Source organism: Anomalospiza imberbis, chromosome 1 (genome assembly GCF_031753505.1).
Source record: "Anomalospiza imberbis isolate Cuckoo-Finch-1a 21T00152 chromosome 1, ASM3175350v1, whole genome shotgun sequence".
Taxonomy (NCBI): domain Eukaryota; kingdom Metazoa; phylum Chordata; class Aves; order Passeriformes; family Viduidae; genus Anomalospiza; species Anomalospiza imberbis.
Window position 1 is genome coordinate 56,117,492 of NC_089681.1, and position 576,716 is coordinate 56,694,207.

General features: G+C 36.2%; 3 protein-coding genes and 3 long non-coding RNA genes across 20 annotated transcripts; 3 read left to right on the forward strand and 3 right to left on the reverse strand.

The window, feature by feature from the left end:
* The first annotated feature begins 107,517 nt into the window (after nt 1–107,517).
* DOK6 (docking protein 6) lies at nt 107,518–356,674 on the forward strand. Of its 3 annotated transcripts, XM_068193335.1 has the most exons (8): nt 107,518–107,872; nt 200,692–200,799; nt 226,187–226,301; nt 254,639–254,758; nt 264,407–264,596; nt 289,682–289,820; nt 310,620–310,737; nt 350,381–356,674. In XM_068193335.1, exons 1-8 carry the CDS (start codon nt 107,807–107,809, stop codon nt 350,518–350,520), a joined length of 996 nt encoding a protein of 331 aa, XP_068049436.1. In that variant the 5' UTR covers nt 107,518–107,806; the 3' UTR covers nt 350,521–356,674. The 3 variants fall into 3 exon arrangements, with proteins under 3 accessions (XP_068049436.1, XP_068049416.1, XP_068049427.1); XM_068193315.1 differs by lacking the exon at nt 350,381–356,674 and having other exon boundaries at nt 310,620–310,937; XM_068193326.1 differs by lacking the exons at nt 107,518–107,872; nt 350,381–356,674 and adding an exon at nt 171,909–171,986 and having other exon boundaries at nt 310,620–310,937.
* On the reverse strand, nt 146,462–150,174 carry LOC137475727 (uncharacterized). 2 transcript variants are annotated; one of them, XR_011000044.1, is made up of 4 exons: nt 149,930–150,174; nt 149,551–149,725; nt 149,031–149,178; nt 146,462–146,566 (listed from the first exon to the last, which is right to left on the reverse strand). It is a non-coding gene; the product is annotated as an uncharacterized lncRNA (long non-coding RNA). The 2 variants fall into 2 exon arrangements; XR_011000043.1 differs by lacking the exon at nt 149,551–149,725 and having other exon boundaries at nt 149,930–150,169.
* Nucleotides 150,830–156,362, forward strand: LOC137475722 (uncharacterized). Its single transcript, XR_011000042.1, has 3 exons — nt 150,830–150,920; nt 151,233–151,339; nt 155,236–156,362. It is a non-coding gene; the product is annotated as an uncharacterized lncRNA (long non-coding RNA).
* A 48,477-nt stretch (nt 356,675–405,151) lies between the features above and the next one.
* RTTN (rotatin) lies at nt 405,152–485,835 on the reverse strand. Of its 7 annotated transcripts, none has more exons than XM_068193378.1 (49): nt 485,730–485,835; nt 484,936–485,123; nt 483,506–483,701; nt 481,737–481,826; nt 480,507–480,585; nt 479,261–479,375; nt 478,580–478,730; nt 477,502–477,667; nt 474,807–474,988; nt 471,739–471,854; nt 469,877–470,047; nt 468,355–468,567; nt 466,997–467,109; nt 465,771–465,897; nt 464,651–464,776; nt 462,473–462,589; nt 460,514–460,653; nt 460,115–460,286; nt 459,094–459,193; nt 458,001–458,089; nt 455,592–455,709; nt 455,222–455,318; nt 454,411–454,479; nt 453,895–454,083; nt 452,979–453,218; nt 450,809–450,953; nt 449,863–450,017; nt 448,415–448,634; nt 446,637–446,765; nt 444,855–444,962; nt 444,049–444,207; nt 442,609–442,680; nt 439,026–439,218; nt 436,175–436,257; nt 429,946–430,054; nt 429,042–429,240; nt 427,965–428,055; nt 427,202–427,355; nt 426,906–427,043; nt 425,834–426,045; nt 423,089–423,194; nt 419,688–419,782; nt 415,963–416,040; nt 414,408–414,534; nt 412,466–412,665; nt 410,379–410,646; nt 409,039–409,142; nt 408,617–408,686; nt 405,152–405,618 (listed from the first exon to the last, which is right to left on the reverse strand). In XM_068193378.1, exons 1-49 carry the CDS (start codon nt 485,758–485,760, stop codon nt 405,536–405,538), a joined length of 6,693 nt encoding a protein of 2,230 aa, XP_068049479.1. In that variant the 5' UTR covers nt 485,761–485,835; the 3' UTR covers nt 405,152–405,535. The 7 variants fall into 7 exon arrangements, 6 of the variants coding, with proteins under 6 accessions (XP_068049479.1, XP_068049488.1, XP_068049473.1 ...); XM_068193387.1 differs by having other exon boundaries at nt 449,863–450,014; nt 462,473–462,592; XM_068193372.1 differs by having other exon boundaries at nt 462,473–462,592.
* A 10,369-nt stretch (nt 485,836–496,204) lies between these two features.
* LOC137475756 (uncharacterized) lies at nt 496,205–504,072 on the reverse strand. Its single transcript, XR_011000067.1, has 3 exons — nt 501,198–504,072; nt 497,352–497,427; nt 496,205–496,486 (listed from the first exon to the last, which is right to left on the reverse strand). It is a non-coding gene; the product is annotated as an uncharacterized lncRNA (long non-coding RNA).
* Nucleotides 504,073–519,443: 15,371 nt separating this feature from the next.
* On the forward strand, nt 519,444–547,592 carry SOCS6 (suppressor of cytokine signaling 6). 6 transcript variants are annotated; one of them, XM_068193434.1, is made up of 3 exons: nt 519,444–519,972; nt 541,178–541,294; nt 542,274–547,592. In XM_068193434.1, the coding sequence occupies exon 3, from the start codon at nt 542,399–542,401 to the stop codon at nt 544,001–544,003; it is 1,605 nt and encodes a 534-aa protein (XP_068049535.1). In that variant the 5' UTR covers nt 519,444–519,972; nt 541,178–541,294; nt 542,274–542,398; the 3' UTR covers nt 544,004–547,592. The 6 variants fall into 6 exon arrangements, with proteins under 6 accessions (XP_068049535.1, XP_068049543.1, XP_068049567.1 ...); XM_068193460.1 differs by lacking the exon at nt 519,444–519,972 and adding an exon at nt 520,080–520,102; XM_068193452.1 differs by lacking the exon at nt 519,444–519,972 and adding an exon at nt 520,170–520,703.
* Nucleotides 547,593–576,716: the final 29,124 nt, after the last annotated feature.

Below are 576,716 nucleotides of genomic sequence, written 5' to 3' on the forward strand. Positions count from 1 at the left end.
TCATTAAAAAAAAAGAAGAAGAAAAAATATTTTATTTTAAATACCCAAAAATTATCACATATACAATTTAGATTAAAAAAATATTCTTTCCTTATGTGTTTCTTATACTCATCACATAACAAAATTCATGCATCTCAAATTTACCTTATTGTCTACATATCACATTTTTATTTAAATTTTACTTTATTAATTGTACATGAAAAAAAATTGTAAATGTCATGTAGGAAGTAACATAAACAAGATAAACTGGAAAAGCAGATTTTGAGAACTTTAGAAAATTCACAATTTATAAAAACATCAGCAACTTTCAGCCATCAAGGGAGACATAAATTATAATTTTGTTTGCCATGTGCAATTGATAATGAATATGTGTAAATTCTATTTCACAAGGATTGCTGAAATTGCTCAGCAATATGTTTGTTTCATTCCTTATATCCCTATAAACAGAAAACATATCTGAGGGCTCTGGTTGTATTTAAAGCTATGTGTGGTGTTGGTTTTTCTTTGCTCTGGTCCTGGGCATCTGGGGGTGCCCGGCTGGCATGCTGCTTTTCGGTGAGACCGGGGCCACCACATGGGTATGGGGCTCTAGGGCTGAGCCACTGCATGGGTCTTCTGCCTCCGTAGCCGCACACTGAGGTGAGATAAAGGGAGAGAGAAGGCACACTCCACCCACGTGGCTGAGAACTGTTTATTTCCCGTGTGCCTGCAGCAGTGGACAAAGCAGCTTTTCCCAGGCGTGCGTGGGCAAAATGGCGGCTGGGACATAGGGAGCAGGGGGTTAAATAGGGGGCGGGTAGACAGGGGCGGAAGCCCCCCTCGCCCAATGGGCACCAGCAACAGGGGAGTGACGCGGACCACGGCAACCTCTGGGAACATAACAGGGGTGTGTAGAGGGTTCTGGGACAAATGGGATTGCAGAGGTGGGGTGACTGAAACAGAACTTTCTGTGGGGAAGAAGCGAGTGGTTACAAGATTGACAGGTGAAAGCTCCTATAGCAGACAGCCTGGAGCGAACCATTTTAAGGGGAAAATAGGGGTACATAGAACCGACCTAACACTTATTAAAACTCCTAACTGAAACAACCCGGCATGCAACAGCTATGTCCTTTCTAAGAGGGGGTTGTTAGATCTCTTGCTTTCTTTTGTAACCTAAGACCATACAAAAAGTGAAAAGTATTAAAGATTATTTATTACACAGGAATCACATTTTTCCCAGGAATTCTCTGAGCTGAAGATGCTTGGAAGCTGAGAACAAAATATACTTATCACCCTCTCTGAGCTTTAGGCTGCTGCTGGAGATGGGATGCTAGAGCAGAAGTATCTGTGTTTTGACTACCTTTATACGTTCTTAACCCTCTTTCATGTTTGTAATGCTGAACTAATTTTAGCCACTACCCCTCAGTACACGCTAAGGATACAATGAAGGAATTCTGTTTTTGTTGCCAGAAGCTGATTCACAAGTTGATCAACAAGGTACAGAGTACTGTGAGACAATTTATTTTTAAATAGAGTTTAAACATGTAATACTTACAAGAATTGACTATAAAATAATTTCATAATTCTTTTTTTCATAATTCAAACTTCCTCCCTTTATTAGCTCACTGGTTCAGGGTTTTATACTAGACAAAAGATCTCTGGTATTATTCCATTAATAATTTCATTATTAATATGTGAAATGGCACACTGACTTTCTTTAAAACTCCATCTGCTTTTCTTATGCCAGCATCTTCACAACGGCACAGTGTATGAAATGGCTGCATTGAAAATGTTGATGTGAACAATAGAAATGGAAAGTGCATAATTATTGATTTTTAAGTGCTCTTCCAGCCAAATGCACTTCTATGGTTACACTGAAGCACTTGAAAGTATGGCAACACAACAGATTACTGATAAAAGCTCGTATCATTTAGATAAGCTTTAGAGATAAGATCTTTCTCTTTTTTTTACCTCTGACGAGCCATTAGAAATATAGCTATTTTAAGAATGACGTATGGTTTCAACACTGAAAAAATACTTATAAGCTCCAGAGTATCTTTTCAGCCCACAGTAATAACTGTTCCATAAAATTAAGTCAAACGATGTTAGGAATTATTGGGGAAATTGGGATTCTCTCTTTCCTGTCTCTATTCATAAAACTGTAGGAAAACCAAATAATGCTTAATTGGTGCTGTAGATAATTTCTGTGCTAACAGCTTAGTAGTGTAACATGGATATTGAGTGAAATCAAGCCAGAAGCTAGTTTCTGCTGCTCTTTCTAACTCTACCATAAACTCTTTCATATATGTTCACTGTATTATACTACCCAGCAGGTGGGATGCACCTGGCTGGTCTAAAAGTCATGGTGACAATAAAATATCACCACGTGACGCTAGTTTTAAAATTTATATTTCAGAATGTTAGTAGAGCATCTTTTCTTTCTCATGAGGAAATTTTAGTTTCCTTTGGGGTAGTTAATATTGACATTTATCCCACACATATCTTTCTGATCACTTATTGATCGTATTTTACTTTCAGGCACCTTCTGAATAGCACTTTTAAAGTTTTCTTTCTTACTTCTTATAGATCACACAAGATGCCTTAATTTTTCATGATTTGTCTCTATTCCCTGAGACAGAGAAAACTCAGCTACTTCCATTATCTAAATAAAATATTTATTTCATCTTTACATACACAGAGAACTTCAGAGGCCTCTCTGAAGAAGTAAACCCAGAAATTAATCACTCGAAAGTGAGTCAAAATAAGATGATGGATGATTACCATGGCTGCAGTTGAGAATGTTTGAGAATGCTAATTTATGACCTTTCCATAATAATATTAGAATATTTCCTGATGATAAATATACACCTATGATATATGCTATATACCAATGTTCCTACCCATTCCTCTTCACATTTTACATGTGGGAAAAGAAGATTCACAGATTTGTGCAGGACTGATTTGCTCAATGTCACCAAGCATAATTATGGGAAAGCCAAGAAAACTAACCTTAAATCTGGTTGCAAATAATTGAGCTGTTCATCTTTTGAGATGAGTGGTGCCTAAAAGAGTGGAAAAAATAGTTCTCCTATTTTCCTTTTAAAGATAATAAATAGCATTAATGTTTTATGTGGATCAGTTTTGCAAACTGATTGTAGACAGCGATAGAAAGACATGGAAATAATTTTCACAATGCTCAATTAAACCTTATTTCATACCATAAATGTGTGTATTATTTAATATTTTTACATGTGCAGAAAGAAAGGAAAGAATTATTTATCTGGTCTTTTGGTCCAAATAGCTCAGCTGGAAGAGATCTATAATGACCATCTACTCCAACTGCCTGACCACTTCAGAGCTGACCAAAAGCTAATGCGTGTTGTTTAGGTTATTGTCTAAATGCCTCTTAAACACTGACAGATTTGGGACACTGATCACCTCTCTAGGAAGTGTTTTCTAGTGTTTGACCACACTCTCAGTAAAGAAATGCTTCCTATGTCCAGTCTAAACCTCCCTTGGCACAACTTTGAGCCATTGCTACGCACGCTGTCACTGGACACTGGGGAGAAGGGTTCAGCAATTCCCTCTCCACTTTTCCTCCTCAGGAAGCTGCAGAGGGCAATGAGGCTGCCCCTCAACCTCTTTTTCTCCAAGTTGGACAAGCCTGAAATCTCTAGCTGCTCCTCCAAGGACATTCCCTCCAGCCCTTTCACCAGCTTTCTTGTCCTTCTCTGTATTCATTCAAGGACCTTTATATCCTTCTTAAATTGTAGGGTGCAGAATTGCACAGAGCACTCAAGGTGAGACCACACCAACACTGAACAGAGCAGGACAATCACTTAATTTGACTTGCTGATTGCACTGTTTCAGCCATCCTAGGATGGGATTTGCCCTCAGGACTTCCAGGGCACTCTGCTGACTCACACTGAGCCTGCTGCAGAGGAGCACCCCTAGGTTTCTTCCTCCAAGACTGCTCTCCAGCCACTCCTCTCCCAGTTTATCATAGTGCTCAAAATTACTCCACCCTTGGAGCAGAATATGGTATTTTTTCTTGTTAAATTTAATCCCATTAATCATTACCTAATGCTCCAATCTGTCTAAATCCCTCTGCAAAGAATCCTATGCCTCAGGAGAGCCAACAACAGCTCCCAGCTTGGTATCATTAGCAAACTTGCTAATGCTGTATTCAGCTCCTGCATCTACATAGTTAATAAATATATTGATATATTATTGATAAATATATTGAATGAAACAGGCCCTAAAATTGAACCCTGAGGAACACTACTGGTGGCCCCATTCAGTACAACCCTTTGAGCTCAGCTAGTTCATTACACAGCACACCCTAAAAACACTCATCCCGCAGCTGGACAATTTGTCCAGAAGGATGCTGTGAGGCACAGAATTCACAGCCTTAGTAAAACCCAGACAAACTACACCTACCACCTTCCCTTCACACACAGGCAGATGACTATCATAGAAATATATCAAATTAGTAATGCAGGACTTTACCTTTGTGAACCCATGTTGTCTGTGCCATGTTGATTTCCTCCCTGAATTAAGTGCTACTTTTCTGAGGGATGTCTCAATCTCCCTCTAGAGTACTTTGAAACACTCTTCAAGATACAGGCCAAAATAATGTGCACTTATTGCACTGTTGACTTGATCAACAGTAGAGAATAATTATGAAGGGCCTCTGACCAGTCCAGAGCTATGTCTCCAGTACAGTGGGAGCTATCAGTTTCATTAAGAACTTATGACTTTTTCCTACTGAAATCTCTACCCTTGTATTCCTCAATCCACCTTTCTCCATTACTTTCTCAACTGATAATTTTCTCAGAATAACCTGAGTCTATTTTCCCCATTTTAAACTGAAGGAAACCTTAAATGCTGTGTTTAAAATATGCCAGTAAGCATATTATTTCTCAGAAAACATGAAGATTCTTGGATGCCTTTTACCATTACAAATGTTTCATCATGTGACTTGAGGAAGAAGACAGGCAATTTTAGTCAACTGAAAGCAAAAAGGGTCTATTCATAATTTTGTAGAGTCTAAATCAAAGTGACCGAAAACCCAACACTAATTTCAAAGGATATTCTAAATATATTCAACAAATATAACTGTGTAAAACTGCAAATGTGATTCAATTGCTTCCTTTAATCATGAATAGAATATTTTTCAGGCAATGCCATTTCAGGGATCTATTGATCATAATTAGAAAAAGGCCATGAATGACTGCTTATGCTAAGATTGGATAAAATAATTCTTAAGGCTATTAACATTTGAAAGGAAACAAATGTAGATAAGAACAGGACAAATAAAACCCTGTTATTTACTGTTAAACTTTGGAATTTATCTTTGTAAGAGAGTTTAAAGTGAAATTTTAGCATACCATCAATCATTGAATACATCAGAAGATAAAAGTGGATTTACTAATCATCTTAACTGAACATAATGCTATTTCTCTTAACAAATTAATGCTTTTCTTCCAGTTAGATAATCAATAAAAATACAAATGGATTTAAAAGGTAACGTATAACCAAGCTTCTCGTTACACATGGCACGACTTTATTGGCATCCACAAATAGAATTTAAGAAGCACAGCTTTGACAGTTTTGAAATGGCAGCATATTTCTGGAGACTCTTAGTTGTTTCTTAATGTCCTTTGGGCATTGACTAGAGTTCAATGAAATCATGCACCTCTATCTTAGACAAAGAAAACAAAACAAAAAGACTCCTATATGGAGTAAGTAGTGACATGGTAATTTTCTAAGAAAACAATTGAGAATAAGGAAAAATATTAAGCTTTTAGGTGTTTGCACTTAGAAGAAACACTATTTTAATGTACATTCATGTATCTTTATCTTAGACATGTATTTTGAAAAATCCCCCTGTACAAGCAACAAAGAAATTAATTAATTTTTTTTTACATGAGAATATAAACATATAGTTAATCTCGTATTTTCTTCTTTCCTTACTGTGTACTAATTCTGCACCATTATTCCTATTATATATTGCCAGGTGTCTTGTTTGAAATTGTATTGAGAAATAAGAAGTTTAAATGCTTTTACTACATCTAATGGAAAAATAATTTGTTTTACAATTTAAATGCCCTATGAAAGCTTTCAGGTAATTACATAAAAATAATCATTGGTCGTATTCTCTTTTTGCACTGTTGTGGGTTAGCCATGCCTGGCTGCCAGCTGCCCACCGAGATGCTCCTCCATAGGACAGAGAGAGAAAAAAGATTAAAGATCTTTAGAATAAAGCTAAGAACATGATGATTTCTTACCAGTTAATTTCAGGGGCCAAATAGATTTGACTTGGGGGAGTTCAGCTTATAGATAATTAATAACAGCATATGATGAGAAATAAAAAACTAAACTGAAAGCACTTTCTCCTTCCTCTTCTTCCCAGGTTAAGCTTCAGTCCTTCACCCTTGACTTCTGTATGTCTTTCCCTCATGTGGCACAGGAGGATGGAGAATGGGTCGCACCATTCTCTGTTATCTCCTCCTAATAACAGGAAGAGCGGTTATCAGCCCATAACAGCTCCTCCCTGCCACTTCTTCCTTCTCACGCTGTTCCCCTGCTGCAACACACAGTCCCTTCCATTGGATACAGTCCTTCATGAGCTGTTCCAATGAGGTTCCTTTCCATGGGGCACAGTCCTTCAGCAAGACTGTTCCAGCATGAATTCTGAACTACAGCTCCTGCCAGAAAATCTGCCCCTGCATGGTTTCTCCACATGCTGCACCTTCCTCTTGACATATCCAGCATGGGGTCCTCCATGGATTTCACAGACATCTGTGCTCCACCACAGACCTCCATGGGCTGCAAGAGGACAGCCTGCCGCACCACACTGCTCTCCAAGGGGCTGCAGGGGAACTTCTGTTCTAGTGCCTGGAGCACCTTCTCCCTTCCTTCTTCCGTGACATTGATATCTCCAGAGCTGTTGGTTTCACTTCTTCTCATTCTTCTTTGTCACAGCTGCTGAGCATCATTTTTACCTATTCTTAAATATGATATCAGACAGGAGCTAGCAGCTGGTGGGCATAACTTTGGCCAATGGCAGGATCTCTTAGGAGCTGTCTGTAACTGGGTTTGTCTGATATGGGGTCGGCTTCTATTGTCTTCTCATGGAGGCCACCGCTATAACCCCCTTTCTGTTACCAAAACCTTGTCACAAAGCCCCAGTACAAGGGTTTTTATTCTAATAGTAAAACACTTCCCTCTGGAATAATTTTAACAGTGTAAAGAGCATAACTTAGAGTAAATATACCCCTTTGTCATATTTAAATAGATTTAATTGACCATTATTCTGTTGTTATCTCTTATAAACCAGTGTACCAGGACTACATGAACTATTCAATACAACCCTGGCTATGTAGCAGTATAGTGAACTGTTCCAAAGAGGTCAAATTTTATATTCTTCTCTGTGGTGATGAGCTGTTTCCAATATTGTCATTCATTATACTAATTAATGAAAAAGAAAGAGTGAAAGAATTACACAATTTCATTAAAAACCATAGGAAATTTTACCTAGTTTATTGTTAGCAAAGTAAAATTGTTTTCAAAAAAACATCCCATGCATTTCTGTTCTATTAATAAAAAAACTAGCCACTCATAAGAGTTCATGGAATCATAGACTAGTTTGGGTTGGACGGCATCTTAAAAGTCACCTGTTTCCAACCCCCTGACATTGCCTGCCATGCCTTGGACTAGACTAGGGTGCTCAGAGCCCCATCCAACCTGGCCTTGATCACTTCCAGAGATGGGGCATCCAAAATTTCTCTGGGCAACCTGTTCCAGTGCCTTGCCAACCTCACAGCAAGGAACTTCTTTTTAATATACAATCTAAGTCTTATCTCTTTCAATTTTAAGCCCATTGCCCCTGTTCTATCACTACACACCTCTGCAAATCATCCCTCTTCAGATTTTGTCTAAGCTTCCGTCATGTCTTGAGAGGCCACAATGAGGTCACACCAGAGCCTCCTCTTCTCCAGGCCAAAGAATCCCCAACTCTTGCCATCTTTGTGAGTCTTGAGTTACCATGTATAAGATGATGGACAAAGAAGGAACACCACAAGTTATGGGACAGATGGCATCTGTGACCGCCAATGACCACTGAATACCCCGCAAATATTCCTCTGTGCATACCTGGCACATGGACTGCAGATAAAATAAAGGGGTACTACTGCAAGATGTTAGCTCAAACCTAGGGGGAGGTTAACATAGCTAGGGGAGAATGTATCACTGAAAATGAACACAAAGAATGAGGAATTTATGAGCCACGATGAAAGTCAGCTCATCAACTGTGCTAAAGTCAGCTCAGACTGGCCAAAATGTAATTCTGGCAGGGGCAGATTGCAATCACCATCTCCCAGCCCAATGACCCAAGAAACCACTGACTCAAAAGAAGAGAAAGATTGAGCATGTGGAGTAATTAGCATTAGAGAACAGTGTAACCAATGAACATTAATTCCATTGTTTACTAAAATGTGTAACGGGTGAAAAGTTTTGAATGACATCAGGACCCTCACTGCCAAGAAGCCCAAGGTGAAGAAGGACCAAGAGCATGTCATTGAATCCATGGGCGGTGACTGTCTTCTGCTTGATCTCTCTCTTCACTTTCTTTTCTATTTCTTTCTATCTCTCTATGTCATATTTACTGTTGAATAAAATCCACATTATTGACTTTAGCATATGGTCTCCTTTGCACCTTAATTCAGGCAGAGGCATCTCAGTAGTCAGATCTTAACTGTGTTTTTAACAGACATGCTTTTTTTGCATATTTCAGGTTAAATTTAAAAAAAATGTGCAAACGTATGAGAAAATGAAGGAGTGTTTTTGGAATATAACCAGAACTTCAATGAGAATGAGGACTAGACATAAAACTTGGCAGATTCAAGCTAGCTCAGAGCTAAAAATCACCACGATTTTCAATGATAATGGAGTAAACATTCCATTTTTATTAATTCAACTAATTTAAATTCTTACAGTTTGTATCAATCTGCATTCCAGCCTACATGAGAGGGAAAACAGAAAATATTATCTACTTGTTTGATGACAGTCTTTTAATACATTCAGGGAAAGAGAGAACCTTGCAAGCTGGATCGGTATTGGAAGACTATTTAAAATTTGGTTTAAAATATCTTTCATTAAGAAATATGAACAGAAACTATAAATTTGACTGCTCTTTAATTATTTATATGTGAAAAAACTGCTCATGGAACTGAAAATATGTTCTTAAAGAGACTTCACTTTCATAGTACTTTTTAATAGAAGATCACCCTTGACTTTTCAAGGAAAAAAAATACAAAGATTCTCGGGTACAACACTGGCACAAAAGTAAGAATAAAGATATATTTTATTTATGAATTTTCTTTCCACTCTTTCATTTGTTCACCTTTTTTGTATATATGGAAGCACAAACTTCACATTTCAGTTCTGCCAACTCTGTCAGCAAGATGTAGTTTAATCCTTCAAAACTTAGCATTGTAGTTTGCTGTTGTGTCCACACAGGTGATAGAAAAGTGAGATTCAGTTTTCCATGTATTTTTTTCTTAGAAGCTTGAAAACTTTCTGTGTCTTTATTGTATTACTAGGTATTTCTTTACAAACTGATCTGAGTCATGTAGAAGCAATTTCTTTTGTGTTTAAAGTCAGCAATTCAGGATGGTAGAGAAAAAAATTCCTGGCTAAGTCAGTTACAATTTCTAAACATGAGCATTGGGTAAGGGTCACATAAAAAGGCTGACTAAAGACTACTATCACTACTTTGTGAAAAAAAGCTTTTATTGTTACTGGTATCCCCCTCTTGAAGATGATCCTAAAGGGAAAAATATTGCTTCATTTTGCTTTAGAACTAATGCACAATATAACTCAAAGTCCTCCTTAATTGCCATTTCTTCAGGCTTGACTTCCCATAATAAAACATTTCACCCATAGGAAAAGATATATTTGGCTGCTGAAGATTTAACAATTTTCCTTAGATGGTGCCCTGTGGGAGAGACGAGGCAAGGAAAGACTTATTTTTTACTCCTAACTAATTTTCACACAGTAAAACAAAGATGCTAGAGCTTAAAAAATAGTATCTTCTTGTGAAATATTTTTATTTTTGCAGCACAATTTTCTGAAGCACTGTTTATTTGGTGTATTTGCTTGATTTGGCCAAAAGTATATTGACCTTATATAGATTCTTCTCAAGGTTAGTTTCCAATTAAGGTCTTCATGCAGTAACCATCTCAGCTGTTAGTTTAAGCATATCAAACTAATACAGTGTTTAAATTTGGTGGGTGTATAATATATGTACAGCAAGATCATACATTAGGAAAGCTTTTGTGAACTTAAAAAATATCAAACTAGAAAAATTGGAGAGTTTTAATCTGAAAATATTCTGCCAATGGAGCTTTTTATTCAATATAGAAAAGGCATAATACAAAAGTTTTTTGACCAGGTGAAACTGATATGACAGTTTTTTGTTGAATGGGAATATCATATAGTGTAGTTCACTGTTTGTCTTGTTTTCTTAAGATAGAAATTCCATATTCTCTGTTCTAAACTTTTAGATTTAGGACTATTATTTTCTAAACTTATCACTGAAAATTATTCTTGTAATATATTTATATCGAATTTTAAGAGCAAGCATTGTTTCATGCAAGTAGAAAAGATCATAACAAAGTGATACAGAATGCAAACTTATGCACATCAAACCTACCTGACCAAAGGAATGACACTAAAATGGAAGAAAAGTACTAAAGACAGAAAAATCTGGTAACTCATGGGTCAAAAGACTGTAGCAGTTCAGGCCAGAGTAAGAGGGTTTTGTTGTAGTGAGGAAGAATGAAAGGCTTGCTAGAACTAAAAATATATTTGAAATGTACGTCATCTCCAGCAGCTAGCATGTCCCATGCAATCTCAGATTGAATGCTTTTAGCATAATATAAGGCACTGGAATCAAGAGGCTTGATGACCAGCATAAGGATAGATGAATGCATCTGAACCTAAATGTAATAAAATATACCTGTTATATTCACAAAACTCCTATCTGCCTCTGCTCTTACTCATACAGATTCCATCAATGAGAAATGTGGAAAAAAGCTTTTAGAAAGCATTGTGTGTGTGAGAGAGTGTTTGTGTGCATATAGAAGCACATAACTTAAAATACAAGTTTTTTTCTTTATCACATACTTATTTTTAGGCACAACATCAGTTAGCAAAACAGTATTAAACTATTATAGACTGAGTTACAAAGTTTTCCAGCACAGTTTTAAAAGATAATCAAATATACAGAAAGCTGTCAGAAGGTTTCAGAAGTAGTTTGCTGTAAGTAGAGGAAACAATAATGAGAGGCACTAGAGGATACATAATAAAGCTAGATAGAATTCTGGTTATTCAGGAAAATAGACTTTAAATTTGAACACTTGCAGTCAAGGGCCACTAAGATGAGTATAGACTACAATGTTTGTATATTTGACTAGAAGAATTGTCTCCTTTTATTTTATTGTAGAAAGCTGAGGAGGAGTCAGAAATACACTAGATATGAGCAAAAGCAACAATATAGGCCACGTAGCAATGACAGCGTCACAACATAAGACCATCAATTGACTATGAAAGATTTGCCTTCACAATTAAAACCACGTCTGCCCTTTCTTGTGCAGTCATGGTATGATGCAAGGTGAGTGATGCAATGATTTAATAAAATTTTTTAGAAATTTCAATCAAAATTTAAGTATTATGTATTACATGGTGTTAGCAGAGGGACAAAAATGTGGACTGCAAGACCTTCTGAAGTAATAATGTGTGATCTTAGTCTGATGTACTAGGAAAGAGAAAGTGATTGAATGCCTGCAGTAATCCATCAACCCAGCTGCACGCTGTAACACTATGTTCCTGCTGCACTAATGTAATGCAAGCATTGATCACACTGTTCCAAGATTCCTGTTCTCCAAGATGTTTAAGAAGTATTGTAGCTAAACTTGTAGAGATAATGATAATATTAAGTTATATCCATGTGAGGGGAAAGTGTGGTAATACGATCCTATTAACTAAAAGGTTCCTGCATCGACTCTCGCTGAAATTCTGCATCTTCTGGGATATTAGGAGTAAATTGTTTACCTGAGTTTGTAGAGTGAATGGAAAAGGTTTCCTAACATGTTTCAAATGTCCCTGAATCTCAGATGAGAATTAATCACCAGATGCAGCAAACAGCTGGCTCTGCCACTGCCAGCTCAGACTGCAGCTGAGCAAGTTGAGCAGTGCTGGCAATAGTGTGCTGTATGACCACTGCTCCCTGGCTGTGGAGGGAGCTCTGAAGAAATCCTTCCATTCCATGGGGACTGAAGAGGTTTGCTGCCTTTCACAACAGGAGGTTGTACTTCATGAGACTGAAGAGGCCTTTCTCAACTTAAAGAGGTCAATGGCTTTCTCTTTAAACTAAAAGGTTGTATAATAACCTAATATGTTATGGTACAGTGTTTCTATGCTTTGAAATAATCCACAGTTTCAGACTTAACTAAATCCAGAACACAGTCACTCTCTTGACAAATGCTGTTATAATACCTAAATACATAATATTCAAATATGTTTTAAAGTTACTATAAAAACTAGAAACCTGAATTCTGCCCCTCCAAAAACAGGGCTGATGACAGGAAAGACTTGCATTAATAATTTTTATTTCTGTGTCTTCATTCCAGAGCAGTGAAGTACCATCAACCTTACCTTAGACAACAGCAAATTACCATTTTACTTCTTAGACAACAGCAGGAGAATTGATCTCTATGTGGGAACAATCACTAAAACATTTGGTGCTCTCTGGGAGTTGTTCAACATATGCTCATCCATTGAAACGTTCTGCATGTTTCCTACTTATTCAGGGCTGGACCTCAGCCATCCACAAAGTCAATGACAGCCATAAGCACCAGGCCAGGAGCTATATTCTCTGTATGGCCTTTTCTCAGCACACCTTCTGTTCCATCCACTCCTCAGAAAATAACTAGTTTTCTAAACGTAAAAGTTTTGATTAAATGCAATTTCCCCTTTTTTGCCAAATCTGGTAATTGTTCATATCTTCACTTTAAATGAAGAAAGAAACAGTGTGGCCTCTGGCAGAGTGTACCTTTCTTAGTTGGCAAACAGGAATTTATCACAATGGAATAAATTATGTTATAGCATAACTTTTTAAAGCACCATTAATACAAATACATATCCTTCCTTTTTGACAGAAATGTCACTGCTCTATTCAAAATCTAAATTAATTTTCAGATTTTTATTGATTCAACCATTATCCTTTTCATCCAGGACTCTAAAATAATACATTAACTTTACATGTTAGAGAAGTGAAGCCTGATCATATAGCCTTTCCAATCTTCAACACGTTATAAAAATACCCAGAAAAAGTATTGTTTTTCCCAAATGATCTTTACATGATAGCATTATTGTAACTATGGTCCTATTTTACTTTCAATTTATGGGTCTGTAACATGTAGCTACTAACAGTTGTATTAAAAGCAGAAGGACATGGCATTGAGGCTGGAACTTCTTATGCTGGCCACAAAAGATCCATGAAACTATAGATGGTTTTATTTTCACTAATCAATTAGAAACTTGAAAGAAAGGCTTTATTAGCATTTGAGAAACCAAAAGATCTCTCCTATGTGAAGATGGAGATCATTCATTGGTCCCTGGGGCTAAGTGCATGGGATATCAAGACCTTTTCATTGGCTCTGAGATCAAAATAACATAGCCTAGCTCACATTCACATATCCATGTTCTCCTGTACCCCAGAAGAAATGAGCGGCATCACAACTGCCAGTGTGGCTTGGTCCTTCTCATATGCCATTCGTGCCAACCTCTGTTTGGGCCCAGTGCCACCCAACAGCAGCCAGAGCTGTAAAGGACTGAGAAAGCAGCCATAGCAGACTGCAGCCATGGTACAATCATAGACCATAATTGTGGGGCCATCTTAATTGTGGGGCCTGTTTTATTTTTTTGTACAGACAGACTTCTGAAGTCTGTGAGACAGTAACAGAAAGGTGTTTAACATTTGCAGAATATTAATAGGGTAAAAGCTAATGGAAAGATTATAACATGCTTTGAAACTAATTTTATTTTGTGTTCTTGTTTCCATGAGAACTATGAATTTTAAAATCCTAGACCATTTTTGATGCATTCTGAGCAGTGTGTTTTTATTAGCTATTGAGGCTCCATTTTAAGGAAGCCTCATCATTCCAGATACTTAAAATCATAGTAAGTCTCACAGAGGAACAAGTGGACTACAATCCCCATGTACCAGGGTGACGTGGGTTACTACTTCCTGAAACAAGATTCCTGCTTAACACCAGTCCTCCTTTGACTTCCAGCTGTAAGTTCCCCTTTCTGTCTATTTAGCAACTTAGGGTTTTTTATGTCTTTCTTATAGATTGACACAACAGGAGTAAATTCTCCTCCAGAAATATATAAACAGTAGTCTCAACTCATCAGTAAAAGCCTATTTTAATCTTTGAAACCAGAAGAAATTTGGAGAATAGAATGGGACTCAGAGAAGCAGGAAGTATAGATTAACACAAATAACATATAGTAGAGGTGCAATAGAGTGAGTGAGAATATGTCTCAAGCCCAAATCATTACCAGCAAATGAGCCACATAATAGATTTTTTACTCTGTACTATGTAGTTAAAGTTTTGAACTGACTTGAAGTTCATAAAGTTATTCCTTGTGGAAATAATAACTTATTAGCCAGATTTTACATTTATTAATGTGTTTACAGAAAGCGCAAATGATCACTGCAGAAACCTGCCCACTTGTTAATGTTTTCTTTCACAGCAAATAGAGTTGCCAAGTCTATGTCTTGTAAAACTTAACAACTTGGATCCAGCTGGTATATCAAAGCAAGTTATGGTCCATCAGGTTTTGGAACACAACCAAGAAAACACAAAAAATTGCAGTGTAAGGAAAACATTGCTTACTTTAAAAAAAAATATGGGTGGTTAATTTTTTTTCCCCAACAGAAATCCAGATGGAAACTTCAAGTGCCAGTCAAAACCAGAGTCCTAAAACACCCTGTATGATTTATTCAAAGTTCACCAAAAGAGAAGGGAAATATTTTTTGTTCTAGATATGTGAACAATGCAAAATCATTGTAGCAACTTCTTTTCTTTGGACTCAGTTAAGGTCTTATTGTGACATTACAACACCTGAAAATCTCTATACATAGGAAGACATAAGATTTTTCTAAAAATATTATTGTTTTCTGTCAGTATTTACAATGTATTTTAAAATCTTTTCATATTTTTACTCTTTTTTTTGTTGTAAGACCACTTTTTTGACATCAAAAGAATACAGTTTTAAATACTTTAATGATATTGCAGAGCTGATTATGTGTGATGAGCAAATTCTGAAAATCTTTTCAATCTTAGTCCCAGACAATAGTGATAATTAGACATTTCTGGTGTCTTGTACATGAAACATTGCAGGATTATGATCTCCTATCTAAGTCTGGTATCATCGAGATTCAGTTTGAGCTTCAGTCAAATTTTTTTGAAAGCTAGTGCTAAAGGTATCAAATTGACAGTAGAAATTCTAAGAGAACTTTAATTTCTCCTTTTATTCCTCAATGTATAACCTGAGGAAAAAAAAAACCTCAAATGGATTTTTTGTACTTTTGAGAATTATTCCTTATAAATTATGAAATCCTCTGATTTGTTATATTCTCTTTCTGCATTTATGGAATTCTTTACTCCTTTATTTTATTGAATTATCTATAAAATTACATTAAAAACCTGAATATTTGGCTTTAGTTTCTCTTAGTGTTAAAAAACTCCTTATGCCTCTGTCTTCATTATGAAAACAATACTTCTATTACATATAGGATAATTTAGGCTCCCAAATATCCCAGCAGGTGCCTTTAAAATGAGGTGTAAAACACGCTATGAAAATAGGGAGCTTTGTAAATGTACCGGTGTTATTTTTTAAAATATCTTCTTAGTGTTTCTTTTTCTTAATTAAGTCTATCATAAATCCAAAAACCTTCAGTTTATATTACCTAAAATTATTATGTTTATTTCAAATGTAAATGGATTTATTTATTTTGTATTACATGGTGAAGTTGCGTTTATTACACAAAACTGTCTGCTTTTTAAAGCCAGATGATTACTCACAAGAATGAAAAATTGTGCAGAGTACATATCCTTCAAAAGTTAAAATTATATGCATCATAAATATTTGGGCAGTTTTCATGTGTAGAAGTTACGTACTTTCCTGAGTACAGGACCTCTAAGTTTCTAAGCATGGCATGACACAGACCGTAACAATCCTGAACATGGTTTTCACAGAATTGTAGAAGCATAGGTTGGAAGGGACCTAAAAGATCCTCAGTAACAACTCCCCTGCCATAGGCAGAGAGACCTTCCTCTGGACTGTGTTTCTCAAAGCACCATTTAACCTGGCCTTGAACAGTCCCAGTGATATGGGGTATCCACACCTTCTCTGGGCAACCTTTTCCAGTGTCTCACCAGCTCACAGAACTGGAATGTCTTCCTAAAAGCAAATCTAAACCTGTCCTCTGCCATTTGAAGCCATTCCCATCATTTAAAGGCATTAGTGCTCTGCAGGTCTGGACAGCCTGTGGGCTGTTTATTGCAGTCACAGGATGAGGATGCAGATGTAACAGGCTGCATAGCAGCTTGCAGTTACATACTTCCTCAGGGGCTGTCAGTCAAAATGCAACATTTCTCTAAATATATCAGGTCAGGGGCAACTTGCACAGGATTTTTTGGACAATGAGATGGCATCACGTGCAGCCAGAGGCCTACACTACCCCTCAGATTTGTATTCAGTTTCCTTCCACTCAGGGTCAGGTCAACACCTCAGGGCTGGCTGAGCATCTCTCTGGCCAAGCCTCTGCTGGTAGCATGATGAAAACTACAATATAGAAGTGCCAGTAATCCTACACTGTTGTCTGTTTTATTTAATGATAAAACCATAAATCAGGGAGAACGACAGTATTATATCCTTTTCACCTTCTATTAGAGTTCAGTGTTCCCCTGATAGGAAATAATTCTCTCCAGAGAGAAAGAGCTGATCCTAGATTGATTTCTGAAATACTCTCAAGCTTCTAGGATTTAAGAGGAGATGGAAAATTGATTTTTATTTCATGTGCTACATGCATTTGTGGAACATGTCTTCAGCTGCAGTAATATAGTATTTCTCCATTACAGTAATCTGTATGAAGCCTGATTTGCATTAGGATTTTGTAATATAATTCTCTTTTAACTCCCAAGACCTTAGGAGACAATATCGATGTTCCTTCCTTACTTTTGGCATGAACATGTGAAATGTTTGAAACCTGTTTCTTGAGTCAGAACTTAATGCTTCCCTCTCTGCCCTGTAAATGAACTCTTTTCTAAATATCCCAATGAAGAGGGATAACATTTTCAAGGCAGGAAGCAGGAGACATTGCTCTGTTCTACTGTCTCTGTTACATGAATTAAATACTATTAAACTGCTGGCAAGGTTTAACTGTTAAAATGACAATTCCTGACAGAAACAATGAGGGTTTCTTTTACAAATTATTCAGATGAAGCCTGTATATTAGTGAAAAACCTTATAGAATGCATAAAGCAAGTATCTGTAATATTTGCCAGTTGATTCTACTCCCCCAGTAAGCCTCAGTTTATTGTTTCTTAAGTAGAAATTTTACTGATTGTGAAGACTGCTTCAGTCCCTTGAAACTGTTAAAATTATCAAATAGATTTCAATTATAAACCTGACCTTTCTTAAATATGTAATGCCAGATCTCTTCTATGAAAATTTTTTAATTAAGTCATAGTCTTGTTTATTTCTGTTATGACTACAAAGGAATATAAAATTAGTTTTGGTTAGGCCAAGTAAGCTGAATGATCTGAATTCCACAGCTCTAAAATTCATTGAACAGGAGGTTAGGAGAGAAAAATTCAGACCTTGCTCGATGTCAGAAGGGTATGAATTCACATACAGATTCCCATTTATGACAATTGACTTTGTGCAGCACGAAATAGATGTCTCAATACAAAAATTATGACGTATTGCTTTCATAAAGTCTCTTAAAATTGACAAAGACTCTGCAGGTAATTCTCCTAGCATTTTCAGCTTTTTATGGGCATAAACAAATGGGAATATTTTACATCCTCTACCTTTATTTCAGTGGCTTTAAAGATTCAGTAAATTTTTGTGTTTGATTTTAGTTTGGTTGTTTTTTTCCTAGCATTCAATAATTATCTCCTTGATTGAGAAGCACCATTTTTTTAGAAACTCTTATATTTTTGTTCCTTTCCATCAAAGAACAAAGAAGCGAAGATTGTACTATTTTGTATTGCCTCCTAAAAATACTACATAAAAATATGTTTCCCTTTTGATCTTAAGATGTCAACACAGAGATACCAAGCATCTATCTTTAGGAAAAATCTTAGTTATTACTTGATTTACTGAAAATTCTTTTGAGCTTTCCTAGGGATATGATGAGATGAGTAGTAACTGAAGAATGATGAAACACCATATGAATTGGTCCTTTCGAAATATTTCATAGAATCAGAGTGGTTTATGTTGGAAGGGACCTTAAAGATCGTATAGCTCTAACCTTCCTGCCTTGGGCAGATGCGGTGTTCCGTTGTTTCCTCCCAGCCCCCGGGCAGCTCTGGTGCCTGGAGTGGCACCACCTCTCTCCAGGACCCAGGTTCGCCGCTTTTCCCCTACGCGGCTCCGTTCCACGGTCCGGGCAGGGCCGGCTGCAGTTTCTACCGCCACCGAGTGAGGGACTCTGGCAAAGAAGCGAAGGAATGTCCAAATCACCCACGAGGGAGGCTGAAAGTCTTTTAATGGCGGCAGAGAGCTGCGGCGGAGAGGTTGCAACCAGCCTCCAGCGCCTGCGTGGGGGAATATGGCCTCGAATTTCAGTAGGCGTGAGATTTTATTTGGGGTGGGGCGAGGAGCGCAGAAGCCCTCCGGCCCAATGGGGACAGGCGCTGTGGCGATGACGAGGACCACGGTGACCAACAGGAATGCGACAGGGGCGGACGCCGGGCGCTGGGGTGAACTGAGTTGCGGGATCGGGAGGACAGTCACCGAAGTCTCTGGATGGGACGGGGAGCAGTTACAGGAGTGATGGGCTGAAGCTCCAACAGTGAGAGACTTGGAGTGGGCTGCTGCAGTGGGGGTAGAAACACGGGGGGTGCGCGGGGGTACACAGAGCTCGGCTAGCTAACACAGATTAGAACTCCTAATCTACACCCAAACCTGGGATGCCACAGGCAGGGCCACATTTCACTAGACTAGGTTGCTCAGAGCCCCAGCCAGCCTGGCTTTGAACACTTCAAGGATGGGACTTCCACAACTCCTCTGGGCAAACTGTTCCAGTGCTTCAACTCCCTCACAGTCAAGAATTTCTTCCCAATATCTAAACTAAACCTTCTGGTTTTCAGTTTGAAGCCATTTCCCTTGCCCTGCCTCTACATGCTCTTGTAAAAAGTCTCTCTCTGTCTTTCTAGTAGGTTCACTTCAGGTACTGGAAGGTCAAAATTAGGCCATCCCAAAGCCTTCTCCTTTCCATGTAAAACAAACACAATTCTCTCAGCTTTTCCTTGTACAAGGGGTACTCCAGCTTTCTAATCATCTTGGTGCTCCTTCTCAGAACTTACTCTGATAGGTTGATGAGTTTCCCATGCCAGGGACCCCAGAGCTGGATGCAGCTCTGCAGGTGGGGTCTCACCAGAGCAGAGCAGTGGGCCAGAATCCTCTCCCTCATCCTGCTGCCCACACTGCTTTGGGTGCAGCCCAGGACACATTTGACTTTTTGGGCAGCGAGTCTTATTAAACCCCAGGAGATTCCCATTATCCAACTCCTTGAGCATGTCTAGGTGCCCCTGCATGGCATCCCCTCCTTCAGGTGTGTCAACTGCACCACTCAGCTTGGTGTCACCTGCAAGCTTGGTGAAGCTGCATTTGATCCCGTTGTCTACGCCATAAATAAAGAGTTGAAAAAACAGTGGTCCCACATGGACTCCTGAGGGACACCACTTGTCACTGACATCCATCGTGACTGAGCCACTGACCACTAACCTCTGGATGAGACCACCAACCACTTTCTTTTACATCTAACAGTCCATGCATAAAATCTATTTCTCTCTAATTTAGAGAAGATGTTGTGAGAGCTGTGACAAAGTCTTTATAGAAGCCTAGATAAACAACATCTTTAATCCTTTTCTTGTTGACTCATGTAGTCACATCATTTCTCTTGTATCCAATAGAAACCTCTAGACCACAAGATTTCTTTTGTATGATCATCTCCAATAACCATTATTTAAGCAAATGTGGAAAGAACACTAGCATATTGATATTTCAAGGAAAGTAGTTTTGAAAGAAATTTCTGAAGCTGGTGAATTTTAAGTAACCTCTGACAATATCATTGGACAGATGTCCATACTAGAAATCTTGGCACTGACCCTTTGCATAACAAAGGTCACAGGGACCTGTGGCCCAGCCAGGGGACTGAACACTGAGAGACACAGCAGCAGCCAAGGACCTCCAGACTATTATGCACTTGGACTGCAAGATGATAAAAGCCTAGGGGCTCCTTTTTTCAGGGTCCCTCCTAGCAGGCACCCAGACTGAGCTGTTATTCTATTGTTGCACCATGATTAAATTATTTTAAGGATCAAGACATGTGAGATTCTGCTATGAGAAGCCTGGTGTTGAACTGGTAAGGAAACCTGGTCTGACTGTATGTGTGTGTGTAGTGAATCGAGTGGGGTTGGCTCAGTGGAGCTGGCCACTGCAAAGGGGCCTCAGTCTCAGTTTAGGTGGTGTGAGTGTGACTGCAAGAGTGGCTCCTGGACAGTCACACAGGAAAATTTCCTTAACAATCCTCTAGAAAGTTGCCAGTGGCCTGTTGGGTGTTTAATGCCAAAGAGTCTGAATTCTATGTTAAACATGTTAGCTATTTGGAATAGTAAAAATTTACATAATTTTTGCAGAAACAAAGGGAATACACAGTCAAACCAGTGAGTCTCTGCCAGAATATAGGCCTAAATTGTGCTTCAATTTCATCAAGCCATCAGTTTGTCTCCTAGATGTTGTAAGGTAGGACAATAGATTGTTATTGCTATTCCTTGCTTTAAAGAATGATCAGTAGCAGGCATGATGGATAGTGCTAGGCAGAGAAAGAGTGTTCCTGATTATATGAAAGATGCCAATTGCATTTTGCCCTGTGGGGCAAACTTTTATTTCAGAAAAGTGTTAATACAAAACAAGTCTTTCTCTCAAACAGCACTTATTTGAAGACTTCTGTACTCTGACTTGGAACTCTAAAAAATATGGCATAGAAACTTTGCAGTTACATCAGTGTCAGGAACATAATGTTTCTGTCTTCAAAACTGTTTACAACCATGTCAAAGAAGGCTGCTCTCACATGTCTTTAGCAATTATCCCAGCTCAGTCTCCTAAAAGAAATTTCCTTGGTTTTATTTCTGCTAGCTATTTCTCTGTTGTCGACTTTCTTTCCTCTAGTTCAACCTATGAACTGAGTACAGTTCCCTGATCTTCAACCTGCTTGTCTAAAAATTGCCTATAGTCTATCTATATGTTGCTGTTAACTGAGGTGTAGATCAGAATACTGTGCATCATTATTTATTAAATTACTATGGTTATTATTCCATCTTGCCATCAAAAAAGGAAATATGCCTGTGACAACTCTCTTCCAAATATTGTTGTATCACCATGATGTGTGAGAATAAAGGACAATAAAATTGCTTTTTCTTCTTTTGTGCCAGAATGAATCTAATATACTGTTAGTAAACGCTGTTTCCATCACAGGAAAGCTTTCAATGGTTCACTGCCCTAACATTATTCAACATGCATTGAATGTTGTTTTGAAGAGATGAAGTGACAAATATATGTGAAAAATGTTGTGGTTTTACCCAAAACACACCATCTTCTTATACTCTCCATGCTTTCCAAATCCAAAATTGGGTAGGAGAGAACAGGGTCAACATTGAACTTGACAACATTGAAAAAAAACACAAGTAAGAAAAGAAAGAAAAATTTGAAATATTAGTATTTTAGACCTGAACCCTGCTTTTGATAATTTAGAATTCATTTGTTTATAATATTCTTATTTACAGATACATCTTTATAAGCATACTCATATATCTCTTCAATACCAAATTAAAAACAAAGAAAAAAAAAAAACTAAAAAGCTTGCAAATCTGACATATCATATTGTTTAAAATTAACATTTAACAATTAAGTTGGCTTACTTCAGCATGCCAGAATCACATCTTTAAAAGTTTCTGCAGCTGACATAATTTCTGACTGTGTTGTTCAGATTAAATTGTCAGTGGAATTCAGATTAAAATATCATTGAATTTCAATGTTTGCAGGTGTATTTTTTATTATATAATCTTACCTCCAGTATAACTTAGAAAAATAGAAGTTATGAAAAGATATTACCACTTAATAATTTTTTTTCAAATATGTTAATGCTGTAATTGCATCATTGGCTATTTCAAAGCTCCAGAATGGGAAGTTAATCATTAAAGTGCCCTATTTTTATGGTCTCTATTTCATGTAGCTTGCCCTGGCCAGCAGCATAGACAAGACAGGCATATGATGAGGAATTAAACCTCTCATATTCAACATTTTTATCCTCTAATCTTTCTTGCAATCTACTGCCACCCTCACTTTCACATTATGTCCTTACACTTTTGCTTTCTGAAATTATTAGTGATTATTTCTCTCATTGTTATACATATGGCTATGTCTTTTCATTTCACAGAATGAGAAAAAATCAACCTTGAAGTCCAAATGTGCTTATCATTTCCATCTGCTAATACTTCACCTGAAAAAGAAGACTGTTTAAAGCCCTGACATCACCATGTGAATTTTAGACTTAAGCCTTTGGAGGAAGAGTCACTGGTAAGTGACTCCAGGTTCTGCTGCTGCTTTTTGAAGTTGTGGTAGCACAACACACCAACATTTCACAGTTGTGAGTGCTGCTTGTAGTAATGACTAGTTTGGGTCTGTCATTTTCTCTAGGAAAGTAACAAGCATCAGGAAAGCAAAGTGTCATGTTGACAGCAAAATATTTGACAGCCTTGACCTGCAGTAGACATGACATTGACAAACAGCAGCAACAGGATCCAGTCAATCGCATTTCATGGGTGCTATGATGCAAAGACAGACCTTTGGTTCTCCTGATTTCCATCCCTTTCCCTCTCCTCTTGGTGAGCTCAGGCAATGTTTCTTCTTTAGAAGAGGAAATCCTTTCACAATGAGAAGCTCATAAACTGAGACTGTACAGCCACAAAGAGTGAGAAGTCCCTGTAGAGTGCGGCATAGGACAACAATTCTAGCAAAGAAAAATTAATTGTGATATTTTATAGTTCCTGGCAGTGAAATCATGATTGCTATTTTGAAAAGTGGATAGAGGAAAGCAAAGCAAGTCTGATTTTAAATATAGGATGTTAATGATGCCAATGGCAGAAACCATAGTCTTTATCCACAGTTTTCTATAATTACTTCCTTTTGTGTTTGCTAATGTGTCCAAGGAGATTTTATGAGTTTGGCTATTTTTTCTGCTGCAGAAACAAGCAAATAGATTCAGGGAGAATCTCCCAGAGACTGAGATTCCTTGAAGTCCTGCAGTCTAGATGCCAGGAAACTTTATGCTGAATCATTGAGTCTAATTAATGATCAATATTTCTGATGTATTCTCAAACAGCAGACTATACTATGACAATTTTGTTTAAATGTGAGGAAAATCTCATACAGAAGTCAACACAATCATTCCTTTCCTAGAACCCATCATTATATCATGTATAACAGGACTGACATCATCTTAGTAATAGTTACCACATGATTTCTGAGATGACCAGGGTCTGCTTTGCAATTAGAATTGTAAAGTGAAGGTTCACTTTAATATACCATTTAATGTGCTTTAAAGCATAACGGGATAGGAGTAAAAAATATGAAAGGTCTCATTGCTGATACACTTTGGTCCATACCATAATATTTATAGCCAGAATTAATAAGTCTAAGTTCAAAACATAGCCAAAATTCCATGATTTCCAAATGTCATGAAAATATAGTTTTCCTCAGATAAAAACTTAAATGTAAGCATGAATAAAATAACTGCAATTTTTAACACATTCTTAATGTTATTAATCTTTGTTATATCACCTAAGACTTCCAGCTTATCTCTTGCATTTAAGGGTCTCAGAGCTCATTACTAGTTTAAGAACCCAGGCATCTTTATAAGGTGAACAAATGTTATCTGCATTTTGCAATAGAAATAGTGACAGAAAATTATCTCCCAGGAAAGTCACTGAAATCTGTTTCAGGCTCTATTTGTCCCTTCCTATTCTATATTTCTGCATATATTTGCATAATGATAGAACAGATCTATCTTAGTATTTTAGTATAGTATTCAAATTCCCATACTCTGACAGTAGCAGGCAGCTACTATTAGTCAGCCAAAGTACAGAGATTTACATTAATCAATGTATTGCTCTTTCTCAGTTTATTGCAATTATCTAAATCTCATAGCTCTGATGAAGAAAGAAAGACCTTTGAGAAAACTGAGATGAAGTGAACAGAAGTTTTGAAATCACCATGTTTTTTATTAACAATGGCTTTGTGGGCCATGTGTTCTTATCATAAAGATTACACAGTTGGGAAAACTCCTAACAGGTAAAGACTACAAAAATCTGGGTGAGGACACAATTTTATAAATATCTATAAGATAAAATGTATTGCATAAAACTATAACTCACCTTAGTCTGTTATGTAAAGCAAGCATTATCCCCCATATCTAGGTTGTTGATAATTATACCCTATGCAAATATTTTGATGCCTAAAGAGGTTGACTTGGGACAGAGGCTAGATAGAGTAAAAACCCATATCTAGGTTGTTGATAATTATACCCTATGCAAATATTTTGATGCCTAGAGAGGTTGACTTGGAACAGAGGCTAGATAGAGTAAAAACAATAAAGTAGGTAATTAGCAAAAGGCCTTCAAAAGATACACCTTGAGCAACACAAGAGCCCAGCCGTGGCTCTGCCCAAGATGGACCCAAGATGGATGCAAGATGGACGACCAGTCATGAGTTTTCACACTTTTATAAGTTTTGGTCCATTTACATATTGTGGTTAATTGCCCAATTACAGCTTCAGGTTATGAAGTCCTAGTCTGCTCAGATTGCTCTCCTCAATTCGCCATGTTTATTATTCTTGAGCCAAAAGCTGCAATGGCGTCCTTGGTCCTCAGGCTGGAAAAGGATTGTTTGTCTAACTACCCCGTGAAGAGAACTTGCTAACACTTTATATGAAGTTCAGAGTCACACACTAAGGCAGTACAAAATCTAAAAAATATGAAAGCTAAAATTTAAGGCATTAACTTGACATTTAAAATATAGAAATATAAAATATTCTCAGTAAAACACAGATACTTAAAAATATCCTAATAATTATGCCATTAGAAAAACTAGAAATATAGGGTCAAATTTCTCAGTATTATGGATTATCAATACTTTTTTGACTCTGAAAGAAAGATAGTTCAAAGAAAATTGTCCAAGACATGTAAGTGACTTAGAAGCTCAGCTGTAGAGAGCTCCATCCTACTTTGTGTGGGCACATTTTCAACCCTTTGGCTTATTTCTTCTGGGAAGACTTAAGAATAAAACATCTTTGATGATTCATCCTCCTCTTCAGGAGCACTCAGGGTGATATAATTGAGAGAAAATATTTCTCATAAAATAACAGGTACAATTTTTCTTCATAAGAAGACAAATCCTCTCCTTCACCTTGTCTTCAATATGCTACAGTCTAGTGGCTGGGACACTCCTGGGGAATTGACATACCCTTGCCAGTGGAAGATTACAGCCAATTTATATCACCATTTGATTTGGCCATTACCCTACCAGATTTTTTTGAGGTAGCTCTTACTTTAGACATAGAATCATATAAAATGGTTAGGATTGGAAGGAACCTTAAAGATCACTTAGTTCCAACCCTCCTGCCATGGGTAGGGATGCCATTCACCAGATCAGGTTGCTCATGTTCCTCATCCAACCTGGCCTTGAACACTGACAGGGATAGAACACCCACAGCTTCTCTGAGCAACTTATTGCAGTGCCTCACCATCCTTTGAGTACAGAACTTCTACCAAATATTTAATCTAAACCCATACTCTTTCACTTTTAAACCATTGCCCCTTGTCCCAACACCACTATCTGGCCATTAAGGAAGTCCCTCCTCAGCACTTTTCATAAGCCCCCTTAAGGTACTGAACTGCTTCAATGAGGTCTCCCCAAAGCCTTTTCTTTTCCAGACTGAACAACCCCATCTCTCTCAGCCTGTCTCCATAGCATAGGTGTTCCAGCCCTCTGATCATCTTCACAGCCTCCCTGGACCTTCTCTAACAGGACCATGTCTTTCTTGTGTGAAGTATCCCAGAGCTGGATGCAGCACTCCAGGTGGGGGTCTCCAGGGAAGAGCAGAGTGGAGTGGCAGAATCCCTTGACCTGCTGGCCACCCTACTTTTGATATAACCTAGGAAGTGTTTGGATTTCTGGGCCGTGAGTGCACACTGTTGACTCATGTCCATGTCTTCATCCACAAGAATCTCTAAGTGCTTCTCCACAGAACTGGTCCCAGTGAGTTCTCCCAGTCTGGGATTACCCCATTCCAGGTGCAGCACCTTGCACTCGGACTTGTTGAACTTCATGAGGTTCATGTGAGCTGACTTCTCAAGACAGTAAGAGTCTTACACACACAGACGCACAGACACACACACACTTCTCCAACTCCTTGGGCCTTATTTGCTCCCTGCTAAGCACAGAGTGTGCACATGCTGTCTGTCATTGATTGAGTCTATCATTCTCTTATACAGTTGTATTTTAAGGGCAGGAGGGTGTGTTCTGCTTATACACAAAGTTAGAGAGGAGGGCATGAGATGAGTGAGCATGAGGATGAAAACAGCATGGAGTAGAAAGTTAGAAGATTCCAGCATCCCAGCTGTCCTATGATTTTGAACATGGGAAGAGTGATGTAAGCCTATGTCCTAGTTTAGGGCAAATTTGGGAGAAAACCTCCAGAAGGAGCCCCCAGAAAGCAAACACCCCACAGCCCCTCCACCACCTGGTTTGGGAAGAATTTCCTCAGAAAGAAGTGGAAAAAACCTGTTTATTTAACAAGAAAAACACTGCCCAATTAAAAAAAAAAAAAAAAAAAAAAAAAAAAAAAAAAACACAAAAACCACCAACACCAGATGACAAAACTCTTTCACCACTCTGAAGAGATGACAAATGATGACAAATTCAGAAAGTCTCTCCTGGGAGTGGTTGCCCAGTTATCAGTCTCCAGTGCTGGGGATGGCTGCTGCAGGTCACAAAATGCAGGCTCTCAGTGTTTCTTGGTGTTTTCTAGGTCCCAGTCCGGAGCAAGTTTGAATGGTATTCAGGAAAGGGAGAAGAAAAAAAACAGTCCAGGGTAAAAATTGGACTGAGAGGAAAAAAAAAACCAGTCCAGGGTAAAAATTGGACTGTCTAGCTAAACTAACTAATAAGCAGAAGCAAAAGCAAGGGCAAAAGCAAAAAGAAGGAGCGAGAGCAAAGCAAAAGCAAGCAAGCCAGCAAGCATGCAAGCAAGCAAGCAAGCCTAGCCTCTCCTAGACACAGACCATGGTGGGACGTGAGCCCACCATGTCTGATAACAAGACAAAACAAACCTTCACTTTTCAGAGTCAGTCCTGAAGGCACAGAACATAATATCAAGCATAAACAGAACACACAATTGGGGATACAAACACCATAATGTCACCCTGGGACAGCCTATTATATAACTGTATGCTACAGCTCTTCTTATGACAACCACGAAGAACTGGGATTTTCAGACTTAAAAATCAGGACTGGTAAATGTATTGCAAAGTTCTTGCATTTGTGTGACTGCACAGTAACCATCACTCAGGAATTTTCTGGCTATGGTCTAGGTGTTAATATATGATAATTCAGGCTAAGCCAAAGAAAGGTGCATGGGAGAAAACAGGAAGATAATGATGATCTAATTGTTTTGATTTCCAAAGTATTAAAACCTGATATTCTTTTCTTGCTGGCATTGTCTTTAATGATTTAAACTCTTGTTGTGTGCCGTAGTTTTTCTTTAAATATTCTCCTTGCTGCACACATGCAAACACATAGAAAAGCACACATCTGCTGTAAAAAATCCTAATTCCTATTAGTCGGAAAGCATTAGAGCTGTCACTGCCTCTTGAATAAAAGATCTGTACAGCATAATTGTATACTTCAGATATAACCTAGAATATGTTTTTAGGGCAACTTTCTATTAGCTGTATTTAAGCTACACAAAGCCGCTAGAACTGGGATCCAGTCCTGTTCTCAGTGGTTTTAGTTTAATACACCATTCCCCAAACTTGGAGCTGTAAATATTTGTAATTGCCTGCAACTTTGCAGCAGCTGAAATAAGACACTCATTAAACTTTCCCTTCCTCTCCAGTTATCTTTTCTTTTTTTTTTTTTTTCAGGAATATTTTTGCTCTTTACTAATGCCAATAGTGATAAGTTTTTGCAAAACAATTGCTATATAAAATATATATAAATTTCCTAGTTTCTCCACAAGCTATCAGGAGTGATACAAAAGTTATTGCCTATATTCTTAGAAAATATAATTTTATTGTACTGATACATATTAATATGGAGCTATAGAGACCTATATTTGGAATGGCTCATGCATGTTTATTCTTTGTAAGTGGAACCCTAGAACTCAAATATAAACACATACAGAAAAGTGGTAAGATTTTGTTCTGAAGTTTAAGGCTCTGAAAATACAACAGCTCAATTATGAAAAGAATACACCTCATAAAGAAGCATATCCTCAATCTCAAATTTAGAGACTTAACAATCTCTGGAAAACAACTGAGATGGGCCTAAAGTAATACCACATATTATATCAAGAGGTGGAGTACTTAAATAATTTCCTGCTTTTTAAATCCAGAATGTTAGAATGTTGATTTATATTTTATATATATATATATATTCATATGTACAACATACATATGTATGTATGTATTTATGCATGAGTGTCTGTGTGCATGTATAAAAGATGCTTAAGAAAGAAAAAGAAAAGCACCAGTAAGATGCTACCTGCAGAAAGAAATCCTGATCTACGAAGATCTTAAACACAGGGAGGCCCTTCTTTCCAATTTCTATGGACATCTTTCAAAAATAAATTTTCAGACTTGAATTCCTAAATATTGTTCAGCTGACATGACAGATAGTTCAGCCTGTAGTAGAACCTCTTTCTTCACAACAGGCAAAGATAAAATATGAAGTTTATTGTGAGGTAAAACTTATAGCCCTGAAGATATTTGTAAGTCTTCCAAGTTTGGTAGCTACTGAGAGGGAGTTTTAAACCCCCAGTTTTAAAGTACCTGAAATCCATTTTCAGCTTTTCTGTGTCTTATTGCTCTATATCCTCAGCAGGATCTCAATTAAGATTTTCTTTAAAAGCTTTTCTAAATTAGATTCTTATTGCTAAGAAGAAAAGTAGTATCTCTGTTTACCCTACAAATGGGAAAATGTTTGACTGAATTTGTAGTCACAGTACTTTGGTAAAGAATGAAAGACAATTAAATCTAACTGGGGAATCTGATAAATAATTCACTGCCAGGGCTGAGATATGCACTGATGCTGTTTAGGTTTTGCCTTTTTTTCTTTTATATGTTCTCTGTATTTTTCACACATATATTTTTAGCTCTGTAGTCTATTGTACTAGTGACTAGTTTTCCCAGTACTTTTCCATGGCCTTTCCTTAAGCAGAAAGACAAAACAAATTCCAGAGCTCCAAGCTCCTTGTACTGGGAAGTACAAGGCCCCAGTGCTATCTTGGCTCTTCCTGGGAACCAAGGCTGAGAACAACTATTTGAGATACATTCTCACAGACAAAGTACAGCTAGTGCTGAAGGAGGGGCTCCAGAGAAGGGGCTTGACCTGGGGGGGAATTGCATCACGACTTGTCCTCCTAATTGATGCTTTTTATCATTTATTCTAATTTCCTAAAACCTATACAATATACTCACCCCTGGTGCGGGGGGATGGGCGCTTTTGTGGACATCTTTCCATAACTGCTCCTGAAGGCCTTCAAATAAAGACCCCTTTTTATATTACCTCATTATTAAAATTATCTCGAGTTTAATTTCCAGATTGGGAAAAAAAGCAACAGCACAAAAGTTTTTCTGGTAAGAAATTCAGAAAGATTTGTTGTCTTCTGAAGCTGAACAAGCCTAGATTAAAAGCGAGCACCTGAAAAGAATGATTGCTTCTAATGTCAGCCAGTTTCTCACAGTCAAGTTTTTGCCAAGAGCTTCTGTTAGCTTTTTCTTCATGGGATCCTGAAATATTCAGTGTATTTTCTTTATTCTCCATGTTGAGGTCTTTGAACAAAACCTTATGAGATCTTCAATATAAAATTTGGGTTGATTTTCAAACTCAAATAATACAGTGATCAGTGACAGAATTACTGATTGAGGCTGAGTCTGTGGTAGATGTAGGGATTTTTTGTCTGTCAGCTAATGCTGAAGTTTGTGTGCAACTATATCATTATTCCAAACAAAATACAAACCTCAGGGGGTAAAAATTCAACCTAAATAAAACAAAAACCCATAAAGCTAATAAAATCTTTTCCCACATGAAGGAAAAGAAAAATGTGCTGCCATTATATTAGACAGCAAAATCATAGGTTTTTACAAATATCTGTGAAAGAAATAACAGGCTAGCATTTAATGAAAATTTGCTTTGAGATTTAATGGAAAAGCCATGCTGTTGTTAATGAAGTTGCAATTATAGTGAACTATATTGTTTGCTAAATAGAAATTAAGATGTAAAGAGACAGATTGCTATGAAAGATGCAAAAGTAAATTTTGGGGATAATAATGCCTTCATCAGAGAAATAATCCTAAATGTTGCTAGGTCTCTGGAGGTTTTTCTTTGCTGCATGTTTTATAGATATATTAGCACAAAAAAAAAAAAAAAAAAAAAAGTGATAGTGATCTCTAGAAACTATGGGGTTTTTTTTCAGTTTTCTTGCCTAATGGCAAGTATTTGAAGTTTCATGACTCTACCCAAAGATTTGTGTTGCTTTGTTTTCACATGTCAAAGGGTTAGTCTGGAGTAAATAAGAAACATTCTGAAATATGTAGAAATTATGAAGATTATATGCATTTGATAGTTTGTCTTTTGGGACTTTTTAGACACACGAATCAGAATGAGATTACTGTTATTTGAAAAAAAAAAGTGTTTATCTATAAAATCTTAAATTATCATCATTTAAGACTGTCCAAGGACTTCATAACTTGATCTGGAATCACTTAAAGGTGAAGACCCACCCACTGTTTTCAAAGGCATAAAAGAGATGGAAAGCAGGCCTTGTTGTTTATTAAAGCAGAATGGGATTAGCAGCAGCAAAACTGTTAATACATTTTTACATAAGAATTTAAATATTGCATGTGAGCCCAACTGCTTATAAAATAGTATTATATTAATGCAAATGACAACACTAAGAAGCACAGAATGGTGATAGTAGTCTTCTTTCAGTCTTAGATATATTGACATTGTTTGTTAGGTAACTACATATACATCTTTTGACCTGCAGAACTGACAGTCTACTCAAAATTGCTTCAAGTTTGGTATGACATTTCTCGATAATTAACGAACACTAGTGCTATTATTGTCTCTGTTTAAGTAGACCTTTTTTTGCTATAGATAATATTGGGCTTGAAGTAATTTTGATAACTTTCCACGGAGACAGGTTTTATGATAAGCATGGCAAAGATATTTTCCCATCCTGCACCTGCTCACAGTGCTGCCCTCTGTCCTATTATCCAAATTAGTTAATTAACTGAGAGTTTGGGGTTCAAATCTGAATGCTGATCTCACTGTTGATTTTGATTTCTATGTCTTTATTTGTGTTTCAACTAGATGTTTTGATTTGCATTTTGATTTTAAATGTTTTTTTTTTTCTTGATGTCATTTCAAGGCCCCTGAATTTCAGGCAGGATGTATTTTATGTCTGATTTCTAAAGCTCTTTAAGTATTTCTTTGTGTTTTCAGATAAATTATCTTGCTTTGGCCTGTATTTTTGCTTGTTAACTATTACATACTGCAGTTGGCAATACTTCTTCCACAAGATTTTTGCGGGATTTGATGTGATCCATATTCAGTTGGGTTATGTTTCCCAACCCAGGGACCATTAGCCTAGTTATGTGGATGTTAGCAGACATTCTCATTAGCTTCCATAAAAGCAGCCAAAGCAGAAAACTTTTGCAAAATCAGCAAATTGCTGTTTATAGTCTCCAACAATGCTCTAGCTCCTTAAATCAGCAGAATCCAACTTGTTTCACAGGGAGTCCGGCCAGTATGTTTGCCATCAGAAAGGTTTTTTCAGAACTCAGCACCATTTAGACCAGCCTCTAGGATGCAACAAACTCGTAAGGCTTGTTAACAGTACCTGTGATAGGATCTTTGATATAATTTCTGATTAAAAGCTCCTCCTTGAATAGGACAAACTGCAATGAATTAGAAATTAATTAGAATTGATCACATACAAGGGTCTGCCAACGGTGAAGAACTCAAAAGAGGAGGGGGAATATTGTAATAAAATGAATTCAACTTTCATAAAAAAAAGAATAAAACAGTTAGATGTATTTATACCACTGAAGATAGGTTTCAGATGCTTTCACTTACTCTGAGAAACCTCTTCTTATATAATGAAACACGGTGATGTCATAATCAATCTGACAGATGGGGCAAAAAAAGAAAAGTTGAATTTTTCTTTCCATGACAATAAATATTAACACATTATGCACATCAATGCATACAAAAATCACATAATTTAGAAAACATTCTCTGCATGAAATATGCTTCAGCACACAGCATTCTAGTTAGAAAAGAAAAAAAAAGATGTAGGAAAAAACCCTCAATGTTCTTTTAATAGGATGTGATGATTTTCTAGTGTTTGTACTTAATATTCTTACTTTATTCATAGTTATTACTCTTATACATTATTGCCTTGTATATAAAAGATAGATCTTACCAACTCCTTTTATCAAGTATCCACTCCCTATACTACTTTTTCTATCCTTAACTGATTGCTGTGTTTAAATTTTACATAAACCTTTATCCTTCCAAACTACATTTTTTATAGAATATCAATCTTCTATAAGGAAAGAAAGAGCTTCCCTTTTGCTGAAGAGACCTAAAATGTGCACAGCACAAGAAAAGAGGAAAAAAAATCATGTATTTATTTGCCTTATCAATTTTGAACATAGGTTAGTTAAGTATTCACACATTATTTATCTTCCTTTCTTTTTCTCTACAGCGTGGAACCAAAAGAGAGTGTTTCAGAAAGGCAGTACTCACAGTTCAAAGAAATAGTGTTGAAGGTCACTATTGCAGCACTGGAGCATTTGCTTTCTCTTTGTGCATCAAACTGACAGTTTTGATGACAGATAAGAGCTATTGTTTCTTCCAACTTCTTTCTCAAAATAATGTTTTTTTTTTTCTTTTAAGCAATTGTCTTTCATGTTTTCTTAATTTAATTGTGCAAACTGTAGAATTGGACAGGAAAGAAGACGTGGCCTAAACTTGTAATTATTCACAAAAATCTTCAAAGACTTAGTGAGGAGAAATCATTTGATGGACATGATCAATGTAGCTGTCATTTGACAAACAAATGTCGTTATAACAGATGCCTCTACATATTCCTGGTTAGTTTGCGTCTGTTAAAGACAAAGTAAGAGTATAAGAGAAAAAGAATATTAAGTATTTTCTTTCTATAATTTATGAGATTGAAACTTAAAATTATTGCAATGATCTTCAACAAGCTATTTTAGAAATAGCTCATGTCTGTTTCAGAAAGCCAGAAATTCTGTCTCTGATCTGAAATAATGCAAAAGTCCTAATATTGAATTTGGAAGAAAATAAAATAAAACAGTAAAAAAAGTGGAAATAAAATATTAGAAACTAATTTTCAAACATAAAGGGCAATTTCTCACCTACTGCTATGAAAATAAGAAATATGATACATAAGAAAGAATTAGAACCCAAAACCTTTCTGAACATAATCATTGCAAATAAAAATTCCAAATTCCAAAGCTGCAGCATATGGAAACAGCAGGGGTTTTTACACTTAATAGTTTGATGCAAAAACCCAAAAGCTTTAATTCAGCCTATATTGATCTGATTCCAAGTTCACTGAGAGGTCTGAAAAGTGTTGAGGATGGCTGCACTTATGAGAGAGCAGAGGACTCAGACAAGCATAAGCCTTTCCAGAAGCAAGGATCTGGCATCAGAGTAGCTCTTGTAAAACAATAACTAAGCACACAAACCAAAACCAGGGACGTGCACACACATGCACATGTTCAAGCATATGAGTACACACAGTGGCAGCTACAGCTGTGACATACCAAATGGATTTTGGGGAATAATTCCCATGATTCTCATTTCTACTTTTAATGAGTCATTTAAGCATCTTTCCCCTCATTTCAGAAAAGGTAATCTCTGATTTTAGTAATGATATCTGGTTGAAACCAGGGGCACCTACTTCACACTATTGCTGCCACAGGCAATCTGGAAGACATTCACACAGGTGAATCTCCACTGGCACAATAAATGTTCACTAGACTATTTGCTGCCCTTAATATTTTGCTCTCCTAGGTGACTATCTGGTCTGCCAGTCAGGTAGGACCTGTTCTACGGATTGCTGATGCCTCATACATTTCTTCTTATCTTTTAATGTTTGACTGCACTACAGCTGACTGATCAGCTAAAATAGCATTGGTTATCTGGTTATCCAGCTCCAATGGTGGATCCCTTCCCAAATGTTTTGAGTAGCACAATATCCCTGGGTTTCTAATAACTAAGATTCATTTGATTGCCTAGCTTGCTACTGGATTTCATTTTTTGGCAATGGAACTCACTGTTTAGCCTTTTGACTTGATGTCTGACACTGCTGAACCTACATTAACCTTTCTACCATTTTTATCCCCTTGTATGTTCTTTAATTCACTAACTTCTTAGTGTCTCCTTCCTTTCCTTTCACCCTCTGGCAGGCTACCTCATTCTTGTCACTTTGACTGCCCTGCAATAGATGGTGTGTACTCTCATAGCTCTCAAGCTACTGATAACTACCGTATTTCTTTTTCTCATGTGGCAGGAAGCCAGACTTAAACATAAAACAAATAAATAATATAAAGTATTAGAAAACTGCAAGCTCTAACGTTTTTTCTTTCTTGTTTTCAGCTCCACCCTGATCCTTAGAGCAAGACTGTTACACTACTACTTAAGAAAAATGATGTAATCATTAAACCCTCAATGTCCACTTTAAAGTGTTAGCTTCTCCAAGTCCAGTGCCATTAAATTTGCAAAGGAATATAATTTCATTTCATTAATATTGACATTTTGTCTCAGTGGTCAGAGAACAGACTCTCCTGAAAGACATTTATTACCTTCTATCCTTTTAATCCTGATCATCTGTAATCTTATTCTAGCCTAGAAAACAACTGTGAGGATTTTTTTCTTCTGTCTGTAGATGTTAAATTTTAAAGTGAGAACTGAAATACTCATGACTGGAGAAAAATAGTATTGTATATAGTATTACCCTATGGCTCATGTTGTTTCTAATGAACCACATTTGATTTTTCTGATTTTTACATTTTAGGATTAAAAAATATTGTATTTCTATGCAAATTATAATCTAGATTTCTTGAGCAATGTTCAGTGTAAGTAAAATATAGTCTCTGGAATGAAGTGTTTTAGTACCTTTGTTAGCTGTTCTGTAAACCACCTGCCATCCTGGAATATCAGAACCTTTCATCCAACACAGAATGAATAATTTCACTGTAGAAAGGTTATTTTTGGTATAAACACAAAAGGGCACATCATGGTTTAACTGCAAGTATTATTTCTTCCTTAATTTCAAGTACCCAAAGTAATTGCTGTTCCTGAATATTTCTGAGGCCTTGTTTATATTATATACATACCATTATAATAACTAGAGCAAGAACAGGGAAAGGGGCAAAGATGCTACTGATGGTTCTTGAATATGGCTAGAAAGATAGCCTAGGGGAGATCAGAAAATTTAAAACTTTTTTGGTTTTTTTGGCAGTCACAGATTCATGAAAATCCTTAAGGTATAGGCTGACTAAACCAAGGTCAGCTGGATTTTTGGGATGAATGTGTTTTAACATCTTCCTCATACTGAGATCCCCAAGATGAAATGACATAATTAAGAAAAGGATACAATCTCTATTAGAATTTAAATTAAAACATGAAAATCCAAACTAAAGGAAGAAAGTGTAGAAAGTTTTGAAGAACTTTACTAGTACAAACTTGAACAAATATTTTAGAAAGCCCCTGCTGTCACTTATGAGCTTCTCCTAGCTGCTGTGTGCTCTCCTCAGCAATTTCTCTTTGTGCTGCAAACTTCCAACTCCATGCATTAGATCTTCCTGTCTCAAAATCTGCTGTCTGAAAGACTGAGTTTATTAATTTCCTTCCAGGAAAGGATAAAAGGATGAAGTTCCTCCTTTTTAGGGAGTTTCGCCAAAACAAGTTTCTCCCATTTTAAAGGAATGTAGAGTAAATGTTCTGTTGAGTCCTGTGTGCAGTTTTGGGTACCACAATATTAGAAAGACATTAAGCTATTATAGACCATCCAGAGGAGGCCCATGAGGGTGGTGAAGGCTCTGGAGGGGAAGCCACATGAGCAGCTGCTGAGGTCACTTGCACTGTTCAGTCTGGAGAAGAGGAGACTGAGGGGAGACCTCATTGCAAGTACAACTTCCTCAGGAGGGAAAGAGGAGGGGCAGACACTCATCTCTTCACTCTCATGATTGGTGACAGGACCTGAGGAAACGGCATGAAGGTGACTTGGAGGCCAATTAGGTTGTATATGAGGAAACAGTTTTCCACCCAGAGGGTGGCTGGGCACTGGAACAGGCTCCCCAGGGAAGTAGTCACATTGCCAACCTGACAAGAAGGTCAAGAAGCATTTGGACAATGCTCTCAGGCACACTGTGATTCTTGGGTGTCCTGTGCAGGGCCAGGAGTTGGACTCGATGATCCTGACTGGTCCCTTGCAACTCAGCATATTCTATGAAATACAGAGCTATTGTCCACCAGAGATTATAAAAGTACAATTCTGTACCTTGAAGCTCTTGAGAAGCTGTCTCAAAATCTGGTGTGCCATGACTTGTGCACTATAGAACTGCTGTTAATCTCCTTGTAATTGCCATGAGGAAGTTCCTTGTAACTACCAGTTGGGTAAGTCAAATTCATAGAGAAAAATATGCATGTATTTTTCCTAATCATCCATATTTTTGAATAAGATTTTTTTTTCTTTCTTACAGTAATTAAAGTAATTAATCTCAATAAATGTTGATGGGTTGTTTATTTTTAAAGCACTATATATGCATATACAGGTGCATATATATATATGCACATATATGTGCATATATATAAACATAAATATATGTGCACATATATATATAAAAACATATAAAAATAAATATATACAAATATAGTCCAGTCATCTGTCATTGCATCCCCAAGCACCAGTACCTTTTTGAACTCCCAGCCCCGTGCTGAACACATCCTGCAGTTCAACTCAGTGCTACTGTACAGTGTCAGAACACTCGGCTGCAAATCAAACAACATTTTCTTTTTTTTTTAAGTACTCAAATAAAGTTTTAAAAGGCTGAAGTTGACATTTTGGCCTTGAGGCTTATTTCACATTGTTGAGGTACAGAATTTTCTTCCTTATGCCCTGAAGAAAAATTTCTGAATAGGGACAACAAAAATAATGTTCCCATGTATACTGATCTCTATACAGAAACAGACTGGATTGATTCACAGTGTGCACCAATATTGCCTACAGCCGATGGTATGTTTTGAGTTCATTGAGAGGGACTTCAGGTACCATGCTCATTATGTGATTTAGCAGGTTTTTTCCACTGGTTTGGAACTTCCTTAATGTTTTTCATTTGAAACAATTGCAAGTAAAGCCCCTTATCCTCATGAATTACTGTCAGGTATATAAGGTTGGTAGTAGTTATATTCTTCTTCCTTCCTCTCTCTTCCCCTCCCCTCCACTCTCATCCTATTTGTTAGCACTCAAAAGTACTTTTTACTCCAAGACTGGAAATGTTAAGTTTAAGTTGGAACTGAAAGAAGGGAAACACTGAAGCAGAAATCAAGAAGGAGATCTATAGCCACTTACAACACTTTTTGCGCTGACATAAGGTCCCAAGGGCCTCAAATTTTTTCAGCAGAACTAGAAAGAATTCATTATTTTGTTCAGTCAGATGCTGAAACTAACTTTATCAAAAACAATAGACTCTAAAGGGCTGATGTTAATGCAAATAGACAAATTCCCTTGATCTGCTTCCTTATGTACTGTCTTGACAGACCTGCTGAGCTTTCACTTCTAGGACAAAGTTGAAGTTTACCTTTCCTATCCAGTGTTTTGTATGGATTACACAATGCCTTGAAGAAATCAGGGTTATAGGTTTTTTTCCCCCTTTGAATTACTCCTTTTTATACAGCATGTTTCTTTTTGTTGATATTTTCATTGTTGTGATGTGATAAAATAAAATGTTGGTCCAGAAAGATGTAATTCATGCATTTATATAAATACATTTATATTTCTTTTCATTTATAAAGCACTGATGAAAAAATGTTTGCAAAAAATTAACCAGAAGAACTGTGCTGTGCTGTGAAAACAAATCTTAGAGAGCCAATCAACACTGCATACCTCTTTAGTAGGTATCTGCAAATTGGTTTTCAGCCTGAATTCCAATAGGATTTTGGATAAATAGGCAAGAAATTTAGTTTTCTACAAGGTTATATTGCTTCATTTGGAATGTCTTCTGGATTTTTAGTATTAGAAGACAGCATCTAATAAAACAGGTTAGTGTTGCTGCCTTTTACTTCATTAATTTTTTTCCTGATAGACTTAAGATGGTCTTGTCTGAACTATGAAAATACAGAAGAGTGCAATTTAGGTTCCAGTTCTACTGTCTATGGACAGCATGAAGTACATGTCATGACAACACTAATGACAGTAATAGCAGTGGTTCCTACATCACTGTTCAAAATGCTTTAAAACACTACCATTGCTCACAAGAAAAAAAATGTTCTGACTCTTTGTTCAAAAATTGAACAAGAAATGTCCTGCAGATGACTAGCTGTATATTTTTGTCTTTAACAGGTGTCAGGCTCCTTCAAATATATCTTAAGCTGGTATACTGTAAATCTGTCTGTCTTCATTTCCCTTAAATCTGGCAGTACACATCTTCACATTAAGTAAATGAGGACATGCATTGGACTCTTCACAAACATTACATTTTTTCTCCTCTCCAGTATCTTATGAACAACAGAGTGATTAAAGTTACGAGTAGACAGGTTCTGAATAGACTACTAATGTATTGTTTTCACAATAAATATCCCAGAGCATGAAAGCACAAACCAATAAGCTCTCTTTTTTACTTTTCCCAAAAAAGCTTTCTTGTATTCCCTTTAGCCCACTTATTTGCATCTTTATACTGAAGTGAGCAGATTGCTCATTGCAATATCTGTCTACATTCTCTCTCATCATTTATATTCAATGTCTTTCTTCCCACTTGCTACCTAGAAATTTACATTCCAATTCACTTGCTCTTGTATCCCAAGCTTAGTCTGCAAAAGTCAGACTTTGCTAGCCTGGGATATACTGGTCTGCAGTTCAGTATCCAAATACTCCCAAAAAGCCTTGGCACTATTCCTTCCTGCTGATTTCCTTGTCTTATTTCTGTTAGTCTGACTTCAAGCACACAGAAGGATATTACCATTACGTTAGCATAAGGAGCACATAGATGTTGTGTTCCAGTATCAGTCTCATGGCACACAATAAGTGGATCCACATTTATCTAGGACTGAAGTCAATTTTGACTCCTAGTATACATGTGTAGTTATCTGTTCAAATGCATATTTTAAGCCTTTTTAAAAATATTTAATTTTTATTTTTTGATACTTAGAAAGCACTGTTTTCTAAACCACTTTTTTTTCCTATATAAATGCCATTAAATATATATTCATCAGTGAAAAAGATAAGAGTACATCTGCTGCTTAGAATTTATAATGAAACACCACATCAAATCACATAATAAAACACTGGAAATAAAATAATTGTAGCTTTTAAAAAGTTTTCAAAAAATATTTTCTTTGAAAAATGCTGTTTTGTTAAATGGTTCTTCAAAAGATATTGGTTTTTATTTTTCTGGATTTTTTTTTTTTTTTGTATCTGAATGAGACCAACAATATTGATCCATGCTTTCTTTGCACTCTTTGTTTCTGTTTTGTCCCCCTTGTAACTGAGAGCAAATGGCTGAAATCTGGATTCAAATTTCAAAGCTTAGCTCCATCTTAGAGGTAGACAGGCTTTATATTGGATGTCCCAGAGGCAATAATTTTCTCCAGGTTAAAGGCTTGTAGGTCTCTTTGACTTCAAAGAGACCTCCAAGCTCCAAAAAGATTGACCACTGTAAACAAGACACAATTGCTCTTTTCCAACCAGTAGCTCACAGGAAATTGGCAGTGTTGTGCTTTCCTATCCATATAATGGAAGTGTTTGCTCCATGCACCAGATTGTGATAAGGATAAATTAAATATTGCAGAGCTGAATAAAATAGAGGAGTCTAAATTTAGTTATTCTTTTCCAAGTTGTTGTTAGAAGGCTGTGCTTGAAAAACAATACTGGATTGTAAGCATTCCCTCAGGAAAGAGCTGGCAAACTACTATCAAAGCTGGAAACACAACACCCACTATTCCAAACACCTCTGTAAGTGTGACTCAGATGCAATCCCTCCTGATGCCAATGCCACTGCCTTCCCTGATCTTCCAACTGATCCCTACTGGGAAATATGAATGAGAATTTATCACAACTTCATAATAAACTGTGCAGGCTCAGAAATGCTTATTTTCTGGCACAGTGTTCACTAAAGGAATGTCACAGACAATAATGTGTATACTCCTAGTGCTAAACTCTGTGCTTGCAATGACTGACCTAGAAAGGAGGTCGCTAAATGAGCAGCAATCAGTAGAGCAATGGTCGGGTTGAAAATGGTAATAATTATTTTGTAGAATGAGTAGATGGATACCCAGTCCTAATTATTTCGTTGAATGAGGAGATAGATACCCATTCCTTAGATTTACAACCTTTCTAGGGTTATGTCTATACATCCAAGGTATTAAGGAAATTTCCATTTTTTCTTGTATTATAATCATTGTGTTAGTATTGCTCACATTCATACCAAGTGGCTCAGTGGAGCTAGTAATGTTTTACAGTTGTGTTCTTAGCAAAAAATCTACATCTATTTACACAGTTCAAGAAGAAATCTCATTTTCCATAAAAATTTTTGAAGCATCCAACTACCTTTTCTAAGCTTTCCCAAGCCCATCTCCCTCATCTGCTCCTCATAGGACTTATCCTCTAGACCCTCCACCAGTTTTGTTGCCCTTTTCTAGGCTTGCTCCAGAAATGCCATTCCTGAATTGGGTGGCCCAAAACTGAACACAGGATTTGAAGTGTGGCCTCACCAGTGCTGACATCAGGGAATTATCACTTCCCCATTCTGCTGGCCACAGTGTTGCTGATCCAGGCCAGGATGCCATTGGCTTTCTGGGCCACCTGGGCACATACTGGTTCATGCTCAACCAGCTGCCAACCAGCACTCCCATGTCCTTTTCTGCGCGGCCATTTCCACACTTAGCTACAGACCAGCTAATCTAGATACATTAATGATCTTGGTTTTAACCATAATGGCATCATATCTAAAACTTGCTAAAATTGAATACACTCTAAATTTTTTTTAAAAACCCCAAACTTATGTTTTTAAGCACTAGAGGTTAGAAGATATCTTCTTTATCTTCTTTCTTCTAGCTTCATAAAGTTGTGTTTGGGTTTTTTTTTTTTTTATGCAGGTAAGAATTAAGTAAGTAAATAAAACTGATGAAAATTGAATTTATTCTTTTCCTTGCTAGAATTAAAATTCTATTAAATTTGTTTTAGATCTGATTTACAATGGCAACACAAATTTGGCACAATGTTAATATTTGCAAGCTTGTTCAGAAGAGGTGAAAAATTCCTATTCTTCTAGTACCACACACTATAAATATATTTAATCTCAGCTGCTGCTCTTGCAGCAATAAATTACTAAAAAAATTATATTATTAATTCTGTTAAAGAGTAGTCACTTACCTTTTTAGTTATAAAGAAGGTCTTAGAGTTTTTCCTAGGTTTTCAACTCTAATTTTCCATATGTTCTTTTAGGGGAGTTTGGTTTAGAACTGATAATTGAATTTGTCTCAAGGTATTAGTCACTGACATTGCATCAGAGATGGGAAAATTAGCACTCTTTCTCAACACTATATTCATCCCATTGTTAACAGTCTTTCTGATCTAACTGCTGCTCATACCAGCTATGTGACAATATATTAAAATGCTTGAAGCTCAATTTGAACTGTTGCTAACACTGGGGTGGACTAACTATGACTAAAAAATAGTTATTAAAATCAGAAAAGCAGATAAACCCATAGCTTTAAAATCAATGGCATCTCACCATAAATCTAATCCTATTGTAAAAATTATTTCACATCCTTTCCAGTTCTTGATGGTATTATGTTTCTTTGAACATTTCCTCATATAAGGGTTTCTTTCTTCACAGATGCAACTGTAGTTAATTTATTGTTTAAGAAGCAGCTACACAGGAGGCAAGTACTTCAATTGCTGCCGTATGGACAGTGTAAACCTTTATTCAACAAGCAGTCAAGTAGTTGCAGGTGTTGCAGGTGTTGCAGAAATGGCAACATTGTATATAGTAAGTTGAAAGATAAATACAGTAGATGTTTATATTGTTTGTTCAGCAGATTGTTTACTCCTTATACCAAATCCTACACATAAATAAATGACTAACAGTCTCTGTCCCCACTCATTTGTTCACACCAAACATCCTCCAGAGTATAGAAATAAGGTTTGGATGACAGAGAATTATTTCCCTGGTCCTTTAACAGTGCACATCTTGCCCAGTCCTTCTGAGAAAGACTCTCATTTCCTTCTAAAGTCAAAAGATTAAGATTTTGTTTCTGCTTTTATCTTTCCAGGCTGAATAGTTTTAATGTAACAGTTAATTAAACAGTTGTAATAATGCCCATTTTACAGCTCAGCTTGTAGGAAAACAAAAATTACCAAAGAAAGAACATATGACCTCTGTACTTTCACACATCCTTGCTCCAAATAGAAAGAATATAGAATACATAGCTGCATACATATATGGAAAAGCAAATGATACCACAGATGTTTTGTTCAGTGTCTGATATTGCTGGGGAATTTAAGATGATTGCCAAGTTACCATAAATGCTGGAGAAACAAGAAGTGAAAATTAATTCAGCCTGATGGACTCAGTAGCCTAATGCACATTTTGTGCCTCAGTCTTTTCATGTCACCTCAGTTTATACTACTGCAATGACCACAACAGCATCTTAACCATTGCTGAATGTCTGTCTGTGCTGTTATGCCCTCACAAGAGATTTAAACTTCCATTTCTTTCTCACTAAAAGGAGTATCTTTAATTAAAGTAACATTCTTTACACTTAATTGGTTGCTATCTGAACATTTTCTGTCCTGCAAATGCCATCTCTCTTTATCTGTAATGGAAAATCAGAACTTTTCTATTAGCAAGTACTGGAATTCAATTTACTTTCAAACTTCTGATTCTTTTGTCTTAAACAAAACAAACAAACAAACAAACAATTATTGTTCTGGGTATGTTGGAGCATTTTTAATGACTGTACTTAATAAAATATGCCTCTTATCAACACATGCATATTAGTTCCTAATTGAAAATGTATACATTGTAATATTTACAATATGATAGTTATCATTCAAATAGTGCAGGCATTGGTTTTTTCTATAAGAATTTTTTTTTATTTGTATAATAATAAAATCTAAATGTTACATTTGAACAAAGGAGGGCCTGATGTTCTAATGTCATTTATCCATATCACAGTGTATTTGCATGAGTTATTAAATGTTACAGAAAGATCATGTAAGGTCCAAAAAAGGAAACTCATCAAGAAAATATTGTGCTATATTTTCATCAGACCAAGAATAATTTGACCTGGATTATACTTGATTTAAATATTTAGTTTAGCAGAAATGAACTATTTTCTGCTGAATATACAGTTTAGGATAACTACATAAACATCTGGCTATGAATAACACAGAATGGTACTTCAAAACATACTTCTTAGTATTCATAAAATTTTACTCCTACCATTCAGAGTCAACCTGTCATTATTATACTTGCTATTAACAGACTACTTCAGCTTGTTTATTTTGGAGGATAATGACTTTTAAGGATATGTATTCATCCTGTTGCATAAGAATCATTCTTGTAATTCCTAATAACATTCTTGGGAGCTACTCATACAAATCCTTACTGAATTAAGAATAAAGGCCAGCAAAAACGAAAATAACATTGAAGGCAATGAAAACAATTGTCACAGAAGATTAAAAGTCAGATTTTGGTGCTCAGTGGCCAATTACCTAATTTAACAGTGTCTCAATATGCACATATAAAATAGTTGTGATTTTCATTAGCATTTCATCTTGTATGCAAGACTATAGGATTGTTAAAAACATAATTAAAATAGATTTAGAATAATGCATGAAAGCTATCACCTAAAGGCCACTAGGAAAGTATATTTGTTATTTATACTTTAGACATTTTCTTTTTTCTCATCTCTGGAAAAACATTCCCTCATAAGTCTACATTTTTCTCTCCAAAATATGAAGAGAAATCAAGTGACATTTAGCTTCTGTAAATGTCATTATGACCTGTGATGTGAACAAGAAGGAATTGAAAGTTTATTGATTAAATCCTATAAATGTCTAGCAGATGTCCAATGCAAATAAGACAGGAGTGGAATTTCAGAGCTCTTCACAGTGACCTGACTTTTACTCCTGTCAAAAAGACACACATATGACCAGCCCAGAGTTATTAGCAGACACAGCTAATTTTAAGACACTTGTCTTAAAAATGACCTTCAATTTTATTAAACATTTGTACTCTTACAGGTATATTAGTAAGAAATCAGCCTCCATATATAATACCCACAACAATGCTACCCCTGAAGTCTTCAAGTTTAAGGTGTATGTTCTTTGCACATGTGTTTTGTCATCACCAATTGATAAATAAAAATGCTACATGATTCATTACCTCGAGGAAGAAAAAAAAAGAAAAAAATAGAACATACTGGGATTTATTATCCGGTCAAATAATCTGTGTACTCAGTGGAAAACAGCTGGACTTTGAAAAAAAAAACATTACTTCTCCTCTGCTGTGTATGCAATCTTTGTGTATGATATAAATTTGTGAAATTATGCCAATCACTAGAAAAATAACATTTGTGTGGAATAAAAATAATTTTGTGTGAGAAAGAGAGGAGCTGGAAATTTTCTTTAACATTTTCAGACAGGCATTTATCAATTTGTCCTATGAATTACCTGTAACAAGTAGTTTCGTTCCATCAGGGTCATTACATATCTTTTTCACTTAAGTGTTGTTAAATGCTAATTGGCCTTTGGAGAAAATTCATTATCATTTGTCAAGGACAGAAAAGAAATTTGTGTATTAACACTATCAAATCCAAGAAGAGAAAGCTAATAATGTTTTATCATAATTAAAACATTAATTCAGTGCTTTAGAAGTTAGTATGCTACCTTTTATATCAGTGATATTACAGACTATGTAGCATCTTCTTGTTTCCCATTTGCTAAGCAGTCTGAGATGAAGATTGACTATGAATGGTACAGGATGCCACAGGCTTTGTGTGATTATAAATTTAATTAATGTCAAAATAGTTAAAGTGTTGGATAATGACTCTGGAATATTAATGAATACCTCACTAGAAATATTAACAGTATACAAACTAGATTATCATTTTGGTTCACAACAGAGAACTGCAGTGAAAGCATAGAACCACATGCTCAGTTATCATACTTCTCTTAATCATAAAATCAATTGCATGGGGAAAAATGAAAGTGCTGTTTATGTGCAGCAGGTAACTCATCTGGGTTAAACATCATCTGAAATACAAAAGGGAAGCTATTGAGCTCAGTAGAAAAGAAGTTAAGAGAGAAGATAAATAAGAATGGCAGGTTTGAATGGCAAATTTGTAGATTTGGGTCTTACTAAAATTATCTTACACTGACAGCCATACCTAGGTGCACTATTTTCAATAGGCTTTGTTGCTGGTACTCCAAATATATACATAATCAGACTGTAACGCTGGTAACCTACATGATCCTTTCTCCATTTCTTTCTGGGGTTGAATGTAACTTAACAAATCATCTACTCAAACTGGTTAGCTTAAAGAAAGAACTTCATCCCTTAACTTGGCTGGAAACTAGTTTTCAGAATTACAAGGAATGAATGATCAAATTTGATGAGTAGGACAAAAATAAGAATGCTGCTGTCAGAACATGGTGTCATCTTCTAGATGGCAGTCCAGGACTCACTGAACTTTTAAACTAAGATGCTTTGGTAGAGCAAAAACAAAGCTGAAAATAAGAGGAGGAGATAATGATACTGAATCCTATATTTTCCAATATTGCTGTTAATTTTACGATATCTTTCTTGGCAAGGAGAAGAAGAAAAAGGCCACCCAGATGAAAACAACTTAAAAGAGTAGGGAAAGTATATACAGAGCAATAGGAAGAAATGCAACATAACAAGTGTAACATAATTGTGGAATATTAAGAACAGAGAATGGAAAAATTTTGTTTGAATGTGTGGAAATTAATTGGAATGTAATTGTATCGTATGGAAATGACATGATTATGTGATATAATGGCTTCATTGTAAGTGGTGGGAGAAAGCTTATTTAGTGAAGGCAGTTTAGATACCTGGCAAATACGTGACTGAAAAGTTCAAAGGTATCAAATGAAGAAGAAACCAAAGTTGTGAATCTGAATCCAGTTTGCACCAACTCAACCATGATGGCAGAGATCCTGCACCCCCTTGCTACTACCTTCAAAATAGGGGAGCCCAGGTAAATGATACTGGGCAGGTCCCCTGCCTCAGGCAGAGATCACAAGCCTATTTCCAGTAATGCGTCCTTCTGGCAATGAAGTGGGTGATGAAACTCGGCTATGCTCTCTCTCTGTTTTCCAAAATGAGACAAACCCACAGGTTATATATTAATGACTGCCAAAAGGACACAGGTAAGTAAGTGATATATTGAGACAGAGGAGCACTGTTGCCACCAGTTGTTGCCCAGTTTAGAGACCTTTGATAACACTGATTCCATTGCTTTACAGAGGTGTCAATGAAACTCTAAATTTTGCTACCTGAGGCAAATATTTTTTGCATCTTAATCATTCAGTTCTGCTTTCCTTTCTTGATGGAGTCTTGAAAACAAAATAAGTAAATATCCCATAAAAACAGGTATCAAATAGATAATGCAAGACTGAATGTGAGTGAATAGAAAAGTTAAATTAAATTTCTCCAAATTTATTTTCTGGAGAAGATTGTGTGATTCTCCCTGTCTATTCTGCTCTTGTAAGAGCCCACCTGGAGTACTGAGTACAGGTCTGGTGTCCCCAACATAAGAAGGACACAGAACTGTTGGAGCAACTTCAGAGGAGGGCCACAAAGTTGATAAAAGAACTGGAGCACCTTCCCTAAGAATGTGGTCTGAGAAAGTTAGGGCTGTTCATTCTGGAGAAGAGAAGGTTACATGGAGAGTTCATAGCAGCCTTCCAGTATCTGAAGGGGTTTACAGGTAAGCCAGAGAGGGACTGTTCATCAGGAATTGTAGTGCTAGGACAAAGAGTAATGGGTAAAAATTGAAAGTGGAGAAATTTAGATTAGATGTTAGGAAGAAATTCTTTTCTGTGAGGGTGGTGAAGCACTGGGAAAGCTTGCCCAGAAAAGTTGTGTATTCTCCATCCTTGTCAGTGTTCAATGCCAGGTTCAATGGGATATTGAGAAACTGGTATAACAGGAGATGTCCCTGTCCATGGATGTTCATTAAGGTCCCTTCCAACACAAAAAATTCTATCATTTTATGAAATTAGAGACTAGCAATGCAAATCTTACAAAGAAATGAAAATTATTTTGTCAATTAATTGATAAGAATTGAAAGGGAAAAGGAAAATTGAAAGAGTTTTAGAGACTGGTTTGATGCTAATGAAATAAATATCCAATAAAAAAGACAGAAATTAACAGGACTGAAAAAAGGTTGGAATTATTTTTTTTTTTAAGGACATAAAAAATATTTGGCTTGAGTTGTTTGGGAGGTTTTATTTAGCTTTTGTTTTATATTTCAGTTCTGAAATAAACTGAAAAGACCTAGAGATACAGAAGAATCACTTTATCAAAATACTGTGACTTGAAAACCAAAGAAGTGAAACTAAACATGTAAGTGTACACCAATGGAAATAAACCAAAGATAGAAGAATGTTCCTGGAGAAAACATTCGACACTTGATAAAATGTAGCTCTCTGGGCAGTTATGATTTTAATGGGAAATCACTTAGAAGAGGTGTTGCACAGACTAAAGATGACAGAGATCTATGAAAAATTAAAAGGTCCTACCTTTCAAATCTATAACATTACTAGAGTGAGACTATTAACTTTAGGAAAGAACATAAATCCAATAGTCCTAATCAAACTACAAGGAGATACGTGGATCCAATTTGAAAGTGGATGCTTCACAAAACAGCATTTTCACAGACTCTGTGAGTACCTTGCTCATGATGTCAAATTGTAAAATAATCTTGTTAAAAGGAAGGGATGGAAATGAATGTTGTTAACAAATTACATTCATATTCAATTGCTCTTCATCTAAGTCACCTTTAAGTAAGTGAGGTACTTAATGATGTTGGGAAAACACCAAACACAAATCATACTATCCATGCAAGTAAATTATGATTTCTGCATATGAAATAGATAATTCCTTGGAATGCACAATAATGAATAAGTATAATGTTTTCAGAACCTCTTTTCACATAGATATTTTCCATGTCATTCTGTTCCTTTTTGCTGGCTCCTGAACTTTAGTCCTAAAAGTACTCAATATGTCTGTATCTTTCCATTTGCTCCTTCCTCCCAAGAGGGTATTTTATTACCTTCATTCCAGCTCTGAGAAGAGTAATACTTTTTGAAATCTAACACCACCTCTTTATGGGTGTATAAGCAGCATAACATGCAGTGCTATGAAGCAATGGGTGTGGCATCCATCAATTTGAAATCTGAGGTTACAATTTAGAGCCCAGAGTGCACAACATTATCACCAGTATTGGAGCATTGCATCCATGGAAGTATTGAAGTTGCTTCTCTGACCCCAAGAAGTTGCTCAGAACATCAAATTGCTTATTTTCAAGGTTTAATTCTAACCTAACTCCTGTCTATGGCAATTATTTTCCTTATCACAACTCACAATTTCTGTGAAAACATTCTTCTGAAATAGGTTTCTGTGCTGCAAAATAAGTGAAACTGCTCAACTGTTTTGCATAATAAAAACATTCTTTGATGAAATCTTGCCACCATTTGTAAAAATATTCAAATCTGTAAATTCTTCAAATTAACTGAACAAATTTGAAATGGAATTATTCTAAATAATTATGAAGATGTGACATGCTTGTTTTATCTTATTAAGCAGCAAGTTTTACTTTTTAATGTAATTTATATTACTCATTGAAATGAAAGTCAACTGAAGTATAGTTTAAAAAGTCTGTCGACCATTTTCAAAAAAGCCAGTCTTCCATGAAGAATCAGATTTTTCTTCTGAGCAATAAAGGTTATTAATATACAACTTGGGTGTGCTTATTAGTCAAGGAGTCATGAAAGTTTTATATTCTCATTAGAAAGATAGTCCAGTCCAGAAATATCTGTACTTGCCTGCCCTTTCTCCTTCTCTAACAGCATTGAGATCTTATCCTAGTTAAGTAGCAGCTAGAACTCAGAGCAGACTATATGTTTCATCCTGGCCCACTGATACTTATTTATGAGTTCTTATTCAGTATTCTCTATTGCTATGAAAATATTAATTCCTCCAGCATAATTTCTGAAATTTTATTTACTTAACAGTTTGCCTCATCACTATACTTACATAAATACACGTGTATGTATACTAAAAAATTTTGATCTTGTTGATGTTTCCTTAGAAAACCTGTTATCTTCAAAATATATCAATATTTTACACTACAATGACACTGTCTTCTTCTGTCGAACACTTTTCGTTTTCCATATATATGATTGAACATGACAAAAATTCTTGAACAGTCATTTCATGTCTTAGTTCAGCATGCTTCTTCAGATGTGGTGAAAATACTTGCCACAATCTAAGTTTGCAAAACTATTAAAGGGAATCATTGACTTTTACTTGCAGTTCATTTGATTTCTTGTAAAAGAGTGCAAGTTTCAATGACATTTGTCTTTGTTATTTCAAAGAAAAATTATTCAAAATGTGACTGCTCTTTATTCTTTTTGGTTCTTAACTTGTGACTCCTTGTCCATACACATGTATTTCTCCTAAGAAGAGATGCTTAGACTTAAAGCTACCGACATGATGGACATGCAAGCAGTCATGGCTTTTCTTATCTATATCTCATGTCACAGCTCCACTGGACTCTCAGAATCAAATGCAGTCATTTGCATCCACAGTTCCATCCTCATTCAAATGGCTTACATATGCGTGTCTGAAGTGTATGTACCTTGTGATCCTAATTATGATTAGGTGATCAGGCATTACAGAGAGTGTGAAAAGAAATTATTTTTTCACTATAAGCATTGCTCCTCCTAAGAGCTGATGCCATTGTATCATTCACACCTGAATTGTCTTTCAAAGCAGCACATTCCAAACCTGAATTATTATTGATCATATTTTTCTCTTGCACTGAGAATATTCTGGCCCTGTATGACAATTAAGTATTGTCAGCAGTGTGTGGCATTGCTGTGTGATAATTGCTACACAATGGGATAACATGTCTTGTTTCCTGTCTTTCTTACTGACAGACTACATGCACCCAGTTGAAATAAAAACAGTTGAATGAATGGCAGCTTTCTTTCATTGAGAGCAATGAGAGAGTTATTTACCTACCTTGAGGGTCATGAGAGAGATTGCGAACATGCTACAAATATCTTCCCTTTCTCTGGAAATTTCTTCATCCTCTATCTGTGCAAGTATTGAGTCTCTTTAGATTTTCCTGCTGTCCTTTCAACATAGGGTAATAAGTATTCCCGTTTCTTAAAATTTTTCCTCGACATTATCATTTGGTCTGTCTTTGTCCTGTGGTCCAAATTCATTCAGTTCATTCAGTTCTACTCCAGTTCCTTGTGCTGAATCATTGATATGCAATTTTCATTCCCTTTTATGGAGAAATCAACTGCTGTCTTTAACCGGGATGCATGACACCTGAGTTAAGTCTCTGTCTTTCAATTAAAAATTTAATTTAAAATTTTTAATTTGTTTTTAATCACAGGATTTTTTTGCTATCCACAATATCAGGCAAAAAAAAAATCCTTGTATTGTTTCATTTTCTAAGGATGAAATATTTATCTTATAATTTTATTAGTCATGTCCATGTTTCAGATACAATTGCTGACAGTATTTTCACAGATGTGTCAATTCTTATGTGTCAGACATGGTACTGATTCATGAGACTTTATTCTGAGTTGCTTGATGCCTCAATCTAAAGTCTATGTTACACACACATATGTAACCCTCTTATATGTCTATGTACCAACTGACCTATATCCACTAATATATACAAATACAATTTTATCTGGAAGTCCAAAATTCTATTCTGTTTCTATAATTCTCTGATACCCTTTTCACTGTGTTTTTATTTACTGCAAGATTTGCTTATTAACCAAGATCTCTTGTTCTGAGTGTCTTTAAACTTCCATTGTATTTCACTAATTTATTGCTAGAAAAAAGTAAAGATGAGATGTTCATGAAAATTTATGATCTTTGTCAAGGCAGACATTTATCCAAATACTAAAAGTAGACCTAACTGCACACCCCCCAGTACTGTTTTCTGGAGCATTAACCAAATACATGCCTTCATAATTTTTATTCCTTCATCCAATCGTTTTCATTTAAATAACATCATTAGAGCAGGCTGGATTTGCAAGCAGTGGAGAGGTCTAAGGGATGGAAAGAAGGAAAATAGTATCTGAAGTGTGTCTGAAGAGTCTAGGGTATCTTAGTGGAATTTAGAGTTTCAGAAAGAAATAAGTGGGAGTCAGAAACTATGGCAAGATGAGTATATTTGAAGAGAGGGTGTTTCATAAAAAAATAAACATTCACGTTTCATAAAAATAAGCATAAAAATTCCTCCCTCTGCTCTGATCTCAGCAGAAGGATTTTACAGTCCTCTCCTCAAGCTTTCCTTCACTTAATACACTGTGGTAACCCATCTTCTCCTCCCCATATGTTTCTTCACCTTTATGCAAGTGTGTTTGTATTTTCTCACACAGACTGGCTTTTCCAATTATTCATTACTAACCATTGTGTTTGAAAAAGCTAGGCTTTAAGATGCAGTAAAGTATTATGCATAAGAGTATGGATTTCTGTAAAAACAGATTTTTAAATGGGATACAAGGGTTTTTGAGACGCAAGTGATGACCAAAACACACAAAATAAAATGTCAGATTACTAATTTCTCACTTGTCAGTTGGACATAGCCCTTTTACCCTTTGGAAATTGTAGCGTGAAGTCTGAATGCAAACCTAACCATGATTTTCTTTGCTGTACACTAAATCACAAGAAATGTGAAAGATAGAGTACTAGCTGGAAGATCATTTGTTGGGCAGATTATGTTAGGGTAAGTCAATTCCAACTGTGTTCTCTATTATTGCAACTAGTGTATAAATAGAGCTGTGTGACCTGAGAGCGTACATCTGATTTTGTTTCTGCAGAGTAACAGTACCGACAGAATGTCTATAAGAAAATGAAATTTATATCTCAGTTGGAAAAGACAAGAAGTAGATCCCATCTTGTTGCCCTTGCTACAGCTAATGTGATAAAAAAATCTGCTGTCTCCTCAGCCAGGAGGCACATTCTTTCAGTAAATTTGCTTGAGGGTGTTGAAAAGCACTACCAGAAGCACTGGTGAAAATGATGGTTAAGTTTCAATAGAAATAATTGTTAATTGGAAAAGAAAGCTGGGGAAAGAAAAAGAATTGTAAACATATATAAAACATTTAATAAAATGAAAACTCCAAACGTGTTCATAGGACACTGGCTTCAACTATGGGTATTAATTGCAGAAACTCTGAGTTTGTAAAAAGATCTGTGTTCTTTCTTCTCCACCATATAAACATGTACTTACCAATTCATTAGGTAGAAGTCCAAATACTGCCTGATAAGTGCAAACTATTTTGAATTAAAGACAAATTACTTCCATTGACATAAATGAAAAGTAGGTCAGATCATAGATAAAATTAAGACTAAAATCCCCAACAACTCTATTCACTGTAAATATCACAGCTATAATTTCAATTCCTAAAATATTTTTATATTTGCTATTTGACTATTGTTTTTTAGATTGCTTAATTTCCTAGAAAATTGTGTTTTCTACAGGAAATAAACCCTATGGCTACATTCTTTGGGATTAAAAGCATTTTTAAGTATAAAATATTCACGAGAATCCAAATATTTAGGTCATTTTTTCAAAACTGAAACTTTTGTATTAGGGTCAGACTTACAGTGGTGAATAGAAATATAAGTCCCTTCAGTGGAGTTCCCAGTTTAGAATAGTGAACTGGCCTATTCATTAAAGATCAGCTACGTAACTTAGGACAATTCAAATCCAGTTAGATGTTTCAAATCAGTCATGAATTAACTAAGGTGGTAAAACTAGCTATTTTTAGCAATTGGACACAGACTCATGAATTTAAAATCAAGTTTCAGTTTTACAAGACCCTAACCTCTTTATTACATTCTCTGTCCCTCCATCTGATATATTTATGAAAGACGGTATTTATAGAAGCATTTGAAAAAATTAAGGATCACCTTCTCAGTGTCTTTACTATAATCACGGTAAATTTTAAAGCATATAATAATGATAGAAAAAATAGTGCTTCAAACATAAATACCAGATTATATGCCACTGTTAAATGGGCAGAGATTCCCGGTGGTGAATGAAGCAGTGTTTCTGGGGTTAGATTACATTTGATCTGTATGTAGAAGCTGAACAAAATATTTTAAAATTAACATACTTTAAAGTGCAGGCTTGTTTATCTGGTTGGGGTTTTTCTTAATAATATGTATATGCAAGCTGAGGTAAGTAATTTTTTTGATGCACCTATCTGGAACCAAAGCCCTTAATGATTCAAGAGCATAGCAGATTTGATGCACTATTGATTTTCTACCTCAGCAATAGAAAAACAATTGCTTTATGCAAAGATAAGTTTTTCTGTGTTTCTGCCATCAGTCTTTTTAATGCTTATGTAATGTAGCATTTATGTAGAAAAAGAATTTCACACAAGGGTGAAAAGGAAAAAAACAAAACCTCTTTCATAGGAGCTTTAGGCAAGTCCTCATATTGGAAAATAACTTTTAAGAGGTATTTAATGCATTTTCCAGTATTAAGCATCTGCACTTCTCTGGAGCACCTAAATGCACTCTCACTTCCCTGCTCTCAGACCACATGCTAGTGTCGCTACCTGCAGTGGCGCTGAGTTTCCTTTTGTAGAAGCCTTGAATATGAGGGGTTTGCCTTAAGCTTTCCTGAATCAAACTGTGGTTTGTGTGAGAGGCATCAGTCAGACAGCAGTTTGGAAAATCATTCCCAATGCCCCTTAGGAAACATAACAAGCTGTGTAAAGGCAATTCCTGGATGCAATGCACCTGAGACCAAAATGAGTTTGTCTCTGTTCTAGGATTTCTTTGCCTGTGATGTGCAGACAGTTTGGAGCTCTTCAGAAGTGGAGAACAAATCACAGAAACTGTTACAGTGTAACCTTCCTGTGATATATTGCACTATAAGGGCTATTTTACAGCAGCATTCACAAGTCACTAAAAAGTCCAAGACAAAGCAGTAATTTAAGTGTTTATAGGTGCAGACAACAGAACATTTAAGGCAACAATCCCATCAGTTCATAAATCATTAAAGGTGAAACTGCCTCCAGTCCATTATAAAGTTCAAGAGTAATACCCTGTAGAAATGGTATATGACATCGATACAGAAACCCGAAGCACTTATGCATGCTGAAAATAATGACTACCTTTCTTTAAAAGGTCTGTTGCAAAACCCCCTAGAAGATATATCATTGCATTCCACTGTCAGGTCTAATGCTATTTCATTTATTACAGATTGCAAACAGGAATGTGCTCCTTTACAAGACTGACCAAAATTCAAACTGAACATTTTCTAAAATGAGTGTCTTATGGAAATACTAATAGGATTCAACTGACTCTTTGAGTCCTGGGTTGGTGTGAGAGAATGAAAGCCTGAAAGAGTTAATATAAACCTGAAACCCTTAATGTCTCAGACACTGGCAGAAGAGAATGTTACCATGCCAACAAGATAAGGTGCAGTTACCTTGCAGAGGCAGGATCGTGCATTTCTGGGACCAGCTTCCTTATCTTGGGTAACTATAGCTAAAACCAAATTTGACACAGCAGTGCATTTGAGTCTGTTTTTGGGAGAGGACATGAAATCATGATACACCCCCATGTCCCTTCTGAAAAGTTTGAGAATAAGAAGATGCTCCTGCATGAGGACAAGTCTGTAAATAGCACAGCTGAGAAAGGTTGTGGATGTACCCACCGTCTGGAGGAACTGGACCAGGGATGGCTTTGGAACCCTGGTTGGTGACCTGGATATTTATTCTACTTCTGTTTTCCTACCTTTTCTTTTCTTTTCTTTTCTTTTCTTTTCTTTTCTTTTCTTTTCTTTTCCTTTCTTTTTTCTTTTCTTTTCTTTTCTTTCTTTCTTTCTTCCTTTCTTTCTTTCTTTCTTTCTTTCTTTCTTTCTTTCTTTCTTTCTTTCTTTCTTTCTTCCTTTCTTTCTTTCTTTCTTTCTTTTTCTTTCTTTCTTTCTTTCTTTCTTTTTTTCTTTCTTTCTTTCTTTCTTTCTTTCTTTCTTTCTTTCTTTCTTTCTTTCTTTCTTTCTTTCTTTTTCTTTCTTTCTTTCTTTCTTTCTTTCTTTCTTTCTTTCTTTCTTTCTTTCTTTCTTTCTTTCTTTCTTTTTCATTCTTTCTTTCTTTTCTTTCTTTTCTTTATTTCTTTCCTTTCTTTCTTTTCCTTCCTTCCTTCCTTCCTTCCTTCCTTCCTTCCTTCCTTCCTTCCTTCCTTCCTTCCTTCCTTCCTTCCTTCCTTCCTTCCTTCCTTCCTTCCTTCCTTCCTTCCTTCCTTCCTTCCTTCCTTCCTTCCTTCTTCTTCCTCTTCTTAAAAGTTTAATTTATTTCTGCCAGGAGCAGTTCAGAAATCCCTGTTACCACGTGCTATTCAGGAGGTTTACTCCACAGGCTGTTCAGAAATGTTTAAATTGTTGCTGCCATAGGCTGTTTGATGCATCAAAAGGTTTCAACCATTGTGCCATAAATAAATTTTTTTAAAGGATTGTTTGGTGCTGTTTTGCCTTAATTTAGCTCAAGGATATCTGGAATGTCAGCTGCCTCTGATTAGGCAGTCCAGGACAGCCCTCGAGTAGACAAGGCGGTGTTTGGCCATAGGCTGGGCTTGAAGATCTCAAAGGTCTTTTACAGCCTATCTGAGACTGTGATTCTGTGATCACATTCTGATTCATTCCTTCAGCAGTGGTATTGTCTATCTGAAGAGTGTTCCCATCCTATAATGTAAAATGATAATATAATGGCTTTTTCTTCCTCTTTTTCTTCTTTTTAAATTTTCTCATATTACACTTCTGCTATTCATATTTTTCTTTGCCCAGCCACTACCTCTGCTCTCCAGTCTTGTTTGTCTCTTCTCCATACCTTCTATCTGACAATGCAAAACCATTTGGTAACCTCTTCTAATCAGGATTTCAACAATTTGGTCTATAATCCTTCTTCAGAAGTACTTTATCTACAGTACCAAGAAAAACCAAAATACCAGTCTGTGTGTTCCTATGAAAAAGTATACTTATGAAATTTTTTTCTCCTTTAGTCTTGGATTTCTTTCAAAGAGAATGAATATCGTTGACAGTCTTTCTATTTATTTCCATATGCTTGGGTTTCAACATACATGAGTCTGATGAATAAAATGTGTTTCATAGAAAAAAAAAAAAGATTAGGGAGAGGCAAATTGTGCAAAGCAGAATTATTCTATTGATTTCAGTGGAACTATACTGATTCATATATTTTGAAAATGGCCTGCCCCAGAAATAAATTTAATTAACTTAGATCAAAGATCAGTGTCCCACAGAAGAAATTTGCCACCTGTTGCACCCACCTTATGGGTCACATGGCTTTGAAGAAGAAGTGCTGATCAGTAGAGTAATATAAGAGCCAGTATACTGAGGAATCAAATAATTTGCTCTTTCCAACCAATTTTAGAATTTCATATTTACCATGCCCCTTGGACAGTTCACAGTAGATTCTGAACCACAGAATTAGATAATAGCAGCTGCTAAGTCTTTCCTCTGTTCCATATTCACCAGTTTTTCATTTTCTTTCCTTCCAGTTAATTCTGTTTTGCAGAATTGTGAATGTGTTCTAAAAGTGCCTCATTACAATATTTGGCTCAAAGGACTAAGGTAATAATAAATAAGAGCAGAAAAGGATTCAAGTGATGCTGTGACCTGGAGAGAACATTAAAGCTTTTAATTGTAGTCTGGTTTTACCTAGTCTCATTGGCTTCTTTGTAAACCTTATTTGAAGACTGATTTTCCTATGTATTTTATTCAAAGAATGATTCTCATATTCTGGATGATGTTTATGATACTGAGAGATTGTATTCACTGTAAAGAAAACATAGCTTTGGAAAGCACAGACACAGTCAAATAATAAAAGAAATGTGAAGTATGTTCATGCAAACTGTGCCAGAGATAGAGTGATTGATTGATTGATTGATTGATTGAAAGACAAAATGTTGCTGCTAAGTGTTCATTTTTCTCTAATGTAATTAAAAAAGTAAAGAGCATTTTGTTATTTTTAAACTGTCAAGCTTCCTTGAGATTCCAAGAGTAAACAATTCTCATTTCTCACCTAAAAGAAGTTGAGTAAGATTATGTCAAGAAGAGCAAAAACTGTGAATGAACCATAAAAATGGTCTGTCAAAGTCTGTAGTTCACAATTTAGGTGTTATAAGAGGTTACTGATAGGTTTCTTAGGATGAAAAAAACTGACTTCTTTTCTGCCTGTATTTTTGAGACATTTTTGAGTTTTGTAGAGTTCTCCAAGGTTTCAGCAATGTTTTGGCAAGACTGTGGTGGTTTATGTGTTTATGAGTGAAGTCATAGTAAAACAAAAGGATCAGCTGAAATGTCCTTGAGCCTCAATTACGAACAGAAAGTTGTCTACAGATCAACTATAATGAATCGGTATTTGGTGCATAGTAATTTGTTGGATCAAGCAATGGCATCCACTAATGTAAGAAAAAGCAAGATCTGCACCCCTTAGGCATGTGGTAATCAGGAATCACTCAGATGAGTGTGAGCAATAAAGAAATACAAATCCATTTATGCAGTATAAACTAACATAAACTTTCCAATTCCTGCATGCACACATTCTCCCATCCTCTGTTTTCTTTCATTTCATTACATTTTCAAGTAAGAAAAAGGAGCGAGAATTTGGTTCATGCATGCTCCCTTTCTCAATAGGGAGCAATAGCTATAAAGAAAACACTCAAGGGTTTTGAAGTTGCAACAATTTGATCAACTTTTGTGCTGAAGTTTAGGGTTTAAAAAATTAAGTTAGTTTTTTAATACCCTATCAAATCCAAAACAAATATAGAAAATACAGAACTCATTACAGAACACATTTATAACCTCGAGCATGAAAATAGATGTCTTGTATATTTGTGTAATTCTAATGGATTTACAGAAAGTGATTAGTCATCAGAATATCTGGTACCCTTTGTTACATCTTCACAAAACCAATCTAAGTTTGAATTTCCCTGCTGCTGAGTTTTTTGTGAGTCAGCCAGGTGTGTTTGATTGTGACTATACACTGCCTTGAAATGCATATGACAAATACATATTTGTCATATCAGAAAAGCCACACATTGATCTCTGGTAAAAATCTACCTCAAAACTTCTAATGCAAATTTGTGCAGTCTGAACAGCTTTGTTTATTTGGTGTTATGAAACCTGCATGCCTGCATTTTTTAGCAGCCATTAATTGCTGTCTCACACTGTTCTCTCTGCCTTCCACTTCATTAATCACAGGACAATGGTAGGCCAGGGGCTGTGTGACAGGAGCATCTAAACTATAAGGAGTAAATTTTCTGCTTCTGCTCAAAATTGTGCAGTAAGCTGCCCTTCCAACATTCTTTTTTTTATAAAAAATGCTGTTTGAAAACCTCTTGTGGAACCTCTTTTGAGCTTTCTCAAAGTCATAGTGAAAGGCACTATATTATATCTAATATAATCTCACCTTGGCTGTGGATAATCCATGCTGGGAAAGAAACACCCTGAATGACTGGGTCCTGGGTGGGGGGCTCAAGTATAAAATGCAGCAAAAGTAATGGGACCTGAATCTGGGGAAATGGGGATGAAGGAGGCTTCCTAAATATTTATTGAACAGACTATGTCTTTTTTGTATTTGAAGGAATAAAGAAACATTGCATTAATTGCCAGTAAATTAAATTAAGTAAATTTACCCATGCTAAGGTCATTTTGCCCAAAGCAATGCGTTAACATGACCAGTTTTCTCTGGTATTTTAATATATACTGTGGTCATAGATGTTTTGATTTAAATTATCCTGACTTAGTTCCTCTCTCAGTAATTGTCAATTTATTTTGCTGACTGTTGTGGTGTGGTTTCATTTATTATTGTTTTTAATAGTTGGTTCTGTACCCCCCACCCTCCCCTGAGGCATTGGTTCAGTCCCTGCTGTCAGTCCTCCCTCATTCCTACCCCTTGTTCCAGAGGATTCCCTGTCATTTATGTATCCCTCGATGCTTCATTGGTTTAGTTAGACTGTTCCCCTCCCCTGGAGCTCCCTATTGGTTTTAACATTGTAATCCCTACTTTATGTTCCTCCCTGCCACTCTGCTATTGGTTCCTAGTCCCACCTAGTCCTGTCCCTAAAAACCCACTGCCCGGGCTTGTGCCTGGTCTTTGCCTCTGCTGGATATTTGAGTTATGGACGCTTTGCATAATAAACAATCCTCGGATAAGCAAGCAAGGCCCATCTCACCTTTTCTACGATGATTGCTTGGCATCTGCTTAGGAGATTTGGGGTCCTGGGGAAGGCGTTGCACTGCGCGGCTTCGTATTACTTTTCTCGGCCCCGGTCAGCTCTCGAGCGCCCAGCTTGGGCGTCTCAGCTTTTCATCGGGGCCGGGGCTCGCCGCAGTTCCCGGGCGCTTTTGCTGACGCGCTCCGGGGTGGGCTGTTGGCCGCGCTTCGCCGTCGGCGCGAGGGAAGAAACAAAGAGGCAGGGAATTCGTCCAAATCTGTCCGCGTGGCAGCTGGATGCTTTATTGGCTGTGAGAGCTGCAGTGGAAAAGCTGCAGCCGCTCCCAGCTTCGCACAGACGCAAATGGCCTCGAGCATGCCGAAGAGTGGGATGAAATAGGGAAGGGACAGGCGGACGGGGAGCCCTCCCGCCCAATGGGTACAGACATCGTGGTGATGACGTGTACTACAGCGACCAATGGGAACACAGCAGGGGTGGACACGAGGCGTTGGGGTGAGTGGGACTGCGAGAACGGGGAGACAGGCACGGAAACCACAGGAGTAGGAGAAAACCCGGGGGATGCATTAGGGTACAGAGAACTGGAAAAATAACAAAGAAAAAACCCATAATTTGAACCCAAACCCAGTATGCAACAGCACCCCCGTTCAGTCGCTCACACCCAGCACACCGCTGCGTGCCGCTGCTGCTCCGCCACAGCAGCTGACCTTGTGGCTTTAACTAGAACCATAATCTATTGTATTTGAACTGAGGAACAAGGTTCTAAGGACAAATGATAACAGAATAATTCATTTTCTATCTCCGCTATTCCCTGCAGGAATATTTTACATAATGAAAACAACATTCTAAATTAAAATGGTTGCTTTTTGAAGATCAAGATTCTTAACCTATTCAGGAGATTTTCTAAATATATTCAATGTTTTTTTAATGCTATAAATTTATATTCATTTTCATTTAATGCTAGATTTCTAGTAGAAATTGAATTCCTGGAGTTAGAAAAGGGGAAAAAATGCTGAGTTCCTGCTTTCATTGGTCAAACTTCCGATTAAACATTCTGTGCAAAGTGTGTAAAGAAGCATTGGATTTTCAGCACTTAATTACTTTAGCCAGTTGCCATCTGTTCTTTGAATGCTGACCTTTCTTTCCAAGTTGCAGCTACATGGAGTGTCTGCAGTCAAGCCAATTAGATCATGGATGTTTCATGCTGACATTACAAGAGATTTAATGTCCACCTGCAGAACCCTGGTTGATAAATTTAATAGTGATGACACAGTGGCCTTCTGCAACCTTCATCCAGCAACAAAATAGTAGTTTATTACACTTGGCATTCTTCGTTTAAAATGTGGCACAATGAGCAGTGGCAAAATCATGTTTTGATTTGTTTCTTCAGCCCACGACATTAATCATATACTGTCAAAATCTTTTCATGCTAGTTTCTCACAAAGATGATGCAGGTTAACTCTAAAAAGCAACCCCATAAAATTACCCTTTTCTGGCCTAAGAGGAATAGTCACAGACTGAAATAGCTTTAAGCCACCTATTCTCCCATAAAATTCTCAGATGGTCAAGGTTGAACTTTGTAGGAAGTCTGCCACTCTGATATCGCTAGTCATCTGCAGATGAAAATGACAGATTGTCTAAAGACTTCTCACACTGGAAGCAGGAATACACACGAAATACTATACTATACGAATACTATAAGAAAGAACATATTTCTTATAGTAGGTATATTAACAGATGATTGTCCATCGGCATACAATAGTAATACAGTAATATTTCAATATTGTTTACTAGTACCAAAGACATTCAAGTCTATCTCAGCATTTAATGGGGACCAACCACTTCTGTTCAACTCAAAAATGTCATAATTTGTGAATGTAATATTATCATTGATGAGTACATTTCTATAGGACTTATTACATAAAAGCTTCTTTACATAGAAGCTTCTGGAAAAAACATATAGCTTCATTATCTGTTTGAAAACATAGGAAGAAAGAAAAACTCTTCCTTGAGGAACACTTTGAAGCTGATTATAAGTACAAAGATGAGCTGTGAAGCCTATCAACGCCAGTGAGAGTCAGTCCTTGTATTGATTTTAATGGTCTTTGAATCAGGTCCTAAGTGTGAGATTTTGAAAACCCATTAAGGCACCTATATTTTTAAACTGAACTTCTTGTTTTGAACCAGTAACTTTAAGACAGAAAATAAATGCTACATGAAGAAGCACAAATCCCTATAGTTGTATGAGAATACACTACTTCAGTTCTTCCTGTGCTTACAGTGCTGAGCCAGATGGCAGTATATGTAAAGCACTGTCTTGCAGAGTTTCAGAAGCAATTTTGTTGAGTTTCAAGGAGCCTAATCTCTTAATAGAACTGCAGATTATCTGTGTGCTCTTAATAGGAATCTTTTGTTCCTCTCTCCGCTTCCTTGATGCTGAAAAGTGCAATAAAGCCAACTGCATTTCCACTGAACAGAATTCACTTTATTTCGATGCTAGGTGGTGACGAAAATTCTAATGAGCCACTTTGCTCATTATGTTTATTTGGCAGCATCAAACAGAAAACTCATACATCACTGAAAAAGTCTGGCGGTTATGTCATCTTGCTGAATTTTTACTGCTAAATGAAATATTTTCAGAAGAGTGGATAAAGAACTAGGTGTTATTTCATCTTAAAAATTGAGTCAAAATACTGAATTTCTTCTGCAAAGATTCTGAGATGCTTCAACCACTTCACAATAGCATCTGAATAAAGAGAAAATTAAGCTGAGTTAAACAGCATAAAAATCTTTGTCAAAAGTAAACACATTACATTCAAAGTGTCACAGAGAAATTAACTGTATTTTTAAACTAATCTGTGATGCATATGCATAAATATTAAATTTTTCATTTGAAATAATTAGTCACAATAATGTGCTTCTTTCCAATGAAGACTAAAAATCACAGCAATAGAAAATGTGTCATTCCTTAATTCACTAGAGCATAACTGCCACCTCTGTGATCCTTCTTCATTACCATTTAACCATATCTGTGGCAAGACAATCTGGAGACCAGGCATGATGTCTTTTTGATGCTTTCAACCATTACTTTCTACGCACTTCTTTTTCAATTAAATTTGGGCTAAGAAAAAGAGTAGTATGCTCCATGTGTTGTGATTTTTTTTGTCCTTTGTGACAATTAAACTTAGTTTTGTATTTTTTCTATGAACATAGCTATCATATGTGTGTGCAAACACACTGTCATACATGCACAGTATCAGTCTTCTTTAGATCTTCTACCGTCCAGAATACAGCAGACAATATTCAAGCAAACAGAAGTACTATTTTTTTTTTTTGTGATGCCTACATATACTTATTTTATGTCCTTATTCTTACCTGCCTGGCATTTTAAGATTTCTTCCAAGAGCAGACTTGCTAACAGCATGGTTGCTATGGGCTGCCCATGTTGTCTACTCAAGCTCTTTATCTGCTGTTACCTGCCATTTTTGGGCTGCAGTCATCTCTTCCCTGATGAGAGGCTAAGACCAGCTCTAACCTTTTATTTTCTCTGAATTTCTCTAGCAAGGGGGTTTTTCTACCTACTACAAGGTTGTACTCACAGCTGTTGCAAAGCTGTAGACTTTGGGTGAATTTTCTCCCACAAATCTATTACCCCTTTCCCTTCTCTCCTTCCCCTCACTTCCCTCAGCGTTGTCTTTCTCCTCACTGCCACAAACTCTATAACTCACCACCACCCTATAAGTCTATAACAAAATCTATACCAGACCTATCTTGTCTTTATCTTGGCACCCCAATTGTACTTCATCCTACCTGCATTCTTAGGTGTTCACCTGTGCCTTCCTGGACTTATACTATCTAATATCATGCCCATTTAACTCCTAATCCTCTGTCCAAAGATATAGCTTGTATTAATGACTCCCTACATTTGTTTCTGTTCCTTCTTTGTGAGGTTGAGCAGCAAGGTCATTGTGCTTTATAAAGGGCTCTTCAAGCCTTGTTCTCAATTCTAGATCCTCAGCATCTCTGGATGAGGTCTACTTGAATGTCAAATGCAAAGAAAGTCTATCTAACTATCTAAAAACATCTCTGTCAATTCAGTCTATCAGCCTACAACCAGAGAGGGAAAATGTGTTGCATGGAAAGTTACCCCCGGCTGCTTGTTCCTTGTGCCACCATGTGTATTCTGCTCTGTCACTCATGCCATCACTCGTTAGTCCACTGTGGTACTGGCATTAGTGTGATGCAATCATCAGAGGTGACCAGGTCCCTTAACTTCTGATGTCTACTTTTTCCAGACTGTGCCAGCTTGTTTTTGTCTGTTCACTTACCATTTTTGGAAGGAATTATTCAAGTTTGATTAGAAGACTACAAAGAAGCATTAGACCTCCATGGATAAGGCCAGATTTGTGTCATGTTTATAAAATTTTATTACTGTGCTCTTGAATTCACAGTAATACTACAAAGTGAATTGTCTTTAAGCAATTATGGATCCATCAAAACGAATGTTCTTGCTATTCTTATCTTTTACAAGCAAGAAATAAGTACCAGAGAGCATGTAGAACAGACCATTTTTAGGAATAGATTATTACCTCATTTGAAAGCAGTTTTTGCTGTAGAGTATTAGAACATTCTTGCTCTTCATACAGATTAGGCAATCACGGAGTTAATTGCTTGGTGGCTAGATGAGCTTTCATTAGTTCTGAAGTCAGCTCATCAGTTACAGTAGTGATGACAGTGGAAATCACTGAAGGAAAAAAATACTACATCATCTTTTTAAAAAATTAAAACAAATCAAAGTACCAAAACCCAATCTGTATTCTACCAGCAGCTATGCAGCTCATGTCAATAAGAAATGATATACTGAGATACACTGGTAATAGTCACAATACCTAAGAATAACAGGAGATACTGAGAAAAAGCAAGAGGCCACTGTTCCAAGAAATAATGTCAAGAAATAATAAAAAACACTTTGCTGACATTATAAATTACGTATTTTGACAGAAAGTGGTTTGATAAAAGTAAAGGAGATAGAGTTCATGTTACTGCATTAAAGAGCTAACAGAATGTTATGGTCAGTGAAGACTAGGAGAATTATTGATTATGTGTACAACAACTGAACCGTTAGTAAAATTCCAAAGGTGTCTCTCAGTCTCGGTCCTAAAACCAGAAGTTGACATGGGCATATCTATCTTACTCCTGTAAGCCATCCATCATTGTTATAGCCAGCCAGAGAAGAATCTGAGTGATACCCACAGTCATTCCAGCTGAGCTGTGGATTTAAGGCTTGTATGCTTTATATGCACTACATAAATGTTATCAGTAACTCCTGGGATTTAAGCAAAAACTGAGCACTCTGCAGGAGCAAAGCTCTAAATAATCACCCGTATTTTATTTAGTAGGACCTGAAGCAGAAAGCTAATTCACATTTGCTCATTGATTTCCTTACAATGCACAAAAAGAAGCCAGTCAAAAATAACAGAAATATTCAATTTCACAGCTTTTTGGTTTAACCACCAAATTAGACAAGAATAGCAAAGCAAATTTCCTTATTTTTAATGTTTGTAATCCTTTCAAATATTTGAAGAAATTTATTTCACTTCCTTGAATTAAAGATTATTTTTATCCTTGTGAAAGCAGTTAATGTTGCCAATTATTTCTTTTCAGGCATGTCTGATACATTTTAATGGAAAAAATTTGTCCTGGTGACATTTTTAAGAAGCAGATTCATGCATTCTTAGTATAAAACTATTCTTTATTTAGATTAAAGAAGCTGGGAAGTTGTTAATATTGCAAGATATTTAAGACATTTACTACAATTTAAGGCATTAAAGCTAACTATTTAGGAGAAAAGATTAAGCAGATAAATTTTATTCTCTTAAAATTTGCAAATTATTCACCCAGCAATAAATTATATGAAGCATTTGTTGAAACAAGGGAAATTATTTCTAAAGATCAATTTTTAAAATTACTTAAAATGCTATTTTAATTTATTGAATTTGGAGTATTAAGTAAGCATCAGGGGATAGATATTTTTTTTCAACTCAAAACCTAGTATGCAATTAATCTGAAGATATCAAAATTAAAGTTTTCAAGTTTTTTGGGGTTTTTTTTGCAGTGTTCTCTCATCACTGAATTTGATTGTGATAAATAGACATTTTCTGAGAAAAGCGATCTGACAAATTTTTCATCACAAACTAAAAAGCTGGTGTTTAACCAAGTATGGGCAAGAAGTTTGCTGTTCATGATCATTGAGGACAATCACTTCCCAGCAATTAATAACTAGAGCAGCAATATTATTCCATTTGTCTCACAAAACTGGAATAAACTCTACTAATCTTTACCTTTACAAAGGCTTCTTTGTTCTTAGATGCAGATCAAAGTAGCTAACAGAATGAAAGTTGACTCCAGAGTGAAGAAATTTACTAAAATTTGTACAATGCTGAGAGAAAAAAGGATGGTTTTTTACAACAGAAATGGGACAAAATTCTATGCTTGCTTAATATAATATAAACTATCTTACAACTGGAAAGTGTTAGTCTCGTTTTTCTGGTAACTAGGGTATGAGCGAACAACCTATATCATCACAAACAACATACAGTGATAAGAAATTTAATTGCCCATAGTTAATTTACATGAGTCCAGCTTGAAATATCTGGAACAATCTGTAAACTGTCTGAAAATCTTCAAAAGCTTCAATGATGGAGCAGCATGAATTTCATATTAATACTATGTTTCTAAATTACAAATTAATTTACCTGTGAACCCAACTTTATCTGTGAATTAAAAATTCCAAAGCCCAGCCTGAATTATTCAGATCTTTTCCATATAATGATAATCATGGAATCATAGAATGGTATGAGCTGAAAGAAACCTTAAAGATCATCTAGTTCTAAGCCCCTGCCAATGACAGGGACACCTTCCACTAGATCATGTTGCTCAATATGTTTTAACATCTGTAAACCACAGAAGAATCTATTCTAGACTTCCTGAAAAAAGGTTGTAGTGAGATGGGGGCTAGTCTCTTCTGCCATGTCTCATGTGAAAGTATGAGAGGAAATGGCTCTAAGTTGCATAAGGAGAGGTTCAGATTAAATATCAGAAATTTTTTCACTGAAAGAGTGGTTAGGCTTTGGAATAAGTCGGTCAACGTGGTGGTAGATTCGCCCTCTCTGGAAGTGTTGAAGAGGTGTCCAGATGTTCAGATAAAGGCAATGAGGGTGAAGGGTCTGGAAAACAAGTCCTACGAGGAGTGGCTGAAGGAGCTGGAGTTGCTCAGCCTGGAGAAAAGAAGGCTCAGGGGTGATCTTTTCTCTCTCTACAACTGCCTGAAAGGAGTCTGTGGCCGGGTGGATATCAACCTCTTCTCCCAGGCAACCAGCAACAGGATGAAAGGACATAGACTTAAGCTGCTGATGTCCAATGTTCATGTTGGACATTAGGAGAAAATTTTTCACAGAAAGGGTGATTAGATATTGGAATGGGCTGCCCAGGAAGGTGGTGGAACCACCATCCCTGGGGGTGTTCAAGAAAAGACTTGATGTGGCACTCAGTGCCATAATCTAGTTGTCCTGGTGCTGTTCTGTCAAAGGTTGGACTTTATGATCTCAGAGATCTTTTCCAGCCTAATTGTTTCTGTCTGCAACCCCAAGCAAACAGCAGTCTGGGCCTAGTTACTATCACATATTTCAGAGATTAAATTTTATTATCAGAACTTCCTACATAAATTGATGCTCCAGAGACATTCAGGAAAAGCTTCACAGAATCTTGCCAAAACACAGAATTGTTAAGCTTGCTAAATTGTTTAATCATGGATCTGTAAAAAAAATTTAAGTTGAAAGAGATCTCTGAGACCATCTAGACCAGAATATGATCAATTTGGATGTTGGATCTAGTTAGAAAGTTAGATCAGGTTGCTCAGCCCCTCAACCAAGAGAAATTTGAGCCTGTCCAAGGAGATAATAAAACTGTCATATTTTCCTGACATTGTCCTCCAGCTTCCTCTCTAGTTCCAGCAAGTCCACTTGGTGAAGCTCCTTAGGTCTGAAGGATTTGGATGGTGCTTCAAAAGCATTTATTTCAAGAATGGACATATTTGTGAAAATTCTTTAGTGCCAGTTTCACATGTAGGCCCTTGTCCACAGGCTGATTGTGAATGTGGAATTTCCAAACCTTGTCAGTGCTAGGTTAACCAAAGTAAATGGCTCCTAGCCAGCTCTGAATGACAGCAGAGCTGTCTCATGTCTATCTGTAAAACTGACTTTATAGAATGGATATCCCTGGTATGGTGTATCTTATTTGCCTAAGGAGCCTGAAAGAACCATCTGGTCGGTTTTGATCCTCATAGTTATTGTGATGAGAAACTCATTCAGGCAATTCTTCTGCAGCTGCAAAAAAAAGTGGTGAGAGAAAAAAAAACAAAAAAACCCTAAAATGCTGCTAAATATGTTTCAGGATAATAGCATCAATAGCACATCTGATGAGTATTTAGAATAAGTGAATGCTGAATGCCTTATCAGTGATAACACAGACAAAGGTTATCGCCATGTGCCACACATCAAACATTGATCCCACTGCAATTAATCTAAGTGAAAAATTGTCTCCATCAGCAAATGCTTTTGCACAACATCAAAGCACGTTTCTTTTTTGTTCCTCTTCTTTTTAGTGGGAAGCTATGACCTGTCCAACTAAGTTAGAAATCTGTTTCTTTTAATTTACTATTTTCCCATGCTTTGTAATTAACCTCCCAACCTTGGATCCTGAATTAAATTTTCTTTCCTGAAGAAATTTTCACTGATGCTTTGATAAATGAAGGTTTTTTTTTCACCTTCCTGGATTATTCTTATAGGAATGTTAGTATTGTAATAGATGTATGATCCAAATTACCGTCAGCCAGTTTTGAACACGTCAAGAGACCTTCTATTGATTCTACTTTACACTATTAAAAAATCATTCAAAGCCCATTTTAATGAATGTTCACACTCACTGGAATTTTGATTCTATGTTGATGTTGCTATTAGAAGGTGCAAGTAACAAGGTGAGTTTCAAACAGACAAGAAACATTTGAAACATGATGGCAACTTAGATACCACACACTGATAGAGTCAGTGTATCTTTGCAAAGCCACTGAAGAAAGTAAACTCTTATAATGGGAGAGGCAAAATTCTGTCAGCAGTTTCTTGTACACAAATAGAAACAATGGGCCACCTTAGATATTTGTTGAAAATACCAAGTACAAAATGTGCAAAACAGAAACAGTAATTAGTGCACAACTGCATTGTGCTCAAAAGAGATCTGGGGCAAACTAAGCAACGATTATGGGCATAATAAATCAGTTCTAGAGGTCACTAGAGGCACTGAACAGTGTGAACACAAAGCATGAATTTCATACACACTTTTTATTTTACCCTGCCCAAATCACATAATGGAAATGATTAATTGGTTGAGATCAATGCCATAGGATTGACTACAGAAGGACTAAGGCAAAAAGTAGAGTAAGCCACTTTGCTGAACAGAGCACAACCAGACAGTCCAGTTTGTTTCCAGCTGACAGTGTTATTACCGTTATCTTATTTTTAAATTATGGCAAAAGAATTATTATTTTAAGTGAAAATCTGGCAGATTTTCAAAAGGACAACAAAAAATATGACTAGAGAACCAACAGTAGAATTATAAGGCAAATTAGAGGCATCATATATAAAAATATGGCATTTCTGTAGTTATTCTGATTAGTTTAATATTCAACTTGCAAAAAAGTTGCTCTCTTTAAAGAAAAAATTGAATTGATTTTTCAGTCTGTTCTGTCTGTTCAGTTAGATTCAGTCTGAATCTAACTGTTCAATACCTATATACACATTATCTTTTTAATACATTAAATCTTTTCATGCACTTTGCATGAAGATTGATTATATTGTAGCGTTGTGAACTAATATTCTATTTTTATAACATTCACCGGAATAAGGAATGTTTCATTTAATTTTACTTGACTTTACCCTAATTTGTAAGAAAACATGCAGAACCAGTGAGGAATGCAGAGTAATATATACTCTTAATTACAATTTATGAAGTTGAAAAACCATCATTCTAAGCTATAAAATTAGAGTTTGGCACATAAATGGGTACACAAGAAATTTTAGCAAGATGATGATGTTAGTGTTGGCTGACAAGGACCCATGTAAGTGGCTGAAATAGGTATCCTCCTGAAAAGCAACTCAGCTTGCTTTTGGAGATACATGTCAAAGCCTTTGGACAACCAGAGCACTCCACAGTGAGAGCAGTACATTTCTTGTGGGAGAATGTCTAACTGATTATTTTAAGAATTTTCATTTCCATAGAGAAGAAATGTTTCTTATGGTTTGCAATACTGTGTCTCTCTTGCATTCACAGCAGATACAGGAAGAGGATCAGGATAAATAGAGACCAAGGAAAAAGATGAACAAGGCAAATGGGAGGAGTGACTAAAATACAGGCAGATACCCTAGTCCTCTAGTCACCTGACAAGAAGAAAAATAACTGGTGCTTTCTCTGTGCTTGTATAGTTCTGTAAACTTAGAAAGCAATATCACTGTGCCACATTTGCCCCCTTTTCTAATTTTTCCCTAGTTTCAGAAGTCCTGCATAAGGAACAGAGATTATATATACTTGCCTGGTGACTTTATACCTTTCAGTAGTACTCTGCCTGCTACAGAAATATTACCAGATCATTCACTAAAAAAATTTCTAGCCTTGCTTGCTAGCATAGCCCATAAGAACTAGAGACAGTGTCTGCTGTGTAGTTAAACCACCTCTTTCCAAATTTATAAATCACAAGTAAAAGCCAGTTTTGAAAGATTTACAATAAGATTTACAAGGCAAACCTAAATAACAGAGCAATAGTTGTCTAGATTTATATCAGAACCTACAAATTGTAGAGCTACTAAAATCCTTCCAGTTTCTGACATCCAAGTTATATGATTTGCATGAAATTAAAGAATCCACCTCATTTTCATAATGGCCCACAGCTTTTCTCTTCCTCAAGCTTATATATCTTTAAAAGGCAAAATAGTTGTACACCTCTACTAAAGCAGTAAAACATTTATTAATTACCAGATGTGAGAGGAAAGTCTTCTGCCTTTAAAAGCAGCTGCATTGAATTAATAATAGCAACATACTGTAATTTTAATATTATACAGAAAACCTAAATAAATCACCTGATGCTGCTTTTGCAAATGCACATTTCCATGGAAATACAGAAACTGGATTTATTTGGAGCAATGTATGACATTAATTCACCTAGAAACAGAGCTAAGATGAAATATGTATTTTAAATATTGCATAAGAAAAAAGAAAAACATTTAAGGGTCTAGTATTCTCACAGAGGAGTTTCCTTTGTTAAAATAAAATATTCTCCAGTCATATCATCAATGAGATATGTCCATAGAGCAGAGTACTAGCATCCGTAAATTATTTTCCTGGGTTTAGACACACTGCAATGTTATGTAGGACTAACATGAAAGTCCAGTGCAGTATAATGTTGGCCAACAGTACACAAAAGGAGAGCAATATTTAAAGTGGATTGAATCCAAGCCCATAAGCACTAGTGGCTGGTGGCTCTTTCTGGTCTACAAAAATTAAAAATATTTAACATTTCCAATTATGAAAGAATTGACAAATATAGACTATGTCTGTAATATTCTTGGGTATTATGTAAAGTATAACATGACCACCAAACTTAGAATTCCTTCTCAGCACATTTTCTCTAAACCATTTTTTAACTGATTGGAAAAAGATTTTTGTCCTTTTTAGTGTGACGGTATCGTGCCATCCAGAGGCCAGCTGAGCTCATTACAGTGTTTGGTTCCTAGGATTATACAAAAGACAGCCATCTTCTGGTCATCATAAGGTTTGGTCCCTACTTCATAATTACAAAATATATTTTTTGCTATAAGAAGACCTGACTTTGGACTGAAAAAACGTTTCTGTCTTAAATGACTCTCAACATCTTCAGAGTTGTCTATATGCAGTGCTACTTAGTTGGTGGCAAACAGGAAGCTCGAGAGGAAGGATTAATGTAAAGAGCATGCTAGTAGAATAAAACTTAAGCATTAGATAACTAACAAATTGCCAGAATGCCCAGTTTTCTCACCGCCATTCTGTCCTGCAAATCACAGTCACTGAATCTCATAAAGTGGGAGCACAATGTCCTCTCAGTTTTCAGTGCCAATAGCAGAAAGTTTCTGTTTATATTTGAAAATCCTCAAGAGTTCGTTCTCAAGCAGAATTCTGCTCACTTACTGAATATTTAACAGTAAAACCAGAACAAAACAAATGCACAAAACCTCTAATGCCAGACTATTTATCTTTGGATCTAATATCATGACAAAATAAAGCATATAATATTTTCCAGCCTACAGTATATATTCATTATATTCATTATAATTAGACCAGAATATTTTCCTCTCCTAGAAAAAAAAAATCTTCTATGTACACAGAAGATCAATTACACTTTAAAAATTTTGTTTAGAACAACATTTTTCCATTTTTCCTCTGAAAAGGTATGTTAAAAAGATTTATGTTGCTTTACACTGTGACAAAATCATTGCTTGTTCATTATATAATTATTTTTATATGAAAAAATTTAAAATGCTTAAAGGCAAGGGCACATTAAAATAATAAATTCTCATTTCAAAGATTAGAGAAAGGAACTCAGGAATTTAAAATAATGAATAATTAAATGGGAAAAGGAAAATTAATTCAACATTTTACTTCTCAGAGTGACAATATTAGACTCGGTTCACTTTGTTGATAAACCCTAAGCAAAGATTAAAAAACCTGACCTCTGTGACGAATTAGTGATTTTCCCAAAATTGGAAAAGCTATCCCCAAAGATTTTTTTTAAGAGATGAGAGAAATTGACAGGAAAAAAAAATATGACCATGCACTAGTCAACTCCTACCCACAGATTTTCTGGGAATTATCAGGTTGGTTCTTTAACTATGGATTAGGAAGTAGGTAATGAGTAGCAATAAAAACATAGAATAACCTGGCAGGGAGAGACTCAGCCAGCAGCAGCACTCACTGCTGTAGGAGTTAAGGGAGTGGGTGAGTATGAGGAAGACTATTAAGGAGTGAGAAAAAGAAAGAGACTTCTGAAACCACACACTGCTTTCCCTGGGACAGGTCCCAGACACAGACAGGATGCATGATATGGAAGATTCCCTGTTGTCCCACTGTCTGACTGAGCACAGTGAGTGACTGAAGATAGTGGTGACAAGTTCCTTCCTATCACAGGGGCAACGGTGACAAGTTCCTTCCTGCCGCAGCATGTGTAGCTCTCCAGTGACTGCTCAGGTGCCCTCACTTTGTAGGTATGTGGCTCTGCAAGTGGAACCAAAGAATTGATGGTTCATTTAGCATGGAGGTGACACTGAGGTTAAGTTGCCCTATGCATTGTGTCAAAACAACTCCCATGAAGAAAATTAAATGGGTCACTGTCATAAGAAGCTTCCTTCTGAAGAGAACAGAAAGCCCAATATGCAGCCTGAACCCACTTAGGGAAGTCTGCCCCATATTAAAAGGCACTCTCAGTCAGTTTGCAGATGACACCAAGCTGGGTAGGAGTCTTCATTTGCTGGAGGGCAGAAAGAGTTTACAGAGGGATCTGGACAGGCTGGATCAATGAGCCAAGGCAAATCATATGAGGGTCAACAAGAAGTGCTGGGTTCTGCACGTGGGTCACAACAACCCCATGCAGCACTACAGGCTGGGGGCAGAATGTCTGGAAAATGGCCTGGCAGAGAAAGACCTGGGGGCGCTCATTGACAGTCAACTGAACGTGAGCCAGCAGTGTGTACAGATGGCCAAGAAGGCCATGGCATCCTGGCCTGTGTCAGAAACTGGGTGGGCAGCATGACTGGGGAAGTGATCAGCCTCTGTACTTGGCAGTGGTGAAGCCATGCCTTGAGTACAGCAGACACTTTTGAACTCCAGACTACAAGAGAGACATTGAGGTTCTGAATTTTGTCTAGGAAAAGGCAACAAAGGTTGTGAAAGGTTTGCTGCACAAATTTTATGAGAAGTGTCTAGGCATGTCTAGCATGGAGAAAAGGAGGGTTGGGGGAGACCTTATCACTCTCTACAATTACCTGAAACAAGGCTGCACCATCTCCCAGGTAACAAGAGACAGGACAAGACAGAATGGCCTCAAGTTGCACCAGGAGAGGTTTAGAATGGATATTAAGAAAAATATCAAAAAGAGAGGGTTGTCAAGCACTGAAACCAGCTGTCCAGTGAAGCTGTGGAGTCAGCATCCCTGGAGGTATTAAAAAGATGCGTAGACTTGGTGTGTAGGGACGTGATTTAGTGGTGGACTTGGAAATGTTGGGTTAGTGGTTGGAATCAATGATCTTGGAGGTCTTTTCCAACTTAATTCCATGATCATCACAGACTCCAGAAATGTGTACAGAGTATTGATGGCTTGCACAAATCATGTCAAAATCAGAGTTCATGGCCATTAAATTGCATAAGCCTTCCTGTTTTTTACTTCAGAAATTCAATGTAGAAAGGTAAGTTTGTTTCCTCAAGGGCTCATAAGAAACAGCATGTTTTGGAAACAAACTTTGGAGTCTTCCTCATATTTGCTGTTTGGACTCATTTGTTGGAAGTATAAGGGCAAAGTCTTAAGAGATGCCACTTCACTATCCCAGCTCTCTTCAGACACTCCTTTCTTCTTCTCCAGAAAGTTATAATGGAAAGGTAGCTTTGAGATTAATATGGTTGTTTCTGGTGAAATAATATAAAGATCAAGTGTTTACTGACATTTGCCAACATAACACATGGTTTCCTTATACCACAAGAAGCAAAGGCCTATATTATTTACTCCTCCTTGAGCAAGCAATTATAATCATAAGCAATTAAAGAATTTACAATTTGCAAGAATTTATGTTCTTTCCAATATTTGAAGTTCTCCACTCCCTCATATAATAAGTGTTAAGCAATGAGGTCAAAGGAGTTTAGATCTGTGACTTACATTAAAATTTTCAGATTAGAAATATTTTTAAATTTCAAGAGAGAAAATATTTTGTGTGGTTTGGATAGGTAGTTCTAATATTGACAGAAAAATCTGTGGAAACTTACATGATCTGTTATGCTCTAACAAATTCATGAGTAAAGAGAAGAAAAAAAATTGAAATTAATAGATTATCATTATTACAAATAATGTTCAGTCATTGCATTTTGTTCCTCTATGTTATTCTATGAACTGAAAGACTGTAAAATGAAAATACCACTAAATTAAGCATTAATTATAACTTCATTAAACTGGTCTTCTGTAACTAAGACAAAATCAGAATTCAAAATCTGTTATGTTAGATTTATAACTACAATGATGATTAATTTCAATCAATCATTTTGCATTGTAATTTAAGTACTAGGTAAATACTGGAGCTGTTTTTGTAAAAGTATGGAAAAACTTTACCACAGTCACCAAATAGCAAAATTCATATTATAAAATTTCATTGTCCTTTTCTCTTTGAATACAATCAGTGGCTTTATTATAGTTCATTAGTATCCTTACTGTCCTTTGCTGTATTCTCGTCAACTTGCCTGTATTGGAAAGAGAAAGTTAATACTTTAAAGAAAAAGTTCATTTTCTAAAGAGTCTTTATTCCCTCTAAGTGCCCATGGGGAAAACAAATCCAAAGAAATATTATTCCAAATTTTTTTTAATAAAAAAGTGGGATTTCCATTTGTAAATACTTTAGAAGGGCAGAGGTGTGGTTCTCTGTTTAGTAATATCTGGATTGTTGTGGTTATTACATTCAAACCATGCTTACTTCAGCACTCCTTCTGCTGTCTTGCTTCTGTAAAGGTTTATTCACCCACTTAATTGCATACAACCCAAATAATCATCAATGCAAGTAATCAATACAAAAGTAGGTTTTGATGGAATTATATATTACATGTAAGGTTATGGTTCTGGCCATTCACTAGAAAGTTAGAATATAAATGTTTCAATGAACAGTAGAATAAAAGCACTCTGGACTTCAAATGAGCATATCTATAAATTTACTATTTACAGTTTCGTCCAGATTTTGAATTCTCAGGCTGGTCAAATAGCCAAATTCAGAACCTTCTGTATCTGAACAAGAAGAAGGCATGGGAAAATTTGGGGCTGAGAAGAAAACATGAACAGGATCACTTTTTAAGCATGGACTACAGCTATCTCCAAAAATTGTTATGAATAATAGGGCAAACCATGTGGTATGCAACAGGCAGTATAAAAACTGAATTTGGATACATTCTGCATTAGTCTGCACTTTTTATACAGTGAAAATGATGTATCAGTGTTCATTTTTTTAATGGCCAGTTTTTGGGGTGGGGGGTGTTCTATATTCCTAGTTGTACTGTTGATTAAGCAATATTAAGAAAACTGGAAGTTGCTTTCTATATGAGATCTGAGCTGCTTCCAGTTATGCAGAGAATGTCAGTTTTCCTTAGAAGGGTAATCAGTCTATAATGTTGCATTGAAATGTTGATTTCACTTGCAATAATATGCAGTTAATTAACTTGAAGCAGTATGAAGTTAATGTTAAAAAGTCATTTGAACTGAGTGAAAAAGTAAACTCAATTGAAAATCAAAAGGTAGAATTATCTTTTTATCCTATGTTTTGACTTGCTCCAAAGTCTTAGAAAATAACATCTCAATGCTTTATTACCTTCTTTTAATACTTTTTTCCCCTCTTCAGTCTTTTACTTTCTTTAATTTTTGATAAGGTTAATTCTGTTTAAGACATTTTATTTGTTAATTTCAATATGTTAGAGTTGATCAAACTGAAATCTGTCAGTGAATCCCTGAATGTCACAGCACCCCAGCTTCTGTCTCATGTTTCTAGGCTCTTCTCTGAGCCAATATTTGCATTTGAAATGTATTTTCTGTGACACACTGGTCTTGCCTTTAGTTGATCTAAATGTTAATTTGTGGCATTTTCATCAGGTCGTCTCATCTCCTGAGGAAAAAGAAATATACAAAATGATATCTCTGAATTTATCTTAACATTGGTAGAAAAAGTTCAGTGTATTAAGTAAAGGCAACCATTTTTTAAAATCCTAGAAATTAAAGAAAATATTTATTTGGCTTTGTATGCTTATGTGAAAATGGACATCTCAATATTTTATGCTTATATTTTTGGAATATTTCTGTGGACAATGACAAAACTCAATACTATTTAGAACAAATGTTGAAAATGTTGAAGTATTTTAATTTATTTCAGAGCAGAAAAATCCAAATTTTTAATCAGATTAATTCATAAGAAATGGTCCAGATTTCCCTTTTATTAATAGAATAATATCTGTCTTCTAAGTATGAGCTGACAAGGCCAGCCCTAATTTATTCTAACAAACTATTTCTATGGGACAGAATTATTCCTTGTCTCATTAGCTTTCACTATTCAGTGAACTTGAACATATTTCAAGATTAATTTGAAGGATGCAATTTGTTTGGAGAAACTTGCAGCCCGGAAATTAGTTCTGTTTCTCCATGTTCCTTCTTCTCAAACTGGAACTTCATTAGAAATGGTGATTTGGTCTAACAAACTATTTTGATTACTCATAGCTCAATTTAAAAATCTTACAGTCCAAAGGGAAGTTCAGCCACATGTATCATCAGATTATGAACTCCGAAGGGTTTTTTTTCCACAGCATTTCTTAGTCTCTTGGTAGAAAATGGAAGGAGCATAAAGGACATATTTTTAGATTTTTTGCCTTTTGCTGTGATTCATACTTAGATGAAAGTTAATATTGACTCCAATTTTAAAGCAGGAAAAAAGCTAGTGCTAGAGCATAGTATCAAAAACATATGCATGGCAGAACCATACCATCATGGAGTGGTTGATGTTGGAAGAGACCTCTGGAGATCCTGTAGTTTGAACCTGCTGTTCAAGCAGGGTCACCCATACACAGAATCTCCTGCACTTCAGTATTGCCTCTGGTCCTGTGCTGGGCACCACTGAACAGAACCTGGCTCTGTGTTCTTTGCACCCTCCCTTCAGCTGTTTATTCACATTGGAAACAGCACTTCAGGTGTGGTTCACCACTCCTGAGTACAGGGGAAGGATCACTTACCTTGACCTGCTGGCCACATACTTAATGCATCCCAGAATACCATTAGCCTTTTTTTACCACAAGCATATATATTGCAGGCTGATGCTCCTGCTGAGCACCAAGAACTCCTGTATCCTTTTCTGGAAAGCTGCTTTCCAGACAATGCCCTGCATGTACTGATGCCTGGGGTCATTCTTCCCTGGCTGCAAGAGTTTTTACTTCCCCTTGTTGAACTGCACAAAGTTCCAGTCAGCCCAATTCTTTAGACTATTGATGACCTTCTGGATGGCAGCACAACTCTTGGGTGTATCAGGGGCTCCCACCAGTTTTATGTCATCAGCAAATTTTCAGAGACTACCCTCTGACACATCATCCAGGTCATTAATGAGGTAGCTGAACAGGACTGGACCCTATTGACCCCTGGAACACACTGCTGGTCTTCAACAAGACTTCATGCCACTGATTGCAATGGGCTCAGAACATCTGTTTAGCCATTTTCCAGCCCACTTCACTAGGCAGCTCCTCCAGCCCATGCTTCAGCAGCTTTTCTGTGACAATCTGATGGGTGGCATTGTCAAAAGCCTTCCTGAGGTAAAGGTAAATGCTGCTGCCTCATCTACCAAGCCAGTCATAGCACACAATGGGCCAGGAATATTGAATTTTATAGCCCCTAATAACTATGAGGAGAGAATAGTAGGTTCCTCATGTTTTTACATAATGAATGAATAATTATTTCATCAATAAGTTCACAACAGTGGCAGCAGTAGGGAGGAATAAAGATACCATAAATGCAAAACCATTATCATGATAAATAGGCAGCTTCTAAACATTACCAATTAAGCCCTTCAGAAAGATCACTTCAGAATAGCTCCAAAGTAATGAAAACTGAAAGACCATAAATAGTTAAAGGCAAAGCAGACCATGAGGTTTTATTTTCTGTAATCCAATTTAAATAAATAGACACAATGTTAATCTCCCTAAAACCTTATTAAATCCTCAAAAGCTCTTATATGGAGTAATAAACTCTAGCCCAAGACCTATACCGATAGGTCACCACTCTGTGTAATATACATATATATATTTTATATATACATATATATATATATTTATATATATCTCACAGCTAAGCATAAATCAGTGGTTTCTGAAGGCTGCTATAGAAGCTGAAATGCATTCATAATTGCATCTCTGAAACTAAGCTATATGCCATATTTGTTAGTGTACATAAACCAGTGGAATTGATAAATATATTGAATTGTTAGGTATGATTTTATGAAACATAATTAATGAGTTAATAGTGCAGTTAATATTACTGTAGAAGTCAAAGGCAATAAATCAATAGCTTTTATGCAAATGCAACATCTGAAATAATATCAGCATTTAAAAGTAAACCTGTGCTTTATACCTGGAATATTAATGCTAACATTCAGAATACAATGTAAATCTCTTTTTATTTGAAATGCATTCTCTAGTTCTTAAAATTTCATATTATTACACTTCCTCTAAAGCAGATAGTTCATAAAATTCAGGAGTCTCCAGGGCAATTAATTCTCTGGTGGGTTACTAGTTTTACCATACAAGCCTATTCTCTAAATACAGCAAGATAAACTAAAAAGAATAGATGAAATGTTAGTATCAATATGTCTCATGCTGAAATAGCAATAAATTCTCGTGTTATAGTGTGAGAAAACATGTAATGTCCTCATTTAAGCCCACATCTCCTTACATTCCTGAGGAGACATTGGATTACATGTTCTTTTGTGACCTGCTTTACTGAGTGATTTGTGCAGCTAATTTAAAATTAAAAAGTAATGCAAAGCCTCTGGCACCTATTTTTCCTTATTTATAGAAATGTAAGTTTGTGATTGCTTTCATCTAATTGCAGGGAGAGTGTTCATGTGGAAAGTATTGTGAAGCTTCTACTTCATTTATAAAAGATACAAGATTTCACAAAACTAAAACTGTCCAAATATTGATAAAATTTTCCCAATGAGAGAAACTTAAAAGAGTATCTGAAACCATCTTAGAGAATTTATGAAGATAACTGAGGAAGAATTTAAAATGAGATTTAAACTAGTCATATGCCTGAGGTGTGGCTTGTAGATAGATTGCAGAGCCACAGAGCTGGACTTAAAATTTATTTTTGCTCACCAAGAAAAGCTGCAAAGCATCTGAAAGATTCTTTGCAGTTCTTTGTACACATCAGATTGAAGAACCATCAATCACTTTCACTTTCATAGATACGGGAAAGACAGAAAGAAAAAAATTTAAATTAGTGGAAAGCTTTGGCTTTTGAAGAATGTCTTGCTTAAAGTGAGCTGAGTAAAGAATGCAGGAAAAAATTGTCAGGAGGGAGAAATGACTGTGGAAACTATCTGTCTGAATAAAAAGTGAAGGAGGCCAGAGAATTTAAGACAAGAGATGTCAAAACCATCTATTTTTCAGCTCAGATGAAGAAAATGAGACTAAATCAATGGAAAAGTTTGCTTTTAATGGAAAGCAAAACTCATCAGTTCTTCTTTAAACTCAATGTCATATTTCTACTGGATAAATTGAGAAATTAATAGAAACAAATATTTCTAGCAAGAGCTTTGAAGAGTGCAATAAATAATACTATGCCTATAAAGAAAAATCTTAGTTAAACAGATCTGGCACAAACATTCAATATGTGGCTGGGGTCCATAAAGCATCTTCTGTAACTCTGGTTCCTCCAACAGAAATGAACAGGTGTCTGAGGAAATAAATCTTTCTTGAACTGATAAAAGATTTGAAAAAAAACACAGAATCGCTGAATTGTTAATCTTGGGAGGGGCCTCTGGAGATCATCTAGTGCAATCCCCCAGGAAAGGCAGGGTCACCTTGAGCACTATATACAGGAATCTGTCCAGGTGGGTTTTGAATGTCTCAGAGGGGAGACTCCACAATCTCCCTGGGCAGCCCTAACAAGCTCAGCTCTGCCACCTTCAGTGTGAAGAAATTCTTCCTCATGCTGAGGTATAACTTCTTGTGCTTTAGTTTATGGCCATTTACTTCTTATCCTGTCACTGGGCACGCCTGAAAAGAGTCTGGCACCACCTCTGTGATATTTATATGCATAAATGCAAACCCCTCTCAGACTTGTCTTTTTCAGTCTAAACAGGCCTAGTCCCCACAGTTTCTCCTTATAGAAGAGATGCTCCAGACCCCTCATCATCTTTGTGACCCTCTCATTAGCTCCTTGTCTTTCTTGTACTGAGGAGCCCAGAACTGGACACAGCACTCCAGATGTGGCCTAAGGCTGAGCAGCGGGGGAGGATCACCTCTCTCAGCCAGCTGGCCATACTCTTCCAAATGCACCCGAGGATCCCATTGGCCCTCCTGGCCACAAGGGCACTGCTGGCTCATGGCCAGTTTGTCACCCGGCAGGACTCCCATGTCCTTGGCAGAGCTGCTCTCCAGCCCCCAACCTGCACTGGTACTCAGGGTTATTCCTCCCCAGGTACAAGACCCACTTGCACTTGGCCCTTGTTGAACCTCATTTGGTTTTTCTCCACTCACCACTCCAGCCTGTCAAGGTCCCACTTAATGGCAGCAGAGCCTCCAGCTGTATCAGCCACTCCCCCAGTTTTGTATCATCATCATCATCATCAAACTTGCTGAGGGTACATTCTATCCATGACCTTTGTCCAGATCATTGATAAACAAGCTGATTTAGACCAGACTCAGAACGGATCCCTGGACAATGCCAGTGACTGCAGGCCTCCAACTGGATTCTACTCTGATCATGACCTCTGAGCTCTGCCATGCAGCCAGTTCTTGATTCACTGTTCATTCAACCCACATCTTCTGAGCTGACCTATGAGGATGTTATGTACAGTGTCAAAAGCCTTGCTGAAGCCAAGGTAGGCAACATCCGCTGCTCTCCCCTCCTCAACCCATCTTGCCATGACATCACAGAAGGCTATTACATTGGTCAAGCATGATTTCTCTTTGGTGAAGGGGAAAAGTATATTTCTGATTTAACCAGATACCTATGTACTGCTTGTCAGCCAGATATTGATACTGAGATATTTAAATAGAAATTAATATTTTTGCTATTCATCTACAAAGCAGAAAAATAGAATGCAAAGAACTACATGAAAACTGTCTCCATCATGTGCCCTGCCACAAAACTGGGAGGAGCTGTGGACTCCCTTAAAGGCACAGAAGTCCTCCAGAGAAATCTCAACAAATTAGAAGGATGGGCAATCACCAACTGTATGAAGTTTAACAAGGGCAAGTGCTCAATTCTGCATTTGAGATGGGGAAACTCTGGATGTATACACAGACTGAAGAACGAGAGGCTGGAGAGCATCACTGTGGAAAGGGACCTGGAGGTCATGGTCAATGCAAGTTGAGCATGAGTCACCAGTGCCCTGGCAGCCAGGAGGGCCGAGCCTGTCCTGGGGTACATCAGGCACTGCATCACCACCTGGGCAAGGGAGGCAATTGTCCTGCTCTGCTCTGCACTGGGGCAGCCTCACCTCGAGTGCTGGGGGCAGTTTTGGGAGATGAAATATAAGAAAGACATTAAACTACTAGAGAGTGTCCAAAGGAGGGCTGTGAAGATGGTGAAGGGTCCTGAGGGGAAGCCGTATGAGGAGTGGCTGAGGTCACTTGGTCTGTTCAGCCTGGAGGAGACTGAGGACAGACTTCACTGCAGACTTCTGCAGCTTCTTTGTGAGGGGAACATGAGGGACAGGCACTGATCTCTTCTCTGTGGTGATCAGTGACAGGACCCAAGGGAATGGCCTGAAGTTTTGTCAGGGGAGGTTTAGGTTGGGTATTAGGAAAAGATTCTTCACCCTGAGGGTGGTTGGGTGCTAGAACAGGCTCTCTTGTTATCAGGGAAGTGATCACAGCACCAAGCCTAACAGAGTTCAAGAAGTGTTTGGACATTGCTGCCAGGCATGTGGTGTGACGCCTGGGGGTAGTCCTGTGCAGAGCTAGTTGGATTTGATGATCCTTGAGAATCCCTTCCAACTTAGTTTATTCTGTGTTTCTGTAGTTCTGTGATGAAAAAAACATTGGAACTTGTTACTAATTTCCGTTTCTTGGAAGTATCAGTGCCTTGATCTCAAATAAAATGAGAGGGGACCATAGGGCTCTCACATTCAGGGTGCTCTGGAGCCCCTGCATCATGGGAACACCAGGGCAGAAGCATCCTGTTGCCAACCACCAGGCAGGTCCCCAGAGATGGCAGCTGCTCTGAGCTTGTACACCATCCTGAGGGAGCATGGTGTGGCAGCACACCAAGGATAGGTGCATGTACAGACTCCAGTCATTAACCTCTACTGAGGGCATCACCCTGCCAGAATACCCTGGTCAGTCACTGATTGACATTAGCCTTTGATTCACCACGGACACAGTCAATAAAATATGCCAGATTTCCAAAGGTGTTTTTTTGTACCTGGCCTACTGGGAAAAGAAATTTCTGGGCACAGCCCAGAAAGACAACTGTATCCTAAGCTGCATCAAAAGTAATGTGATCAGCAGATTGAGGAGGTGATTCTGCCCCTCTACTCTGCTCTTATGAGTCCTCATCTGGAGTATTGCTCCAGCTCTGAGGTCCTCAGCCAAGAAAGACCTGGACATGTTGGAGTGATTCCAGAAAAGAAGTGCTAAGATGATCACAGGTCTGAATAAGACTTTGGGGAGATCTCATTGCAACATTTCAGTACCTTAGAGAGTAGACCTGAGTGCAACTTCTTGCAAGGGCATGCAAATGAAACCATTCTATGATTCTATGGTGTTACTACACCAGCTGCTGAAATCCCCTACCAATTAAGCAAACAAAAAGTGACTGAAAGACAAATGAAAGCCTAAACCAAAATAAGAGGATTAAAGTTTCAAGACAAACTGGAAGAAGTATCACATATGTGTAATGCAGTTTCTTAGCCTGTTAGAAAACTGCCAAAAGTACTGCTCAGTAGAGACGAGACCAAACAAATATCACTTATTAGTCTTATACAGCAGTATTTGGTACCTGCTTATCTGGAACAAAAAGTAACATATCACAGGCTGTTTTCAAGGGATGATTTTTCACATCATTTGGCAAGAAATAGGCAAACTCTTGTGTATATCTGTATGTCTTTTTCAGTGTGTGTGAGAGCATGTGCACCTATGAGTTTGTGTGTGTGTATTCACTTATACATATGTGTTTGATAGAGGATGGGTACAACAGCCATGTCAACTACAGCAGCTGCTTTGTAAAGATAAGCAACTGCTGCTTTCTCAGGACATGAAACACATCTACTGCACCAGAAGGTGCTAATATTCCTTTAGCCATGTCAGACGCTTCTCTCAATAGTTAATCTGTGGCTCTGCATCTACCACCAAAGATACAGTGTTGTCATAATATAAAGGGTGCAATTACCTGGGCATTAGAGTTTTGAAGTATTTAACCACTTTAAGTGGATAATTATCCATTAATCTGAAGATAACATTTGATTGCCTGCTGCTGAATTCTGCAGTAATTATATGTTTATCCATATTATAAAGTAAAATAAACCTTTTAAGATAATAGCTTGTTTCTTAATAAGTTTACAAATGCATCATCCACTGTAATTTCTCAAGCAAGTTTTTTGTTTTTTTCTTTGTAGAACAGGATCAGTTTAGTGCTAATGTCAGTTTTACCACATTGCAGTAGAAAACAATCAAGGAGAAGCCACATTCATTCATATTTTTATACATCAGGGATACTGAAAATGGTAGACTGTGTAATGGATCTTATGGGAAATCTGGTCCTTAATTTTCTGCTTGCTCATTTTGTCAACTAGTCTGTAAATTCCAAGGTCAGTGACAAGTTAATCTTCTATCACAACTATGTTATGTTTTAGTAAGAGACATAGCTCTGTGATGCAAGAATATATTTCCTGATTCTCTTTATGAAGCTTTAGGCAGTATTGAGACAGAACTTATAAAAATCTACAACTGCAGGAAATTTCAGTAGTATCAGATAAAGATATCTCATTACTCCCATTTGGCATTTAGACGTGCTTCAGTGAGGGAGAAAGGGTAGCTGGGCACAAAGTAGATATGACATTGAACAATTCAAAAGTACAATACAAAATACAGATTATGCAAAATCATTGCTCTTATTTAACACAGCTGCATGAACACACAATTAATGGCAAATGTAATGCTAAAAGTTTCCAGAATTTTATTATTTTGCTGCAGTCAGGACAAAGAAGAAACATAGGAGAGGAAAACAGATGAGACAAAAAAATGTTATTAATATTCCTGAAAAACTTTTATCTTTGAAATTAAGAAAAGCTTTAGGGGAAAAGTTCATTCCATCTGTTAAATTAAAATATGTACTTCCTTAAAATAGAAAAAAATCCTGAAATAAACTTCTTCCAAAAGCAGCAATATTGATGCCTACAGACTGAGTGTACATAAAGCAACAGAATGATTTTCTGTTAGCAATTACATTTCATTATTTTTATTAATGTACTGTATTGTATTTATGAAATTGAAAGCTGTCACCAAGATAAGATGGACTAAAAGAAAAATAAAGAGATCTAATAAAAATGCCAAGTGGTCTTGACTGATAGAAAGAAAAGACAGTCCTGAGCAGGGCCAAGCACAGTGCTTTATCACGAGCACAAAGCAGCTCCATAAAGATACCACGGGGATTACCAATAAAAATCTGGCTACAGGGATCACAAGCCTCTATGAACCAGTAATGTCATGCTGATGCAAAAAAGGACAAGTATATATATATATATCTTCCTTGGAAGCATAAAGAATAATATGGTCACAGAGAAAGGAAAATATTCTTTACGTCTGAGGAAGATGATGAAGACTTACCCACATCCTAACATCAGGATTCCAGTTCAAGGAAAGTGGTGCCTGAGAGAGAGTGACCAAAGGAAGTCATGGTTATATGTTACAGAGCTCTGCGCATGCTCTGTAAAGCAGGCTTTTCAATGAACTAGAGATATTTGGTCTGAAAAATAATCTAATGGAGATACAATAATCTTCTCATGCATAAAACATTGCTGAAAAGACTACTGCTCTCAGTAGTCAAAGGACAAGAAATAAGTTTAAATTCCAGCAAGGGAGGTTCCAGATGGATGTGAGGGACGGGAATAATGGAGTATGGAAAAAGAAGTTGTTCAGAGAAGCTATGGACCATAGAAAACTCAGTTATGGAGTCATAGAAAATGCATTAGAACTGCCTATTCTGGATTCCTAATGTGTTCATTCATATTTGACAGGTCTGTTCACATTTCTCTAATCCACCACTTTTGGCTGAAAAGTATAGGTCTTCCCTTCCCTTCCCTTCCCTTCCCTTCCCTTCCCTTCCCTTCCCTTCCCTTCCCTTCCCTTCCCTTCCCTTCCCCTTTCTTGATTTAGTTGTCAGATATAGCTGGCTATATATATAGAATGCTTCTCATGCTAATGTGATACATTTAGTTTTATTTCTAAATCAATAGCCTGAAATCAGAACAGGCTGAATTTGCAGTATTTTGCTCCCAAAATGTAACAGTTAATGACTGCATTACAGAAATTTTGTATTATACCAACTGAATTCTTTGTCACTTACTGTTTTATATAAGAAAAATAAAACATATAAAATGTTGAAGACAAAATGGGAAATAACTAAGTTTTTATTTTTAAACTAGTTTTTATCTGTACAGTATTAAAAATGTTTGTTCTCACAAACAAAAATTTTCCTTGTTATTGGATACAGGTAAGAATAACCCTGTGCCGTTTATGTGAGCATGACAAGCAATTTCTTTGAACTTCTGATGGCTGTTGAAAACTTGCCTTAAACAGAAAATGTGGTGTCAAAATTTGAAATGGCCATTGGCAATTCAGAAGAGAACACAACATGTGCTCCAGGTCCCTCAGCCAAGTCCCAAGGCCCTGAGGTTCCTCTTGATTGTTCGAAGCCTTCTTGATGCTGCCCACCTGGAAAAGCAGTAGCAGGTAATACTCAGTGGGACATAACAGGCTGCAAAATTTCTTGGTGCTGTCCCTTACCCCAGACCCCAGGAAGGCAACACACTTCCCCCCGGGCTGGACCTGGTTGGCCTATAGGTGTGGAGATTCTCAGTTCAGTCAGAGAGAAAATAGAGACAATTCTCCCAGGCCTAGCCTGAGAAAGTTAGGAGAAGGAATGAAAACAATTATTATCTCTCTTTCTGTTCATGTTGTTTATAGATATGTTCTACCACAGTGTGCCATTCATAGTGCACCAATGTTGTGAAAGGTTTTCACTTTGAGACCAATCATACTTCACCTTAGCAATCCTGGTTATAAAAGGAACACTACTTCCTGCTAATAAACATTATTCTTCTTTTGTCTTCTGAACCATGTGAGTCTTTTGTCCGTCCCTGCCTCAACAGTGACATATTGGGACCTCTGTTTGTCTCAGAAGGCAGTCAACAATGACTACTCCCTTCTTTTTGCCTTAACTGAGGATGTTGTGAGGCAGGGGGTAGGCTGTTCTGCTGTAGGTGACCCTTCCAAACCAAATGGACATTCAGCCACATTCTCATTTCCCTGGTCCTCAGATTCCAGGGCCTGGCACCTACTGCATAAACTCACTCATGAATGTCAGGTGGGTTGGAAAGGGATGCACCCGGTAACCTGAGCAGACACCAGTTTTCATTCCCCTCCATCACTTGGGGTCCCTTCTTTCTGCCTGGTAGTGAAAGGGTAGAGGACCCATTGCTTCTTGTGAAGCGGATGACAAATGAGTTTCTCTAAGGCATGGTTGAGTGTGGCTCCACCAGTCAGTCTTTCCCTCAGAGTCCCTAATCCTTTTTAGACTTTCTACTTCATCTCTCAGCTCTTCCACTAGGCTGGGCAGATTGTGGACCTGAGCTCACCTCCCACAGCTGTTGTCCCTACTGTCCTCAGAGAGTGGCACCAGGCTCTGGCACTTTCTAAAGCCTGAGATGTAATCTTTTCAGCTGCTTCAGAGCTGCCTCTGAGTCATGGCTCCGCTACTTTCCGTTTCGGAGCAGGGGAGCTGCTCCCTCTGCTCTAGTTTAAAGGTCTTGCCATGTGGGAAAGCTCACCTTTTTTCTTCAGCATGACTCTTTACTCAAGAGAGCTTCTGTCTGTGCAGTTCATAGAAGAGTCTTCTCTGAAATGGTCTCTTCTATTTCCCAGCAGGAAAAAAAGTGAGCCTTTGAGCAGGGAGACAGACTTTCCACACTGAATGAACTCATCAGCTCTGCAGCCATGGCCACAGAAGTTATCTGCTGAAATGCTCATTACAGCACCAGGCCCTTGGAGGACCAGCTTCACTGACAGGGACATGTGCTGATACACAGGTGGGTTATCAGTCCTGAGAAGTCTGGACCCACACCCACACCTGCAAAAGGTTGTCAAAATCTTTCCCTATGCTGTTTGCAAATAAATATGTGATTGAGAGTTTCAAGCATACTGCCTTAATTCTTGTACAAAGAGGCAGAGGAACCGAGGTGATAGACAAGTTCAATTTACTTAAATATAAATAATGCCCGTCACTCACATTGTAGGGCCTCAAAATTTGTTTTGTTTGTAGCCAAAAAAATATGACTAACCCAACCTAAATTACTTAGGGAGTACTGAAAAACAGTTTTCTTCCTGTTTAACACTTGAATAGTCTGCCTTTTTCTTCTGTAAGATTTATACCCATAAGGAGGAAAAAAAAAAAACAAAACCAAATCTTTTGGTGGAAGAGTTAATTTATAGCTCTGTATTTACTTCAAAGCATGCTTGAGATTGATGTCTAAAATATTTCACTGTAGTGAAATAAGCTTGATTATATTCAGTTTTCTTAATTTAGAAAAATAAAATGTATTTTCAAGCATCCTGCACTATTTGTTCACAGAACTATAAGAAACATGACAAAAATAAGGATTTCTAAATATTATATTTCCAGAACATTATACGGCTCCTTGTGTTGTTTCTCTAAAATCCCTATTCTTCCAACATTAAATGCCTGCCTGTTGACACATGAAATGCAATACTGCCATTGGGGATACTGATAGGTGAAGCTACCAACAACACAGTGGAGTAACTATTGTAGTTTCAACTGTGACAAAATTTCTGCTATCACCATTACTTTTTTGGCAAAGCATAGAAATCCCTTGCTTGCCAAAGTACTTTCAAGGTCAATGACAAAGCATTTACTGTGAATTCCAGAAGCTGTTTTTATTTTAACAAAATTTCACAGAAAAATAGCCTAGTTGCTAAGCTTAAAAAACCCACAGAGCCTCTCAGAAGGTGGAAAAGTACAGGACTAATAGTTTGGAGTGAAAAAAACAAACAAAATATATTAAGAAAAAATGAAAATTTATAGAAAAAGTATTTATGGCTTCACTTGTCATTTGCTCCCTCTACAATTCTCTCTATTCTGTTCAAAAGATATAATTTATATTTTTTTCAAAATTTAAATGACACAAAATAAAATATTTATTTTTAACAGTATGAGAATGAAAGGGAAGATTTACTTAGGCCTTATTATACTTTCAGGACCAAGTCTTGAACCTACAAATGCTCTGGAGGCATATGTTAACAACTTTGTAAAGCAGACATTGTTGTGTTTTAGCACTGCAGTTAGATATATAATGGAGTACATGTGCTCCTCAGAAAGTGATTAATAACAATTTTCTGATCTTTGAAACAGTATTAATTAGTGTCATTGTTTTTACATACAAAAAAAATTAAGATTTTCTGTAGCCTGTTATTTTAGAGACTAAAGTCTGTGAAGATGTACTCAGATATGCTTGAAAGGCAACTATACATTTAAATTCTTTAGAATTAAAAGAAAAGGCAATTTTTTTAAGCAGAATACACCTCACAGAATACTTAGGAGGCCAATGTAACTGCCTCTCCTAACACTTCTTTTAGTATATTCCTGCATCAGAAAATGGTGGAATTTTAAGGGCTTGACTTAATTTTGCATGACCATAACTAACCCTTCTCAGCCTCTTCACTGACATTATCTGTCTTTAGAGAGATCATTTTACTGAAGGACATGCATGCAATTGCAAGAGACAGCCTTTTCTTTAGTGGCGATCAGGGATCAGTGTAAAGTAACTGATCTCAGTTGTTTTCTGGAAATTTTTTTATAAGCTCTGAGGCTGTACTGGAAGGCACAGTACGAGGAGGCTACAATAGTTTAAGGGTGAGGGCTATGACCTATGTAGAGAAATATTTCTTATGTTTTTAATGTGTTTATGAAGCTATCTATGAAGAACAACATGATATGAATTCTGCTTATTCAGAGACTAGAGAAGAAGGTAAGCTGTATAGGTTTTCTGAATGTCCTGCAGGTTTGACTGAGAACAGTTTTCTTAATGAAAAAAAGGGGCCCTGTGTGAGATCTTTAAGATATCAATGGGGAATGAGGGCTCCCTAAGCATGAAGAGTACAGAAGTGGATGCAGACCAAAGGGACTGCACAGATTGAATGCTGCAGGAAGCTAGAAAGCAAACAGTACAAACTTCCTAGAGGACTCTAAGAGTAGTTAGTTATTCAGAGCTGTTGGTACAACACTAGATTATCATTGATGTTCAAAATAAAGTCAGCTGGGATATACAATTACAAAAATGCCTTGATTTGCAAGAAAGATCTCATATGATCAAACAGTATTGTATTTGAAACTGTATTTATATACTGTATTGTATAATGAGACTGGATCTTGTTGGTTCACACTGTGCTTTATGTTTTTCTTAATTAGGAATCATTTACCTCAGCTTCTAATAAAAGGCTGAGAATCTGAATAAAAGACCACACAATAATCTTGGAATGGAATAGATTTTGCAGGTGAGTATGATGTCAAAACAAAAAAAAATTAATTAATCCATTTTCCTGCATGGAGATTGTGAGTAACATTATACATGACTTCCCTACAGGGAATGAGTTACAAATGTTCTTAATGGAGTCTGGTGGCATGAATGGTGCTGTAGGAAGCACCCTTGAAGTATGTGGTGCTCCTTTGCTCTCAGTTGTGGAGGAGGAAGACAGTGTTCGAGGCTTGTCTGTACAAAAGATAGCACACTCTTGCTTTTTCACTTTTGAATACCTTCAGGATTACAGTGGTAGCTCAGTGTACTGTTCTCATTTTACACCACCTTTGTAAGCTGATAAAAGCTGAACATGCATTGAGTTTTAACAAAAAGATCAGGCGGGGATGTGAATGAGATGATTTCAGAGACTGCCATTGTGACTTTTCAACATCAGGATAATATATTTCTGAATTGTGTAAGAAAATGCTGCCTAAAACTTTCTTCTGAAAGAAGAAAACAACTACTTCCTCTAAAGGAAAATGTAATTTCATTTTTACAATAAAATATCCCCAAACTTCATCACCACAACACAACAAACCACGTTCAGGACCTGCAAAAATGTAGCAAATTACAGATGTTTCTTCTATAACTTATTGGGTTGTTTTTATCGCTTCTTCATGTAAAGGCAGAATTCATTATATGTTTTATTTTGGAATGCTGTGAAGGGTCAGTATGTAACATGTCTACCTTCAGTCTAGCCTTCCAACTGGGCAATTCCATCCCTTTGACCACAATTTCCTACTTCATTTCACTCAAAGCAGATTTCTCCCTCCTCCCTTTCTTTTTGCTTGTATTTGGCCTCTGAATTGAAAAAAACCCCATCAAGTATTTTATTTAAGTCTGTAGTTTACCCATTGATAATTTTCTTCAAGGTTCCTCTAGAAAGTGTCTTGTGGATAATCTTTCTGGCTAAAAGATTTAAATTACTTGTATAATGCACTTGGAATAGGCAATACATAAACACAGAATCATAGCTGTGATATACAGGGTGGTATCAAAGGCCCATTGGTCAAAACAGAACAAAAAAAATAGAGAAAAAGAATTAATAAAGAGAAGATATTCTCAGCTTTCTCCTCCAACCACTCACCACTCTCCACCTGCTCCTCTTTCACAGAAAAAAAAAATATTAGCATGTATTCTTTTTAAGCAATTACATTCTCCAACTGTGCTGGTCAGCCTGCCAGTCACATAGGTTCTCTCATAACCTGCCACTGCTCTTATCCTATAGGCACACACTAAATCCCTTTCTCCAGGACAGTTTGTCAGTAGCTAAATTACATGAAGAAATTTACAGAAGATGCTCCAATGAGAAAGAGAGAATTACATTAAATGCTTATCGACTTCTCTCAGAAATACACTTGGCTTTCAAAAGCAGCTTTAGTCAGTACTCCCCGTAAGCCTCCTTCTCCACGCAATTTCTTATTTTTCTTGCGTCTTTGTCATCAAATTATGGGCAAAGTCCTATTCCTCTTGTCACAGAGACTCTGGCATCATGAACTGTGCTTGAAACAAAACCAAATTGCCATTCAAAGAAATGCAGCACCCAAAATGTCCATCCAACAGTAGATAATGGTATACTTATTGCATGCTTTTGCTGAAGTCCTTGCAAAACTATTAATATTATTAAAATTTCTGCTTAGTTCTCATTCTGTGTTGGTTTGTTGAGAGTCTCTGGTTACCTCGGCACTCACTGCTTGTGTGAATTTCTGGTGAGTCTGAACGCAATAACAGCTGACAGAGATCACATCTCCACTGCAGCAGTTCCATGTGTCTTGTCTGCTGTAGATGGACTTTGCACTAGCTGACAGACAACTTTTTTTTTTTGACAAATTTGGAATGTGGGCTCTCTGAGGGTGTGGTGGGATGTACTGATTTTCACTTCTCCTAACATTATATTCTGAATGCTTTCCAGACAACATGCCTCTATTGCAGTTTGCATGTCTCTTCTTCCATCTAGTTGCTCTAAGATTTTACTGTTCTTGTTCTCTTCAGGTCTACCACAATGTATCCCTAAGTGGCACTGTCAGGGAGCTTTCCAGGTCTACTTTCACAATTTCAGATTTAAATCATTGCAAGATCCCTCTCACCTCCAAATGTTAAAAGTGATGTTAAAAGGGTGCTGCAATCTCAAAGAGACCAATACAATTGTATTATCTGCATGCAATCATTTAAATTAAAAAGTGATCATTAATTTTTATTAAGAAAATAAACACTCTTGTTTTTGTATTATAAATGCTTATTCTTGCAGTTCTTGGCAGGCTGCTATGAACATAAGCTATGCCAGACAAAAATAAGAATGAATCCTTATCCAAGTTGCTCAATTAACTTAACGAATCAATTTAATGTTATTTCACTTATTATTCTCTTTTTTCTCACCCCAACCTCCAAAAAAATTAAATACCAGTTCTTGTTTTATCCAACAAAATGGTAGGGTTGTGCTTTTGGGTCTGGAAAGACTGAATTTAACATTGTTTTTGTTGGTTAGGGTCTACTCAGTTTGCATATCAAATTCTCATTTTCTCAGTCTTCCTTAGTATGAAGAGCACATCAGGGTCCACTGGGGCTAAACCTGAAAGACTGGAAAATCTTTGGAACAAAATGGTTTTTTTTGTTCATTGGTTGGTTTGCTTTTTTTTTCCCAGCTTGCTATTGATGCAGCTGATTGAAAGTAAAAAATATCAAAAATTAGTTGTTTTGAAAATTTTGTTATTTTGGCTAGGCATGGTCATAACCCTTTTGTTACAATTTTTGTGTTGTGAAAAGTGCAGTAGTTATTGTTAAGACACTTTTTCCACAAAAGTGTTATTTCTATATTTAAAATAAATCATCAGAAAATATGCTTATTTTTATCAAAACTTCTAATAACACTTTCTTGCATTACTCTCTGTAGGAAATATTGAACTATCATACTAAATGGATATTGCATCTAAATACAAGCTTTAAAATCAGATACTCATAATGAACAGAGAGCAGAGCTGTCTGCCAAATTTGCATTTTAAAAGTTCTTAAAATTTGTTATAAATTTTTTATAAATTCTTAAAAGGTCATTTGCTCTGTTCTGACCATTCACATTGAGAAATAAAAAGTTTCAGCCCTTGAACATGAAAGTCCATGCTCATTTTCTGATTTATTTTACTACTGTGTAGCTAATATTAATCTACACTGCTGTGCAACTTTCACTTTGTTCAAGGTTAGGATAGTATTAAAGTCAAAACATGCAACATGGAAGAGACACAAAAGAAGTCAAATTAAGAAATCTGTTTTCACTTTCCTTCATGTTATTTCAGGGAGTCTTCTATGTTTAAACTGGCCAATGACATATTTAAATTAGGATTTGAGGTAATTTCTTTCACACTAGTAAGTTCAGTACATGCTAAAAAAACTTCCAAAGTAATGTTCAATTGAATTATGCAGTAGGGTAATTAATGTTCATGCTTTGATCTTCTTGAAATTAGGAAGAGATTAAAGTAAATGCAATCTAGAATGGATGCAGTAGAGAATGAACAGAAGCTCTTAAAAACTCAACTTTTTTCCCCAAATCCCTAGGTCTCAGAAGAAATTTTTCTATTTCTTATGCATGATTTAATATCCTGTGGACTTCCTTTGCCTATGGATTTTTGGAAAAAATAATAGTGGGCTTTTGTTCTCTCATCACACTGGGGGAAAAACTGGAAACAGAGGTTTCTGGAATGCTTTTTCATTGAAAATATGACTGGAAAAAATCTTAGCAGTAAAAATATAAAGAAAAGCGGGGGAGATGCAAAAAAAAAAATTAAATCATAATTAAATTATTTTGCACCAGTATCTGATGCACTGGTTCTGAGTTCTTTTTCAAAGCCTTGTTAAAAATGTGAACATAAGCCAATGCTTGTATTCATTTGCTCTGTATCAGCCCCGTGTTATTCAGGTTACAGGGTAAGATGTTTGAAAGTTAACGCAAGATATTGCATTGCACAGAGTCATTGCACATAGTCCAAAGACAATCAGAAATTCCCTATGAAAATCCGTAGTATGCCAAGTAACTGAAGGCTGTACGCCCAAGCACTTCAGAAAAGAGGTGGCTTGAGGACTGTGCAATCAATCTGAATTCTGTCATCTCCAAATCCATCTCTCAATTCTTTTCCTTCTCCTGCTTTTGCAGTAATGGGGTACTTCCAGGCAGCCTGGTGTGGCTGCTTTATACATTGCTTAGCAGTACTATAAACCTGGCCTGGGAATGTGCCAGGGTGAATTTAGCATGCAGCCAAGATTTTTTTCCTGAAAAACACAAGTTAAGAGAAGACACATTTCATTTATTTGTACCTGCAGTCAAATGTAAATGCAATTCCACAAAAAGAGAAAATTCAGTCTTGTCAGTTTCACAGATTTTTCTTCCCTTCATTCTCCCTAGTCTGCAGCAAATAGCAGAAATGTGGACATTTTGAAAAACTTCAAATTGGAAAGCATCAGACATTTTGAATATATAAGCTCTAACAAGCTACTATTATAATATTCAGGAAAAGATTTTCTGAACTCAGGTCTTGACACAAGAAAAAATGTGTCATTCACTGTAAAAAATCAACTAACAAGTAAAAAAAACATTGAAAAGCTGATTAAAGAAGTCCTGTTTGGTCCCTCTTTCTCAAAGCATCTCTAAAAAATAGGTTTATTTCTTATATAAACATGCAAGGCAAAAAAATCCCATAACCTAAAGGGAAATTTTATGAGGTAAAAACGCTCAGTAGCTTCCTACATAGGACATAAATGAGGGATTGCACTTTTTTCAGCATGTAAGTGGAATTATCTTTTTGTAAGTTATACATTAGACCCACTCAAAACCCAAATGCATTCATACACACCAGTGATAGCAGAATAGGCCTCCAGCTGCACAGCTTTATTAGAAAGAGATATGGTAGAGCACTACAGGGCTTTGTAACTGCTGTGGAACAGAGAGAGGTTTTCATCTGCTGCTGTATGGCTGAGCTGTAGTAAGATGTGTTCCTTAGGAAGGTATTAATACATATAAATATATACATACATATAAATCTATACTTAAGTACCTAGGTTGTTTAAAACGCATCAGGAAAATGATGAAAAATCATTATATAACTGTTAAATAGAAGGAAAAAAAATTGAAGAAACCATAAAATAAATGCAATAAAAAGAAGAAAGCCAGTTTGCACTATTTCAAACTTTTCACAAGAGTAGAGAAAAACTAGTAAAAGAACTAGTTCATATGTTGGACCTGCCCATTCAGTCCTTTGCAAAACTCAAACTGTTTATGCCTTATAAGAAAACAGGGAAGTGTGAAGTGATTCCTTCCCCTGACACCACACTGTGAAAACATCCTAACAAAAGTTTAATTCATTTTGTTGCTCTGAGGACCCCCATTTAGGTTTTCTGAATACCTGGCTAGTAATATGTCAAAGATCTTAAGCAGTTTTTGGGGGCATTCAGAGGAGAACCTCTGTTACCTTTTTTTAGCGTTTGATCCAATGTCACAATAGCCATTGAACACTTGTTAGACATTGCCTGATTTAGAAAGACTAGAACGAAAAATGCCAGCAATTAAAAATTATGGTCACTCTGTCTCCAAAGATCAAACATATCTCCAGGAAGATTTCAAAATGGTGAGTTTTATTTCTTAACTTCATGCAGAGCCATATATCTTTTTAATGATACATAAGTAGGTTTTATATTTTTATGATTTTCAACTGTCATTCCTATGTCATGGGATTACATGTACTTTCTCCATGAAAACCTAATGTCATTGGTTTTGTAGGGGAATGCTGAAGAACAGACTGTGTATTTCTCAGTTCTGCAGTGACCCAGCTCTACATGGAGGCAAGTTTCCTTGGACTGTCAATGACTTCTTCATCTCTGGCTGCCTCTATTGGGCTCAGTCAAGAGGCTATCTTCCACTTTTCTTCATTAAAAAAAAAAAAAAGAAAAGCAGTACTTCTAATAGTGAGCAGTAAATGAAATTAATTCACTGAGTTTCATTTAAACAGGGTAGGAGTGAAAAAGAGACTTTGTTTTCTGCTGCTGTGCTCTCTCTGAAGTCCCCTGGCTTCGCCTGCCTGGCAGAGGCACGGTCAGCAGTGAGGGACACTTCCCTGTTTCTCGTGGCACGGGGAGCGGCTAAGACAGAGCGCTTCGCTGTCTGCCTTGTATGGAGGAGAGGCGGCATCCGAGAAGGTAATGAGGGAGTCGACTCACGGCCGAGGAAAAAGTCTCAGGTTTTATGCAAGCTCCGGGGAGCTCTGAATTCCATGTTCCGGCGGCTGAAAGTGATCACGAGGCTTTCACAATCACCTTAAATACCAGGGTGGAGACAAGGGGGAAGGATGCCCACCACCCAATGGGGGAATTCGGGGGAGAGGAAGGCAGGAGGACAGACAGACACACAAACGAATGGGAGAAGGTTAAGGGAGGGACCCCTGGCCTTCGTCCACTTACTCAATGCCCAAGGTGGAAGATTTGGGGAGGGTAGGATTAGGAGCTGAGTGATGGACAAGGCACCAGAAAAGGGTGGTATTGGAGGAGGGGTGAGAAAGCTCAAGGTGGAACCATTGGGAGAAAATGGGGGGTGAAGGGGCAAACCATTATAGAACTGTTACAAAGATATAAAAACACAATACAACAGTTTTCCATTTCTCTTCATCAGTTGGGATGGTATGATGACAATAAGAGCATGGTGTTGGGGTGAAGAAAGTGTGTCAAACCTGCCTTTATCAATTACCTACTGTGGACCTGAGTTGGAAGTTTTCATATTACAGAGGAGGGAAGATTTAGTTTCAGATGTCTACAATGTTTTATTATTAGAACGTTATTTTCTGTAAGCATACTTATATATAGAAACTATTCTGAGTACCAGACTCTCTCGCAATAAATAGTAGTGAATTTGTTGGTTAAGTTTAAAATTAAAAAAAATCCCAAAACAGTATTTTGGCAAAGGTAGAATGTTATTGGTTGTGAGATATGTTTTTTAATTGGAAGTGAACTGCAAGACTTAGCTGTAATAATAGTAAAGCCATTACAATCAAAGCTGACCTATAGTTAATATTTTTGTGCGTGTGTGTAGCAAGTAAAATTGATGTATTAAATACTCTTACAAAATTAACATTAAATAAGATGTAAAGGATACACTGAATGAGTTTGAAGGTCTTTCTTCAAAAGTTTCACCAAAATTATATTTCTGGGGGTTATATGACCCTCTTTTCTGGTCTCTGTTAAAGCACAGAAGGTAAACAAGCAACTTTTCTGATTCTAAGGAGAGAGACTGCTGAATTTTTCACTTGATTTCTGCTTAGGTGGCTTTCTGCTTTGATTTTCCTTAATAATCTTAGTGTCACCAGTCAGGAATGGAATCAGCAAAGCTATGAGGAATTAGGATCTTTTCAATGAATTGTCATCTAGTTGTTAAGGTTATTATGTCACCCACATTTAGGGTTTTCTACTGCCCACTAGGCTCTGAAAACATCACCTACAATCTCATACCCGCTACTAATATCTATTTATTGAATCTGGGAAAAGATCAAGAGTGATGTAATTCAAAAGCCTCGTTTTAAGTTCCTCTTCTTTTTAAACTTGGCAGATGCTTTACCACCACCATGCTTGTTGTCCTTTCAAACCGCCATGACCTTTATAGAAGATGAAAGAAATATGCTCTTTGCAGAAAACTTCTTCAGTATGTTTAAAATTAACAAGCTGGGGACTATAAAAGAGTATCAAACTTTAATGAATATTTTCTAGCTAAAAATGCCTTCCAGAAAAGGAGTAATTCCAAAAAGTGCTGGTCTTAGAATACGAATTTCAAATCTGTAGGAGGAAGAAAAAAAATCTCAGTTTTCAATAAAGATAATAGCTACTGGAAATTGTGTAACAGTTGCAATTATCTCAACTTTGAAATTAATAATACTGCTGGTTCCTGATTAAAATAGTCTGTCATATATAAAAGGTAAAACTTGGATCATCTGTAGTAAAAAAAAGAAAGAAAAATACAGGCAGCAAAGAGCAAACATTAAAATCACCTTCTAAAAAAAGATGACAGGAAAGTAATAGAATGCACAAATTGACAGTCACAAATGTTCAACCCAGAAACTTCTATCAAATTATTACAGTCATCTGAAAATACATTTGGTGCTTCAAACTGGTGGGTTTGTGGAGAGTACTTCTTTAAAATTACTGTCTTTGGAACAAATGAATGAGTTAGGTGTCCAGGTCTGTATAACTAAATTGACGCTACAAAAAAAAAAAAAAAAAAAAAAAAAACCCAAAAAAATTGCGGTCAAATAAGTCAGATGCTGATGGATTCCTGGATGATATTTAAACATTCATAAAATGCTTAACTCCATTTTACAGACATACACAAGAGCGTTATTGCACTGTTAGGGCAGGAGAGCAGATAACAGTTCTATTATAAGTTACACTTTGGACCCTACATTTATTTGTGCATGAACACATCCTAACATTCACATTTAGAGGCAAATGAATGCATGCTAGAAAAGATTTTCTCATTCAGCCTAAAATGTCACAATTTTATTTTTTAAATGTGATAAGAGAGCAATTTTTCAGAGAAAAATTATCTCATCTGAAAAGCCTTTTTTGAACTATTTGACCTAGAAAAAAATTCATAAAATCCATTTATTCAAAATAATGTCCATCCATTTTCTATTTTCTCAAGCTGCAGCTTAAACTGCTCTATACAGGGAAAAAATACATTAACTACAATAAAATAGTAATAAGTATTAACCTTAAAGGATAAAGGATTGGTAATTAGCCATGTACACAACGTCACAGTACTTCTAAAGAGTTACAGAAAGTCTGTGATGTTAATATCGAACCATTCTGCAAAGGTATTCAGGTAAGATTAAGTGGTGAAATCATACTCATATGTGATTGAAGATAAGTAGGGAAATATTTATGTTTTACACTGTGCATTCCCTGAAGGGGTGCCTACCGCCTACTCTACCTGATATTGCAGGCAATGGAGGGTGAGGAATGACAATTTGGTAACACATTAAAAACAGCTCCACTTCCAGTGGAAAAGCACATGGCTGTGAAGACTGAAATAGATTTTCCCTCCTGCCACTCCCCACCTACCCACGCAAAGGACCCAAGCTGGAATTCCTGGAGTTGTGCAGAGCCGAACAAACCAGTGTCAGCCCAGGGAAAATGCAGACTGCAATCATGATTTCTGCAGACTTCAAAAGAGTGATGCTTGGTTTCTCTCTGTATTTGAAGGCACAGCCATGTTCAGGATTATGTAAATGCTGTATAATCCCCAGATCTTGGGCCATTCCTTTAAAAGTTAGACCTCTCTATGATCTCATACTTCTGTGGGTCCCAGTCTTGTCCTGCAAAAGTTAAGGGTACTGACAGCAACCACAGAATGTCTTTGCAAATCTGACATCTATTTCCTAGAGTCAGTCCACATACACCCATATAACAGTGGAGTATGCACAGGTTTGGGATACAGTTACCCAGGATGTTCTCAGACAAACAAAGCTTTGTACACTCACCTGAAGGAGGTGTCTCATCCTGCTCTCAAAAGCTTCAGTACACTTTGTGGTAATGTAAACAATGTGAAGTGTGATGCTGAGGCAGAGACTTACCTCCTCCACTGCCACTAGTACTGCAATATTCTGAAACATGTGATATCCACCAAGACCACTCTTTGAACTAGTGAAGGCTGTGGATACCTGGAAAAGTTATGCACCCAGACACCTTTCTCTGTTGCAGGGTCTGCTTGCAGTGTTAGGGGCTGGTGCGCTGTCAGTGCAGCTGGATTTTAAATAAGCCATTTTGTGAACAAAACCAGTGAACTCTGAACTGCTAGAAATCTGAGATTTTTCTCCTCTACTAGACAACCTGGCCTCAGTAACTACATATTACCCACTGTCTCCTGCAACAATTGGACATAGGAAACTCACACTGTGTACAGTCCAGAAGTGTGATCAACAGGACTGACAGGAAGACAACAGCAATGCTGAATATGTGATAGTTGAACATTTATTTGCCTTCCCTTACTGACAGAACATGTCACAGTCTGTGTTCTTCACCTGACATCAGTTTTCACAGAATTTCTAAGCTACTACCCACCTTTCAATTTTTCTTACTCCCACCAGACTGGTCAGCCTGCAAGGCTGTGTCAAGCTGGACAAGGATCCTGTGCATGTTCTCAAGGGTGGTCCCTACTTAGACATATTTCCCGATACCTTCCTGCACATCCAAACCTTTCCTACACAACTCTGGTTAATTTCTTTCTCTCAGATTTCTCTCAGAAGCTGGGTATTAAAACATTTGAAGTTCTGTGTCTTAACAAAATACTCACCATAGCTGTCATAATGAAATACATTACTTTGCATATGACCACCAAAGTCAGCCTTCCCAACAGACAAAATTGAAGGCTATAAGAACAGTTTCCTTAAAACATGGAGTTGCAATAATACAGCAAAAATACAGGAGAAGAATAAGGCAACAAAATTTGTGATGAATGCTATGTTTAACAATAGTTTGTTCCTCAGAATTTTGGCCAGATTCCACCCCTCTTTTTGTTAGGTCAAGCTGAAGTCTCCTTTGAATTTGAGTCAGATCTATCTTCCTGCTATTTTCTCAGGCTCTTGCTGTCTTCTCTCACAGAGATGGGTAAGAAGGGGAAAGGATGGGTCAACTCTAAGACAAAAGTATGCTAAGATATACTGTCCTAGCTTTCACTTCTGTTTTGGAAGACTTTGTGAAATTTGGCACTAAGACACGTCCTTGTGTCACTCCCTTTTCTCCTTGTTCTTAAGGTTCTTCCATTAAGATTTCTATCCTACTTCTTCATTTCCGCATTCTTTGGTGTAGGCTGCTTTATTTCCCTTGTGCATATTGCTGTGCACACATTCATAAAAGACTGTTCTTTCTATTAAAAGGAATATAAAGTAAATAGACCTCTTTTCTACATTCATTCTCAATATCACATGGTTTAGCTTGCAATGAAATTTATCTTTTTGAAGACTCTATCACAAGACTAGGTTGAAATGCTACCTGAGAGGATAGAATTGGTAGAAAACCAGATAGGAAAATCAAATATAATAACTTCCCTGTAAGACAGGAGGGATGGTAGGAAGAGAACATGTTTAGAATGCATTTGGTAGCTTTTGATCTATTGCAGTTCTTTTCATTAACAGACTGTAACTCTGACCATTTATAAACTAGAAACCCATAGAAAACACAAAGAAAAGTAGTAAGTAGGTGGAATATTTTAATGCAGGACATCCCACGGCAGACACGCTAGAGAACTTGGATGAATTAGAATTCAAATTTGTCTTAAATATTAAGTGCACTTAGCTAAGTTTTAACCTTCAAGTCTTTTAAGATAATTATAATGGAAAATAATAATTTCTACACAATATGGGATTTCATTCTCTAAAAGTGTTCATGGAGCTCTTTCTGAAGATTATTGGAGTATTTTAGGTAAAATGGCAAACATATTATTTTAAATAGAAAGCTTATGTGCTATTCACCATGTTTCATGTTTAGAAATTGGCAGAAGCCAGTCAGAAAATTAATGTTTTTATAGCTATATTTGTTTGCAAGGGGATTAGGTCTAATGGGTTTCCTAAGATTTAGCTGCCTTAATTTGAAACATTATTTGCCCACAAGCAGAAGCACAGTACCTTTCTCTTGGTTATTACACTTCATGGTCAAATATATCAGCTTAAGCCCTTTATGATAAAGTCAGTATACAAATTCTTCTGATATAACTGCTGCACGGTGCTGCTCTCCAAAACCAGACTAAGGCAGATATCTGGGGAAAGTAAACTCTCTAGCTGATGTAGTTACCTCCAAGTGAGCACATCTGCCAAGAAAAAGATTGTTTGCCTACACAGTCACAGGGGCCCCCAATCATACCCACAGTATTTCTTGGTTTGGGGCAAAGTGACAAAAGCATAAATTATGATTTGTGTCCAAAGTCAGAGTCTTGGAGGAGCAGAGATTTTGACTCTTGCTGGCCCTCTGGTAGAAAAGCAGAGGTGAAAATATTCCCTTTTCTGATCTCCAATACCAGTCTAATCAGCTATAATATGTCACTCTATAAACTAGGAGATGACACTTTTTAAAATTTACCTTTCTGGCACAGGTCGGGAGCAACAGGGTTAGATATAAACATGTCTACCCTATAGTTGGGGGATAAAAAATAGGTACTATTGGACTGGATAGAAAGCCAGTAATAAATATGCATGTGGTTTCATGCAGGAAATAATGGCTTTGCTTTTTACAATGCCCATGGAAAACAACGGTTTTTTAATATTGTCTATCTACATGATTTATATTTCATGCTAGTTCACAAAGGACTCTGGTTAGTATGTGATTTATGGTTGGAGCAAAATAATTGTCTGAAACCTAGATGAAGGTAGGCTTTCAACACATTAATAATACATTAGCTAATGTTTCTTTCTTGGCATTGCCTATGCAAATTTCTATTATCATAATAAAAATGACTGTTTATTTTAGATTGGAAACAGCTTTAGGTGAGAACATGGTTTTTTATCAGGTGTCTTGAATAAATACTAACTGCCATTCTTTGATAAACTTTTAACCAGTTTTTCTTTTAGTCTCAGCTGGTATTTGGTCAGGCAAGTAGAGGGAGAAACAGCTAGAAATTGAGAGGAACACTCTGTGCTCCTCTTTGGCAAGTGTGGTAAAAGTCCACCCTGGCTAGAAATGTCAAACACTGAAAACCCTCACTGAAAAATGATTCATGAATGTGAATCATTCACAAACAGTGGATGTATAATTTCAGATTTAAAATATATACTGCCTAAATTTGTTCATTTTGTCAAGTAAGCACAGGTGAAGATAATTTTATTCAAATTAATTGCTTTCTGTCAGAGGCAAACAGCAATACATATTGTCTGTCCAAAATAGTATTAGATTTGATTGCACTTAGGTAGATCAGAAATTAACTTCTCTGCTTGAAATAATTTGTGACTTGATTACCTGCTGAATCATTTCCCTTTCTAAATGATGATTTCACACCAGCAGCCATATAAAAAACATCATATTTTTGCAAATATATAAGGAATTTATTCATTGCAATGTATTCTTCAGAAGGAATCATACTCTGTCTTCCCTGACACTGCCCACTGAGTTTGTACCTGTTGAGTTTCTGAGACCGTTTGACTTCCTGAAATTTCTGAAGAGATGGAGCATTTGGCGTGACTGCTTTGAGGAATCTTCCTTTGTAAGTTGTGACTTTCTCAGCAAATAGAATGCATGCATGTAATGGGAACACAAGAGTGTTTTTGTGGGGAAGTAACAACACAGTTTGTCTGTATTCCTGTGATTCAGAGTGGCCTTGCTATGCATTTGTGCCCCAAGCTGCCCATGGGACTCATATGCAGATGAATATTTGATTATTCTGTCTGGTGCTATACAAAGCAGCTGAAAATAAATACCAGACTGATCATCTTATAAGCTCAGGCTGGCTAATTTACACTCTGGAGACTGTAGAATGAAAATGCCTTGTATTTTACACATATTTTCCTTATCATTTTTTGTTTTTTGTTGTATTTTGTTGCAATAAAATAAGTAATAACAATGCCACTAATACATGGATTTTAAAGAATAATACAGAAGCAATAATAAATAATTGGAGAAAAATTGGTTGAAAATTACTATTAGCTACAATATTATTATAAATCAAAACAATTTTGCATTTTTGTTATGTGATAAAAAAATATACTTAAGAATAAATGGATTATTAACTTTGGAAATATAGCACCGTCTTCAATTTCATTGGCAAGAAATTTTCCACTGTAGAGTTCTGACAAGACATGCATGTTACAGAAGTGACACAAATTCAGCTGTATCCTTTCTGCAGAAATTGGAAAACTAAAGAGTGCCCAGGAATGTTGTGTGTTGTGAAACTGCTGCTCTTTCTGAATGATAAACAGAAGAGATTAAAAAAAAAAAAAAAAGCATTAATTCTATCTCTGTTTGAGAACACATATAATTTTTCTCAGATCCTACAAGTCCATTTTTGTGTAGCTGAAAGGTGGTGAAGAGGGAGCAGGGACTGCATGTGAAACCAGTTCTACAAACTTACAAATCATTCAGGGTTAATCTGTAAGGAAAATGTCTTTTTGTCAGTTAATTGAATAGGATTATGTACTTTTCTGGTTGGCAATTGAAAGGAAATATTTCTCTCCTTTTTGATCCTTCAAGAGCTTTCTGTACTTTAAACAATCACTAGTCTCATCTTGAACAAAGCTTTTGTTTAATATGTGGTAAGGTGTCTTGAAAGAATTCTCTCATAGGCATATCCCAGTTTTCTCCCTAAAAATCACTGAATATTCTGACTTGACATATCTTTAAAAAAGAAATTAAGGAGGAAGTAATATTCTGCCCAAAAGTAGGAGTTGAAACTCATCCTTTTGACATTTCACTAGAAATACCAAGGAAGCTTCAATTATACATAGGCTAAGTATTTTTCTCTATTCCTTCAGATGACCATATCTTTTATTAAAAAGTGAGTAATTATATAGAAGTTTTTGTCTGGATAAAAATAATGCAGAATCTCAATTCCTAGGCATTGTTCCAAAATTTATATAATTGGGAACTGAGTTACTAGAAAATAAATGGATAGGTAAACTTCCATGTGCTTCATTAATTGCTATTCAATTAAGGAAAAAAGATTGGGAACAAATAATAAGGGTTATTCTCAGAAAAGGGAATTCTCTTGGCATAGCCTTGTAATTTTCACACTCATTAGACTTGAATGCAAAGCTAAAAGCAGTCAATGAAGATGTAAGATCATGATGTTAAGATTCTGTTTTGTTGTGGGTTTTTTTTTTTTTTTTTTTTTTTAATGGGATACCCTACCCAGCTGATAGCAGAGTAGCAAAAATAACTTTGTACCAAGTAGTACCCTTTGGGTACTGGAAGATTACTACAAGGTCACCCTGAAGCCTTCTCTTCTCCAGGCTGAACAACCCCAACTGTCTCAGCCTTTCCTCACAGGAGAGATTTTCCATCCCTCTGATCGTGTTCATGGCCCTCCTCTGGTCTGTCTCTAGCAGGTCCTTGTCTTTTCCATGCTAAGGGCTCCAGAGCTGGATGCAGTACTCCAGGTAGTTTTATAAAGTTACAAAGTTTTTCCTTATAATTCCATCATCCAAGCACTGTAATAATTTTTCTAGATTGTATCTTTCCTATTTGCTTCAAGGCTAATCTCTAATGTTGTCTGTTGATTTTGAAAATCAGAAATAAATCTAACAAACTTTCAACTACAGAATTACATTCCATCACCCCAGCCTTCAGCACACTACATACTGCAAATTCCTGTTTCAGGAAACTTCAGGACAATGGTGCAGTAGAATGTCAATATTTAGCAAAAGAGCACATGAAGCTTTTGTTAAGATTAGCATACCAATCAAACTTTTTCCACTGAAGGCATTTATTGAGTACAATTTTATGTAACAATAGTCATGCACTATTTTGTCAATCCCATATATATGTAGTTTTTCTTTCTCAAGCAGCTTGGGTCCATTCTTGTCCATCTCTACTCTACTGTAACTAAATCAAACACAATTTCTTCGGGTTTTTATCCTTTCCTAATGTCTCCTAAACATTACACTTTCTTCAGAAGTCATTCTTCTGCTAGGCCCACCTCAGTGAGCAGTAATTAAACACATGGTCATCACTCCGGAGAGCACAGAAAGCCTGTGTATGACGACTAATTTTTCAACTTCAGATGGACTTGTGCGTTTTTGGCTTTTTTTTCTCTCTTCACTTCTGTAGCTTAGATATTGTTTCATTAAGTTTGTTGTGCTGACACAAGAGTTCCGCGTTTGCTGATGGGCGTCTACTCGGCTTCCCGAATGCACGAGGCTGAAAGATGCCCTCCCGGGCCACATTTCCGAAGGGATTAGCCACCGGAGCTGGGGATGCCGCGACAGCAGCCTGGAGAAAAGTGGGCAAAACCGGGACGGCCGAGGAGAGCACCCGCCCTGTGCCCCATGTCACGCCCGAGCTCTGCCGGACCGAGGCACCCCGCGCCCCCTCCCCGGGGCCCCGGCGGCGGGCGGAGGGCAGCGCCGGCGCTGGGGGCGGGCTCCGCGGCCGCGGCGCCGGGGGCGGTGTCCCCGCTCCGCCCCGCCCCGCCCGCCGCACCGCCCGCTCCCGGCCGTAGGCGCGGGCAGCCGCGAAGCCGCCGCCGGGCGGAGCGGTGCGGAGAGGAGCGGGGCAGGGCAGCGAGGGGCCGGCGGAGAGAGGAGCGGGGCGGAGCGGCCGCCACCCGCACGGCGGGGCGGTGCGGAGCGGAGCGGAGCGGCCGCGGGAGGAGCGGGGCGCGGGCGGAGCGGAGCGCGGCGGCTGCCGCTGCCTGGATGCCAGAAGCGCCTCTGGAGCCAGCGGCCGGCGGCACCTGGGAGGGCCCGGGAGAGGAGGAGGAGGCGACGGCGGCGGCGGAGGGCGACTCCGGGCGCGGAGGGAAGGAAGCAGGCAGCGCTTGCCATGGCCTCCAACTTTAACGATATAGTCAAGCAGGGCTACGTAAAAATCCGCAGCAGGAAGCTGGGGGTGAGTTCTTTCTCCCTTCGGCGGCCCTGCCCGGGGTGGGAGCGAGGCGCTGGGTATCGCCTCGTCGGCCTGGGGGGCGGTGGTGACCCGGGCCGGGGCCGCCAGCGCGGGGCGCGGCGACCTGCTGCTGCTGCTGCTGCTGCTGCCGCCGCCGCTGCTGCTGCTGGGGCTGCCTCTGGTGCTGCTACCGCTGGTGCTGCGGTGCTTCTGCTGGTGCTGCTGCCGGGGCTTGGACTTCGCTCCCGGCTCCGGAGGGGTCGGTGGGGGTGCGCTGCCATTGCGCCTCGGAGAGAGCCTGCGGCTCTCTCTGATCCCCTCTCCGGGAAGGCGCCGCTCCTCCCTTCTTTCTCAGCGATCGCCCGCCAGGGTCACTGTCCGCGAAAAGCTGCGCCCCGTGCCCCTGTCCTCCTCGAGTAGCCCAGCCCAGGGCTGACACTCCCCTTTGGCCATCCCTGCGCTCCTCTGTCCCTCTCCTTGCTGCCTCCGGCAAGGGCTTGGGTGGGGAGGGGGAAGCGCAAGCAGGAGCTGTAAACTTTGCGTACAGATTCTCCCTCTCTCTATCCCTCCCATTTCGGAGAGGGATGTTTTCAATCAGGGCAGGGTCAGGAAACACTCTGCTGATACCGGAGTAACAGAGAAAAGCAAGCGTGGGGGTGTGATGGTGCTCTGCCCTAGGGCACGGGGAATTGGGGAATGAGAGCCTGCAGCGGACCGGGGATGTGCAGGGAGGCAGCGTGGTAACAGCTTCATGAACCTAAAGGCAGATACAGAGGGTGACAGAGATTCAAACTAGGGGCTGTCTCTTAGGTGAGGGTGGCTGTTCTCAGTGCCCACCGGGATGCTCAGCGACATCGCGTGTGCTATCAGATTGGCCGTGGGCACTTTCCCTGAAGGGGTGCAGAAAATCTTGAAAAGGCAGTGAAGTTGGAGCAGAGTGTGTGCCGAGGTCAGGATTTTCTAAACTTCAGTCGGTCCCGGGAATCATCGGTTTGGGCTGTCTCCTACGTTTTGTGAGAGAACAGGAATGCTTGCTTGCATAGCTACTGATGTTGCCAGTAATACTGAAAGGTCCAAGTCTCTGTTGGCGTGACGCTGGGAGGAGGTCTGAGGTTCTTTGTGTTCACTCTTTCAGTTTTCCTTCAGGTGTGCAGAAAAGCGCAGGGTCTCTACCAGCTCTTCCTTCCAGGGAGGTGGTCTCTGCTTCCCCTGAAATCTAACAGCAGGGACCATGTGAAATCTGCCCTCCTCCAAGTCGTGCTCTGTGAGCTTATCACAGTGCTAATATTTATCTCCTTCTCCCCCTCTCTCCCTCCTCCCCCCCTCTCCCCCCCCAGCTGCTGTGCATTGCTTGCAGACACAGTGTGCAGGATGGTGGGGCACTAATCATGAATTGACCTTTGGAGCACTTTGATGACTTGGCAGGGCTGTTAATTCCAAAAGAGCACAGGAAAGTTTGGTCCAAACCCTTAATAGCCTCAACTACAAATGTTTGAGAGATGGTGTGAGAAATTCAAAGAGAATGGATGCTCCTGTTAATGATTTTGCAACCCCAAAGTCACTCTGTGCATCAGTCAAGCATTAATCTTATCTGAAGAAGCAATTTCTAAGCCTCAGTTTGTTTCTGGCAGTCCTCTGCTTAACCTTTGCTCATCAGTTTTTCCCCTGCTCAGCAGTGTTATTGGATGGGCCCAACACAAAGCAGAGAGATGATGGTATCCTATCACCTTGATGTTAGTAGTTGGAAGCAGAGTTAATCTATTTGCTTTGCAAATCTGGCTTTGAAGCCATCTCAAGTGTCCTTTAAGTGTGAAATTATGTATATGCATATCTCTATGTATGCAAATACGTTTATATATCTATGTCTATGTCGTATGTGCAACAAATGTAGAGCTCATATCACAGTAATCTTGGATGATACTTGCTGACCTGTGTAAAAAAAATTGTGAAGAGTGATATTTCATTGCAGAATATTTTATGTAGCTTGAATATTTTGTTTTGAAGATGTTATCCGATTTTTTAAGGGGGACACATAAAACTTTTTTTTTGCATGGATGTTTTCCATGGTCATAATGATTATTGTACCTCTACACTAAGCAGAAGGGAAATAGTTCATATGGTGTCTGTGGAGGATTTTCTCCTGCTGAAGTGTGTGAGGGTGACAATTCAGACTATACAGCCTCAGGCAGGTGGTAGTATAAGCTTAAATATGACATATGGAAATGCACATCTGAATAAATCTATTAAATGCAATTTAAAAGGGATTATATTTTATAGAAAATAGCATCAAAATTCAAACTAATGTGATGGTTGAAAGGTATGAGTATGTGTGTATATATCCATGGCTAATTGTATTCTTGTGACTGAATATCTAAATTAATGCAATTTTTATTCACTCAGTGAAATATTAAAAGTTTGTCTTTTTTTCCCTTCATGTCTGTCTCCAAGTCCAAACCTTAATGACTTACACGGGAGCCATCATAATGTAGGTGAATACATCAGTTTTCAGGGATATACATGTCTGCTAGCAAATGAATATTTTTAACCTCCAAAAATGCAAAACTACTGAAAAGCGGAAAGAGAGCTATGGGTTCTGGAAACTAAGGCTAAGATAATTTTTAAATATGGCAATAGAATTTTATCTCTTGTTATGTTATGTTTCATTCTTACACATTGCAAGTTACTGGTGTAGTTTTTTTTGGTCATAATAGTCTACATTCTTTGAATATTTCAAAGTCTCCTGAAAAGCAGATTGATTAAAACTTGGAGAGCTGAGGTGTCTAATACCAATTTTAGTGCTAGACTTGGGCAATAAAACTAATTCTAACCTTTAGGCTGGTAGCCAATTCGTTATGGAAATTCTTCCAATTCAGCTTTTATTCTGTTTTGTTTTGTGACTGAGGGAACCCTGGCTAGGAATCAAATGAAAGATACTTCAATAGTATATTTTCATTTTATCGAAAAAACCTCACAACAACAAGCTTTCATCTGGGGAGAACTTTCTGGTAGAATTTACTTTTTTAAGAATTTAATTTACAGAAACCCAGGTAGTAAATCTTCATCTAATTGTGAAATGGAAATCTTCATGGGTTTTTTTTTTTTACAAGGTATAATGTTTACTTCTGATGTTTTACACCTATGCCTTGCGTTAAGTACTTGTTACCCTGTCTGACTACTCCCCACATACCTTCAAATTCTATTCATTGTATTCATGAAGTCAGGACTCAAGCTGTTTTCCCATCAGTAATTGGTTCTGTTCAGAAAAGTGATTTTAAGACAAAAATGATGCCTAAATCATGGAAATACATGGCAAGAAGAACTGCAAGAATTTATCCTTACTTTTTTGTTTAGTGATACTTGATCATTAACTTTTATTTTGCCTTCTTTTCAATGTAATTCTTAAGTGCTTGTTTACAGAAATCTATTAATAAATAATTTGCATGGTATATTCTTCTGACAGTCCAGTATTTTCAAGTATACCTCATTGTTCTGATACCTTTACTATGCTAAAGTTGTTGTAAGGTTGGAGTCAGCTGAGGAGGTTTACCAGCCTCTCTGTTGTTGTATTCTGACTCTGGGAATATCATGGTTTCTGCCATGGAGATATCAGGCCACAAAGAGACATCCAGCCAGTCTGACCGCTTAGTCTGTCTCATTACTTTTGTTAGGCATGAACTGTACATGAAACTTTTCCCTGGTGCCTTGAAATGTCAAATATATGTTCAAGGCTGTGCAGTAGGCAAGCTCATGTGTATACGTCATGTCTTCATCAAGGTTTCATGGTGTCTTTGAAGATTAGATACTGCAGTCATTAAGGATGACTTTAATTAGAAGATCTTTTATAAAATCTGTTTCCCTGCAGCCTAAACATGCCTTTCTTTTCAGTGCCCTGGCATTCCCACATTGTTTGATATTTTGCTTTTCTCTAATACTACATAAAGGAAATACTCATTCTAGCAGCCATTACATTTGATCTGTGTGACCCCTCTTTGAAATAAATTTGATTGTAATGTGGTGTGCTGTTCAGATCAGAATAGGTCATTTGTGTAGTGTGAAACAGGACTGTGCTGCCTTTGTTCTTTTGGAATCTTTCATACTTGTGTCACATTAAAATTCATATGACACAATTTTGTACTGCACTGGCTGTGCTTAGAGGCTGAAACTTTCTTGTAGCAGATTGGAATCCCTTTGTTGCCTCCTAATAAACTAAGCTGTGAGGATTTCATGCCTTGCTGAAGTGCTGTTTCTTGGAAAAAAACCCAGTTTGATGTCACATTAGGAAGTCTAATTAAAAATGAGCATTGTGTCACTTTGATAGTCTTGTTTTGACCCATATCAACCTTCAAAGTCATAATCTCATTGTTTGTTTGTTTTTGTCTTTTTTTGGTCATGCCTCGGCCATAGAATGAAAGAATCCTATATCTTGGAAATTTTCACTCTGTTTGTTAGTAATTACTAATTTTTCTGTGTTTCCACATACTAAGTGGAATTATTTTCTGGGTGCTTCAGTTTATACTGTAATACACCTATCTGAAGAGAAAATTGTACCTGCCATTCACTCTTGATTGAGTAATAAATAGTAGGTTGCTCTTAGTCACCAAATTAGAAGTTTTACCATATAACGTCCCCCTATTTTTAACCATGCTTTTAGATCATTACAGGTACCATTTCTGTAAATGAACACAGCATTTCTCCTTCTGCAGTTAACCCCGTCTTCAATCAGTCAGGGCTAACAATGTCATGAATGCGAACCACTGATTGCAATGTGGTTCCACTTGAAATAATGCAGTATGTGTCTTACAAAATCCTCACATTCAATTGATATTGTGTGTATATTTTGGGTGAAGAAGGAAAGGAGACCTGCAAAATTTCTTGAGTTTGAGATTACATTGATTGATCGCACTGGCTCTGCAAGAGGGTCATGATGAATATAGAGGGCAAAGTAAAGGTTCTTCTATTTCTTAGTTGTCACAGCTTATACAAAGAAACAAATACATGAAAAAGTGCAAACAAGTAGTACACCTGGAATAGATAACCTTTCCATAGATTGTTTTATATTATTATCTTTGGGAAAAGTGCTCAGCCTGATTGTAAGCACCAAGAGCTTTTTATATAACTGCATCCTGACCAGTGATATAAACTGTGAGTTACTTCTCGGAGTATGAAAATAATTCAAATGAAACTATAAAACCTTAATTCCTATTTATATAAATTAATTTTAATTTTTATAAAGCTCCAGATTAACAGGATTTAGATTACAGATTCCTTCCTCATGAAGGAGTTTTTCATGATAGTTCAAGGCAACCTGAGATATGGAATTAAAAGGATATCACTGTAATCCATTAAAGAAGCTACTCACATTCACTACTTAATACTGAAAGTATAATTTAAAATACCAATAATTCCTCCTTTCATTCTTCTTGCTAAAGTTACTTGAATGGATTTGAAAAATTAAAAGGAAAATACATGGATTTCCAATTTAGTCATTATGGAAAGAACAATAATCTTGAGCTTCTGACCAGTTTTTATTGATTAGGCCTATTGTACATGAAATTGAAAGAAATACCTTGCAGCCACGGTAAACAAGGACAAAAAGTCCCACAACTTTTTATGCTAATATTTGTGTTAAAGCAACTTGTGGGTCAGGTTTGTGGCAAGAACTTTGAAGTTGCTATGCTTCCCAGTTATTCTCTTGGTGTGCTTTTCTACCTCTTTATTCCCAAGAGGTGTGATAGCCAAATTAGTCTAGTAATTTTGTGATGGATGGCACTTACTTAGAGTCAAATAGTTCTCTTTTGTAGATAGCATATCACATCCATGTTATCAATGGATTATAGATGCTTCTATTTTTACTCTTGTGTGTAGTACCATTGGCCTCAGTGAGATTACACCTTAGCTGTATGATGATTACAAAAAGAAGTATTTGTACAGACGCTCTCTCTTTCACTTGCATATTGTGAGATGGTAAAATTTTATTGGGAATTTATTGTATCCCCTGTAAGGCCTTCTGTTTTTTCATTTAGGAGTCTGTAATTTTTGTCTTATAGTGGACATCATAATCTGATGAAAAGACCTTGACGTCAGTTTAAGGAACCTATTAACTTTGTTGGCTTTGGTTCAGTGTCCATGTGGGAACATTAGCCACGTGCATAGAACATGAATTTCCTTGTTGTAAAATGCCTTTCAAATCCTACTCAAAGGAATTGTCCTTTCTGAAATTGGTAATTATGGAAAGAACATGCTCTATGAGTCCTTGAAATATACAAGGAATTATTCATGTAATTCCAGTAGTGAGTTTTCTTCCTAGTTTTTTAGAAATAATCTCTCTTCGAATCATTCATTCAGATTTTTGCAAGCAGTGCAAAATGCTTTATAACTGTTGCCTGGCAACAACATATTCAGGCAACAGCGTATGTGAGTCAGTTGTTATATGTTTATATATGTGGCTGTGTATAGAGCATATATTTTAGATATATACTAATGAGACATTTTTTAAAAAGTGTGCTATGAAATGCTCTTTTTAAAAATAATAAAATTCAAATAAATGTCTTGGGGTCTACATTACCCTAGAAAGTTTGTCTTTTGTTTTAGGTTTTGTGAAAGATCAGCTAGCTGAATAGCTTTTCAGAAATGTCATGATGTAGTTAATATACTTCCTTTCAGTCTGAGCAAGCAGTTTAAAATATTCTCTTTGTTGAAGGCAATCAATATTTTATATGTATGGATGCTAAATTATATCCCTCACTGTTCTTTAAATTAATAATGTGCTATTGAACCCAAAAGTGGGTCTTTTACTGTGTACTGTAGCCTTTCATGTATGTTATATTTGAAATAATAATTGCAAATATTGCACTACAATTTTTGTTTTTATCTTTGCAACTTGCAGTGCAATTCAAGATTCAAAATCATTGTGGTGTATTATTGTAGTGAATTATAGTTTGATTGAAATTTTTTTTTTTCTGGAAAAAATACAGACTTCAGCTCTAAATACTATGAAATTTCTTTAAGGAAATAAATAAAGAAAAGGTAACTTTTTGCTACTGTGGAGAAAGTTTCTATGTGGTAGGACAAGATTGCAAACTTAGTGAAAAGATTTTAGTGAGAGTAGACTGTGTTCCGTAACTATCTTGACCCTTGGGCACATAAACGCTTACTTTCGATTCATGTTTTTTTTTAGTATTCAGAGAACATGTTCACACATCATGTCTAAGGAAAAAAAATTGTGTGATTGATAGATGCAGCTCATAAACCACTATATCTGAAAACTTTGTAGAAGTCAAGAGAGTTCCAGTGAGATTTGCAGCTGGCATCAGAATTGAATCTACTGTCTCCAGAAGTACTCTTACTGACTAGGGTATGCTTGGAAAGAGTTTTGAAGATGAATGTTAATTTTGAAGATCACTTACAAGTTAAAGAAAAAAAAAAAAGCCCTTTTGTAAGTTAGTTATGAAATACACTTCTTTTCAAAAGTGATCTCCTCTGCAAAATAAGTCTTCCAGATTCTGACGCTTTTTGACAATTGCAACGTGTGAAACATGGCATCGCTGTCATACTGAGAGGTTACAAGCCTGTGCAAATGAAGCCTCACAGGAGTTACTGTTCACTTAAGATGCACATAAATTAGGAAGATAATTAAGGGAAGTGTGTAAATCTTTTAAAAGATTGATCTTCTTTCTCTCTGTTGTTCAGTTGCCAAAATGTCCCTCATCATCTCTGGCTTATCTGGGCTGAACTTTGGAAAGGTTGTATTCATTAACATATCAGTGAGGAATTAGAAGCACATAGCATTGACTAGACCTGGAGAAAAAAGTTACGCTGTGTCTGCTGGAGGAATGGCTCTTTGGCATATTTCCCCTACCTGTTCATTGCAAAAAGAATTAATAGCAAAGTTTAATATTGAAGGCCTGTCACCGCTGTAGAACCAAATTACTACCATCTTTGAGAAAGAAGCCCTTGATACTTCTGTTACTTTTTGTTTGTCCCTGGATTTTTTTCTTTATTTGAGACAGTCTTGCTCCGAGGTACCCTGCCCTCAGAGTGAACTGTATATTCTCATTCCTCATGCAAACACTTTTTCTCCTGCAAAGAGATAAGAGAGAGTGCATGGAGTCTTACAAAACAAGAATACAAAAGAGTTTTCTGAATGAGTGGTCATAATTATTGGTTTTGTACAGTGCCTAAAAAGAAGAGGAAGCTTCATTTTAACTGAAGTTGACATGTTCAAAAATTATTAATCGCTAGATTACTGTGATGATAATGAGGTGTATGATATGTATAATATAGATAAAATAGTATGACAATAAATCCCCTAACAGCAAAGGGTGGAGGTTAATTTTCATAGCCAGAGCAAGGTTAATAAAATAAAAGATATTTTACTGAGTTTTATTTTCTATAGTTCTCAAACTACAGAATGAATTCTAGAGCTTTTTGCACTGTGGATGAAATAACCTCTCTTGAAAAGACAAAAATCTTTGTACTGATGTGTTGGACTCAGTATTAGAAAAGTTAAATTTTAGTCTTTGGCAGAGACATAATTTGTAATCTTGAGCACATTGATTTGTTCCAGCCTTATTCTCAATTATACTAAGCTCACTGTGTACTATATAAATTAAAGCTAAAGCTGTGTTAAGGCCCCTTATACCAGCATAGTGAATGCTTTTAGTGTAAATGGGAAACAGGCTTTCTGACCTTAACTTTTCTGTTTGTAAAATTAGTATAATCTCTTCTCACCCGTGATTGCTTTATTTTGTTTGTCTCAACTATAAACTCATGTTAAATTCTCTTTTAAAATGAATATGTTGTCTAATGCTTACATTAGTGGTGAAAATATTTTTAGGTGCTACAACTCTATAGAAAACACTGGAATAATTCATATTTCGTTCTTGATTTTTGAATTTCATAACTGTGGAATGGCTGGGGTTGAAAGGGACCTCTGGAGGTCACCTGATCCTGCCTCTCTCTCAAGCAGGGTCACTGTCTATTTTAATGTTTTATGAAGACTTTTGGTTGAAAAGAAACTTTTGGTTGTGTTTCATTTAATTCTTCTATGGATTTTTTTTTTACAGTCAGGATTTGTTCTGTAGATTTTTGTATATAAAGAAGGAAAATATTGTGCATTTTCTACCCAGATCTCACTGATAAAAATGATTATCAGCTCATCAGTTTTCAGTTTTCTTCTTAGAAACAGGTGTCAGGAATAGGAATGCTAGAAGTCTGAATCTGGTAACTTTGATAGCCCCTATGTTTCTGTTGCCCTGAGACAAAATTATAGAACAAAATCTAAAGTGTTGGAGAACTTCACTTTTAAAAGTGGATATAGAAATGTTTATAGTAGAACTGTTCACATCTTACTTGGCAGAACAATCCTGAAAGGGGAATACAGTGCCTGAGAAAATTTCATAACTACTTGGGTTTCTCATCTGCAGTTGTGGGTGTAAATTTCTGACCTCAGCCATTCAGAAAAGCTGTATTTATTAAATATATGGCACATAAAGTAACAACCTTGTTTTAAATCAGGGGGATGGATTAAAGATGTTGCTGCAACATCTTTTTCCTTTCTTAGTGCAGTGTATTACTGGTCAGATTTTAAGAGATCAGTTGTCTCATCTACAAATTTTATAAAATGCATATTCTTCCATCAAAAAGTTGTAAATCCCTTACTCTGTAGGCTTATGTGAAGCATTCTGCTAAGAATTGCAAATATTTAGCCTTAAGTTGTATGTTTTACCCATAGTATCTTGGAGCCTAGCATGGGGAATGTGTAATTGCATGGTCCTGCAGAGGAAGGTCTGTGGGGCATTGTGCAGGTTGTAGGGTGAATCAGTTGAGTCTCCTCACAGAGCCTAGAGATAACAAAATGCATTGTTTCTTGAGGAATTCTACCTACACAATATGTGCAAAAAAAGAGCACTACAGAAGCATTTATTCTATGGAAATATATATGGTTACAATAAGAAAAAAAAGAGAAAAATCAAATTATATGGTTTGCCCATAATAGTAATACCAGTCTGAACGCTTCTAGAAGATTTGTAGCAAATCAATATTGTCAGGCTACTGGTTTTCTTATAGCAAAAAAAGTGTTTTTTTCTGCAAAAAGGAATAATTTTGAGATCACTGAATGATTGGTATCTTCTTCAGTGTGTCATAGCTTAAGGAAAAGTTTGAAGATGTACTGGGTAGCCTTTGCTAAGAAGAGTATTTGCTGAACATTCTTCATTACCAACACACATAGGTGGTGATGTCTTTAATGAAGACGAGTTCCCTCATCATGTTAAATTTTTCCAATTATTGAATAATCTGGATGTCTGGTTTTTTTTTTTTTTTTTTTTTTTTTTTTTTTTTTTTTTTTTGATAATGAACATTCTAATGTAGAACCGTCCAAAAGAAAAATAACAGAAGGGAAGCTACTTTTGGCTTTAAGTGCGAACATATAGATGAATTAGATCATCTGTTCATCTGTTTCAGGTTTAGGTAATAGTTACCTTGATTAGATCTCACTGCTCAGTGTAGGCACATCTTTAATTTCTTCTGATGAGTTGTAAGATCAAACGTTTTTACTGGGAAAGCTGTGCAACAGACAAAAAGTTTCTCAGCACCAAATCTGCATTTGTACATAAATTTTGGCTGGTGAGAATTAGTGAAAATTAGTTTTGCAAAAAGAAGAGTGAAAAATTCTGAGATCTGTCTTCCCCAATGGAGCAGACTCTCTGACAGCGTGTTATTATACACACTAACGATGTGTGATGTAGTAAATCGATAAATATAAAAAAAGTAGCAGAAGGAATAAGCAAAGGGAAGGAAGCAGTCTGCTGTAGTATGATGTTGTTGCAGAAAAACAAGAATGGAATTATTTTATAGTCCCAGAGGTCTTAATAAAGAAGAACACTGAAAATTTTTAAAGGTAAAGTAGATACATTAATGCAAAGGCTCTATTTCTAGAATATAAGCTATTACACATTACAGGAGTTGTCCAAGACCCAGGGGCCAAATGGAATATTGCAGAGTCACGGCCATTTCAGAAGGTTCAGGTTATTTTGAAGAATTAGGTCTGAATGCCTGTAGTGTATCATTAGAGATGACTCTTTTCAGACACTTCCTAATCATTTGGGATGAAGATAATGCTTACAAATCATGAAATGGAGGTGTAACTAATGGTAACAGCTTAGCAGCTGGCAGAGAACATTAGCTAAACTATCGGAATTAGGAATCTGAGGTACATTGAAAATGGAAGCGTCACAGTGAGATGTAAGGAGGAATCTGTGGAGCAGCCGTGGAATAGATTTATATGAGATTTATGGTCAGTGAGAGGAAAATTTTTACTGGTGGACCTCATAGTGTATTTATTTGAAAATAAACATTGCTGTAGCAGCTTTTATACAATAATATACCTATAGTGTTTAGATGTATTGCTTTGGGATTTTTTGAACTGAAGGAGAAACTAGAAAAGTCAATGCTACTTGTAAATATTTTTGACATGATTTTGACATGATTATAACATAATCCAGTGTATATCCCAAGAGAACCCAGAGGTTAAATACCTTTCAAAATGGTTTTGGAAGTGTATTTTCCAGAATTCTGGATGTCAGAAAATAATTTTTGCCTGGATTTTTTTTTTCTCTCTTCTCTGAAATGGTGCAGAAGTGCTTTCTGCTGTGTTTCTGTGTAACATTATTTTATGGCTTACAGTAATTTTGCTTAAAAAAAATAATATTCAAGGTGAATCTGTCCTATGCTGCAATCTTAACAAAATGGAATTTAAAACTAGTGAGGTGGTGCCTCTTGTTCTATTCTTCAGAATCTTTTTTTAATTCCATCCCTGACTTACCTGAAACATTTCCTAGACCTGCATAACTAGTTTTCTTTTGATAGCAAAACTAACAGTTTTTCTTTCTGTAATTTGGAAAGTAGTAGAAAGAATATATAACGATTCTCATTTAAACAAACAATACTTACTTGATTAACTTGTACTGATTTAAAGGGAAAGAACTAATGGGCCAAATATCTGCTTATGGGTAGAAAAGCATATGGAGGAATACAGTCTCCTTCTGTACACGCCAGGCTTTTAAGTTTATGAAAATGTAAAAAGTTGTAAATTATATTGATTTTGTTGACCTGAGCTGACCTGCAGTGGTGGCACAGCAGCACTGTTGCTGATGCTCAGGGCTGAACAGAATGCACAATAGATGAAATGAGTTAAACAGGAGATCTGAAATGGGGAATGCTGCTAGCCACCCTTTGAAGTCAGCTTTAGAGAGCTATAAAACAAAGCAGAACTGACTGCATAGCCGTTAAGATGATCGTGACTGAAATAGTGAGCATGGAAGCTCAAATAGCAATACATAATTACTAAGAGATTCTTGATTTTTGTCACTAGTGTTTGTTCATTAAGTTCGGCTTGCAGTGACTTTATAAATGAATACAGAGGAAAGACCTCTGGTAAAGAGGGCCAAACCTTCCCTAGATTGTGCAAGGGTCTCTGAAAGTGTGTGTGTTTGCAGGTATCACACACCAGCCTCAGAGCTCACCCTAGCAATGCTTGGACCAAGTTTCATTCAGTCAGTCCTTTGTTACAGAAATTTCATAAAATTCTATCAGTCCCAGCAAATACTATTAAAACCAAAGCTGGGGAGAGCAGTTCCTTATCTTCAAAATTCTTTTTCTAGGTAGGCAGGTAGTTTTAGGACTGCATCCCATGTAAATGGGATTTGTTCAGATTTCATGCCTCAGCTTTTCTTCAGAATCAGGAGGGTTAAAAAAATTCAATTTTTGAACCCAAAAATTGAAATGCTTGTGTAATATTTTGTCCTCAGGAGCAGATGCCTTAGGCATAGGCCTTTAATCCCTGTGCCCTAGTTACAGCAATTAAGGTTCATGAAATATAAATTTTGTTACATATGCATCTTGGTTTCTTCTTTTTTCTTCAGTTTCAAAATCATCTGAAATATTAATGATCATATTAAATGGACTCCTTTGTGTGAATTGCTGTTAATATTGCATTCTAGTTATCCTTAACAGATGCAGTGAATGACATGCACATTCTCTTGCTGAAGGAAATCTTGACTTTAATAACAGAGTTTCTTGAAGATCTGCTTTTTTATCTGCATTTAAATAAAAAGTTGCTGAAGGTATGCAGCACTTTGGAAAACCACAGCTTATAATTGTTCATGATTTCTAGTGCTGCAGTGCAAATTAATCATTGTGGAACTGTGCTGGTGAGAACAGAAATGCAAACAGCATCGTGGTCCCTGCCTGGAAGAGCTTCTGCTCCAACATCTGAGATGTTAAACCTATCCTTCAAAGTCTCATGGCTTTTTTTTTTTTTCACTGAAAGATTTCTCTCAACCTAAATCTATCATCCATTTCTGCCATCCTGTCTATGCAAATGGATTTCTGAAGCTTGATTATAACAGTTCTTTCTCCCCCCACACTGATGAAGAAACGGTCGCTCATTTGAATGAAGTCCCCATCAGTGCAGGTTTTTTTTGGACCAGTGATAAGTAATGAGGGTACAGAGGTGGAAAAAAACCCTTTCATTTCAGTGGTTCAATAAAAGAAGTGCTGCCTGCATAGCAACAAGTGTAGCCAAGCTAGATTATATTTCACTTATGGCCATAGTAGTCCCTTCAGTATAGATATGCAAGCTCTCAAATGAAGAATTCACAGCCTTCTGGGGGGTTTGTTTTTGTTTTTGAAGGCAGAGGCGTATGTCACTGTAAAACAACTATATGTACTTTAATGTGGCCAGAAAAGAGGCACTTAGCTGTTCCACTGCAAAAAGAATGAGTTAATAAACCCGGCACACAATCTGTCTCTGCTGTAGCTCTTGGCACACAACAGCCCTAATTGGTGGAAGCTATTGAGGCCTTAATTGCTGATTTTGCAGTACTGCCATGTTTACTGATAAGGTTTAATGCAAGCTAAAATTTGTTAACTAGAGAGAAACAGTCACACTTGCGTGAAGAGTGTGAGGACAAACACAGGCTTTTCTGAAGCCCCAAATGACTGTGAGATATTTCAGTACGTGGCATCATTAGATTTCTCCTTTGAGACTATTGAAAGGCCTTTCTTTGAGCAGAAGAGCAAGAAAAAGTTTGTCATTCAGCTAGTGCTTAAATAGGACTATAGTTGAAATTATGGTGTTCATCTCCCTGATTTACATGATGTTGCTCTGTTCTGAATAGATGGAGGACCATTGTATTTAAACATTAAGACCTTTAGTTCTTGAACTGAGATAGCCTCACATTTTATTTTTAACGTTATTATTACAATATAATACAATGGCCTTTTGAGCTACTAACCTGCTGTTTAATTTCTGAACTATTAAGTTAAAAATCATTGTTACTTGTATTTGAGTTTATGTAGTAGTAATAAAAATACTAAGTAATGATGTTGTATGGCTGTTTATGTCCAAAAAGCTAGAAGGGAAAATAAATGGAAATGTGTTTTGTGCTTAATATAACACTCTGGAAGTGCCATTATTTTGTGTCTTAGCATGTTTTTTTGTATACTGTATACATAGCTTAGAGCAGAGGAAAGTGTAAGTTGCTAGCTGAGTGAAAACCAGATGCTGCTGTGAGCTCCTAATGAGATTTTTCCTTCATGTTTGAAAAATGTGACAGTATTCAAAGAGATTTTTTGCTTGCATATGATTAAGATCTATTTAGTATTGTTACTGGACATACTGTATCTAGAGTATATTCTCCAAGCATCTCACACAGTTCATAAAATGTGCATCTGCATATGTATAAAAGAGCAGATATTTGAAGTACCTTAACACAGCGCTTTAATCCAATATTTATTAATGTTCAGGAGATGAGAAACGTCATGTTCATCAAGTGTACTGAGAAAACTAATAGTAATTAGCATTATATTATTTTTTTCCTGCAGCTTAAATGGAAATTATGTCAAACATACATTAATTATGACTGTAAATTTTCTCTACTCCTTAGACCAATTTTCTTTCAAACCGTATTCGGTTAAGTAAGTTATAACTCCATGTGGATCTATGGCAATATAAAATATTAAGACTTGTATTACATAGTGATTTAGATGAATAACAAGACAGCTTTACAGCTGTTTAGATACATAACAAGACAGGTTGGTTTTGAGTTTCCTCAGGGCTCTGCACTTCTGTAGTAGTCCTTGTTGGTTCAGTAGTTTTAACCTTAAAAGGCTGATAGACAAAAGAAACCTATCATCAGTGAGGCCATGGTTAAAACTTATCTATGCAGATGTGAGAGGTGCCCCCAAGTCCAAGTCAACAAGGGCTGTATCTTTCTGCTTTTAAAAACCTTGGGGGTTTGCAAGTCTGGCTCACAAGAATGACCTTCTTGCCAGGCTGTTTGGCAGGCTTGTGTGGCTGTCCATGGAATGGGTAGCACTTTGTTCTTTAAGCAATCTGATTCAGAATCCACTAATGTCTACTGATGTTCTGTTACCCACAGATGCAGCAAAATGTATCTAAATCCTGTTAATTTTACTAAAATTTGAACACCAATGTATTTCCAAGAAGAGTTATGGAAAATGCAAAATAATTTGCAGTACCACAGATCCATTGTCTCTTTAACTCCAAAGCTGTGTGGTTCCTTGTGGAGTTAAAAAACAAAAAAACAAAACAAAACAAAACAAAAAAACCAGAACAACCAACCAAACAAACAAACCCCCAAAAAACAAAGGGAAAGATAAAAAGATGTCACTTTCTTTCCTGTTGCCAAGAAACAGTTACCAAAACGTATCTCTCTACTCCCTTAACATAGGAAAGGGTCTTCTGTCAAATACCAGTGTCAGCAAGTCATGAGCTTTCCTCTGCCTTTTCCTTTCACTTCACTGAAGTGTGAAACAAACAATATAAGATAGTAAGTTTTTAATAAGATTAAGTGGGAAATAAACTAATACATTCTTGAACTAGGTAACATTTTAGAAATAATAACTCTTGCACTTAATCTGGATGTGAGTGTTGGCAATATTATGTTACAATTCTATCTTTAATTTTCTAACAGTAGTTTTGAAATTGCATTTCCTGCATGAACTTTATGAAGTAAAACTCTCTTGTGGTAACTCCTGTATAGTACTTTACTGTTAATGGTCATGTAAATTTTTGTTTTATCTCCTGTTCCAATTATTTTCTTGGATACCTTCTTCTCCTTATAAATTGTGATGCAGAATTAAAATTTGGAGGACAAAGTTTTAGAAGAACAAAATATGACTTGTTTTTATCTTTCTATAATATATATTAGCACAAATATGATGGTATTTTTTCTGCTTGCTGCTATGCTGACAGAGATGGTAATTCCAATATTCTGTGTAAATAGTAAATCAAAGTTATGAAAATAAAGTTTGTAGTTTAATGCACATTAAAATTGTGTGTTAATGCACATTATTATTTGCTTTATATTCTACAATAATAATTCCACAGTTTGGTCTGTTATTAGGCTTTAGCTGTCCAGAACTTTTATTTGCTTTACCAGAAGTAAACAAATTTCAAATACAAAATTGCCTTTGTCAGTAATTGACACTTATATATTTGCCTGATCTGAAATCAGTGGTGAAATAGCTTGTTAGAATTCCTTTCCTCTCTGTAATCAGTAGAGGGCTCTGCCAAGCTAGTCAGGTTCTGCTCATGGTGGTTGCATTTGATTGAGGGCATTTGAGTGATTTGAGTAAGTAAAGATGTGTGCAGGTGAAGGAGGTTCTTGATAGCTGCTTTCTTTTTTTCTATTTATTTTTTTTCCCATGTAAATTAAGAAGAAACCTCATGGATAATACATACAATGTAGATATTTCAGGTGCTAATTGCACTTAAATATTGCATTCCTGTGATTGACAAAGTAATATCCTGGGTCATCTCATACTCATTTACTTTGTATGAACATGTTTCAGCAAAATACCTTGGACTAAAGAGAATTTCCTACTTTTAAAAGCAGTTTGCTTTTAAACTATTTTAAAAATAGTTTAATTTGAATATAATAATGATAATATTAATACTAATAGATTTAGTAAGAATAAAGCAATTGATAGTTTCATGTCTCTATTCCAGTTGGATTCCTCAATTCCTTTAAAAAACTTTCATGTGAGTTCTTGTCCAGTATATTCTTATATTTGCTGTTGTCATTTGTATAAGGCAAAGAGAATGAATAATAACTTATATTCTTTTCTGTCATGTTTGGTTTTAGGGCAGACATCTGATCTGATTTAAGCAAATAGAAGTTCTACTACTCCAAGGGAATTTCTCCAAACTTTCTGTAGACAAAGACATGCAGTCTAGCAAAAAAAAAAAAAAAATTTAAAAAGAGAAAGGAAAAAAGGCTGAAATGAAGAAACAGTTTGTTTCCATAGTTGCATTTTCCCCTTACAACTCTTTGATGCAATATAAATGTAGCAAGCATGGCTATTAACTTGATTCACTCTCTTTCACAATACAATGCTGCTGCTCTGGAGAGAGATTTCAGACTGTGCTGGACAAGCAGAAAATAGACATGGTGAAATAAAAGTAAGCTGCTGGAATGAGCAAATGAAGGAAACTTTAGAAAGAGTCAATATAATGTATGAAAAACATTTTCTAAGTGAGGAATAAAGGAATACAAACTATGTAGCTAAAAATTGCAGCTTATAATTTCTAGCATTGTTACACTTGTTATAATGGGGCTGTTAGCCCACAATACTTGGTAGTCTTGTGTAGGAGGGATTTTGTTGCAGGAGAAAAGGTCCTACCTGATTCCTTACCTGTTTTAACTGCACATTAATATAATGGCATGTATTAAGATTATAATATATAAGCTTTACATATGTTACAATACAGTCTTTAAATTTTAAATATTTGGCTAGATCTGCCTTTTGAATTTACTTTCTTGCAACTGCAGTGGTTACTAACGTATTATTGATGTAACTGGAAAAAAAAATCCTGTAAAATTTCAGGCACTTGACTGGTCACATTTCAAAACATAGCTAAACACATGGTGTCAGATATCGTTTTCAAAGAAGATAAAGCAAGCCTGAGATCATCCAGTGCAGTGATGCAAATCATATATGGTCAGGATAAACATAAAATGGAAAGATTGGGGAAGGTATGTTTGTAGGTTCATGTTTTAGTTCCAGGCTTCAATTGGCCCTTTACTACCTACATTAAGGCAATTCAACAGTCATCTGCGATGAATAATAGAAAATAAACAGCTACAATTTGTGTTTTACTCTCTCAAACCTTCTGAACCTTTTCCTTTTACACATCTGCTGCCAGTGCTGTTGAGTCAGCAGCTTATTTCAATTCCAGTAATCAAAACTCTGAAAAATTTCTTCCCTGCTTTTGTTTGCCCCACAAAAGCAGCTTCTTTCAACATAATCTCCTTTCATTTTATAGAATCATTAAGGTTGGAAAAGACCTACAAGATCATCAAGTCCAACCTTTTACGAATCACCACAATGTGAAATAACCCATAGCAAGAATTGCCATGTCCAGTTGGTTCTTTAACACTCCCAGGAATGGTGACTCTACTACTTCTCTGCATAGTCTATTCCAGTGTTTGACAATGCCTTCTGTGAAAAAATTCTTCCTAATGTCCCACCTGAACCTTTCCTGCCACAGCTTGAAGCCATTTCCTCTTGCCTACTTTCCATTTCCCTACTTACCTCTGTTCTTCATCTTTTCCCTCGCGGAACTCTACCAGTGTGTCTGCAAAGTTTTAATTTCTGTCCAAGGTTACAGGACTTTAGACTTATCAAGGTTTACTGGCAGCTGAAAAAATTGCATTTGGCAGTATGACCATTTTCTTTGGAGCCCAATGAATGCCAGCACACTGCTCAAGCTTTGCTCTTAGCTAATATCTTCTCTACTGGAGGCCTTGAAAACTGCAGACAATTAAGATAATGTTTCTCTTGGTTTCATCTCTGCAAACAGCCATCATACTACCTCTTTGTCAGCATTGTAAATTCCCTTTTTCATATTCGAAGTAGTAGTTGAGGTGATACACAAATCAAAACCAGTATTGCTGGATGGACACTTTTTATTCAGTAAGGCAGTGTAGCTGTGTACCCAGAATCAGGGGACTGTGCAGGCATGCCTGGAGGGGTTTCTAGATAGGTGCTGAGGAAGAGCTTCAGGGGGCTGTTCACTTAATCAGGTCTGCAAATGATGCCATAGCCTTTGTCTGTACCACAAACTGCTTTCTTGGGTAGCATGAGCTGTACAACATCTTGTTGATGTTTGTGTGTGCCTGTGGCCTTGTCCTTCTATCAAGCCCGTCAGCATCATGAGCGTAGCAGCTCTTGCGGTCTCAGTGGGGACAATTGGTCTCTAGAGCTTATCATTCCTTGGGAAACTCTCACATGCTGCTTTCTCAGCAGTATTAGAGTTCAAAAGTGTTTCCTATCTTTGGACAGTTTTTGCTAACTAGTTTCTCCAATCAAACATTTAAGAGCCTTTTGATGGCACAGGAAGTCCTATGGTTTGATTTGCTGCTATGTGATTCTTGTCTCATCAGTGATGAGAGTAATCTTTTTCAAGCTCTGTGTTGATATTTTACACTGCCTTTTCTGCCTGTCGTCTTGGTAATAATCATCAGTATTGGATTAAATCTGAATAAGAAGCTTCCAGCAAGTGGAACTGATGCAATACTAAGTGCTGAGTGAGAAGACAACCCATACAGAGTGAAAGAATGCCAAGCTTTTTATTTGTAAAGTGCAGAAACATATGATAAGAGTAACAGTCTTATTTATGGAATTGAGAATCGGTGTTCTCTCATGTAGTTAATGTGGCTGCTCAGCAAAATTCACTCTTTTTTTTTTGATTGTGTGTTTATGCAATGATGCTACACTGATGGAAAAGCAAGCAGGAGGTTGATTGAACACAACATTAAAAGCCCAGCTTGTTTTGAGAAGGTATGTAAGTACAGACATCCTCAAAACATTCACTATTTTTCACACCAGTTCAAACACTGGGTAAGTCAGTTGATCTTTGTAGTCCTCCCTCTTAAGCTGCTAGACAGATTTCATGATACCTTAATTTAGGGTGAATTAGCTGAATGTTTCTCTTTGCTGGTAATGTTGTTGGAGAGGTTATTGCACAACCCAACATGCATTTACACTAGTGAATATAAAAGTCATTTTATCCTTTCACCTTATAGTCTGTGGCCTTTCATACCTGAATGAAATGCTGATTTATTAAATGAATACTTCTTTCAATTATTTTATGTAATTTCTAACAAAAGCATAAATAATTGTAGTAATTAAAGGACAATATTTACAACTCCTTGTTGCAGTTGAAATAAACAAAAATAATAATTTTTTGTTGCAAAAATAAACAGGGAAATTACCTGTGTGAATAATAGTTTCATTAGAAAGAGTTGTTACCTGACATTTTTGTCTAAACTCTGAAGTTACTTCCTATAATAGCTATGCATCTAGATTGTGAAAGAGATGACAAAGGAGCAGGAATCAAGTAAAGGAATATATTTAATTTCACCAATATTACTTTAGACAAATAGTTGAATGCAATTTAATTTATTTGAAAAATTCTCTAAGATATGTCTCTGCAACTCTGCTTAGAAGGCCATGCATAAGCCACATAGTAAAGAACTTACCTATCTAAAATCTTTCTGAATTGACAGTCAGTGAATAGCAAGGTGTCATACTTGTTTGAAGTTATTATGATATGTACTGTGACAGAAGCTTCTTCCTCCATGCATGTTTCTGTAGTGTTTCGTAGGACTTCTATTGAGAGATCACCTCTGGAATGACAGGAATGACAGTATTGGTAGCTTAGAGTCAGATCCCAATATAAAAGGAAAATCTTGATTTCAGTCTGTGGGATTTTAAGCTATTTTTATCTTACAAAAGATAGGATTTTCCTTTCTTGTGTTATGCAGTCTTTAATCTTTCCATCCAAAATGGGAACATGTGTGGTTATCTTCTCATGGAAACTTGATTCTAAGAACTTACAAAATAACACTGCGAGAAATTGAATTATGTGGGTTTAAGACTGACAATTATGTGAATATGTGCTGTACACTTGTTGGTCTGGATTCAATATTTTTCTGCATTTACTTGAGTAGTGTTGAGACCTCAGGCATTTCCTGGCCTTTAGATAAAGCAGCTTCACAGTTTCATGTCTGAAAGGCCTTTGAGCAATTTCTATGCAGTATTGGCCTGCAACTCTCTTGTGTTGTCAATGCTTTAAATTCTTAGAAGACGAGTGCTCCTGAAATGTGTCTCCTATATGCAATTGTTTTGTGGGTATTTTCCTTGAAGCTTATGAAATGATGCAGTACAATCTTATGTCAGAGTCTGGTTTTATACACTATTTCTCATTCTCTATACTATTTCACTATCCTTTTCTTTTACATACATCAATCTAACACACTGAAATTAAAGGAGAGCTGAGCTGACTTCAGCACGTATCCAGGCACATAGGTAGCAAAGCACTGAGAGGACAAAGGTATCTTTCATTTTACATATGATGTAATATGAGGAAGACTCTCAGTGTAGAATTAATGCCAGGCCACTGTTAGTGGTCCTGCAGAAACCATACAGGAAGGGATTGAGGTTGTTCTTTCTGTACAATGGATTTGGTGACCATGAGGCTGCATGAAGAATTTTGCACAGGGTAACTAAAAGTCTTCCTGGTTGGAGAGAGCTTGGCCATCCCTTCTTTTCAAACCCTGATGGTCATTTAAAGGTCTTACAGCAGTGGCATTCAATGACTGCTTGCACAAACTGTTTTGCTGGAAAATGTTTTACATACTGGTTGTATGTGTTGTGTGTAGTACAGTGTGGCTCAGTGACAAGTCATGCAGTAAATAACCTCTTTGTGTGTCTATATGTTAGAAGCTTTGCCTTAGCACTGAGCAGGTCATCCTGCAAGGAGAATGGCAGTCAGATGGGAAAAGGCCCGTTTTTGGGAAGCATTTTTGTCTGTGTGTTTGTCGTTACACCATCACTTTCATAAAGCTGTTATGTGCATCATTTCACATTCCTACATACCTGAGGCTTCAGGGACTGATGCCCATTGTCCTCATGGCATCAGGCTGTGAATTGGGCAGGGAGCTCTGTGCAGAGGGTGCCAGTGGATGCTGGATGTGATGATGTTTTTATCTGCCAGACATAATTCCTAAGCATGTGCATGTCATGTTTCAGATAGCTGGCAATCCTCTGCACTGCTTTCAACAAGAGTGGCTGAGCCTAGAAATATGAAGCCATTGAGACTTCATGTTCTTTTGGGTTAAATCTCACTTTTTCTTTAGGTTTCTCAAGGGGATCTAACCCTAAGATCTATAGGATGTGTTTGCTCAGAATCTTTTAAAACCTGTTTTTATGTGAAAAGCACAGCTGTATGAAACAAGTCTTCAAGTGTTGCAACTCTTCCTTCCTTCACACCCATAATGAAATGCCCTGCCATTTCCTGAGATCTTTTAGAGCAGAGAAACCAATTTGTATAATATAAATTGGTTTCATTTTGTGATGTCTTGTTACTATTCAATAACAAGATTAAAGTAATTTAGCACCTATTTTTAGCTTGGTTAGCATTCATAGGGCTGTTTTAATCAACCTGACTTCAGAAAGATTCCATTATGTTAAGCTTATCCCTGGCTGCAGATGAAATAATTCTGGATTAATGTCATCAAGGTGTGCTTTGAAGGTGGGAGAGTAGGCCTTACAGTGATAGCAACTGTATTAATAGCTGAAGGTATAATTTTTCTTGCAAAAATTGGAGAAAATTTTCTTTGCTTATGCATTCACATGAGACTGAATCTTTTTTTAGTATGGGTAAGGTGCCCTGAGAAGAGTAAAGATGCTGATAGAAGAATAGGAATCAAACTATTGTCTTCACTCTAGAGATTCAATTTAATATACTACTATTTCATATGAAATTAGTTGCCTCAATACTAATAGAAGAGGGTTATTTTAAGGGTGACTTTTATGAGAGTGGTGTAGACAATCTCTAGTAAATCTGACTTACTTTCTCACTCTTTTTTTTTTGTTTTATCCTGACTTCTCAGTGATGTTTAACTGATTTCATACCTTCTTTACCAGAACTCTGTATCATTTTATCTCTGTTTTCCTCTATAATTACTCCAGAAGTTATCATGAGGCCCACGTGGTCCATTTTATGCCTTGCTTACAGTGTTTAAGATCACCAGAGTTCACCTTTCCATTTTATTTTTCATCGGTAAAATGGAGATGATGTCAGCTAAAAAGACATTTCATGCCTTTTGACTTTAACAAAATTAGGACCTATACTTACACTATGAACCTTCTATCAAAAATCTTGAGTGCCTGGCTCACTTAAACCCTCTGCAGATCCTTACAAAGGAGTGTAGATTTTCATGTCTAAACTTAAGCACAATGAATAAATACACTATAATAGGGCAAACTCAATCTCTTTTAATGAACAGGTACATATGCTAATCAGTTATATAATATGTTGGATTTTTTTTTTTAATTGTGAAATTAAATTCTTTCATTCATTACTTCCAGAGAGTCTGGTCCACTAGTCACATTTGGGAATGGACATCTTCTACAAGTCTATAGTACTTTTGTAGCTACAAATTGTTTTCCATAACTTTTTGTACTGACAAAAAAATGCAATTAAAATTTATCTTCCTGGGGAGAAAAATCTTCTTTGGGGGTTATGCCACTTATGTCATGGTTTCACATTTCAGCCCTGTTTAATGATTTAATAGTCATTATTAGGACAATACAATTTCAGGTGTGCTAAATACTAAGTATTTATACATTTTCACATTATAAATGTGTTTTTTCCTTCAGAAAAAAACAATCTAGGTTCTTTACAAAACTTAGGTCTTAAGTTATGCTTTTCTGTAGTATGCAGAAATCCAGCTATGCATACAGTCATAAAAGTGTAGAGTTATAGCATTATGACTCTAATTATTTAATTTCAGTGATCTAATTATTTTATGGTGTAATATATATTAGCCTAAAGCAGAATTCCAATTTTGAACTCCTGGAGTTTAGTAATTGCTCATCATTTTCAATTGTATTTGTTCTGGACAATAGATTTGTTACTCAACAAAACAAACTTTTCCACGTCATTTGCTTCATTGTTGGAGGGCAACTGAGGAATAGTAGCAGAAAAATGTTTGCAGAACGCAAGGAGATCATGAAAAGACAATAAATGATAGTAACAAAATATTTAATAAAAGTGTTGATGAAAGGTTTCAAGTGCAAGTCTATGATAGGCTACAAAATTTACAGTTGAAATATTATGCATATGATTTTTCTCTGTAGTGCTTAGGAGCTAGAGTGAATAAGCTGCAAGACACTGAATCTTTATTGAAAGGGAAAATGCTGTTTACCTTAGGACAGAGAATGTCATCATTATTTTGTTTAAAAAGTTGCCAAAAAAAAAAATCTGACATTGTGCTTGGAAACAGTCTGTGCTTCAGTTTCTGCTGAGTTCTATACAGACAGATTATAAAATTACTTTTGTGGTGATGTTTTTGTTGTTCCATATAATTTTTAAGGTAGCATAAATATAGCAAGTCTCTGGTGTACACAAAAACAATATTTCTAGGCTATAATAAGATTAAAAGTAAATTATTTTTACAGAAATATCTAATGTTGGTTTGATTAACGGCAAAACTTGCAAGAGCAAGTAAAAATTAAAGCTAGGAATAAAAGCATCTGTCAAATATCTAGGCACAAACTTCAGACAACTCCATCATTTTAAACAGCACACAAACATAATTACCTTATTTACAGTCTTTGCATTAGTGGAAGGAGCTTCAGTCAGTCTTTTTTTGTTCTGCTTTTAACTAGGGACCCATCTTATACTGTGTCTTTAAAAACTTTGCAATTAATTACAGAATAAAAAAAAAATAACTAACAAACTAACAAATATTTCCAGCAAGCCTAACACCTATTCAACTCTAGTAACAACTGGATTCTGTGATAATGTAATGGTGTTCTACCTCAAAATAATATTTCCACTTAAAGTACTGTGTTCAGAAAACCAAGACCCTTGATTTGAATGTGACAATTAAACACAGTCCTACAATTCTCATTGTTCTGAATTAGAATGAAAATAAAATTATTAGTTTTAAAGTGTGTGTTTCACTTTCATGTTTATCAGATGGATGTCTATAAAAGTAGAAAGCTGAATGAATCAGTTTTGAGAGGAAAATATGTTGGAATTGGAGAATATAAACAATGCAGACAAACATTTGAATAATTCTACAGGATTTGATTCATTAAGTTCACTTGCATGTGCCAGAGAAACATGTTATTCAACAAATATTCTTTTTACTCAGACTGCTTTTTAGATTACTGCCTGAAATTCATAAAATAAGGAAGAGCATTTATGAAATATTAAGATATCATCGTGACAGTTGAAATGCAGTGCTACAGGGCTCACTGCATAAAAATTATATCATTCTGCTGGCTTTGAAATGTTTTATGATACTTCTTGAGGGCCTCACAACATTAATTTTAAATCAAAAAATTATTCAAAAAATAAGTGGAATAGCGTGTCTTTGCAAATGACAAAATGAACTGTTAGAAAAGGGATGGAGCCATACAAATCCAAATCCATTTCAATTCCCTGCTGTAGTCAATAATGCTTATCAATATACTACTATCAGAGTGTAAGATTGTTCTTTATTTTAAACCAGAATTTCCTTTACAGAAGAAATTATGACTATCATTGCAGCTCAATATTAATAAGTATTTCCCATTCTTAATGATCAATGAGAAGTACTTATACAGCAGTCTTTCAAGATCAAATACTGTCATGTTTCCCAATTCCTTTTCTCTCTGCCGTTTTTTTCTTCAAAAGTATCTCTCCTGAACAAGTTGCTGGGGAAAAGATGTGGCATAGTAACAGTGGGTGTCTGAGAGTGCCTTTAAGAAGCACAAAATTGATGGGCTTGTTAAGAATCAGGGGATGACTGTAAGAAAAACTAAATTTTTTTTTCTGAAGCACAGCTTGCCCTTTCATTATGATACATAGGTATAAGGGTAATGTCTTCTTTCAGTTGATTGAGGACTTGAATGATACTTCCTGTGTGGTGGACTGATCTTAATGTGACCGTCATGTTCTTGAGAAAGATAGTGCCAGCATTGCTTCTCTTTTAGCACCACCGTGTCAAGGATAAATTGTAACATTCCTTATCCTTCCTTTGCACTGGTAAGTACAGTGATCATTCATTTCTGATCTTCACTTAACTCAGGTCTGTAAAGCTGGGCAGAGAAAAAGTAAGCTGTCATCATTAGGAAAACAGCAGGTTCACAAGTGAAAACAATTCTTTCTGATTTGGAGGCAAGGTAGAATTCTTGTCCCTTAGGTGAGGTTAAAGAGATTGCTTGCCCCTTGGGTGAAGGTTGCACACTCAATTTCATACTCAAAAAGATTGATCCTAATTCCCCAGAAATCAATGATTTTTAAATTTTTCCCTGCCTTAATGGACATTTTCATGTGTCATAACTTAACATCTTGAAAAATTTGATTGATTTTTTAAGCACTTACAGTAAGTCTATAATCCTTCCTTCCTCATTTACCCTAATACATCAGGCAGATTTGAGATGGGGGGATATATCTTACTTTCAATCGTAAAATAACTTCTTATTTTGCTTTATAGAAGCCTTATTCTGATATCTGTGTGGAGTAGATCCTACAGCTGCTTACTTCCTGAGCAGCTGGTAGCTGTGCAGCCACTTGTGTGGGACTCTGCACAATGTCACAGGGTGGCCCTGAGTCCCACTCTGCTGGCGCTGTTTGTCGGGGCAGCAGCCGTCACTTATTTGGCTGAGCCACGCAGCAAATGGCACTGGGGACACATGTAAACTGTTCACACAGAAAGGATGCAGGATTTGGAGTTGGGATGCAGGATTTGGAGTTTGGATGCTGTGTCATCGTACACGGCATTTTTTTGCTGCTGACATTTTGTATGACGTTTGGATGTGTAATTGTGAGGGACGCTTAAGGGAGAATTTAGAGTCTCTACTTCTCAAAAACGTTTTTATAAAATTAGTGCCTGCTTTATTACTTGTTACTTATGCCAAAGATATTTTTTAAAGTGTTTATTCAGTGTATTAGCTTAAATTATGGAAAGCCTTTCCTCCTCACAGCCTTGTTCAGTCTTGTTTTTTATTCAAACACTCTGTGAATTGACATGCCTATGTTTCAATATATTTGTGGAACATTTTATGCTAGGTATTATGTGATTAATCCTCAAAGATTATGAAGTCCTCAAATCTGTGTATAATTCAACAAATCCAGATTAAAAAGCTTTTAGGTATTGAAAGTCATGGATCTCTTGGGGACCTGAAAATTTATTTCATTATTTTGCCAAGGAAACCAAGCCACTAAAAATCATGTGCTATAAGTTCTCTGAAACCAGAGGTTTGAGTGACACTATTGCCTGTTTTTCATTTGCTTGATGATTTATTTCTTTCCAGCTGGCTCCTTAGAAACTGATTTTGAAGAGCTCTTTCCACATCAAACATACTCATTCATATGAGAAGAATACCACCAGTTTGCACAGATACCTAAACTTTGTGAAAAACAGAATAATTTATCTTTCATTGATTGCAGCCCTTCCCTTCTCATAGTTTTTAAAGAACATCTGTTAGATTTAAAAATGTAGTTAACAACTTTGGCCAGTTATTTGGAGCTTAGCAGCTGAAAAATGAATTGTAAAAATTATGTTTGGCCTAATCCAGAGATTTTTTGTTTTGACATATGAATTCTGAATTATGATAATTCTGATTAGGAAGGCCTCCAAAAGGTAGGAAGTTTCTAAAATTCAACTGATACTTATTAATCTAATATGGTATATGAGTAATGTGGAAGTTAGATTCTTGTTACCCAAATACTAACTGATCCAAATTTTTTTTTAAATAATTGTATGTGTTCAGTTCTGTCTGAGTTTTCAAATTGATTATTTCTCTCAATTAATCCCTGTCTGTTTTAGAGAAGGATTTTGATTTTGGTGTTTTGTTTTGTCTTGACTTTTTCTTTTTGAAAGGAATATCTTCAAAATGGCTTACGGTAAGAATTGTGTTTAATACCAGTAGGCCTGGACCATGATTTAGTAATGTCTTGGAATGACAAGCTGCTGTCTTTTACAGGCCACTTACAAATCTTCCAAAGGAAGGAAAAGGACAGTTTGATCATTAATCAGTAGTTTATCTTAGGTGGTAGATCATATGTGTATATAATCACTGTAAATACGTGGAATTATAGTAACTATTAAAGTATAGTAAATATTAAAGTATTTTTTTCTTTTAAGGCAGACACATTTTTGTTGGCTGTTTGTTGCCATAAGAGTTTCTTGCAAAACGTGAAATTGTAAGTTCTAATTATTGTCCCTGGAGACATAGAATGATATATGTTTGCCCAGGTTTCAGCTGAAAAGATCTGAATATTCAGTCAGATCTGAATATTCAGTCAAATCAGCTCAATTCTTCTCACTGAGCTACTTGCATTTAGTTGAGGTGGGAAAATCACCTGTCAGGAACTTGAGTATATTTGGAAATCTGCAATCAAGAACTAGAGATAGATACCTCTAAAGTACAATATCCCAGATCCCATAGAGATATGGGTCACAGTTCTGAGATGTTTTTCTGCAGGTATTGCATAGGAAATCCCAGGCAGAAGTCAAGGATGCAGAAGATAATACTAGGTGATCATGAAATCCTAGATGAAATATTAATAAGACTATGAGACAGAAAGTAAACATAGGGAAAGAAAAAGTGTTATTCAAAGCTTTTGGTTTTTAGATATTAGTGCTTCTCTAACACACATAGGAAAGTGATACTTGGCTGAGTCCTTCCTTACTTCTCTTCTGCATGTTTCTTGTTACAGTAATAATTAAAGGTTGTTCATTCCCCACGTTATCAGGAATTCTAATGGTTGTACCAAGGAGAAAATTTGCCAAGAACAATACCCTTTGAATCACTTAAAGATAATTAGCTTTTTCTCCCCTATTCTCTTCTTGAGACTTTTTTTTTTACTCTGTAGGCATTTAGAGGAATAAAAGATTTTTGGCATTAAAGGACTAATGAACTTTTTAGGATAAATTCAATGGTGGGCTAAGATAGTATTTCTTATGAAATGTTGTGCTATTTAAGTATATAGTACAGTATATGTCCTTCTGTCTGAAGGATTTCAAACTAAAAATAAATTTTATCAGAATAATAATAATAGTACAAAGTTCATAATTTTTCCACTCAGGTATGATGCCTGACCCTAAGCACATCACTTATTCATCACCAAAGTATTTCAGTAGCAGGAAGCAACAGAAATGGCAGAAATATTAATTACTCACTTAGAAGACAGAAAACATACTGGAAACTTTTCAAACCATTGTGAACATTTTCTTAGACCACATATACTGACTATATTTTTCATATTATCACTTCATATATTCTTTCATCTTGTCCCAGTTGATTTGTTCGTACATTTCTCCAAGACTCCAGTAGATTTATTACATGGAATTGAAATATGCTTATAAAAAGGCTAAAATTCTCCTGAGATTTTAGGTTTATATGAGCTCTATTTTTGTGTGGTAATTGTATAAAGAATTTAGAGGCTGACTCAGTCCAGGGTTGCTGCTTTGCTTACACAACATGTTCTCTGCTGAAGCACTCATGAGGATGACAGTACAGGCATGTGAGCGGGTTTAAGTCAGTGGGTTAAGTACTAACAGAGGGATGCTCTCATTACAAATATTAACTGGTTCCAGGAAGGAGTGTAGTAATTTATATCATAGAAACAAGGCAGCAAATAAAAACACTCATTTTTCTTACACAATTAAACTGAATTCAATTAAATTGAATTCATAATGAAGGTCATTGTTGATTGCTGAGTGAAAGGTCATTCCAATTCACAATGCAAAGTCAGGATAAGAAGAAACCTAATTCAGGAAGATTTAGTATCTCTTCTTCCTCTAGTATTTCTCTTGGAAAGGAGCTATGAAAGCTTCTTAGCCTGTATTAGATAGCAACGGAACTATGGGTACAATCAAGATGGTGTCAATTTTCTGATGTCTATAGTGTCTTCTGCTTTTTCTCATTTTACTACTACTCTTCATGATTTCTGTACTCTCAAGACAACAGCATAATATGAAAAGGTTAAAAACTTAAGCAAAACCAATGTTAAAGGCCATTCCTGGAAGTTTATTCATCCTTCTTTACCTATTCTGAAGTGTGATCTGACCCATGGGCAGCCTGGAGAACACTCTCTCTGAGTCCAGCAGAACATGCAGCTGATTTGCATTCAGAGATATTCTAAATCCTTGGGCTTAAAAGAGAACCTTTCATGAGACTACCTACCATGCCACACTGTTTTCCTGAGTTTGACTTCTGCCTGCTTGAAAAGGATGTGGTTGTACTTTTTGCAAGTTCTAGCACCATCTCTACTTATTGTATAAGTGCACTAAATAAGTGAATGAAGAGAGAAAAAAACTCAGTAATTGGCTCTGTCATTCTGGACCACATGCGTCAGCCGTAGTCCTGAGGATGAAGTTCAGTGCTGTGGGGTTTTGAGGTGCAGCTTGTCTCAGAAAACTGCAGCTTCTCTCGCTGTGTGTCTGGATAGCATCCTTGTGAATTTTCTTTGTCTGAGGCCATTCCCATCCCCAGGTACTTTCATGTGTATTCTTTCTTTGGCTGCTTAGCTGGTTTTGCATTGCTGTTTATGGTTTGTCTTTGTTCATGGGTTGCTAGAAATGTATAGGAATTTTGAACAAGAATGCTGTTTTGGCTGTTTATGTGACTATTAATAGCAAGTCTGCTGACTTCAAACGTACAAATATAGAGATAGTCACTAAAATTTCACCATATAAAGTTTTCTAGATCGTTAATTTTATTTCTTTAAGGAAAGTGGGATGCCTTTTCTAAGTACTTTAAATACATCTAGCCTTTTCTTTTAAGGGCCTGGATTCTCACAAGGGAACCACTCAGTGCTGTGATTGGATTAATGCAAATTGGATGGGAAGATTGGGCTGGGCTAGGAGCAATTGAATTTGGAAAGTTTATGAGTGCTGCTAGTTCAGGGTGAATAATAAAATAAAGACAGCAGTTTTGCAATTTTGAAAAGCTCTGTGCTATGTAATAAACTATAATTTAATTCTGAGAGACTTTTTTATTAGATTTTTTTCCCAAGTAAAATCACAATTCCTATTGTTCCTTATCATATGTCTCATTACTGCTGCAAGTATTATCGTCTTTATATGATTAGAGTGACTCATACTTAGCCGTCTTCGTTGTTTTGTACACAATTGCAAGTAAATAATGGAAGCAATTTGATGCTTCTGAGTAGACCAATAGGTACTTTGTTTTTTTTTTTCTAAACAGGGATGTATATTTTAGCAAATGAGTGATGATAAGCCTTACATTGAGATCATCAACAGATGCATACCTCTGGTAAAATATCTCAGCATCGGTCAGAGTAATAAGCCTGTGCCAAGCAGTGGTTCCGAGGTTCACAATAAACGTGTATGAAGTTTGTCATCATTTACCCTCATTACCCTTTGTAAATACTTCTGGAAAATATGTTATTATCATTTGTATATTTGTACATAAAACTGTCATAAGAAATGTACCTAGCAAATTAAATAATCATGCTTTGAGGGAAGTTAGTTCTGTGAGAGAAAGAACACCTTTCATGCTCTGCTGAGTACGTCAAAAACCAGACAAAGCCAAAGAGAATTGGAACAGTGATGTTAAAGTCCACTACATTGTGAAATTGAAGGGGCTTCGTTGGTTGGGCAGAAAAAAGCACTCGGTTCCAGTTCCTGAAGAAGCAATGGTTTAAGAAATCTAAAACCAGGGCAGTGATGACATAAGAAATGTATCATTGTTGAAACTATATGATGAATTGAACCTTCATTCTTACTCTTGCCCAGAGTTGTGTGTAGCTATAAATTCAGCAGGGTGGTAGTGTCTGAAGTTATCTTAGTGTTATCACCTGGTTATTTTTTACTTCAAAAATTTAAATTAATGCTTACCTGGAGTAAGAGATCCTGCATTTTGGCTTCTGGATTTTACTTGTGGAGCAGAGCACAAGTTTAAGTTCTGCTTAAAAAGTATAGTAAAACTTTCACAAAATGGATCAAAGGATATTGGATATTACTTTTTGCCTGCCTTAGGGCATCTCGAGAAATTTGGTTTAGATACTGCATGCCCACATTAATTATTGTGTGATAGTACTAGAACATTTTTTATTTATTACCTTTTCTACCATTTGAATTTTCAATTTTAAACTGATGATTAAAACTTTACTAGAGCTACTGACTCATATTTTTATATTTCCCTCCCAATTCGCCTTCCCCTTTTCCCCTTTGGATTCATATAGTAATTAACATAGTAGATGTCATTCAAACTAAGAGGAAAATCAGTTAAAAGTATTATACTGGGAAATGTTCTAGACTAAGTTATAAACAGTATAATTAAAATATTGAAAAATAACTGAGAAACTGAGGTGTAAAATAAAGGGCAAATCCTACCTATATTTTTTGTGAAAATAATAATTTTAATTTTTGGGGTATGCAAATAATTTCAAGGGATTTATTAGTCTAAATATCTTGAGAAACCAAGTATTACATTTGTTCTGTAGAAGTCAGTGTCACCTCCTTCTTGATCATAAAATGGTCCAAATGACTGCATCTGCCAGACAGGTTTCCACTTTTAGATTTATTCACTAGGTCCTGAAATAAGCCCACCAATTCAGCATCAGTAATTTCTTGAAGTGCAGAGCTCTGTTAAAAAGCTAATGCTCCTTCACCTTGTATTGTTAATTTTTTTTAACCGTTATTAGACATGTAGTCAACCAACAACATGTAAAAATACACAAGCATGTATACATATCATACTTGGTCTGAAAAATTTAGATGATATTTGTATATTTACAATCTGAACTAATTTCCAAGGTGGAGGTAGAACAAGGCAATTTTTTTTATGCTCTATGAAGCATCAGACTCAGACACTGTTGTTGTTTGTCACAGTTTTTCTCCATGTCTGCAAACATATGCTTTAAAATTCAAAACACAAACTACTGTGAAATTTGAGTGGAAGTAAAAGGAGACAGTAACAGGGGAAGATGATAATTGCAGTGAGAGAAGCAAGAGTTTAAGAATCTATATATATGGGTTCAAGGTGCTCTTCTTCGGGATGCAAATAATAATGCATGAAAATTACATTACTCTCTAACTATTATTTTAATTTATTGTGTTATGTTAATTTGACTTCGTTTCTTATGAAGAGCCTTCCAGGGACATTTTTTCAGAATATATTATCATAAATTTTAGGTTTTAGTTTTGCTTAATATTAAAATAAATATTAATTATTTTTATTAACCTAGGAAATAAATGCTAATAGCAATAATAGGCTCTAATAATGGAAATAATACCTGTCAGAAACTTAGGGATCATCCTTTAACATTTGTGTAATGTCAGTTAAATGAATGTGAAAACCATGGATTGGTAAGAATGCAGTGGTATTTCTCCAAGTGGAAGTAATGTTTGAAAGCTTGTCCAAGAATGGTTACAGATGTTTTAAGTGGCATTTAATTATTTTAGCAGGTTTTATGGATGTTTCTGTTAGGTTTTATTAGCATTTCCACTTATGAAGTGTGGCTTTTATTCAAACCAGCGATGTCATGATTTCATGATGTCCCTGTTCATGTGACTGCCACATGTTCCTGTGGAAATTATTAGAAAGTCATAAATATAAGGCCTACTTCTGTATGAGGCTTTGCTCTCAATGCTTCTCCTTATTTATAAATTTATTTAACTATGCAGCTACTACAAATAGTCAGTATTATCCAGGATACAATTATGGCAGTATCAGTGCCAAAAGTGTAAGTAATTGCCAGATGTTTTAAGGAAAGATTGGAATTATCAATAGGAATTTGGTATCCCTTTTCTACATGAATCCTGATGCTAAAAACAGTTGGATTAATATATTTATTCCAAATGACTTTGATTTGTAGCAGTTATATTACTTTTACTTGTAAGTGCTTTTTGTCTGTTTCTAAGCTTTCTTTCCCCAAAACATTTATTAAATTAATATTCTGATGTACAGTAGGGTAATACAATTTTCATTTTACAGATGAAGAAACTATAACTAAAAAGGTCAAATTTCATTTCAGTGACAGATGGAGGTATACAGCACTCTTCTGCATTAGCCACAGAGAAAAAATAAATCTGTCTTCAATCTGTCTATTTGCAACTATTACCATAACCAAACATAAATGCACAGAAATGGAACTTTTCACTCTAAGACCACATATTTCCATCATATGAAGGAGGGGAGGAGGTAATGAAAGCTTTAGGAGGTAGCCAAAGCAGAGAAATAGCATCATTCAGGTGGATCAGTCGCTAGACATTGGACAAAAATGTGTACATATGTGTATATGTGAATAGACATAAGTGTATTTGTTTATGAATTTACATATACTTAATGTATTTTTAAGCTAATTTTCAAAGAGCTCTAGAAAATATTTCAGGAGATTTGCAGTCTGATTTTCTCTTGAGGGGTATTAGAAAGTATCATACCTTACAGAAATGTCTGTTTCCTCAGAGTTTGAAAGGAAAATGCTGCTCAGTACTCCAAACCAGAAACTAATAGGAAGAAAAAAAAAATCTATAGTGGAAGAAGCAGCTGGCATTTTCTGCAGAATTGAAATTCTAGAAGTTTATTTATAGAAAAAAATTTTTCCTTTCAAACTTGTAAGTAGGCTTCTGAGACCCTCTCTCTTCTTGAAAATCCTACACATTCTTCAATCCAAGCTCCTGGGAGTTTTATCTAAAGAGCATCTTTGTCAGATTGAAGAGCTGGTATCTAGGTTTCCCAGGATTTCTAGGTTGTTCCTGAGGTTTTGAGATGTGTATTTCCTCACCAGGCTAGTTCTAGACTGAAAGGACTGAAAAACCTGTTAACTTTGGCTTCAGGATGGTTTTAGATGCAGGTAGGATGTTTTTAGGTGACTTGGAACAGTTTTCTCAAAAAAAAAATTACAATTTTTTATGCAAACTGAAATTTTCCATTGTAAGTTGTGGCACTTGTACAATACACATTTTCTACCCAAGTCATTGACAAAAGAGTATGTTCCAGAGGAGAACCTCAGCCAATTTATTAATGGGTTATTAATGATTACTGAAGACACTGGAGATGTAAGCAAAGAAAAGTAGCTTTTGTAATTGAATATAGCAGGGTATTTTATATGGTGAGTAATTTGATTACCTAGAAATGCAGTTAGATACATATTTATCCAAATTTAATTTTTAGCAAGACCCTGAGATAACTACCATTGTGTGTAATTTTTTCTCTCTGTCCAGAGTGAATGGCACCACAGTAGAACGTCTGCATAACTTCATCCTCATGAACACACATACTGCTGTAGTGAAACACCCTGCTTTGGTTGCACTTAACATTTCGTTGTTCACCTGCATAGATGATCTTCTGTCCCTGTCCTATTTTCATTTATGTTGCCAGGGAAGCAAGTTGTGGGGAGAGACTGTTCAACAACACGTGCACAACACATTATATGTATCTCCTCTCCTGTACCTGGTCTCTAGACTCTTTACCTATGCTTTAGATGACCCCTAGAACCTCCATCTCCCCACTTGCAGCTCTTCAACATATGAGCCTCTGACATTCATGGTCCCACCTGAGTTGCTGGCACTCAGACCTCACCCTGTGCTTGCAGACTAGTCCAGCTCGAAGTTCACTGGATCCCACATGTGCATGCTCAGAGCTGAGAGTGTACCCACAAGTATGATAGGCTTTAATCAGGAGATAGAGTGGGCCATGGTGTAGCACAAGGTTCAGGCATGCTGAGCAACCTCTTTACATGCAACCAACCTCTGTCCTTTTCTATTTTCCCACTTTTTTTCCCTCCCAGATCCATCTTGATCCCTCTTTTTACTTATCTTTTGTCCTGTCCCTAAACATCTCTTTTAAAGTGTTACAGAGTATCAAATATTTTCTCTGCCTTATTCCCAAATTCTTTCGTAAAAAGTCCTGCACCCAGATGACCCTATTTAATGAACATGGCTTCCTGGTGAGAGTTTCCTTGTTTACCTGCTTCAGTGGATGTCTTCATCAGGGACCACCATCTCATTGTTTTCCTTCAGTGGCCTTTGGAGTGGCCAGTGCTGTGCTTCATTTTCCTTTCTTATGTTACTGAGGGTCCTACACATATTACTACTCCTCTGTGTTTATGATGGTCAGCTGTTTTTCAGAAAACCTAGCATTTGCCATAAGAAAAGGTCACTGTTAATGACCTTATTCAGGAGGTGACATTAAAAGTTACCTCACATTCCTAAAGCAGAGGTTGTGTAGGACTAAAGGTCCTCATGCAAATCTGTGATTTGCACTACCCCTTTCCACAGCTGCTTTGTGTAAATTCTCCTGCTCTCTTATGTCCTGTAGAACTTTAGTCCTAAGGTTTCAGAAACAAAAATTGCTTCCATTATTACCTTGGGAAAGCCGGATTTATGAGACATGCTCAGGTCACTTTTATTAGATTGAAGCAGAAGTTGCCAATTTCTTTTTGTAGCATAGCCACTGCACTATATATATATCCTACCCTAAAGCAGTACTTCAGGAAATTACTGTAGTTCAGATCTAGGTGGAAACTGACCTCACCTGAAAGTTGCCTAACACACAGAGGGAGTGGATTTAAAGAAAAGTTCATCTCTTTTGTCTTTCTGCAAGATATGCTCTGCAAGATATTTCTGCAAATATGATCAGGTAGCTTCTTGTGTGATAATAACTTGTTTTAGATTTCTTCTGTACAGAAAATATAAGATTGTAACCTTCCCTCTAATTTTCTATATAAATAGGTATTTTAGTTAGGACAGTTATTTTTTCTGGGATCAAATGTGTAAAAATAGAAAATGACAGATAGTCATTTGATTCCAGCATCCAAGGAGTTTATTTCTTTATGGAAATAAGGATAAAAAGGCATCATCTAAGTTATGGTTTTAAATAAACTTAATGACAATTATTACTGTCATCTGTGAAAGAATATAGGTAATCATAGGAAAACTGATATTTTCAACAACTACAGCTTTAAAAACATTAATATATGTATTTAATTTTTGTGTGTCTTAGCTGGAGTTTCATTTGGAGAGTAGTGAACTCCTGGAGCAGTTGCTTTTTCCCAGAAGTTATTTTATTCATAAAAGAAATGGTATTGTTTGGTGAACTTACTTGATGCAACTTTATTGGAATAAAAGCAGTCATCTGTAGTACTCTATTGGTTAAGATGAACTACATTTCACAAGTCATTTCACAAGCTCCTTTTGGAAAACTATATTGAAATCTACAATTACTCCCCTGCCTTCCCTTGAAAGTGACTTTTGTATTTTATTAATTTAAAAAAAAACATACAGGAAAGTAACAGTAGAGGGATTATTACTGTTAGATGAACAATTGTTAATGACAGAGATATAAGGGGGACATGGGCCTCAGACAGGCAATTTATTGAGAGCTTTGTTTTTGTTAAATATTGATGTTTGCTGATTTTCTAGAGTTGGAACTATATCATGCCTCACTGTTTCATTTTTGATGTTTCTTCCTTTTGGAGATTAGGAATACATTTTTCATTCTCTTTTGAATTTCTCTTAGCCAATTTCTATTGATAGTCTTAATGTGTTTTTCATTTTATGTTTTCTCGTACTACACTTTTCTTCAGAAGCATTTTGTTCATCGGGGGAAAATGTAACCTGGTGTACTAGGTTCAGTCCTGCAGAGCTTGAATGTCTTGCCTGTTTCCAAATGATGCAGGCTTTCCACATACATGGTAATGAAACCTCTGTGTCTTATGATACTGAAATTTTGTCTGTGTTCTCTGAATTCATGTACAAGAGTAATTATAGTGTCAGATGAGATGCCAGAGTAGAAAAAACCCCACACAACAAACAAACACAAAAGGACAGCTGATAATCATCTGGTTACTGCAAACTTCAATTTTGTGACATTTACTGAACAGCTAATGCCATTCACTGATGTGTTTTTTAAAGATGTGGTGTTTATCTTGTCCATATAATGTGTTACTGAGAGAAAGAAGGGCTGATATGCTCTAATGATATCGTTGAATGAAGGAGAGGTGACAGAGTTCTTAAGAAATTGTTTTGCAGTCAAGTTTCTAATATCTTTGGATATGAAAAGCACAGTGCTGTTGGTTGCATGGAAATTTGTACTGTACAATTGTTATGTGATTTTCAGCTCTGTTCTGCAAACAGAGTATGGTAAGAGCTACGTAATATAGTAGAGCATGTCACTGTTGGCTCTGTGGAGTAGCAAAAGGTTCTCTTAAGCGAGTTCTGATGTTTTACATTAAGTTCATAAATACTATTTGAATTGAAAGCTACATGTACATAGCCTTGTGTAATGAGTTGGCCCTAACTAGCAACCAGGTACCCACATAGCCACTCACTCACTCTCCCCACTCAGCAGGCTGGGAGAAAGAATAAGAAAAATGAAACTGAAAAATACATTTCTTGGATAAAGACAAATTAACAGATGAACAAAAGAAGGAGGAAACCTATTCAAAGAAATCACCTCCTACAAGCAGACTTATTTTCCAGCTGTTGACCAAGCACCAGCCACATTTTGAGGCCATCTCTCAAACCCTTCTTCCTCTCTCTCAGTTCTTATTACTGAATATTATGTTATGTAGTATGGCTAATTCGGGTCAGCTGTTCTAGGCTGTTTGCCCTCCCAGCTTCTTGCCATCCCATGCTGGAGACAAAATAGTCAGAAGAGAAAACCTTGATTCTGTGCAAGCACTGTTCCAAGAATGGCCAAAACATTGCTGTGTTACTAATATGTTGGGCGACAAATCCAGAACACAGCATCATGCAGGCTCCAGTGAGGAAAATTAACTTCATCCCAGACAGACAAAGCACACCTTGTTAGAAGAACTAATAAATGGAATATCATGGTCCATTCTTAGAATCACACCTGAAATGAAGAGAATTTACAGCAGTAGGTAGTAACTAACATGTTTGGATGGTGTGAAGAGAGATGTACTTTACATAGAAGTGATGGTGGTTAGAGGTCTATGAAAAAGTTACAACCCTGCTTTATTTCTGCAGATATCTTTGCTCATTCTGCACTGTTTTCCATTATTTCTGTTTGAAGTATTTGATATTATTTGTTCATGGCAGCTTACAATGAATGGTTTCATTTGTTTCTCAGTACAGTCAGGCATTAGATCTTGCTGACCTTCAGCAATGCAGTGTTAGTCAGCACAGTCATGTTTTTAAGTCTGGATTGAGTAAGGCCAAAAGTAACTGGCTTTATATGTTCTTTTTTTTTTTTTTAATTCATGCTTAATCTCTTTGAAAATGCATAATTCACTGTATTAGAACTGTTCATTCTTTAGTTTACAAAGGCAGATAAAAATGCAAAGATAAAGGAAAGGAAAAATAAAGTACATAGTGAATATGAGATAATTGTGTTGTGCAACAGAGAGGGAAGAAATTAATATTATTGTAAAGATTTGAGCTCTGTATTTTATTTTATTCCAATTTCCATTGTTATAATAATTTTGCTTTTTTGCCCAGCACATTACTGGAGCAGAATTTAGGCAATAATTATTTTGTACATAAGCATACTTGAGATTTGAAGTCCATTACATTCTTGATATAACGAGTTTTATAAGTCATTAAAAATGGAAGTTATTATAAATCACGTCCCAAAAAATTCAAGAATACAAAAAAATTTCAACATTTACCACCATAAAAAAGAGAACTGCCAATAAATATTCATGTCCAAGAACATGAAGTAACTGAGGACATACATTGAGTATTTTCAGTATGACTGGTAAATTGGAAGGAGATTAAGGTAAACTAAATCCTGAGGAACTGGCAAGGCATACTGCAGGTCTGTGTGGATCTTCCTGTATGTTTGCAAAAATTAGCTTTACCAAAGTGTTTACTTGGTGGTATCTTCAGTTACAGATACTTTGTTAATCCTTAAAATGTAGCCTGAAAAATTCCCATCTTCCTTTTGGATTTTTCTTTTACTTTCCTCTTGGATATTTTCTCTAAATGCAGCCTTTTTATTTATTTTTTTTCATGAAAAGTCTTACATAAATATACATTTTTAAGAAGATATTCAAATGTCCATCTGTTCCCTCAAACTAATTCTATAAAAAGCTGACAGTTTTTTAATGTTTTTAAACAAATTTCAGATTCAATTCAGAATTTATATTTAAAACTGATTTAATGGGAAGGTTAGAGAAGTCCACTTGATATTTCATAATATTATACATACTATTCTTTAAAAAGTTTTTCTTCAAATAAAAGCCTATGTTTATCTGTTTGTTAATGAGAGAAATGTATTTTCAGATATCTTTGTCTTCTAGGGAGGATTCAGCTCTGTGAAAAATAACTGGGTTTACCAGTGGACAAAAGACCAGGGAGTTACCAAACTGTAATGTAAAACCTGAGTAAAAATATATTGACTTCTTTGTGAGACATCTACTGGACTTAAACCCAATTTCTGACTCGTATGTGTAGTTAAATATTTATAATAATATATACAGAGTGAGTCTCAATCAGAACGTAAATTCTACCTTCACAGTGAGGCTTAGCTTTATTTCAGTTATTAGATTTTTATCTGTCTATATATATGCATATATATCAAATTATACTGTTGCTGTATTAGAAATGTACATTGTGTTGGACTTGATGCATTCTTAGCATGAAATAACACATGCTATCAAGTTCAGTACTAGTAAAGCTGAAAAAAATGTAATTGTTTGAGTAGCACAGTAAAGAAAGTGTTGTTTTCGAAGTAACCAATTTTGTCCAAAACTACTATCTGTTTTTAAAAATGTCTTGGACATATGGACTAAATAGTTGATAGCAAAGAAAGAATCTTTGTGTATGAATGTGTAGGAGTTTAGGAGAAGGAAGGAGAAGTAGGTGTTAAACATGACAGTAAGGTGGGAACAAGTGACAATGGGGGAATGAGAAATTTAATGCAGAAACATATCTTGTGCAAGTAATCCTTGACACTTATGTAATTTTGTGTATGACTGTATCTACAAGCTATATCTGATTCAATACCTCTGTGCTTTTACTCTGCTGTGTGAGGCAGCTTATTCCTATTTATTTTTAAGGCAAGTTTTATACATAAATTTTTATGCACATTCTCTCAAAGAAAGTAATCTTGATAACTGTCTTATGTGTCTTACCAATATGCTAGTAGCCATTGGAATAAGTTGCTTTTCATACAGGACACATAAGACTCTTCAGTTGTGGCTTGGAGGTCCTTGAGTATTTATAATGAAAATTTGATGTCATATCTTTACTTGTATCCTTACCTGACAGAATTCATAGATACTGAAAAGGTGACAGATTTTGTATTTGTGTGGAAAAAAGTTATATTTATCAAGTACCTGACACTTTGTCTTTTCAGGTTACATTCCAATCAAATGTTTATACAGTAATTGAAAAGAATAGTTTGTTATATATTGAAATAAAATCAATTTATTTATAATGTGTATAGAATGTGGAATATAAGAAAGAAATTATTTACTCTGCTTAGGTTTGGGGAAAAGTTTTCTAACCTTTAACAGCTAATTAATTTAGTTGCTGAGTGATTAAAAGAGCAGTGGATTATATTAAGAAGTTAACAACTCTCAGTAATGACCTGTTCCCCATTGGTATGCCTCTAACTTTATTACCTCTTGTGATAATTAAATAAAAACAGACCTGTGTAAACTCCCAGGAAACACAACAAATGCTAAATTATTATCTATAATCTTTGTGTCATGCTGATTTTTGTTGCATATTTTATGGTTTTGTTTTCCCTCTGATTGATCACAGCAGGTTTTCTTCATTACAAGTGTGTGTTCTAGCATGTGGTATGCATTTGCATATGGAGGAACTAAAGATGAAAGGTTAGAAAGACTGTGTCAGAAGCTCATTGTCATAAAATAAACTTGACAAGGGATTAAGTTTAGTTTTATCAATAACATAAGATTTTTAAAAATAGCTGTTGTGGCTTATTGACAGTTTACATTGTTTAGATCAATGGTTTTCTCTCCATTGTGTTAACAAAAAAGGGCAACTAAAAGGATCAAGCTCCAACTTGTGTATAGATAAGAAAGGATATTTTCAGTGTTTCATAGGAAATGCTGATTGTCTTAATCTGAAAACATGTCTCTTCTTTAAAACTCTCATTTCTTCAGGCCAATCTTTAAAATGTGACATTTTCAGTTGCACTGGCACATTCCTTTGTAGATAACCATGTACAGGAACAGCACAGTGAGGGGCTCCACCGCCTGTCTCATAAAGAGTAACCTCATAAAGTGAGCTCACAAACCTGGAAGGGCTGGGAGAACCTGTTACCAAGAGCAGCAAAGTATCCTGTGTAGGTTTCTAGGTCCTTTGATTTAGGGCATGTGCATCCTTCCATAGTTCATTCATTATCTGACAACCATGCAAAAAAAATTTAGACTTTTTAATGTATTTTAATTTTTTTTCAGTTGTTTTAGGTTCCATAAAAAGCATGAGTAAAGAATTACAATGTTTAGAAGATAAAAGTGTGACAAGTTCATTTTTGTATCCCAGAGTTAATTCCAGACTTGTATCATACTTGTTCTAATGAACCCTCTTCTTTCAGCAATTTATATACCTAAATAGAGTATCCATTATGTGTGAGAAATAAAACTTCTGACCTTGGTCCTTTGTCCCACTGCTTTATATATTCCCTTGGTGTCCAGGACCTAATTTATTTATGAACTTGTAGATGAGAAAAAAGACTTTGTGTCCTGTAAGCAGCCAGTGTAGTGAAGTGGTATATTTCCAGTTTCTTGTATTTTTGAGAATGATCCTTGTGTTATATATTCCTGAGGGTTGGTGGCTTCATGCCCAGGTGTGTTGCATTTCTGGAACTAGGAGGCAGGAAAGTATGCATTATATGCTCTCAGTCTTTAATCTGCTAGAATGAAAGTCAGTCTCAGCCAGCTATAGATAATAGAACACCTTCTTTACATAAACTATCAACTATCATAATTTAATGTCCTAAATTCAGAAGCAGTCCTACATTGTAGCCTGTGTCAAATAGTTTATAAACATAAGTTTTTAAACAAAGGAGATAACATTATAGATAAAATTCTCAACATATTTTCCTTTGCCAAAAACAACCATACGAACTTTATCCCAAGCTATTATCAGCCAAATATTATTCATGCAGCCAAAATATTTAACTGTAGTGGAGATTGTTTTGGGTCATATTGTTTATGCAAAGAGGTTCTGCAATCAGGATATACATAACTTGAATAGATAAAGCAATACTTTCTTGCCTGATATGCAAGAGAGAGGTGGGACCTATTGAGTTCTTAGTTTAAGCACTGGCATGCTCACCGCTCCTGTCTTTGTTGACCAGTCAGGCAGCATTTTGGAGAGGAATAGTTGGTACCTGCAAATCCCTGGAAAGGGTCTTAATGGCTCCTATGTGTATTTCCTATAGTGTCAGCACTGATGTGGATAACACAAGGTATGAAAACCTCCTATACTGGCATTTACTTCCTTAAGCCCTTGACCTACTAATAATTAATAACCCTACTTCAGTCTATAATTGCAGCTAAATTTAGTCAGCTGTTTTGTGCCTTGAATCCTTGGTACACAACTGGGGGTGTGGAGTGAGGGTTGGCTAGTGTGAGGGAGGACTGTAGCTGAGTCTGGAGAAATAAAAGGCGACAAGTTATAGATTGTGGTTAGTTATCCTTTGTATTTGTGTGTATTTTTTATACATCATGCAGATGTAAGTTTTCAGACCTTACGGCTCACTTCACATGTTCCTCTGTATGTGAAGTAGAATAAGGGTGGTTGGTTGCTTTAGGGTTCTGAAGTTTAAGAAATTTTAGCCTAGGTGATGATCCCTAGCATAAAATTTCTGGCTTTTTGCTCAGAGCATTTATATACATTTGGTAAATTGCTCTGCCACTGTCACCAGTTGGAGTAAAAGTGTCACAGAGCAGTACAGGACAATTAAAATTAATGGATTCCCACCAACCAATGACAGTAAAGGACCACTAAAAGTCATCCAGTTCTGCAGATTGCCCTGAACCTGCATTATGCTCATCTAAAACTGTGAGCAGGCCTGAAGAACAGGACTTGGTAGATGAGAAGCTGGATATGGGCCGTCAATGTGCGCTCACAGCCCAGAAAGCCGACTGCATCCTGGGCTGCATCAACAGGAGCGTGACCAGCAGGGCAAGGGAGGTGATTCTGCCCCTCTGCTCTGCTCTTGTGTGACCCCCCTGGAGTGCTGCATCCAGCTCTGGGGCCTCAAACACAAGAAGGACATTGACCAGCTGGAGCAGGTCCAGAGGAGAGCCAGAAAGCCAGGGATTTACAGGACCGCTCCTGTCCTGTAAAAAACCAATCTGACAGAGTTGGAGTTGTTCAGTCCAGAGAAGAGAAGATTCAGGAAGACCTCATAGCAGCCTTATTGTACCTAAAAGGAGATTGCAGTAGGGATTCATGCAGCATAACATCTTTGGTTTAAGTCACGTGTCTCTGTGTGTATTAGTCCTTCAAAAGGCCTAGCAAAGAAAGAGTGCCTGTGGTTCCTAGGACTCAGCTGGCCAAAGTGTGTAATAGAAAAATAATTACTGTTGAGAAAATGGTTTAATGTTTAGGGTGAAGTTCATCTATTTTTGTTTTATGGAATCTGACCCTAGATATTTAGGGAAGAATTTGAAAGTCTGTGAAGAATTGCAGTGTACCTCCAGCAATAAATATTAAATAGCAGTATCTCAATAGTAAATCTGAAAATATATATTTTTATATGTCTAAGAAAAATATAGCAGATTTTAGAGGCAATGAAAAGATAACATAAAATAGTATAGTGGCATTTAGGGATACAGTTTCCTCTGTTGTAAGCATATTAAAATAAACTGGTATCTGCTATTCATCGTTTCTGACTTCAACAGAAAGGGCAAAACTATCATGTTTCTACAATTCTAATGCCTTTTCATTGTTTTAAAGTTTTATTTCTCAATTATTATTTACATTTTAAGTTTTCTAGTTTATTAGTCATGCAAAAATACCTTTCAGTAATAGCCTGGTCTTTTCTGCTTTTACAGTCATTACACTATAGCACTGATTGATTTACGTTACCAATGGCAATGAAGTGGTGTTGTAGCAAACTAGGCTTGAGTTCAATTAGAAAGTGTAATTTTAGATAAATCCATGTCCCAAACTCAAATGAAAAGATAAAAGTACTCTCATGTGGATGGATAAGATATTTTGCTACACAGAAGAATTGCATCATTAAGAGCTACTTAAGTAGTCTTTAAGAAGTGTATTAGGTTATTGTTTTACCTCAGGTACTGCTACAGGAGCACAAGTAAACAATATGTGTCATTCAGCTTGAGTTTAATGCAAGTCTCTGCTCCATCATAAAAGGAAAATATAGTATCAATTTCTGGAAGTTCTGCAGTTTATGGTCTATGGAAGGTCAAATGAAATAAGATCCTTTTCAAATTCTAAGCATTTACAAAAGTAGTTTCAAGGACAATACCTAAGACATTGAACAGAGTTTCTGCTTTTGCATGGTTATGTTTGTACAGTAAGATAATATTTTTTACTTCAAAAGGATGAGTTCCTTTCAAACCTAACTTTTTATTTTTTTCTTTTTTTCCTTTTTTGTTAGAATTTCAGTCCCTATAAATAGAAGCTCTTGGCATTTTGCATCATTCTCTAACCTTGCTCTTTATATAGAACTCTCATTGCTATCAGTTCTGTATATTGAATTAGACTAGGGTGGATACCTTTTAATTTGTAAAAGATGGGAATATTAACCTCTGTGCTCATAGAAAGTCTGTTAAATCTCCTTTAATTACAAAATGCTTTAAATGACATTTTAGGATTAAATGTTACAATGTCTAGGCCGTAACAAATTGAGATGCTGTGAATTTATGAAGGAGAGTACAATGAGTTCTGAACATCTTTCTTTAAAATTCACTTTCCAAAAGTTGTGTGAAATTCTGTTTTTTTCTGCAATGGATATTTGGAGTCATGGTAACATCTGGTGTCCATCTAAGAGTATTTCAAATTACAAAAATGTTATAATAATCACCTTCTACAGACTCACAAGGACGTATTTGCATTGACTTCCCTCAGAAGCTTTCCCACGGTATTACCCTGGAGAGGGAAAAAAATGTCCATGCAGTTTTGTCTGTGACAGAAAGGGTCAATGAAGTTTTTGTTAATCCAAAGTCTCTGCTACTGATCTCTGTTCTAGACTGATTTAAAGATGAGTTGAACTATGAAGTCTTCCTAGGCATTGATGTTCCTTAAGATTTGTCTTAAGAGGAAGGTGACAGTGAAGGAAAAAAGGACATGGAAATATTTAATATTTTGAACTGTAATTTTGTTCCTTTTTTGTTTACTTCTCTTTAAATAACTTTTTCATATTCTAAGTAAAACTGTCTGTGATACTATTGGATTGCTGCAAACACGATCCTTGAATATCTGAAAGTTCAAGAGGAAATTTTTGACTTGGGAAATGAAGGGTGAGAGTGGAATGGGAAAAACCCCATGAAATTCCAATAAAATGAGTTAATTGTTGAGAAATAAAGGGGATTAATTGTTGAGAAATAAAGGGGATCGTTATTTCTGCATGTACTAAATCTCAGAAGATACTAAGGCAATACACTTTATGCCCAAGCTTTGATATATTCAAGTAGAAAATATAATAATTTCATTCCCCTAACGTAAGTAAGCTAAGTCCTTATGATGCCTCAGTGGACAAATACCATGTTTATAAATACAGAGATACTCTACAGGGTGGTTTTTATTACTTCTAGAACTTCATATAACAAAGGTATTGAATTGCTTTTCTGTTGATTGAGTGGATACTGGATGTGCCACATGGACTTACAAGCAGTAAAGGGAATACGTGAGTCAAAATAATTTATACACAGACCACAGAAACTGGCATTTCCATTATGATTGAGTCTCCAAGTTCTGCAAAAGGCAAAGTGACTTGAACACAACCCTTCTCCAGTATGGAAAAAGTTACCCACCTTTAAAACAAAGCATAACCTCCATTTTACTATTTTGCTATTGATTTTCCTGTTTTATATTTGGCAAGTGGAAAGATATAGCTAGCATCTCTGAAAGCATTGTCTTGAAAGGAGTGCATGTGGTTTTAAATCAGACATTTTTCTCTAGTAAAAAAAGGAGCTTCTGTGGATATGTTGGAGGGATAATGCACAGTACTCCTTCTGAACAGTTATTTAATGCCACAAGCCTTGATTTTAAAGCTTTGAGTAGCTACAAAACGCTGAAGACCTCTTCTGCCTTAGAAACCAGTTCTTTAGGAACAGCTTAGTTTTTAGAAACTGTTCTTTAGCTACAAACCAAAATGTGTTTTCCCTACAGGAGTAATTCAGAATTTTAAAGGAAGAAAGTAAAAAATACTGCAAACCAGATACCCAATAAATGAGGGCCTATATTTGATATATCTGTGTTTCCTTTTGAAAGGCTGGTGGTTTTTTAAACTAGAAAACTTTTAAAAATTTCTGTATTAGTTCTTTGTTTGAATAGTTTTTTTAAACATTGCCTTGAGAGCTTAGCATCTTCTAAAATTCCTTTATTCAGATATTTCTGTGGAGCAAACAGATTTATTCCTTGTTACAAGAAAACCAAAGTAATGGAATTTTGCATCAATATACTAACTGGGATTAGCGTTACAAGGAGAAAGTCTAACAAGTATATTGTTTAGTAGAGAGATGTCTTTATTAATTGCACTGGCTGCTCAGTTTTTCTTTGATATATGTTTCAAAAAGAGTTTCTCAATTAGAAGTGTGGTGGTAAAATATCTTGTAAAAGGAATGCCTTAGGTAGGTGGATTTTTTTCTGTTATTCCTGTGACCAGACATTACGCAAAAAAGAACAAACAAGGAAATTAATAGAGGTCCTTATTAAAATAATTTAACCTTATACTCAAAGCGATTTAAAAATTTGTGGCAGATAATTAGTGTCTAATTCCTTGTGTGTACAGTTTAAAAGATCAGGAACTTTGGCTACTCCATTATTTCCTTTGCATTAGGGTTAAACACATATGGAGTCAGAATAAAATTTGGGGTTTATTTTGGTGGAAGAGGAAAGATGTGCTATATCTTTCCATTCAGGGAGACAGGATGTCAAGATATCATTTAATTTAGAAAAGTAGGAAATATTGATCTCTAGTACATAACACTTGAATTCCTAAACTTTCATGATTCATTATTTTATCCAGGCTTTGCTTCAGGCTTAAGCTATATTTGCTCCATTTTGTCAAGAGAATACAGACTGACACCTGACTACCTACTGTATGATGTGTGAATATATGTTTATAGGAAACAGTTGAGCCTGTCTTGAGCACGGGGCCATATGAAACATTGGCCAAACAAAGCAAAACAATCCTGCATTTTGGGGTCCATCTGTTAAAAATGTATTACAAAGCAGTTTTCTCCACTGCTGAAGGAAAGTAAAAGCCCAGTATGTGGTTTATATATTTTTACTTACTTCAATTTATTATAATTTGTTGAATGCTTGCTTTTGCCTTGGGAAAGAAACATAAATGTTTTAGTTTAATCAAAGACTTATCAAGAAATTCAAAAGAGATTGTATGTGATTGGAATTAAATGTGTTGTTATATAAATATTAATTCAATTTTATTTTTAACTTAGCTAGGCCTGTAGTAAGAATTTTCTTTGAAGAGAAATAAACCTTTCAAACCCCTACAAATACAAATGTGCAGATAAGTGATTATGGAATTATGAACAGCAAAGCAGTTGTTATGTTGGCTCTGACTGCATGAAGCAACACCATTTACCCAACTTTTTTAGCAGAATCAAAAACTGGGGCCATATATGAGATTTTTTTCTCAAGCAAAGCCTTCCTTGCAGTCACTGATGAAATACTTTGAAAGGGTCCAAGTCACTGGAAAGATGACATTGAAAAATAAATAAAGTGTGGGGATCAATAAATTATTAGTTATTAAATACTTAATCAATTTTTCACCTGCAAAGAAATATCAGAACATTTTATTCTATGGACACGATTTTTTATCCATATTTAGTTTACTTTATTAGCACTCCATAGATTTTCTGATATTTCTCATTACAAAATTTGGTTTTAAATATTTGTGGCTTATAGTATTTTTTCATATATTTTTGTAATATTGGTCAGTCTAGAATTTAGCCCTTATTTTGAATGACTTTTTTCAACATTTTCAGTTCAGCCTTTTGGAAAAGATTGTTGAAGGAAAAACTTGTTCAGCTCCATTAAAACAAAGAAACTGTCATAGATTACTGAGTTGTAATCCAAGGCTGTGTCCAAGGCTAATAATATGAGAAACTCTTTTGGCTTCATATTTTTAGGTGTACATTCGCTACTGGAAGCATTTCTGACAGAAGTTCAGAGAGGTCATAGGTAGACAATCTGAAGTTTGTAGAAGACCTTGAAACAAGGAGCTGGAGTGATGAAACAGGGGGATGAAGAGGAATGTGAGCAAGAGGGATTCTGGGAAGAAGAAGGATAACAAACAGAAAGAAATTGCAGAAAAAAAGGAAGAGACTGGGATGCTTTCCCAATTGAGAGATTAGCACTGGTGTGTAGTGAGCCTTGCTTTGCACTTTGAAGGCTTTAGGAATAGGTTAGATAGACAAGAAGAATGGTAGTGAGACAAAAATCAGGGAGGCTGAAAGTTCAGAGTAGAACACGAAGCAGTGTAAACCTTTTTCATAATATGTGTGCACAAGGATAGAAGTTTAAGATTGCGCATGCAATTTTATTTCTATATAATTACCTAATTTTTTGTTTGTTCAGTTTTTGAAAGTGGAGGAGTATGCCTAAAAGAAATATAGGAGTTTAAAGTAACAGGAAAAAGAAAATGGTTTTCCTCTGCATGGTCTCATACAGATGCACACTTTGTTGATCAGATAAAATATTAATTTCTGTCATGGGGTGCTGCTATTCTAGAAATAATTTCATTAGTGAAAATAGTTGATTGGCATTTACTCATGATAGAATCACTATTCTGCCAGAATTTAGAAAGAAAGTGTAGATTTAAGGAGCAGTAATTTATCTTCTGTATTTTCAAGGCAATATTTCTCTCAGATTTTATATCTGAAAAGACCGTGTGGTATTTATTTGGATGGTTTTGTTTCTCTGTTTATTTCCTTTCTTGAGGTTGGAAAATTTTTAGTAGCACAAACATTCTGTGTAGCCTTTTTTATTGAGATAACTATTGCTATGAATACAGGTATTAAAAGAAGCAGGAATCTAAATACATATGGAAGACCTAATATTGCAATACTCATAATTGACATACATCAATTTGTTAGTTAATTTTATCTTAGTAAATGACAGTCCTGTGGAGATGGTATTTTAGGAGAAAAGAAAGAAATTAAAGAACTGTTCAGAAATGTATGACAGGCTTCAGGAAAATTGTGGGAGAAAAAGTATAATATTATTTGAATATTTTTAAAAGATTAACAAGATTTTCTATATGTGCTTATTTTCTAAAGTTTACATAGTTTTAACAATATAAGTGAATTCTAATCTCCACAAAACTGTTGATCTTAACTGGCATTTGTGAAAAAATAATCATAATGCTTATTCCTTCCACCATTCAGTCTGTAGAGGTGGGGAATCCTTGACATAGTTTGAGCTGAGTATCCTTTCATTGCTGTGTGAATATTCTTTCCAATGCTAGATATTAAATAAAATAACTCAGTTTTATCTGGACCATTTGAGTTCTGTTGCATAAGCAATTCTATTTTTATTATGACTCATGTTATAGTTATCTTTGAAAATTGAATCATGTTTGAATGATACCTCACAGCCCAGAACTTTCTCTGAATAATAGCTGAAAAATACGCATAATAGTGATACTCATCTGAACATATGTTTTTCTTTTTCATTGTAATATGCTACACTTTGATTATGCAAGGCTGAGGTTGTGAGACAAAAATTGTTTCATTGGCTCTGCTTTTGTCTTTTTGAAGCTAAGGTGGTCTTGCTATCAGACTTTAGGTTGATTTGGTGTACTGTTTTCACTAGCTTCTCTGTCAGGATTAATAAGGTATGAGTAATATAAAATGTGTTTCAAAATGAAATTGGAATTGCCAGAAATGCAACAAGAGAACTGCTGATATGGAAGGAATGCTCAGTTAATTCATTTTATTATATAAATAAGTTATACTTGCTGAGAGAAATCCAGCTCTGTTTGCTGCTGTCGTTGCATGATACTGCAGATCATTAGCATATTTTCAGAAGAAGCATTCTCTCCCTTCACCATTATAAATATTTATGAATTATATTCTGATTTATTTTAGCATATATTTTATGAAACATATTTGGGTATAACTTAGTGTATTGCATCCAAGTTACAACCAAAGTTGGGGTACCAGACACAAACAAGCAGATATATGCAGATATATATAATAATAATTAGCTAAACTTACTGTACCTGTGTATCAGTTCAGGATATTAGAATGATCAGTTCTCTGTAACTGATTCAGAAGGTTCCTTGGTAAATAGGTTGTTTTTTTTAACTTTATGCAATCTAAAGACATTTCTGTTTATGTTGGCAATCATGATCAGCTGTACCAGTTTGTTACCCAGTTCTGTACAGGCTTTAATTATACCTTAAATAACCTTTCTTTGTACTTCTCAGTAACTAATCTTTTATAATTTGCATTGATGCCATTAGACATTATTCAAAGTTTCTCCTGTCTTGTGTTACTATTTTTTATCTTTTAATACACTTTCTGTCTTTTTCTTCAGAAGCCTGTGAGATGCTGCCTCCTGATAGCATTACATTGATTATTACTGTGCCATTAAGATAATTCCTTATTATTCTACAGTTGATCTAGGGTCATTCAGTCTACAAATATAATAGGGTCATTAAGAGATTTCTCATACATGGAGACAAAGTACATTCATAACTGCTTGTTACTAATATCTATTTGTTACCACACTGTGTCTAGTCCTTTATCAAAATTGTGTGGTTTCAGTGATCGTGACACTGTTCTTGTGTTGGTGGGTGCTGCTATTGTACAAGAAGTAGCTGATATCTTGTTTAGACTTTCATAATGCTTTTAGTGCTGTCTCATAAGTGAGGAAAAACTTACAGAATCCTACAATCATAAAGTACCAAGTCCACCTCTAAAGCAAATCTCCGAGCACCACATCTAGTTGTGGTTTTAAATACCTTCAGGGATGATGACTCAGCTGCTTCCCTGGGCAGCTGGTTCCAGTGCTTCACAACCCTTTCAGTGAAGAGATTTTTCCTAATATACAATTTAAACCGTGCCTGATGTATCTTGGGACCATCTCCTCTTCTCCTCTTGCTTATTACTTGGGAACAGAGACTGATCCTCATCTTGCTTTCAGGTAGTTGTAGAGTGGTAAGGTCTCCCCTGATCCTCCTTTTCTCCAGGCTAAATAACCCAAATTTCCCCTGTTGTTCTGCATAGGACTTGTGCTCCATACCCTCCCCCAGCCCCATTGCCCTCCTCTGGATACACTCCAGCACCTCAATGTCTTTCTTGTAGGAAGGGGCCCAAAACTGAACACAGTATTCTCTGCAAATGAAGGCAAAATAGTTCAGGGAACTAAATTATTAAAACAGTGTTTCAGGGAATATGTAACGAATTAAAAGTCCTTGGAATTTTTATAGATCCAAACTCCCAAAGAAGTTCGCTGGTGACCTAAATGAAGTAGAAAACCTGCATATTAGACTTGCAATGCAGTGTGCTACTGCAAATACCTTGTAATGTATGATTAGAATTTGATAAAAAAAATTTAAAACTGAAGAGGTATTTTAAACAAATATGAAGAACTGTAATAGGATCATGTATACAAAAAAATTAAATGTGCAAACTTACTTTGAAAGAATTTAAGAAAGCAAATGTGATTTGATGGCCCTTAACAAAGGTTTATAATGTAGCCTTTTTAAATTACTGTGAAATCTCTGATATAGTGTGAATGCACATTCTGGCATGAACCTGAATGGGAACTTCCTCACTGACCTCGGTTGCTAAACCATGGTGGTAACTGAAAAACTTTACTGCAGTACATTTTGCTGTCAACTTATAGCATCTGAGTGACTGTGAGAGAAAACCACATATTTTATCAAGAAATAGTTTTTTGCATATTTTATACTATAAAGATTTGATAAAATTTTAAAATTGCAGTAACACAGACCTGAGAGCAGCACTTTGGAGTGGGACACCACAAAAATCCTTTAGGTCATTTGGAAAGTGTGTATTGAGGAATGGTGCATATTTAACAAAATACATATTTAACAAAACCTTATTTAAATAGATTTGTGTGAAAGCTAAATTCTATTTATCTAGAACTGGAATGGTTTGTGATCTTGTGAAATTGCCTATATTCAGGGAGACAGCAGAGTTCTTCAAACAGATAGCTTTTTTGAAGAGAGTGGTGACCCTTCATGTAACTAAGTGTTCAGCTGTTTGCCCCTAGGGCTAGGAATGTGGACACTCAGCAAAAATATGTAGCAATATACAAGAGCTGGAAAACCACTTGAAAACAAAGAAGGAGGGGATTTGCCACTAAATGGATCTATCTCACTCTACGTTTCAGTGTTGAAATTTGTACCTCAGAAGACACTCAACCATTGGGCTGAAGTAGGGTGGTACTGAAGTATAAGATGAATATTGTCTCTAGCCAACTTGGAAATGTCCCAGAACACATTCAGTCTGGCCTACTGTTTTGGCTTGTAGAGTGTTTTATTTGCATAGTTTTGGTGCACAGTACAAAGACAACAACAGTCCAACTTTTCTGTATCATAGAAAACTGTGTACATAGATTACTTTTCAGTAAAGAGTCCAAATTCGGACTGTATTTTTAACATTTCTAAACAATATAATTCTTTCTTTTTAGCATAAAAATTACTGAATTGTGGAAAAGAATTTAAGACAGAGAGACTGATAGAGTGTGTGCCAGCACATCTGGAAGACAGTTATTCTCTAATTACCCAAGAGACAGAAGAGAAAACTGGCAGCTTTGCTGCTATTATAAATCCCATCACTTCTAAAGCAGTTAATGGCTGCCCAGCTAATCAGTCTTTGTTATCTTGTAACATTCAGAGACAAAATAAAGGCCATAAAATAAAAATAAAATAAAAAAAACCTCACTGGTCTGTTATATTAAAATGTGTGGTTTTGTCTTTCCAATGCAATCCCAACATATCTGTCTTCCAGTGTTTAAAAATGTGCAAGAATTTAGTTGTTTGGATGAAAATTGGTTCTGTAGATGGAATGGCTGTTGTAGGTACTAACTTACCATCTTTCATCTCATCTTTTGATCTGTTTTCCTGAACTATGCTTAAAATGGCTATATCAGTTTTACCACCAGCTGCAGAGCAGACCTGCCTATAACAAACTTGCTACTTTTATTCTAAATTTGACTCTAAAAGAAAAGAGAACATCACATATGAAAACCCAGAGTATTTGTCTCCCTTTTCTTTGAAGGCAAGAGCCACCAATTACTTGCCTGTCCGTAGAATTAATGCAAAAAAGTCAAATTCTGTTGGTGTACAGTACTCTCACTGCAGAAGATAAGCTGAAAAATAAATTTGCTTAATGACATAAATAACAATCCAATTTGCAAAGGGTCCTGAGTATCATAGGGGACATTTTAACATTGCCAGAATGTTGCCAAAGTTCACTAACAGAGTAAGGAGAGAACTTCATGTCCCACGAGAAACTTATTCTACTTATATCACTTTCTCAGTCATAGAGTGCTTAGGAAATAAAAAAATGTATGGTACTTACAGCACATTCCTCTCCTACTGACAGATGGAGTGAAAAATGTTAGATGAAGATGATCAGTGGGATTCCCTTCAGAAGTTGATATAATTGAATTATGTCTCACTGGATCTGAGACACATTACATTATCCCATACTTCGTAAAAAGGCCACTAGTTCTCTTAGGTGTCCACTGAATAGCTTTCTTCAGGGGTCCCTATGTCCGGAGCAGTAGTGAGTCACGGTAATGTTTCATATCTACCTGAACTTTTTTATGTATTAAAAGGGTCTGATGTAAGTAGATGTAATCACATATCCAGAGTTTAAGGAGAAGCACCTGGTTATCTGTTGATAAACTTCGGTGCCATACCATTAGCTGCATCCTTGTCTTTCTTGGAGTTTAGGAATTTGGACACCCAGCTCCAAACACATGCATTTCAAGTTGTAAGGCAATATGGTGATGTCTTATTATCTATAGAATTTCCTGCTCTGAATTTCAGATTGTCTGAGTTCATGGGTGAGTGCAGCCTTGTGCTGAAGAATTTCCAACCGTTTGCTATAGTTCTTATATTGGGATTTTGAGTTTTTTCTTCAAATATATTTTAGCTGACATATAGGAGTTGCCTGATTTAAGATGACAGCTATACCTGTCTTGGACTAAGAATCCTCATCCTACAGCAAGATGCTTCTCAGTAACAGACTTTCTCTGCTCAGATACAGCAATGTATCTTTCTTTTGAGTGGCCTTGCTGCTCTGTTCTGGTGTTTTTATGGGAAGGTGGGACTGTCAAAGCATGGGGGAGCAAAGCAGCATGGCTTGGGACCATAACATATCTGCAAGTGCAGCTGAGGTTTTTTCTCCCCTGTTCACTCCTCACAGGAGTGGGATGTGAGTAATAGCCTCATGCAGCTCTGAGTCATAGCAGGAAACTTCATAAAAACAGAAAACTGCCAGGGTGTTTTCTACTGTGCACCTTGTCATCCCACCTTGTCAGTGACTTGTAGGAAAGCTGATCTGTGAATGGATGCTTTTTGCTTGTGCCCTAAAATGGTAGGAAACAGCTCTAGAAGACTCTTCCAAAATAGATGACTGGTTTTCAGTTGATCATAAGAATAAAATCAGTTGATATTACCCATCCCTACTTAAAAATAGCTAGACAAAATAGTTCAATTGTATTTCTCTCTGCTTTGCTGTCATGGGATAATTTTTTGTTGAATTGTTTCAGGGAACCACATGGGGAGATTTGTCAAACCATCATTTAGTGAGTGTGGCCAGACTGGCTTTGAATGTTCTGTTTTCCATTTTGCAGCATTTTTGAAGTCTCCAAATCAGATTTTTTTAACAAGTATTATTTATGGCCAACACATGACAAGAAGGAAGGCTTATGTTGAGTTTGTAATAGAAAGAAACTTCAGGAGAAAGCAAAGGATCTAACATTCCTTTTTTGCCTCGTGCATAGAACAGGGACTAGCTAGGTAATTACTTGAAGTTTTAATTCATGCTAAACACTCTCAGTGCCAAAAAAGAATTAGAGACTTGTCTTTGGGTTGCATTAATTGACTTAGTTCAAGAATGATTTTCCCAGGTTTGTTTGTGTAAAAAATTCAGAAGTCCGCTCTCACATCCTGGTTTACTAATCTGGGATATTAGAGCCATTGAATTCTTAATAGTATACTTGAAATGACTTCAGGAAGGAGAAACAGAAAGAGTTGTAATTATTTTTAATTCTCTTTAATCCACACAGTGTTCCTGTAAGGGTTTTGCATGGCAGACAGTCCACAGGAAAAAATACTGCAGAAGAATGGATAATTTTTACATATAATCTGGAATACCCTTGAGAATTTCAGTTTCTTTCTCTCGTATTTCTACTGCTCTGATTGTTAAAATCATGTCATAGCACTATTCCTGTTTTCCTCAATTTTATACTAGTCAGAAAATCAGAGGCCAGACTGCTCACAGTGGAAGAGGTATCTATTAACTTTAAAAAGTTCCTGCTTGTGCATCTGAATCATGTCCTTTCTTCATTTTCTACAGATTTCTAAAAGAACTATTTCTTTACAGTGTCTTGCTTTTGAGCTTTTTGTTTTGTGGTTTAGTGTTATGCAAATACACTCAACTATTTTCACACATTTCCTCAGAAATATAAATTAATATTTCATTCTAGCAGTAGTAAGTATTTTCTTTTAGATAGTCATTCCCCATACATATTTTTGAATTCTAAAACAGCAGAATAAACATATTTTTTAGTAAGACCCCTGTATTCTCTGCCACTATAAAATAGCCTTCAATATTATGCAAAAGGAAGGGAGATAACTGGGAGGGAACTGATACAGTTGGTTATTAAACAGCTGTGCAGGATTCTGTGGCTGTGGTCTGATGATAGAAATGGGTCAGTGCCTTGTTTCTTTTGGTCAGAAAGCCTCCCGGATTCCCTGTGTTTTCCTCCTCAGAAAGCAGTAGAACAGCCATTTAGTAGTGTCACCTGACAGACAGCTAAGGTAACTAATCCTGTTTTAGCAATACATAAATAATAAATAAGTACAGTAGCCCTCCACTTTCTCTTGCCAGCCAAAAAGATTTATTACAAGGCTTTAAATCTGGTTCCACAAACAGATATTCTTGTGTTCTGGCACCAGTTGTGCATTGAGGTAGAGGTCACAAATAAATGGTTGGAGCCAGGGGCACCTAAAACTAGTTTTGTTGCCAAGGGCATCTTAACCTGAAAACACAGCCTTAGAATAATATTAGGAACAGAAATATTTATACTCCCTGCAGGGAGCTGGATCTGTTTTCTCTTGTGTTTGGCTAAAGTAAATTTAAAAATAGAAAAATGTATGAAACCATCAATGATTGTCTCCATTTGAAACTAATGAGAGAGAAAAGAAAACACAATTTCATCACAGATTTTGCAGATTTGAACCTTGAATCCCAAAGCTTTTTTATTCCCTCAGTCTTAATTTTTATTAGGGCATTTCATTTGAAGATGTAAGATTTTAACATCTGAACTATTGCTAACTATTTGCTTTCTTAAGATTTTTGTGCTTTACACCCATTCCAAGGTGGCAATACTAGAACTGTGGAGCAAGAGCAAGTGAAAATAAAATTAAAAATAAAATTTATTTTCTATAAGAAGGATAAGAAGGTTAGAGCATCCAATTTTCGTGACACTAATTATTACTTATTTTTGGCACCTGTTGTGAGAGTAGAATAGAACCTTTTATCAGGTATAATCTCTAGGAATCACAGTGTTATAAAATCTGACCAGATTATCAAAAATAACCCCAAAAAAAAAAAAAAACCCACAAAAAAACCCAAAAAAAAACCACCAAAAAACCAAACCTAAAACCCCCCCGAAACAATACTGATGTGATTTTTTCAGATAGTTTGCTTATAGAAGATTTACTTCTTGCCAGCATAGATGCTTTAAGGATTCAACATATTTTCCTCAGAGACACCATTTTAATCCACAGATGTTTATACTCAGACTACATACAAGGAGCATTATTGACCAGCCAAAGGAATCAAATCATGACTTTTTTCTTGATATATTCCACGAGGAAAGGAAAGAACTTCCAACAAAATGCTAGATCATGCTTTGTAGAAATGCTTCGCTGTCTAGCTGTCTTTCACCTCATGGAGGCTTCAAAAGGGACAGAGAGTGAATCACACTCAGTACTTGAAATAAAGCTGAAGTTTCTCATCCACATTTTGAGACTGAATCCTCATTTAGAATTTATCCTTTCTGGCTGTATTTCTGGATTCATGAGCCCTTATGAGCCAACATAAAACCTGTTGTTTCCAGCACGACACTAATGAAGGCTAACTTATCTCTTTTGTTTATATGATCCAACAGTTGCGCGTAGGAAAATGGTGCTGGAAAATTTCAGTGTGGATCTTAGAGTACGAGATTAATAGAAGAAGCTTCAGTGGTTTCTTTTTACTCAGATTTTCTGTTTAAAATTTTGTAGAAGAGCACAGGTTTAAGACTCAAAATCCTTAAGGAGTCAATGAAGATATTTAAAATTAATAAAATTTATTTAATGTATTAGAAATTGTTGGAACCCAGAATGTCCCTTGGACACTCTTGGATGTTCCGGGCTCAGGTCAGAAGCATTTGAGACCCTGGAATGCAGCCACAGACCCCTGTGGCTTTGAACCTGATCCATGGAACAATTTACCAACTTTGCAAGAAGAACAAGAAATCACAAAAGTTTAGATATTATAGTAGAAGTAGTCACAAAGTGAAAGGAAGAGTTTTTGAGTGCTGTACAGGGCGGTTTTAGGCCTTGTACAGAGGGGTCTGAGTTTTGTACATGGGGGTCAGAAGTCCTAAGATGGAGGGACTTGGGTGTGCCCTGTCCTCTTTCCTTCTTCTTCCTAACCTCCATGTTCTTGGTGATGTTGGCACTCACAGATTGGTTTAGAGTAGAAAGTCACGATTCAATATAGGCAATGGGCATTGGGGAAAAATTATAAACATCTAATATGTAATATATGATATAAAAGAGGGCACCAGCCCCCTGGGTGTCGGAGTGTGCCCTTGCCTGACTGCTGAACGGACGGCAGCAGTTCAGGAAGAAAATCTTTTAGATAACATACAATAAACTACCTTGAGACCGGACAACTGAAGACTACTGAGTCTTTCTTTGGAGACACGCTTGGAAGAGAGACTTTTCCACCTTTCCGGCTCACCCCAACCAGGGGTGAGTTCCTACAACTGGGCTCCCTGGAGGGCAGTGGCAAGAAGCCAATTAGCCAGACAACCTCCACCTTTCCGGGCCACCCCAACCAGGGGGTGAGGCCTGACAACACCACAACGTGCCTACAGAAATGGCTACATAAAGACCAGAAATGGCAAAATAAATGGATATTGGGAAGGGGGATGGTGAGGGACTGTTCTGAAATGTGCTTTCTGTAATGGCCATACTGTCTCTCCAGCTCAAGTGTCCAGTGAAATTAGCAGAAGACTGCTATATTAAAACAGTAAAGCAGTAAAACATTGGAGCAAATTCAGAGTGATACTTCTTTCCTTATGTTGTAATATTCAGCGTTTTCTGACCTAAGGAATTAATTAGTAGAGTCATAAGTGCTACTCCCTTGTAAGCATTTCCCTTCTGAGTTTGTCTACATTTACATGTGGTACTTCTTGCTAGAGCAGTAAGTTCCACAAAACTATTTTTAAGGCTATGAAGGATATCCTTTATTATTTTTATTTACTGCAAAATTTCCTCTCATGCTGCAAATGTTTTGTGTCATGACACAGTGAGCACTTATTCCCTGAACATCTTTACCATGGCAGTCATGATTATATGTGCTTGCACAATCTCCTCAGATATGCCTTTTCCAGACTGAGGCATTTCCACTGTTTTAGTCAATCCCATTACAGAATCTGTTATATATTTTTGGTATCTATTATTTCCCTTCTCCATACATTTCTACTGCACCATGTCTTTTCTGAGAAGCAGTAACTCTGCTTCCAAAAGCTACATTGACATTTCACAATTTTACAATACTTATTCCTTTCCTATTCAGTCTGTTTTTTCTTTTGTTTTTGACTAATTTGAGTAGTATTGTAGCCAGGCTTACTGCTCTATATTTCCACAGTCCACATCCAGTCTCTTGGAAAAACATTTTTTTTTGTCAGAATTCCTACTTATTGCACTAGTAATAGGGCCAGTTTAAAGGCTAATTCATTCACTTTACTTAATCTTTGGAATTTGCATTTGAGTTGTTCAGCTCTTGTATATCTGCTGTTGTGTTGTAGTAATCTTTTTTTATTCATTTTATTGATTATTTTCCAAATGCTTTCACTGAGGCAGCCACTTATTTGATGCCAGGGAAACCCAACCAAAACCAAAACAGTGGTTAGGAATGTCACTCAAGCTCCTTGGTAGATTGATGCAAAGAATTAATTTAATGGCTTGTTTTATTTTTCTCTTACAGCCTTATCTTCTTTGAGCATTTCTTTTACATGCTGATAATCTCATGGCCATGCAGGCCCCCACTGGCACCAGATAGTCTTATTTTTCAAGGTTTTTATGTCTCAAAATGTTCTTTGGTCTGATTTTACATTTGACATGCTAAAATTTATGCTCATCTCTGTTTTCTTTAGTTGCATACATCTTTCACTTTTTAAAGAATGCATTGTAAAAATTATTTCTGCCAGTTTCTGGCTGTTAAAAAAAACAGCTTTCTTTTGGTCCTTCATGTGTCATATATATTCAAACTTATGTTTTATGATAGTGTTTATGAAAATTTAAATCATGCTTTAGAAGACTGTAAACATCTCCATCTAATTTCAGTTTACTTACATACATAGCTGATATAGTTGATGTGAATGCTGCTACGTTAATGTTTTAATTTATTAACCTCAATTATCTTGTTTCTCAATTAAAACACCATAGTATCACCTCCTATGTAGTTTGTTTTTTTATTTCTGTACTAGAATGTATTCAACTAATTATTTTTAACACATTTTCCAAGTTGCCTAACATTTCAGTGTCCTCATTTGTAATGACTTAATTAATTTGAATTATTTTTTAATGCTGTCACCTCAGAGGTGTCATGTTAAAAGTCTTTATTTCCTCAAAAAAAAAGTCATCATTTTTTACCGAGAAGAGAGATTGCCTGTGATAGGTAATTGTGCTTCTTTTCCTCTTTCCACTGACATATTGAGAGATCATTGCTCAAATACCTCCTTTTCATATAATTTGTGACACTGTTTGCTCACAGAAGGAGTTCCAGTTCCTTAAAACCCAAACAGATTCACTATCCTTTTCCATCTCTCTTTTTTGCTTTTTACTGGAGACCTAGATCCCACATCTATGTTTCTGCTTTTGTTTCTATTACCATTAATGCACGCTTAAAAGAAAAACAAATTCCTGTTCATAGGAAATGCAGATTGAATACCTGGAGATTTCCTAACCTGGACACACCAAGATCAAAGGGAGAAACCTAGTACCTGATTTTATTCTGGCTTTTGTATATCATCCAATATATTACCTCAATATCATTAAGCTAAAACTACAGCAAAAAGGAGTTTGAGGAAGATGAGAGACTAATTTGGAGCGAGGTATAACTCCACAGACATGAATTCCTCTCTTCAGACAGGGAGTAAGGAATCTTTGAGAAATAAAGTTATATAAACACTACTGAAATAATTCAGCACTAAATATGCATGCACATACATGCTTAGTTTCTGAACTATTTCAAAGATTGCCAAAAGAAGCTCTGAGACATTTTTGGCATTTAATTTTTCTCCTTTGTATCCTGTGAAAATTAGTAAGATTTGCTGGTCAAGCCAAGCCCAGGCAAACCAAGTCATCTTCCCCATTGTTGCTTTATTTCCTGTGTGTCATAAATAGCCAAAACTCACAACATTTGGTTAACAAACAATTTGTTGTATGGACAGTAACAGGTTACCTGTACAGTATCTGGGCTTGTTTGCTAAAAATAGTCCTAATTGCAGGGAATTTTGTTATATGAATATATATTCATTTATCTTACTGGATAATTTCAGCAAACTCATCAAAAGGTAACATTTTGCCTTCATTAGTTGAGAGAAACTATACATAGCATCTCTTATAGTTTAGAACAGTTGTGATTTTTTTTTTTTTTTTTTTGCTCCCCAAGAAAGATTTTTGTCATTTCTAATCACTTTGTTATTGTGAGTTTTTATTTGTTTTAGATGATCACTATTTTGTTTATACACTCAGTGGTAACATTCTCAACCTAGAAGAAACAAATAGCAAAATGTCAGCTTCCTTGCATGAACATTCCCTCATAATATATGTGTTGTATATAAAATCTCCTTTTTCAAAAGTCTTGAAATTTTAAATTTGCATGAATCAACACAATATTTTGCTTTCCAGATGATGGAAAACACATTATAAAAGATTGAAAGTGTAATTTTTGCTGGGTTTTTTTTTTTCAGTGTGGATATTTTCTAGGATTAATTGTTGGCAATTTGTATTTTAAGAAGATGCACAGTGTTTTGTTTTTTGTTTTTTTTTGTAATTTTCTCCTGAACTTTATAGTAATCACATTTCTAGTCACAACTTTTAGGTATCAGCAGTATCATTGTTCAAATAATCTGCATCAGTTATAATATTATACAGTCTGCACTTTGGATGTGAAGTTCAGAAAATATCCATGAAAATTAGGATTCCATTGAAAGAAAAAAAGCTTTTTACCTTAATGTTTTCCAATCTGTATTATCACCTTCATGTCCCTGGAAAGAGGTTTAAACCATCTGTAGGATTCTCTTTCAGGTTATTTTATATATAACCAGTGTATGAATACCAACTTTCTTCATACTGTTTTCTCATGGGCTGTCAGCTCACAAATGTTTTATTCCATGTCTTATTAACTGATATTTTTCAGGTTGGTATTGCTAATGGAAATTTGTGACTGGTCACTCATGCTTCTCCTTAACTTTAGCTGTTAGTAATGAAAACTTTCTCAATTAATTCATAAACTGCAGTTTTGCTGATGCTGCTCATTTCGTGCTATGAATTTCTGCCAACACTAAGCTTGTGAAGCCCTAAGCTAATTGACTTTCCAATTTCACAATTGAAGCAATATTGTGCCAAATTTCTTGGAACATTATTTTGTAGAAGTTCATGCACGAAATTGACCCACATGAGTTGTTTGCCATCTGTTAATAAAACCAGAACAAACAAACCACAAACCAGAAGTAAAAGAAATTTACAATATCCTTCATGCAGAAGTTGACAAGTTGGCGTGCAAGAACACCATAGAGAAGCTTACATTCAGAATCACACTTTTAATGACACTGTAGGCTAAGAAATGAAGAAAAACTTGTAGTAAAGGTTGTAGAATAAAACGTGCTAGGATATTCTTCCTGCTACACACCTTTTCTTGTCTCCTCACCAAATCAAGTATGTCCTGTGGTTTTGTTTCATGGAAGACATTGTACACATCCACAAAGGTTACAGTGGGTGCAGCAGAGCTTTACAAACAATATTTCCAGCTGGAATAAAAATAGAGGATGCAGAGATATATTTTAACTGTCAGAAGCATAATTTCCTGTTTTGGTGGTTTTTTTAAATTTAAGTGGTATAGTCAGCTGGAAAAGAGTTTGCCACACAGGCAGGCTTACAATCTTAGGATGCATAATAACATCTACAGTACAGTGACAATCAATAGCAAAAATGAGAATCAGATCATTTGCTTTGTTCTGCTGTAAAAAATAGCCTGTCAATGCATTTTTACTTTGTCCTTTTTCCTTTGACATTTCCAACAATCACTTATCACTCCTTTTCGTTTTCTGATTTACAAGGAGACTTTCACATGTGCCTTGCATCAGATTGTAGCAAGTTGGCATATTTAAATTTGCAAATTAAGGTAAAAACTACTGTAGCATGTTTTTGAAGGCTAGTGGGAATTTTTCTAAACAATGGAAAAGTATAATTTCATCTCTGGCTTCTGCAGTGAAATGACAAATTTTAGAGTAAGTTTCATTGGCTTTCCCTTGAGAGGCTTGGATTGCTCAGACTGGGTTCCAAAATATGCTGACTGAGAAGTGGCCATAAGGGCTCAGAAAGAAAAATTGTAGCATAAGAATAGTCCTTGTCAATTGAAGGGTTATTCAGAAACATAGCTTAACAATTTTTAGTTGGAAAAAGCATTTTTAATCCTTCCAAAACAAAAATCAGCCTTTTCTCTTAAAAACGTCTATAGCTATGTTTTCTGTTACAGTATCCTGAAGAAAACTTTTCTTTGAAGATCCAGTCATGGATCTCCTGTATTATAGGTGTCCCAATATCTACACAATCAAATATAAGAATAGGAAAAAACAGTTCCTATATTTTGCACGTCTTTAATTATAAGCAAGAAAAAGCTGTACTTCTGTCCATAGAGTTGTTAACTTTTTTTTTCCTGTTGGAAAATGGAATGGGCCTTGAGGGTTTGTCTTGCCCATGTCCAGTGACTCTGTAGGATCAGGTGTTCCAAGGAGTTCCCTCATGTTTCTCTAACTTGTTTAGAATCAGCCTTTTAGTCACTGCATTTTAGTACTTTATGATCAGTTTATTTCTTTTAGGACTGGGAGGCTTACAGGACTTTTTAGGTCATAGGTGTGGATGTATGCATTCAAAATTTTCAGTTGGAAACTAAGCAATTACTTGGATCTGCTTTTAATAGGTTTTTTTTTTAATTATATGTTTTTGTTTAGTTATGTTGATGTTGCTGATGGCATTTTCATTTATTTTTTACAGTGTGATGTTACCTTATATTTGCTATGCCTTCCAGCTGGCTTTTAAAAGATACATGAATAGATTTGTAAGATGAGGTAGTATCAGAAATTATATTTTATTTTTTGATGTCAGAAGAATTTATAAACAAAGCCATTTACCTACAGGAAAGTGGTAAAGGGTTGTGACTGACTTTCAATTGAGAATGCACAGTATGCACATTCCTCAGCAACTTTCAAAAGGGAGGCTAGTCAGTGGAGAAATATACTTCTGCATGTGTGCATTCTCTCCTTTCCATGTCATTGCCTTCAGTCTTGTCAAATTCTGCAAAAGGTAATGTTTAGCACAAGAAGGCATTTGAAGAAAAAAATAAATTACTGCAGAAAATGGGATGTTGCTTCTTTTGAATTGTCATGGACACAAAACTCAGGCACCGTTTTGTCAGAAGTTGTGCTACAAATCTTGACTAAATACAAAGCCTAAAGTTTTAATTTTGTTTTAATGTCTCTTTCAAGATTTTGCCAAGAGCAGAGAAGCAACTGCTTGAGACTGACCCAGTTTATAAACAGAAGGTGGACCCAATCTATAAACTGAAGGTGTGTTACGGGTCATAAGAGTAACAAGTGCATCTACCTCAGTTGTTTTTCTCCATCAGTGCCCATAAGCTGATATGCAGTGAGCACTAAAAGCAAAACAAATTTATGTGTTTTTCACAACCAGTGTCCAAACTTCCAGTGGTTTCTGAACCACGGGCTTTCTATGCTTTCTCTGCTTGGTGGTTCTTAACAGATCCCTCCTCCAGCACCTGTCCAGCCTTTCCTTGAATCCACTGCTATATTTGCATCTGCAATACTCTTTGCCAAAAATATAATCATGGCTTCCTACCCACTACCAAACAAACCATCTCCTGTGACTTGTTTGAATCTGTATCTTGCTCTCTTAATTTTGTACCTTCAGTTCCTCTATTAGGAGAGCTAGTTAATAATTTACCCCCAGCTCTCTCACACCACATTGCTTTTTGTGACAGCACAGAAGACATCTGTGCTTCATTCACCTTCTCTGCTGGCCTTTCCACCCTTTCTGCAGACTGAAGAGGCCTTTTTGCTCCTCTGACATGAGATGTTTCATACTTTTTCCTCTCTGACCCTTCCTATTCTCCCTCTTTGAGAGGAATGAAAGGTAGGGTGAGCTCAAGTGTGGGTAAATCATGGTCATAGTGGCACAAAAATGCTCTCCATTTTTCTTTGTTGCTTTTGTGACCAAACTTAGCACTAGATTTACTCTTCTGACAGCTGCTGAGGACCGAGCAGTTGTTTTTAGAGAACTCTCTAACTGTGCTGAGGCTTGAAGCCCCTCTTTTCCTAAAATAGATGGTTCTGACTTCCAGACTTGTGTTAACTGATGTGTTTCTGTGCTGAAATTTCCCCATTTCCTTAATAACCAGTATCAAAAAATTTTTGGAAACCCAAAAATGTACTAAAAATTACTTAAATATGGACAATCATACTTAGGTATTGCCCTTGTATTTTAGTGTGTATGTTATCTTCTCTCTGTGTCATAATGTGAAGTAACTGTATATGTTCTTTAGTCATGCACCTCGTTTCTTCTGAAATGCTGCTTCATTACAGGGACATTAAAATGCATTAATGACATGAGCTATATACCTATATCAAAGCTCAAACTTCTTATCTCATTAGAACTGGAAAAAATTGGCAGAAAACTTTACAATTCAGATAAATCTTTCTATTCTTTTTAAAGAGAATGGGTTGCTGCTTTCATCCTCTAAGATCAATGAATTAAATATGGGTTCAGTATAAATTTTGTGCCCTCCTAATCAAATGATATTCATCTGTTGCATAAGAAATTAATGCAAATTCAGTGTCTCAGGTAAAGATAGTAACTATGAATCTGTGGTTTAGATAAAATATTCTTATTTTCTCTAAACGACAGTACAGTGAATTAGCTGAAAAAGTTATGTTTTTAGATTGGTCTATTGTGAACTCTTTTCTTCAGAGAAAAAAAGTAAGATTTTTTTCCCCACAAGCAGAAATTGTTTTGATAAGATATTTAAATACAGGAATGTACATATTCAGCCAGCTAATAATCGTTAAATGAAATATCTATGTAATTCCAATAAAAAATTCCTTGCACTCCCAAATTTGCTATTGCAATTCAAAATTCAAATCCAGGTGCTGATGCCTACACATGAGAATATATTTTATGTATAAATAAAATAATTGCAACAGACTTCTCAAAAGACAGGGATTTTGTCCCTATTTCTATTGTTCAGTGAAGCAATAAGCAGCAGCAGTCCTGCTCTCAAGAAAGATAAAACGAGTAAAATCCTGTGTACCTTTAAAATAATTGGCTTTGTGTTTGTGCATGCACAGCAGCCAAGGACTTAATGAAAACTTTTAAATCCTTCATTCATACAGCCTCATAGAGTGTAAACAACCAGGTAGAAGACTTTGATAGACTGCCTCATTATAGTGGTGCCTGTGCCATTTAATCACAAAGCAAAGGCAAGCCAGTGGCCTCTTACAATGTAGAATGCAATTTTTCTATTTGAAAACTATTTTGCACAAGCCAAACTCAATTGCTTTAAAAATAAAAGCTGAGGCACCTATTCCAACCTACTTATATTGACCTATATATATTTTCCTTACAACTCAGGATGGATATGCCTGGATGATACTCAGAGCTGTCAAAGTATTAGCATACAACACTAAGTTTATTTATAAAAAAATTAGCTTTGCCTATGGAATTTCTTCATAATTTCTTTCTTTTTTATTTTATCATAATGAGCATAAACAAAGCCTGCATCTTTGGTGCAGCTGTTGGGATTTCTTTGTAAATTTTCTAAAACTCTGTATTTTTTCAAAATTCAGGTAAAAATATGTTAAAATCAGATACAATTTAAAATTCTATATTAAAAGTATTTGGGTTTTGATACAAACTGTTTTGTCATCTGCATTTTAAAAATGAAGTCTTTTTGAAGATATTAGTCAAATCCATTGTGTAATGCTGTCTTATCACAGACTTCAGTTTTTTTTTTCAATCTTCATTCAGAAGAACCTTGTTTATAGCAATATTTGAATATCTGCTAACTACTAAATAATTTGTGTCTTCATAATCCTGAATGTGCTCTATCTTAATTATAACACTTCATCTTACCAGTATAATTAAACTGTAAGAAAATATGTAATTAAACATTCCCTGATGGAATACAATTTATAATTGTCCTGGTTTAGCACCAGCAGGCAGCTAAGCCACACACAACCACGCACATACTTTACCCGGTGGGACAAGGGAGAGAATCAGAAGGGTAAAAGTGCAGAAACCCATGGATTGAGATAAATATACTTTAATAGGCAAAGCAAGAGCAGTGAGGGCAAGCAAGCCAAAGCAAGGAATGAATTCACAGCACCCCATGGGCAGGCAGGTGTTCGGCCATGCCCCAAAACCAAGGCCCCATGACACATAATGGTTACTGGGGAAGACAGAGACACTCCAAACATCTCCCTGTTCCTCTTTCTTCCACCAGCTCTATATGCTGAGCATGACACCGTATGGTCTGGAATGTCAGTTGGGGTCACCTGTCCCAGCTGTGTTCTCTCCCAGCTCCTTGTGCAGCCCAGCTGCCTCACTGGTGGGACAGAGTGAGGAGCAGAAGAGGCCATGACTCTGTGTAAGTGATGCTCAACAGTAATGAGAATATCAATGGTTTGTATCACAAATCCAAAACACAGCCCCATACCAGCAACTGTGAAGAAAATTAGCTTTGTCCTAGTCAAAACCAGCACAGCTATATAATACTTAGCAGCTAGAACCTCTCATTAAGTTACACACTATTTTATTAGTACTGTGAGTGTCTTCTTTGTATTTTGTTATCTTTCGGTTTTTGGAAGTTTTTTAAGGATATAAATACTGGACTACAAAGTTTACATAGCCTGTTAAGCATAAATAACTTTATACAAATGTATACGGTTCTTCAGATCAAGAGTGGAATTCTCTCCTATGAGAACTGTAATGGAAGTCTGTGCAAGAACTTAACATTCCAAACAGCATGTCAAAGTGAGACCAAAGAGTCTTGAACTGTCAGCTTTCTGCATAGAGCTGGATTCTGCCCTACAATTACAGCAGGTTGAAGCATGAATTACTTCTGCCGTGACATTTTTTTGCATTTTAGATGAAAGTTTGAATCAGCAGATATTTGCACAGCTCTAGCTGCTTTTTGCAATCAATCTCACTGAAGCTAAATGGAGCCTGCTTATGTCTGTCAAGAGGTTCTGTATGCAAATATATGTGTATGAGAAGAATGAGGTAGCTAGATAGACTGAGTGATAATATTGACGGGGACCTTCTCTACAGCTTACTGAGTTTCATTGTCTGAGGTGAAATAGGAAATACAGATACTTTTTCAGGTATTGAAACTGTTCAACATTATTAACTTGATATATATAACTAACCATATGTCAAAAGGAAGCATAAAATTACACGGCAGAAGCTCTTTATACAGTTACAGCAGGAGAAAGAGTGTCTGTGAACACAAAGTGCTGTCAGTGAGATAAACCTTCTGCTGTAGAGGTGGCGTGTAAAATATGCAGAAGCTACCCCAGGTCAGAGTAAATCAAATTGCTAGAGTAATCAGGTTGCCATCTCTACTTTTCATTTTGACTAATTAGATGCCTAACTAAAAGATAGAACAATTTACATAGTCATTTTTCCTTGATGTTGTCTTTGTTTTGCTGATTCTTTAAAAAAGATACCCAGTGAACTATAAATTCTATGTTTTCTTTCACAAGGCTTGTCTGTTGTGAATAGATACTCAATATTTTTGTTTCATCTGGACCTAAGTTTCATGGGACAGAGTAAGTAATCTCAAATGCAAGAAGTCAACAGCTCCTTTGTTGTGTTTTACTTTCTACATATATGCATAATTTTTTTTATTATGTGCATTTTTTCTGATTCTAAATTGTATTTTAAAAATATGTAGGAAACATAGTGCCAGTTTCTGGACTGGACTTTCACAGAACTTGGCACAGTCATTCTTTGTCCTGTCCTGAAAATCTGCATTTTTCAGTTTTCAGTGAAGAGATTTGTGGCTTGTGTCATGACAAACCAGAGTCCTAATAGTTGTCATTTATCATCCAAAGAGGGACATGGATGTGAAAAACAAGACAATTCCTATTAATGCTTCAGAAAAATGAAGCTTGGCTTTTCCTTCTTTTTCTTTAAGAAACCATACTCATAAGCTCCGTAGACTAAAACTCTTGGACGGTCAACCTTTCTTAGAAGATTTCAGGGTTTATAACCCCTTCTTTGAGGATTTTCTCTGCCTACAAACAATAAGATCTTGATTGTGTTCTTCTGGAATAAATGGAAGGTTTCCCATTGATTTAAATGCAGATCATGCAAAAATAAAAATTACATCCTTATGCAGGAGACCAAAGGAAAACTACTGAATAGTTTGAATGTTTAAAACCTGTATGAAAACCCAAGAAGAGGTTCAAATTTAGTACTAGGAAAAAATATATATTTCAAATCTGGCTGGTTTTGTTTGCTTATTTACCTTATAAAAGACCACTGAAATTAAATGTTTAAATGGAGACATTTATGGAACTGACAGATACAACAATTAGAGCTCAGCTGGAAAGTTTCTTCTAATATTAGTTTTAAAGAAATACAGTTCTTATAGGAATTATGTTTGTTTAAGGAATTAAAGAATCGCTGTAAATTGATGTTTCTAATTTAAAATTTGATTTTTTTTCAATGTTGTTTTGTAAGGCATGGGAAGAAATACTTAATTTATTTTTTTCCTGTCCTGTATTTCCTTTTCAAAATTCATCTCTCATAATACGAAGTTCAGTTTCACAAATGTTTCACGTGTTTCTGGAGGAGTCACGCAATGGACAGTGTAAGATTTTGACCTGTGGAGAAAATGGTAGCAGCCTGAACTGCAACTAAAATGGGGCAGAAGCAGCTCATCACCAGTGGGAATTAATTCTAAATCTCTGTGTTTGGAAAGTGAGAGATTTCCAGTTGTTTACTTCAAAACTATTTTTATATGACTTCAAAAAACTCTGGTTTTATCTATTTTGAAACTAAAACACATTGCTGTCTTGCTCTTTGCATAAGTTAGTGCTTATTTCAGAGAAAAAAGGTTTATCTGCAATAACTGAGATGACCAAAGGCAGCAGGCCTGTTCACCCAAAGGTTAATAGTAAGAAATCTGGTTAATTTAATTTGTAACTCTCCTTGATATTGTCTTCCTTCTTATAGTGGTTACCTGCACAGCTGCTCTAGGCGTTATAGAAACTGCAATAATTTTTTGTGCACACCAAAATGGTTCTCTCATATTCTGAGTACAGCCATGCTAATTATAGTAACTATATTTTAACTGTTAAAATTCCCCTTTAAGATAAGAAAACATAAGCTTTCAGAGTTTAAAAAAATGGTATTGCCTTTTTGCTTCCTAGGGGTTTCTAGATCTAGTGAAATTAGCGATTTAAAGATTTATGCAGGCACGTAATCATCTATATTCAGTGATTTGGCAGAAGCACAATGAAAAGTAGAGATAATTCCACCATCCTGATTCTTCTCAAAGCATGGCTTGGGTAGACCTCATATACCAAATTACATAAGCATTTTTGTAGTATTTTTTTAATCTTCTGCACCTTTGCTGACATTGCTTAAAGGTGTACTAATTACTGTCAGTTGCTGTAACACTGGACACCTGTGAGCTTGGAATTAGGCAAAGACAACCAATTTATTTTATGTAGGACACTGAACAGGGAGCAGATGGTAATAAGCTTCAGTCAACATAAAGCTGGAGAGGATTCACACCACCAAGCTAGATGTGGAAAACTCAAAATCCTTTGGCTAATCCCATGAGCCAGCCATTCTCCCTAATTGTGTCTTTCCATAAGAAGATGTACTTTACATGTTCCAGCCTCAGCTGAATGAACAAACATGATTTAACGTACTGACTGTAGGATTTTACTAATCTATTTATTAGTTCTCCTTTCAAGGGAAGTTATAGTGATGTGTTTTCACTTAAAGCAATTAGAATGTATTTTTAACAGGGGAAATTACTTAAATTATAATTACAGAGCATTATGCTGCACTTTTAATGATTTTGCTCTTTAGAAAAATGAACAGTGAGAATCATTTTGCATAAAGTTATTACTTTGCTCTAACAACCTAATACTAACTTCCTTCTCAGGCTTTTGGGTGACCACAACTGTTGGATCGGGGATATCTTAGACTGAAATAAAAAAGAAGAAAATTAATGAATTTACAATTGCATCTGTAGCAGCTGAAATATTTGAGCTTTTGTATAATTTTGAGGCACAACCAAAGATAAGTTTTGGAGGTTTTACTGCTGTGTTTTTTTACATTTATAGTTCCCAGTGTTGAATGTTTTAAAATAGAAAATTAAATCTAGTTCTATAGCATCAACAAATCTGAGACAGTGAAAGCAAGCATGCCTTGTCCTATATGTTCAACAGACAACAAAGATAAAACAAAAGGAAAAATCTAATTCTACCCCTTTGCCAGGAAACAATTATGTGACACAAGGGCTTAGCACAGAGTTGGTTTAGTCTTATGAGAAAAGTGTGCAATCACAAAATAGATATGGAGCATGGCAGGTAGGTCTTCAGCCTTCTGCATCCAGTGGTTTGCATGCATTGTGTGATGGGGGAGGTGGCAGCTGCTGTGGAGTCTGGACCGGTACCAGAAGACATCCCTTTTCTTCTCAGCTGCAGTGTAGACTCTTCTCTGAGAAGGCTATTTGGCTGAGCAGATTTGCAATGTTTTTTCTCAAAGTACATTAAGGAAGCTATATACATTTTCTTAACCCTGAGTCTTTCAGCTGGCATAGAAATTACTGAAATAATTGATAGTCAATAAAAGAGAAGCCTCATGTTAGTGAGGTTATCATAATCAGTCCTCTATACAGAGACCTAACTGAAAAGTGAACTATTGTTCTTCTATTTAATTCTCTGAAATTACCTCACATCAACAAACCTTGCTAGATCCCCTCCTATAGGAGGTAGTTTTCTAAAAGCATGCAAATAAAAAGCAGAAATGACACTGTGTTGTAAAAGTGAGACAGAATATGAAAAGGTTAGAGATTATGGATTTCCAGTCAAATGGTTGGAAACATTAGTCCTTTGACAGTATTGCTGTAATCTCTTAGGTAAATACTTACACTTCTTAGAAATTTCACTGCACAGTGTACATTATTAAAGGGTGCTTTGGGCAGTCTGAAAGGAGGGAGGTTCTAAGGTCTAGGTATTTCAATGAAGAAAGTGGAGACAAGCTGCTCATTGCTTTCCTAGACACGAAATACATTGGAAATAAGTAGAGATGAGCTGGTAAAGTTTGGACCTTGAAAGTATGCCTGAAATATGGGCCTGAGTGCAGTGATAACAAAAGTAACGAAACTGAACGAGTTCTTAGTGCACTGAAATTGGAAGAAATAGGAGGCTGAGATGGTGGGGAGAAGTAGGGCTCGGCAGATAAGGGGAATAGGAAGGGTGCAATAAACAAGTAGATTCATAACACAGCTCAGATCTCTTGCAGACATGTTTCTGATAAGTTAAAAATAAAGTTTAGCTTCACATATGGTTTTTGTTGAGGTTCCATCACTATCAGATAAAACATGGGTTATAAAAAATGACCAACCTACCTGCATCTCAAAGTACTTTCAGTCATCATACCAGTTCTCTTTTTCTTCACACAGGTAGATATTTCTCTAAGATATCAGACACTGTGAATCAAAGAACTAATCAGGAGTTTGTGTGATACATAATACTGGAAAATGATCCATGTTGTTCTTTAACCCTCTTTTGACTGACAGAAATATCTTAATTTGGTTATAGACCCATCTTCTAATGTAGGTCTTTCCTTTAGTCACATCAGTTTATTAAATCCTCTAGATGTGGGATGGCCGTTTAAGATGAACTGGCTTGGTGCCACTAGAAACATTTGGCTCTTGTAGAAGTCTATCAAGAGTTGACATTTTTGTTGTGAATCCCTGAAAGGGTTACAGGATAAAACTGATGCTGACTCTGGGGGTATGTGGGCGAGCTGGAGTTTTAAAGATGTGAGTGAAGAACAAGGAAAGCATGGAGGTTTGATTCAGAGCAGTTCTGTCAAAGATAAGAAGACTCTGGAAGACAGAGCATGTGTTCAATGTGTTATTAATTTTTCCTCCTTTTGCTTTTTGCTTTCCTATCACAAAGCTGCTATTGTGTAGGCAGCTTGTCAATGTACAATATATTTGAAATTCTCTGATAGGAGCAGAATGACTAATTGGCTTGGCTGTATTGAAGGCGTAACAGTTTGTAGTCAAATTATTTCTTTTGTCAGCTTTAAAGTCTGTTGTGAGAAATATACTCTATGGGGCACTCTTGGAAAAAAACATTCTAAAATCTCATCAGAGTTCTGTATCTTGCTAAAAATAACTCTTTTCATAAAAAAAAGCTTTTCATAAAGCTTTTTTTCTTGTTTTCTCTCCATGAATTACAATCATTATTAATGTGGTAGCTTTTTTTTCCAGAGCTTTTTTGTTTGTTAACCAATAATGAAACTTATGGTGTTGTGAATATCAATTTACTATTAGTATTGTTTAGTAAGTAATGAATGGTGGCAGTAGGCAAAAAATTTGCAATCAACTTCATGTCTAAAAAGTAGTGTACATTGTATTCCTCCATCCTCTAAGGGCTTTATATTGAGTACTGCTGTGGTAAGGCATTTGAAGAGCTCATCCTTTATTTAGATAATTTGTGTTTTCATACAAGTGGTATAAGGAGTGGGAATGGACATTAAAATTAAGTGTCTATTTTGAAGTATACACCCATTCACTGTTTGAGATTTACAGGAAATAACTAAGGAACTTATGATATTATGATTGATTAAAAAAAACAAACCAAAGCAATACAAACCACAGCAAAAATGCCCAGTGATTTGTTGGTTGGTTTGTTTGTATTTATATTAGTATTCTAGCTAAAGATTGTTTGATCCACTTTAAGAGGATGCTTGAAACTAGCTCCATATTTGAATGCTTGCCAAACATTTCCTCAGCCTTGCTTTCCTCTCAGCTTTCAGTAAGAGTAGAAGCCATGACAGTGCTTGGGAAATTGGTGTGTTGCTATGGAAATAGATGTGATACCACCAGTTTATGCTTCATTGCCAGATCTCTAGGATACTGTTTCTATACAGGGGAAAAAAAAATACACCAAATATTAACTATGGGTTAATTGAGGTGGTTTTAATACACCATGACATTCAGATTATTTTTTTTTTCTATAGCTGATCCCTAAAGTGCTGGCCTAAATTTTGAGAACTTCAGGTTCTGTGCCTGATTCAAACTGGTCAGACACAAACCTATTTCAACCCAGGAATTAGGGTGCCCAACATAGTTGTCAAATTACAGCAGTCCTTACATAAATACTCTGTTGTTCTACTGTCCTGGTTTCACCTGGGATAAAGTTAAGTTTCTTCCTAGTAGCTGGTACAGTGCTGGGTTTTAGATTTAGAATGAGAACAATGTTAATAACACATGGATGTTTTGGGTTTTGCTGAGCAGTATTTACATGACATTAAGGCCTTTGCTCCTCCAGCAAGGAGGGTGGGGGTCCACATGAATTTGGGAGGAGCACAACCAGGACAGATGACCCTAACTGACCAGAGGGATATTCCATATTTTATGGCTTCATGCTGGGTACATAAGCCAGGGATGAAGCTGGCTGGGGATCGCTGCTTTAGAACTGGCTGGGCATCGGCCGATGGCTGGTGGATAAGCAATTGCATTGTGTGTCACTTGTTTAGTGTATTCTAACTAATTTCTCAAACTGTTGTTCCTGTTATTTTCTCTTCCGTTTCTATCCTATTTAATTGTTGTTATCTAAACCCACAAATTTTACTTTTTTTTCCCCCATTTTTCTCCCCCTACCCGCTGGCAGGGGACAGAGAGTGAGCGAGAAGCTGTGGGGTGTTTAGCTACGTGCTGGGTTAAACTGTGACACCTACATTTTCAGTTCCCATGAAACAGGATGATTGTTCTCTAGTAGGCTGTAAGCAAATTCAAGAAATTAACACGGTAATTGATGAAGGAACTGCCAGCAATCCTGTTGAAGTTTCTGATTGGGTATCTGTGTGTACATGCAGGGGAAAAGGTTCTGTCAGACATTTATTTTGCTTGGTTTGGAAGGATTAAGTAAAGAAATTGACGGTGGGGTGGGGGGAAATCCAGAAGAGGAGAGAAATTGTCATTTCTGAGACTTTCCCACTCCACTTGTTTTACTGCAAAACAGGAAATATCTGTCCTGTGGGTCTGAACAGGATCATTCATGTATGAGATGAGTGAATTTAGAGGTTGTCCTTTCTTGGACCTCTGTTTCTCTTCCATGTTTTAGTCATTTCTGCTTGAATAGGTGCAAAGTTTCAGGTGCAGAGGTGAAATTCTTGCTCATAAATGAGACAACTGAAGTGCCAGCTTTCAACTCACAGTTGCCATTTTCACTGGTAAAATTTCCTTGTTTTCAGATTTTGACTATCCAGGAGTCTTCTCTGGAGACTAAATGCTAATTATTTCATTCTATCCGAAAAATGGTTCTTCAGTGACATGAAATAGAAATTTATTTCTCCTTTCCTTACAATTCTCAGAAATCAAAATATTTTTTCACTTTGTATTTAGTAGTGAATAGTTGCTTCCCTGGGTTGTGGTGAATACCACAGCAAGAAAAAAAGAAGTAGAGTAACATGAAAAGAAGGATAGTAAATTTAAATTTATTTATATATTTACCACTATCGTATTTTCTTCAAGGAATCTACTATTGGGATTTAAAAATTGATTTTTTTAAACTTTTTTATCTCTTCTAGTGTATTTGAGTACATGCCAGTTGTTTGAAGCAACTTGTTCTGCCTGTCTTCAGCAGTACTTGTAGTTGTTTAGATAAGAATTGAAAGACATAAAGTCTAGTTAGAAAGATAAGAATTGAAAGACATAAAGTCCAGGTGTCATCACAAAGAAGTTTTTGCCCTGTTCATAAAGCCAGCATTAATTGCAGATGATGTGCAGAAAATCTGATTTTTGGAATGCTTATTAGTAAATTCCATTTTCTATTTAAGCAGTAATTTACATCTGTGTAATTACACCAGTCTCAGACACTTAGGACTCCTGGATTGGTAATGAAAATGTCTAAAATATAACAGAAGAAGATTTTAAGATCAATGAAATTTCAACAATGTCCCTTTTAGTTTGCAAGGTGTAAAATATGTTTTTGAAATTTTCAGAAAGCGGTTGATTTGAGCCTGTGGTCCCTCCAGCCTAGGTTGTGATATGATTTCATGATGGATGCTGCCATCAAAACCACTGCTACAGCAGTGGCAAGACTTAAAACCTGATGTGGAGAAGAGGAGCCAGGTACCATTACAGAAAAAAACCCACCTTAATTTAAAATACCATATGTTGGCCATATACTATTTCTTCTCTAAAATTTAACAAAATTGTCATACTTAATCTCTGAAGGATACTGGCTATCCTGGACTGGTAGTAAAAGGTACAAATTCTGGACTTCCCCAAAAACGTCATGGTACAAATGTCTTGATGATGTGATCAGAACTACAAAAACTTGTGAACAATGAGTACATTGTGAGTGGAAGGTAAAAACACACATTTTTATAACAGGGTGATCCCAGATACAGGGTTATTTCTGTTCCTTCATGATTTCAGAAGAAACCACCATTCCAGTGTTTGCAGTCTAATTTCTATCCAGCTTTTGTTCAGAGCCTGACATCTGCATGCATGTTTTGATCTGTGCTATGTTTCGACCGAAGAGATGAGGGCCAAGGATTATGTAACTCGGAGGCATAAAGCCTGAAGGATTAAAAGAAAATGCATATTCTTACTCTAGATAAAGCAATACTAAACTTTTCTCTAGAAATTGCTGAACGTTAATTCTGAGACATTGTAATCATATTTTACCTCTATATAGTGGGCCAAAACCATTGTTAAAAGACCCTTGCTTTCACTAAAGTTAACAATACATAAGCTTTTCAGGAAATCCTTTATTTGGAAGGGAGAAAGTTGAGTTTCAGCTTGGGAGGAGAAAGAGCTCCCTTCCTAAATTACTTTTTCAAAAATGCTATGAAAAGTTTATTTGCTTTTATATAGCAACATAAAAATTGGGGAGGGAAAATGGGAATGGAAGAATAAGGAAGTGGAAAGAGAAAATTAAGGGAAAAGCACACTGTATTAATGCTTTCTAGAGTTTCAAAAGTAGTCCTTGATAGACAGTTGCCTTTGCTTGAGAACCCAGCTTTCAGGGTGGATAAGTGGAAAAACCTCTTGTAGGCTCTGTGGACCACTTTTGCTTCAGCTCATTGAATTCCAGTTTTAAAGATAACAGAGGGCAGAACTGAGAAGAATAAAAAGGCTGTGTGTTTAGAAAAAGAAATCTCCAGGTTTTTTTCTCTCAGAAATTCCTCACAGAGAAAATGATAACTCTAAGAGAAAATTTGAGCATTTAAGGTTGAATTAAGTCACTAATTCACTTATTCATAGGATCATGGAGGTCATCTAGTCCAACACCCCAGAGTGGGACTGTTAACTACTGGTATGTGATTTTAAAATAATCTCTGCCATCACATCAAGTTTTGCTGTTCACAGTTTGCAGGAATTCTCTGCAGCAGTAATGAAAAGGATACTAAAATAGATTTCTTAATGTAAGCACTCTCTTAAAACACATGTGCCATCTCATATGACAGTTCTAAGAAATTCTAATCACCTGTAGCAAAATCAGGGAGTACTGCTCTAGAAATTAAGAACCTCGTCCAGCAATTCTTGCAACTGCTTATATTTTTAATAACAAATACTTTATTTAAATTCTCCGTGCTAATTAATTTTCCTCTTGAAGTACCTATAAATGAATTAAATTAGCTGAATTTTGACATATTCTGTACTTTCATTTTCAGGATATACATTTTCCCCAGTAAACTTATGTATAAAGGTGTGTATAAAGGTACACACACACACACTGAGACATTTAATCACGGCTATATTTTTAGAACAAACACCCACTTATATAATTGACTTGAATCTCTAGAGGAGTGGTGTAGTGTTGTTAAAAGGATCAGTGACAAGTAGAATGACACAACATGCACGACCTTTAAGGAATTAAATAGGTGTTGTATTGTGTTACTGAATTAGCTTATGGTCACCGAGGGATTTTTATTTTTATTTTTATAGTTTGCCTTGCTTTTCTTGAAAAAAAACATCAAAGACTTATACTTCAATAAATTAAACTTTTCTGTTTATAGGCATGGGGGAAAGAAAGAGAACTTATAACTTCTCTTTTAAAGTAATCCCATTGTAAATAAGCAGTAAGACTCTCAAAACAAAGCTGAGAACATAGTCCAAAGTTTATGCTGGACAAAGAAACCATTATCTTAACCAATTAAAAATATTCTAGTTAGTCCTAGGCAAAATTATTTAGTTAGTCCTGGATAGAATTATGTGGCTTCAATTTTAATTTGAATTGATTTAAAGACTTCTAGAACTAAAGATTAAAATAAAAAATGTGTGGCCTTCTCACAATTTCTGGATGCTGAGGACCACAGAAAGACAAGCTGAATATAAGTGGACTACTTGGTGCAAATTCTGTCAGGAAAATTCTAATACTTCTAAAATATTAATAATACTGTGCCTATAGAGAGAATTTGTCCCAAAAATCAGCTCTAGTTTTGATCTGTATAGGTATATCTTGTAAAAACATTTTTTCCTATTTTTATACTATACTTTGATTGTGAGTTTTTTGTTAGCAGTGATCAAAAAATAAAAATTTGATAAGAAACCACAAAAATATTTATGTAGACTTGTTTCTGACCACCCAACTTAACGACAGTATTTTGAAGCCAAGCTTGGCTCAGTTTAGTGAAAAAGACCATTGTTCTCTTTTCTTCTGGTTTCTGCCTGTGGTCAGTGGGACTATTACTCCCTTTCGAGCAAGGCCTTCATCTGCAAAAGATGTCTGTAAAAGTTTCATATAAATAAGACATGAAAACCACATAGTGAACTCTGCTATTACTTTCCACAAAGACCAAGTTTTGAAATAATGAAAACCTCCATAAGACCTCCTGTCTTCCAATGCTTGTACCATTGAAAATTACATTTTAGTTTCTGCAGCCTTCAGAAACAAGGATAGGATCATTAAAAAGGTCTACAATGTATTTTAAAGTGCATTACACTAAAGCAAGTATTGTAGGATGATGTTTGCTAACAATTGAGAATAGAAAACTTCAGCAGTGTATGTAGAAAGAATCAGAAAGACTCCTATATGGCATTGCACATTGTATCTGGTGGAACATATCCTGTGAGACAATTACTAATGCTAATCATATTCTTCAGTTGCTGTGCTGCTAATAAAAAAAGAATGGAGACAGCTCATAGAAGAAAGGAATTCCTGTTGTATGCAACAATAGAAATAGCAGCAGAAATGTAACCATAGGGGTAGAATTCTGTGAACAAGTTAAAAATAATCACTGTAAACAGGGCCGATCTTCCATTACAAGCCTTCTCCATTTATGTAATATTTTATTAATTTATGAAGTCTTAGAGCTTAAATCTGTCATAAACCATGACTGAACTCATTTGAAGTGATTATTGAAAGATATTTAAAAGTCCAGCAGGGCAGACTTAAGGAGACCATAGGGAAAACAGTAGGAAGCAGGGACTTGTTAATTTGAAAGGTAGATGAGCCAAAGGAAGAATTGCATATTGTGTGCTGAGAAGAGTAGAGCTAGATCCTTCTAAAGAAAAATAGAACAAAAGCCTCTGCCATCAAAAAGTAAGATGGTGCAGCATCCTGCAAGATGGTGTGTATATGTTAAAAATACAAAAGCCAGTAGTGGGATGTACTATAACAAATGATTTTGAGTAAATGGCATACATCTTTTCATGCAGATGTTAACCGCAAGAATTAGAATTTCCTCTGAGACAAGGCTCATAAATTAAATCACAGTTAACAACAAAAACTGTCTCCAAAGCATGGTGGCTATGTATTAGCCACTGAGCACCTATGAAAAAGAACCATGGATGTGAAATGTCCAGTATTTTCTCTCCCTGTGACTCTTCAAAAGGAAATTATTTCGATCCTAGCGAGCCAATACCAAAAGGACAAGAAGAAAAACTGTCACACTTCAAATATCTCCTTAGATATAAAATGTGTGATGAGTATGGAAGGAGTAGCAGGCACCTATGGCATGGATTTTTGCAGCTGGAGGAGGCAGGGCTCAGTGACTTGCACATTTTCTCTCATACATCTATGCCCAACTCTTACCTAAGTCTCTTTCAGTTCTTATGCAAGGATCATTTAAGTGCACATTTTAAAGCAAAAAGGGATGTGTAGCAATTGCTGCTGTGCAGTGCTGGACTTAGACCTGTCTGTATCAAGGCAAGAGTTTTAATGACCACATACGAAGAGTTGCTTGGATTAATTTCTGAGATACTGGAAATATAACTGTGATTTTAGAAAGCTAGTTATGATATACATCTATTGGGGAATGGCCCTAGTATGTGTTGATTAACATGCAGAGACTGAATTAATCTGCTGCTGTCAGCATGTGTCACCTGATATATAGATAATGTAAATATATACTAATATAAAACACCTTTCAAACTCTGAATTGTTCAGTGAGGATGACTGAGATTTCTAATGCTTTTATTCAATTTTACACTGAAAACTTCCTTGTGTCTCTTCCCTACCCCACCTCCAAATCAGAAACTTTATTTCTAAGGTTTTAAAAATCATTTGGGAGTTCTCACCATGACTTTGTTCTAAATAAAATTAGTCAAGAAGGTGCACTTTCTGTGGACACTTGATGTGTAAGAGAACAACTGTGGTGACCTATTCAAAAGCAACCACAGACATAAGTTCTTAAATATGCTAAGGGTTGGTCATAATACTTTGCTTCTTTAGCTGTTCTAATACTAAAAAATATAATATAGTTGTTAGTCCATTCTCTCACAGTATCACAATTTCAGAGAATTCTGTATCATACAGAATTTGGCAAATTTTTTGTAGTTCATGATTCATATCATGTTCTTACTCAGAGTGGTTATTAATAAAGGTAATTATTCTATTAAACCTACTGGGTATTTTCCATAAAATCTGCATATTTTATATTGCAACCATAGTTTTCTGCTGACTTTTTACATGGAAAGATTGCTTAACAAAAAGCTGACTTGCTGTGGTTTGTGAGTTTACTCACTACTGTCACTGTATGATAAAGCTGTATCTGTAACAAGCTACCTATGTTTTCAGTCTTAAACTCTTACTAAGACTTCTCAACTAAGATGGAAATTATTGCTGCAAAACCCCAGGTGTTACTTCTGGTAGAATTAACACTAGTGAGCACACAGCATTTCCACCCTGCTTCTCTTCTATATTAGGCTGCACATTACAGCTTCATATCTTATATCTGAGACCATCTCATCAGTGTCAGGAAGTGAGAAGGGAGCAACACAGCTTTCTGCTCTTGTCCTACATGCACTTTTAAGACTGCAAGTGAGAAAAGAGACTTGTGTTAGGTAATCTTGAACCAACATGCTAGGTGTTTGTACTCTGTTAAATTTGACCAGAAATGCTGCAACTTTTTTTTTTTCTCTCCTTCCACCAACTCATTCCCTCAGGTAGTTTCCAGAGCACAGAAAATCAATGTGCTTTCTATTTCTAAGCGGCTGATGAAACTATAAAAATAAATAGCATCAGTTGGGTAGACTAATAATTTTCTTCTGCCCATGGGAAATAGCTGGAGAAGGACAATCTTAGCTCCTGCAAGTTCTGGAATGCTGGTGATAATCAGTGAAAAAGGGGGAGGGGTGGGAAAGTTGTTTTGAGACGGTTTTTTCCTCTTAGATAAAAATATTAGCTTAGTGGGATGACCATAACTCCTTTAACAAAGAAATTCATGTTTGGTCTATGAGACCTTGAGTGTTACCAGTCTGGGTCTGAGCCAAAGCACACTAAAGCAGGGCTTCTGTAGATTCACCTGAATACATTTTGGGTGAATCTCTCAAACAATTCAGGGCAGATTTTTTGGAGACCTATCACAGGTACTGAGCAGGGAATTCAGAGTGTTCTTTTGGACTTAGGAAGTTTGGGTTTAGAAACCATCTGCTTTTCCTCTGCTTTATTTCCCTGGGGTCATAAGAACGTGGTTCCTAATCCCCTGTAGTAGCTATTTCCCCACAGGACAAACTGTCTAAGAATGTAACATACCAGCAACATTTGTGTTCTGAGGAAAGCTGTTTCATGCTCTTTTTCTTTGAATAAAAGCTGTCTTTATCTGTTAAAAATTTGCTGTTGCAACAAAAGCTGAACAGAACTAGTGTTGGTATTTACAAGAGCTAAGGGCTATAGCTTTTTCTTCCAAATCCTCTTAGTTGTGTGTAAAAGCATTTGTTTTCTCATTCTTTTCTTGCTTTGGATTATGTCTTTATTCATTACAGTATTGATGCATTGTAATAGCAGACTGGTAACATCTTTAAGCAGAGATTTTCTGGAAATACACAGCACAAAAGTGGCAGAAAGCAAATCACTTATAGAAATCAAGCAAAGTTTTGTATCTTTCTGTCTGCATTTGTCCGAAAGTTACAACTCCCAGAGCAAGTGCTGCTTAGGTTATTTTGGGAGTTTGGTTTGATTTCTGTTTGCTTGTTTTGTTTTGTTTTTTTACTTCAAGGTAATTCTGTGCATAAATATTGCAGGAAATTTCAGTTAATTACTCCATTTTAGTATCCATTTAATTTCTATGACAGAGGATTCTTGCTAACTCTGAGCTATTAAGTATTTCCACTTACCACAAGATGTGAATTCATCTTCCTCCCCTTCAGTTAATTTAAACCTAAGAAGTGATGAAGGTCTTTGGGGCATGACAGCATCTCTTACAACTGTGATTCTTTGTCAGGAGGACATTTAACCTATAGGTTACAGTAATGCAGGTGATCAAATGCCAGATAAACAGCACTGAAATTAAACATCCTCCTGAACATTACTATTTGTATGGACCTGTTCAAACCCTGCTGCAGCCTTCATTTTGCAGAACACCTTATTTTCTAGCAGAGATTAAATTCTCCATAAAATCTAGCAGTCATGTCATAGTACTTAAAGGGGATTCAAAGCTGAATATCTAACTACATTAAAAAAAATATGAATTTGGTTTGTAAGACACCAACAGGATTGAGTCATGCAAGCTGGTATTTCAGAGGTTTATTGAATATGCCATAGATAAATGCCATTTTTAAAATATATTCCTGTTCTGTGGTACAGTGCATCAAAGTATGTTTGAAGAGCTTTTCTTCTACACTGGCATTTGTATATTCTTTAGTCTCCCTGTATAAACATGATGCACACACTTCATGCATGCCTGCGTGCCAGGGGGAGTGACCAGGCATTTAACAGAGTCACTTACAGATTACAGTGAGCTTTCACCCATTTACATCAGTGAGGCTGGGTTTGCAGGCTTTCTAAATATATGCTGAAATGACAAAATGTATCAAAGAATAAAAGGCTCCTACTTCCCTCTTCTTCTCTGAGGATCAATTGCTGTTGGAAATTATACTCCTACATAAATATACAGTGGCACTTACAGTCAGCTCTCTTTGTTTTTTCTTTACAAAAAATGCTTTAGACTTAGTGCTGTGCTCAGCTATGTTAAATCCCGTGCAAACCAAACTTTTCACTTATTTTATCAGTCAAAACAACAGCTTCCTGAGCACTTTCATGCCTTTGCTGAGTTTCTCTGCGATATTGTAGAGAAAAGATAAATGATCCGAGGGCTGGAGCACCCTCCTATGAAGACAGGCTGAGAGTTCAGGTTATTCAACCAGAAGGAGAGAAGGCTCTGGGGAGACCTTAGAGAATCTTCCAGTACCTAAATAGGAAAAATAGGGCCTTAAAGAGAGACAGAGAAGGACTTCTTACAAGGACATGTAATGATAGGACAAAGAGGAGTGGCTTTAAACTGAAAGAGAGTAGTTTTACATTAAATATTAGGAATAAATTCATTATTGTGAGGATGGTGAGGCACAGAGACAGAAAAGTTGTGGGTGCCCCGTCCCTGGAAGTGTTCAGTGCCAGGTTGGACAAAGCGCCACATTGGTGCTTTGAGAAAGCTCATCTAGTTGGGGGGGGGGGTCTCTGCCCACCCTGGGGTGTATGTGAGGAGTGGGTTGGAACTAGATGATCTTTAAGGTCCCTTCCAACCCAAACTGCTCTACAATTCCCTGATATGTTAGAAAATCTAGCTGATGTAAACCTGAGGAATAATTTTGGATTCTGAAGATAAATTTGAGCTTGTAACCCTCTAAACTGGAGCTGTAAAAATTATTTGAGTTTTTTCCCCTTGGTAGTATAGAACAGATGTCTGTGATTATTGTTTTATTCTGAAGCTCTGCTTCATTTTAAGGTACTCAGTTGCACGTGTTTGGTTTTTTAACACTTTCACAAATACCTTCCTTCCTAACTTAAAGTACTAAGGATCTGAGGGTGATCGATACCATCTTTCAGTGTGTGTTATTTCAGCTTGTGTGTAACAGTCTGAATTTTGTTTTCTAGAGACATTAAGAAAGGATTCTCTCTCAATAACTTCTTTGTTTCTCAGCATTAGATTCCCTTGGTGGTACAATAAGTACCATTAATTTTTTCAAGAAGTGATGACTGTCTACAAAATATGCGTAAAAGATACCATGTTTCAGCTTAATAAGCTCATCAGTAGAAGAAAGATAGTGATATTTCCATTATTTGTATATGTATTTATAGTAGTAAAAATAAAGGAGTCCTAGCTTTCTTCTCTAAATATTGCTTTCCATTGCAGTATATCAAACCATCCTTTGTGGTTTTTCAAATTCAAGTAGGCTATGTTTACTTGTAACTAATTAGGTAAAACTTTTTTTTTAAAGTGGGATTTCCACTAAAAAACCCCTTCAGATACGTTAAGCAAAGTAATTACTCCAGTTCAGTTTGAGAACTTACTGAAATTTAATACCAAAATATTGCAAAACCATAACTGTCTCTGCTGGTATTTTTTTTCTGATTACATTGAGAGAAGTACGTGTAGGAGGAGATATCAACATACATGGGTACATAATTATTCTTAAGCAAGTGCTGCACTTTCAGCTTAAACTCAGTGAAATGCTTGAGATTTCTTGAGCATAATAATTTCTTTAAAAAATATTGCAAGCTCTTGGATTTTACTGCTGGATGTGTGCTACAGCTGTTGAAACCAAATTTTTTTTTTCTGGTTTTGAGGGCATTTTTTTCTCATTAACTCTGAGGCCAGACATGAAGTGAGCAGTGTTAGTTTTTCTCCAAAAAGATCACTGCAGTTAGTCTTGCCAAAACTGAGTCAGAGATGCAGAAAGCCAAAAGAAATGGCTACTAGAACTGATTTTTTTAAATAACCGTAAGATCAATTCAGATGTAAGTTATAAATTCTGCTGACCTGCAGACTGCTGTGGAGTCAGAGTGTGTTATTTGTGTAAGCTGTCCTTCTGCCCTTGAATTTCCCTGATGGTACTTCAGAAGAAAGCAAGAGTGGTGAGGTTTTAAGCCATGGGTTCTTAAGGACTGATGGAGTCGTATAACACTTTTCACAGGAATACACGGTGCAGATCTGTACAGATATGTATCTTCCACTCTCTTTTAAACACATAAAAATAAAAAGTCTTCAGATTCCACAACAGAATTGTTTGCATGATGCACAGATTAGTTTAGCTAGTAGAGGAATAGTTGGAAAATTGCTATGGTGTACTTTGATTTCACATAAATCCCTAATAATAAAATAAATTCTTTTATGGATTGCATGTATAGCCTGTGACTATAACACCATAAATTATAGTATATTATAAGCATCTATATGAATCTATAATGGCATGTTATGGCAGCAAAAAGATGACGTGTGTATACTATAACTGGGTGAATTGTCCCTAATCATCTCTCTCTAACCATCCTAATTGTCAGACTGCAATCAAGCCCACAAGGATTGATCTAATCTTAGATGAAACAGTTTGTAGCAGATGTTTCTTTATTTCTTCAATTCCTAACTTTAAATGCCAGCAGATTTGCAATGTGCAAAATATTAGTAATAACAAAATGCTATCAGAAATTTTAGGATTTGAACTATGATACTAAAATTATCTAAGACTACTTGTATTGTTGCAGAAGGTCATGCTCCAAGCTCTGTAAACTAGAAGTTTAACCTTGCTCCCTAATTTGGGCGATGAAATGAAGCTGAAGGGTACATGCAAGGTCATCACATATGAGGAATGTTTCCCTGCTGGATAGCATTCACAGCATACCTTCAGACAATATTTCTCATTAAAGACACTACTAGTCATTTTTTGGTATATATTTGTGGGATTTCTTTAATCATGACTTTACTGCTTAAATAGCTTTGCTTTTATTGTGGTTGCTTTGTGGTAGATAGTTTGGTAACATTTGAAGAAAATACATTGAAATAGGCAAGAACAGGTGGAGACTTAGACTCAATTTAAAAATAAATTGAAACTACCCAGGCTTATTGTATATTGTGGTAAAGTCTCAGCCCCACATCCCAGAGCTGCTGACAGGAGCAGGTCAGTGATTGCTTCTGAGCAAGGCTACAGATTCATTTCGCCTCTCCTGTTTGGGTGCTGGATATCAGATGGTTGTGGAGTATCTCTGCTCTGCTGCTGGGAGAAAGGTGAGTTCCCAGCAGTGTAGTAAAAGAGCAGGAGCTGGCCTCAATTCTCTGCCACTCTGCACCCTCTGTGCTAATTTGGGAGCTCAGTGCTCTGCAGCAGTATTACGCCTCTCTTGCTTCTTCATATGAATCCAAATTTGCCACCCAAAATGCACCCAATTAGTGCAGTGGGAACTGTATTTCATTTCTATTGTCAAAAAGGTAGACAGCAAAATCAGAGCTGTTCAAATGATGGTAGCTCAGGTAAGTGGATTGCAACCATGAGGTGTTTTGGTTTGTAGTTCAGGCTTTTTTTTTTTCTATTGAATTGACTCAGCAGTAGCTTAGATCCTGTAACTTGCTCTTTAGGCTGAGGTATGGAACCCCATTTTCCTCCTGGGCCTTTTTATACATAATAACTGTGTTTCAATTTCTCCTAAGTTTTACTTGAATGTGTGACAAGTGTAGTTTCACTGAAGCAGTAAGGTGTCACCTCTTGTCTCTTCTTCCTTAGCCAAGTTATGCACAGAATCAAAAAATAGTGGGTGTCAAAACAATGGTTAAATATGACTTTACTTTTATTTTTCTCATTATGAATGTAGTTGTGACTACATTTTTAATCTCACAACGATCTGCATTCCTCTTGCATCCCCCATAGAAATATCAATTTTTAATGGAGATAATTAGTGAGGTAAACTTGAACACATTCATATTTTAGTGCTTTTAATGCATATACTTCAGATATTGTCTTGTCAAACAGGAGAGCAATGTACTTGGCAAGTCAGGGATAAGAAATCAACTGGCCTTTCCTGCAGATAATGAGATGTAAATGCAGAACTGAATATTATTATGTTGTTGTCTTCCTGGAAGAAAATTTGATAGGTTATGCTAGCAAAAAGCTCCATGAATGATGCTTCAGTGCCTGTCCTGGTCAGTGATGGTTTCTGTTAGTAATTAGGAGCTGACTCATTGCTGTTTCTCTCAAGAGACAAATGTTTCTACAGCTAGTGGCAGAAAATTAGATGGTTTTCCAATATACCCAAGAAAGCTGCCATTTGTACTGTTCTTTGTATAGGTGCAGGGAGTTTTCAGAACATCTAAAGTTATTTGTGAAAAAAGCTTTTAGCTTTATTAAAAAAAAAGGGGGGGATTTTTTTGTTGTTTCTGTTTTCTGTTGGGTTGTTTGAGTGTGAAATTTCTGGAGTAATGTGTAGAAAGTTGTCAATAAAAGTCCCTTCTCTAAATATTAGTGATGACTGGGAAAGCTGTATTTGCTACAGCTGTGGATAAAAAGAAATGTGACTCTCAAAAGCAATTATTGTAAATGGCTAGGAAAAGGCCTTAGAAATCTCTGGAAAACAGAAAATCATACATAAGATTTCCGCTATAAACCAATTATTTTAAATTATTTTAGAAAAGAGGAAAATATTTCCTTCTTTCTGAAAAAAAGTCTAGCCAGTGGATTTCCTGCAACATGTATTTTAATGGATTTGTTATGAACAGCCATGGCAACAATAACACAGAATTGTATGACATGATCATGAAAAGTAATGGCTCACTCAGAGGCCAAATTTTTACATATATTAGTCAAGAATATTAAAAAATATGATCATGATGGAAATGTGAGATCGGCAGTGTACTATATTAAGCAGAGGAAAAATATCGAAATAAGATTATGTAGAGATTTCATAATTAATTGATCTGTTGCAGTTTTTCAAGTAAAATATAAAGGAAAATATCGCTGAAGATTAATAGAAATATATCAGCATTAGAAGTCAAATTTCTAACTGGAAAGATTTCAGAAATCATTTGAGGGGGTGTGATAAGGTAAATTGCTCCAGGTTCTGGAATCCTCTCAGTAACAAGATGAGGCTGCTTAGGGTCCATCTTGAGGAAAGAGGCTCCTCTGCCCCACAAGCTCGTACATTGTAATCAAAATCGTTCCCATGGGCTATCACAAGGGGCAACCTAATCAGTTCTCACCAGACCACAAGTGTGCTGAGTTATTGCCATGGTGTACTGATACATAATTGCACAACATCCTGGGTAATAGAATCTGGAAGAATATTTTTTATTGTGCTTTGCCCATCTGGTAAAACTGAGATAGGAAGGATGTTGTTTAAACAGGTTCAGCTATGCCTAAGGCTCTGCAGGTAATTTCAATAGAATCCTTCTCAATATTGTAATGAACAAGTTTTTTCTAATTGATACAGTAATAAAAGAAAACCTAAACCCAGCATGTATTTAATGCCATCTTCCTCAATTGCTTCAGTAAAAAATGCAATGGCATGGGGCAGACTTTGTGTTGTTTGCCCTTGATACAAAATTTTAAAATTATATTTGTTGAACAGTGAGTGCTCATCTGAGGATGTAACCCTGATTAAATGATCAAATATTTGGCTTTTCTTCAACTAAGTGCATGTGGAAAACAGTCTCACAGGAAATACTAAGTGTTATGGAGACAACACAGTGAGTGGTTCTAATTCCCTCAGTTCTGGAAGGGCTGATGCTGATTCCTCTCACAATGGCTTCCCCAATTATCTGAGGACTTTAGAAGTCTTTCAGAAGTTTTGATTACAGCCAATGGCATCCTAAAGTAGGCCAGGGATAAAAGAGTATCTCACAGTTCGTGAATAATTGAGTAGGCTTCTGTATAACAATGAGGTGCCTTATGAAAGGCAAATGTTTGTTTGCTGTGTGCTCACATCTGCACCTATTTATTCATATTTATAGGTAAATTCATATGCTAATGCTTTTCCAAGCACTAAGATACAAAGTGTCTGTTGGCATAATAAGGTAAAATGCTGCTGAAATGCAATGGAACTGTACATGTTTATACCAGCTTTAAAATTACGTTGCAAAAAATAAAATCCAAATGCAAGGATGTATCTTGGCATGAGTACATAGACTATCAGGAGTCCTCTTTGGGCCGTTTCATTCTTCAGCTCTCTCCTCCTCTTAAAGGTCTGGAAAAAACAGATGCCAATAAATTGAAGCAGTTACGATCTAAAGGACAAACTTATGTTTCTCTCCTCTTGCTATTCAGTGTTCTCTAAAAGCCAAGGCTGTTCATTCCTGCAGTCTGTATGCTGAAGCCTTTGAATTCATCTCAATTCTGAAATGTGTGAGAAGGCCTGATGAGAAGCATCCTTAAAGATAACTAGCATTGAGCCCTGGTATTTGATGGTAGTTCCCAGTAATAAGGAGGTCAAACTCTTCCTCTAGAATTTCATCAGCTTATCTGCAAAACCTCAAAGTCACTTTCACCCTGTCTCAAATTGATATCCAGTGAGAAAAAGACTGAAGCCATCATTCGTCTGAACCTGCTCATTTGTCATTAAAGGAAGTGCTTTGGAGTATGCATTAGATGACCTTTGATCTAGAAAATGTTCTCATCCTCACAGGGAGAGGTCTGACTCCATCTCTGTGATGTCTAGTTTGCCTTTTATAGGAATATTTCTAACGTACTGGATCTAATTGATACTTCTCATTGCAGCAAAATATGACTGCCATATATACATTTATAAAAATATATTTTAAAAACCACAAACAAACAAAGAAAAAACCCCAAAAACCCTCCACCAACCATTGAAAAGCTTCTGTTAGTCAACACAAATTATCGGTTTCATTGTCACCAGCTGTCAAAAATTCAGGTCATCTGTAAAATGCAGATTCCATGGCTATGCTAAAACCCACATGAAAATGATGACTTGGGTTGGTCTGGCTTTTCTACAGAGAATTTTTTGAGGACTATGAGACATTAAAGGCATATAATGAAAATAAGGAAATTGAGAAAACATTTGAAATTAAGATAGTGGGTTTTACTTTGATAAAGAACTTCCTAGGAAAAGACTCTCCTCAAAGGACAAGAAATGGACTGAAACTACACATAGACTAAAAAAAACACCCAAGATCCCAGAAGAGACAGAAGTATTATTAAAAGTGACACTTTTATTAAATAAATAAATATGTCCCTTTCAGACAGTTGTTGCTGCTGTTTTTTAGTAAGGTCAAAATAGTGTGAATATTCTATATCTTTGTGTGTGGAGCTTTTCACATCACAAAATTGTGTTGAGCTAATATGTTTAATCAAGAAATAACTGTGGGAGCAGTCCTGTAGTTTTGGTAAAGTCAAGTTGCAACACTGCCAAGATGTTATTTGAAGAAAGTACTATCTAATAAAGATGGTTTATGATGTCCCAAAGTGTAATGTCATTTTTTTTTTCAGGAAATATGATATTGTCTTTGCTTTCCCTCAGGATAGGTGAAGTAATTTCTGAGATAGAAAGCACAGTTGTACAGTTGCCACTTTACAACCTTAGTAAAAAAAGCCTAAAAGTTCTACACTTTGTAAGACGTATACTTGCAGAGGATTTAATGATGTACTATGTTTTCTTCTAAAAGTCTTCATAATTAAACATATTGATACTGTAGCCCAATGGTAGACTTCTAAAAGAAAACACTTTGATAACATTCATCTTAGATAGTGGCAACAGGATAATGTCAGTAATATTATGTCATAATGTGGTTACTTAAGCTTAATTATTTTAAGCACTACATTAAGCTACTACACTACATTTTCCTCTTGTATTCAGTTTAGACAGCAGACTAAGGGGAAAACTCTGCCTGCTCTAGTTTCTTTGGGTTTTTTAATTATTTATTTTTTTGGTAATGGGAGGTATGGTTGATCCAAATTTAGTAGTACTGTATTTCTTGTGCTGTGTCATTAAGTTTTGTAGAATTTGTACTGAATTAAAGCTCTTCACGTATGGCCAGTGGACTCATTGAGTAGTATTGGGTTTGGGTCTTTTTTCAATGTATCCTTGAATTAATAACATAAAATTCCACATGGTATTGCTTATAGAGCTGTCCAAGTACTGGTAAGAAGAATGAAGTTAACTGCTGTCATAGATTATAAAATGAGATTGATATCTAATCTCTTACTTGCATAACACAGTCTAGAGGATTATCGTTAATCAGCTTCTCTTTGAACTGCAAATTTTACTCTTAAAGTGAAACACTGTCATTTCAAAATTTCTTCCTAAGTCAATTCTGTAACTGAATACATTTGTAATACTATACACCTTTAAAGAAAAAATAATAGCATTCATTGATTTTGTTCACAGATTTTTAGGCGTTGTTGGTTGGTTTTCAAGAAGGCTTCCAGTAAAGGACCCAGGAGGCTAGAAAAGTTTCCAGATGAGAAGGCAGCATATTTCAGGAACTTCCACAAGGTAAGTCATGCCTTTCTCTGAAGAAGTGAACTGAAGCATTGCCTGTTTAATACTCTTCCTTGGGAGGAGTGTGTTCTTGCTCTGTCTGGTTTGCAAACAATACAATGAAAGCCTTGCTGAAAACCTAATCTTGGCAATAAAGCAGAGATAAATATCTATAAGTCGCAGTGATGCAGGTGAGATATCACACTGGGTTTTTTTTCCAGATGAGCACAAAACCCTCAATGTATTTGAAACAATAGAATGATGTTTTTTTAGTTAAACACTCGTAGTTTGAAAATGTGTAAAATTGGCTGCCTATTCAAATGTTTAATCAATAGTGGCAAGCTAAGTATTACACAAATTCTGAAACTGCTAAATGCCTCATTTGTAATGGTGACACTCTTCAAATGTGTAAAGTTCTTCCCAGAACTCAAGATTTACAAGCTCTGTCAACAAAAAGATTTTTAGCAGTAAAAAGTCAGGATTCACTGAATGAGATACTCACTGCTTTCTCTATCACTCACACTTCTGTGATGGGAAACAAGATATTTGAGCATGAGTTCTTCTTTCTGTCTCATACATTACTGTTTATCAGACCCCCAAAGTCTGTCAGTAGACTTCATGTTGCCTAATCCTAAAACAGGGTGGGAGTCTGTGCTTGTACTATTGTCTTCTATCAAGTCACTGTTAGCTTTATGACATATCAATGTTAGATATTCCATAAAACCTGTCAAGTTGAAACACAATGACTTAACCAAGGGCCATGCAGCAAGCAGTGAAAAAGTGTGAATGTAATCCTAGATCTCTTGAAGGCAGGTGTGATGTTTTCACCATAAAACTACAAATTGGCCTTTAAGTTCCAGTAGCCAGACTGCTCTAGCATGGCTTCCCCTGTGGGGACACAAGTCCTGACAATTAACCATCTCCAGCGTGAGCTCTTCTCTCCATGTGCCCACAGGCCAGCATCCTGCTCCAACATGAGCTTCTGATGAAGCCACAGCTCTTTTGCAAGGCTTTGGGGAAGTTTTTTGTGTTATTTTCTTTTCATTCTCTTTTGAGCCTGTTATGCCTATAGCATATTTAATGTGTTAAAGGATTCAGAAAGACTTTATATGTTGCCTGTCAACTGTCATCATTGTAGAAAAATAATATGAAATGCAGGAATTGTTTGAGAAGCTAAGAAAATATTGTTGATACTGATGCAGCTGCATGCTTTAGTACTGATGGAAGTCACCATTTGCAAATGGAAAGGAGGGGTGTTACTCTATCTCATTTTTCCCCTCTTTTTGCCCTCTGTGAGGGTAGGAAGAAAAGAGAAAGAAATGGATACTATTTCCTATTTAAAAGGATAATGTGTTTCTGGCTGTAGAGAAAGAGGAATTGTATCTCTTCACTTGGATTATATCCATTTTTCAAATAAAGCCATGAAATCATTTCTGAAGGTATATTATCACAAAATAGAAACCGAGACTCTTATTTTCTGGCTTGATTTTTTTTCCCGAGGATATTTTATTATTTCACAGTGAATATTCTCCTCAATTACCTCCATTCTGATAAATAAAATAGTGGTGAAGTAGATGTGCATGAGTTGTGAATAGTCAAGTGTGACAATTGAGGAAACAGTGCAGGTTGTTGCAGGATCAAATATAGTTATTTGATTGTTGGTGTTGGATGAAAATACCCTGATTTTCTTTCTTTCTTTTCTAGAGCTCTTTATTCGTTGATTATATTTTGAAGTTGTTCAAAATGCATATTTATCTCTAGTCAGTGCAAACTATTAGCCCTGTCTTGAAATTCTCCATTTCCTTTCTCACTCACAAAATATAAAGAGGGCATATGGTATGAAAAGTTGAAGATTAACTCTGAGAATCAATGAAAAAAAAAATTAAATATTGAAGAACTGATATTTGGTACTTATAAAGAAAGATTAAAATAGAAGTTGCAAGCCAGACTCCTTATGAAAGGAGAACATGCATAAAGGGACAAAATGCTCTGTTTACTTGCTATTGTTTATATAAGACTATATATATCAACCCTGAGACCCTTTTCCCTATACAAATTTATTTGTAAGTATTAGAAGAGGTTGGTGTAGAGGGGTACTCAGAATGCACTGTGTTTCTCTAGCAACTTATCGTGGCTTTTACCCACCACAGCCTCAGGCAGCAGGAACGCCCGGCTAGAGCTGCCCTTGCAGAGACCGTGGCTGCCACGTGGACGGACGCTCCAGGGCTATGGCGTTTGCCTCCCTGCTAGTGCTGAGCGCTCCGGCGTGGGTACGCAGCTTTGGTAGCTTCACGCTGAGAGGAAACAAAGGGACGAGAGAGGCACACTTTGCCAGCGAGGCAGAGAACTTTTATTTCCCGCGTGGTCACAGCGGTGGTCAGAGCGGTTGTTCCCAGCGCGGTGCAAGGCAAAATGGCCCTGAACACAGACTTGCATTAGATTAAATACGGGGTGGGCGGACAAGGGTGGAAAACCCCCTCGCCCCATAGGGACAGACAACAGGGGAGTGACAGAGAACATAACAACCTATGGGAACATTATAGAGGTGGGTACAGTGTTCTGGGACAAATGGGAATGCAAAGGTGGGGTGACTGACACAGAACTTTCTGTGAGGAAGCAGGGAGTAGTTACAAGATTGGTTACAAGATTGGCATGTAAGAGCTCGGGTGGTACACAGCTTGGGGCAAACCATTGTGAGAGGAAAATAGGGGTACAGAGAACCAACCTAACAAACATTTATTAAAATCCCTAACTAAACCAACCCAAACTACAACATCTTATGTCCTTCAGACTTTCACATCAGTCTAGGTTACCTTGGGAGAAAGCCTAGGAGTAGCACAGAGTTAGATTGTATTGAGCAAATTTTTAGCTTTCTTATGCAGTGATATAGAAGAAAATTTTACATCTCAAGTGGAAATATACCAAAAATTAATATCTTTGATTTGTCTGTGTTCAAATCAATATTCAGGACAAACCCTGATGTAAATAACTCTGATGTAAGTAACTGATGTAAGTACCCTGATGTAAGTAACTCATCAGAGCATGTCACTTTTCTCTACAGAAAACCCCAATGTGAAAGTGTTAATTTCTACTTTCTTTCTTTCTTGCACATTTGCTTTATGCTCTGGGATCTTTGGCAAGGTTTTTGATCCTGATGGGTCAGAATTTATTCTGGTTAGTTGCTCTTCAAGATCTACTTTGCTCTTTCTAATTCTGCTTTAACAATTAATTAGCCAACTGTGTAATGCTTTTTCTAGTTCATTTGGGTACAGTCCAGGTTTGATCTCCCATTTCTAGTAATCTTCATGTTGATTTGCTGCAATGCTCCTGAAAGCCACTTCTAATGGATTACAGGCACTGGTACTGCCTGGTCAGTATGTCTGCAAAGCATGAAAAATTCACTTTTTATATAGCATATATGAATTTATATAGTTATTTTTGTTAATCTTCTATTACAGAAGTAAGAAATCTTTTTTTTTATTTTTGTTTTCTTTTAAGTTGGTAAAGTTATGGTGGCTGTTTTTGGTCTTTTCTGGCAATGCAGGGGTGGCTACCAAGAACATACCCACCCTTGGCATGGATGAAGAGCTATTGCTATTTTGTCCCCTCTTTGGAGGGAGCAATGGGAGTCAATACAGCTGTTCTGCACAACCTCCACAATGAATATTCAAGGGAAAACAGAACAGCAAAGCTATAAACTTACCTGAGCAAGACTGCAATGGTCTAAATTTACAGTAATGAGAAGTTTTAATTTGATACCAGAAACTGCAAGGAGCAGATGAGGTCACGTTTTGGCTAATGAATGTAATATGCACTGTTGCTGTTAGGAGGCACTTGTCTAGGACTGAGGGCATTACTGTTATTTATAGTAAGACAATTACTAGGAAAAAAACCAACACCAAAGCATTGCACAACAGCAATTTACAGAATTATAGAATAGCAAATAAACCCATACATAGCCTGGATACTGGGATGGAGGGGGGAGGGGAATAAATTTTCTAAAGAGGACAGCTTTTTTTACTCATTAATGACTATTTTTTAGCATATGTAAACCAGAAAATCTCTATGTGTAATTGTTTTAGCTTTGTGTTACCAGTTCTGGGTTTTTTCCTTTGTTTAGCCCCTTCTATAAATCATATTGCCCAGTACACAAGTTCATTACGTAAGTATAGGAGATATACAGTCATCTTGGTAAATTACTTTAAAGAGGAATTTCATTTGAGCCTGATTTCTAGCTCTGGTGTGGGTATGCGAGGAGGGGGACAGTAGACATATCTTTCTGTTATAAACTTGATCATAGGTACTTCAGATCCAGCTACACAGAGACCAGAGTTACTTAACAGCCCAAATGCCACTTAAGGATGATATAGCTGAATTACTAAAGGTAGTCCTTAAATACCAAAATGGGTATCAACAAATAAGGATTCTTCCATTCCTTGTAAAATATCCAGTTCCATTCATGCATGCTTCTTCTTCACTTATAAGCTAAATGACCTTCACATGAAGTGAAGGTGTTGGGGGTTGGGTCTGTCCCTGACAAGATATAGCTGTCTTGGAGCAAGACAAGCTTGAATCTGTCAGTGCTAGTGTGATTACCCTTCAAATAAATAAATAGCTGACATCTGGCATAGAGATCAAGACTTACTGATTTAATCCCCCCAGTATGAGAGATTGTTCTGTTAAGATTGTGTAAACAACAGCTATCTCCAAGGTTTTCAGTTTTAAGTTAGCAAGATTAAAGTAGCATAAGATTTTTAGTTTTATGCTGTTTTTCCTGTCATTATGTTCAATTATGATGTGCTTTATATAAATCTGCAAATGCAAAAGGAAATAAATTGCAAAACATTTTAGCAACAATTTCTGATAGTCAAAAATGTGTATGGGACAGATGGTGTTAAGCACATTATATAATATGTGTCCACAAAAATAGATAATAATCAAGAAAAAGAACAGCAGTAGCCTTCTAACTGTAGTTTACTGGATTAAATTTGTGACCAGGACCTCACAATGGTAGATACCTTACAATTTTATTTCATAGCTTGATTGTCCTGAAGAAACTTGTGGAATGCAATCCCAGTGATTTACAGCAAGTTCTTGTACCAGCTGCAGCAGCATCTCTAACACTTCTTGGCATTAAGGACTCCTGAGCGCATGTGCGCACAAGCGCAAACCCGGACAGTCTTGTTTGGTAGGAGGAAGGAGGGAACTTGTCCCTTCTTTGTATGCAGGAACAATAAGATATTTATTCTTCTACAGCACAGTTCCTAGTCTCTAATTGAGATGACCTTAAAACATTAGGTGCTTATTCAGGATAAGTGAATTCCTGATAACTTTGAAAAACACTGAGTTTTGCCACAGTCGTATATGTGCTAGCTCCCACAATTCTCAAATGTAATTACAGCCCTGACATGAAAAATAAAAATACTTATATATGATAGCACTATGATAATCATAACCATAAGAACTTCTCTTTCATTATTTCCACTTAGTTGCCTTTGAGTTGTTCTGGTTTGTTGTTTTCCTTCATGTTCTCTAGCCATTGCCAAGTTGCCTACATAAAGATTCTTATTGCTAAAGAAATGTGAACTAGCCTACTTTTATTCTAGTTTAGCCCAAGAGTTCTGCTTTACTGTGGAGTATTTCAGATTCCTATGTTGCTCATGTTCACTACAGAGCAGAAGTTGTGCTAATTTCCTTATATACTTCTATAATCTGGCATGTTGCTATTATTTCTCATGATATTGCATGGTGTCTCAGCTGTAAAGGTGTTCTTAAAAAGAAAGGTGGACAGGCATCAAAATGTAAGTGTTCAGCCTAATTCTTGTGCTTTTTATGATAAGATATATTAAGACACTTGATTTGCTTCTAAATTTAAATATTATTTGAATTCCCCTTCTTCAGTTTTTTTTTCTTGGCATAATTGTTATGCTGTCTTTTTTCACAATCTCAAATTAAAACCTGCCTGGTTTTGCTCTGTTGACCATTCTGCTTCTACTATTTGTTAGTTGATCTGTAGTTCCTCAATAAGTCTTTATTTTCTCATCTGATTAAATTCACTCAAAAATTCGTATTTGATGAAAGCTAAACAGGAATACCTTATGAAGATCTGGTCACATTCACAGATGTTGTTTGCTTTGAAAACCATCCCAGATTTAGAACACTTTTTCCTTTCCCTCTTCTCCCCTTATTAAATATGGTAATTTTTTGTTTTCCAGAACTTCTTTCAAAAAATTCAAAATAATGATCTCAGTGTAGTATTTTCTAATGAACCCAACGTGTGTGTGTGACTATGTTAGTTTTGAATAATATATTTTAAGTTTTTATCTGCAAATAAATTAGGACTTTAACAATTAGTTTTTGTAATTCTTTGCTCTCTGAGGTTGAAAGAGGTGCCCAAATGTACTTTGTGTGGTGTTTACATCCCTATTTTGCCAAGTCTTCCACAACAGAGGTAACTAAATATTCCTGAAAACTATAACCTTATTTTTCCTCATTTTGACATGTAATTATCTTCAAATATTTGTTTACATCACTTTCAAGTTATATCTTGTAGCAAAATCATGTGGCTGGTTTGGGAAGGTTATGAAGGACATTTCTTCCATAGGCTGCTATTACGCAGCCAATGAAATGAAAATGAACCCTATTTAAGTGAATAACTGTTAGCAAAATAGCTACAGTTCTGTCACCAAACAAAAAGATTTGCAGTAATTATCAGATGCCTCTTAAAATATAGAAGTATTTGAACATGGTTGTTCAAAGCAAGCACTCTGTGTACCAGAAAGGAAATTGCAGGAATAATTGGAGCTGTGCTGGTAATAAAGCCATTAATAGAGTCTGAGCACATCAAAGGGCAGCATACAAACAAATAAAACAAAATCTTTTTTGACAAAGCTTGTTTCAAGGCAATAACATCTTCTTTCCTTAACCATGTAATGAAGAAATCTGCAAGTTTAGCACGCTGACAGGACCTTGAAATCCTACAAATATGGACCTAAAATGCATAAGTGATCATATGAGTCCCTGTATCCATTCATCCATCTAAACCTTTAAGTCACAATGTTTTAATTTGAAGTGTAAATTCACAGGTTAAATAAGTGTCAATGTGTGGTGTTGCATTCCTCAAATGTGGCATCACTGGCTGAATCTAAATATCAAGGAAGGAAATAACATTAGGAAAATTAAAGATAATCTTTACTTGTAACACAAAGCAACACCAAGGCCTATTAGTGGTGGTTTTTATATGAAGATCCACGTACAGTTTAGTACAGAATATTCGTAGTAATAGTTGAGTGTGTATGTACAGTTTTGCAGCAAAAGGAACACTGCTCTTACAAATCAGCTGTTTAAGTAGAAGAATATATTCCCATTATATTAAGTATTAAAAGAAGCTGGAAGACTAAACCTTTTTCATAGAAAAAGTAATACTGGGTAGGGGAGTAATGTTTAAATGTTTCAGCAGGAGGAGAAAATATATAATGAAAAAAAAATATATACAATGTAAAACTAAATGTAAAATGTCTTTGGACCACGGAGCAATTCGGGACCTCTGGAGCCCATCTAGTTCAATCCCTTGCTCAAAGCAGCGTCAGTCAGATCACATTGCTCATGGCCATGTCCAGTTGTGTTTTGAATATCTCCAAGACTGGAAGCTGGATATATGACCTCTAGAAGGATAAACCAGGAGTCCTGCAGCTGCTGCCTGATAACTAAAGCAGTAGAAGAAGCTGGGAACTAATTGTCTGGAGAGCAGCTCTGCTGCAAAGGCCCCAAGGATCCCATTGGGCAGTGAGCTGAGCTGAGCCAGCTGTGTCGCAGCAATGAAGGCAAACTGTGTCCTGGAAAGCCTCAGGAGGAGGATGGGCAGCAGCATGAGGACTCAGCCTGCAAGGCTTCTCTTTATTGAGCCAGATCTGTAATATTGTCTCTGATTCTGGTCCCCTCATTGCTCTGTTCAAGACAGGAAAAAAACTCCAGAGAGTGTCAGTGAGGAAGCTGGAGGTTGGAGGACCTGAGGCAAGACTCCAGGAGCTAGATATACACTAGAGAGGAAAGAAGGCGTGTGGGCAACTAATCACCGCCTTCCAATTTTGATAGTGTGGCTGAGGTGTTCTCAAGGATCCTCAGGGGAAGGAAAAGAGGCAATGGACAGAGGTTGTTTCAGGGGAAATCAGCTTGATATAAGGAATTAAAAAAAAAATAGCCAACTGATGCTTACAACTAAAGGTGAGAGCAGGCTAAGCAGAGAGGTCAGTATTTCCTCAGTGGAAATCTTGAAGATCTAGCTTGGCAAGGCCTTTTGTAACCTAATTGAAGAGACTGCTTTCAAGGTGGACCAGATGATCTCCAGGGTTTCCATCCAACACAGAGTTTTCTGTGAACTATGAAGTTTATGTTGCTAAAGTTGCTACTATAGCTCTTGGTATATCTCTGTGCTGCATGCGTTGTGTCAAACTGGTTTTGCCCTCTCCTGAGTATATTTCAGTGGTGGAAAAAATATACTTAATCTTCCTAGTGTCTCTTAAAACAGTCTCAGGAGAACTTTTCTTTGACTGCTCTAGTGTTATTGCTTTATAGTAGAGGATATGATGGTCTGTGTGTCAGTTATGTATATTCTGGTTTTGCCATGGAAACCTAGCCGTGTTTTGGCAAAGTTCAAAGTCTTGTGAACTTGTATTTTGTTCATATTTTTTGGAAGCACTTCTGACTTTGACAGCTAAAATGTTTCATGTCATCTGTGAAACTTTGAATATGATGGAAATTCAGATTATTTTCTCTCTTTAGTAATGGAATATGTTTCCCCCAGTTCATTCAGGGCTAAAGACCGCTATTCATTGTAAGAACTGCTTACCATTTTTATAGACTAGTACAGGGACAAGTGTTTGAGGTGAGATCATGGAACCATTCTCTGTATGTATCTCCTCTGGCACTTGGTCACATGGAAAGGAGAATGGTTGAATTAAAACTTAAGAGAAGAAATAGACCAAATGTTAGAGCGTGGGAGAAAAAGAAAAGAATAAATGTTCTGGCACTCTATGAAGCACCTTATCCTTTGGAAAGCTGTGAGAGACTCCAAGGTCAATGGAAAGCTGGCTGCTCAAATAATTGCTATGAGAAATGCTGAAGCGAAGAATGGGATGGGGAGATTTTGAAGAAAATATGTGTTACTAAAAGCAATAAACCTATTTTAATTGACTGTACAAAGCCAGGGAGACTGGTGCAGAGATAACAATCTCAAAAATGAGAGGGAGGTGAGCAAGCAAGCAAAGAGCATGGACATGGTCTGTCACTTCAGTTCGACTATACCTAGTAAAAAAATTCTATGCAGCAGGGCAGGTGCACATTAACAGAAAGCAAGGAGAGATTGTTCAGGTTTTTACACCCAAGTAAATTGCTCTCCAATAACGCTACCTCATTTGTTCCAGCAGCTGGGAGATATTCACTTCTCAGACATGGCCCAGGAGAGGCCAGTTCCAAAATAAGAAGAGCATGTGTTTGGAAGAGAGGGTTTCAGTAGCAGAGACCCTGATGAAGCTGAGGGATAGGAACTTAAGAGGGGAGAGACTGGAATTGAGGTATCTGAAGCAGGTCCTTATTGGTCCTTGGGGGAGAAATCAAGAAAAAGAAATGAGCTAGAATATAAAACAGCTGGGCTTGCTGTGGAGATTTGCACTAACTAAACTCCCCTTTTTAATGCAAGTGAAAAGTGAAATCTGGATGTCTCAAATTCAAATCAAAAGTTTAAAAGATATTTTTTTTTACTTTATTTTGCTTTCACCATGCAATTCTTTGTTTCTTCCCTGCCAATATAATCCACACATCTCAGAAGCAAGGAAGGTATAAAACAAAATTATTATTTGTGAAACTACCTGTGTGAAATATGCTTGTGTGATGACCAGTACAGAAAAACCTTGAGAAGTCAGGTCATACCATTAAGTCAGAAAAGCATTATGAATTTATGACAGTCAAACAAATTTATAAAGCCTCTACTTAGCAGAATGGTATTCACCATTTATTCTGACTGTGGTGAAAAATAGTTATGGAAAATCAAATGCAATCATATATTTATGACAATGTATATCATAATAAGTGTAGAATACGTACCAATAAACATAAAGATATTTATTTGTCATAAGATACAGGGTAGGAAGGCCGTAAATCAGACCGAGTGGGGCCCACTGCCATATACAACAGGAAAATGGTAAACTAGACCTGTGGAACTAACAGTCAAATATTGAGGTCTTCCTTTCCCAGCCTTCAGCCCTTGACTCTGCATTTGTGTTTTTTCCAATATTTTATGCATCTGTTTTCACTATTCAAGTGTAGAAAGTAGGTATACTACATAAATAATAAAAGTTCATGATGAAAGTTAAAGACCTAATTATCTAGACTGCAGTTTACAACACTAGTAAAAAATACGTTATGTGAGGATTTTTTTTTTCCTAATGACAACATTTTCCCTTGAAGCTACTCTGAATTATGTGTCTGTGTTGCTGGGGAATGTTTACCATATTGCTGTGGAAATGGGAAGAGGCGTGGACCCTTCTGCAGTCACTATAAAAGGAAGCAGACAGGTACAAACAGAAGGTTATGGTGTATGAGTGAGGGCCAACAGATTTTTCTCAGTAATTTGTTTTCTCTTAATAAAGGGAGATGAAATATAATAAGTCTTATGAGTACTAAATTTCATTTAAGGTTATGGTTTACTTGGAGTAAGGGAAGCTTTGCAATGTAAATAAAGAGCAATTTATTATGAAAATTAGCACAAAACTATCTAATTTTTACTTCTTCATAGAGGGAAATTTGAAATTCAAATCACTGGCTGATGAAGGTTATTAAAAATGCATTAGAGTTGAAAATGTAGCTGTATGTAATTGTCATAATAGATACTCAAAATTAATTTATCCCAAATGACAATTAAGCTAAAAGAATTTTCAAATTATCAGCTAACAAACTTCAGTTAATATTAGAAACAAATAAAATGAAAACATTTCAAAAAGTTTGTAAAAAATCAAAACTATTTTAAAATAATCCTAAAAAAATGATTAAATTTCTATTTAGAATTATTCCTTTTCTTCTCATGCAAATTACTTCACTCTTGCAATTTTCTTTTACCTCAGTTTCTCTCTATCACACTTTTCTCTCTTTCACATTTTTCTCTCAGAGAAGTCTGGGCCACTTTGAGTGTATGTGTACACACACGTGCACAGACATGGGCTGAATTTAGATTAAATTAAACTCACTCATTTTCCTTCTATACCTGGTATTTTTTCATCTAGTTTGTGTATTTTTCTGATGAAGGATCTCATAGGTAGACTGGTGCTATTAATACTTCCTCGAGAATATCTGAAATGGCTCTAATATATATGTTTATATTTAAGAACAGCACCTAATATATATGTTTATATTTAAGAACAGCACCAAAATGCCAATTTTGGCATTGTTGGCTTGGGATGGGAGTTATTTTTATAGACACCAAGGCATATTTACAAATTTTAAAAATCAGCAGAGGGGAAAGTTTTTCTAAATAATAATACTTTTGTGATGGTATGTAAGTACTAATGTTTTTAGAAACAGACAGGCCAGGAAATGTCAGCTAGTGGATATGTCTGTGGTTGTGCTTGTAGATGTACACACATGGGCTTGCACCACTTGCTGCTATCCATGGCCAGGAGTGGGTCTGAGCCCCCAGCTGAGTCCTGTGCTTGTATTTCTCTTCTTGATATTTCTCCCCTTTGGCATAAGGTGAGAAAGGCAAGAATAAGGAATGCAAAGAAAAAGATGGGTCTTTTCCCTGCTAATGTAATTTGTTTTTTTCTGAATATACCACTTGATAGTTCAGCAGAAACTCAGCATTTTAGAGGTCCTTAAAATCTGCATCATGAGTTTATTCTCAGCTGTGATATTTTTCCCCTGCGAGTGTTATGTTAGAGGTAAGCCAGCCTTTGTCACCTGCTTCTGACCCCAGCCTCCCCCATGGTTTCAAGATCTGGCTAAAGGAAGCTAAAGCTGAAATTAAAGGCTTTCACATATTGAAACAGATAGGAAGAGGAATTACACCTGGGGCTCAGCCACTGCTGTCAGTACAGCACAAATACAGGCATAATAATTTCTGTGCGTTGGAAACCTGCGGTTACTTGGATCCTCTAACACTCCTGACCCAGTTTGTCAATGCAGTGAAAGATTTCATGGTTAGGATTTTAACTTGCAGTTCAGCAGGAAGAATTATATATACACATAACTTACTGCATTCAAGTGATTACTGTGTGTAAGTGATTTGTTTTCAAATTTAGTCTATGTTAATAAACATTTTTAATTGAGCTGATCTAACAAGATAATTTTGGAAACTAATGCAAGTCAGCTGACTTAAGTAAACCGAGAGGAAAATTTAAAGGAAGTTTTGAAAAAGTATGTTTCTCCTTGTCTTTCCACTCAAAGACCAGTAACATATTCTTTTTAATTAACCAATACCTTTGGGTCAAAAATAGAACAGATCTGGACTATCATGTACTTTGAGATTGTTAAAAGTGAAAACTCTGAAAACTGGAAACGGTTTCTAACTGTCCAGTGTATTTTAGTCACCTACAAGGATATTAACACTCATCTAATGATCTAGTGTTCATAGTGAAATATTGCATGAATATGATTTGCATGCCTACTAACTCTAGCAGGAAGTTTGATACTTGAAAGCATTTTTTTTAAATTGCAGCTGAAATGTGAAAGGATAATTGTGAAACCTATTTTATTTCAGTTGTGAATCATCTTCCCCCTCTGCCATCTCTCTCTAGCATGATGTTATTTTTCAAGTGTGCACCTGGGTTGCAAATTAGAAAATTTGTGTTGTTTTAGTATTAAGGCATTAGTTTATATTTTCTTAAGACTCACTTTTACAGAAGGCTGTATTTTTTCCCTTTTTTTTTTAATGCATGCACAGTAGCCTGGTATTCAGATTGCTTTTCAAAAAGAAAGGTTAGATTGGAAAACATAATTCAAAAGATCTTTAGGATAGCAAGGAAATGAGATTGAGGAGAACTGGGATTTTTGTTCTGCCAATGTCTGGCTGTACAATTACCCCATGAAGTGTGAATGCATTTTTTACAGTATGTATTTAAAAATCCTGATTAAAATGTTTGTTAAGGGAGCAAGAGCATGTGCACATGAACTGATCAGATTTTAACTCTCACTTTCAAAGACCAGGCTACTAGAACCAGAGTAATCCCAGTGGTCTGGTTAGTTTTATGGGTTAGGCAGCAGCTCAATCCTGACAGTATTACAGCAGCACGGCTTGAGAGAAAGAAACTTGGCTTGGAAAAATCCCTACATCTTTGCCTAGTAAAGGCAAAGGCAGCTGATATGACTTTATTACGCTTACTCTGCACTGGTAGGTTTGATTTACTACTACTGTCAACCAATTTAGCATTTAAAGTAGCATAAAAATACTAGTCAAGGAAGATTGTTTTCCATCCTTTATAATTTTTATAGAGTTCATTGAGACAAAATTAAGAGTTTGAAACTGCTTATGTGGTAAGTGATCAGTTGTAGTACATTAAACTGGATACCCAGGTTGTAGCCCATATGAAAGTTGGACGTTCTAATACTTAGAGATAGTTAAGACTTAAAGAATGGAGAGAAGTTTTATTTATACCCTTTAAAATTTTGAGCCTGCTTTGCCCTTCTCCTAATCCTAATCTCAACCCCATGAACTTTATTTTAACTGGATTTTTCCCCTCCTCTGCTCCAGTTATAGCAGAGGAAGAGGAGTAGATGATTTTCATGAGTGCACTGGAGTTTGGCCAGCGGTCAACCCACTACAGCTGTAAATAGTAATAATTTTTATTTCTCTTCAACTTTTTTTAATTTTGAGAAATTAAAATCATTATTTTATTTTGTATTCAGTCTAAATTTGCATCATATCATCTAGCTTTTCTAAAAATGCTGGAAAATTCAAACATGCATTTTTTTAAATCTCAATTTTATCTGGAGGATAAGAAGGAATTATTCATTATCCTTCTACTATCAGATCTACACATACTTCTTCCCATCAAAGTTTTCTTTTTTCCCTGACATTACTGCCTTATACTTAGCCTGATTTATTTTAAATATATTCATTAATTCTGCCCAGTTTTGGGGATTTTTTTATTTTTATGATGTACTTTTTCAGTTAACAGACAAGATTCTTACTGTTGTTATAAGCGTGGTTTCCTTTTTGTACTTAGAGGAATGAACGTTTACTTGGTGGAAGTTTCTTAAACACTTACTCCTCTGAAAGAGCAGCTGGAGACCTGCCCTAGCGGCATAATGTGGAGGTTGGTATGCCACTTTTCGGCAATAGTCCTGAAGAGTGTTGTTACCATAACAACTCATTTTCCAAGGGTAAATCCATATGAAGAGATGGGGAAAACTCTTCTGTTCTCTTTCAGAATTGTTTTTGCTCTTTTATGATCCATTCTTTCACTTCTCTGATCTTGGGATTTCTCTTCTCCCTTATTATGTTTCTCTTGTAATCTTATGCTTTAAGATTTGCTATTCTTTCATGAAATAGGTGGTTTTTTTTCCTTTTTTTCTGCCCCTTAGTACGTTTTAACCTTAAGTCCTGTTCTCCAGTCTCTTGCATCTCCTTGTCTTATTGTCATGGTTTGACACTGGCGCAATGCCAGCGCCTCCATGAAAATCTACTTTTTTAAATAATTGCTGTCAGATGTGATCAGGAGCACAGCAGAGCAGGCCCAAACTTAGTAACAAAGAAAAGAACTTTATTAAACTACTACTACTCTAAAAACTACAAACACTAAATCTTGGATGAAGACTTTCCAAAACACCCCTCCTCCTCCCACCTAATTTCTAAACAAACTCAACAGTGAGACACCACCCAGGATCCTGATCAAGTTGCTACCCTTCAGATATTCAAATACTCAATCTTTCAAGGGAGACAGGAGTCTCTCCTGTGCCACAGACTCCCCAGGAAACACAATTGCCACCCTTGTGTTTCCATGTCACACATGGCAACCGCCCGGAGAAAATCTGCCATGGTGACACTCTCCTTTCCATGTCACAGTGCTCTCACCACCGTGCATGGACAGACTGCTCACAGGTCTCCTTTAAGGATGCTTTGCCATGGACCAAAAGAGACAACAGTTCAGTTTCTCATCTTGGGACTACAGTCCCCCCCATTTTCTCCTGGGGCTGAGGGTCCAAGAACAGAGGTCTTCTTCTCCTCTTCTTCTTCCTTGAAGATAGAGGGCTTTTCCACACCTTCTCCAACTCTCCTCTGTTCTCTCTACTCTGCTGGTAATCACTGAAACAAGTCTCTTGGCACACCAACGCACCAGCCTAAGTGCATCTTCTGTTAGGAGAATTTGATTCAGTCTATGGCTAACAAGAGAAGTCCAGCCACAAGCCACTCCATCATCTCCTTCTAACTCGAGAATTTCTTCTTCCATCATCTCGGATCCCAGACTGTCTCTCTTCTACTTCAAATCAAGGAGGAGTAATATTTTACAAAGCCTTCATTTCTCAGGAAAGGGTTAAAAGCTCAGACTCCCTGGACGGCTGATATCTCTGCCCAGCAGCCGATTCCCAAGGCCAAGGCTGGGTGCCTTCCCCCCTGCTCCTTCTCCTCCGCGCCGGCAAAGTTATAGGTGCCGTCCGGACTCTCTATCTCTTCCCTCTGCGGGGGGGAATGAAAAAGACATCTCCGCTTCTCTCCACCCTTCCGTCCACAGGAGCTGGCTCAGTTCCAGTCCTTCTACCCCTCGGCTCACCTCGACCACGCCTCATGGCTTCCCCTCCCCCACCCAGCCCCATGGCTGGGCAGGGGAGGTCTGCACAGCACCTTGACCGGAACCAAATAGACCGAGCTCTTGGGAGTTCTTGCTTTTAACCCCCTGTGTTCTCAGAGGCGTATCCCTATCTTCAGTGGTCACTTCAGGTGCCAATATCCAAACTTGACCACTGATTGGTTTGACTCAACTTCCTGAAAAAATCACTTCCATGTCAAACCACGACAGTGCAATATATGCTGATGTCATGGAAATATGTTTCCTCTTAAATACTCGGAATGGCCTACTCCCATAAGGGTTTGCCCAAACCCGCAAAGGTCCAAATATCCTTGCAGGTCTGTTAGCATCCCTTTCTTCAACTTAGAAGTTATTTCTTATTAAGAGTTTCCTTGTCCAACTCCTGCTCACAGGAGAGCCACCTCTGAGGTCCAAAGTCTGAGTAAACATGGTTGCACAGGTCAATGTCCAGTTGAGTCTCCAAGGATGGAGATTGCATAACCTCACTGGGCTGCCTGTCCTGCTGTTGGACTGTCTTCATGGTGGGAACATCACTTCTCATATGCAGCCTGAACATTTCTTATCTCAGTTTATGCCCATTGTCCATCTTCCTCCCACCAGCCACAGCTGTGAAGAGCCTGGCTCCGTCTGCTCGATAATCTCCCTGCTGGCACTGGGGGGACTGCAGTTAGGTGCCCCCAAATCCATCCCCGCTGCAGGATGGAGCAGCTGCTTCCTTTAACCTCTACCCCCGCACAGGGCAATAGTCCCAGTTCTGGCTGTCCTGGGGACCCTCTGCTGAACTCACTTTGTCATTGGAGTCACTTTTTCATTGGAGTCCCAAAACTGGGCAGAGTATTATAGAGGTGATCTAATGAATACTGAGTAAAAAAAAAAATCACTTCCCTTGATTTATGGCCTGTGCTTCTTTTAATGCAGCCATTTCCCCAGTCTCAAAGGTCTTTATGCTTTTCAGGCAGCACACTGCCTTTTCTTAAGAACCCAAATGACATCCAGCTCTATCCAAAGCTGTAACAAAACTTCTACTCCATGGCAATTAGATTTAGCAATGTCAGAGGAGCCACTGCTAGCTGCAGATAGTATCACTGAAAGCTGAGCTGGAGGCAGGTGTTTAGATGCTTTGAGATCCTGTCTGTGGTCCTCTGATCTACTGGGTCCTCTGATGTATTGAGCCAACATCTTTTATTCTCCTTTTGCAGACTGGAAGCAGCATATTGGTGCCTCCTTTGCCCTTTTCTTGCTGTGATAGTTGACATGGCCCTTGCTTTATATATCACTCTCTTATTGTTGCCATGCTGTTTCTGGTTTGGGGTGGTTCTTTACTGTCTGGGTGTCCCTCACTGGAGTCCCTGCTCCTTGCCCCTGTGTTGGCTTTTGCTCTGTCACATTACTGCTTGCGTGGTATTACACAAAAGATGGTCATATGTGGACCATTATTAAGAAATAAGAGGATAAATTATTGCATTTTATAGCTTTCTCTTCTGCTTCTATTTTTTCTAGATAGAATTTAAATGACAGGAAGGTAGTGTGCAATGCAAAACAGAAACCCATTTATGTAAATTCAGACCTTTTCTTCTGCCCAGGCAATTTCCAGGACTCTGCACAGTGGAAATAACATTCAGTAGATAGAATTGCAGAATCATTTCCCTCCCAGTTTCATATGGGAGGCACATGTTTGGAAGAATTCAAATAAGATATAACCCAGAATGGGGCACTTAAGGTTTTATTCGTGATTTTTTGTGGTTTTCATCTCTTTTGGACCTCCTTTCTTATTTACTATGGAATTGCAATTTTTGTAGAGATGTAAATATAATAGGTGATTTGGAAGTAATATTTCTGTAATTGTGGAAGAGTTATCTCATCTGTTTAAAGGTACAATTTGAGCACCAGATTGCACAATGTGTTATATATGTACGGTCTTTACATGTCCATGTAATACAAAAGGAAATCCTACATCTTCATCTGCATGACTAGAACAGATTTTTTTGTACAAGAAGCAAACAAAAAATGTCCAGTGTATGCCAATAGTGGTGTTGTAGATTAAAGAGAACGTGTATTGAATTGTTCCTAAAAGCTTTCCTCTTTGAAAGAAATAAATATAGTTCCAAAGAAAGTAATCAGAAAAGAGGAAAAATACATTTACTGTTAAGAAGCAATGCATCTCAGTTAATATGAGCCTTTGTTTAAATTAAGTGTCTTTTGGAATTTCACATCTAAGAATATAACTAAGATACTGAAATGATAACAAAACACCCAAACATTTTAAAGGATGGGTGTTTTAAGATGCATTGACAGTAACAGTTTCATAATATCAAATATTTTGCTAGTAGAATGAAATTGTGATCTTCTAATTATTTCCTATTATTTACTTGGGTAATAAATGCTCTTTCAAAAAGAAGACTGTAGGTTGATAGACAGGCAAGGGCTAAAGTTTCATTAGAGAGACCAGAAGTTACTAGAAATCTGTTATCTGATCTTTTCTGGCTAGACAGATATAACTGACCACTTCAAAGCCTGGATGTGCTGGTCAGAGATTTCATTTTCCATATAGCAATCCTGAATAATTTTCTTGATCATCAGCCTATACTTGTGTATCCTGCTATGGCTACCTGCCACTGAAGGCTTTCTTACATTAGTAGTTTTCCTACACTTGAATTATTTACTAGCTATCTGCAGCATGGCTTTACTGAAATTAAGTTACAGATGGTGTAGCTAGAGAAAAATGGAGTTAAACTTCTGAAATCTATCAGGATGATTTTCAGATGATTTCCTAGTCTCTTGGCCCAGACATGCACTAAAACTAAAACAGACCAGTCATTTAGTATTTCTTCTAACTCAGTCCCCTAGCATCTGACAATGCTTGTGCATTCTGGTAGGGAGTAGGGAATTGAAAGAATTTGGTATTAGCATTAAATTTAGGATCTTCATGCAGAAAGATGACTTCAAGTTTATGTGAACCTCTCAGGTTAAATATTACTATCATAAGACTTCAAGGAAATTAAGTTTATTTTTCAAAGTGTGGGTATAAGCTAAATACTTCCTCTGATCCTCTTGTCTTTTTGACCGTATAGTATAAGATTTTTATAACTGCTGGTTCCTTCAGAGGATTCCTTCTCAGTTTCTTCTCATGTTTTTAAGGTTGATGCACTGCTCTATGGGGTTTTTTTTTGGGTTTTTTCTTGATGGTTGATCCACCCAGATGTGGCTAGACAGTATTTACAAGGTGTTGATAGTTATGGTCTTAATTATTCCTATGTAATATTTACTAAAGGAAGCAAGTGGAAGCTCTGAATGTGGTGTTCTTTCAGATGAGATGTTACACCAACACAAAACAAGTTAATGTTTTAGGCTTATCTCCAGACCAAGATAAAGAAAAACAATGAGGATGAGAGGAAGTGCATTGCATTACCTGAAGCAATATTTAGATGATTCATGACTGATCAAGATATATGAGCAATAGTGTCAGAAAACTTTTAGAATCTTTCACCTTCTTGTTCAGTGCTTCATGTATCTGTAAAAACATATTAGATTTTGGTGAACAATCCAGACATCCAAAAAAATTTGTTTCCAGATCAAGTGCATTTCTTTTCATCTGTGCTTACAAGGAATCTTTGAGGTGAAACACATTCCTGGCTGTGAGAGGAACCAACAGTAACCAATACTGATGTGTAGCCTTGAGACCCTGATGCAAGTCTAGACTAGTATAATTTTGCAGGAGTGAAATTATGTCTTTACCAACCCTAGAAGTTATCCTACCTAGCAGCCCTTCAAGGCTATGTCCTTTTATCAAATATTAATGAGAAGTAGAGGACGTGGCTGTCTCTAATACAGCTATGTCAAGCCACATCCCCCCCTCCACCAAGAAAGAAAAAAACCTGTATAATAGGTGAAAAAAGAAAATCTAAAAGAAAAAAAGAAACCTTAGCAAATTTTGGTTACATGTAAGCTTAGTAACTCTTCTACATTTTTTCATCAATCAGTGTTAAAGTGTCTTTCTAGAGAAAAAGCAAAAGTGGTTTTAAAGACTGATAAAAAAAAGAAGAAATAAAAAAAACAAAAACAAAAACAAAACCAAAAAAAAAACCTCAAAAGAAACTAGGAAATGTATGTGTGGGCTGCTGAGTGATGGACATATGAAGCAGGAATTATTGATAAGGAGTAGGAGAACTGAGAAATGGTCCAGGTGCTAAGAGTCCCTAGCACATACCACACTGAGCAACATATGGAGAACAGCACTAAATGTCTAGTAGAGAAAAGAAAGTCTAAGTTAACATGCTAATGGTAGTGGAAATTTTTAAACTACATAATCATAGCTTAATAAAAAAAGGATTTATTTCACCTACTGGAAGAAATCAAAGGATAAAAAATTAGAAAAAATCTATTTGCAAGTTTGCTCACTAAGGAGGCAATATTATGTATTTTATTCATTGTGTTAGTTTGGGTTGTTTTCAGTGTTAACAAGAGAAGTGTAATCCCCCAATGGGGAAAATGTTGGGGTTTTTTTGGTTTTTTTTTTGTGGCTTTTTTTTTTTTTTTTTTTTTGGAACATCTCAGTAAGACTCTTACATATGTAATGGCACAGAAAATTTTCCCTTTTTTACATTTCTCTTATTGATGCAAAATTATCAATGGTCTGAGTAGTTTCAGAATGATATTTTGTTGCTGTGAAGAACAAAGATATTTTCAATGTATTAGACTGAGTTTTGTCAACAAGTCAATTGTAATACCACAGGGAGAAAATTTTGGTATAATGTTCCTTGCTTAAAAAAGCAGATTTAACCTAATGATTTGCCTAATAGATTTACCTAATTTAGATTAACCTAATTTACTCATAAAAAGGGGACTTTTTCATACTTTTTAGAAATTTTATTAGCCTTTTAAAACCTTCTTAAAATCTGCAAAGTGATGTTTTAAATAATTTCAAAGTAGTATGATTTTTATAAGTTTTCTTTTTGCCTTTTCAGTAGCTTTGATACTTTTCCCCTTTTAAAATTGCTTATTTATTTTTGTGTTTTTTTAAAAAATACTAGATAATATTTAACCCAAAGTTTTAAAAATCCCTGAGATAAAGCAATCTGGTTGCCAGGCAAAGTTCATCTTTTCCTTCATACAAGATAATATACTCTCAGGTGTTTCTTTTAATTGCACACATTCAGCAAGTAGAGAAATGACTCATGCTTAATTGGCATTAAATCCAGAATTCAGAATTTCATTAACTTAATTATCTATCAATGGGAGGATAGACTTTCACAGTTTTGCCTCTATCTTTCTGCTCTGATTGTGGAGGGAAGCATACAGTACAATTTCAAAAGATGAACATTGAAGAAAATATTAATCTCTATTTGATATTGAAAATTATATAAGCAATAGAAATACTAAGGGGCTTATTTGATAATATGGCCTTCCTAGTTGTTAGTGTAAATTTGTGTTTCTGCAATGTTCTCATTTCTTTTTTCTGTTAGCTTGCCCAGTAAAATTATACCTCCTAAAATCTTTATAAATTTCCTATGTCCTCAAAATAATGTAGCTAAAATTATTTCCTTCAGCTCTTGTAAAGCAAAGTATTCCAGTGAGAAAGAGATGATTTTTGAAAAAAAAGCTTAACTGGCAGAAATGCTTTGGCCACGCATGTCAGACCACTAAGGATTTGACAAAGATATAAGTGTCTCACAATATCTCATAGTAGTTTCAAATAGGTCCATTTTTTGGAAAGGCATGAAGGATGTGATTTATGTGTGAGACTACAAATGGCTTAAAAAGTTTGTCATAAAGAAAGAAGGTAAAAGTCAGGGAGTTTGGAAGAGGCAATTCATGTAACTTTGTCACATTGGAGTTACAAGAAGTTCTGTGCTGTCTAGGGAGCTCCTATGATTTCAGAGACAAAGGAAAATCAAAATGTATTTAAAACAAATACCCTTTTTTCCTGCATGGAGTCTGTTTTTCTTCACTTGCCTTATATGTTGTTCAACTCAATCTTTCATATGGGCACCATAAAACAGCACATAAGAATTTGGCAGTGTTTTCATTGTCTCTTTCAGACATTAAATTCCCACCAGCAAATAAAAAGAATTCTGTTGTATGTACATTTTTTGCTGACAATATTCTTAAGTGTGTGATGGATGTTGCATATGTGACTATATTAAACAAGGCAGGATTAATGTACTGGTCAATAAGATGACTCTTAAAAACCACCTTTACAGATAACTGTGTGTGTACTCAGGTATGTCTATATTTATGTTTCAAACATAAATTACTATTAAAATTTTGTAGCTTTAGTGCCAAGAATGTAAGATTTTTTTTCTCTATTATCGTTATTATCTTATAAGCATTGTAGGATCTTTCAGTAATCTGTAACACTCAAGTATTAAGAAAAAAATAGATCTCTACTATATAGCAGAGACTAGAAGAAGGCTTAATATGCCTTGTTGTCACTATTCAAAGCAATTCTATTTCCTTTTCTGCTATACCAGAGAGAGAATTTTCCCCTTTTAAGTACAGCAAGATTTAAGGCACTTTTATCTGCATGGTGTGCAGTTTCACACATGCACACACATGTGAAAATGTCAGTTTCTGTATTAATTGCTTGTGTAAGAATCACTGGAGCTTTTTCCTCCCATCAGTGTTTTCCCTTTCCCATTGCACCACCAGCTATTTTTAAAATTTTCTTTAATAATAACCTGAACTTTTTTGTGTCCCAAATCATCTTAAATATTTTGCTCTTATATCTTCATATTTAGCAAGACTAGTAGATCTGTACCCTCTCTCTGACTTTGTTGCCTTCTGTGTCTTTAAAATTCAGTAATAACGTATAGATTTGGTATTGTTCTCTCAGGTTTTGAGTTCTAGAGTCTGCTCTCTCCTCTGCCTACTAATGCTTTCTTACCTCTCTTTTGGGGGATTACCTTGAGATTAGGGCTTTGAGTGAGTCATAAGAGCCCTCTCACACATTAATTCATTTACCATGCATGGATCAAGGAAAATCAACAGATATTTCAGTAACTTCTTTAATGGGACAGGGATATTTGTGGTATTCAGCCCTTCTCTTTCCCCCAAGCCAAAAAGTAGTGAAATGTATGGATTCTCCCAAAGCCTGGAAAATGCATGACAAAAGTTAAAATTATAAGGGATTAGGAACCAAATGGTGAGGCAAATGCACCTGTGTCCAAAAAAAGGCCAAAAGGTCAACCTGCAGAATACAGAGAATTCTGGCAGTCAACCAAAAGTCAACCTGGAGAATTTCTGGCAGTCTTACTTCAGCCTATAGGAAGAACTGTGGAGTAAATATAATATTTGGGAAAGGCAGCATGGATTTACCAAGGGTAAATCATGCCTGACCAGTATGATCACCATCAATGATATGTTATGAGAAGAGCTTTAGCAAGGCTTTTCACATTTTCTCCCGTGACATTCTCAAATTGAAGTTGGGACATTATTCTTTATGCAGGTGGATATCTAGATGATGTAAAGATGGTCAGCTAGTCAAAGCCAGAAAATTGTGGTTAATGGGTTGGTTATTATGTGGTTATGTTGGTTATTAATGCGGTTACCTGTTTGGAGGGCTGTAGCAAGTGTGGAACTGCTGTGGTCTGTACTGGGACCTCTCTTGATATTGCTATCAGGGACCTGGAGGAAATAAGGGAGCTGCACCAATGTACAGAGAGCAAATTGGGAAGGATCAGTTGATATGCTTTAGGTAGTCAAGTCACCTTTTCAGCGGCCTGAACAGGCTGGATGAATGGGCTGACATGGACTTTGTTAAACTGATTAAGGACAAAAACCAAGTGCCAGCCTGGGGGTAGAAGAGCCCCTGCAATAGCGCAGGTTTGGCATTGGCAAGCTGGGAGCAGGCCTGCAGGGAGGGCCCTGGATCTTGATGCCTCAGCCAGCAAAGTTCCATGGGCTGTATGGACAGAACCACAGCCAGTCAGTACAGAGAATGATTATTCTCCTCAGTTTAACACACATTAGACCATATTTATAGTACCACATCCATTTTTTGCCCACCTGTTACAACAAAGATATTGACAAACTGGAGTGAGTTTTGCACTAGATTCTAGACTCTAGAGCAGTCTTCAGTTCTGGTCCCAAGTTCGTCAGTACATAACACATTCTTCTTCATGCTTTGTCTGTTTCTTTTGTTGACTTGATGCATCTCACTGCTTGTCTGCTATCAATATTTTATTGAAATGTCTTTGCCCCAGCGTGTTCCATTTTTTTACTGCACCATATAAAATCTCTTCTGCTTTAAAAACATTAATTTCAGCATGTGAAAAGGAATGCTGGAACTGTACACCAGGAGCATAGCAATTACAAAGCAAAACAAACAAAAAAACCCCACCTACATTCACTCCATTTTTTCTGTAGTCATAGATGTCCAGACTCATATGGTTGACATTTTTCTGTAAATTAATTCTGCCTGAGGCAAATGTCTTGTCTGAAAAAAACTAACTCTAAACAGATAAATTTTGCCCAGAGTTCCAGGAAACTGAGAAAAAGATTTCAGAATATGAAGTGTTAATTAGTTTAATATAGGTGGGCCACCAGGTCTGGTTGGAATAACATATTTTTCTTCCATATTTGTTAATTGTAGTTAAATACATGCATCAAAAGAAGATGGAAATAGATTGCATTTTTATGTTGTAAATTTGCTGCAAGAGTATTTTATTCTTGATAAGCTTTTCAAATATTTAGGAAATAAAATGAAAGTTTGAGTTCTTTTGAGGATGACAGATACATTTTAAAGACACATGAGGATCTATCCTTACAATGTAGTGATACTATTTGACATATTAGTTAAGTTACCTTCCTTAACTAATGAAACACTGTCCTTCCAACATTAGGTTTTATATTTGATGCAGATTCTGAAACTGATCCAAGCTGTATGAGTATAGAAATTGAAAAATAGATTATACAAAATCCCAAGGCTGAGTTGATGTCATTGTAAACTATTTCCATGTAGGACTTACTAAAGAAAGAGAGTTTTGTGGAAAATTATTGGAGAAATAGAGTTATTAGAGTTAAGTTTTGCAATTTAAGACTCTACCTATTTATGTGTTTTTTTTAACCAACTACCAAGCTTATACATAACCCTAGGGGTCTAGGAATGGTACTCCCCAGTTTAGTTCTCCCACTGAGACTCAAAACCACACTGCTGCTCACTCACTCCCCCCTTCCCCTCCCCTTCCCACTCCTTTGGAATGGAGTTGAGAATTGGAGGCACAAAAGCTGAAAATCATGGGTTGAGATAAGAATGATTTACTAGAAACAGCAATGAGACAGAGAAATGAACAGTAACAGCAGCACAAAGAAACAATGTACATGGAAAAAGCCTGCAACAGGAAAAGCCAGTATCAGGCTCTTCCCCATAGTGCTTTCTCCCTGATGGAAGAAGAGCTCCTTACTCCTGCCCCTGGCAATGAGTGAGGTGGAGTGGAATAATATCTGGGCCTTGCCCCACACCTCTCCTGCTTTCTGTGAAAAATTAACCTTGTCCTGGCTGAAACTAGGACAGGGAAAAAACACTTTATAGTAAAAATTGAGAAGCTAAGGTTAATATTTTTATTTGTACTATTTTTACACTGTTCTAAAATACTTTTCTTCATTTTAAGGTAACTGAGCTGCACAATATCAAAAACATAACCAGATTGCCTCGAGAGACAAAGAAGCATGCAGTGGCAATTATCTTTCACGATGAGACATCAAAGACATTTGCTTGTGAGTCAGGTAAGCAATTGCTGCTTCATCTCTAGCTTGAAGAAATCAAGTTACACATCAAAGTCTGACTCGGATGAATTAACTCAAAATGCCAGATAGAAATTCTTAGCTTAAAGAAATTTGTGGTAAACAAAAAACTTTGGTGTTTGGGGTTCAGGTCTTTTGGGGTTTGGTAGGGTTTTTAAATATATTATGAGAGGTGTTAGGGGTGTTACAGAGCTCCTTTTTCCATTATTTTTCTTTGCATGCCGATGGTCTGATGACTGGAGGTTTCCAGCTAAACTTGTAAATCCTAGTAAAAAATAACCTGTAAGATGTTATTAAGTCAAGATGTGAAACATTCTTTTTTTAACAAGATTTGCTATAGGCACTTACTAAACTAATAATTATCATGCCATTGCAAATAAGTGGCAAATACCAGCTAAAACCTCAGGATATTTTAAAGCAGGGTGTCAAGAAGTCTGTGGTTTGAATGACTCCATAGCATAATGACTAGATTAGCATAGAACACAACTTGGGCATTAGAGTACACAATGGCAGGCAGTTACTTGTGAGACACTGAGCACTACACAATTAAAGTGCACTATTTTCTTCTTTGAAAGTACAACTGTACACATATGTGTCCTAGAGTATATTTTAACAGAAAAAAAGTTTTTTTAAATAGTGGGAAATTCTTTAATGATAAAGTTTGTGCTTTTTTAGTGCAATATTTGAAACTTTGCATTTTAAAAGTTTATATAGATAATACTATATATATATGTTGGTTTTGGTTTTTTTTAAATATATATGTAACATTATGTATATATGGTGAAGGGCCTAGAAGAAAAACCATATGAGGAGTGACTGAAGTTACTTGGTCTGAAGAAGAGGAAACTGAGGGGAGACTTCATTTGAGTCTACAACTGCCTTTTGAGGGGAAGAGGAGAGGAAGACACTGATCTCTTCTCTGTGGTGATCAGGGACAGGACCCCAGGAAATGGCCTGAAGTTTTGTCAGGGGATGTTTAGGTTGGAATTAGGAAAAGGTTCTTCACCCTGAGGGTAGTTTAGCCCTGGAAAAGGCTCTGCAGGGAAGTGATAACAGCGCCAGCCTGACAGAGTTCAAGAAGCATTGGGAAAATACTTTTGGACACATGATGTGACTTTTGGCACTGTCCTGTGCAGGACCAGGAGTTGAACTCTATGATCCTTGTGGATCCATTTCAACTCTGGATATTCTATGATTCTATATAATATCATCATGTAAACATTGCATCATGTACAGTCTAAATAATAAATTAAATACAGTGAAACAAAATCTGAGAAATGTGGAGGAAGTTAAAAGTGTACAAGGTCATGAATTATGTAGCTTTTAGGTCAAATATTGCAAAAGGTCATGTGTACATTCTGTCATGAAAGATAGATTGACAGGCTTTTTTTATTAATTTAAGTTTAAAGACACACATAGAAAATCTGTGTCTGTCTACAATTGGTTTAAAAGATCATTAGATAAGTACTCTACATTTTAAATTCTAATGTGTAGAATTTATAGTGAATCTATATTATGATTAATAATTGAATAAAAACATTTTAATTATATTCCAACAGCACTGAAGTCAGTCCTGTATAAACTTTTTCATTTGCCTATGCATGCATTCCTCTTCTTTCCTAATGAAATCTTGTTACTTCCCTAGAGTTATTGTGGTTCAGGTATATTTGAAGAGTCACAGTAAGTCATAACTTCAGAATTCTTTCACCAAAGAAGGGACAAACCTAAGGAAGTTCAGCAAATTCATCTGGCCCACTCATCCCTTTCTTCTTAACCTTGAACCTCGTTGTAAATACAAGGCACATGTAGTACCGTAAGGTGCTAGCAGGGTGTCAGTATGAGATGCTCTCCCTTTATGCTCTATACAATGGTGTGTTTTCAGTGGACAGAACCCTGGGTGAAGTGGCAAACAAGTGGAGAGCTTGTGGACAGAGAATAAAGTTCAGACCAAGATAGGTGATGTAGTAGGTGTCTGCTCTAGACCTTCTCATCAACAAGAGAAGGCAGATGAAGCAATCTCGGGGCAGGTGGAAAAAGCCTTCTAGTCCCAGGCAATGGTATTCTTGGGTGACTTTAACCTCCGCAGTAACTACTGAAAGGTCAATAAAGCTGAACACAAGCAATCCAGATTTCTGAAACAGATTGAAGACAATTTCTTGATACAGATGATCAATAGTGTGATGAGGGGAGATGTTTGTTCAGGGACATGCTTGGCAGGATCCTGTGGATCCTTGAAGGGCAAAGGATCCCAGGAGAGCTATCCAATCTGCAAGGACAGCATCCTCTGAGCAAAAGAACTGTTCTCCCCATTCTCAGAAGACAAGCTTTACAGAAGATGAGTATGACTTGCTCAAACACACAAAAAAAACCCTACAATGAAGCAGAGACTGACTACTTGGGAGGAGTACAGAGGCATTGTCTATTTATATAGGCATGGAGTTCAGCAAGCTCCAGCTCAGGGAAGTGCAAGATGGAAAAGGTTTCTTAAAGTATGTCAGGAGTAAAATAAAGGCTAAGTAAGTGTGGCCCTATTGCTTGCTGGAATGGTCAACATAATGATAAGGGTCATGAGAGAGGCTAAGGTGCCTTTTATACTGTGGTTTTCACTTGCAAGGCTTGTCCTCAGGCCTTCCAGGTCCCTGAGCCCTTGAATGTGATGAAGTATTCCTGGCAAAGGAAGGCATAGTGAGGCATCACTTAAATCACTTGGATTTCCTACAAAAGTTAGTGGAGCTTGATTGTCAAGAATGACAAGAAGGAGGATCCAGATAACTGTACTCCAGTCAGCCTCACCTCAGTCCCTGAGAACACTGTTGGAGCAAATCACATGTAAACATATGAAGGACAGCAAGGTGAATGGGAGTAGAAAAAACCACTTGCCATATGCAAATCATATTTGCCACAATGAGGTGCCTGGCAAAAGAAAGGCAGTGGTTCTTACATACCTTGATTGTAATGGCCTTTGACACCCTCTGTAGCTTCCTCCATAGCCCCCAAAATTGGTGGGGCACGGGATGGATAAAGACACTATAAAATGGATAGAAAATAGGCTGGATTAAAAAACCAAGGCTGTGAAGCCAAGCTTGCAGCCAGGAGGTAGTGGATCCCTCAGTTCAGTGCTGGGACCAATACCATTCTATGTCTTCATTGACAATCTGCATGATGAGGTGAAGGGTACTCTCAGCTGGTTTGCAGGTGACACCAGGCGGAGGTGACCCAAATTGAGAAGGCAGGGCTGCTGTCAGACGGACCTGGACAGGCTGGAGAAATGGCTTACATAAACCTTATGAAGGCTTACATAAATCTTATGAAACTCAGCAAGAACAAAAGCTCTTTGCCCTGGTTTGTGGTAATCCCAGCCACAAGGCAGGCTTGATGTTGGGGAGCAGCTCTGCAAAAAAGATTCTGGGGTCGTGATGCGCAAAATGCCCTGGACAGCAGTAGTAAGGGTCTTCACAGCAGGTACTGGAAAATGATCCTTCCCTTTTACTCAGCACTTGTAGGACCACATCCGGACTGCCATGTTCAGTTTTGTGCATTCAGCACCATATTGACATACAGGAGTGAACCCAGGGAAGGGCACCAAGAGTCAGGAGCACATGACATATGAAGAGAAGATCGTATTGCTTATGTGATCTGAGAAAAAGCATCAGATACCTTGCTGTTTCTGAATTACTACAAATCTTGGCTGTGAGCACAGTGGAGTTTCAATCACTTTGTCTTTCTCATGCCTTCAGTCTGTCTAAGCAGCATAGACTGCATCACATATATCAGATGAGAAAGATACCCTGCTTTGTTTCACTAAAATCTGACTCTCTTTAACTCCAAATCTTTTGTTTTCTGAACTAGGAAGATATGGTCCAAAAAAAAATTAATTTCCCAAGCCATTTCCACAGAGAATTCTGTCTTCTCACAAGGAGCTGTTACCATTTTTACTGCTTTGAAGTGCGCCAAGTACTTGGATTTCCTGTATGAAACTTAACAAAATTTAAAGAATATTTGAAGAACTTGCTTCTTATTTGAAATGAGTTCTTTTTCTTCTCTTGTTTAGTGGCACTGGTTTATATGGAAAAATGCATAGACTTCAACAGCCTCACAGTGTATAGTGATGAACACAAAATAGTGTTTATTTTGGCAAATCTTCTTGCCACTTCTTTGGTTAACACAATAACTTGACTAATCCCTCTTCTTTCCGGTGGCTTCAGTGTCAAAAAAACACTCAAATGGTTTTCACTCAAGGCAAAAATCTTCTAGAATCATAACTGCTTGACCTTGAATTTTTTAGGACCCTAGACTTTCATAATGTGGACATTTTTCTACCATGAAGCCTCTGAATATCCAGAAGCAGATAACTTGTTTCTTATCATCTTGATTTCCAGAGGCAGATGGAAGGAGAGTAACATTAAATCCATTGCAAATGGTCTGCTGAGCATAGAGTCAACAATTTTTTGTAGAAAACGAGAAAGGAGTACTCAAACCTGAGCTGATTTTAGGGACTGAACAATGTGAGGTAGGGGTTTTATCAGTGTTGTACCAGAAAATGATTTTAAATAATGGTATCATTTTTGTTTTGATAGTCTGAGCTGATGCCTTCTCCTCTGCTCCATCTTAAAGTGCCAAAAAAGCAGCACATTTTTCTGGCACACAGCTTTCTTAATTGTGGAATTAAGTACAGTAAAATACTATTCTGTTTTAAAATAAGTCTCTAAAGATGCAGAACAACTTTGGTTCTCTCCAGAAAGCCTGAGAGCTGTGATACCAGCCCATTGGGTGTGCTGGCTCTTTTCCTAAGCTCTTGCATCTTTTAGTCCGTCATCTTGCTTATTGTCTTCAAGGCAGCTACTGGCAAATCTGAGCACTGGGTGGGCTGTAACCCCTATATTTCCATTAGAATTACAGCAAATTAGTAATCTGAGATGCATCTAATTGTTGGTAATCTTCATTTGCTAATGAAAACATTCTATAGAAAAACAAATCAGAATCCTCTATATGCTTTTGTTATCACCTGCCCATCACTACCACCAGTGCTCCCAACATCTACAACAGCTGTAGAAATGTGTTCCGTTCTGAAGCCCTATTGAAATATTTTGAAGAGCAAATCAATTTCATATATTACACTTCCCTGAATAAAAGCATGGGATAACAAGTCTTTAAAGAATTATCCCTCTTCAGGAAGAAAGGGAAGCTTCTTGCTGTCACTATATCTGTTTCTAACATCTTCTCTAAGGGGCAGAAACTTGTGACTTTGGTGATTAGCAAGCAACATTTTAAAATTCTCTGTTACCATGAGAATTGTTTCAGTGGAAGTAAACTAATGAGAAGTCAGGGCTGATTAACTAACATGAAAAGTAGTCTATAACTCAGTGAACCTACAACAGTCTTTAAAGCATGAGAATTCTTCTTCAAATTGTGGGAAATTGCTGCTGCTCTAACAAGGAACACACTATGATCTCAATTTGAGCCTTCCTTAAAATTGTGTGAAAGTTATTGCCATTAAGGGAACTATTGTGTGGGGTTATTTTTTTTTTTTTTAATTAAGAATTACGAAAATCTGGGGGGTCATGCCTTCATTCTGAAGTATACAATCAAGTGGAGAATGCCTTTCAGCTCATCATTCCAGCTGCTGGGTTTGATGTGCTGACTTTCCCTGATTCCTTTGCTAAAGAAGTTGTTGGCATGGGTCTAGTTTGGTTGGGGACTTTCTGTTATTGTTGTTGAGATTTTTCCTTCAGGTTAGTGCGCTGTCACTTTTTGTGTAGTTACAGCCATGCCTGGATGCATGTATCTGTTGAGATGCTCTTCTTCCTGCAAGCCTGATATCTGTAATATGACTGTAAGACAAGTATATGAACTAAGACAGGTGTTCTGAAATGCCCTTTAAACTCTCACAGAACTTGTAGATGTGATGCAGTGAGCAATGGTGGCTGTGCAGAACCACAGAAAATGAAACTGGAGGGCATGAGTACTGATTTAATCTAGAATTTTATGGTGCTGTTTTGGAAGTTGCTAGCATAATGAGGATTGTGCCTGAGTAATAGCTAGGTTTTAAGGAAGGCTGTTTCTGATTTGCACTAGTCAGGGACAGACCATATGGGGGCTTGATTTATCCTTTAGTGATGACAGCAAAATACTAAGTGATACCAATCTCTGGGCATTTTATGCTTAGTGGCCCCTCCAGCATAGGTTTGTGTAAAATCTATTTTGATGTCTAAATGACAGAACGTGATGAAAACAGATGAACTTTTAAACCTAGTTCTTAAAAAATAAAAACAAAAAAAATTAAAATTAGGGGAGTTAAAAATATTATGGAGATAGAGATAAGAGAGACAAATAGAGATGAGAGGTGATTCTGCTTATTTGAGAATTATTTTCCCCTTGTGACAAAAGGGGCAAAATCACATTTGTGACATAAGAGACAAAATTAAGAGAAATCTTAAAACTGCCACTGTTAAGCAAAGCAGACACCCCCTAGGATACTGACCTTTTTCTGCATTCTCTTCAGTACAATGCCCCACTCTGTATAGAAGTAGATGAATTGAAGGGGTTTCTTTCTTCCCAGGCATGCATGAACTGCAGCTCTAGAGTCATTACAACCAAGAAACATCCTCATTATTTTTAAGAGGTTTTACTTTGGCTTTTCCTTAAAACTTTCACTGTTCAAGTCCTGGGGAAAATAGAATTGGGTTACTGCAAAGTCTATCAGTTACTCTATTTGAAACTTCTCATTTAGGGGTTTATGCATTCATGAAGGTTGTTTTGTCTTGCTTCTCTGATGGTTACCTTGATAAAACTGTTTTATACACCTGCAACATAAACAGGCTTTTTCTTCTGTATTTTTGTATTTCAGCTTCTTTTGAGTGCAATCAAATTGTGATAATCAAGTTTTGTCATAAATCTACAAAAAAAGTTTTACTTTGTTGAAATTGAAAGTGTGTTGGTGTCAAGTGGCAACGTGGGTTTCTTCTAGGTTTGTACATATTCTTCTTTTTAAATCTCTTTTTGCCATTTATTGGTGTTGCTTTCTTTTCTTAAAAATAATACAGTGGCGGTATCATTTGAAAAGTCCCAAGTTCATTTCACTTTTGTACTGAAAAATCTTTTGGACTACTGGCAAATTACTACTGATCATGAGTTGGGCTTTTTCTCCTTGATAGTTTTCACAAGTGCAACCTCTATGTGCTGGAAGAGCTTGACAGATATCAGTGGAGTATTAGATGCAATTCATATTACTGTATCCTTTGACAGTTAAGAAGCCTGGAGGTTTTGCATTAAAATTACTGTGAAACTTTGAGATGAAGCATCGATGCTCATACTTTCTGTTATGACTAACAAATAGCAACAATAAGCTTTAAAAATGGAGCTTAAAAATAAAATTAATATTGATATTTTTAAATAACCAGATTGAAGTTCCCGTTTTTGCTGTCATTTTTTGAAGCTCCAGGCTCATGGAGGCGGTGAAAGTGAAGTACACCTTCCTAAATACTGTTTGGGCAGTGGAAAGAAGAATACAAAGTTCACATTCTGGACGCAGGAAAATAAACCCAAGTAGTTGAAACTATTCTGAAAAATGGTATATTTCACTTTTAAGGTTTCAGGGATTGTCATATAAAAATTTATGACCCCAGCTTTTCCATTTTCTGATTTTGTTTGCTAATATAGAGAAAGGAACCTGCACTCTCCAGAAAGCATACGTCTCATTGGAGATGAGATGCATGCTCTCACTTCCATATGTAACACATTGTCTGAGATCTGAAAAAGAGTGAAAAGACAGGTATTTCATGAAGTTAAATGTGTTGCTCTGGATTCTTACATTCCCCCTTTTTTATCACAATTTTTGAAACACTATCCACTTTCAAGGCAAAGTTCAGTCTGAGTCATGGTAATGTTAAAATTTACTTAGAATACATATTCTTTTGTTCTGGACAAATAGTTTCAGTTTGTTTTGTTTTTGTTTTTTTTTTTTTCATTTTGCTTTTAAATAAGCATCTGTGTTCTGTAACGTATATAAAGTAGAAGTATTTGGATTCTGCCTCTCATTGCTCTTGGTTGCCAGTTGATCCTCATTTCTCTTGGTTATCTGTCTGAACTACAGTATTACAATTTTCTGACACATACTAATAATATATATAACTAACAAATGGAATGAATGCGGAAAATTATGCTCCATCTTCAGGACATAGCTGTTGATGGAACAGGTTCTACACTGTTGCTTTCCATCCTTTTCAGTCACTTCTAGGTTATTAAATGACTGCAGACGTAGTTCTAAAATTATTTAGCATTTAAACGATATTTTGGGAAGACAAACTCATATTTTCATTTTTTTTAGTAGAATGCTAAGTTTGAAAACAGTAGACACTCAAAATGGTCACCATATTTTCAGCACTTCTTCCATGCAGGGCCTTGAGGTAGGAATCCTGCTGCATTCTCAGTTTGTGGGGAAAATGTGGAACAGGAAGGAAATAAGGTTCACTTCCAGAAGGAGCATGCATAGGTGCTATGACAAAATAAGTAGAAAAGCTGAACATTTCTAAATGCAGGAATTGGAAAAGGTAAACTTGGTCTAAGGCTGCAATATGGGGAGCCCTAAACTTTAGACTTTGAAAGTCAAAACTTTTGGAGACTGAAATTTGTTTGGGTTCCCTAAATTTTGATTATGTAGTTGTGTACATTTCAGAGGTGATAAGGATTCAGTTACTGTTCATATACTGTAAACTTGTGTGGAGACTCTTTAATAATGACCAACCTAGAGGATCTACATATGTGCTCTCCATGATATTTGGAAAATCATGGCAATTGAGTCAAGTCCCAGGTGACTGGGGGAGAAAAGAAACATTGTATCCATCATTCCAAAGGTAGAAAATAGGACCCTGGTAGCTACTGACCGCCCAAGCCATTCTATGATCCTAAGTAGAGAAGTATTATTCTTTTGTCCTGGACAAATATATTGAAGTGTAGACACTATAAGTACTTTCCTTATCACAGTTTTACTTGAAGGTATTGAAATTTATATGAAATATAAACTGTTTCCATAGGAACGAAAGACAAAGAAGATAGCTAAGATAATGATGAATTATCTATTTTAGAGTGCATGTAGAACTTCTTCAGAGTAAAAGATTAGAAAAAAAAAATCTTCCTGCCTGCAGAAACTCAGCAAGTTCAGAAGACAAAGAGAAGAGATCAAGAAGATTTTAGTTTCATCTGGTAGATGCTGCAAGGTCAGCACCATCTTGAATAGTGAATTTAGAGTGACTAGGAGAAATGCATGAATCTCAAAGCCTCTGCCCGAGAAGTTCAACATACACTTGCCTTTCCAAGTAAGCATGGAGTAGAGGTGGGTTAGTGATGCTGAAGCCTAGGATTTCAGGAATGTGAAGTTGTGGAATTGTTTGTTGGACTAGAAAGTGTCGTAGTTGCTCGCTTGGTGGTTTGGATTTTTGTACTGGGAGGGGGAGTTGTAAGCTGTTAAAAATCAATGAACATTTTAGTATCTGCAAGCTCTATGTTTTGTACTAGAAGAACGTTTGTGTCTGTGAGATGACAGAAGTCCATAAAAATGCAGAACATGGTCTAACATTTGAGTAAAAAAAAAAAAAAATAAAGAGAGGCTTTCCTTAGCCTCTGGCTGTTTACCTTATACTGAAATCTGAAATTGCTAGTATGTTGTGCATCTGTGTACAACAGGATTTCTTTCTGATCTCATTTTGAGATTCGTAGTGGTTTTGATAAAATTACTGTGCCATAAATAGCTTCTGGTCCTATGAAACAAAGATATGGAGACCTTTTTGTATAATAAATGCCATAAATTAAGTTAGAATAATTTTTATTCATGTTTTAAGTATGAAAGTCCAAATGTAATTCCTCTCTTGTAAACACATTTTATTAGAAGGTAAAGCAATAAGACACAACTTATTTTAACATGCCTTTGTGCTATTTACACCTGGTTTTTAAAAATATTGGCCTGCTCTACACTGCCAAAAGGCATTCACATGCAATAATTAAAGGATTACAGAAAACAGTCAGGGAATCTTGATGAGTTTAGTGCATAAAATTTCTTCATATTCCGAGTTGTAATTGGTAGTTTGCAGATGAAGGACTGAGATAACTTCATTAACTGGATGACAAATTAATTTGTCAAAGTATAGAAAAAATCTCAAGCAGAGGACTTTTCTCTATATTAAACATTGACTATAGATATATATGTGGATATAGAATCTAATTTTATTAAAATATCCATGTGAGGGTTTTTAATATGGAGTCATGCCATGAAACAATGCATTGTGCTTGAATAGGATGAAGTTTACAAGCAAACTTTATGTCTTCATTTTAAAATTACTTTTTAAACATCCATGTTACTAAACACTCTGTTGTTTGTAGAGCAGACTACAATAAGTACACAAAGCAAGGTAATTTCTTACTTTCTTTCCACAACGTAAAAGGCTGTGGGATTTTCTAAAAGAATTTTTGCCATCATCATTGTACTTAAGGTTGCTATTTCCACATGGTATTCAGGTTTTTAGGTATCTTACCCTGACTTTATTAGGCTGATCATAGAAGTGAATTATTAACAAACAGCACATTTGAACTTCCAGGGATGGTGATTCTACCATTTCCCTGGGCAGCCTATTGCACTGCCTGACCACCCCTTCAGAGAAGAAATTTTTCCTAATATCTAATCTAAACATACCCTAGGGCAACTTGAGGCAATTTCCTGGTGGATTGTCTTGCCTCTTTAGGGTTTTTTTTAACAAAATTAAAAGAAACAAAAGTATATCAGGAGTTTTATATCAGGTTGAAAAGAGAATGGCATAGTATATATAGTTAAAACTAGAGCAAAAGCCTGTCTTTTCCATCTTGGTTAGTGTGTCCCATGCATTATGCATGTGGTGTTCTTTAATTGAGTAATTTTTTATAAGGGCCTCTGCTGTGGTAGGTACTTGGGAAAAAAAAGTGAATGAGACTTAGTATTTTAAGTAGGGTTTTTTGTAAAGCCAGGACAAATGGATTTGATTTCTTTCCTAGACTGATACTTTATAGCATCCAGCACTACAAAATATAATAGTGTATATTTGTATGCTTTCAAATTTACAACTTCCTATGTTCTAAATACTGCAATTTAAAAATAGATTTTTTTAATGTTCTTGTAGAAGGGGAATTCAAACAAGACATTTTCCATCAAAATTCAGGCAAGACTACAAAGCTGGATCAGAGTTGTTATTCTTCAGTCTTTAGACTTCTGACCCCCATCAACATGATACAACTGCACCTGATGCTGAAGTTGTGGATTCTTAAGCAGCCAGCCAGGCAGACAGGCAGATGGGCAGTTTTCTGACAGTGCATTTAGGTCTTGATGCATCTGGATTTACTCAGAAAAGTCTCAACCAGTTCTATGAATAATACATTTTAGAGCAAATCATCACTTGTCTTGAGACTTATTCCTTAAAACTGTGCAGAAATGTTAGCACCTTGTTAAGGTGTGTCATCTGGAAAGGGTTGTAGTTTTCATTGCCTGATAATGAGAAAAGTCAATAAAGAATTATTTTTTGGTTATGTCTTCATGCCTAGATATAACCAGTCTTGGCTACAAGCCAGCTCTAGTCTGCAAATAGTGCAGCTTTTTGTTAGGAAAGCATTTCATCTTTGCAGATTCCCCCATGCTTCTCATCTGGTTTGCAGTAGAATCAAAATAAAAACATCATCACCTGCTCTTACTGGGAAACATGATGACAGACCTGCAAGAAGGCAAGGCATTTCATTGGCAATATCCAGTCTGTATTGTTAGGTAAAAGAAGTCTACACTGCCTCTGTTTCCAATATTCATATCTAGAACACACAGAATATGTGGTTATGTTGTAGTGATTTGACCTTGGCTGGGTGTGCCCACTAAGCTGCTCTCTCATTTCCACTACTCAGCAGGACAGGAGAAGACACAATAAAAAGTTAATGAGTCAAGGTAAGTACAGGAAGTTGTTTGTGAGGTACTGAAACAGGCAAAACAGACTTGGGCTAACTAGCAACAGAGTAGGATAGTGAGAAGCAAATAAAAAATTAAAAAAAAAAAAATCTGAAAATACTTTTCCACCACCTCTTCCTTCACAGGCTCAACTTAACTCCCAGCTGCTCCCTGAGCAGCACAAGTGGATGGGGAATGAAGATTGCAGTCAATTCATATTATTTTGTTTCTGCAGGGGTCTACTCTGGCACCTGCGGCACATCCTCCCACTCCTTCTTTCACATTGGTGTCTGCAGGGCTGTTTCTCTCATGTTTTCTTTCCCATCATACATTGCCATTCCTTAAATGTGTTTTCACATAGGCACTACCAACACTGGTGATGGGCTCAGCTTTGGCTGGAAGCAAGTCTGCCTTGGAGCTGGCTGGAATTGTCTCTGTTCAATATTAGGGCAGCTTCTTACAGAAACCATTTCTCCAACACACCTCACTACCAAAACCTTGCCATGTAAACCCAATACATATATAAAAAATATTTGTGTATCAAGGAATTGTTAACAACTTTAAGATAATCCTTCCTTCCTTCCTTCCTTCCTTCCTTCCTTCCTTCCTTCCTTCCTTCCTTCCTTCCTTCCTTCCTTCCTTCCTTCCTTCCTTCCTTCCTTCCTTCCTTCCTTCCTTCCTTCCTTCCTTCCTTCCTTCCTCCCTTCCTCCCTTCCTCCCTTCCTCCCTTCCTCCCTTCCTCCCTTCCTCCCTTCCTCCCTCCCTCTCTCCCTCTCTCCCTCTCTCCCTCTCTCCCTCTCTCCCTCCCTTTCCCTCTTTCCTTCTCCTGCCTTTCATCATTCTTTCTTGTGTTTATTATTGAGACTAGCAGTACTAAGGCTCCCAGGTTTTTAGCATATCTGTTTACTTTGGTTATCATTCACTCAATCTCCTAACCCTTTGAGTCTTCTCTTCTGGAAAGTACTGGTGTGGGACATTACTGACTTGGTACTAATATGCTAGTGAAGATGTACATAGGTGGTGAAATTCTAGACTGTTTCCTTTTTTCCACTTTTTTTTCCACTTTAAAAATTTCTCTAAAGCTAATAGAAGATATGATTACTTAAGTCATAGCTATTGTGTTTGGGCATATTTCTACTTCCTTTCCCTTCAGGATTAGTGTAAAACCCCATTTGATGTCCACAAGTTTGCTAACACTGGAGTGGAATCCAGGTATCAGCTGAGATAAAAAAGGTTTCTGATCATCTACATGGAATATAGGTCAGATCTCCTGGGATTTGTGAATATGTATCAACTCATAAAATTAGATGATTTCTGAAGCTCCTGACCTCTCCTGAGAACAGCATACATTTAGTGACAGCACAAAAATCATGGCATTAATTTATAGATTGAGTTTGAAGTATTGACAAATGATGTATGGTTGGCTGAGCCTGGGGAGAGTACAGTGAAGAACATGATAATTTACTGCTCCAAACCTAAAACACACAATCTATTTTTCATTCTCTGTCACTATTCAGCTTGCATTACATTTGGCTACTTTTGGTGTGTAAGGTATATAGGACTGTTGGCAGGTTAACCATTTCAGGTCTTTTGAAACACTTTTGTCACTGAATGAAAGCAACCTGAGAAGAGTAGTGTGTGTAAAAGAGCACAGAAATCTTTGTGTCCTACTAATGTACACTTGACCATGTATTCAGCATTGCATATTCTATTTCATGTAGAGTCTAGGCATAGAAACCATGGAAAAATTTGTGTACAGTCAAAAAAATCAAACTAGACCATAACAAAACAAACTAAAGGTAAGCATTCAGTGTTCACTCTCCATTCATCTTCATAATATTTTGAGAGTTTGCCACAACCTCTAGTGGTATCAGCATTAGCACAGCCCCATGGGCTGTTGAGCAATCAGAATGGCCACAGCAGCCAGAGTGATCAGTAAAGCTTCTACACTGGCATTTCACTGCCGTCTAGTTGTTGAGAAATAAAGCAATTTTAAGACTGACCCATGTGTTGGACTGCTGCAGCTATGTAGTGATAGGCAAAGACGAGGCTTTATGTGACTCTTGTAAGATTTCTCTAGAGCTGTCCCAGTTTTTATACCTGCAGAGCAAAGCTGCTTAATGCATTGTCACAGCCCATTCAGTTTTTTAATCTCTCCGCCAACATTTAAGGGGAAAACATATTAAACTATTACTTACTTTTAAGAACATAAGTAAATAAATTTTAGGTAGAAATAACTCCGAATTTCAATAATTCACGCTGTTCACTTTTCCTGTATTTAAAAGACTGCCACAGATATGGTGGATATGCAAATGAATCACTAGTACCCCAATTGCAGATATTCCAGTTACTAACTAGTGTATTCTCAGACAGCTGAGATTGCTCTGTTTACAGTAATTGATGATCCTGGGTGTCAGTTCTAAGCAAGGCAGCAATAAATTTCTCAGACAGGACTTGTCCTTTTCCCTGGTAAATAAATAAAAATTAGTTTCTGTATTAATTTTACTGTATGAGTCAATTTGGGATGTTCAGCCTTCGATTCTTGGAATTCTTATTTTAAATAAGGCCAAGAAGGAAATTGTGCTTTAGACGTCTAAAGACATTTAATTAAAAAAATCTCAATTTATCAGTCATAATCATTGCTTAATGTAGTTTTAAAGTAGCTTTAAAAAGTGCCTCAAAATATGTTGCTTTTTTCAGATCAATATGGCATTTAATGCAATTCAGTCTTCTCTATATGAAGATTACAATGAAAGAGGAAAATATGAGTGGGTTTTCTGTAATTGCAGTTCAAGTACCTTCATACAATGTTTTCACAATCCATACAGATAAATTATCCTGTTTGCTATAAAAAAAGCTTTCTTTTTTCTCCAATAACTTTCCTAAAGCATGTCTACTTTTAAAATTTTGTTCTAAACAATTTCAACTGCTTCTTAATCTTCCTTGCAAAATTTGAGGTTAAAAGTGAAATTATTCAATGGAAAGCAACCATAGAGAAGCTGTTGTTGCCTTTTAGCTTTTAGTCATTTAGTTAGCTCTGTTTCTCATTTTGTTTTCAAACTTATAAAATAATGTATTAATGTGAAAATAAGGCAAGTAAGGTGTTAATGATGACAAATATATTCATTTCCCCCTCCTGCTGAAGCAGCTACAATCAGTACAAAAAATTATATAATAATAGAAGAAATCTATATTCTGATTTGAGAACTTTTTTTTTGTATTTTGCTTTAGATTCAGTTTTTATCAATTTGTAAGTGTTTCAGAAGACAAAATAAACATCATATTGGGTTTGAGTTTTGCGGGTGTTTGGTGGAACAAACTTGCAGTGCTTTTTGATGGGTTTTGACCACCATCTATTGTGACAGTTTCTACTACAAATCAAGCAGGTTTAGGGTTGCTTTGTATTAGATGGAGTTTTTTTTTCTTAATTCAAATTGACCGATCACTCACTTCATGCCATGGTGAAGTCAGAATCAACAATTCTGTTCACAAAAGTAATGCAAATAATTCCAAATGTGTCCAAGCATATTAATAACACATTCATATAGTGTTCTGGCATATGTTAGGGAGTTTAGATTCATATTTAATAAAATTTATATGACATGTACTAGTCTTCTTATGTCTTATGAAGATTAGAGCTTCACTTTGAAGTGAAATCTCCATATGAAATGGCATTATGAGGAATCTTGGTCTGCTTCTTAAGGATAGAACATTAGATCCACTAACTTTCAGGACAGCTGTACATTTTGAAAATGTGTGAGATTTCTTATTTTTTCAAGAAAAAAAGGATCTTTATGTGGACTTAATTTTACAATTAATTTTTTTAAAACCCACCAACATAAAATTACTGGTAGCTCTTGTGAGACTATAATTTTATTGGGTAGCATTAAGGAGTATTTATCCTTCATTTTCATGATCATGTAAGACAAAGTTGAAAAGCTAATCTAAAGTTCCTTGTTTGTTTTTAAACCCAAGCCTTTCCTTAAAAATGTGTATAGTTTTAAAGTTAAAATACATACATATTATTGTTATTTTCCTAATAATGAAATAATATTAACTGGTCGATTATAAAGAATCATTTGTTCGTAAACTAGACATATTTTTAAATATTCTTGTATTTAGGACAAAATCATAACCCTATTGGCTAGCAGAAAAATTAAGCAAGTTTAGCATTAGTGAAGTGGAAAAGGGAATTAAGACCATTTAATCACCTTCTAAATAAGAACAATGGCTCACTAAAATAAATTATCTCTGTTCCATAAATGGGAAGTACTTTATAAGGTATCCCCCAAAGGTAGCCCTTTGGAGTGCTGTTGGAAAAAGGGCACTTTTTCCAACTCAATTTCAGAATGATACTTACTCAGTGACAGTGTGAATTTGGCTGTCTCTTTACAAAGCTCTTCACTGGCCAAAACTCTCAGTAGTTTAGCATTTGGTTTCAGTTTCAAGGGGGAAAAGAATGAATCCTGTATCTGAAGTTTATATTCCATGAATAAAACATGAAGTCAATATTACATCTGTTACTGATAATTTTGACTGGACATAGAAATTGAAGTAATAAAATCAGAGAATTTGCTGTGGGTTTATCAAATAAATATGTCTAATAAATGTAAAATTAAAGCTAATTTGAATATGCTAATACACAAGCCTCCAGATAATTAATATCTGTCTAGGAAAGACAGATATTTGTTAAGTATGTTCCTATAAAAATGAATCCATTAAGAATGGCAAAACATCTTACTGTGTAGCTTCTGCTTTATATTTTAAACATTAAAAATATTACCATGGTAAGTTTGTTTATATGTTTAAGGAGGTTAATCTAAACCTTGCTATAGCTTACAATCACCTAGTTGAAAAAATAAGGAGGGAATTAAACAGACAGCCTGACATTTATCTCTGCTTTTCTCTCTAGTGATGGAAATGAATTAATGCAGCAAACTCAAAAAGCCAATGCAATTCCAAAAATGTTTATGCTCAGTGACAGTGTGAATCTTTTCCAAGTTTAGTACATGTCCATGACATCTGGGTGATGTAAGGAGCAGTGCTCCCAGCATATGTCACCGAATACAGCAGCACTGTCCTGCTAATAAATGCTGTCCTTGCTGCTGTATCATCATGCTCATCAGCAATAAAGCAGAAATCAGCAATATTCAGATATGTACGTAACCTCTACCTTATGTTTGTCTTACAATATTTCCAGTGAGTGCTGGGTATAAATAGCTTTCTTCCCATATGGCACTTCATATTGACAATCATACTTTTTTTTCTGGGAAGAGTTTATTATTTCTGGGAAGTGCTTATTATTTGTCTGTACAAATATAATTTAGATGAAGATATAGTTTACTATGGTTAAGAACCAGCTGGAAAGAAACTCTAAAAATCATATGTGTCAATAACTAGTAGTTCAAATGCAATGTCCTGCTATGCATTTCTTGATATCTGGATATATCCATGGGTTCATATCCTATCAATATGTGTAATTTTAATTAAAATGTAGATGTGATTATAATAAGAACTAATATTCTAAGACAGCAATCTAAGTGAAAAGGCTTAACTTTCCAATATCTAAAGGCTTATTTATAAAGTCTATGATCATGGTAGGAGAAATGTGAGGAGGAAGAAGCTGGAAGGAGAGCTGTATGTTTCTACATGTTAATATGTTGATCTATTTTATAGGCAGATTGTAACTGCATGCCTGCTAAGTTAAGAAAATAGTGGTAGCCCATGAATTATGAGATTTCAAGTAATTTTATTTTTTAAGGTTGTCACAGCTATAATTATAATCTCCTTTGTGAATCAAATAACTAACAGCATGTGAAAAATTGTATGTATGCTGATGAAGGGGATTTTGAATTCTAATGGGTATTATGAATGCTTTCTTTAATGGAGGTCATGATGAAAAACTACAGATTTATAACTCTAGGTAGCATATTTGTAAAAATCTTTATTCAGATTTGGGAGTTTGTACTTATAAACATTATACTTGTATTGATATAAACTTTGGGCTTCATGAGGGATCAAATCAAGGGAGCAAATGAAGTGGTCAATTTTTTCTGATATAAAAAGGTTTCTTTCTTTCTAGCTCAGTAAAGCATTACTTCTGCAAAATGTCACTGTCATTTTTATAACAAGATTTTTTCAATCATGCTTCAATCTATTATATTGCAATACTAGTTTTGGGCATGGAAACTGATTCCTTAATTATATATGCTATCATGATTCTATGCAAAGGCATATGTTAGGGTTTATTGTGAAAATGTAAAGAATAATTGTCTCCCTACCCTTATCTAATTAAAATAAAAAGGACAGAATTATGTGTATAGTTGCTCTTTATTACTTGCTTGTTATTATAATCTCATTGTAACACTGTGATACAGGAAAAAAAAACCCTAAAGTCATACTTATTGGTTTTGACTAAATTAATAAACCCCTGCCCACACTCACCACAAAATCAAGAGGGGCTTGTTTTCATTTTTTTAAGGCAGTGGAATTTAGGAGGAGGCCAGTCCAAGCAGAAGGAAGAGCAACATTTATGTCAGCCATTTTCTCATTTAAAATCATTAATGCAGAAAATAGGAAAGGCATATGGCAGCATAAGAACTGTTATTTTGTCATTTTGTCCATTAGTTGAGTGTGCTGATGGTGTTGAATAATTCCTTTTTAAATGACAGTGATCAATTTTCTTATCCCTGCTGTTAAAACTCATTTCTCTGTAGAATTTTTTTTTCTAGATTGCTTTCTCCACTAAAAGGTATCAGCCATGGATTTGAATTTAGCTTAAGTCATGAGAAATTGGGATCTTTTGCCTGGAGTCTCAGTAAGGAGCACAGAAGACCAGTCTTTGCCAGTATATGGCTTCATCTCCTCCGTAAAGGAAAGGATAATCCTTCCCCTCCCCTCTAGTTGTGTGTGTGCCTAAAATTCACTTCACGAGTAAGATGTTAGTGGGCAATTGATCACCAGTGTGCATTAATTGCAGCTACGTCTTCTGTAGATACTGTTTCTCACTGTAATCAGCCCCTCTGTTTTACAGACCTAAATCCTAATCTTTTGCTTCAGTTCTTCCTTTATATGGGTCAAAATATTAAATTTAAACATTCTTTATACTTTCATGGTGAGCTGTTTACCCTTAAATAAAACTGAAAGATTTTAAATTATACAATCTTTCATCAGTGAGTCTCCAGTTAACATGCCTTAAACCATTTCAACAGAGCTCATCAAGTTTCCAATGATTTAATCTTGGTATGTTCTGTAAGATTACATTCATCACAACTTATTTTCTTGGAGGAAAATGACACATAATTGAAGATGGATCTATTTACTATTTTCCTGGTTCAGCAAAAGACATGGTTTTACTGTTCTGAATCTTAGAAATCCACTGAATTAAAAAATAAAAAGAAAAAAATTCCTATTAACTTAATGAATGTATGGATTATGAGTTTCAGCTTCAAGCGACTGTATCTTCTCAGTTAGTCATATGTGTCTCTTACTTATTGATCATTATGTAGAGATCTCAATGGTGTATAGTAAAAACCCAGTAATATAAAATTTCATATTTTATATACATTTTTTTAGAAGACTGTTAGTTACAGGAGGTAATTTACAGGCTTATTGGAAAGTCTCTGTTTTCATAAACATTCAAAGAATGTCTATTTTCATTAAATATTTTTAAATATAAATAATGTTTACATGTATCAAATGTAAAACTCCTGGGAGTTTTATACTGGGAATAAAAGATACAAGTTTAAAATGAGAGTAAGAAATTGATAATGAAAAATTAATCCCCTTTGGGTTTAAATTCTGTAGATGTGAAATTTGAGAAAGACTTTTCTAATTATATTTCCATTGGTACTAACTCTAGACTATGAAGTTTCAAGATTTATTTCTTTGTGGTAGCACCACATTAAAAATCCCCAAGAATAAAGTGGAAGACACAGAATCATTTTGAGCTAATACTTTGTTCTGCCTCAGAGTAAAGTTTTATGCAACTGAGAATCGAGTAGAGCACATACTGCATTATGATCTTACAGATTATTTCAGTCAGTAATTGCTTTGAATGAGTTTCCTTACACTTCCAATTCCATAAAAACCTTCTTGACTCACATAGTAGCAAGGACTCACATCTTCAAAACAATAGTTTTAGATTTTGGGGGGAAATTTTGCATTTATTGGACAATGGAAACACAGAAAGAAAAAAATGTATCCTTTCAGGAGGTTTGTTACTATGAAAGTCATGTGTAGTTCCATGCAGGAAAAATTTCCTAGCCTCTTTACATTAGAAGAGGGCAGCAATAACACTGCCCTCTGTGCTCAGCCAAAATTGCACAACTTTTAATAAATCTTAAGTATTCATAGCTTGAAGTCTTGCTTAAACTAGGCATATTTAGCCAAAGAAAAGACGGGATATTGCAAAAACATCCAAGTGTGTTAGTTACTGTCTGCTCTGACTGATTTAATGCAGAAGATATTCAGATGGCTGGAGTGAAAGTCATATGTTCAAAGGCATAAGGGCAATGAAGCATGTAGTGGAAATAGTATGCAGGTTTTCTTCTGTGTATTGAAAATAGTCCTTTTCACCTTGATTTTGTAAAGGAAACTAATACTCTTAAAATTATTTATCTAATCTAACAATATTTCTGATCTTCAAGTGACAAGATTTGCCAATACTTCAAAGATAAAAGTGAATATTTAACATATTGAAAAAGAAAAGTGAAATGAACCCTAGGATTTGTACCAGTTTATTTGGGTATTGGATTCTCCTACTAGACCATAACCTAAACACTTGAAAATGGAAAGGAGGCATAGTTTTACATTTGCACAGAAGGTATTAAATTTCCCATTCATTTAAAAACCAGCAGTATAACTTTCCCAAGAGGAATAAAAATGTTGTGGGAGTAGACTAAATCTGAAATAATACCAATTTTTAAGATAGAAAAATGCTATTGCTGACTGCCAGTCATGGGCAGTCATGAGCAAAAGTTGATGTGATGGCATCCTCTTTGTGTTATGTTCCGGGTGACAGACCTTTTTTGGACACTTGACTGATGGTGTTTATGCCATTTCCACTACTGACATGCTGCCTGAGGTTATTTTACTTTCATGCTATTGCAATTTAACATTAATAACAGTTGAAACAGGTATGAATTGACAGTCCTGGGGAACTGCATAATTCCCATGTCAGATTCTTGTTTCTGGCCCATTAGTTTCAGACAAAATGTAAATGTTTCTTCTATGTTTAGGCAGGTTTTCATAATTCTTTCTTTGCACTTTAAAGAAAGTTTGAATTGAGAGTGAGATTTTGCTGAACATATTTTTGGGTAATGATGTCAGCTCACTGTTGATCTATTGGACATACTAAGACTTGATAAACATTAGGGATATAATGAGAGCCACTAGTCCCCAGCATGAAGTAGAATACATTATTTTTAAGAATACTTATAAATCAACCCTCAAGGACTAATTTATGCACTAAATCGCATCTTCTTCCTGGAACGGCATAGTTCATTTCTGTAGGACCAATCACAGACTAAGGTGACATACACTTCTTTTTAATAGCAGAAATTGCCATTTTCATAAAGAAAAGAAAGGAAGATAAATGTCCTAAAGTTATATTAGCAGTACTGTGGAGCAAAGGAGAGTCCTTCCTTGTAGGCTATTCATTTTCCCATACAGTCTCCGCTTTTCAAACAAGTTGTCTGAGTTCTGTTTCTGTATGAAAACTACATTCTCAAGCAGCATTGCTTCTTTGCTTCTTGCTGCTTTAATGGACAAGAGTTTAATAGACAGTAACATCAATATGACAAATCCTTTAAAATACTTTTCTTGCCTTCAAAATGATTGACTTAACACTGCACATGTTTATATTATAGACAGAACAATAGACAGACTAGTAGCTGAGTGCTGGTTATATGAAACTTCTTATCAGACCTGCAGAAAAAAATAGGGCATTTTAATGAAAATATCAGGTTTGATATATCTCAATAAATACAGACATATACAGCTGGCTATTTGCAAACACAGGTACATAGTTAGATTAATTATCAGAAACCTATTCTTGATAAATCTTGCATCTCCAGATAAGTGTGGCAGAAATAAGAGTTTTAAAATCTAATAAATGTCCTTTGGTAATTATTGCAATTAACCGTACTGCCCTTATGCTAACTCAAGTTTAAAATAGCAAATAATTAGGAAATGAAAGTTTATTTTTGTATTATTTTTGGTATAATACTTACACCATATCTTTCCTCACTTTAAAAAAAGTTCATTAGCAAAATATACCAATGGATAAAGTATAAAGTTACAGAGTATGTGTTCATATTCTGTAATTTTCATTTATCTTGATTGCTGCATTACTCAGTATTTGTTTAAGGAACAAAAACAACAATGCTCAAATGAAAGGTGTGTATATCTTTAAACTGATGGTATAGTCAAAAATATGCATGATTTTTAATAGCTGTTTTTCATTCAACAGTAAGGGTGTTATTGTATTAAAACGTGGAAATGACAAGTTTTTGAGGAACTTGATTCACCAACAGTATTTCCAAAGAATATTTTAAGGCTTCCTTTAACATGTTTTGCCACTGCTAGAATATGTAGCATTTTCAGTAAGTGAATATGATTTAACAGTATGTGTGGTTTTCTTTCATGACTTTCCTTTGTCTTTCGGTTCAATGATTTACACTTAAGTAATAGCAAAACACTTTATTCCAGGTGAAATATTCAAAAGTCACCATTCTAGAAAAATACAAGAAAGTTTCCTTAGAAGCAGTAATTTTTGAAACGCAAGGAAAAATTCTATATATGAGTCCCACATGTCATAAAATACCTTCAAATATAGTTGGTCAATGAAAAAATAATTTTAATAAACCAGTTGCTCTTGGAGTTGCAGCCCATTATCTCTCTTCCTTTCTACTTGAAATCAAGTTTTAGTCTAGATACAGAGTGATTTTCTGTTCTTTCACACTAAATAGAATGTATGACCCCTTCATTGCTTCCCAGCTATCACTTAATGAAAATTTGCCAAATTCATGCATAGACAGTGTTAATCAGTAATACATTATTATACAAAATTTGTTCTATCCCTCTGTTCCTCTGGGCAAACATATGAAATAGCCACATTGCTTTAGATTTGTATCTGTGTTTGAGTGTGTGTGATATGCTCTAGTAAAAGTACCCAAAGTAACAGAGACATGGTTAGATAATATAAATATTTATAAAATCAAATTATTTTCAAATCATCAAAGGATGATATATATCCTGATAAAGGATAGATGTTTTCAAGGTATTATTGATTTTGATAAGAAACTGCATGCCTGTAGGCAATAGTATTATTTGCTAGTGAAAAAAAAAATTATTAAGTTGCTTCATATATTTTATGTGGTACAGTATAATAGCACATCAATCCTATGGGAATTCTATAATATTTTTTCTTATTAACTTCTAATTAAGCCTGAGTGGTTTTTAGAAGAGATAAACTGGCACATTTTTCAGTATCATCTTTCATTCTTGGTAGAGAATATCAGGTCTAATTCCTACTAATCTAGCCAGGAAAGATTCTCCAGCTTCATTCAGGGTAACAATATTTAGTTGGATTTGTGCCACTTATAGACATCATTTAATAGGAAGAAGAGCTAAACAATTTGTACAGCAAATACATAAAAATGTTTCAGAAATGAGGAAACACATTTCAGATTTATACAGTTTGACATCAGGTAGAACACAAAGACATACGTGAGATTTTTTGATTTGCATAAGGACAATGTTTGTTATCCCCCTCTAATATTGCACACATGCTATTTCCAACCTAAATTCTTAACCACATCACTTTATGTGGGCTGCATGAGAAGGAGAAGAGGCCTGTCTCTAGGAGGTGCAGATAAGTTGAGCTCTTTTATTTACAAATTCAATAAACTGCTGCTTATAGTGATGGAGTGGATCTCCTGAAATGGAGGGCACTGTACTGAGCAGGAGGGGTCAGCACTTCAGGGCTTTATCTCAGCCTAGAGGCATCCACCTGTGCTGGCAACTTGTGGTGGTGGGAGATGGAATGCTGCTGTAGGATTGTGCCATGTGAATACAGAACAAAAACGTGAAAGAACGTGAAGTTATCTGGTTACATCCACACACAAAATACTTCCTAAGCTTGGAGTCTGAAAACAATCCCTCCTCTAGCCTTACAGATCTAGAGGACCTAGAGGCCAGATAGAAAGAGATCTAGAGCGTTTCTGTGGACAGTGAATTTGAAATGTGTCCATATATATGTTTCATTGACCCTCACCACTTCTCAGTAGACAATGTTGTATATAATGATTTTTTTAAAGTGTAAGTAGCAGAAGAACACTTTTACTATGACAAATTCTTATCTCTAACACAATTTGCTGATAATATTTCATCATTTCTATTATATCAACAAACCAACATCATCCTGTGGTATCACCTATGTCCAAGACAGTGGCTAGACTAGGTACAGCACCACTGTAATCACCTGAGAACTGAGCAGAAATGACATATAGCCTCAGGAATGACCTAAAACTCAGATCAACTGGAGGAAAACATTGCCAATAGCAAGTTGAGTAACAAGCTTACAAATTTGTTCCCAGTAATGTTTCTTATACAGTAAACAATGCCTATTTAAGGTCTCCCATCTCTTTGCGTTTTATCTCACCTCATGAGATTTGTATTGTAGCATTTTATAATTAAATAACAGTAAAGATAAAAATGCAGGTATTTTGATTTTATTTATAGCTGTGAAAGCATGCTTTACAATTTATCATTCCATCCAGGAATTCAGTTATCTTAAAAGGAAAATAAATTTTTCAATGACAAGTACCAGTTATGACTAAAAACTCTGCATTTGCCACCAATAAATCTAATCTACATGCATTAAAGAGGACAATTTTGCTGATGCTTTTTTATTACTTGGTTCCACTGTAATATTTCATCTGTTTCAGTATATGCATATAAACAAAATAAAGAAGTAACTGAGATATCTCTGTTTTCTGACATGGTACCTGGCATTCTTAAAGATTGCTGCCATGACACATTTATGTACTGTAAATTATAATAAATAATTTTTGTATCATAAATAATATTTCATTTTGTTACCCAGATACACAAGACATTCTGTAGACATTTTACAAAAGAACAAAAGAATGGCAAATTGCTTTATTTATGCGCATGGTGAAAGGAGAATCAAGGATTTAGTTTTGAAAAGTAACTCACCTGGTTCTAAAAAAAAAGCTTTCACATGTCTATCACAGAAAAGTTTGAAGGCAATTCCCTACAAGTAAGCAATAGCTATCAGAATGCATTAGGCAGGACTAACACATGCACTACCTTCATACCCTTGACCTTCCAGACACATTTGTAGATAACGTTGATTCTTCTGACAGCAAACACAAATCCTCACAGTTCTGTGGGAAGATATTTCAGTTCTGCATTGAAACTATATTTCCTGTAGCATCAAGTCAATAATTTTTGTAAGATAGAAATTTTGAGTTATACAGCAGTACAATGCATGCTATAGCCCACACTTTGCAAAATATAGCCATGATCTTGTAATGCTCATAGTAAGATAAATTTCTTCTGTATGGCAGTTGGAGAATGGTCTAATCTGGGCCTAATCATCAGTGTCTGGCAGCAATAAAGCAGCAGCTTAAAATAAACTGCCAGTTGAACAGTCTGAAAGGGGGTCTCTGCATCCAAACTTTCAAGACCTAGATGTTCCTGTAAAAGAGAGAAGCAAGTAGATTGTGGGGACAGCACAAGGTCACGTAGAAGAAACAGCTTCCTAGAGCATTTCATTTGTTTGTTTGTTTCCAAAAACATCTACTGGAAATTTGGTGTGAGAATACATATAAGTTGAATTTGTAGCTTTTATATGAGTTGTCTTTTGAATATATATTGATGTTAAACTGCATTTATGGGATTACCAGTGTGTTTCACTTTCTTCTCAGATATTTGTAATATTAGAAAGATTAGGTTAGTGTTTGTTTACCATCATCTCATTCTACATTTTCATTACAAGCCCTTTCAGTCTGGGTGCAAGCACAATGAAAAAAAAGTAATAAAATGCAGATTTTGTAAAATACATAAAATGTTATATCCTGGCCACACTCCAGGAAAAATTGCAGGTTTTATATAGAGCTGTGCATTCTGTCAGCATATATATTGTTCTGTGACACAGTTTAAGCAGAAAAGGATGAAAAAAAAAAAAAACATGGGAGCACTTGCTGAGATTTGCACTGTCACCTTTGTGCTACCAGCTTTGCCCATTGATTGCCCTGTCTTTATCTATAACTGAAAGCAGATGTTGGGTAACTCAATGGCCCTTCAACTCTCTTACCTGTGTGCTGGTGCCCTGCTCCCTCACCCCATCCACATGCTGCCAGAATAGGGCAGAGTGGCTTGGGGTCCAGTTCTATCACCTATCTCCCTGGCATGAAACCTTCTCCATGGGAAAGTGAGATTTATAAGGCATGGCTTCAGTTCAAAAGACCACACAAGTATCCAAGGAAATGGCAAATGATGAAAGAGAGGAAGGGGAAATGTACGGGAATTTTCTTCATGTATGAGTAGAATAATTTTGGAAGTAGGTGTTTGAACAAACTCATCTTTTAAAAGCTGTAAAAATTTACTGCTGTCCAGAGATAAGCCTATTTTCTCCTTACTTCCATCAGAGAGGCTGCATCCATAGCAGTGTTGAAAAAACAGTGTGCTATTACCTCATTATTTTCTTTTCATCTACAAAGCTAAATGTCATCTGTATGTTACTGACGTAATGTTCTGTCTCTTACCACTAGAAGGTGAGGGTGTTATGAGAAGATAAACTTTGAGAATCTGTATCCTGAGACAGACTTCAAAAAAGCAGGAAGGGTTAAGAGACACCACTTTCCTCACAACACTCTAAAGAAGCACCCCCAAAATCTTGTGACAACCACCATATTTGGTTCTCAAAAATTCCAAAATAGGCTTTGTTATTTCAGCTGTTTGGCTGGGAACTTAGTCAGCTGATAGGCAGAATAACTCAGGAACTATATGCATCTCTTCCTGGATTATTCAAGATGCTGAAGAAAAGAAGGTATCCAAAGGTTCTTGGAGACCTGGAACTGCGTGTCTGTTTCCCTTTCTTGTCCAGCAAATGTTTGTACGATATCTATGTCTAATCAGGCAAGAATTTGAGCACTGTAGCAATTAAGCTTAGAGGAGTTTTTCTCAGATAAAAAATTTTGCTAATTCCAATTATTCATCATCACTAAATGCGTTGGGGCTTGCATGCAGTATTTTTCTCTCTCCCAATTTCAGCAGTACATTTGAGAGAATGTCACAAAATTATTTTCCCAATGTCCCCAAAAAAAGGACTGAAAAAACTGGCAGTTTAATGCAAACATTCCTAGATTACTGGGGAACCCCTCACTGTTAAATATGATCAGATAGAGACTGACTGTGACCATGGATGCCCAGTGAGCACATGGTGCTGAGCCTGCTCTCCAGGAACTTTCCCTTAGGTGAAGTCTTTCCTGCAAATAAAAGACAATCAGGGTAGCTGCATGGATTTTCTTGATTGTAGTTTCACACTGTGTTAGCTCCAACTTGAGATGATGCGTGTTTGATGAATGCCAGGGATTTAATGATGTTAAATTTGGGAAGTGAATAGGATGAAGCTGAAGTTAAAGGGAGGATGTTGTGCTGTGTGTGGGAATTACACCTTGTGGAATCCGCATTTTGCTGAACTGGAAGATACAGAGCTCTCATATTTAGTCAATGGGAAAGTCAACTGAGAAAAGGCTGGGAAGTTTTGAATCTTCTTATAAATGTTTCAACTAATGCCCAAGTTGCCCTGAGACCAAAAGGTGAACAAAAGTGAAGAAATTAATTATTCAGAATACCTTGACAGGCATAATCTTTCACAGCAGCAGAGAGGGAAGTTTGGCATTTGAAGAGTGTTTTATAACTGTTTCTCCTTTGCTCTTAGAAAAATGCTCTAACACCTTTAGAAAAATAAATTACCTTAAGAGTTCAGACTTGCCTAAAAAGCAATAAAGAATATTTCAGTTATTATATATTAAGTTTTTCTAAAATGCATTTTTTCTTTCAAGAGGGCCCGCTAGAAATATACTGCCTTGAAAATTCACTATTTATCTTCTTTGTTAGCTCCACCTCCTTTCCTGAAATTTGAGGATGGAAGATGCAGTAACCCTTTCTTAAATTTCATAAATTGAGGCAAAGAAATTGTTGTGGGACTTTATGGTAATAACTCATGTTTCAGCACAAACAAATTGTGATAAATCTTGTCAATAAGAAAGTATTGATTTAACTTCACACCTTATTTTTAATATCAACATGAATGGATTTCTTTCTGTTTCCTCAGAACTAGAGGCAGAGGAGTGGTGCAAGCATCTTTGCATGGAATGTCTAGGGGCCAGGCTCAATGATATAAGTCTTGGGGAACCAGATTTGCTTGCTGCTGGAGTCCAGAGAGAACAAAACGGTAAGTAACTTTTTATTTACTCCTAGATCAGTTCTTAGGTGATATCCCATTTCATCTTTGCTTGTGCCTGTTGTTGTGAGGACTAGTAGCTGGAAGCACATCATTAGTAACTAAACATTCAGATACGCTTTTGAAGCTCAAGCCTATTTTTTTTACTAATAAGATGATTAAATTCCACGCCAAATAATACATATAGAGTGACTTTGTGTCTTCATTGTGTTCGGATTTCCCTGCCATGGGAAATGATGGCCATGACCCTTCTGTTTCTGGAAATGATGGCTTCTGTGCAGAGGAATAAAGCAGCAGCTGTTGTTTTGCAGCCTTTTAAGGACAGCGATGAGCATACCAACAGCAATTTGGACTACAAAACACATATTTGCTTTAAACTCCTACCTGTCATGAATATTGAAGTCAGGATCATCTAAATGCTGTCAAATATGGGTGAAAAGGGCAGTGACAGATGTTAGTCAGCACTAAGCCTGAGTTGTAAGTCTTCATCTAAAGGCTATTTGGATTAGAGACATGTACAGGAAGAATGCTAGTGGATGGAATAGGCAATAACAAAAGAAAATCTGTGATTACCCTGTCATTTAATTCCTATTAATGAACACGAGGGCAACACAAAATGTGCTCATTTAGCCCTTCCTAAATTACAGCTCTCAATGATTATTACTGTCTTGATGCTTTTATAAGATCCAATAGCTTTCAACAAAGTAATAACACACACTGCCTCAATGGTCATAAAATATCAAGCCAACTATCATTATAAACAAAATTACGTAATTAAATTATAGAATGTATGGCACTATATTTATTATATTATTTCTCTGAACTTAATAGCACACCGCAGGAAATATACAGAAATCTTTAAGGAATTCTGTTCAAAAGCAGACATGTTGAAATGGGATTTAAAAGAAGTTCAAATGTTCATGAAGTTGTTTACCTGCTATGAGACACAGAATTCAATTTGTAGTCTCAAACTACTTAACAAAGGGAGATCTACTAATGTTTTAGGAAAGTGATAATGATCAGACAGCACTCAAAGCACCCCATCTGCTATATGTTCATAGGCTATAGGTATAAAACTCATCTGCATGCTACTGGAGAGAGGACTGTGTGAACAGGTGGAGACCTTTCACAAATGTGAAAGGAAATAAACCTCATCACAAAGCCTGGGATGTGAACAGAAAAGTAGTTTGAAATTCGTCAAGCTCTTTCTGCAGGGAATTCATGTACTCTCCAGCTTTTGGACATAGATGGCAAATATTACATTTTATTACGTTCCTGAAAGATCTTAGACACACATGACCTCTAGGAGGCATATATTAGTTCTGTTGCATGAACTCATCTTGATTCAATTGCCTTAGTCTAGAAATTAATTGCAGTGTTACCAACCAGCATATATGAACATAATTAGCATCTTTATTGTTCTAAGTAAATAAATGAAAGGAAACAAAGAAGCAAAGCATGTATTTGTTGTACAAATCACATGAATAATAATGCATGGAGGGTATCATTAGCTGTATTCTTTTAAAACAAGTGACTGAATACATATAATCTAATATTTGACGAGCATGCTCTGCTAAATCATTAGTTACAGTATCTCAAACAAGTAATTCTGATACCTATCCTCATCCTTCCCTCATCCCCTTGATGCACAACTTTGCATTTTAATAAGCATGTTTGAAATTCCAAGTTGTCTTGTTCAGAGGCAAAACAAATTCTGTTGTGGATGTCTTTTAATCAACTTGGAAGGAGGAAAAAGTGCAGAGATTCTTACTATGGGTATGAAATCTGACATTTTGTTCATTTATCTGTGCTGTAAGAACCTGTAGTTGCACTCAAATTCCTGTAGCAGAGTTCTTCAGTTGAGTGGAACCATGCCTTCAGTTTACACTGGGTATTCTGCAAACCTGACAGTGTCATTCCCCACATGACAGTGCTATTGAGAAGATGACTAGTTCCAGGGTGGAATCATTTGTTGATTTGGGTGGAATCATTTCAGATTTGTAGTTTATTTTCTTGCACATTTTCCGCATACGCAGCTTTTACACACGTGCTATCAAAAACAGTAGTTCAAAAGATACCTCAAAAACTTTTGAAAGTCTACTGAGCTTTTGCTTATAAATATTGTTGTTGAGCTTTTTTTGACCTGAAACTGAAAGGTCAAAGTTAATGTTACAATTGAACAATTGAAAATTCATGAACAGTGGCTATGTGTATGCAGCATCTAAAACCTTGCTGTTTGTGAAAATGGCAGCTGTGTCACTCTCTGGATTTTTTTTTGTGTGTTAAATAAAAACTGAATACCAGTGTAGTACCTTTGAATGTCATTTCTTCAAAACATATTTCAAGTGTGTCTACTTCATAGAATTCCTCTCAAGTTAATCAATTTATTACTGCTTACTTGAAACAGAGATGTAAGAATACAGTTTGTAAAACATGTAACAGAGTCTCACAGCCTCAGCATCTAGTTTTATGCAAGTTCTGTTGCCTGACCCATACAAAGGCTTTCTTTCAGGTCACTGAACAAAAGATGTCTCTTACTGTTTGAGCAAGACCACAGATTGTAATATTGTAGTGTTAATGGGTTTTCAGTTTTGGATTTTTTTTTTGTACTTTAAAGGCTAAAAGACATTGAATAATGGTGTCATAGTGTTCAGATCTCTATGATATAACAGGGGTTAATACATTAATCCTAAAACACCAGGTGTATTAAGCATTAATTGCATCCCATTCCACTGAGGTTTTTTCAAATAGTTACTTTTTACTAAAGATTTTCTGAAATGTATAAAATTTGGTAAAGATACCTCTTTGGACTAGAAAAACTAACCTAATAAGGTGGGTTTTTTTCATAAACTGCTTTACCTTTTCCAAGAGATAATATTTTTAAAATGCAGAATTCTTCATGTGTTCAACTACTTGCCCATTCTTGTTCTTAAAGGACATTTTAATGATGCAAGGGTATTCACCAAAAGCATCAAATAAATTAATTGGCTCTCTCTCAAAAAAAAACCCCAACTTTCTGATATACAGATTTGTAGTTTTTTCCTATATGTTACTGCCAAAGCCACTACCCTCAATTTGCAACATTTGAAATATTTTTTGTAATTGTTATTGTATAGGCCCTGGGGCCACTAAAATTGCTACATGATACTTGTATTTTTATACACGAAAAATTATATTTCAGAAAATACTTGGTAAAGAAAATATGCGTGTTTTCTATTACCTTTTTAATACCTCTTTATTATTTCTGAGCCTGTTTATACTGCCAGTGTCGCTCTTGTGTTTCTTCTGAGATGAGCTTTAGATTTGAGAAGGGAAAACACCTGATTCTCTGTAGCAGGAATGCAACAACATGGTTTGCAAAAAAAAAAAAAAATTTCTCCAAAGGCTGGCAAAACTGCTGTTTGGTGTGCAAAGGCCATACAATCACAAGGCAATTCTGCCGCATGACAATAGAAATCTAAGGTACCTGAAAGGGGCATTCTTTTATAGCACTGGGTTGGTCAGGAAGTGCCAGTGAGATTTGTTTCAGCATAGTTGCACTGTTGTTTGAGACTCCAGCACCGAACAATTCTGCAGTGGTGGCAGCAAAATGAGGCAAAATGTAGAGCTGCTCTGCTTATAGCAGAGAGCTCTGCTGCTGTGTCTTGTAGGAAGGATAGAGAAGACATCTAAGCTACTCTTGTGCAAAGCACATCAGTAACAGGAAGCTTCTCACTGGATTTCAGCTCCATTATTTCTTACCACAAGTCTCACTGTATAAACTCTGCTTCAGAAAATGACTATTAGGTGGTTTTCTTTTGAAATTTAAGGCTCACAACTAATGGCTGCTTAGCTTGGAATAATGCACAAATTCCAATTAAATTGAGATGTGAAATGAAGCTTCTGTTGCTCTCCAACCATTTTATCTTCTCTTTCCTGAAAATCTAAGTGATTTGTTGGTGTACCTCAGTCCTATAGCAGCAACCTTGTTTCTGTTTAAATTTCTTTTCACACTGTATATGGTCTCTAGCATTTATGAATTTCTCTTTAGATTATTTGCTAAAGAATTAAAATACAGTATGAAAGCAAATACAGTAGAGGCCTCACTTCAGAATCCTATTCAGGTAATTTATTTAGTATAATGGCAGTGAAGCTTTATATGCAATGATAAGACAAATAATAATACACAGTTATAGCTCCATGAAAGAAAATCTGGACTAAGTTGGATCTGATTACACTGTTGACCAGTCTTCTAAGCAATATGCTGTGGTTTTTTCATGCACATTTCTTGTCCTTACGTTTCTCAAGCTGCTGCTAGATGAATAAGTTGTAAATGTAGAGTGTTGACTTCATTTGGAAGAACTGGAAGCTTCCTTTCCAGCACTCAATGCATTTTGAAGCATTTGCAATACACCCCAAAACATAATGACAAAAACAAATTTGGGGATTTTGGGGTTCTTTTTTATTTTTTTATCTTCCCAGGTGATGTCATATCTAGAATTTCTCCATTCTCACAATGGACAGTGTGTCCAATGTCTTACTGTTTTCATTCTTTATATAAGGAAGCAACTTGAAAGATGTCATCCAAATGGACATTATATAGTAACATACTATATTTACTGGGGAAAAGAAATCAGAATATTCCAGATAATATTGGTTAAAAAAGCATAATGTGTAGACTATTAATAAATTCACTTTTTAGGAGCAGGTGCATCTGTTTGGTGAAGATTCTATTTCAGTTTTAAATACTAAATAATAGCACTAAAGTAGTTGAATACTTGTGCAAAATAATTTTCTATTAAACTTTTCTTGTACAAAACCATTTTCCATTAAACTTTACTTGTAAACCTGATGTAAAACTTGAAGAAAATGGGCAAATGTTAAAATGCAAATTTTTAAACTGAAGAAAAGGCCAGATCCATCATTTGCTGTTATATCTTATTTACTTCTAACTCAGTCCTGTGATATCAATATGAGGCTTTTTATTTATGTGTTTTGAGGCTTTATTTTTTTTTTTAATTTACTCCTTGATAAATCTAATTTTTATTTTCAAAGTCTGGAAAAGTTTGAAAGATAATTAAATTTTTGCTTTTCCTCCCTGCCTAATATTTAAATTAGTATTTCATAAAATTATGTCCTTTGTAAGGTTTTGTTCTTTCATTGGTTTTACCTTCCTTTTTATTTAAGAACCCTACACAGAAGTAGAAATCTTGCTTCCTGGATTTTAATTGCAAGAAACTCATTAATTCTTGTTAGTTAAAATGTAGCTTTTCATAGTGAACAACATCCTTGAATCCTCAGAAGAGGATTATAAGGCATTTCTTTGTGCTACATATTCAGATTACAAACTGCAGCCAAAGCATAGAGACTTGGTAATTACATTCACAGAGCTGACTTGTTTTAGGGCATTTTCTAGTCTGTAGAATATCTGTAATTTAATAAATAAAAGCATTTTGCATGTATTTTTGTTCATCTTCTGTTATCCTTAATCCATTTTTATACAATAGGTTTGTTTGTTGGCCTTTTTTAAATAAATGAAACACAGACAGCTTTATTAAAAAAAGTAAGGTGTTTGCAGTTTTAATGTTAATCTAGTGAGACTTCAGATTCTTCTCTACCTTACTACTTAACACTGAAACAATTTGAAGTCTTTACCTACCTTTATATTTTTATTGAGATGCTTACATTTTTAATGAATGCAAAGCAGAATATTTATAAGCAAAGGGAAAAAAAAATTCTTCTGAAATCCTGGTTCCTCACTGCATGCAGCAGAAGGGAAACATTCTAATAGCCCTAAGATATGACTAAACACAAAATGCTGCACCTTCAAGACTTTGAGCTCTCTTTCCACCTGAAAATTAGCCACAGTTGGTCAGCAGCAGAAGTCTCACAGCTGGAGGAGTTTCTTTCACATATAAATTGAATATTTGCTTTCAAAGCCTTACTTATTTATATAGGTGCCACCAACCTGACTGTCTCCTTCTATCAGTAATTTTTTACCCATCATTAAAGCTGAAATTAAACCAAGCATCTGGATTGCAAGATTGCAATGTCATCTGGTCGGTTTTCCAGCTGGGATGATTTAACCAAAAGAATCCAGTGATAACATGGTAAAATCAGGATCAGTGGGCTCCAGTCATTTTGCTCCCCCAGTACAGCTGGAAAGCTGAGAGCATATTGGAGTTGCTGCCAAGTCTCTGTCTCAGTCAATATGCTCATTTTCATAAAGACTTTTATGCTCCTATGCCCTGCAAAGCATTATTAAATGTCGCATTCTTGCCAAAACCCAAATGCTAAACACCTTTACATGCACTAAGTGTATGATGAAGCATTGCTCTGCTTATTCAAGGAGATGGGAAAGAGCAGTCACATTGAGTGAAATAATAAGTGTAGCAATATATCAGCATTTTTTTTCTCATCCTGGCTCCCTTACTCCCTGAAATTTGCTCTCACTTGTTTATAGAAGGGAGGAGAATAGGAATCCTGAATGCTGAGGAATTGTGCCTGCTCAGTCCCAATCTTACCTTGTCCAACATCGTGTCTACTTGTTTGGTTTCTTCCATCTCCCTACTTTCTGGGTCCCTTATTAACTTCTATTTGCTTAGTTCTACTAGCCAATGGACTGTTATTATCTCATCTTACTTATATGCAGATGGTATCTGAACCAAAGAGAAGCAAAATAACCTATTCAATGTCATTCAGAGGATTTGGTGTCAGAATCCAGCTGGGATTCCCAAATCTGGCCTATGATGAATGTTTGTTTTTTGCCTGGATAAGTGTAAGGGAAAAACATGCCACTAAAGATGGAATGACAGAATTACCATTAACTAGATACATGCTCAAATATTTTCTGAAATGGAAAAATTCGACCCTGCATGTAAACTAATAAAATAATTTAATAGTACCTACACCTTTCCATGTCCTCAGCTGCCCATTATTGAAAAGTACAGCTTTTTTTTTCCAAAGCAAATCTATCCATACTCAATCTTCTCCAGCACATATGTTTGTACACTTTTTTTCCCTGCCAATTTGATTCAGTTCCAAGGGTGCTACGTTTTGCCCTGTAGCTGATGTTCACTTTAATCAGACATACTTCCTTTAATCCCTGACATCTCACCTTAGACACTGACCTTCCATGCAAAGTCAGCAAATGTCTCCTGACAGTTTGAGGATACCATATGTCCTGAATGCCCTTCATGCAATAATATTCTCAAACACATCAGAGAAGTTGAGCATTTCATGACTAACCTGGTAACATCTAAAGCAAGTTGCAGTATTTTGTGCCTTCCACACAGCAGTTTAATGTTAACTTCAAAAAATAATTGTACCTTTTCATTTTCTCTGCTGTCTGAGGCATTCTGCTGGTGAAGATGGGGAAAGAGAAAGATTTTCATTCTCATATAGTAACCCCATCCCCCACAGATACACTGTGTTATTTCGTGTCATGCAAGAGAGAAAGAGCTGACAGGCCAGTTACTGCATCTTTCTTCCAAATAGAGGAGGGAAGAGGCAATAACTGACAGCACAGCAGTGCAAAGCTGGAGTCTAATACGTGATAAAAGTACACCTGCAGAGCTTTGAGGAATTTCTGCATGATGACATATGGATACTGAAAGGGTGTATATACATACATATACGTATATATACATATATATATAATTGCAGTGCAAAGTGAAAGTTGTCTTGTTCACCACCATTCCCTTCCCAATGTGGTCTTTGACCCATTACTCCCAAGAGTGAGTCCTCCATTTAGTTTAGTAGGCATTACATTACACTCCTGCCCCTTGCACTCCTCTGAGCATTTGGGGAAATGCTTCTCAGGGATCTCAGCAGCTTCTGCTAATCTACTTGTGCTTTGTGTCACAAGACTTCCACAAAATGTCTGGAGTTCCACACATGGGATCCTAGTCATAAAATTAAACTTTTGGGGCTAAAACCCATTAGTGTGACTAATGAGAACTTGGACCTGGGAGAAGAGGTTGTGACTAAATGAATAAATTGGGGAGCCATTAATAGGACAAAATTAAATTGACTGAAACAGAACATTGGGAATGACAAGTTTACTTATAGCTGTGCAGCAATTTGTATTGCTCAGCCAGCAGTCCCTTGCTTTCTCTAATTCCTCAAACTTTTGCCTCTTTATTCACACACAGGCAAACTCACACACACTTATTTTATATTAACTCACTTGCAATATTTTAACTATTTTGCTATTTTGTCAAAAACATATATATATATATCAGATGTTTAAAAATTAGAGACATAATGTCTATGGTACTGAATTTCAAACAGAATGGGAAGCTAATTTTGAGTATTGCAGTAAATTTCTCTCACTTAAATTTAAATTCCTTCCTAATTTTTGTGAGGATGCTGTGAGAAAATTCAGCTCCAATGGTGGATTAAAAGTATTCTACACCAAACCCTTTTTACTTTTTAATGTAACTGGAGGCATTTTTCCTATCAGTTATACCTCTAAAGAACATTTTCTTAATATTGTTATTCAATAAGTATTGCTCATGTTCATATTTGAATTGTTCTTACCTTTTTTTGTCAATAACTTCAGGCAGTAGAGTTCACATTTTGTATTTCTACCCATTTCAAAGATGAAAAAAAACTGTGAGTGCAAAGTTGTGAATGTACTGCAGTCTCCCATATGAGGCTATTAAGCCCTAATATTGCAGTGTATATAGCGTTAAAATACAGGCTAGCACTTCCAACTATACAACTGTACAATATACAGAAATTTAACAGGTTTTCATTTTTTGTAGAAGCAACTCATAGAAACATTAGTTATTCTTCAAAGAAAATTGCATTTTTATTTAAATTACTCTTCCTAATAATGTTTACTTACTTCCATATGAGTTAATGGTGTTTTACATCTCCCTTGTTTTTTCCTTTTTTTTCCCCTTTTTTTATGATTTTTTTACATTGCTTATTAAATCCCATGCAATTCAGGCAGTTCAGAAAATTATTAATGCCCTTGACCTCCTACTACAATAAGTGCACTTTGCAAGCAAAGTGCAGCTGATAGTGATTGATGTCATGACCATAATAATATATCATGTTGAATCAGATGTTTCAAGAAAGCAACAGATGATTAAAATTGTTATTAATTTTGCAAATACGAATTACTTTGGCAAAAAAACAGAAACTGAATGCAAGGGATGGAATTATTTAAAAGCTTCAATAAGTAAACTTGGATTTGCAATTTCAAGGATGACTTTTCTAGGAGGCAATGGCTGCACATACATATTTTGTCAGGATTCCTTTAGTTCTGTTCTTTGAGAGAGGAGTCTCTGTCAGAGTTCTCGTCATTGTGAATTTTGGTTTGTAAAGAGCCATGGACCATAATGTGAGGGTAGAAAAGGACTTAAATAAAGGTGCTGGGAACATATGTCCAAGAGGACTATGCAGATCATCTGTGAAAGATGTTTCAGACGGCTGCATCATTTATAAGGGAAATGAAATTATGATGATTCTCCTCTTACTCCTCTCTTATGCACTAGCAGGACTGCTTCAGTGTCAATAGATCCTCACCTCTGTTAAAGCCAGAAATTTGGATTTGATTTCTGGATCGTCAGAACTAAAGACTTGATTTATTTTTTTTTTCCCAGTGTAAAATCTTGCTTTAACCTGTAATGTCTTTGTGGTTTTTTCCAGAACGATTCAATGTATACCTTATGCCTACACCAAATTTAGATATCTATGGGGAATGTACAATGCAGATCACACATGAAAACATCTATCTCTGGGACATCCACAATGCCAAGGTCAAGCTGGTCATGTGGCCTCTGAGCTCTTTGAGGAGATATGGACGTGACTCAACATGGTTTACATTCGAGTCTGGAAGGTAAGATCTAAGGCAATGCAAAAAAAAGGAATAAATAAGTGGTGGAATTTTTTGAATAAGCAGTCTGATAAGTTAGATATGCCTCTCTTTATAAAGCAAGACAGAATACATGGCCACTCCATAGACTTCCCTTTGCTGAATATTACTTTTCAATATATTCAGGCTAGTATTTGAAATAAACGTTAATATGTCTCATATTAAAAATGAGCTTAAGCGCCCTCTGACTTTTATTTAACTGTGATTGAAATGTCATTCTTAAGGTTTATGAGTCTCACTGTGCTTAAACACTAGTATGGTATGATTTGACTACTTTTGATGGAGAAGAAATTAATTCTGGATTGTGGAAAATGCTCATCACACAAGTATGAATGGAATAACTTCCATTACAGTGGATATTACTCTTTTTGGATGTTCCTGATGACTGATTGCCACCCTAGAGCATAATTGCAAGCAGGAGTAGAGAGAACATTGTGAACTCATAAAAAGGCTAGCTCTTTTTCCTGCTTGCAGTTTTAATCCTCATTGCCATTTCCAACTTCAGATCAGTTTTAAATTTCCACAGAGCTCTGTTTTGTCTGTCTTTAATGCATTTCATATCTTGCCATTAGGTTCACTGCCTTTTCTGCATTTCTGCACAAAAATAATTTTGCATTTAACTCTCCCTCTGGTGGTGATTCAACTTGTATTTTATGGTTCTAGATTTTATTTTTTTATTGTTTGTTTGGGGTTTTTTTATGGCTCATCATATTCCTTTATGAGGAGCCTGAATTTTCTGAAACAATCTGTGAAATTACAGATATGTCTACACTCTTGGGTTAGACACACCGTCTTGTTAAAAAAAACTTTATATGCCTTTTGATGTTTACTGATTCAATACTATTAACAAATATTCACAAAAGTACAGTTTATGATCAGAAACAAAATCATGGATCACAGGGACGCTACTGTCTAAGGGGATAATGGCCAAAATTCCTCTGCCATTTCTATAGCTGGGAGTTACCATTTTACCAGTAATTTGCATATCCGGACTACTGTCACTAGACCATTTTGGTTCTCTACTAATTTTCTGTGATGAGTTCACATGAAGACATCACCAGAGTTTTTTATTTAATGTTTTTTTAAATAGCAAAAGCTGACCCATGTTTCAACTTGATTTCAATGATTAAGCTGAGGGGCTTATTCAAATATACAATTTTAGCATGAATTAGCATTTCAAGCCTCCTACAGTATTTTAATTCCATTTCAAGCCTCCTACAGTATTATAATTCCATGCTAGTATCTGAATATCATGTGCTCCTACAGTCCATGAACCATATGACCTGATGAAAAGTGGATTGTTTTCCTGTGCTTTATTATTATGAGATAGCTCTGCCTTTATGTGTCATGCTTTATTGTCTTTGATCTGATTCCTCCCTTTTTGCTTGCTTGGGAGTACTTTATCTATCTAATTTGAAAATGCACAGAGGTTAAAAAAATAGGGCTAGAGAAAAGTTGTTATCTTCAATAGCATCTGAAGGCTGTATAGGACAATAATAGCACTAATTTTAAAATCTGTTGTTGATTTGCTTGGGGTTTTATTTTTATTTTTTAATCAACAAATCATGTTTCTCATCTTTCTGAGCATGATTTTGTCTGTCCCCTAATCTGCTAGTACCTTAATATAATGAATTCCTGATGCATGTTGTTTTATCAGAAGTGAAGCACTCATCCATGTTTTATGAGAATGTTATGCAGTTAAAGTGTTGTTCCTTTAATTTTCCCCTAAGGCTTAAATATTAAATGTAGGCAATTGCTTTAAAGAAAATATTTTTGAATAGGTTATTATGCTTTAGTATGTTTTAGCAGATATCCAGTAGATATGCATGAGGTTTGCATGAACATTACAAGCTCAGTTTTATATATTTTACATCCCGAGTTTTGGTATTACTTTGAGAAAATAAATCCCTTCAATAACATAAAAGGACATATTCACAAGGAGATACTATGTTAAAGAAATTGATCAAAATTAAGCTTTTTGATAAATTTGTCTTTTAATAAATACATGGCTTTTCGTTTAAATGGAATATGAACTTGGATGTACAAAACTGGACTGCTCACTTGTCTAATGAAATGCAATGACTACACAATTTGAAGAATGTCCAAAATATGGGAGGAATGAACTCAGATTCTTTTAATCTGCCAGATTTTTCTGTTTAGTTTTGCACTGAATTGGAGTAAATATGTGTCTTTGTACTATCTATGAAGTTAGACTTGTCCTTATTTTTTTTATTATTTATTGAACCAATGAAAGTAAGTATTCCTTGCTCAGACATATCCTTAATCTGTCTTTTTGCCTATCCCAACCCTGCTGAGATATGGGGAAAGAACTGTTTTGTGTGGCTTTGTTCAATGCTGGATGGAGAGATTCTCATTACCTAAAGTATATGATTAGGGCTAATCCCATGAAATATCTTCACCTATCAGAAAACAGTCATTCACAGCTCCATTAGGCACTACAATAGCTTTGTGTAGATTAATCCTGTTTATCTGAAACAGTAAATGGATCAGAACACATGAGGTAAGAGCATAGCATTTATGTTTTTAACATCTAGGCTTTCCAGCTGACGAGTCTTGGACTGGACCCAGGAATTGTGTTGGTTTTGGAAGGGTTAATTTTCTTCACAGCAGCTGGTATGGGGCTGAGTCTAGGATTTGTGCTTCACACAGATTGATAACCCAGGGATGTTTCAGTTAATGTTGAACAAACTTACACAGAGTTAAGGATTTTTCTGCTCCTCACTCCACCCCAGCAAACAGGCTGGGGGCACACAAGGAGTTGGGAGGGGACACAGCTGGGACAGCTGACCATAAGTGACCAAAGGGACATTCCTGTACTGTATGGCATCGTGTTGAGCATATAAGGCAGGGAGAAGGAGAAAGAATAGGGGGGACATTTGGAATGATGGCATTTGTCTTCCCAAGTCATTCTTATGTGTGGTTGAGAGAAGTTTTCCTGGGAATGGTTGAACACCTGTCTGCCCATGGGAAGTGGTAAATTCATTTCTTGTGACATTTTACATGTGCACAAGGCTTTTACTTTACGTGTTCCACTGTCTTTCCTCACTTTTAACCTTTCAATTCTCTCCCCCATCCCAGGGGGAAGTGAGAAAATGGTTGCGTGATACTTTGTTGACAGCTGGGATTAAATCACAACAGGAGTTTTAATGCTTATTCGTCAATGATTCCCAGCATTTCCTTAGCTTATGGATGTAGATAATGTGTTCAGACACCTCATTCTCATTATTTTTGATATTGGATACGTTGGAGGCACTGTGGAGCTGACCTGCATGGGTGTACTTACTTCTCTTCAAACTTTTGGGAGTGCTGCTCCATGTACATTGACTAAATTAGTCTTTGACTGTCTCTGATTTTAAGCCTCTAAAATGGGAAGTGTGTCCTTAGACAGCTGCCCACCCTAACTGTCCAGATTAAGTTGCTCTTAATTTGCAGAGGATTGCATTAAGTACATGCAATTTAAGAAACATGTCAGAAAAGCAGTAAAACAGCTACAGGTGAAACATTTCATAGTCCTGATCAAGTGTGAAGACATCCTTTTCAGTCTCTTGTCCAAGTTACAGGATTCATTTTGCTGATGTTGTAAACCAATCACCATTAAAAAAAAAAAAAAAAAAAAAAAAAAAAAAAAAAAAAAAAAACTTAGCATAGTAAAGGCTATAAACAATGTTTAAATTCCACTCTCTGGTAACTACAAGAGGCAGTTGTCCAAGCTTTCCTTTTAGCAAAACAAGCTGTCTGAGGCATCTTTTCAGGACCATAAGAGGAGACTCCTAAGAATTCAGAATTGAGACGCAAAGAAAGTTAAGCACATACAGACTCCTTGTTCATTTTGAAATGTTTTTTCTTTCACTTTACTGTAATTTTGTCTTTGACGTTATTTTCTATGTATCGAAGCTGGTCAAGTGTATTAACTGGCCAGAAGTATAAAAAAAAGAAAAAGCTGAAGTCAAGTTAAAACATGATGATAAAAGGAGGGGATGGGCTATGGAAGCTCTAGCCAAAATTTGTCAAATTTAGTGTTTCCAGCAGAGCAGAGAGTTTGAGGCAGAAGGTTTTTCTTGGATTTTTGAGAGCAGAACGAGCCACAAATCTATTACATACTCCTTTTTTTGAAACACATTTTCTTTTACTTTGTAGACAAGATGTTGAAATTTAAACAGTTTCAAGTATTTCCAACTAATTCATGCTGTGCATTCAAAGAGACTCACTGAACCACCCTAAACTATTCCTTCTTTATTTGCCTTTGATTTTGGTTTTTTTTTCATCAGAGAAAATTTAATGAAATATGGTCTTCTCTATTTCTTCTAAGATCTGGAATCTGTTTCTTTGGTTAAGAAAAATATTAAGCTCAAGCATTACACAGTGGTGACATGAGAATTTCTCAGATTTTTTTTTTTTTTTCCAAGACTGATACATTCATTTTCTCTGTGGTAGATACACAGATGCTAGGGTTATCTGAAGCAGAAAGTTCACTGTTTGCTTCAGGCACTACATCTGACTGAAATGTTTCCTTTGTCTGTCAGTCCTCTGTGGTGAATTTTGGTGTTAATATGAAATGTATTAGTCAATTAACCCTTAAAGCTCAGTCACAGGAAACATGCTCTTTTTTGCTTTTGTGGGAGGAGGCCCCTTATGCATGTGCCTTGTGAGACAGCTGTCATGGGACTTCATACACTGTTGTACATGTCTATACCTCCCTGAAGAGTAGCCTGCAATTCCTGATTGCTGGTGGATTATCTAAATAGTGGATTAAGTTTTTTTATCATGGGTTTACAATAGAATTATAAATCATATATTTTAAATCATTCTAAATATCATTAAAATCATATGCCTGTGATAAAATGTTTGAGTCACTTTGGGTTGAGCAGCAGTATGAGCACTCGTGCAGCTTCAGTAAATAATTTATCATTTCACATAAATGTGAGCTCAGAGCTCTCAGTATTTTATACTTTAAATAGTTACGTTTGCTAGGATCTTTTCCTTCTTTTACACTTATGTGATATTTTCAAAAAGCCAAATTACCCATGATATAAATTTTCTGTGGTTTTATGTTTCCTCGTGGTCCCTTCACTTCTTGTCATATCCTTTCCACAAGCAGCATATATCTCCAAAATCTGAAAATAAAAAACTTTCTTGAAAAAGAAAGATTAATCTCTTTTATGTATCCTACCCTGGCTTTTTTCTCACTAATGACACAGCTGTAATTTTAGGGAAAGTGGCATTTCTTAGCACTGAAAAGGTTTCATTAGTTCCTGTTACTTAGCAGTGCCAAGGTTATACTGTAATATGTTGTAATTGTAGTTCCATTCCTACTTTTTTTCCATTCCAGCTCTCAGTTTGCCTCTTGCCAAATTCCTGACCTGGAATAAGTTCTATGTTAGTCATTTGATTCACTTAAACCCCACTTAAAAAGGAGTTGAGTGTTTAAAAAGGAGTTGAGTGTTTAACTCATCTACAGGACTCTTACTCTGGTTTTGATCATGGTACCTAATCTAAGAACTGCTTTACTACTAGAAGCTAATACAGCTCATTGTAAGTGATTTATAAAGTGCTCATTGTATTTTCTCTCTGCCAAGGCTCCTCTCAGACTGCTCTAGCATTGATAAGTCAGAGAAAGTTCCACCAAAACTCACATAGCAATGAAATTCTTCATTATATAACTGACTATGGGAAGCAGAGAGAAGAAAGGGTTGCATTGTACCTTCTAAAGCATTCTGCTTTTTTTAAACCCTTTTTTGCAAATTTGCTCATGATATACAAACCTACAAAAGATTTTCTTCAACTAACGAAGAATGCCTGAGCCATTTCACTTCACTGTGAAAGCTAATTTTTTGTGAGAAAAACAATGATATCTTAAAAAGAACTATATTGAGAGAATTCCCTTTTTTAGTTTTAACAGAAATATATTGAAAAGTCAGTGACTCTTAGGACAGAGCACCAAGCTTCATAGATGATGTTATGTAGCCTAATAATGAATACATTTATAAATACTAAATTGATAGCAATGAGCACATCACCAGCTCATTAATTCAGCATTGCCCAAGCAATTTTTTTATGAATTTGTACTGAATGAAAGACATGCAGTTAGAAAAACAGTCACCCAAAGTTTGTCCAGTGAACACAGCAGATATGCAGCTCAGAAGGAAAGCCATTATCTCTGAGGTGTGGAAGTTGGTTTTATTGACAGATCACAGAAGGATCAGCGTGAGTTGTCAACTGATCACCAGCTGTCCAATATCATTTGTTTATTTGAAATGCTGCAAAGCTTTTTAGATTTTTTACATCTTGCCAATGTAGGAATTGGTAAGAATGGTGTTGTGTCTGACTCATGTATTAGCAGACAGCATGTTACGTTCCTCCTATGATCCTGGCATAACGTGAATGGTACCTTTCAGCTGAAGTGCCTAATTTGCTTTCTCCCTTCATAACACAGTCACCTCATAGTCAAATTAGGGCTTGTTTGAAAATATTTTGAGACCAGCCACCATTTAGTTTTCAGGAGATTCTACATCCATGTGTGAGCCTAAAAGATTTATTTACTTGCCGTATTCTAATTGTCTCTTTTTCATACCTATGCTCTCTTGTAGGCATGCATTGTTGGATTAATATTCCTGAAGCTGAATATGGCTAACAAGGTTATTGCTGTGTAATGTATGAGTGCAGAAGAAGCAGACAAAATAATTCATACACTCTTAATCACATTAGGATTCACTTATTGTTTCAACGCTGCATTTTAACCTTTGAATTACACAGTCAGCAACAGCAATAATTAATCTCATATGGCAGGTCTGGATAACTTGAAACATCCCAGCAGCAGGTCCTTTTATCTCCAAAAGGCATAATAACCTTTAACTTCCTACCAGAAAATACAGGAGGGCTAAAATAACTCAGATTTGAAACCCAAAACAATTTAGTAAAAAAAAAATTATGTCGAAACTCAAAAGCTTTAAAATACAAAATACTAATAGATTTTGCAGTGTTCTTCATTTAATATATAGATACCATTTACAATAAAAGTGTCTATTTTAGCACTGAAATACTGTTGCATTTCTCCCCCAGCAAGGCTATTTGCATGAGCTAATTAAAAATGCTGAAAGTTGACACCTAATTATCTATATAGACACTGGAAGAGTGTTAAAACTTCACAAAGGGCAATCCGGAAGGCCACGTTTTGCATGGAGAGCCATGTAGCCAGCAAGAATGCTAAGCACAAATAAATCCTTCTTTTATCCAAAGCTTATGAATGTAGGATCATCATTTGAGGAGGAGGTTTGAAATATCCATTATGCTAGGGCTGTTTACTGTACAAACGCAGAAGGAAGTAATCAAAACGCAAAAACTGGAATTTGCACAACAAAAGAGCCTTGTTCATGAATATGTAGGAACCTGTGTAAACCCGTGCTTGCACATGCACACACATGGAGCATTGCAGAAGCATAAAGGGGCACGGTTTTATATGTTTGTGGGCTTCATTGGTTGTCAGGAGCTCTGGTTCCTCTGCTGGCATGTAGGTTTATTCTAAAGGTCATTTTAGTGTTGAACAGTTGTCTCTTGTATGTCTGAAGAAAAAGCAATTGCAATGCAAATTTTATTCTTCTCTGGGGCTTGAGTCTTCATTACAATGAAATCATGTTGAGTATAGCTTGACTGTTGTTCACTACTCTTGGATTGAGAAAGCTGCTTTAGCAGGCTGGTTTTGGAAGATTTTGCCTAATATCTGCCTAATTCCCCCTGTTCTTTCAGGCAGTGTTGATTCATTGTTCTCAGAAATAATAAACTCACTTATAAGTATCAGCTGAGGCCACTTTGTCAGTTCAGCCTTGAGGAAACTGAGGGGAGACCTCCTTGCAGTCTTCAACATCCTCACAATGGGAAGACAAGGGACATGTGCTGATCTCTTCAATCTCATGACCAGTGACAGGACTCAAAAGAACAGGGTGAAACTGAGGCAGGGGAGGATTAGGTTAGATATCAGGAAAAGGATTTTCACCTTGAGGGTGCTGGAACAGGCTCCCCAGGGAAGTGGTCACAGCACCAAGCCTGACAGAGTTCAAGAAGAGTTTGGACAATGCTCTCTCAGGCACACGGTGTGTCCTGTGCAGGGCCAGGAGATGATCCTGATGGATCCCTCCCAACTCAGCATATTCTATTATTCTATAAAATACCTATTGGCATCTTTTTGTTTTGCTTTATTAAGATGCATTTCTGGAAAATGTGGGTACCCAGGAACAACTTTGCTTCCCAAAGAGGTCAGTAGAATGTTTTTGGCCATTACTGTATGGATAGCAGTTCCAGAAATACTTCTGAGTTCAGGACATAGTAATTGTGTGAGAGCAGAAATTATAGCTTAGAAATTTCCATGGTGATTCTTTTTTTCAGGAGCTGTATGCTAACTTTTCATTAGTAAATTAAATGTCCTTAACAACAAGAGCTTTATATGTATGTAAGTTACATTTCCCAACATAATTATGGTATATGTGATCTCATGGCACCCAATGTATGCGTAACTGTGGAGGTTACTAATTTTTCTTTTTTAATTGGTGCAGATTTTTTTACTTTTGCTAATTTTTGCTTTCAAAACCAATCAATAATCATGAAAATAATATTTCAATCTATTGATTAATTAATTATTAATTTCATTCATTATGTCATTGATCAGAAAAAATCTGCTTTTCTGTAAAGAGCAATTGATAATCAAAACCAAGACAATAATATTGAAAACAAACAAAAATTGAGTCAATATTAGTCTGCAAACCAGACAATTTTCTTGAATTGGTGAATAACTAGGATGTTTTTGTTTAAACCTTTAAAACATGGTAAATAACTCTGATAATATATATATTCTTCACCACTTCCCAACAGCTGCATCATTAGTGAAATCCAAGTTACTTTTTGTGAACTTTTACTACTAAGACAAATACACACAGAGAAATATTTTAATAACATATATAAAATAATATAAATGTTTTCTTCCCAAAATATGTGTATAACTAAATATGAAGACATGAAAGACCTATCCGATTGACCGTTGATGATTAGTTATTTTAATTTTTTAAAGTAGTGCCTGAATACAAATCCATGTGCTAAATTTCAAGGGTTTTTTTCCCACAGTACTTTGCTAAGGAGAAAACAAGGCTAATAATTGAAAACCAAGTCACAGCCCTCCTAGCATTACCATACTTTATACCCCCCTCAAGTCTTTTATTGCAACTAAATGTCCTCTCACTCTAATTTAAATTAACTAAAGAACTGTTAAAATATTGTCACACAGGGGAGATGGAGAGCACTTTACAGGCAGTGCCTACTCAGTAGCATTCTGGAAAAATCAGGCTATTTGGTCCCACCAGCTCCTTTAATCTTCCACTTATTTATAATGTACCAAAGGAAGGTTTGCCCCTTAGCCCCTGTAGAGGAAATGCTATTAGCTACTCTGTCCCTCTTAATGGTACTTCTTTGCTATCACAGTAAGTTATTACTATTATTGCACTATTAATAATGCTGTACTCTGTGGTGTGTGATTTATTTCTGCTGTGAGTGGTCATTTGTCACATATTTTCTAAAAAGCTTCCATCTTATTAGAAAGAGGGGAGGGAGAAGTAGCATCTAATGGAATCTCTCAATCTCGGCTGCTCCAAACATCATTTGATCTTTCTGACTTTTTGGAAGAAAACTCAGTCAGTGCTATAATTCACTGAAATCTTTCATCTGCTTGATTATCCTGTCAGTGGCAAAAAAGTCAAATATAACATTGTATTCACATGGCTTGCTTGAACCAGTATATCTAAGCAGATTTTCACATTTTTTTACTATTATTTTTAATAATTCTCTGTCCAACTTGAAAAATATCCCCTCTTTAAAATGATACTTTAAATGGTTCCTGATACACTTTCTGAAAACATTTTGAGATGAACGACAGGAGGGATTTTATTTACCTGAAATGGCTGAAATTTCATCAGGTTGATTATAAAGGTAAATATAAATTATCATTACTTATTGCATTTATTAGTATGCAATACTTAAAAACTCAAAAACATTTGAAACTCTCTTACCATAAGTATAATTTATGGTCAGGAATGGGATTAAGGGCAGAAAACTATCTAGTCTTGGGGATGATTCAGTGGAAAACCCTGAAGTTCTTTCGGAAGAGGGTGCCAACCCTTTATTTAAAGATAGGAAGGCTGGATCACATGTATCTCTGCTCATCTAAGATTCTGCCACTGCCACCAGAGAACAAGGAGCAACAGCAGTGATGCAAACCAGCCTCTGAAGAGGACTTGGGCAGGAGTGTGCTGAAGCTGGTTTGTAACACAAAACAGCAAGTGGACCAGCTTGCTGGGACTAAGAGAAATTGAAAAGATTGGTGAAAATAGGAGGGAAAGTTTGTGGGGCTGGGACTAAGCACGTGGAATAGGAAATAGGGATGTGGTAATTAAATACAAATGGGCTGGTAAGACAGAATTAGATAGGGAGAGTATTCCTAAAAAATCCAGAAGGTAGCTGGGTTTGGAAATATGTATCATTTAAGGAGCAGTATCTAATCAGAAAGTGGGGAAGATATGAGCGAAAGTAGCAAGAAGACGTTGTCCAGGATAAGTGTTTGTCATTAGCAGATGTTGACAAAACAACCTCAAATACTTCATTTCACAGGTACTTAGGCTTTTTTACCGGGTGCCTCTTTAGGGCCCATGAGACCAGTTTCTCAAAGAGGAAAGGAAAAAAAGAAAAAAATGTATGATTAGCTCTCAGCTTTAGAAGCACAGATGAAATGGAGAACAGCCAAGAAAAAGTGTTCTGTGCACATGGAAGTAGTGTCAAAAGCTGGTTAAGGGACCATCAGTGGAATAAAAGCAGAAATAGCAATATACAGAAATGAAAATGTATATTGGCATTCATCTGGAGACTAAGATTCTGTCTGTGATATAAAGAATACCTGTAATATAAATGTTCCAGACTGACAAAATGGGGAAATGCTGTAAAAGACTTTTCCAGTGTTACCAAGCATATTCAAAGTGGTTTTAATGGCATATGTGAAATAGCCACAAACATGCCCTTGCTATTATGTGTAAGTGTCCGGGAAAGGCAAGGTCATCTTTGCTGCATAAGAACCATGAATATACATTATCATTCTGCACATAAGGGATTTATACCCCTTCTCTTTTGCCCCCAGTACTGCTTTCTGTTTGGGTAGCAGTATATAAATTTTTGGTGAAGAAGTAGATATTGTATCCATAGTTCATGAGGTTTTTAAACCTGGTATACAGAATCATGGACAGAAGGGATTGGTATATTCCAGTGTTCTGAGAAGTTCCATGTTATAAATTTCTTATAAAAGTATTACTAAATCAGTGTAGAGCAGTAGAAGCCTAAACTGTGGAATATTGAACTAGACAAGTAAACTCCAGTGTAAAAGAAGCTTGTTAGTTTTTTTTTTTTTTTTTTTCACAACAAAGGATGATTGCTTTTTTCATTTTGCTTTCAAACAATGCCCCAGGTTCCCTGGGCAGAGAGCAGGCATGCTGTGCTTAAAAATTTCATGCATTAGACAAGATGGATTTCATACTTTTAGATTATATTTTCCCAAATTATTTTTTCAGTCTTTGTTTTTCCCCTTTTCTGGCAGACTTGTTCAGGTGCATTTCTTGTCAATTAATAGTATGGTCTGCCAAGAACTGGTCTGAGGGAATATTAAATGGCGCCATGTGAACACAATGACCACAGTTCTCACCATTGTTGTTTAAACATACTCAGTTTAAGCAAAATCCGCACTTAAGATAGCATAAAATGTGTCTTTAGCCAATACTGCATTCGTTGTTTCACACAGGACTCATAGTAGACACTCAACAAAAAGAATCTAATCTGCATAACTGATCGATATTAATCATGTGGAAATGCACATTTTTCAAAACATCAGGAAAAGGCCATTGCATCCCATGAAGTTTTAGACAGGAGATATTATATATGGTACTATAGAAAAATATATAGGGAGCCCAAGTATGTAACTATAAATAATTCTGCTTTTTTTTCATCCTTTCCTGTCCTTTTCCAGTATGATCTAAGCTATGTAATTATTTGTGATGATTTTCATTTGCAAGACTTCTTCCATTTCTTTTTTTCTACACTTCTTTTATCCACTTATACCTTTTCCTTCCCACTTACCTGTGTAATTGTAAGAAGTCCTTGTTTTATATAACTAATTTGAGGATATGAAATATTTTGAGGATTCTCAAGATATTATCATGCTGCCACTTACCTGAACACAAACTAAAACTGATTTTAGCAATCAGGCTAATGAGAAAACCTTATAGAAATTTTTTCCACTGCTGGAAAGGACTAGCACAAGAATGTCTTATACATAATCAAACTTGGAGTCAGAGATACCAAGTGAATGCAGTGGGAGTTGTTTGATCCATAACAGAATTGCTGCTGTTTGCAACTGAGAGAACAGGGAAAATCTGTCTACTTCACTTCTGCCTGGCTTGTGTCAAAGAGGAAAAGTTAAAGCAAGTGGGAGTGAAGTCGTGTTTCCTCACTAAATTAAATACCACACATAGCAAGTCAGTGCAAGTTCAGTGAATTTTTAATGCTTGTGGTGGGGGTTGCACATTTTTTGTTATTACTTTTTGATGTTATTGCACACTCAGTTTACCACTGAAGGCATTATTTGACCACTAGTATCAGCATACATTTCTAGCTAAAGTTCAGGCCAGAATCATGGCCTTCAGCCAAGATCTTCAATTCTAATTCAGTGGTTGACACCTATAACTTTCGTTTTTTTTTAAACAAATCCCTGCCTTGTCTCATACCTGGTGCTATTGCCTACCCCTGGGGGTCGCTGCTGTTGTAGTTAACAACCTACCACTTCTGAGATTAGTGTTGATGAGTCCTTGGATGTCATTAGCATATGTTAATTACTCATTAGTGTATGTACATAGCATGGTGAGTGTGTGCCCATGGTATTTGCATATGACTTTCTGAAAATTCCTCTATGGCCACAATGGTCAAAGCAGTATCTCTCATATCTTGAAGGTGGGCTGACATCTAGAGAAGACAGCAGTGCTTAAATCCCCACCACAATAAAATCACAATGTGCTGAAAGCGTCAGAGAAATGACTGACCATAAATGCTTTAATGGCCAAAATCACTCTTGATGGTGCATTTAAATAGGGAAGTGGTGGGAGGAACACTTGAAATGCTTATTTTGAAGTACTCAAAAAACTCAACATAGAATGCTCAGGGTGCTCCTTTCATCATTTCTTCACACATTTTGTGTCCCACTTTTGAAATGAGAGAATGCAGCATTCATTCTTCATAAACTGGGAAAATTGATGTTTTGGATGCATCTTAAAATTATGCCTGTGACTACTTCACCTTTTTTTCCTGTTTCTATGGATCTAACCATGGCTCTTTATTAGTTCCTTCATAATTTTTACTTCTATTTTTCTGCTATTATTCATCAATCAAAAACATTAGTTAGTTATGCATTAGTTCATTCCTATTCAGCCCTCCAGAAATTTTTCTTTCTCTCCTTATGTGGATATACTTTGATCAGGAAATACCTACTTAGCGTGCCTACTAGCTGTCAAAATAAAATGGCACAAACACAGCATCCACCTGCATCATGGAAGGCACAGTTTGTTTCCAATGCCATTCAATCCACAGATGAAAGGTCAGTGAGACATTATAGAACAAATGCACTTGTAGATGATTTCAAATGTTAAATTCTTGGTATCCTACTTATAGGTATGTGCAGATGCAAAACTGGGAATCCCAGGATCACACAATAGGTAAAGTTGGAGGTGACCACCTTTTTTTAACTTTAAGTTGAGCATCATCAGGTATTCCAAATATTATGTGCAGGGTCACAGCTTCTAAATATCTTAAGTTTCTCAAAGATGAAATAAAATTAACAGATACACCTATGCAAATTTGATCCTTGGCAGTTACTGTTCTAACATCTGTTAACTGGCAAATGTCTTCTTAAAACAACAGTTCCTTCCTGAAAGAGAATTGAGTTAACTTCAGAATTATATCTCATTGCATTTGGAATTAATGCAGACTCCAGGGAGTATCATGTGACAGAATTTCCATCCCCAACACTCTAGGTGAGGAATAGTCCTGAAGATAACAATACTGGAGGGCTCCAAAAATAAAAAATAAAAAGGGAGAAAATAAAGATCTTGGGTCACTAAGTTTTATTGCTTTTCTTATAGCAAGTAGTGATGTGCTGCCACAGGGCTCCTGTACTATTTCACTATCATTTATTTTAACCAGTAATGGCCTTATTTGGGTTTTATATTTAACATTTTATATTTGTTAAAGTCAACAGTGTTCATGTAGATTAAATGCTGTTTCCCCTGTGTACTGCTAAAGACACAGAAAGAAACTGAATACTGTTGTTATGGGATATTTGTCTTTGTTGGGGAATAATAGCTCTTAACAGGATTGCAGAAGTCCTGTAGAAATATCTGTATTTGCATATGACCCCAGATTCCAGCACTAGTAACTTGTATCTTTCTCGTTCAAAAGTGAGATGAAAAATAATAGCCAAACCATGATGACTGAAAAAGTTTAGTCAGACAAATTTAGCTTATGGCAATCTTTGCAAACTTTACATTGGTGTGTTGTACAGCCAGAAATAACTGCTCCTTCTGTACTAAAATTATAATAGTAATATATGAGCTCTTGGTTTATCTTTCACAAAGATGGTAAGAATAGATGCTTGTCCAGTAGTTAAATAATATTAATTAATAGTGTTAAATAGTATTTCATCATTATCAACAAAACCTGAGGTCTTCAAATTAACAGAGCTAATTATCTAACAGCATTTTCATGTCTGTTCTATTACATAAACTGTCAAAAATGCAAATGTGTTGTGTATTTTGGAACATATCTGCAATTGGCTTTATTATACTCTCTTTGTTTTTAATAAATGTGACTTTTTCTTTAAAGAAAATATTGCAGTATCAAAAGTCTCCATAAAGTGGGTTGTTTTGTATATACATATGCATTAACTACCTGCACTGATTTCTTAAAAAATATGAACTGAATACTAACACAAGAAGGTAATTTGCATGTGCAACATAGAATATTTCTTACTTAGTGGTGATGGAAGCACAAACAGCATAGTTCAGTCGCCCCCATCAAAACATCTAGATCATGTTTTATGAAGTCCATAACACAGGAAGAGACAAAAAGTGTAGTTATGGTAAAGTATTTGGTAAAGATTCTACTTCTGAGACTCCAGAGTATTGCTTCTAGTAGTTAGGAACAATGTCTTAGGTATTGGGTGTATTGGGTTTGTATGACAAGGCTTTGGTAGCGAGGGGACTACAGAGGTGCTGCCAGAAGCTTCCCCCATGTCTGACAGAGCCAGTGCCAGGCAGTTCCAAGACAGACCTGCTGCTGGCCAAAGCCAAGCCCATCAGTGTCAGTGGTAGCCCTCTGGGATAATGAATTTATGAAGCAGGGAAAGAAACCCTGAAGAACAGCAAGTGCAGCCAGAGAGAGGAGTCAGAATATGTGAGATACAGCCCTGCAGACACCAAGGGCAGTGGAGAAGGAGGGGCAGGGGTACTCCAGGCACTGAAGCTGGGATTCACCTCTAGTAGTGCAGACTATGGTGAAGCAGCTGTGCTTCTGCAGTCTATGAAAGTCCATGGTGGAGCAGAGATCCACCTGCAGCCCATGGAGGATCCCAAAGTGGAGCAGGTAGATGCCAAAGGAGGCTGTGACCCTGTGGGAAGCCTGGACTGGAGTAGGCTCTTGACAGGGACCTGTAGGCTTATAGAGAGAGAAGCCCATGGTGGAACAGGTTGGCTGGACCCCATTGACCTTTGACCCCATTGGGGACCCACATTGGAGCAGTCTGCTCCTGAAGGACAACACTCTGGAAGGTATCTATGCCAGAGCAGTTTGTGAAAGACTGCAGCCTGTGGGACAGACTTATGTAGCATAAGGTTGTGGAGGGCTGTCTCCTATGGAAGTCATCCCAGGCTGGAGCAGTGAAAGAGTTTGAGGAGTCCTCCCACTGAGGAGGAAGGGAGCAGCAGAAACAATGACTGGACAGCAGCCCCCTTTTCCCATCCCCCTGCGCCATTGGAGGGAAGAAGGTAGAGAATCAGGAATAAAATTAAGCCTAGGAAAGAAGAAGGAGTGGGGGGATGATATTCTTAGGATTTGGATATACTTCTCATTAGCCTGTTCTGATTTGATTGGCAATAAATTAAAATACTGTCCCCAAGTTGAGTCTGCTTTGCCTGTGACAGTAACTGGTGACTGATCTCTCCCTGTCCTTATCTCAACTCAGACACCTTTCCTCATATTTTCTCTCCCCTGTCCAACTGAGGAGTGATAGAGCAGCTTTGGTGAACACCTGGCTTCACACCATAGCTTAGTTTCTAGGATCTAGGAAATAGAAAACAGAGCCTCTGCTCAGCATGTTTGCTATTACATATGGACATGTTTCATAATTGCACGTCAATCTCTACATTCCACATTTTATGCATGACTTCGAGTCCAGTTTGCTACTTTTTATACTGTAACCAGCATTGAGAATTATTTACTATCTTTAACTCTTCAGCACTAGTTAATTTTATTCTGATATATCAAAGTAATTACTATAAACAAGAACATCTTAAGAGTATGGCTGGCTTGTCAGCAACCAAATAAAAGTGGTCTGAAATAAGCCCCAGATAGAATCCTCCTTTTCATCAAAACTGAACCTCAGGGAAAAAACCTAAAGTATATCTTTTTCCACTGTGTCCTATGATAGACAGGGGCAAACCCTGTGGAAATGAAATAGAGGATTATAGTGCTACTGGACAATCATGTCCAGACAAAGTCACAGCCCACTTTCTGCACTTCCATTAAGCAAAAAGTGGAAATATCTGGCATGCAGAAATGGGTTGGTATCCCTTGTGTGCCCCAGTGGTCTAAATGTGCTGTCACGTGGGGCATCACAGAGACAGTGGCTGTAGAGGCAGCACAGTCAATGAAAGAAAAATTATCCCAAGAGGCATAATTACCACCAGTACTGTAGAGAAATGTGTCCTTTGTGTCCTTAAAACAAAGAAAAAAATTTTCAAGAGAAAATTTTTATTTCTGGTTTATTATATGACTTAAATGGTTTCTGGTTTAGGCAGAAAAATAATCTTATAATGGAAAAATACTATTCACTCACAAAATGAGTTCCCCTATAAATTTCCTTACAACAGGGAAAATTCTTAGGGTATCACATCTCTGCTCAGAAAGACTAGCAGTGTATTCATCAGACTAGCACATAAGATTTTTGTTGCCATGACTGCATATAAGGTCCTTAAAAGATATGCAACTTGGAATGCATTAAGATCCTCTAGGTAATATTAGAGAAGGACTGCTGGATTCCTCTGAGTGGTGGAGTTCCACCTACCTGGCAGCAAATCATCATCAATCATTTCCACTCCATCTGTGAATGTTTTCCATCTCAGAATTGCAAAATGTTTCTATAAATGGCCTTAGTAGGAAAGCTGCACTGATAGCATGGAGATCCCTTAGTGCATTTAGTTGAAAACACTGTGGATGACTCAAGAAGCACAAGATCTGACCTTGAACAAATCTTCAGGGCTAAGCTCCATGATCAAGTTACTGAGCCATATCAGAGGTGTGATAATATTCAAACTTCCCTGTATTAACTCAGGCCAAATTCAAGGATATTGCACTATCTATATCTCATAAGCATATTCAAGAGCAGTGTAAAGTTTCCCACCTCAGCTTAAGTGCAAAAACACGACAATAAGTGTAATGGAGGAATGTCTATGGCTGGCAATTAGTAGATAGCATGCGTAATTGCTTTTTCTTGTTGTGCATTCTTGCTGGTAAATAACCATGATTAAGGGGGGCAGGCAGACGCCTCATATATCAGAACATTTTCATGGTTTGCTTCTCAGATCATAAAATTATCAGGTTATCCTTTTGACACTCTAGATAAAACTCTAAAATGCTGACAGCGAGGCATGGCAGTTTAACTCTTCATTCCCATAGGGAATGTGTAACAGACCACACTCAGATTCTCTGTTTACTCCTTCTGCATGTTGCACTTTGCACCATTTCTGTGCTTCACCTTGGTGATCTTCATTTAGCAAACACAGATTTTTCACAAGACTTTTTCCCTGCTTTCACCGACCTTGTCCCAGCTTTGGGTCTTTCTGACCATGTCTGCTGCCAAAGTTGCATACCTAAATCATTTACATTTTGAGTACATTTCTATTAATTGTCTTCTCTCTGCTTCACCTACAGAAGTTTCCTAGGTCCCATACATATTCTGTTTATGAAGTTACATTTTTTCCTCATGAATTCCCCCTTCAAAGTATCCCTTTTTATTGCCTGTTTGATAGTAAGTTAGAAATTTTTGATTTCCTTTTTTCTGCTTTTGTTTTTCTATCCTTTAGAAGTTGACTTACAGTTTCATAAAAACATGCATAGTTTACTTTTCAGTTGTCTGCATAAGTATTCGTAGGCATAAAGGGATTTTTTAATCTAAATATGCTCTTGCCACAAAGAGTTTATTTGCTTTCCTTACTTTTTTTTGTTTTGTTTTCTCAGAAAAGACCAATTTTGGCAGAAAGCAAGCTAGCATGTGTTGAAGGCTGGAATGAGCAAAGAATTTGGACCCTCAGGGAAGCTTTGCATTCATATTATACTGAGGTCTGCTGCTTAGCTGGCCTGTCTTTAGTGTATGCTATGTGTATCGTCCTTGCACACAAAGAAGAAACAGGATTTCTGTCAAAATGGCTTAGCTCAAGTAAAGATAACAACAAACAAGGAAAGAACAAAAGTTAGATATCCACGAGAGAGATAGTGTTTGTGTGTCTTCACTGATAATCTAATTAAATTGGAGGCAAAATTGCTAGTTTCCACCACTTTTTAAAAAATCAAAGCTGTAGCAACACAAGAAATAAGTGTCTCAGTTCAGAGTTAGATAGTGCATACCAATTAGGTTTTTTTTCATAACTGACAGCCAGAGCTTCAAGGCTTTAAAGAAAGGCTGACTTTTACTTATTACTTGTCTCAGAAGTAACAGGCCTGGTCCCATATGTGCCATCTGACTAGCTTTATTGGCATACAGGAAATGAGCATTACCTAAATAAGCACTTGTGGGGTGGATCAAGGCAGAGCTCAGAGGTCATGATCAGAGGAGTAGAACCCAGCTGGAGGCCTGCAGTCACCAGCATTCCCCAGGGATCAATTCTGGGTCTGGCCTAATTCAGCTTGTTTATCAATAATCTGGATGAATAGATAGAATGTACCCTCAGCAAGTTTGATAATGATGATGATGATGATGATGATGATGATGATGATGATGATGATGATGATACAAAACTGGGGGAGTGGCTGATACAGCTGGAGACTCTGCTTCTGTTAAGTGGGACCTTGGTAGTCTGGAGTGCTGGGTGGAGAGAAACCAAATGAGGTTCAACAAGGGCCAAGTGCAGGGTCCTGCACCTGGGGAGGAATAACCCTGAGTACCAGTGCAGGTTGGGGGCTGGAGAGCAGCTCTGCAGAGAAGGACCTGGGAGTCCTGCTGGGTGACAAGCTGGCCATGAACCAGCAGTGCCCTTGTGGTAAGGAGGGCCAATGGGACCCTGGGGTGCATTGGGAAGAGTGTGGCCAGTAGGCTGAAGCCTCCCACCCTGCTCAGCCCTAGCCAGGCCATATCTGGAGTGCTGTGTCCAGTTCTGGGCTCCTCAGTACAAGAAAGACAAGGAGCTACTGGAGAGGGTCCAGTAGAGGCCACAGAGATGACTTGGGGTGTGGAGAATTTATCTTACAAGGAGAGACTGTGGGTGCTGGGCCTCTTTAGTCTGGAGAAGACAAGAATGAGAGGTATTCCCAAATACATATAAACATCTCTAAGGTGGTTGCCAAGAGGATGGTGCCAGACTCTTTTCAGTGGTGCCCAGTGATAGAACAAGGAGCAAATCGCCATAAACTTAGTTTATGGCACAAGAAGTTTCACCACAGCATGAAGAAGAACTTCTTTAGATTGAGGATGGCAGAGAACTGGAACAGGCTGTCCAGGGAGGTCATGGAGTCTCCCTCTCTGGAGACATTTAAAACTCACCAGGACAAGTACCTGTGTTAGCTGTTCTAGGTGACCCTGCCTAGGAAGGGTGAATTGGTCTAGATGATTTCCACAGGTCCCTTCCAACTCAAACAATTCTGTGATTCTGTGATTTTATGAACTTGATTTTTGGGCCTTGAAGTGTTTGAGTAAACAACTCCACTCTTTTAATGAAACAATTTTCAAACTCTAGCTGTGGGGTATGCAACAGCAATTACATCCAGTTTGGTGCTGGTTACTGGACATTACGTACCCATGATCTGTTCTCATTTAAGAATTTAAAGTCTAGTTCTATTTCAAGAACTAGAAATGCTAAAGTAAAATAGTTACTTATTACCTATTAGTTATTAATATTTCTATTTATTAGTAACAATTTGTTATTAATAGTAAACTTTTTTTTTTCAGTTTCTATTTGAGGATGATTACCTCTTTTTAGTTATTTGTATGTAATTTGATACACTTTTGACTATATAAATCAGCCATTATTTCTTTAATCCAAAATTATTTGTTGATAAAAAAGAAATTCATTAAAAATTCATTCAAATTCATTCAAATTCATTAAAAATTAAATGTAGATATATGAAGAGCTAAAGTTTTTTCTACTTACAATTGTAAGTTATCTTTTATCTTAAAACACAAGAATAATTTTTCTTGGCATTTCAGTTTTCATTCAACCTTCATTTTTTATGAAAATACATTTTACCCCTAATGGAAATAGTGAAGCTGATATGTCAAATTCTTGTCTTCTCATGCGGTTGCTGAATATTGCACTGTTAAACTTTTAAAATATTTCACCCATGACATGACAGCATGAACTTCTATCTAGGAAAAAGTACTTTTTGTAAATGGTTATCAAGTCAATGCAGTTTCCTTTTTGAAGGGAATTCTACATGGTTATTCTATTAAGTTTTGATTCTTATCTAAAAAGCAAAAATTACATAGTGAGCAAAGGCAGTGGGAAACCATGGTATGAATCTGGGAAATGTTGAAAAATGTCTGGCAATAGTGGTGGGAAAATCTCTATGACTTGAACAGAAATTCTACCTTCAATGAAAGCAAGGACTTTCTCTGTTGATCTCTGAATCCAGTTTGCCCTAGGCCAAAAGCAGAGCTCCCACATTCCTCTCTGTTCTTTCTCCTGGTTCATGAGCCAGATCTGCTAATAGTGATAGTTGTGAAAAGCTGTTGCAGTATTTAAAGAATTTTTAAAATTGCATCTATTTGCAGAACTGTTTATCTACTGGTGTCACTGTCTGTCCAGTTATATCATTCTGTAATAATGTATGAAAAAAATTCACTTTCCTATTTGAGTAAAAGCACTTCATACATTTTAATGCATTGAATCCTTAAATATCTTAAAGCATAGGTTAATGACATCTCTGTTTCAAAGTTGAAAAACACAGAAATAGATCGGCATTTTTCAAGCACCTGCAGAGACTGCAAGTATCTCATAAAAAAAATTAAGTATACAAAATCAGTGACATTTTTCTGACAGTGAAGGTCATACTGAGTTTGGAGGACTGCATTGCTTAACTGTGACAGTACCAGGAAAAAAGAGGCTCAGACCTTTGTCCTGCCTTTTCTCAAAAGTGATTTTAGGGCATGTAAAAGTTATGAAAATGTTATTAAATTGGCAACTGATCAACAATGTATGCTTTGAACACAGAGAAATTAACAAGACATTAGCAAGACTAAACCTCCTAAATTGGAGTTTTATAGGGACAGTTATCTGTCATCTAGAAGGTCCATAGAGATAATAGCTTTTTGTCCTACTGACTTTGTTTGGACTATATATAGAACAAGACAAGTCTTGTTTCAGCTCATGGGCTTGTCTGTTCCTGTTGGCTGGATATGTAAAGGTTTTGCTTTTATGGTAAAACCCTTAAGCTTCAGAGACCATCCTTTCCCTGTCCCTATCTTCGCCATTCTTAGGAGTACTTCTATTTTAGCCTATGTTTCCTTGTTCTAGAAAGACTGAACCTAACCCTAATGAGGCTAATCATCTTGGTTTATAACTAGAATAGAATAGAATAGAATAGAAAAATAGATGGGACTAGACTAGACTAGAAGGTCCAAACCCAGATTTTCACTTTACTTCAGAGAAAAGGAATAATGCTCTGAGGAGATGAACCGGAAAACCTTACAATGGCAAAGGGATTAATCTCCTTGGGAGACAGATTATTCATAAGTTTAAATGGAAGAAATAAATTTTATGCTAACAATTTTTGCTGCTTTCACTTGGTTCAGATGTGCCAAGTAACAACTACTTAATTCTTTGAGGCATTAAGTCCTATTAAACTTCAAGTCAAGCTAGGGGAATTGAGCACAGTAAAAAATGATGCCCACAATTCTCCTTTGCCTCCAATTCTGAGCAGCTGTGTGCATGCCATCCATCATTAGCCAGGGAAGCCCTCATGGGGAGGATGGTGGCAATGGCTTTCCAGCCCTGGCGTGACATGTCCACCACAGCTGAGGCTGAGAGGCAGTGCAGTGTCCTGTGCAGTGGATGAGGGGCCAGGGCAGTGCCACAACCTGCACCAGTGCCTCCAGCCAGGGACAGACCCAGCTCTGGTAGGCAGTGGGCGTGGTTGGGGTTTGCCTGGTGAAAACAGGCAGCTAAGTCCATCAATGTTAATCATGCCCCATTGCCTGTTTTTTCCCCACTTCCTTGTTTTTATCTCTGTAGGATTTTTCATCCCCTGAAACCAACAAAAATATCGCATTTTCCTTCAGTCTCTGAAACCCCATCCTTTTTTCCAGACTTTCCATTTCACGCTGTTTGAATTTTATTAAGATCTCTTTACACAAAAGCAGAGTACTGGCTATATGATGCCCTGAGGGATCTGAAAGGCTGTTGCCATAATGTCACAAAACTCTAGGGACATTTTATTTCCACCAGGAGCTCTTTGGAGGACTCTGTCTAAGGATATCTTAAATATCTTAAATATTTACAACAGGGATCTTGATCTCCATTGGAATTTGATACAAAAAGCTCCCTTTAAATCTCTTAATTAGCACATCACATTTACACTGATTAAATAATACCTATCTATAAAATGGATTTTTTTTAATTTATATTTTTCAATGAAGAAAACTGGTATTATTCCAGAATTATGGATATTATTGTTAATCATATATTCTTAAGACTATGAATTTCTTTTCAATACCCCAGCTGATCATTACAAAGTATTCTCACCAGGTATTTTCCAGAAGCACCTCTCTTTACTGTTTCTGCCTCCGATACTTTCTGTTTTTCCCAAACACAAATGTGCATAAATTCTTTGTGCAAGGCTCACAGTAGCATATTTTCTCCAGTGAACAGGAAAAGATTTTGTAAGTGTTAATAAGGTTTTATTTTCATTGGTCAACCTTGAAATCAGAAGCAACTGCTGAACTCTCAATAGTCCCTTATATAGCACAACAGCCCTATTCAGATAAGTTTTTAAATTAAATTATTTAGGAAGCCATATCCTAATTTGACAGAACAAAAGTCTCATGAAAAAAGGTATTGTCATTTCAAAAAGTTGCAGTATAATTGTGTGTGTGCATGTAATATAGTATGACATATACTTAAATTATTATTTCATTAAAATAATATAGATCTGTATGTTGATCTGATGGGATTTTTTTTTGGTAAAATTTAATGCATGAATAATCATACAGAATATGGGATGATTCTAAAGATAATATTTAAAGGTAATATTTAAAAACCCATTTGAATGTTGAGCTATTTGGGACACATTTTTCTATTTTTTTTTTTCTTTTTTTATTATTCTGTAAGTTTTGGGCTTTCTGGGACTGTGCTGAAGGTGCTGGGATATTAACAAAATTTGGTTTCCTTAAAAATAATGTAAACATCCAAAACAATAAAGTAATCTGATGTTTTAAGGCAAATCAAAATCTCCCTATTGTTAATGCATGTTACGCTTCAGTGGCTCAAGTCAACATTTTTCTGTCATAGATAACTGAAAACCTTTACAGGAGGTATCAGACCAAATAAAAAGGATTTTTTAAATCCCATTTCTGAAGCTACAAGTAGTCTATAAAAAATATGTAAATCAGATATTCATAATATAATGGAACTGCTAATATAAATACATTGAATTGCACCACTGGTTAACAACATGTACATTCTCCAAGTAATGGTCACACAGCAATCCAACATTATTTCCTACTCCTATTTCCTGTATTATCCAGACCTTTTGGTCATTGCATTTACTATGTACCACTCTTCTTTCTCCGAATAGTGCCACACTAATATCACAGATAAGGAAAACAGCAGCTGCTCTCTCTCAAAAGAAAAAAGTAAATTTTATTTCTGAAGGGGTTTTTTTTTCATTATTTAATCTTCTTTTAGAACTGTTCTTATTCTCTGACTGAATGGCTTTTGTGATTACCAGAATAGCATTGGATGCTGCCTCACATAAATATACTGACAGAGGTAGTAATAATTTAACACTTTTAATGCTGTCTTTCAATACATCATCTTTGTAGTGATTAACCATAATGGCATTTTTAGTTGGTCAGTGTTCTCTTAAAACGTCAGCTTTTCAAAGTCACAATGTACTACATATTTCTGGCACCAATTAGTTAAAATAATTAAATTTAGCTCCCACATACTGGTGCAGACATTTGGAAAAAATGACAGAAATAACTATTACCTCAAGCTTTTATTCCATGCTAAAGCTTCTTTTTCACTATCCAGATGATGATTAAAACTGAATTGAAAAAATATGTTAATGAAGTTCTGCCCATCTCTTGGAATATGTCTCTCTCTGATGGTAAAAATAACTGCAGATGTTTAGTGTTTGGAATTTCAGAGTTTTACTACATCTCTAAAGTTGACACTTGCTACTGTAAGGTATGCACTTTTTATAATAGATAAAAATTACACAGTACTCTTTTTTTTTTTTTTTTTCTTTCCCTGCAGGATGTGTGACACAGGAGAAGGGCTGTTCACCTTTCAAACACGAGAAGGAGAAATGATATATCAGAAGGTCCATTCTGCAACACTGGCAATAGCTGAGCAACATGAAAGATTAATGATGGAAATGGAGCAGAAGGCAAGGGTAAGGTCCTTTTACCAAAAGTATTTAAACTTATAAAAATTGGTAATAAACCAAAGTCGGTGGATTCAACTGTAACAATAGTATCAGCTGTGTGGCTAAGACAAAAGAGAGTTTCAGATTTATGTACTTTCTTGGTCAGGGATCCTTGATGTGTTCTGTACAACGATCTTTTGTAGGTGATTTTTTGGAATAGAGGATACCATTAGACAAGAGATCCATGGTCACCCTCTCTGAAATTGTGGCTCTGTTACTCAAATATTAAACCTTTAGCTGTTGTGTTGACTACTGATGAATGAGTTTTAATTGCTCCCCGTGGCCTCACAGGTGGAAAAAAACCCAGTATAAACACTTCTAGGTGACAGCAGACATGTTTTTCTTAACCCCTGAAAGGAATTATTTCCCCTACATTATAGCTAGCAATTCAATTGAGTTCAAATGGAGCGATTTCATTATTTTGTGTTCAGAATTTCCAGTTTGCACAAGTTGTGTAAAGTGACTACTGTGGAAATATTTGAAGTGCTTTTAAGACAGCAAGAAAAAAGCTTTCCCTTTATGCTTAGAAGTAGAGATCGTCTTTAATGATTGTTCTGGAAAGCTGACTTTCAGGCCAGGGAACCTAGTCTGCATGCTTTTCTTCTGAGATGACCATGATTGCGTATCTTCTTCTGTAGACAAAGATTTCAGGTTAATTGTCGCATTTCCTTCTTTTCCGCATGCATACTGTAAGTGCCTCTAGTCAGGCAAACATGACTTATATGGATTGATCCCCCACATTCCACCAATGTCAAAATACTTTTCTCACTCTGCTCAGACAAAGGCTCTTGCAAGGACCAACCTAAGACCTCCAGTGTTCAACTTAATTACTCCTCAGAGAAGTCAGAGAACCAATCAGAGAACATTAAGGGATGGAAGTGGATCTTAAAAATCATCTAGTCCCAACTTCCCCCACCGTGGGCAGAGACACAATTTTCCTTATTCCCTGAAAAATAAACTAGATAAAGACTTAGATTTCCATGTCAAAAGTCTGCTGTGTTGAATTTTCCTCTCAGACTTTGCATGTCTGTTATGAGAACCTGAATTGGGAAGCCATAAAAAAGGCCTGGTTTTGGTGCTTTATGAAAAAAGAAGATGGATTTTTCCAAAGTTGGAGCCTGTGCATAATAGATGATAGGTGAGGTGCACAAACTTTGGACAGGAAATGCAGGAAGAGGAGAGTTTACAATCAAGATTAATAATGAACAACTGATGGAAAGTCCTACACGAGGTAGAATAAATGGAAGGCTATGTAAAGAAGTGGATCTGCTGGCAAAAAAACACTGCATTCTGCTGGGCAGAAAATGACTGAACCATGGGAAAAAAGGAAAAACGCATCATTATTTTATAATGTTTGCTTTTAAAGTGTCTACACCAGTAATAGAAATTATAACATTTTCATGCTGCCATAATAAATGCTTAGACCAGGATCATACAAGATTTTCCTTTTACAGAACCATAACTTTCAGCTTTTCCACCCATCAATTAGCAGCTTTCCTGCTTTACAAAGCCATTTCCATTCTGCCATCAGATGACTTCATTGAAACCATATTTATGAAGGCTGTGGCCATATGGTACGTAATATCAAACTCCGAGCGAGAGCAGGCTGAGAAACAGAAATGACTCATCAGCCACGCTGTGTGTGATGTACTTGTCTCCTGGACAAGGCTGCGCTGGGATCTGCACAGGGAGAGCAGGAGAGGCTCACATAGGCTGCTGTGGGCTGTGTAAAACTGGCTGAAAAACCTGTTGATTTTGTACTTCAGCTGATATAAACTAATGTTAGCTTGGATTAGGAAACTCTGCTGCTTTCTGACTGGTAGGGTGCTGAGCATTTTAGGACATTTGGGTTTTATTCATATTAGACATTTGAGTTTTATTCATATTAGAAACAAACCCTAAAATATCAAATAGACTAAGTACATGTTACATTCCATTTATCAAGTGTTATTGTATCTAATTCCAATCATTTCACTAAACACCTATGTGTATTTTTCCATATGATCTGAAATTGAAATACAAGCAAAAGAATATTTTAAATCAGTGATTTAGTGGGTCTTCCCAGAGCTTGACATTTGATCTTTTTATCTGTAGATCTGTACTTGGATTTTGCTCTTTCCTGACCCTTTCTGTAATGAGCAGAAAGTTTAACAGTGTTGAATTAAATCTTAGATATATATATACATACATACATATATATATATATATATATATATATATGAGATAATTTTTTTAAAGTATAGAAAGGTGAATGCTATATCCATTATTGTGCAATTCAGAAAAAGAAAATATATGCAACAGTAATGATTACTTCTTCCTTCCAATCATTAGAAATAATTTTTCAGAAAGGACTCATGTGAATATTTATGTTCCGTCCTAAATGTTAATAGGTTTTAAGTAATGAACACACTGAAGTTTCATTTAATTTTTGCCAGATTATAATATCTAATATTAAAAAGTAGTATAATCTAGTTAAAAAATTAATACTGATTATAAAAGAAATTTAAGTGAATTTTTTTACCAGAGCAACCTTGATAAAGTACATAGATTATTATTACCTTTCAAAGTAAATACACAAAGTACATCACCATGAAAATACAAAAGCAGAAACAGAAAATCCAAAGTATAAAATACACAAAACAAAACCCCAGAAACAAATTATGGCAGAAGAATAAAGGTATTGCCTTTAGGCAATTGCAGGTATTTAGGTATGGCCTGTGCCTGAGCCACAGGACATATTTATTCTGTTTATGGAAGTTCCTCCATCCAAAAATTCTGTTTCAGAATGCTAAACAATAAATTCATTTTTATGCTAAAAAATCTTTTGCTCAGGCCAAGCAACATTGTGGATAACTGTTAATAAGAGGGAGACATGAGAAGGAAACTAATTCTTCCCATTACCTTTGAAAGTGCATGGGCTGGAAGCAAAAATGTTCTGTGGCAGCTCGTACAATACCAAATCTGCCTCTTTGCCACCTCTAGCAGGAGAAGCCAAGTCAGTTTAAGCAGGCAGTCATGTGCACACTTTCATCTTCTGCCCATTTTCCTTTTGAATTATAACACCGGAAGAAAGACCTGAAATATGAGATCAGTAGTCACTGGCATGGGTGTGGATTTGAGCTGGTTTTACTGAGATCAAAGCAGACTGGATTTTATTCAAAAAATTCAGCAAAGTGGACATTAATCTAATTTAGCTCAGGTGGTTTTCTTGATTGAATTTGAAAAGTTGCATTGGCAGAGTGATAGTGTTTTATGCTTGCTTTGTTTGGGACAATAAAAAATTTGGGCCAATGCTGGTACTTAAATTGAAATTATTTTCAGGGAAATTGTTACCTGTGTATTCACTTTTTTCAGTCTTTGCTTTTTCAATGGATCACTGTAATACAGATGATAATTCTGTTTCACAGTTGTTTTGTGGGAGAGAGGGCAATATTGCAGTGGTTTTTAGTGGTTTTAGTTTCAAGATTACAAATTAAAAAGAACAGTGACAGACTTTCTGTTTACATGCTTTTTTGTGCTATTTTGCTACCCAGATGAGAGTGTCAGCAACTTTCATTTTATCCCCTGAACAAACCTTTGTTTTTTTCCTCTGTCCCTCCCCCTCTCTTTGCCCTCTGACTCCTTGTTTGTTTGTTTGGGTGATTTTTTTTTTCCTCTGTAGCATTTAGAAGTTTGTTTGGATTGTTGGTCTTCAAATTACTGTGCAAAAAAAAAAAAGTGTTAGCAGCAGGAATTACCTGTATCTTCCCACTGATTATAGTCTGATGTTGAACATGGAAGATGCATGTCTGGATGTCTAACAGCCTGCTCCATCAACCCTTCCCAGTCCCCAGATTGGACTGCAAGCACCTTCCATTTCCTTTCTCTTAACCTTGGTGATTATCTGACTGAGCCAATTCAGTTTGCTAGTTTGACAAAAAAAAGAACCCCAAAGAAAAACACCTACCTAAAAGGAGCAAGCTTCTTCAGGTTTACTTAACTGAATTGGCTTACAGAGGCAGCAGAAAACCATTGTATCTTCTCAGTTGTCCTATCCTGTGGAGAGAAAAAAAGAATAATTCATCCACCCTAAATGCTTCATCTAAAAGAAGACTGAGTATCCTCTTTGCCATCAGGAGATGATGTTGGGTTTGGTGATCTTTTTTTAAAGAATCAGTATTCAGATGGTTTTTACACATGAGCATATGAACAGTTATTCTCAGCAGCACTTGTCTATCTAACCTCTACACCCGGATGACATGGCATAGGAATTTTAATCTCTGATTTTCTTTTCTAATGCCAGTTTTGATCTTCTGCCATTTAACTTCCACTGAAAACACTTCTAATGTAGCTTCTGCCCTCACTGTTGTTGAAGGGTAGAAAATGGGAGGTTAAGAGCTGTAGATTTCCTATGTTAGGAATATACATATGAGGGAGGAATTTTGAAGAAATATTTATGCCTTTGTAGCTCTACCAATTACTTCTTTCAAGAGCTGCCAGTAAAAACTTATTATGTACTCTCAAAAGAATAAAAATTTACAATATGTAAAACAATAAGCCTAAATAATATAGCACTGAAATCGATGTTAGGCAGCAGAACTTAATCAAAGATCAGTAAGACTGAAGTATAAATGCAGGAATAAATGATAATGGCCCAAGTTTCATAACTTATTATCTTTGGAAGTTTCCTATAACATTTATTTTACTTTAGACAGCAGAGCTAAAAGCCATTTTAGATTGTGATCTTTTTAACGTTTCCCAGAAGATAAACACCCTTACGAAACACTGCATCTGTATATTTCTATTCTCATTATTTACAAGTCTTGTCTTTAAAATTCAACTTAATATAAGTGAAAGAGTCATCATGATAGATTTATGTTATTAAAAAAAAAAAAGATAATATGAAAGAGTTTATGTATTATTTCTTTAAAAGACATTATTAGCAGGGAAATAATAAATGTACCAAAGAAGACAAATATCACGCAATGAAACTGGGCTTAAGAAGATGTTGAAGAGGAAGGTAGATAAGAAATAAGACTGAGAGTAATTTTATTTTTCTTATAAGGAACAGGACGAGGAAGTTATTTCACAAGACTGGTCTGATAAATATAAATTACAGCATTGTCAGACACAGTAGTAATAAAAATGTAAATAGAGTTGAAAGTATTAATGTAAATTGTCTTAGAAACAGGAAAAAAACCAACTGGGAGGCTGGAGGAAATAACAACAAGAGTTAATTAGTGAACTTTTAATTTTTCTTTGCTCTGTGAGTCTGTACTATATCTTTACTTGTTTCAAACCCGGTCACAAGCCAAATGCATACTCATCAAACATTAGAGGATCAAATATCAACAAACACATCAAATATTCTAAATTTTAACATGATGGTTTTAATTTGAAGTATTCTACATTTGCCACTGCATCTTCAGAGCTTTGACTTGTTTAAGGTTTTTATTGATGTCTTTTTGCAATGGTGTGCCTATCACCTACTATTTCAAGTTGTGAAGTAGGGGAATTTACTAGATACTAGTGGATGCTGCTGACCTAATGAATATATGAAATATTTAGGTAAATACATTTTATATATATTTTGGGCTTAATTTCACCACTGTAATTTACTTAGTATAACAAAACTCTTTTGTGTTGTAATTCTGCCTGTGTTTAAGTTGATTCAATTCCTGAAGGAGAAACAGGAGAAGAAAATTCTACAGTTCATCCAAAGACACTTCCATGTCATGACACATTGGTCTCCTAGTATGTTTTCTTCTTTTTCCAAATTACGTGTAAGCTCAAGTACTGAGATTCTGAATACATTTGATGATTCATGAACTCATGTACTTTATACAAGTTAAAGCATAGCCTCAGGTCAGTTATCCATGCATACTTAGCTGAATATTGTTCTGTAATTCCCTGAAACTACGTATGGTGTTGCTGTATAATATGTGTCTAGAAATTTTATAACCCTGTAAAAACCTGGCTGCTTTATTGTAATACAGAGCTCGTGAGCTTACTTGGTTTTCATGGGTGCTGTGAAGCTTATTTCTGTGATGATAGGATAGGATAGGATAGGATAGGATAGGAATTCTAGAATTTCTATTGGAAAGCATCTACAATGGACACATAGTCCAACTGCCTGATCACTTCAGGGCTGACCAAAAGTTAAAGCACAATTTTAAGGGCATTATCCAAATGCCTGTTAAAGATTGACCATCTTGAGGTATTGACTCCTTCTCTAGGAAGCCCGTTCCAATGTTTGACCATCCTCCCAGAAAATAAATGCTCCCTAGTGTCCACTCTAAGCCTCCTCTGACACAGTGGAAACTCCATTGTTCCACTGGAGTAGGACAGTGGTACACTCCAGTGGTTATTCTGTCTGAGACTATCTATAAATTTTGCCAAAATTACCAACACTAAGAATTCTGAATTTGTTTTGGGTTTTTCTCTCTTAAGCTGGAATCTGTGTACTTTTTGGTTTTAGTTTTGTAAACCAAACTCCCACAAGTAGCAGTAATTTTCCATAGGATTAGTGGTTCATTGAGCATATAACGACATTGAGTACATAATCTTTACTCTGATTTCTATGAGAATTTTTTTTAGAAATTTTCAGAGTCTTTGTTAACCTTCAGGCTCAGAAAATTGTGTGCACTCGGAGAAAGTAATCCCTAAACTTACATTGCAAATCTATTTTCAACATTCACCACTTCATAAGAAAGCAGGAAATGTGTGGATATTCAGACTGGGTGACAGTTAACAATTCTTTCAATTAGACCTCTTTTATTTCCTGATTTTAAAGAAAATATTGTCTTGAATGTAGACTTTTTTTATTGGCATTTTTTCGGGGACTACTAGTCACATCCAAATACTGCAGCAGCATTCAGAAACTATGCAGAAGGTGTCATTCACTTTCTAAAAGAAATCCTACCAAGAAATTCAAACTTCCACAGCCACTAGTCTCCCATTTATCCTTTCCTTACCGAGTCAAGACCTTTTTTACCCCTCTTCCTCTGTGAACTGCAGGGTTTCATTGTGCTCCTACATGGCACCTTGCACTCAGCAAGAGGTGTAAAGATGAGATGTAAAGTCCAGATTCTCCAAGGTGGTTTGCATTCCTGGATCTTTGCTGTGTATTTGAATGAAACCATTGAATAGGGGAAGTCTTTACTATGGCAACGAAGGGTTTGTGCAGCTGCTCCTACAAAGTGATGGGGGTGGGACAGAGCTGTTCCTCATGTCAAAAACACTGCAGACAACATAAAGGTTTGTGGGGTGTGTAGGTAAGTGGCGTGGGTAGGTGAGAGCAGAGCTGGGAAATCCTTACATAAGAGTGTGTCAAATATTTTGGTAGCTGGTGATGTAATTTAAATGCCTTTTTGCCATTTGGAAACTAAACTTGCCCTGGAGTTCTGAATGTTTTCAAAATGATAGTAGTCATGAGGATTTTCATTCAGAGTATGATGGGGAAAATTAAATTCTTCCTTTGTCTAACACAATTTTGAAATTTCTCTTATGCATAGCCATAGGGCTGGATGATCTTGAATGCAAAAAAGTACACTAAATCTCTCCTTTGGACTAAATCCCAAGTACCTTAGGACATGGATGGGCATTGTTACCAAGAAATTACTCTGATTCTTTTATTCTTAAAAATTTCTGGAATATTTTGTATACTCTTGCCATGTTCTTTTAACTATTTGTTCATCATGCTACCTAAGATCCAGATTGAAATCTGCCTTCCTGGTAATACAAACTATGAGCTCAGCCAAAATTTATATGAAAAGCTTCACAAAGGTGTCTCACAAGTGAGATGATGCAATTTTTTACCTGCATAGAGCCTGCTCCATCCTATGAATCCATCCTGAAGCTGCATACATGAAACCTATGAACACTGTTTTCCCTGTTCTGTTCACCTCAGTTACATGTTTGCATGCAGCTGGGCTGCGCTGTGAACATTCTATTTAAGTCACCATGGTTTGGTTATCTTGTTTGAATGCAACAGGGCAAAGATGATTTCATGGTAATTTATCCAAAGATACAAACCCTCCTGAGAATCTAGCATGTAAGCACTTTAAAAATCCCAGTAGCCACCTATCTACATTTCTGGGCTCTTTTTAAAGAGCTATTTCTTAAAAGTCAGAGATAATTTATTTCAACTTTCCAAGTTGCATTTGAATATAAGCGGATTTGAAGGTTGGTGACATGAGAAAATTTGTAATTTTTTTTCACTTTTCTTGTGCCTTGCAAAATACTGCATGATTTCAGAGATAACAAAGTAATTGGAAAGGTACTGTCAGGCTAAATTTCGTATTTGTTTCAGAAATACAGGAAATGAAGAGCCAAAGAACTTTTCTCTAAACAAAATTGATGATTTGTTTAGTAGTTTTGCGTGCTAAAAGCTGTGGGTGATATGAGCTATAAATTAGGAATAGCTGCTGTAATTATGTGGTGGTTGTTGCATGTCTGAAGCCCAACCCTCCCCTTAACTAACCTCAGAGAAGCATTTAATATGGAAGGGAAGTTTTCTTTTGTATTGTGTGCCTTCAAACAAGCTTGCTTGTGTAACTGTGTTGGTAGGTTCACGTCATTGAACTCTTTCAACACAGAAGCAGGTTAAGTTGACTTAAGTATTACTAAAAAAATAATCCTCAAACTACCTCACCAGGGGGCTTAATTTAGTATTAATCTCATATCTGCTATTTTCAGAAAACTGTTTCTTATAAAATGAAGCAACTATAGGACTTCTATTATTATTAACAAAAATAATAGCTGATGAAGTTATCCAGCGCTCTCAGGAGACAGGTATTATTATAATATTAATAGTAATGAGTAAAAGGAGGCACAGAAAGATTAAGGCCAAACTCAGCTGTATATGAATTGCCCAAGGTCATAGAATAATCAGCTGTATGCTAAGCACAGCACAAAAACAAAACAATAACAAAACAAATCCTGAATCATAGTCAGTTGCTTATTCACAGAAGAATGATCTTCTGAAAAAGGTATTTTTCACATGATTTTCATCAGTCTTTTGAATTATATCATCATTTTGTGTCTCTTGTCAAGCAAGGCCTTCCTCTGTTGCAGTAACTATGTTTAGGAGTTCTTTATAACTCTCAAGGGAATAGTTAAGGTTTTGTCTCTGATTAATAAAAAACTTCTTTATTGATGATTTACAAAGGGGCATCATGCTTTTCAGAGAATAAAAAGTCATAATCTGAGAAGGGATCAAAAATTCTCATAATAGCTCTAAAGTTACATTGTTATTCCCTCCTGTGCTTTTTGTGCTTTGCCTCATCAGGTACTTGTTGCTAGGACAAAAATTAGGTGAAGTTTACCCTATGTCTTCATTCTGTGTTTTTTCTCCGCTTCTGTTCCTTTTTATAAAGATGACAAGGATTTTAACGTGAAAATTATTTATGATCTCTTTGATTATGTTTAGAATGAAGACAAGAGATACTTAGTATATAAAAAAGCCATTTCTGATATGCAGAAACTTTACTGCAAGCACATGCAGTCTTTCAATATGTATTTTAAGAGCCTATCCAGATAGAGATTGGTTATGTTCTTTTTTTCTCTCATCTGTGGGTTGTTGTTCTTATGATATTGATGTCTTATATGATGCCAGCCTTGATAAGAGTTTTTATTTATCAGCTATGCAGGAATCTAGCTGGGGAGAATTGTTAGGCAGTAGTAGGGACTGTGGACCCTGTACTGCTGGTTTGACATAATTTCACTGACAACAGTAGCTGTTTTAAACAAAGATATGCAGCTACTACAGTCAGCAAAATGTCTGTTTAGCTTGATGGCAGAGCACATCTCATTAGCTGTCAAGTTTTCAAATCCATTGAATATAGGATTAAAAATAGGCATTGCAAGGATCAAAAATACTGGCATTGGAAGGGTGGTCAGCTTACCAGTTGCCTGTTCAAAGCAGGTATAGCATCAAAACTAGATAAAGTTAGCCAGGGTCTTATCCAGTCAAGTTTTGAACACCCCCAATGATGCAGATTATGGGTGCTCATTCCAGCACTTGGCTGTTCACACTGTGAAGGATTTTTTCCTTAAGTTTGTCTCAAATTTCCCTTGACACAGCCTGTGAGCTGTTGACTCTTGTCCTTTCACTGTGCATCTCTGGTAACAGTCTTCTTTGCAACATATTTTTCATAAGAGAGAGATAAAAAAATGGGTTTAGATTTATTTTAGCCTTTGCTTTCTCATGGTGAATAAACATTAGACGTTTAATCCTGCATCACTGATCATATTCTGCTTCTTAGAGGTTCTTTGCCAGGCTCTCTCCAGTTTGATGTTCCTCTTGTGCCTGGGCCCAGACCTGAAGACTTTGTGAACATAGCTAAACTTCCCAATATAGTTTCTCAATTGCCAAATAGGGGGGAAATGTGACTTCTCCGGTTGTATTGGCCATGCTTTTGGTGATGTGGTCCAGTGTGTCATTAGCCTCCATCAGTGCATAGATACACTTGTCATTCATATTATCACCAGGAAAGCTAGTTCCTTTTGGCAAAGTTTTTATCTAGCAAGTCAGTCCCCAGACTGTACTTGTGTGCAGTTGCCCTGGCCCAGTTGCAGCATTGACATCTCTCATTGCTGAGCTTCATGACAGTCCTGTCAGCCTTTCCCTCTGCTTTGCTGAAATCCCTCTGAATAAAAGCCCTCCTGTCTGTGTGTTTGTCTATTCCCCCTGGTTTGAAGTCATCCCCAAATTTGCTAAGAGTCGATTCTGTCCCACTGCCCACGTTGGTGATGAAGATGTTAAATGTAATGAAGTACTGTTCCATCTCAACTGCAGGAATAGATTTTTCAAAAATATTTCAGTTCTGCAGCATTCAGCAGCAAGGAATTAATGAAGATTTTCCATGCTATGGCAGAAGCATCTATTTCTCTATTTCTTATGACTGTCTCTGGGTAAAAGCTGCTAGTCTCATAGCATATTCAGTCTGTCAGAATCCATTTCCATAAAGACAGCTGCCAGGCAAGATTCATATGGTTTCATATGACTGGCTGTTGAATGCACATCTCTACAGTCTTTGTGATTCAAAATCCGTTGATAAATCAACAAAGGTTCTTCTCTTCATTATTCTTAATCATTCCTTGTGGAATATAGTGGTAAAAGTTGCAATTGCTACTACCTGAGACATTTTGTAGAATCCTTTGTAAAATGATGGTATTTCTGTGATGTGTTCCCACATATTGTTGGGTGTTCAGTTTTCCATACATTTTGTTTTACAAGGAAAAAAAGCAACTGAGTTACAGATTTCCATGGCAACGGCTATAATTCTATTTCCTTTCTTTTGTGAAGCTGAAACAGGCAAAGGATTGTTTCATTAAATAGCAAATATGGATTCGAAAAGGCTTGAATTATATGGCATGTGGTCACATATGTACAACTTCTACTGTGTCAAGTAACTTTTACCAGCAGAAAAAAAAACACCTGGCTTTTGTCTGAAAATGAAATTAGGTGAAGAAAGGTTGCTAATTGTAGGATTTATTGGGCTGATGCAAGTATATGGAAAGATAAAGCAATCTATGAACAATTCTGTGTCTCCCATCTTTCCAAACTGAATTCCTTATTTGAAGCTACTACTACTATATTAGTAAATACACATCAGTAAGGAAGTAAAAATTTCACTGGCTTCTTTTATAAACAAAAATTTGAATTGCAATTCAGAGAATCATGTCTCTCACTACAAGTTGTTTCTGGGCCACAAAACCCCAAATACTTCCAAATATACATGATATATTTTTATTTAGAAGTGTATGCATTGCTTTTTAATGATCACATATTTCAATTTTAAAAGAAAAATGTGAAGAAATCTCTGGTGTATCTATCTATATTCGTGATCATGGTGTGATCCCTGTGTGCGAGGACACACAGTGGAAAAGAATAGTCCTTTATTTTTATTATACCAGCTTCTCAGTTGATTTTAGATCTGTAAAAAAACTCTTTAAAGGCCATGTAGCTCCTGAAGTAAATATGTAATTATTAATTAATAATAAATTAAATTAAATTAATGTGTTTACTTGTGTGTTCATATGTACAGTCATATACCTCCCTCCCCCCCCCCAAAAAAAATAAAGTATATTTCAAAGCTAAAACTTGGTAATTTACATTCATGTGCACTGCATATTTATAACTAGCCCCAGTACGTGTGATTCAAGATGCATTTCAAACGTCTAAAAGTGGCTAGTTAGAAGGAGGGAACTGTGGTTTTGGGAAGATATTGAAGAGTCATCTGAGAAGACTGTACTACATAGTAGTAATTTTAATGTATTCTACGTTTGCTATTTCTTGTTTTTAATTGAAATGTCTTTGTATGACATATAAAACTAACTTCTGAAAATGTCAGAAAGTAGAGGTCAGCCAGACTATGTGTGTTACTGAATACTGGAGTCACGCACTGATAAGCTTAATGAGAAATATTCATGAAAAGTTATTGATGATTACTGTTTCAGAAAGTATTCAGGAAATGGTCTTCCTGTCATTTTATTAAAGTTCATTGGTCAGTAATTTCTGTATCCTGAAATGAAGAAGCTTAAAGAAATGTGATTTCCACAAATATGTGTAATTGGAAACTACTGATTTGTTTTAGACAATAGAAGAAAAACTTGAGAGATCTCAGGAGGTCCAAGTAATTTGCTCTATCAGAAATAATGGAAGTCAAATAACTGTGCAGGGAACAGTGGATATAGATTGCAGCATTTTTTACAAATCCAGTTTTCAGCCCTGAATTTATTCAAGCGGGGTTCTCCCAACTGGGGACAGTCTGTGCTCATCCATATTTCACCTTTCTTGCCACATGCTAGAGAGAGGTTTTCAAGTCTGTTCTCCACCGAGAGACATTTTTCATACCATGCCTTCTACCACACCAGTTCTAAAGCAAACTTCTATGAGGTCAGAAAGGCTGTCCTTATAGTACTCTCAAGTAAAACACTGAGACTTCAAGTGTTCCAAATATCTGTTTAAGATATGTCATATCTCTTGGCAAGTAATTCCATGAAAAAAAAAATCTCATACTTTGAAGACTTTGCCAGAGCATTTCAGGTTGAGGTCAGACTCTAGTAGCTTTGTAGGAATACTCAGCAGAGCAAGGAGAGTGAAAGACAGAGGAATGAGGACAGAGGAAGGACTTGTATGTCAGCACTGATAGCAAGCCTCACTATTTTTAGCACTGGCTTTACAAACGTCATGAAAGAGCCACATCTGGAACTCCATAGCTCTCAGGCTGAATTACCCAGAAAACACGTGCTCCAAATGAAGAAGACAAGTCTTTGTTGATGGTCTCTTTCTTTGATCTCACTAACTGATGCATTTCAGTTTGTTCTTTTCCACCTCAACTGACTTATCCTTACACTCTTCAGAAGACAGATCTGGGACTTTCTCTATTCAGTAAAACTTTCTCTATAATTTTGGAAATGACAATCACAGACTGGTTGAGGATGGAAGGGACTTCTTGTCCAACCCCCCTAGCTCAAGTAGTGCCATTGAAGCTGGCTGTCCAGGACCATGTCCCAATGTCTTTTGAACAGCTGCAATGTGAGAGACTTCACAACCTTCCTGGGAAATCTGTGCCAGTGCTTATTCAACCTCACAGCAAACCTGTTTACTGATGTTCTGCGGAATCTCCTGTGTTTCAGTTTCTGCACATTGTCTCTGGTCCTGTCACTGGGCACCACTGTAAAAAGCCTTCTTTGCACACTTTGTAAAGAGGGTTTCTTTGCACTCTCCCATCAAGTATTTACGAACATTGATGAGATTAAACTTTCCCTTCTCCAGGCTGAACAACCCCAGGTCTCTCAGCCTGTCTTCATAGCAGAGGTGCTCCTTCCCACTGATTGTCTTCATGGCCTCCTCTGGACCTGCTTTAACAGGTCCGTGTCTTTTTTGTGCTGGGGCTCTTAGAGCTGGAAGCAATGCTCCATGTGAGATCTCATGAGGGAGAACAGAGGGAGAATCACTTCCTTCGACCTGCTCACTCAAGTGTAGCTGGCATTCTGGGCTGCAAGCATACATAGCTGGCTCCAATTTCATGGCAACAGAAAAGACAATCAATATCTGCAAATAACTTCTGAGCAATACTGGATTTTCTATCATGCATATATATATATATATATATATATATATATATATATACACACATATATATATATACACACGTAAATATATTTCTTTTAAAAATTAGCTCAGTTGTGTTTGTTTCCACTAAGGCCTGCAGTATAGCCAGGCTGGAAATAGTCTCAGCTCTTTCCATGTTGGCATTATCGCCCATGTTATTAGTGAATGGTTTTATGTAATGAAAAATGGATAAAGTATTTCTTATGTATAGCAAAATGGCTCAAACCTTTGAAAAACGTAAAAACCTGAGCTTCTACCCTCGCACTCATTATTATAGTTTCCAGGAAACTTCTTTCACAAAAGGAACAAACCCACAATTTTATGACGGAATATGGGTGAAAACACGCACCTTACTGACATTCAACAAATATAATCCCAACGTGCTGTAAAATGTATCTAAATTTCTTCCAACATTAATCCCTTCTGCCTTAAAACTTAGATCTATTATGAGCTTCTTTTAGAGGAAAGAAAAAAATAATAAAAAAAAAACCACAACACACTTCCACCAGAAAAAAACATAGTGTGGCAAGAAATAATATAAAAAACAATCAGCCCCTTTGAATCTCCCTTCAGAATACTTTTCTTCCACCATTATTTTATTAATAATTCATAATGTTATTCCACCACCAAAGAATAATCATCATCCCCCCTGGCACCATAAAGCAGTTTTTACTATTTAGATTTTTAAAGTTTTTGTCCATAATTGATTAAGTAACTCTCCAAAAGGTAAAAGCAAGGTTGGAATCGCTACTGAAAACCTTAATGCTAGAAATATATTATAAAGGCTGAAATTACTTTTACAGGTATCTTTTCTACAAGGTTTTTCAGAAGACTTGTGAGGTCATATATTGGTGGGGGGTTTGCAAACATTATGTATTCCTTCAGGAACAGCAAGCGAGATAAAACTGTAAAAATAAATATAAAGCAGTGCATAGCAAATAAAAAGTGTGCTGATACCTATAAATTATTATATTAATAATAGACATATTTAAGTAGTTAACACAGTCCAAGTAATATATATATATAAATGAACATAATGTGTTCTAAGCAACTTAAGTGATTGTGAAAAAAGGGCAACAGAAAATTTATAATCAAAGAGTATTAGTAACACATCACCAAGGAAAAGAATTTTCTCACTGGTATTTCATGGGACTGTATCCTACATCCAGTTTTATTAAGTATTTTCAAAGAAGGATCAAGGCTCAGTCTAGTTATTATACTTCCAGATCTTACATTTAAACAATGTGGAAGTGGATCAATGAAGAGACAGAATTCAAAATGACAAATTAGAAAATTGTTTGTAGCAGGTGAATTGATTTAAAAAGAAACATGGGCAAACCTGTGCTGATGAAGGAACAGTCTGCTTTACAGAACTGGATGAGAATTGGTTTTTGTAAAATAGATCTATGTGTCATAGCATAAAAGTTGAATCCAGGACAACAGTTGCTGCTTTTGCAAAAAAGACAAACATTATACCCTTTTTTTGGTCATTATAAGAAAATGAGAAAACTCATTTAAAAAAACCTGAAATCATTTCTCCTGCTTGTTCTCTAATTCACGTGATATCCGAGCTGATGCTACGTACTAGATTGTGTGATTCTTAAGCTCTAGTAATTTTTTACTGTGGATACCAGTGAAATGAGTCTGTGTCAGCTAATTGACACTTGTGAGGTGAAATATATATTTTTAAGCCCTCTTTCTCTTTAAGGCATAACACACAAAGTAACCTTCTTTAGATTTAGAAAGAAAAAAAAATCTAAGTGTTATTTGAATCATATTTCTAGACTACAACTCTCTTTAGTCTTCTGTGACCTAGTTGTCTTGCTATTTGTTTAAAGACACTAATGAGAATTTGAAATGAGACAGAGGGTTTTATCCATAATAAACTAACCTATTTTCAGAGCATATCTGTAAAAAGAAAACTGTTCTTATTGTAGACTAAAAAAAAAAAAAAAAAAAAACTGAATTAACTATAAATTGCTCAGTTTGTCTCCCCAAGCCAAATGTATTTTCTGTCACCTTCAGTGTTTTGACTTTTTAATGAAAAAAAAAAAAAAAAACCAGAATATTATGCTAAAAAGATCAAAGCTCAGAGCCCTAATGCAGTTAACAGGCTCCATTTTTGGAATTGTATTCATTATTGGTATCAGAGTAACAAATCTATTGAAGTCAATGGAGATGGCCTGTGGGAATTAAAAGAAAATTTACTCTTCAAGACTCTCATAAAAGAACAATAATGAAAAATATGGGAAACTTCTTGCAGTGACACATTAATAGACTTCTTTTTCTTTTTAATTCCTTTTTTAATCAAATAGACCTGTAAGAATAATAAAGTTGTCACTGGAAAAGCAAAAACTTCATAGAGCTCAATATTTTGTATATTATGGCTTTGGATATTACATCTGGATACAGGAAAGAAATGTAATGTTCACTGTATGAAAGGTATTTTATCAGACAGATTCTGGGGGAAATGGATGAAGCCTAACTACTACATGTTTCCTGTCAGATAACAAAAATGCTTCAGTGATATTTGGGTTTTTTATATTCCTATCACAAAATTCCCTGAGTTAATATGGTTTTGATGTATGCATTTCTACTTTTCACCTAAGTTCTAGTTGTGTTCACACTTTCTTCCTCATAAACTGGGAAAAAAGTCTAGGTTATGTTTTTTATTTCCTGAAGTCTCATCAAATTTGAGTAATACTGGTAGCCAAGTCAAATTTGGTATATTGGTTTTATTTTCCTCTATTAAGACCAGAACATAGAAGCAACACAGCAAAACAACCCTCAGTGAAATCAGAGAATGCTTTGGGTTGAAAGGGACCTTTAATGGCCAGGTAGTCCAACCCCCCTGCAATGAGAAGGAACATCTTCAACTAGACCAGGTTGCTCAGAGCCCAGTCCAACCTGACCTTGAATGTATCCAGAGATGAGGCATCCAAAATCTCTTTGAGCAACCAATGCCAATGTTTCACCACCCCCATCATAAAAAATTCCTTCCTCATGTCCTGTTTAAATTTACCCTATTTTAATTGAAAACTCTTACTCCTTGTCCTGTTAAAACAGGCCCTGCTAAAAAGTCTGCCCCATCTTTCTTACAGGCCCCCATAAAGTACTGAAAAGCCACAAAAAGGTGTCCCTGAAACTTTCTCCCTGAACATGTCCAGTCTGACCCCCTATTCTCTCAGTTTGTCTTCACAGGAGAGGTGTTCCAGCCCTCTGATCAGTTTTGAGTCCCACCTCTGGATGTGCTCCAGCAAATTCCTGGACATAGTACTCCAGGTGGGATGTCACCAAAGTGAAGTAGAGGAGCAGAATCATCTCAAATTCATTCCCAGAGAGAAACATTTACTTCTTCTAGGTGTCTTTGCTACCTCTGTCATGATGGACCCTTTCTGTACACTTGATGCTAATGCATCTGAGCCTGTTTTGCCAGCTCCTGAGAAAAATGTGTCAGTGTTGGAAACAACAGCTGAATATTGGCCTGTTATGTAAGAAGAAATCCAGACTCAGAGATGTTTTAATTTTCTGCATGGTAAACAGGCTTAATGAGATAGGAGAAATAATTTTTAAATACATTTTTAACTGTTGCATTTCTGTTAAACTAAGGACCATAATAAATCTGGGCAGGATAGTCTACCTGCTTTGAGAAAAGAAGAAAATTTAAAGGTTATTTACTTGATTTTCCACAGTGAAAAGTTCTCTGTTTGCATTAGCTGCTTCAAAAAAAGTGCAGAGGAGAAGCCAGTTGGTTTTTAATGAGGCATAGTAAAAAGACAAAAGGGAAGGGTATGGAGGACGAAGTGTCTGAACTTATAAATGTGTTCTCTTTCATTGGTCTGGAACACCAGAGGTCTTGAACCTGAGTGTCTAATTTTTTAACAGTTAGACAGTTTTGTAAATCTTCCCTGATTTACAAGTTGTTTTTTTGTTTTGTTTTTCTATTTTAACTTTGTTAGCTACCAGAATTTAATTTATACCTGGGGAAAAGGGATTCTGAAACAGTAGATCTCTGTACTTTAAATATTAGTTTAACTTGTAATTATTAATATAGAAAAGAGCTATCTATTAATATATGAAAATTTGTTTATATGGATATTTTTATGTGTTTTCTTAACCTTGGTTTCAAGTTTTTTTAATCTGAAACACCCACAGTGTAACATGTAAAATGTTCTCCAGAGAAAATGGGTTTCTGTCAATATATTATTCAATTTTCTTTGAACACAGGAATATTTTTACTAACAGCAGTTTGTAGAAGTAAGCATTCTGTCATTGTCAATTGCATTTGATCAACAATGTGAGTTTTATATGGATAAAAAAGAATAAAAGAAAAATTATAGCTGATGCTAGTCTACTATTCAGTAAAAATAACTTCATGGATAAATTAATGTTATCATCCTTTATATGATATACAAGGTAATAAGGTCTTCAAATCCAAAGGTTTGTGTTTCTATTTTAAAGTCTCAAATTCAAAACAAAATTGATAGTTTATTTTAAAGTTTTTTTTTTTTTCTGAGGAAGATATTGTAATAAACTAGACATTGCATTTTTTTCTCTATGGAGTCTCCAGAGACATATGGTTCATCTGGTCCTATTGCAGTTAGCATATGGTGGTAATTCTTATCCAAAAGGTGATACCAGAAATTCCTTAGATAGAGAATCTGAAGAAACAAAGTATTGTGAATGCTTGCAGTGCAGTCTTCTGCACTAGAGCAATTCTTACCTTATTTTATAATGAGAACAAATTTTTTTTTTTATTCTCCTAGATCTCTAATGTGTGCAAATAAAGTTCTTCTGCATCACTATTGGTCAGATCAGGTAGGAGCTAATCACCTCAGATCAGGAGTGATAAAACATTTAACCATGTATTCCATTCAGACCGTGGATTTAGCTTTGAGATAATAAACTGCAATCAAAGTGGTTCTACTTTCTGGAATTATTTATTTCAGAATGCATACTAAGAAAAGATTTTGCCTTCTATTTACCTTTAGAGTCAATAAATTATGAATAAATCATTGGTAAGTTAAAGTTAGATGATTTTATGTAATTTTCTTCTTTGGCAAAATTACCCTTGTTACACATGCTATATGAACCTGGTAAAATAATATAGAGGGTTTCTTACTGTCCTGATCTCTACAATAAAGGAAATTCTGCATATCAATAAATTTTTAACTCCCAAGTCTCCCTAAAATTGGAATTCTTGTGATAATGCTTTCAAACTTCTTTTTTAATGAACTGAATGCTTCTGCAAGCTCTTTAATTCATATCAAATAGCTTCTAGTGATGATCTGCACCACTGACAAGTGAAATGTAATACTTGGCTGTAAATGAGCAAAAAAGACATTAGCTGTAGACTGGGAGTTATTTTGATGGCAATTCTCAAGAAAACAACAACAGAAGTAATTACAGCAGGTTGATCTGAAGCAAAGTATATTCTATGCATTAGTTTGTGTTAATACTCAAAATTTAAATATTTTAGATATTTGGGTGGATACTGTCTCTAAATGTATTTATTCTGGGGAGAGGAAGACATTTAAATTATAGATTTAAATATGAGTTTGTACAGTTAAAAAGGGCTTTTTTAAATTTGGCACTATGATTCTCAATGAGGAATCTCTAAGAACTAATGACTAAACCTGCAGTAAATGATCCAAATCTTTAATACCTTCTGCTCTATAGCTGGACTCTCTGCAAATGAGTTTCTAGGCACACCCTCTCAGAGTACCATCCTGTTACCTCCCCTGAAACTAAGAGGTCTTTCATTCTAAATATTCAGACATAATTGATCCTTCAGTATTGATCTTTTCAGACATCCTCTGAGAAAATTATGCTTGTAATGTTATGGTGATTTGTTAGATCCCAAAAATTATTGATCACATTTTATATTCTGTAAAGCCAGAGATACAAAATATTTGCAGGTGCATTCTCTTTTCTTCTAGACACAGAAAGCATAACAGGAATATCCAAACAGGTTGCCAGAATGCACAATCCATCTTTCTTTTTTCTCTGTAGTGTTGTCTTGTCTTTCACTCACATCAATAGTTTGTTGGGAGACAGAGGTCTCTTTAATAAATTTGACATTCCTCCTGTCAGGTTTCTGTGCTGTAGCTCTTGGTCACGGGGACATTTACCATGCAATTCACAATTTCAGTCACATAAAGTCCCCCAGAACAAGAAAATCTGTTCTTGAAGGTAGAGCCTGCTACTGGTGATGAGATGCCTCCCCATTGCTAATTCTCTGCTGGTTGTCTCAGATTCTCTCTTAGCATCTTTCTGGGTATTCAATCCAATATGCAGGCTAAATGACCAAAAGGAAATGTGATTGCAGAGGGGTTTTAGAATTCAGGCATATGTTAATCCATCATTATCATAAAGCAGTATATAACAAAACCCTGACAGCAAGAAGAATAGCTGTAGATAAATAGGCACATATTCTGATGTCCTAATATTAACCTCTGCTAATGAACCTATAGACATAGATACACTTTTGCATTTTTTCATGAGCTGTGCTGATGCTTGTAATACAGTTTAAATGGTAGTGTAAAATCTGTGGTAATTCAGAAAATGGTATGTTCATGACAACATAGATTCAATTTACAGTTTTGACATTATTTATCAAGTATGCTTATGTGTGACCTTCCATTTATGTTTGCTTTGGTTTTTAGCTCCAGACCAGTCTGTCTGAACCAATGACTTTATCCAAGTCGATCTCACTTCCTCGTAGTGCATATTGGCATCACATCACCCGGCAGAACAGCGTTGGAGAAATCTACAGTTTACAAGGCAAGTTGCTTATAATGCCATATCCATTAGCTTCTTTCCATTTCACCAGAATTCATGCAAATTGCTTTTTATTTGCACTGGTTATTTTCTCTCCATTTCATTTTATCAATTGTCAGGATCCTCAGCAGGATTTCCAAATTTACATAAAACAGGTTTCTTTTAGTCATTTTGTAAACAAATGGTGAAAACTATTTCTAGAATCACCACATAAAGCTGGATAGATAATGTGGCTCGATGTAGCCTCTCAGTAGCTAATGAATGTCAGGTTGTTTTAGTATTTTCTACCAATAAGATGGGGTAAGTATTTGGGCAACCTCAGGGTGCCTAATTAAATCTACATAAAGTGGCTATATGAGTTGCAAGATTAAAACAGAGTAATTCTAGGAAGAAGAGCTATTCTTGGTAAATTTGCTTGGCAAATCATATATGTGAACTGTTGACTCAACTAACTTACAGACCTTCAACAAATCATCTTCTGTCTATGGTTTTCTTTCATATGTTTAGATTTGCTTAAGCCTTTAAATGCTATAATTACCATAACTTGATGATGATGATTCACTGCTCTTAAGCTGAAATTGATTTGTATCTTTTAGGAAAATGAAATTATTGTTACATTTAAAATGTAGACCTTTTAAAAATAGCCTTTTGTAAACATAGCGCTTTGTATTATTTCTAAAAGCCTTAAGGATTTTGTTTTAGTTCTCTCTTAATAATCTGTTTGCATAAACAATTTACATTTAGATAGGAGGTTAGAAACTGCTTACAAACAAGAGTACCCAATGCAAGGAGACAGTACATATTTTCATTAAAATGCATGGAATCCAGTATATAGATGAAGGACATTAAATGCTTTGTTTTGTGAATTATCACATAAATTAAAATCAGCAGGTGAAATGTGCATTCAGTGGGTGAGTCATTAAAGGGTACAAGCGTTTGTTTCCCAACATTCTCCATAGAGCAAAGTTAATTTTTAATCATGGTTATAGTCTTACATTTAAATAACAGTAATGGAAAAAAGAAAATAATCTTCCAGAAGCTGTTTGTGAGAAAAGTTATACTTGTACATCACCCTACAAATACTCATCATATCACTGATATTTTTTCATGGACACAATAAGAATTGAAAAAAGAATTTTATTTGTAGAGATGTTAGTTTTTCTTCTTCTTGTGTTCTTGATGTGTCTTTTCTTCATCAGCAAGATAGTTAATGTATTATATTCACTTCCAGCAATCTTTTCTTCCTTATAAATGGCCTTCAAAATAAAGGAAAGTAAAACATTAAGTATAAAGTCATAATTAAAATACCTATGCCACCTAGCTGTGCAGGATTCAAAATACTGGAAGTGTATTATTAAAAATGTAAGAATTTTTCTTTCTGGAAATATGCAGATTTTATTTCCACTGAAAGGTGAGGATAATAAATATTTCAGAACTTAAGGTTTTCATTTTTCCTACATGTACTATGATGACTGAAGCCTGAGAAAATATAGCTGATTTCAGGAGAGACTGATTCAGTCTTACCAGTGGGCAAGGGCGTGCATCCAGAAGACTCTGGTTGAAAACTTTTCCATGCAAGACTACCATTCACTATCTGTAATGAAAATCTCTTTGAACCTTCTGCTGCAATTACTAATTAAAAACAATTAATTTGTACAGAAAGTGAAGTGGGTGCAAAGCACACCTTTTCCTCCTAATACCTTGTCATACTGACAGCCTTTGCACTGCAGGGTTGTCAAAGCATCAGCCCACAGATGCTCCATAGATGTGGGTGGAAGGTGGGTAGCAAGGAAGCAGATTGTAAGCATCACTGCAGCCCTCACCTCAGCAGAGCAGCCAGCTGAGAGGAGCTGCTGCAGAGGGAAGAATCACCTTCTGCTGCCATAATCTCCTCTGAGCTTCAAAAGGTGCATTGCGCTTTCGGAGAGGAGACGTTTTCTTCAGAGAACGGGACATTGAATTTAGCTCTGCACTTCATGGGCATTTACAACAAAGCTTTGAACATTCAGTAAACAAATTTGAAAATTCCCCACATATTTCCAAATATCTCACAAACTCCAATGTGAAATAAACAGAGTGGTGTCTACCTGTATTCAGGTGACTGTCAATATCAGTAGTAGTAGCTGAGCTCACTGCTAAGTACAAGTGTTTCCACAGTGGCAATTATTTCAAACTTGCAGTCTGAAGTGACTAGAATTTAATTAATAACAGCTGGTCATGTATAAGGAGAAATTAATATGTGTTCATACTACCTTAGATAAATTGGCTCTTTGGGAGTTATTTAGCAGTCAAATTTAACTTAATTAGTAGTGTGTGTTGATCTGATAATGAATATGCTATCGAGTAAGAAGGTAGTGGGTTTTGTGATTTTTGTTTTTTTAAAAACTACATTTCAGATGAAAAAAGGCCCTTCAGTAAATGAGTGTTGGGTCTATTATGCTCCATTAGCCCATGAAAATACTTACATGTAAAGACCTGTAGAGATTAATGCATGGAATAATAGAGCTAAAGTAACACAAATTGCACAAAATATCCTAAAATGAGATGGGTTTGTTTCTTTCGATAATCCAAATATTGCCCTTAATTACAGTTTGGAAATTGAACAGTGTCCTTAAATATTTTTTATCAAAGAATAATTTAAATAACAGAGGAAAAAGAGCTCTACACCATTTTTGTGCATATATAAGTATGACATACATGAATTGTATGTTTTCATAAATAATTGATGGCTCTAAAAAAAATTTGAGCCCAACAGAAGATAAACATTCACTGATATGTTATGCTATCATAAAACAAGATCTAAAAATTGATAAAGATGAGAAGCCAAGAGTAAGCTTATTAACCGAAATCATGATTAAGAAGGAAACAATATAACAGCCATATAAGCATGTAAAAAAATACCCTGCATGTTTCACTAATTCAGTGTTTAATGTTTATACCTACCATAAAATTTAGCACTGTTACACAGGATATTAAAAATTGACCGACAAACATGAGTTTTTATGCAACAAAAGATATTAAGGAGAATTCATATTTTTGTGGGGTTTTTTTTTTTCGTTTTGTTTTTTTTTTTTTTAATTTAGGGCTTTAAATTTGCTTAAAATGAAAAAAAAAATTGCAGACTGAATTTTAAGCTATCTGAAGACCTCTAGTTCTTGCCCTTTAGAGTTTGGATGATACAAATGTTAAACATAGTCAGTTTATGTATTATTATATGAATAAGGCCAAATAGAATTTTGGTATTGAAACATTAATTAGCTTTTTGTATTGCAGTTATTGAAATCCCTGGGGAAATTATGTTCAGAAAATCTAATTACAGCCTGGCCTTTCTCCAACAAATTCAAAATTAAGAAACGCTTTCAGTCACTCCTGTTGTGTTTGATCTGGTTTGTCCTCATTTTTTGGACTTGGGTTTTGCTATCCATACTCAAAGTAATGAACACTTACCCACAAAGGCAATTTTACTCATTCTATGAGAGTACTTATATGAAGGAGCATATATTTGTATAAGAATTATGCCAGTAACATCTTATGTGTTTCTTCTAAAAAGAAGAACACGAAAGGGTTTTTTTTCCCACAGTATTGCTTATCACAAATTGCTTGTAATGAATTTTATTTGCTCCATCACAAATTATTAGCACAGTTTGTTGTAAACCCATATCAAAGTAATTAAGTTACATGGAAAAATACTAAGAAGCCTGCTAAGAGTCATATTTTTAAACTTAGTGAAGAATTTTGAGAAATAAAACTATCATCTTTGATGAAATAGGACTTCAACTTGTAAGCACATGCCAAAACCATAAGCAGACAGAAATAAAAAATAGCCCCAGTGAAGTCTGAAGGAATTTTGCTGGTGACATACAATTACCTTTTGTATGTCACGATAAAGATGCAAGAAACATAAGGCTGGTTTTGCAAACCTTAATGGACGGAAGCCATGGCTTCTCTGTGGTCTTGGTAAGCAAGCCTGCAATGCACATTGTCTTTTGGTCTTGTTAGGTGACAACTCACCCTTTTTTTCTTTTTTTTTTTTTTTTTTTTTAATATATTTTAAGCAGGATAACATGTAGTGTTAATCTGGTCAGCTAAAAGGTGTTGTGCATAAAAGGGAGACAAAGTCACATACGAAAAACCTATCTACACAGTTTTCCAGACTTTTCAAAGTAGAAACTCTGATATGTCACTAAAAAAATCAGAGAATATTCAAGTTGCTAAATATTTAGAGGGGTTTGAATCATCCTGTTCAACCTTCCTTAAGCTAATCCTGCAGGAAATTCTGATGTAGGCTTCTGTAGCTTTCTGCAAATTAAAGTATGTAAAATGAATGGGAGAGCATTCGTCATTTTGGCATTTCCACTGTTTGTTCATATGCCCAGCAATAGAGTATGGAATCCATTTCCCCATCTAATCTTGGTGCCTGAACAATGTGAATAACACAAAATGTTAGAATATATCTGTTATATAAACCTGATCGCTCAGTAATTTTTCAGTAAGTGTCTACCAGTGGCTAAAGCTGAAATGCTTTATACCCTTCCACATTCCCATTTCCTTTGCTGAATCGCATCAAGACCTTCACATTAGTAAATGAAGCCTATAAAATTTGAGATATGAATAAAGGACACCTGGAATAAGATATTTACTGAGTAGAAACTGCATAAGAGCTACATTATTTGAAATTACTGTATTACATGTCTTCTCAAGTCTTATGCAGTGGATTTGATCCTTTCCTTCTGAGCTTTGAATTTCTGCGCTAAGTAGTGCATTACCAGACGGATTTTAAAATGGCATATTGGAAGTGGGATGTGTCTTACCCAGAAACCAATAAAGAACTTCATTTGCTCAACAGTGATTGCTGCCTCTAACCAAGAGCATTACTGACAATCTCTGAAGAGTATCTTGACATATTCCCATTCATTCTGATAAATCATTGCTGAGTTAAGAGGTTGTTTCAATTATGGGCCATGAAAAATAGAGGAAGGTGGGAAGCCAAATACAATTAATAAAGCATATTTCGCTGTCAAATTCAGACCTCCTGGTTTCATTTAAGCCCAGTACTTTGGTGCCCTTTCTCTCAGGAGATGGTCTTTCAGTGAGATCACTTGTCAATGGGGTTATTCTGTGTCAGACCAGACAGCACGGAAGTCACGGTACCCTCGACTTAAAACTGAAAGCCCAAATGGTATAAGGAGAGCAATTAAATATTGGCTGATTGCCTCCCCTCCCCTCCAAAAGCCAACAAATGTAAGTTCTTCAGTGCAAACTACACAGATTCTTAGCTATAAATCTCTTCTTATGTCTTGGCTTAATGACTTCATAAGTATGTGATGACAATAGCTTCTCACTCACTATTAGCGTGAGAAGCAAATGAAGCTATGCCCCCAGCTTAACGTAAGTGACACCAGGAATCTTTACTCTGACTTTGCCTGAGACTCATTACAGTTATGCTACAGTCATTTGATCTCTCTGCTATATTGTAAGATTCAAGGATTGCAGTGTGTCATGAGAGCTGCAGTGCAATGAAAGAATGTGTGCACTGGGAGAATTGGCATAACCAGCTCCATGGATGTTTTCAGCTGGTACTGGGCTGTCGGAAGAAGAAAGGTTTACACCATTAGATCAAAGAGAAAATTTAAATACTTGTTAAAGATCAATTTTCTGAAAATTGCTTTTTTCTATTACATTGTTTCACCAATAAATCTGGACTGCTTTAGCTATGACTATCTGATTTTGTGTTAAGTATGTTATCATGGTTAGAATCCAAGAGATTGTCAGTTTATTTTTGTAATTTCAAACAAGTTGAAATACTTTTGTGCTGACAAATCACTCAAATTATTATTCAGAATCATGGATGATTAAACCCCCTTTAAGACAACTTGGAGTGAGGGTAAGCCTGCACACTTGTGGAAAAAATACCTTGGAAAAAGGATGTGTTTTCTTTAGTATTTCTTTGCAGGAACAGTTCATGCTTATTTTTATTTCATTTTTACAAAAAGCAAAAGAATTATTGAAATTGACACTTCAAATAGAAAATGTTCATAAAATGTTTTATAAAGCAGAAACAATGTAAACTTGAAAATAGGCTGTGTGACAGGAAGAATGGGGGAATGTTAATAATACCAGCTTTGCCAGCTGCATCAAGGAAAGAATCCAGGCCCAAGGATGTCAAGTGCAATTGATTGTGTCCTACTTTCATTGGAAAAAAGATCCTCCCTTCATGTTCTAAACTTTATGACATAAAATAGGATGCTACAAATATATAATTAAGGGCTGGTTTAAATTGACATAACACTGATCTAACCAAACTCTTGTTTGGTTGTTATGAAGTTTAAATATATATATTTTTATGGAAGGGGCATCATATGATCTCAAATACATTAACCTTAAGTTTCTGTAAAATTTTCTTTCACATGTATCTCATCTTGCTTACGAACAAAAAAATTGTGGTGACATTTGTGGCACATGGCATATGGTCTGTTGCTAGTAAAGACCTATTTATTTTCTTGGTAAGGCAAATTTAAGTAAGAATGCCCTACTCAGTATGTTCAGTTTAATCAAGCCATAAGAATATGTTCCTTATAACTCTACAGTGCATTTCAGCTGTGAAGAACTGATTAAAAATCATATTATTATTCAGTCGAGACAAGAAAAAATGTTCAAAAATCTTAGAATGTCTTTCATTTTCTATTTGTTATAAAAAGCCTTTTCATCTTGGTGAATTTTTATATCCTGCCAACTTTTTATTTGATCAAAATGATACATTGTAAGAAACTAAGATAAATTTCACAGAAGTAAGAAGTATGAATAACAAAGGAAAATGTCCTGCCAATGCAGAGTTAGCAAGATTCCACCTAAGTAAAAGTTTATCTTTTCAAAAACTGAAGTCTGCAGCTCCTTGCAGTTCTCTGTTTAAATACTAGAAGCAAGCTGGCTGGTTAGCTGTTGGATACTTGTTTATCCTTCAAAATTCTTTGAAGTTTCCTTTTGGGGAATGATTTTAATGAAAGGTTCATTTCCCTGAGTTTAAGAACAAATGAAATATTATGTTATAAAGCTACATGGAAGAAAAAAAAATACCACACCAGATTTGGAGAGAGATAAGAGGTAGAGGACTTGGTAGAAACCAGAGTTGCATACTCTGGAATTTACATGATAAACATCAAAACAGAGTGAAGATAAAATTATAAGATTCCTACTACTCTTTAATGACTCGATTATTTATGTTATTCTTGGTAGGTCAAGGTTACATGCATGGGGACAGTGCTATGGTTGTTTTCTCTGAGCTGATTGTAGTGAGTTTGACATAGCATGACTAGTGTGGTTGTGTTCCCAGCAGTGTCCTGTCTCCTCCCGTGTGCTCAGCCCAGCACAAGAAAATGAAGGGAACCAGCAGCCTGTGGTGATGAGGCACAGCTTGCTGCCCTGCGCCTGAGAGACTGTTCTACCCTGGCTGTGTTGATTAAGAGGCTAAGGATGCATTGTCTATCTGGCACTTGTCTTCCTTGTGCTTTCATTCTCAGTCAGGATAGAAAGCAATGTCTTGTCCTACTCATCTCTGTCCCTGGGGATAGGTAATAAGTTTCTTTTTTTCCTCTCCAAACTCTGTTGAGCCTAATTCAGCCACTGAAGCATTTTCCAAAGCTGCTTGATATGAGCTGAATTGGTGCCACTTGCTTGTAGTCACTACTATCATGCACTCAGGGTAAAGCATCTACTTTATCACTTGAATATTTAGCTGATAATTGTGCAAAGCTGTGTTTTCAACCTGAAAAAGACACATGGCTAGTTACTTACAGTTATACCACGTTTTATCATTCCTGAATTAAACGTAATTACAATAGGAGTTTTATCGGCTTTTTGGTTCCAGCTTCCAAGAAAAATTCTCTTCTCCTGGCTTGCAACACTGCTCATTGTTTTTGCATTTCACTAATTAAGCATTTAAACAAACGGCCTTATTCTTTTATCTACTGAAATTCTGTAAAGTTGTCATTACTGGATATGGACCTTTTCCATGGAAGTTAATGAAAACTGCATGAAGCAAGTTTTCATTTTTACCTCATTTTGCCACTTTTCTCCACATCTGTATAAATAGATAACAAAACTTTTTCTTCCTAAATACTTATACATACATGCCAGAGTAGCACCTATGTCTCCATACACTTGCCTGCCTTTTTGCTAAATAGGAATTAGTTTTGGTTTTTTTATTAAGTTTTATGTTTTCTGTATGCTGTGTTATGGTTTCTAATGGGAGATTGTCAGATTTCCTAGTTTCTTGATCGTGGACTGATGGCATCAAGCCAGGAATGCAGGTATCCAAATGTGCTTTCTATTTCTTCTATTAATGTGTGGACATCCCAGGTTTTGGTAATATTCACAAGTAATGATGTTGCCGAAAATTTGTTTCAGAGTCAGTTTACATGTGCTGAACCTTTTAATTTTAAAAATCCTATTCTCATGGTAATTGTTATAAAATGCAGCATCAATATAAATGATTGGTTGTTGAAAGATTGTGGCCACTTACTTTTAACTGTTATTGTTAGGCTGTTCCAGGACATCTCAGCAGGTTTGCAGGGCTTCTGTTTGTGAGGTGAAAGTTCTATCATCACGAAACATTTGATGTCACAGGAATTTTATGATGGAAAAGATAACCTGTTCTGGGTTAGGAAACGGAAATGTGTTTCATTCAGTCTTGTCAATTGTCTCATTACTCCCCATTCATCAGAGCTGGTATTTAATTCTGAGACATAGCTCAGCAGTTTTTCATCCCTTTCATGCCTCTTATAAAAACACTTGCCTCTGATCAAATGTGTGTTTTGGTTTAAATGTCAATCTGTTTCTGGAGAGTCTTGTTTTCCTCCTGTCACCATCTATCAACTAACACAACCCAATTTTAACAACTAAATTGGAGGAATGACTGGGAACAGGGTCATGGGCAGCAAATGCCAGACATTATCTTTACCAGTGTGTGATTCTTCACTCCTAATAAATACTGGTTTTCATGAGCTTGTCATTTTGACTCTCCAGGATACCAATGAGAAGATCTCTTCTCAATGCCTATGGCTGCAAAATTCCTGTAACTTCCAGGCCATATATCTTTTCTTCATCTAGTATAAGAATGAGGAAAAGGAATTTTTCTTGAGCTTTTTTATCATTTTGTACCTGATTTCCTAGCCAGCATTTCAAAGCAGAGAACTCCATCTTATGCTCATGAACCAGACTAGCACCAAGGTTTCTTATGACTGAAGAAATGTAGAGAAGAGCTCAAAATCCCTCTTAACATATTCTTATTACCTTAGCTGTACTTCAAATCTGGGACAGAACTGTAGGAATCAGTCATATATTTTTCAATTGTGTTTATCATGCAGTAAAACACCAAAGAGGGGCACAATTTAAGCTTCTGTCTTCGTGGTGTGACTTACTTTTTGCTTATGTTGCAGTAAATAGGAATCTTGCCAGGGACATGAATGACATGCTAGTGCATAGGTACTATCAAATGGGAAAATGTACAGAGAAATTGAATAGCATCATTGCTATGTCATTGCTATGAATATAAGATGCTTACCCTTTTTTTTATTTAAATATTCAAAACCATGCAAGATGTAAAAGAAAACCTTCCTAACTAGACAAGAAAGAGAAGTTAATTTGTTGTTAAGGCATTGGTCCTCAGCTATTGCAAGTCATCCTTGCTCATGAAAAAAACAGCCAAATTCTGCAGACCTTACAGGATGAAAACCTTTCTCTATATCTCATGTCCACAAGTACTATAGCTAAACAGAATCCCCACTTCTGAGCATTTTTTCCGTAGCCCACGTAATTACATAGAGCCTTTTTGATAGAAGTTAATATTTATCCTAATAGTTATGGATCTTGGTGCATTTTATGTGATACAATATCTGCACATTTGCTTAGGCCTTAAAAATTGTCTTAATGAAAGATATTTCTTTGTCTTATTTTTTACACCAGTGAGGTTAGACAAAAAAAAAGTGACAATATCATTTCAGCTGTAGGAATGGTTAAATGATTTAATAAAGCCTTCTCAGTACCATCACACTGCATGAAATTGTCCCAACATATAGCACTGCAGTATAGATTAATAACTAGAGAATGGGTTTATACCTTTAGACTGCCAGTAAAGCAATATTTAGCCTCAATGGTAGGGGAGTCATGATGCCCTTATCTCCCTGAAAACAGTCCCTAGTCAGTAGGAGCTCTAATGCCGAACTCTGTGAGTTGCTGCTTGAAGCTATTTTTCATCCTGAAGTGATAGATAGAATCAGCTTTGAACCCTGTTTTTGCTGACCTCAGAGGAGTAAATTACCTTACACTTTGAGGCAGCATGACTCACTGTCTGACTGTTTACACGGCACTTGCAGTTTTCACCTTCCTGGGAAGGAATCATTGAAATCTCACAATTATTGTGACAGCTCTCATCTGACAACCAAGCACTGGTCTTCAACCAATGTACCTACTCTTTGAAATTTGTTGTTTCTTTAAGTGACACTAAAGCCATCAACCTAGAGTTATTTTTCCAGAGATTTTTTCTGGGATAAAATTATGCAGAATTAGTTCATTGCATTTTGTCTGAAATGGAGATACTTCTATGCATTTTGCTGGCACAGACTTACTTAGAGGACTTTCCTCTTTTCCAGATAGTGGCAGTTGGGGGTGGGGGGTTATTGGGAGTTTTACTAACAGAAACTGAACACAAAGCTCATGGATATAAGTGTACCAGTCATTATAGATATCACCAAACATCTTATACAATACGGTCATACAAACATTTTAACAGGATTTTTTAAACCTTGAAAACCTTTAAAAATATTACATGGATCAAAATTAAATATATAATCATAGATAAGATTTGAGTTTCATATATTATTACACATTATGTTTGGATAAATTATTGTAACAAAGATATTATTTCAAAGTGAAATCTCTTCCAAACTTATACCTGAAATACCTCTAAATGTGATAAACCCTGCATGTGTTCATTATATATCTTGTAAATCATATATTCAGATCCAAATGTCAGCAAACATAAATAACTCACATCCAGGACTTTTTCCTCACAAAAGTGTGTATTAGATCAAAAAATATTATTCCGTCAAAATTGGACTTAAACAGAAAGCCATGCTACCTATAAAATTGTCACTTTTTTAAATTTTTTGTAAAGCATATGACCATGTACAGCGTCTCGTAAATCTCCTTACACTATCAAATGTGTGTGACACATTTTTCTTTTTTGAGTTGCCCAATGAATTATTTCTGTTAAAATTATTTCTCTTAAATTTTTTTCTCAATTCTTCCCTGTGTAACATTGTTTTTATTTCTTGTACATCATACAAGATTATTATTCCCTATTTTTCAGGTGCCTCTGATATACAAATAGTTGGTGACAATTAGGTCCAGTATTCCTGATCATGTATCAGAACAAAATGAGTGCCAGATCCCAATCTGTTCTAGGTCAGCATAACGTTGCCAAAGAGACCTCCAAGTGTTTTTGCTGAAGAGATATATATTTTATGCCTACCCTATGATAAGATATCAAAAGTGATTATTTCACCACAATTATTATTCTGTACTTTTAAGATCTGATACCATAAATTCAGTGGTTCATATTTACCATTTTAATGTGCTAAATGTGGTTTTCATTTGAAGGTAATTGTTATCATTCTAAAGTTTCCTTTGCTTAGCAGATATTTCATTTTTTATCCCAAGCTGTGACTTCATTTTTTTTATGTTGGCATTAGGGCTATGTGCAAAACAATATCACTAGTGTTTGCTGTGCACTAAATCTAGTTTCTTTGGAAAGTGTAATAGACACATTTGCTGCCACACAATAACTGGAAGCTTCTTTCCTGAGGACAGGCACTTTGGGCACAAAAAGATAAAGGAACTGGATAGTCACAATGGAAGAATTATGGTTGCACACTATTGCATTATTGTACCAAAATGTAGATGCCTTGTACAAGTTTTCCAATAGGTGATAACCAATTCAGGCCTTTCATATTCACTATGACCATCAGTACACTGAAAAGTGAAATGAAGGGCAAGAAGAAAGTCTGCCTAGCAGTCCACATTCAGTGGTGTTAATGAGTGTTGTTAAGTTGAAAGCCTTCATATCTTCAAGTTCTAATTCAATGAAAAATTTTTGTGTCTGGGATTTTTTGCTTGCTCAATTGTAAAAGGAGAAAAAAATCCCTGCATGGATTTTGATGCATAACATAGAAATATAATATATTATAAGTAGTAGCAGTCCTGATTAAAGTGTTGCCTTGTTTCCTTATGATCATCTTGATACATGGAATAGGACAATTGTGATTTGACAAAACAGTAAGTCCAGTCTGAAAGTGCCACTGCTTAAAAATAAATGCCATGGCTCTGTGATTCAGAATGCTGAGCTGGGACATGCTTATTAAAATAGTTCACATTTATTCAAAATGTTTTGATAAGTAGCTTTGTGAAGGCAAACATTATGCCAAGGTAGGTATCCTTTGGACATTATAGCAAATCAGGCATTGTCTGGTCTCCAGTACCTGGCATAATGCCAAGCTCAAGGCTAGCATGAACACCACACTGTGTTCTTACCTGCGCACTGTAAACAAGCTCATATTCTGAGTCCTGATCTAGATTCAGTCTGTGTGACCAACTGATGCATCTGTGCCTCCATGGCACCATGACCCAAATCTCCATTTTGAATTTTTCTCCTTGCTGTGGCAACTGTGGGGCTTGGGTCAGTGTTCAACAACAAGACCTCCAGCAGGGATGCAAGAGCCAACACACAAGTTTTGGAATAAAAATGTAGTTGGGTCCTGGCTCTGAACCAATGTAACTTTTAAATTGGCCTAAATCAGTCAGTCTTCCTTGCAGATGCAGATTACTGCTTCCTCTATATTGCAGGGGGTATGTTTCCCTGGGGCTCTGGAAGGTTTAAGCCCTTAAATAGAAGTCAGCACTGATACTGATATGATTATAGCAGTTCATGCAAGCTGAAGGTGTGACTCCTGGGAAAGCAGATAAGTGCCCAGAATTCACATCAGCTATGAGAATAGTGTTGGTACAGGAAAACTTTAAATATTGCTACACAGCTCTCAGTTCTTCTCGAGACCATGTGTCTCAGCAAAGGCTTTGTAAAACAATGTGAGTAGTTCCAGATACCCATATCTAGGGGATGGTTTTTACAGACCATATCTAGGAAAATTTGAACATTTAACAATTTTTGTGGGATTTTTTTTTCTAATAAGGGGTTTTTCTGATAACCTTTCTCGGTTCTCAAAACTTATGTTGTGAAGCAGGATCACTGAACTAGCACAGACATAAAACAGTTTCTTGTCTTATGGGAGAGAGTGGTATATATGGTCCCATGGAAATTCTTTGGAATAGCTATTTATCTCTGAAATTAGTTTTTTTCCTTGCTGAGAAACAGGATGATTTGGAAAAATATTATACATAACCACCGCTATATTTTTTTGTACATGACTGAGACAAAGGGTGTTATTCATTAAACATTACTAATGTCTTATTATGAAATAAAACAAATAATTATTATTTAATTTTTTATCATAATTCCTCAGAAAATGGTTAATATTGATGGTTTTGCTGTTTCATTTTTACTACTAACACTTTCACTAATGTGAAATCTTAGTTTCATCATTTTACTTGAAAATCTGTTTCCTTTCAAGAAGCCATAAATAGACAAAAAGTAACAAATACCTTAGGGTGGGCGGGTTGGAGAGAAAGGATGTTATCTGAGATTCTTATCAGGAAAGTTCACTTTTCAAAAAGTGAATAATCAGTATTGTAGTTCGTCTCTCCCACTAAAGACGTGTGCCAGGATTTAAGCTTGTTTTAAATAACTGCTGTATTTTCATGGCTGGAGAATTTCACTTTGGTCTTGAGCTTGAGCATTTTAGGAGAAAGAGGAAATTATTTAACTCTTCCTTCTTCTGATTATCAATCACTTAAAAACAGTACATTGTACCTACATCTTGCCTTATAGATACTAGCAATGAGCAACTTTACTTTTTGATCACACTGTGGCAGGGCTATATAGTCTCTTATTTATCTGACCTAGAGGAGAAAGTGTGTTTAATATCATAGACTCTTCCAATCCTATGGAAATAATTCTGGCTTCTGGCAAGAACAATGGTGAGGCATTTTATCTGTCAAATCTATCTGTATGTGCAATGCTTCTAGAAATATGGTATTTGTGTACTGAAATATGGGAAATTTAATTTAACAACTCCACAAACCAAAATTGATGAAAACAGAAAACATATTGTAGAGTATATGTGTAGATTTTAGGAAAAGGAAGAATATCAGAAATGATGATTTTATATCCATTATCTAAATATTAGTTTTTTAATGTGTGTCTATAATATAGACAGTGCCCCAAGAAGAAATTGGCTTTTTTAAGACACTATTAAATTGATCCATTTTGGTAGAGGCTTTTGAGTAGTAAAAACTATTATGGGATCTATTCCAGTAAATTAGAATTTTAAATTTCCTAATTGTTTGGGAGACCTTAATTTTTTGCCTTGATATTATGAGATAGGTATGAGTTATGATATATTACTTTTCTAAAATGTTTTATTTTAGAGAAAAAACAAATCTAGGCAAAGATTTTTTTATTATTATCATTTGATTGCATGACTCAAATTTCATTTATTAATTTTAAACATAAAATTAATTTAATAAATTATAAGAAGGTTTACTCAAAACTGCTTTTTAACTTGGAAACGTTGTGTATATATATCTGCTCATAACCTTATTTTCTCACAGTGCATGCATAAACTAACTCAATTCTGCATCTATTTTTCACTAAACATGTTATATTGCATCATTTTGTTGTTTGTTGAAATAAGAGAGTACATATATAAGTGGCCTCGTATAATTTTGCTTTGATTTCTTTCACATTTTTTTATCTTGCATTTCTTCTAGAAACAGAAATCAAAACCAATTTTGGCCCTCTGTACAGATGGATATACTTAATCTTTTGTTAGTATATTTTCTGGTGATAACCGCTTTGTTATTTTCTGGATTGCATTTAACGTGCCAAGGAGATTAAGCACTATTATCAGACAAGAGCAACTAACTGTGTCTGTGAACAAATTACCTTATCTGTAATCATTCTTAAAGGATTAAATCACATGCATAGATTTTAGTGAACATCTGGATCATTAATCAGCTTTGGTTTAAATACTTCCATTATTTTGCTTTCCACTTGAAATTTCTGAGCAAAAAGGAGAAAAAGTCATACTGACCTCCAACATATGTCCTCACTACCAATTTAGACACATGGTCCACCAATCTAATCTGTAATTTCCTGATAGTAAAAATACAATGCATTATGGAATTATAATTCTATTCATTGTGTTAGCAAAGGCCATCACTGTGTATAGGAAAAGTCAGGCAAAGACACTGGCATAAACATAAAAAAGACAACCCTTAGAACTGTCACAGCACATTCAACCCTTTTGAAGAGGAAATAGGAAAGCACTCAGATAAAAGGGTGAAGGAAGGTGAGAATAGTCATGCTCATTTATGTGCAAATTTTATCTTAACATTTAGCCTTTTCTTCATGTTAAGCATACTTTTTTTGTTGTTCACATTAAATAGCCAGGCAAGAAACAGCTAATTATTTTACTTTATTAGCATTTCTGTCATTCTAAATATGAGATTACAGTGAGATGTTCCAATATATTCCCAAATGTCATAAAGTCATCAACATTTCAGTGGTTTCAGACAAAAATATGAGGGTGCATATGATGAGAACATCAGTTTTTATCACTAAGTCTGATTATACTGCTGAATTGGCTAAAACAAGTGGCACATAGGTTTTACCTGAAGAGACATTCTCCACTGACCATGAGACCAGTAGATATGAGTTATTTCTAGAAAAAGGAACATTTTATCTGAAATTACCTGAACACCTCCAGGAGGCATTCTAATTTCACTGTCCCATGCACAGTATGTAGCTATGGACTACAATTAAAGGACTTTAAGAGCTATATTTATTGTCATTATTGCCACTTGATTGCAAAGAAGTATCTGTCATTGCAAGAAAATGTTTCTTGCCCTCAGGAGACGAGAACTTCTGCGAATGGAAAAAGGTCAAATCTGAATATGCATACTTTTGGTGGAAATGCTGTAATTTTTGATGGAATAAGAAGGAATAACCTCTATCAGAGCTGCAGAAGTGCAATAAGAGGAGCATTTGAAAATGCAGGATCAGTATAACTTCTTAGTCTATAGTTTATCATATTACTTTTGCTAGCAGTGGGGTAGACTATTCATTCTCATATTTAAGAGGGTTATATTTTTCTCAGAGATTTTATTTCCCTTCTCACCAGCTCAGCTGGTCTTAGTCCTCTACTAGAACTTTTCATTAAAGATCACTTTATTAAATAAGCGTTAGCTATTTCATTTGCTCCCAGATGCTCATGAGTAAGGCAGGGTCCTAAGTAGTGTCAAATATCACAGCCACCAGAACAATGTATGAAACAGTTTCTGAAGCCTAACTTGGTAAAATTAATTGGCTTGTAGACCAAATGCCATTCTGTGGTCAGAAACCACAACAGTTGCAAGACTACTTAGGTGCATCCCTAGACACAGTGAAAGAAAAAGGTAAGAGACATAAATACTCTTCCAGACATATCTTAGTGCCACTAGGCACTAGGTCTTTAAAAGAAAAGAGGATTGGATAAGCTAGTAGGAAAATAGCAGATCTTTGTTTGTGTAAGTGTACACAAATGCATTTACAAACCACAAATTAGGTCTATTACACAGCAGTAGAAACAGTGCAGTGCAGAAACTTCTGCAACTTCTACTTTGATTCCATATTAATCATTATTAATCAGACTAATTTATGAACTTGATTGGATTTGTCTATCTAGGATACTGAAAAATAAACTGTGCTGATGAGTGCATACAAATAATTTTTCTGTCTGCCCCATCCCAACAACAAAAGGAAATTTGAAAGGAATGCTTTAGCACAAGGATACTGTAAAGAGGAGTTAGGTTGTTCTTGCTAACATATTGTGACAGAGGACCAGAGTTTTTAGTGTAACTGGTCAAAGAAAATTCCATCCAAACCATTCAGCTAATTGAAACAAGAGTATCTGTTGAGATGGGCTGTCTCATATCTGCACATAGTTTTAGGGTTTGAAATAACTTTCCAGTGTGCATCTTTGTACTTTGCTTCTTCTCATTGACATGGTGGTGGTCTAAAGTGCAGCACAAATTCCTTTTTCCTGAAGAAATTATTTACTGTGCATTTTTACATGAAAATAAACATTTCTTAGAGCAGCTTATCGTAGTTCTGCATGTAGTCCTGACAGTTGGAGAGCTGTTATTTCCTTGGCAAAATTAAACCTACAGTGCTGGGTTCCTTTTCCATCATTTTAGCATAACAGCAGGGTGGAGACATTAATTTGCTATTGAAACCTTCAGAAGTTTAAAAATTTCTTTCGTCTGCAGTTTGTAAGTCTAAATCCAAATATATGTTTTGGTTTAAATTCAGAAAAACAGAGCATAAAAGTGATAGTTTTAATTTCTTACTATTAGATTTCTTTTAGTTGTTATGAAGTTCCCACATGAGTTGCCAAATGGTTCTTTTTATTCCCACATTGTTAGCAGACAGTGTCACTGTTGTAGTATTTTGTTTGTATGTGTAGCCATACGGTGCTCCTGCTTCAGAGTTATTCTAAGGCAAAATATGTAGGGGGGAAACATCTATGCTACCATTCATTACTTTCCATTTGCACAACTCATTCTAATTGTTCTTCTTGCTTGTTTAATGGTAGAGTAAAAAATAAATATTGTTATGCAGTCAGTCTGTACTTTTATGTAATATCTGACATCATATGGTCAAATTACTGCTCATTATTAATACTAGAAAATGGGGTAACTAATATATAAATATTAATTTATATATTAATACCATATTAATATTAATACTAGAAAAGTGGGTCAAAATGTCCTTCTTATTAAATACACTTTCAGACTTTTAAACACCTTTCTGGGACTATGCATGGTGGATGGTGGACAAATCTACATATGCCTGGATGAGAGAGTGTGTCCTAGAAACATAAACACATTTTAAATTGGAATACTCTGTCATGTGACAAAAAAAGGAACACTTTCTAGATTTTTTTTTTAATGGATCCAACTAAACATGGTGCAGCTTCAGACCCAGGCAATTAAGATTTGCTGTTCAGCACAACACAATGAGAGTATCTGAAAGTATCCTTGACATAAGCAAAAGTTGGAGCACAGCATCAGCTATCTTTAAAAACAATCTTACAGCAAGACACCGTACTCCCATGCAATTTCAGTTTGTGTGAGTTAGGTTTGGTAAATGCAATGCCACCAAAAGTTGTGATTTGGAATGGGGGAACACAGAAAAAAAGGACGCCCAAGCCCTTTGTCTTTTTGTCGAGGCAGTGACCAGCATTTTGGGAATTACCACATAAGTAAATGGCAAATATTCTTTCTGCATGGTCACAAATCTTTGAGCGTGCTCACTATTTAACCTGTTAGGAAAATGGCAGCTTGAACTGTAGCACTGTCAGTGCACTGTCTCTTCCCTGAACCAGCAGAGCTGGCTGGGAAAAAGTAAAAAGTTCCCTGTGTTGTTACTTTTCTGTGTTGAGGGAATCTTCATTAAACTGGATCCCTGGGCAGCTGCCAGCTGCACCAAGGTACTTCAATGGCATAGATTTAGCACACAGATGTATAATTTTTTTTCAGATTGTACTTTTTCCCCTGGTGAAATTTCCAGAATTATTTGAAATATACCATTCTCCCAAGCCTATTCCTGATGGAAGGGTAGTATTGAGTCCAGCTGATGCTGTTGCTATAAACACAAACTTCTGCACCTACACTAGTATTCTGAGCATGTAGTAGCTGAGTGAATAAAAGGTGTTCCTTTGCATTCAGTGGGTTGTGTGAAATACAGGTGACTGCTTGCCTCAATTTCTGAAGTGAAAATTCCCACAAGATATATCAATGTGAGATATATCTGCAATAGTTGTTCTATATGCTGGAAGTCTGGGCAAATAAATGAACATTTTGAAAAGAGTTTGAAGACACAGTTCAATTTCTTTTAAAAAGTCTTCCTGCATTTAAAGAGAAATGCACTTCAATAGCAGATTTATTCTGTGTTCTTTACTAACATATCTTGGAGCTTTTCCCAGCTCATAGGGAAAATACTGACAAAAAACATTTCTATATAATAACACAACTATTTAATAATATGTATACCTCTCTTGGGAAGATCTTATCTAATTCCTTGAATATGACTTGTATGATATATCTAGAAAAGAATTTGAAGTCCAGAGACTGCCAAGACCTTCCTATATGACTGATCAGTCAAAGCAAATCACCTTGTCAATAACTGATCCATTAAACTCTGTATAGGTTGTCTGTACATTTACTTGGTATCAAAACAGAAACAAGCTGGGGTTTGGCCTTTTTTGTTTGTTTGTTTTAGAATGGCTTTAAATATCTCTGCTGAATCTCAAAACACTGTTTACACTTTTCCTGCAAGCTAAGCTTCTAAAGTATGTTTTCAAGTATTTCTAAAGTGAAAACATTCTTCACTTCTGAATGTGGTCAAGTACATTTAACAATGACCAAAAATGTCAGTACATCTTCCCCTTTTGAGCTGTGATTTGTTAAATTTCAGTCATATTACACAGAAATCTTTTGCAAGACTGAGGAAATTAACCAGAACAAATGATCCAGATATAACAGAAGATTTTTTATTTCTAGCTGTTTCAGATGGAAGGATGAGTCTTCACTCTTTGATAAGCAAAGGATATTTTTTATTGCGTTTAACCTTTCCAGCTTGCTTTGTTTTCCCCAGCAGTTTAATTTCCTTGACTCTGTAAGCCACAACACTAAATATGTGGGATAGACAGAGGTGAAATCCTGTGCATGTCTAAGTGTATCATCAAATTTAAACTTTCATTATAATACATACAGAAATTTAAAAATTTCTTTTCCTACATTACATATTTCCAAAACCATAAATTGGCTGTGATCACAGGATTCCCAGCGAGGAGCATTGGGCAGGAGAGAGGAGAAAGCCTTCTTGGCAACTTGTTTTGGGACACAAATATAACAGGTCACTTTCCTCTTTTTACTTCTTTCTGTCAGTATGGTTGTATCCATCCAGGACTTATCTTGCAGCTGCTTCATGTAGCTGTCTGTGCTTTAGCCCTTAGAAATTGTGTATCAGCCCCTGAGTGGATTAATGCAAAAAGAAGCCTTTGATTAATTCTCTGTCACCTTCCACTCTTTTCCAGGACTCAAACAGAGCTAATAGGTTCCACAAAACAACTTTCAAAACCTACGGCTGAAAGGAGAAAACGTGGCTTTAAAATGCACTTACATCTTTTCTGTACGTAAAGAAGATAACCATAAGATATAAAGAGTAGCAATAATCAACTGAGCAGGTGCTGAGCTGTAGTGCTGAGCTGTAGTGGAAGGAGTACTATGGCAGTTTCACATCCAACAAATCTTCTTGTGACTGAATGCCAACCCTAATGTATAGGTTGAAATATTTTTGTGTGGTCAATTTTTTAATTTTGTTTTCAGAGCTTTTGCAGTCTCTTACATATGCATTTGAAATGTATATTTTCAGAAGGAACGAAGTAACTTTTATGGATTGTGCATTAATATGTGGTTAGAGATGAGATTTCCGGAGTAGATTTCATGAGCTTATGAGCTCATTTCTTCTCATTGCTTATATGGATTGTGAGATTTTTTTTCCCCCTGGTCTTTGTCTATAGGAACCACTTACAAGAACCACTCATTCTTTCTTCTTCCTTACTTTTTCTTCTGAACAAAATATCAGGTATAATTATTCTTTCTGAAACAGCCTAGAATGTTTGAAACTGCAGGACTGCTATTCCTACAAAACTCCAGTAACCTCTTCAGTGTTGCAAAAGATTTTCACCTAATATAGTTCTGCAGCTGAACGAATCACAGCTCAAAGCCAGGTGGCATATGTCCTGTGACTATGCATTCTCATAAATACAGTATGGCAGAAGCCTAAATGGAAACACATCTTTTTGAAACCATCTGTTCTTACAGATATCTGCAACAATAAAGAAAATAAAGGCTTTAAATGCTGTTATGCTGTTTTAAACCTTAGAGGCATTTCCTATTGGTCTTTCTTTTTATTCTGAGATGCTCTCAACTTGTTTCACTTGGAAATAGCTTAGCTGCCATGTTTGTTGCTGCTCTGTTTATGAGCTTTGGAGAATCTGACTATAGCTGGCTTATAGATATATAAATATTTATGAAACAGAACATTTACCATGGTGGAAAGTGCTGGGTTGCCCTCTGGTGAATGTAGCTTGTCTTTTGTACATTTTATAGTAGCTTACAGAGTAAAGCCTTTCCCTTTATTTCTTCTTTTTTTATTTGAGGGAGGCTGCATATGATCTGTTGAAAAACAATACTGCAGCAGCTCCCACAAAGTTGGTACTCTTTAACAGCTACTTATTTATTTAATTTCATCACATCGCCCTTATGATGTCTTGACTGTAAAAATGCTAAGTTGGAACAATAGTTCTAAGTTTCTTACTTGGATTGAATCTGTTGTCTTGTTGAAGATATAGTCTTTTTCTTCTGTTGCAGCCAGTGAATGCTAAAAAAAAAAAGGAATACTATGTCAGTTTCACATCCAACAAATCTTCTTGTGACTTAAATCTAATGTGTAAGGTTAAAATAACTTTTTGTGTTTCATATTTTAACTCTGTTTTCAGAATTTCTGTAGTCCTTTACATTTGTATTAAAATATAAAGATTCTCCTAAAGTGAAAGAGAGATGAAAATTCTCAGAAATTCAAGATATAAACCAATATATGAAACTGAAATTCAGTGATATAAGTTGTCCCATTCCCCAAGGACCAACAAAGAGCAAAAATGACAAAGGGAAAAACAGCAAACCGAGCTACAATTTCTAATCTAGAAGGTCAGTATTAATCCACTGTTTTATCTGAAGTAGTTAAACCTACAGGCCACGTATTTGGCAAAAAATTCTGCTTAGGCATCAAAATGGGCAGGAAGGAAAGGCACCACAGGCATCATCCCTAATTATCCAACTGGCAGGTTTTTTCTGCGTATAACTACCTAACAGCATGAACTTGCAGGAAACACATTTGGTTTCTTTTTCTATCGTGTCTCGTTGTCAGCAGGGTGATAGAGAAGAGGAAGGTTGCTCTTGACCAGCCTGGAAAAGGTGTCAGCCTCTGAACCAGGAAACATAATTGCCCTTTTTACTCAGGGCCAGAGGCATGGGCTGGAAGAGAGAACTTTCTGCCCGAGTGTCTTCTCCTGGCGAAGGGAGAAATGAAATGTCGCGCCAATTATCTGGGCAGTGGACAGTGTAAGGAAAACTGGCTGCAGCTCTGTGAAGCTGCAGCCAGAGCCCCAATTACTGAATGAGGCCAGGGAGGCTTTTTATGCTGTTGGCCGCGTACTCAGCTGTCACGCTGCACACAACAGACCCCAGCACACACGGGGTCCCGAGGTGTGGCTGCAGCACCGTGAGGCTCTGAGCCTTCACTAGGAGAGGACCAAGGCACTGGGGCCTCAATCAGCCTTTGCTTTCAAAGGACAAAGTCATTTTGGTGGCATTCAGGACCAGCCCCCTGAAGGAGGTGAAATCGCATGTCTGCAGCTGATATCTGGACAGTGATGGAGCTTGGAGTGATGCCTGGGTGCACAAAAAGCTGTGCTTTGCTTCAGTGTCATTTTGGGGGTGGGAGGAAAAAAAAGTAATTCAGCGCATCAAGAATGTTTAAACAAGAGAGGGATTTTGACTAATTATTTCTCAGCAAAACTCGGTCTGGCAAAGAGTACAACTGAATGTGAAATATAATATTGTTTTATCAGGAAATTAAATCTCTTGGGGAAAAAATTTCCAGTTTTTAGGTCGGACCAGGTCGTTCTCATCCAGATGCTTTATAACCAAATTATATACTTTTCTGGTGCATGGAAATAGCTTGCATTGTGATACAGTCAATTAATATTCACAGTTTTCAGCAGGTGTGCTAACTTCTCATATGACAGTGGGACGTTCTGCTAAGTGCTGTGACATGACAGCAGCTGTGATAAATGGAGCTGAGATATTAAAATCTTTTAAGCAGCAATGGTATTCCAGCTGATAAAGCACCAGTTAAAAAAAATGGATTTATTTAGAGCTTCTAAGACAGGTAAACAGCCAAAGGAGTCCAGAAAGACACATTACAGGTGACAAAATGGTTAGCAGAATGTCACTGCTTACTATACTTCTATATATTTCTCTTCATTTCCCTCAATAATATTTAGTATATGCTCTATAAAGCATCTTTTTTTATCAAGTCCCCTTTTAAATGTATGAGCTCTTGAGGAACACATAGTAGAGAAAGAGGGTTTTTTACCTGAGACAGTCTAGGTGTATGAAATAAATCTAGCAAAGAAATAAATCCTACCTTCTCTTGTAAAAATTAATGAAATAGTAAACTCCAAAAACATTCAAGATCTACTACAATATTTTTAAGATTTGTTAGATCTTGCATTTTCTGCAAATCACTCTCTAATGCTTAATGAAAAACATTCATGCATGATATTGCTGATGACCTTACAAAACATGATATGGAAATATGAAAATATAGGTTGTATGAAGCCTTAGAAAAGTTATATCTGATCTTCTTATCAAAAAGGTTTTCCACCATCTATTGCTTGACAATATTTAAATTGTTAAATTAAAATAATATTTTAATTTATTATTAAAACTAATATTTCTCAAAATTTTAAAAAGTCAACTATATATCTTTTTTACCATTTATCAAATTAAAATTATATGTAAAAAGATTCTCATCTGCAAATAGTATTTGGGGAGGTGGGTGGTTAGGTTTTTTGGTATTTGCTATTTAGTTTTTTCTATAAAAGAAATCAACCTTCCTGACTTAATATATAATATTAAATGTTGTATATAGTGACAAAAAATGAATTAAATAGCAGTCTTTAGAGAGACATAGGAAACAAAATTTGAATAAATACTTTATGTCAGCCATCATGATTTGAAAAAAATTATCACAAAGTCTACCTCTCTTTGGAAATGCACATTTAATATAATTTAATTTACAGACAAAACCTACTGTAATAACTCTGCTTTCTAGTTGTTTCTAGTTAGGCAGGAGTTAGAGCCATTACAAGATGATGCTAATGGGAGGAAAATTTTAAAAGAGGCTCTGTTTGAAGAGGTGCTCCCTTTTGTCACTAGAAAAGAACTGTACTCCATCCATGTACTTTTAGCTTTGAGCATCAAGGAGTAAAGCAGGTAGCACAGTGACTGCTGTTACTGCAGAATAATGAAAAGAGTGCTTTAACCTCTGCATGGCATTCCAGGCAGAAAGATTAGAAAGCTGGAATCCTCCCAACCTTATTCCTACTACATCATAGGTGGATTGAGCAAGGGACAGATCATCTTAGTGATTTGATATTGATCATAATATGAAATTATCCTCACTGGTTTCATAGCTTCTAGTTGGTAAGTTGAAGATATGTGCACATTAGGCTCTTGTTAGGCAAAAATAGGGCATCAAAAGAACTGGAAAGGATTTTGTATGAAATCACAGAAGTGACTACAGTAGATGTAAAGTCTTTGATCAAAAGGTGATACTCAGTAAATCAAAAACTGAATTCTATTTTGAGGAAAGAAGGAAAAGCTTTCTGTCAGATGATACCACTATTCTTAAACTTAGCAAAGAATGCTATTTGCCTGCTTTACTCAGTTCAAAGTTAAAATACTCACATAATGCTTCCTTTTCCCCCAACACACTTCTTGCAAAAGTGCTATTGCATAAAACAGCATGTCATGTAGAGGTTTTCCTTCTTTTCTTTTCTTTTCTTTTCTTTTCTTTTCTTTTCTTTTCTTTTCTTTTCTTTTCTTTTCTTTTCTTTTCTTTTCTTTTCTTTTCTTTTCTTTTCTTTTCTTTTCTTCTTTCTTTTCTTTTCTTTTCTTTTCTTTTCTTTTCTTTTCTTTTCTTTTCCTTTTCTTTTCTTTTCTTTTCCTTTTCTTTTCCTTTTCTTTTCCTTTTCTTTTCCTTTTCTTTTCTTTTCTTTTCTTTTCTTTTCTTTTCTTTTCTTTTCTTTTCTTTTCTTTTCTTTTCTTTTCCTTTTCTTTTCTCTTTTCTTTTCTCTTTTCTTTTCTTTTCTTTTCTTTTTTTCTTTTCTTTTCTTTTCTTTTCTTTTCTTTTCTTTTCTTTTCTTTTCTTTTCTTTTCTTTTCTTTTCTTTTCTTTTCTTTTCTTTTCTTTTTTATTTTCTTTTTTCTCTTCTCTTCTCTTCTTTTCCTTTTCCCTTCCCTTCCCTTCCCTTCCCTTCCCTTCCCTTCCCTTCCCTTCCCTTCCCAGAACTTCCCAGTACTTCCTGGAACTTCCCTTTTCTTTTTCTTTGCTTTTGGGGGGCAGGAAATTCAAGATATTTTGATATATCTCTTCTACTTTTTCAAGACAATTTTTAAAATGAAGACAAATAATAGCTGGTAGGTAGAAACAGCAACACTGGATTTTGTGTTCCTTGCTGCTAATGTTTCCTTACTTTTGCTCTGAAAGTAACAATTTAGTAGGGACAGGATGGGTTTATAATGGATCATGATGGTCCAGCTGCCTGAGTCATTGCTATTTAGTCATTCTACCAAAGACGTAAAAATTGGATTTCCCCTTGCTCATTGCTTCTATGGAATTCCTTAGGTATTGTCTGAGAAACATATTTATAGGCACAAAGCATATTGTTCACAGCCAGCCCTCAGCAGCAGGTCTGAACACCTTCTAAAATTTAGATAGCTCCCAAGTCACATTTTAAATTCAGCTCCAGATAATCCTCTAAGGTAAATGGACAGACAGATTTCACATCCCAGAACATTTCCTTTTTTAGTATATGGTGCTTCTCAAAAGTCAAAAAATGCTTGTTTCATTTTTCAAAGGGAATTTATGAAGCCAGGTATTGTTTACTGGCTGGCAGACATTTTGAGATGGTACCTCAATTTCTGAGCTGCTTTAGAGGCTTCTGTAGCCATTGCTGTGTTTCATTAAATATTCATTGCAAAGAGACATAAGTGGAATTAACTAACTGGATCCCATTCTCCTACTTATGAAGGAAAACATAAAATCTTGAAAGAATGCAAAGATCATGTGAGAGACAAAGCTCTCCAAGAATCACGGAATGCTCCCTCTTCTGTGCCTTAGTACTGATCATGTCTGCAGCTGCAACACTATATAAAGAAAATTATTTTAACTGCCAGTTCTAGCAATGACATGTAGATATAGTGATTTTGTGATGCAGAATCAGTGTCCTGACTTATCAGGATAGTGCAGTAATCACTGGTGTGAGCTATAACATAAAACATTTTAGTTCTTTTCCTGGTTGTGGAATAAATACCCATCTATATTTTGTTAATAGCAAACCTGTTCTATAAGAGTTATCTCACCACTCATCCTGAGGACTCAGCTAAGGAATACACATTACTGCTTTGTTCTGTTTAAAAAGTGATGAGTAAAAGTCCTCACAATTTCTAATTTTTACATATTATTGCTCCAGGGAGAGTAGGCTATAAAGACATAAATTGCAAAAACTGGTAAAAGTCATTTGCTTATGAAATTGTTTGGGGTGGGAAGGGCTTGGGTTTTTTATTTGTTAGGTTTTTCATTTTTTTAATTTGTTTTATTAGTTGTTTCCCTTTAAATGGTACTCTTAATATAGAGAATAAATATGTTTAATTTTAGTTTGGTTTTACTCTTTCAACCTGAAGCTAGTACCTCATGCAACACAGTTTTCCAAACTGCCATTTTGCCTTAGTGTAAAAGTATGATATCAGGTTTCACCAGATATGGTACCCACAGAGTTGTCGTTTCTGCTGAATTCATACTTTAACTTCCTTTTAAATCACAGCTGATTTTCAGCTCTATAAATTCCATTTTTTTAATCCAGCCAGAAAACTACTTGTATTCTATTATTTACTTCCCTCCTTTTAGAGCTGTATTAGTAAACCTAAAAATTTACATGCAAGGTAATAATTTTTGCAGTGTTCATGGAGAAGTAGTACCATAACTCAGGAATACTGTCTCATACTCTATGCTTCCACATTATATGCTGCTCTGCTATAATAGGCAATGAAAGGAAAAATAATAGCACAAAAGGCAGCAAGCTGTGGTGGCAGAAGCTGGTTTGAATCTCTTTTGTATCTGAGATGCAATTTCTGGATTTCACATGCCATTGTGTGACCACCAATAGCTGCAAATGACTGGAGCACTGGATGGTCTAGCTATATGCAAGAAATTCCAGAGATTTCATTAAGAAACTGTGAAGTGGATCCTCTACATTACTTTTCTTTCCTTTCTACTGCTGATGGCTCCATGCTATCCATCTTGCTGTTAGCTAAACTGCTACCAACCACCAATATCTGTAGCATTCAACCCTTCTGGGAGATTAATTAATCTTTGTTCACCTCAGCATCTCTTACCTATGTGCTACAACTGCAGACATTCATAATGAATTTAAAATCTGTGTTACAGTTCTTTCCAGTTAAAGCCAGTGGCAAAATGGCCATCAGTAAAGTGCCTTTCTTTAATGTCACACTCTTTTCTCTAAAGTCTGTAGGAAGTGTAATTACTTTGTACGTGCCATGTTCTGATATGATTGCTGCTTATTGTCTTGTGCTGTGGGCACGCTTTTTTGTCATTTCCTGGCTGCTTTAGTAACACTTTCAACTAACAGGCAGTGAGAGAGGACAGGATGAATGTCATTTAGGAGGTGATAGTTCTCTACCCCTTCCTGCTTCAGCAGATCAGTCAATTGGGTTTGTCAGGACTCTCTTCCCAGCAGCTGGAATTAAGGAAATCTTTTGAAGGGACTGCTGCTGAGCCGCTCAAACAGCTTCTGTGATTTGAGAGGCCACGAAAGGAATGCTAACAAAAAAACATCCTCAGCTAAGGAATGGAAAAAAACAAAACACAGGACAGAATATTTACAATTTTAATAATGATCTTCCAGGGAAGGCACATGGGCGGTACTTTCAGTGATTTTTACTATTACCTTTGGTTTTCATATTCTTTTTATTTTATTATTTTGGGGGGAAATGGGTGTGGAAGGAAGTGCTTTGGTTTAAGCTGTTTCTTCTGTTGTCTGAAAAAGGAAAAGGGACTCCTCCTATCTCCAGAAATAAGAAGATCAAATTTCTTGACACCCCCTACCAGATTTACCTCCACTCATTTCCTCTATTGTTACACAAGTGTGATAAAAATGGCACAGTTTGTTCACACTGAATCACTGTGAATTCCCTTTCAGGGAAAAAAAAAGCAAAAGAACATCAGTTGCATCCCTCAGTGAATTAGAGCCATTGTTTTTGATTTCCTGGTGGGTAATTGAAGGCTTTTACAGCTAGAAGAAATTATTTATAGAGTCATGAAAAATGGATTAACTTTCCTGAGTGCTTCATTGATGTTTTAGACATCTACTTTATTCCAATTAAACTTCTATAATCTAAAAATCAATAAACTTCTTTATTTTAGAGAATAAATTATAGAGGAAAATAATTTGTTTCATCTCTGTGAACTGCCTTATTGCCACATATTTTATATATGCAGTCTCTACAAGGAACAAAAGAACTCAGAGTGCTGTTACACTCAGTACAGACAGAAACTTTTCCTTTATTCCATCCATTTCATAAACTGTTCAACCACTTGCAATGGCTACTACCAAACATCTCAAAATACACCTCAAATACATGTCATAAAATCAATTTCTGTATTTTTTGTGTACTGTGCCTACTGCCTCAAGTCTTATAATTCCAAACTGCACTTAAAAAAAAAAAATCATTTCTCCTTTAGAATTGCTGGAGAGGTTTGTCTTCCTGCCTTCAAATATTTCAGGAAACTTTTTAACATTTCCAGAGAGCTAATTATCAGCTAATATATTATTTCACTTTTACATGGCATCTACTATTAATGTCTAATTGCAGCTTGAAATAACATTAAGGTCTTCTAAAGAATATTTCTAAGCACAATTTCATAGAAAGTTATTTCATAGAGAGCCCAAATCTGAATAACAAATGGTTTAATAAATGCTTTTACTATATGGGTAAAAAAGTCTATTTTGGAAGGTAGTAGTTCTGAAAGCTGTGTTTCATCCCTGCATATATTAGTGTGAGATCTTATCTGAATTTTTCTCATTGGTGGCAGAAAAAAATTGGAAAATCTTTAGTAAGTTTAAATGGCTCATTTTATCAAACTGGGAAAGGTGTTTTTTATCTCGCACAAACCACCCTCCTCCTTCTCTTCCCAGCAAAATACACACAAGCAAGGCTACTTCCCTGTGTTACAACATAAATAGAAAGTTCCTTGAAGGAAAGGCGTTTTACCAGAGTCTAACACTTTTTCCTGTTCTTGGATGATATTGTCTACGGTTTGAATGGCACTTTGTCCTCACGGAACTTCTTTCAATGAAGTGCAGTAATGGGATGACGGATGACTCCAAGGTTTATAACAGAGGTAGAGGAAAATGATCAAAAACAGATGATGAATTTTGTTGCTTTTGCGCAGTGAGCAGCTCTAGCATGGCTCAAACAGGACTGAATCTGCAGGGCAACCATTTGCTGAGGTAATCTCAGGCACAGCTGATGCTAGAATGATGGTCCTGTTACACCTCAGAACCAATTCCAACAGCCAGGCAGTCCTGCCTCTTTGAACAACACAGAAGCAGAGCATATCTGACTCCACAGTGGAAACCAAACATGCATAAAACATGTTTTGCAAATTGATTTGCCTTTTTTGTGTCTTTGTTTTTGGTAAGGGTTAGTTTTGCTTATATTAATCTCCCTATTTCCCTGGCTCTTCAGGTGTGCAAAGAAACGGGCTGGGAGCGCAAAAGGAAGGGCTCAGATGTACCACCTGCATGTCTTAGAATTTATGTTTTATATGTGTTTAGTTCTCATGTTCTACTCACATAATAAAATTGTCTTTTAAATGTAGTTTTTATTTATAGTAGAATAGATATCCATTTGGGCTAGAATAAATCCTTTATCCTCATTTTTCCCTATGTTAAGCAATGTAAGCTATACTGCCTGCCAACTTTTTCTCTATTTTTAATTTTTTTTCCAATCAAGGCTGTATTTTACTTACATAAAATGTGGTGAAAAACATATTCCCTCCATCCTGTCAGACGAAATTTGCTCTTTGACTTTGTTCTCAGACCTCATGTGCTGAGTTTCATTTTATGGCAATTTTTTTATAGTCCAGTGATAAATCTTTATGAATGGAGTGTTTATAATGAAAATACTACCAGGCCAGGAAATACTGGCCAATATAAAGATCAGCAGAATTTTAACAGCCACAAGATTAAACAGTACTGATCAATCAATAGTACCTGTAATAGCACCCCTTTTTCAAAGGCTGTGTACTATCTCCACACTACACACTTTTTATAGATGTAAGTAAATTTTTCCTTCATTTCACTTTAGATATTCTAATATTAAATTAGAACTTCACTGTTTCACTCCATCTCTGTAGTATGAGTTGAATTTCATCAGGCCTGTATAGAGTTTTCTGGACTAGTGTATCCAAGGGGAAATGTCGACATGATTTGAAATGCAATAAATATTTAACAGTGACATATTCCATATCATCAAAGTGAAATGCAATGTATAAATTTGCATTTTTGCATTGAATTTTTCAGTAAGATGCTTTCTGTTACATCAGTGATAGATTTAGGCATTGATTTTTAAACAAGCTCTCTGATAAAATCTCTCTCTTGAAGGGGCATTTAGTTTGGCTGTAATAAAAGCACAACATAAAAATTTTGAGGAAGGGAAAGGTGAACACTGAGCAAACAAATTGTTAAACCAGGATGATGACACTACATACCAGCTTTAAATTACTCTGGTACATGTACTTCGCAAGGATGTAAAAGAAAATTATACTCCAAATCAATTTCTGCCCAGAGATCTACCATCAGTTGGCTGTCATAATGACTTCATGCTCCACCCAGGAGTCAAAAGCAGACAGCCAAGTGTGGAGCTCTACCTACTTAGACACAGCAGAAAATTATGTAAGAAAAAGTAACTCAATCCACACAATTCTATCTATCTTTCACATTTGTTTCTTTTTTCACTAGCTTCATACTCTTCCTGCTTTTCAATTATCCCAGGAGCAATTTTTCTGAGTATTTTCTTTTGTTGGTTTGTTATGTCTGCATGATACAAAATAAACACTAAAATAATTTTCTTGTTAGAGTTTTCCCTAGCTGTTGTCTCTTTCCCCCACTTTAGCCTTTCCCATATGTACTTAGGATCAGAGCATTCTTTTCTTGTTATTTCTTGCATTTTGCTATTGGATCTCATTCAAATGTTCCTTGAAGTGAAGGAAATTGTCACTTCCAGAAATTTCTCCTCTACGGGTTTTGTTTTTTTTTTCCTTAGTATTACCAACATGGAATGTCTGTTTTGTGAAGTTTCTGTTTGAAAAGTGCATTGAGTTTTGAGCTTGAATAGGAAAGTGAAACTATATGCATTATGTATAAAAAGCCTTAGTCTTTGTTTACTTTTGTGGTGAATTAAATGAATTTACTTGGCACAGGCACAAGTTCAGAAACAGCTAGTATTCTCATTATAAACCTTGATTTTACAACTTATGTGGAGATGTTTTATATTAGGTTTTATATTAGTTTCTGGTTGAGTGAGCCTGTGGTTTAAAGAATAAATTAGGCCACCTTGGACAAAGTACTCAGCCCTTTCAGGTAGCTTTGTTAAGGCACTTATTCAAGATTTTATTTGCTGTTAATTAACTTGCTGGCATTTTGATACGTTTTAGTACTAAACTGCCCACATTTCCTCTCAAAAGCTTTTCTTCAAGGTCGTGATGCCTGTACCTTTCAGTACAAAACAAAATCCTTGACCATAGTCACTTCTCCATACATACAAATTTTGGATCATCTTAGTAATGGTTCAGAGAAACCTGAAACTCTCCTAACTTAGTACAAGTCGGGAAGAGCAGCTCAATACTTTCTTTAACTGATTTTTTTAAAAAATAGAGGATTTTTTTTTTCTCACAAGAAAAATTGCTAAAAATAAATTATTTCATTGCATTACAGAATAGTTTGGGTTGCAAGATGAGGCTGCTCAATGCCAGGCTATCAGGGTTCTCTGAAAAATACTTTTAAATCAATAAAGTAAAAATTCAAACTATCACCGCAGAAAATTTCACTTCTATAGAATCCATGAAACCAAACTCAGAAATCCTTATTTTTGAGAGTCTTCAACTGGAAAAGGATGTTTGTTTTGTAGCAAATTTGGACCTCAGCCTAATTTTGTGTCAAGTGGGAACATGATTGAACCCTCTTCAACTGTGTTGGCATCGTTAAAGAGCTGGACTCAGGACAGAGGGTGAGAGGAGGCTGGTTTAGTACTCCAACATTAGCACAAGTGCAAAAAGCTGCAAAGACAAAATCAATTAATCTCTGCAAGGACTGCTGTGGTCTTTATATGGAAAACAATGTAAGAAAGCTAACTACAAGCTTATTATGCTTACCTGCACATTGGCTCAGAGCACAAAACTAGAAAAATCACTTCTCCAATTACTTTTACTTAATCTCCTTGAAGTTTGGGTACACAGGCCTACAGTTACAGATAATAAATAGAAGAGCACCAGTCAAAGAGATATAATATGTAAAATAGATCCACTTTTCCAAATAAGTGTCAGATTTTGGCAGCAGAAACATGAGCAAAAATGCAAAAGACTATTGGGTAATGTGAGATGTGTAAATAATTTTCTTTTCCCTGCCCTGGGTGGAGATGTTAGGTAGTGGGATTTATATATGTCTCCTCCCTTTATAAACACACCTAAATGCATTATTAGGAAAAAAATCCTAATGGAAACCAATTAAAAGTAGAGAGTGAGTTAAACCTACAAACCCTTGAGAAAGATGTGTTTGATGTTCTAATATTTCTACCACAGGAGCTACATCAACTTGTGATAGTCTAAGTAGGTGATTCACAGGTTAAGTGCAGCAGGACAGTAAGTATTTAAAAACACTTCTCAGAAAAACACAGCAGCAATTAAGCTGACCTGGCCTTCAGTCAATACATTGGCTTTAATTACATGTTTCAAGATGCTGCTTTCAAATACCTGCTATTTTAGATAGGGGTACAGATGAAATTATACTTGTTTTTCCTATGCATAATATTTACAAGCATTTCACATTGTAGGTATTGGAACAATTTTTCTGTGTTTCAAAATATTGACTTGTAGACATGCTCTTCATGAAACTCCAGCATTATTATGCCAAAATTGGAATGTTGAAAATCAGCATATTGTAAATTTACTGGTCCTAAACTGCAATCCTGCAGACTCTTCTGCATATGTAAAGCTCCTTCTTTTATAGAGGCAGTCTTGATGACGATGACAAAGACTTTTAAGTTAAATAATAGTCTTCCAATTCTGGAAAGTCATATGGCTCTGTAACAAATATGTACTCAGGTACTTAATAAACTTGATGCTGAACAGGAAAAACATTACTATTTCTATTTCAAATTCTGAGGAAAATGATTTTTTTTTAATTTAGAATGGAAAATAAATATTTTAAAAGGATGGGCTGGGAGTTTGTCATTCACTCTCTTCATAGATTTCATATGTATTTTATTCTCAATTTAAATTAGTTTTTTTTCCAAAAGTATTTATATTAAACAGACTAAACCATTTTCTTAAAAATCTGTCTCAAAAATTAGGTTTCTTGATATTCTTTCTCCCTTCAGAAAGATGTATGTATCTGATGGAATTAAATCAGAAATTATTTTAGAATATATGAAAGTTGGAGCCCAGCTGTGTTCCCTGGAGTTTTTCTTCCTACTGCAGTTGAATTCAAAGGAAAATTTGTATTTCTTTATTTGGAACTGAAACAGGCCCACAGTTTCACTTTCAATAAGTATATGGAAATCAATATGCTGTAATGTAGTTATGCTGTTTTTCAGTTTCCATCTGCTGCCTTCCATTGCATCTTTTTGTGAGTGACAGCATAATAATTGCTGTACCAATTAATGTCCTTCCAATCCAACTGCATCATTACTGCAAAATAAATGTTTTGCTTTGTAGCAGTTTGTCCTGCTAGGAAACTTTGCTTTAGTTATTCCAATCATCTAACAGCAGAAAAGGAAAAGCTGCTTTGTCATCAGTAGCTCAATAGAAGACACTGTATATTCAATACAGAGAGTTGGCAGAATTTTAACCAGTATCAATTTATAAATAGGATAGCAGCAATCATTTATTTTCTGCCTTAAATGAAAGTATCCTTTTTGATGCAATAATAGCCACTTAACTGATTTGAGACCGAAGTAGGGTTTTTTTGGAGAAATGTTTTTTCTTTATCCAGAATAAAATATGAAGTCTCTTTCTTTGCAACAAAAGCTCTTAGAGGATAAAAGCTTCCATCTGAAATAACCAGTCATAAAAATTTAGTTCTTTTCAGTAAGAGTTTAATTTTCCCTAGTGGGATTTCAGTGCATAGCTACAGTGCCTTTTCCATTCAGTCCTGTGTCCCAACAAAAATACTGCAAAGAATATCAGATGTTGAAGCACTTTGAGACAAGCTTTCCCATTCAAACGATATCCTCAGTACAATCTCTGGGCCTCCTCTGGTATAAAAAGGAGCTTTCACTGCTGTTGGGAAAGTCCTTGGAGAATGCAAATCTAGATTAAGGACTGGTACTAGTTTTGGGGACTTTTCTGGCTCAAGAGTTGCATTTAGTCCAGTAAGAATTGTGTGAGGAAACAACACAGAGCTAACTCCTTACTAACGTTTCATTCTTGAAACATCTGTTAGCTAATTGGGTTTTTTCCACCTTCTTGCACTATCCTGTTGTGCAATGATAAAATCTCATCATCTCTGTTTCTCTGCTTCCCAGACTGTGCTGTTTATTGTGAACAACAGAATTTTCCAATTAATATTTCTAAAAAGAAATAACTGCTTTACAATGGAACAACTGATTCACTTTATTTATTCTTAGCTTGCACTGATTGATTCATAGAAATTTCTTTTAGCATGCATATTTTTCTATAGCATTTATAGAAACATCTATAGCAATTGCAGAACTCTTGCAATCATTAAGTCTCAGAGACTCCCAAATACAAAACACAATACTAGTAAAGATATCCAGTTGGCTTGAATTTAATTACTTCAGTTTTGTGCTCATAATCTTGGAAATGGAAATATAAAATTTTATTTTCAAAAATAAATTTATTCTTCTAACCTAGAGAAATAGAAGTGCATTAGAAGTACATCCTTTTGTTTGCAAAGTCATCTGTTCAGAGGTTAAGAAATCCCAGATGAAAGCTTGCTGTGCAGCTGCAAATGTCTTTATTTTTACCTAATGGCTATCTCTATAAGGTAATTAAAGGCCTGCAACAGAAGCTGAAACACAGGATCCTCTGGTTCTATTAATTTTTAATCACTGTACTGCAGAAACATAAACTTATATTAGATCTTGTATGGGAATAGCTTAGTCACAGGGTTTCAAAAGTGCTCCTGCATCAGAGCTGTGATCAGCCTGGTGGTGATGGCGTTCACCTGCATTTGGTGGCACATTGCTCACAGGTCATCATTTGCCAAACAAACCATCTGGCAAGGAAACCAGACTGAGAAAAAACCTGCCATCTCTTCCTCTTGGCTTCTTGCTCCTGCTCCTCAGCTTTGCCAGTACAGGGATTTGTAGGGTTCTTGCAAGCCAGATGACCAAAGTGCTTCCGTCTACAAAGCAGCTTTGCAGTCTCAATGGCTCAGCTGAGGGACAGTGAACAGCAGTGTCAGTACTGAGCAGAAAGGGAATGTTTTCAGCTGATTTTCCACAGAAAGTGTAATGTTGAACCTTACCCACAGGCAGAGGGGAATTTGAACACAGGACTTGTACATCAGAGATGAGTGTTTTAACCAATGAACATCAGATGAGAATCTCTTGAATTCTTGTATTGGAAAATAAAAGATTGACCTTTATTTCATATAGAAAAGAAAAAGGGTTGGCGCCTGCCTTCTGGTTAAGAATTTCAATTCTGAATCTAAAACAGAAACATCTCCCAGTAAGTAGCAGTAAGGAAGCTTTTAAAGCTTATCCCTGGATCTCTTCTTTTTTTTTTTTTTTTCCCTTTTCATTTAGCTTAGTACTGCAAGTTTTCTCTCAGAAGTTGTGATCGATCTACTTATATGTACATCAGTCACTGCTGTTACTAGGAAACCATTGGGGTTTTCCTCTAAAGAATTGTTATAAATAAGCACCATGCCATGAAATAAGATCCTGATGTATACTGCCTCTGCTTCCAACATAATTAAGATCAGGAAAAATCTAATTTAATGTAATTTACTGGGTTACATTAAATTTTCTTGATGGATCATTCATACCTAATTGCTTCGGACCGCAGCTTCATTGCATTCTATAATCCTGAGAGTAAATTTGAATAAATGATGAAGCAGGCTGAATAATACTTATGTTTCCAAGGTCCTGTCCTGGAACAGATAAAAAAGCAACTTTTCCTCTGTAAGCAATGGGGGGAAAAAAACCTCACCCAGCTCCATTGGTGTCTTCAGGTGATGAAATCTGTGTGAATCAAATTCATCTTATGCTGACTCCAGAGTAATTACAGGGAAGAGTTAGTTTTGTATTCTTAAAAGCAGCTGTGGTACCAAAGATCTGCAAAATCCACAAACAGTATTATTCTTCTTCTTCTCTTTTAACCTTTTAAGGCCCAAATATAACTGAAGCAGGAAACTTAGAAAGCTGTAAAGCTTTAATCATTTACTGCAAAAAACTTTTCCTGTATCTTTAGTTTCAAAATCCTTACTGCTGACATAAAGTGTAACTTTGGAGACACTGCAATACCTAGGGCTCCACAAGGCTGATCAGCTGTATGAATCTTAAATAATATTTAGGAATGAAAATAAAAGGCTCTATTATAACATAGAATTTCCATATGTGATAGGCTAAATTTTAACAAAAAGCTGAAAAGTACTCTAAATTTTGGAAATTGGCTACTAAGCAGTCTTAGGTCAACTTGGAACCTTTAGACTATTTTATTATTTTGCCACCATCATTTTCTTATTTGTTTATTGAAGTATATTAACATCATTAATTGGAAAAAAAAAAGTTGAAAGTAAATATATTGCCTAGATCCATTCTTTCCAAACTTGTAACTTTTTTATTATGAATATATTTCTCATTTCATTCAAACCAATGTTCTCCATTCTTTTTGTTATTATTTTCATAGATCGATGTCATACTGTTCAGCTTGAGCCTCAACCAGACATCTTAGACCTCTTGGCTCTGTTAAGTGAGCCTTAATCTTTTCGATCTATCTCTTTTCTCTTTTACTACATATCCTAGCAGTTAGAAGAGAAGAACTTTCATCCTTAACCCCTTTGCTTACAGAATGGCAAAAAACTAACCCTGTTGTGACATTTAGCATCTACAAATTTTCCTTTAAAGAACAACAAGGGATATGTTGGCTTTTGGGACATATATACAGGAAATGAAAGACCTGAATTTAATTTCCTTTTTAACCCTAATAGGTTCCAATTCATCTTCCACATTCTAAGACACTGCCTGAATTCCTTAGCTAGAAATTAGTGGCTAGAAATTAGTGTATTAGGGGCACTCTTCATCACTGTATTAAAGCTACACTATTCTACAAAAGTGGATTTAAAATTAATTATACAATGAAACAAATAGACCTGAGTTTAAGGAACTCTGTGGTTAGTAAGTCTATTTACTCCTGCTCATTGTCACAGGAATTGTTTTATACTCTTTAGATAAAATACATGAAAGAAAGTTATACCTTAACATATTTTATTTATCTTTATTAGTAAGAAAGAGACAAATTTTACATAGGAAATCAGTACCTTATGGCATTTAAAGACATATGATTCTAGCTTCTGGATGAAAGGAAAGCAAGATCTTACTTCCTGAGAAGGAAATGTGGCAGATTTGTAACACAAAATTAAAATCTAGAATCATTCATCTTTTCATGTTTAGGTTTGCATTAGATTAAGCAAAAAAAGTGACAGTAATTGTGATGTAATCCCAAATAAAAGTAAAAAATAAATAAAGACCTTATTTAATATCATGGTTAAAAGTTGGTCAAAGCAATAAAACTTTTAAGACTTCACATTTTCAGCTACTGTGTAGCTCAGAGCTCACAGTCACCATAAACTTTAATTCAGTTTGATGCAAAAGCTTCTTGAAGCAGAAAACATTTAAACCTTTCATCTCAGTCAAGTTTTGGTAGCCAGTGTCAATTTAACCCAATGAATGAAGAGTAAAAATACACATAAAAAATTCATCCTGCTTGCTTGTGCCGTGAAACTGATTTTATGATCATTAACATGCCACTGGAAATTCAGATTCTGGTTTTATTGTCTTCAGTGTCACTAAGATGTACCTTTTATTATATTTTTCATTTAGTTGGGTTTTTTTCTGTCTTGGTCCCAGCATTGCTCTGATAGTCTCATGTTCAGGGGGAGCCATGGGGTTTTTTTCATGAGGAAGTCAGTAACATGTTATGATCAAACTTTTCCAAATGCAAGTGAGGAAAAGTTTTCCCAAGTCCAGTAAACATCATTCTTGGTTCCAGCACTACTGACCCAGCTGCTAACTGTTTTGCAACAATGTCAGCATGAGCTGAATTCTTTAGTATTTGAGTCTATACCATTGCAGCTGTTCTTTAATATCTCTGTGGTTGACATAAAAATATGATTTTGCATTCCTACAGATAATAAGTGTATTAAGATATTTTTAAAAGCATTATTTAAAACCATTTTAAATCCAAGCTTCAATATAAATTTCAAAAAAAAAAAAAAAAAAAGATACATCGCATGAAGATATGCATTTTGGAAGTTTATTTTTGTTACTAATTAAATCTCAATTTCAAAAGGCAATACGAGGTAGGAGAACTATCAGAATATAAAATTGGGTCATCAGTGTTACCTGAGTTTCATCACTGGCTTTTCACATGTGGTTTCCCATCTTGCTGATTAAAGCAATGGTTATATCACAAGCCCATCTGAAAAAGCATCCTGCATATCCTCCTCCCAACCAGTATTCTGCCACATGCAACATATCCCACCTCCAGTTCATTTTGGAATTACAGTGGTGCTGTGCTTACCTGACAGACTGGCATCATGTTCAAAGGACAGCAGGTAAATGAAGTGGCATTTGTGGGACTAATCCCTTTGAAACCCCTGGCATTACTTTCATGGGCAGTGCTTCAGGTAAAAAAGATGTGCACTGTTTATTTGTCAGTCCTAACTGATGTAAGTAAGACTTATTAAGTAGAAAACACACAATTACAACACTCTCAATTTTTGAAAAGTAATTCTGACCCTAAATTATGTCTGAGTTGGGTCTGGGACCTTTGGCCTTGGCTGGGAAACTGTCCCACTTGTGCCCTCAACCACCGGGAATACCCTCTTCTGCAGCCCCAGAAGGGCCCAAAGAAGCAGATCTGCTCTCCAGGCACCCTGGCACCGTGGGACAGTAGCAAGTTAATCCACTGGAGTCTGTGCCCATGAAGAAAGGCTTCAAAGCTCACTTGCAACCTTTGTGTTCATGTCTCCTTGCTCCAGGTCACAACCTCGGCTCAGCGAAGGTGTCCCGGGCACAGACATTTCCCAGCTACCCATCGGAGCAGGGCGAGGAGCACCAGCAGCCACTGTCGCTGGCCAGCAGCTACGCCTTCAGCTACGGCTCGGGGCTGGTGCAATGACAGCCGGGGGCTGCCGGCCCACATGGACAGATGAGCCTGGAGCCTCCCACCAGGACCAGGGAGCCGCTGGCCCCCTCTGCACCCACCATTTGCCGTGAAAACTGATGCCTACCAGCTCTAGCCGGGGCGCCGCCAATGCGAAAACCTGGAGAGGTGGCTTCCTCGAAGCAGAGGCTAAGTCTTTATTTATTTATTTTTCTGTTCCTTTTCTTGATATGTTCAGAAAGGAGGGGGTTGGGGGGTTGGGGGGAGGGAGGAAGGGGGACACGTCTGTATTGTAAGAAAGTGGTGGAAACAAATGAAACTGTGTTGGTTGGTGTGAAGGTTTCTGCATGACCGGAGAAGATCCTTTCTGGGACTCCATTGCAATGGCACATTTGACGCTGGGGCCTTCCTTCCCGCCCCCACCAGCAGGACAGCCTGTCTTCACCCACAACATCTGTAGGTCCTTGCCACAGCCTACAATTCCCACTGGAGGCACTGAAATGTCACTTACTCAAGATGTGGCATCAGTGCTGCGGGGGTCACCTCCGGATCCAAGTGGGCTCACTCACTACCCTAGAGGGTGGTTGGGTGATTTTTGGGCCAGACACCAACAAATACTGGAGTAGCAGGCTGATATGTTTTGTTGGGAATAGGGTTTGGTGCATCAAGGTAAGGTTATTGTGTGGTCCAGCTCTAATATTAAATTCCTGGGGCAAAAATTCATCCCTTACATGTGTAATTTTCACCATGCCCCTAAGAGCTGTGAACATCCCTATCAGCAGCATAATCTTGTCCTCAGAACTGCTGCAAAGTCTTCTTGTTCACAAATTATTTAGGTAACCATGCCTGAAATCCTAACTTTAAAAAGCGGGAAAACTGTTCTTCAAACAAAAAAAGTGGCCCACTTGTCCAGCTGGCAACCGCCCGTGCCACGGCTGGGGCAGACATGGTAGAGCTGAGCTCTGGTCTTGTCTTTCTGGTCAGCGTGACTTTGATTTTCTGTGTTTCCTTCTCAGATTTCTGTTCTAGATGCACATTGTATCTTGTATGATCATATGTCAAGCATCTGTTTTGCTCTCAAAAGGAGGATGAGTACCTCTCAATGGAAATTTTCTGTCTTTGGAAGACGTCTTTAAAAAAGGAACTGTAGTAGATGTTTGTAATCAGTAATGAGGGAATAAGTTGGAAGGCATACCTGTAGGCGGGGAATGAATTTTATCTGTCCTGAACATTTAGATTTTTGTAACTGTTAGCAAATATTTATGTACTCCTTGTGATGCCCTGAAATGTTTGAAATTGTGAGGAGAAAAATTTGCCCTCTTGTATGATTTGAGGAGCCTTGTGTTCTGTTCCCAGAGTGAAACTATTGCCATGATTACAAGAGGGATTCAGTTCATTGGTTGTTTCTCAGGACGGGTTGAGGAAATGTACCAAGGAGGAGACACACAGACTCTTTTCCAATGAAACAAACGGTTTTATGTACTATAATTTAACTGAAAAAGTGCTGTTGGGTTGTTTTACATATGCACATTATATATATGTATTAAAAGGTATGGAAGAAGCTTCGGCTTTTGATTAAACATTTACTGATACAGTATGGTCAGCTTTTCTCCAACCATTTTCCTGGCTAAGAGACCTTGCACACTTACAGTTTTCAGTGAACGGCTGCTGAATAAAAAAGCTTTGTGATCCACTTGAATGAAACAGTTCTACCCCACCACAATCACCTTTATTTATTTTTCCCGTTTTCCCTTGTCTCATTCACTACCTCTTTTCCTTCTCACAGTGCTGCCATACTCAGGAATAGAATGGATCCCTACAGAGAATATTTTGATGAGCTAAAATGAAAAACTGCTCTCCCACGCTGTCAAGGCACTGTATCTATCGTGCTCTCAGAGCTGTACCCATCAAGGAAGCTTCATTCACACTTTCATTTAAGAAAAAGATTCAGTTGACATTTTGCTTAGGGAAAATTTCCAATTTGCAAACTTTAAATGCAAAATTTGATACAAAACTATAATGGTGTCATTCTGTTACTCAGTGTAGCTTTGCCAAATATTTGCCTTTTGGGGAAATGGTCAGTTACGTTTATTCCTTTGCAACTGGGATTCTTTAACTTGCCCTAAAATTATATATTTTCTTTGAAACTCCTTAGATTAAGTTTTCAATATGTTTTACAGGTTTCAATGCTGTGTCCAACTTCTTTCCTCTGTGACTTAAATACTAGTCATTTAATAATTACATATTCTACACAGCCCAAAAGTGGGGAAAAGGCAAAACAGGAGAATATGCTTTATAGTTTCAGTGTCCATATACTTTAAGAACCTGTCTAAATCCTCAACCTAGTACTTCAACTGCATTTCTACAAAAAGTATAAGATCTATATAATGTTCTCTTTTTTGTTTCCTGGGGAACAGTTGCTGTCTGTGGCTTTGTCTTCCTATGCAGTAGCTGAGTATTGTCAAGTTAATGAAAATGTAGATGCTATTTTCAAAGAAAACACACCAAAAAGGGGAGGGAAGGGGGCATTATAGCAGTTTTGGCTGTCTATATGGCTGTATATAGCAGTTTTACTAAATATTTTTTCTTTCATTGCATGATGCAACCATCTTCTCAACTCATACGTTTATAAAATACCTGTGAGGTCTCATACAATACACAGAAAATTGAACAAAGCTGCAGAACATAAACAATCTAAAGCAAATCTGACCTGTTGGGAACCTATTTCTTGCAGAGACCAAACACAAGCACACTAGAATCTGAAAATGAGGATTCAGCTTTACAATGTACTGTAACACAGTCTAAGACAGCTGGTAACCTGAAGCACAAAAGTATTCAGAAGCCAGTGGATGCTGCCATTAGTGCAACTCCAGAACAGCAGAGGATATCACTGTAACATTGGTGTATTCACACAGCTTCCACAATGTTCCTCAAAAAAGCTCCATGAGAAGCAGGCAGACACTGTGACAACAGTTTGCCAGAAAATTCTGTTTTCATGGAATTGCTTTAATTCCTGGCATATGCCTGTTGATAACCTAAGTGATGGCCACTGAGACTACTTTGTACAGCTCCTAGTGCTTCCACCAGAAGGAAAACTCTCTTTTGGAACACATGGTAGAGCTGCCTGCCTAGAGACTACAGCGGCCTTTAAATAGACCCAGGGACCCCATGGGACCCTGTTCCAGTCTCGGCTTTCGTCCTGTCCAAGGCACACAGACTACTCCTGACCCAAGAGTTGCTCTCTGTTTTCAGCTAATGAGCTGTGAAGGGATGGAGGGCAACAAAATGTCTTCAGTGGTAACCAGGTGCAGCTGGTACAAATGGAACTTAGCATTAGTACATGATAAAATAGAAGAAATAAAATAAAGCTTTTGCTTTTATTTCTGTTTTTGAGGATGTGATATGAATATATAATTATAACCGTGATTTACATTTTTTAAATCACCCTTTGATAACAATATATTCACCTCTATGAACCAATAACACATGGCATTACTAAATATAATTACTAATATATCTTTACTGTGAATATTATAGATTGATGCATGCTGGTACTTTTGATCTTGAACTCAGTGCAGAAAAGGTGAAATTGAAAGAGACTGCTAATAAATCATCAAATGGTGCTAAGGAACTTGAATAGTCCCATTTTTAAACAGCTACATGTCATTATTTATAGTTTAAATTGTCTGTGAATATACTCCTTTGAAACAATTTCATCTGCCCATGTAAAGGAAAAAGAATGGAGAATCTCTTGTAGCAGGAAGTCTGCTGTTTTACTGAGTAAATATTCAGACATTACTTTTTGTGGCAGACACGTGGTCACATGTATCAAGTTCTGTCCTTGGGAGGTTTTGCTGCATTTGTTTTCTTCTTTTTTGGTTCCACAAAAGCTACAAGTAAGACTTGAAAATGTATTAACAAACCCAAGGAATTTGTTGAGACATTGACAATAGCTGCTGTCTTTTGTTTTGTCAGAAGTCTACCATGATATTTCAGGAAAAATAATTCATTCCACAACACATGTATAGAAATCCTGTTGGGATGCAGAAAACTATAATCAAGTTTTGTTCCAAGTTAAAAAGACTTTGCTGGAAGAGGGGTTGAAATTGAGTGTCTAAGGGCAAAAGTGTTTTAAAGTGCTCTCTATAGCAATAATTTAAGTACAAAATACAGCCTTCGGGCACCCATTTATTTAGAAGTTGCTAAGTGCAGGCAATCTGTGATGACCCTTACCCGCTTACGGCAAAGAGAAAAAAAGGTCAATCGTTAATCATATCTATGTACTGCATTTTTCAGAAAAGGAATTAATTTCATGCTTGTTCAGCTTTCCAATCTAAAAGGCAATACTATGAGGAATAGGGTTTTTTTGAGATATTTGATCTCTAGGAACTGATAAAGAGCATCAGCCTATAGCGTATAAACCTCTGCTCAGACTTAGCTCACCAGCTACATGTGCTAGTTTTCATCTGGTAACCTAGAAACTGCAGGGTAGTTTTCCATTAGAAAATATAACTCTCTGGAATGGCTGTGCATTTTAGCATGAAATATAGAATTATTTACAAAATACTAAAAAGGAAGGAGTAATGAGTTCCAATTAATCTCTGCTTTAGTGTTTAATATCAGTGTATTTTGGCTTTTTTTTTATACCTGCTGCAAAGAAATAAGTGTGGCTTTTATCCACATATGGAATGGAGTGAACAGTGGAAAAAGTGTGAAACGCTGCTCTTTGATTACAAGAATAGATCCAACAGCACGGAAAATTTCATTTTTCCATACATCATTCAAATACTTGTGACTCTTTCCAAACACACTCATTACACAACAGGGCGTGTTAAAATTTTACATTTTTAACCACGGAGAACTGGTCAAAATGCCTGCCTGTGTTTTGTAAGTAGAAGATAATGACTGTGCAACACCACTGTAGTGGCATAACTTTAAAATCAAAGGGCTGGGCAAATTAATTCTGCAGTTATAAGGTCTTGCACTACATGAAGTGTGCTGTGTTTGTACTTGATAGTATAAATAAATGCTCTTCACTTTTTATTTTAGATAAAATGTGAGGCATATTGGAAACAAGGATAAGCTTATGGTGGAATGAAAGAAACCACAAAGAATATTGACTCCTTTGTTGTAACAAGAAGTTTGTCTCCCTGTCCAGGTCCTTAAAAGACAGTAAAAGGTGATGGGTGAAGGTCTTGTATATTCAGCAATTATTTAAATTGCATTGTGCTTAGAAACCTAAATATTAGAATCTCCTGGTGAACTGGTGTTATTGAAGAAAATGGAAGTTTCACTTTGCAAAGATTTTTACAAGCTTATGCAGCTCGACAGATTTTTACAGACACAATTAAAACACATATGAAAACAACTAAGGTTTAAGTATGATTAAATATAATTAAAGCATTTGACAATGTCCATATTGTTATGAATATTGCTAGTTGTAATGGAGACAATATTTCCTTTTAAACTGAATGCAAGCTCAAAAAGTAATAGGCTCTCTAATATGAAGAGGTCAGTATTTTTAAAAATCACATTTAAAGTCTCAAAGAATTAATTTCATTGGGGTTTTTTGTTGCTTTGATACAGAGATCTTCATGAGGTTCAACAGATTTACTATGTTCTCTTACAATCCTGAGATTTTCAAGTACATTAATAAATTTTACAGTAGATTTTTTCCTGTGAGAATATTTGACATGAACGAAGTTAACTTTTAATCAGCTGACACATAATTTTCAGTCTTTTTTAAAAATTGTATGATAGCAAGTCAGAGTGGGCATGGAAATAGCATAAAATTAATTGGCTGGTATGGCAATTCCATACCAATAAACAAAATAAGGGTTTCAGTTAAACATTTATTCTCATCACTTTTCCTATACTTAGAATAAATTACATAAAATAAATTTTTCTTTGTGGATGTTAATTGTCATATTTCCTGAGTTTCCATAGATGACGGGCTGTGACAGGAGATACCCAGAACCACTTTTTTGAAATTGTTTTGATTTGAGATGATTGCAAGGAAAAACAGAAAATACATGAAAAAAAGAAGTGCTATGACTTCTTACCAAAGAATGATACATGCTAACCTTTTATTTTTTTGAAAATCATCATTATAGAAAGGTAGATAAATTTATGAAAGGAAGTGAAAAATGTGGTAAGAAATCGACAAAAATAGAGCCAGATTCTGTAATCTTTAAAAAGATTAGGAGAAAAAGGCAAACACTTAAGCACACAGCAGTGGGCCATGTTGAGCACAAAACACTTTCCCATAGTATTCAACTTCTTTTTCTCCTTCATCAGGAACTGGAAACAACGTTGTGTGCTCAGACTGATTCACAGCTCTACATTACTCTGTACAAAGCATGATGGGCTTGTTTTCCCTAACCTGGCTGGAAGAACTGAGTACCAATCTGCCTAACATGCATTTTTCAGTATAGAAAAAAACAGTGTTTTGCACAATGCACCACCAAATTTATCACACAACTTTGTGGCACTCACTGCAGCCAGGTATTGTCAAAATATGATTTAGAATATTTCACAGCTCGTTGAATTCTGGGTGATATCTTCCTTTTTTATCCATAAAATACATACAGAGGTGCTCAACCTTTTTTTCTTCTAATTTCAAAATATTATGACAGAGTTCAGTAGGAAGGTTCCTCCCATTCTACCGTTTTTGGGTAAATTATAGACATTTCAAAGAAAATAATAAAAGTCTGCTTAAGACAGTTTTATTTCAGAGGGGGAAAAAGAGATTAATTTTAATACATGCAAATATTTCTAACATACATTCCTCTTTTCAAATACACATATAGACATCAGCACAAACAGAAAAAAGTATTGAGGAAAGAAAGAAAGATACTGTGCTTTTCTTTATATCTTAATATGATCACTTCAATAATTTTTTTTTTTATTTACTGGTCAATGCTTCAAATTAATTGTTTAGTGCAACAATCTAATTGAATAAACTGTTAAGACAGGTGTTAAATACCCTTTAGAACCACTGAGATGCTTTTTTTCTAACACTACAAAGTTGTCTTTATAAGTAAGCATAAGGTTAGAAGAAATATGTCAGCCATGGCTCGTAATTCATAGTAATGATTTTATCTAACTATACAGGCTAACAATGTGGATAGTGTGGAAATAATCTTTTGAAACTTGTGTTAGATAGCTTTGTACATTTCCTTTAGTATTTCTAGTTCAAACATTATATCCTAAGTTATATGTAGGGGTATATAATTGTAAGACTATAGCACAGATAGTAAGGTAAATTTAAAATTTAATGAATCAAGCTTAATCAGGGCCAAGAAACTAGTCAGAGCAGTGGCACCAGTCAGTCCTGTGGCATGGTGGCAGCCTGCCCCAGTAGTACCTGAGCACACACAGCTGAGGCTATCTCAGTGTTCCTGAGGCTCCCCTGCTTTAAAGGACATGCTGGCAAACTCATCACTCAGTTATCCCGTGGTTCCCATGGCTCGTCCTCATAATTCTCAATGCACTGGACTATTAGAAAAGAGCAACAACAACAAAAAAGGTATGATCAAAAGCAGAGACAAGGACCCTCTTGGTGGATGAGTGTCTTACCAAGTCCTGCACGCTCTCCTTCATCCTAAAAATATGAGTTGTTTCTGTGCAGGAGCCCAGCTTCAGAGGGCAGGGGAAAGAGCGTGCTTACCTGTCTGATGCAGGCTGGGAGAGAACTGGGAAAGGTCTCCCATTTCCTGAGTGATTTGGGAGGTGTGATGCTGGATGAACCAGCATTTCATGTGGCAGTGAAAAGCCTGGTCCAATTTAGTGTTTGGAAGCTGTGGGTCTGTAGCAGCCGGGTGGAACCTTTTGCCTGAGATATCAAAGGAGCAGTGGTCACCCTGAGCCCACACATACCCTGACACCACACCCCAGCAAGGCACAGCTGTGGAGGTATGTCTTGTGCTCTAGCCCAACACGGTTCTCCAGGAATGTGTGTGTTTTGGAAATGTCTTTTACACCTCGAACAATACAGTCTGAGAACTTGGTGGGCAGCTTCTACTCCTGGGGTCTGCAGGCTAAAAGAACATTTTAGCACCTATCTTGTAGACAGACAGGCTGGTTTTGGAAATAACCCTTAGTGTCAGACTTACAAAGCTGTTCAGAGGTTTAATTCCTATTGAGCATCTCAGCTTTGAAGGAAATTGCACTCGGGAGTATTCACTGAGGCAGAATTTCAGCTACTGTAAATAAATACCATTGATTTGGGCTTTCACAGAGTTCCATAACAGAGTATATTTAAAGAAGCATGATGCACATAAGATTTAAAAGTAAATTTGAAAAATCAGAGTCCTAGTGCCCTGACATCTTTATGATTACAAAAATAATAATCATCCTCCTTAAAAAAAAACACACAAAAAAGCACACACACACACAAACAAACAAACAAAACCAAAAAAAAAAACCACCCCTAGAAATGAAACTGGTAGTGAGATCAATCCTCTGAACAATCATCTGAATATTAAATCTTTCCTTTTTCTGAAGTAAGTTTCTTGTCTCAGGAGTAAACTAGCAAATGCTGGTAACAGCTATACTTCAACTGTTCTGCCCTCTGTGTTTCCTTGGGCCTCTCCTCCTGTTCCCTAGTCCTGCAATAAGACCTGGAGAGGAGGCAGGTGGTTAAGTTGCACAGTATAGTAAGAACAAGCTATTTCTGAGCGTTCTTCAAAACATTTAGGTGCCTAACAGAGAAGGTGGCTGGGAATTCAGGTCATGTGGGGCTCATAAAGAGGGTTAATTGCTTAACTACCCTGCCAAAGCTAGGGGTGTGGAAGAGTCCAGCTTCTTGTGTTCCTTGGTGGGTCCAGCCCTTAGAACAGCCTGTTTTCTCCCTGAAACATTGTTTTACCCCAAGACACACAGCCAAGGGAGAGCAGAAGACTAGCAGAAGGAGCAATTTCATGAACATGTTACAGTCAGAGAAGTTCTTTAAGGTAAAGGAATATGTCTGACATGAATAAAGAAAATAACAGGTTCTAACTTTCACCACCTTTCACTTCTTTTGTAGACTGTGAGTTTCTTTTTTGTCCTGTTGATCCAAACTCTGGTGACTGACTTTCCTACATTCAGAAGTCTTTTTCAAAGAGATGTGAGTTTACACTCTTTAAAGACTTAGTTGTACTATTGATCATTGAATATTCCTTTGAACATTGAATTGAAACATTTCACTTTTTGACCCAATGAAAAAGATTATTTTTATTATTACGGAAAAGGTTTTACTTTTCTTTAATTTCATATATTCATTTTCAAATTGCATAGATGGTAGTTTACCTAAAATACCCTTCAAGGTATTCAACACTCAGTTTTTTAATGACAATATATTTTATTACATTTATTCCCATTCAGCAAAGTTTCTGAGACCTTAAAAAAATCCACAAAACTATTTTACAGTTTAGATGGTTTGCTGAGCTAGTTGCTATCCATGGTTGTGTCATTTTGCTTCACTGATTCTTTTTTCCTCCCTCTTAACTATTTGAGCAAGTGGTACAGCATGAAATAGCATAGTAACTGTTCAACATAAAATTTCCAAATTACAATTGATGGATTTTATTCAAAAGAAATTTTAAAAATTCCAAAAGGAAAGGACAAATCTGTGGGAAATGTTGAAACTAAGCAGCAATAAATAGTGGTTTGTTTACACTGGAAAGTCTATTTACATAATCCAAACAGCAAATATTGGGTCCCAACCTGCCAGACTCATAAAATATTTAAAGAGTTCTAATATTGCATTTCAAATTGTGCTTTTGGAAGTTTCTCTTGTGTGTAGCTTACTAGTTTTTAAACCAATAAGAATATTGACAAGTTTTGGTTTGTTTTCTTTTTGGTTTTGTCACTTGTTCAGCTGCTGTTCACTGATGTTACTATGGTACAAAAATAAAGCTGTTGTTTTGGGATTTTTTTTTTTTTTTTTTGAAAAAAATAACATATTGTTCTTACTATGCTATGTGTGATGTGATTTTCCCTGTGGATTATCCTGGTAGAACTAGTATGTTTACGGAATTTGAATTAAAACAGATTACATACCTGCAAAGGAGTGCACTATAGATTTTGTTTTGTCTTCAAATATCAAAAATAAGCAATTGTTTCAAAAAGACAAGCTGAAAGTACCAAAAGATAAAAGAAATAAGGACAGTACCACAAATAATCAAAACAATCTGGTATTCCAGATATTTAACCTCAACTTCTCCCCTTTTTTTACCTTCAGTAAAGCAGGGATATATTCTGACGGTCTCTAAAAGCAGTAAAACAATACCATCTTCTCAGCTTATGGATGTTTGTGTATGAGGACTCCAATTGAGACCTTCTGCGTAATCAAATCCATTACATTGTTATTTTGGCATTTTACTATCAGGGGGATCATAAGAAAGGACCCAATGCTACAAGGTTTCATTTGTAAGGCTGTGCACAGCTTAGAATTATCTGCTATGACATTTGATAACTCAGGAAATAAACCAACTTGTTAGTAGTACAGTTCTGTGTATCCTCATCAAGTTCACGTTCAAGCATTTGTATATCTGAAAACCTTCAGTAAGTGAAATTTAAAAAAAACAAACATCCATTGCAACATGTCCTTGTTCAGGAGTACAGAAAATCAAAACAAGATGTTTTTAATGATATATGACATTGTAAACAATTTAAGTCTTCAGCATAAGTTGAAAGGACACTTTAGTTTAGGATTTAGATTTTTAGCTGAAGTGTAAGATAGCTACATGATGCTATTATTGCTCAAATAGTGAAGAGAAGCCTTGTGTCCATGTTATTCTCAGAAGAAACTAGGTTCCTATTTTCCTGTGCACGTGAAGAAAGCTTTCAACTGGGGAAGGCTGTGCAAAATGTGCTTTTCACTGTCAGGCTGTGTTGCTCTTCCTAGCCAGCCAAGCAGAACAGGTACCTGATTTGTAGGCAGGTTCATGATGCCTCCACCACTAACCCCTTTCAAAAAAAAACCCAAACAAAAACCCCAAACACCATATCCAGCAACATTTTTACATATGCTTCAAGAGAAAAGTGGAATCAGGCATAGGTGAGCCAGGTACACAGTTTGCAGTATGTGAACATAGATGATTATCAGCTGCCATGGTAACACCTTCATTTACTGGGATTCTGTCCTCAGTAATTCAGCAGATTTGTAAAAGGCCAAAAGATGCATAGATCCTAATTCTCAGGTCTGCCTTCTAGTTCTGTTTGTTTAATGATTTCTTTTTTTTGTCTGTTTGTTCAATTTCTCTGTGATTTCTTCTGTAGGTTTCAGCAGAATATATACGTATGCACACATACAACTACATATGTATGTGTATTGTTTTGTAAATGTCCTCAGTCATGCTTTCTTCTGCTTTGCACCATTTACTCATATACCTTCCATGTTCTCATTTATTTTTTGCTCAATTAAACCTTATAATAAATTATTAAATATAACCTGACAGTGACCGAGTCTTCCTGTTTTGTTTTCTTCTGGGCAAGGGTGGGAGTGAAGGGGGTGAAGGAGTGGGGGAGGAGAGAGCGGCTACACTTCAGTTGCATCCCCAAAAAGAAAATACTGAAATTACTGTGGTGCATGGCAAGAAGCCTGTAAAACCACAAAGCTGTCAGATACCAAGCTGCTGTTCATACTTTTAAATCTAGGTTCAAGGAGCCCTGATGCATTTGCTTTTGTCAGCTGAATAGCACTGTTTGCCCGGCAGCAAAATAGCACCTCCTGTGTAGAAAATCATGGGTATTTATTATTCCATAGAGCTCTCAATTTGAGATGCAAAAACCATGAACATAGACAGCATCAAACACATTTTCTCTCACCCTGTCACACTGGCTTCTCATACACATAGATTTCTCAGACCAAATTAACTTTATGTAAACATATGCAGCTACATTCTGCATATTAGAGCTGTTCTAAAATTGATACTTAAGAGTCCACCTACTAGGTAAAAGTGTTTCTATTGCAGAAGGACAAATAGTCTCTAATCCTGCATATGAATTAAGGGATAGGGTAACTGTAGGCTGCAATACAACACCAACACAGCCAGGGTCACATCACTGTCCTTCCAAAGCAGCCCAGACCATGCCCAACACAGCCAGTTTGATCTTCCACATCTTGCCAGCACAGAGAAAATAAAGTCTATTCTGTAAATAAAAGGCCTGTGCTTTGATTACTTCCTTCTTAATGGTCTTTTCTTGTGTTTTTTTGAGACGTTTTTGCAGTTGACATAAATCTCCTCTGTCTGCCTGAGTGATGATTCTTCTCCTCTTCTTTCTCTGCTGTGTATGCCATGAAAATAGGATCTTCCATAACTGTTAGAAGGAGGCTAGAAGAGCATTAAAAGGAAGAAAAAAAATAAAAAAGGAAGAAAAAGTTGAAAGACTTTTCTCAAAGCAGCTACCACTTTGAAAAACAGAAAAATGTTTCTTCAGATGCTGATTTATCATTGGGAAGTATGAAACCACCAATAAAAATGGGGTTTTGTCTTCTTGTTTTCTCTGAATACATTTCAGATCCAAGTCATATAAAAAAAGAAGTTGCAGCTTGAATATGTTTTCCAGCTGTCTCAAATCTGTCCCCTGATAAAGCACCAGTGAAATGCTCCCTTCCTCTCACACACACTCCTCAGATACTGACACAGTCTCTCCTACATCCATCTTAAAGCATGAATTATTCTGAAGATATTGACTATGCTAAGGATTAGTCATTTCATTAAGACAACTTAATGTTACAGTGCCTGGGTGAACTGGTATGGAGGAAAGGCAGTTTCTGAAGCAAAAGACCGGTCCCCAACCTATGGCCACTCTAGGAGGAGCTTCATCCTGGCACAAACAGTGACCCAACAGTAAGAATGAGAGAAATTGGATTTATAAGGACAGAAGAGATAGGTGGAAAGCCAAAGTCTCACATCCACTATGAAAATGGGGTCCACCGTGAAACACTAATTTCCCTAAACACACCCCCAATTAAGGGTGTGAAGAGACAAGTATCATAGAATATAATTTTTTGTCTCAGTTTTACAAGTGATGACCTGGGAAAAAAAGACATTATAAAGACACAAATAATAAAAAGGCTATCAAACCAAAAGAGATAATTTGTTAATAACATAGAGCAGAGTAGTCTCTAAATATAGCTGCAATGCATTAAATGATGTTCATCAAAAAATAACAAATAGTAGAAATCATATTTTAAAACCTTCAATTTTTCCTGTCTATTTAATTTGATATTAGACTATAAGATTCAGGGGATATAAAGAGTAGACACAGAAGGGAAAGATCTTAATAAATATACAGTACAAACCATGAGTATGCTTCATCTTAACAGGTGACCTTACCCAGATCTGAGTAGAGTACAAAACTTTTGATAAAGCCTCTGTGATCCTCCTCTTCTTTCTGAAGACATTTAGTCAGAAACATAGTGGAGGAAACTGCATCATACATGATAGTATAGTCTAAAATATCTAATTCCAATATAATGCTGATACTGCTTACTTTCCCACTGAAATCAATAAATACAATAAAAATCCAGGTAGACTTGAAAACTGCAATGTGCATGAGATTAGTATTATGTCATAAAAGCCTGAAAAGGCCCTTTGGTTTGGGGAAATACTAATATGTTGCCCAAAATTCCAGCAGTCTCATAAAGAGTGGTAGGGGAAGGAATACATTTTCTGCTCACTATTTTTTTTCTTTGGAAGAAGGGAGATTCTTGATCAGACCACTAGAGATATTTGGCAGGGAATAGAGCAAACCTAAATAATGGTTTAAACTATTAATTTGGATCCAGCTGTAAATCTGGAACATAAAATCAGAGGACAATAAATGCTAGAAGATGTAGAAAACTTCAAGATATCACCTGTTCTCTGTGCTCCAAATAGGAATATCAATGCCTTGCTTGATGTTATTCCTGACAAATCACCCTTAAGGTGTTGTTTCAGCTAATACCACAGTAAGCATTTAGCTGACAAAGGAACTTGAGTAAGCCATTTGTTTTCCCAATGTGAAAAAAATGGAAAAACCCAAGTCACTTTTTCATAGGCTGTAGAACTGATAGGTTTTTTCAAGTTTAAAATTTTGGTGAGAAAATTCAATTTTTGGTGGATACCTTTTTTTTTGTTTTGTTTTGAGGGAGATAGTAGAATGAGCTGTTAACACATCCATCCTTACCTGATTCAGTATATTATGCAAATTGATTTGTTACTCACTTTTTTGTGATAAGCAGTGGTAATGCAGAAGGAAATCTAACACTGAAACAGCAGCAGAAATCCTTTCAGCTAGGTAGGTAATAAGCCATTTGTGATTCCAAGCTGCTAAAAATAAGATTGCAATAAATACAATTGGTAATTTGTAAAAATATAAATCAGCATGAACTTTTTATGACAAACTAAGCTGAAAAATCAAAGATTATATAAAGACATTATTCCATGACAGCTCATGCTCAATATTCAGACTTTACAGCAATTTCCTCATTTCTAAAAAGCCTTTGTTATGCTGAACCAGCTCTTAACAAAGTTGTGACTGGGATGACCAAAGGTGAATGAACACAGCACAGCAGTATGAAAAAAAGAATAATTATGCTTTGTATAATCCTTTTCTAGCTCCTTCCCTCCCCAGTGAGAAAGCAGTCCATACGTAAGTTACTCAATATATGGTTCATAAAAGTTCTCAGTCTACTTAAATTAATGTTTTTGGCTAACACAAAGCTGTGAGGAGTGGCTGATTCCCCAGAGGAGCTGTCTGAAAGCTGTCCTTCAGAAGGACCTCGATGGGTTGGAGAGATGGGCAGAGAACTGTCTGAAATTCAATGAGGGCAAATACAAGGTCCTGCACCTGGAGAGAAATAGCTTAACACACCAGTACAGGCTGGGGCTGATCTGCTGGAAAGCAGCTCTACAGAGAAGGATGTGGGGGTCCTGGTGGACAGCAAGCTGTCCATGAGCCAGCAGTGTGACCTCTTGGCCAAGAAGGCCAATGGGATCCTGGGGGGCATTAGGAAGAGCATTCCAGCAGGTTGAGGTAGGTGATCCTGAGCCCTAGTGAGGCTACATTTGGAATGCTGTGTCCCATTCAGGGCTCCTCAGTTCAAGAGAGATATGGAGCTCCTGGTGTGGGTCCAGCACAGGGCAACAAAGGAGATCAAAGGACTGGAGAGTCTCTTTTATGAGGAAAGGCTGAGGGAGCTGAGCCTGTTCAGCCTCAAGAAGAGATGACTGAGAGGAGACATCATCAATGTCACGGGATCACAGAATCGGCTAGGTTGGGAAAAACCTTTGAGATCATCAAAAGTCCAACCTGTAACTCTGTAAGTATCTGAAGGGAGGGTGCCAAGGAGATTAATGAATCCAGGTTTTTCTCAGTGGTGTTAATCAACAGAACAAGAGGCAATGGGCAGAAACTGATGCACAGGAAGATCCACCTAAATGTGAGGAAGAACTTTACTGTGTGTGCGCCCAGGCACTGGGACAGATTGCTCAGAGAGGCTGTGGAGTCTCCCTCACCAGAGATATTCAAGAACCATCTGATCACCATCCTGTGCCATGTGCTCCAGGATGACCCTGCTTGAGCTGGGAGGTTGAACCACATGACCCACTGTGGTCTCCTCCAGCCTGACCCTGTGGTTCTGTGATTGTAAAGGTTGTCCCACTGGAGATACCAAACAATCATTCAGTATTTCCATGGGCAGCAAATTATTTTGCAGAGTAACAGGAAGATCATCTCAATCCTCAAGAGATTTTCTGTTCAGTACTGCACGCAATGGTATCAGTTATTTTCTGCTCTAATTCAAAAACAAACTGGGTTTTTTTTTTACAAAAAAAATTTCACAAAATTTCTCCTGTTATCATCTCCCTTTTTTAATCACCTAGTATTGTACCTGCCTTGATGATGGATGTCAGGAAACCTGCCCCATTTGTTTTTGCCTAAGTAAAAATTCTTTCTTTGAAAACTGCAACCTAGGCAGGAAAAGTTAAACTTATAGTAACTTCGCTTGAAATGCATTGATTTCTTTGGAATGGAGTCATATCTTCAAATGAAACTAAATAACAACCTGTAATAACTAAGGGTAGAGACAGACAAGAAAATGGCTTAAAGGTATAAGCCAATTTATTCTTATAGTGCTCAAGTCTGTGGTAAGGTAATACTTATTTTTTAGAAGAAAAGTATTGGAGAAAAGAACAGAGGTAATATTATCAAAGTCACACAAGTAATCCATAGCTCAGGTTCTCAGTTATTCATTGGTGAATGGGAGTTAAAAATCTGTCTTCAGGTGTGCTCCGTCTTTAAGGTTCTGCTCACTCTACAGCAAAACCACAGCTGTCCCAAAGTGCTTCCATTGGGGTAGACAAGTTATGTGCTTAGTTCGCAGGCAAAGGAAAGCAATCAGTGTCAGATTAATGCCAGTAATCCCAGCTAACCAGCTGCTGAGCCATCACCAGATGGCTTTCCTCTCTGGGATCAAAAAGGTTCACATCTTCTTACCTGGCTGTCCTGAATCCCACATGAGACTTGCTCAGGTATGCCTCTTTAGCATTAATGTGTCCATTGGAAAGAATAACAAAAAATACTGATTACGGAAGGGTCTTATCCTTGAATCCAGTGCTATTTTAAAGAAAAAAGAAAGAAAATTCTCTCAGAAGTTTACACTGGTGAAGGTATGTGACACTATAGAGAAGGCTCCCGGATAATACAAACCAACACCTTTTGTGTTATAACTGTGCATGAAATCACTCTACTGCCAGAATGTTTTCAGCTCCTGTGTACTTTAAATGACAAGATGGTTCATATATTCCAAATTCAGGAAAAATGATAATGTCTTTTTTTGCCAGCTGTTATGCTACCCACCAGAGAAAGCCACTGTCTGTGTCAGTGAGTACTTACAGAAATACAAAACAACCCATCTTATAAGTAACAAGTGAAAAAAAAAAAATTAAACCTTTTATTTGATTGTCATCAAGGATGGGTGAATCTGGATAGAGTTGCGGATTTCAGCAGCATCCCCACCCTTCATTTTAACTGCTCCAGAGTTAATTTTTCTGAATTTTCACCTTAGGTTTTATCAGGTCATGATAATAATCTTGGAGTTAATGAGTTTGAGAGCTGAGATTATCAGCTGTCAGTTAAATATGGATGAGAAAAATAATTAGATTCTTTTTCTTTTAAATAACAACAAGTGAAAGCCCATGTACCTTTTCTCACCTGAAATGAAAAAAAACTCCCTTAGGCATTTGTTTTCTTTAACTACACAAAACCTTTTGTAGTTACTGACTTTAACATCCCAGTCAAGATTTTGCAGAAACATGTCAGAGGCTTGTCATGTGTCTCTTTAGTTCTCAAGTTCTCAACAAAGGTGTTATGCTGACAGGAGGTTATTAAGTATATTTTCGGCATCAGTACAATTTCTGTCAAGTATTAGTATTTCTCTGCAAGTTTGGGAATTTTTTTTGCAGGACACTTTTCAACCTTCAGTGCACCAACTTTGGTTTTGAGGAGGAAGAACTGATGGGCCAGAGAGTTGTTTTAATGAGAGATTCAAACTGCTCTGTCAAGACCTTCATGTATTTTCTCATGTGTCTTGTTGGACTGGCATGTATGGTATCTTAACTGGGTATCACTGAAATAGTTTACCCCATAGCTGAATGGCAGAAATCCAGCAAGAATGCATTCAAGCCCAGGGAATGGTGGTTGGTTGAGTAGAGACCCACAGAGATGGTTTGATACCTAGTGTTCATACTGAATGACTTCATGACGGAAGAAGGAAAATAATTTCACTCCTATCCTAGTTCTCCTCACCCCCTTACTGCAGTTGTTATTTTCTGTCTGTTTCCCATGGCCCAGAAGCACTGCTGTCTCCTTCCAGCTCTCAAGGAATGTGTGATAAACCCCAGCCACGGTGCAACTCCTTCCCTGCTTTTCATCTGGATGCTAATGATGATTATCCTACTATATTCAGCCATGGTGTGATCTCACCCTGAACACTATGTGTACTTCTGGGCCCCACAAACTTAGAAGTAGGTAGAGATATTTGAATGTATCCAGAGGAGGGCAACAAAGATGGTGGAAGGCCTCGTACAAACTGTAATGTAACTCTGACCCCCTAAACATGCATGTAAATGCAACCACTAATCTATTTTTCAGATGTTGTGGGGCCACACAAAAACATGTTTCTGTTTTACTTTGCCTAAAAGAACTTGCTACCCTGCTTTCTGCTAAAGTGATAAAAAATTATTAAATCTCTGAAAATGTCTATATCTTCAGGAGGGAATAAGTACTTCTTTTTCAGCCCAGCTAATTTTTCAGTCTTCTCATATGACATGTCCCATTCTTTCCCAACCATCTAGCAAAACAATACATGGATTGCAAGTCTGCTTCCTTTCTTCAAAGACTGTCTCAAAGAAAAAAGCACTGTAAGAAAAGCACAGAAAATGGGTTCAGATGTGGAATCTCGTGTCATGACTGATCTCCAAATTGAGAGAATTTTTAGAAGGAGAGATATAGTGAAAAATACACCAGAAATTAATGCAAAATATCTTGAACACATTGTATAAATATGTAATATTCAGCTGTTTCTGTAAGAGTCGTCCAACAAGAACTACACTACTTTACAAATACATTGCTTTAAATGTTCCAGGTTTTGAGGTCAAAAAGTATTTGCAGAAGTCCAATTTAACGTGTAAATTCCCGTTTCTGGAAAACAACAGTCACAATATTTAGTGGGATAGAGTGGATAAACTTAGTGATACTGAATTAATCTCATGGTTTAATTTTTGCTAGCATTCAAAAACATTAAATGCAGCTTGCTGACTTTTAGTGATACAACTAAAAGAACTGCTTTCATGATGCTTGAATTCCTTCCTCCCTCCCTTTTTTCATGGAAGAATTCCATGCTGTTTTCTTTGCAAAGATTTATTCACCTCTAGACAAGAAGCAAGTTGCTTCTTTCTACCATACCACCTCTCAGAATCAGCAATTTTCGGACTGTTATCTCTTCTGAAAATAATCCTGTGCTCTTAATACAGCTTTTCACCTAAGATTCCTGCTCTTCAAAAGTTCTTGTGGTCCTCTCAGCAACAGCTTAAGAAAAAATAAGGGGTTCTTATCTTTTCTCTTACTCTCTCAACCTAAAACCTAAACAGCAGCTCTCTTCCTCTCCTCACACCTTCTAGACTCAGTATTTCAAAATAACTCTGGAACTGGGCAAGGCGAGAAGAATCGCTTCACCCATGCAGAATCACACCAACAGGCTTAAAGCGTTGGAAGAGTTTGGTTGAAAATCTGAGCTGGAGCGTGGCTTAGCTTTAATGCTAAGCCAAAGAAAATGACATAACTGAACTGGTAGAACATACCAAAAAAAAAAAAATAGTGCAGTAAGTTTCTGGCAGCAGTTTGTTTATTCTAGCCACAACTGTTGGATCACGTAGGGTAAGTCACTCATGAGTTTGTGAGAGACTTCACTGTCTGTGCCACAGGGTGCAGTGGGAGCTGATGCCTGGCCTGCTATTTCTCTCCACTTACTGTTTTTCCATATCACACCAGAAATATTAATTGTGTGCTATGAAAAAGCTCCAAATGTTGAAGAAAAATAATAGGAAATTCTTGATATTTCACTTTCTTTGAGATTAATGGAAACTCAACAGAATGCACTTAATGATACAGGGTGAGGGCTTAAAAGGGATAAAATGGAGTGTTGTCTGAATCATACTGTACTTTGTATTTGACAATTTTTTTTTTCTCCAATAAACAGCCACAACTATGCTGCCATTGCTGGGACTAAAATCATAAACTGAATTTGTTTCAAGAGCAATAGGAGCATGGAAACTAAACTCTCTTCTTTTGGAGAAAAAATATTTTGTGTAGGTAGAAGTGATCATTCTAAAGGTTACAGTATTTTTTTCCAACTATATGTTCTCATTTTGGTGTTTGATGCACTGCACTTGGGAGTAAGAAGGAAACATTTCTATTTCTCCACAATTGAGACGTGCTTGATTATATCAATATAGTCAGGATTTTTAAATTTGAATGTTTAAAATTGTCAGAGGCAAGGACTTTTTGTCCTGTTTGCTGTATTTTTATCACATTCTGCTCATTTTCATAGATTTTTGTGGTCAAGTATTCGAGGTAAAGCAGGTCATCATGTTTTTTTTTCCAAGAATATTCTCCTCTTTTCAATTAATTATATCACAGTTTAAACATATTCTGGAGTTTTAGACCATGCCACAGCACTGCCAAACACTCGTGTATCACCAGGAACAAGGACAGAGCAATGAAAGCTGTACTGAATGCTTCAACAGAGGGAGGTCTGGGGTGGATTAGGTCTTCAAAATGCATTTTACAGAGAAGAAGCAAGACCAAGTCTTTTTGTGGTTTTTTTTTTTTTTTTTTATCATAATAAAAAATAGAAGGAAGGTGGAATTTAACCCACAATCTGAGAAATTTCAAGTGTCTATATGTTGGGACATACAGGTCCCATTATAAGCAAACTGTGACAATAGTAACAGCAAAACCTAGAGAGCTTCTCAGCTCTCCATGAGGAAATCCCTTACCTGAATAAGGTGGAGGACAGTTTAGAAATTTCTACATGACAAATACTACTGTAAGTGTGCTCTTTGCCTTTGCTGGAGGACAGGTCTCATCCCCAAGGCTCTCAGTACAATGTGCTGATGGGGACTTCTCCTTATGCCTTCTTTGGGAGAATGCCCACCTCTTCCTGCTAACTCAGGCAGCCTGTCCCCTTCCAAAGCATCTCTTTCTTGTAAGTCATATGAGGAGCAGTTGAAGGAGGTGGGTTGTTTAGCCTGGGAAAAAGGAGGATCAGAAGAGACCTTATCACTCTCTACAATAACCTGAAAAGGTTGCAGCCAGTGGGGGTTGGTCTCTTTTCCCAGGTATCCAGTGACAGGACAAGAGACTCCCTGAAGCTTCACCAGGGAATGTTCTTGTTGGACATCAGAAAAAGGTGGTCAGGCATTGAAACAGTCTGCTCAGGCAGGTAATGAAATCACTGTCCCTGGAAGTGTTCAAGAAACAACAGGAATGATTTAGTTCACAAGATGGTGCCCAGTTAAAGTTTGGGCTTAATGATCCTGGAGGTCTTTTCCAGTCTAAATAATTCCATGATTCTATTCTATTCTATTCTATTCTATTCTATTCTATTCTATTCTATGATTGTTAATATCAAATCAGTTTCTAAAAAGACAAATAGGTCTAAAGTCCTACAATGAGATCATTGAGACAAGCTCAAACCCAGCTTATTTTTGAGAAAATAACATTTACTGTTAACTTTGCCATCTTTTACATGCTGCTAATTGGAATGTGGTATTTAAATAAATCCTCACTTGTTACTGAAGAGTCATTTTATTTATATAAAAGTGCTAATGCCTCAGAAGGTCCTGTTTTGAAAACATTTACCATTTTTTCTTTTACTTACCAGCCACAGTAAAATTCACCATATAGTTTTTGTTTCTCCCAGCAGCTACATGGAAGTATGTCGCAAAGTGAGAGGCTGTAATGTTTTGAAAGACAATCCTGGAGTTTTCCTGATCAGAGCAATCCACTGGTGTACATTCTTTGAAATCTGAACCAAAGCTTTACTTTCCTGATGAGTTGCACGGAATGACAATAACTACCCAATCTGCTTTAATCCTTTCCCACATCACTTGCTGCACTGAATCTCCAATTTTATCAGGGCAAGTAAAAGCAATGTTTCCTCCTGGCCTGGTAAACATGGGATTATTTTGTTTCTCAGACACTTCAAAAGCCTCTGTTGAAAACACAAAACCCAGCAAAAACCTGCTTATAATTAATTCAAGGGAAGTTTAGTATCCACAATTCCAGTACAGCAATTAATGAAATTGACTTACAGCAGAATATTGAAATCATTTGAAATGCTGAAAAATATAATTTATACCTATATATGACTATATTTTTTAGCACGTTTAGACAAAACAGTCTTTATGGAACTCTCAGTCTGTGATGACATTGCAAGAAGGCTATTTCTATAAACTTTGAATACATGAATGTTCTATTAACAGTTTCAGCAAATAGTCAGCAGCATAAATTATGGGGCCAATCTAATTAAACTTGGCATAATCTTGTTGTTCTTTCACACTAGTTATAATAAGAAAATGGTTTGATGCGACCATCAGGACATGCTTTAGTAAATTATGTTGAAGACATTCCAGCCTAAGAGCTGCAATTTTCCCATTCACAAAACTCACAACACCTAAATTTAAAAAAAAATCTTATCCATTCATACACTCTACTTGGGAAAAATCTGTATGGTCTGTCTGTGGTATGAAAGAAGACTTCCAGACAAATACAAGACTTCAACCACATAGAAACCATAGATATATCTTAAATAATTGTGACTGAAATTCCTTTGAGTTATTGTTTATATTAATATAATTTAGTTTACTACTTAAGAAAATACATGTTTAAAAGTCTGCAATAGAAAGATTGTCAATTTCTCTGACATTCAGAGCCACTTGATTTCTAAAGTCAGCTCTGTAATGCCTGTATCCCATAAGCTAGGATGAGCGCTGTCATCTTGCTGAAGACCTTAATGCTGGAAAAGAGTAATGATCACACTCTTTTTCTTACACTGTAAAAGGATCAGTCTTTCAAGTTCTTCAATGAGATTTTTTCTAATTAGATGTTTTTAAGTAAAAAAGTCACTACAATATATTTTAATGTGTTTGTCTCTCTCTGTGGCAACAACAGTAAGGTAAGTAGGCTACCTAGGAATAAGTGATTCATGTTGGCAGGAATCTGTAATTTCAGAGAGCCTCTCAGTCTCTGTGAAACAGAGAGTGAAAAAGTCTAGCCTGCAATTTTTTATCAATGGAATACAGCACAGAAAAATTACATTCCCTCTGCCTTTGGAGACCTGAAATATGATTAAAACATTGAAATGTAGAAAGACAAAAGGAACACTGTCTAATGAGTTTACCTAAAATAATTAATGAAGAACTTGAAGATCCATGTAGACTGCAATCAAGGAGACTGAAAATTAATGACAGGTAAGGACAGAAGAGAGATAAATTCACTAAACCAAACAGAAGGTATAACACAGTGAAGCTAATTAACTCTTTATGCAGCTTGCCAAAGACAGCTAAATTTCTATTACTGAAGTTGACTGCAAAGGCTGGATAATCATTTAAGTTCTCATGCAAATTCCAGCAAGAATTTACTCATGGAAGTCTAATTATTATTTAAATTAGACTGAAAAACAGCTATGATGGGACTTCACACTTATAAAATAGGTTCCTTGAAGTGCAGTCCCTCAAAATTCACTACATTAAATTGGGTATTTTTTTATATATACCTTGGAGATACAGATCTGCAGATTCATTCAGATTTGCTAGGGAAGAGGGGTAAATGAAAAAGTGATTGAAACCCATCCTCTCCATGGAACACCGTGTTCTTAGAGGTCAGATCCTTTCCTCACACCACTAACTTCCAGCAACAGCCTGCTTTAAAATAAACCACATATGCTTGCCAAAGAAATCTTGCCCTTCATTGTGCAGTCTTTACTCTGGTTTTCCACTATGAGCAAGCCCTACTGATACCCACATTCCCCTCAGGAGTGTTGACATCTCCCCATCTTCTCCTGGGTACATCCTTGCTGTCCAAATTGTTTCATTACAGCACCACCCTGAACTCCAGGTGTTTTTCCTATGTAAACATGCTTAATAGGGAATTTTGTGTATAATAATGCTACCTCCTACCTTCCAGAGCATTTCCCCCTGACCCAAATGACAGGACCTTATAACAACTAGCCTTCTTCCCTGCTGCTGCTTTGCCATATATTTGCCAGAAAATTGTACAGTACACATATGGTCAACTGGGATCAAAGAGATAAAACATTTCCACCAAACAGATGAAAATCTTTTCTGTCTTAAATTTTTTTAGTTAACTCCTGTGTTATATTGCCAAACAATATATCCCAATTGCTTGATAATATATAATATTACAACATTGTAATATACTATAACAGGTACATTACAAAGCTAAGATTGCTTTGCAAATTCCGTGAAGATTTTCCATGTAAAAACCTTGATATAACTGTATAATTTGCATGCATACAAATAATAAATGTTATGTTAATAATGAGAACAAGGCACAAACAGCCAAATTAAAATAGAAACAGTTTGGAGATTCTTGCTGCTCTACATTCTATCATGACCATTTTCAAGCTCAGACATCATGACTTTTTTTGTTTCTTTTTTTGTTTGCATATATATTTTACTTGAACATGTGCAGCAACATTAATGTATTTTCACTCTTGATGAATAATGTAAATATCTAGCTTTATTACAATATGGTACCTTGAGCAATTTATATGATTATATAAGGCACAAACAATGGCAAATCAGGCCTACGTAGTTCTAATTAAATCTTCTAAGTATGTTAAAGAATCCTAGGCTTTTGTTTTAAGCAATTGTCCCATTTTATTTTGACAGCAGCATCAGTGTAGTTCTTTCATCCTCCTTCTCCTCTGTTCAATCACTTACTTTATTTAGCACCTTTCTAAATGCAGTTTCTTTGCTTTCAGCCTGGTATGTGTGGGATGAAAACCTCCTGCTCCCAGAAACCCTTCTATGGGAAAAAAGCACACCCACACACCTTCACCCCTGTACATGCACAGCTCAGGGTGACACACCACGTGTGAACATTTCAGAAATGTTAAATAAAAATTTATCGTTGCATCTGATAAAAACAGACTCTGCCTTCCTGCTGCTCATGCCAGACACTGCCACTGCTGTCTGCTCTGCCCATGGTCGCATCTTGCTGCCTGAACAGAAAGTAGGAGGAGGTGACAGCACTCAGGATAGGTTCATAGACCTTTTCTTAGCAAGGAAGTGCTCATATGCTTATTATCCTCCACCAGCCTCTTTTGGCAGCATGTGTTCTCATCATATTTTGCAGTTGTACCTATGCCTATCTGATATTGGGTATTTAAAGGAGAAAAAAAATACAATATTTCATATTTTTGAAATGTATTATCTTTCAATATTTTTCTTGGAAAGCAAATATCAGGAATATAGAGGCATAGAAGAGAGTAAAGGAGCTCTCTGAGGCTTAAAACATCAAGCAACTAAACTAAAATTGCAGCAGAGAAATAGATAAAGTTGAGCAAATCTTCTGAAGAATAATAAAATAATGGTATAATTTCTCCCCATCCCCTCCTGCCCTTGCTACAAGCACTTAAAAGACAAAATAACTCTTATGTGAAAGTCTGGTCCTCATTCATTGGTAGAGATTTTCAGACTTTCTCCGTTTTTTCATGTCCATTTGTTTTTATTTAGTTTGGAGGTTTGTTTTTGTTTGATTTGTTGTTGCTGTTGTTGTTGTTGTTGTTTTGGCCTCTGATAGTATTAGTTGATACTGTTTTTGCAGAGATTATTTTATTCCCTTAAAAAGTAATGCTCTCTATCAGAAATAACTAATTGTGGCAAGCACATTTCTCTCTCTCTCAGGATTTTTCATAGAGGTGCACAGAGAGAAAGAAAGAGAAAACAATTTCTATTTCTGCTCCTTGTTTTTGCCATGTGGAATATGTTTGGAGAATTGTTTACCTGGGGTGATTGCTTGATTGGATTCTGGTGAGGATTGTTTGAGCCTGGTGGCCAATTGGATCCACCTGTGTCTGGACTCTTGAGAACAGGGTCATGAGTTGTTAGTAGTTAGATATGGTAGTTGGAAAAGTAGGTATGTAGCTTTAGTATCTACCTTTATATAGTATATTAATGTATTATAACATAGTTATAATAAAGAAATCATTCAGCCTTCTGAACTGGAGGTGGACATCATCATTTCTTCCCACTGAGTTTGCCTGCATTTTACAATAACGAATGAACTCAGCAAACTTTTCAAAACTGCAATGTTAACTCAGCTTTACGGTAGAGAGAGGTTCCCAGGTTGCACTTGGTTTGCTGAAGCTCCACACACAAATACATTTTTTTTTGTCTGCTTGTAATAAACAGTGACAAAAAAAAAGCCTGCATGAAAAGGAGGCTTAAAATTTTAGGAAGACAAACTTTCTCTGGGGCTCTTCTTTTCACTAAGAAAATAAATTTTCAGAGGAGAAAATATTTTGAGTGACCCTTTCACCCTTCCTGAGTAGACTAAACAAGGCATTATATTTAACTCCTAAACTAATGTCTTCCAACTGTATTAGCACATACTATATGATTTTTTTAAGTTTCTAAAAACACAGTTTTGCCTCTTTTTTCCAGTTTTAATAAGTTACTGACACCAGTTCTACAATTAGACCAGAAACCAGAAGTACTGTTGTGTTTGAAGAATGCATTTTACTAACAGCAGCTGTTCAGCTCAAGAAAGTTAAAATTATTCATACTCTTATATCCTTAAAACATCACTTTAAATATATATTAAATTATATTGTGAAAATTTGGTGACTCTTTGTGTACAAATTATTAATTCTGCATTATACACTAAACATTGAGCACACAATTGTAATTCACCTGCCAATTGCAGTTTGTTTGTATATATTCTATTTTTGTTGATTTTTTCCTGTTGTAAGCTGAACTTTAGTTGCCTAGAGTGCAAGGAAAGAAAGAAGTCAAAGAGAGGGAGGGAGAAAGAGTACAGTTCTAATAATAATGAGAAAATCATTCTTTCTTCAGGTATAAACAGTTATGAACTCCTAGCAAGGAGAATTTGGTTGCTGGGGAAGAAGTCATCTGTTAAAATCATATAGACCGCTATGACAAGATTTACCTGCAGAAGGGTCTTGAAGATCTGAGAGGTCAGATTCCCAGACTTTCATCCTCTCCAGGAATTTCATTGGTTCGGGATGAAGAGAATTTTTCCAGCAACAGGAGTTCAATGAGCAGACAGGAGTTAACACAGGATGCTGTGCTCAGCATTCACCTACTGTTGATGACCTGTGCTGTCTCACAGTGGCAAAAGGGAGAGAAATGCTGTGCTGAGACACTGTGTGTCACAGCCTGTACGTGTGTGTGTGTGTGCATTTGTGCCCAGCTACTCACACATGCCACAAGGCTCTGCGGGGGTGTGCAACAGGCAGAGCAGAGGATAGCAGGGTTGAAGCCACAGAGAAGAAAACAGGCAGGGGAGAGGGGAAGGGGAAAATCAGGCTGGATCCCAAGGATGACTATTGGAACCAGGGTTTCTCAGGAGTGAAAGCCACAGGTGCCAAGGCAATGGATAGGGTACAAACCCAAGCTGCTCAGCCCCAGAAGTGTTATATGACAGGAGTGTAGCCTGAGGACACACTATGGGGAATTTGCTGTCTTACTTCTCAGATCCTGTGAATGGATTGTTTTATGGGCTGAAAACATACCGGTGAAGAATGAAATGCCTAATTTGTTTCATAAAAAGTTTGTTATGCATCTTGGTACCTGGTAGGAAAACATAAAAAAATCAATATATCATCAGTATTTTTACCAAAAGTTTTCTTCCCATTTCTTTTTGTCCTTGTTAAGTTATAAATTCTATTCCTGTCTTACAGGCCAGCTGAAAGAAAGGTTCCTCATTAGAAATATATGCAGCTGCAGAAGCTTTTGCAGACATTAAATAGTAATCACCTGTTAGAGATTTCCTTTAAAGTATTTGGAAGTTTAAATATCTGAATCTGTAATTCCTTTTATCCTCTGCTTTTTATCTGCCTATGTTAATTCAATGAGTTAACTTGTATTTCCCCAAATAAAATATTATTCCATCTGTCCTAGACAAAACTATCTCTTTAATTGTGAATACTTTAAAGCTGTCACTGTAGACTTTCTGTTTTCCCATGCAATTTTCCAAATTTTATTACCTCAAAATTTCATCCATCACATTTACTATGTGGGAAACAAAAAACAAAGTTACAAAACTCTTGGATCTGGATTTAACTACTGGGTATCACTGCAGTTATGTTGGATAGTAGAGATAATACCGTACTTTATTTGAATTGAATTTCCAAGTGGTGGCTGCAGTGTCATAAAATTATGGAAGAGTAGCTGAGAAGATGAAGTTCTTTTGGCTTATAGAGGTAGCAGAATACTTGCCCTCAAAAAAATGTTTAACTCATTAGATTCCACTTGTGCCCCCTTAGCATTTCCCTATTTGTGTAGGCATAATTGGAATGGTCACCCTTGTACCCTGTTTTATTGTTTTCAAGATGTTTCCTGTCCATATAATTTCACATCTTTCACTCGTCAGCCCAGTCCACTTCCTTGCTCACATGTGGGTTGTCATCTCACTTTCCTATTGCAGCTCCCCTCACCAGTCTGTTGTCAAGGATGCTTTTCTCTTCTGTCCTCAGGTGGATCCTGTCTCTTTCTAGCATTCCTTGATCAATAAAAGAGCCCATGGTGATAAAAGGCAACTTGCTGCTGACGTCAGCCGTGCAACTCAGTCCTGGCCCATGGAATTGTCCTTCTCTTCCCAGAACTTTCCCCTTCTTCAGCAGAATCAAGAAGAAACCACCTAGGCTGCCTATGTCCTTGATCACCCCCTCTTGCACCATGCCTGATGTGCTCCACATCTCTCCTGGACTGATCTTTAGTGTACATGTGAAAAAGCAACAGGGCAAGCCTCCTTCGTCTCACTGCAGCACCCTAAAGTCTACCCTGGCAGCAGCAAATCTCCCCAGACAGCAGGATGTGTCAGCAGATGAACAGACAAGACATGAGGGTCATCCCCAAACTATCACAAAACAGATAAAGGTCAGGTAATAGACACAGTAGCCATCTGACACATGTTCATCAAAGCAGTGCTCATATGGAACATATAAAACACGCCTTCTAATTTTACCTTACTTTGGAAAAAGTGCAGCAGTCCTCATGTGTACTGAATGTTACAATTTTTTCCTTAACATAGCACATTCCAATGCAAACAAAGTAACCATTAGTACCTAATAGCATCTTTATTCTTAGTAACTAACAGAATGTTCAAAATGTTAAGAATTAAAAAGAAGAAAAGGGGAAAAAAAAGTAAAAAAGCTTCCCCAGAGGGGAATGAAAGGATCTGGATGCTCTGACTGCTAGCCAAATAATATCAAAAATGTAATCACATTGTCTGTTTCCAAAAGACAAATTTTCTCAGGTATGTCAACAGAGAGTTACATACAAGACAAAGGAGGCATTTTTCTGCTTCCTTTAGAAGTGGTAAGACCTTAGATGGAACATGACTTCATACTATTAATCTTATTAAAATAAGTTTTTACACAAATGGGAGAAAATTCAGATGAGAACAAGAACTGATTAAATTTAGAATCATGAACTGAGAAGAAAAGCTGAAAGAACCGTGTTTGTTTAGTGCGGAGGTATTACAGAAGCACAGAATCATAAATGTCTTGGGTAGGAAGGGACCTTGAAAATTATTTAATTCCAACCCTCTTGCAGTGGGCAGAGACAAGTTCCACCGAACCAAGTTGCTCAGAGCTCCATCCAGCCTGGCATTGAACATTTCCAGAGATGGGACATCCACAACTTCTCTGGGCAAAAACAATGAAGGATGAAGGCTGGTAATATGGCACTTTATTTTTCAGAGAACAATAATTAATAAAGTCATTATTAACCAAGAGATAGCTAGGTTAGATATAATGGGAAAAAAATCTCCTTGTAAGACTGGTTACGTCCTGTAGTATGACCTCACAAGTTTTATGCATGCATTTCCAACGTGGGAATTTCTCAGACAAATTAAGGATATGCTTCTCCTGCCACAGAAGGCAGAGATGGATGAGATGAATTTGGAATGTCTGTTCCAGCCTGAGTTTTCCACAATTTTATACCTGCTTTTGATCTAAGCTTTTCCTTTGGAAAGGAAGAGGAGATATCTCTTGTACTCCCAACAGGGCTGGCTTGGTTTCTTTCCTTTTAGTGTTTTATAGTGAAGGGGCATCCAATCTTTAGGTCATCATAAAAGATAAAAAGTAAGAAAAGCAGCATTTAACAGGCCAATAACCACAGCAGAAGTGTGAAAAAGGCATCTTCACTTGTCTCCATCTTGCTTTCTAATTAGGTGCTGACAATGTGGCTGACACCATGTAAGATACAAAGATAATTCTGGCTCTGGGGAGCACAGCATCTGAGAGCCAAAGAATGAAGGTCCCTCAGGATTAGTTCTTGCTTCCATGTGCTTTAAAAGTCTGATAATTTTTCACTGTAGACCTATGAATCACATTCTAAATTGAGACAGAGATAAATAGAAAGCAAGTTATTTCAGGTGAATAGGGACTTGAAAAAAAGCTATGCAACGTGCTGCTTTTGGCAGGCAGAAGAACATTAATATAGAAGTAAGTGCTGAGTGGCATGGATATCATCACACTAGCCAAGAATAGAAAAGCTCTGTCTCTGCTATCACAGAAGAGGTTGATCACTCTCTTTAAAAATTGGGAGTACTTCATGGTACATCTGGCATTTAAATACTCTATTAATGAACTTCCATTCTTATTCTGAGTTCTTAGCAAAACATATCCCCTGAGAAAATGGTCCATTGTCACTGATTGACAGAAACAACAATTCACCCATAAATTAAGAAAAAAAAAAAAAAAAACCACCACAACCCCAAACCCCACAAATTCCAGTTAAATAACAGGAAGGAAAAAAAAATAAAAGGGAGACTCCATCCCACAGGACCCCAAAACCAACAAAAAAACCCAACGAATTATGCAACTCTGAATAATTCACACTGTGGATATAAAAGTCACTACAACAAAATAATTTTTTCCCATTCTACTCAGAGTATAGCATGGAAATTTTAAAGTCAAACTAACACTATTTTAACACCCAATTGAAATAAAGTTCCTGAGAAAATAAACAGAGTTTTCCAAATATATAGAAATTCTCATTAAAATAAACCATTCTGAAAAGGCAAATATACAAACACAGGACAAAAATATTCCAGGTAATTATAACTTTATTTGTTTTTAATAAACATACAACACTGTTCTGCCATAAAGGCCAGTTTTTAATTAAATAGATTATATATCATATAATTTTTCACTACTGAAGACTTTCAAGTTTCTATCTAGATATGTAGCAAAGGCATGGTGCATAGTAGATCAATATCAGTTTATGATCTCTCTAATGATGTTTATTCTATTTTATATTTTAAGTTAAATTTGCATTGTAAATTTGCTCATCATCCATTTTAAGATTTCTGATTCAATTTTATCTGATTGAATTCTGCATCACAAAGCTCTTCACAAATTGTTCAATCATTTCTGCTTCTGTTAAATTTGAAATAATCAACATTCTAATTACATTTCAATGAAAACTTTAAAACTATTAATTCAGAGACTACTGCATTTTGAGGCAATGCAGCCTAGAGAGCTAACTATTAATAAGGCCAAGAGGTTTTGGAAGGATGTGTGAAGCACATGAAGCCAGATGTACTTACCAGTATTTCTCAATGCAGCATGAGTCAGAGGATAGTTTGTGGTTGTGTAGGAGGCATTAATACCATGGTCTGGAAATGGGAAAATTATTGCACTGCACAGCAGCTGACAAAGAAATTCTTCATTCTTTCAGTAAGGACAAGACAGAAAAGGGTAAGATTATCTTTATGGGCAATGACAATAGAAAGTTCTAACCAAGCAGTAGTGGTACATAATGTATCATCATAGATATAAGAGTGCAATAGGAAAAAAGTTTTGTGTATTGTCTGTACAGGGAGCTTAAAATATATCTGTCAAATTCGACAGAGCCCTGGACCTGGAAGATATTTTGCATGTAAGTTATCACTAATTTATTTTGCCAGATTGGGAACAAGACAGGAATACACTTCAGGTTTGAGAATTCTTAAATTCTAGATGTAAAGATATTAATGGAAATCATATTTTTAACACAATATTTGTCTGTTGATGTTGTCTTAGCTTTTCTGTTTATACACCCTCATTATAATGCTCCATGGAGTCAAGTACAGCTGAAAAACAACAGATTAAGAACTTTAAGGTGCATATGTTGATGACATGACAAAACCTGAATTTCCTGGCCAGAATAATTCCTTTTTTTTTTTCTGTAAATTGATACTTTATTCATACTTTAAAAAAAAACCATCACAGATGAGTAACTTTTGTACTGATGGCTTTAACAGAGCAGAAAAGAACCAAAGGACTAAAGACAGGTCTGGAAAGGATGAAGTATATAAATGTACCCATACCTCAAGTGGCCAAAGGTAATCAAATATGAGACAAACCAGAAGAAGACAATGCACATTATATAAAGAAAAAAGGAATTTTCCCAACACTTCTTCCAACACTTATAAATTAAAGTCATTCTATGTTTCCTTTTAATGTTCTGAAGACTGTAGACATATCTTTTCTCTGTATACATTTCTTTGCAAAAATTATTAGTTTAAAACAAAAGAAAGGAGGATTGCAGGAATTCCTGCTGCTGCTTTGCTGCTGTTAGATACATGGCTAGCAACTGGTGAAATGTCACAGTTGTTTAATGTGTTTTTAGTAGTCACCTGGGATGAAAAGTATAAGATACGCCTCCCTACAGTGCTGTCCAATGGACTGTCCCAGTGCACTGCTCTCTCTCACTCTTCCATCTGAAATTAAAGTTTCAACACCCTCAGCGTCAAATACCTTTTCTTCCAGTCAGCAAGTGCATGAATTAACATCTCTTCAATGATCAACAATTCCTTTGTGACATCTCCAATTCTAATGCTTCTTCTATTAATAGAGACTTCAATCTCTGCTCCTCACATTTTATACTGAACTTGAAATCAGTCTTCAGACATACATCCCTAAGCATTGTACATAAGAAACTACAGATCACTTTTAAACTGTTCATTAAGAATGATGGAATACTATTCTTACATAATCAGTATATCTTAGAAAATATGTAAAGAATTTTTCTCTGAAAGTAAGTGTTTTGTCTGCTTAGTGCAGAAGGATTTGTGACTCATATAATGTGGGAACACTAAGGATTAAAAAAAGTCCCTTGAATTCAGTTCTGAAAACTGTTGGCTATAAGCTCACTCTGCAAGGAGAAAAAAAAAAAAAAAAAAGCCTCAGATTCACCCAGCTGGCAAGTATCTTCCTGTGGGATAACTAGAGTGTTCTTTACCCATACATTCATGTGTAAAAGAGGCAGCACGAACTCTCAAGTTCTTTGCAATTATGGTGCAGGATTTCAGCACTGCATCCACATTTAAGAACATCCTGTGAAGTTTCTGACATAATATCCTGAATATTATTCCTTTTCTGTCAGTCTGTTCCAGTAACTGTTTCAGTCACTGGGCATAAAGAAAGCATGGATAACATTGTGCAGTTTGCCGGAGCTCTCTCTCACCTATTTCACAAATGCCATAGGAAAACTTCAGACAAAATTCATGACAAAAGGAACAATATATGTCTAAGATTTTTATTATATATGCTGCTAAATCTAAGTTAAGATCACATCTAGTAAAAAAAAAAATCAAAAAAACTATCACTAGAACAATTGCATCAAAAAATTTATATAAGTGGTGATTTATCACCAATTCTAGGGTCTTCCATCTACCAAGAAGGACAGCACACCAAGAGAAGATCTCTGTAATGAGAGTTATAGTCTCCGGTGTCTCCTAGGATCTCAGGTCCTTATGCCAGCTCAGACATAATTTTTCTTTTTTTCCTCACTTTTGTCCTTGATTGACAAAGAGCTGTGTTCACCCCACCCAGACCATGGTGGGGTGAATTGCTGCTCTGTGACAGAGACTGAGCCACAAGAAGAGCCCTAAATAGAGTTTATCCAGTATTATTTTGACACCTCAGACATGATAAATCTGCTTTAGTCTCTTAGTCATTCAATAATATCTTTACCACACATGAAAGAGTGCAACCACCATGGATATTCTTTTTATAAAGACACCTTTACTCTAAAGGAAAAAATAGAGATAATGTCAAAATACTGAGAAAAACATGCTAAATGTTTTTCAAATACCTGATTTCTTTCTTCTCTTTCTGTTTTTGTTTTGAAAAGCAAGCCATGATCCCCAACCTTTTTTAACATGTTGATCTTGTAGTGTCAGGGTTTTGTTATCATGTGAGTTTCTAGATCTGGTGACACTGCTGTCACCATTAGATACTCCTTGAAATCTTTACCCATTAAGGGTCAGCACTCAAAGATTCAAACTATGCAGATCAGAATCATACTAAATATGCTCACTTTGTATTAGAATTTTTAAAAATTATACAAAGTACATGGGAAAACAGAATCAGACTCATGGCCTCTGTTGATTACCAGGAATGGAGCATTAGAACACCTTTGAACAGACTGAGTGCAGAAACATTCATTGTTTTGCAAGACAGTACAAGTTAACCCAAGATACTTTATTCAAATTTATGTAAATGCCAGCAGATATGATTGACATGTGAAGAACATTTCACATTTAGTCTAGTTAAGAAATCTCCATCATAAGCATAATGCCATATGGCATTATTTCCATTATTTCTGCTATTTCCTTTCAATGGAAATTTTCAAAGCCAATCATATATTCTACATCTATAGCCTGGTGTCAGCTTTCATTGAAGTATGCACTGCAGATTCCACAATGGCATATTCACTTGCTTAAGTTGGTGCAGGAATGTCTCTGTGTCCAACAGTAACAGGTCATTATAGATAAATCCTGACAATTTTCAATGCCTCTGTGGCGTGATTTAAATTATAAACCAAGCTTCAGTTTTGATTGACACAAAAACCTTAATAATACTGACTTAACTTCACTGTGCCAATTCACAGAGCAAGCTTAAGTTTCATTTTGAATATATGTGTCCACAAAGTTGCATGCTTTTACAGGCACACACTTCACAACTTTAGCTCAGGCAATCAATATTTAAAACTAAAAGCATGAATTACAAAGCATTAGACACCATGCAAATAACAAGAAAAAGAAATTAGTTTATTAAATTTTTGTTGAATAACTGAAGAAGAAGAAGAAATGGATTTTGCAGTGAGTTGTTTATTTGTCTGGGGGACTGTAGATAAATTAACTCTTTCAGAAAAATAATGTCTATTGGGAATCAATAACTTATAAATCCAAACAAAAAAAAAAACAAAACACACTGTAATTGGAAAAAAGTTTAATTACCTATAAAGTGATCATTCTTGTATGTTGGCCAGATTTCTTTATTCTATCAAAAAAGATACCTTAAAAAGCATTTAACATACCAGGACCCCAATTATTTTTTATGTGAATCTTTTAGAACAAGATCCATGTACAGTAAAATATGAGACTAACACTCAGCTTTCTCAATACACTTACCCTGGTGCAGAAAAAAAAAACACTTTAAAGATGAACATCAGTGTCCTAATTTTACAGTTTGGAAGACAAAAAAAAAAAAAAACAAACATGTACCTGGTGTCAGCAGCAAGCTAAAATATTGTCTACGTGGATGTGAATTTTACTGTTTATTTAATCTCAGAACATGTCCTCCAGGAGTTAAAATACTTGGTACTGGCAAAGGTGCTGGTAAAGTAAGATAAAGTCTGACTGAAAACAGTTCTACTATGACTACTTCATAAATAAATACATTCTCTAGAGTCTGATTTTAATAACATATTTAATTTGCAGTGTAGATTAAAGATGTAATGTTTATCTTGACTGGCAATACACTTCATTTTCCTCAGATCAGGTCATGTTTATGTATATCTACCAGGAGCTGAACAGGATTGTTCTCAGAAATCATGATTCTTTAAATGGAAAAGGATTAATTTCTATTCAAAATTATTGTCTACCTTTGTAGTTGATTTAAATAGACATACTTGAAACATGAAGGTTTTGTTGTTGATTAAGGTTTCATTTTTAGTGTACTCAAACCAAGAGAGAGATCCCAAATGCTGAGAATACTGAACCCTACAGAATAATTTCAAAAAAAACTTTCCTCTGGTATCAAATCCACTTTTCGTGTGGTTTACAGGGTACTCAATTCTGTAAGGTGATTGCCTAACAGAGGTGCTGGACCGAAGAGGATCACTCCACAGGAAGGTGACCGTCTTGTTTCTTGCATAATTTCAGATTAACTCTAGCAGAGACATCCAGGAACAAACAGCTGGTATCAGTGCTGCCTTGGCCAGAAAAGGGACTACCAGAACTTCTAGATCTCTACTGAATGAAACTTTCAGAATTATATGAAAATGAACCCATTGTGTATAAGGGCTTTGCACTGCCGGAAGTCAGGTGGGATCGAACCGAATAAGAGATCTGTTTTGCCTGTCTTTGAAATGCTAGACACTGAAATTTCCTTCTAGTCTTTTATTTCCTAGCTGGGAAATACAATCAAATGTTGAATGGCATCTATTTTCACTCGGGGGAATAGGAAAGAGGAGTATAATTTTTCTACATTGTGACTAACAAATCAACAAAACAATAAGACCAACTGCTTATCTTTTGAATGCTATTCTGTCATATGTACATAATGATTCTTCTTAGTTTTCGGTTGACCCATGATGATTAGGCATGCATGGAAAATCACTAGAAAAGAGTTCTTTCTCTTCTTAGTCATAGGACTGAAAGGGAAATCAAATGAGGTGAGTGGTCAGGTACCTACAGGGTTTTTGGAAAGTATATGGACAGCTACACAGAAAGTACATGGGCATAGCTAGATCTTTTTCTCTCCTTCTTCCCTTTTCCATTAAAAAAAATATATATATATTTTAAAGAAAAAGTTGCAATACCAGATGCTCCATGAATTGGCATAGATTTCTGTCTTGCACATATCTGAAATTTTTAAAAAATGAGATATTTGATGACCTGAGTAATTTCCATTACCTTTTTCAAAATTTCATGTGAGTTAGTTACAATGGAGAAAATGTTGGTTATAATGGAGACCATCATCTTCTGAAGTGCACTTGATGAAGAGCATTATTTTCAAATTAAATTCTTCTATTGTATTTGTCTTTGATATGCATGCCATAGATTGGATTCAAGACAGCTGTATTTTCTCTAAGAGTTACATTAAGTTTCATCCAGGATGTCTGGATTATCACAGCTTTTTTTTTGGATATATGCACTGCATTTTCACTTTCTCAGTAAGCTTTGCAGAGGAATCTGCAAACTATGCTTCCATGTTGGCTAAAGCACACACAGAAATTCAGTTTCAGTATTAACATAAGTGAAAATTAAATTCATAGAGAAACCCAGAAAAAACTTCGGTAACACTACTAGCAAAACACTGCAGAGCAAGTTCGCTGAAAAATCCCCAAAAGCTACAAATTATTATTACTCCTTATTTGTGAATATCACTGAACTGTTAAAATTTTTCGAAGCCCCGCTATTGAATTGTGATTATATCTGTTGTGATATGATAAAGAACCAAAAGATACTAACTAGGAATAAGAAAGCAACCTTACTTCTACAAAACTGCAGGCCAATAATAAAAAGAAAAGTGCAATCACTTTCAAAGAACATGGAATCAGTGACTACAGTGTGACATGATTTTATTCAATCTCTGCACATCTAGTGCCCCCCTAACAGGATATTTTCACTTTTGGAATATGAAAAACATCATGTGCCTTTTACTTTCACATGCTGAGAAACACCAAGTTGGAGGCCTCAGTGCAGTTGCATCAGAAATTGTCTAAATTCCCACCAAAATCAATCTCAGAATAAATTTTTCATTATTGATTAATCTATAGCAATATGCATGGATACTATAATAACTGATGAAGCAAGGATCTTCAGGGTTTATCACCAGAAGAAAACAGAAATTTTCCATGTTATGTATCCAAAATGAACTTGATTTTTTTCAGACACCACAGTTCAGCATTTATCTATTATTCAGGGATTAAAAAATCTAAAGAGAAGATAAAACAGTTTCTATAGGTCATAAGTCAGTGACTAGTTATAAAAAGTAACGTCTTAAGGTCTGAGGATTTATTTGTGATAATATGGCATGAGGTATTATTTTGGGATCAAAATTATGCAGCTTGAAAATTCGTGTTCAAAGGTGTAAGAATCCTGACTATTCATGACTCATGTTGAAATTTGTCAAAACAAGCCTCATTCTTACATTTTTAATGGATTTTTCCTGGGACAACTGCAAGTATTTTTGCACTTCGGCAAACCACATTTTTATGGAGGTGCTTGAAATTGGAACAATATGACTAATTTGAAGTAAAAAGTAAGCTTGAATCAACCCATTAAAATTCTTGAATGAATAAATAAGTGTAATTTGAACAAAAGCTGAAAATAGAAGTCAATATTTCAGGTGAGTAATAGCCTGCACAAGCCAGAGAAGGACTCGGCATCAGAGCTGCTCAAAACACCTTCCACAATGCAACAACCTGACTGAAAATCAGAATCTGCATATACTTATCTGTATAACACTAGGCATCTTTTAGAATAATACAACATACAGTTCTTTTCCAACCTAAATGATTCTACAAATTTCAATTTTTTCCAATGACTCTATTTTGCCACTATAATTCCACATTGTTACAGTTACACTTATTTCTACTTCACTTTACCAACAGACAGAATCCACCAAATGATGAATAAGGAAATCCTACTCTATACAACTTTTCAACTCAAAAAGCTGTAATACGTGAATATACTTACTTTTAGAAACAAATAGAAGCTAATATACCTATATAAATATATGATTAGTCATGTGTCTTTTTGTAAAAATTATAAAAAATTTATAAAGGTTACTTTTCTCAGTCCCTTAAGCTGACATGATTCTTGTGTTCCTGTTCTCTACAACAATTTTCACATAAATTTCCAGTATTTCTAAAATTTTCTTCTTATGGAGAACAACTCTGTGGGGAAGAAGAAATCTGAGTTTCAGTGTGAGATGTCAATAAACCTTGACTTTTTTTTTTCCTTTTTCTTTCTTTGTGATTTTTCTGCTTTTACAAGTGATTTTCTATTTTTTCCTGGGAAATCATGTTCACTGTTGTAGGTAAGTGAAATTGTTGCAGATACTGTATTCCTCTAAACAGGATTGGGTTTTTGTTTTATGAGGAAGTGGTATACTTTGAATTCGTAGAATCATAGAATCACAGAATCATAAAATGCTTTGCACTGGAAGGACCTTAAAGACCATCTAGTTCTGACTCACTTGCCATGGGCAGGTACACCTTCCATTAGACCAGGTTGCTCAGAGCCCCATTCAACCCATCTTTGAACATTTACTGGGATGGGACATCCACACCGTTTCAGGGAGAACTTCTCCTGTGCCTCATTACACTCACAGATTCACCAGATATGTTACAAATTTAAAAAAAAATTAAAATACAGGAAAATATTTTATGCAAAATATTTTGTTAAATGCCTGAGCTTAGTTTTCCAAATTATTTTTAACACAACCACCTCCTCATTAAAATTGTTACTGACTTTGTTTCTTCATTTGTGTATTGTTTTTATTGCAGTTACTTCAATATTTTGGGGATTTCCTCAAGTACTGGAACTTCACGGAAGTGCAGGCTTTGAGGATTAAGAAAGTCTTATGACAGGACACAATTTTTAAAAGCAGCCTCCTGTTTCCTAGGAGTATTGCTTACTTACCTGTTGTAGAACAGAGAGAAATGTGCTTACTACACTTACCTTTTAATTGAGCAATTAAAATTGTCATGGACAATCCAAAATCTGGATTCACAAGATAGTCAGTCATCCCTCTGATGCTCAGTATAAAAATCTAAATGGAAGAGAATTGAACTGGAGACTAGGCCTCATTTTATTTGCATGACAAAGTTATCTTTACAAACAGATCAAGAGATTAACTTACATTTAACTTGTCTCAGGAAACACAGAAGCATTACTGATAAGAAAAGCAGGAAATGGGAAGCTTCAGATACTATACTGCAGATTTTGTATTTGAAAGGATTTATGAGTCAAATTGGTCAGATTCCTGGATGCTCTGTGGCATTACAGCCTTTAAATCTGCTACATTGGAACTATATGGATACCACATTTAAATCTTCAACCTTCTGGCTAGCAGTTCTTACACTGCAGTTGCAGAAGAAGCAAAAAAAAAAAAAAAAAAAAGAAAGTACATCTCTAACCTGAAATATTATTCTGTGTGCAATAATACATGTGCATATAGTAGTTTACAGATGAGTGGTGTTCCACAAAATCTAAAGTAGAATGAAAAATATAACCATATGTTAATTTCTTTACAACTATTATTACAAATGAATTTTTTCACACATCTGTTTTCTCAAACCAATGCTAGATATATTCAAGACATCTCTAAAATGAAGACATATTCCCTAAAATGAAAATTATTTTTCACTTATCTGTCTATATAGAAAATTGCAATGTTATTGCTCTGAATTTCTTGTTCATTTCTCTCCATCTGGCATTGAAAGGAAAACAAAAGTTAAGAAATAAATTTCTAACTCCTTATGATGACTAAGTATTGATGATATGTTGATGTCTAAGGATATTTATTTGCTCTACAACAAACAAAATTACTATAAATGTCAAGAATTCTTGGGCAGTTGGCCCCACAATCCCTCAAGGACAGGATCCCTCATTATACCTGCTAAAAAATACCCTGTAACTAGGGCATTGCTGGATCTCCCCTCTAAAGGCTGCATTTGAAGTCCCCTCTGGACATCAGTACAAGTCCCCTGGAGAGACAAGGGCAACACATCTGCAAGACACAAATCAGAAAGCTGTAGGCAATGTGAGAGTTGATTCCACTCATACAATTTGGAAGCAGACACATAAAACATCATATTTTTACAGAAGATGTAACCTATGAAAATAAATATCTACCATCTCCACACTACCCACCTGGACAGTGGACACACCAGAGCAAGTAATGTAAGGAAAAGCCCAATGTGCAGCTCCCTCACAGCCTCTCCCCATTTCTCCCTTACCTCTAACCCTCTTTTCTGCCTACCCCACCCAAACTGAAAGGATGGAAAATCTATGTAATTCTGACCATTTGTGGATACAAGACTCACAACAGCAGCAGCAGCACATCTCAGAGTCACTCTATCACCTGAGCAGTTCTTTGGTCTCTGCCTCTCCACTTCTCTGCCCATCCTTCCCCACAGCCTGGATCTTCTTTCCCAGTTGTCCCATTTTCTCTCCATCCTTTGAACCCCTAAGTAGAGGGAGGGAACACTCACAAACAAGCCACGTTTAACTAAAGTAATTGGATAAACGCCAATTATCATTTGACAACAAAAGCAGCACAGTGGAATTTTCCAGCTAAATGTAAAACTGATGTGGTTTAAAGAAAAAAAAAGAGAAGCAGCAAAAAAGAATGTGCAACCAACACAATGCAGATCTACAGCTTGGATTTTAATCATGAGTTGAACTTACATCTTCAGAGACCCTGGGTGAGTAATTTCATTTCCTGGTGCATTAATTTCCCAAATTCCAATACATAGATAATATGTAATGAATGCTGCTGTTTCAAAGCATGTCACAATAATCTCTGTAATGAGGTTTTTAATAGAAATTGCTATAAAACTGTGAAGAATAAGACACACATATAGGGCCAGCAAATATGTTAATACCTTTTTAATGATTCATTAGTATTTAAGATTCAACAGATAGGCCTGTAGCAACAATGCAGAAAGAGTGGCATATATTTTTGCAGAAGGCTGTTACCACCAGAAAGAAAGGCCTTGATTGGGGCAGCAAAGCAGGAGACAGTCGGAAGGGGAACCACCCCAGCTACCACTTCTTTACCTGCAAATATGACCAACTGGAAAGTGTCCAGGACAAAAAGGCTCTTTAGTTGCAATGAATTTTCAGTGAAGGTAATGAAGCGAGTGGGCTGGGAGGAGGGAGGATTAAGCAATTTCACACCTGCTGTGAGCACCCCTGTAGTTTAGCTCTAACCCTGTAGAAGCCAGGTTAACTAATCCAGAACAAAAATTCAATGACAAGGGTTGTCCCTTTTTCTCTATGGATGAGAGTCCACTATCAAGAAAAATGCCTCTTTTTCCGTGCACCCTTCTCTGTTCCTTTAAGTGGGATGGCTGAGTGGTACAGATGGATAAAGGCACAATAACTCAATTTACTTTTTCCTATTCTGCATCTAATTTAATTGAGCAGTCAAGCACCCCAAACTGGATTAATCTATAGGCCATCATTATTCAGCAATATAAAGGATAGGATTCTTTAGTATGTATTCTTTAATCTCAAAGGAGAAGTTAAATGGACATTAAACATTCCTACAAAGAGAAAGAAAATATTTGTAAATTGAATATAATCATATTTTGGGGATATCTTGATAAAGATGATTCAGAGAGGGAAAAAATTGAATCTTAAAGACTTTTCCAAATGTGGAAAAGTAAAAAAAATATAATCTACCTGCTCAATTTCTCAATATTTTTTTATTCTTAAACATACTGTCCTGCAAGAGGTAATGCTATATAAATCATAGTTTTATGATAATATGCTTCAACCAAAAAAAATTGCAAGAGGATATGAAATCAGGAATCTTAAATAAATGTTGATGCTTCTGCATTTTTGGAACTGGAAAATTACTTATATTTTTGGCTATTCATCCTAACATAACACTGAATACCTCAAAGTGTCACTGTTGTGGTTTAGGAAAGTATTCTCCAATTTAGTGTTCTCATTCTCCCCTCCCCTGCATTGGGCTGGAGAGGAGAATTGGAGGCACAAGAGGTAAAGATCATGGGTTGAGATAAGAACAGTAAACCATTGCTGGCTTACTGGAACCAGCAATGAGATAAGAAAACACACAGTAGCAGTAACAATATTATTAGCAAAAGTGTACAAGAGAGGTGAGCAATTCACATGCAAATGCTCACCACTGCACTTCCCCCTAGGTCTGAGGTAACACTCAGACAATAGCAGCGCCTTGATCTCGTCTCCAGTTCCTGTCACAGTTCCAGGTATCCCCAAAGGTCTATCCAGAGGGTGTGGTTTGGTGGATGCAGATGCCAACAGTCCCTCAGAGTACTGTGAGGGCTGCTATGGAAAAACTGACTCCATCTCAGCCAGACCCAATGCACCTGGACATGGCTGAACATGTCTGCTATGGGAAGTGGAGAATGGATTCCTTGATTTCCTTTGCTCACATACACAACTCTTGTTTTTCTTATTAAACTCTCTTATCTAAATCTATGAGTTTTCCAGTTCTTTTTCCCTTCCAATTCTCTCCCTGATCCCACTGGCTGGAGAGTAAGCAAATGGTTGTGTGGGGGATGGGGTTAAGCTATGACACTGTGATATCAAGGTTAGAGGGCACTAAGAGAAGAGCATTTTCACAGCTTTTTCTGGGAGATTATATATGTGTAATGGGTTTCATCTGAACCTGTAAAAGATACATTTAGTGACAGTTGGCTAATGGTGAGATGCACCAGTGGTATAAAGGTCTGATTTCAGCAGTGGAAGAAGCACCACTGCTGAGCAATTTTTGAAAACCACGAAGCACTACTGCTACCGATTCTCAAGTGAAAGGTGTGTTGGTAGGAAATAAGAAAGTTCGTGGAATTTTCAAATTCAATGTGTAAGTAACATTCCTTTGATGTGTTCATGGCCGGAGTGTCTGCCTATGAGGACTTGTCAAACTTGAGGGAAGTTCAAGTGTCTGATTGTGAAGGGGAAACCCTTAAAGCAGCCATTCAGATTATTCCTATGCATTTATATAAAACAAAAGTGAAAAATAGGATGGAAAAGTGAAGATACTTGTGAAGACAATTAACAAAGCCAAGTTGATCTACTTAGAAAAGGGAGTGAAAACCCCAGCAAATCAACCAAATTAAATATCCACTTAATTTATTTTGTTTATATTTTTATTTACATGATTGCTTAATGTTAAAAATTATTACAACACATTTTTCTTCAATCTAAGCCTTTTCTGTTCAGTGATCTTGGCTGTAAATGTCTGCAACTTATTAGGTCAATAAGGTATTAGAAATTTCCTTAGAAATATTTTATGAACATTTCTATTTTTGTAATAGGAAGATAGTACTGGATTTGTATTCAAAATCTTTCGACATGTAGTCTAAGCATTTCTATCCAGTAATAACATGAAATAAAACATTTAAAATATGTGAAAAAAACTAATTCGCAAAAGAAAGTATTAAAGTACATTGGGTCTCAAAGTATTTAATGTACTAATTCTGCGTAGTTGACTATGTTTATTTCTTTCAGTTTAATTTTTTTATTCCTGCTGAAATCTCTGATTTTATTAGTTTGCAAAAAGTGATGCTTTTTTCAGAGAGATGAAAGTTTCATTTTAATAAAAGAAAAATCAAAGCAGAAAAGCTTCAGGGCTCTCACAAAAATCTGGTTTTGGTAGAGGAAATGGAATTTTCAGAGTAGAGCCATCGTCATACACCTATTATGTTTCCTGAATTATTCTTTTCCTAGTCCAACAATTCTTTCCATGCCCATCGTGCTGCTAAAAAACCCTGTTAAAAGTCTGTGTAAGGAAACGAACGTTGCTGGATTTTTTTTCTCTTTATGGCAGAGGCTTACAGAGCTGTTTCCTAAACAATGCCCTCAAATACAGCCTGAATGTGAAAACTTCCTGCAGAGGCAGTTCACTTAAGGTTGAGGCTATCCTTAATTATAGGATGTTGTTAGCTCAGAAATTTCTCCAAGAAAGACCTCAAACTTCTATAAGGCAGAGAAGCTTTTGAGTTTTTAAATGGCCTTCAAAATCGAGCCAGTAAGTTAAAGAGAGCAAACGATGCATTTTTCCTATATGGCATCCTTAACCCTTTTTTGCTGCACCCAAGACTGACGAGTTACCTTTCTAGCAAAGTTATCTCATGCATCTTCCTTTTCTTAAGCCCTTTTTGTGGACCTTCATTGGGAAAAAGCTTGGTAAACAGCAAAGTGACAGTTAATAGTTTTCTGAGAGTGCACATCTCCCCTACAAGATCAACTCAAGCAGACAATGCTATCTAAAATCTCCCCTCTACAATGCACAAACACACACACAAAGAGAAAACGAAAAGCAAATAAGACCACCCCAAACACCAAATGCCAAACACAAATATCCTGGTTTCCAGACAAATGCCCTGGCAGAATGCATGGCCACTTCGTTCTTTTCCACTTTTTGATCTTGGACTGGCTGTAAATTGTAAATGTTGGAGTTACAAAACCAACCACTCTAACTTCCCCTTGAAAGAAGCATTCTTCAAAGCAAACAAGTGAACTCTTCCCCTATCTGTCCTGCTTAGGACAAATTCAAAACAGAAAAAAAAAAAAACATTTGCTAGGAAACTTTTGAATGAATCATGAACTAAATGTTGCCCAGTCTAAACCTTGCAAAGGGTCTAAGAATGACACAGAAAGTATATAAAAACAACTGCATCCTATCAAATCTTTACATATGCAATGAAAAAAATAACCAAAATCTAAAGAAAAAAATTAAAATTCTGTTCTATTGTAATGAATTAAATTGGATATTTTTGGCATTAGTTTGGGCTTTTCTTTACCTCTCCAGCCCAAAAACACTGCTAAATAACATTCCTCAAGTAAAATTCCCTTTCCTACTAAAATTCAGAACAGACATTTCTTATGCATGTTGTTGCATTGCAGAACTTCATTTGTTTAGACAAAGCCAACAAAACAGTAGAGCTTTTACAAGAAAGGTATCACATTCAACTGTGAATAAACGGAGCCAAGGAATATCTGGTGCAACCATTTGTTTTAGTAGAAGTAGCATAATTGTGCCATAAACTCCTGCCTTATCCACTGCAACACATTACATCTGTTTTATGCTAATGTAGTTCCAAAGAAATCAATGATATTTATACTGACATAAAACTGTGGTGAGTCATATTCTCAATTAGTGTCTTCAGTTTGAGAAGGAATATCAGAGATTTTTCTTGATTTTCCAAAATTTAGCCTGTAATTTTGTTCACTGATTTCTAAGAAGCTGAAAGTTTAATTACATCTAAAGGGCTTCAGAGCACCCCTTGAAAAATCATCACAAGTTTAGGCAGATTTAACTTTTAAATTGAATTACTGTGACTGCATAGATCTTTTGTTTCATTGGTTTGTTCATAACAAGAGGCGCTGTTCTGCAACAGATTTTTTTAAAATTACATGTACAATCCATAGGAATCATAAAATGTCTGTGAAGTAGCATATCTGCTCAAATAATGCTTATCAACTATCTCAACATAACTATCCTAATATATTGATGCTGCCATCAGTCAAATATATTATGTTCTTATTCTGATGGTTGAATTGAACTCCCCTTAGTTGAAATCATGTGTGAAGCCCTGTCGGTTTAAATACAACACCTAGGACTTCTAGAGACAAAGCCAAACAAGGAGTGGCTGAGGGAGTTGGGGGTGTTTAGCTTGGAGAAAAGGAGGCTCAGTGGAGACCTTATCACTCTCTACAATTGCCTGAAAGGAGGGTGTAGCCAGGTGGGTGGGGGTTGGCCCCTTCTCCCAGGGAACCAGTGGCAGAATGAGAGGACATGGCCTCAAACTGCACCAGGGAAGGTTCAGATTGGATATCAGGAAGAATTTCTTCATGGAAAGGCTTGTTAAGCATTGCAACAGACTGCCCAGGGAGGTGGTGGAGTTACCATCTCAAGAAGTGTTCAAGAACTGGCTGGATGTGACACTTCCCTTGCCATGGTCTAATTTACAGGGTGGTGATTGGTCAGAGGTTAGACTTGATGATTTGGAGGTATTCTCCAGCCTAAATGCTTCTGTGATTCTGTGATTCTGTGATTCTGTGATTCTGTGATTTTGAATCACTCAAATTGGGAAAAATGCAGATAATTCTTTTTGTACAGTTTTGTCTTTCTATTTTTAGTGGATTTTTTGTTATTTTTGTTAAAGTGAAAAAGATTTTTTTAAAATCTCTGATTGTAGTGATCTGAATTTATCATGTGTGAGTGTTCAGAGGCTTACCAGAGTAATCTGATGCATTAGGCAGAGAGGAATTTCAACAGATAATCTGAGGTAAACCTTGCTAGGATAGTTTTAAAGAGATGGTTCTCTTCATTTAGTTTGATCAGAAATAACGAGAGATCTTGACTTAGCAGGCAGTTAATTCCTAAATATTTTATGGGAGAAGGCTCTTCATGCACATGGTGGGCTGTCACTCACACAAATTCAGATTTTTGTTTATTCACATTAACATTCCAGATCCAGAGGTCCAAGATCAAAATTGCATTTTTCAGCTTACTTGCATGGGAATGGGAATGGGAAACGTGGCTATATAGAATTACTATTTTGTTTTATTATTTTTCAAAACATGAAATGAAAGATACACTGTATTGTTATAGCTGAATTTTGTCCCTGGATTCCTGGGATTGAAAGTTTTGTGTGCTGTTTTTTGTTGTTTCTGTTGTAGATAAAAGTAAATTATATTTCCTGGACATTATTTCTCAGTCTTCATGGACTTTTTTTACACAACTGATTCAACTGCATTTTCTACCAAGCCTGAGATGAATACATGTGTGTACCCCTTTCACTGAAGTAGAAATTCTAGTGCTTCAAATATATACATATAAAATAATATATAGAAGATGGCTGCAGAATGAATTCATCAAATGTTGAATAAATTCTTCTGAGAACATAGACAATTTTCTGGCATTCTAATATTAGTCATTCTTTGGGTAGCATTAAAAGCATCTTAAATAGCCCAGTTTGCTTTTCTGAAAAGATTTTGACAGTATTAATTACTTCTGCTAACAGAAATTTCTGACACTTATATGACCTTCTGCTGCATATGATAAAGGCTGTCATGGTTAGTGTACTGATATATGCAAGGAAAGTCCCAGGAATCGAAATTAAGTGAAACTAAACAACTCTTACCCTTAACATTATCAAATAAGAATTTCCAATGGCTTCACCAAAACATAGATTATATTTCTTCTGGTGGGGGAGGGGGGATTTCTGTATGAAGAAATGAAGTCCTTTGGAATACAGCAATAACATTCACTGATGACAAGACAGAATCAGCCATGAGGAGCCAGCCTGGCTCACTGTTTCATTCATGTATGAGAAATGAGAAGCTGAACACAAACATGGAAGTCATCTCTTTGTGGTAGGTTTGTAAGAGTGTCACTGTTAATAATGTTACACTGGTATTAAAAAAAAAAAAAAAAAAAAAAACACCTTAAGCTACTATAACCACATTCGCATAAAAAGATGCAACATTCAAGTGGTTAGCACAAAATTGCCATTCTTAGAATAAGGGCCAGCCAAAGTTTCTAGAAGAGCAGCAGTGGAACATCTCTTAGGTTGTTGCTAAACACAAAAAAGGGGCAAAAAAAAAGAAAATTAAAAAGGAAGCTAATGATGAAATAATTGAAATTCAAACAAGCTATGATAGCAGAGTGAGCTGCTGTTTTCACAGGTGTTTATAGGTATGGCCCTTGGAATTGATTTTCTACAGTTCCAGGCTATTTTATCTGTTTTAATGTCTCTTTTTCTCCCTTTGTCTCCCTTACTTCTTCTTGTCTGTTTCTTTAAATGCTCAGTTTTAGTTAGATTTCAAACTGTTAGTTTCGCACTTACCACCTACCACTCCTTTCCAAGTGGCCATTTTGTCTCTAACTGAAAATAAAATTATTCCATCATGATGGAGAGAAAGCACAGAACATTTTTGATAATCATATGAAAATGTGCGTAGGCTGTTAGGGATCTTTCTTCTAATACATTATGGCAAATACACTCCCAGCACAGGATAAGGAGATTTGTTACCATTAAAAGGTATTTCAGCTCAGGGAGAGAATAAAATAATCCACTCCGAAGAGCTGTGTTCTGGGTGATTACATTTTGACCTCAATTCCTGCTATATTCCCTAGTGAGTTTGTCCATACAATAGCATTCCTCCTGCTGGGACCTAGTCGAACACCACCTAAAATTAGATTTTTCTATTGTTTTTTATGACCATTTGCTTCTTAAAATCAGTTGTTGTTACTTCCAAAAAAAAAAAAAAATCCATGCTGTTTGTCATACTATATTTTGAAAAGCATATTGGAGAAATCTCACAATGTTAAACTGCATGTTTAACCACACAGAGACTCGGTAATACTCATAGAAGAATACAAATCCTTATAATCAATTGCTGTACTACATTTGTTTTTTATAATTTTATTTTTACAGTATGCAAACTTCTGTTGCTAAGAAAGTTAGCTTTAAAAACAGTATTTAAGGTGTTTTTGTGACATCTCAATCATATTGCGCCATAAAACTGTGTAAAAATGTTTTATTCAAAATTGAGAGGAAGGATTGCTGTCATTATATGATAAATGTAATAAATAGAAACAATACAATGGCAAATTACTGTCAACAAACACCCAAAGTGAGCAGAGAGAATTTTTCTCCTATAAATCTCCTGAGACAGAGAGACAGCCACAGGCTGCACAGAACCCCAAAAGCTCCCCACAGGCTGTGCCAGCTGCTGGCAACCTCCTGCTGTATGGCTCCACTCCTTCTCTTGTATTAATAAGCATTTTTTTTCAGGGATGCTTTGCCAACCTTTAATTATTGCAGAATAATTTTGGACAATGCAAAATTTTTCACTCCAGAGTAGCAGTTATTAGGTCAGAAACCAGCATGCAGGTGAATTTAATATTCCTTTTCTAACTTATATTTAATGCTGGAAATGGTACATCTTGCAGGCATGAAGTAACAACATCAGAGGTTCTAAGGAACAGTCTCCTGAGCTGTGGACTAATGAGCAGCTGATGTCTTAATTTACACAAACAGATCACACCAAAACTTTCAGAAAAAATGAGAATTCCAGTGACACTGCTGCTACCTGCAGGAGCAGCTTGTGTTAGCCCTTGAAACTTCACAGTTATTTGCCATTTCTGAAAAACTTTGAAACTGCAGAGCATTTAATTGTATAGGCACTAAAGCCTGTTAGTAGATCTACAGGACTCACAGAATCATGAAATTGTTAGGGTTGGAAGAGACCTCTGAAGATCATGCAGTCCAACCCCCATTCACCAAACTCGAGATTCAGGAAGGCTCTGAAGTTCAGATAAAGTAGTTTTAATTGGAAGCAACTAAAAGTTTATATTCAGGTACTGTTGAAAGACATCTTTCTGGAAAAATATCCTAATGGGCAAGAAAAACACTGGCTGAGAAGGAGTGAGTCACTCTCCAGCTGCCACAGCAATGCAATAAAGTCCTTCTGCAAATCCTCAGTTACAGAGTCCTAGAATGGAAATCAAGAAGAAAGACAATTTTCCTTATCCTGATTTGGTGAAATCACCTCAGAAGTGTAATCACTTTGAGCTTGTCTACAAGACTTTAAACTTGTATTTATGTGATGAGCACTACTATGCTGATGCTTGCAGGTTGATTGGTGTTGCCCCAGTTGAGAGTGCATCTTTCTCAACTCACCTAGATGTCAATACAGATGACAACTGTATTCTCTCAAAAGAGTTATTTTTGGGTTCATTTTTTTGTTTTGTTGGGGTTTTTTTGTTCAGGTAACTAACTGGTGTCTGAAGTCAGTGACAGCCTGTGACACAGCATAACACAGAAAATAAACTGAGGACCTATTACCTTGTTCTTAAACTCAGTTAGCAGACATATCTAGACTGGCCAGAAAGTTCTCAATATCATGCATTTTATTACCCCCTGGATCTAAAATACAGACACAGGTGATCCTGTAACTCCCAGTATTTTTAAGATAGTGGGCCACAAGCTGAGGACATCCTTCCCATCTCCTGTTCTTTGCCTCTCTGAAGCTCTGCACTGCCACTTAGGGTTAGTGAAGGATATTTTGCTGAGGGAGAGTATTTGGGTTTAAATGCATTCCCCCTGCTGCTTCTGACCTCACTTGTATTTCAACTCCAGGTCCATATTCTGAAGACATTCTCAATTAGGAAGCATTACTGAAACTGAGTTTTTAAAGAAAGATCTGCAACAACAGTGTAAATTTGCAAGTCACACATGTGAACTAAATCATGTATTACCTACCATATATGAAGCACTGGGTATTGCTATCCTGTGCTCTGCTCAGCAAAGACTTACATGTACATAGTAAATGCTAAGGACTGGGATTTAAAAACATACAGATTTATATTATAGGCCAGTTGGAAAGCAATCAAGAAGCTGGAGTGGTGACATAACATCCAGATTGACCATTCAAAGCAAGTCCATGTGCTTTGTTTACGAGGAATGAGGACATCTGTGAACCTAAGCCTGTAGGTTGGCTGTAAATTCAGCACAGACTGATACTCCATTTTGGATACATGAAAACGGGTGCTGCAAGAATTCTCCTCTTCCAGTGAAAATGCAACCAGATTTTCCATGTTCTCTTTTTTTTGGAAAAGGTTGTTGTGGCTGATTGGAGGAGGAGTAGAGGGGAATATACCCTGAATACCAAACTCAATTATAAATTCCCTACTGCCTAATGTTCAGCACCTAAAATACCACTTTTAAAAATAAAGATGTGCCCAAGAATACCTGGAACTGAGGCCAGAGGGCACACACTGACCCTCAATCATGGGGCCAAACCATTATGGGTTACAACACAGGGAGACTAACCAGGTCTTAGGAATGCTCAGAGGCCACACAGAATTCCTGAATGAGGTTAGGTAATCCCAAATAGATGATGATGATGAGATGATAAATGTAGAATGCACATCTTCCACAGGACAGCCCAGGAGCCAAGAGAGGAGCCTACAAGGACTGCCGTGTTGTGAAATTGTATTTACCACAACTCCTTCTCCATCCCAAAGCAATGGCAGCATGATGGCTATCTCAGCAGTGGAGCTGTGAATGATTACTTTAGGAGCCATCTTGGAGAGTTGAAGCAATCTTTTTTTTTTTTTTTTTTTTTGTTTTTTTGGGTAACCAGAAGAAACCTCAAGTGAGGTGTGGAGTGCCCCCAGACTCCCCAGTGGACAGCAATCTTTGTGTGGTTGCTAACAATTTTTTTTTTCTCCCCTAGAAGACATTAAAGTAATTAAAGTATTTTTCTGAAGGAAAAGCAGATTTGAGAAGCTGTCACAGCAGCTTCTACTTTACTGTGAAGGGAAATCCTTAGAAAAAGCTTGGCTGAAGTCTCAAGTATAGAAAACTCCCCACCCCAGTCTGGCTAGTACTGCTGCCACAAACCCATAATTGCTGTAATTTGCAAGTTTGGTATGGAGGGGAATCATGAAAAACATAATCCAGGGATGTGCAGTTGCTGAGTGAGGAGAATCCATAAATCCAAATTGCTGGAAGAGCAAAAAATAGTCCCTTTCTCATAAATTAAGTATTTTTCCTGAGGATTTTCACATAGGCTTGAAAACCTATTACTCAAAGGTTTGAAAACTTCATCAGTAAGTCATGACTAAATGTCTCTATTTGCATGAACACACACAATAAAAACGAAATTATTTAAACTTAATCTACAATATTATACCGCTTAAGTGAAAATTATTTCTGTGAAAGTTTTGAACGTGCACTAGATGACACATCCATCTTAAAAAAGAATCTGAAAGCTTCATTATTAGTGGATTTTATGCACTTATCTCTTTTGAATTTAATAACTTTTTTCTTGATTACAAGCTTATCATAAAAGATAAAGCAACCAAGTAAGAGCATGATATATCTGCAGTTAGTTCAAATGGTAATTGAATTCTCCTGAATAAGGATTTTCAAGAGACTCCTTAGCTTGCATGGCTGTGCCTTTTATTAGGGAAACTAGATGAAAGTTGAATATTACCTTTTAAATTCTGTAGCTTATTCAGGAAATCCATCTCCACTTTAATTGCACTTTCCTCTGTAAGCTAAAAAATTATTTTACAGTTCTGAGAATTTGAAGGTATTTAAGGGTTTAATTTTCTTCGAAAACACAAACATGACAAATACTCCATCCTTCAAGATAGATGGATCTCCAAAATTTGGAAATGAACTGTGAATGAAGTCTAAATATGTAAATATTTTTTCATGAAATTGATTAAGACTAAAGGTTATTGTGAGGCTATTTATGGTAGTCTAAGTGCCAGTGAACAGAAAATATAGGATCATTTACATTTTATAACTCACTTCATTAACATGCAGGAAGGCAGGATGCAGCCACTCTATGTTCCCAGTTTTCAACAGAAAATGTGATGGAAAGAAGTGCTGTCCTTTAAATAAAGACATAAAGCCTTAATCTTGAAGGAGGAAAGCTTATATACAATATGAATATAGATTTTAGCCCTTAGAGTTTAAAATTGTTTTGATTTTCCAGAACAGCAACACCAAACATAAGTATTTACTTATGACATTGCTACAATTGCTTCCCACAACTGTAAATTGTTGCAGAATACTGAGAAAATAACTCATTTTGGGATAAGCACAGCACTAAGGCTTACTGTACCAACAAATGTATTAGCAATTTGCCCAGATTTTTCAATATGAATAGTTTCTTCAAGAACAAGCACAGCTTAGTAAAATAGAAATGTTTAATAGAAAACAACCATCCAGATCTTCTATGGCCTTATTATACTGTACTTGCACTTCATGGAAGTCATGAAACTGCAGCCCTCATTCTCCTCATGAGATCCATGAGTATTTCTATGCTTTGAATGATCTCTTGCCATCCTTGCAGGAGTGATTACCTCCATTAGAATTCATCTGGCATTGAGTGCTCTCATTTTTTGTCCTTTTGAAACAGAAAAAATGGCAAACAATCTGCATTCTGACTTAGTGACTGATTTATGATAAAGATCATTGGGGTGAGTATGCTGAAACATAAGTTTCTGAAGAGACTTAGCACTTGGTAGTCTGAGGGGAAGAGACCTCACACTTCCAAGCCCAGTGAGCAAATGCTGACTTGCAGAGCTGTCTCCTCCCTTGCAGCTGAGTGTTCTGCAATAAATACCATGGGATGAGCATGACAGCATTTAAAAACTGCTTTGCAAAATACAGTAATTATACAGTACAGTAAGTGGAAAAGAATCAACTTTTGGTGGTCCATCCTTGCTCTTTGTTTGGTGGAGGGATGGGAGATCAGCCAATAATTACATTTCTAGTAATGACTTAACCCAGCCATAAGCATCACACTTATAGTCAGCTGAATTATATCAAGTCACACATAATTTACAAGCACTGCTAAACAAATAAACCAAAATCCCTTCTGTCAGCAGAAAATACTTTCAGCACCTGATTAAGAAGAAAAGACTCATTACAGGTAGACATGGCCTTGCTACAATTCTTAGAGATGTTATTTGGGTTTTGCTTTGAATTAGCTCACTTCTATCTGATTCTGACATAAAATAAAAGCTTTATGTATTGAGGGAAATTAAAACATCCTCTTAGATATTCCAGAAGCACGGCCAGAAAAACATTTGTGCTCAGACATCAAGGATTTTTTTTCTCAAACTCTTTCAACACAGAATACTGAAAAACTTAGAACAATAGTTACATAGTAGCACTTCAAAGGCAACACAAGCCCGGATAATGAAAGGGGGGGGAGGGACGGGACTTTGCCTCAAGCAAAAGATTCAAAGTCTTTAGAAACCAACAAATTTTGACTCAAATATTTTCTACATTTTTGTAATGTAACTAAAATGGATGCATACACTCCTTATCCTGAATAAACTGCTATGTTAACATAACTGTCATGTCTAATATCAGCAATTGAGAGCTTTTTAAATTGTTAGCATCTTAAAAAACATGCAGCAATTTGAACTGAAATCTTCTTCAAAACCACAACATACCTTGCTGTTATGCATTTAAAATGTGTAACACACCACAACTGCAAACATTTTCAGTTTTTTATTCTGAGCATACACTATGCACACCTGCAATCTTAAAAATTCCACTTCACTCACAGCAAATGCTGATCTCAGTTAAAAACCCATTTATTAAGAACAATCCAAAACAGAAATTCTAATACTTTACAGGAACAATTTCAATGCATAATTTAAGAAAATTACTAATTTTTCAAAAATTTTCCCCTGTACATTTATTTTTCTGTGTACATACTTTACATAGTAGTATAATTATAATTTCCCATTGGGATTACAATACAAACAGTTTGAACCAGAAACAGTGCAATTTCTTTGGTTCAAAGTGATGAACTCCTTCCTCAAAGGCTTCATACTTTTCTTCCACAGCAGATCTGCTGTTGCCACAAATCTGTGCATCAGAAGTGCTTTCTTCAAATTTCAAGCTCTCATTGAACAAGCTATTCAATTTCAACATGAGAAGTCGACTGATGACCATTAACAATCAAGAAGCTGCACTATATTCTCTAAGCATTTTACATGGTAGGCATGTAGTTCATTTTCTTCTGGCTGGGGAGAACCTGAAAGGAAAAAAAAAATTGAATTTCTAGTTGATTCTAAATACAAAATTACTTTTCCAAAGATTGCATTAAATGCCTTGCAAGAATTCATGCTGGTTTATGACCTTAACCTCTGTATTAATGAGTAGCAAATCAAATACTTTTACTTTATGTTGCAAAGTCTGTTTTGGTTTTACCCTTGGGTACGACAAAGCAGGAAATGTAAAATAACAACAGTCATGTTGAAATATATCCCCACATGTACTCAGAATAACAATCTACCATTTTAGCCCAATTATCACTGTTAAGTAATCAAAGCTTTACAAGCACAGACTAGTTGAGACCCTTAATGCAGGAATATTTTGGTGTCATGGTTTGACACTGGCGCGATGCCAGCGCCCCCATGAAAATATACTTTTCTAAATAATTACTGTGAGATGTGATCAGGAACAGAGCAGAGCAGGCCCAAACTTAGTAACAAAGAAAAGAATTTTATTAAACTACTACTACTATAAAAACTACAAACACTAAATCCTGGATGAAGACTTTCCAAAACAACCCTCCTCCTCTCACCTAATTTCCAAACAAACTTAACAGTGAGACACCACCCAGGATCCTGATCAGGTTGCCACCCTTCAGATATTCAAATACTCAGTCTTTCAAGGGAGACAGGAGTCTCTCCTGTGCCACAGACTCCCCAGGAAACACAATTGCCACCCTTGTGTTTCCATGTCACACATGGCAACCACCCGGAGAAAATCTGCCATGGTGACACTCTCCTTTCCATGTCACAGTGCTCTCACCACCGTGCATGGACAGACTGCTCATAGGGCTCCTTTAAGGATGCTTTGCCATGGACTAAAAGAGACAACAGTTCAGTTTCTCATCTTGGGACTACAGTCCCGTCCCATTTTCCCCTGGGGCTGAGGGTCCAAGAACAGAGGTCTTCTTCTCCTCTTCTTCTTCCTTGAAGATAGAGGGCTTCTCCACACCTTCTCCAACTCTCCTCTGTTCTCTCCACTCCTCTGCTGGTAATCACTGAAACAAGTCTCCTGGCACACCAACGCACCACCCTAAGTGCATCTTCTGTTAGGAGAATTTGGTTCAGTCTATGGCTAACAAGAAAAGTCCAGCCACAAGCCACTCCATCATCTCCTTCCAACTCAAGAATTTCTTCTTCCATCATCTCGGATCCCAGACTGTCTCTCTTCTACTTCAAATCAAGGAGGAGTAATATTTTACAAAGCCTTCATTTCTCAGGAAAGGGTTAAAAGCTCAGACTCCCTGGACGGCTGATATCTCTGCCCAGCAGCCGATTCCCAAGGCCAAGGCTGGGCGCCTTCCCCCCTTCTTCCTTCTCCTCCGCACCGGCAAAGTTACAGGTGCCGTCCGGACTCTCTATCTCTTCCCTCTTGTGGGGGGAATGAAAAAAACATCTCCGCTTCTCTCCACTCTTCCGTCCACAGGAGCTGGCTCGGTTCCAGTCCTTCTACCCCTCGGCTCACCTCGACCAGGCCTCATGGCTTCCCCTCCCCCACCCAGCCCCATGGCTGGGCAGGGGAGGTCTGCACAGCACCCTGACCGGAACCAAAGAGAGCGAGCTCTTGGGAGTTCTTGCTTTTAACCCCCTGTGTTCTCAGAGGCGTATCCCTATCTTCAGTGGTCACTTCAGGTGCCAATATTCAAACTTGACCACTGATTGGTTTGACCCAACTTCCTGAAAAAATCACTTCCATGTCAAACCACGACATTTGGTGACAATATTGATGACATATTACACAACTGTAAACTGTTACAATGACAGTTGCATAAAATCTTTTATTCTCCTTATTTTGATATGTAAATGTTTATTGAATTAAAAATCAATAGTTCAGTCTGGGACTTCATGTTCTATAGCAGTACATAAATAAATGGGGATTAATGTTATGAGGTGCTAGTCTGTAAAAGGTACCTTGTTGATTCAATATTGTATTTTGAAAAGTCTCTGATCAGTGGTAGTTCTGCTATAAAGAACAATACGAACTTATTAATAACTTATCAGTATATGAAACGTTGTATTGTTATGTTTAAGGATTGACTTAGTAAAGGCTGAGTTTGAAACAGTACATTCACAAAATTAATGAATTTGGATGACAGCACCGGAAAAATGATGAGATGTTCTATGAAAAATACATCTCCTCCTTATCAGGATACCAACAATGGTCAATGTAGAGAGAAAGTTTGTGGCAGATCTGTTATGCAAATACTGTGGAAATCTTGTATTATAAGCCCCTTAATCAATAAGCCTATTTGAGTACATCCATAGAACAATATAAATTAGTGGGAAAGCTCATTAGCTTAAAAAGACATTATCATGTCCTTTCAAGATTAGACTAACTTGATGTGACTAACAACCAATAAACCCATTATTAGCTACTGAAGCTCCAGATCCGTGTTTGAACATAGTGAATGTTCATTCCATACTGAATGTTCTTCAGCTGAATCTATTGTATTGCAGCCATTCAAACAAGAGTTATGTTCAGTTACTTGAGCAAAAATCTGAAGCTTTCAGAACATCACTAACCCATGCCAGAATATTTTAATGTGGTAACAAAGCTCTGTTCTGATCCCTTCCCTGTGTGGTTCAACACTCTGAGGCTCAAGCATGGTTAGGCAAAGTCATTGCTAAAAGAACAATTTTTCTTATCACTAAATTTAAGATTTAAAGATTCACAGAACTGTACTGTGAAAAGATTTTTTTATTGCAAGCATGATCAGACCCATGATTGAAAACTAACCAGACCTAACCAAGGTTCAAAACTAACATTGGTAATTACCTAAGTCATTCACCTAAGGCATTTTTCTCCATCTCTATTTATAGGGTGCCTAACCATAAGCCACATTGCTAATTGTGATTTTAGGGACAGAAATATCCTTTCCAAAACTTGTAGCACAACAAAAACTTACTGTGATGATATAAATTGAAATGCTTTAATGATGGAAAAATTAAGAATTGGCATTAGGTAGAAGTAAGACCTACTTTTCTTCACTAAAGAATAAGCTTCATCTATTCTTCTCCTTATGGATGGATTCTTCAAAGTCACTTTTGCCTGTAGCACACACAAACACACAAAACACAATGAGCTTTCTTGCCCACATGACCACAGCTTAACAGAGTTAAAAAAACTGCAATAATTCATCAGAGCATGAGATTTAGGAATTTTTAGGCTTCATATAACTATATCACCATATAAACTGCATTTGTGTAAGTAGTCACAAATTACAAAGGACAAACTGCTTCTATACCATGTTGTTTAATCTCCCAGCCTCAGCAGCTACATGATTAAAATAAAACAGAATGAGTATTGTAAACTTTGTTATTATTTACTTAGAGATTACTGTATTGTTTACGGCATAAAAGTATAGCATTACAGTTTTTTCACAGATTTGTCAAATACTAACCTTCTGATAGTTGTGAAGCAAAGCCCAAAGCGAAGCTGCTCCTATTCTCTGAACAGCAGGACTGTTACTTTCCAAACAGGCAGACAGTACTGCAATTGCTTGATCTAATGAGACAAATAAAAAAACATGAAACCAAATGCATCTAGAAAATATAATCAAGAGCAATGTACATATATTTACATGCCTCAGTAGATTGATGCTTGAAGTATATTTATTTTTATGACAAGTACTGGTATGGCAGAGGAATTACAGAAACTTTATTATCGATTAAATTTCAATATGCTTATAAAATCAGCACAGTACATTGAAAGAAGTGTTAAAAATAATACAGCAAAACAAAACCAAGTAATGCTAAAAAGTTAAGCCACCAGTAATAAAACATGCACATTATGTATAGCTATCAGCTACGCTTAGGGACTAAGTAAGCTGTGAAACTGTTTTATAACTCCCAGTAGCCACAATTAGAGACACATCAGGATGGATATTAAGATGTTTCTATTTCCCTTCATACTTATTATGCAGATGATTTGCAACCAATGAGAAATATTTGCCACCCCACTGTAGGTGCCTTAATATTCTCGCATCGCTCTGAAGCCAAACTCTTCCACTTTGCTTCTTCACTTCACAACAAAAATGCATAGATTATGTAACTAAATAATGTATATTTAATTAAGGCAGTAAATCCACATCTTAGGAAAAATAAAAAGCATGGACACTATGGAAAACCTGCTGAGAATTTGAAACAAAGACAGGAGCACTCTCTCTGCAATTAAATGAGGGAAAGAAACATGCCTTCTATAAATAACCAAGAAAAAAGTTCTAAACATATTGTTACATTAAATATATATGCCATGACATAATTTTATCACTATCGTAAACATTTTCTGTACATGACAGGACATAAAATAGTTTGTCTCAACATTCATGATTTGCACAAGCTAAGAAAGTTTTGTCCAACCAAAAGATGGGAACTTCAGTTATTTCAAACTGACTGATATAAAGAATCCTTCAACCCTCCCTGAAAAACTAGCTGTTTGAGAAAATTGCAAAAATCCTTTCATCAAAATCTGTTATTATATCCAAATGATCTGCCTAACAATGAATCTTGATTTTCTTTTGAGAACTATTTATTTGTTTTTCCTTTTATTATGTATTACTGCAATTGTCTCTCTGCCAAAATATGTATTCTGTAATTTCTTCTAAAAATTAATTTTTATAAATATGCTCTTCTAAAATACAACATTAAGTTCTTGGTCAGTAGCCCAAACTGTCATGAAAAGTCTTTTGGAAACCATGATATTATCAGAGAACAACAGTTCGCATACCCTTCAGATACTTACCATTACCTAATATCTTTGGTTTATTAGCTGGACTAAAACATATGTTATGTAGAATAAGAAGTGCTAGATGTTGGCTGCTCTTGTGCTTGTATTTACACATTTCAATGATCTGGTCTAAAAACCCATTTATCTTCATAACCATCTGTTGTCCATCTTCTCCAAAAGATATGTTCAGTAGCAGCTTTAGCCAGAGAGCAGACACATTACCAGAATTTTTATTACTTCCTTTTGGCAATGAAAGAGATAAAAAGTTCTGCAGGAAGTTACTCTGTTAGAAGGAAGAAAAAGGGTTTCAGAATTTATAGTATTCCATGACTTGTTTGTTGTTGTTTGACCTTCCAATCTACATACTTGACCGAACACTAGTAGTACTGTTAAATTTAAATATTAAAGGCAGCCTATTATTAGTCAAGGATTTTTGAAAATAATTACATATGACAAAGAATCTGCTGCAAGGTTAAAAAGTTAATATAGTAACATACATTTTCTTCTTTATAGTAACATTGCAGTGTAGATACATAAAAGTTGATCCAATACAATATATTTCTTTAAAGGCTAATTCCCACCACTACATAAGCTTTTTGCTTTGCACTCGTTGTTTCTACCCAAAAATAAGCTAGCGACATTTGAAGTGAATCAATGCATTACTTAAATAATGTATTCTTGATACCTTACTTATTATTGCATGCTATTAACAAATGTTAAAGGTGCCACAGAATGTCTTGAGTTGGAAGTGACTCATAAGAACCTACAGCACCACTCCTCCCTTCACTGACAGCCAGAGGAATGTCCTCTATTTTTGTAAGCTTTGAAGAAAAAGAACTGTGCATTGATATGACATACACTATCTCAGGCTTTGCCTCCATTTTAAGGTGATTCTGAGAAGATGAAAATCAATTCCCCTGTTGCAAGAGGGAGGCATTCTAACATAAATTCCTCTAATGAAAAAGTCCTTTACTAAATAATCCCAGCCTCACTGAATCTTGACAACATATACAAGCATCTGGTTGAAAGCAAGTAACCCAGCATACATAACTCATTGTGGTTTTTTTCATGTGAATATAATATTGGTAATTTAATTTTCACAGAGGGAATTGGTTATTCAGCATTGCTTACACTTAACGAAAGCAGAGCCCAAGAGAGAGAAAGAAGTACTATCACTCTAGAGTGAAACTCTTGAGGAGTCTAAAAGCAAAAACAATTCACAGAATATAACAGCTACTACAGAAGAGATCTCAAACTCTTTGTTTCTATCAAAAAGTTTGAGTATTAACCACTTTGCAATGGTATGACCATGCTTTACGTAATTAGCATCACAAAAAGATCTATTTTTCCCTGCATTTCTAACAGGTAATTAGGTTCAAGAACAGAACATTGCTAATGGAGATCAAAATAAATTTTTGCAATTAATAAATTACTATAAGAGATACTAGAAACAAACACACTTTTTATAATTTCTGCTGTATTAGCTCATCATGTCACTACTACAGTTGACTTTCTATATGGTCTATCTTCTTTTCTCAAAGTTTGAATTTATTCAAATGATCAAATTTTAGGGGAAACTGATTTTTTCAAAGCACATTTCATGAAACAGAGTAAGGATCATTCTATATACAAAATATAGAAAGGAAAAGACATTACATACGTTTGTGTAATAAGAATAGATTTTTATCCAACATCCAATAATTGTTTTTTTCCTAAAACTTTTACAAAGGTTATGTTTCCCACAGCATACCTAATGATTTACACAATGTTTAATTTCTTGTTCATTCACGTGGTTTGCTCTACAGCAGACTCACTTGCATGATCCACTAGTGATTGCTATCAATATATATGGGTATTAAAAATGTTACAACCCACTGAAACAGAGAGGTTACAAAAGGCTCTAGCAAAAATTGTCCAGACTATGAATATAACTGAATTACACTCTGCTCTTAGGGAACAGTAACACAACAGAGAAGACACAATGGATTTGATTCCCACAGAAGCACGTCTATAAGATCATAGGACGCTCCATATTAAAATATGAGGGTTTATTAAAAAGGAAATTGCATACATTGCTAAAATACAGGTTACCATTTACTTACCTTCTGAATAATGCCTTTACAGTCATGAGACAGAGCAAGGTTGGATATTAGACAAAAGACCACCTGCTGAACTGGGCTGTTATCATTTGACACATGGGAAGCCAATTTCAAGATGTAATGCATTAATGAATTGCCAGCTGCACTTCGTGCAGATGGAACTGATGACTGTCCACCACTGGCCCAACAAAGTGAAGCACAACCTTAAAGCAATGAGACATTTATCATATTAGAAATGCAGATACGTATTGAAAAGAAAAATCTATAGAAAGAACGGTGTAACTGCTCAAACATGTAGATGGAACTTTTCAAAGGATTTGTTAGGTATCTTTTCTTTGAACTCCAATTAAGTCAATCAGATATGCTTTGAATAGAATTGTGTCTGAATGTGGCACTTTACTGGAATAGGCATCTACCGTTCTATTGTTCTAGAATGTAAGAAGTGATTCTGTTGTTAAATAGAAGCCATTGCTCTGTCTCAGAAAGTCTCCTTAAAAACCGGAACATGTATCTAATTATACAATTATTTGGAGGTTGAATCTGAAGGGATCCTCTGAAACTGGCTCAGAAAAAGAAGACTCTGTATAATTTGAAAGGATTAATATAAGTTTCTTAGAACATTTTTCTGAGAAATATAAGCGCTGTCTGCAGTTGTCATTACATTGTACAACAGAAGAATGCACAATCCTATGCTACAGAGTTGCAAGTCTGAATTAATACAGCAGCAGGGAACAGCTATGTTACCGACATAATATAGATAAATGCCTTCTGCATAAATATAGATATACGTCTTTTTTTTTTAGTGGCACTGGCCATCAGCAACAACAAGTGATTTCTTACATGGCAAAAGTAAACAAATATGAGACAATGTTTAACTGTCACAAATAATTACATGCATTTCTCTGACTACACTGCAGAGGAGTGGTTAACCAGTTCAGAGCAGGTAAATTTGGGACACCTCATAAGCCAGCTATTCCAAACAGAAAGAAAAAACTTGATTGATCAGAGAGCACTTGCTCTTATCAGTAAGGAAAATAAAAATGCAGCCTAGAGTCACTTCAGTTCGATTTCTTGCACATGGACAGGACACTACATTTTTTATTTTAGATGCTGTAGCTGATTAATATACATCTTTCTTCAGTCAAAATAAAAAAAAAATAAATCTTTGTTAAAAAAAGCCATTGCAAGTTTATTTAAGGTCTGGAGACATTAACTTAAAAAAAGAGTCATATTTTAACTGTTAACTATTTTAATGGTTATGGTATCTTGACAGGGAGAAAGGAACAGACACTTTTATGTCTCTTCAAGCTACTTGCAAATCATTATCTGTGATTTGCTAAATCTAAATAACCAGGATATAAAAAGAAAAAAATCCATGCTAGAAGAAAGTTCAGGCTTTTGTAGTGGGGATAATTATCAAGGGAAATAAAAGGTTTGCTCAAATGAAAAGGAGACTCCTTATGAAAAATATACATATGCAAGCTACTGAGTCCAAGGCATAAATAAATAGAGGAAATTTAATACAAAATTTAATTTGATTGACTATTTCAAACCAGAATGTTCTCAATAAGGACTGATGTACAACCTATACAAAGTACTGATACACTGTTCTCTACTAAAGAATTCCTAGAATAGTACTTCTATAATATACTACTCAGCTTGGCAGGACATTCAGCAAAACCTTCAAATATAATGGTTTGAATTAAATGCTATTTAATCCTTTAATACAATTACACTCTTGCTAAATCAAACAGCTTGAACCAGATCTGAACGAAAGTCTGGAATGTATTAAAATCAAAACTCTTGATGGACTTTGATGGACCAATGCTTTCACACTTTCCCCTTACGGTAAAAATAAACATTTTTTGCCCTTTATTATGCTTTTCTGTCTTAATTATTCTGGTAAAATATTTTGATGTATTCCACCACAGAGTAACTTTCATACCTGCAGGATAGTTTGCAGTGTAGACACAAAGCAAATGCAGAGCTATTTGCATTGAGGAATCATCTGCTAAAAACCAGGGCCACAGAGAATGCAGAACAGGAACAAGATGAGCTTTGAGTGCTGCCATCTATAACAACATGAGGAAGAATTTCAAATGCAATCAGGCCTTTGAAAATGAAATATAGAATGAGAAAACCATATTTTTATCATATGTTTTATCTTATGGTTTGAAAGATTGTACGGAGAACTGACACCATCATTTCAACCATCAATAAATTTAACTCTATGCCAGTCAAAACCAGCACATATCTTAATTACTGAAGACATGCAAACAGAAGTAAAGATTTATTCATTCCAACTGTTCTTGTTCAAGAGCTCTCTAGAGTTTTATTCAACTCCTTCTAAAGTAATTATTGGCACTCAAAAAGCATGGAAATATAAGAGTGCAGTTGTATACAGAGCAAATGATAGAACTCTTCAGTTATCAACAGCAACCTCCTTCAATCCTCCGAGCAATTCTTTCTGCAGATCCTGATCAAAAGAAGAAAAACTTTCCACAATAATCTTAGCTGAGATTATGGCACAACCAAGTTATGGGGACTTCAGGAATAATCAGATGCCTTATTCAGCCCCAAGTGTTCTGCATACACAAAGGATGTTAATACATGCCCTGGAAAAGGGGTACTCCTGGAAAGTCAGGAAATCTTGCAGTTCTACCACTGCATTTGCTAAAAGTAGCCCAAGTTGTATACATAGCACAAGTAACACAAGGCCAAGAAAAATTAAACTGTGAAAGTAGAAATAAATCTGTGAATGGTATCAGCAATAAGAAAGAAAAGCAGTGATCAGAAAGAACGAACACAGGAAAAAGAGAAAACAAGTAATGTAGTATTTTCCCCAAGGAAAAAAACAAGTAGGCAGAATGGAAGTTGAAAAGAAATTGAAAAGAACAGAGAAAAAAACAAGAATAAAATGAAAAGACATTCAAGATTTTGACCAAGAAAAATTATTTTATAAAAAACAGATATGAAAACAAAATTGTGTTTTGGAGGATTAGTACAATTAAACTGAGATAAAGAAAAATAAACAGCAAATTATTATTAAGATTTTGGGTTTTGTTTGGTTTTACTTGTTTCGTTGGGGTGATTTTGGGGTTTTCTTGTCTTTCAGAAAGGCAAAAGAAGTGAGAAGAGGAACCAACTTTCTAAGATCTGAAATGTATCTCTATGTGCCTTTCTGGTAGCCCCAAACTTTTCTCCACATCCATTTTTCATGTTGTATGCTTTGAAAATTAGAATTATTGACTTACAAAAAGCAGAAGTGTAACAGCCATCTGAAACCACTGGGAGATGATGTTTCCATAAGAACAGTAAGTTCCTAATAGATGTGTGAAATATTCTTAGGAAGTGGGAATAATAATGAAATATGAAGTATTTCTTGCCATTAATATCAAACTTAAATTTAGCCAGCTTGAAAATAACTTCAAAGTAGAAAAAAAATTATCTTCATTCAGTAACTAAATGTGCTCATATTGCTTCAGTATAGGAATACTTACTTTGCATTCTTCATTTTGAAAGAGGCAGTTTCTAAGGAGCTGCATAGAACTCCTTAACTCCTTGATAAGGTTATCCTCCTGTCCAGGGAAAAATAATTCAAGATCATCAATGTAAGACCAAAATGAATTTTGTACAAGGAGGAAAGATATTTCAAAAGAAGAAGTGCAAATCTAAGGTATCAACATTTGGGTCACATCTGCTCAGCAGTTTTCTTCTGATTTCACGTAGAATTCATCTTAGCTAGCTTCAAGCACGTTCACTAAAGACATTTATAACCAGTAACTTATTATCCTTATCTCTCTTTATAACCCACAGATACTATTTCTAGGGGCACCAATGTGACCAAATGCAGAAATCTGTAATGTTGAGCTCCATTTCTCTTACAACTAATAAAGAATGGGTGGGAACTTTCTGAGTATTTGTTCCATCCTAAAGCACACATCTAAAACAAGTCCAATTAATCATTCCCTAGAAGCATTTCTTTTTCTTCCTTGGATAAAACCAAGGTTAAATTAGCTCTTTCTTTCAGACCCTGAGAGGAGCTCAGTTGGAGCATAGTGCTAATAATGTCGAGGTTGCAGCTTTGACCTCTGTATGTACTATTTACTGGATCTGATAATTCTTGGGAATCCCTTCCAACTCAGAATATTCTGTGATGTCTACAGTAGGTCAGGCCAATCCATCTTTATATTCCCAGGATCTTAATTTCCTATCCTTAACTATAAATATAGAAGCTATAACTAACTTCCAACCCGATAAGAATATTACAGAAATAAATACAGACCTTTGGACAGTGAGGTGCTACCCTGAGATTCAAGTTACAAGTGAACAAAGAATCTATCAAGTTACAAGTGAACAAAGAATCTATCTTCTTGACAGAGCTGTGACACTACATGGCAGTGATGGCTGACCTAACTCCTATAAGGGTGACACACTAAACCACTTCTGAAAGATTACCAAATTCCAACAAGCTTGTTCACCACAGGATACTATTCCTGTCTTATCAAGCACAAAGGAACAAAAATGTAAAATAGGATTCATACTTAATCTCAGACAAGGTGAAGAAACAATGCATGCTTATGCATCATAAATCATGCACTTGATGACATTTAGAGATGAAGTACTCTGCAGTACAGCCTACTGAAAAAAGGTTAATGAAAGTCAGGTGTAGTAAATCAGAAGAAACATACAAGTCATTATTACAAATACATTTGATAACTGGTTTGTCTCCCTTCTAGTCAAATAAAATGCTAACACTAAGACAAGACTCTTAAGACAAGACAAGAATTCTTTCAAGGAATTCTGTATATATTAATTTAGTTAATAAGTAAAATAGCATTAAAATGCCACCAGCTACAACTCATATTTAATGTACAAACTTCTAAGAGGATGATAAAGTTATAGATTGCATTGATAGCACGGCTTATATTTCTTTATTTTAGGATATCTTGCTTTTTACTATGATAATATTTTGACATGATTTCTTTGAAAGCTTGACTACTTCTAAATACTTTTCATGCTCTTCATTAGCATCTCACTAATTATTGTGAAATAAAAGGAATATCAAGTAAAACACCTCAGCTGACCTGAGAATGAAGGTAGGTAAAACATGTTTTTCCCAATAATTAAGAGTCAGAGAAAGGAAAAAAGAAAAGAAGCTGTCATGACTTTCCTCTGAGAGCTGTGCCCTGAAGTGGGCAAAGGGGCAGTTTTATGAATAATCAGCTAAATCTACCACGAGAGCAATGTCTCAGTGTCTTTCACATGAAACTGTCATTATGTACCACATAAGATGAACGTACACTTACACATGATGCAGCAAGCTACAGTCCTAGCTCAGCAGGAAACATGTCACAAAGTATTTTGCAAATCTTTCAAAGAATTTTCAATTAAACATAAACTGTTTTTCTGAAGTTTCTCAGAAGCTCCTTTCCTCCAATTTCATTCAAGTCTTAAATTTCTCCTCAAGCCGAAAACTACAAAGAACCAGCTGACTTCAACCTTACAGGACCTATCTAGGGCAGGACATCTTTCAGCCTCTGACACTTGAAAAGGTAAAACGAATGTGTTTAGGAGATCTCAAGAAAAAATATGATAGCCTTCAAATCTCAGGGTCAAACTCAATTTTTTTTAAGAGTTCATTGTCATAAAACACATTTCCATACTTTCACAAATCAAGGCTAAAGTCTGTATCAAAAGCTCAGAGAAAAATACTATTTAGCTGAAGCAATGCAGAAATACCCTACAGGAAGGTGCTTTCTGCAATTTCTGATTTATGTGGAAGTGGACAAGGTATCAAACTTGACAGCAGAGGTTACTGTCTGTATTTTATTAATTCTCTTAGATGAAAGTAGCAGAAAACAAGCAGATCACAACAAAAATCTTATGAAACTGTTGTATGATGGCAAGACATAATTTATATCTAAATGTGGTAAAGAAGACTTGGGTGACATGAGAGTCAGGAAGAACTGGAAGGCAGGTTGAAAAAAGGCTAAATGAATAAACTGGGAATGGAGAGAAACTGCTGGGAATGAGGGCAGTGGAAGACCAAAAGTATGATGTTAAAAAGACCCCAAACTGACAAGAAGTTAAAAAAACAGGACAATAGAGTCTGATGACAAGAAACTGAGATATCCAGACCAAGTTTGAAGGAGAAGAGAAAAGAAAAATAAAACTGAAAAACAGATAGATAATAGGAGAGTAAAAAAAACTATGATGTACATGCACAAGCAGAATGGAACTAGTTTTGGGATGGGAGGGAGACTGACTGATACAAGAATAGACAAAACCAAAATAGCTAGCACTGGTTGAAAAAAAATATTATTGTGGAAACAACATGGAAAAAATTAGCTGGATTAGATAGGGTCAAAGTCAAGACTGAAAGTCCAACTAAGTTTGAAAACCATACTCTGATCTATGATAAATACAATAAATTACAAACATGACAGATTACAAAAGGATGAGATGTGTATGTGAGTGGATGTCTGAAAGTGAATTCTCAACTCTCAATCATCCTGCTATTTGCTGCTTTCAGCCAGGATGGACTAGTCACTAATTCTGATAACCTAGACTAAAAGTGGGAAGTCCCAAATTCTCCAATTAATGAAAAGACATGAGACAAAACCAGTACTTCAGAAGCTGATCATGTGTTGTACTTTGAACGTAGACTATTGAGTTTAGGCAAACAGAAGCTTGGAGTTCTGGAAAGAAAAGTTAGTGGAAAAAAGGAGGATTCCTGAAAAGAGATGGTCCCTGACAGAAAGAAATGGACCCAAAAAGAAGAATGTGAAGATCCTGGCTGGAGAAACAATCTGGCAAATGGGAGAAGATCCTGAGGGCCAGAGAGATGCACGGAAAAAAACCACCAGGACATGCCCAGGGGCTTTGTCCAGTGAACAGCCAAGACTGGGCAGCTGCAAAGTATGAACCGAGGTGATTTTCTGCCTGACATTCCTGAAATAGCAGTCATCTCTATGTTGGAAAAGGTAGTTGAGACATAGCAAGACCTCTGGGTGAAAGAGTGTGTGAGATAATTAAGTTGGTAAAAGTTCTAAAATAACTGAATTTTATAGAAGCTCCAGTATCTGGATCCACTACAAGCTGTCATTTACTTTGTCTCATCCATGTCACATACAAGCAGTATCTGCCTCAAGACAACAAACAAACAAACAAAAGAAAGCTGGGAAGTGCCTTATCCTATCAGTGTTCTATTTTTTATAGCTACCTTTTTTCTCTGTGCTTTCCCAGGCTTTAGGGAGTCCAAATTCAGCTGTGCGTGAATGTGCTTCATGTTTTCTATACAGCTGTCTATCAGGTCAGCTGGAAGACAAAAACCAGTAACATTTATAATTACATTCACAATCAAAAATGTTTTACTAAAAACCAAAGTATCTTTCTGGCAATGATCATCTTGTTATCAGGAAGTAGCAAACGGTTTCTGAGATGAAGTGCATCTAGTTGAATGCTCTCAAGAAGAAAGAATACATTTGTGTTCTCTCGCAACAAAGTCCCATTAGAGGAATGCCCAGAGGAAGGACTGGTAAGATTGAGAGAGGGAAATGATTTCAGTGGAGAGGATAATAATTCATAACTCTTCAGGTTATCTTCAGTGATGCTCCTTAGAAGTGAGAAACTTCAAGAGATTCGGGCATCCATTTATTTTACCCAACCTTTCCCTAACGACAGCAGATTTGCTGCATCTGTGGTGAGACAAAGGAAAGCAACTGTACAGGTGACTTAAAGGGTAAAATGCTGAGTTAGGCTCTTGTCTTTGGAACTAGTCTTTAAGTCATTATAAGATGATGGAGTGACTACGTAAGTGGAGAAGGTAAGAGCTACAGATATCATCTGTCTGGACTTCTGTAAGGATTTTGACACAGTCCTTTACAACATCCTTCCAAATTGCACAGTTTTGTAATTGACAGGTGGACTTGATAGTGGATGAGGAATTGGTTAGATGGTGACATCTAGAGGGTAGCAATCAATGGATCAATGTCCAGATGGAGAGTGGTGACCAGTGGTGTCCCTCAGGGATCCATATTGGGACCAATACTGTTTAATGTCTCCATCAATAACATAGTTGGTTTGAGCGCACCTGCAGCAAATTTGCAGGCGACTCTAAACTGAGCAGTGCAACTGACACACCTGAGGTCTCGGATGCCACCCAGAGGGACCTGGACAAGCTCAAGGTCCAGACGGACCTCATGACGTTCAACAAGGTCATGTGCAAGGTGCTGCATTTGGGTTGGGACAATCCCAACTATCAATACACATTGGAGGATAAAAGGATTGAGAACAGCCCTACCAAAATGTAATTAGGGAGCTGGTGAATCAAAGGTTGGACATGGCCAGGCAATGTCAGCTCACAGTCTAGAAGGCCAAGTGCATCATGGACTGCATCCAAAGCAGAGTGGCCAGCAGGGCAAGGGAGGAGATTCTGTCCCTCTGCTCTGCTCTGGTGAGACCCCACCTGGAACACTGCATCCAGCTCTGGGGTCCCCAGCAGAGAAAAGGCCTGTTGAAGTGAGTCCAGAGGCAGATCACAATAATCCTGAGAGGGATCTAATACATCCATGAGGACAGGCTGATAAAGCTGGGATTGTTCAGCCTGGAGAAGAGAATGCTCCAGGAAGACCTGGTTGCAGCCTTCCACTTAAAAAGAAAAGCTTAAGAAAGATGGGGACAAATGTTTCAGTGGGGCCTGTTTTAAAGGGTAATGGTTTTAAACTAAAAGAGGACAAACTTAGATTAGATATGAGGAAGAAATTTTTTACAATGAGGATGGTGAAACACTGGAACAGATTGTCCAGAGAGATGGTGCAAGCCCTGCCCCTGGAAACAGGTCGGATAGGGTTCTGAGTAACCTGATGAAGTTGAAGCTGTCCCTGATTATTGCAGGGGGGTTGACCTAAATGGCCTTTAAAGGCCCTTTCCAATGCATTCTACGATTCCATGATAATGGGATAATTCAAGTTGGAAGAGATGGCCTCCAGAGGTCATATACCCAAACTTCTCCTCAAAGCAGAGCAAACTCTAAGCAGGCAAGGTTTGCCTGCAGCTTTACCCTGCAGGGTCTTGAAAATGTCCAAAGACAGAGACAGCATACTACGTCTAGCAGTGCTTTACTGTCTTCAAAGGGCAAATATTTATTCATAGGCAGTTTGACTCTCATGTTTCAATTTATGCCCATTCTTTCCATCTTCCTATACCATGCACTGCTGTAAGAAACCCATCTCCAACTTCAAAATCGCAATAGGTCCTCCCAAAACCTTCTTTTCTCCAGGCAGAACATAAGTCAACTCCATCAGCTTCTTCTCTAATGACAAGTGAACAAAACCACCCTGATGGTCCTCTGCGGCACGTGTTCCAGTTTGTTGACATTTGTTGTACTGGGCCAAAACTGCATGCACTATTCTAGATTTAGTCTAACAAGTGGTAAGTAGAGAAAATAAACTTTTCCCCTTGGTCTAATGGCAGTGTTCCTGTTAATACAGCCCAGGATGCTGTTAGTCTTCTCACATTCAGCTTGCTGCCTACCAGGCTCTTTTTTCAGCTCTCCAGTCAGCCTCTTCTGCTCTAAGGGCTTGTACCTTTTGAGGTGTAGGACTTTGCATTTTTAACTTAAAGTAGCCCTTAAGAGCTGAACAGGTGATGCGAGAGCTACATGTATCTTTAGAACACTGCTTTGAGCCCCAGAAGTTGTCTTCCTCTTTTCTAAGGTCCATGTTGCACAACAGCAAGGATGACTTGACAGCTGCTCTAGCACAGAATTCCACTTCCTGCAGTGGAAGTGCCTTCACAGGAAGCTGGAACTTAGATGATCTAGTAAGTCATCAACAGAAGAAGAACCCTGCCTGAAGTAAGGGCTGAGTACAGAACCAATACACTGGGAAAGAGCAGAAAGCGTAATACCTGAAGTTGAGTTTTCTACCACTACAGGGAGCAGACGCTGTGCAGATCTGTCGAATCTATCGATGTCAGTGTGGTGTAGGTTTACAATGTAGAAAAAACAGATGTAAGTTACAGGAAAGCGCCTAAGACAAAGTGCACTTGGACAGATCAAAAGGTATAAAACACATGATGCATGAGAAATGCAAATTCACCATTCTCCCATGTTCTAGAGGGCACAAGAAGACTGTGATTAGAAGCTGGTTTACCACTGTGAAGGGAAGAAAGTCCTACTTAAACTGTAAAATGGGACCAAAGAAACAGGGAAGAACAAAGCTGAGAAAAAGAAGTCTCCTCTTGTCCAGGTACAGCCAGAACTAAAACCACTGTGCATACTTTCACCTACAAAATACTGGAAGATACTGCCAGGGAAAAATCTCCAGTTTCTAATGGATGATTATGCCATTAGTAGTAAAGAGCTAACAGGTCTCTTCTTACTCCAACACAGATCTGTGACGTCACACAGGGTTTTAAACTGGCTACAACATAATATTTAATCTGCAGCTGAAAACTTTAATTATCAATAAGATTTCTTAGTGAAAATCTGAAAAAAAAACCTGCCACCGAAACCTAGCTCTTCTGCTTCGAAAAAAAAATATTACAATCTAAAGGTAATATGTAAAACACCTGCAAGCATTTGATTCACATATAATTTAACATACATTTTGAAATGCTCACCTTCCAAAGCACATTTCTGGGCATTTTTACTGACAGCTAACAGAGACAACAGTGCATTTGTAGCAACTTCTTTCAGCATATCCTTTGAAGATTTTCTTTCACAGACCTACAAAAATGCAATTTCATTACTGAAATGAAAAATTGACCATATTAAAAGTAGTATTCACAGGTATAAATAGATTGTCAGAGTCTATATTTCATTTGGATGATTTATCACTATATTCCTATATAGAGTTCTCCCTCTCTATATTCATGTTTATAGTCAGTCTGCATTGAAGTGTTTTGGGTTTTTTCTGTAACTAATTTTTTTTTTAATTAAATCTTTCTTCTTTTTCTCCTAAGCCCTAAGCCCATTCCTCTTATTCTTTTCTTCACATTCTACTTTTCTAAGGCCTAGATTCCAAATCCTGGCATTCCATTATTTTCCTAATATTCAGGAATAGGCTTGGTATTGCAGACAACTCACTGATATGCCATTAGAGCAATCTCACTTTCCTGCTACACAATGATGATGAAGAGATTAAATACAGTGAAATTCTTAAAAAAAATCTTACTATTTTCTAAATTTTATCTTGAACACTAACAAAATTCCACTTTCTTGAAGCATGCTCTTCTAGGCATTTTTTTTTTACTCTGCCATCAAGAACTGCAGTTCATAATAAAAAAAGAAAATTTATGTCAAGCAAAGGGAGCACAAGTAATTAAGCATTAATTAATGATTAACTACTAGTTGAATGGAAAAAATAACTCCAAAAATTTATAATGCCTTGGGCCAAAAGAGTCTGTAGTTTTAAACTATAATAAAAGTATTAAAATGAGAATGGACCTTTAATTTTTTTTTTAATTATGTTGCATAATAAATTTTAGATGTCCCATAAATCTGCTGCAGATCTGGCTATGTTAGTCTTCACCTGCTGTAAGTTACTTGCAGGGGAGATCACAGTCTTTCTATTATATTGTAAGCTTTATATCTAGGAAAAAAAATGTTAGGGCCAAAATTTGAGAGTTTACATATAGATTATGTTTTCCTCCTTAATTTTATTTCTGATCTTAAGCACATGTACACAAGGATTAACGTTTACATACACAAAACAACCAAAGCCTTTCAAAGTCAGCATGTGCACTTACTAGATTTCTTATCTGTGATAATGAATTCAAATTTGAAACCTGGTCTACTAATATTCACACCTGTACACTGGGTACTAAATTAGCATTTGCCACTGCATATATCAGGTGTTCTGTAGTTTTTATGTATTTAGGATGATTAATGGAGATGACTGTTTGTTTGAAAAGTTTCCCATCCCTTTCTATGTTAGCCAATTATTTGCTTGACTGCTTCTCTTTAAGAGTGCTTCTCCTGAAGAAAGTGTCTCCTGAAGGAAGTGTGAAATCTTTTGGGTTGTTTTTTTCATTTTTAATGGTGGCTTTGTTTAGCTGTTTATTGTTTCAATGGGTTACTTTATATCCCATGGGCTCATTCCACTGTCCTCTCAATGACACCTGTAAGGGGGTGTAAATAAATACATGCACTTTGATCAAAGAAACTGGCTGTTCTTTCCTAATTCTGTTATCCTTCTGGGGAAATCATAGCAGCCCTGAAAGGACCCAAAGAGCATAGGCTATCTTTTGAACTTTTATGAACAAAATGCAATGTCTGTCTACATCTCTGAACAGTTAAAAAGGATGTTAAAAGCTGATGCTTCTTACAATACTCAAACTATGCCTAATGTCCTTTCATTGACCTGGCTGCAGTTCATGCTTCATTGTATCAACTTTTTCTGCTCTCAGCATAAGAATCATCCCCTTTTTGCTGGCACAGATTGATATGCAATTATGTAAACTTTTATGAAAATAGAGGAATGTTACAATATGTCTTTATCAGACATACTCTCATGCAACCATACTTTTTCTGCCAGAGCCAAGGAGGTTTGTTTCAGGCACATATGCAAGCATTAATACAAAAACCCAACAGGATATTTAGCAAACTATGGGATTTGAACCAAGTTCCCTTCTTTTGCTTAAGTCCCTGAAAATCGTGTCCTCACAGGAAAATACTGTGCCCTGAAATTATCTGAAATTACTTGCCAAAGACATAGAGAATTCTGGTTATGTGGCCTGTAGAGTGACTAAGAAAGACCCTATTGGGAAGTTTTTCCTCCCTGAAGGACAGCAGGTTCTCAGTGGACAAAATACCATGCCCCAATAGATACAATAGAGCCACAGTGCTGCAACGGAGCAGGAAAGGAGCACAAAGGTTGTGACAGATACCAAGACAAGTCTTGGTAGGAGTAAGGTTATTCTATAAGAATTCAGCATCCATAGGAAGAGAGGAGATGAATACTAAGAGCATTCTTTTGGTCACACCATCCAATAAATGTCAAAAAAATATGCTTTACGTAGCAAAATAGTGCCAAGATACTTATTAAAAATAGTTGTAAGACAATAACTTCAGAACAATCATAAATGACATTTTATATAATGTGCGTAATATTATGTGTAATTCATAAAAAATCCTACACTTCTAATCATAGATCACTATGATTGTTACAGTGACAAACTGCACATAAATTAAAGAATATAGATAAAAGAACTAAGTTGGAGGGAAAACAAATAAGACACAAATTTCACATATAATTTGCTTACTTTGACCAACTTGTAAATAAGGGAAGGATTAAATATAAGGGAAGTAAAAGAATCAAAAATGCAAAAATATATCCTGCAATCACATTGGTAAATTTTAAATACCTGAATAATTAAAGCAGTAAGTTGAGTTACTGGTGCCTGGCATTCTTCAGTGTGGTCCAGAAGAAAGCTAATAGTTGGATTTTGACATACATTCTGTTTATCCTGGAGCTGTTTTCTTCCTTCCTCATTCAAAAGGACAGAGAGGAACTGTAAACTAGCCACATATAAATCAGGATATGTGGTAGACAGATGAATACAATCAGAAATGGAATCTAAAAGGTTAAACAAAAAAAAAAAATTTTTTACATTTCATTATGAATAAAGCTCAAGTATACTTTAGAACACAGAAAGACTTATCAAAGAAAGCATGTGAACCCAGAAGCTGCTATATGGTGCACTGTTCAAGGAATTCTATAAATTTTATGCATCTTATAAGTCTTCAAAATAATCTAAGAAAAAAAAGGTTGAATTTTATAATGGTTGAATGAATTAATTGCTCTGCATTCATTTGACTATAAAACAAAAAAAGCAATCTCCATTTCACTCAAATCACTCATTTGTCCAGTAATTTTTTGAACTCTCCTCATTTTTATCAACAGCTTACATCATAAAACCAACAGTATGCATTAGCTGCTTTATTTGCAATTGGATTTGGGTTCAGTAGATCTCTTAACATGCACAAGCTTGTCTTGACTGTGTTCATACTTCAGTATTGAAGCATGTCACAGAACCTTCCCTAACTATGCAAGTAACTAATGTAAGAATAATTAAAATACAAAAAACAAACTCCTGTATAATAATCTTGGATTTCTGTATCTCTCATCTCCCCTCAAAACTTTGCTTTCCTTTGATGCAAGATATTTATAAAGAAAGAAAAAAGAAAGAAGAAGGGAAAAAATGAAGTGCTAATGGATCATTTAACAAATGCCACATTTGGTTAAGGTTTACAACTAAAATCATTCATCCATACATGTGAAGAAAGCAAAGCAAGTCAGTCAAGCTCTGGACACATTGGTTTTCATTGTGGGTATCTCATTAGTAATTACTTAATAGCATCTGAAGAATAATGATTCTCTTTCCTATTTGTTTATTAGTTGCTAGGAAAAAAAAAACATGCAGGAATAGTCATTACCAATTATTGCTGTACAGTGATTTGCAAGGGCTGCTGTCACAAATGGAAAAGATATCTGGCCACTTTTCCACAGTAATGTAGAAAGAAGGCGGAAAGAGTCTACCCATGTTTCATGAAGTACAGATGTTAACTCAGTATCTGCAAAGATAACACAGAAAAAAAAAAATCAAACTGTTTACAAATGTGCACAAACCTGGAAAGCTGAGCTTGACCACTCCTGTCCATTTACCTCAAGGTGGTACCTAAATTAAGATCTGCCTCTGTCTGGTTATAAAGGAAACAAAATACTTCATTACCTAAGCCAGCTCTGGGATGTATGGTGAGAATCCTGAAGGTATTCCCTAAGAGAGGTTTCAGCAGTTCATCCTGGCTTACAAGCTGAGAGTCCACCAATAAACATGATTTTAGAAGCCTGGACACAGATGACAAGTACTGAAGTAGTAACAAGACCTGTTAAATATTTGTAGAAAGATATGAAATAAAGCCATATATTTACACCTTCCACATTATTTTAAGTTTACTCACATTATGTTAACTGATTCATAATGTTTTGATATACACCATTTAAATAATAGGACATAAATTTAAAATGTTTCTCTTAATTTTTACTTTAGAAGATGAAACAGAATCCCTAGTCTGGAAACACAAGTGTGCAATCAATTTTCTAGTACCAAAGCAAAAGTTCCTTGTGAGAAGGTCATGACTCTTGCTACATTTACAGAAGCATACTCATTGTAAAGTCACAAAGAAAAACACAAAAATGGTCATTAATACTGAAGAATACATGTGTCTTCCTAAAAATAGTCCGACCTAAAATTGGTCGGACGACCAACAGAACAACCTAAAATTGGTCGTTCTAATTATAGTCCTAACACAGAAATTAATTCTTCTATGTTGAATAAAATGGTTTAATTTCACTTAAGCTTTGTGAAAAGCACAAAGATTCACATGAATGTAGCCTATAATGTGTGTCCGGACTATGTTAATGAAGATAAATTATACTATTATAATTAATTTCATAACTTTAAAAAATTAGGAAGTAACAAATGCTTCTCTAACCTGAGCTTTTACATGTTCTATATGACATCGATGACCCAATGGAGCTTTCAGTTCCAAGATGCATCTTTCAACCAGATTAGCACTTACAAGACTAAAACAAAATATATTGGTTAGAAATATAGTTAAGTAATTAAACAATATATTAACATTCCATAGAAGAGAATAATATAAATAAACCAAGTAGAAATAAAGTATGATGCACTTACTGCTAAAACCCACTATTTTAAGGAAGTCTAGTGCTATGGCAACTATAGCAGCAGTATGTTGTTTCAAAATAGCTAGACTAATATGAATTCTAATAGCTGCTACTGCACTGGCAAAAATCAATTTTTTCTATTTGATTTCTTATTTTCTTTCCTCTAGAAGAATAAACATCTCTGCAATAATATAAGCTCTATTCACACCATGGTGGTTGGAGTTTTATGTTTGTTCGCCTGTGTTTCATTTTTTCCATTAATTGCACTATGAAGAGCAACTACAAATGCTCTTGAAAACTTTCACCAAAAAATGAACTAATTTTTCATGCTACACTTCAGGACTTCCAAACATTTTTATAGACAAAAGAATTTGCTTCAATGGAAATGGAAACATGGCATACAATCTGAAGACTTCTTTGAAGTGCTTCCTCCTTTTAAAAGGAACTAAAATACTAGGATCCATCATCCAAATTTGGCAAGTTTTATTTACTCTCTTTTAATGTGAAAATCCTTGGCTCATCTTCAAAATATTTGATACAATTCAAAGAAGAAAAACATAAAATGAGCTGAAATGATCTGCAATTCCAAATACCTGACAAAACCCTAAAACATCATGAGAGGAAAACAGTAGTCCTGTATAAGACATGCACCACAGATGGAATCACCAATATGACTACCTATTCTGTGAAAAGAAAAGAAGCAATTCTGATTCATTTCTTCAATTGATTGTATTTTTTTATTAAAAAAAATTCAACATTTCAGAAGCAAGAAGAGATATGTTTAACAGTTTTAGTAAGAAACACGGGGAGATCTCATTCGAAGATTTTTAAACATCTATTCCTACACCTTATTTGTAGTTCAACAGTTATCGATCTCATACCTGCTGAGAGTTGTTAGCAAATGTGTTTGTTGAAGGGCAATTCCAGTATCTTTTGGCATGACGACCAGCAGATTGTGCAGAAGGCTGCAAACAGCTGACAAAAGGGCAGGTGTGACTACAGCACGCTGTTTAGACAGAGCAGCAGACATGGGAGAATCATGTTGACTTGGAGATTCTGTTATGGTTGTATCACTTTGACCTAGAGTGTGTTGAATTAAAAAAAAAAAAAACCCAAAAAAAAAAACAAAAAAACAAAAAAAAACCCAGAACAACCAAAAGATTAAATTACAGCAGTTACATAAAGCAACTTTATTTGTATTTTTCATAAAACATTCAGGAATGAATAATAAAAAAAAAGATGAAATCAGATACAGGAAATAGTTCCCAAATAAAATGCTTCTTCTACCAGGCATTAAATAAAGATAACTAGCAAATTTGGAAAGACACAAATTGCCAGTCCTTTCTTTAAAAGAAAAATATTTTTATTTATACACAGCTCTCTCTACATACATGATTATAAATAGATTTCTTTATATTATATAAGTTTTTATCTTTTTACATATAAAGAGGATTATACACACATCTTTGTGTATGTGTGTGCATACACACTTCTATGCATGTATATGACAGCTCTACCATGACTCATGTGTTGAAAACATGACTAGATGCCAGGAAGAGAACCTAAGCCTTGAGTTACATTTCAAGCAGCACCATTTTCACTTGCTTCTATCAAAATTCATAATAAAGAAAGTATTAAATGTTTGTCTTCTAAAGCAACCACTAGAAGCATCAACTGCTCCAGCAACATGCCAGCTGTACAATGTGCAGCATGGACAAATACTGAAATATGGGTGGGTGAATACACTGTGTTTAGCATCAGGTACAAGACTCACGTTTGACTTACCTTGTGCCGTAAGCCGATCAACCACAGTTTCCGGAATAAAACTGGCTGAACTTGGAACTGTTGCCTGAAGCTCAGTAACACTCCCCAGTGATGGTGAAGCAGACAGAATCTAGAAAGTCATAAAAAGAGAAACTAGTTGATTCCAGCTTTTACAGAGTAGTCTTTTATTCATATTCTGCTTGGGAATGGGGAAAAACCCATCATAACCAAGAAAATCAAATACGATATAACTATTACTGTTCAAAATCAATTTGATTAGATTTTGTCCACTATGTGTGCGTATATATATGATAAAAAACCTAATAATTGAAACTATTAAAACATGGGCTATATGAACAGACTGAAACATTTCAGTCAAAAACTGATCAATGCCCATGTTACTGGAAATTCCTTCTCTTCATCCTTCTTTTTCATCCATATAATTGACTCAACCTACATTTGGATAAAGATAGAAAGACATTACTGAAGCATTTCAACTCAAATTTTTCATGGACTATTTGCTTTACCGAGAACATCAGCACTTGTCCCTTTGTACCAGAACACACTCAGATAAAAATATCACAAGTACATTTGTTATCAAAGTTGATGTCCCTGAGTCTTTTGAACTCTGAGTACTTCTCTTAACCTTAATCCTATGATGCTTAAATGTATTCATTTCATAGTGAAGATATGAGATGTTTAAATGGCAGTAGATTACTGACATAATAATCCTCCTACCAATTTTGCATTATTTACATTATGAATTTTGTGTGTTTTCTGATGTTCCTAATGCCCTTGCTACTGTGTTTAAAATCACAAGCCTGAGATCAGAAGACCCAGAATCTCTCTAAATGATGTGCTTTTGTGACACAAGACCTGTAACTTGTTTCAGAGCACAGGACAAGTATCTATCATGTCAAGTCACTCACTTCTGGTTTTTATTTTCTAGATGGAAAAGTCACATCAGACAATTTTCTTCAAGAGTGTCACTATACAAAGCAGAGAATATAGAATGTTGGAGAATCCAACAAAATCCCAACAGAGTTAAAACTTGAAGAAGGGTGTTGTTAGAATTTTCCTCACAGTGAGCTTTCTAAGGAAGACTGAAATATCTCAAAGGTTTTCAAGATTTGGAATATATTTTTACCCAAGGAAATGTTAAAAGTGACTTAACAGACAAAAAGGGTACAGGGAAGGTAATCACAGATCACTCTGTTCCTAGCTATTGTATCCTTGCAACCTCCACGTTGTAACTTCCTTTTCTCCCGCATTATCCTCTGGTCTCCCACTATTGTTTATCCTACAATCATGAGTCTTTCTTCTTAAGCCTGCTCAGTTGATCCTCAAGAAAAGTCAGAGGATTATTGGAACACATAAAACAAGCTACAGTAAGATCTGGGGGTGTGTCCAAAACACCGGGAGCACATAGAGCTCATAGAGTGAGCACACAGAATGTCCAAAATATAAAGCACATAGATAGAGCATATAGAGCACATAGAGTGTCCAAAACACATAGAGCTTGGATCACAGAAACACAAGAACAATGCGTGGTTAAATTATTTTCTTATTATCAAAATGCAGTACCAAGCTGTACTGAGTGATTTAAATTCAAATTCTATTTTGACTGCATAACTAAAAAGCATATTTACCAATTAAAAAAAAAGTTACTTCAAGTTCTATGCTTGCTAATTTAAATAATTATTAAAATCCATTATTTATATTAAGCTAACCTATCATGACACATGGCAAATTCTGCATTTATTCAGCACTATACGTCAATTCCAAGCATTCTAATAGGTGAGAAAAATCATAACACTTTTCTTTAAATAGAACAAATCCAAAATGTGATTTCTAACACTCCATATGGTTCTTCTGAAACAAGTAAATCCCTAAGAGGACTTTAACTATACTGAGAGTCATCTTACAGATATTATTACGAATTATACAACCTTTCACGTATTACTAAAAAGTATCAGCTACCTCATACAAATGCTCTCCCTCTATCTTCTACAACTCTCTCAATACATTAGGCAAGAAAATAAATAGTTCTGTTGCATTAAAAAAAAAAATTTAAAAATCAGCAAAAGCTTTATCTGGACAGAAAAATATAATCTTTCAGCACTGATGGAACGTTTATTGATAATTGCATCACAGTGAGAAATAGTTTAAACCCCAAAATTTTCTGCTGTCATAACAGAAAACATACAGTAACACAATGAAGTTGTTTCCACACTGTTCTGCCTTCCAGGAAAAAAAAAAAAAAAAAGATATTACCACTTCTATAAATCACCTTTGGTAAGGATGAACGGGAAGTTTGGCACACAGTATTTAGCAAAGGATATTTACTACTGCCACCATATTGTTTCTGGGAGCAATGAAGCATTGTGTTGCTTAACAGTGAAACTTTGGAAGGGGGTGTAATAGGGGAAAAGGTTCTGTGTGTGGAGAGGGAGATGACAACTGCAGATTAAAACTAATTCAAAAGAATACAAAAATTGTCAGAGTGGAAACACGGGAGAAATGTGAGGGTTTTGCCATTTATCTACTAGATAGGAATAAAAGGTCTTTTCTTAACCTCTAGTACAAAAATCCCTCTAGCATTGCTTTAATAGGCTTGCAGTGATTAATTCTATTCAGTTCCCTTTTCAAAGGTTTAAATCACTTAACTGTAGAGCACTCTGATAACCAGAGTTCCAGAAAATAAAGCACCCATTTTTACAGAAAATAGCAAGAAGATTTCATAGGAAAGAATGGCCATGACTTAAAGCTGTCTGGGAGATGTCTGTAGATCTTTAGCCCACATAATTTTTAGCTCAAGTTTTTAAATAACTGCTCATTTTGCTAAGATTTCCTGGACACAGAACAACCCTAGCATATTTATGCAGTGTAAAGCAAGTTGGTATCTCCATGCAGATTGGTGATCCCTTATAATATCTACAAAACACAAACCAAACATATTGGTTAAAACAAGACTAAGGATTTGTCTTCGCTAATGATAACCTGAGTTTACATTTAAACTATTTATTCTATAAAAGACTAAGATTATTAATCATCTCAGAACTGGCCTTTTTGCAGTATCCATATTCCATTTCACAGAATAATAAAGATAAATTTGACAAAAATCTGTAATCCACTGGGATCTTAAAGACACAAAATAGAGTGTATATGAATTAACAAAGTACAGACAATCCAGTTCTGCTGTCTTCTTCTATTACACTGAATCACTGATTTCATCCCCACACGACTGTTCTTTACTCTATAAAATGAACAAATTTTACTTATAGTCTCTGCAAAATTCCTGACTCTCTTTAATTTTTTCAATTTCCTTTCTGCAAATTTGGGGAAAATAACTGGAGATAGAGGAAAAAAGATAAAGCTGAAAAGTAATTGAGTTGCAACTTTCAGTTACAGTCATATGGCTCTATGTGAAATCAGCTCATGATAGCAGACAGCTCAAATAAAGTACTGGTTACATGAAATCTGGAAGCAGAGAAAACTAATAGAATGTTAGGAAAAGGAGTCAATATGGACATATCTAGATATTTTTTTTATGTTATTAAAATATGAGAGAAGAGTTTTCAAAGAAACAATTCTACTTGGGTTGATTGCTCGTTCTCAATTATTTGTGTGTGTTTTCATCAAATCTGTGCCACACATCTAAAACACTTTTGTCCCTTCAGAGAGAACTGAAGATGCCTTTCCATCTGTGATGGGTAAAGCACGCCATCTGGTGGGATTGGAATAACAGTATTTTCCTGGCACCATCAACATCCAACATTTAGCAATAAACTTCTACAAACTTTTTGTAATGCCTTAATAAATATATTCCTTTATTCATGCATCAAAACAGAAATTGGGCCAAACTGTGACCCAAAAATCTGAAGTTATGTCGGAATAAATTACAAATGCCTGAGATTTCAGGACAAGTTTGAATTTTCAGAAGTATTTCCTAACTTCACTAGATACACACTTCAGGTAACTGCCCTCTGAAATACAGTTTGCAATTAGCCTGCATCAAAGTTCTGCTCATCCACCTTTTTCCTCCTAATTAATAGTGGCATTGGAACATCAGACCTCTACATCTTTGGAGCTTGGAAATTTTCAATATGACATGCCAGCACTGCCATTTTTTAAAGGTAAGAAACTTAGTTAAAAGAAAAGAAAATGTTTACAGCTGCTAAAAATGTCCATGAAGGATAAATGGAAATTAAACTAACGTCGAGAAATGACAATCAAAGTCTTAGTGTGACATCTTCATATGTGTCAAGGAAAGAAGGAAAACAAAACAGAACAGAAACTTCTATAAAACTCACATGGTTAGCTGTAAGAGCCTAATCTTAGCAAGTATGAAGTCTACAATATGTGGAAGATTGATATAAATTAGTGCAGCTTAGCATTATTGTACTTTCATTACTGTACTTAGCATTACTGTACTTTCCACTCTTAGTAATTAGTTGTGTGTATGTTGAATGGAATAGTAGAGCTAAGACTTTGTGTTAAACTATGATACCACTTTACATATATATGATCCATTAACTTGATCTAGTAGATTCCAGTAGATCTACTGGAATCCAGTAATAGTCTACTAGATTCTAGTAGATTGTTTTTTCCTTTTTTCTTTTTTGTTAACTACTGAAGCTGAAAAAATTTATTATTATGAACTTGTCCAATTCTTCATAAAAACTCAAGCACAATTTAAAGTAGATTAGACATGAAGCTCTGATAAGAATTGCTGCAGTTTAATTTTGTCTTCAAGTAATGTGAAAAAAACAAGATGAAATTTGATCAACTTTCATTCCTCTAAGTAAGTAGCATTCAATTTATTCAGTAAAAAGTGATCTGGGAACAACTGCTTTTAAAAATATGAGATTCTCATGTAAATGTTTTTTAAGGAGAAATCCTGATTGCATGTACTTCCTGGTTTGCATGCACTTTAATTTATTTTAGTTTTTATCTTCAAATTTGAATATTTGTGTATAAAATAACCCTAAGCGGTGGGGGGGGTTGTTGTTCTTCATAAAAGAAAATGAAATTAATTAATAAAATTTCTGAAAATGAGAAATCAGTTTACAACTAAAGTTCACTTTTTCCTCAATTATTAAAAACATGGAAGATAACATTATCAGTACTAGACAGCAATAAATTTATAACACAGAATGAAAGTAACATGGAAATTATACTTATGTAATACTTCTGAGACAAAATTTCAATACTGGTTTTTCTATTTTTATTTTTACCATGTTCCACAGCAAAACTGAGCATAGAATTTTTTGTCAAGAAAAAAATATAGGATCTTGTGATTTATCAGTCTTTGTCATATCCACACATGCATCTGTTTAAGAGAAAAGAAACTTCTAAACAATGATATTGTAGCTTCAGTAATAGATTAGATCGCCATTCACCACTGAAAAGTTTTTGAATATGAAACTAAAAAATAAATTTCAGTGCAACGTGTCAAGAGTTTTCTTGGATCCATACTGCAGTCTTTGAAAAATACATTATTTTTATCAGGTAACTAATGAATGTTATAAAAGCTTCCTCCACAGCCTGAACTGATACTGCAAATCTACTCTGGAACTGAAAGAATGTCTTTCAATTTGTCCTCTGCATTTGCCATCTTGAAAGATGGCACATGTGTACAGCTTTTCATTGCTGTAGTAACAAACAAATTTTTCAAGCAGCCGCCTGCTTTCTGTTTTCCATGTCTGTTTTGGACCTTGCAAGCACTTGTGCCGCTTTTAAATTCTACAAAAGCATTTTCAGAATCCAGAGTTTATTATGGCACAGAATACACAATGTATTTATGTGGCTTTGATTGATCCAGTTCTGTAGCTGTGTTGTGTAAACACAGGTTCACTCTGAATAGACAATTTGGATAAAAGCAGCAGAAGTGACAACCAGAAATGGAGACAATTGCATTTTGTCAATAAAGCCAATTACAGAGTAATCTCTAGAGAATATGTCTTGCTGTGGGAAGTTATAGAATTCAGTACTGTCTTATGCATTTAGGTAGTCAAGGCAAGCTACCTTATTTATTTTTGCTCAGGTTAAGAATCACAAAAGGATTTTTCCAGCATATTAAAGGTACATTGGAGTAAATTTCAACTTAATTTCACAGTTAATTTCTGACTGATTTTAGGTTTTGTGTTTTGCTGGATTTTTTGTAACGATTTTAAGAGTGCTAATTTTCTTGAAAGCAGTTCTCAAACAACTTTATATTTAAAATGAATAATTACTCTCTGCAAGTTACCATAGTTTCAGATGTTGAGTGAGAATGTGAAGATTTCCTCTGACTAGGTGGAGCCTTCCAAAGATTGAGAGAATCATCAAAATCTGTAGGGCAAAAAAATAAGAATCAAAATTTTTAAATGACTGTTTCAGTTAAAAAATAGCCAACCACAGCTATCCTTCTGAAGATCTCAGAACACAAGTTTTCACACATTGTATCTATGAAATCTTACACATCAAATTCCCTGAATAAACAGAAATAAAAAAATTTCAGTGCAACATAAAGTAGTCTAGAAAAAACTACACTTCATTCAAAGTGCAGTTGCATAGCCTTCAGTCATTTCAAATAGTTCAGATTTCATTTTAGTTAAAATGCAGGAGTACAAAAGTATTGAAGTACTATACTAGGGTCTCAAAGAACACACATAATAAACTGATGTCCTTGTCTTCAAAAAACTTCAAATTCCCATTTTTAGAGAAATAGTTTCAAGAGGACCCATATTTATAAATACAACAAAGCAGAATTACTTTGTAAATCTGTTTCAGAATAAAAAGTGCCAAAAATATTATAGTACAAATCTGCCAGTAATACTTTTGAAGCTGTCATATATTTAGAAAAGAAAATAAAAAAGAATAAAGTTAGACTACACAGTTTGTGAGTGCAAACCCCACAAAAGTAGATGTCCTATATGTAGCCTCAGTAATTACTAAACTGAACTATCTTATTTTTAACATTACATTGCAGATGAGTCTTATACATTCCTGAAAGATACATAGGGAAAAACCCAACAAGGTTTAGGTTCTGTTCTCCCTTTTCTAAAAAAACAAAAAACTTGTTTCTTATTTCTGAAATACTGTATTTTCTGGCTTTGCAAAGACTGAATAAAATGTATCTCAATTGCTCACTGAAAAGTTGTACCATTCTACATTCTGAGTTATTCTTAGATACGATATTGCAGGAGCTAACAGAACAACCAAAAGGCACATATTACAGGACCATGGGAGCAGTAAAATGTGTTGGATTGAAAATTTACACTTATAGATAAAAGAAAGCAGACACTGAAGAAATTGAGGATTTTTATGTCTGGAATTTTGTGTACTGGTGAGGTATTTCTCTCAATTAGTTAACTAAGAATGCTTCTTTTCCTTGGGTCTGTCATAAAGTCATAACTTAGCTGGGGAAGTAACATTCTTCTTCTGTTCATGCCACTGGAACAGGTTTATCAAATGCAGAATCCAGCAGGATGCTTGGCCTGGAATGTGCAAAACAACTCAAACAATACTTTATTTTGCAAAGCTGTAAGTGGTGAACTGAGAGCGGGTGTCATGCTGCTTTCGGTGTTGAATTATATTAAATCATCAACTCCAAGAGTTAAACATCCTGATAGAGAGTTGAAGGATACTTTATCATGTCTGCCACTTCTTACCTAAAAATCCTAAGGCCCAGCTGGCCTGAGACATATGACTGACAGTCAATCACTTTAAACTCTGGAAGTCCAGTCCCACTTACAAACAGCAGGTTTTTCTAAAATACCCTTTGGAGTGTGTGCAGAGATTTCTCCCTGGGGTGGGGATGCTACTTACGGTCACTCCAGGCTGAGTGCAAGATTTGCCATGGTCATTGGTATGGGTGAGTAACATCAATCTTTATTTAATAATTGCTTCTTTTTTGCCAGCTTTAATATAGTTGCTTTAATATAATTCCTTTGATATAGTACACTAAACTACACTAGCTGTTTTAGCTTCTATACTGTGTAGTAAATAATTCTGATTATGATCTTTTTGTCTAGTCATTTATCATAGTAAGTCATTAATTTTTATATAAATATATCTGGTTTGCCATCCTTAATCCCACAAGATAAATTAAGACAAAGATTCAAACACATCTCTACAATTCCTTAGATTTAAACCACTGAAAAAGTCTGGGTCTAGAATTGAATCCAGCCACAGCCAGGCTCCTCTCTGAGAAGGCATTTAGAGAGCAAGGGGGTCCTTTCTGCACCTTGTGACTCAGTGGGAGGGCTTCCCTAAACAACTTTGTTTGAAGTTCTTACTTCACTCACAACAGACTTAAAAAGAACTATTTAAATCAGCAGCCTTAAGAGATGGAAATATGGAAATTTACGCCCACAAAAAAAGGTAAGAAAAGAAAAAAAAACTCATTAATCTTCTGCCCCATGAAAGCTTTTAATAACTGATCTCTGAAAAATCCCCTAGCTTTCCAAACGTACAATCATCAGTATTACTTGGACAAGTAAGTGTGTTCCCACAATGCATCACAGTGAGCCTTAGAAATATTGCTCAATAAATTATTAGTGAATATAAAAGTTAGATGAGATATTCCAAGGGAATACATGTTAAAAATAAACAAATCCAATCTGAGTATTACATTCCATCAGTCTAGGAATTAAATTATATCTGAATGTCTCAGAATGCAGCTTAATTCAGATTATTAGTCCATTCCTGCTCATGTAACCTTGAAGTTGAACACATCAAGAAATAGGAATCTTAAATAGAGTTCATGTATTTCTTTCACCTAGATTTTCCTTGAATGGAAGTTGACTGACGTCATAAAGTGGCAATTGTTAAAAGTATTTTGCGCCCAATATTTTGCAAGAAAATTTACTACAGAACCAATTACATCTTTTCCATTTTCAACTTTTTGAAGATGTAAATAACAACTCAGAACATTTTCTGAGCCATGTTAAACTAGGGACTTATCTACTTAAATCCTCACAGCAATCTTTTGACTTCACAACATATTTAAGTGCAGTGTTTATATATTTCCAAGAGTTATTGGAGGTAAGTTATTCAAAACTACACTTTATTTAAGTAGGTTTCAAATACCAAAAGATTACATCAACATCACTTACCAGTCGCACCACCTTTTTCTATGCTGAGCTTGTCTTCCTTGTAAGAATTCAGCTCGAACATGTAACATCCTAGGTAACAGCGTTTCACCATCTGATTCACATGTTCATAGAACTGGCAGTGATATAAAAGGGCTTTAAGCGCAGGTATTCCTGTCTGAGAGAGGCCAGATTCTTCATCATGTACACAAGGACCCTGAAGACATGAAATTCACAGACATTACTTTAAGGAAATGTTTTACATAGAATAAATGGTCAGAAAAACCCACCCTAACTAAGGCTAATGCTGTGTGCCTGTGTGTACAATGGTTTACAGGCTGTAATTAATAAATTCCAAAAATAAAATTCAGATTTTAACATTGAGCTCAATCACAGTATTTTACAAAAGCTGTCATGACTTAGCAAAATCAAACAGCTATTTATCTCCTGAGAAGTGTGCTAACAGTTAAGTAAAAACTCACGAAAAGCTGTAAATGAGTGGCTTCAAGACAGTAAATGTATCAATAGACTTTACAATTTTAATGTCTCATTTATTTCTACTCACGGATATTAAGCAATGAAAAAGTTTTCCTTAGGCAAAAACATTTAGATAAGACTAAATATCCTGAAAAAGTCCTCCTGCCCTAAAGTATACTGTCATTGTACTACATCTAGCTATGTCAATCTTCTATGAGAAAAGATTTCTTTAGAAAACAAGACATAACCAAAAACATTCTCTCTGATGTATGGTTTTCAATTATTTCTTTTTAAATATGGACACCAGGGAAAACTCCCTAGAGCAGTGGATTTATACCTTAAGATAATGGATTCCAGTCATATTTCAAATAAACAGTTTAAGTTGACTGCCTTTGTTAAAAGTTTCTTCAGTGTTTTCCATGTTAACACAAAAACCAAAAGGTTTGATTAAGCTACACATAATCTGGTTCAGACTGATCATAAAAATTAGAAGTGCAAAGAAGGCAAAAGAACTCAGAAATAGTCAAACCAATTACCAGAAATGCAGTATTAGAGGGCATCCTGCAGTAGGTCAAAAATAAACTAGTTAAAATTATGGAAAGAAAAACTTTCAGTCGTAATTAGAAACTTTCTTTGGCAGTCAGGAGAGAGCAGAGCTGGATCAACTGAAAATAATTAATTTCAAAACACTATTTATCCTTAAGAGACTCTCACCCAACCCCTTCATTTACACTGAAAACAAGTTTATTTCCCAATAAAACAAAACAAGGCCCAAAACCAAATACAATAGAAGCAGTAATACTATTTTGTATCACAAGATAAGTTATCACCAAAATTTTATATTGTTACTTTCCTTCTTTTTGGTTTCTGTAATACAGGAATTATTTTCACTATTTGCCTTTTACATCAATTAGCAGAGAATGAGATATGATTAACAGTTTGAGGCAGAATGTAGGATTTCAAGTAAACTATTTATGATGAATTATAAAACTCTACTCATACACTGCCAGCAATAGACTTAGACCGTATTGACTATGGCAAGTGCAAACTTAGGAAATATTGCTAAATTTAGTCCAAATTTTACTGCCCAGGATTGTCTTTGGCAGTTTCAAAAGCCATGCCAGATACTTTATTGTACAATGGGGGACCTTGAAAGAGTTACTTATCAATTGCATTGACAGAGTGCTCAGACTTCAGCAATCTTTATACAACACAGTCTGCTGCACTCTTAGAGTACTTTACACAGATTGACTTTACTCATGACTAAAGAGCAGTGTAGGAAATTTTTTTAAGTGACATAGCAAAATGAAGTATTATAAAGCAGATCAACTAGACAACAGTAACACTAGAGACATTGTCATGAAGATACTGGCCTACAAACTCTATTTATATTTCTTTTTTCAGTCCTATTTGCCTAAGGAATAAAATGGTAATGTTCTAATTTGGCTATGGCACAGTATTACTGCTATTCACCAAGATCCACTTAATAGCCCTCCTTTTCTTCATGGCACTAAAGGAAACAGACAAATTGCCTTATTCAGTGCAAGGAAAAAAAGTTACTTTGAAATATAAAATTTTATCCTAGTGGTATGTTACAGTTTTAATTGTTGTTTTTATTTTGAACAGTTTTAATTTACCAGTAACCATGAAGTGTTGTTTGATAATATCTTTCCACATGAACACTTACTAAGTGATGAGCAATTTCCATTAAATGCAGTTCTTAATAAGAATCATGTTGACTCAAAGCTTCTTTTAATTGCACTGGAATTCATCCAGAATTGTGCAACTAGATTCAATTTTTGTCACCTCACTATAGTAATTGATTTTTTAAAAATAAGACTAAAAAGCAACCTTTAATAGAGTCTATATTGACAAGTTACAATGGCTGCCTATTGTAACTCCCTACTATTATGAATTTAAACAATTACTGTTTATATTGATAAATTAGAAGTAGTAAGACTGAAACAAGGGCTAAATTTGTAAAATTGCTTCCACATCTTCCTTTATGATTACATGTAAAGAAAAGATGAGACATTCTGTACAATTAAACTCTTCAAAAAATAGCATAATCGATTTTGCGTGCAGCTGAATCATAGATAACTTATCCTAGTAAAACAGCTGGAATGCCTTTCAACACTAACTTGATCTTTTACAGAAAGGAACAGATAAAAAATAATATTGCTGCATCTGCAAATTTCTTCAAAAACTGATATACACTGTTCCCATACGCATAATCTCACACACTGAAAGGAGCAAGACAGACATTAAAAACAGATATCAAGGTCACAAAAATTTTAAAAATTGCAAGGTAAGATCCAAATATCCTGATGTACAATGAACCAGACTTGCTGAGAGTGAAATAAGGTTGACTGACTCAAGAGCAGAACTGGAAAAATCTTCAGGGCATCTTATCAGTTTGATAAATATCTGATAAGAGAAGGTAAAGAAAGACAGAGTCCTCTCACTGGTATCCAGTGACAGAAGAAAAGGCATTGAGCAAAAACTAAAATACAGGAAATTCTATTTAAACCTAAGAACAAAACTTTCTATCTGAGGGTAGTCAAATATTAGAACAAGTTGCCCAGGGCGACTGTGGAGTCTCCCTTCCTGGAGAAATTCAAAATCCAACTGGAAACAGCCCTGAGCAACCTGGTCAAGTTCAGTTTGCTTTGAGAAAGTGGTTGTCTTCAAGAAGCATTTAAATTGACCTAAGTGACAAATTGCTTCATCTTTCTTTCAAAACATTTTATAAACATCACATTAACAGAATTTCCTCTTCCTCATACCCCTCAGATCATGTTTTACCTTCATTCCAAGTGTGAGTAAAATAAATTATCAATTTCTATCCTAAAACATTAACGATATACCATATAAGTAAGCAAGTTTGCTAGGAACCCAAAGATATTACATTCATGAAATGCAACATATATGTAATCTAAATTTGGTTGTTTTATTGAGCTTGCTGAAAGTTTGAAAGAAGTTTGTTTATTCATTTATTTCTTTCCAAAACGTGACCTTAGACATGTAATTTAAGTTCATATTTTATAGGTATTCTGACACAACTTTTCATATCAAATGACATCTCTCTGTGACACTATGACCTTTGTTATCAAACTTAATAGTCACTCACTTGCCAAATACAGTCTTTAGTGTCTTCTGCTGGGATTGGAATCACAAGTAGATTTTGTAGAATAAAAGCAGCCTGAAAGAAATTAAAGCATCAATATTGCCATCTAGCCATCACACTTCAAAAAACCACATCAGATTGAAGAGTACAATCTACATATTGTTCAATTGCTTCAGATATATGCTAAAATACATGGAATTCTCATGTTCATGTTGGGAAAAAATAATTAGAAGGATATAGCTTCAAAGCCCTCAAACTTCCCTTACAAGAGATGCCATTAGAGCATGGCACAAGAGCAGGCTAGTATAAAAAAACACAAGGAAAAGATGGGGTGGAAATCACAAGGAAACAAAATTATTTATAAAATACTTTCATCACTGTTACAGTACAGTCAATCCTACAAAACAAGCATTACAAGTACAGGAAGTACTAGGGGAAAAAAATCCTGAACAGAAAAACCTAGATAAACCTACTGTTTATGACCAGTCACTCTACTGTCCTTATGTTTTGGGGTTTTTAATTATTAAAAAATAATTGGGACAATGTGGTGAACACATTAGGACAGAGACATGTTTCAAATATTTTCCTTTTTATAAATACACAGGATATTTGTTTTCCTAATTTATATTACACACACTTCACATGTCTGTGCATGGACAGAAATTCCTTTCTTTTATATTTTGCCAATCTTTTGTCAATGATGTGAATCTTAAGAGAATATCATTAAGAGACAATAATTTGAAGTTAAATAAAATAATGAAGGACACATTATCAAAGGCATTTTGAGATATAATTTCAAATATTACTTTGGAAAATAAAATTAGTTAAGCAGTAGAGCTGGGAAAAAAAACAAGTCACTGAGTGTCAGAGCTTTCATTTCTTATTGATTAGAACAGAAGGAAAACCTTAGAACTAGAGCTGTAAAAAATTTGCAAATAAAATGTACAGAGCTTAAATTCATCAATATACAATTCTATGTGTTGTTCTACCATAGTACAGACCTTCAGTTCTCACCAGTAAGTCTTAGTGCCTAGACAAATTAGATTATTTCATGTCTGCAATGAATACATATTTACTGCAGATCAGGTGATGAGTTTGTACCAAAGCATTCATAAATGCTACAAAGCAGTGATTAAAATCAGGCTGATTAGTTATGCGTTGGCAACCTATTTATCTCACCGAGTAAGCCTAAGGAGTTTTTATGAGTTCACTTGTATTGTTTATATCATTTCTGTTTTGAAATAAGTAATCTGTATTTGCTCCTTCTTATGCAATTCCTAAATAAGCAGCCAAACATTTATATTAACCAGGTAGTGTTTAACTTACAAAGCAGCAGATGTTGTGCAGCATCAGACAACAGATATATTCAATAAAAAATATTTTCTCTCCATAATTAAAAAGAACTTGACAATCTACAACAGCAGAAGGACACAAGAAACATACCTCCCTGCGTACCATGCTACATTCAGATTGATCCAGAAGGATGTTTATCACCGTTCCCCACAGGCCTCCTGAAATATTCTGGCAGCTTTCTGCTAAAGCAATACATCCTATTTCAAGAGATGTAAGAGCTGATCCTATTCCAAGTGCTGTAAATCTGACCTAGTACATATAAGCACAACAAAAAGTGGTATTTCTTACAGTAATTAGCAATATTTTGTTTTATTATTATTAAATATTATCAACTGAATCTGGAGCTTAAGGGAATAATTTCAAAAGTAACAACCTCTTTTCCTATATTTCTCTTGCTCTCCACTCACAATCACAACTAAATTCACTTTGCGTTTATTCACAAAGTGAATTAACAAAATTATTTTTAAGTTTTCGTAACTAAGCAAGATAATTGTTAATATTCTTCATATTTTACCACTTGAAAATAGGTCCATTTAGCAAACTCATATAATTTAACAGATTCCCATTAAATACATTTGCTCTGAATTTTTAGTTCATGTAAATATTTCTGCTTTGCAACTAAGTTACAGCAATGACAAGGAAAACTGCCTATGAATCATGATAGTGAGCGACTAACGAAAGCATAGAAGACAGAAGATATAAGGAAAGATTTCTTAGATGATGTTTATACGGAAACACTTTCCTTACTGTATTATTACTGCTATTTAGGATATAGTTAGTAACATTCTAAATAATTTGGAACAGCAGTTCTACTATTAAATACATTAATGAATAAAAAAATTTTCAAATGCTTAAGGGTCAAAATAAGATATGAAGTTAATATCACAATAACAAACCTCAGGATCTCTATCTACCCATAAAGGAACCAGCCATGCCAAACCTAGATGAGACAGAACTTGTTCTTCACCACTATCATACGGCAAAGACCAAAGAGATATCCAGTCCTGATTAGCAAACAGAAAACAAATTAAGAAATTATTTTATAAATCTTTCAATCCATGCCAGTGTATTAACAGTGTGAGCTACCAACAACTACTAAAACAGTTTTGTATAAAACTAATTGCGCAGAGGAAGGATAATTTTGTATTTCTCTTCCCATAAGGATTTGACACTAAATCACATGATTGTGAACAACAGACGGGTTTTAAAATTTCTTTGAGACTAAAAATTATTAGTACAGTCTAAACAGTAACACTGTCATAAACAGAGTATGACTTAGAAACACAAGAAAATAAAACTTAGCATTATGCTACTATGCATAATGATCTATAACAATGACACTAAAAAAATCGAATCCACACCATCTATGCATTTATGATCTAAGTCTTTGGAGGCTGCTGTCTCCCTGCAGTGTACTCTGTCCCCTCCCAATTTTAATAAACTCTTCCAGTGCCTAACATCTTGAAAAAGGAGTAGAGAACGGAAGAAAGAGACGCCTGGAATTTGGAGAAGCGGGTACGCTGCAATTTCTAGTTACATGCATGCTTGATCATAAAGAAAGGTTTTCATTTGTAGCTATCACAGATATTAGTAAGACTGGATTTTAATTGTTTTAAATAATACTTAATTGTTGAATTTGCTTCAACTGCTTCAGAATTGTAGGGAAGACATTTCTGTGCTGTTCTTGTGAGCCAGCAAAGGCTTCCTGAAGATAAGGAAAGCCTCATATCTCTCTCAAGGAAATTACCAAGGCTATCACCATAACGACATGAAGAAAGAGTGAGAAAAAAGTGTAAGCAAAGAAGACTGGACTTTGGTTGGCTTACACAGTGACGTGGCTCCTTTTACCTATTGAAAGTTTTGTTTCTTATTTATGACCAATAGGCCATGTATGTGTTCATTAAATAAATGTAATCATCTTGCAAAACTATAAAAGCAACATGTTGCTTCAATAAAGAAGTCTATACAGCCTTCTGACTGAGCCCTGGTGCTTTGTGCTGTGTGGGGCTCTAAAGTGACACAGGATAAAGGCTATCTTACTAAACTGACAAATCTAGCCCTCAAACATGTACATGAACACAAAGCACAATATGAAATTTGCTAGTATGGAATGATAGCTCCTTTTATCTGGCAATCCTTTTTCCATGTATGTACATATTCTTTCATATACATATATACACACAACTGTGAAAGCCCTATGTACATGAATGTTTAAGCATAGGTTAGAAAGCCTGTTGTCTGTGAGGCTGAAGAAATAATGATGTTATAAATTCTTAAATTTATTTATCCTATAGAAAATCCTGATGATTCTTTATTTTTATAAAAAGGAAATGATACTTATTCTGAAAGAAGGCCTTTCAAAATCCACAGACTTATTTACAAAACAATTTCAGTATGGCTACAACTGATTCTTCAGCTTTTTTGTATACTACACGCCATCCTGTACATTTATCTAAGATTCCAGACCAAACGAGATCAATGTGGGGGTTTTTCTGCCTTTTGTGCTTAAAGTTGGAGGGGAAGGAAGAGTAAGCAGTGGTGTGGTTTTAGCAGGACTACTCAGTTGGAGAGTACCATTCCAAAACCACGACAAAAAGTTATCATTGAACTTCAGCAGTTAAAATCTCTCTGCATAGCCCTCACCAGTGATTAGATAAGGACAACAGGAATGCACTCACCGTATCCTTGGCTTGAGCCATCATTTCGTGAGATAAGTGAAGCAAGCAAAGGACTGTGCTTTTTGTCACACCTTTTCCCATGAAGGACATGGCATTTCCCCCCCACTCAACATAAAACGATGAGATGACCTAAGAGTGGGGGTACAAGTTCATAACAGCTTTACTGTAAACAGCACACAAACAGAGTACAAACTGTCTTACACACTGAATCATAATTTAAACTCATGGAAAGATGATAGATTTCTAGCTGAATTGTAACAATTTCTTTATTTCTGAGTCATTTGGCCATATGGTGGTTTCCTATACATTTAAACTTCTGAACATCTGTGGTTTTGGTTTTTTATTCAAATGAAGAATACAGCCAAGTTTAATAGTAAGCTCTAAGTTGAACAGAAACCTCAATGTTTCTTTTCATGGACCTGAAAGTTCATTTATTGTACCCAGGGTTTCTTTTGCTATGTCTGGAATTAAAAATAAAATTTCTTTTAAAAATTCAGTGTTCAAGAGAAAGTGTCGTTTATATATTTCATTGTGATTTGAAGAAATTTATCAGCTTTCTATATCAAATACTAATAAACAGAAATAAATGTCAGTGAAGCCTAACATAAAATAAACTGTCTGACCAAATAAGTAACCACGCATATTAAAAGGCATGCGGCTTTCAACAAAATATTCCCCAAAATACTTTTTAAAAAATAATAATCTTAGAAGATACACTTCTAGATTTACTTTTCTCCACAAAACACGGTGATTTAAACCTCTGGATTTTTGCTGTTATTCTTTTTTTCAGTGTCCCAGCCCACAGAATTTTTTTATACCCACTTTCTCCATTCCTCTCCAAAAGAAACTCACATTTACTTTCATATTTAGGCCAAATAAAACTGCCTAATTCTTCTGGACAAAAGCTTATGCATCACAAGTTAATTTCATGCCATAATATTTATTATTATTTTTTCCAATAATAATCTTTCTTTTGCATGAGAACATTTATAACCTTGGTGCCATTTTTAGTCTAGACTTCAAGTGACGAGCTCATCTAATCAAACAAGTCTAAAATGTTTATTTCTTTCTACTCAAGAAATCTGGGCAAATCAAGGCCCCTAAAACACTATCTTTTTTTCATCAGATGCATTGGTATTTGAAACTAAAAACTTCTAAAAGTGTATTACTGAATATGTGTTAAACAAACAGAAATTCAGCACTATGCTTTTCCTTTTGAGAAGATTGGAGTTTTCAAAAGATATAATTTCAGGAGCAAAAGTTAGTTGTCTACCACATCCACGGACTTGGCGAACATAGAAGAACACTGAAAATAAGAATGAAATTTTGTCTTTCCAACAACTTTCAGCATCTTTAATTATATCTTTTCTGCTTTCTCTGTGTTAATAACCTACAAGCTAATCTTCTCCCAGATCAACTTTCATATGTGAATTTTGCCTGGGGGAAGTTAACTTGGATTTTTCCTCTGGGAGTTTCAGTTATTAAAAACACCACATATATGTTATATCTTGTTAAAACTACAGTCCCTTTGCATTACCTCTTAAACCAATGATGAAAGCACCTGCAATACAACCAATCTTCACAACTACAGACACATATCACTCAATCTAGTCTCCATATCATTCCTATTTACTTAGCAGGGAAAAAGCATCTTTCCCACACCTACTGCTACTGATGACATTCAATAAAAGTACATCGTAAAAAGTATACTGTCATTAGTTACACAGGTCTTTACCAGCATTCAAACCAAAAGCTAAATAAGAACATAAGCTACTCACCTCAAGAAGACCTGTTAAATATTTCTTACAAATTGTGACAGGTTCAACTGCAGCAGAATAGGTACTCCAGCCTGGAAGTGCAGTAACATGAACCATCCCTTGTAATGTTCTCTCCAGTGATGGAAGCCCATAAAAATGTGGTGCATCTGTTAGCCTTAAGCACTGAAGCAGCTTCAGAGCCAGCTCTGTTCTGAACGAGCCAGCAAGTTCCAAACTCTCTCTGGTTTAATTGTAAAAAACAAACCAGATGAACCATCAATATGAAGCTGTTACAAAGAATCATTTTTTAAAAAGGCCAATGCCTCATTCTTCTTACTGTTAGCCTGCAAGGCTCAGCATCTCAATTACTTAATATTATATTATGCAAAGAGTAATTTGAAATTAAATTTGACACTTCTAGCTTTACCCCAGTTCTGAAAACACAATATTGCATCTGATTACAATGAAGTTGCTTAAAAAGACAAATGAGATATAATTATTAAAGAACATGCTAAATAAAGAGCAAGAGATTGAGGACAACAGATGACACAGTGAGGAGAGCTGCAAAGTTCAGTCATTCCAGAATCACACAGAGTTTAGAATATTCTAACTTGAAGGGACCAACAAGGATTATCAAGTCCAACTCTTAAATGTATGGCCTGTTACACTTATGTTTGTTCTGATTCCCAAGAGAAGTTTAAAAACATCTCCTGCAAAAAACAATAAATCTAGAATTAAGAAGATAAAAAATACAGGAGTGTGAGATACATAACTAGCATGGATTTCTATAATATGCCCTTTTCCCACTGTCAAAACTTTTAGAAAATAGCCAAGTGGAAATAATGAAAAAGATAACATTTTGAAAATATTTTCACAAAGGTATATTGTGACACTAAATAATCAAATATTATCTTAAACTGAAATTTATTAGCTCTTAGGATATATTTCGAAGGAGAGATTTAGTGTGGGAAAGGTTTTATGAGAAATTTGAATAAAAAATAATGTAAATTAATTTCTATGTTTGCTCAATTGACAGAAAAAGGTTGGAACTTCATGCTAAAAGTAGCTGTTGCAAATAGGTCAAAAAGGAGTTCAGTGAAAATAAACATTTATTGCTATTTCCAGTATTCCAGTGTTTTACTTTGCTATAAATACATGCTACAAAATCAATGAAGTTATCATTTGCTCATGCAAATTTGCAGCAGCGAAAAAGAAACAGCCCATCTTCTCCATGCAATCAATTTAATTATCCATTTGCTAAGTGACCACTAGCACATTCTCTTTCAAATTTCCTTATTTTACTGTCAAAAGGACTATCTAATGTTGATTTTAATTTCAAGAGTGTATATTCACGGTTCAGAGCAACTGAGCCATGATGTAATGACATTCAAATTGTGACCAAAATTCAGCAGTAATGGGTGTTATGATGCCCAGTCAGAATGACAGAGGCAGGTCCATTTGCACTGTACCTGTCAGTCACTGACATGGAACAAACTAACAACAGGTTAAAAAGACAAATGAGCTCTTTATCCAGTCGTTGCCTGACAGCAGCCTGTGTTTCATCCATTTCATCCTGCACTTGGGATTCTGGTCGCACCAGAAGGCCCGTAAGGGATTTCGGCTGCTAAAAGAATAAAAAAATACAGTCACATAATGCATTGTTTAAATCCTCTTTTAATGCCTTCCTTAAAGCCATTTCTTCTGTTGAAAACTTGCAAATCACACGCATTATAAATCAGAAATTCCATGATTACTTAACTAAGAAGTAACTGCAAAAAGTTTAGTGAAAAATTCCTATAAATGCTATAATCCTACCACTAACTTGAATCTTGAATCTACTAAATGCCATAAAAAAATCTACTGTTAAGGCCTTTCAAATATCCTGGCATTAAGAAGAGAGTGTATTATGAAGAATGAAAGAAAACTCAAAGTAATACAGCAATAACCAGCAATAAAAAATAGATCACAAAAAAACCAGAAAACACATAGTAACAAAATTAGTTCAGGCTGCACTTTGGACTTCTTAGCTCCTTGAAAGACTTCATATCAAATTAAGGTTTTATATTAATGTATTGAATGGGCCATAGTTAAAAAATTTTATAGGCTTCCCAGGTAGTGATATAAATTAAAGTACCTATAGTACTCTATAAGTAATTGAAATTAAGTCTATGAGCATTTTTCCACAAACGTTTAGGTTGTATTTGCAAATGGGAAAATGCAAGTTTATGCAGACTGTATTTAACATAGGACACCCATTGTAAGGCAATAGATGCTCTTCCATGTTACACAGGTAATACATTTGTAGCTATGTAGACAAGCACAACCTCAGGCAGTTCTGCAGGTACACAGACATGAGTGCAAGGAGTTATATGGTCAATCAAATCATGTAAGTATCTACAACAACCCCATTCTTACATTTTTAAGCAATGATTTCAAGATCCACTTTAGATGGTCGGACTCCAGATTTGATTTCTGCTCTCTAAGCAATTTGTTTAAAAATCTTAGGATATCTACCAAAAGCTTTTCATCCTCCACAGAAGCTGGAAGCACTTGTAGAAACCTACAACACAAATAAAAGTTTTCCTACTTGTACATTTTTAAAAGAGCATTTAAAATCTCAGGCTAATAGGACTGGAGTCACCTGCAAAAGTTTAATTATACAGAGTAAATATGTATATTACACATATAGCAAATGTGGCATTGTATTAACCTATGATACATCAATATATATAATATACTGTTAATATTGCTATCGTTACTATTATGCAAAATAGTTATGCATATTTTAAAACCTATTTGCATGCGGTAATAATAGAATTCTGTTTAGTAAACTGTAGAGAAATCTGAGTAGGGTCACATAGAGGAAATAAAAAGTTAATTATCTATTAAATACTAGCATTTGATAATAATATCAAATCTTACCTATGCATTTCAAATAGCCCTTCATTTAAATATAGAATTTTAAATACTTGATGGTTTTGTGTATGTAAATTGCAAGATCACAATCTGTGAGAATGGAAGGGACTTGCAGGGATCACCTGCTTATGAAGGGACACATGCAGCTGGTTGCTCAGGACTGTGACCAGAAAGCTTTTGAGTAACTCCAAGGATAGAGATGCTACAACCTCTCTGGACAACCTGTGTCTGTGTTTGGTCATTTTCACAGTAAAAAAGTGTTTCCTAACATTCACAGGGATCCTCTTGTGCTTCAGTTTGAGGCCATTGCTTCTCTCACTGGACACCACTGGAAAGAACCTGGCCCCGCCTTCTCTTCTGGTACTTGCACACACTGATAAGATCCTCATGCTGAGTATTCTTTCCCCCACGTTTATCAGTCCCAGCTCTCTCATCCTTTACTCAAAGGAAAGATATTCCAGTTTTTCATCATCTTTGTGGTGCTTCATTGGATTCTGTCCAGTATGTGTGCTCCATATGATTCCCTCTTATGCTGGCAAGTCCAAAACTGGACCCAGAGCTCCAGACCAGTGCTGAATAGAACAGAAGGATCACCTGCCTCAACTTGCTGCTAACACTCCTCCTAAAGCAGCCCAGTATAACATTTGCCTTTTTTACTGCAAGGACAAACTGTTGGTTCATTTTCACCTTGGTATCCCACCAGGACCTCCAGGTCCTTTTCTGCAAAGCGGCTTTCCGGCTTGGTTCACCCCAGAGGCATGAGCTTGCTCCTCCCCAGGTGCAGGACTCTGCACTTCCCCTTGTTAAACTGCCTAGGGCTCCTGTCAGCCCAGATATAGATATATAATATATGGAGACATATGATTGTTGGAACCCAGGGCACAGGGAATATTTCTCTGTCAGTTTTGATGGGTCCTGATCCCCAGAGAAGCACTGACTTTGACTTTCGCCCATGGAGAGGGCTTCCAAGACTTCAGGATAGACTAGAGCCTACAAGAGTGTGAAACAGATAATAGAGAATAGTGTAGTTTGTCACAGGGTGAGAAATTCAGAGTTTTGGGATTTTAGTATAGAGGTAGATAGGAGGCAAGATGGAGGATCTTGGGTGTTTTCTGAAGCTTCTTCTTCTTCTTCATCTACTCCATTTTCTGCAGTGTTGGTGGCACAGGGTGATTTGCCACGGGAAGCCACAGTGCAGAGGTTATGTGGACAGACAAGGGGTTATTGGTAGAAAGGTAAAAATAAAGTACATTTTAAGAGTTAATTGGATGAAACAGCTTTAAAAGACCTTGAATCTGTACATCTTGGGGCCATTTTTGCTGTGCTTTCTTGTGCGTTAAGTCTGGTGCAGACAGCGTGCCAAGTTTCTGATAACAATAAACAGCGACCTGAAGACCGAAAAGAGTCCTGTGCGTCTCTCAACCCTGGCACAGAACTGTTAAAGGAGGCTTTCCCCCATCAGGGAAGCCCCTGGGGGCCCAACGAGAGGGGCAAAAACCAATATATGACAGATAGATAGATGGATAGATGTGTGTGTATATATATATGTATATATATCAGAATCAGAGATGCATTGACAATCAATTCCCTAAAGTTGAAATACGAAAAGTAGAAATGTTACCATTTTAGTATAACAATCTTTAACGGATTCTTGTACTCAATAGCTTACCTGTTCATTGCTTTCTGCCAAACAAAGCTTTTCAAAGTAGTTCCACAAGGCCCAGAACTGCATTTTAATGCAAGTCTGTCATTCAGGACATAGAAGCTAAGCCTAGTGAGAGCAGTTCTAACATCCCTGTGGGATGCTGCCTGAATGATCAAACTAAGACAATCTTGCAGTCCATAGTTTGTGTGAGTTATTTTCAATATAAGAATGTCTTCTGAGGTAAGTTTTAGAGAGTCTAAAAATCTGAAAAGGCACAGAGAAAAATTATTAACAGTCAGTATTTTTACAAACTGTTTCAGAGAGTGATGACTTCTTCCCCTTCCTGCTTAATTGAGAAGATAAAAGAGAAATTGGCTTAAAACATTATTTTTGTTAGCTAATTCTTTCTTCACTAAACCTTCAAAAAAACCAAACCAAACAAAAAACTAAAACAAAACTAAAAGCAATGCCATCACATGTAAATCATGAGATGTTTTGAGTTCTTTGGAAAAATGATACCTAAATACTAATTCTTAGTATTACCATTAAGAATATTTATTTGCAATTTAAACCTTCAAGAAAATCAAGAGAAAGTCTTGCAACTTTATAGCTGGGGGTCTACATGGGAGGAAAAAAGAGTTAGTTCTCTAAGAAACTCCAATGACTATAAAGAAAAACAGCCATAGAGTCAATTTAAAATTGTTTGGAATTAGCCTGACCATCAATAAAAGATCAGGCTTTAGACTTCATGCAAAAAATGCAATTTAAGTAAAACATTAGCTGTGACAACATACCTTCATCCTCTTGGGATGTGAACCTTTAAGTTTAAATGACAGCATTCTCAATCAAGTAACAGCTTGAACTGCTGTTTGAAGTGAAAACCTATTCATGAACACTAATTTAATTAAGATATATTAAAATGAAAGATAAAATGGCTCACGTTTCTGTTTCCTTCTCATAATTTATCAGCTGCAGTAGGTTTTCAATCCCATGGTACCATGAGAGATTCCAAGCCGTCTTAAGCATATCTGCCACAGGTTTCATAGCCAAGCACTCAGAAGACAGTGGCACCACAACAGTATTAGGGCTAACTACATGATGACCAGTGATCCTGACTGGGAGATGATACCTAAATATACAGAAATACCAATTCTTTTTGAATGTGGTTGGTGAGAGTTTTTTTGTTTTGCTCATTTTTAAATTAAATGCTCTAGTTCAACCAGCTTGTAAGTTTGCAAATAAAGTTTTTGAAGCTCTTTCACAGAGAACAAAGACACGGAGCAAAAAATTCCCTATTTAAAAATGCTGATTTCATCATCATAAAAATGCTTCGATTAACGTTTCCCTTCATTCTGCCACTTCCACACTTCAGGAAGGACAGCAAATGGAAATCAGCAGTTAACTGTAAAACAATCAAAACCAATAAACCAACCAACCAACCAGCACCCACACGTACCTTCTAACAACAGCAACAGGTAAACTGAAGGCAGGTACCTCAGTATTATTACTGGATATACCATCAGCCCTGCAAGAGATTAAGTCATAGTTATTACACTCTATTTTAAGATTTGATTTTCTCCTAATGCTACACGTTATTTCCTTATTATTATTCCTTTAGCTAGATCTTTAGTAACCCATTGGTGAATAATTTGTATTAATAAACAACATTTCTTCATTATTATCCAATATTAAGGTATTTCTTAAGTCACACACATATGGAATACCTATTGCAGATATACTGTACATTAAAAACTCCAAATACTTGTTTCCTTCTTTCTGTTAGCGAAAAACCACACATTATAAGTATTTTCAGTATATTTCACATGTGTGAACTCTAAAAGCATAGTTTTGTACACACATGCAGCTTTAAAATAATAAAATACTGTAAGCTGAGGTCTGTTGCTTTAAAGACAACTGCTACACTTAAATGGTAAGTAAATAGAAGAATTCTAATTAAATTAAAAAAACATGTCTACAGCTAGCTATTTGACTTGTGTAGTTTCCATTAATGGAAAAGATGGATTACAGACCAATCAAGGATTTTTGAAAAATAAAATTAACATTAAGGTATTCATAGTGCAAAAATGTGCCATGTAAGCCTCCAGAGCATGTAAACCAATTATTGAAACAATCTGGACTACAAATATGCAATTTTGGATCTATAAAAGTTTGGGGCATAACTTGTCTGGGGATATATAAAATTTATTTCTATTAAAAACTTTAAATTTGTCTAGACAATATGCTATTAAATAAGTGGACTTTCATACCATGTTTCTGTTCTTGCTACTTCATCAAACAACAGAAGACAAAGCAATACTGTAGTTTCAGTTAAAAGAGCACGATCACTTTGGAGTATCAGGGAAACTGAATAAAAGAAAGATATTTAAAAATATGTTAGGAAAAAACTGATACCTAATAATATATTGAAGAACACTAGTTAAAAGCAACTGCTTTCCACAGTTTCCTGACAGCATCTTCAACACATGCCATGACATGGGAAAACTAGCACAACAGTGATTTATCTTTTAAATATCAGAATCTGATATCATGAAGTGATCCAAAGTTCTTAAGAAGGTATTTCATTAAACATCTAACCATCTTTTGACAAGGGTATTACAATGGAAATACAATTCTCACCTCTGAATAGCAAAAGCAGTAGAGAAGGTTGCTGTGCCAGGGTCAGGCGAACTACTGGGTCAGCATACATAATTTTGCGTAGGAGTGTCAGACACGGTGCCACTACGGATTCCATAAGCTACAGGAACAGAGAAAAAGATTAAATAAATACAACCATCAGTATAATTTATTATGATGCACTTAACACAGATTGTCCCACTATTAAGCAATATATTCCATCATTTGTAAAAGAAAAGTCTAGAACTTCCTTAGACAAGCACATTTCAGTTAGATGACACCCCCATATTCTTGAAAAAATTATTTACTTGTTGATTCATTTTATTATTAATTGATGGTAATTTTATTTGTCTCTGGCTTCATAACAGAATTATAACATTTGCTTTAAAATTACAGAATTTTAAGAAGGATATATGTAAGCTGGAGAATTTTAAGAAACACCAAGTATTTACAAGCACATTTCAGTTAGATGACATCCACATATTCTTGAAAAAATTATTTACTTGTTGATTCATTTTATTATTAATTGATGGTAATTTTATTTGTCTCTGGCTTCATAATAGAATTATAACATTTGCTTTAAAATTACAGAATTTTAAGAAGGATACATGTAAGCTGGAGGATTTTAAGAAACACCAAGTATTTACAACCATCTACGTTTATTCATTTTTTAAAATATATAAATAGCTTATTATATCACACTAATTTTCTGGGTCCCAGCTTGTCAGATCATGAGAATGGAAAGCAGTTTGCTACAAGTTAAAGTATCAATGAATGGCCAAAAATACAACCAAAGTCACAGCTCCTAAGAATGAGAAAAGAGTATTTCTTTCACAGTATCATTACTATGAGGTTCCGCCCTTAAATTTGTTTTGTAGACAGCATCAACAAATACTTTTATTTTCATTCCACATGAATGAAAGCTCCTACTTACTTAGTATAGAAAAAATCTTTTGCACAGTTATATATAAAGACTTATTTAGATGTTGATTTTTATTTATATTAGTTCTTTTATTTTCTTTTCTCAGTGGCCACTTTTCTAAGAACATGTAAGATTTTTTTGTTGATTTTCCTTTGATATTGACTTTATGATGAAATTTTTAAAAATCATTCAAGGGGAGAACCAAGGATCTGGACTAGATTCCCTCAGGAGAGTGTCCTAATGTCACAGGCTCTAGAGAGTTGTTGCCTGAGCCATTCTTGGATTAAATTAAACTTTAAAATAATATTTTTAGCCCTTTATAAAGTTCATCCTTGACCCTTACTTGATTATGAAGAAACTGCTCAGAGCAATATATTTCCCATGCTTGTCCTTCTTTATTATTGAACAATATCTACTCACTACCCAAACCAAAGCAACAGTTGCATTACTTTCTCTCTCTAAAGAAGATACTATAAAACTGATAAAAAAAAAAAAAACAACCCAACATTCAGAAGCTTGAGGAACCCAACATTTCATTTTCTTCAACTGTATTAGAACAGTTTACTGAAGTACTTCTATACAAGAGATCATAAATTGGACAAGGCATTCTTTAATGCTATAGAGATTATATAATCTTAGATACTGATAATCTGGGGGGAAAACTGCTATTTCTGAAGAAGAATGTAATTTTCATTTGTTTGGCAAAAAACAGAATTCCACTAAGTATCAAGCAGCTCTTTTCTCTAGAACATTTTTGGAAAAAAGAGTCATTACTACATAAAAATTCTCATGGCTTTTTAAAAAACTCAAGGTTTGGACTGCTGGAATGCAGTAACAATACTATGGAAGAAAACAAATAAACTTTATCCACTGAAGTTAGGTTGAGCACTTTCTAGCTTAAATGTGCTTGCATGAAATTATTTCAAAGAATGAATTCAAGAAAAAAAATCAAGCATCAGATTTCTCATATATTGCAAAAACAGAAAGCTCTATCATCTACACCGAGAGACCCTTCCTGGTGAAGTGATCTTCTATTGGTCAGAAAATTATTTATACCTGAAATTCAATCTCACCTGTTTACAATAGCACGTCATACAATTATATCTCATTTTTAATTATAATTTGCTTTAGAATTGAAATTTAGAGACTATTATACATAACATTTTTCTTTTTTAATGGTCATTAAAGTTTTTTTGTACTCTAGTGAAAAATCTTTCAGGGAAGTTTTGGTACATTCCAGTACCTCACCATAAACAATTCTCTGGATATCTCTTGTCATAGGTAGGGAAACCAATCTTCTCTCAGTAAAAGAATCTTAGCACTATCAAAACTAGAACAAAATACATATTGCAACTATAATTATCAGTAAACATTTGTATTCAGTGCAGCATGAATGCACAAAGATCTGTGTGGCAAGTGCAGAAGAAGGCAGACTCTGCTACTGTCATGCTGTACAATGCTTGCAGAAGAACCTCTAACAATACTTTTACCTTGCCATCCACATGTACACACTCATTAAGGTAGGCCAATATCTTTTCTATCACACCTAACTTTTTCACAATGTCATGCATTTTGGTATCTGTAGGAAAAGCAAAAGATAGCAAGAATGACTGGTTATGCACAAATTGAATATTAAAATACTTAATATTAATATTGTTTACTAAGATTACCAACCCTTGGTGTCTACAAAAAGTTTCTACTATTGCCAATCAATCAACAGTAATAAACATCTCTAGCAAGGCAAGCCTTCTCAAAGTATTTTTGTATGACTACAGTAGCCTCTTGAACACTAGATTCTTAAATACATAACATAAATTCCCATGAGAATTTTAGGTTGAAGAATTACAGTAATCCCAGTGCAACTCAATTTTAGTCAAACAAGGATGTCACTTCAAATATTTTAAAAGACTTTAACAGTTTAATATGGAATTGAAAATGTGAAAATGGTGTTTACTTAATCATCATGAGAGTATTTTCCACTTTAGAGTAGTTGGTTTAAGAATATTCAACAACATAAACAACAAAAAGGTATGTAATTTGAATTAGATGGGTTGGTTTGTTTTTTAATAACAAAAAAGTGATCCTTCGTATGAAATTTGTCCTGATAAAACTGCAATTTTTCCTTCACAATTTCATCCTACGCTTTGTTTCAATTTTGAAACATCTGAAAATTTTTGCAGTCATAACTACATGTATTTTATGACACAAAGGAGATACACTTCCTCATTTTTGTGGTAATTTTCCTGACAGTATTTCTAATATTATCTAAAATTTCACCTTCCCATGGCAAAGAATTTATGTTCTCTCATTAGAATCCAAATTCCTTGAAGGAAACATTATTTAACTGGAGTTTGAGTCTATAGAGTAAAACCATCAGTGTTTGAAACCTCTATAGTTATGGACCGAGTGAAATAATGCTCCAAGACTGCTTATTTGCACTGTAATTCAATCACTTCTTTTTACCAAAATTCATAAAATAAAAATTACAAAGAGCACCTTTAGTACAAGCATACAGACAACCTAGCAAAACTTCAAGCTCACAAATGACCAGCACATGAATACAAATTTTTCGAAGAACTTTACCTTCTAAAATGACAACCAGCTGTTCAGCTGCAGACTTCCGTAAAACTAGGTCAACGGCATCAGAAGTCAAAATATCATACAGCTTTTCAACAGTTTCTGCCTAAAAGTAGAACAGTATTAGATTTGCATCCAGTATGCTACCATGAAACAAGTTAACCAGCCAAATTTCCTAACAGGAAGTACAAAAGGAAAATATCTTAATTCTTTATTAGAATGTATTTGATTAGATACCACATACATGTAAGAGGAATGGATTAGGTCACAATCTTTCTGCAACAAATCTCTAATAACATCTGGGAAATATGAAAACCAAACAGTTTCTAGTACATCATAGCTGCAGACTTCTAAAAAAAAATGGTTAATCTATGTAGGACTACAGAAATCTTAACACCATGCAGAAATTCTAGAACATGCTTTTAGTCTAAAGGGGACTGACTTTTTAACGGCAATAGAGTCAAGCATCTAAGCATTTGCTTATCATATTGTTAATCTGAAAGTATTGAAGGAAAGGAAGAAAGGAGAATAGAAGGGAAATGAGAAAACAGAAAGAAAAAGAGATGTATTCCCTTGACTCATACACTCATGATTTGCTTTACACTTTGCAACAGCAGCAATATTAAGTAAACACAGACATAAGCTTGCAATCTGTTTTAAAATATTTGATATTAAAAATTATTTGTGCCTATTCTAGTAAAAATTGTTTTTGTGGGGAAAAATATAGAAAAAAATTCTAGAAAATAATCAGACTCTATCCACACAGAATGAAATTGTTATGAACAGAGCAGGCCTGTGTTCCCTGCAATCAAATCTTTTCTGCAGAGAAGAAAAAAAGGAATTATTTTTTTCTTAGTGTTGCAAATGGTAGCATAAGAACTACTGTTCCAGTGCACACAGAAAGAATACATCAACAGATTTCTTTTTATGAAGCAAGGCAATTTGTACGAAATATTGCAACTTTATGAAAGTGGAAACTCAGAGACTGGACAGGTAGAAGAGCAAAATTTAGACAGAGTTTACTAACCTTAATTATTGAGTTCATTTTATCATCCAATTTTAGCTCCATAGCTCCCTCTATAATAAATAAGTTTGAAATGCTGGAAAGGACATTACTATCCAGGCATGGGCGTTTCATGTTTGCCCCGTCTTCATTGAGAACATGGAATGCTAAATGTTTGGCTGCTACAGAACGAACCCTAAATGAACAAATACTTAATATAAATATAAAAAGCCCTCATACTGGAAAACTTGAGCTGTACTGTTAGAAATTAATTATTTTTAAAAGTTAACATGGGGTGGGAAGTACCAAATTCAGAATTGATTAATCAACCTTTCAAATCAAAACACAGCATAACATGTAGGAGAAGACATTGTTGTCATCAAGATGAGAAGATGTGCTGAAACACTACAGAGCATTACTTACAGCTGCTTTTTTGAGAAGAGAAGGCGCAGAGCAGCCTGTAGCCTGGGAGTGCCTGGGAGAATGCCCTCTCCCTTGTCAGAGGTTGTTTCACTCAAAGAGAGGATGCATTTACCTAAAGTATCTTTTGTGTCAGCATAACCCTAAGTGAAACAAACAACAAACAAAAATTTCCAGAATTACTGAAATCCACTTATTGACTTAGCAACTTAGACAAGGTAATTAATTCCATTTTAGGGGCTAAGGGAGGGTGTGGAAGGAGCAACATAAAAAAACTCAAAAAACTGTACAGTTACTTTTAAGAAAACATTCAAATTCTGCAGATTAATATTCCTCTGTGAAAAAAAAATAATAAATGATCCTGTATATAAATTAAAATAAAGATTTCTTTACATGGTTCAGAGGTACTTTGACCCAAAACTTCACCCTTCAGTCTGTTAACATGAGTCTACTCCGTAAGGCTAGTTTCCATTTCAAGAAACAAAATTTATTGAAATAGAAAAATTTATTATTAATTCCCTACAAGAAAATTATTTTAAAACAATAAATTCTACCTATTTTCAGATCTTCATCAAAGCATTTTCACACACAGACAAAAGGGAATCAGTTATGTCAAGTAATGATATTGCAAACATTTTAAAAGTAGAGCAAAATACAATGCATTTTATATGCATCTGGCAAACACAGACCTCTGGTGTACCCTACTACTCTGGTACCTATTGTACAAAGCCACTGTAGGCTACAGAATAGAGGGAAATTCTACTCACAAAAATTTCTCACATGTTTAGCCTACATCTTAAAGTAAATCCCCAACTATTTAATCTTGAATGTCAATCATATGTAAGATATATATGCAGGTAACATAAAAAAGCTCTAATGACCTGTTGAGAAAGATCTGAAATAACCCTTCTCCCATCTCTTTCAAGTTCTTAGTGTATTTCCTCTACATATTTTTCTTTCTAAGCCATCTATTTCATGGTCCATCTTATTTGCAATTTCTCCCTATTTATTTTTGCCTCGATTTTTGTGCAACTTGCATACAGAGTAAAGTTATATAAGCTACTTTTTCAGCTTAGGGCAATTCTGAGGTGCAGGCAATTAATGCACACAGCAGGGAAACAAGTAAGTTGGTATAATTATTGAGTGTGATATTTTTGGAGAAAATGAAGACAAAACATATAATTGAATTTATTAGCTACTCTTAGCTAATATAAGGCAAAAAACCAGATACCAGGCAAATGCAGCAAAATATCTAATCTGGAAGACTATGGGCAGACCACAAGAAGAAAATTTCAAGTACTAGTAAAAGAACAGTAAAGAATCCAGATGGAGCTATTAGGCTGAAAATCCGACTGAGAAAGGCAAAATTCCGTTTAGATCAAGCTGAGAGTAAAAAGAATGAAAATTAAATTTCTACATTGTTGGAAACATGAAGACTAAGGCTTAAGGGATACTTCTATAATAATGGAAACAAAACCACTGAAAAACAAATATCTAAATATACTAAAAATAGAGCTTAGACTGATTGCTATTTTTGAGTGTGTATTTGATCAGAAAATTATTTTTACAGAGGAGTAACAGTTTTCAAATTAAAGACATGGGGGACATGCCAGTAATTATTAACATATTTCCAAAATCATGAATGCTTTAACCTCTACTTGCATTATCCACTCATATCTTCAAACCTTTTAAGCCCCAGTCAGTACTGGCTCATTTGTGCTACAACATTACAAATTTCATGCACAAGTAATACCAGGCTAAAATGTGTCTACAAATTCAATGTACTAACAAACTTTAGTGATATTAGGACGCTTATAAAACATTTCTCCATTTGACACCTGATAGAACAAATATGTAGGTATGCTACGGTTTATCTATTTTCCATCTGCTACTTCTATCTGTTACTTAACCTGATATACATGATTGCATACATCAAATTCAGATTAAAGCACTTAGAAGTACCTGTAAAACAGGAATAACGGGACAGAGAGCCTCAATAAACTTGTTCCAAGTCAATACTTCCATCATTAACCGTCCTTGCAACAGATGTATCAGAATGGCTTTGGCTGTAGAGTTCACCTGCTCAATAACAAAAAAACCAAACCACTAATGCAGCCACCAATGTGTCTAAGTCAGCTTGTCAATGCTGTAACTGGAAATGTTATAAAAAAACATCTCAAAGACAAAATATTGTTACTGCAGAAGGCTACAATTAAATTGTCAGTTCAACTACATATTAAGTTGTTATAAAAGCCTCCAAGAGAAAACACACAAATAGTTCTGCCTAAACAGCACAAAATCATTTTCTCCTTAGAACTCTGATTTGTCTTTTCTGAAATAAAAGAAATCATTACTTCAACCTTCTGCAACTATTGGTCCCTCTATCCTGCAGTTAAAAGAAATTCTGCTTCTTTTCTTTCCTGACCTTGCCTTTCAGGGTCATTTTATTCCCAGTCTATGATATGCTTCTGAAGATACAGAAAGACAGGAGACTTAAAGCCTGTTATGTGGCCATTTCACTTTCCTGAGGCAAAGAGTCAAACTAAGAAGGCTACTGAATATTTCAAGCTCTATCATAATTCATCTGAAGTTCTCTATCAAAACCAAAAATGCTAGATGATACAGCACTTACACTGCATTAATGTATCCAGTATATAATGTACATAATATTTAATATTAGAGTATTTACAAGCTAAAATTATTAATGCAACGGGAACATAGGAAAAAAGCCCAGCTTATCAGAATTAACTCTTCCTTATATAATGTGAAAACACCTACCTTCAGCAGCTAAAACCCTGCATTTTATACCAGAGCTAAAAATCCTCTCACCCCAGGCAACAAGGACAGCCTTTAATAATATCACTATAGCCTATCTTTAGAGAAAGATTGGCTTTACAGAATCATATGGCAAATATCAAGCCTAACCTTGAAATACAAGGTTCCTGTCAATTTTTTCCTCAATGTCACATGCCTAAAAGATTAAACTGATGCTTTACAAACACTTAAGCAGCAATTATACAGCAAGAAGTCATATAAATTAAAAAACACGTGGATACGAGGTTCATTATCTATTTTGTTAGAAGTAGGATAAAAGCACTATAAGGTAGAACAGAAAATGTGACAAATTTGTAAAGAGGCACTACCTCAGATTTTTTTAATTCAGCATCAATTGAAATCTATTTCTTTGGCTTGAACAACCATTAATACAGAAAACTCTTAGTCTTTTTAATAACATATCCAATGGAGTAGCCAAAATAAATGCTTTTCTTCCAAAAGACAAATTACATTCAAAGCATAAACATATAGCACATTCTCAAAGACATTTTATTTCTCTCTTCAAAATGCTGACATCTAAAAAAAAATCACTTTAAAATGGAACTGTGCATAGTACTGGATTTTAAAAAAAAAATCTCATTCCAGATGAGAAGCTAATATTATGTAAATAATTTGTTAGTCAATGTTCTTTCTGACTGTGGGAATGTTACACATCAGCTATAAAGGAGTTGTTATAAAGAACATAAGTAACTTTATTCTCTTCTCACAACTCCCTACTTAGCTCTATAGGCTAGTGGACATATGTTAAGCAGTCATGCATATAAATGAACCCAATGGAAACTTGGTCCTGTTCTATAACATTATAGAACACTTCTATAATACTCCGGTAACCATATTTAAACACAGATCTTTGCGGTGGTGAAATACAGTTTTATAGTAAAGACTTGCAGATTTAAAGTGTCTTTTTGTTCCTTGGCCATTTCAGAGGTTACCCCACTTTTACAAAACTTGAGAGCTCAAAGTTCATGTTTCCCATAAATGTGAAGCTCTATACATACTTTTTCATCATAGGCACATTTTACTAGGGTTGAATATTAGAGGAAAAAAGTAAAAAAAACCTATTTTATTTTTCATTGGTCTTTATTACAGTTACTAGCATCCTATGCAGATAATATGATCCTGTCTGAATTCATTGTATAAAAAAAAATCCTTCCATTTACTACAGCCTCACTATTGCATCGCTTTCCTGTATGCAAGAAACCATATTTGGTCAAAACTTCAGGTAAGCATTAGACCACTGTGGAGAATATCAATACCTACTCTGTGTGCACACCAACTTACAAATGCAGCTAGTAAACACAGTACCTCATTCTTATCTTCCTGAAGGCCAAATGTACATATTTCATACAAGACTCTAGGGTGTAGAAGAAAATGTACTCCCTGGGAGATTGACGGCACAGGCTTCGCAATATTATGAATACCTAGACAGTCCTTCAGTAAAAATAAAGTTGGTTAGTTTAAAAATTCAAGTCAGTCTCCACTACCACATCTTATAGACAGACTGAAGTCATGCAGTAAAAGACTTTTTCCTTGCACTTTGGAAGACTAGTTTTGAAATCTAAACATGACAGCCATGGAAGAAACACAATCTGTCTGGATCACTGTGTCAAAACTCCTGTAATTACTAAGGACTAAGAATTAGAAAATAATTTTAGTTTTATTTTGAATAACTATGAAAATAAATTTGAAAATCTGTATATTACATGAAAGAATACAATGTTTGGCATTACATTAAAATAAGAAAAACCTAAAACAGGCTGGCAAAAATCTTGCAAAAATAGGTAATTGTCATTCAGTGGAGATAAGGGTTTTTTTTTCAGAGACTAGCTCCAGCATATTTATACATTAGTGGATTGTGTGACAAGCACACTAGGTGCAGATTATGTCCATTACAGAAAATATAAGTTTCAATCAAGTATTATATCATAATACAAAAATTATTTTTATTTTGTGAGCCAATATTACTGAATACCTAAAATGACCCAATAAATATGACTCTGCCATTCCCAGCACAGAGTACAGCTATACTTTTAGGAAGTTAATGCTCTTTATCCCTTGGGTTATCATTACAAAAATCTAAGGCCATGACAAAATATCCATGTTAAAAAAACCAAGACACACACAACACAGCTCCAGAACAGGGAAAAAAACCAAAAGAAAACAAAACAACAAACATTAGGAGTATATAAAAGGATTTACATGTTCTTTACAGATCATTTTTAAGTGCAGTACCTGTAGTCTAACCTAACCAAGTAGATTTAATACCAAGAATGTAACCGCAAACTGTAAGCCCAGGCCTATGCTGATTTTTCAGCACATAACACAGTAAACAGAATTTGTATTAAAAATGTTTCTAATGACAAAACCATACCACATGCATTATTGAGTGCAACATCAAGAGTGTTAAATTAGCATTAATTCAAACCTTAACCACTTCCAAACAGCAGTGATAGGCTTCAGCCTTTATATTCAACAAAGGATGAGACAATAGATGGAGAAGCAACTTCTGACCCTCCACCTGAAGCAATGAATTGGCCTCGGCAGACATGCAACTAAAATGAAAAATAGTTAATGAAACTAATTTATTTTACAGTAAAGATGCCTACAAAAATTTTCTTGTTAAATTTCAGGATAATCTCTGAAAAATACTTCCTGCAATGGTATACATTCTGGAAAACAGTAAAAATTTCAGAGATGACAACATATTTGCCAAAATCATAGCATCAATCTTTGTATATTTTTATTCTTTTAAACATGCAGGTAATCAAAGACCATAGTTTTTCAAAATTCTCTCATCAAAATTAAGAGCCTAACAAACACTGATGTTCATCTGAAAACATAAAATTCTTTTGAGCTTCAGTAGACATCTTTGATCATGTATGTGATTATAAAAAACTCCATTGCTTTTAGAATTTTTTCATTATAGAGGTTGAAGTCCATCTCACTATCATGAAGGGAATTGATATTAGTTTAAAAATTTAATTTCCTATTGTCTAAAATGTCACCCAAACCATGATAAGTTCTAAAAGAATTAGAACACTGAAAAACATTTTTACATTTCATAATTTAGAACACTTACTGGACAGCTCTTAAATGCAGTCTCCTTTGAAAAAAAATCCCTAAAGTCAAGTTCTGAATCAGTATATAATTAATTTTTTGTTGTTCAAGAACTTTTCCAGGCATCATAAGGTAACTTATTCTCTAACTAGAGACATGGAAAAATCACAAAAGCAATAAAAATATGCTGTTTAATAAATGAGATGCCATGTTGTAATATATAAAGCATTTACAATAAAGGAAGTCCTTTAGGTTTTCTGAAAGTAAAATAAATGATACAAATATACACAGGGCAAAGGATTTTCAGGAAATCTGAAAGACAAGTCAAAATGTCTAAGATTGCTTCCTTATAAATCACATACTTCACACACAAAATCATAAAAGCTTGTACATAGAATATAATTGACTTTTTAGCAACTGAAATTTAGTTTTCAAGAAATCCACCACAGAATGGCACAAATCAATCTGTTCAATGGCTAAAAGAAAATAATTGTTCCTACAGGGAATAAAGAAGTGAGCTCCTATTTGAGCAACCTTATCCACAAAAAAAAATCACATTTTCTGAAGCAGAGGTTTAAATTGTAATATACTCACATATTTGAGCATATGTGAATGCATTCTTGAAGCAAGGGAAAGTGTAGGTGGAAGGGCAGACTGCTCAAAGCCTGATCTGCCAATTCTAGTAATTCAGGAAGATTCTTGTCCCGCTGTGAAGTAAAATGAAAAGAAAGAATTAAATGAACAAAATCAGTAAAATTAAAAGTATCCAATATTACTGCATAATATTTCCAAATTTATCATAATTGAATACTAAGTAGGTTTTTGTTCACTCTTTCACAGAGAAGTTAATTATAAACTAATCCAATACATTTCAACAACAAAAAAAAAAATTAGAACCTTTTCTGGGGAGCTGAAAGCCCTTCAGCTGCTGAGTCCAAATAAACTTCTATTAAACTCAGTAGGAATAATGTATGTCTAATATTTCACAGCATGAACACGTTAACACTATTTAAATCACTATTTTTTTATCAATATGCATTTTATGTGAGAGGAGTATAATAAAAGATTTAACTATTAAACTTTTAACATACCACTATTAATAAACAAGTTAGATTTCTTTTTTAATTTAAGTACATATTTATTCATCATATTAATTCATCATATATTAAACATAAGCCATTTAAATTTGATGTAGTTAATTTCATTGTAAAGAGCATTTTATGAGCAAAGTAGTGCTTCTATTAACTTCAGAACCTGCCTAGACAAATGACAGATTAACTCTGATTTATGACAGCACTATATTTATGTTCTGTATATTTTACATTTTTATTAGTATCAGTGGAACCAGTATTGTGCAAAATTGCTTATCCATTTGGATAATGGAGAAGAGTATTTCAGTACTGTGCTAGAATCTCTTAACTAATAAAGCAGCTGTCTTCATAACAAAATGAAACACAAACCTCAGCCAGTCTAGTAGTTGTTGATATAAGCTGCAGTTGGCAAAGTACTTGGGATTTAAAATTTTCTGAAATATATATTTAACTCCTGAACAACACACATACACCCACACTATATATTTTATTAGATATGAAATAGTGTATTATAGGCATATATATGTATTATATATAAAGATATATATTGATATACATGTATATGTTTGTACAAATAAGCAGAGTATTTGCTGCTTCTTTCTTTGCCTGTAAGAGGTCCTGTGCCCATTTCCAATTTCCAATTGTTTATTTCTTTGTTTTTACTTCACATAAGATTTTTTACCAAAATCATGATTAGCATTACTGAAAACAAATATAAATTAACTACACCTTGCATCATACAGGATACTCATACTTGGGGATCTTCCTCTGCTATGTTAGACTTTAATTTTTAACAGAGAGAAAAACAAAGTGAGGAAAAATTTGCCTACAGGAAATATTTTATATAATAAAGTTTCACACCTCCTTATGAACTTCAACCATAAAGCTGCAAGTGCATTCAATCGAATATGCAGCTTCTGAAACTTGCTTATAAATACTGTAGTTCTCAGTACTCATCTGCTCCAGATAGGCTGCAATGGATTCATGTATGCTTGGGTATTCCAAGGAGAATGACATATCCAGTGAGAGAAGGAACAAAGCATTCAGCAAACTCTTCTGCGTAACTTTACTCGCCTTTGAAAAAGAAAGCAACTGTCAGAATAACAGCCTGAAAATACAGTAAAACTAACAAAAGCACTTGCAGTCATTCAACAAGTACAATCATTATTGCTGCTACTTAGAATTTAGAGAAACGCATTTCATTAAATGAGTTTTATATGAAGAATTATTTTTTCTTCATTAAAAGTGATAGTTATTTAGATGTCATTCCTATTATCATACCTGCAACCAGTCACAAAAGTTGTGTATGATTCAGACATGGCATACTGCTGGCCGAAGTGGTCAATTCACTGTCTGACCACGAGATGGCAGAGAACACACAAACCACAATAATTTCTGTAGTTAAACAAGCTGTCTACGATTCCACATGGTCATATCGCAAACTAAGGACTGAGATTTTTCTTGTTATTTTGTTGGGGTTTTTTTTTTGTTGTTGTTTTTTTTTTTTTTTTAATTCAAGTATACATTATTTCAACTTAAATTTTGACCTCAAATACAGTAACTTTGTTCCAACTGTCATACACACAATGGAAACTTTGCATAAAAGACAAAAATTATGAAAAGTCATTAGACTGGTACACCTATACTTATTTTCAGGTACAAGACTTAATATTTGTGACAAAAAGCCTGTACCTGAAAATCAATCTTCTAATCCGATTGACTAATGTCTAGGAAAATCTACCTTCCACTAAAAACTGATGCAAAAAATTAAAATCAATTTAGGTTTACACATCTCACACTTTCCATCTCACACAAAAACTTCATTAGACCTTCCCAGTTGAAACAAAAAAAAACCCTCCACCCTAAAAAAAAAAAAACAAAAAAAAAAAAACACAACCCCAAGAGCTACTACAGAACTTTAAAAGAGCGCTGGAAGCAAAGAACAATTAAAATCACTCCAATTTACAAAATGAAGTTGATTATTACATTCCATCAGAATAAGAGTGATGATTTTACATGTTATGTAAATCTACTCTTACTTGCATGCATACTAGAATCGAGCAGAGGGCAGCAGAGCCTTGCAAACCATACATCATATCAGAAAAAAATACTACAGGAGGAAAAAGAACACTGAATTTCAAAACCTCATTTAAAAACTGTATTAAAGAAGTTTTGTTCTTTAAGATTTGTAATCTGCAGAATACACTGGCAGCTGAAGAATGGACAAAGTTGCCATCTGTGATCATACATCACCAGTGCAAATCAGATTAATTTCTCTGTCCAAGAAGCTATTTTCTCAATTTCACCCCTGAGAAGGTATCTCTTACTGCCCTTTTAAAATGCAAAACCAAGTGACAATCATTCATAATTAGTGATGACGTACCTTTTCTACAGGGAGAAGCACTTGGAGCAATCTAACAGTGAAGAGTGAAATGCTAATAAATGCCATTCTGTGATGCACCAGCATCACCTTGGGCTGCTCTGCACTTATATTGCTTTTGTGATATAATATAGTTTCTCCAAGCAATCCCAAGACCAGAAGCAATTTGTCTTTCTGAAAAAAAAAAATCAGAAATACAATAATTAGAAAAAAATGAAACATCACTAAATATTTACAGTGTTTACACAGTACCTGCAATATCATTAGTACAATTATGCCACATAAGCTAAAATTGCATAAATGCTGCCAAATACATAGCAATGTATTTGTCACCTATGCACTAGCCCTAGACCTCAGTCTACTTTCACTATCAGTTCTGAATACTTTGCTGAATAACTACCCATTCCTGGTTGCTCCTTCCCCTTTCCACCTCCACTTTTCTCTCTCCCCCCACCATCTTAATTTTTGCTCACTACACTTTTGAAATTCTGAAATTTTATCTATTTTGAAGTTCAGTCTTAATAAGGAAATATTAAGTCCTGGTTTGAACCTGCTAATAAAGCTTTACCTTTAAATAAAAAAAAAAAAAAAACTTTCCCAAACCAATTCACAGTAACTTTGAAAACATCAGAGTTTTTTATCCCTATTGATTCTCAAAGGAAACAGGCAAACTTTTTTTCTTTCTCTACCCTATTAAAAAAAAAAAAAAAATCAATGTAACTGCATACCATTACCCACCTTATTTGAAAAGGTTTGTTTATTAGTAGCCTGGAAACAAACATTATCCTACTAATAGTAATCAGTATGGTATACACATGATCTATTCTAATGTAGTTTAACAGATTTATAAGTAATGAAATACACTGACTCAGATCATAAAACAAGAACATGAGATTAAGTGCTCTGCAAGGAATTTTCAGTACTGATGTGATGTTGATCAATTATAATAGATTTTCACAGATTGGTAGATTAAATTCAAAGAAAAAAATCTCATTCACTAATAGGTCCTACAAATATAAATATTAGCATTTATAAAATAGAGAATAGGAAACCCTAAAGCAATAATTAATATTGCAGCTGTTATTGTTTCATATTCAGTGGTATTTTCACAAATTCGAACTCAATCAAGTGCATCTAAGAGTACATTTAATTCAAGTGTTTAGACAAGTTTCAGTCTGCAACTCTGGTGTGTTTGTTACAGGTCTGAGCCATGCCAGCTTATGCTTCAGCTTTCACTTGTCTTCAAAACAGCAAGTCATAATAATTTCATCTGTTTTTCACTAATTTCATCATTCATGTATACAACTTTCAACTGTGCTCAGCAATTTAAAATATTTAGTCAACAGCACCTTAATGCTTTGAATCTCTGCTGAGCCAAAAAGGCCCCTCTTTTCTTTCCCAGCTAAGCAACATTGTTAGGATATCTGAAATTTGTGTAGGGATCTATAGTTCCTGTGTAGGAAATGGATAGCATGTATCTTAGAATTCCAGTCCTGGATCTGAACAGTTATCTCCCTAATTTTAAACAGATAGTTTATAAGGAGTTAAAAAAGGGAAAGTTGTTATGTAGATCAAACTGGTGTCCAACATTTATAGTCAGTGCTTTTCCCACAGCTTCCCTTTCCTACATATGTAGGGTGGCATATGTCTCAATAGCTGCTTATTTTCTTGAGGTAAAACTCCAAGTAAGGTCTGGTAAAAGAACTTACATTTTAAAAAGTGCCATCAATAGAACTAGTAATAAACTACTTAAAATTTTCCAACGCACAGCTCAGCAGAAGCTTAGATATACGAATCTCCACAGAAAATATCAGAAGCTCATTAAAGGAGACAAATATGGCTGATCAAAAACTGAAGAATCTTACCAATTCCAATGCAAAAAGGCTGTCATCTTCCCAAACATTTTCAGAAATAGCATCACCAATAAGGGACATGCCTTCAACAAGCAATTCAAGAACTTCCATTGTCACTCTCCTACTGCCTACAAATGAGAGGATAAATTCAAATACAGACAAAATACTATATTTTCATATTCAGAAGACACCACTGTAAACAAGAGATTATTCCTCATAGGAAATCCTGGTATTTAACTTTTCCTATATGCTTCTACGAAACTAATGCTAACTGTCCTCAACAACTAGTAGCTCTGCATCAGAGAAGACAACAACCAGCCAAAGTCACAACAGATTAAAGCAATTATATACTTAGAAAAAAATCTGAATTTCCTTAGAACCTATCACAAAATGATTTAAGAAAATAATCATGAACTTTACAACAGCTGTAAATCTGATTACTGAACTTTTTTGAAGTTCATAATAAAGCCATTAATTTCCCCCATCCAGACAACAGTGTTAAAAATCTTCAGTGTATATTACCTACTCCCATTGATCTGCATGTTTTGTATAGGAGTGCCTTTCTTCACAGACTGTTTTGTTTGAGATCTTTTAAAAGACAAAGAGATGAATACCCACTTAAGCTACTTGCACAATTCTCTGTAAGTTTCCCCTTTGCTTGTAGGCTGGTATTTATTAATTTTCATTTCTTGTTCTGAGTGTCTCTTAATAACAAGGCTAATCTGGTCCATCAGTAACTTTTATCCTCTGTACAATTTTAAGCTTGAATATGTGGCCACAAAGAAACTTGGCCTGAGCTTAGAAATCTACAGCCTACATTTACTACAAATATAAACCTCCTCCTAATGTCCCCAGATAACGAGAAAACAGAAGAGTTAGAAGGTTTTATGAAGAACAAGGCAGAATATCTGGAGTCAGACCAAATATTTTCAACCTCACACAAGTGAAGATGCCAAAACTGTCTGACATCTTAAGGAACCATACGGTGACAGTTTCCCTTAAATAATCAATGTACTGCAACTGTTGGCTTAGTTACTTGTTGATGGTATGTTTCTATTTAAAATCATAGATGGATTTCACACAACACCATTGAATTTTCAATGTATATTTTAACTAATATTAAAATTCTGCATCCTTCAAAATCCTCAAAACAACATCTGTTTAAAAAAGATAAAGCTCTACTTGTTTGTTATAATTAAACATTAACTTCTTTGTGGATTTTTCTATCTCCTGTAAATTTTACAGACTGCAGAAGCCTTGTTGATACTTGAGGAAGAAAAAAATCTCTATACGTGACTAGACATGTAGTTATAATGACCACAGCTTTTGCAATTTGTAGCTTCAGTGATCTACTTTGGGTGAGAAATGACAGAATAGCACAAGGCTTTTTTGAAAGCTTGTTTTTACCTATCTCGCAGAAGTTCTGTTTTCCATTGATTTTAGGCCAATTTAACTTAATTCTCTCAGTTTTAACTCAGTTTAAAACTCTCAGTTTTAACAACAACAACAACAAAAAAAAAAAAAAAAAAAAAAAAACAAAAACCCAAAAAAAACCCCCACAAAACCAAAACAAGCCGACACCACTACTGATTTCTGCAATGACTTTGCTCGCAAGGCAGGTGAGCACTAAGTAAAAAAAAAAAATCCAATAAACATTCCCACAAGGAACAGAATTTAAGCTCAACTAAAATACACATGATATTGCAAAATAAAAGGCAGCAAATTTTACAATAAGCTTAATGGTTTTTCCTTTACCCAATAATTTAAACATCTAGACTTTAATCATATAAATTAAAACTATACCATATAAATTGATAATAATGTTCATAAAAATGCCTGTTAATTTTACTTAAGATAACAATCCAAAATATAACCACATGAGAAACTGTGTGTTACTGTCTCACAATATCACACTCTCACAGTTTGCCTTCACATCACAGGCTTTCAGATCAACAGGAACAGGATAAAAATATTAGTTTCCTTACAATCTCTGTCTCATTACAGCACAGTGGAAGAAAGAAGAAATATCACCAAGGAAGAGTTTAACAAGTGTAAAAAACCTAAAGGGAAGATAAATAAAGACAGGTTCACCTTTCCAGAAAGTAACACTATTTTAATTCTATGATAAGATTGAAAGAACCTTGAAAAGTAGAAAAATTGTCTTTTAACTCTGGAGATTTGAAGTGACAGGTGCCAGAAATGGAAAAGAGAAAATACATTTTCTGCAGTTTTACATTATAAATAAAAGATGCTAGAAGTCATGAATGCACTTGTGACTAATTAATATTTAAATACCACTATTATGAAAGGAAAAAAAAAACTTTAATTCATTTTAGTTGGTTTATGACAAAACAAAAAGAATCGAATCATTTTCATACACATCTCATAGAATTTCTGTAAGTTGAAGCCTCTAACTTTTAGTATCCTAGTTATTGATAGATACACATTTCCAGCTCCTATATTTGAAACACTGACCACATTTATCAATACCTGTTTTGAATTAAATTACATTTTACAGCTAAATACCATTTTAGACAACCTCAGAGCAAAAATATTGTTCTCCAAAAGGGCTTTGCAATTTAGAACTTCTAAAAATTAAAATCTGCAATTAGACTATCATTACTTATGTTTCTTAAACCATTTGTTACAGTATTTGTAAGAATAAAAACAAGCACGTCACCAGAATTTTTGTTAATTATTTCTTGAACAGGAGGAAAACTCTATGCTTAAACAGATCCTTTGGAGAATGCCTTTGGTTAAGAGTGGTTATTTTTCCATCTTCCTGAATGACATTTTATCCTGACACACCGTTTTTCCACCATACACTGACTTCCTGCCACTGTCAGTAAAAAACACTTAAAACTTCTGCAGCAATTCTGGAAATCAATCAGAAGATTCAAGCTTTGTGACTTGAACAAAGCCCCTAGAAAAGATCTGCTGCAACTAGCCACAGTACATCAGTAGCCATCTGTGCCTTATTTGTTTGAGGTAGACACCTCATCGACCGACTTCTTAATAGTATCTTGTATTAAGGATGGGAAAGATATGCAAGTTAAATACTTAACTCAAAACTTTCTCACCTGTTCTTAGAAGAGGTATTGCATTTTCCAAGATGGAAACACAGAACTGAGGAAGGCTAAGCTGCTTCATCTGTAATTCCAAAGTGTCCTCATTTTCAATATCTGGTAGGTCAATATGTCCTACGTCAAATGGGGAATGCAGAGAGATTCTGGAGTTTGCATTTGCTTGAGTACTGTTTCCACTTAAAACAAAAAGTAAACAAAAATTTTTAAAAAAGAAACATAATTAACTCTTGCACAGAGAAAACACATATGTACAGACGTTAAAAACAGCATTAAGTATTTTCATGACTCCTGCCTTAAGAATATCCTTCCTCCCATCCCAAACTTTCTCTGCTATCTACCAGTGTTGCAAGAAGAGGGAGATTTTGTTTCATTCTTTTTTTGAATGTCAGAACAGGTAGCATCACAAGTGAATGCCTAATGTATTGGCAATCATCTCCAAAATCACTTAGCACTGTGTACTAGAAGAAATACACATGCAACGTAAATAATATTGCATGATAAATATCAGTTGACTTGAAATTTTTTTTTTTTTTGATGAACAAAATCTATCAGTCGCTTGAAGCAACACAACTTACTAAATCAAATTTCAGCCTGAATTATACTTACTATATTAAAACCATTCTATATAGCTAGCCACAAGAATCCTTAGAAGGAAAATTAAGAAGCATGAGTTCTGTTTACTCTTTAGGACCACCTTATCCACTGTAAAACAGGAAGTATTTCCTTGTCCAAGAAAGCCTTAAATGTAATCAAGTATATACTACAAAGTATACAGAATGCTATTAAATTATAGACATTTTTAATTATTAAATATTTTATTTATGATATATGAATATATCATTAAATACAGTATACATGGTTTATATATTATGAACAATGTATAGTTCATAACTGTATTAGTTTTCAACAATAATCTAATTCCACTATCAGCATTATAATTAATAAAAATCAGAACATATTTTTTAAGTTTTCTTATCCCAAACAATGTTTAGCAATCTTGATTTCCTTTACAAACCTGTATGACTTACAACTGGGTTTTGGTTGGTTCCCTTTTTTATTATTAAACAAGCTGAAGAAATTGAATTGTGGCATGATTGTGTTACATTCTATTGTCTAATTAAATGTAAAAGATGCGTATAAGAAATTAAATGCCGACTGATTAAGAAGTCAACAAAAAACTACAAGCAAAATAGAATAGTTCACCAATATGTAGTATGGATTTGGCTGCACTTACCAGAGGAAAGGGAAGGAGAGGTATCAATCACAAAAACAATTCAGAAGAGGAAAGGTTAAGTTTCCAGGCAGAATTTGAAACATACAAACAGATAGATTGAAGAGTCTCAAGATTAAAGAAGAAGGAAAAGAAGAGTTACATATAGAATAACACTATACAAGTAAATAACAATAAACAAATTTACAGTACAATTATGTAGAAAAAGACAAGATTGACTAAAAGTAGCTCTTCCTTATCAAAATCAGAAATATCAGAGCAACACTACTGTCATTTCTCTCTATCATATCTTCTATTCAACATCATTTTGTTCTTTATGTTACCTCTGGGCTAAATTATATTTTTGTAAGAAATGAGATCTGTGGGCAGCGAGCAGGTCTACTGCAGCACAGAAGATACAAGAAGATAAAGGTGTGCAGCCATAAACAGCTCATAAAATGACCCTATTAGCACTCCCTGGTTTCTAGAAGTCTCATCACTGCCTGAACTGGTACTTATTCTTACACACCTTTCATTTCTAGACTAACAGCCAAGCCATCGCTCTCTTGCACAATATACACCAGCTGCTATTAAACTGTTAACTGTTCAGCTTTGGAAAATGGCCAGCACTAGAAGGCATAAAGCCTGGAATTCATTGACAGTGCCATATTAGTTAATATATAAAAATTAACATATTAGACTTCAATAAAAATAACTTTTTAGTATGACTGTCAAGATGTATTTGCAATTGAGCTATTCTCATCACAGTCTATTTGAATACCTAGGAGGTACTCAAACACTAAGCCCATACATCACAGAGACTCAAATGAACTAGCAACAAGCACACAGATTTACAAGGACTTTTAAAATCCCACATATCAGAAGACATTTGTACTTGAACAGCAGCTTTAAGTCTTTAAGTTGGGCCAAGACGAGCAACAAAAACCACACACAAAGACTTTTACATTTTGAGGGTATACAGATAATTTATAATTTAAGGTAAGAGTCAAATATTTACATATTATAGAACTGAAATTTGTTGTCACATTTAACAACAAATTTTAAAGACTTCAACAGAAATCTTTATACAGCATAGCATTTTTGACAATACTGTTACCTACGGGATGGCCATTCCACTTAAAAGAACTTATGAGGTCATCTGCTGAAAAAAAGAAAAATCCCTGACTTTCCAGCAAGAGACAGAGTAAATACTTTTCTGTGTCTTACAAATACATGCACAAGCAATAACAGTTGATAGGAAGAGACTTTGTTTAAAATGGTGGTTAGGTACAAAACGTGGCAATGTTTTTATGTATTCTGAACACCACTTCAAGAAAGGTTTAATTCATAAATGTGGTTTGAATCTTCGCAAGTTACCAAAACCTTTTCATCAATCCACACACTGACAAGGAGCTGATAGTATAATCCTATATTAAAATGTTTTTAACTGAAGTGTAAGTTGTTTCCTGTTTCATTCACCTAGAAGATACCGCATCCCAATCTTGACCATCTCCTCTAGGACGCTGAACTGTCCGTCCAATTACAGAGGGCCGAGGACTACTGCTGCCAGGCGATTGATTCTGAGAACGAGGAGCACCTCTTGCTTCTTGACAGTAAGATACAGATGAATTCTGGGAAGCTGTGCCTTTATGTAACACAAAGAACATATTTTCCCTTAGAAGTATCCATTATTCTGAAAGATTCTACCTAGTAAACAGTAAAAGTAACTAAGGTAGGCTATGGAAAAAAACACCACGTAAATACTGACGACTTAGAACAACTGATCACTGGCAAGTAGCAGAGTTTGAAACCAAATTTCAAGGCAAACACCACTGAAGATTCCAGCTGAATCAGAACTCTTGAGTTTTAAAAATAGAAACATAGTGTCTGGGTAAGGCTATTGGACTTGTTGATGTTATAACTGAATTAGCAGCCAGCCAGTAGCATTTATTAAGACACCAAATATAGGGGCAATCTTATGAAGAAAACCAGACTACCAATTTATAGAAACAAAGCTTTGACTCAATTCAGATGACAAAATGGAAACAAGAAGACCGTTATAAGTCATCTATACTATTAAAGCTACAACATTTAAGTATTAATAACCTTGTGAAGCAGCCCTCATGACTGCAAAATTCAAAACAATTATTAAACTATTTTTAGCCATCAGCATAAAAAAAAAAAAGTTCACATAGCTCATGAAATTAGTAACTACATTGTTAAGTACTAATAGCTTGAAAGCTTTTCTGAAACTTTGCCCACTTCTATTTTACAGACTTAATTTAGTTTTAGTTAAAAATCCCTCCCCTGCTGACATACAAACAATTGGATACTGGGAGAAGTTGATGAATGGGGAATCACAGGAAAGTAAAACTGAGTAAGTACTTTAAAACAATGCGAGCACTCCAAGTTTTTTAATTAATATTAATAGCACTGAACACCAAAACAATTTCACAAGATTACATTTGCTATAAGGTTCTGGGGTTTTTTTCTGTCATTTTAGACAATCTTATCTGTAGTAAAAACAACAGTGTCTCAAATACTTAAAAATACCTACCTTGCTCTGAGGAAGAAAAACTTGGATCTCTATGGAAGTTAAGCCTCCTTCTCAAAAAGATGCAAAGCTGTTGCAAGCATGACACAGCCTGCAAAGCCAAGTGGTGCCTCCCGTCTCCTCCAAAAGCCAAGTTTAGAAGAGACAAAAGGCTCTGCAAAGACAAAACCACCAACATCAAGACCTCAACATTAATCACCGACATGAGCAACCACGCCCGCCAGCAAGTCTTACACTAAATATAGTTCAAAAATGTTTCCAAGTGTTTTTCAAAATCACAGCAAAGAATAAATAGGTTCAACTACAGTTTCATCACTGAATGCAAGACCACCAGACATAAGGAAGAAGCCAAGTTTCACATTATATTTCCAATAAATTCACCACTTCATTATGGGAGCCCATTAGAGGGTGTGCAGACAACAGTCACACAAATTTATGTATTCAGAAGAAACAAAGTATTACTTCAGAAAATGCTTCATTAGTGATTAGCAATATACATAGTTACAAGCAAAAAACTTTAAAACCATAATATATAGACAATATCCCCTTTCCTATGCACCTGGAGTTAGCATGAAGGTACTTCTGTTTAACTATTTTGTTTAAGAACAAATTGAATCATTTGCATCAATTCATTCTTGGCAAAGCTTATACCAATAAAAACTTAAACTTTATGTGAATTCTTGCCTGTACAATCTTTGGCCTTTGAAGGAAGATCTCTGCAGGAAAATCTTGCATAATCACATCCTGAAGAAGCTCACATGTACTCCAAATTAAACTTTGGTTGTTACTTCTCAAAGAGCTACAAGTTCATATTTAAATATATATTAAAATGAAAAGAAAACCAATCAGTAATTATTAGCCTGAACAAGTCTTTACAAGAAAGTTATAATCACAACGCTGAAGAATAAAAAGAAAAAAAAAATCTCTGTAATTCTATTGGCATATCATTTTTTCAGCTGAATTATTCCTTAGCTATATGAATCCTATATACAATAAAATTCCCATATACAAACTCAATTCCCATAAGTAAAATTTGGTTACAAAAAGAGAAATAACTTTATTGATTCCAAATTTGAAATTAAAATAAAACTACTGAAAATTCCCTGTGAAGCTAGTGATTATCTCAGTGGTATATAGCAAGTAATATAACTCATATCATTACGAAAGTTTCTTTCATTACTAAGGTTCATGTATAACTTAAAAGCACATGCATTATGTAAGTGGGAAATTCCATAAAAGGAATTCAGAAACCACTGTTTCTGAAACCACAGAAAAAATCAAATATGTCCAGTTACAAATCTGTGTTCCTCGTCTATATTCTGGCATAAATGAATTTAAATATTAAACAGGTTCTCCAGCTTCAGCGATCTTTCAAAAGGGAAAAAAAAAAAAACACACAAAAAAAAAACCTATGCTAGAAATCTATCAAAGCTCTGTGACAACTCATAAGGTATCCCAACTACAGAACTGTCCCTTGGGGCACTTCAAACACTTTTTATAAATTAAAGAAAAAAAAAAGTCACTGCAGAAAGACAGCTGGAATGACTCAATGCCTGGATAAGGTCCGGTACCTAAAATTATTGGCCTAAAGCTACTACTGAAAGTAGGGATTTTCCTACCAACTGGTTATGGGGGTAAAATAAATAGTGATTTTATTTCAGCTTTTATTTATTAGCTGAAACAAATCTTTGATCCACTTAAGAAATTCAAAATACAGACTGAAGTGTCATGAACAAAAGACCCAAAGACACTCTGATTTAAACACAAAAAATAGAGAGTGACAGTGCCCAGCTTTAGCCCAGTTCATTTATCAAAGCTAGCTCATTGGGTTATTTACAAAAACAACCTCATGACGCAGGATAGAAAGTTACAGCCACTATTCCCGAAAAAGAAAAACTACAAGGAAATGGTAATGTTTCTATTACTGCACCTTTCATTTGATGAAAGAACATGTCTATCTGTTGAAGTCAGAGTTAGCCAAGGAAAGGTGGAAAATTTCAAGCATTTCACTGCAAAAAAAAAGAGCGGATGTCTTGAAATATAATTTATAGAAATATTATATTGTATACATCCAAGGCAAAGTAAAAAACTTATAAACAATATACTTTCTTATCCAGAAATATCTTTCGGTAAATATAGGCTTGCACAAACTCAAATGCTTTTAGTGTTTTCAGAAATACCAAAACATCACTAAGGTCATACCAAATCCTAATGAAATATGTTTATTGAAGAAAGCTTTACCAAATAACAAACACAGCATTGGTGGAAGAATACTCAATCTGTCACATCATGCTTTCATTCAAATTATAATTTTTATCTGCTACTAAAGAATATTTTATCCATTAGCATGATCTCTAAAAATGGAAAATTCACCTCATGGTTTTACTCTTCAAGCAGTAGATATTATTGTTCTTACAAAATTATGACACGTAATACCTTTGCCATGAAAATAACTTTAAAGCCATTTCTAACTTAAAAGTTTGTAATAATTATTGTGCAATTCCTAATATAGTTGATACGTTACTAAAAACTCAACTGGTGATTTACCGACAGTAACGGCAAAGTCATATTTTAAAATCTAGATCTCAGCACCATATTGTATTTTGAGTAAGACACTCTCCTGTGAACTGCTACTGGTATACTGGTACAGGCAAAAACTTGCCAAAATATTATTGATCTGTGGCTGTCAGTGAAACACCTCACATCCTTTGACAAAAAAAGAAAAAATCAAAGCATACCATTGGTTTTCATTTAAATACAATGCAAAGATTCCCCTAGCACCAACACCAGTTTTCTAAAAAGTAGAAAGGTACTTCAGACTAAGTTTTGTTGAAATAAAAGGTACTTAATCCTTTAAGCCACTTCTGATTACAAAACACAGATCATCTGGAAAACATGATTTTTTAAATTGCAGCACTTTCTAATGTACTTTAGATATTCCAAAGAGCTACACTATTTACTAGAAAAGGGAAATATCTATTAAGATGAATGTCATTTTTATTAGCATTATAATTGTAGCTTCTGTGGTGTCAGATTTCACAGAATAACAAAAGGAAAAATAAGAGCCAATTTTGCTATCCACATTTGTAATGGAATTCCATCTAAATTACAACTCTAAGCTCTTTCTGTAATTAACATATTCCTTTATAACTACACATACCAACTGTTCTTTTGGGAGATATTTCTAACTGCGGCAGATGACTTCTACTTGGACAAAAATATCCAGTGAATAATTCTTCTTGAGGCAGAACTAAAAGGAAAAAAAAAAAGGGGGTACGTTTAAAAAATGCACATGCACAAAAAAACCCTCTATTTATTTTCATGCTTTTCCTTAACTACCTCTCTCTTGCCCTTGAGTTTTAAATCAGTTTCCTTAATAGGTTAAAATAGTCTCAGATGATTAGAAAAATGAAGTAAAAAGGGTGTGTCAATGTTTATTTTTTTATACTCCTATTCTGCAACTGTAAAGGGTGCATTTTTCTCCATGTTTTTACACTAACTAGCATACCATACAAAAAGTAGCAAAAACAATTACACAAAATGTATTGCCTGATGGAGGACTGGCAGCCAAATAAATTATTTTCCTTTAATCTACCTCTGTAGTAACAAAATTAACTTTTTAAATTAATTACTTGAAACCTTTTTCTACCAAATTGCTGACTTCTTAGGTCACCTAGAAAGTTGCCCTTCTGTATAAATGTATTTTGCCCCATGTCATTCATATGCAAACTGTATTAAAAAATACACAAGAAATGTTAACACTAAAAGCAATCTCTCCAGACCATAATATTTGGTTCAAAGGATCAAACTAGACAATGCCAGGTTATTAGTTTACAGTAATTTTTTCCAGTAACTGAAGTTGAAACAGAAAGAAAAATACAACACTCCTGCTAGGAAGCACTAGGATTATTCCATCCACACATGCATACAATTCACAGTATAAATAACTTCTACTGTGTAGTTTCAGAAAGACATAATTTAAGAATACACATGTAGAAGACTATTCTTCTCCATATAGTAGAAACTTTAAGTAAAAATCCATACCTGTGTGGGCATAGGAAGGAAAAAATATTAAAACTTAATCACCAGGCATATAGCTCTAGTGAACTAAATCTCCAAGCATTAGAGGTGGCAGAAACCACCAAAAAATTACTTTTATCTCTGTGACTGCACAGTATGAGTGACAGAGGTCTGGTCACTACTGCTGTATGCACTGTGTAACAGCACTGTCTTTCCCACAATAAGCAGGAGGTAATGTAATGTGATACATAATTTTCTCCTCCAAACTCTGTTCCAAAATTTTTTAGGCAGAAGAACCAAATGGGTTAGACTATATCTAGGAGGAAATGTAAATCATTGTAACAGACAGATAAGGAGCTAGGTAACAGATGCAAGCAATAGCACTTCACACATAATGTGACATTTTAAAGAAAGTTGACGTATTCTTCTATGAAAAATGTTTATCCAATACTAAGTACATAGAGCATACAGCTACTGTATCTTCAAAAATCATTCTATAAGGATCAACTGGTTTTTTTTCTTTTTCTTTTTTTTCCTCATAGGATTTGAATTGCTTTCCAAGCTAGAGCCTACTATACAAAGAACAGCAGCAAAGCACACTGGCTAAATTACAGATTTATTTGAAGTTGCTACCATAAAGCTGTCCTTGAAAGTTGTGTCATGCTCTTTGTACATTACAGAAAACAGATATTATACACTGAAGAAATGGATATGGAATTCCATTACAGGAATGCCAGCAGGTCATTTAGCTAAGGTCACACCGTCTCTGGCAGAATCTGATTAGCACACACTTCCCTGACCTCTCAGGAATAATTCACCTACTATGCCAGAAAACATGAGCTTCTCATAGGCTTTTCATTTGCTTTATTTTAATATAAAATAAATTACAGTTCAAAACAGGTAATTTACCTGGTTGATCTACTGAAGGCTGAGACTGAGCTTGATAACGTACTGAAGAACTAGAAGGGAGTTCAGAAGAAAGGAAGAACAGTCTATCCACAATCCCATCAATTATGGCCTGCAAATTTGGATCCACGTCGGAGCGAAGCTGAGAGAAGAATTCCACTGCACCAATTCCAATCATTTTCTGGGCAGCAGGTGGATGCTACATTAAGACAAATAACTGACAAAGTTAGTTTGAATAGTCTTAAGGTCTCTGGAGGGGAGCAGGAAATAAAGAACAGCAGGGAGAAGAAGTAAAATAATTGAAATGTTTAGTTATATTTTGCCTTTATTCGTTTAGACCATTGTGTTGAGGTAGAGTTCATTTTCTTCCCAGTGGCAGGCACAGGGATGTGTTTTGGACTTGTGCTGAACACGGGGTTGATAATAAAGAGTTATTTTTGTTACTGCTAAGCAGGGCTTACACAGAACCAAAGGCTCTTCTGCTGTCCCGGCAAAGGATCTGGGAGTACAGGGGAGTTTGGGAGGAGACACAGCCAGGACAGGTGACCCCAACTGACCAGAGGGATATTACATACCACAGAATCACAAAAAGGCCTGGGTTGGAAGCAACCTTAAAGATCATCTAGTTCCAACAGCATGCTCAGTCTATAAAGGGGGTGAAAATGAAGAGGAAGGGGGGACATTTGGAGTGACGGTATTTGTCTTCTCAAATCATTATTATGTGTGAGGGTGCCATGCTCTCCTAGAGATGACTGAATACCTGCCTGCCCATGAGAAGTGGTGAATTAATCTCTTTTTATGCTTTAATTGTACATGCAGCTTTTGCTTTTCCTATGAAACCAACTTTGTCTCAACCCACGAGTCTTCTCCCTTTTACCAATCCCATTCTCTACCCAGTGCCACTGGCGGGGTGTGAGCAAATGGCTGTGTGGGGCTTGGCTGCTGACTGGGGTTAAACCATGACACCCATCTGTCAGTATCAAGGATGCCTTGCTTTTTAACTCTGCATAGTTGCAGTTTAGTGATTAAAACATAAGAATGTAAAAATCTGAGCTACCTGAAGTTTTTGTAACATTTTCTCAATTAGTCGCAACAATGTTCAAATCTTTACTTTCCAGGAACAGTGCAAATGCTTAGCTGCAGATCATGCTCCAAGTTAAAAATGAAGCACTAGATGAGAAACTGAAGAACCTGAGAAACTAAAGCAGAAATGCAGAAAAAACTATTTTTCTCAGCTATCTCTCTGACCCATTTGAAGTCACTGAAATTGTTTTAACTTTGGTCTACACACAGTGGCTTTATTATTCCTGTCTTTGTAAACATTCTAAAAATCTTGTTACATGGAGATACAAAGTCAAATAATATCCAGCTTTAATTAGCTTCAGCATTCTAAACACATACAGTTTAAAAAAAAGAATGTTAGTATGTCATACCTTGATCAAACTGTTCACAAAATTTAACACTTCCTCTTTTATTGGTACAACTGGGAAATTGAACCACTCCAAAAGGTTACAAAAAAGTGCTTTTTCGTGGACCAGATCAGCATAGGAAATCAAGTTGTGGTCTAGTTTAAACAGAATAGTCTTCAAAGATCGCTCTCTTATCTCTGTCAGCTCATGACCTGCCCAAAAAAAAGTGATTAAGAAACCCATAAAATTATTTGACAGAACTTTTTTCTTATTTGGAGAAACACAATGCTGCCAGAGATGCAGTGAAAAAAGCCGGCTTATAAGCTGCCAGTATTACGCCTACCAGGAAGTCAAATACGATTAGCACTCAGCAGCAACAACCTCATCAAGTGTGTTCGCATGGCTATACAGCGGTGAGACATTATAAGATATACTGATATCATCCGGTGCCAAATGCGCCCCTACTGATTTAACGTGGTACCGGAACCTCTACCACAGTATGCTGTGCGTACGGAAAGCTACCTCGGGCGCACCAACCGAAAAAATCCTACCCGAGCCCGCTGAATCGAAAGGCACCGTGTTTGCAGGGGAAGCCTTTGGCATTTCCTTACGGAAGCATGTCCCCCTGGGGGAGTGCCGCCGCCCCCTCCACGCCAGCCGCGGGGAGCGGAGTGGAAAAGCAGCAGGTAGAAGAGCGGCGAGGGGCGGCGGAGGCCGGGCAGGAGCGGCTGGGCTCCCGCAGAGCAGCGCCGGGCCGCACGCTGCCGGCTGCCCACAGCCCCGCAGGCGGCGGGGCCGGGAGGGAGAGGAGCCATTACCGAGCTTCCTGACGAGCGCCGACAGCTCCATCGCGCCGCTCCGCCCGCCCGCATTCAACCGCCGCGCCGACCCGCCGCCCGCCCGGCTGGACGCGTCCGCGGAGCACCTCGGGAAATGTAGTCCGCCCGCTTCCGCCCCGAGCCCGCCGCTGCGCGCGAAGCATGCCGGGAACTCTCATCCCGCCGCGGCCCGCCGGCGGGAGACCAGAGAACTACAGTTCCCATGAGGCCCCGCGCCTCCCGCCCCGCCGCGAGCGCCGGGTTCCGCGGGCCGGGACGGCGGTGGGGAAGCGGCCGAGGGACCTGAAGCTTCCAGTGTGTGCCCCTTCCTCCGAGGGGTGTAGCTAGGTGGGCTTGGCCTCTCCTCTCAGGCAATGAACCAGTGACAGGATGAGAGGACATAACCTTAAACTACGCCAGGGGGTGATTTATTCATCCCAGTGCTGAAGGGAGAAAGATAGCGAGAAAGCGAAAGATAGCGAGGGACTTTTTACAAGCGCGTGTAGTGACCGGAAAAGGGAGAATGACTTCAAACCGAAAGACGGTGGGTTTAGATTAAATATTAGGAAGGAATTCTTTACTGTGAGGGTGGTGAGACGCTGGAAAAGGTTGCCCAGAGATGATGTGGATGTCCCATCTCTGGAAGCGTTCAAGGACAGGCTGGATGGGGCTTTGAGGAACCTCTTCTAGTAGAAGGTGCTCTGCCTATGGCAGTGGCGTTGGAACTAGATGATATTTAATGTCATTTCCAACCCAAACCATTGTTCTGTTTTGTAATTTACATTTATAGTGGTAATGGAGTGTTTGCTGATGTGTCTTCCAGCACTCTGGAAATAGCTTTTGCTGACTCATGTAAAGCAAAGTGATGAGAGGGTGAAGTAGGAGGTGAATCATAAGAGGGTTTGGGTTTTCTTTTTTATGTAACCTAGACTTTAGGACTACATTGCTTTGTCTATAATGCAAGGCTATTTCACAAAGGAATTTCTTAAGCACGTACTAAAGATGGATGGTACATTGTTGCTCATCTGATCTGAGGGCTGATCTTATTTTTGAAAATTTGTGCTTGTCATCATAATTGGAAAAAATAAAGTGATGTTAGCTGGACAAATGATAGACATTGTGTGTATATGCTCATTAATTTTTTTGCACATAACTGTAGGTTCACAAAAGAAGATGGCCTTATAATAGTCATGGGGGGAGGGGGGACTTACACCATGTATTGCACGAGAAACTACATTTTTATCACCACCCAACAAAAATGTAAAAGTGCAGTGCAGCACATGCAAATGCTTTCCAAAGGATGTATGTCACTGCCCTCTCAGTTTATGGCTAATTGTTTCTCTGTGTGGTTGCCATCACTGTACTACTCTTTCACAGTAGATTCACATAAATGTCCTCCATCTGCTTTATCAAGATTTTGCTAAATTCTTAATTGCAACTCAAAACCGTCTGTCATTTTGCAGGAGAGTATTTCTATCTGTAGAACAATATAACAAAGGGACTTTATTAAGCTAATTATAAATGTACTGTGATTGCTGCAACAGGGGCTTGTTTAGCCCAGGAGGCTGAACTCATGGATCTATCAAGAGCAATTACATGAGAAGCATCACTTACTAAGTAAAAATTCCTTTTAGCTGTGCATGATACGCTTGTTCAATGAAATATGAGGAGCTCTAACCAGATGCACATTGGGCTACTCACATTTCCCCAAATAGGACTGGTGGGAACTTTATATGACCCCAGGTGATAATAATAAAATGGATTTGTATCTCATTTCTATAGCAAGGAGAAGGAATTAAAGAAGCAGGCATTTCCCAAAAGAAAAACATTTCTTCATGAGGAAGAGCTACATCATTCACCTCTATGGGAGTGTTCAATCCACATCCTTCTCACCTCTTTAAATATGGTCAATCTACATTGAACAAGTTCTCTTACACTGTCTTCAGTGCTGGTGTTGGTGGCTACAAAAGTGTCTCATAGAGGAGACACATACACTCTCCATTGCCAATAAACTCCTGCACTGTAATTGTGGCCATTTTGGTCAGATGTTTTAAAATGAAGGCCTAATTAGGTTAAACTTTAATAAATATTCCTAACCTTGAAAAGCAGCTTCAGTTATGCTGCTCTTGTTTTAGACAAGGAAAGAGATGATTGCTTACCCAAAACTGATCCAGGGGCCTGCTGTATCAGCTGGTGCAATACATTTTATGCTATCATGGCTCAAGACTGGGATTTAATTTAAATATTTTAATTTTTACAAATAGAAGAGGGATATATTAAGGGAAAAGCGTATAGCTTCATAAAATTGTAACACACACAGACACACATACACAGAGAGAAAAGTTTACTGGATATTAAAAATGAAAAGAAGTGGTGGATGGGCTCAGTAATGATTGCTGGCATTATAAGACAACCTAAATAGGGAAAGATTAGTCCCTCATTACTGGGAGCACTGACTCCCTCTGTGTCTGTATCTCCTGTTTTGGACTCACACTAGCAGCTCTGCTTTCTCTCTTACCTGCTTGTTCCCTCTAGCTTGTATATTCCCATGACTGCTTCTGAAGCCAGTTGGACTTTTTCCTCTCCATTGGCATTATTTAACATGAGTATCTCTTCTTCCAAGTATATTCGTACTGATCAGCAGTTAAAATGTGTAGGAGTTCCACCACTGGGAAAATTAGTCACTGATCTCATTTACATTGTCCCTTGTTCCTTCCTTACTGCACTCTGCATAAGATGAACTTTAAAGAGCTGCCTACTCCTGACTCCTCACAAGCTTGGTTTCTATAATTCAAATAACTTTTTTTTTTTCTTTTTTATATCCTCTGTGTCAGATGGGTTCCATCCCAATAAATTGATGAAAGGTGGACAAGCAGTGGATACTGCTGTACATCTATATGCATGACATTTAGCACGTAACGGCAGGTGCACAAATGAAGATGGTTTTGTAATTCTCACAGTTTTGTAGTTCTTTTACAAAAGCCTTCTCTTAGCACTTTCAATATAAGATGTGCTGTAATTTTAAATTTCCCATATTTCAAATGTCATACAGAGAGAGGAGCTTGAAAACTTTTTCTGAGTTTTTTTAAGAAGTTTTCTGTTTTCTTTTTATTTATTATTTCTGTGACTCATTCATTACAGGATGAAGCCTTATTGTCTCTGCATCCTTTTTTCAAAGCTGTCTATTCATAACATATTTTTCCTTCTTTACTGCTCTGACTTCTGTCCTTTAACATTCCAAAAGACTCTATCTGACAGGGACATGATACCATTAGTGATAATATCTTTATTGTACTTCTGAGCTTAACTTTTGCAACTTCCAATTCTCTGGGAATTTCCTGGTGTCTGATTTTTCACCTATCTCAAGGAGCAGCAACCAGACAAAGAAACATCAGGGCATGTCAGATGCAAAAAACCCCATAAATTCCCAGTTCCTCTCTGATAGGAACACCAAACTGGGACTATGATGCCCAAACATCACTGACTGCTATATTTAAAATTAACCTTGTGACGTGCTAGCTGAAAGAAGATTGCCAATAGGAAGGAGAGAAAGCAAAGAGAGTATTGGGAATGGAAGGGGGTAGAAATGGACAAGAGTTGAGATGAGATCTTCCCCACATAAGAAAATTATCCTTGTATGTTAATCTTTTCTCAGTCTGCCTCTCAGTTTGTTTCAGAGTCCATTTAAAATATAATTTCTTTCCCTGAAGGCCTACCTTGCTTGCTCTTACCCCAAGCTTTCTCATCCTTTTCTGTGCACTAGCTACTATTGGTAAAAAAAATACATCAGTAAATATAAAAAAAAATACATCTGAAATTAAAAAAACAACAACAATAAACCACAAACAAACAAAACCCCAACTATTCATTATCTATATATGCAGGCTGTAGTGGACCTATTGCACATGCACAGTAAAGACAACCTGGACATATACAAGTAGCTGTGTGTTTATTGCTTTAAGTGACTACCAAGTTTCTGAAATGAGTATTCTAAATCAGTAGGATGATAGCAGTTTTGTAAAGGTTTTCTTTTAATGCCAGTGAAGACGCATGTATAAACCCTCTTTTTGTGTGTGTGTGTGTGTGCACTTTCTGCAGCCAGGAATAGCATATAATTATTGCATTATCTTAAAGTTTGTGACATGATCTTAACAAATACTTTAATGTGAATTCCTGAATTTTACTGCTTCTAAATCAGGTACAAAATACCGAAATGAAATATCTTACAAATGCTTGTATTTGCAGCATAGCAGATGCAAATTTGGAAGCTCATTTTTGATATTATTAATTTATTGTTCATATTTTCTTCCCTAGTGAGACTTTCTAATTTCTCTGTTTTCCTATTTAATTTTCCATTTAACTGGATCTATCTTTTGTGCTAAATTGCATATGCAGATATGCAATTGACTTATAGAGTGGTGCAGAAAAACAGTTGCATCTAAATAATAGCTAGATAATTTATTTTCATACAGATTATTGTACTTGGTGAGTCAGTCAATATCAATATAAATGTCTACCATGCACTGCAAAGCAAAAGGCTTTCAAGAAACCTATGTGTGAAAATCCATATCCATGATGTTTGTTTAAAACCTATAAAGACACATTTCTACAGGTGATGAACTTGCAGAATTTGTTGGCAGAGGAGGTTGCTGATGCAGACAATACCAGTAAAGCCCAAAACAACAGGTTAGGCAAATTAATGGAGAACGGGCCCGTAGACACAGGAAGCACAGGCAGGGATGTGGCAAGCACATTCTTCTCTCTCTCAGGATTTTTTTTATAGAGAAGCACAGAGAGAAGAAAGAGAAAACAATTTCTATTTCTGCTCTTTGTTTTTCCTACGTAGAAGGTGTTTGGAGAATTGTTTACCTGGGGTGATTGCTTGATTGGATTCTGGTGAGGATTGTTTGAGCCTGATGGCCAATCCAATCCACCTGTGTCTGGGCTCTCGCAAACAGGGTCACGAGTTGTTAGTAGTTAGATATGGTAGTTAGAAAAGTAGGTATGTAGTTTTAATATGTCCTTTAAAATCACTGGGGCTTCTGAACTGGAGTCAGGCATCATCATTTCTTCCCACCGGGTTCACCTGCATTTACAATACAGGGGTTGTGGCCTCTGGGCAGGACAGGGCACTCAAGACAGGGGAAAGCAGCTCTCCCCCAGCAGTGGCTGTGGTCATCATCTGGGGACAAAAAGATCAGTACCCCCTGGAAAGGCATTTCTTACTCTCATCTGATTTTTTAATTATATTTTCACAGGTGTTGCAGTTTGCTGTCGTACTTTGCTGGGCAGCGACATTAGGGGCGCGACCTTCCCCCCTGAGCTCTGCTATTCCCAGTTATCACTTGGTCCGGCACAGGAACAGATAACGATGACACAGGTCTTGGGGTAGAACTGGATGGATTTATTCCTGGACTCCCAAGACAAGACGTAGGGGGGTCTGCAGAGGTTTTTATAGGGGGAGTGGTATAGGGCAACCAACCAATGAGGGCATGGCAGGGGAGAGTCTAGGGCAGGACTAACATTCTATAAACCTATCAGGGAGAGCAGGGGAGGAACACTCTGGAAAAGGGGTAGGGATAGGGAGGATTGACAACTTGGGAGGGAGGAAGTTAGGGAAGGGCTTGGGGAGATTGGCAACTCGGGAGGGGAGGAGATTAGGAAGGAGAATAGTGGGCAAACACAAATTTAAAGCAAAAACCACACCACAACACACAGGTAGTAAAAATCTTCTTCCCTCAGAAATATAAAGCTAAATTAAACTTAACATTGGCGTGTTTTGGTTTTTTTTTTTTTGTTTTTTTTTCGTTTTTTTTTGTTTTTTTTTTTCCTGAAATGAAAAGGCTGGATTAAACGGCCGTGAATTGAATCTTCATGTGCTTCACAGAAAGAGCTGGCAATGCAATGCCCAATGTATGTAACTGTTTTCCTTCACTTGAGGGCACAGTGCATTGCAAAGGAGTTTTGGCTCAGGGCACATAATTGCCATATATATTTTCCTTTTTATATACAAGTTTATGGTTATGTCATTTAAAATTATTAAACCACTGATAAAATTTTTGATGTTATTAAAACATCTATCCTTTTAGTTTGTATCAGGGCATTTCTCTACTACTTTTATGTAATTTACCACATGGTTTACTGCACTTGCTTCATAAAGACAGTTTATTCTAAAGGGACCTGCTTCTGTTGTTTATTGCTTGGATAATATTGAACATCTAAAAATGCTCTACTGTTCTAGGAAACAGTATATTCTTGAGAACTGTAAAATTTTCATGGAGGTTACTCTTTTCTACTAATACTAATGCTGTACATAATTTCAAAGGATAAAAACATTTAAGTAATAAGTTTTTGGATTTGGAAGCTATTCACATTTTAGCCCACATTATGACATTTTGTTTTTATTCTGATGTAACTGTAATTAAATTACCAAGACTCAGTCAAAACAGGAAATAATTTCTTAAAATACTGATGGAATAGTAAATTTGTATCATTAATTTATGGACTTGTAAAAACTTTGGGTGACATTAGTAAAGCTCAATATAGTTTTGAATGTCATCACTTAATTAGCAATAATACTATCCGCAAGCTAAGTAATACTCTTTATTTACTTCAGAAAGTGAGTTTTGCAAACTCATGTCGTTACCCTACACATCACAGCCACCTAGTCATTTTCACAAGCTTGGCCATTATTTTGTGTATTTAACTTCAGAAGAAAAAGAGTGCAGTGTTTGGTGCCTCACATTTCTCCAATGTTATTCTTCCTTTAGAACTAATAAATAGCCAGAAATAGTGCCAAAGCAAGAGGAAATGAGATTCTGTTTCCAACCAAGATTCTTGTCTTTTCAAGAGTCTACCACATTTCTCAAAATTATGGTTCTCATCGCACAGAAGAGAGGTGACCTGCTCTCCATACATGGGGCTTGCATGCTTTGAACACTAGATTCACATCACGCAGAAATGACAAGAGGGAGAAAATTACTGAAGCAACTATTGTAGTGTAAATTGTGTCCTGGCTTGAGTAGGGCACAATTTCTCAAAAGAAATACTCAAACAGCAGTGATTTGACTGAAGATGCAGTTGGAATTGTATATATTTTATGTTCTCAACTTTTCTAGTTTTTGAAAAACTGTTGAAAACACAATAGTCATCTGTTGAAATATTGGACAATGGAATTAGATGCTCTCTATCTTATGATCAATTCAAAAGAAATATACTGAAAAAAAAATTCTGTAATCAAGATTATAAAAATTATAAAAATATTTGTATTTCTATCTTAAACACAGTTATGAAGAAGTATATGCATGGATTGCAGATTTAGACTTATTTTTAATAACCTTTTATAGATTTATAAATATTTTCCCTAACGCAGATTTGATTTCTAGATTTCTCATGTGACTTTCCTAGGCCTTGAAACTGCATCTTGCCCTCTAGGTATATTGCAATATTCTTTGACAGACTCTAAGTATTGCTGTTGCTGTTTCATTTGTTACTGCATGTTTTTATATAGGCACAGTAGCTTTTGGAGATTATGCTGCAAATTGATCAGTTGGTGTTTGTGAAGGCAGCAGAAAATCATATGGCTTGTCATTGCCCACAAATCTGACATCATGACATCTGCAAGAACTGTAATTGCCTGAATGTTCTTGGACAGTAACATGAACAGTGTGAGACTTCTCAATTTTTTGGCAAGCTTTCAGAGCTTGTTAAGACAACTAAACAGTCTTGGAAAAATGTGTACATTTTTTAATGACTACAGATCTTAAAGATATTTGTTGCTGATAATTTCATCTGTAAATTGATCTAACTTGTTTTATATAATTGTCACTCCATTTTATTACCCACACGTTTTTCTACTCAGCCTCATATCTCCCTTAGAGTTGCTAAAAATTGAAGACTGTCTGCTGGCATGTTTTGAATGGCAACTCTTAGACATATTTTTTTGATCCTTTAAGCACTTTTTCAAAAGCATCATATTCGAGTTCACCTGTAGCACTTGTATAGTGTATGCAGAAAACCTATTTTCTGTACTAATCTTCAGTTCTGTCTTTAAAACAGGCATTTTTCCAAATATCCTGAGAACGTTTTTCAGAAGTCAATTTGAAAATGTAACCATATGTATGCCTTCACCTAGTGATATTTTCTTAGTGAACTGACAAAAATAAGTTTTAGCTAATGTCACATAGCTAAGTCAGAATAGCTGCCAAGCAGTGAGCTGGATGGACTCTATTCTGCCTCCAGAATTAACCACAGAGCTGATTATTAGCAAGATGAAGTCTCTGCAGTCTTCAGTGGCAGTAGGCAGTGAATGACAGAGAGCAGAGGAGAAATGGGCTCATTTGCAGGTAGTGAATGCACTCTGTTAATGTACTGACATGTGTAGCCTGAGAGAATAAATGAGACATTGATAGAATGACACCCAGCAGAGCTGCCAGCCTGTCATTTTTACTATTTTTTCCCTGATCATAATTTCGCCAGGTGAGCATGGTAAATGTAAACCACAGAAACTTCAGTTGCCCTCAGTGAAGCAGAGGTCATATGTTAGAACACTGAAGCTTTGTTATCAACACTATTTAGAAAGGCAAAACTAACCTAGCACCTGTGTTTCATCAGCACTATAGGCTTATATATATATTTATTTTAGTTTTATTATTATTTGTGCATACATGTCTGTATAAGTAATACAAGGAAAATATTTCCACTAAGCCTGTCTTCACCTGTCTCTGATTTGCTCCTTCTTTTAACTCTAATTTTGCCAGGGCTGCCTAAAGGAGTCAATTGTCTGATGGCATGCATTATCCAAGGATTTCTTTTCAAATATAGGTACTTTTAAGGGATGTTAATAATCTGAAATTATCATGACCAGGAAAATGTGGAAAGCTTTCTGCTGTTATCAATGAATTGGTTTTCAAAGTGTAAATGACAAAAAATTATGTTTTTTAGATCTTTTCCAATGCCTTTTTTTTGTTTCATGTAGAACACTTTATTAATAGTATCTTAAAGATACGAGATATATGACACATGCTGGGCTAAAAATATTTTTATTCAGTACAGAATTCTTTACCATCTTAGTTCACACATTCATCTATAACTAGTAGCAAATTTCATGTAAAATATGCATATTTGGATGAAACAATGATAAAGCTATATGTTTTAACTTTAATTTTTTCATAGAAAAGTCATTCAGGTAGTATTTAAGTGTTCCAAACCCCTATATTTAGTGAGCAAGAATACACTGAAATTTTAATGAATAATATAATAGTGGCCGCTAGGACAGCTAACACTGATTTTGTTAGACAATGTTTCTCTTCTTCACTTTATGGAACAGAAGTCTGCATTTCCTTACATGATGATATTTTTGAAGGTTTTTTTGTCTCATTGTTTTTTAGTTTTCATTTGGTTTATGGTCTGGTTTTTTTCTTTCTCTTGGTTGCAGTTTTTTAGTGATTTAATTTCTGTATATTGAAAGTAGGATGTAGCAAAAGGGTATATATACCTTCCCACTGGTAATGTCAGGAGCAGAGGAAAGAGTATCCCAATATCTGTCTATTGCTTTGTTCACTGCCTGTGATGCCTTGTGAAGGCTGACCTGGAACAGAGACTAAAGAGAGTTAAAGAATAAAGTAGGTATTTATTAAAAGGCCTCAATGGATACACCTCGGGCAGTACAAGAGCTCAGCCAGGGCTACACCCAAGATGAACCAAAATGGTCACAAAATGGACAATCAGTCATGGGGTCTCACACTTTTATATGTTCTGGTCCAGTAGCATATTGGAGTTAATAGTCCAATTATAGCTTTAGGTTATGAAGTCCCATCCTTCTTTTTCTTGTCTCTTCAGTCCACATTGTTTATGCTCTAGGGCCTGAAATTTGGGTCTGTTGTCCTTGGTCCCAAGCTAGAAAAGGAATTGTTTTGTCTACCTACTCTGTGAAGAGAGCTTACCATCCCTTAATATGAAGCTCAGAACTACACACTAAAGCAGTACAGAATCTGAAAAATATAAAAGTTAAACCTAAGGCATCACCTGAAGGAAGCAGATGTATACTTATCTCTAAGAGAGACATTTGTCACAAAAACATGCCTTGAAATTATCTCGTTTCTGCTAGGCAAATATTCTCCACAGATACTGGAAGACACGTGGATTGGACAGGTGTAGAGAGGTTCAGCCAGCCTAAAGTAGTTCAACAGGTCTTTTAATGAAAAGGCTGTATCTGATGAATTTAAATATTGTTTCCAATGCCAACTGGTCTCTCTTTACAATTTAATTAGCTCTACAATTAGAAAATAACTAATTTCACTAAGAAACCATTTGAGCTGTGTGACCCTTTCAGAATGCAGCATGTAGATTCTCTGGGACGAGTGCTAGGTAATTGTTTGTCCAACATGAGCCACAAATCACTTTCTTAGATCTCAATCTTGTATTTCACACAAGTCAAGGGTCTATTACTGGTCTCACTTTAGTAGAAGGATGGCTGTGGGTTCATATCACCTCTCTATTTATGGATTAAACAGCATTTAGGTGGCTTAAAAGAGAGAGGTTTGGTCTCGGATTGTTCTTCCCAGAGTTCTCTTTCAGCTGCAAGCCACCCATTTAACCATCTGAAATCTGTATCCCTGCACAGCTATGTCTCAGTGAAATGACAAGCTGTTGGCTAGCATTTCTTCAAAAATGTATGCAGAGGAATGAAGAAGGATAGCATATTCTTCTGTTTCCTTATTTTGCTCTGTTCAAAACTTCATCTGTTTCATCAGGACCTGACAAAAGTGATGACAGCAACTTGATTAATGGCAGGCAGCAGCCTTGACAGGGTTCAAGCAATGATGCTGTTTGTACCCAGATGTCAGCAGAGATGTGCTGGTGTGGGAGAGGGTGTACACAGCTCTGGTGAGGGCAGCAGCAGCTGCTCTGTGTGCACTCCCAGCACAACAGGGAGCAGTGCTGGGAACTGCTATTAGCATACAGCTCATCTTCCTCATTGCTAGCATGAGGTCAAAACTGCAATCTAGCCCCAAATTACTGCTTGATAGGTTGTACACTCCAAAATGACATGATCCTGCTCTGCTTCAGCAGCAGCATATTTCTGTCTGAAGACCAGCTGCAGCCTCACCACTGTGTTTATACACACCCACTAGCTGACATGTGGTTTTCAGTGCATGCCAACTAATGAAAGCAGGCTTTAATTAAAAAAAAAATAATTATTTGTTTTGTTTTGTCGTGTTGATTATGTTTTTAAAGGTAATGTTCTAAAAATGGAGACATGCAAGGCAGCCAAGCCAGTACAGAAAGGGCTTTCAATGCAGGACAAGACTGCTTTTCTTTGCCCTGAGGACTGAAGTACAGCAGAAGCACAACTTGAGAAAATGGGAGGCTCAGATGTGCAAAAGATAGAAGCATGATTTAGCAGTCACATCAGAAGATACTCAGAAACAAAGGTATCGTTATCAACCTCTATTTGGTTACTAGGTGTGTTATCACAACTGACTGTCTTCAGTGGGGAGGGAAAAATTAAAAACAACAAAGAAACCCCCAGAAGTTGGGGAAAAATATTTTTCTCATCTATTGAGCCAATAATTGTCTTTAGTTCATTCTGTAATGTTTCAAAATAGTTTTTCAAAATACCCGATGCATACTCCAGATTCCTGCTTTTCCTTCTACACTTAACCATCAGTGATGCAAGCAGCAAAACCTAGGACACCTGATAAAGAGCAACATAGAATTTACTCTCAGTACATAGTAAGAAGAAAAATTGATTTCCTGCAATGTTCTCTTGAGGAATATTAAGTGAAATATTTAGCTTATTTCAACTGTTTGACTTCTGTAAATATTCTGAACTCTTTTTTTTTTCCTTTTTATATTTTTAGTAAAGATAAATCTTTTTCTCTGCATTCCATTTTACATGCTTACATTTTCATTCCTGACAGACAACAGACTCTGATTCTAACACCCTCTATATATTTATCACAGAGTAGCATGTTGTTTCTCTCAAACCTTCTTCCCCTGTGCAATTTCTATAGGTATTCATTTTTATTCATTTTCTTAAAACATCTGTTTCTAAAAGCTTTTCTGTCTTTAAAGAAAATCAGGATTAATCAAGGTGGTTTTCTAGCTGTAGTACATAAAAATGCAAGCCCACTGACATCAATGCAAATTGCATACCAGCCTAAGGTGTATATTGGTTATTTTTCAAAAAGAACCTAGTTTTTTGTTCTTAGGTTCTTAGTTTTCCTCTTTAATATTTTGCTGGCCTTTCAGAAAATAGAGCTGTCAAATCGTCATATCAAAATGCTAGGACTCAGAACAGAAGGAGAAAAATATCCCTCAGTACAACTCAATCCCAAAATATTTTTGGTTTATATTTTATTCAGATAAAGTCAGAAATAATTTAAGCAATATTTTACAACTAATTTAAAAAATGTTCTCCAGATCTGAGGCCTTATATGATAAACATTCATGCTGAAATTGTTTGACAATCACCAGCTTCAAAAAGTAGAGCTAAGTAGGGTGACACTGAGATAACCCCAGCTGTTATGCTACTTCTAAGATAAAATGATACATTACAATAAAATATACAGCTACATTTACAATTCTTTCTGAGAAAATGAGCAGTAATTCACTACTGAAGAAATTCCACTGACTTTTTAATCTGTGCAGTCTTGTGTGCTCTCTAAAAGAGTGCCACTAGAAATCCAAAAAGTTCCTGTTACTTAAATATTTCATCACAAGTTATTTGTTATGGATGTGACAGTTTTCTTAGTTAGCACAGAAAACTATCTCATCCAGCAGCACTAAAATGTCCCTTTCCAGAAGAGACCCTGTCCTCAAGCGTGAAAGATATTTAAGTAAAACTTGCAGGGTGCAGACAAAGTGTCACAGGTGCTTTTTACTAGCAACACTCTGCTTATCCTCCAGCCTTAAGTCTGGCTTTTCATTAAAAGCCTCCTGTCTCTAGTTTTTACTTTTTTTAATGAATTGTTTTGGTAGTTCCCTCTGCTTTAAGTTGGTTGAGAAGAGTCGAATACAGGTGTTGGCTGTGTATTTGACAGGGAGCAAGTACAGAGGGGATGCCAGGGAACCACATCCTGGCTACGGTCTCAGGCAGAGTCCTGAGCTTTAAGGAAGCTTCAGGGCTGAGCTCAGTATTTGGTCAATTTAGGAAATACTTGCATCTCCTAAGCATTCAACAGCATTACGTAATTAACTTGGAATTTGAGAGAGTAGCCAGACTTCCTCTTTAGATGAAGCATCCCACACTGGGCAAAGCTTCAAATAGATGACCAGGTTTAGATATGGTGTTCACGTGGACATTGATCAGGTATGATAAATCCTGTCTTTGTATCTTTCCATGACACAAACACAGCTAGAGGATTTTTCTCTCTGTGTTACAGTCTTTGTTTAATCTGAGATGTTAACATTGCAAATTTTTGACTCTGAAAGATTCTAAACAGTTTTGAAGTTTCAGGCTGCAGTTGTAAAACAGAGTTTTCTAAAGCTGACGCTCATTCTTTTGATTACAGATGAGTAGAGAAGAACGCAGACATGGGCTTCTTTCCTGTAAACTTATATTAAGAGAACTTCCTTGTCTGAGAAAATCGTTCATAACTTAAAAAAAAAAAACAAAAAAAAAAAAAAAAACAAAAAAAAAAACACCCAGATGAAGTAAACACTCTTAGGTGCCTGGATGTGACTAGCTGTGGAAATGATAGGTATTGATATTAGAGATCATTTAGCTCAGCAGTGTATCAGAACAGCTACAATGAACAGTGCAGCATTTCAGGATGCATTTTAGTGCTTGTTCCTGATAAATGGCATGGAAAAATTTCTTGTAAAATGTAAAAAGATACAACAAGGTACTTTGGATTTTCTGATATACTATATTGTATAGTAATAAGTTACACAATTATAACTTGTAGTTTGGCTATAACATTATGAAAATTAAAGAAAAAATAAAATATCCTCTTAGGAATTATGAGCTAATTACAACTAAAACAGATAGAAAACATCTATGCCTAAATTGCTATTTTATTTGCATATAGATCAAATTTTTAAAGAAGGTAAATTTTTTAAAGAAAGCCTGACCCTTGGTTGGGATAGAGGCCTTCAATGAAGGTGTAAAATACAGTACTTTTATAGATGTATATTTTGCCAAAACACTGAGGGAGATTTACAATTGTGTGGATGGGTTTATCCCCATGCATCACTGAAATTGCTGGGATTGCAACTTGAAACACTGGAAGGGTTGGCCATTAAACATAAGAAAGAGGAAAAGGAGATAAATATATGGTCAATCATATTTATAATAATATACTTCCTTACATTACTAATTGTTTATTATATATTTTAAAAATCTAAAGTCCCAGTATATGTTCTTCCTTTTCCTATTTTTTACATAGATATTAATACTCTAAAATTCCTGTGATTTTATGATTTGTAAAATCTCCATTGGAAATCCTAAACACATGAGACGGTCCTAAATAGTAAATCCCAAGGACTATATTGAACTACATTTATATAACTAAAACAGGAAAAAGTTCCCATTGATTTTCACCTTAAACTTTTCCAGCAAAAGAGAAGAAGACATAAAAACACTGATAGTAAGAAAACTTGTTATAAGCCTCTCAGTGGAGACTTATTACCTATACTCTACTACATATTACATGTAATAATTGCCAAACACATATAGAGAAAAACATCAAAACTTGGGGACAGGAAGAGCCAGGAAAACAGAAATGTGGTTATCTTCATTTGTTACCTTACAGATTATGTAACTCATTTGTTATACAAAAGTGCCCCGTGTCCCACACACACATCCCAATGTGCCATCAAATTTTGGAATTTTTCCTTCTATGATTAACAACATAAAATATAATATTTTTTCTTTTATGTGGAAATGTGCATAATTTAAAGTCAAACTTGAAGGGATAAATGCTACAAAGATGCTTGGCTCAGAATCCATGAAGTTCTATGTAATGAAAGCTATTTGATAAACAACTGCTGAGTCACAGAAAATTATGTAAATTATACACAGAAGGAATTTACAAGATCACACAGCCCATCTCTTGGCTGTTACATGGCTGTTTTTTACACTCTCTAGTAAAGGCCACTTGGTTATCATCAAAAAGGGGAGTTAATGTAGTCTGAACTCCCCCTATTACAGATTTTCCATTTAAGTGGATATAACAACCATGCTTAAAATTTTGCTATTTCAGGTTAACTCCAAAACAACTAGTGTCCTCCTACATTCTTACCCCAATTTAATATAGATTGAATGGGCATCTTTATGGCATAGCACATACCCTTTCTGAAGATTCTGGGATTTTACAGTATTTGAACCAAAAATACCCTAAATAAAATGCTACACCAAAAACAATCAATTCTGTATTTTAATAATACCTAATTGTCTTTAAGTATGCCTTATAAAAAAATAAAACATGAATAAGCATCTAAAAAGGCTGAATTGAAATATACCTGCTTCTCAATGTCAACTTTTCTTTCTTCTTTTCTTCCTGCCCCCCCTCCCCCACCTGGGGCTTTAACAGCTCCGAACCTCCTGATAAACTGAATTCACACCTTTTCCTCCTTTCTTTTTCTCTGCAGGCTTCTCTCTGTTGTTTCTTGGGGGCAAGACCCTCATTCCTCCACCAAGGACTGGCTCATTTATTATTAGATACTTCTGCTGTTAATGCCAGCAGGTGTGGACAGCTGGAAAAATCAATGCTAACTTCTTGTTTCTTTCTTTGTATCTCAGTCTGTTGGCCATTGGCATAGATCGTGGAGTTGTTAGACTACAACAAGAACTGTCCTAAATGGCACATTGCAGCAGATTTGCATGAATAACAGTAACAAGCAGTTAAGGCTCACAAATGGCTTTGTTTGCTAATTTGTAATGTGGAGGTCAGATATAATGGAATCTGACCTCCGAGGGTAAGAGGAATTGCCCATATGCTGTTCCCAGATCCAGAAACAAAAGCTCTACACATAAAGTGCGACTATTGTTAGACCACTGTCACATGGAGAACACTTGATTCTTTATGTCTTTGTTTGTTCTGTAAGCCATTTTCTCAAAACTTAGTTACATTGGTGCAAATTGCAACCAAGATCTGCACTAACTTGGAACCTCTGTCTCGACTGAGATTTTAAAAAAAGAAAACAACAAAAAAGAGGGACAAAATTGTTAGAGGAATTTCTACAGACCAGCTATGGGAAAATACTTTTTAGTTTGAATTTATATTAACTGAAACCCTATTACTCAAAGCATAGCCAACTAGTTGCATTGTTTATTGAATTTGAACATCAGAGTACATAGTCAGTGACATAATTGTAATTATCAAAGTATATCAATACTGAGGCAAATAAAATTTTAAGCTACTTAACACCAAAGTTGACTAAGAGTCACTTAAAATTCAGAACAAATCTAAAGATTATTTGGATTTTCAAACATTTGTGAATTTGTTGGTGAACTGCACTGAATTTATAGTTCTTGATTTGCTGATATAGAAGAAAAAAAAAGTTGTTTCATTTTCATACATTGCCTTTAAGGTATCTTGAAATAGGTGAAATTTTTTTCAAGAATTCTTGGTTTAACCTAAAGATTTTACAGGCCATTATTCTAAATTTAGTTAAGAATCACCAGTCATATAAAAACTAAGTTTGAATATCAAGGCTTGTAAGATTGCATATTTATATTGTAACTTGGTTAAGTCCTTATTTTTCCTGTACAAGTGAAATAGAATACCATTTTGCTTATCATCTGAATGATTATATAGATTAGATCTTTGATTTAATATAATAAACTCAGATATCTCTGTTTCACATGGATGGTGTTGGACTTTATTTTGTACATTACTATTACAAAGATTTTACAATGGCCTTTTGACTTAGCTTTTTCTTTTATGTGTGCTAGGGTATGTGGATATTTCTTTACTGTTTTCTTACAGAGAATATAGATTGGACAGAGAGAGAGAAGACTTGTCTGGTCTGTTCAACATTTAGGTCCCTCAATATGAAAGCTGCTTTTTCTGAGAAGCTTTTAAGTTTAATTTGAATTTATGGATAAATCCTTTGGATTTAAGGATAACAACAGGGAAGCTTACCTCTGTTCAATATTTTAAATATGACTGGGCAAATTTTGGCCATTAGCAGCCTATTTGATATTGACATTGAATCAATCAGTGTTTAATAATGGAGATGGTACCTGGACCACAGGCACAGATTTCCTTGGCAAGGTTTTCCAGCAGGTACTTGAGCACTCGCATCATAATGAGGGGTGTGACACACAGGACGAATTTGTTGTCCTTTTTATTAAAGTTGCACCATGATGCTGAGAGGCAGGTAAGGGACATGAGTTATTTCATACATACAGAATGAAAAACAAGCTGGTTAAAGCCAAAAGGCTGGCTAATGCTCTAGCTTGGACTGAATGGGCCTTTGGCTGCCACCCCAAACAGGCCTACAGGAACCATGGAGGTGTTATGACTTGAGCCTTTTCCCTGTTGCTGTTTTGCACCTCTTCCAAGGCAACATTTTTATAAGCACCTTCAAATGAGAGTGAGTCTGAGTGGCTATCCTGACTTTCCCTGTGTCTGAATTTCAGACATTGAACATCTGCACATCCTTCCCCTTGTCTTCACGTGAGGTTGGAGATGCTCAGAGATGCCTCAAAATCTTGTCACAAGTACTATCCAAATTCAAAGCTGGTCATGCCCAAACTGAGGAGTCCCTTATTGAGTACTGTGCCTTTGTTACTTGTGTGAGACCTGCAGAGCTGACACCAGCAATGGCTGTGCTCCTCAGGTTTCAGTCATACCACTGATCTGTTCACTTGTGTGCTGCTGACCTCTTTGTGCATCAGGCCCCAGCTTGTGCTTGCTTTCAGCTAAGGGAACACTGAAGCAGCATGTTGGGTGTAGGTGCCCATGTTTGGGCAGCTGGGGGCTGCAGGGATGGCCTCTGTGAGAACACAACATGGGCTGCCCCGCAACACACACATTCCAGCTGGCTGCAGCCCATCCACCACAGGGCATGGCTCAGCCCCACAGACACGATAGTGGCTCCTCCAGGAAAGTGCATTTAAGGAAAGGTTAAAGATGCTGTACAGCAGCTGTGAGAGAGAGGAGAGAAAATATGTGAGAAACAGCCCTGCAGACACCAAAGCCAGAAAAGGAGGGGGAAGAGGTGTCCCAGGTGCCAGGTCAGATTCCCTGCAGTCCAAGAAGACCATGGTGATGCAGATTGTCCTCCGGAAGCCCGTGGATAACCTCCCCCATCAGAAGACAGCCATGCCCTGAAAGATGCTGAGAGAGCCCACATAGCAGCAGGCTCCTGGCAGGAGCTACAGCCTCGGGTGGGGGACCCATGCAGAAGCAATATCTTCCTGAAGATTGGAGAAGACCCATGCTGCAGCAGGTCCTGAAGGACTATGTCACATGGGAGGGACCCCATGCTGGAACAGGGAAAGAGTAGGAAGAAGGAGGAGCAGCAGAGGAGCTGTCATGGACTGATCTCCCCTCTGGCAACAGGGGAGGACTTAAAGGAATGAGGACTCTCAGTGAGGACAGTACTTGAGAAGCTGAGCCTAGGAAGAAGGGGGAAGGGGTAGGGGTAGCTGTTTTTCATTTTGTCTTTGTTTCTCACATTTCTACTCTATTGTTATAAGGCAATAAAATTGATAATGACCAAGTTGTGTCTATTTTGCTCATAGCAGTAACTGGTGAGCAATGTCCCTGTGTTTTCCCCAGCCCATGAACTTTTCCCCAGCCCATGAACTTTTCCATGAACTAATTATCTCTTCCAGTCTTCTCCAGGAGAGGGAGTGAGAAAGGAACTGATGGGCACAGAGCAGCTTGCCAAGGTCAAGCCACTACAGACAGTCGGAGAAGTCTGTATCCACAGTAACTCATCTAATTAACTTTCATTTAAGAACTATTTCTTGCAGAAATGCTGGATATTACTTTTCCATTATAGTTTTCTTTTGGAGTACCACAGTGCTAGACTTCTCTGTGTATCTTGTACAATCATCCCATAGGTCCAGGAATGGCTTATGGTTTCTAGATATAAGGTAACTTCTGTGCTAAGATACACATCATCTGAAGAAATATCCAGTTTCTAGGTGCACATATTTCTGATGTTTTTTCTGCAATACCTGAAAGTGGTACATATTTTCAAAACGTGAACACTATTTCAGTAACTTGCATCTTTTGTAATGTGTAGAGCTTCTTAACTTAATCCTGTGATTACAGCAAAAGTAGCATGCAGAGCTTAAATGGGCTTTTAGATATCAAAAAATTAAGGGGGCTTTTTAGTAGCTTCCAAACATTCAAGTCATTACCAAAAGGATGCTTGGATGAAACTGTGGGTTTTCTGAATATGGAGAATTGCAAATTCTGTTAAAGACTTATCTTTCCTATATATGTGATCCTAAGAAAGAAAGAGAATTGCTTTATTTGTTTCAGTATTTATTCTGACCCAATTTATATAAAGAAAAACACAAGGGTACTGAAAGTATCAGTTTGTGGCAGCAATTTTCAATAAAATGGGGGATGTGTGTGAGTAGAAGGATTAAACATTTAGATAATATCTTTGATAAAGGACAAACATACTACAGACAGTCATTACTTATACAAAATGTCAGAAGTAAAAAGATGGTGCTGTGTTCTCAACATTGAAGGAAGTACAGAGATACAGGATTTCTCCTCTCTGACTGATGGTTCCTGTCTTGAAATTCTTCAAAATCTGTATCCTCACTTTGTGTTTTAGACACTTTATCAGTGGGGTGAACAAGAAATTAAGAAAGCTTCTTCAGCAAAAGAACAATTTACTCTGGCAATTTTGAAGAAGCCATGAGAAGTTCTGTTAAAAACAAAACAAAACAAAACAAAACAAAACAAACCTATCAAATGGCCATCTGATGAACAGAGAAAGCAAATGGCCTCTGAGTAGCTGAGGATTACCAGGTCAGCCAAGACTTCTTTCCTGTTCTGTGGTACCACTGATTTCATACTCATGTCTGATGCTGATGTTCCTCCTAACTTTCCTTTTTACACTGATGGGCTTTCTCCAGATGCCACTCCTCACAGTGCTTAATGCAACATGATGGTCTCTGAAATGAAAAACTGCTCTGCAGTGATCATTGCCATGCAATGAGGAAATACTGTGACAAGCTCCCCAGGGACTGAACAAAGAAACTCACTCTGTAACAGCATCATCTAACAGAAAGTGACCTCTGCTAGAAAGCAGACTGACGATGTTGGTTTATCATCTTTTCATTACTATCTTGACAGCAGATGGAAAAAGAAGTACTTATGATTTTTTACTATAAATATGATTTTGAACATGGTCAGATAAAAATTCATCTGAATTCTTAATATTACCACTTTAGTAATGAAAACAGCATCCTTTTCAGACAGATAGAAAAAATGTACGACTTTGCAAAGCTTCCTGGCTACAAAATTTTGTGATAATATTTTACAATTTTGCAGAATCAGCTCTTTTGCTAAGTATTTCTTCAAGCTGGATGATACAAGTTAATCTGGGATAAAGTAGACTTCCTGTAAAGATGTAAGAACTGCCCTGTACCAAAAGCTGCCACTCACTTTCTTTGCTTACAAAACATCTAACTGCCACTCTTGAAAGAATCTGTTGTGAGGAAAGCAGGTATAGCTATTTAGAAATGAAAGAGCTGAGTAGCTTATATCTATATTTGATTCTGTGCTTCTAGACAGTTAAAAAATCCAAACCTGATGCCTACACTGTGAAACTTTTCCCACAGTTTTGTAAGAACCGGCAAGGTCACAGCCTGAGGTAATATGGTTGCCAGATGTCACACCATTAGTTACAGTTCTAGGCAGCATAGGTATAAGTAGGGAGACACAGGACTTAAAATAACTTTCATGTAATGTTTATTCTGCCAATGCTCTTCCAACAATGTAAGTGCTATTTCTTATTTCATAGTGTTAGGTGTGTAAGTATTTTTATTTAACAGAAATTAAGTATTTTACTCAATTTATAGTTGAAAAAAATTGTAGGCTATTTATCCCATACAAACTGTGGTTTTAATTACCAAGCTTTTCACAAGAAAAAAGCCTTTGACCACATCAGATCCTACCAGTGACCTATGATTTCTTTGAACTGAATATTTGTGCAATTACTTTCAGATATATTTGTTATCCATTTCACTTTAATATAATCAGTTCAATAGAAAGCACTTTTTTTTTTCCAAGCTGGGGCAATATTTTTTTTCAGAATACCTCTCTTACCTTTGAAAGTCACTTTTGATACTGGGATGCACATAAATCATTGCCTCGCTTTATTGGCTTTTGATGCATGTTTTCTACAGGTCATTCTTCACTGAATGAATGCTATATATCTTTAGTAGTGGTTAGTTGTTCTGAAACTTTCAGAGAAACTGGAAAATTGCAAGTCAGTTTCTATACTTTTGCTTTTGTTCAGCCAGTCTCTCCTGGACTGTGCATTCTTATTTCTCAAGTAAGGTTTAATATAGGGAACTATTTTATCTGCTAAATGTTTTCTAAAAGTTATTCTTCATTACAAACCACAGTTACACTTACTAAAATGAATAGATCAGGTTTTCTTCTCTAAGAAAATTAATGATGCAGCAAGAAGAAAAAAATCTGTACAGAGAAATTAATTTATGTGGCAAATATATATGTCTGTACCTTTACTGTGTTTGCAAAGAAATGCTGTTTAGAGTGCTGTATTCAACTCATGGTGTGCATCTGCGTACACAAGTGAAGGGATAAGAACCCCATCTAACAGTGCCATAGCACACAGCTACTGTTTCCCTGTGTTTGGCAGCAGAACAGTAGAAGCCAAGGTCCAACACATTCCACAACGTGGCTAGTGCTGTTATGTCAGTAGGCTCAGGAAAATACACAAACTGCCTGGTATGGAACCGATGCAGCAGAAAATCCTGGGCTGCAAAGCAAATATGTAAATCATTATAGCTGATCACCAAAACCACATCCAGCCATCAATGTTTAATACCGGAAAGCCTATAAAAACATCAATTTCTCTTCCAACATGCCCTCCAAATCATCCTTAACCAGACAAATGAGAAACTTCTAGCAGCAGGAACAATAAAAGTTGTGGTGTTATTGAACAGAAAATCTGAACTTTGAAATAAGGAAATGAGCAAGACTGACTCCGTAACATTTAAAACTATTAAAAACTATTGCTCTTTGATGTGTTCAAGTCTGTTAAACTATACATAATAGTATCATTCACCCTTCCACAGAGCATCCTCATTAAAAACTCAGGTCAAAATAATAGACAAATTGCTGCATTGCAAAAAATAATAGGGAAAAAGACACTAGTCTTGTAAATAGACTGACCAGTGTCATGATGAGGAAAGTAGAGCATGTGAGAGATGCTAGCAGACCACTACATGTAAGTAAATAGTTATTCTATGCCTGTTTTCATATGGTGTTCATTAGAAAAACAAAAGAACTGCCTCCAGCAGTTTTTCCTTAGAAACAGACAATACAGCTTTTGTCTTTTGAATCTGCGTAAGAGTTACAGACTGGAGAAATCATTCAAGTTTCCCCTTTGAATTAATGATATCCAAAAATAAGAAGAATGAAATATGTTTTGATTATCAGATGAATGTTCAAGTGTAAGTAATGATCTATTAAATTTCTTAGAGAAAAATGACCCTTTTCAGATGCATTGCCTATTTGCTTAGGGCAATCTTGCTAAGAGACCTAACAGTGAATTATCATATACAAATTAAACTTTGATATGAAGAGGGTCCTTAGAGAGCTGGTGAGAACTCTCTGTATATAAATAGTTACAATATGGTATGTAAGAATCTAGTTACTCACAGGGTAGTGATATGTAAAGCAGTAGGAATTGCTACAGAGAAATAGTCACCATAGTGATTATCTTATGTGCCAGTAACCTGAAAGTTTTCATGGCAAGGCATACTTTTACTTTCTGTTGTACCGATGAGCAATTAGTAAATGATTGGCTAGAAACAGACTTTCTGGTAGTACCAATTACTGTAATTTCACTGAAATTAATCAATTTTTTTCATCAAAGATCAGCCACTTAGCATAACTCCACAAGTAGACTGGAAAATCTGAAATCACTGAGCATTCCCAGGAGAGTCTTCATCTGGCACAAAGTGAGTCATCTAGAGTAATTATTTTGATATTTATGAATGAAGTTCCTTCTAGAGTCTTTATAGGATTTTTCTTGTAAATATTTTAAAGCGCTTAACTGAAGATAAGTTCAAGAACCAGAAGAACAGTCAGCTGAAAAAATACTCTGAAAAGCTGTCTGCTGCTGCTTCAGTCCTACTGAACTTTGGTCAAAGCACAAAGCCTTCCACTCATCCTCTGGTTGTCTTACCTATTCACACTGTAATATCAGTAAATCAGGGGTTTCGTGCACTAAAGATGTGGTTTTAGCTCACACCCACCTGATGAGACTGTGGACTTTTGGGGCACAGTGGTCCTGTGCTTGTCTTTTCCTTCTCAGCCTTGTATTGGACCTAGCAAACACATCATTATGAGCTGGATCAGCTCGTTGAACTGTTGGAAAACTATCCCACCTACTTCCCTGGCAGGCCTTGAGTATGAATAAGGGATTGAGCTGATTCTCTCCTGCAGCAGCATAATCTTATTATGTGCAAGGGAAGCATCAGGGACATACTACCTGGAGTAGAGGATGAAGAGATGTTTGTGGATTTGACCGATTAAAATATATTTGACAAATCATACCCAGCATTCTAACTATTTTCAAAATTACAGCCCTGCTTATGGGTCTTGGATTTGCATTACACAAAGTATGGATTGGGCTGGAAGTTAAATTAACCACATCTCCTGAAGGGTGCCCTTCTCCCAGCCTGACAAGTGCAAGCTCAAGAAGGTGCTGTAGACTCCACATCACAGACACATACAGGCACAGTATGGTTACAGTAGTATTTTTGTCAAATATAAAAAAATTACATTTCATTTCACTTAAACAGATAATCCTAAAATTCTGCCTTCATCACGAACTGAAATCTGAAAATTTTGCCCTCCCTGACTGCCATACATATTACATATTATCAGGCAGAGAGCTTCTGTCTGTATTCTGTAAGACTGGAAAAAATGGTAGAAAATTACTAGCCTGGATTTTGATAATGAAGACTAAAAAGAGAGAAATGCAGTCAATTGCCAAACATCTTTATGACACATGGGTCTCATCAAACTAACTGAACTTTTTTTGCATTTCAAATTTGCCTGCTAAGCAAAATAGTATTAATGTGATAGCACTGTTCTAAAAAAGTCCTTGATTGAGATTAAATACACTTAAAAGAAAATGTGGTGATAATGAGTATATTAAATCCCATTGAAATTATATATTTTAGGGTAGTTTCTCACTCACAGTGTTGAACCTGAATGCTGTGGACAAAAAAGCAGAAATGTACAATACATATTTATTGATACCACTACAACCAAGAATGAGCAACAGCCAGCAATAATTTGATGTAATGATCAATAATATTAAAACAGTTCTCAAAAATTCAAAGTATTAAATAGAGCACTTTTACAAGAGCAATTTTGAGAGATTTCCTCCTCTAATACAACGAAAATAGTCACTTCTGTTTACATTCATTTGCTTTTGATGTTTCATTTAGCTAATTTTGGTTTTAAATTTTAATTTTGGTTTTAAATTTTTGTTATTCTAGTTAGCATTTAAACAAGGAGTGAGGAAGCCACAGTCATGCTGAAGTGAACACCAATTTTGCTAAGGAGTCACATAAAATAAAGATTTGGTTTCAAATTTTCACCTATAAAAAATTAAAGTCTGGTTGATATGTGAGCATCTCTCTTATCTACACGTGAAAATTGCTCCCATTAGGTATATATTTGCATGTTACTAGTATTTAAGCATTTTCTTATTTTTATGAAAAATGGGTGTCATGAAAAGTAGTATTCTGTATTTGTCAATGTATTCTATAACTTCTTAATATTAATGCTAAATAATATGTTCTTAAATATCTTTATTTCATTGTTTTTTCTTTTTTTTTCAGATTAGGAAAATAGAAATTATATTATTTTTCCTGTATTATAAAATGGCCTTTCTGGTGTGAAAATAGTGAGATTGCATAGAGCTTTTTGTAGCCATTGAATACAATTTAAAATAATATGTCTCAATTCATGCACTTCACTTTTGCAAAGTATACTTCAGCTTTACAATGATTAATGTTTTCCATGCTGCTTATCAGCATATTTATGAAACCAAAACTATGTTTTATTTACAGCAAAGACATGATAGAGATGAGTCATAAAAAAAGAGAAATTCTGCATTAAGAAAATCCTAACAGAGCAAGAGGATGTTTTTTCAAAGGCATGAAGATCCATGAGGCACCTAACTGATGTGTCTAAGTGCCCTTTATGTCTTTGAGAATCTGCCCTGAATGCATGCTATTTAGTAGAATGCCATTTCTTCCATCAAAGCATTTTCTTTTCTGCAGCAAAATTTGATATCCAACTAAAATCTGATTTTTACCCACAAAAGAGACCGTGTTTGTGTATTCACTATTGTGAGCACATTTAGCATACATACTAACCTCTTTTTTTCCCTAAAAGAATAGCCTTATTTATCAGTTTCAGCTGAAATACTTCAATCCTGGAGTTCAGGATTCTATCATTCTTTATGGTGCCATTACTGACATTGATTTTAGTCATACAGTAAGACACACATTAAAGTACATATGCAGTAGAAAGAAGATGCTACAGTGTTATTTATGTCAGTAATAATTTCCAGCTTTGGAAATGCACACTGCATATTCAGTCCTGCTCTTTTCTTTTACAAAGTTCCTGCATGAAAGGAAGCTGTGATATGATCTTCAGCATGTCCAAGTCACTCAGTCTTTCTTTCAATTGTTTTCCAAAGATGCCTCCAGTTATATTAACCTAGAACAGAATAGCACAACTAAAAAGAGTTTTGCTACATTATAACCAACAGTAACAAAATTTACTGCTTCATAAATAAAAAGCAGTGAAATCCTTAAGGGATCCTAAAAGCTTTTGTGGAAGAAGAAGGATTATACAAAAGATCACCCACTTACTATTGCAACTCTGTCTTGGGTCACTGAGTAGCAGACAGATCAGCTGACAGAGTATTTCCTGACTGTTTTACATACTGAAAACCGTGGATGTGACAGCCCAGTCAGAGAGGGAGAAAAATACATAAGTTTTCCCAGAATCGGCCTGGGAGACTTTAGGGAGTTAGAGATGAAAAATGATATCCAATTATTAAAAACAACCTGCAGGTGTTGTTTTTCTAATATCTGTTTTCTTGTTATTCTCATAAGATTGTTTATAAATGGGTGTCTTGTTAATTAGCCAGTCAGGTGAAATGTATTGATTAAATGACCAATCAGGTCCACGTGTATGGATCAGTGTACAAAAGAAGTGGTTACAAGTAAAGATTTGTGCTTATGCCACTCAGCATTCAGATTGTCTTTTTGTCATTTCTTACTAAACAGTGACAAAAAACAACCTAGACACCTAACCATCATATGAGAATTTTTCACCTTTTCTGAATCTTGTTCTCATATTTTTCAAATGTTCAGTGTGCTTTATGTGATGAATTTGACAAACTTGCTTCTGTAGAATAACCCAAATTTAATCAACTGACTCACTGTGGTCTACACTTGCATAGACATCTTCATAAATGTTTTTGGTATGCTTTTAAAGATGATATGTAGAGGCACAGTAGGCTGTTTCCTAATGCACACAATGCCATTTCAGGATTTCACAGTGATCTGACTTGTGACTGAGGTCTATCAAAAATGCCTAGTGTGGGCAAGGGGCTATTCCACCCAGCATTGCCAATCAGCTTCACCTCTACTGAGAGATCAGCACATACATAAAAAACTGTAATTAAAAACTCTGACTTCATTGAGAAAGTAGGTTGCAGGTATAACAGAGCTCTTAATATCAGTATTTTACTTGTTGCAATTATAGAAGTAATAAATGTGTTGTGTCAAATTGTAGAGGTTGGTATTGTTGACTTCTTCCTGAGAGATAAAAATTATTCATTTTTGAGAACAAACATCTTTAAATGTGCATGTTTAGAGTGCATTTAGAAACAAGTTGACCAATTATGTCTTCTGAACTATCCACTTCAGAAAGCAACTCATTCTATATTGGCTATGTAACAGATGTCAGTTATTGATAGTTTTAATTTACAGCTAATGAAGACCATGTTTGAACTTGTGACCTAAATGTGAGACGTTCCATATGTACCTCTATAAGCCATCTAGATTTAAACATTGTTTCTTCAACAATAGTAGGTTTTTTTTATCCAGAATGCTGTGAATTTTATTGCTTGACTGATACAGCCCAAAGTTTTCTTCTTTTAAAATTTATTTTACTTGCACTTTATAAACATAAAAAATAGGGATTAAAATTATTTACAAACTATGTCAAAGTAAAATCAGCAACTGCAGGTACACCCTCTAATGATAAGATCTTGAGAAACAAGAATATCAGAGTCATTCTTGATCTTGCTAAGAGTGCAAGGATAAGCACCTGAGAAATGAGAATACTGGAGGAGCCATGGATCTAGGTGAAGTCAGAGGGAGTTCAGAAATCAAGGGAAATTGCTTGTGGCATCACAGGCAGAGCCTTACAGTGTTGGGGTAAATGTGGATCTCTTCTGTGAACTGGAAGGAAAGGACAATAAGGCTCAACAAGAACTGTTCTGCTGGTATTGTGAAATGACTTCCTGCAACCCTACCTCCATTTTATGGGCAGGCTTGTTTATTTGTTGGTTTTTAATATGCTTCTGCCCATGAACTGAGCATTTATTGTGCTTTCACGCATGTTTTTAAAAGGATATTCTTAAGAAGAGGACGGAAAAGAACCCGTTTGACCTTCTTTTTCACAACTAAGGAAATGGCTGTAACACTTAAAGCCAAAAGGAACAATTAGTTGTTACACAGCAAGTAGGACATTAATTTCAAGGCACACCTGCTACTACTGTTTTCAGACATTTTCAAATTTAATATAATCGTTTGCAGTGAGCATTCTGAGCCGGCATCTACACTTCGCATCCTTTTATGTGGTCTGATGAAGTAAGTATGATTCTTGATGTCACCAAACTTTTATATTTAGGTTTTTCAATAAAATTCTAGCTACAGCTGTATGCTTAGTCCTCATATAACGGTAACAGGAGCAGGCTGAAGAAAAAATGCAAAAATAATATTACCTCATAAGTTTTAAAAAATATTTATGCCTGTAAAAGGAAAGAGTAAATAATCTTCTAAATCTGTTTCCCTTTTTTATTCCTTCCTTTCTTTCTCCTTAAAGATGACAAAATAAACAACAGCTTGTTTTTCTTTTAATAGTCCTGCTTAAGAACAATAAACTTCTGAAAAATAAAATTGTTTCTTTTTAAATTACCAGTTTTAGATTTGAAAATTTTGGGGCACATACTTGTCATGAACTCTTCTCTGAAAAAGCAGTGCAACATTTTCTGGACCAGTTTCAATTCCTCAAAAAGAGAAATGAGAAAACAGAGCAACACACACCCTTGTCACAACCTCAGTTAAATCCCACAAATCTCATTTGATCCTCCAGACCTATGGCAAAACCATGACCTGAAGCTCAGAATGTTTAAGTATAGTAAAGTGACATCTGGATTTGTTTTGATTTGTCTTTGGCACTTGCTTTCCAAAATGATTGTCTTTAGGTGGACTCCTTGGGCCAGCTGTGAATACTGAAGTAAAGCCTAAAAAGTCAAGCTCATGAGCTGCATTGTAAAGAACAATTCAGATAGTGAATATAATAAATCTGGCTACAAGGGAGAATATAATTTTGCAAACATAATTCTTTTTTCTTTAAAAAAAAGGTGTGACGCCAGTAGCCATAAAAATTCTGGACACATACTTTATATTTTAACAGAAGAAACACTACAAATTGAGAAGGAAGTCTTTGTGAAGTTTCTGCTTTACTGTTATAAGAAAAATGCATGACTGTAGCTTTCTATATATATTATTTTGATCAAGTAGTATGAGCATACAGATGAAACAAGGCATATGTGCACCAACGCATTGGCTTTGAGTGAAGGCTTCATATATATTGTCTTTGTTAGCTATGTCCTGCTCCGGGCAAAGTCCTCTGGGCTGAGAAGTTCAGACTGTTTGTGTCAACAGTGATTACACAGACTAGGTCTGAGCTGGGACAAGTTCTCCACCTTGCTTTTCTTTTTGAATCTCCAAATCTACATGACTCAATGGGCAATCAATGAATAAGATACATAGGCTAACGTCACTGTATAGAGCTATTTGCAGCCAGCTATAGTCATGATTTACTATGCATATTTGTCAACAAGAAAAGTGGTATTTTATTTATCTGACATTAACAGGAATCAATTTGTGAGGCCAGTTTTACCCTGACCATTCCATTTTTGGTACATAAAAAATTAAAATATCTCCTCCCTTTCTTTATTACTCAACAGATTATAAGTTAGTCCCCTTGTGCTGTTATTAGAGATGTCATTTTGCTTTACGCTGTTTTCTACTGTAATATAATTGTTAGAAAACTTTGAAAGTAAAAGTAAATATTGAGCTGCACTCTTGCAAAAAAAAAGAACAAACCCTATCATCAGCAGAAAGCTTCATAATGAATGTAAGAATCTTCATTTCAGAAGTGCTCATCAATAATTTTGAAGCATATTTTCTCTTAAAATGACATTAAATGAAAGAGGTGAGAGAGGCACTGGTGTATTTCAAAAAACACCCGAGTAAGTAAGGACTCAGTTTTTATCCATAATCATAAGAGATATAGCATATCACAACATAACCGCAGTGTGAAACAGAAGCAATAGCAGTACTGATTAAAATGTAGCACATCATTTTTATGTATGGTAGTTCTTTAGTAGCTGTAAAAGGTCTTAATGCCATCTATACCTTTAATTTCAGCAGTATCAGTAAATTTAACTCCGATCTGAGACAAAAGGTTTGTGTGAAAGAACCTCCTGTATACTTCACCTCATTTTGGTGGGGTTTTTTTTGTAACAATACTATTAAACTGTGTGGAGAGGGTAGTCCCTCTAAAAAAAAAAAAAAAAAAAAAAAGAAAAAAAAACCTTTGAAAATATTTACATAAATTAACTTTTATAATAGAAATTGAATTTATCAACAAAAAATGGGCAAGAACCTAAAAGAAATTGAAGTGGAACAAACAACCTACAATGTCTGAAAACCATATGTGATGATGTGATATATAAGGACTTCTAATACATATTATTACATAGGAATATAAATATACAATAGTATCTAAAAATACAAATAAAGGAATACATAAATTCATGTCATATAAAAGGAGAACATGAATTAAAAAACCATAAAATTAGGCCACAGTTACAAAAAATGTCCAGCAATTTAGTGATTTTTGGATATATGGCTTTCCTTAAAAGTATATATTTTTTCAAGGCCATCTGAACACTTACGATCTAAAAATCAAATTCTTGTAAAGCATTACAATAATTTAAACATTTCAGTAAAATGACAACAAATTCCCTTTCTGAAATATACTGAACAGAACAGGAAAGGAAGGCATTTGAATCCTTAAAATAAAATCACATTTATATGCCTGCAAGAACAGTAAGACAAAGGCATTAACCTCCCACCACACTTCAGGCCAAAGAGCCAGGGCCAGGGAAGTTGTTATGAGGTGATGATAACCTATGCCAGGTAGGTAGGTAGTAATAAGAAATAAATAGATATAATGGACATAACTATTGGCTTTGTTGTCAGTGAATACTCATAATTTAGATTTTTGACCTGTCCCTCTGAACTACAGATTTGTATATACACAGTTTGATCTCAAAAATAATGAAATAATTTGTAATCACATTTTTAAGTATAATGAGAAAAAAGGCATAAGCATATAAAAATAGAGAACGCATCAACATGCAACCCCTAAGTAATTAAAACTGGGTGTAGAGTTCCTGATTTTAGAACCTCCCAAATATAAGGAAATCAGGTAGGAAAAATTTGGATTTTCTATTACTAAGACCAAATTTCTAGTTCTTGTCATTTAAGAAAAGCTAGCAACTGTAAGGCATGTCTGATACATACAGAGTGCATTGAAACAAGATGCCTGAAGGTACCAACAGCCCAATTTAGTTCAATATGTGTTTTTAAGCCCAGAAAAACTCATCTGAGTGATCCCGTTTGCATTCTCCTTGTTTGCCATCCAAGATTCAAAATCAGTAGCACACTTACATGAATTCAGACTTAGAGATAAACGGTTGCTCTCACTGGGATATGGCTGTTTGTTGCCACATTTCCATGGGAAAAAGTCTATCCTAAACTTGAGGCTGTTATGTTAAGGCTGAGACAAGCTGAGAGCACACTGTTAGCCTATGGAAGAGAATGAGATGTGAGAAATAAGGCATCGGTTCTTCTTTATGTCACAATTTATTGTTAGGAAAATGAACCTCAAGAGATTTTGCCACCTGAGCTGGCTTAGAGAGGACCAATGAGGCCTGGAGCCACTATGAAAAAAGTAAAGGGTGTTCATGGGCAGGAGGAGGGAAGGAGATTGAGAGAAAATGAGAAAGGTGAGTGCTTGGAGTAGTGATGCTAATTTAAGCCATATTTAATATCATCTCTACTGAGAAGAATGTTAAGGTATGGAAGACATGGGGGGGAAAGCTACCAAATGTTTTGCATTACTTTTCTTCAAACTTCCTGTTGTCTATCAGTCCCATTTCTGCAAAAAGCTAAGTCCTTTCATTCATAAGACTGACAAGGGGGCAGTTTCAGACACATGGAAACCTTTGGTCAACATATGGGCTGGAAAATCTCATCATCCAGACTCAACTCATTTTTTAATAGTTTGAGAGACTGTAGAATAAGATTTCTAAGATGATTTTAAAAATTCATCTCATATGCAATGTAGATCACTGCAAAAAGTTGCCTATGGTAAAAACTCCCTGAAAATAAAATGAAGGACAAACATTTTATGCCCAGTTGGCTTCTTCACGTACTCCTGCTATTGTCCCACAGCTGCTGCTGAAAAGTTAATACTAAACCAGCTTAAGACAATACTACATATATGTGTCAAGCACAAATGCCAGCAGGATCCTGAAAATAATTAATTGTTCAAATGCTTGTATCCCAAGGAAAAGGAGGCCCAAGAAGAAGGCAAGAACATGCACACACACACAAAGAGAAAAACTCCTTGTTTGACAAAATGACAGAACTGCACAAAAATTAACCCAAAACTTTCCCCATCAGAGCCTTTCTTGCTCTCTCATTCCCCTTTTAAACTTAGTTGAAAAAATCCTTTTAAACCCCTTTTAAACTTGGCTAAACTTATAACAGTTCATCTAGGAGAAGAAGGAACCCTCTATGTTGTAAAAAAAAAATGTTAGTATTTAATAATTTAGTTTTCTTTCTTTCTAAATGAACACCACCACCAACCTAGAAAGTAATTTGTATTTTTCATATCAACAATATTGGTTTTATAAACAAATTTAAAACCCAAAAAGTTTCATGTGATCCATTTGAAATGATTCTTAGCTTTGTTATACCACTGATAACATGTAATCATAATTGTAAAACAAACAGTTCTAATCTAAAACACTTAATTAAAACATAAATCATTCTATTTATCATTCTATTTATAAATGAAAAAGCCAAACTTTATATTTGAGAAAAATATTTCTTTCTGCAACTCTGATTAGTCATCAGCTCCTGAAATGGTCTTGGCCTGCCAGAAACTGAGGTTGATCAGACACATAAGGAAGCATACAGTCCTTGGATGAGACTCAAGGTAAGTATTTAACTCTCTATAAATGCCTGCGATATAAAAATATGAATACAATCAAGGCACACTCTGATCTCAAACAACCTAGGCAATTAAACAAGTCACTGATCTGAACTCACAAGCACCTCAGATCTCATAGAATTCAAGCAGAATGTGCATGAATAGTCTCACAATCTTGAATGTCAATGGATACTTTTTAACCTTGAAGTCAGTTGCTTCATAATAAGTCATACAAATACTCTGTCATGCGACTACATAGGTAAGCAAATTGTGCTTATCTGTGCAAATCTGGTTGTTAATTTGCATATGGTTGTTATATACACCACAAGCAGGAAACTAAGGTAGTATTTTATTAGCTGCACGTCAGTCAGCAAACACAATTTGCAACAATTTTTAAGAGCCGTATCGTCCATGGATTTTAATCATTTGCACCCTGCTAGTTGCTTCCATCAGTCTCACACATTCTAAATTAAGAATTGTTCTCTTGCTCTGGAGTTAGCATTTTATTTTTAAAGAGACCGGAGAACAAGCAATCAAAGCAGTCTGCTTGGCTGAAGTTGCTGCAGCACAGCTGATATGCCTGAAGTTTAGTGTCACTTTTCTCGAGGAGATCTGTGAAGCAGAGTTGAGCACAAAAGTAATTCCTGTTCTGGCGCGTCGCTTTCACGCCAAGAGAGGTGCGAGGGAAGGTGAAGCGGAGGAGAAATCACCTCCCTCCCTCTCCCGCTCCCTCTCCAGCGCAAGCGGGCCTGGAGGGGGGCGCCCATGGCCGGCGCCTCGCGGCGGGGCAGCGGGGGGCAGCTGAGGGACCCCTCTGGCCGGGCGCTACCAGCGAGGGGCTGCCCCCGCCAGAACGAAGAGGGGAGCTAGCTCCCCGTGGACTTCGTTGATGAGCTCCTATAGCCCAGCGGAGCGGTCTCACACCGGAGCGCGTGGGGGAGAGAGGAAAGGGCCGGGGCTAACAAAGCCAGACCGCCTCCCTGCTACCATTCCAGCGCGGCTCCCGGCCGCCCCCCGCGGGTTTCCCGCGGCCGCCAAGCGGGAACGAGCCCGGGGCGAGGCGCCCAGACCCTAGTAAGGGAAGGGGCCCAGTTTTTGCGGGGTAGACGGGCCGCAGAGGGCTGGTGGAGTCCGCCGGGCGGCAGGGGCGGCCGGCCAGGCGGAAGACGGAGCGGGGATGCCCGCGGCCCTCCTGCCGCCGCCGGGCTGTGCGCGGGCGCCGCAGCCGTAACCGTGCCTGCGGCAAGAGGCGGCCATCGCGGGCTCGCCACCCCCGTGCGCCCCTCCGAGGACGGAGGGGTGGGGGCAAAGGAGGCGGAGGAAGCGGCGGCGGCGCCAGGAACAGGGAGGCGGCGGCACGGCGAGGGTGGGAGCCAGAGCCGAAGCCGGGCCGGGCCCGGCCCCGCGAAAGCAACAGCACAGCCAGCTCCTCCTTCTCCTCCTCCTCGGTGAGTGCCGATCCGCCACCCCCGGAGGTTGCTCCCCGCCGAGACCGGGAGCCGGCGCAGGCCGGGCCGCACCGCTGAGGTCCCGGGGAAGAGGCCCGCGCCGGGAGCGGGACACCGCGGCCTCCGCTAGGTGAGCGTCCCCGGGGCAACGGGCGCACCGCGGCCCGGCTCCCCCCCCTCCCTTCACCGCTGGGCGCGGAGGGCTGGTGCGGTGGAGGGGGAGCCGGTGGATTGGGCCGGTGCGGTTCGCCACTTGCCCGCCGCCCTTTTCCCGGGCCGCGGCCCCGGCCTCCGCTCCCTTTGTTTGCTGGGCTCCCCGAGCCCGCGGCGGTGCCAGGCCCTGCGGAGGCACCGGGGCCGCGGCGCGGCCTGCGAGGCGGCCAGGCGGGCGGGAGGGAAGCAGTGCCGAGCCCGGGCCGGCGAGGCGCTGCCCAGCCCCTGCCGTGACAGGAGAGGTCTAGGCCAGCCTCTCATCCCCGCCAGTCGCGGCAGCGCGGCCCGCCGGGCTCCCGTGCTCCTACCCCGGGCCGCTGCCCGAATGCACCCCGCGCCCACTGGTGCCATTGTGGGGGGCGGCGGAATTAGGCCGATTTTCCTTTACCCCGCCGTGAAACCCGCCCTCAGTTGAGGCTTGTGTGTCCCCGTCTCCGGCAGGGCGGGTGTCCGGAGGTGGCGATTTGGGCAGCCGGTGTTGGGATTTGTGCGGTGGAGGATCCCCGGGTTGTTGCGAGGTGAGGGTGCGCCAAGAGCTCCCGAGTGAGAGAGGCTCCTTTTTATGACAGGCAGCACTTAAGAACTTGACTTCAACAAAAGCACTACCAGATCCGCAAAGTTTATTCGCTTTCATTGTTCTTCGAGCTGCCTTTTACACTCTCTTTCTGTAATGATGCCACTTGTCTTAGGAAACGACTAGCCCATGCCAACCCGTTTGCTTATGAAAAAAAAAGCCTTTGTAAAACAACGGGGTTTTGAGAAATGGAGAGGATGATGCTTCTGTGATGTGAGGGTACTTGGGCTACATCTTTCTGTCCTCTTTATTTTTGTCTTCCTATGTTTTCGAAATCATCTTGTTTTGGAACACAATGTTCTTTTTCATGTGGAGTAGGTCACTGCATTAAAGAAGTTAGTCGTAGAATATGCTTTAGTCAGGGAAATTGAATTCCCCTTAAAAAATTATTGTGCCCTTTCACTGTGAGGTCCCAACCACTCTTTCTCCTACAGGCCAGGAATGTTGATGCCGTGTCCATCCTCTCAATACACCTGTAGGTAAAAAATGCCTGCTGCAGGCCTCCTGTCTTGGAGAGTTGCTGTCTGCACAAGTACTCGAGGACTAATGCATCTGCATTTCTTCTATGGGTGGAATAAAATAGAACTGGTTCTGTTTCTAGTTTAGTTTGTGCTAATAGATACATCTTTGGATTGCAGAAAATAGGGAAGCTTTGGTGCGATTATGAAATAAATTACTTAGCTTGGCTGGAAGACTCTAAATAGCTAGAGAATGTGTAGGTATTTTTAAGTCTTCTGCAATAAGATAGTAGTCATAACTCACAATTTTATGTGTAACTTAAGAAAGACAATTTCAGCTTTATCAAAATGCATAGTTTTTTGATGTGTTAAACAGTACCTGATGAGAGTTTTCACTTCCTATTCGATATTTCTTGGGTTTGTGGCATTGCACTGTTTGGAACTGAGCTTTTACTTGAAACCAGGTTCACCTCTTGTATGCTTAATCAGGGATGTATTCCGTATATTTCAAGTTTTGAGACTTAAGTAGATTTTTTAAAGATAAATTAAATTAAGCCTTAATACTTAAAAGTATAAGTGATAACAGTGTATTGTTATGCAGACATACCCATATTAGCTCACTTCCTGGATTATTTGCAAGGGTATGGAGTATTTAGGGAGAAGCTCAGTGTTGTTTCCAGGGGTTTCATGAGCATCAATCACTTTAATGCACTGCATGTATTGCAGCATCAAAGTGTTTGCATAGATTCAGGAGTCTTGGTGGATAATTCTAAGCTTCATAAAAACTTGATGTACTGAAATCTAAAAAACAGTTGTGTATTAATTTATAATATGCTGTTAACTTCTTTGATCCTAGATTGTGAAGTTGGTCGGTAACCTTGGGTTACTCTTGGAGAGGGATGGTTTGAAGAAATGGTAACTGGTTCTTACTGTTCTTTGAGTAGATTATGACTTCTGACTCCTTCGCATAGTGAATTGGTGGGGTGAGAGAGTGAACTCTTAACAAAAAGTTGTTCAGACAAAGCAAGTTAATTATTTCTTCTCTTTCTTATGAATTTTTTATAGTCTTACAGTAATTTGAACATGAACAGTTGCAGGACTTCATTTGGTAGGGCTGCCCTGAGTTCACTACATTTTTTTATGCTATTGTTGGCAAAACTGGGGCCATAGTCCAGGGTAATCCCTAGCTCAAGTGCCTTTTTTTCCTCTTTCTTTATGGCCCTCTTGGGCCTACACAGCACTAGTTTGATAGTGTTTGGGTAGTACAATGCAATAACATAAAATAGATAGGAAGGAGACTGTTCTTAGCTGGTGTGTGCCTCAGTGTTTTGTTGATAGGGCTTTAATGTGTGTTAGCAACAAATTAGAGAGGGTAGCTCAAGCAGTTCTGTTGCTCCAAGGAAGAAAATAAGATACAAATAGCAAAAAAGGGAATGTAATGAAGATGCTAAAATGGCTTGAATATAAATTGGATAGGATGAAAAACAGAATAGAGATATCCTATGCCATGTAGCTGTATATTTTGTACTGTAAAGTATTAAACTGAGAGCAAATACAGAACTTTGAGTTTACCCTTTTTAATGTTTTTTATTTTTCAGAAGAGAAATAATTACATCTGTAATGTTCCTTGTCCTTATGTTTATTCCAAAATTTGTTTGCATTCTGTTTTGCTGCATGCTTATCAGTTTTTAGAAGACAGAGGTCCCAAGTTCTTGCCACCTCTGTCCTGGTCCCTCCCAATACATTTGTAGTAGTAGAAAAGGAAATATCCTTTAAGAAAAATGGTCTTAAAAATCATTCTTGACTATTTCAGATGTCATATTACATACAACAGTATGTTTTTATAGAAAAGGAGATGATTATGCTTGTAATGGGATATTTATTGCCCAGGATTAAAAAGCAGCTTCCTACTACTCAAATATTTTTTTGATACAGCAGAATATAAAGATTCATGGTGCAAAGTGCATTCCTGCTTTTAATATGGTTTTACTTTTTTCTCTTGAAATAATTGATTTCTGAATTAAAACACTGTACTGTGCAAGTTGAATAAATTTCTGTGTTAAAAATAGTTACATTACTTTTGAAAGAAACATTTAGAAACTCATAGCTTTGGGGTTTTTTGTTGCAGAAGGTTTTTCCCCCGTAGCTGAATTGAAAAAGCTATTGAAACAAAAACCTATCGCCTGCTTCAGCCTCTCCTGGTAAATAAAACCAAACTGAAAGCAAACTAGCCTATACTTATTGTCCTGGATGAAAATGGAAAGCTGACTGTATGTAAAGTGTTGATACATCAAGGTTAGGAAAAAGGGTACACAAACTTTGCTGAAGTCTACACAGTTTGAATTTGAATAGGCAACGTGAAGCAAAATCTGGCTTAGTCTCCTTATTGTGAGAATTACATTTTTCAGATCAAAGCAAGAGAAATTTAGCTCTTCAAGTCCTTAAGCTCACTTAAATATAAGTTGCTCTGGTTATAGATGCTCTGTATAGGCACAGTGGTAGTTTTTGTGGTGTTCTTTTGTCATGTGTAGGCATGCAAACAATAAGTGTCTGGAACTCCAGATAATTTTAGAAGGCTTTGAGGTGTATGGCTTTGCAAATCTATCTGCTCTTTATTAGTCTGTAATGTGGATTTGAGAACCTATCTTTACATATTTTTAATTTTTAAAAGATTAATTAAACTGTTATCTCTCATGAAATTTTTTTCTGGAAAATATTAAGATGAAATACTTTGGAAATCATTGGTCCTTTTCTGTCTCCTTAACCATTCACATAACACTTTGGACTCTGAGGAACTCAGCTGGCCTCGTTTATGACAGGGATGTAAGCCACACATTAGCTAAAAAATTCTTTCTTGGTTGCTGCATCACCAAGAAAACTATGCAAGTTAAACATAAATGTTTGTTTAGCATGGATGTCAATAGAGTGGCTGACTTCTTCTGCCTCTGACTTTAAACTCCACTGAAAGAATATGAAAAAAATCTTTCTTGCAGGTAAAGCCAAGCATAGAATGCTGTATATAGACATTTCTCTCCAGGTGCTGCTCCCCTAACATTGCTTCTTTTTGTGTATATATAGGGCACATAGCCTCTCATGCTCTGTCTTCTGGGAAACAGTCTTATTGTAATCTGCCATGTGCAATAGGTTTGCAATTTTAAAAAATCTTAGGTTTGTAAAGTGTGTGGGTTTTTGTTGTTAACACCAAATAATCTTGCTGTAAAATAGTTTTGGATGAGAGCCATTTTCTTTGGCAGTGAAGGTATAGATAGTAGATATTAGTAATATTTTTTGAGAGTTTAAGTGTTCTGAAGTTAAAAATTTAAACCATGAAAATGAACCTGTGCATATTGTTAAGTAAATCACACAGATATATGGTATTGTTCTTTGCTTCTTAGTGCGCTGTATAATCAGCAGCTGTACTTGTGTCATTTAACTTGGATGTACGATACTGACTTGTAAGAGCAGTTGTGTTAGGTTTTAATGGTCTTGAGTTCATATGGTGAATGCAGCTAGCAGATAAAATGACTAATTTTAGCATTTGAGATTACCAAAGTTATTAAATCTGCATTTTTCCTCAAGGATATTCTGTATTGCTTAAAACAGTACATAGAGTGCTACTTTTCAAAACATTGTTGGAAATGAGATTCCAGTCAGACTTGGTTTTACCATGTGTGATTTCTTGTTTTTTCTTGAGTAGTTTTATTCTTAATTAATGTTGACGTTTTCTGGTAAATGTGCTAAAACAGTAGCTTGTAGGAGTCTTGAGTAGGTGATTGTTTTTCCTTCTCCAAAGCAGTCTGCATTCCTCAAATAGGTTGAGAACATAGTAGGCTACTCCAAATGTTTCTGAAGCATGTTTGGTCCCATGATGTCTCCAATACGGTGGTCAGGCTTGCCTTCTTTTTTTGTTCCTTCTGATTTAGGGAGTTCTGTCTCTCCTGGCTTTACCTCAGTAAGTGCTGCAGGACTGGGCAGTTACAAGCTGTAATTTTGACTGGTTTTGACATCAGTAATGGGTTTTAATACCCTTGGAATCCCTTTGGGTTAGTAATCAGGTATCAGATTAGGAGTTCTAATAAAATAGAGAAACAGAGACAAGTGTCAGCAGGGCAAAGGTTTTTGATTACAGAAGGTGTGCCTTCTAGGATGAGCTGTGTGGAAGCTGTACTCTAAATACAGGGTAGGCAGCTTTTCAGATGGATGTTCTTTCAGGAGCTGGTGGGAACTGAGTGAGTAAGGAATTCTTGCCGGATTCACTAACAGAAGCTGTTTGTGCAGGGATACTGGTTTCGGTGAAACATGTGCTGAGGAGTTTTCCAGGCTGGAATTTTGGTCAGCCTGAGGAGACTGACTCTAGAATAGTTGGTTTGTGCATTCAGAGGTAGGAGTCACTAAGTTATGTGTAAGAGTTTTAAGTCTCAGTCTGTGTAAGGTAGGTGCCTCGTGACTTTTTTTATTCCTTCCCCTCCCTGTTCTCTCTCCAGCAGAAAAGAGGCAAAACCAGTGCTGATCAATGCATGCTGAAACATTGACTTTCTGCCTCTTTTTGGCTTTTGAAAGGAAAAGAGCTGCTGTTCAGTAATAAGTAATGCTGAGAAGTAATAAAATACTAGCCATTAGCCTTTGGCATTATTTCGTGGAAAAAATCCAGTTATTTGGGAAGATACTTGCTGTTAATGTAAATATTCTGTGGTCCCATGCTGCAGGGATAAAAGTCTCTGTTCCCCAACAGCACTTATCTGAGCTGGTGTCTAATCCAGTGATGATCAGAAGAAGACAGTGAATAGATGTTATTATATCAGTACTGACTCGTATGTCCTGTGTGTTACAAAAATAAGTGCTTTTGGAATCTGCAGTGTTTTAAATGTTGTTTGACATGAAAAAAAAAGAACTTAAGTTCTATGTATCAGCATTGAAAAGTATGTATCCCCTTGATTGTTTTTTTTTAATTGGGCTAATACTTTTTTTTTTCCCCTTCATTTTATTTATAGCGTGTCTTTAAATTTAATGTCAGAATGGGAGAAAAGAAAGTCAGTGTGCATGTACACGACTCTTTTATTCGTGGTTGAACTTTGAAGCTTAGCTAGCTTTTGCAGCCAGGCTTCGATACTCCTGGCTCTGCAGAAATTTGACCTTGCTCTGGAGATAGCTATCTTAAGGGCTTTGAGTTTGTGTAAGTCTGATAGAGCACATTACTTCATACAGACAGTGAAAATTTTATCTTTGATCCTGTCTGCATATAACGATTTATACACTAATGTGAAGATGCTCAGTGTAAGGCCCAATTTTTTCATGTGCAAGCCAAATACAGTGTACAGTGAGGAGTCCCATTGAGTTAAATGTCTGCTCATAATTAATTAATCTTTGTTGGGTTAGGACAGAATATTAGTAAAACAGATAGTTTAGGGTTAAGTGTAAAATTATTTTCTGCTACTGGCAATATTATTAAAAAAAAAACAAACATGACAACCCCAAACCAACCATCTTCCAGTGTGCATCAGGACAAAACAGTGTCTGTCTAAAAACCACCATTAATATATTTGCCATCAGATTCGTTGGTTGGGGTAGTGAGCTGTTTCTGTCTGCAGGTGATGAGACTGTAGGTGTAGGAGAAAAAAAGGATTTCCTGATCTTAATAATGAACAATTAACAGTCTATCTTGTTTTGACCCAAAATGAGAAAATCTGCATGTAGAATAAGTTTTGTCAGAACTGGTCTAGTCCTGTAAAAAGGTTTTACTCTGACAAGTCAGGACATTATGAAAAAGATGGCTAAACAGCTTTGCCTGTGCAGTCAAAACTCTGTTCATATTCTGGTCAGTGTGCAAGTTGCGCAGTGTTATGGTATGTGCCTTCTTAAAAGCACCTTTGGACTTAAAAGGGTGAATTTAGAAAATTATTTAATGTTTCACCTTCTTTTTTAGGGGAAACAAAGTGTTCAAGTAATTTTGTGAGATTAGCTGTAGATTATACTCTCTTGTCGGGTGTGTTTACCCGGTGTATTTGACAGTACTTTTAAGCACAGCCATGTCTCCTATTTCCCATGTGTGGATAGACTCTAAACCATAAAGAAGATAATTCATTTACTCTCTTCTTATTGGGCCTCCTGCCAGGGAAAATGGGAAGGGAAATATTTTAAATAAGCTGTGTTTTGCATTCTCATTTTCTGAAATGCAGAGCTTGGATTACTCTCTGCAGTGGGTCCTAAGGCCTTGGAGGGGCAGCTGGGCCAAACACATGGGGGATCAGTTGGCACATGGTGCATGACTGATGCAGATTCTGTTACTGGAGTGTGTTCCAGGAGAGACTGCTTAATTAGAGGTAGTAAGGATGATTGCCCCTTGGGCACCACCTGACTCAAGTTCCCCCCAGTCTTTAAACAAGGAGAAGGAAGTTCTGTTCCTGCCTCTTCACCCCCTGCCTTCTGGTTTGTTGTGTTGTGCGGGCTTGTCTGTAAAATAAAGCTTACTTTCTGTTTCGCTGATTGGATCTCTTTTCCAGGCTGTGAAAGACTGATCGTTCTGTAGCTGATACTGTTTGACAATCTCAGTCGAACTGTATCTCATTAAATAGTATGTGTGTTCCAGAATAGAATTGAGGTGCAGCTATGTAAGAGTAGGATCCTTATGTTTGATGTACTAAATGCTCCTTTGCTTTTAAAATGGATTCCCAAGTGTGTGTGAGTGAGTTGTTGTCACTGTTATTTATTTAGGACCATAGATAATAGGTGGATATTGGGCCTGTCATCTATATGAAGGACAAAATGTATCTGCAGTGAAATATGAAATTAAATACAAAGGTATGTAGCTAAAAATTTCCTTGTCATTTGCATGCATAGGTTTCACAGACTGCAAGCAGCACAGGCTGCATTTCCCAGTGATGTAAAATCATAGGATGTAACAGCTTGCTAGGTAGAGCCCTCATTCAGAATGTAAGATAGCTACAGAAATTTTCCCCTTCTCACCTTTCTGTATAAGGACTACCCTGAGCACCAGCCTTTTGGCTGCTCTGTAGTGTGAAAATATTTCTATTCCTTCTTCTAAACCCATTCTGAAGAAGATTAACAGAGCTGAAGATGAACTAGATAGTGTGCTTTTTCTCATCCTGGTGGAGTAAGCAACTGATCTGGAGAGAAAACTTTCATCAGACTTTGTCTCCCAATTCATCCTGCATCTGAAACTGTTACTGCACAGTAGGATATATTAAGTGAGAATCTCCTTTCATGGTGTCTAGGACCACTGCCCAAGTAATTGGACTTCGTAGTTTGATTTCCATTTGTGCAAGCTTCTTATGTCATCCAAAGGGATTCTGTGATCATGCTTCCACTTTTCATGATGTCCATAAAAAGAAGTGGTTGCCACTGAATTTTATGTGGCACGATTCTGTGTGATGATAGACAGTATTAAACATGTAGATAAAGGTGTTAACCACTGGGTAGCCACTGATACAGTTTTTTTAACACTAAGTACTTGTACTTTTTTATACAAAAAATAAGACTAAAGGCTACTGAGGACCTTTTAGTTAAAAGAAAAAAAAAATCTTTGAAACGCTGATACTTCCTCGGTTAAGCTGCTCCCTGTATGTGAAGGATTTTCAAGAACAACAAGGGTCCGCATGTCTGTGAAAGTTTTAAGGAACCTGATTGTTGTAGTATGCCTGAAGTACTTGCAGCTCCTGTAGATTTTTAGAGGGACTGCTTTGCTTAGATACTGAAAGAAAATAATCCTAACTTGGACAAAAGCCAGATTTCTTTATTTTAGGTAAGAGTAGTTGCAGTTCTGACCTTTGCAGTTTGTCAAAATGTACTTTGCTTTCAATTGTATTTTTGGAAAGCAGGCCATCAACCTCAGTCAGATCTGTTGTTACAAGCAGAATGGAGTGGGGGTTGTAAGAATGCTTTGTGCCATGCTAGTGACACCGGTCTAGCCAAGTCAGAGCTTGTATCATGCAAAACTTAAACTCTGGGCCTTGGCCTATTTGTTAGTTTGAATTCGCTTTCTTTGCGGGTTGTACTTCAATCACTTTAATTAATGGTTTAGAACTAACCTTGAAAGGTGTTTGGGTTTTGCTGTGCTTTTTATTTTCTTTTTTTTTTTTTTTTTTTTAGGGAAGAAGGGCTTTTTTTTTATTACCATTCTCCATAACTTTGGTTGTTTGCTTTTATTTTTTTCTGCATCTTTTTAACATCTTTAGCTACATACCACTAATGGATCCTCTGCTCCTCATCCTGCTATCTGATACATCTTGCTACTGTAATATGGGCTATTCATTTGCTTACTGCTTTGATAAATAAAACAACTGGGCTGAAAGGACTTAGTAAAATATCTGCTGAATTGTAAAGCTTTAAAGGAAATTGGGAAGTTGAATCATGATTAGAAGACAGCTATAGAAAGTTTACTGAAAGATTTGGTATATCTCAAATGAATGATGAAACTCAAGCTTGTGTGTTTGACTTACTCCTCCATTGTCAGCAAACTCCTGAAAGGGACCACAAGCTTTAAGTGCTCTCTTGGAGCACAGGGCAATTTGCTGTTGCAGTCAACTCCTGGCACTGCAGTTGTTTGCTTTTGCTGCCATCTTAGACAAGTGAGGGAGATTTCAGATTTATGTAGGGTAGGTGTTTTCTCAAAACCACAGCAGCTCTCACCCCTTTCCCCCATAACTCCACATTATGTGAGTTCAAAATTTAGGTTTCAGAATTAAATTACCTTAGTTTTGCCTGATGGTGCATATTGTTCAGCTTATGGATCCATCTAAAAAAAAGTGGAAATTAAGCCATGTTCTGACTCATGAAGTGTTGAATAGAGCATCGAGTGCCTGTGCACTAACATTTAAATATTGGACATGGATACAGCAAAAACGTCCTTAATGAAGCCAATAATTCTGTCTGGAATTTTGAGTTTAATTGGTGTCCTGTGATAGGACTATGCATTTTAAAGGATGTCAAAGGGCAGCATTAATGTAAACACTTTTGTCCCACATGTGAAAGAAAAAAAAGAAACTCTTCTGGCTTAGAGTTAGGAAACTCTTCTGGCTTTTCTCAACTTCTGGGTTCTTGGACTTAGAACCTTAATGAAATTGTCTGCTCTGTTTCTTATATAAATGGTTCAGATAAAGGATATAAAATGACTTTTCTCACTATGCTGTTCAAGAGGGAAAACAGAGGATTTTACTTGCTGAGAGAAGATGACTGTGATTATTTTAGTGATAATGTTTTAAATTTTCAAGAAATTAAAATTGTCAGTGGAACTTAGAGATCATTTTTTAAAGGTTTATTATTTTGTACTACTGGTTTCTTAACGTAGTGATATAAACAGCATCTCTTAAGCCTTTTGCTTTTTATTAGTTGATCAGAATTGAAAAACAGGCCACAGTAACAAAACACTTTTACTTCTAGTGAACAGGGGTGGTATCTTTGAGGTCAGAGGTAAACATTTTTATGTTACAATGAAACAGTTTTTGTGAATATCATCTCTGAGAAATGGAATTCTTTCAAGTCACTTTTCTCCTTGGTTTTCAAAATACTTTTGAGTTCCAAAGAGAGCTTTTTTTTGTATTTAGAAATGCCCTTGGATTTTTGTATATGTAAGAATATATGAATTTTTGCTATGGCTGCTCTCTCAGTTGGGACACTGCCTATCTGCTTATTTGATAAAACTTGGTTGGGCAGCCCTCGAGGGGCTGCAGGGCATACACATACAGAAGCCTTGCATGGTTGAGTTTTCTTTCAATGGGAAGTAATGCTGAAACAAACAATAGTCTCTGAATGTGTGTTTAACTCTTGAACTTTTTTTTCCTTGAACTTCTGAGAAGTGACTAGGGAGCTTGGCTTCTTGAATAGAAGCCTCTTACTCTATGTGAGACACTCTATTGCAGTATTTTATGTATTTGTTGTTATTGCAGGGATTAGAATTGCCTTGATTGACTAAATATAATTATTGTTTAAATGTAGGCAATGCCTTTTCATCCTAGGTCTTTCATAGTTCACTGAATATCTAATTCTCTTTTCAATTAATTTTACTGAAAGGATGCATACACTTCAAATTATGTGTATATTATGTATGCATTGTAGTAACACAATTGGTTATTTCTTTGGAAAAATATTTCTATCTTTAGTTAAAAAATTGAATTAAATCTGTAATAATTTCACATAATTACTTTTCTTTCACAATGCACACATGAATAATATCAGTTGTTGGTGTTTATATTCTGTTAGAATTTCCCACTGTTAAAGCTTAAAGATGTGAAGTGATCTAATGTGCATAAAAAATCCATAGAGGTAGGAGTCTGCAGGTTGAAAACTTATTAAATCTGAGTCGTATGGCAACCAAATGCCTTGATGCAAGGCAAGGAGTATGTAGTATTGCCAGTAAACATTTTTATATGGTCTGGAGGGGAATGGTGGGACCTTTGTGTCCTCTGTGTAGCAAATACATTGTATTTCTCTGATAATTTAGTGAAGGAAGTCCCCAAACAGAGGTCAGTCCTTTTTTCTGTGTGATTCTGGGGATTGTGCTTATTAACTGCTTCCTCCTCAGCATGCTTGGAGATTATCTGCATTTGTGAACTCTGTACAGTTGTTGTAGAAGATCTTTCCACTTTTATTTCTCTTTAATCAAGGCACTGTATACTTTCCCTTCAGACTATAAATGAGTTCATTTAATCCTTCCATTTATGTAGAGGGTTAACTGTCTCATAAAGAATTGCTGCATCTTAGCTTGAATTGAGAGGATAGTGTTATCTTCTAAGGAAAGAAGTCTTTCATTCTTATGGAAAATGACCTGATGGAAGCAGGTGGGAGTGATAGAAGTAAAAACATTGGAGATTCTACCTGGTCACACAAGTTCAAAGGGTCATTCAATCTCAATGAAAAACTGTACTGCGGAGGTTAATTTGGAGTCAGCCTCGGTCATGAGATCCAAGGCAGAATGGTACAAGACAGTGTAAGGCTGCAGTGTATTGCTGTTTGTTCAGGCCGTCTAGAAGAGGTGAAAAATCTGAAAATGAGCCTTCCTGCAATTACATGTTCTCCAACTGCAGAGCATGACTGTGCTGCATGTGACAGAAAAATGGAATCCTCTTTTTCTGTGTAGTGAATGATAAAGCCAGTTGCTATCTTAAACTTGTTCCAGGTGCCTTTGTTTCAGCTCGTGTATTTGGTAGACAGATCTCTATAAAATGTATTTATCTTTTAGAGTTTAACAACATTTCTTTTGTTCCTGCTGGAATACATTCGATAACTAAATTTGAATTATTGCTTGAAGAATTTAATTACTATGGTTTTGACATACTTTTTAAAAGGTTGGGGTTTTTTTTCCATCTGGATATTTTGAAAGGAATTGTATTACCTGGAGTTAATTTGTGCAGAATTATTTTTTTTTTTAATATATTTGATGCCAGGTGGGTGTTATTTGTAGGAATACAGGCCAATTGCATATGGTCCTGGTTGTCTGTCAGATAAGCATAAATGACAAATGTAAGTGGAAAGGTGAGCAGTTTACCACTTACTGGTGAAGATACTTGTTTTACAAACATGGGCTATGAAGCTACCTGTTGGCTAGATAGTGTGGCAAGTGAGGTATTTAAAAGTTAGTAACTTTGTTTTGGGGTTTGTTTTGGGTTTGTTTTTTCCCTTGTGCATGTGTCTTCATAGCTTTCCTGATATGTTGTTTTCTCATTTTTGCTCCTGAAGAAGAGAGTATCCTATATTGCACCTTAAAGAAAGCAGAATTATCAGTCATGGTTACTTGGTGCTATAGTAATTTAAACTATTTCCTCTGTCTTTATTTTCATCTCAGGTGACGGGGACAGGCAGAAACAAAAAAAGATGACTATAACAAATTAGCAACTCGTAATTTAGGGAGAATGGCAATATTTAAAAATTTGTAGTATAGTTGCATATGTAGTGATGCTGTACAAACCCTTATAATTTTCAGCAGAAATGTGAATCACAGAATATTCTGAGTTGGAAGGGAGGTGGAGTGAGGGTGCCCCCAGTGCAGAGCAGAGCAGGACAATTCCCTCCCTTGCCCGGTTGATGATGTTGTGCCTGATGTCCCCCAGGACAGGCTTGGCCCTCCTGGCTGCCAGGGCACTGCTGATTCAGGACCCCCAGGTCCCTTTCAGTGGCATTGCTTTCCAGCATCTCATTCCCCAGTCTGTCTGTGCATTGCAGGGTTGCCCCATCCCAGGTGCAGAATCAGGCATTTGCCCTTATTAAACTTGTATGGTTCGTGATTGCCCAGCCCTCTAACTTGTCAAGGTCTCTCTGCAGGACCTCTCTGCTCCTCCCAGTCTTGTGTCATCTGCAGACTTGGTGAGTATCTCTTCCAGTTCTGTGTCCAAGTCATTTATAAAGATGTTGAAAGAAGCACAGGGCTGAGGATGGAGCCCTGCAGAGCCCCACTAGTGAGAGGTCGCCAGTTTGATGTCACCCTATTCACTACATCCCTTTGTGCCTGACCTGTGAGCCAGTTGCTCACCAATCCCATGCTGTGTTTATCCATCTGTGTGCTGGACATTTTGTCCAGATGGATCCTGTGACAGACAGTACGAAAAAGTACTTAAATCCAAAAATATAACTTCAGTTTTGCTTCCTTTGATCACCTAGGTGGGTTACCTTGTCATAAAGGGAAATCAGGTTTGACAAGCAGGATTTAGCTCTCATGACACATCGTTCTGGCTGTGACCGATGACTGAGTTGTCCTCCAGGTGTTATTCAGTATCTCCCAGAATGATCATCTCTGTAATGGTACCATGTGGTATGAAGTTTCTCTTTCTATTTTCCTCTATTTTCCTCTTTCTTCTCACAATGTCTTCCCTTTTTTTTTTCCCTAGTGATTTTTTCCCCTGGAAGCAGGAAACAAACATGTAATGTAACATTAAATGTTAACTGAGTGGTGTATTTCTCAGTTTTGTATTGCCCATTTGGTATGTGCCCCACGTACTGTGAGGTTCACTGGTGACTGATTTTTGGCCTGAGCAGTTGAATGTTCTGATAGCACAGTAGGAAAAGATCATTCATGGTACCTGTTTAATGTCTCCTTGTCAATTTTTTTTTTTTTTTTATTTTTATTTTTTTGCAGCAGGCCCTTTTCAGCTGTCTTGGTTCGTGTTTTGGAAGCTGTACAGTGTTTCTGTGCTTGCTGTAGAAACACCAGCGTGAACTTTGAAAGTGAAACCAAAATCAATATAAGTCAACATGAAGTGGTACTATTTAGCTGTTGCATGTCTGCTGAGTGTTTTCGTTCCTTTTTTGGGAAGGGCTGGAAAAGTGTTTCTCACAATTATATTATTTTGTCACTAACATGAAGAGTGGTCAGATTGTTGCTTACCACAAAAAAACACTTTGAGAGAATGGTTTGCTTTATTATTTCTCTCTTTCTGGCATATGCTTTGAAAGGATGGATAGCATTTCTAAAATTATGTTTGGAAATGCATAAATGAGGATTCAGAAACCAAACTGCATTGAGTTTTAGTACCTGCATCCATACAATTACATATATTATATTTTTTTCAACACACATTCCAGCATTTAGACATTTATGCATACTTCCTAATGAAAATAAGTGCAGAAGTGCAGTTTTATTTTGTTTTTACTGTGTTTTTTCTAGTCTTCCTTTCATTTTCATGATATTAATTTCACTTATGTTATTCTCAAATATGTAGGTACCGAATCTGTTCCTTGCCATTGTAGAGCAAAAATGTTTCAAAATTGATTCCTTTTACAGAATGTGATGTTGGTCTGTATTGTAAAATTAAATGCTGGTTTGTAGAGCATTATAGTTTTACAGCTTTTCAGACTCCTAACATAACTGTGATATGGTTTAAGAGGATTGCATAAATATCTTGGATAAGCATAAATCCTCATTATCAAGCTGAGGCTACCCCATACCTTACAATGGAGGGGAAACATCTTGGTGTAATCTTCTGTCAGGATGGAGTGGGGGATGGACCCTAAGTTGGAAAAGAATTCTCATGCATTTTCTCCCAGGAAGTCTAACCTTTGCTTATGAACCTACTTAATTTTTGCTGACAGTCTGCTGCAAGGCTGGCTGTTGCATTCTTGTAAAATAGTAAGAAATGAAAACAGAGCCTGACGGAGCATTATTCTCACTTTTCATCTGCTTCTGCATAGCTATATGAAAACTAAAAGCAAAGGTTTATTTGCAGCCAATGGATGGGATTTCCTGCATTGAAACACATGAACATTTCAGGTTTCTTTAGTGACTTCTCCCATTTGATTCATCAAAAATGTTCTTTTCTCTTTTTCAATGCCTTGGCATACATAGAACTGCTGGGTTATTTTTGTTTGCTCCTTTTTCCCTTGCTGTTGATCAGGGTCTTACAGCCAAATTGTGGTTTCATTTTTCTAGTAAATTTTCCACATGCTTGAAACAATTTGTTAGCAGTATGCTTTATAATCATACATTTGCTTAAAAGAAAATGATAAAAGGTGGTACTTGTGTTGGTCTTTTAGTAAATGTATGAAAAATACTGTCTGCTTGTTTCCCTGTTTGGGTGTTGATTCTCAGTTTGTGAGAGATCTAGCAGGAATGGCTCAAGTGGTTACTGGCTGTCATCCACCCAGCTTCCCTGGAGTTTCCTCCTCCAACAGCAGCTCTGGTATCATGTTGTTGTGTGTGTTCTTGAGCCAATACCAACTGGTGCCAACTTCAGTTTAACACCCTCACATTAGTGTGCCCATGGTAGCTCAGGAGCAGATAAGGATCCCAGCCGGCCATCCTTGGGTAACAGATGTAACCTTGGCTGAGGACTGTTAATATTAGTAACTGGGTTTGGCTATTGTAGTGATGAAATTATTATAGTTACAAGTCTGTAACTACACATACGAACCATAATAGAGATGCCATTTAACACCCTTAAGTTACTCCCTAGAGGAAAATCACCAATCAGATAGAAATATTCCATTCTGCAACCAAATATGGGAAAGAATAGGACTTACTGCAAGCATTCATGGATTAAACAGTGTTCAAAGAAAGAAAACAAAAAAAAACAAAAAAAAAAAAAAAAAAGAAGCTAAATGTTAAAGGGCATTCTTTTTCAACAGAAGGCCAGGGAAAAGCAGTCAAGGTATTTGGACCTTTCCAGTGGCTGTGTTCCTGGTTTTGCATACTTTTAATTCCAATAATCAGAAGTGCTAAAGAAAAATTCCGCTGTGTCAACTTTTTAATTAAAAAAGTAAATTATTAATTTACCTCACTTTTCTACTTATTACCAAAGGTGTACCTTGGTTATTCTCTGCTAAAGGTTGGTAGTGACTAGGGTTACTCTATCCTGTGTTGGAACAGTAGTGCCCATGGACTGTTTTAAGTTTTGTAAAAAGAGGAAAAAAAAATAGGAGAGATGATACGACTAAATGACATGACTTACTGTTGGTTGGTTGGTTTGTTTTAAATTATAATCTGTATAAAACCTGTTCAATTGTATTGCCCTGTAGAGAGTTTGACCATACTTTCCTCAGCTGCTCCAATCATGGAGAAATCTAAATTTTCTGGTGAATAACTCATGGTTCAGATTTTTGATTAGTTAGCTTAAAAACAGGAGGCTTTAAGTACTCTTAATGTGTTATAAGTGTACTGTACTGTCAGATGAGCTTTTCATCTGTTTTTTCCTTGTTCCAATTTTATGTGAAGTTGTACATCTGAGTCTTGAGCTCACTAGAAAAGCAGGTATGCAAGTCAGAAGGGCTTTTATAAAATTTGTGATCATATTAGGGGAGTGTTCATCCATTAGCAAGGAAGCCACTACTAAAACAATTTACCTTTTTTTTGTTCTTTTCAAGGTATAAGAGTATGCAATGGAATTTAGATTACTTCATTTAAAGGCTCTTCTTACTGAAAAGGAGTGTAATGTAGGAATTTACTTGAAGATCAGTGAAGGGAAAAACCTCATCATCTTCAGTGTGCTTGTGGCATGTATAGAGAAAGAGCCAAAAGTTGCCTTGTAGAGTGTGTATGTTCTTTTAGAAACTGATGGTGTTTGAAGTAGATACTGAATCTCTCTTTACTTAATGAGTATTTTGTGTGTAGTTTTTTGCTCATATAGCCTGGAACCCTAAGTACATAGCAGGAAATACCTCGAGTCAGTATTTTATATACTGGTTTGAAGAAAAACTTCCAGTGATACTGACTTCAGTATTGAAGTAAAGTTGATGGGAATGGGTATGGAGAGCAACTTCTTAATAATTTATATGAATAGATTTAGTAACTTTGGAGAAAATGTAGACACTTAGGAATTTCCAAAATGCAGGTCTTGAAATCTGCATTACCTTAAGATGCTGTTTTTGACATCGTCTTACAAAGAATGCGTGAATATATTTCAGTGAGAATTTGGGGAAAGCAGGGAAATGGCACCTTCTACTTCTGCAGATTAGAATAGGGTTCATTATATGACAGTAATGAGAACCTAATGCTTGTCATGCCCGGGAATGCAGAAACTTTTCACTTTTGAGGTATTTTTTGTTATTTTCCAAATAGAAATAATTTCGTTAAAATATGATAAATTGAAATTGTAAATTATGTAAGTCTTATGATGATCCAGTGTAAGAATGAAGATTATATATTTCTAAGTGAAAGACTTTTCAGGAATGATGCAAGATGATGTGGGTTAAAAAAAAAATCGAGTTTGATGCTCAACTGTTTCACTTTATGGAAATAAATAAGCAGATTAACATTTATTTTAGAAAAGTTATTTGAAGTCGCGTTGACTAATAATTTAAAGTAATTTTTGTGATTATTTTTTTATTAAACCTTTTAAGGACAATTCTTTCTTCAAACATGAGTTGTATTTTGCTGTATGTTTCCAGTATGGTGTTTTCTGTCCTAACTCCTTAAAGTTATTCCTGGTTTATTTCTATTGTAGTGCATTTCAGCAGCATTGTTTATAGTAATTGTCTTGGTAAATGAGTATGCCGAGCATAAAAGTGTGAAAAAGATCAGACATTAATAAAGACAGTGTAATCAAACTTTTTTGTTGGTGTACTTTTGCAAACACTGCTTCGAGATAGCTATGTGATTCCAATCTACTGAAACCATTTTGTACCATCAAACTGAAACTTGTGGCAAGCACATTTTACAACAGAAGCTACTCTGAAATGCTGGAATATTCAAACTGGCTTTGCAGAAACTGGTATATATTTAAAACTTCCATAATTTTTAATACATCAGTGCTGGCCACCATATTAATTAATAATGGTAATAATAATTACCATTGCATGGCCTGCTTTTCAGGTTTTCAAGAAGCAGCCTGTAAAGTGAACTTTTAGCTCTAATTATCTTCACTAGTAATTTCACATTTGTATGTGATTGATAAATGTTACTCTTCCTCCAAGTGAGGTGTGCAAATTCAGTTTTCATTACACATATTTTTTGCATTTCATTGCACATATTTTTATGTGCTAAAGGGGATATGGTTTTTGCTGGGTAGTAGTCTGTTCGTTTTCGTCCAGAGACCTGGCCTGTATTTTGTTAACTTGCATAATATTAAAGATTCTGAGATGCAGAATTTGTGATGAAAGTTCGTAGGTTTGGATTTCATTCATCCACATTATTCTGTACATTAAGATGTCATTCTCTTTCTGGTTTTGATTAATATCATTTTCAGTCTGTATGTTCCAGACTGACTGTGTTTCTGCACACATAGTCACCAGACTTTGGGAATACATTGGTAGAGTTCAAATCTGTTTATAGTTGCAAATAGCTGCCAGAAGAATTTCTAGAGTTGTCTCTTGTTAGGCTGTCTAATTCATTGTACAGCAGATGGCACTGGAAGAGCACATTGGTGGGAGACTTAAGTCACGCCGTAATTTGGGCAAAATACTAGCGAAGCTGTTGCTGTGCTGAGGGTTGTGAAGAAGTTGCATAATTCATTTTAATGTACTCCAGGAATGGGTGTATGCCCAGCCTCTTCTGCTCCAGCTCTATTAGATGAAGACTGCAACAAATTCTATACTTGCAAGCATACGAGTCTATCGTATATTGAGAGCTGTTTATACAGCATTTCTAAACATATTGATATGCAATGCAGAATTAGCTGGTACTCTTTCAGTATGTGCAAAGAAAGAGGAGTATTGGGATCAATTTGGGTATTTGAATTCAGGGTGTATTTGTTTTCTCCTGTCCTGGATAAAATATGTATAGGAGGTATTATAGGGTGGGTCTCATATGGATGACTAGTTCAGAGACTTGCTCTCATGATGTGTGTTTGGTTTACTTCCAAGAGCTTCGACCTGGACTGTCGCTAGGTTTTTATTGTCTTCTCATGCATTAATGAACTGGGCTTCTGGATAGATGCATGTCGTTTATGTGCTTTACAGTTGATTATCAAACCTTTCTTATATCTTAATGTGAATTTTTGTGAGAATACAACTAATAAACTAACCATTTTATAGGATCCAGAATATACTGAGTTGGAAGGGACCCATCAAGGTAATTGAGTCCAGCTCCTGGCTCTGTGCAGGACACCTGAAGAATCACATCATGTGCTTAAGAACATTGTCCAGACACTTCTTGAACTCTGTCAGGCTTTGTGCTCTGACCACTTCTTTGGAGATCCTGTTCCAGTACCCAACCACCCTCAATGTGAAAAACCTTTTCCTGGTATCCAACCTAAATATCCCGTGATTCAGCTTCATGCTGTTTCCTTGAGTCCTGGTACTGGTCATAAGAGTGATGAGAGTACTGCAGACAGTACCTTCCATAAGGACGGGGGAACAGCATTTCTGGAAAAGTGGAAATAATATCAACTTGTGGATGTCAGAAGCAGTTGGAGAACACTGTGGATTTCGCAGGTGGAGCTAATGTGATAGTTCCCAGGCTTCTGGTACTCCATGCATAAAAGCAGAGTTATTTTATCAAATGAATCAATGCTCTGACTTTGTTTAGGAGAAGCATGCAATCCTGAAGTTGTAATTTTCACTTATTTTGTAGGCTAATTTAGTTACATATGACAAAAAGTTCTGCAAATTGGAAAGGTGGTAAAATCCAAATGGTTTAGAATTAGAAAGTCAATGACATTTTGAGTCTCCTTTTAAATGATATGTAAGTCTCCCTTTATCTGCACTTGTAGGAAAGTAAACATAGTGTTTTTACCTTTGAAAATTCATACTCAGGATTGTGTTCACATTGTGTAACTGAAGGATGGTGTTTTAGGATTTCATGACTCCTGATACAACAGGTATCATGTTAAAAGTGGAAAATAACTAGTGAACATATCAAATACTAGTTCTGGTTTTTAAAGTCTTAATATTAATTTATAGCAAATAATTGATTCTTAGGCTTTTGTCTAGGAAGTGTTTTGGTCATGTTTGTTCTTTGCTGGTAGAAAGTGAATCAGTTTAGAGACTGGAGAAACCTTTTAGTTTATCTCCATGAAAGAAAGGAAAGTGTTATTTAGTTTGGTAATTAAGAAAATGAACTGGAAAGATCTGAAAGTGCTCTAAAGATGGACTTGGGAAATGTCAGAGGTTATGGCAAGGACACAGAACCAGTCTTTGAAATAGGTTGATGCAGATAGGACTAAGGTGCAATCCAAGTAAGTCAATCTTTACTACTTCTGCTTTGTATGGAGCAGTGTCCACCCCTCCAGCAGCAGGGTTTTAATTAAAATTTTTCAACGTGTTTTGAAGTTAAGAATCCGTAGATATTTCACATTGCCTTTTAGTTTGCTTTGGATATGATCCTTAGCTTTTGTGTACTTGAGGACCACAGAAGTTAGGCTGGGCAACAGCAAGAGGCAGTGGACTGCTTTTTGGTTATAGTAATCATTGTCCTTCCATGCTTTTATGCAGTTTTTGAATGCTTATTTAAGAAAACGGTATTGTTTAGTTGATAAAACTTATTTCAGTCCATTGCACTGTTTTTCTTGGTTTGCTTATATTGTGATACTCTGGGAGAGAAGTGGGAAGTGCGTATATAAGGGTTATTTTACTTTCCCCTCAGTCCACCAAGGTTGGAAGATTACTTGAAAGATTCTTAGACTCCTTCAGCTTGCCATGCTTAGCCTGGAGCCAGGCTTGCTGCTACAGGTTGTGCTGCTAACATCACACGTATTCGGAGGTACGTGGAATAACATTTATTACTAATTGTAGTACCTACTTCTGTGCGAGTAGGTACTCTTCTCTTTCCCATGCGTTGTCCTTCTCTTTGCAGAGCTGTATTCTTTGGAAGGTCTAGCTAAAATTAAAATGAAACAAACCATGCCCGTCCAAAGCTCCCTGCAAAACACAGTCAAACCTCAATCAAGAAAAAAACCAATCCAAAAAATCAAATTTGTGAGTACCTGATTCTGCAGGATGCCAGGTGGGAGCAGTTGTCTGGAACTTGAGCAGCTGTGTCCACTAGGTCTTGGCAGAAATACTGGAGAAAGAAAAGTTCTAATAATTTTAGGCAGTAAGAGCCTGTGACTTGGTTTTCTGTGGCTAAAATAGATTGGAAATCCTTTCTTTCACAGAAGTTCAGGAGAGGACATGCTGTAAATGTACGTTACTTCGCTGTTAAGGAAAATCTATATTTTCACTACACTTTCTTTTCCTATAAATATGTAGCCTTCTAAATATTATTCAACTTTCTTGTGTAGAGAAAGTATAACCTTATAAGACCATATTTTTAGGACCAATCACAGTTTAACCTGCATGTAGGAATTCTGTTGATTAGAATATTTTCTGTAATTTTATCTTCTGTAGTTACTTGTGTGGGGCTTTTAGGAGCCTTTGGAAAGAGAGGAGTATTTATGTGTTTGAAAATTATATATAAATGCATTAAATATATATGCCTGTGAGTGTAGTATAAGGTGTGTGGATGTTTCAAAAATTACCATGCTGAAAGCAGAATGAAGTTGTGGAAATATCCAAGGCCGATGCAGGAGTTTCATTTTTTGAGCCTGATTGTTTTGAAGTCAGCTCCCTATTTTTACTTTTATGTGATACTCATTGTTAAAGTACTGAAATTTCCATTTTGTTTGGAGATGGGGAAACCCTTATAGATAATTTTTGAAATATTTCTTTTGTGAATGTAATTGTTTTTTATTTCTTTCCAGGAAATGGCTCTTGAAGTTAAATGAGGCTGGATAGAACACATAAATGAAGCAGAAACTGCTCTTCGTGTGTTAGGGCTATATCACCACAAGCACTGCTGATCAGCCAGATTTGGTAACTTGTCATAATGAAGAAAATTAGTCTCAAAACAATTCGCAAGTCCTTTAACTTAAATAAAAGTAAAGATGAAAGTGACTTTGTAGTGGTTCAGCAGCCTTCATTAAGTGAATTTGGAAAAGATGACTCCTTGTTTGGCAGCTGCTATGGTAAAGATTTGGCTAGCTGTGAAGTCAATAGTGAAGATGAAAAAGGAGGCAAAAATAGATCAAAAAGTGAAAGTTTAATGGGTACGTTAAAAAGGAGGCTTTCAGCAAAACAAAAACAGAAAGGCAAAGGCAGCACACCATCTGTAAGCTCTGCAGATGATGACACATTTTCTTCCTCATCTGCTCCAATAACCTTCAAAGATGTGCGAGCTCAAAGACCTCTGAGATCCACTTCCCTCCGTAATCACCATTACAGCCCAACTCCGTGGCCACTTCGATCTACAAATTCAGAAGAGACTTGCATCAAAATGGAAGTGAAAGTCAAGGCCTTGGTCCATTCCTCTAATCCAAGCCCAGCACTGAATGGTGTTCGAAAGGACTTCCATGACTTGCAGTCAGAAAATGTGTTCCAGGAACAAACCAATGCATTAAAAAATGCGGAATCTCAGAACGGGGACTTGCATCTTCATATTGATGAACATGTGCCTGTAGTTATTGGATTAATGCCTCAGGACTACATTCAGTATACTGTGCCTTTAGATGAGGGAATGTATCCTTTGGAAGGATCACGTAGTTACTGTCTGGATAGTTCCTCACCCATGGAAGTTTCGACTGTTTCTTCTCAAGTGGGGGGAAATGCTTTCCACGAAGATGAGAGCCAAGTGGATCAGGACGTAGTCGTTGCACCGGATATCTTTGTGGACCAGACGGTGAATGGTTTGTTGATTGGTACCACAGGAGTCATGTTGCAAAGCCCAAGAGTTAATCATAGCGATGTCCCTCCACTCTCACCTTTGCTACCTCCAATGCAGAATAATCAAATCCAAAGGAACTTCAATGGATTAAATGGCACAGATGCCCATGTGGCTGAAAGTATGCGCTGCCATTTGAATTTTGATCCTAATACTGCCCCAGGAGTTGGAAGAGTTTATGACTCTGTACAGAATAGCGGTCCTATGGTTGTGACAAGCCTCACAGAAGAACTGAAAAAACTTGCAAAACAAGGATGGTACTGGGGCCCCATTACACGCTGGGAGGCAGAGGGAAAATTAGCTAATGTGCCTGATGGCTCGTTTCTCGTTCGAGATAGTTCTGATGATCGTTATCTTTTAAGTTTGAGTTTTCGTTCCCATGGAAAAACTCTTCACACTAGAATTGAACACTCAAATGGTAGGTTTAGTTTTTATGAACAGCCAGATGTGGAGGGACATACATCTATAGTTGATTTAATTGAACATTCAATCAGGGACTCTGAAAATGGAGCTTTCTGCTATTCGAGATCCCGGCTGCCAGGATCTGCAACTTACCCAGTGAGACTGACAAATCCAGTGTCCCGGTTTATGCAGGTGCGCTCTTTACAGTACCTGTGTCGTTTTGTAATACGTCAGTACACCAGAATAGACCTGATTCAAAAACTGCCTTTGCCAAACAAAATGAAGGATTATTTACAGGAAAAGCACTACTGAAAGCTTACGGGAATCTTGCATCTTGCACTTTGGGAACAACAACAACAAAAAGAGATTGAATTACAGTTTACAGACTTTCATTATTATCAAAATCTTTTGCTGCCATAAAAATACTTCACTTTTGTCTGTAAAAGAAAAGTAATGCATTTGGATTTATGTTTGTTTTGGGGGGTTTTGTGTATTTTGGGAGGCTTTTTTTTCTTGTTTTGTTTTGTTGGAAAGAATGATCTCAAGTTTATTTTTAGAAGTGTGAAATAGCTATCTTTCATCAGTGTGCAGATTAATCACAATGTGAATGATCAAATTCTCCTTAATTTCCCCCAAGTCCTTTGCTGCTATCCACTGTGATTTTTATGCATTGAAAGCACATTTCATGTGTATTCAACGATAAGTAAAAGTTAAATGAAACTTGTTGAATGGATTTTTTTTTCCTTTAAAACAACCTCTGGAAAAAAATGATCATGGATAAATAACATACTGCTATTCTAAATTACTGATTTTACATATAAGTTAAAAACTGTTTCCTAGTGTCGTAATTAGACATTTCTGTAGAGATATGCCCCAATGTATAGACAGAACTGTGTGATAAGAACATGGTTATGTGGCATATCTTTGGGAAAAAAAAAGCCTTCCTCCTAAGCCTTGTACTGTCTGTACACTCTTGTGTTTGAGAAGGTTGGTTCAGCCTTCTTCTCGTCTCAATGTTTTGTCCTCTAAAAATGGCCTTTAAAAAGCAATCTATGAAAGTCAATGTATAGTACCTAAAAGAAAATTGTGGTATTGGGGTCTTGTAAAATATTACCTTTTATAATCATGCCATCAGTTAATAAATTAACATCTACCAGGTCCCCTCTTTCTTTCCTTTTCCCTCCTGCCTACTCTTGCAGAGTAAGGGAAGGAAGTTTCCTGGATTTGTGGGAAGACTCTAGGAATTTTTATCATGGGAACGTAAATTTATAAGCCATTTTGGGGATGGGATAGAACTTCTAATAGGATGATTTCTACCATATTTATGTTCAAGCTACTTGAAATTTTATCATTTCCATTTTTCTACCTTTTTCTTTCACTTCAGAAAGTACAGTAATACACTAATGTATTTTGGATCATTTCCCCTCTTTTTCTATATCCTTTGAGGAGGAAGGAACAGGACTGATAACATTTTATATGGAAGATGTTTAAATGCATCTCTAAAATGCTATTCTCCTAGCCTTTCAAATTATTGGGAAGAGATGTTTAGATATACAGTGACCACAGAATATGTTTCAGTTTGTTGTCATGAAATATGTTTTGACATATGAAATACTGAATCAATTAAGTAAGTGTTTATGATATCTGTCAAAGATTCTGGCATTTGGAAAGCTTACGGTTATCCTAACCTTCTGTAGGGAAAAAAAGACTTTCAGTGGGGAGTACAGGTTCTACACTGTAATAATTTCATCATGCAAGGTTAATCCATGGCATTTTCCTGTTTTATTTTAGTTTGGTTTTCTCCCATGTTTTTATCACTTTTATGACTTTTATGAGTTACTTGCTAAAGGGGTTATAGCTGTCTTGGGAGGGAGGCCTGCCTCTGTCTTGCTGAGAGGCCTTGCTTTGCATGCGTCTGCCCCCCTGTTTTGTGTTTCAAAATGTCATATTCCCCATCTCTGGTAGTAGTGGCTAATGAGTAAAGATCACCTTAGGAAAAAAGTCCATCTTTGATACATCTTTCTTGTTTGGGTCATTTTCTTCTCCTTACATAATCTCGCATTTCTGTCCCCTAAAACGAGTCTTTAGAAGTGAATACAGTATTGCTGCAAGGTGGTGCAGTAGCACTACATCTTGGGTTGCCTGAATTGATAGACAAAATTTATATTTTTTTAATTTATTTTTTGACCATAATGTTTAACTAAAAAAATAAAAAAAGATACTCAAAGGTAGATAAAGACTGCCTTTGCTTTTAAGGGAGGGAGAATAAGGATTTCCTCTTTAGTCTGATAAAGTTTTAAACTTAAAAAAGAAAATAATCTAGAGCAGTCTATACATGTGATTTGTTGGCTCTGCCATGGAGATATATGTATGAAAGGGAGGATTCTGTTTTCTTTTTTTTTCTCTACTGACTTCTCCCCCTACCCAGTCATGTCCCATTCCCCCTCCCCTGAATCAGGATCACTAACTTTATTCAAAAAGGCACAATAACCTATTGTATGGTACAGTGTTCTGATTCTGTCTGTGGAGAGGAAAAAGAAAATCATTTTTATGGATTTCAGATGCATACTTTTGGAAGAAAACCTCTGGCATTTTCTTCACTTTAAAAATTCTTTCCCCATACTAGAGGGCCTATGCATTTTACAGAATCTTTGAAAGATTATAGTATATAAAATATTTTCATTGCCATTTAATACCACTATTGAATACATTAAACATATGTTTATACTATGCCACATGCATTAATTTAGAAGTCATTGCATTGAAACCTAAATATTTGAAGCTATAATATCCTGGTCTCATTGTGGAATTGAAAAACGTGCAAGAACACACATGCTAAAATTCTTGCCCATACCTTTATAAATTTCAGTTGTTCACTCATAAATGATGTTTTTTTAAAATAAAAAAAAAAACTTTTTTAAAGCAGCTATCCAGTTTTTGAATTGCCTTCCTTGCTATGTTGTTCATCTGTGAACTTAATCAGGTCAAGTTAACTTTGTCATTTCCCCTGCCATAAAGCTACCACAAAAGGAACACTTAAAAGTGGTTGAGGTCTAGGATGTAAGAACCATAGAGCTCTTCGCTTCCAAATAAAAACTGGTTGTGATATTTCTACTAAACTCCAAATACTTTAAATCAGTAGTAAGTGGACACAGATACTTATTTTTACAAGTTTCTTTAATCAGAACCTCACACTACTTTTTCATACTGAGGTGTCTGGCCAGCCAGGAGAATGAACTTAGAAAAAATACTTTGAAAATATTAAAGATACTTAAAATTTCTTATTATAAAGATTAATATAAAATAAACACATTAGCATTTAGTTATGAGTCAATTTAGAAGCACTCAGAATAACCACAAAATTTGTGTTGACTTCTGCTTTGTGGAAATTAGAGGAACAAAGTGTCCTTGACAAATAAAAGAAGGATGTTGGAGGATATTTTGGGGACCTTTGGAAGTAAATACACTAGGAACAGAAGCTAACAGACTATGACCCTTATAGAGTAGAAATATGGCTATTTATTCAGCACAACAGTTTAAGGGTTTTTATGCAATTGAGGAAAAATAGTTTTGAAAATGAAACTTTAAAATATAGCTCCTTTCAGTGTCTGAAATGATTGACATTACTGATAACTTTGCTTTACCAATTTGAAGAGTAAAACAACACCTTGTATTTGGAAATAATAAATTTGCACAATTTCCTAGGGTTTTTTTTATGTTTTGTTTTGTTTTGTAGGCCAGTGTTAGAAACAACTGAAAGTGATACGTATTCTTTGATCTGTTTGAAGGATATAGCACTTACCCTGCTGTTGACATAGTGAATGCCATCTTTTATCAAAATGTAATTCTGTCAGAAGGATCAGAAATGCAATTATTAATTAAACTTTTTGTTCTCAGATGAGCTGACTTTGCTTTTTGCTAAAGCCAGTTTCTTTCTGTGAATATTGACTACTGGGCTAAGTAAAATCTGTGCAGTTTTTGTTTTGATGCATTTCATCTATGTGAATATTGGAATTACAAATTTAAAACAGCATACCAGCAATATATGGGCTATGATGAGAAGTATTTCTCTGTTACTAAACTTTCAAATTCTGAGCTAAGCTGTAGATGAATTAATGATTGCCAATTTAATGTCTTTAAATCTTTCTATGACTGCAAAGAAGAAAAATTAGAGTCATTCTTTATAAATAAAAAATGGCCTAGATGGTAGTTCATAATGTGAAAAATATAGCATTGTTGTATCTGGAAAGTGATCTAAATTCTACACAGATAATGACAAATTCTAAACGAATTTTTTATGAATACCTGTTGGGTTAAAGAATTTTTATAGTGATGATGGAGTGCCATGAAGTTAATACTTGCAATCCAGATTGCTGTGGTTTACACTTTTCTCTGTTTCAGACCTGGTGTGCACTATTTGTACTAAGCACGCCACAGCGTGAATTATCCAAAGTCCATTGATTTTAATGTGTTTTGGTTTGTAAACAAAATTATAGTAATTTCTTGCACATTTTTGAAAAATAATTGTATAAGGATTTATGTATCTGCTTCTGGATACAGTGTGTAAATAAAAATTTCATTCACAAAAAGGTTTATGGAGTCTTCTATACATTAATGACATTCTGAAACAGAACAGAACAGAAAATCTTGAGACACACAGTAAAATTTGGGTATCTGACTAACATTTACATTTTAATGGTTACTATTTTAACTATTCTGTATTTTTTAACACTTGCTAGTTGACTTTCAAAATATTTCTGTATACCAATTATTTTAGTTTTTAGTTTACAAAACAAAAAACAAATTTCCAGGATATAACTAGGAAATTACTTTTGAAAGGTATGCATAAATACTATGTTAACTTTTTGATCATTTTAGTTGGGTTTTTTCCATTAAAAATCTACAGAATTCGTAATGAAACTCTCCATTTCATCCAGATGTACCTCAAAGGTAATATATTGCCTCTTGCCTTTCAAGCAACCAGATATTTTGTATGTAGCTCCAAGATAAAAATGTAAGTATTGTATTGTTCATCATACATTCACTTGGTGCTTGGAAGTCACACAAATAAAGCAGAAGATCGAAGATAAACTGTGTTGCAGAAGATATGCACAATTGTTCACATGTTTTTATGCAGTTTGGACTTGGATTCACTCCTCAAATTCAAGTGAGTGCCAGCAGCTCCTTAGGTCTTGGTTTATAACCAGGTGTGGTGGTGGTGGTGTTAGTTTGGTTTGGGATTTTTTTTTGCAAAGTCCAGCCTTGGTAGCAAGTAATTAGTGCTCGTATTGTCCACAGTGATATGTACTTTTCTGTTTATTCTGTAATATAAGTCCTCAAACAGTAACCAGGAAGGATTCATAGCTTTTGCTGTTCAAGAGAAAAGCACTTTCTTTTATTTCTTACTGCTGGGGCAGGTACTGCTTTACGCTTAGTACATTGTGTGGTTGCTCCCCTTGGGGGTTGTTCCCCTGGGGAATCTTGTAGGGGTTTTGTTACTAGGTCTGCATGATACTCTTTATGTTTGTTCTATTCACTCCAGAAATTCTGTGAAAAATAAACTTACCCTCAGACATTTCCATGGTAAGTGGTGAAAGGTGAATAAGAAGTATTTTTCAGCCACCTGTAAAATTAGCATGATCCATACAGAGCTGGATCTGGATCAGAGCTGGATCTGCTTTTATGCCTACAGTATTTTTTCTACCCCACATTCAATCTTCATGGTTGTCGTAGAAGAGAAGGAATGAGACACTGCCTGATGCCAAAATCTTGCTGTATGTCTGATAATGCAACCCTGGGACCAAAGCACGGCTTGGCAGCCGGGATCTGAATTAAGTCACCTTCTGCAATTAAGACCTCAAAACTTACAAAGCTGCAAGGTCTAGTGGAAGTTCTTGATACTTAGGAAACAATATTCCAATATTCTGTTATTTTCCCCCAGCACATGCAATTTGCTTGCAGTCCATCTTTTTGTTTTGGTTTTTTGTCTTTTCAAAGGCTAAGGTTCAGCCAGTATTGGCAATTTTTGCACCATTAGTATGCACTTTTTTTTTTTTTTTTCTGATAAGGTAATCACTATTGGTTCCTGTCAATGTCATGTGAAGTAGGAATAGGATATTGTAGGGAGTGGAGACCAATGGCTATTTCTTAGGCTTTGAGGAATGACTTGGAAATAGGAGTTCTGCCTCAGGGCAGATTCTTAGTTCAGCTTCACAGAATGGCTTGGAGTTGGAAGGGACTTAAAAGATTGTCTAGTTCAACACCCCTGCCAGACCTTCCATTAGACCAGTTTGCTTAGAGCCCCATCCAACCTGACCTTAAACACTTCTAGGGATGGGACATCCACAGCTTCTCTGAGCAACCTTTCAGTGCCTTGCCACCCTCAAAGGAAAAAAAATTCTTCCTAATAGCTAATCTAAACCTACTTTCCTTCAGTTTAAAGTCATTCCTTTTCATCCTGTCACTACACACCCTGGTAAAAAGTCTCACGTGTTTCTCTTAGGCTCCCTTCAGGTATTGGAGGGCCAAAATTAGGTCAGTTTTCTCTTCTCCAGGCTGACCAATCCCAATTCATTCTTTCCTCATAGGAGAGATGCTGCAGCCCTTTGAAAAACATATAGGGCATTGATTATCATGTGATCATCAATGTATCTATGCTTTAATTCACATGGCTTTCCAGTTATACACCTTTCAACTAAGGAAGAAAGGAAAACAGCTTGAATTTCTTAAGCTGTTACTGGGTGCTTCTGTGTTTCACCACACCACAGGAACCAAGGGGCTATCTGGGCTGATGAGATTTTTGGCAGTGCTGCTTCCCAATAAAATATCTTCCTTCTTCTGCCCCAGCTCTCTGCTTCCATCAGGAGACAGTAGCTGTCTTGTTCAGGTTTTCTGTGCCCACTAATACAATCTCCTGTTTCCCCTGAAAAGCATAATTTACTTTTTTCCAGAGCACTTTTCTTCCTTGTCTATCTGCCCTGTATCACTCCAAGAAGAAAATAAGTCTGTGAGTGTTTGAGCCTTCCTCAAACATGATCTTTTCTGAAGCAAAGCTCTTTCAAAAGTCCTATTTTGAGCTAATGGAAAAGTTACCTGAACTGTTTTAGTCAAGCAGTGTTTTCTATCAGACTGATGATGCTGAAATTTCTAAAAGTCTTAGTTTCAAGACTTCATTGTGCAACAAATTCAAAGATACTCCATAGTTCTTATGAGCATGAAGTTCAGAAATGCAATGTTCTGAGAAACTTCTGTCTTTCTGGGCAACAGTGAAGGTAGGAAATAGCAAAGTCCACGTCCATGGCAGACTTGTTCCTTTTTGTCACTCATTTGTGACAATCAATCAATTTCAAGTTTTCTAACTTCCCTTTATGTTTTCTTTCTCTTCACATATATTTTTAGTTTCAGTGGATAAATCCAAATTAAAAAAAATACACAATGATGGAAATTGTTACTGTTGCTGTATTTTCAGGGAGTTTTTTTTCTCTGATTACAGGCTGTTACATAAACTTCAGTATTGACATTGTTAATATCTTCATACCAGTTAACTGTTAGGATGTGTTCATCAAAGAAATGTGCACTCATGTCGGTTAATATAATACTGAAAGTGAAGATAACCTCACTGTCATCTTTTGGTACTTAATTTACTGTATATCTAGGTTTCTTACGAAGATAATTTATTGCTAGATTGAAAGCCATAGCCTCTCATAATTAGATCATTACCTTTTCTCCAGCACTGGTATTTAGGGAAAAAAAAAAATCCTTACATGTTAAAAAAAATTGGCACTGTCAGATCTTCAAATTAACATTGACCTCAACAAATTTTCAAGTTTAATTAATTTTGAATTGAATCCTAGAACAGTTTTCTGTGGATAGCCAAGAAGCAGAATGTTAGCCTGAAAGAGTGGTTTCAGAAACAGTAATTGCTGTTGTAATCATTAAAGACTAATTGTCTCAACATCTGGTAATGTATAAATTTAATATATTATTCTAATATGATAAAAGGACTTCCAACTGTAATACATACAAGAAAGAACTAAATATTACTTTAACTGATATTACCCTACTGTACTGCTGAGATGATCTGGTAACATTCCTAAGATCAGCTAGCCTCTTTGTTCAGTGGCAAAACCACATCTCTCTCAAGAGAATGAAGCAATCCCTGCCTCAAGACACCCCAAAATCCCAATTTATTTTATACATTACCACTGTGCACAACTGTGAATGAAAAAGGATTGTGAAAGAACAACAAAATAATAAACCCTTGAGATTTGTTCATATATAGCTAATTTAGTTCAGTGGCATATACTACATACAAATAGATCAGAGCTCAAGAGGTGTCTTCAGGTGTAGTTGTTAAATATACAAATGATGGTGTCACTTAAAAGAGAGATATTTTAAAAATAGAAACAATTTTAAAGACCCTGAGAAAAGCATACAACACACACAAAAATTTGTTTCAAGTAACTTTCAGTGAATTACTTGTTCCTCGAAGTATGAGTTTCAATTTTATTCAACAGAGACTGACTTTTAGATGTCATGCCTCCTAGGTAATACCCAAATTACTTGGTTACTTTACATAAATTTACTTATATCAGAATTAAACTTGTGATGGTACCTAAGAGGGTTTTCTGTGGAGGTAGAGGTAGACTTTTTTCCAGTGTTGTCATCTCTGCAGTTTCAGGAAGATTGAAGATATATTTTGCACAAGTTGAGATAGGGAACTGCTGAGTCCTATAGAGATTAGCTTTTCTTAAAATTTAGGTAATGTGTTTAGCCATTTGCAGGTTACTGTCCTTGTAAAATTGGCAATCTTTTATATTATAGAATATGTGATGTACAGTGAAATGCAAGGGAACAAAACAGTTATAATAGCTTTGAGCTCCTAGAACAAAAATTTGAGGAAAAGTTGGAAAAGTTTTATAGTTTACTTTTAAAACAGAGATTGTAGTGTTATGTATTTTTGTTTTCCATCATAAAATACAGGTTTTAAGGAAATCTACTGGAAGATTAACATTAATTAATGTTTTTTAAATTATGATTTTTTTTTAAGGAAGAATTATGCCTTACAATGCTGATACTTCTTCACATTCATACATATCGATGTACCTTAGGGCATACCACTGTGTAGCGACAGCAGTTCTCTTTAGCACTGTGGCTCAGTTCTCCTCCCCACAATTTACCCAGCCTGATCACTCACAGCTCGATCTCTCCTGTAGCTTCTATCACTTGTTTTGGTGCCATTGGCCCCCTTGCAGCATCTTTGCCCTGCTCGCTGTGTGGGATATTCCTATTCAAACTTGCAGTGTGACTTAAAAGAGAGGAGGAAGCACAACACAAACATCATCCATTTGCCTGGCGTTGTCCATGCTGTCAGCCGCTCCAGGGTCTGTGCAGCCCTGGGAAGGGGCTCCGGGCAAGGCCGCTGGCTTAAATCCTTGTCTGGTTCCAGCAACGTGGTAATGGTTGTTGCTTGACAACCTGAAGGAAGTTATCCTAAAGTTAGAACAGATTACCTATCAGCTTAGAAGTCTCTATAGAAAACAATTAATGCTTAAGGCTTTTGGCAGTCTAAGACAAGCATTTTCAAGGGTTGTCATAACAAGAATAATACATAAGAGAAGTGAGCTTCCATCTGGCACCGCTGCTGCTAATCACAATTTCCCTGCCCTGAGTTATGACCTGCAGCTACTCAGGGTCACCACAACCAGCCCACTGTGGGTGTAATGTGCAGGTTGCTGGCCAACGATAAAGGAATTATTTCAGGTGGCTAATGAACTGTATGTGAACTGTGATCAATGATTCATTGCCTTTCCCAAAACAAGATCTAAAGGGGAAAAAGGAAAAGTAGGAGGAAGAGGTTCAAAAGAAAGGAGTATGTGCTTCATACATCTGGTCTTGAGCTATGAAGCTCCTTTTCATTGGTCTTTTTAGGTGCTAAGAATGTGTGTGGGCAAGTACACAGTAAGTTCATATGTTAGAAATACTTTTGGTTTTTTGCTAAACACTGTTATGGCACAGGATGGCTAGGAGGGCATCTGAAGGGCAGATTGTTTATGCAAGGCAAGACTAAATCCCTGTAATTTAGTGTTAATCTTTACCCAAGATGACTCCAGCCCCTCTAGTAGTATTTCTTTATTATTTGCTTTTATTAACTTTTACTTCCTGTGCTGGTCATCTTTTCCAGAACTGGCTTCTAACTGGACAAATATAACGCTGATCTTTGAGGGTCTGTAGTCTGAGTCTACACCTGAGCTTATGTTTTTACATTGGGTGAGAAATTTTAAATCTTGAAATATTATCTAAGAATTCTTGTTTCTATGTTTTGGGGTTAGAGGGAATTTTAAGGATGAGTACCTTCTTGATAATTGTGAAAAGTGTTACCTTTTATTTTATTTTAAGGAAACATTAAACAGAATAGTAAATAATTTGGCCTTTGCAAGGTAAAGGATTGTCCCCAACTGGAGCATCTAACAGATATTTCATAAAGCTTTCTGTACTTTTTTTAATGGAAAGCCCGTGTTAAAATTAATTCAGAATCTGCTTCAGATTCATTCTTTCACTGAAAGCTTTGAAAAGTATCATATCGGAGAGAGACATTTTTTTTGAACCAACACAAAATCTGTGTATTATAAATATTTCAGCATACAAGATGATCAAGAGCAAATCTGTAATTACATTCTTCCTCCTGTGTTTGACAAAGCATAAGCATATTTAACGCACAGAAAATGGTAGAAATCTCTGTGTATCTGTTAGTATCAGAAGAAAATCTGACCTGCTTATCCTTAAAATTGAATTGAAACCTAATGACATAGTTATTTTATGTTGTATTTTGTTTCTTACATTAGAGGTTGGTTTGTTTTAAGTTGCTGAGGTAATGAGATAGGGGAAAATGAAAAAAAAAACAGGGGAAGGGAATGAGGAAAATATCTTTCCTCCCTCTATTTTTATATGCAAGTAAAAAAGAGAAGAAATACTACTAGAGAGGTTGGGGACATCTTGAGTAAAGATTAACACTACATTACAGGGTTTTAGTATTTTTTTTCAGTGTGTGTGTGGCTGAATTTGGTCATGCTACCCCTGTACAGTGTCTGAGCTTCATAATTTGGCACCTGTATATATTTCTTCTCAAAGGCATTTTGCAGCATGCTTTCAGAGAGTTTCAGATATTATGTTTTCAAAGACCTATCAGAAAACAGCTTGGTGGTTTTGATTGTTTTCATTAAAGATTATATTGCTGTAGAAGAAAAATAATGAAGCCTAATTTTTTTTCTCCTGAATAGTCTTGGAAAAGATCAAATGCTCAGCTAATGAATGGATTAGTGCTTTTTCTCATTGCTTTATAAGCCTTAGATATTTCCCAATGGATATCTATAAATAGATTTTTATAACGAACAAAGGGAAGATGTATTTTATTCCAAAAGTACTAATGCTGAAGGGCATGTCAAATACTGCAGGGGTGTTTTTTTTGTTTTTGTGTTTGTTTTTTTTTTTTTTTTTTGACGAGAGAACTGAAAATCAACAAGGATTTTGACCAAAGATTTTTTTTTTTAAAGTAGTGGGAAGTAATTAAAAATAGTAACCACATAATGAGTGATTTCCAAATTCTAAAAGGGTATTAGAAAAATCTGAAGTGCTGAGATGTATAAGAAAATCTGGAGCCTCATGCATACAGAACCATAAATGCCTATGCATCACCTGTTCCATTTCAAGGTCAAGGAAAATTAAAATGTTCCATATTAGGAACTGAACTAGTCAATAGTACTGCAAGAAATAAATTCATGTTTTATAAAGTAAAAAAAAAATTCATCTTTTATATAGTAAAATAAGTAATTTTTGTTACTTTTTTTTTTTTTTTTAATCTCAAGTTCTAATTTGAGAGGGTGGATATTGTGAAAATCTGGCAATCAACTGAAATTCTTGCTTTTCTCTAGGAATCTGTTTGGACCAGAAAACCTTATGATAGAAGGTTTTAGGTTTTGATAGAAGGTGATAGTCAGTGTTTGATTTTAAGCACAAATTACTTCGCAGAACTGTGGAATTACAACAGAAATTATGGATGAGCACAATTTTTTTCTCTTCAGAAAACCTTTTACAAGTTTCAAATCTTAGACTTACAAACATGCATTAAATTATCATGAGGCAGTTGGCATGACAGTATATCACCTCTCTATATTCTATGTTTTTCTTCCTGACATCTTCCCAAGAAGATGTCAGGAAGAAAAACATAGAATATAGAGAGGTGATATATTATTAAAATCTCATCTTTCCTTAGTAGTAAGATAGTATAATATTATATCCTCATATATTCTTAATAGCAATGCATGCTTTATTGTGGAACTATATCTGAACAACTTTTGAGCCAAACGGAACTCTGTCCATGCCTCACACAGATCCTACTTGAATTTCTTTTTCAAATCTACTACTTCTTTTCTTAGGCACATATTATTATATTAATACAGAAAATACTTTATTATGTCATAAAATCCTTTTTCTTGCTATTATACATCTCGCAATTCTCTTAAATGCAATTATTTACAGGCCTAAAGCAGGAAGGTTTAAAAATCAGGACAGAAAAAGATGTTCATGTTAGTGAACTACTGTACTGTTTTTCACTCAACTTCCAAGAAAGGTTACAACAAATAGTGGGTCTCTGTTGTCTAGCAGAGAGTTTAATACAGGTACCAACAATCACAAATGTCTTTCATTTTTTAAAAATTGGATACAGCACTGTTCATTTCTACAACTTGTCCTGGTGAGGTGCTACAAGAAGAGGAAAACTGTTACGAACATTGCTACTTCTGAGAAAGAAGATCGTTCTATGCCACAATCATGGTTCTACCAGGAGAAAGGGGAGAAGAGAACCTCTTCTTGATAGGATGACAATTTGCCTAAGCTTATCTGTAGAAAAAAACCAAACCAAACTCAACAGCCCTCAAAGTGACAAGGTTTCACATTTTTCTTCCTATTTTGTATGCAGTTATATGTCTGTTTTTAAAACTCAATGCTAATTTTGGCTGAGCTGACACATATGTGACCCTGCACCAGTTTAATTTCTCTGAGCCTCAGAAAGCTTGGCAGAACAACCAGACAAGAACATAAAACCACTGGATAACACAGATGGAAAAGGAAAATAAATTTTACACAAAGCACTATGTTTTGAGATGGGTTATTTGTGGGGAGGATGTGAAGCAAGTAATGGGCTGGATGAGACTCTGAAGAGATCACCTAAACTATCCAGGTAAGTCAATGTACTCAAAGGAATAATCCCACTGAGTTTTTGATCTGAAGTGCAATCTGTCCATCCATTTTTGTGCAGGTATGGTTGTGCAAATTCATGTCTGTGTAGGAGAAGATGCTGGAGAAATTCAGGTCAAAGTAGCATTTCAGACCTTGTGATTACAGTTGTGAATTACTCTCATGCCATCATAAACAACATGATAACATGCAGAAAAATATTTACTTTCCACGAAGAATTCTGTAATCACCTATGTGCATGAATAGCTTGAAAGCATAAAAAATAGCTTAAAAGTAAAATAAAGTACATTTCTGCATTGCGTGTTCCTTGTGAGGGTTTCCTTGGGTTTTTTGTTTTTAGTTGTTTTTTTTGGGGGGTTTTTGGAAGGTGGTTGTTTTTTCTTTTTCTTTTTTTTTTCTTGTTTAGTTTTTGGTTTTGGGGGTTGTTTGTTTGTTTTGTGGTTTTTTGATTTGGTTTGGTCTTTTTCTAAGCTGCAAAAGTCTCTCTTGTGTTAAGTAGACTCAGGGTAAGAAACTACCTCTGGAGAAGGAAGGAGGGTAGCTTACTATTAAAGTTTTGGCTAAATGATATGAAATGCATATTGCTTAAAAGATGATTCCTAGAACTCTGGAAACTAGTCAACTTCTTTTGGTTTTCCTTGTAAACTAAATTACTGAAGAAGTATCTTCTGAGCCTGTGTTTCTTATTATGACTTAAGAAAAAAATGTATTAATGACTTAATGACTGGTGACTGAAGCATACTCTTATTTTTTGCATTCTATAAGCACAATTATAACAAATTTGAACAAAAAATATAGACAAGTAGTTCCAATTTATCTTTCTGGCTAGAAAATCAGGAACAATTCATATAATGTCAAATGTTCTTATGACAAATTACAAATTGCTTTAAAGCCAGTGTAAGCTGACAAACATTGATGGGGCACTGCACAGTTCAGAGGTTGTTGTTAGTCAGGATTTTGGGGGCAATTACATTTCTGTGGGTGTCAATAGTAGCTCATCTCTGTTCTATTCAAGGGAGAAATTTGTTTAGCCACAATGACTGATGTAATGGATATACTTGTAGGAAATTATTCAAGCCAAATGTTTGTGCCAACTTAACAGAAGTTCTAATTTGTCAGACAGTATGAGAAACTACTTGTGTCAGTGTAGTGAGGGTTTTTTGCTAAGAACTTCAAATATTAAATTACCTTTTATATTGCTCAGCTATCTTAATGTCTTTTTGGTTTTGTCAACTGTGATTTCTCTAAGTACATTGATAATTATTTTAGTGATGTTGTGGAGGTGAAAAGAAAAGCAATAAACAACATGCTCACTCGTATATTTTAAAGTATGAAATTTATGTCTATCATTTTAGCTTTTCCAGATTGCTGAACAGAAGAAATTAAAAGTGGTCAAACCCCATACAAGTATGAGACAGCCTTGTCCCTAATTAGAGCTTTCAAAGTTTCTTATGGTACAGTTAGTAAAGGAGAAATAGTTTAGAGATTTGTAGCTGAATTCATTACTTCACCAAGTCATAACTTTTGTATGTTTTTGGAAAGCGATATGGAGAGAATTCATGTTCTGTTCACATTGAAATCAAAAGCATGTTGCCTTCAGAGGTGTTGGAATATCACTGAGAATTTTTTCAAATTTCACAGTACAGTCTATTTTATTTTTTATGTAGTTTAACAGCTGGAATATGTCTGCAAAGTGGCAGTATCTATGGGCAGGTACTTGGAAAGATTATCAAATCACAATTGATCAGTAGATACATGGAATCATGCTTTGAATTTGAAGCTAAACTGTTCATACATAATGCCCTCCAATGGATGTCAGTAATTTATGTGTCTGTGGAGTGTTCTATACAGCCTTCATAGTGCTGAGAAAGCTTTGTTCAACAGCATGTCATTGCTTTATTTATATATCTAAATGTTAATTTTATTAAAGAAACACAATCAAAATTACAACTCTGTCTTCTAGATCTTGGATGAAAGTGATACAAGGATTCTTTCAATCCTAGGAGAAGATACACACCAGTGGGCCTGCTTTGTGAAGCCATCCAACATTTGGCCAAGTACTGATTCCACAGGTTAGGATGCTAAAGATAATATATTTTAAAAGCAAAACCTTTCCCTCAACCTTGTCTGCTTTTTGGAGGAAGTTAGGGACATACTTAAATTTTTAAAGTATGCTAACCATTAACAGCTGCTGGCTGAGGAATCTGGATTTTGCTACTGACACTTGGATTTGGTGTAGCTAATATCCAAGGAGTATCTCTGAGTTCTCAAGAAGAAGGTTGAGCAGGTTCCTCCAGCAAGGCAAAGTTCCTGTGGGGTGTGTGTCTCCTTCATTCACCTCTGGATGAAAAGAGGTGACCCAAAGCCTTGAAGGTGGTTACTGTGGATGGTAATTGTCAGGGGGAAGAATATTTGTATAACCATCATTTCACTATAATAAGGAATTTATCAGATAGCCACTTCAATTTTAGTAATACTGTTAAAATGTTAGCAATTTAAAAATCTTGATGTAATAAGCTTTTTCAAATATTGTAGAGCCTGACAGCAGTGTACTATTACCGGTAGAAAGGGCAAAACAAGAGTATCCAGTTAAATATATAGAGGAAGATCACAGGATAATAGAATAGTTTGGGTTGGAAGGCAACTTTAAAGACCATCTAGTCCAATGCCGCTGCAATGACCAGGAACATCTTTAATTAGATTGGACTTCTCAGAGCCTTATCCTACCTGACCTTGACTGTTTCCAAGGTTGAGGAATTCTCTCCTGGAAACCTGTTACACTGTTTCACTACCTTCCGTGTAAAAAAATATCTTTAATGTATCTAATCTAAACTGACATTCTTTCCATTTAAAACCATTACCCCGTGTGCCATCACAAGAGGCTCTGCTGAAAGGTTTGTCTTTCTAACACTCCCCCTTAAGGTATTGGAAGGTGCTGTAAGGTCTTCTCAAAGCCTCTTCTTCACGCTGAACTACCCCACTCTCTAAGCCTGTCTTCACAGGAGAAGTGTTGCAGCCCTCTGATGAATTTTGTGGACTCCTCTGAACCCACTGTCTTTGTCATGCTGACAGCTCCACAATAGATGTTTTTAGTAGCGTGATCAGATTTTGTTGATATATGCTCAGTAGATTGCCATTTGTTATGTCTCCTTGTAAGAATGTGATAGCACTACCTTCCCCAGTTGAGTTATTCATTTTGTAGCTTTCAGATGAGCAGTGTCAGGCCTGCTCACTTCTTTACATTAGCTGAGTCGTGAGTTTTCAGAAGGATTAATATATACTCCTTCAGCTTTCATGCCTTTGTGCTGTCCCGAGACTCATAAAGCAAGAGGGATTGATAGGTTCAGCATTTTATTCATGTAACATGGAGAAATCATTTAGAAAAGTGATTTATGGTGTTGCAGTGATATGGTTCATAAAGGATAATGCCTTTCTACTTTAAATTCACATTCAATTACATAGGAAAGGCTTTGGCATTTGAAAGAAAAGTCAGCTGTGGTATCATCAATTTATAACAGGCTCTTTGAATATGAAATAGAGGGAAACACCCCATGAAACACTTTATTCCTGGTAATGTTAGCTTCCCTGATAGTTAATTAGTCATGGAGGGTGCCATTTGACAATTAGCCATAGATTTGTGATTGTGATGAAGAATGGCTGGAAGAGAAAATAAGGCAGACAGTAACCTAGACAGCATTTCTGTATGTGTAGAAGAGGTAATTTATTCAAGGACAAGCCTTTAATTCTTCTGTCTTTGACATGTTAAGATGACACAAAATGGGAAGGTTGAGACAGGCTTACCTAGCTTATTCCTACTTCAATATTCAGCAGCAATAATGAAATTAGAATATATTTTCTTGTTATCAGCTGACCTGATACTTTTCAATACACAGTAGAATGAGAGCTATTATAGCAGTCCCCAGATATCTGAGTCTATTCCCATTCCCCTTTCATCTTCCACATTTTTTATTACTAGCTCTGATTTAAATCACAGCTCAGTTCTTTGCTTTCAGTTTAAAACCAGATCCTACCCATCAGCTTGGCTGTTTGTTGATTTTGGGAGCTACTCTGCCTGTGGCCACTGCTTCTTGCCTAGCGATCACAGGAAGCGAGCAAGAACCTGCTGATGCAGCAATAACACAAGTAGTGCTCTCTGGGGATTTTTTTTCCCTTTTGAAAGTACACAAACATAACTGAAAAAGCATAGTTTTGGTACTCCACTGGCATGGGCTGTGGAAGGAAGAGAAGTATCATCAGGCAGGAAGTTGGTTGAAGTGACAGCAAAGAAGAATTTGTTGAATTTTTAATGACATATGTCAGTTCTTCATACCCTGTGCACAGAAGCAGAGTAACAGGCTTAGGGGACACAAATAATTGCAAAGGGTAGCTGGTTCCAGTTCCTGCGTAAAGTGGCTGAACAAGACAACATCTCTCTTTCTATGTACTAGGAAAAATCAGAATGAAACTTCCTTTATATCAAAGAGAAGATTAACCCTGCCTTCTTTATCCTTCTTCCCTTAATAATTAACTTTTCTGAATGCTACAGGGTGAAGTATGGCACTTTTCTGACTATTTATTGGCATCATATGGAAAAGGTTTGTCAAAGACATAGCATAAACTTCTGTCTATTCTTAAATTTTCCCCATAAATTTTAGTGAAAAATGTGACTATATGCAAATATCAAAATCTAGAAGAAACAAACAGAAAGAAAGTAGGAACTTTGGTACAGTCTTTTAAGGAGGAGTATGAAGTTAGGACAGCAGCTGTTTGACTTGATAAGGTTCAAATCAGGAAAGGAGCATAGAAGGTTTTGGTAACTCTTATATTTGCTCAGAAGAATTGATTCTCACTTAAGAAACGTAATTTTTACTGTTTGGATCACTTTTTCCAGATGTTTTTACAACTGGGCCTTTAGCTAACCCTGAATTTATGTGGTTTGCTCTCTTCCTCTGAAGTCCTTAATAAAAACATCAAATTACTTAGGTTCTTAGTAATGACCTTGTTGGCAGACGGAAGTGATTGTGTACATAAAATCTTCAACTCTAGACTGCTTCATAATTATTCATTATAATTCATAACTGCACTCATCAGAGACTGTGGTTGGTGTTTCTTAGGGGCCTTGTATAGGCTTTATTCACAGGGAGTATGGAAAGGTCAGAGAACTGCAAAACTAGAAGAAAAGTAGTTACTATTAATTACTTTAGCTTTGTTTGCTGCTGCTACTTTTTTCCTAAGCGAAGTTAAATTCCAAGAAAGAAGAGTGTTTCAGTTCCATCTCTTTTGAATATTGCTTCCATAGCTGCATTTTTGCTCTTTCTTCCCATTACCTCTTCTTACCTGTCCCTTCAACGAGTAGCAAGTGCTGTCATAAACCTGTCTTCTGTTATTGGTGACATGAGAACAGAGAATGTCTTTATGTGGCAGGAGTCTTGGTAGCTACAGCAAACCACTATATCTTTTTAATAAAAAGCTTTTTTTTATGCTTTATCTTTCTATTAGTAACTGCAGTGATATTCAGTACTCTGCAAAATGACTTATTTATTTCAGTTACTTTCAGAGTTGCCTGAGGTATCCAGATCATGGGGTCACTCAGGCCTTGTCTGTGCTTCTAGGGGCATGATGCACCACAGCTATGAATTTCCTCAAAAATAATCAGAGCTGTGAAATGATTTAAATGTGTCAGAATTTGCAGCATTGAGATCAAATTTATAATTTGCTTTTGGATGAAATTGTTGTTGCTCAGTTGAGGTCCCTGGGATGCAAAGGTCAGAGGAGATGAAGGCTCTGGGAGATGAAGGCAGTACTCTGCCATTTCTGTGCCTGTGAGTTTGAAAACCAAATCTCCTTCGAGAACCAACTGTAATTAACACTCAGTTTTCTGGGTAATGGAGGATTTTGGTGCCCAAGAGAAAAACACAGATAATACAAATCTATGTAAATGAAGTCTAGAAATAGAGGATCTGTGCAAAGCCCATGCATCCCACTGCCTTGTACATAAAATGTTACTGCTTTCAGTCCTGAGATGATTTGTGTTAAATTTAACCTGAATCACTGAGAATGTCTGCTTCCAGAGGTATAAACATGGGCAGGTTCCCACTGCAGCAAGGTGGATCTAAGAGGCATTCTAATATTTTTCAAACGTGTGATATGATGGCATCACTGGATGCTAGTAAAAATCCTGTAAGTGTCCGGAGTCCTCAAATCCCATATGGAAAAAGGAAAGGACACATCCGAGGAAAGCAAATGGGTAGAAATTGCCTTGTATCTTCTGAATTAAAGAGAAAATCAGGAAATTTCATTGTAAGTATGGCCTCATAATGGAAAGCAGGATCTTGTCCAGACGGTTTAAGAAAGTGAAGCCACTTGAAAGCTCCATTCCCATACTTATTACACTTTTTGAGTCTTAAACTTATGAGTAAAATATCCATGCATGAAAATTAACAACTAAGTGCTCAGTAAAATTCAAATGAAACCTCATAATCTTTCATTCAAAAAATGCTGCTGAACAGGGCGATACTTTCTGGTGTCCTCCAAGCAGAAATTCAATTTCAAGTACCTTCTTTTTGATCCCATTGTGTTATGGATTACTGAGCCTAAATCTTGAATTCCAAAATAAATCACCTATTAATTACTTCTGTGAAGCATGTTACACACAGTTCACGTTGAATCATGGAGCCTTAAGACAAGAAATACTTATGCATATGGTGAGAAGGCCTAGAGAGAATAGTTTTCAGTAATAGCCATTTTTCTGAATTCATGAGCAATTGGTAGAAAAACCTAGAGTTTATTTTTTTAATGTAAAATCTATCTAAGGCAAAAACATGATTAACTTTTTTGTATGTACTTAGCTAAAGGTTGTTTTACTAAAAACATATTTTTATTCTCTGTTTTTTTCCTCTCCTGCAATTATTCTTTGGAAACCTTATTTATAGAAGGAAATACACAGTTCAGAAAATGATATGCCTAACACCCAGTTACTGGAATTTCATAATGGTGCCCCAGATGGATATTGCCATACTGCTCCTTTTATATTTGTATGGAGACTTCAAATTCAACTCAAATTCAACCTACCCCTCCTAACTTAAATTTTTCTCTTATAAATAAGTTTTTTAAAGATTAGCCTCTCTGAAAAATTAGCTGTTATATTTTTCAGCATATGTCTTAATATAATCTTTGCTGACATAAATTTGCAGAAAGGATGTTACCTCAGCAGAGGGGCAGAAAACAGATGGTACAAGAGTTCTTGTTATATTTTCAGGAATTTTGAATCTGGCATGTAGTTTTATCTGAAAAACAGTGTGGCAGAGGGGAAGAAATTCAGAACAGAAAAATATTTTATGTCATTCTTCTCCAAATGAAATTTTTCACTGCCTTTGAAACTTAGCTTGGTACTGTTTTGAAAATAGGGTGAATGGCACATTTGATGAAATGTTTACGGAACTATTATTTTTTTCCATCATGCTGAAGTAATAAAGATGAACAGGTGCTTTGGATTGATGTGAAATGAAATGGAGTCATCAATAATATTCATTATTGATGAGTAATGATTACTCTTGCTGTGTAAGTAATTGGTATTTTCAGAAAACTTCTGGCTAAGTTGTTTGGTAATTAAGAGTAGAATCCAGAGACAGAGGTAACTTCCTTTGCTACCTCTTCTTCTAATTTTATTGGATGACCTCTCCAGAATTATTGAGTTTTGTTTTGAAAGTTACCAACACAGAAGAATTATAACTGATGTAGCTATGTCTTTCATATTTACTGCTTTTTGTCATGGATCTTTATAAATACTTTGTTGCTCTATGCCTTTACAAGGTCTACCTTGGACATAATGGTTTTCATATTAATTGCTGTATCTACTAATTAAGTAGAGTGTACAAAACTGTTATCATAGATAACTTATCTCTCTTTTAATAGTTATATATACAGAGTATGTTTTCTGTAGTTCTTCACACATTATTTTGAATAGTTGATATTTAGAACACGTCCTACCTCACTTCAACAATTGGTTCTCTATTTTTCTAATACTAATTGGTTTTCTATTTTTCTAATAATAATGGTTCTAAATTTTCTAAACTTTCTAAAAGAAAGTTTTAGAATTTTCTAGGATTCAGGGGCTCATTTATCTACATGGTTCACTGCTGCACCTATTCTCATACTTCTATTTATAATGCAATAAAGTCAGTCATTGTCACTGAAAATGCAGTGATAGAGTAGAAATGGATCACTAATTCTGTAGCTTTCATGCCATTAAACTGTGTGTAACTGAGCAGTGCAGAGAGTTAGGGGTGGAGTAGAACCTGGCACATATTCAGGAAAATGCATTTCCTTTTTCAAAGTGAAATGCTGGATGGCTTCACTCATATTATTGCTGAGGGGACCCGCCTAGCTGATTGGGAGCATGCAAGCCCTGCATCATCAGGGGAAGAGCTGGGGTGTGGAGGAAGTTGGTTTGGAGATTTGTCAATGCCTTGATCTAAATACCCCATGAAATAATTGTCACAGTACTTGATTAAGAAACAATGGTACCACTTTACATTTTCCACCAAATGTCTCAAACCCTTTGCAGATACCATTAGACTCAAATGTTCACTAATAAGAATAAATAGCATTTAATAAAAGTGGAACATGCATTGAAAAAAGTAATCCTATTTTCTATTATTAAGTCACTTTCTGGATTTCTCACTAAAGTTTTGATAGAATCTTTGCATAGATTTTAACCAAGTAAATGGCTCAAGAGACCCCTGGTTAATATTTTATAGGAAATCTACTGCAAAACTGGGAACAGAATGCAGATCAGAGGTGACCACGCTTTTGACTACCAGGGAGATGATAAGAGCTTTCAGAAAGCTTCACTGCTTCAGCTGTGTCTAGTTTTGTAGAACGAATAGTGTGGCGTCACATGAATGATTAGCATGGGTCTCGTTATTCTTGGATGATTCATTCCCTCACACAGCTGGGGAATTGGACAGTCCAGTAGCTCCTGCCCTGGGACAGCCTGTGCCAATGCAATCATATGCTCTCACCAGTCACAGGCAGGGAAAGAGCCATAATTGCCCTTTTTTTCATTTGGGCATGTCATTCTGGTCTCAGAGGGATCTATGGGACAAAATCTGACAGCTGTTTGCTGGTCGTGTCCTTTGGGGGTCAATTCTGAGGCTGATTCTGTGTAATATGATCTTAATGAACTGAATGATGAGACAGATATTCACTGTGCTCTCAGCAGATGATAGTGGCAGGGCTGCTCTTCAGAAGGATCTTTGTGGCCTGGGAAAATGCAGGTACTGCGAGAAGTCAAACATGGCCAGGTACAGTCCTGCAGGTGAGATGGAGTAACCCTGTGCACAGATACAGTTTGTAGATGACTAGTTGGAATCCAGGTTCAGAGGAAAGGCCCTGGGAATCATGGTGAACAACAAACTGACAATCAGCCAGCAGTGTTTCTTTATACTGAAGAAGGCTGGTTGCACTCTGGGCTGGATTAGCATGTCTCTAGCCAGCAAACAAAGGGAGGTGTCTCTTCCCCTCTGTAGAGTGCTTGTGAAATCAATTCTGAAGTACTGCATCCCATTTTGGACTCAGCAGTGAGATGCTCAAGGCTCTGGAGCACAAAGTGTATGAGGATAAGCTGAGAGGATTGGGCTTGAACAAATCCAGCTTTTAGCTGAAAGCACTGAGAAGAAAACACTGAGACAGAATATTGTTATTGCTGTCCAGAGCTGCCTAGTGGGAGACTGTGTAGAACATGGACTGAGGCTCCTCTTGGAGACACATAGTTTTGGGATGAGAGATATGAGTTGGTAGGTGAGAATTTTCTTCCAGATGTAATGATTGTCAGATATAATTCTATGTAAGAAATAGATACTTATTTTTAATCTTGAGGACGGTCAGACACTGGAATAAGTTACCCAAAGCATCTTTGGGAGTTCCATTATTTCAGAGATTGATTCAGCTAGGCAAGAACATGAGTGACCTACTTGAAGCAGACCTTTTTAGAGCAAGAAGCTGAACTAGATGACTTTGAGAGGTCCTTTCTAGACACTGAATGATTCTGTGAATCTTTTCTAGGTTTGTGTAGTCTGATGTCGGATGAACACCACTGTTCCAATACAAGGTTTACCACAGTATGTAGGAAGCTGCTTATCCCATAAGTTATTGGTTTGAACCTTGAAAATGAGAGTTATATGGTAACTGAGCAATTATGGCCACAGAGTACAGCTCTATTTTCTGTGAGGCTGTCAGACCTTCTGTGGTTATTTTAAATTGCAGTCCATTGAAAAAAAAAATGGAAAAACAAATTATTGATTATACTGTAGAGCTGACTGATGGCAGATGACACCAATCCCATTTACTTTCCTCCCTCCCTGATGTCATTTGGACTATATCAGTTTTCATTACAGGAGTTCCTATTTTTACAGTTATGACGACTTTCCTGCAAGGTTTCTCATGCTCGTTTGATTCTGTCCTCTTGAACTGATGAAATGACCTCAGTGCCCCAAAGCACATCATTCTTCTTTTCACATCAGTGGATTTTCTTCCTGTCTCCACCCATTCATGGTTTTGTGGCTGTCTTCTATAAATGACTGGCTTTGTGGTACTCACTCCAGGATGCTGCAGCTTCCCAGCTTCATTTGTCATTTGCGTTCAAGATATATAAAGCAGGCTACACTTCAAATCTTACAGTTTAACACTTGCACCTGCCACTTCCTAGTTCTCTGATTGTGAATCACATATATTGAAAATAAATCCTTGCACATTTGGGTTTCTTCATTGTTTCAAAAATGTTTGATCTGTGTTATCACAGCAGACACAGTTCTGCCTTTACAAGACAGGAAGCAAGAAATATTAAACAAATGAGAGGGACAAAAGTAGCAGCTCCACTGAGGCAGCAGGGCACTTTGCAGCAGAAATGACAAGATGGACTACCAGGCTCAGTATATTCATCAAATAGCTGATAGGTTTATGCCCAGCTCCCCAGTGCATGGGAGATGTGTCTGCAAGAACTGGCACAATTAATTCACGTCTATCTAAATCCAAACAGAACACTCCTCTGCGAAAACATGTTCCAACTGCGCTCATGCTACAGAGAATGAGAGGCTGAAAGCAACCAGTGGGAAAGTAAAGTCTTTTGAATGTTTCACAGTTTATTTTTGACTTCTCTGTAGTTGGCAAAATTAAAATTTCTTCTTGAGCTACATTTAATATTTTCACAGTAAAATAAAGCCAGGCTCAGGTCTAGTTAGGTGCTCTTGGACTACTGCTGTGAGTTTGTCTGGGCAGGGAGAACAGTGTTTTACACTGTGGTCATTAAATGATGCATTGATGTGTAACAACATGATAGCTTGGGGGTAGATAACCTTAGGACTGGCTAGAAGAAAATAGCTCTAGAGTCATATTCAGTGTGGTGGCACACTTTTTAAGAACAACCTATATTTTCACCGAATAAGGGTAGTAAATTAACGTAGAAAACTGCAAATCTGTTCAGTGTGGAAATACAGCACCAGGACTGTGTATAGAATTAGGAGAAGGGTGTGTCCTTTCTTTGTTCTATTATGCAAACCAGACAATACATTCAGTAATTCAATCTAATCAGACTTTCACAATAAGGTGTTGGCATAGAACTATAGCAAATATTTCCTGAATCCTTAGCCAGCCACATTTACAGCAATTGGGAAAAAATATGACATGGTAACCCCTTCACTGCCTGTGTCCATCACATATGAAGCAGCAGTCTTATGGACTCACTTGGATCTGATAGGCCATAGCTACTTACCATGGCAGAAGAGAAATTGCTGCTTATATTTTTACTTCTGTCAAGGTTTCCCCACAGCCGCCCAGGAGCAGATCTGTTCCTACACTGCAGCCTAGTGAGATGCACCCTAGGTCACCATCAGAGCCCTTTGAATGTTCCTTTTTAAGGTTTGTTGATAATGGATCTTCCTCTGGGAGCCATGAGGATGTTTATTAGGCATTTGCAGGTACCTGATCTGTCTTGTTGTCAGCTGCAAATCAGTCTTCTAAATTACAAGCAAATCAAGGCTTTTAGCAAATGTATTCAAAAATTAACTGAAGATTCATGTGAGTTTTCTACAACTGCTAGAAATATCATCCAATAATCTAATATCACAGCTTTGCAGAACAGGCTGTTAAAATGCCATGGCATGGGCAGAGACTAATTAATTAATAAATTAACAAAACCAATTGCAATGTAGAAAGCTCTACTAATGTTAAAAATACTCTCAAAATGTAACTGTGAAATGTAACAGCATTGATTGATTCAATTTTTAAGCTATTAAAGACAGCATTCAGGAATACAAAGAAAATTCTTGTTTCAGTGAATGATAGACATTACAGTATCTGTGCAAGGAATTATGAGAATACCAAAATGGTCCCTGTACTAGAGACTTTAAACAGTAGAGGTCAAAAATTTTCATGACTGTTACATGAAAAAATCCTTTTCAGAAATTAAGTTCTGGATGCAGCTATATGCATGCCATCTTAAAATGGATTCTGTTTCCTAGGAGGGTCTTTACTACCGTCAAATCACTCAGAGATGTAAATTTACTACCATTCCCTAGTACAGCTTTTCTATTCCTGAGAGATTCCCAGTCCAAGCTGCTTCCCTGAACACTGATCACTGGAGCCATTTAAAAGGGATAAACAATATTCATGACCCTCTGCAAGTAAAAAGATCTCAGGTTTCTGATATGAAATCTAAAATTCTTGCAGAAAAGTCTGTGTGGGTGTGCAGCCTAGAGATTAAATGAAATAATTCTTGCCAGCTTCTGCTGAGCAAATTAAAGTAATAAATACATTTAATTAAATGAGTATGTTCAAGGATATTAACTGCTTACAGAAACTGTATTGAAAAAAGCAGGTTAAATTCATTATTGGAAATACTTCTCTATTTTCTTGTTACTCTCTGTCAAAAGCTAGCACAATAAAGACCAAAAAAAAAAAAAAAAAAAAGATTTAAGATCATATATCCAGTCCTTCACTGCTGGGAAAAGTTCTCCATTAATTTCAAAAGCATTTAATCAGAGAGCAATTTATGCCTTTTTTTATCCTCAGTTGCAATTTTTCTTACTTTTCAGTTTCAACATGTATCTTTCTGGGTGAACATGTCATCTGTTTTCACCAGTTTATCCATGGTACTAAAGCTATGGGAGCCCCTGCTGCTGAGATGCAGTCTGAACTGGTGGCTGAGGACATTGTTTCACACTTGAAAACACTCTATATAACTGTGCCTCGCTGCCTCTGGCAAGGTAGAGCCACAAGGAATAAAACTGTTCACATATTGCAAGTGGTTTTTATTCTCTTAAATCTCCAGATGTGATGGTCTAATAAGATACCTGAATTGGGGTATATTTAGCAAGTTGGAGGAGGATGAAAGTTGCACTGGAATAGGTATAATTTAGGTGTAGTATCCTGAAGCTGTCAGACAGTCAAAGCAAGAGTTCTTTGATTCAAAAATCAAACAACGCTCCTTACAAGACCATCACGTGTGAACAGTAGTTCAAGCGAAAGAGGCTACCTTCTAGGTAAGATGTACTGATCTTCTTGTGGAATCCTGTGTTTTCTGCAAGGTCTGGCAGCTATTACTGGTAAAAGTTTTCCCATTGTTTCGTTTTTCTCTCCATTTCTGTTAGGGTCCTTAGGTTTCATACATGTGATCTTTCCCTCTTTAATTCTTTTTCATCTTTTGTTTTGAAAATCCAAAATGCTCCTTAATTATTTAATGAGGTTTACATTAATAATTTCAATTGCAAACTTCTCACGATATGTCTCTTTTTTTTGTTGTTCTGGCAGAAGACAAAGATTATGCTTCCCAGTCATTAAGACTGACTACCAAACCTGGTTCTAATCAGAAGGATCTAAAAGGACTTCTGAGACTGGGGCTACACAAACATATTGACTCCTTGTTTTTATAAGAATGAATTAGGTTTCAGAATCTGGAGGGGTCTGTAGTGCACAGGTGTGACTGGAGGAATGCGTGTGACTAGCCAAATGTGGCCACTTATGCTACACTGCTCACAACTGAGGTCCCAGTCAAGAGTGTCTTGGGCTGGTTTTATTGTTGAAGTTATTTTTGGCGAATGGGGGGTACGGGGGGGGTGTGCATTTCTGTTTGGTTGGCAGTTTTTTTTTTTTTTGGGTTTGGTGGTTTTGGGGTCTTTTTAATAGAAGTTTCTCTTTCAGGTTAACTGACTTAGTTTTCTCAAGGTATCTTTCTCTAATTTTTCTCTAAGGCAGCTATGAGTAACTCATTTGGGCTGGATCAGGATGATCCTGTGGTTTGTAAGTATTTTCAGTGATCTGGCTGCACCTGTGACAGAGTTTATTGGTGGAGATCCAGCAGATAATTTCTGGCCAGATTTTAGTTTAAAAAGCAGGATGAAATTAATGAGTCTTTCTGCTTTCACCCTGCTTTAGAGATAAAAGGTTTTAACAAACTGGATGAAGTCCATATAATTACTTTCCTTAGCATGGCCAGAACTGTATGTGTTACTAAGAAGGTAAGGACAAGTATCCTTGTTGCTGTGTCACTTGCATATCACTCTTATGCAGATATCCAGCCCTGGAAGAAATAATCAGATAAATACATATAGATATGCATCCTGGAAACAAAATTATGTAACTTACTATTTAATTTAATAGACCTGTATAATAAATTGTTTGCATCTGGGATAAAAAAGCTCTGGTTTATTTTACTTTCAATTGAATTACAGAAATAATATCACTTATGCTTTTATTTCATCCTACAAACTTTAAAAAATCAAAGAATGAACAGAATATTGAATAAATTGAAACTTAACTGTTTGAGATTGAACTGAGATATAGGTGGGAAAAACTGGTAAGGTAACTGCTAAGGCAAGCAGCCTAAAGAGATGATGTATTGCATCCTTCTTTAGTAGGTTTATGTAGGTATTGACAAGCAGAAATGGGATAAAGGGATCAGTTTGGAATCCCACTTGTTTATGACATGGAGCAAAAGAAATGATGGTTACAGTCAGGCCTACTACATATGGAGAGTTCATTCTCTCTCAGTTTTGCAGTTTTCCTCTTCACCTTCTGTTGATGCTCAGTATATATTTTCACTGTTCCCAATGCAGATTATACTGAGGAGGTGCCAGCATTATTAATGTTGCTGTTACCAGTACTACTCAACACAGCATTGCAAACCCCAAATGCTTTTGCTTCTATGCAGCATCCCCTTCTTCCCTTTTCTTTCACTATCAATTGCTGCTGGAGTAGCAGCTTGGGGGAGGGAATTGTATTTGTCCTCTCCTTGGTTATGCCACTCCTACACCTTCCTAAGAAAACCATGGAGCAGGGTGGAGCAGAACTACAGCACATGTGAGGCTATTGGGAGCCTCCAAATCTGTTGTGGGACTGGGCAAGAGAAAGGACTGTGACAGGGTAAGAGGTCCCAAAAACTTTAAACAGTAAAGAAGAAAATTTGTCTCTTTTAAATCCTGGCTAATGGGGGCAGAATGGGAAGGGTAGATTGGAAGAGGAGAAGGAGAAATGTGAAAGACTTATGTTCTCACAAACATCAGCTGTGAAAAGATAAGTAAAGTATCATAATACTTTTCTGTTTTCAGTATTATGAGAAATAGGTGCATTTTTGCCCATACATACATCTTAGTTGCAGACTAAGCTTAGTTTTGAAGCACAGAGTGGACATATATCCTTTATCCTTCTGCATATGAGAAATATCAGATTTCATTACTTGTTCCCATCCAGCTTGGTGACACCAAAATTTTGTAACTTTGTTTTGAGCAGACTGAAATGATGACTGAGTTGTGAATAGCAACTTTCCAGCCACTGCTGGTCTCTCTGGGCTCAGATCAATCAGTTTGATTGACTTTAAACTAAAAAACCAGTCTGATACAAATCTATGTGGATTTGACATGCACGATAAGAATATGATACGAACACCAGTATGTAATGGTAGCTTTAGAAATGCAGAATATTTTAGATAAAGCTTTAGAGACCTAAGTTCTCTTTCCACAGGAAAGCTACAAACCTACAGAAGACTAGTCCAATCTAACTTGAATGCCTTTTATTCTTAAGAGCAACTGTCAAGGAGCTCCTGTCAGGGACTTCAGTTCCACAAGACTTACGGAACTAAACTCTTTCTTCATACAGTGAATTGGCCAGATATTCTTGCAAGTGTGTGACTGTACCCCTCAGGATCTGACCTATAGACTATAAATGTCACTTCCAAACTTTATTGCAGCAGGGAAGAGAAATGACTTCAATATTTTAAAAAGGCTTCTTAGTGTATTCCATCTGCTGCTATCAAATCATGATAAAAATGGCCAGAACAGCCAAAGTAGTCTGCTTCCACACACCCAGAGAATTCAGATCATACATATTCATATAACCCTCATGCCAATTATTAGTAAATCCCCAGGAAAGCATTGCTCCCGTTTCAGCAGGCGTGCCAAGTGGAACAGGTTAGATGACAAAGTGGTAAATCCTAAACCACTATGGTGATGTCTTTACCTGTCTCTGAAGGGGCTTGTATATGATCCAAATTTTGGCCAGCTGGTGGTTCTTGCATTGCTTTGAAACAGCTTTGTCTGTTAATAATCTCATTTTTGCTTCTTTCTCTGCTCCAGTACCAGGCCAGAGAGTTACACCACGGCTCAGCTGTGAGCCCTGCTTTCACAGTACCATGTGGTGCCCATTCAATTTCAATGGACAGTTTCCATCTTTGCTGGGTGAAAGCACTAGTTTACAGTTAGAAGTTTATTTTTATCTCCTCTTTATAAGAAGCCATGTAAACTGGCCAAATCATGAGGACTTGCTAGTTCCAGGGTCAAGTCAGTGGCTCCAAAGACTATAAACTCCAAGTGAAAAGAGAATTGTAGCAACAAAGATAAGTGAGTATAAGGTAATTAAGACATAGATGATTTTTTTTAATGCCAATAAAAAGATCTTAATCTCACCATAAAAAAAACAAACAAACAAAAAAAAACCAAAACAAAAAAAAACCCCCCAAAAAACTGAAAAAACCAAACAAACCAGAAAAAACCCCATATTGGCCTCTTTCACAAGAAATTGTGTTTTGAAATATTTATTTTTTTCTGAACTCCTCGCTAATGTGCAATCTATAAAACCACATTGGTGATTAGATAGGAATTATTTAGATATTGGATAGTCATTTTACCATTTGATTCATGAGAATGAGTTTTTATGTTAACAGTAAAACAGTATCTTAACTTTGTGTCCTTCAGTTACATCAGTTTAGGCTTTCACCTAATTTTAGTATTAAAGAGCTTCCAAAACTAAAATTGCTGGGAGAAATACAGCTCTATTTTAATTTCCCCCCACCTGAACTCTGTCTGCATTTTTCTCCCTCCTCTGTACATCCTACTCACTAAGAGCCTAGAACTAATAAAAGACCTTTTTTTTTTTTTATTTGACTACATAAATGTAAATGTAAATGTGCATTTATGAGAAACAGTGCTAAATGCATTACAATATACCAGCACTTGAGAAACTTCTGGGCCATTATTTACATATCATCCTTGTTCTCTGAAATGTAAATGTATAGAATATTTCTTTTTCTTTTTTTTTAATTCAGGATTTCGCTGACCAAATTTGACCAAATATGTCCGGCCTGTTGTGTTTTGGGATGAAATTCTACTCTGAACCTGAAGTTTTCACACAGAAAATCAGATGAGGACACTGGTATCAGGCAGAACAGTTCTGTTGGTTTGCCATTAGCACCCTCTCGCGGTGAAATTTATTATTTTCTTATCAGAAGTCATTTGATAGATTTGCTCACACGGATTAGAAGACCAAAATTCTGGTAATGCCTTATAACAACTACAATCTGTGGAAAAAAATATTTAGAGGTCCTGTCTGCTAAATTTTAAAAATTAATTTTGGTATGAAAAAGACGAGGGGAGGAACAACTTCCCCTCTCCCCCATTTTTTGAAGCAAGAATGCTTGTAGCAAAATTAAAATATAAAGAAGAGAACTTTAAAACAGTTCTTCATTCTCTGACATGAAACCCTTTTTATTATTTTTTTCTTCCTGGCATTGAAGCTGGGAGTTACATACAAAAAAAGGGTTTAAACTGAAAATCTGTGTTGAACGTGATCTTTTAAAAAGTATGTTGAGATTGTGCTGCTATCCATTTATGTTTTACCTCATTTAAATTTTAGAATAATTAAACATTATGTCTAACACAATTGATAATTAAATCTTGTTAGAAAACACATAAAAGCACTTAAAAAAGCAGACTTGCTTGATAAAAGAGGCTGAATTCCACCATTTTTCACTGATACTCAGGCATCTCTGCTGAACTTAGTTACTTTTAATCACAATAGATTTGTATATTGAAAGCTGCAATGTCATTAAGCAGTCCAAAATCACAACCATTTAGTATGAATCTCTGTTTCTTTACTCTGATAAAGTGACGATGTCAAAAGCAAGATAATTGTATTAATTAGGGGAAATGAAAACAGGGTTACAGCACTTATGTTTCTGTTGCTACAGTGTGTGTCATGTTATGGTTTGGAAGAATGTATACAGCCTACCATTTCTCTTTTTCTCTCCACTAAAAGACCTGTGGTTGTGTGTAGTGGCTTTGGTGGCCACCAGAGTACCTGTGTTGGATGTGTTCCCTGACACATCCAATCTTCATGTATGTGATGGTTTTGTAGACTTCCCACAGAGAATTAGGGGCATATATACATAAAAACTACCCATAGTTTTTGGTGTCCTGTGAAGTCTCATATATGACATATGGTAAATCTCAAAAGAGCAGTGAAATGTCAGTAATGTGTACCCTGTAGTCTCATTATAGTCTCAAAGTTCTCCATTTCTCACCTCATTCCATGTGTTTCCCATCTCTACTTACTATATGAAAACTATTTTAAACATTGCCAAAGCAATGGCCAGAGTTGAAATGGTGTGTATAAGAGGTTTCAGACTAGTGTAGAAGAGATTGAATTTGCAAATGCTGTGTTTCTGGCTCTGTATTTAGGATTCTGAACAGCTTATGTTCCTTTCCTCTTTGCTGACATCTCCTCTGGGAATGAAATCTTCAAATTTTGTCAGCTTCAGTATGGTGTGGCACACCCAAATATTTCCTGACAATTTGGAGTTGAGAAATTGCCAACCCCCTTCTACTAACACCTATTTCTGGGTTAAGACAGATTGACAACCTCACTTAGTGCTATTGTCATTTTTTTAATATCTTTTAAAGATGTTTTTATTTCCCTCTTTATTAGTAGTAGATCAAAATCTACTAGCCCTAAAGTAGTCAAGAAGACATTTCAGAGCATGTATAAACAGTGTGAAAATGGAGGCAGATGTCACTAAAGAGTTAATGATGAAAAGGAATGACATGGGGAGGAGGAATTTGTATTACAACTTTTGACATGTATCTCATCTGTTGGTTGATTAATACTGTGCAATCTACCTTTAAGACACTAATAGATTGGCTATATCTCATATTTCTTCTACTTTGGGCAGCACAAGGCAGACTCAGTTTGTCATGTTTAGCATTCACTCCTGTTTTAGTCGCCCAGAACTCCCAATCATTTTATTAGGAATGTTAGATGCTACATCCCTAACCTCTCTTAGTTTAGTCTGGTATTGTGGTCCATGAATCAGTCTACCTCTTTTTTGTGTGTGTGATAACACAATTTCCTTACAATGTCTTCCTGTCTTTCAGAAGTTTAATAATGCCCATTGGGTGAAGAAGTATTTTACTTGTCTTCAGTAAGCTTCCTACTAGTGTTTCAACAA

Coding starts and splice junctions, on each gene's coding strand:
- RTTN (XM_068193372.1), bottom strand. CDS start 485,760: ATGGAGCTGTCGGCGCTCGTCAGGAAGCTCG. Junction 458,090..459,093: donor GCTGGTTGTCATTTTAGAAG/GTAAAGTTCTTC, acceptor CTTTTCCTACAG/ATACCAAAATGCATGACATT. Junction 439,219..442,608: donor CTAAAGACTGTATTTGGCAA/GTGAGTGACTAT, acceptor TCATGTCTTCAG/GGTCCTTGTGTACATGATGA.
- DOK6 (XM_068193315.1), top strand. CDS start 107,807: ATGGCCTCCAACTTTAACGATATAGTCAAGCAGGGCTACGTAAAAATC. Junction 200,800..226,186: donor ATTTCAGGAACTTCCACAAG/GTAAGTCATGCC, acceptor CTTCATTTTAAG/GTAACTGAGCTGCACAATAT. Junction 289,821..310,619: donor AAATGGAGCAGAAGGCAAGG/GTAAGGTCCTTT, acceptor TTTGGTTTTTAG/CTCCAGACCAGTCTGTCTGA.
- SOCS6 (XM_068193434.1), top strand. CDS start 542,399: ATGAAGAAAATTAGTCTCAAAACAATTCGCAAGTCCTTTAACTTAAAT.